Source organism: Xenopus tropicalis, chromosome 5 (assembly GCF_000004195.4).
Source record: "Xenopus tropicalis strain Nigerian chromosome 5, UCB_Xtro_10.0, whole genome shotgun sequence".
Lineage (NCBI taxonomy): Eukaryota > Metazoa > Chordata > Amphibia > Anura > Pipidae > Xenopus > Xenopus tropicalis.
This window is the reverse complement of record NC_030681.2, coordinates 120,012,098-120,588,813: the sequence shown is the minus strand read 5'-3', so window position 1 is coordinate 120,588,813 and position 576,716 is coordinate 120,012,098. Positions and strand designations below refer to the sequence as shown.

At 38.5% G+C, this 576,716-nt stretch overlaps 3 protein-coding genes across 6 annotated transcripts in view; 2 read left to right on the top strand and 1 right to left on the bottom strand.

The window, feature by feature from the left end:
• Positions 1-140,186: 140,186 nt before the first annotated feature.
• dipk2a (divergent protein kinase domain 2A) lies at positions 140,187-162,292 on the bottom strand. Of its 2 annotated transcripts, none has more exons than XM_031901521.1 (3): positions 148,651-149,420; positions 142,554-142,857; positions 140,187-141,198 (listed from the first exon to the last, which is right to left on the bottom strand). In XM_031901521.1, the coding sequence occupies exons 2-3, from the start codon at positions 142,798-142,800 to the stop codon at positions 140,867-140,869; spliced, it is 579 nt and encodes a 192-aa protein (XP_031757381.1). In that variant the 5' UTR covers positions 142,801-142,857; positions 148,651-149,420; the 3' UTR covers positions 140,187-140,866.
• Positions 162,293-230,123: 67,831 nt separating this feature from the next.
• Positions 230,124-520,351, top strand: slc9a9 (solute carrier family 9, subfamily A (NHE9, cation proton antiporter 9), member 9). Of its 3 annotated transcripts, none has more exons than XM_031902407.1 (16): positions 230,124-230,375; positions 243,395-243,597; positions 246,618-246,695; positions 250,893-250,969; positions 284,783-284,898; positions 289,168-289,273; positions 331,033-331,171; positions 332,638-332,743; positions 346,114-346,202; positions 392,998-393,111; positions 395,152-395,263; positions 402,522-402,675; positions 445,396-445,444; positions 466,416-466,495; positions 513,917-514,022; positions 516,776-520,351. In XM_031902407.1, the coding sequence occupies exons 1-16, from the start codon at positions 230,201-230,203 to the stop codon at positions 517,010-517,012; spliced, it is 1,941 nt and encodes a 646-aa protein (XP_031758267.1). In that variant the 5' UTR covers positions 230,124-230,200; the 3' UTR covers positions 517,013-520,351. The 3 variants fall into 3 exon arrangements, with proteins under 3 accessions (XP_031758267.1, XP_031758269.1, XP_031758270.1); XM_031902409.1 differs by lacking the exon at positions 230,124-230,375 and adding an exon at positions 234,448-234,525; XM_031902410.1 differs by lacking the exon at positions 230,124-230,375 and adding an exon at positions 245,420-245,483 and having other exon boundaries at positions 243,516-243,597.
• Positions 520,352-572,288: 51,937 nt separating this feature from the next.
• Positions 572,289-576,716, top strand: part of LOC101732219 (cuticle collagen 40-like) — a 4,688-nt gene continuing 260 nt past the window's right edge. Inside the window, exons 1-2 of the mRNA XM_004914353.4 lie at positions 572,289-573,516; positions 575,985-576,716. The exon at positions 575,985-576,716 is cut by the window's right edge and continues 260 nt beyond it. Coding sequence (XP_004914410.2) covers positions 572,336-573,516; positions 575,985-576,006 — 1,203 coding nt within the window. The 5' untranslated portion in view covers positions 572,289-572,335 and the 3' untranslated portion in view covers positions 576,007-576,716. The remainder of the gene's footprint in view (positions 573,517-575,984) is intronic.

Genomic DNA, 576,716 nt, shown 5'->3' with positions numbered 1-576,716 from the left:
AACGAGTCCAATACCTGTATTGTATATTGAGCCCCAACAATGTTTTAGGTGCAAATACCTACTGACATTTGTAAACATGTTCTACAGTCACAAAAGTAATTCTTTCTGCACTGATGTTTTTGTCTACTACTAAGTACTTACCACATTAAAGCTTTTTAGTGATCTCTTGGCACAGGGATATGCCTGCAATATCTTGTGTATATGTAATGGAAACATGCCATTTACTTATGTTTGAGATTATTTGTAGAAATGGCCGCTCACATACCTTCTGAGGAAGCGTGGCGTACTAAATGAAACGCAAAGAGGATCTCAGAAATGCCAGTATTTTAAAGACTTTTTATTCAATGCTTGTATGAATCTCTGTTTGTGCGTATCCAATTTGGGTTCTATTTATTTCTTATTAAAACATTATTACACTATTTTGGCACACTTTGTTTTCAGTGGGTATCTGAAGGTTATGAGTAGGTGATTCAGCCAGAGTGTGATATTTAGATCACCTTCACCTACATAAGTATGCATGGAAAAGATAATATTGGCACATTTGCAATTTAATTTACCTCACTGAAGGTATTGCACCAGTAGTTTGTTCTCTGCACTTCCCAACAGAATTGTTAACTTTACTTGGAGGATCTGGCAGAGTAGATCAATTTGGGGAGCTGCAATCAAGTTATTACCCCACAATATAGCCCTGAATGAACTTTCCTTTGGTCACTCACTAATATTACAGCCCGAAGAAGGATCTGTGCAGCAAGGTAATTTAGCCTTTTAGTGGTTATGTATTTTTTAAAATATCTTTGCCATTAAGCTTAAGCTACTATAAACTAGTATCAAATTGTTGCACATCTGATTACATTTTGCAGCAAAATTCCCATTTACTCAAATGATAATAGAAGGACAAAAATTGTGTTCCTTGCCTTCCACATCAACTAATCCAATAAAAGCTGTTTCCAGCCCCCCCCTCCCCATCTATCTAAAGAGTTGTTTGTTTGGGTGGCATGTTTTGAAGAAATTGGCAACATGAGAGTCTTTTCTTTTTTTCTTTGAATCTAACAAGGTAGGGTAAGAGCTAATAATGATTTTGACTGCAATAACACCTTTCCATCTGCTCCTGTGGAATTGGTAAAACTTTGGCAAAATTTTGCCATTTTGCAAATTTTTCCCCTCAGGAATCTTTGTTAGTTTTGTTAGTTTGAGGCGATATGACAAAATAATCCCCAACAACCCTTCAGTTGTACTAAGAGAGCCCTGCATGTAGCGCCTGGAAAAGGAGACTGTTCTGTGACCAAAAAACAAGTGAAGCAAAGCAGTAATCTAATGGCCAGACGTACACCTTTTATTGCTAGAGATATATTAGGTAAAGGTCTGTTAAACCCATTAGAGCTCCACATTATTTTCACTGTGTGATGAATATACTCCTGGCTTTTTTAATTACTTCCATTTCAAGTAGCTGACATGGCAGAAAGTTACAATTAAAAGTGAATGGCAAAAAATGTAATCTAGATTTTGTATTTGTGATTCCAATTGACAGTTTGTAAGCAAGAATCTGCTTCTAATGCTTGCAATCAATTTCCATCTATCATGCAATGCACTGCTGGGAGTTTGGTGTGCAATCAGAAGGAACAAAACCAAACTTTGCTTTTTACTGTCACTTTCCCTTAGGGCTCAGTATTGCAGAAAACCTGGTGCAATTAAACAGTAACTTAGTAGCAAAGCAGTTCCAAATAAACAGGGGTTCTTCAGGCTTGAAGTTAAGATCTCTTTATTGACGCCTGCAGCAATCACTAATACTTGTACAAGTAGGTCGCTGCTGAGCAAATACTAGTGAAAGGTGGATCTGCAGGAATGTTTTGGGACATATCTAGTACTAGTTGTTATTGTGTAAGTACCACTGTATTGGCACTGGAAACACAAAGTTCCAACAGTTCTGGCTCGTATATTCATCCACTGTAACATGCAAATTAAATTGCCAGCTCCTACTCTTGGGCCATGATATTGTGCATATTGTGATGCAATGGCACATGTAGCATAATGTGGCACTGTGTGTGGCTTCACACAATGTTGACTCATATTGACTATTTACCTTACATTTGGATTACCCCCATGCCTGCAGCTTGACTGCCCTGATTTCCACCCGCCGTGACCCTTGGCTTGCCCAGTCTTCCTTTATCTACTGAGTTATTCTGAACATAAGATCTACTAACAATACTCCAGCTCTCATTCCTCCCTTCACCAACCACCTCTCTGTCAACCTTGGAGAGTCAACTGTTTAGAGTGCTGTAAAAGTGTCACTCTACAAGTTAGCGGTTCCAAACATTCAGTAAGCATTACACAAACCAACTACAAGCAATTCATCTTTTGAAGAATATAATAATGTAGGGGGGACTCATACATTAACCTTCAAAGTTTATTCTGGTCCAGTAATCTGTAGCAATCAATTATAACAATGATTTAATTATTTTGTTCTATATAGCACCAACATAATATGCACTTTATAATTACAGCCCAAAAAGCCTGCATATTTTACTAGGTATCCTTTGTGTGCAGTTATCTAACAATGCTTGTTTTTATCAGGAAATGAAACATTGAGTTATTTTGATGTATTTAACAATTTATTGAATCCTTGTACTATACAATCAGAAAATACCAAATGTAAAATGCGTTTCTTTTTTCTATGACAAGCCCATGAGATTTATTATAATGCATTCGGCCTAGCTGTCAAACAGAAGCCAATAAAAATGAGTGAAAAGACGATATCTGATTATTCTCCTTCACTGCCTACAGATAATTAAACATTACTGGGTTTTTTTGGTTTTTTTATTTAACCAATTTTGGCATTTTAATTCCATCTGACTTTAAACTGTTAAAAACAGAAAGTCCGTATAACTGAAACACCTTATAATACACAATTTTAGGAGCTGTAATCACTGAATGAAAAAAGCTCTTTGGGAAGCATTACAGTTTTTTTTAAGTCCTTGCTTTATTCCTTAATCCTATCACAGCAGATTCTCTGGGTAATAACCTTCATAACCCACCAATCACTTGTTATTACCAGGCCATTTCTTTTTTTCAATTAGAACACAGGGAAAAAATCCATCTTCAAAAAGCAATAGCCAAGTCATTAGTGAAAATGTGAGAAAACACTGAAAATTTTAAAGGAGAAGCTAACACATATTTTTCATTAAGCCTATCATATTACTGGGTTATTCATTTTATCATGTAGTTAAATTTTGTACAGCCAGATGTGCTATTTTTTGGCTGAGATAGCTACTCCATTCCTTACTTGCATTTACTGCATAGAGCAATATTAAAGGGACAGATTTACAAAATATCAGACTGGGGAATCCAGAATCCCAACAGTTTGATATTCTCTGTATGTTAACACTTTCCTGACATTAGAGATTATTTTCTTGACAGTCAATGGGTGATTTATCAATGTTCAAATCTTTTTGAAATATGGTTCAGAAACGTGATATTTATAAATACAAAAATTTGAGCCATTTTTCAATGACACATTTTCTCGTTTTTTTCAAGTTTGTTAACTTACAAATCGAGGTATTCCAGTTTTTCATATTCAGATTTTTTAATAATTAAGCATTCAAGTTTTTGAAATTGTGAGTTTATTCAAAATAGAAAAACCTCTAAAATTCACAAACTTGAAAACTGATAAATAATCCTATATGTGTCACTTTGAAACCCACACCGATTTGTTAAGAGGTAAAAGTTTTTAAGCATTGCATTAAACGTCCATTAAACCTAATACAATGCAAGTAAATGGAGAGTTACGACCTGTTATCCAGAGTGTTTGCTAACTGGGGTTTTCTGGATTTCCACTAAGGATTCAATATATATTAATTGAGATCAAGAACAGGTATGGGATCCTTTATCCGGAAACCTGTTATCCAGAAAGACCATCTCCCATAGACTCCATTAAAAGCAAATAATTCTAATTTTTAAAAATGATTTCCTTTTTCTCTGTAATAATAAAACAGTACCTTGTACTAAAATATAATTAATCCTCATTGGAGGCAAAACAAGCCTATTGGGTTTATTCAATATTTAAATGATTTTTAGCAGACTTAAGTTATGGAGCTCCAAATTACGGAAAGATCCCTTATCCAGAATACCCCGGGTTCCGAGCATTGTGAATAACAAGTCCCGTACCTGTACCAGATACTGATTTATTATTACAGAGTGGCCAAATACAAATTTTTATTCACCTCTAGCATCTTGATAATGTCTTTCTAAAGAACTTTCAAATATATTCTAATTAATAGTGGTAAGTGAATCTGGTAAATGCATTTATCTGGTAAATGCATTTATCACACAACTTTTTTGTTGGGCATTTTTTTTTGTATGTCGCGACCACAACTTTTTACACCATTCGCCAATGGTGTAATGCAGAAATTCGCTGCAAATTCATGCCTGGTGAAAAAATTTGCTCATTACTTCTACCATATATACTCCAGTATCAGCTGATCCAATCATAAGCCGAGGTACCTAATTTTACCTATGAAAACTGGAAAAACTTATTGACTTGAGCATAAGCCTAGGGTGGGAAATGCAGCAGCTACTGCTAAGTTTCAATAATCAAAATAAATACCAATAAAATTTCATTAATTGAGGCATCAGTGGGGTATATGTTTTTAAATATTTATTTAAAAGAAAAACTCTAAACTAGCTCTGTAAGTGGAGAAGAGGGTCAACAAAAACAATATGGTATCAACAATGATACCTTAAGAGTACTACCCCCTTAGCTTAATCAGCAACCAAGCTAAAACACAAAGGGGCTGATTTACTAATCCACGAATCCAAATCCCGAATGGGAAAAAATCGGATTGGAAACGAACATTTTGCGGGTTATTCGTATTTTTTGCGATTTTTTTCGTCACCGTCGTGACTTTTTCGTAGCCGTTACGACTTGCGTGAATTGTCGTGACTTTTTCATAGCCATTACAAATTTCGTGAATTGTCACGACTTTTTCATAGCCATTACAAATTTCGTGAATTGACGCAACTTTTTCATAGCCATTATGACTTTCGTGAATTGTCGCAACTTTTTCATAGCCATTATGACTTTCGTGAATTGACGCGACTTTTTCATAGCCATTACGACTTTCGCGAAATGTCGCGACTTTTTCGTATTGGGCTCCAAAAATTCTCGACAATTCGCGAAAAAGTCGCAAAATACCGATCATTACAAAAAAAAATGCATTCGGACGCTTTTCGGACATTCGTGTATTAGTAAATGTGCCCCAAAGAGTTAATTTGCACACAAAGGACAGAGGGTGCTAGTCTGGAGGGACCCATGACACCCGACTCGAGTATGAGCCGAGGGTGACTTTTTCAGCACATTTTGGGTGCTGAAAAACTAGGCTTATACTCGAGTATATACAGTAATTAACATTTTTAGTGGTTTTATAAGTCATCTGTAAATGAAACACTATTGAAAGCAGTATCTATCTGCTGTTTATATTCTCATTACTATTGGTTCTGACTCCAGAAGCAACATAGCAACTGATTAAAAGACCTAGAGGAAATTACTTTTGCTTTGCTGTCAAAGGACAGAAAAACAGTTTTTAAAAAAGCTTCTGCTCTCAATTGCAAATAACCTTTAAATCACATGATTTAATTTACCACAATTTACACCCCTAAATGTTGCCTAGACAGATGAGCTGGGGAGAATAAATACTTTAGCAAGACCATTGGGTGTTACCACTATAAAGCATTTATTTTATTTTTTTGTCATTAATCTTATTTTTTTTATTTTGGGTATAGAAGCCAGTAGTAGCACTGGAAAAAGAAAGGGGTTGTAACTGAACAGGAAAAGCAAATGCATCAGACCAAGAATAATTTCAGTTCTATATAGGTTTGTGCAGAGTAAATGTTGACACAATTTGACAGAGAACACAAAGCAAAACAAAAGCTCTGCACAGCATATTGTCATCATGAACATTCAGCTCGGGGAAGTCAATATATTGCAGAGTATTTAAAGAAATAGAAAAATACATGTATTATTTAGGAGAAATAAACTCTAAAAATAAATATGGCTAAAAATGCCATATTTTATATACTGTATTTACTGCACCAGCCTAAAGTTTCAGCATCTCAATAGTAGCAATGATCCAGGACTTCAAACTTGTCACAGGAGCTCCCCCATCTTAGAAAGTGTCAGTGACACTCACACGCTCAGTGGGCTCTGGGCAGCTGTTGAGAAGCTAAGCTTAGGGGTTGTAGCAAATTGTCAAGCAGAAAACAAGGTTTGTCTGTCATATAAGCTGATGCTACAGGACTGATTCTGATGCTAATTGCATCGGTTTCAGAACTGCCATGTAGTAATTATCTGTATTAATTACTAATTATATTGTGACATTTATATTGTGTATAAATACAGTATATTGTGAGTGGGTCCCTAAGCTCAGTAAGTGACAGCAGCACATGCAAAGAATCAGCAGAAAAGAAGATGGGGGGCTACTGGGGCATCTTCATGGGCACAGATCTTCTCTGCTAAAGGGCTGTGGTTGCCTTGGGCTGATACAGAAGCCCCTTTAGTTCATCTTTAAGTCCCATTTAATGAGTTACTGTATGCAGTACCTTTCATATGCACACATTCAGGATGAATATCCATGCAAAATACAAAATATTTTTGTTTAAAACTTACATTTGCAATATGCATTAATTAAAACGTTTCATTAAATAGTTTTTGCATGTAAATGTCGGTAGCACAATATGTCTGTTGGGGGCAGATTTATTATTTGTACTTGGGGTTCAAGGCATATTTTCATTTCAGGAGATTTTAATCTCTTGCATGTGTTCTTGCATCAATTGCTTTTTTTCCACAATTAAGTTTTAAAAAAATAAAAAGTCTGTAAATTAAAAAGAAAACACCGGTGAAAATCAATTGATGCAAGAAAACTTAAGTGAGATTAAGGTCTCTTTTATATTTTCTTAAAAAGCCCTCACCACAGGTATCAATAATAATACATAAATATTATTGAATTATATATTTTCACACTAAATTGTCTTAGGAAACTTCTAGTTTTTGTGTGTGTGGGACTCAAAATATCTGTGCACTAATATGCACCTAAGAGGAAACATTGATTGTGATGGACACTATCTCAAAATGAGAAGTCTAAAGCTAGTGGATTTGCTGCGTAAACGTTAGCAGGTAGGTAATTTCCTTAAAGGAGAAGGAAAGTCATTTTGTTATTTTACTGCCAATAGATTTGCCACATTAGAACAATATATTTATTCTGCAGAAAGCTTTACCATACCTGAGTAAAGAGCCCTAGAAGCTTTCTCTGTTTGTTTAAGATTGCAGCTGCCATTTTAGCTTGGTCTTCATACTGTAGTTGTCTTTGAGTTTTCTGTAGGATTATCTTGGCCATGTAAACTCTTCCAAAGATCTCTGGCATAGGCTGCAAACTGTGATCCCCCAATGAGCATTTTAGTTTAAAGGGAAATGAAAAGCAAAATCACTTGGTGGTGCCAAAATGTTAGGCACCCCCAAGTGACTTTAACCGCTTACCTTGTACCCCGGGCTGGTGCCCCTGTTAGGAGAAAACAGCACCAGCCCGGGGCACCTGGAGCGGATCGCTTCCTTCTTCCGGCTTCCGTTGCTGAAATGCCAGCGGTGGGCGCATGCGCAGTAGAGTGAAAAGCCGACTTTAATGTTTAAGTTCGGCTTTTCACTCTACTGCGCATGCACGGGCAGCGAATCAGGAAGAAGCAAGCGCCGGCAGCTACCCCGGGCTGGTGCTGTTCCCTCCTCACAGGGGCACCAGCCCGGGGTAAAAGGTAGGTGGTCAAAGTCACTTGGGGGTGCCTAACATTTTGGCACCCCCAAGTGACTTTGACTTTCTTTTTCCTTTAAGGCTGGTTTCTTCAATATACAAGTTTATTTTCCCCTTATATTGCTGTATGAGTTTCAGGGTATTATCCCCAAAAGCATATCAATATGCCCAAGGTTTTCAGTAATTCAGGTCATAATATATATATTTAATGTTCTAATGTCCCTTTTATCCCAGATTTCCCAGAGTAAACGACAAACCCTGCCCCTAATATATTAATTATTAATTAAAATACATTAAACAATAATTATATGTATGAATGAAAACATAACAAACAGACAATTTATATTCTAATAAGTTATCTGGCAACAAATCTTATTAAATTGGCATATCACTTATGAAGTGGTGACTTTTGAGTAAACAAGCTTTATAAATATGCTAAACAATCTATATGTACACCAAAGATGCACATGCCCTGGACCCTTTGCCTCGATTTACAATGTTCCACTACTTGTGTGTGCATGGAAGAATGGACTTTAATGTTTAAAATGGTGGCATTTTAATATGGGATTATACAATAAAGCCTACTATTTCATAAACTATATAATAATATGTATTATACGAAGCAGTGTTTTATATACAGTATAAGCTGTGGAGACCAGAAATGTTCCTTATGAAGGGCTAGAACTTATTAAGGATTCTTTGGGTATATTAATAGCATAGTGATAATTAGTGTTAGAATGCATTAAAATCTTCATATTATCATTAAATGATTGTGGCAATGTTGCAAACCTGTTAATGTTTATGATTACTGAATACTCCAGTCTCTATTCCAGGAAACACTTTTCTGACAGACTGAAATTTCTTGCCATGCTATTACATGAAATGCATGTGCTTTTATATTAATACTTGCCCAAAATAAATCCTTTTAGAACAAAATGCCCACTAGCCATTATATACAAAATCACTACATCATAATGTAGAGCTAAGTGGCAAATGACTTGCTCTTTGGAATTCACAATTTAAAACAGAATATAGTTTTCTTTATGCCTTATGGAAATAATGTGAAAAATTCTTAGGTGAAATTGTTTTCTTGGCAAACCTAGAATAATTTTATAGGTTTTTTTTTCTGAAATTATATTCCAAAATGTAATGAAAAAGCATCATTCACATTTGCATTTACATAACCGCAAAACTTTCATGAGAATGATAAAAGAGATCAAACCCAGTATAAACCCAGAATACTGTAACTTGCTTTCTTGAACAAAATTCAGACCTTTCAATTAAAATCTAATATCAAGGGATCTACTAAATAGGTAATTGAAGTGAGCAAATTTGCAAAAGCTAAAATAAAAGTAATAAGTAAAAGACTTGATTCCAAAACATGTAAGGGAATGATAGGGGATATTTATTACAGGTACATCCTACCTGAATATCTCAGTCTTTATTTGATATCTAAAGGATCACAAAAGTGAACAGCCCTTCTCCTGCCTCCATTTTTTGTCCTATGTAAAAATGAAAAGACAATTTACTGTACCATTATATAGAGTAGCTCACAGGCTGTGCACCAATAAATGTAGGTAACCACATGAGATATTGCTACCAAGCAGCTTCACAGATTGCATGTCTCTACTTCCCTCACTTAATAGAACAGGCTACTGCTGTACTCAAATATAGATTGATAAAAAAACAACTTAAATTCACTGTGATTCCATGTTCTATGGCAATAAAGCATTAACACTTCAAAGGAGATGGATACTTTTTTATAGGCACTCTGTGGTGGTATAATATTATGCTTTCTTTCTATTTAAGCTATTTGAGAACCCAGAGAGTTATGACTGCTATGAAAAGTGCCTGTTCAACTGGCCTTGTCCCTAATGACATGTCATGTCCCCTTATTGTTGCTCCTGCTTCACCTTTCCGAGAAACATGATCGAAGCTCTGTAGGAGTTGATAAGAACATTGAGCTTGCCTGTAGTGAAACATTGGCTGTCTACACAGGATAACTTTACAATTAATTCCATTAGTGCAGAAGGGTCTCAGGAACTTCTTGACTGAGCTCTAGTGATGAGTGAAATTTTTTGCCAGGTATAGATTAGCTGCAAAATTCTGCATTTTGCCATTGGCAAATTTTTTCACTGAATTTCCACAAAAATTCACCCAGTAATGAAAAAGTCATTGTTGTGTCAAAAGAGTCAAAGTCACGTCAAAAAAGTTGCAGTCACATAAAAAAATTGTGCAGTACCTGTATTTTTGCCGTTTTCCAAAATTTTTACAGTTTTGCAAGATTTTCACCAAAGCGAAACAGGACAGATTTGCTCAACACTGCTGAACTCCTCCAACTGCAACTTCTAGAGAAGGTATATAAAATACAGCTTGCTGGAATCTGAACACTGTGAGCTCAAAAAGCTGTCAAAGCACACAAAGTTCTCTCAAGGAGCTGGGTTTTTTCCTTTTCGGTCTCCTGAGAATTGATGTGTGATGCACATTGTGGCGCTGATATTCACAAATGGCCCACAAATGGGATGAATGTCTGCATAAGCATTGCCACTGTGCATGGTCATCATGCACAACTATGCTATTGATGGTAATTTTGTCAATATAAATTGGCAATTTGTGAAAGCTGTTTAGTGAATATTTTTTCTGCCACCAAAGTTGTGTTGAAACAAGAACACACAGAGTGGGCACATAAATATTCACAGTTTGTGACTATGCCATATTTATAAAGCTCTTAAGGGCAATTGTAGTGTGAATAAAAAAAATCACAATTATGTGTGCACATTAAATACACCAATGATGTCCAGCTTTATAAATAAAAAACAAGCTGGGGCAAATATGTTCACTGTGCGAGAATAGGTAGATTTCAATAGGTAGATTTTCAATAGGTAGTTTCAGTGAGAAATTTTCTAGTCTAGAAGACCATCAATGTGGGAAAAGGCTAAGCAGGGAATGCATAAACTGCAACACTTAAGCCTACACTTGAACTATGTTTAAGTCTATGTAGGAAAAAGAGATGGAGATTTAATGGTGAGAAATACGGTGTTTCCTCTTGAATCAAATTTAGATTACTAACACTCACATTTAAGGCCCTTAACAATGAAGCTCCTTAATATATATCAGCTCAGATCTCAAAATAACATATTCATGCAACCTACACTCTGCTTCTGAACTTAGTCTCTCTCCTTTCCTCATAACTTTCTCCCATTCCTGACTGCATGACTTCTCTTGGGCTTCTGTCAGTCTCTGGAACTCTCAGCCTCAAGCCATTAGACTCCCCTCCCTTCCAAACTTCCAAGTTCTCCCTAAAGACCCACCTGTTAAAGGAAGAATATTCAATGTATTTTGATGGATCAGAAATTACCAATTGTTTTGATATTCCTTATGTTTCAAATGTACCCACTGTAGGTCTTGTGAGTAGGGTGCTCTGGTACTATTTTTACTCTACCTTTGCTTGTTAAATTACTGTAAGAGCCCTGCTAATTATATATATATATATATATATATATATATATATATATATCTTATCATTTTATTCTACAAACTTGGAGACATCTGAAAGAAGTACAAGGGCTTTTTCTGCTTCTGTTTGTAGGGTGGATTGAAAGTAGAGGCTGATGTTGTGGGTTAGTGGAGCCATTTAGACTGCAAGGAGAGTATGCCTACATTTTTTGTACCTAAAGCCATTTTACCAATAAAGGCATTTTTTCTGAACACTGCTTATATCATTAACAATGAAGTTCTGTTATACTTTGCATTGTCAGAAAGATATGTTGATTAGTCATTTAATTCAGAAACTATAAAAGGCATATTTCACTAAACCCTTAGAAATGTCTATGCTCGGGGTATGATGCAATAATAACTAATATATATTCTATGCAAAATGCATGAATTTTGCTGTAAGTTATATGAACATTCATACTTAAAAGCTGACTTTTTAATAAACTTTAATTAAATGTAGTATATCAAATGACCCTTGTCCTTTTTTTTTTCTAAAAAATCATCTTCTTATGATAGCAATGCACTTATATATTTAATTATTAATGACCTCTGGTTTCCAATATTTTAATGACAGTATGGGTTTGCAGCAAAAGTATTATTTATAACACATTATTTCCATATTACAAATTCTGCTCAAAAATCTGTAAAAAAAATGCTTTTTGTGTGATAACTGTCAAAGAGTTATCACTGGAAAGGGTTAAAAAAGAGTGAAGTTGCACACATAGCAAGAGGCATGATGGGAGGCAGAAGGGCTCGCTACTGGATGAACTTAAGTTCTGGCACACTAAGGGGTTTAGAAATACACACCTTGATAAACCTTACACTTAGGGGCACTTTTATCAAAGGTCAAGGTTGGAAATCCGTGTTCAGTAAGGCAAATGCAAACATATCAGCATTCTCATTTATTAATGATTTTCAAATCTTGGTTGTGATATGCAAAACTATGCAGGATAAAATAATATGAATAAAAAATGTATAATACATAATTTTTGATATGTGATGTGTCCTATACAATGTGATGTGTACCTATACAATAAGTATGAATTACATAGCCCAGCTCTGATGTCCCTCAGACCTGCCTCCTCTTACAAAGCAGATACAAGTTATGCCTACCAGTCAGTCAGGCACAAATCTTTGCATTCCATTCCACAGTCACCAAGATTTCCACCAAACAAGAGTGGACACAAAAGACCAGTGGCAATGTGAAGTCTAATGTGAAGATTAATAGGCCTATAGTTAACCTAAGCTCAATAAACCTCCTGCAGATCATCCAGAAGCCTTTGGCAGAAACTGTTCATTCCACAGTTTTGGATAAAAGTACTCACAGACCTGAGCTTGGAGCACAGAGCCACTACACAATATAAACACAACACTTTCCCTATAGTGTTGGGTCAACTGATTTACTTTGATTTGAAAAAAAATGTAGATTTGCTTTTGCGCTTCAGTAGGAATGCCCATAATACAAATTGATCTAACTCCTCTCTTTCACAAAGCAGCAGTTTGGGTATGCTTCAAGTCCGAGATGCCAGCCATCTTTTTAACAGAGCATTTTGTTACACTGACCATTGATCCTACCTGAAACCCACTGTTCTTGTCACAGGAGTATTTAGGGGTCTTAATGTGGCAACATTGTCAACATGAGAGTTGTTGTGCTCATGTCTAATTTATACTGTAGATGTACTGTGTCTTTAACCGGATGTATCAGCAAAGGGACTGAGACGAGAAAACATTGCAGGACTGAGAAAGCAACTTTGTAATGCTTTGAACATGGGATAGCTGTAGTAATAAAAAAACTTCTCGCCAGCAATTAGACATGGAAAATAGAAGCACAAAGTAGAAACATGAAAAAAGAAATTATGTATGATCATTCTCTTTTAGTTTATAATATATCAGAGTAGTTATTCCAGGTGCCTAGGGAAAACTGCATTTCTATTTTCTATTGACAGAATTACAAGGGGATAGTTTGTCCAATGAAATGCAAAAAAAAATATTAAAGGGTCCAAATGTAAAAAAGCAGAAAAAAAAAATCAGTTTAGAAGATCACAGGGATTAAAAGTGAAAGCGAGGAATCACAGATAGTAAATTATAGATTATATTTATGAGGATATTTTATGAGGTTAGATAGTGTTGGTTTCTGGCGTATATTTTGGAAATTAAAAGGGTTGTTCACCTTTTGAGTTAACTTTTAGTATGATGTAGAGAGCAAAATTCTGAGACAATTTGCAATTGGTCTTTATTTTTTATTATTTGTAGTTTTGTAATCATTTCAATTTTTGTTCAGCAGCTCTCCAGTTTGGCATATCAGCAGCTATCTGGTTGCTAGGGTCCCAATTTTTTGGCTGCCGGGGTCAGTGACCCCCATTTGAAAGCTGGAAACAGTCTGAAGAAGGCGGCCAACAATTCAAAAACTATAAAAATTAAATAATGAAGACCAATTGAAAAGTTGCTTAGAATTGGCCATTCTATAACATACTAAAAGATAACTTAAAGGTGAACCACCCCTTAACCCTTTAAGTGCCAGCCGAATTCGTCATTTCGGTTCCCCCCAGTGCCAGACGTTTTTTAAGCATTTTGTACTCATTCACTTTAACAATGTTTTTTGGTAGAAAAACCTCCATGAAACTAGGGAAATTATATATCGTTTTTTTCGTCACTAATTGGGCTTCGACATACATACCAAATTTTATAACTTTTCTGGAGATATGATGTGTATTTTGGGTGAAATATGTAAAAAAAAAATAAAATTATGAAAAATTTCTGTATATTTTGAGTTTTTTTTCCATAGAAAAGTTAATTTTACACACTTTTTTTTGTTGTTTGTAAAAGCCCTGATACTCCCAAGTCCAACGATACCAAATATGTGGTGGTACCCCACAGTTCCTGTCCAGAAGTAACCCCCAAACTAAAGCAATACTTTGTACAATATCACACCAGAACAAAGCAGAAAAGCGCTTGTAACAGTTAATGCAGCATAACTTATATGTAAATCTAAAATATCCCCTCATGTTTGGTATCTTTAGAAACTACAGACCTTCAGGTTTCTAGGTGCAATGTAGTTTTCACTCAAAAGCCAAATACCTTTTGTCAGTGCATTGTGAAATTTGGAACTTTTTATGACATTTTTTTTTTTTTCTAAAACGTAAACTTGGACGCATGATCAAATGTGGATTTGACAAAAAAAAATCTCATAAAAATTTTCTAACAAAGGCATATTTGAAAGACAAACTTCTCCTGAATAAAATGATGCCCCATATGTATGGGTGCACATAAAGACATGGGCACCAAACACTCCAAAGCAGGGGCAATGCACAAGGGCAATTACAGCTAAAAATGTGGGGGCTGCGCTCTATGTGCACTACCTGCAGTTTTTCAGTGTTAACCCCCCCTAATTGTGAAATAACCCTCACAAACTATATATTTCTGAAAAGTGCACACCTTCAGCTATTCAGAGACACCACTCTCCTCTTTCTACATGGAAAATTGTGGCCGTAGTTCCTTGCAGAAGTCAGCGCTTTGGTCAGAAATCAAGGAAAAAACAGATACAAACCTAGATTTCTCCCCAAAATCTCCATGGCAACTACCAAAAACTTACTAAACATCAATCTGCAAGTTCCCCTGAATAAAACTATACCCCCTATGTATGGGTGCACATAAAGACGTGGCCACCAAATGCCCCAAAACAGGGGCAATGCAAAAGGGCAATTTCAGTTGAAATTTTGGGGGCTGCGCTCTATGTGCACTTCCTGCAGTTTTTCAGTGTTAACCCCCCATACCTGTAAAAAAACCCCCACAAACTATATATTTCTGAAAAGTGCACACCATTAGCTATTCAGAGACGCCACTCTCCTCTTTCTACATGGAAAATTGCGGCCGCAGTCCCTTGCAGAAGTCAGCGCTTTGGTCAGAAATCAAGGAAAAAACAGATACAAACCTAGATTTCTCCCCAAAATCTCTATGGCAACTACCAAAAACTTACTAAACATCAATCTGCAAGTTCCCCTGAATAAAACGATACCCCCTATGTATGGGTGCACATAAAGACGTGGCCACCAAATGCCCCAAAACAGGGGCAATGCAAAAGGGCAATTTCAGTTGAAATTTTGGGGGCTGCGCTCTATGTGCACTTCCTGCAGTTTTTCAGTGTTAACCCCCCATACCTGTAAAAAAACCCCCACAAACTATATATTTCTGAAAAGTGCACACCATTAGCTATTCAGAGACGCCACTCTCCTCTTTCTACATGGAAAATTGCGGCCGCAGTCCCTTGCAGAAGTCAGCGCTTTGGTCAGAAATCAAGGAAAAAACAGATACAAACCTAGATTTCTCCCCAAAATCTCTATGGCAACTACCAAAAACTTACTAAACATCAATTTGCAAGTTCCCCTGAATAAAACGATACCCCATATGTATGGGTGCACATAAAGACGTGGCCACCAAATGCCCCAAAACAGGGGCAATGCAAAAGGGCAATTTCACTGAGCTCTATGTGCACTTCCTGCAGTTTTTCAGTGTTAACCCCCCATACCTGTAAAATAACCCCCACAAACTATATATTTCTGAAAAGTGCACACCATCAGCTATTCAGAGACGCCACTCTCCTCTTTCTACATGGAAAATTGCGGCCGCAGTCCCTTGCAGAAGTCGGTGCTTTGGTCAGAAATCAAGGAAAAAACAGATACAAACCTAGATTTCTCCCCAAAATCTCTATAGCAACTACCAAAAACTTACTAAACATCAATCTGCAAGTTCCCCTGAATAAAACGATACCCCATATGTATGGGTGCACATAAAGACGTGGCCACCAAATGCCCCAAAACAGGGGCAATGCATAATAATGGGGCTGCAATTTATGTGCACATCTCAAAGTTTTTCAGACAAAATTGCCCCTTAACTGTAAAAAAACCCATATAAACTATACATTGATTAAAAATAGACAACTTCAGCTATTTAGAGACACCATTCTTGGTCTGAAAAAAATATAAAGTTAGATTTCTCCCCAAAATCTCAACGGCAACTATCAAAAAACTTGCTCAGTATCAATTAGCAAGTTACCCTGAATAAAATTACACCCCATATGTCTGGTTGCACATAAGTACATGGCCGCCAAACCTGAAAATGCACTCTATGCACCCCTTGCAGTTTTTTACTTTACCCCCCCCCCCCAAATAAACCCCTAAATTGTACTTTACTCACCTATTTCTGTTTTGTGGAGCATCTTTGATTTGAGTTCCATCTTTCCTGTGGTGTTATGATACCAGTTTTTTGCTTCTTCCTACACTACTTTAGAAATGACAAAATCTGCACCACATTTAGAAGGATATTTGCCAAAAAATCCATAGTAATTTGGCCCATAAATGATGCAAATGTCCTTAGAAGTTGCACTAAAGGTTAGGAATTTAGGTGCCAACAATAAAGCTTGGGGCATTAGCATCAGAGATAAAATTATGTGCACCATTACGTGCCGTGCAGCAGTCACCAGTGGCACACCAGTATTACGCAAAGTTTTTATATTTAGAGAGCCACTGCAACTTGTGTAACCTAACCAGAACATACAGTAGATATTCAATTTGTACTACAAGCACAAAAAACCATAATGTATCTGTCATCCTGTGCTCAAGAACCTTTGCAAAAAACTCAAGGCCTACACTTACAGTAGTTAAATGCTGCCCAGAAATGCAAAGTAATATACAAAACTATGCACAGATAACTGCGCTGACAGGCAAGCTTTTGAGGTGCCAGTAAAAGGACTTGTGGCATCAGCTTTAGAGATAAAAACATCTCATTGATTCATCACACACCACAAGTTTTATCATGCGCCCTGTCAGTCACCCAGCACCTCAGTTCGCTATACCAACAGCACAATATAAGTCCTACCCCATAACCAAAGAAACACTGCAACTAGCCTGAATAACCATAGCTCAAACACAAAAATCTGAATGCCCAAGAACAAGTCTAAACAACCACAAGCTACAAGCACACTTTGTTTTTCTGACAACCTGTGCAAAAAACAAAATCACACACCATAAATCCCTACTTTACTAAAAAAAAAACAACACTTTTGCCAATATGACACACCTTACCAAACTTTTCATCACATATATCTATAACCTAGTTATAAGTAAAGTACGGACCTGCCAGAATAGATAAACTCAATAAATAAAAAACAGCGTCACTTTGCCAGCACAGCTAAGTTTGGAGTCCTGAAACCTTGTGCATAAAAACCTAGAACATGCCAAGTTCACTATTCTGATATGCTAAATCCTTATTCCACCAACAAACCCAGAGAACCATAACCTACCTATAAAAACACAAAATTCAAGTCCTCTCATAGTGTACCACAGTATGGTACACTTCAAAACATGGGTGGAAACACAAAGCAGGCTTGCTAGGACACTTGGGACAATAATACCGGACATCTCGCCTAACACCCTTGGAACGGCAAACCTTACATTTTCTCTGGGCATATGTTTTTTTAGGTGTTGGTGGAATTTGTGCTATAAAATGCTTACCCACCATTCGGGCAACATTGTCATTACCTGGCATGTCAGGAACCTCCTCTACATCACCAAACAACAAGGAAGGGAGCAACTGCAGCAAATAATTGTAATAAGACAATCTGGGGCCTGGTACTGCCGCCTTGTAAACGACATAAGAATTATAAAGGGCCATTTGGATCATATAAATTGCTGCTTTTTTGTACCAGGCCCTGGTTTTTCGGGTGGCATTATAATAATGTTGTATTTGGTCGGATTTATCAACACCACCCATATGCTTACTATATTCTTTACTACACAGTGGCTTTGTTTTTGAGGGCCTACCGCCACTTCTGTGTTGGACAATCATGGTCTCATCGTGGATAGTAGTAAGCATAAAAACAACTTTGGTGTCTGAATATTTTATGGCCAAGAGCTCATTGCTTCTTAGAGCATGTACTTCTCCACGCTTCAGTTTCTTATCCAGCAATTCCCTGGGCAGTCCTTTGCGGTTACGGTTGACTGTGCCGCAGGCTGGGGTGTCCAAAGAATTTAGGGCTCTAAATAAAGGGATGCTTGTGTAAAAGTTATCCACGTATAAGTGGTAACCTCGGCCCAGCAGTGGAGTTATGAGCTCCCAAACAATTTTACCACTGGTAGTCAAGTCAGTGGGACAACCGGGGGGGTCCAAATTAGTGTCCTTTCCCTCATACAGCATGAAATAACTAGTGTAGCCCGTGCTGCTTTCACAGAGTTTGTAAAATTTCATCCCATAGCGAGAACGCTTACTTGGGATATATTGGCGAAATTTTAGGCGCCCTTTGAAGAGCAAAAGGGACTCATCAACACAGACATTTTGGGAGGGGGTGTAAACCTCTGCGAAGCGCTGAGACAGGCTATCTATAAGGGGCCTCAATTTATAAAGCCTGTCATAACCGGGCTCATTAGGGGCAACAGCCGTTGTGTTGTCGTTAAAGTGAAGAAACCGCAATAAAATTTGATAACGGTTTCTTGGCATAACGGCTGAAAAAAGAGGGATGGAAAGGACTGTATTGGTATCCCAGTAGGAAGCTAAAGAATTACGTTCTACGAGTCCCATTGCCAATGTAAGAGCCAGGAATCTTTTTATTTCGTTTATATTTGTGGGATACCATGCCTGGGCTCTTGAAAAACCCGGTAAAGGGTTGCTGGCAAGATACTGCTCAGCATACAAATTTGTGTAACGGACCATGTCCTGTAGGATGGCCTCTGTAATATAGAGATTAAAAAAATCTATAATTTCAAAATTAGTGGTGTCCACACTGAGGCCAGGGACTGCAGTGAAAGGGGGAATTTCAGGGACATAATTACAGGGAGGCCCCCACGCAGGCTCTCCAACTGCTGCATCAGTGCTACCCTCACCCTCTTCTACTTCCATGGGTACATCTTGGGCACTACCACCAGCCTCTGCCTCTTCAGCAGTAAGCGTGCCACCACTACTAACCTCTGCGCTAACCGTGTCACTATCGTCTATCTCTGATTCCTCAGTAGAGTGGTCAGATGGAACATACTCAGACCCAGAATCGCTAAATTCTTCTGAGCTGGAGTCCATGCAATACCTAGCAGCTTCCTCGGTGCTGTAAAACCGTTTGGCCATTGTGCCAGAAATATACCGACAACTGCAAATCTAGCAATCAGCAGGCAAAGTGAAAACAAGCAAGCAAAAAAAAAAAAAAAAAAAAAAGCAGCAAGCAAGACAGCACTTGTAATAGGAGAAGCTAGAAAAAAAAAACCTCACTGTAACCTTTTGATAAACTCAAGCCAGCAAGGGATGACCAGGAGTTAACCTTTGGCAATAGAAACTACTAGAACAATCTGAACTTAGCACCTCTGGATCTTTCTAGAACAACTGAAACCAAATGGAATAAAACCACTAAAAGCAATCAAAGAACAATAATTACAATGAAATCGGTGGTCAGAGCCCTGGATCCACCAATGTCACTGCAAAAGCAACCTTTTAGGGGCACTAAATACACAATAAAGAACAATGCAAAGATAAAACACCATAAAATCAGTAAATTCAAATAAAACCACCCAAACCAACAAAAGAACAATAATTGCAATGAAATCGGTGGTCAGAGCCCTGGATCCACCAATGTCACTGCAAAAGCAACCTTTTAGGGGCACTAAATACACAATAAAGAACAATGCAAAGATAAAACACCATAAAATCAGTAAATTCAAATAAAACCACCCAAACCTACAAAAGAACAATAATTGCAATGAAATCAGTGGTCAGAGCCCTGGATCCACCAATGTCACTGCAAAAGCAACCTTTTAGGGGCACTAAATACACAATAAAGAACAATGCAAAGATAAAACACCATAAAATCAGTAAATTCAAATAAAACCACCCAAACCTACAAAAGAACAATAATTGCAATGAAATCGGTGGTCAGAGCCCTGGATCCACCAACGTCACTGCAAAAGCAACCTTTTAGGGGCACTAAATACACAATAAAGAACAATGCAAAGATAAAACACCATAAAATCAGTAAATTCAAATAAAACCACCCAAACCTACAAAAGAACAATAATTGCAATGAAATCGGTGGTCAGAGCCCTGGATCCACCAACGTCACTGCAAAAGCAACCTTTTAGGGGCACTAAATACACAATAAAGAACAATGCAAAGATAAAACACCATAAAATCAGTAAATTCAAATAAAACCACCCAAACCTACAAAAGAACAATAATTGCAATGAAATCGGTGGTCAGAGCCCTGGATCCACCAACGTCACTGCAAAAGCAACCTTTTAGGGGCACTAAATACACAATAAAGAACAATGCAAAGATAAAACACCATAAAATCAGTAAATTCAAATAAAACCACTCAAACCAACAGAAGAACAATTATTGCAATGAAATCAGTGGCCAGAGCCCTGGATCCACCAACGTCACTGCAAATTCAGCACCCAATAGCAATAAAAAAGTTACAGTGCAATAGAATAATTCAAAAACAGAAATCAATTATGAAAATGCCAAAAAAACACTAAAATGCAACCAAATAAATCAGATAATTATAGAGCAAGATCAGAAATAAAGTTTTAGTAAAAAAAAAGACTGCCAAAGAAAGCAAAGAAAGAAAGAAAAGAAAAGAAAGAAAGATTTTTTTTTTTTTTTTTTTCTAAGTGTAAGTGTGTGTGTAAGTGTCTGTGTGTGCTTGGGAAAGTTGTAAATAAGTGTGTATGTGTGTAAAAGTGTAATAATGACAAAGATAGAAGAAGAAATGGAAAAAAAAAAATAAAAAAAATTTTTAGACAGTTGAGATAGAAATAAGCAAAATAAACAGTGGTTAGAGAGTTGTAGTTCAGCTCACACAATGCAGGCAGGCAATCAGGGCGACCAATCCAGCAGGAAGGCAGCAGGAAGGCAGCAGGGGGGCTCCAGCAGTCACATGTGCTCAGCAGGAGTGAAGAGGCGACGCAGGGGCGGCGACATTTAAAGGGACAGCAGTGGACACGTCATCAATGCGTGTCCACTGCTGTCATTGGCTGAGGGACCGGATCGGTGCGGCTGGGCGACCGGATCGGTGAGTATGTGTTCATTCGCTCGTTGCCTAGGGGGTTGTGAAGGCTTTACAAGCGCTGCGCTGCTTTAAAAGCGAGCGCAGCGCTTGTAAAGCCGACAGTGCCATTGGACGTAGATTCTACGTCCCATGGCACTTTGGTCCCTTGGTACCTGGGACGTAGAATCTACGTCCCTTGGCACTTAAAGGGTTAAAGGGGGCCATTTACAAACAGTCAGATTTTTTTGCTCTGAAAGTTGCAGCTAAAAACAGCTAAAAATCCGAATCCGGCAGTTCACCAGCTAAAACCTGCCGAGATCATGTAGAAGTCAAAGGCAGATGTCCCTTTCCTTCCCAGGAGGGTCACTCTTTTACTTCAAAACATTAGAGATTTAGGATTCTTGATGCTGTTTGTTGTGCGATAATTAGAAAAAGTAGAGGTTTTGGTGATACAATTTGAAAAATTCGGACTTTTCTGCGACTTTTGGAATTTTTCAGTTCAGACTTTAAGTACTGCATATACTTGAGTATAAGCCTAGTTTTTCAGCCCCCAAAATGTGCTGAAAAAGTCACCCTTGGCTTATACTCGAGTTGGGTGCCATGGGTCCCTCCAAACTAGCACCCTTTGTCCTTTGTGTGCAAATTAGGCCAACCGCAACCAGACCCTCCAGTGCCCTGGCCCGCTCCCAGTTGCAATACTTATTTCCCCTTACGTGTCCTCCGGGACTGGGTCTGCTGCCAGTTTGCCAATGCGCAATGAGCGTGGGGTAGTATTCATATTATTCTTGTTGACCCTCTTCTCCGCTTACAGAGCTAGTTTACTGTTTTTCTTTTAAATAAATATTTTAAAAACATACCACTGATGCCTCAATTTATGTAATTTACTGGTTTTTATTTTGATTATTGAAACTTAGCAGTAGCTGCTGCATTTCCCACCCTAGGCTTATACTCGAGTCAATAAGTTTTTCCAGTTTTCTTAGGTAAAATTAGGTACCTCGGCTTATATTCGGATCGGCTTCTACTTGATTATATACGGTAAATGTCGACATTCAAGGAAATGAGTTTATTCGAATTGTTAAAAATGAAAAATGTTAGAGTTTTAGTAAATGTGCCCCTAAACCCTGCATTATATGCATCATATTTAAATAGAAATAGAAACAGAAAGTCTAAAAAGTATTAAATGATGTAAGTATAATAAAGTCCCAGAAACATTGCTCAGCATTGGTTCATTGGTAGTTTTATACTGTTATTGAAATCGGATGCAACATAATTCATATTAATTTTTATCGAATTCAGCTGCCTTGACAATTAGGATTTTGATCTACTATTGTTCTCTTCATCCTTCCACTGAGGTGAAAAATACTAAACTCTGCCTTTTCATTCGGACTTTCTTCATGCTTACAGCTAATAGCTTTAGGCTTTGTAATATATCAGATCCTGTCTGATGAATAATTTACCTTATTGATGCCTCTCTTGGCTTGTAGAAAACTTTTTCATTGAAAGACAGTTCCAATTATTCCCGTCCTCAGCAGGCATATTCTCTTTCTCTCCGCGCAGTGCATTAGGATGCTTTGAGAGGCTATGGTAATTCTAAAACGTATCAAGGTGCTAATACTCAGAAGCACCTGTTGTATAAAAACTGTGCCTTGGGAACAAGGCCCCAATCACATGTAATTGCCATCTGCAGAACATATCCGTCTACTTGTTCCCTAAAGAAGAGAAAACACAGACAAAGAGGCTAGTGACCTTGATGTATTGTGTAACCGCGGAAAGTAGGAAAACATATACTTCAGAACTCATCAACTTTATTTTTACTGAATTACTGTTTTTCAAGCTTGTGACTCATGGAATATTTCTACAGTGTGTCAATGTATATTTTAATTACAAGGACTGGCAGACATGTGCAGGTTTTTAAAGGACATGTAAACCCTACTTTTTCCTACCATTTACTGTATATAAGTTGGGCACATCTCCCCCACCCAATCCACACCATTTGTATTGTATATATCCCCTTCACTCGCCAGCACCATCACATTTTCCTAAAACAAATAGCAGCTTTCACCCAGCGCACTGTAAAGTTCATGCAATGAAGAATGCAGGCTTACACAGGCAGAACTGAAAGGAACAGTAACACAAAAAATTAAAGAGCTTTAAAGTAATTTACCCTGCACTGGTAAAACTGGTGTGTTTGCTACAGTAACACTACTATAATTTATATAATAAGCTGCTGTGTAGCCACGGGGGCAGCCATTCAAGCTGGAAAAAAGGAGAAAAGGCACAGGTTACATAGCAGATAAGTTCTGTAGAATACAATACTAACTGCTAAGTGCCTGTGCCTTTTCTCCTTTGAATGGCTGCCTCCATGGCTACATAGCAGCTTATTTATATAAATTATAGTAGACTTTCTGAAGTAAACACACAACTTTTACCAGTGCAGCGCAGCAGCACATTATATTTTAGTTACTTTTATACACTTTCATTTTTTGGTGTTACTGTTCCTTTAATTTGATAAAAGGTCTGGCTTGGATTAAGGACTGTTATGGTTAAACTGAGCTCAGGAGAGGAGGCAGAGTGCACTGCTATTCTCTTTTGTGACACAGTAAGGTACCTATTTATCAAAGTACGATTGGGTACGACTACAAAAAAATTTTATTTTTCTAGAACGTTTAGAACTGTGCGTATTTTCTACGATATTTTCATTAAGTTGCACAACTTTTTTGTACTTTGCACGACAATTTGTGTAACAAAATGGCATTTGTCGCAACAAGTATGAAAGTTTTGGATTCATTCAAGCTTCAGTATCGTGAGTTTCTTTTGGCCTGGTTGGAGCTGCAGAGTGCCATTGAGTCCCTTGGAAAGCTTCCCACATCATGCATTGAAGTGTCAAAGTCAGAAAGGGTTTGGCGCTGTTTACATTTATCGGGATACGAACATTTTGTATCATTTGAATATGAACATTTTGATTGCCATTCACAAAAATTTCAGAACTTTTGGATCGTAAGTATGAAATTTTCGTATTCAAACGAAAAGAATTTTGTGGCATTTGCGATCATCAGAAATGATCATATTTCATGATTCGGATTCGTACATTAGTGAATCAGCCCCTATAGGTACAAGCAATTAAAAGAAATGCCCATGTTCTGCCCATGTCACTCCTAATGTTGCAAGTGCTATCCACTAACCTGTAACAATTTCTGTTGCTCAAGTACCTGTTGCAATATTTTGCAGTGTCCAAAGTTACAACTGTATTCTGTGAACCTGTGGGTGAAAACATTTTGAATTGTGCCACTATTTGCAGTTTACACAAGCTTGTCTAGGTGGCCCTGTCACTGGCATTCCTCTGCTATACACTCCTTTTGGTCAGATTATGACCTTATAACGTCTGTGGAGGCATCTGCTCCAAGGTTTCATAGCTTATTTAGAGGGAAATAAGAAAATGCTGATTCTAATCCCTTGCCTACTGAATGCCCTGGATCTTGCTGACAAACAGTATGCTGTATGGTATGGATCGAAAATGTAAAATCTGCAGCTCTGGTAGTCAAGTCCTTCACAGTTGGTGCCATAGATTTTACAATCAACAGCAGGAAAGTGGTTAAATGAAATATAGAGCCTTTTCAGCAATGCTATTCTGTGAGGAGTTTGTGCAGACAGTTTACTCTCTGTTTTTTTTGTGTCCCATAGCAGTGTAATTTATAAAATTATGAAATATACATGACTTTGTTACATATATATGTTACACAATGTTAAGACAGGTTGGTTCTAAGAACTGAGGAAAATAACACCTACAGAACCGTACAATTATCTCTTAGAAATGACATGAAGCAAATTACCATGTCTGTGTAATGAGAAAAAAATTGATTCTTCTATTTACAGTACACTAATTAATGTGACACTAGTTCTCAGTAGAAGACACAGGGAGTGGGGATTATACTATAGAATCAAAGTTAAGTGTTAATTGCATTTGTAGTGTGTGTATATGCCTTATAGAATCAGAGTAGGGTGGGTGTGGTGTTTGTGTCTGCAATCCGGAATGAAGCACAGAGGCCAGTAGCCATTCTGCACAGGGCAAATAACCCCTATGTCTCATTCTAACTTGTCCATATACATTGCATGAGAATTCATTATTAAAGCTAAATCAAATCTTAGATTGCATTATGCTATATGAATTGGTATAGTTTCATGGTATGTCAAGGAAAGCAATATCAAATCTAAACTGGTTTGTTTTAAACTTAAAAAGCACACATTATATGGATCAAATTAATAACCTACTTGGGGTATTGAATTTTCTGTCACCATGGATCATCTGTAAGGGGACAACAGTGTTCATAGACTCCCAGTCCTGGTTGAAGCCCCACCCCATAAAGGCTTGCCTCTGCCCTACCTCTTAGACCCAGCTATAATGACTATAGCTCTAGGGTCAGCCAAGATACCATTCTTCTATGAACTTTATTTTTATCCACTTATGCTGACTGCAGCCAACCTCAGGGATGACTTTTACCATAAATATGATCTTTATCAAATGCTGAACACATTACTACTACATATTACTACTAATACTACTTTTTTAATTTCTACACAATACTTTTGTATAGTGACCAGGCAATAAAATAGAAGACAGCATTTGGATACATATCAAGTCTGTACAGCTTTTCAAGAGACCAGGTCAATGTTTTTCAGGAAAACAAGCATAGACCTGACTTATACCTGACATATATCTACTTTATCTCTTAAGTATTGATCTCTTTACACCATAACTTTTCATGTTTCCCCCCAGCCGCTATAGACTGTCTAGGGCAGTGCTGTCCAACTGGCGGCCCGCGGGCCGCATGCGGCCCTCGACCCCCCTCTGTGTGGCCCCCCACCTGTCTGGCTGCTTTGATGGCTTAACTTTGTGTTAGGTTTAAATGGTATCAATACTGAGATTAACTGGCCCCCTGCATGGTTATCACCTCAGATTCAGGCTGTAATCCCTCTTTATTGTTTAAAAATGTAATCCCCTGTGTTGTTCACACCTTTTAATCTCTGCATTGTTCACCCCCTGCAGTGTTCACACCTCAGGCTCAGGCTGTAATCACCCCCATTGTTCCCCTGTTCACACCTCAGACATTGTATGTACTGCCTGGACTATGCTGCCTGTGTAGGCAGCATAGGGCAGGCAGAATATGGCACCCATAGGCAGCAGAGGACAGGCAGAATATGGCACACACAGGCAGCATAGGACAGGCAGAGTGCTGCCTGTGTGTGCCATACTCTGCCTGCCCTATGCTGCCTGTGGGAGGTGAACCTGGCAGGGGTTTGTTCTGGGAGTTTGTTAGCAGTTGGAAATAGCCATTAAATGGTCCCTAAGGTGTGTAATTATATGCTGGGGGTTGCTGTGCTATCCACAGGGGAGGAGGAGGCATATGGATTTAAGGGTGTGTCTTAATATGACATAATATAATTCTTTAACATATGAATGATGGTTGATCCCTGCAGCGACCATTGTGATAAAATTGGTGTGGTTTGAAGTGGGTGTGGTTTAAAAATGGGGGAGTGGCCAAAACTGACTTCCATTAGCGGCCCTCCACCATGTATGCGAGAGAAATTCCGGCCCTCGGCACCGCAGAAGTTGGACAGCACTGGTCTAGGGAATTGCAGTACCTGACAGGAAACTAATAGGACCAATCAGTGTTCATATACAAGTTCATCTCAACGGTTTTAAGACAACAGGTTGATCAAATAGCTACCTCTGTAAAAATGTACAATGTCCTTAAGACTTTTCTAGAAATTCCACATTTTTTTGAGAAACTGATGCAAAAATTTGCCACAACAAGGAAGAAAGGAAAAGTTTGCGCATGTCAAAAAAGTGGCACGGTAGCCGCATTTTGCAAAATATTTGATTTTTCAGGACAGATTCACTCATCACTACTAGTGATGAGCGAATCTGTTCCGTTTCGCTTCGCCGAAAAATACGCAAATCTTTCAAAAGATCCGCGAAACGGCAAAAAATTTGCAAAAAGGCGAAAATGTCGTGCGACAAAAAAAATTGTCGCGCACGGCTATTGTTTTGTCGCACGGCTATTGTTTCGTCGCACGCGGCTATTATTTTGTCGCGCGGCTATTGTTTCGTCGCCCGCGGCTATTGTTTCGTCGCCCGCGGCTATTGTTTTGTCACACGGCTATTGTTTCGTCGTACGCGGCTATTGTTTCGCCGCCCGCGACTATTGTTTTGTCGCACGGCTATTGTTTCGTCGCACGCGGCTATTATTTTGTCGCGTGGCTATTGTTTCGTCGCCCGCGGCTATTGTTTTGTCGCACAGCTATTGTTTTGTCGCACACGGCTTTTATTTCGTCGCCCGCGGCTATTATTTCGTCGCCCGTGGCTATTATTTTGTCGCGCGGCTATTATTTTGTCACCCGCAACTATTCTTTTTGGACGTGCGGCGAATTTTTCCGTGGCAAAATTTTTCATCCGTTTCGAGAAACAATCCGCCAATGTCGAAACGCGGAAATTTGCCGCGAATCCATGCCTGGCGAAAATTTTCGCCCATCACTAATCACTACAAGCCAAGGCTTCCAGGCCTGTAATACATTGCTTTCCTTTTCTTGTATAAGTGTTGCCTCCTTGACATTTTCACACCAGCCATAGGCTGTCATCTACTTGTAGCAACCTCTCCTCCTGCTCAAGGCATTGCTCTACCACAGAGGAGAAAAGGAATAATTAATATCATAGCTATTCCATAACATTCCAAAACAAATAATGTGCATTGAAAACAATTCATTTAATTAGCAACACATCAACTTTAATGTATCTATAACATGAGTTATAATTGTTATCATAAATGGTTATGTGCAAAGACATCAGAGCATTCTTGTACTCTAAGCGATATTTTCAACACAGTAACAATTGTATGTTTAAACTGTTGGCCTGTGGATAGACACTTATTTAAACCTTCTTCTTTCTCACATTATAAGGAACATTTAAGTAAAATTGGTCAGATACACATAATATCAAATTGTATGGCCAGCAGGCCAGTCAGGGGGAATTACTTATAAGAGGTCACTCTGTTTCTGGAAGAACATCAGTGCACAGATACAGACAGAATTATAGGGAAAACTATGCAACTTCCCTCACAATTCCCTACACAGTCGCACCTGCAAAATAAATACATTTCAGTTGCATAGAATTTTAAGTGTCGCGGCAATTTAAAATATTCCATTCTGGCAATACAATATCTTGATGAGATCTGTCTGTAAACTTTCCATCCAGTCAAAGAAATTGTAAAGGAAATTCAGTTCCACGGAAGAAATATTTATTTAAGCTGATAGCAAAAAAAGTTGCATACTTATCTCTAGATTGGGAATTTTGCAATTTGAAAGTGTCAAACAGTTGAGGATGAAAATAAAATGTGAGAAAACAGGGAGGAAGTTTGATACCTTTACTTTCAACCTGTGTATGAATGTTTCATGTTTTTGATTGAATTGGCAGCTCTAACGGTATCTCCAGTGTATAACGAGTGTGGGATGTGTGACCCAACACTAAACTTAACCTGAGAGTTTGTACTGTGATTTCTGCGCAATAATGTTAAAAAAAAACTTAGTTCTGATTTTATTAGGCACTAATTACAGTTTAATACAATTATATGTTTCATAGAAATGTTTGCTTATGCCCTGTATGCAATCTCACAATTGTGCTTCAAGTAAAATATAATCTTGTACGTTTCTATGATTAAACATGCAAACACAATACAACACTTCAGAGAATAGTAACTGGAAAAAATGAGTTTGCAAAGAAGCCTTTGTTGCATTCCCAGAATTTATAACACAGGTAATTTACATTTCTTATTATAAAAAACAGAAAAAGTGTTATTTTCAAATGTACCAAGTTCAGCCACAATTCTAAACATGTATTATGTGATTAAAAATGTATATGAAACTATATTCAACCATATTTTTTGCAAAAATATACATTCACTATTTAACAAGCTTTAAACAAAATTTCTGTTATTTTAATTTAACCATATAATGATCACGTTCAGTTGTGAAGGAGGATTGTGTGTATTATACAAAACTTCATAAATACTGTTAAAAATAGAGCAAGAAATAATATGTTTCTCATCAGGCATTACAGTATAACATTGGACTGTACAGACTGTAGTTAGGCACAAACAAGGCCAATCAGTACAGGGCCAAAACAATAAGGTTGTTGGCACACAGGGCATTTTTTTCACCATCCAGCAGAGAAGCAGCCAAAGCAAGGCCAAAAAATTCCTTTTGGCTTTAGTGGAAAACACCTGCACTAGTGAAGTCAATGGGAGACAGTATACAATTCAGGCACTTTGGGAAAAAGTACATTTTCAACAGGCACAATTTAGATGTAGGAGGGTAATGGAAGCCATAAGTGAATCTGCTCTCTCTGCCACACACGATTCACTCCATGTTGACCAGAAATAGGTCTTCAAGGCTTCTAGCTTCCAGTGACAGGTGATGCTATTATGACTACGGTCTAGGGATCAATTTGAGTTGTCAAGGTTATGGTAAGAATTAGGTAGAGAAAAAAGGTAGAATATAAAGTTATGGTTAACAAACAGAAGCAAAAGGGAGGCAAAGGGCAAAGGGCTTAGCATATGAAACAATACCTAAAAAACAAAAACTGTAGTGCCCTGTTAGCCAGTGTCAAAAATAATAAAAAAAACACAAATACAAGAGTATTGTAGAAATGATACCTATATTGGCTAACAATAAAAATACATTCTAAATAAATCACAGTCTGAGCTCGCTAGTGTAGAAGTCTTACCCGTAGTATAAGTGGGTCAGAGTGCCCCAGACCTTCAGCTTAGGGAGCCATAAATCACATGGAGAAATATGAGCAGGCACTCCGTTTCCTGCTTCCTGGTGGGAAATGCAGTGCCTGCTCATATTTCTCCAAATAAAAATGCATTGCAAGCTTTTGGAGCTGTAGGGCCCCTTCTATTTTGCCTGATGAAGGGGCCTTAGAGCTCCGAAAGCTTTGCAATATATTTTTATTGTTAGCCAATATATGTATCACTTCTACAATACTCTTGTATTTGTGTTTTTTTTATTATTTTAAACAATACTTACAAACTTAAAACAACCATAGCTTTCTCTGTGTGGTTTAATCTTTGACTTTTCTTTAATTAAATTAATACTGTTGCTAAAAGTTCACTCTCTCTTTCTCTCAAACACTACTAAAATTAATCCATACCCTTATTCTATCCTCCCTAGACTACTGTTACTTACCAGATTACCTTCAATCTTAAACTCTGCTATTAGAATCATCCTGCTTTCATCTATAAGACAAACAACTCCTCTCATTTTGATGTTAAAAAAAAGTATCACGACAACCATTAATCAAAGATAACTTTATTGCAAAATTTCAGCCATTTATTAATCCCCACTACATATTTTCACATTACCTTCATATGATCTTGTTTGTCTCCACCATCTTTTCAAGCAAAATTTGACTTTTGTCTTCTCACTTGCTGCTCCTTACCGAAATCTAATTCTGGAAGAACAAGCACAGTATCTGATTCAGTCTTGGAAGTTAATGTTCCAATTCCCAAGCTAGTTTGAATGTCAACAAATACAATAAGGTATATTAGGATGGACAACATATAATCCCACTAGCAAATGGGCACAAATTGAATCCCTTTGGATATCCCCAGTGCATCCCAACTCCCTTTTATGGGAAATAAAGGAAAAGGGGCAATCATTGATCTTATCTCCAATGCATTTTACTCTGGCAATTTGGAAACAATGTAAAGCTAAATACCGTCTAGCCAATCCACATTCTAGACTTACACCTCTCTTGGCTAACCCATCTTTCACCCCTGGTATGTCAGAACGATTCAAACAACAATGGGGCACAAAAAGGCTGTTTAGAATACATGACTTTATAAACCCATTCACACATAAACAATGGACATTTGCAGAGATACAAGATAAATTCCATATTCTTCCCACTCGACATTTTGAATTTGCCCAGATCTCTCACTTTATTCAGACAACACTTCCCAAAGACCAGAATCCACCATACACCACACCCTTTGAGAAGCTATGCATAAAAGTGCTCCCCCAAAGAGCACTAATATCTACTTTATATAGCATCCTGAATGCATTACCAGAGGACCCCTTCCCTAAACATTTATATATGCTAAAATAGGAAGAGATCACCTCTACCACCCTTTCAATAGAGGATTGGTGTGAAATATGGGACAATGCCAGAAGAAATGTGACATGCGTTAGACAGAAGGAAAGCATATATAAATCCATGTATTTCTGGTATGATACACCTGTAAAACTCAACCACATGTTCCCAGGTACATCTCCTTTTTGCTGGAGAGGTTGCGGTCAGAAGGGTACTTTACAACATATTTTATGGTCATGGTCTAAAATTGTACCACTGTGGAAAACAATAGAAGAACTACTGTCCTGTATTTTTCTAAGGAAAGTGAACTTAGATATTTACACAACACTAGTAGGTAAACCAATTCCCAGCCTTACCTATGCAGAACAACGACTTACAAATTATATACTAACGGCATCTAGACTAGCCATTACATCACAATGGAAGAACCCAAATCCCCCCAAACTAAACGATGTACTAAGGAAGGTAAAGGATATGAGGGAAATGGAATATATGACCGCCAATGTCAGAGGTACCCAAGAGAACTGGAAGAAGGTATGGTCTAAATGGGATTATTACATAACTAACCCACTCGGAAGGGGAGACACCCGCCCGAGTCAGCAATTCTAAGTAACCTGATTTACAATAGACAATTCTATCTCTCCCCCCCAAAAAGGTATGGGGTCTACATATATAATTTCTTGTTTTGCCTAAGGTATTAAGGTTTATTTGCAACTTCCAAGCTATGTTCTCATACTCTCCCACTATGTTAAACCAAAGATATATACTTAAGCACAGGCTTCACTAGCTAACGTCAACACAATTCCAAATATTAAATATCAACATGACTATAAGCTATTGTTATAAAATGTTTTGCTCCGTGAAATCCGCTACAATAAGCAATTGTTAAATACATGTTAAATATTGCTATTTCTGTATTTCTGTATGCCTGAAATAACCAATTAAAATTTTAAGTTATAAAAAAAAAAACAAATACAATAAGGTCTATGAGGCAGGGACCTCCTTCCTCCCATGTCTCTTAAAACATGTTACTTAATCATCTTTCTGGATATATTTTTTTATTAATTGGACATTTTTCTGGTCACTTAGTTAATTTTAACCTTTAAAAAAGGTTACCTTATGTGACTGACTAATTCTTGCTAAAACAATTAATCTTAAAAGGATCATTAAACTCAGGGCGGCTACAATCTCTATACCTCTGTGCTACAGTTCTATGTATACAAGTAGCCCTATATAAATACAGGTTATACAGTACATAAATGTATACTTAGGGGTCTATTTCCTAAAATTGTAAATTGTTTTTTCTACCATTCAAGAAAATTGTCTTAAAAAACATGAAAACAGTCAAATTTTTCTAACCTGAGTGCTGCTCTCATCAAGGCCCTCTCCTTACTGCCTTTTCTAAGGTAGGTAGTAAAGACAGGGTTGGTTAGCAAATCCTGATGCGCATTCTTCACAGAGCACTGGAATTTTCATCCTAGAATGAACACATAGGGGCAGATTTATTATGAAGTCCAAAAAAAAGAAACAAAATTCGCCCCAGTCTTCACTGTGTAAAAAATGGCATAAAAGCAGCGTAATTTTTTACATGTTTTATCTTCCACAGGAACTTACATAAAATAACGGTGTAAACTCTGACGTTTGGACGGGCGAACTTCTCCATTTATGTTATACAACTTTTACACCATTTTTTTGTCAGACTGCAGTTTACACAGCATAATAAATAGGCCCCTAAGGGTCACGCTCTTGCACCCCTTAGTGCTCTTGCATTTGCGCCCCTTGGGCTTAAGAATGGCCCCTTAAATCTCAAAAACATTTTTTTCTCTGAAATAATTCTTTAGAAGATTGATAAACAGGTCTCCGCCATTACACTAAAATGCGGTTGACATTCTCTCAGTCGTATTGCACTTGAACACTAAGAACTAGTGATGAGCAAATGCATTTGTCGCTCGATTTTTTTGTTGCCCGCGTTTTTTTTTTGTCAGCCACGCCCAATTTGATGAGACCACCCCCTTTTTATGAGTCTGCGCCCTTTTTTACGCGACCGTGTCCCATTTGACAAATGACAAAATTTTTCCACGCCAAATTTTTAGGGATGTTTCACAAAACAATTCGCCAACGGCAAAATGCAGAAATTCACTGCGACTCCATGCCTGGCGAAAACATTTGCTCATCACTACTAAGATCCAGCAGCTTTGTTATTATGTTTGGGTGGGACGGTCACAGCTGTGACCCACATACTGCCTCCTCAATCAACCTCAATATATTGTCACTCAACAAGGAGAACTCCACAAATAGTGAGCTTGAAAGCAGATAGAATGCAAAGCAAGAGCTGTTATGTAGCACAGATCTCTTTTAAAATGCACTTAATCTATAGATATATTTATAACTGTGCTTTTTCTGCCTCCATTTGACTTTTGCGCACTGAATATAAAATGTTCGGCAACACACACAGATTATCTTGGGACAATAAAAGAAAACATGTAGGCTACTTATACTGGTATATTAGAGTCTTAATACTGATTAATGTCTCATTTGCAGACGGCTTCTCTGGTTAGTAATACATTTAGTAGGAATTAAATGAACAATTGGTTCAACATACTGGACATGTGTATTATTCGCCTACTATAGAACCATGTAAAAATAATTATGACAGTGCTTTTGGATATGAATTTCATTCTAGTTTTGTATGCATACCTTTGCCAAACAGCAGGGAGATAGAGATATTGCCAAAGAACCAGATGTTATATTTGGTAAGGGAAATCTTCCAAAGGCTGTTTCCTGTATTCCCAGGAAAGAACATTTTCATGAAACAAGCATATGTGTAACAGAGAGCAAAATCTCTGATCCCAGTGTAATAAATAATCATATATAAAATATATTACATTTCCCGATATCATAAAAAGAAAGTATGACATTTTAAGCATTTTTGATTTATCTAAAAAGAATAATAAATCAAATGGTTTGAAGACCTATATATTTAATTCTAGTGTACCAGACAATTTCTTGCTATAAAAGGAATGTGGTAGCTGAGCAGAAGTGGCGTGTAAAGGATTAATCATTGTCATTTGGCAAAATTAGAAACAGCTTGTCCCGGAAGATAAAATACTGCCAAAAAGGTGTCACTCATTCTATAAACATAAAAGAAAGAGAAGAGAGTTATTTAGTTTGTATAAAAGTCTTTTAGCTGCACAGGAATATTTTTCATTCTTACACAGTATGCGAGTGGGTATATTTGCAGTTATGTAGAATATTTCAAGCAAGAATGAGAAATATTCTTTTGTTGTTAAATAAATGAATGAAAGAAATGATTCCTGTTACATTCAACCATATATTTTATCATGGTTTTATGAATGATGAAAAGAGAAATTTGCAGATTTTAGTGATGAGCGAATCTGTCCCTGAATCTGAAAAATTTGTGAAATGCAAGTCAATAGGCGACAATTTTTTTTATGTGCAATGATTTTTTCTTGCTCGCACAAGTTTTTTTTTCTTACTCCAAAAGCATTAAAGGAAATAGACTTTTTTTCACATCTACGACAAAATTGGCAATTTTTTTGTTGTGGCAAAATATTTGCAGATGCCAAAATGCAGAATTTCGCTGTTAATCCATGCCTGTCAAAAAATCCACTCATTACTAGTAGGTTTGTCTTCATTTCCACATGCAAAGACTCCATAGTAACTACATATATTTAAAGACTTTCTCCGTGTTCTCCATTAAGAATCCGGGAAGCATCATGCAAGGCTAGAAATTCTGATCCGGTAGCTGACCTACCCCACCACACCAACTTAGTAGTCATTTATTCCATAGAGCTAGACTGGGAAAACCCCTTGACCATTTCTTTATGGGACTAACACTTACAATATAAGCAAGCAGATGTTTACAATGGTGTATAAGGAATGCAAAAACATTTTAAAATTAGTGAGAGGGTAATTGCAGGGCTGGTAACAAAATGAAAAAGGAGAAGCTTTTGACTCTGAACATAAAGATAAATGTAGGCATAAGGATAACTGTGGACATAAGTATAGGAATAAATATCATAGTGTAAAAGTGGCTATAAACGGTAAGATTTGGTAGTTTGGCATGGTTGCCAAACAAGCAACTCTTTCCTCCAATATGCCCACCTTGGGCATCATTGGAGATTATGTGGCCCAAGGGCCAAGCAATCAAATTACAATGAGGGGGATACAAAAAGTAGGAGCAAGGATCATATTAATGAGTTAATGCAGTCCTCAATCAAACAGAAAAATCAAAGCTGCCTGATCAACATCTGCCCAATTTTTTGACAGATATCAGTTAGGGAGGCCTGTCGGATCATTGGTCTGAAAGACCCAAATCGGCAACTTAAATCTGCCCATATATGGCCCATAGGTAGGCCCATATATGGGCAGATTTAAGTTGCCCATTTGAGTCTTTCAGACCAATGATCTGTCATTGTATGGGGGCCACATAATCTCCAACCATGCCCAAGGTGGGCATAATGTAGGAAAGAGTTGCTTGTTTGGAAACCTTGCCAAACTACCAAATCTTACCGCCACTTTTACACTATGATATTTATTCCTATACTTATCAAAGTCAAAGTCAAACTACACCTCTTTTTGTTAACTCAGGTTAAATGCCAATGCACAACTGCTATGTGTGTAATACATTTAAGTAGTCTTGCTATTTGTGCTTAATTAATAATAGTCCTAAAAGTAGTATAATTGCAAAGAAAGACTACATTGTAGAATATGAAGTTTATAATACTGTGGTTGATTTTCACCTTCACAGAAATAAGATAAGATTCATGAGGGTGCTATGTACTTATGTTAGCAGAAATGGTTAGATGCTGTTTATATAAGCCTGCCACAAGACTTTACTGTGTTGAAATGTTGCTGTGATTTTGCTTATTTTTGTCCAGAAAGTGAGCTGCCTGCCTAGTTTCTGTCTAACTCTCTCTGTCTAAGTCTCTCAGTATTGCCCAATCAATTACTGCACAGGAAAAATGTTCAAGGAAGACATTTCCAAATTCAAGATGCCAGTAACCCATTCTGTGCTTTATTATCAGTACTTACACACAGAGCTGCTTTTAAAGCCATAATTTTGCCCAGGGGACAGTTATAGGTAATACTAATAAGATGGCTGGGACAACTGTGCTGAGATCTACCGCTTCTTCCACCTTCTCAATATTCCACAATATTTGTCTTCTACTTGATAGAAAAACATCTAATAAATATTCCAAACCATGTTTTTACAGTACTGTTTTACTAAAGGTTTTTAGGTCACTGAAACAATTAACATATTCATTTAAATATAACTGAAATATGTTTATATTTTGGTGGGAGTTGCTAAGACACAGCTTAATACTAACTACAATATTACCAAATGTGATAAACATTAGCAAAAGGACATAGGTTAGAGGGTGAACATTGCAGAGAATGCATGACAAGTGGTCCATGGAAGATCTTTACTCTTATCCTTCTTCTTACAAGCTAACTATTCTTCTTTCCAGTAGAACCATGAGGTAGACCTATTTAAGATAGTAGCTGCTGTATCAAATATTAAAGTACCCAAAGATGCCTTACAAAACAGAGAAAGGGCATTGGATTGAAAGACAAACAAAAACACAAAAGGCAGATGTAGCAAGAATTATTACTATTGTTAATAAATATTTATGCATAATCTAGGCAGAATGCTTAGAACTAAACCTTTTATTTTCATCAATAGAATCTCAGAATTTGACACTGTTTTTATATATTTGAGGCAACTGGATAAGACACAACAAACTTATCTCCCCTCACGCCAATCAAAATAGTAAAGAGAAAAACATAAAAGGCTAGACTGAAAAAATTAATTGCATTCATCCGCTAAAGAGAACTTGTTGTTTGTTAAATAAGAAAGGGCTTTTCTTCGATTCCAATAGAAAAAAATAACTGCTTTTGTTTCCATTTGTTTCTGTTTCAAATACATTTGCTCGCGAGGTGCATCTGGCAGCGTGCGTCAGCCATCTGCAGAAGCAAGGGCCTTGAATTCTTATTACTTTGCTGTAAAAGTAATTTTTCGTTTGAAAACAATTCATACAAGCCTTCCCATTGTTTGGCTTTGGATTTAGTTTTGGCATAACAGTCATAGCAACTCAAACTGAATCCAAATCAATCTATTGTTTTGCCTCTGACATTATTTATAAATGTGTAAAATAACAGTTAAGAATTCCACAAACTGTTTCTAGTATGTCCTTCCTTGGTCCCAGTTTTGACACCTTCCATGTAGGAAATCCAGGATTTGATCAATTGTGGCATGACTTTCAGGGGTCTCTGAATTACCTCCTTTACATCCCCCAGTCTGCTACATATTTATAAAAGAAAATTGTTTCATACATCCAGTGCAGAACTCACAACAACAGTCCATTGAGGTAAAATGCAACATTTTTAGAAATTCATATTTCTCTTCACTTGTACAATGCAAACCTATTATGCAAGGTTTTACAGAGAAAGCTTTTTCATTCACTTCATTCCCTGCTTCAGTAGGGCTTATAGTCTAATCACTCCGCCACAGACACATGGAGATGTAATGGGGTCAGTACTAGCAACTAATTAACTTACCTGTATGTTTTTAGAATGTGGCTAGAAGTCAAGGATGCAGAGAAAATGCATCTTAAAGAAACATCTTAGTTATAACACAGAAAAGATAATGAGAAAATTGCTGGCAGCATCTTCAGAGGCACAAAACATCACTACTAATGGTTTGTGGTTACCTTGGACTAGTAAAGGAGCCCAAAACATAATAGGGGTTATTTATTATGTGCAGGGCAGAGAATACACTGCAAAAATGGGCACAATCCATCATGTTTTTTTGCAGCCTGCACTACACGTAGAAGGATTGCCACAGGCCTCTGCACTCCAATTTAGAATGCAGATTGCCCCCCCTGCCTACATTCAGCAGGACTGTATTTATAAGGGGTAGGGGGAGCCATGTAGGCACCACCCCCTAATGGCCCCTGCCCATGCCCTTAAAGTAGAAGGAAAGGTTAAATCACTGGGGGGACTTACCTGAATCAGCCGGGCTTGGCTTAATGCAGCGAGTGATCCTCTTCCTTCCTTCTTCTTTTGAAGAGATCCCAGGGCCTGCACATATGCAGTGTAGCAAAAAAACGTCATTTTTGTTAAAGTTCAGCTTTTCACTCCACTGTGCATGGCAAAGACTGGAGAAGGAAGAGGATTGTTTTGTTGCATACAGCTGGTGCAGTTTTATCCTAACAGGGGCACCGCCAGGGGCTTCAGGTAAGTGATTACAATCACTGGGGGGGGGGGGGGTGCCTCACATTTTTGCATCCCCCAGTGATTGTAATATTTCTTCTCCTTTAAGTTAGGGTGCGGTAGTGGGCACTGGTTGCATAGGAGTCATGTACTTAACACCTGCCCTATAGCTCAGTGCAGTTCTCTCTGAATGAATACTAAGGGGGGCAATTTTACTGCTTTTGCCTTTTTGCCCTTTGTTTAAAGGAGAAGGAAAGGCAAAGTCACTTGGGGGTGCCAAAATGTTGTTAGGTACCCCCAAGTGACTTTGATCACTTACCTTGTACCCCGGGCTGGTGCCCCTGTACAGAGAGAACAGCACCAGCCCGGGGTACCTGTAGCGCTTCCTCCTTCCTGTCTCGCCGCGCGTGCATGCGCAGTAGAGTGAAAAGCCGAACTTTAACAGAGAAGTCGCCGTTTCACTCTACTGCGCATGCGTTTGTCTGGGACATTTGCCAGCAGCGCGAGTAGGAAGCGCTCGCTACAGGTACCCTGGGCTGGTGCTGTTTTCTCCTAACAAGGGCACCAGCCCGAGGTACAAGGTAAGCGATTTAAGTCACTTGGGGGTGCCTAACATTTTGACACCCCCAAGTGACTTAGACTTTCCTTGTCCTTTAAGTAAATGACCCCTAATCTATAACATTATTTTGCCTACTTTGTTGTTAATATTTACTTCTTTAATTGGTAAACTATTTTGATAGACTGGTAAATTGCTCTGATCATAGTGCTAAAACATATAGAAGAAAAATCTCTAGGGCCATTGCATGGTAAGCTTTGTGCAATTGTGCATTGTAAGATATTAAAATCATTATATTTCAGCTAAAATGCTTTTTGTTCACACACTTGGCACAGAACATCTCTCGTTTACTTGTTCATTCATCCAGCAGCATGCCGCTTTTCAGACACACAATATTTTCTTATTTAACAGACTAAATTTAATTTACGCAAAGCAAAAGCTCTCATCCAAGCACAGTGAATCAAATACAATCATCCACCTATTTTTAATGCTCTTTAACTATGATATTTAAGCAGACAGCCACGAACAAATATAAATTTATGATGGAACTGAATTCTTTATGAGCTGTTGGTGGATGTGACAAAGTGAATAAAAATAGCAATACAGCATTTAACAGACAAAATGAGTGAATGAAATATATAGGTACAGTAAATGTTCCATAGCTATGTAACAATCCAGTGCCTATACATTGTTTTATTGTATTCTTCAATTGGCTGATATTTGAATTTGGTCACACATCCTATTGGAAGCCAGTAGAGATGATAGGGCTGACTCACTAAGGTGCGTTAAAACGAGCGATATTTATAGCATGCATTAAAAATTTTATCGCGTCTAATTTTTCAAGTCTTATTGCACAATTCACTAAAAGGATAGTTACGTTAATTTAGACGCGATGCTGTTTGCGTTATTTAAGTCGCAAAGACTATTTTCATGCGGTATTTGAAGCAACGCGCACTAATTAACACAGCGCGCACAAATTGTCACCGCATGCGAAAAAAATGCACGCCATATTAGCCATACACGCCATTACTTTCGGAAAACTACTTTTATGAAAATGACCATTTCCCTGCAAACTGGCGGCTGCATCACTCTAGGGCCAACACAGACTTGAATAAATCCCACTGCAAAGTCCATGTTGTGTTGCCAAAAGCTCATTAACTGTACTTTTCTATAATTACCACCTGCCCCAAGTAGGTGTTAGTTTTCGCACAGACTAATGCGATATTTAGCGCGTCTAAGTGTTTGTGAATCATGTGTTAGTATTATTTCTGCGTGCTAATTAACGGCAATGCAGTAAAATTAACGCATTCGGTGGCACGCTATTTAACGCACGTGATATGTGACTTAATGCATGCGATAATACTTTAGCGAATCACGCGTTTTTTGGCGCGTCAATTTTAACGCAAAAAAGCATGTGATAAGCGTTATCGCACTTTAGTGAATCAACCCTAATGCCACAGGGTACAGCATTGCTGGGTGTAGTGGACTACTCAGGTTGTACAATAGCAAAGGGGTTTAAAGAGTCATTAAAAGAGACCGAGGTACCAAAAAAATCAACAGTTTGCAGGGATTTCTTAACTTTGTTTGTCCAGAGAAATACAAATAAGTATGGTCCAGAAATAAATCAAGAACTCACCACAGTCCAGAATCATATGGATAGAGAGCAGGCACTTAATATGTAATATAATAATACACTAAATATGGAGAGATTGGATTGCGATGAAATGATGATATTATGCAGTCCCTTGGAGCAGCAAGAAGGCTATGTTGCTCCACTTGGACAGGACTGATCTTTGTTGGCATGTGAGCACACTGAAGCCTCATTTACAAACGCACCCCTTATCTGCATATACCATAGAGCAGTGACATTTAACTTTATCATGCATTAAAAAGATTATTTGACCTAAAAATTATATGATTATATTATATGGCATGATTATATTAAAATAATTATGACTTACAAAACATGTATGAAGCTTTAGAGGGGGTTGAGGGACATGTACTAAAACAAGTGCACTCAAACAAATGATGAAATGGTTATATTCAAGCTCCTTTTGTAAACACAGTACAAATGGTAAAACAGTATCAACACTGAGCTTCTAAAAAATGAATTAAAGGTTTTGTGACGTCCTTCTGTAATAATACAGGATTGGAGCATCCTCTTCTTGAAGACTTCTTGATTTTGTGTTGAACTAGAATGGAAGAAATCAGGTAGAGTATAAGGTTAATAGATTACGTGAAATATCTGGGTCACTTTTAGAAAATCCAGATAAAAGTGCTAAAAAAAACCTGAAAAACTCTTGATTGTTACACTTTGCCAAGGACAGCTCCCATTGATTTCTAAATGATTTTCTAAATTTCTAAACTCGACAGCTTTTAGATGGTGTAGTTATGGGGGGGCGGTTGGTTTCTCTCCTTAATAAATAACACATTTTCATGTAATTAGTACGATCCATCTTATAAGTAAAATCCATTTTTAGCGCTAAATCCGTGATTTGTGAAAATGAAAAAAATATAATACATTAGTATATGGACCCCTAAGTGAAGCAACTATCTATCTCCTTCTGAGTGTCATTTATCTATTGCATAAGCCCCTCTGATTATTTATTCCTTAGTTAATGGAAAATTGGTCATATTTGCTTGGTGTAAGGCTGATGGTATGAAAATTTATATTCACCATATATATATGTACATAATATATATATTCTCAGTGGCTTGGAGAAGAAAGAAAAAGAAGGTCATGCATTTATTGAAACTAAGCAGCGTGGAATATATTTTTGATGTGTTAAAAGCAAAACCACCATTACAGAGTTAAGAAGTTATAAGCATTTTAATGGTTTAGTCAGATGAAACCTTCTTTGTAGTGTAAATGCCTTTGGTTCCCTTGAATAATAAAGCACTGTATATAAAATAAAAATGGAGCCTTTTGGCTTTCCTTTTTTGAAGGAGTCTTAGCACATACATTGTATAACAGTGCCTCTCAGAAACAAAGGGAATATTAGCAATGTAAAGGATTAACCGTTGACATGCCTTTGGATGCAGCCTTCTACTTCTTGTTAAGATGGACTCCAATCCCAGAAGGACTTCAAGGTGTTTCAATATAATGTACTCTTGTTTGCACTTGTAAAATCGCTGCAGAGGCTCTAATATATCTTTTATGTAAACCCCTTTGTAGCTTTGAAAACTGGTACATGGTGTCTTGTAGGAATCTATGGCTCACTTTGCATAGCAGATTACTCATACTAAAAAGACAATAGCACATATTAAGTGGTAAAAAAAATGGGGTCAAATGTCACATCAGTCTGCATATACGAAATGGGAATACTGTTACATTATGAATTCTCAAGAACACTGAACATTTTATATATATATATATATATATATAAAACTATAAAGGCTGAGGCACACACTTCTAGGAGTTACAACCTGGGATGCAAATCAGAAAGATAATATAAATATGTAAAAACATGCTGATGCACACCAGGAAAATTTCATCAAAAAAAGATACCCGTTTTATTTGGATCAACATATATATATATATATATATATATATATATATATATATATATACTGTATATAAGTCAAATTATGTGTGTGCACTTTAAACAGGTGCAATAAGTCAGTCTAGGTTAAAACATGTCCTTGATAAAAGTCCCAGGAGGGACCTAAATGTTGGATTGCACGGTGAATAAAAAGAAGATATTGATGTGATTTGGTGTGTTGGTCCTTTTTATATAAGAAATGGGCCGCTTCACATAGGACTTATAGCAAAATCTTATAGTTTATTAGGTATAAAATGAAGAACTGACGTTTCAGCTACTCCTGCAGCCTTTCTCAAAGTTGCAAATATATATATATATATATATATTCCCACTTCTCCCTTCCCACATTTATGGCAACCAGTGATGAGCGAATCTGTCCCGTTTTGCTTAGCCGAAAAATTAGCTCCAGAAAAAATGCACAAAATGCAACTTTTTTTGATGCGGGCATCTATTTTGATGTGACCGCAACTCTTTTGACTGTGCCCAATTGTGCCCGTTTTGACACGACCGCTACTTTTTTGGACACAGCGAAATTTTGTGCCAGTTCACGGAAACATTTGCCGATGGCGAAAAGTGGAATTTCACTGCAAATCCATGCTTTGCACCAGCTGTGCTGTATATCCAGTCAGTTGAACAATACCGATGTGCCCCAGTTGGTTACATATGATGTGGCTTAATTTACTTTGCATTTGTTTGGTTTGCTTTTTTAGGAAATCTTAAACACTACACAGCAATTATATATTGTAAATTAAATATACAGTAATGCTAAGACATTAAAAAGTGAATAGAGCCATAAGATATTTAAGAAAAAGGATACAAGTAAAAGCATTTCTTGAGCTTCCTTCAACATAAGACAGATCCCTGGTCCCCATTTAAAACATGGTAATTACATCTTCTATACCACTACTTTTCCTTACTTGTCCATTAACAGAAACTGCCTGAGGTGGCAATGCTTAAGGAAAGGAGATTTCTGGGGAATATAGTCTGGCCTGTGTAATAGACTAAAGCTACACAGAAGGTAAGTTTGCTTGATACTTCATGCCTATAATAATTGCTTGGAAATGTACATACTGTATAATTTATTAGTGATTATATGTTTCACATCTGCTTAGAAAATAGTACAGGTTACATTAGCAGGTAGATGCTATATGTATGTGGCATGGGTTGGCAATTATTTAAACATATGATGACTAATGTCTGCAGGGTTATGTGCAAAGGCATGCAGCCCCACAATAGGTACATTACGAAAATATACAGATTAATCTTTGTATACACTCACACACATACAGGTCCTTTTCAAAAAATTAGCATATTGTGATAAAGTTCATTATTTTCTGTAATGTACTGATAAACATTAGACTTTCATATATTTTAGATTCATTACACACAACTGAAGTAGTTCAAGCCTTTTCTTGTTTTAATATTGATGATTGTGGCATACAGCTCATGAAAACCCAAAATTCCTATCTCAAAAAATTAGCATATTTCATCCGCCCAATAAAAAAAAAGTGTTTTTAATACAAAAAAAGTCAACCTTCAAATAATTATGTTCAGTTATGCACTCAATACTTGGTCGGGAATCCTTTTGCAGAAATGACTGCTTCAATGTGGCGTGGCATGGAGGCAATCAGCCTGTGGCACTGCTCAGGTGTTATGGAGGCCCAGGATGCTTCAATAGCGGCCTTAAGCTCATCCAGAGTGTTGGGTCTTGTGTCTCTCAACTTTCTCTTCACAATATCCCACAGATTCTCTATGGGGTTCAGGTCAGGAGAGTTGGCAGGCCAATTGAGCACAGTAATACCATGGTCAGTAAACCATTTACCAGTGGTTTTGGCACTGTGAGCAGGTGCCAGGTCATGCTGAAAAATGAAATCTTCATCTCCATAAAGCTTTTCAGCAGATGGAAGCATGAAGTGCTCCAAAATCTCCTGATAGCTAGCTGCATTGACCCTGCCCTTGATAAAACACAGTGGACCAACACCAGCAGCTGACATGGCACCCCAGACCATCACTGACTGTGGGTACTTAACACTGGACTTCAGGCATTTTGGCATTTCCCTCTCCCCAGTCTTCCTCCAGACTCTGGCACCTTGATTTCCGAATGACATACTTTGGACCACTGAGCAACAGTCCAGTGCTGCTTCTCTGTAGCCCAGGTCAGGCGCTTCTGCCGCTGTTTCTGGTTCAAAAGTGGCTTGACCTGGGGAATGCAGCACCTGTAGCCCATTTCCTGCACACGCCTGTACACGGTGGCTCTGGATGCTTCTACTCCAGACTCAGTCCAATGCTTCCGCAGGTCCCCCAAGGTCAGGAATCGGTCCTTCTCCACAATCTTCCTCAGGGCCCGGTCACCTCTTCTCGTTGTGCAGCATTTTCTGCCACACTTTTTCCTTCCCACTGAGGTGCCTTGATACAGCACTCTGGGAACAGCCTATTTGTTCAGAAATTTCTTTCTGTGTCTTACCCTCTTGCTTGAGGGTGTCAATGATGGCCTTCTGGACAGCAGTCAGGTCGGCAGTCTTACCCATGATTGCGGTTTTGAGTAATGAACCAGGCTGGGAGTTTTTAAAAGCCTCAGGAATCTTTTGCAGGTTTTTAGAGTTAATTTGTTGATTCAGATGATTAGGTTAATAGCTCATTTAGAGAACCTTTTCATGATATGCTAATTTTTTGAGATAGGAATTTTGGGTTTTCATGAGCTGTATGCCACAATCATCAATATTAAAACAAGAAAAGGCTTGAACTACTTCAGTTGTGTGTAATGAATCTAAAATATATGAAAGTCTAATGTTTATCAGTACATTACAGAAAATAATGAACTTTATCACAATATGCTAATTTTTTGAAAAGGACCTGTATATACTGTATATATATATATATATATATATATATATATATATATATATATATATATATATATATATATGCTGATATCTGTACTAAAGTAGCTGTAAATTATAGTATCACAATATCCTTGGATATTATACTTGTCCAAGATTCATCCAAGCCCTTCTTAAAGGCATTAACAGAATATGTCATCACTATTGATGAGCAAACTTTTTTGGCAGGCATGGATTCGCTGCAAAATTCCGCATGTCGCCACTGGCAGTTTTTGTTTTGCAAAACCGGCGCAAAAATTCAGCCTGCAAAAAATTTGGCAAGTGCGGAAAACGTTGCGGTCACGTCAAAAGAGTTGGAGTCACAACAAAAATCTTGTGCGGGAGCCATGTTTTGCAAATTTTTCTGTAGTTTTGCTAATTTTGAGGCAAATCGAAACGGGACAGATTCTCTCATTACTAGCAATCATAGCGTTACCTAGCAGGGCATTCCCCAACCTCACTGCCCTCTCCACGAAAACTACCTATACTTCTTCAAATGAAAATGTATTTCTTTAAATCTGAAGAAGTGGCCTCTGGTTGTTTGATATTTTTAATAGAAGAAAAGATTCCCCCACCTTCTATAATGTCCTCCAATGTCCCCTCTAGCATCTTTTATCCAAAGAAAACAACCCCAGCCTTGACAATTCTTCTATTCCCATGAATTTATTATGGATTCAATAGATAATTGGCAACATACGGTATATGCTGACCTTCTTCTTGGAGAAAAATGGTATGATATATGTTGCCAACACTTTAACACGTATCTATTAATGTTTGATTAAGGGGATTGATCTTGTTTTTTTGCATCAATTGCATTTTTGTCCCCATGCTCTACCTAATCTTGCTTCTACATGCACTGGCAGTAGATACGCGGCACAATATAGAATAAAGAGAAAGCCAGAAATATCTAATCTATGACACCAGCTGTCAAGCCCTCGACAGTTGGTGATGTCAATATTACAATTTAAAGCAACAATTTATATATTTTACATTGGTCAAGTGCTCTACATACCTTATTTTTTGCTGGCTGAGCCATTTGCCTTGTATTTTTAAATATAGGTTTTTTAAGGTTTGTTAACCTCTACCCCCCATTTATATTTCACTATGCTATACATCACTGTCATTTTTAAAAATTGCTTCTCTCTGATTATGTTTTCCACAAATGATGAATCTTGATCTCTCTTTGACAAATCTGTGTAAGCTATATGTACAAAAATAGTTATGGGGCAATTATCTCCAACTGAACCCTAACATTTCTGTATTTACCAATTCAAAAACGAAATCAGAATACCTTTTTCTGAATTGATGTAATTCATACCAGTCAGCTTAGAAAGCCTGCCTATTTTTGTGGTTCAATTGAGAAATACATTGATGCTGTTCAAATTAACTGGAAAAAAAAACTTTCGAAAAATGTTAACATTGCCTTTTATGGGATTTGGCAATCAGTTATTGCTTGGGGAGGGTCTAATATGTTAAATCTCTGAGAGGTTTACACAATATTAAATAGAAATGAATAGAGGCCAGTTGGCTAGAATCATAAATTCCTTACAAAAAAAAAAAGAAAAAAATCCTCCTGGAAGCCTGTAGTTTCAATGTTTCAATGTACCTGCCACTAAATACTTCATGGTGATGTTTAATTAAAAAAAAAACACATTAAAACACATGAAGCAATGATCCTTTTCTAATTCCCAAGCTGACCAGTTTAATACCAAGATCTTTCCCATTACACTCCTCTTGTATATTTACATCAAAAGCCATCCTTTAAATTGTTTCTGCACTTGGGTCCACAGGTACTGAACGAAACATAAATCCACTAAATGCTAATCTTGGATCATCTCAAATGTTATAATTACATTTAAAAGTCACATTAGGGAATCGTGAAACAGCATGAGGCTTTTCACATTTTTGTGGCTATTCTTTGACTAGATGGGGTAGGATAAGTAAAGAACACATTTCAAACTTAATTTATTTTTGGACAATTCCCTGCTGAATACATTTACTACATTTCTCAGTTCATGGCCCACAAATGTTGTGATACAGTGAACCAGATCAGCTATTTGTGATTTTATTGCCTTATGTTGCATGTGTGGAGTCACAAGTAATCATCTAGAATCTTAATGGATTGAAGTGTTTGCTGAAACCAATAATATGGTTGTTAAATGAGCCACCTTGGTGCCTGTGGGTATGAATGTACGAAAGAGAAAGAGAATGGGCCCACACTCCTATTACAATCCTTTGCCGCCTGTGTTGGTATGTGATCCTATCATTTGGGCCACTATAATGCAGCAATGTGGTAAGCCTAATGGATGGATAGGTATTCAACATTTTGAGTCTGGGAATAAACTCAGAAGTATGCTATGTGATTCCTAACTGCTTTATAGCTTGAATTGTTGTTTTGCCTATCCCTTTCAGACCTCATCTACCTACCTTTCATTACTTTTTTTTTGATCCATGTGTGCTCAGTTTAAATCTACAGTCAGAAACTTCTCCATGCTACATATCTTCCATGTCTTCTATGACAGCATTGGCAGTACTTTGAATGTTTGTTTTTATATTAATAAAATATTTAGATATATGTATCCATATTGTATTCCTTTCTGCAACAAATGCAGAACTCAAAAAAAGGGCTCCCAGTGCTTATTTGCCCCCAGTCTACAATTTGGAAAGCCATAGATTTTTAAGACATAAGTATTCAAGTTTGGAATGGTGTGTCTTGTTATTCAGTTATACTAATTTGCTAATCTAGAAATTAATTGGTAAAACTCTTTAGTAAAGAAAGGACAAGTCCTTGTGTGTTCTTGTGTGTAAGTAACTTTGCAGTGGGATGAACTACAAAACAATTGCAGCCAAACAGAGTATTGGAATGTCCTCAATGTAAATGTTAACAGATCCAGCTGCCAGTTCCAATAGGAACAGCATTAATATGACTGAATGTGCCTCTATATAAAGATCTGGGTGGCATAGCTGTATGGGAAAAGCTTCTCTGCCCAGTAAATAATTCAACTTTAACCAATCTTGTGCAATCAAAACAATTAAAAGGTATTTTCTTTAACTATATAATGTTTCATATATCTTACTTATATGGATTGTCTGAGACTGGCTCTGCTATACAGACTGGGAACTAACAGTTTACAGTTGGTATAAGCCCCTTATTTTCATTATAACCAGCTCATGTTTCCATAATTCAGTGTTTCATTTTGGAATAGGGCAAAGGGAATATAATATTCAGGCACATATCCTAAGCAAGGATATAATAATGGCACAGTGGGTAGGCTTGAAAATTACTGGGAGGCCAATGAAATATAAGAATCCCTGTGTTGATCTGAATGATTCACATTCAAGATGGTTCTGTTTGAAATGTCACTAATCATTAGAACCTGCTAAAATGGAAAGTGGTAAGGGGTCTGTTTTCCATAACGCTGCAATTCTCCATCCAGCCAGTTCTTAGCTATTCACAGCAGCTTTTCAATCTCTCCACAAAACTACTACAAACTGAGAATCCCAAAGCCTGCAAAATTGGCTGATGTCTTCTGACAAGTCTAGGCTAGCATGGACAGAATTTAAATTATAACTCTTGTTTTTATTGTAATTTGATAAATCACTAGTCTGAGAAAAACCACAAATCAGCTGCCACTGCTGTTATATTTCAGTTTGCCAGGTTTCAGAGGCCAGAAGGCACATAAAATCCTTCTTTTATTGCAAGAATGCTCACAATACATTTGAAGCAACCTTATTCAAAGTATTCCTGCTATTCTACTGCCATGCAGTTTTAAAGGGACAGTGACATAACAATTTCAATCACTGCATTTATTTTGAATGAGGACTTATACAACTTATTGTGCTTTTGCAATTTTATATATTAGTGTCTTTTCATTTTCATGATATTATGAAAAAAAATATGAATTTAGAGTACTCCCTACTGATCTGTCCAGCCAGCCACCAGAATAAGTTATTTACAGACAGAGGGCATGCCTCTGGATGCTTCTAACCTGGGTTTGATTGTTCATTGTGACAGGAGCAATAAACAAGAAACAACAGCTGACAAAAATCTCTTTTTATGCCCCATCTAGTCTGTGCCCACTCCTTACAAGTGTATCAGTCAACTTCATTCTGTGCCGTTCCAATGGGCTCATCCACTTATCTTACTGTTCCATATCAGCTGCTCCTTACCCAAATCCTTTCACTGGCACCTAATTTCCTCTGAAGTTGACTTCACATTATTAACACTCACACTCAAAGCCTGTAATGTGGAACCCACTCCCTGCATCTAAGCTTAAACTCCTTCATAATATCCATGCTCTGCTTCTAATCTTTCCCTCTCTTCACCTCACATGATTACCATCTACAAGAGCTCTCTTGAGCCTATCGCTGCCATGATCTATGAGGATCTTCCCTTTCGTGTAAGCCTTTAAATGTTCCATAGAGGCCCGCCTGTGTAAAGTAGCATATTCGATTCCTCTTGAATTAGCAGAAGTCAACACACAATAAAGAATCATTAACATTTCTTTTCAACAACCTCCTCCATTAGTTGTTTCTTATCCCTTTATATTGTAAACTGTTGCAGAGTCTTTTAAACCCAGTTTGTTAATTGATTGTAAGACCCCCATTTGGTATATTCATTTGTTTAACTTAATGGTGGCATATAAATAGATACTGTGTGACCAGTTAGTAATCATGAAACGTTTGCTCCCACAAAGGACTCAGAGAAGTCATTACATATTTATTCGGACAAAACCAAGGCAGTCATAACTATTTGCATTCTCTTCCACTTTTTCACTCTTTGGATCATGCACCCAACTGCAAGTGTCACACCAATCAGTATGTTCAGGAATTTTCATTCAAGCTAATATGGGGCTGAATTCAATCATTTTGTTAATCGAACATGGAGCAAAAGATTGTCCCAGTGACAAAATACTCATCTTATGTTGCCCTTAGGACAATAACCCAAGGGGTGCTTTTTTTTGCACACAGGAACCCTAGATTCCCAAAAGCACCCCAAAATACCTTTTCATTACCATGAACAGGAGTTGTAATCACTCAATCGATCGAAATTGCCTAGGAATCCATTTTCTCATTATTATGTGATTGAAATGTTTTATCTGCAGTGATTGTTGTTTTCAGCAATGAAAACGTATTTTCAGCCACTTTGTCACCTGCGGAGAACATCATCAATGTGAGATACTGTTGACTTGTATTTCTGGTAATCTGCTCAGCAGGGTTTTTAAGACAGATATTACCTCTTGGAAGAAAATAGAAGCATAACACTAGCACTATGTTTAAAGTGTTTGCAGAAGTAGACAGCTAAGATATAGGGACAGAGAGTCCAGTTTATTTATTAGATGGATACTTTCCAAACATGATGACTTTTGGAGGAGAACTGAATAATCTTCACTGGATCAACACACCAGAATTCCACAGGATGTCACTTTATAACCTCAGTTTTGACCTGACCAGTACATATGTACTGCCTTTCGCTTAGCTATTGCAACCCATGTGATACAAGCCATCTATTCTCTGTGCTTACCAGATCTGCTTTATTATTATGACACTGGTGTTGTGGAGCATAGAAGGGAATAGGATGATGATTTATGAGAGACAAATAAGGATTGGAGATATCAAAAACTGACACCATCTGACCTTATCAGAGAGATAATTCACATTTCACAGGCTGTGGCAGGCTGGGAGACATTGTTCTCTTTATTCCATATTAACAGCCATTTTTTTCTCCTAGTAGATTAGATGTTACTAATAGAGAAATGCAGGATATTCAAACTGCCACAAAAATATGTGAAGTAACATAGATTGGCAAGTGATAATTTCAGAAGTAAGAAGCAGTATCTGGGTGTATTATTCTCTACAATACTGATGAACATCAAATACTGTCGGAATCCAAGGAATGTATTGTATTTCAAGGTTTAGGCTGCAAGAATTTTCTAGTTGGGTTAACAATATCCTGCTCATCCATTTGCCTTGTCATACAATCAAAGCTCTGCTCCATCATGGTGTTGTACTTTTAGCTGTGAAAATAAGCATACAAAATCCTGACAGACATAAACCTATCCAAATTTTATATAAATTTACTGAGCTTTTTGTTTTCAGCAGTAACCTGCCAAACAAGGGACTTGTTACTGGGTTTAAGACGTCCTATTACAGCAATTTCAAGGCCAAACAGCCTTCATTTCAGCTTACGTTTTGCCTTTCTGCTTACCTTCATGGTTCCTCTGATGATCTCCCCCATTTGATGATCTCACACCTTTTTCCAGATATCAAGTAGGAGCAGATGAAAAGCTGAAAGTTTAGCTGCATTGGGCAATTATATGGAGGGTGTGGTACAGCAGCAACACACATAAATATAAACAAAACAAAAGGTATTCATGTTGGATCTTTAATTTAGAAATAAAATGTATATGTTGCAAGCAACACATACATACAGGAAACTAAAGTATACAGAAGAAACCCACACAACCAGAACATAAAGAATTTATTTACCCCTTGCATTTAGTACACTAATTTAGGGGAACTCAGAGAAATCCAGCACTGCCAGTAGCCACAGCACTAACCAGTCTCCCGCCATATAAACATTTAAGCACATTTATTATGTTTAACATTGCACTTCCAAGTTTTGAACCCTTCCTGGCAGGGCTGGAACAAGGTGTAGGCAAAAGAGGCACGTGCCTAAGGTGGAACTGCGGGAGGGCATTAGGCCTGTACCTCTTCTGTCTGCTTTCCCCTAGTTTAGGGTCCTTGACAATTGTCGGTAGCCATCATTTGACACGTGGGGGTCTTGGAATCTTGTCAGTCACCACCACCCCCCACTCATCACTCTTCCCTCCTATTGCCCCTGCTCGCATTTGTAGCTTGCCTTGGGTGCTGGCAGTAAAATCTTAATGCATATCTGTTACTTGCATACTTCTTTATTTATATATATTCTACACCTACATATGAGCTTATGGATATCACAATGAAAGAAACAGGAGCAGAATTATACAAACTCTTTATAACTCTCTGTACAATCTCTGCCATTTTAGTTAGCACGATTATTCATCTACTTCAGTCTATGTACTTTTCTATATTATTATATTCTTACTAACAATGACTTGTTGACAGCTGTTCCCTACATTGTATATTGTTAAGTAATGACATATTGTATAAGAGCACTGTTTCCCTCCCCCACCCCCTTTTTCCTTTCTGTACCCCTTCCCATAATCGTAAAATCTAAAATAAAGAATTGAAAAAAAAAAAAAGAAACAGGAGCAAGACTACATGAGACTAGGGTCGGACTGGAGGTGCAGGGTCCACCTTGCCACCCCAGGGGCCCCTAAACTCCACAAGGGGCCACCACTGCGGAGTCTATAGGAAGATGGATGATACTACATATATATAATTTTGTCTAAACTAGTTCAATTAAAGGGATTCTGTCATGATTTTTATTTCTACTTTGTAAATTAAACTGTTTACACAGCAAATAATTCACTCAGCTATTTAAAATTTTATTCTTGAACCAACAAATGTATTTTTTTAGTTGGTGTTGGTGTGAAGGAGCCAGTACTACACATTAGAACTGCTTTCAGATAACCTATTGTTTCTCCTACTCTCATGTAACTGGAGGAGTCCCAAGCTGGACTTGGATTTCTTACTATTGAGTGCTATTGTGATACCTACTGGGAGCTGCTATCTTGTTTCCTTCTCATTGTTCTGCTGATCAGCTGCTGGGGGGGGGGGGATAACACTCCAACTTGCAGTGCAAGTACTGTATATCAGAGCAAAGGTCACATATATATATATGGCTAGCCCCTTGTAAAATTTCAAACTAAAATATAAAAAAAAATCTGTTTGCATTTCTGAATAAAGGATACTAACTAATGTGTTTTGAAAAAAGCATGTATTCCTTTAAAGCTTTGTAGTACGGCCCATGCCATGTATGCACCTCCACTGTTTATCCCCAAAAAGCAGAAATGTGATATGAACCTTCTGCTTCTGTTTAATTATTCATTATCTAATGTCTATTTATTTTATTCATTGGTGATATCCATGTTAATATCTGATGACAAAAAGACCTTCAACAAAGTAGAAGGAGACAAAATGTAAAATGGGACACAGAAATCCCAAAGCTGGATGCAGACTGAGGAAAAGGAGTCTGAGAATTATCATTTTAAATGACTCAAAAGTCACCAGGCAATATAGGAGTAAAGTGGAAAAGCAACTCAAACGATAACCTGCAAACAAGAGGAATTAGTAGCAGAAAGAGGTAGGTTATAGTAAAGAATGAGGCATTATGTGGGCAGACTAGATGGACCAACTGCCATCCAATGTTTCTATGTTTCTTTAACCCTTAGGCAAAATACAGATCTAAAGTTTAGCAGAGCGGCAGTTTCAGCAGTGATATGATAAATATGCAGAACAAGAAATGTTACAATGAAAATATTCATTCATACCTGTAATATTAGGCTCAAATCGCTGTAGAATCAAGTGGGTTTAACATTAGAAAAATACAACATTCCAGCTTTGAGCTGCTGAGTGCTTTTGTGAAGTGTCCTTCTAACACCATTAGAGAGAATACAGTGCAGTCGCCTTATTTTAAGGAATGATTTCTTGTCTTGTTTTTCTGATAAATTGCTCCATTCCAGTATCCATGTGAGAATCATATCCTTGACCTGCTCATCTGAACATACAAGGCTTAGGGGCCAGCGTGTTTAGTAGTCTATAGTGATGAGCGAATCTGTTCCGTTTCGCTTCGCCAAAAAATTCGCGAATCTTTGAAAAGATCCGCGAAACGGTGAAAAATTCGCGAAACGGCGAAAATGTCGTGCAACAAAAAAAATTGTCGCCCGCGGCTATTATTTTGTCGCGCGGCTATTGTTTCGTCTCCCGCGGCTATTGTTTTGTTGCCCGGCTATTGTTTCGTCGCGCGGCTCTTGTTTCGTCGCCCGCGGCTATTGTTTCGTCGCCCGCGGCTATTGTTTCGTCGTGCGTGGCTCTTGTTTCGTCGCCCGCGGCTCTTGTTTCGTCGCCCGCGGCTCTTGTTTCGTCGCGCGGCTCTTGTTTCGTCGCCCGCAGCTATTGTTTTGTCGCGCGGCTATTATTTCGCCGCCCGCAGCTATTATTTTGTCGCACGGCTATTGTTTCGTCGCGCGCGGCTATTGTTTTGTCACGCGCGGCTCTTGTTTCGTCGCGCGGCTCTTGTTTCGTCGCCCGCGGCTATTATTTTGTCGAGCGCTATTGTTTCGTCGCCCGCGGCTATTATTTTGTCGCCCGCGACTATTCTTTTTTTACGCCGGCGACAATTTTTGGACGTGCGGCGAATTTTTCCGAGGCAAAATTTTTCATCCGTTTCGCGAAACAATCCGCCAATGGCGAAACGCGGAAATTCGCCGCGAATCCATGCCTGGCGAAACTTTTCGCCCATCACTAGTAGTCTATACTGTCCTTTTTATATTGGAATTGGCTAATTTTATTTGTTATATACTCTTAGCCACATTATTATTAATAATTATTATTATTAAATAATAATTAGAAGAAAATGGTGTGTTTCATTTTTAGGATAATGATTTTTATACTATTTTTGACACAAGGATAAATTAATTAAGGATTTATTTAATTAAAGTCAAGGAAGAATTGGAAAATTCATATAGCAACACTTTATTCTGGTGGCCTGTCATTTGCCCCATCTCCTTAAAGGAACTGGAAAGCTACTGAGGCAGTTAATTGCCAATATATTAGCCACAATAGTGCAAGCCAGAACGCTATATTCTGTAGAACACTCTACCATACAAACAGCCCTAGAAGCTCTCTGTTTGTTTAGCAGCTGCCATTTTAGTTTGTTCTGACATCACTTCCCTGCCTGCACCCTGCTGCCTGGTAGCTCTGGTCTCAGATTACAGCAGGGAAGGAGGAGGGAGAAAGGAGTGGGAGAGGGAGAGAGGAGTAAGCTGTGCAGGCTCAAGCATGTGCTCTGGAGGTTTGAGCCTAAAGAACAAAGTCTAATACAGAGAACCATGTGTACACAACAGAAATCAAAATATTTTGTGTTTCTTTTAACAGTGGACCTAGAGCAGCAATACTGTCAGTGTTGTTACAGTACATTTACTGTACATAGACCATTCTGATAAAGCTAACTTAGTTTTAACCTTCTTTTTCCTTTAAACCAATTTTGAGCATGTTTTGCAAAATTATGTATTTTAATTACCAGAAGACACAAATCCGTTACATTTGCTTCGAAGAGCAGTGCCCCCATGAAGGGCCTTTGTCTACCTCTGCCAATGTTCACCTAAATATGTCAGGTGTAGTAGGCATATTAAGTTCAAAGGGCTGCAATTTTGCTTTGGATCAGTTATGTATAGGAAACTGGCATATTTTTTATAATGAACTATGAACTATATCATGGCTACAAATATAGCAATACGTCATAACAGTATTCCTTCAGCTGTAGCTTCCAGTTGACACTCAATAAAAAATGACAGGAATGTGTGGCAAATGTAGTACAGCAGCTGTCAGAGTTGGCATGACAAGGGGACTCCTCAATTGATCCTTTGCCTTAAGGCACCCCACTGAACCCCCTTGTTACATACCTTAATGAAACACTCTGAGACAGAGGTGGAGAAAATGGCCACAGCATTTATTCACATTTTATCAAATAAATAGGATCTTGCCAGCCTAACCCAAGGCAATATTCTAAAGCCATAATTCCATAAGAGGTCGCTACTATGCTCTGCCGTAGCTCGCTGAAGACTTGAATGAGTATTAGACTACTTCTACCTACAGAGAGGATGGCCCCAAACTCTGCTACCAGCAGGAGCTGCATTACCAACCATGAGAGAAGTTCAGCAGCCCTGCTGCCAGTCCTGGATCTGCAGTGTCTCAATGATAGGAAATCCAAGCAGGCTGTCACCTAGCACAAGCAGAAGTAGTGTCTGTATCTATCAATCCACCATGCTGTCACAGGACAGAACCTTCTTTCTCCCTTTGCTAAAATTACCTGTGCAGTACTCTGGCAAGGTCCTACCACTGCTGTGACAAATAAAACTTAAAATATATTATCATATATCCACTATTTTTATCCAGAGGAAGGCAAAAAACCCAACCTGAAGCTAGTGCCAATTATGCCTCAAGAGGGAAAAAATTCCTTTCTGACCCCTTAGCGATCGGAAACATTCCCTGGATCAAGCTATCGTAGTTAACATGAATTAAATACAATACTTTAAAGTTTATACCGTATAAAGATACAGAATTCAGGAAAACATCCACATTCGTTTATTAATAGATAATATGAAAACAAAAAGAAGAGAAACTCCTGACATTTTGCAGAATATGCAAAAAGGGGGAGGGTGGGTGGGATGTATCTACCTGCTCAGAAGATAAGGAAGTGAGTGCTTCTTTTTCTGACATCACATCCCTCTCTTTCTCCGCCCCCAGGCCAGCTTTCTCCTGCCTTAACACTTTCCTTCTCACCTAATCACAGTTGCACCTGGTTCTGCTGATATTTAAACATAGACCAGTGTAATCTGGCTGCTGGTTATTCAGATCCCTTATCATGCAGCCCCTGCGCTTATAGTTCCAGGGCTTTCCTTTCCCCCTTTTCTAACAGAACTAAGCCCATAGGGTTGCTTAATTCTAAACAAATGGCTAAATGCAAGTATATAATGCCAAATTGCTACAAAATATCAGGCCAATCATCCCACTGCTTCTTACACTTGGAAATAAGTGTTAAATGTGTCATTTTAACTGTCAACGGCTGTTGTGTCTGGCCCAGTGTTAATGCATGTTTGAATATACAATAAAATCCTGCATGCATAATGTCCCTTGGTGCAGATGTTTTGCAAGATAATTATCTCATGGCTGCTGCTCAGTCACAGAACTGTAGGAAACTGTTGGAAAGGTATTTGCCTGGATTAAATCAATGTCACTGGATATCCTGTTGAGAAATTTTCAGTATGGTTTAGTTTCTCCAGATAATATTACTGTTGACATAGGTTTCCTGATTATATCAATATTGCTCAGCAGGCTGGACATAAAATACTGTCATTCCATGGAATATATCAAGCAAGTGTTGTGTTACAGCTCTGGATGTCTGAAGTCTAACACGTCACATTAAATGCTACAGTGCCAGAAATGTTCCCTTTATAGTTGGTTTCCTTTTTAATTAAAACTAACATGCCTATACAATAGTGCCAGCTTTCTAAAAATATATTCCTCTAAAGCAGGTGTACATTTATTTGCATGGCTTATACTATCCCTTTCCTTAAAGCTCAAGTGTATATTATGTTATTGTAACACAATGTAGACTTTTAAATATGCCAGTGTATCATAATAATATATTTGTAGCTTAGTCCTGTTGGTATTTTGGGGAGAATAGGGCATGATTATTCAAAATTTATTCAGAATTTATTAAATTAGAAACCTGTCTTTTTGCACAAAAACTATCTCTGTTAAAATCGTGCCATTGCAAAAAAAAGTTAATTAAAGTGACAGTATAAATGTATGGAAAAATGGAATTTCTGATTTTTTTCATGTATTTTCAAGCGAAAGCATCACAACTGCTGCAAAAGTGAAAGGAAAAAATGTAGCTTTCAGATTCAGAATGATGCACTTCCCATTGACTTTCATGTCTTTTCAACAGGTTTTAGGTGATAAAACTTACATTTATTATTTCTTGCAACTTTTTCACTAAATTGCAGAAAAAATGCAGAAAACAATTGTGATTGCGAGTGTGACTTTGCACAAAATCATGGTCACGTTTGAACATGATTTTTCATTAGGCCAAGGGGCACAGGGCGCATTGTCAGCCTGTGGATATCAGCTGTGTGTACCTGTATTTGGGCGGATTCAATGCTTCTGGGGGCTGGCACAACTAGAAGATTGTTTAAACGTAGGGGCAGACTGTAAATCTATTAATTTACAACTCCACAAAGCACATAGCAAATTGCACTGGTCATTCTGCTTCATCAGGAAAGAAGTTACAGAGATACATAGAGGAAAACCATCTCCTTAACTGTGTATAGGATCCGTTATCCGGAAACCCATTATCCAGAAAGTTCCAAATTACGGAAAGGCCGTCTCTCATAGACTCCATTTTAAACAAATTATTCTAATTTTTAGAAATGATTCCCTTTTTCTCTTTAATTAAAAAACAGTACCTTGTACTTGATCCCAACTAAAATATAATTAATCCTTATTGAATGGAAAACAATCTTATAGTATTTATTTAATGTCTACATTTTTTAGTAAACTTGAAGCATGGAGATCCAAACTATGGAAAGATCCCTTATCTGGAAGCCCCAGGTACAGAGCATTCTGAATAACAGGTCCCATACCTGTACTATTGTACAACTCTTGAATGTCAGTAGTTGGTTCACATTTCTGTGGGTAGGGTACATGCCTTCCCATAGCTTCTATGCAGTTTTATTTTTTTGTATTACTATACTACTATTATTTTTCAAACAAATCTTCTTTTATGGGTCTTATTATTATGATGACTATATGTTTATCCAATTTATGAATAAAAAAAAATTCCATAGTGTTGATATAATCCTATGCTATGGAAACTTTTATTCTTATTACCTATCTGAAGCTTTTACCTTCTATAATTGCATTCCAGGGAGTCTAGTTTGCATTTCCTCACTTCCTCCTGTCCAATTATTGGTATCCCAGGTGTATAAGTGCTTATAATGTTTTGGATTAACAAGAGACTTAACGCCATGCAACTGTAATTAACCCCAAGAGTAATTTTCCAAATTGTACAAAGGCAGCAAAAGAAAAGCTTATTCACTGTCTCAGCCCTTTAGGTCTTATTGTGAAGACAGTTCAGAAGACAGTTTTTTTTTAGATTTTGTGAGACTGAAATTGATTGGTCCAACCTCAAATTGTAATATGTGATTACTTCTCTTGGTTTGTTTTTCTTGCATTTCATTTAAAAATGATCATTCTGAGCAAATAGATAATTTCTTCAAAAACAATTAAATTTACTGAGCTCTACATTTTGCTCAGGTTAAGGAGGCCATACACAGGCCGATTCTAGCTGCCGATATCAGTCCCTTAGACAAATTTGGCAGGTTATCTGCCCGTGTATGGGCATCAACGACTTACCTGCCTGACCAACATCTGGCCTGAAATTGGCCACATCTCATTCGGATCAGGGACCACATTGGCTCCTTGATGTGGTCCACGAAACAGTGGGCGCCTATACCCGACATTCTAATTTGATTGTTTGGCCCCAGGGCAAAACGAGCGAATTAGGCCAATATTGTCCACCCGTAGGCGGGGATATCAGGAGAAGATCTGCTCGCTTGGTGAGTTTGCCCACCTTTAGTTGAGTTTGGTGGAAATTCATTTCAAAAAAAGAGGTCAGAAAACACATAAACAATTTAGAAAAAAAACAACCTATACCCCTATACCAACAGATGAGAATATTGCAATGTACAAAACAGAGATATAAAGGAGGAGGCCTACATGTATTTACAACATTTTTACTTTGAAAAATGTGAAACTAAAATAAAATCAACCCACAAAATAATGTAACAAAACCACAAAAACCTTGATGATCTAAGTAAATGTTCATTCCATTTGGCAAAAATATTGCATTGTCCTCAAAATGGTCTGCAAATACTCATACAAGAAGTTCTACTTATTCAGGAAATCACATATTTTGTTCCTCTACTCTGCCAAAGAAAAGTCATTTCTGCTAACCACAGACAAACCCTAGTGTAAAGTTTGCTTAAAATGTATTTTTATATAATGTAGACAGTGTCATTGTAAGGCAATTTGCAGTTGTAAATTTGTTATAACGTCTTTTTTTTTGTTCATTTGCAGGAATTATTTTTTTTAGTAGAGGACAGGAATAGAACACATAGCAATAAAACTGAAAGTACTGGCACCTTAACCATGCAGTAATGATAGGTGTGCTCATTAAAAAATACCAAACGTTTTATATCTAACAAATTTTTCTATACTAAACAAAATGGCTTAATACTTATGGGCAGATTTATTAACATTCTGATTTTAGTCATTTTAGAGTTTTTTGAAACCGCAAAGTTCCACGAAAACCACAAATTTCCAGTCATTTATTGAGAGATCCAAATTGAAAAAGCACAAACTAATTAAAATGCAGAACAAAAAGGAAAAAAACGATTGACATCTTCATCTTCTTTGATAATTATGACTGTCAGGAAAATTTTAACATCTTGGGAAAAGATAAAGCTGCTGGGAATACTACTGGGTTCCCCAGTCTGACATTTAATGAGTCTGCCCTATGGTCTCACAATAAGTTTGTTATTGAGCTAATAGAGTCACTGACCAGAGAAACCAGATTGCATTTAAAAGAAAAGGTTTTGTCACATAAACATAACAGACATAAAAATATCAAAAAATATAATCAGTATTTATATTTCATATAATAATACATTTATCATGTAGGGTAGTGGCTCTGATGAGGTGCACATCTAAAATCCCGGCAATAAAGCAAGACACAGCCAAAGTATTACTAGGAAACGCAAGCAGTGACTGTGTAAAGTAAGATATTTTTCCACTTCTACACTACTTTACTTTACATTATTTCCTGGTAAGACATACTCAATTCAACTATAAAAGAGAACATTTAGAGAGGGTTGCTGATATATTAGATATCAACACATATCAATTTGTAGAGGATCAGAGAACCCTTTCCCCTTTTTTTCTGTCTGTGATCCATACAGCCTGGTTACAAATTGGAGAGCAATCCGATTGGCTAGGAGCCCAAGTGCACTACTGGGAAAAGAGGAGGACCCAAAGAGAGACAGGCTTTGGAGCCAAAACCACAGTGGGCCAGCAGAGGTTATAAAGGAGCCTCTGTAGCAGCAGTCAGAGTCAAATCCAGGGAAGGAGAGAGCAGCAGAGAGTGAGTGAGTGAGTGAGTGAGTGAGTGTGGAAAGTAAAGGAGCTGCCAGTAACAAGAGAGGTTTAGTGTTCTCAGCTTGGGCCAGCTCTGAGCTCCAGCCCCAGAAAGAGAAATTGTTCTGTGTCCTGTCCAGCTGCTCATGAATGCCTGTTGCCATCCTTGTGTGTTCCCTGTGTGAGGACAGGTGTTAATCGTTAGCTATGTGGGAACAACTGCCTATCCAAAGGAGCAGGCAGCGCTACCTGGGGTACTAAGGCTGATGTCAGACGAGGCGTAGGGCGGATATTTTTGGCAAGCGGAAAAGAGCTTGCTGAAAATTCCGCCCTATGCCTCCTACTTGTGCCTGCACCTGAATGAATATAATACGCTCGGGTGCAGGCACATGTAGCCGAGATACGCATAGAAATGCGTATTTTATGTGTATTTCGGCTACATGTGCCTGCACCCGAGCGTATTCTATTCATTCGGGTGCAGGCACAAGTAGGAGGCGTAGGGCGGAATTTTCGGCAAGCGTTTTTCCGCTTGCCGGAAATATCCCCCCAATGCCTCGTCTGACATCAACCTAAAAGATATATACAAAGGCATGTACGTGCAAATTAACCCTTACCAGTACTTATTACACACCTTCCCAAGTTGCACATTTATGGCTTTGTGTATATTATTAGAACAAATGTTTTAGACTTCTAGGTTCAAGCATCACTGTTGTGGTCCAACCTTTGATTGGGCTCCCATGTTATTTCATAAGTAAACCTATAAACAAACACTGAAAATAATGAAATATGTAAGTGTTTAAATGTGATGCATTACAATGTGCCTGAATATGGAAGGTAAAATTATATTACATTGTTAGTTCTTTTATGTATTTATTTATTGCATCCAGATTCCTTTACCTTTTGAACATAAGGTGATACTTGTTGTTACATTTTTTTTCTTAAACTCTTTCAACCTTCTTCAAAAGATTCTTGCCATAAATAATTCCCCCAGAAAGTGCAATAAAGTTAAGGGAAATTCATTTTCCAGAGTCTGCAGTATGTAGCATTACCCTTGCCTTAGTGTTAGATTCACTCAAAGAATCTCAAATGACTTCCACAAGTAAAATTGTAAAATACCATCAGATCTGGAATAGGTGTTCATTGAGGGCACCCTCTAAATAGGGTCAGCCACACCATGCCCATGGTATACTGATATTGACCCATTTTGTCAAACAGAATGCAAGTTCAGTGCATATTATTCTTATTGGGAAGGCCATCAGTTGCAGCAAACCAATGTGTGCGGCATCAATAATGGTATTAGTGTCTGATCCGCTTCACACAAGCCTGTTACAGCTACAGACAAAAGCCACTAAGGGAACCCAAGAATAAATGGTAGGTTGAGGTTGGCAGAAATCAAAGGATTCCGTTATGTCCATGTGTACAATTCCATGCAATTTATTAGAGCAAATAAAGCAGATGAACTGGCAGGAGCCACAAGTTGTTAATAAGCATTTTTGTTGTTAAGGACCTTTTTGGGATGCAGGTTCCTGTTAATATGTACACAATTGTACTCACAGAATCAATTAAGTGAGAAAAAGGTTTATCATATGACAACTCATGGACGAGAATCAATTTGAGAAGCTATTCAAGTCAACTTGTGTCAAAGTTTATCACATGGCAACTCTACGGAAGTCTACTGAATTTGGAGAAGTTTTTTCTCCTAAAATTGAATCTCATCCAGGAGTTTTCATGTGATGAACCTTTTTCTCACTGAATTGATATAACATTTTCCACTGAATTGAATCTGGCTCTGAGCAACTATTGTTTAGTGTTTGCATGTTAAATTGTAGTTTATCAAGCCCTTAGTATGGAAGTTTAAACGTAAACACAATACATTATTTTCAAATGATAGGACAATATGCTGTTGTTACTGAAAGTCCATTGCTTAACTCTCTAATGAAAGTTGCTTTCCAATTTGAAGCAACTGGAAGATGATTGCACAGCTGAATTCATTTCCACTTTTGCACTAGAATTCACTGCCTGCCTCTCTACTCCAGTGCTGTCTGCAATATTTTAATGTGAGCAAAGCTAAAATATTTGCAGCACTTCCGAAATGAAGGTGAGCACATTGTCTGAGGAGAGGTTATAGCGTAACACAGACATCAGATTTTATACCGGAAACATTTTTCATGATCCTAGAACTGTAAGCCTGGGAATTCATTCTCTGTGATGCTAAAAAGTTGAAATATACAGCCAGCTGCTCCTGTGTTTTTTTGGCAACATCAGCAAATAATGTAGTGCGTGAACTAGGGATCAAGTATGTCCCCTTATCACTCATCATAAAATCTTTCAAAGCTAAAATCAGAAAGGCAATTATGGATTAAAATTAGTTAGCACATAATAATGGGAACACTACAGTCCAGAAATTCGAGAAGGTTTCAGTTGTAGCTAGAAGAACAAAAAGGCTGTTACCCTAGCTGGCATTTGGGCTGACCCAACCCTTTCATGTCTTTAAGCCCCTCCAAAGGGGCCAGTCCATGGTTTAGGAATACAACAGAGAATACATTTTGAGATTTTTGCCAGCCACACTAACCAAAATGCACAATACCAAAAGCCTGTGATCACCCTCAACTGCCCTCTATAAGAATCACCTGAAAGATAAGAATGGTCACACAAACATTTATATAAGGGGGCAGTGAAGAGTGCTCTCGAGCATTTTGGAAACAGCCTCAATGTGGTTTTGCCTCTATTGTCCCATGTCATTTTAAACCCACCTTTGGGGATCCAGACAGCACGTTTTAGAAACACTGCTGAAACCACAAACGTCACCATACAGTATGTCACATCAGTCATATGATATGGTGTAAAATCAGAATCATTCTCCTACTCCTTCTCTCTCTCTCTCTACTCTGACGCCCTAAAATATAAAAGGAAATAAGGAAATTCATGCCATAACCAGAACACCATTTTCTATTTGAAATCCGTCCCATTTGTTATGTGCCAGAGATTTTTTTCACACAGAGGTGAAGCATACATTCCACCCACTGTAACTGCAGAAAATCTTGACATAGAGCAAGAGTATGGGGGTTATTTATCAATATTTGTATTTTTATGGGTTTTTAGGGTTTTTTTGTGTTAAACATTATGAAATAGAAAAATGGTTTACAAAACACAAATATGAATTTTGATAAATATGCCCTAAATCTGATGCCAAATACTTCTATTATGTAAACCAATATTTACTAACAGCTCAATACCATTACCTCCAACATTTCCCTGAAGGCAAACCAATGCATTAATAGTTGGCTCACTTTTATTATCATGAAAATATTATTTTTATTTGTGCTATTTAGTCATTTTCTATTCTTATGTATATATCTTGACAGCAGGGGTTCCAGCCTCTCAGCACCCCCCCCCCCCCCCCCCAATGTGCTAGTTCTGTGTGCAAATGCCATCAACCAAATATAATAGTGTCTGCATTCTGCAGGCATTTGACAACCATTTTCAAAGTCGTTAAGTGATCTTGCTTCTATAGCAGCTGGAAGGAAATCACAGGAAGCTCATCAACTCATTTCCGATTTGTTTTATTCAGATCTTTCTTTTTTCCTTGTTATTATACCAGCTTTCTCTTGATCCTATAATAATAGCTATGATGAGGGCATGTGAACATGTCCAAGAGTTTGTACATACTTTTATTAGTCAAAGTGATTGAACAGAAGAGCATTTGAAGGATATCCTTGGAAAAGTTACAAAAAAACTTAAAGACTAAATTGACATTGAGCTGTCTCACACAAGGAGATGTGGCAGACAGAAACATCATTCAACTTCCCATCTCTACTGATAAGGAATACTATTATTGTGGCATCTATGCACTGTACATTAAATCTATAATTACATTCTTTCAAAAACAGATTTATACCCAAAACCCACTTAAGGTTACCCACATCCAATACTCAATCTTATTTTAAAGGTTAAAACCAGACTTGGGAATATAATACCATATTATTATATAGTGACAAAATGGATGCAGAAAACATTTATTTGTTCTGACAATTAAGGAAATGTAGGACTCTGAAAAGGTTCTTGCGCATTTCTGTACTTGTTTTATTCCAAGTAGCACCGATTTCCTTGCTTTCCTACTCATTCTAAAACATTCATCCCTGCAACATGGGGTATCATATCTTGTTTTGTTCTAGGAGTGCAGTTGCTGATAGGAGATAAATCCATTTAATGAAATTAATGTATTACCAATTGTTTGCCACGTGCGTCAGACTTATTAACAATTTCTCTGAAATCCTTACTACGCTAATGGTGTTTCGTAGGAACTGTCCAGACATTTTACACATATATAGTGGCAAAGTAGACAGGGAGACTCTAAAGGGAAGGTACATATCTCCAAGAATGCTCCATGATACAGATCACAACATGACTTGGCAGTGGGATTTTTTCAAGTATGGGGGACAATTATTAATATAGGAACGCTCCTAGCTTATTTTCTGTGATTCTTTCTACTTTTCGCGACAATTTTGTACAAAATTTTCGTACAAAATTTGTGCGAAAAAAACGTATTGTTGCGCCGAGTACAAAGGGTTCGGATTCATTCAAGCTTCGGTATTGTGACTTTCCTTTGAAATCCAATAGAGAAAGACAAATGCTCATAAGTAAATAATTTAACAAATTCTCACCCGTAGTACAGATGGGCCCAGGTGCTCATGCCCCGGACCTTAAGGGAGCCATCATGGATAAGTCACAAATATTGAGGAAAGGCAGGCACTCCGGTAATAAAGTAAATAAGTAGCAGTCATTCGTTTGAAGAATAAAGTAAAATCACAAAGTGTTTATTATACTAACATATAATACAAATAGCATTACGCGTTTCGTACCCTGCGGTACTTAATCATAGGCTATGATTAAGTACCGCAGGGTACAAAACGCGTAAGGCTATTTGTATTATGTGTTAGTATAATAAACACTTTGTGATTTTACTTTACGGTGCGATTTCAGTGATTTCCCCATGTGCCAGAGCCCTAAGTCTACTACAAAATCATTTAAACATTAAATAAACCCAAGAAGATTGTTTTGCATCCAACAAGGATTAATTATATTTTAGTTGGGACCAAGTACAAGGTACTGTTTTATTATTACAGAGAAAAAGGAAATCATTTTTAAAAATGGGAGTCTATGGAAGATGGGCTTCCCATAATTCCAGAGCTTCCTGGTTTACAGGTTTCCAGATAATTTATATTCCAAAAAAAAAGAAAATCAGATTTTTTTTTAGGAAAACCCAGATATAAAGCATCATCAAGTCAAGTCACCTTATAAAAAGATCACACAAACAATAGTCTTTACTACCAGGGTACAAGGTGCAAAGCACAAAATATGGGTGCAAATTGCTATGTTTGCAACTTGCTTCCCACCCTACAGGCAAGGCCACTCCTGCAATAAAGTCTGCATTTTATTTATTTATTCCTGGGATCTATAGGTGCCTGCTGTTTTGTCCATAGTAAGATGGCACTCCTGCTACAAGGCAAGCTAAATTTATGTAAAAATGTGGATTTCCAAGTATACTATACGTAGCTCTGAATATGGCATTCACCTTTCTAGTGTAGGAAAATTATACAGTGTTTACCATTGTGGAAAAATAGGTTAATTTAGCTCTGCAAAGGAGCACAAATTAGGAGCAAATGATTTCCCACATTTTTGCGGCAATGTGCACTCCCCATAAATTCTAATTAAGTCTACGTCTCCCTTGTTACCTTTGAATATTATTTTGTAATTTAATGTGTTAATATCACTGAAGTTATTTGCTGCGCATTAACCTTATCACTTTGTTTTATGAATGAACAGTCTGGTATAGTTACCCATGCTTAACTATGATTATGGGATCCCTAGTGTGTTTTTAGCTATATGTATCTGCACATTAATATATCTCTGTAAATGATGTACTTTTAATGCAAGAATGTTTATTAAAGCTTTTACATAAGAATATATACAGCTATACATGCATGAGAAAGGCCTGTGTCACACAGTATAAGATGAGCTTTTAAAGGAACAGTTTAGTGTAAAACTGAAACTGGGTAAAATGGATAGACTGCGCAAAATAAAAAATATTTGCAATATAGTTAGTAAAAAATGTAATATATAAAGGCTGGAGTGAGCAGATGTCTAACATAATAGCCAGAACTCTACTTCCTGCTTTCAGCTCTCTAACCTCTTAGTGAGTCAGTGACTTTAGGGGGGGCACATGGGACATAACTGTTCAGTTAGTTTTTGAGCACACAGGGCAGATTCAAAAGTATACTAACTGAACAGTTATGTCCCATATGGCCCCGCCAAGACTGCTAACAGCTTAGAGAACTGTAAAGGAGAAAGTAGTCTTATGGCCATTATGTTAGACATCTGCCCACTCCAGCCTTTATAGATTACACCTTTGGCTAAATAACTATATTGAATTTTTTTTTTTATTTTGCACAGTCTACCCATTTTCATTTTTACACTGAAATGTTCCTTTAAGCATCTTTCCCAATGTTATTATGTTAAGTATACATTTATTAAGTTTATATTGTGTTTTTGAACACAGCAAACTTGGTGCATAGCTACACAGAAAATTGCATCAGGACACACAAATCTTTTAAAGAAAACTGGAAATAAAATCATTGGTTCACTCCAAGCTGCTGACCTGTGACCTGTTTGTTGATAGTTTGCTGGGAGCTGTATTGCAATTGTAACCCTATAAAGGAAAGGGACAATAGCACTGATTTACCTCTTGAATTTTGCTGAATAATATAAACATTCCTCCTTCTGATTTCTATCTGATCGTACCCAGTGGCACGGTTATTCATGCATTATATATATTTGCTTGCTCAGAGTGAGACCTTCACAGATGGTTGTCATTTGATGAAAGAAAATATAAGACTCTTTCCCCACATCACAGCTGTGGCAATGAGTAGATCTATAATATGGGCTTCTCCAAGTGTAACAGACCAAAGCTAATCACATAAATATCCTTTTAGGCCTCTTTGTTTCAACAAATTTGCCACAGTATCTCCCCTGCTTAGAGCACAAAAAGGGGCCTGTGGACTCTAGGGATTCAGTGTGAAACATTCAAGATCTAGAATACTAATTGAGCCTTCCTTAGAGTGGAAGTTGGAGCAAGACCTAAAAATTAACATAGAATGTAAATGTGGTGTAGCAAGAAATAACATTCAATCAAAATTCCCAGAAAGATGTAATTTGTCATATGTTTCTCGCAAATTGAGGACTCCCTTATTGCACTTATCTAGCAGAAAACAGAGTGCCAATCAGGTGTTTACATTAAAAACTCATTCAGTGTGATTTTGTGGTTACTACATTTCCCTACCATGATCACTACTACTTATCGATAATTGTGGGAAAACAGCAGCCTACATAAAATGTATCCCCACAGTGAAAGCCACCAAACTAGTCTATTAACTCTCATCTACGATCAAAAGACTACACAACCCACTATAAAAATATTGAATGTGATCCCAGCTAATGGCATTTGGTCACAGGGGCATTGTGAGCTGTATAGCTCTTTGCTTCTTAATTTCCTGATATAATGGTGGTGCTTCTATTGCCTGGATACCTGTCGGGGTGTCACTGTGATTCAAGAAGTAGGAGAGTGCAGTTACACTGGTTGCAAAATTGCCTTATAGACCTTTTGTTGTTACTGCATTTCCCTACCAGGATCACTACTACACTACTGTCCCGTTTCACTTCGCTGAAGATTTCACATTGGTTGCAAACTTGCCTCGTAGACTTGTATTGTTATTAACGATGAGCGAATCTGTCGTGTTTCACTTTGGTGAATCTTTTCAAAGATTTGCAAAAATGACGAAAAATTCGGGAAAGGCCGAAAATGATGCATGCGTCATTTTTTTTGGCGTACACGAAATCCATGCCTGCCAAAAAAATTTGCTCATCACTAATTGTTATCCAATAGTGCAACAAGGTAAATTCAACATTTTACCTTCAACCTATGGGGTCCATTTACTAAGGTTTTCTGAGAAAAATTCAAATTTTTTCTTATGTTTTGCTTTTTTCGAGATTTATGTATGTGTTTTTGTCAGTGTTTTGCTTTTTTCTAAAACTTTATGCAACTTTTTTAGACTGACAAAAAGTACGCCATGTTTAAGCTTCTGAGTTGAGTCCTAGGGAGGCTTAGAATAGTCAGAGACAGTCTGTCCTTGACACATTTTTCACTTTTTTTCTATTTAACACATTTTCAAGGAGAAGTTGACCCCCCCCATTGTTTCCTATTTCACACATTTTCAAGGGGAAGATAATCCCATCATTGAGAAGTTAATGCCATCATTGTTTTCTATTTCACCCAGTTTCAAGTGAAACTTAAACATATTATTGTTTTCCAAGGATTAGTGCTAATGCCTGCCGGAGCACTTCCTGTTTAGGAAAAAAAAAGAGGTTTCATGAAAATAAACGACCATTTAAATTTCACAAATTTTTTGTAATTTTTAGACAATAAACTCAATACTTTTATTCGATCCTACCAACATTATCGTGACTTTTAATAAATGCAAGAATGTTTTATGTTTTATTCGAAAAAATTTCAAGTCAAGTTTACATGAGTTTCAAGGCCAAAAAAAATCTAGTTTTAGTAAATCTGTCCCTATGTAAAAATAATATTCCAGACCTGAGATATTACTATTGTACTTTGCATGTCTTTACTAAGATATCTTTTGTCACATTCCAGGAAGCTCACCTTATTGACTTGGCATTCCCAAGGGTTCACTAATTTAGATACCAGTCAATTTAAAAATACCAGCAGCTTCAGATCAGAGATGTGACTTTATATGCCCATACTTACATTACAACCACAGGCCTCATGGACATTTGTTTTAACTACATGTAGGATCCAGCCTTGAATATAACAATAATAGTTTAGCTGTCCTTGTCTCAAAGTACATTGTGAGATGCAGTAGATGCAGAAGACTTGAATTTATGTATAATATGCATGAGGCCTTTCTATAGAATAAATGAATATGTTATTTTGAAAAGAATAGTTTAAGGTACATTCACATGGCCAAAAGGGCCAAAACTATAGGCCAATAAATGCTGCTAATTTAGTCCCTGCAGACAAAGTTGGCCTGTCAAAAAAATAGCTGGATAAAAATTGGCCAGGTATCAATCAGACAGGTTTAAAAATCCTGTTGGCTAAAGAGTTTATCAGCAAGTTGAAAAGGCCCTCATGCAATGGGCCTCTGTATGCCCCAAGGTACATTGTTTGTAGTGATGTGCAGCTTGACCGACAACATGCAAGACCCATGGGTTTGCCCTCAAGTCCAGTGGGTTAGGGTTGAAATTTGGGTGATCATTGCGGATTTGGGTTGAGTGAAGGTGAGACTGCTCCCAAAGTTTTCCTGGAATCTAAGGTGTGTGTAGAAGTAGCATACAGAATGAAAAGACATGGGTACGGGGTGGTTCCTACAATGGCAACATTTTGCTGCATTTTTTTTCTGACATGCACATCACTAGTTGTTCAATCCACCTATTGGCCTCAGGCAAACAATCAGATTAGCCCAATTTTGCCCTACACAAGGGCAGCTAAAAAGAAAACAATGGCATTTATTGTAACTGTGCCCATACAATTTGAAAGAGACAGTTTACCCCATTCCCCATTGCAGCACAAAAGAAGGGAATCTTTGTATAAACTGCTTAATTTATCTTCAGTTTGTGCAAACAAGTGCTTTGCAAATTGTAACAAGAAAGCAAGAAAGTTTTTCTGTTTCAATAGACGAATATTCTCAAAGCCAAGTCTTTTCACATTCATGTGTTTTAAATCATCCATTGATAAAAGTCTTTGTAAAAAGACATTATTCAAGAATCAGACACAACACTTATTTTTCATTCTTGAGAGTAATCAAGGAGTCCCCATTAGTCCATACAGGCACACAGGTAAGGCTGAACAATGAAAGGAGACTGATAAGATAGGGAATGGCAGAGATACGGTTGAAAAGGAATTCATTTATTTTTTTCCAGAACAAAAATAAATGAACTGTTGGGATTAAATGTATCAAAGAAATCCAATTACACTTGCACCTTGTTAAAGGATTTGTTTGGTAGTTTGGAGAATAGATTATCTGCAACACTGAAAGACAGTTCATTTTGCTTTTCTTTTTGTAAAATCTATAGGTTTTCTTTTGTTACCTGTTTCTGCTGTAGTTTTTGGAAGGGAACAAAACCCAACTCCCACACATAATCCCTGTTTTAGAGGCATCTTTTTTGCTGAGTAAAAAAAGTATAGATACATCCGCATTGCCATTCTATATGCCACTAAACACTGTAAAAACTCACACATAGCAATTTTATATACAGAATTATGGTATTTGTGTTGTTTGGTGTAAAATTCTAGTGTAAAGAGGTGTTACCTTTAATAAGGTGTTACCTTTAATAAGGCTGTGTAAATAACTTTTTACACCATAATCTTTTAGCTCCCTGAATTTACTACAAATGATTCCTTGAAATGAAACAATAAATTGTTAAATCTGAAAGGCTAAATAAAGTTTTAAAGAGCAGATACCAATTGGTACCATTATACAGATAAGCTGGAACCAGTATCAGTAGACAGCAGAATATACATATGACTTTACAGCAGTTTTAGAGGTTGTTGCATTCTACACTTATATCTAAGAATGGGATGTAAAGAAGAATGTTTGGGGGGTCAAATTATCTATATGGTGGATAAACAGAGGATGACTCCCTCCTTCATGGTACTCCTGGCATTTGGTCTACCAGTTAATTATTATATCACAATTATAGTTTATTGCTTAAATAAAAAGGTTAATTTCCATAAATGTAACTATAGAAATCCTTGGACAAGTGGTCTAAGGACCTTTTAAAAAAATGGTTCCAAAACCCTTCTTTAAGGGTTCTATAACACTTCTTGTGGCACATATTGGCATTTGGCATTGGCATTTACTGCAGGCTGAGAATCGGCTTTCTAAACCTGGAGTTGTCACTTTGTGCAAAGTGGCTACTTTAGACTGATTACTTATTTTTATGTATTTGTTTCCTTGTATACATATAGTAAATTATATACCGCCTGTTGTAAAATATATGGATATTATGCGGAGTTCAATGACAATATAATGGTACAAAGCTTTTATAAAGGTCATGGAACTCTGAGGTAGCTTCTAATATCCTTATATTTCACAACAGGGGGTACATTATTTATCATAATATACAACTTTCAATGAGTCACGTGACAAAAATGACATCACTAAGCACTGATTATAACTGATGACATCACCAAGCACCGTTTATAAGAATATTACATGGCTCTTGTGTTTTATACTGATATATTTTCCATATTTATGATGATAAATATAATGCATACCAGAAGAGGCAAATTAAGGTTTATACTAAATAAACAATAATTCTGTAATAATCCTAAAATATGCAGGCAACAACATTCAGGGTGCATTTTATTGTGTACCCAGTTCATGGCCTCAGTGGCCAACAATATCCTGTATAGGTCTCTATATATAATGGGAGCCAGCTGAGCAATGACAACATAAACAGTCTTCTTGGGTTTAGTGCTAAATACAAAAATGTGATTGGCCAGGTTGGTCATTGGAAAACTACAACCTTTAAAATTATCAATAAAATACAACAGTTTCAACAGCTTCGGTTGTGGTAAATCTGTATTTTAAATGTTAAGCTAATACATTTTTGCTTTTGATTAAACTTGGACCTGCCGGCCATTTTCTCTTTTTTCTCTATGATACAATAATGTGTGACTGGGGATATTTAGGAACATACACCCCCAAAAAAAGTCTTGTGTACAGAAAGAGAACTTGTGGTGAATAGTGCACAAACTTGGAAACAAAATACGTTTTTCAAATTGTAATACATATATAAGACCCATTTTCCAGAGTTACAGTAAGGACTGTCCATCTCCCATTATAATCAAATAATAAAAAAGTATTTCCTTTTTTTCTGTAGTAATAAAACTGTACCTTTTACTTGATCCTAAATAAGATATAATGAATCCTTATTGGAGGCAAAACAATCCTAATGGGTTTATTTAATGTGTTACGGCATGGGTATCCAAATTATGGGAAAAAAACCCTTATCCTGAAAACCCCAGGTCTCAAGCATTCTGGATAACAGGTCCCATTCCTGTACTCTGCACTACAAAGTATTACAAAGAGACAAATCCCCTTTGTTAGGTTGGAATGTAATGAAAGTCGATAACGGTAAAAATGATTGCCTTTCCACAAATTTAATACTGTTTAATAACTGTTTAGCGACCACTTCCAACAGTAGAAAAAAACGTTTCAAATTTTATCATTTGCAGCAATGCACAGTGTACATATCTAATAAAACTTCATAAAGAAAAAGTTGTTATGTTTGCTCCAAAAGATCACGCCACCTTCACGCTTGCCTTAAAAAGTCTGCAATGAAATAACAGTCTAATGAAGAGTATTACATTGCAAAATATGAATTATTATTCTTGTACAATTTATTTTCCATTTATGACTTTTATTACATTCCCGTTTATGTTTTAATAATGAGAGTCTACCACCTTTTTTTTAATACATGAGCTAAAGATACAGCAAAGTAATGTAAAGGAAAATCTACCACAAAAGACCCTTTTACAGGGTGTTGGATATATACACACTTTCCAACCACATGTTTAAAAAACACATATTTTCAGGAGCAGCTTTTTAAAACCTGACTACATCTATGTGTGTGTATGTGTAAGCATTACACAGTAAATCAGTCTGTTCCTCCAACTTGCTTCCAGTTTGGTTTCTATGTTATTATAATGGAGCTGCAAAAAGCACCACTTAAAGAAAAAGCCATAAGGGTTGTTTATAAAGTGATTTTATATACTGACTGATTATTCCCTTCATAAATACTCGTATTCTTGTTCTTACTACTCCCAACTTTTTCTTATGCACTAGCGGAAGCCGCCCTAGTTCATTAATTGCAAGGCGATCACTTAGAGAGGTCCTAGAGCTGAACAGTGACCATTATAATCCAACCACTTAAACAGCACTTATACAGAAGGGAATAAACTTGTTCTACAAAGCCAAAGAACTAGTTAAATAAATATTGTGACTGTACCTTTGAGTTTTCTTTGCTTAATTACAGTCACACCAATGATTAGATGCTTCCGTTCAGGCAAAAAATTAAGTTTTTGTACATTTACCTTTTTACAGTAATTATGGCAAACCTAAATAAACATGAATAAGTAGTAAGTAGAACACATTGTGCAGGGATCATTAGGGCTGGGTGGTGTAAATGAAGACAGCTACAAAGCACAGGTATTCCAACACTGTATAAAGTCCAGTCATTCTCTGCAGGACACACCTCTTTCAGGACTGACATTTCCCTTTAGTGAATACTCCATTGAGCAATAAATGAAAATGAAAACATGCTCAATTATCTCTGCGTGGTCTAAGCATTCAGAACTGAGGAATTTCTGTTGGTCACAGGCTGATTTTGCTGGCATTGTTCTAGCTCGCAGCATGCTGCTTTGTAACTGGTGATTAGCCCACGCACACAAACACGATTATCATATAAACAATAAATACATAGACGAGTACTTCAAAAAGTAAATAATAACGTAAAAAAATTGCCACAGGGCATGGTGGGATTTGAGATTTTCATGATTATCAGTGGATTTAGATGCTGCCGTTGGTATTTTGATCAAGCTGTGTATTGCAATTAAGCAGCTATCCATTTTCCCTTCAGGCAATAACATGAGACACACTTCATTATCAACATGACCCGCATTCAGTTGTGAAACCTTTAGCACAACAAGGCCTCTCTATTTCAGTTACAGAAAAGAGGCTAATGGTATTTAATCAGAGCTTTAACTGTTTTCCCATATAGGTAAAAGCTCAGCATGCTGTGAATTTCCATATAGAGGGGGAATATTGTCACCAAAGCTGACAGCTGAGTGGGCACAAAACGCAAACATTCTTTCAGTGGACATAGATGTTTTATAGCAGCTCGAGCAAAGATAGAATGGAGCACAGGGCTTCATTTCTGTCCAAGAACATGTCATAGAAATCATAAGGACTTAACATTTACATAACCCCCAGTTTGTGAGAAAAGAGGGCTTAAACTGAAACTGCCTAATTTCATTTACTATCATTATGCAGGCAGATGAGCCCCTAATATTATTAACTACCATGGTAATTTACTTGACATGTGATTCTAACTTTACACAGACAGATGAGTTGCAAATTCCCATGGTTATTTCTTTTCAATCTATAGCACACAATACATTTCATTGTAGTTTTAACCAGTTAACGCATGGTAAGAAGTGTAGCTCTCCATTAATGCAAAATAACCATTTAGTAGCTAAATATAGCAGTAGGAAAATGACAAAATAAATGTATGACATGGACAAGATCAGACGCCCTGTCAGCCAGTACTGACAGTCAGAAAGAACCTCCTTTGGCACAAATCAGAGCCTTCAAACATTTCTTATAACCACCGAGCAGTGATTTTTTCTTGCCTAGGAATTGCCCACTTTTCCCTGCAGAATCCTTCTAGTTCAATATTCTAATTTTGTCTTTCATGCAGTGCCTATTTGAGATCCACCCACAGAAATATAACAATATTCAATGTGAAATCAATTCCAAAACATTACTCGTTCATTGCTTGAAGTAGCTTGTTCTCACTTTTGAGGTAAGTTTTGGATAACCGCCATGCTGTTATATCCAACCTCTTTAATTTCTTCACTGCCAGTGGCATTAGCTCCCGGGATTTGTTGAATTCATTCTTTGCACTACCCACATAATACGGCTCATTTACAGACCTAGCTCCAAAACCAGCACAGTTATAATCATAACTGCAATGACTAAAGCCGGTACTGGCTGACAGGATGCCCCATCTTGTGCATGTGTTACATTTATTTTTCTATTTTCTGACTCTGCTAAATCTAGCTACTAATTGGTTATTTTTAGAGATGTTCGCCGGCGAACAAATTCGCGTGAACATCGGGTGTTCGCGAACGCGTATGTTCGCGAACTTTCAGCATATGTTCGCAGTTTGGGTTCGCGCCGCGTTTTCCGCCGCGTTTTTTATCATCGCAAAAGTATTGTACAATACGCCGCACAAGTCACACATGGCGTTTTTCCGCAAATCCCGTTTTCATGGTGTTTAGCGCGACATAGCAAAAAAGCTGCGTATTTTCACTAGAATAGCTTGCGTTTTTTGCGCAACGCTGTGCCAACAAAGTATTTTTCAGAGAAGTTTTTGCCCTTGATCCCCCTCCTGCATGCCACTGTCCAGGTTGTGGCACCCTTTAAACAACTTTAAAATCAGTTTTCTGGCCAGAAATGGCTTTTCTAGGTTTTAAAGTTCGCCTTCCCATTGAAGTCTATGGGGTTCACAAAGTTCGCGAATATTCGCGGGTTTTGGCGTAAGTTCGCGAACTTTTTTTTTTAGGTTCGCTACATCCCTAGTTATTTTGCATTAAAGCAGAGCTAGCACTCACACTTCCTTCTTCTATACTATACTTGATCTGTTGTCTGGTTTGAGGGGCAAAATGCAGCATGCGCAGGAAAATGTTCCAGGGTTAACTTTGTGTGTTGTGCTCCCAACACTATGGAGTCCAAGTGCTTAGTCCTTCCAAGTCCTTAGTCCTTCACTTGTGTAGAGATATAAATAACAGTATATTTTTCTGTATGTTGTCAATGACATTTTTTAACAAACTATAACTAAAGTAGATGATCTGTATTGTAGCCTATCATGAACATCTCAACCTATACCAGTTAGGTTACAATTAGCAATTGAATAATTAGAGAATGGATTACCTATATGTTATGGCTTTAAACATAGGAATCATTTAAAAATTCACCATTCACAATTCATGTCCACTCATTTTGGACTTTGAAACCATGAGATATGTCTACCTCTGTGACAAAATTTTTTGCCTGAAGAATGGAATGTCATTAATAGAGATACTGAATATCTGTTTAAGAGACCCCTAAAAGCATTTGACTACTTGGTAAAGAAGGGCATCAATATGATCTCTATTGGCGCATTGTTCAGACCTGGTAGTTACAAGTGTTTGCCTGATTTGCAGGGGAATGCTATAAGGGACCATGTTCCCCTAACCCACACATGACAAATTTACCATTATTAAATATAGTGTTACATGCATATATGAATTCGTCATCTATTATTTGCAATGCAAAAATGTATGCCACTGTGCCAACAAATTAGCCTTTGCGTGAATTTAATGGACTTTTGCAAATGCAGAAACTGTTTAGCGACCAATTCCAACAGTGGAAGAAAGTTTGCGAATGTTATTGTTTGCGACAGTGCGCAGTGTATGTAATAAAAATTCTTATTGAAAAAGTTACTTTTGTTCCAAAAGATGCCACTTTCAAGCAAAAAGTTTGTAATGTGCAATTAAAATTCACAATGCAATAACAGTCTAATGAACAATATTACACTGCGATTTACACTGTAAATTTGCATTCTTATGCGCGCGCATTTTTTTCCCTTTGCGACTTTTATTACATTCCCTCATATGCTCCTCTATGACAGTGATTGATATCAATAATGAACAATCCCTGTACAGCACAGTGTAAAACATCTTTATGGTAAAAAAAGATAATTATTATAAAAAAAAAGTTCCTGGTACCCAGAATAGCTGCTAGGATGCCATTAAACAGGAACTTTTCTGCTAAGGTTAAATCCACTGGTCCAATGGTGGGAGAAGGTACTATTACATCAACATCCAGAATGCTAGACTATTCCCTAAATAGGCAGACAAAGGAGTACATATGTATGTATGTATGTATAACTTTATTTATAAAGCGCCACAAGGGTACGCAGCGCTGTACAATCTTATAATATACAAAATTACACACAGGGAGGACAAGTGTTATAATAAAAACAATAAATATATATAAATACACAGGGAATAAGTGCCATGTGGTATGAGACACAGTAAAAAGGAGGTCCCTGCCCCGTAGAGCTTACATATTGGGGCAATCTCTACTAGATAAATCAGAAGTACAAAATATTTAAGCTAATTTAAGGTAGGTAAGTATATAATTCTGTTATTCTGTCTTTTTATGCAATTTGAACATGAAAGCAGTTTGATAATGTCAGCAAGTTTGTGTCAAATGCTAGTTTTGTATAAGCACTTGAAGATTGCATTGTTGCTTACATGCTGAAAAGATTAGGTATGAAATATTAGAATGTCACTTGATTTTGTCAAAACAGCTTTGCCTGCAGTTTCTAAGGGTGCTATGAGATTTGTATATAGCAAGTGTCTTTGTTGTGAGAACTCTCATGGCAGGTCTCCTACATGTTATACACATTGCCCATGACATTTGACTTTGACAAGGCGGAAAATATTAGGGGTAAAAAGTTAGTGGTTTGCCAGGTAAGGAAAAATCAAATACTAGGGCTGAAGAAATGAACATGTTTAAAAGAATGTAAAGAGCGAAGCTGGGAGAAAACAGAAAACCCATTATGCTCCATTCTTATGGGATACAACTACAAAAAGCTACAACCAATCAAATTTCTCTCTCTCAGGGGCAGAATTCTGTCTTATGTGGAAATGCCCTAGTAGTTTACTCTTTGTAGTACAGAGCAATGGAATCAAATGTATGCGCCAGTAGTTTGTACATTGCCAAACTGACCTAATAGAGTACAAGAGAATCTCCGGTTACAGCTGAATCTATAAGGCACTTAAATAAGAACGACTCCATTGTGACCAGCTATGTATTTGGACAAAGAGACTCAGTCTTGTAGCCTCATAATGACTAAATACATATACAATCACAAATAAATATTCATTCACTTCTGACTGCAGCCTAGAACTGTATAAGGGTACAGGGGACTACTGTCTGGCACTGCTACCAACAGTTTTACTTTTAGAACCCTGGGCCCAAGGCATAAATCTCTTGAGAAAGAACTGGCCTTGTGTCACAGAATTTAGTTGCCAGATAGAAATGCTCCAGTACAAAAGCGCTTTCCTGTCACTGTGCTTTCAGCAGAACTCACATCAGAAATAAAAATGTCAAGTTTATTAGGGATTTAAATCGTTATGCACTGCATGCCATTATAAATATCTATTTTGCTATTCTGTTCAGATTTCCAAATATCTTTCCTTTCCACATTTTTACTAATATCCCATTTGCTATTATATGAAGTAGATATGCCAGGTGCAGATTAATGGGACATGGTACGCAGATGCTTTTCTATAGAAAGAGTATCCCTTAGCAACCTCCCAGGCGCATGAGGAAATAATCCTGATTTGAATATGATTTGCTCATGAGTAAAGCGCACAAGTGTGTCCTTTGTTATCTCCGACGGACAAGATTCACACCATATCTTTTTTCCTGAGTTTGTAAATGCAAGCGGTGCAGTGTAACAGTAAGCTTACATTATAGAATACATCATTATCCCAGTATTGTAGGATTATGCAGCCCAAGTATATTGGTATATGATAAACACAATAAATCTGCACTGCAGTCTTCCTTGTGTATTTCACATTTAACAATGGAATATAATTGAAATATGGTCATTTTTAAAAACTTTTTTTTTTTTTAAAGAAACTCTTGTTTTAATAAAAAATGCTTTAAAGGTACCTGCGGCAAGGTGGTCAAGGCTAATTCCCTAGACAAAATGGTGTTCACAGTGTACGTGTCAGGGTGCATAATGCAAAAGAAAGCTGTAAACTGCCATTATTTTAGCTTGCCCTACACTAGTCCTTATAGAAGGAGGTATTTGCCCTTGAAAATCGCTACATACCCTACTTGAATTCATGAGGGGAAATCCCTATCCTGTCCCCTAAGTTGCATGTTATACAGATGTGCCAGTTAGGGAGCTCTGGCACGTGCATTACACAGTGGGGCCCTATATTTACCAAAAGCCCTGTGGCAGGCAGTTATTTCAGGGCTTGTTTGCACCTATGTGTAATACACCTTGCACCATACAGTTCATTGATAGCAAGGTACAGGGAACAGGTTGCGTTTACATCCCCAGCCGCAGATGTCCCTTAGCACTAAGCGGTGCAAAATTATTCCCATTAGTGCTGAGTTACAGAGCAATTGCAGCAGAAAACTTAAAAGCAGTCTCTGAATTCAGTGCAAAGTGTAGCACTTACACCGGGGGATTTAATAAATTACCCATGAGGCCTCAACAATCAGAAGCTTCCTGTATAAATTGCCCTCCATCCCTGTGGGTTATTTCTCTCTGTATAAAAATACAGCTTCCATAGTAGTCAGTGCAATGCTTTAGTGTTTTAATGGTTCATAAATATCAAGCAATAACCTTGTCCCAGAATTACTTCATCTCCCATTTACACTTCTATCCCAGTATGTCTTCTCAACTGTTTTTTTTACACCATGTTTTGAGACTGAGTCGAAATGATTTTTATGAGCCCTAAACCATTACAATATTCTTCTTAATATGTCTTCTTCATGCAAAAGCACATGGGTCTGCAATGTCCTCTGAGGAAGAACCACTTTGATTGAAACACATTACCTGCCAACAGCTACCTTCAATTTTGCTATATTGGAAAAGTGCCCTGCAGCACATCATAGCGCAACTTGAGCATCAATCAAAAATGTTGCATTTTACATTCCTGAACTCTACTTATTTATTGCCACAATAATGTACCATAGAAGACAGTCTGCTGAATGAGCTGCTAGTGGGTAATAGTCAAGTGCTTGTAGTTGTTGGCCATGGCAATCAAAACAGTGCATTTGTCTAAGTTATAAAGCTACTGGAGGGAAATCACCAAAATGGTAGTTGGCAGTACAGTATGTGGCTAGTTAAGGCCCTACTGACATCCCCACACCCACAGTGCGATGCTCTGAAAATTTCTAAACTTTTATTTCTTATCGACTATACAGCCAAATGGAACAGCAGAAAGTAAAAAAGGGCATTGTGGCTCAAGTACAGGTTAACACATAAAAGGGTCAAAACTCAAATGCAGCCATGTCAATACAAGTATGAAATAGATGATTAGAAATAGTTGGGGTGGCCCTAAATGAATTGCTCACAAACCCCTACTGACAAACATTGCATAAAGCCTGTTAAATGAAGGTAGAAATAGATTACTGTCCCCAGCCCAAAGCAAGGACAGGTACACTTTAAATGAAGCTCATTATAATTCAACCAATCTATAAACAATCTATACAAACATCCTGATTAATTAAACTTTTCTGAGTTAACTCTATTCAGTGTCATCATTAAGCTCTCAAAATGACCCTCCAATGTCTTTGCAACAAGCACAATTCCTTAATTATTAAAGTTACAACCAAATAAACTTTGACTATTTTTAAAGGAGACATATTAAATGAAAAAACCCTAATTTTGCAGGCAATTATGAATAATATATGGGGCTGGTTTCACATTGGTCTAAAATTGAATACAGTCTGTAAAAATGGCCCCTGTATTAGAGCTCCCTATAGATCCTATCAGTTCTCTGTCTGTGTTTCAAACGAAGGGTGGGCGGTCCCTGCCAGAAGCACAGCAGGAGGGGGATAGCCAATCACAGCCTTGCACTCACAAAAGCAAAGACAGGCTTCAGTTCCCTATCAGGTCAGCCTAGCTGCTGATTGGTTCTTATCCTACAGTGCAGTGTATTGAGAGCCGCCGGCCCCCCTGCACATCCAGAGAATTCAGCCAGCAGGAAGTGGAACAGATGGACGGGGCTAGTGGGGTTTTGGTGGAATTTCTCAATAAATCAGTCTGAAACACAACTTTTTTTTAGCACAATCCTTCTATATTTAGATGAGTATAATTCACTTGTACATTCTTATTTTTTATATGATATGTCTCATTTAAACATTGCCTCACATTTTCTGGATAAACTTTTTTTAGCTGAGCTGAGCACACAGAACTCAGAATGTATCAGCTATCTCTGTAATGGGTGCAAGCAAAGTGGAATGATTTGTAAACTTTCCAGGCATTCATCTTTTCCTCGCTGAACTTGACTGCCCTTCTTTGCATGATCTCATTTTTCCACCCTTTCTATTTTTTTCTTTCTACTGATAAATTAGCAAAAGAACTAGTGTTGCTAATTTGAGACATTTCCTCTCGTATCAGTGAGATATCCCTTTTAGCATGTGCTAACAAATTACTATCATGTTCAATCAATACAGCCATTCATTACATGAGCAGCCTGGTAAGACTTAATTCCACGTAATACTAAAGCAACACTAGTTAAATGTTTTTAATATCTAAATTCCTTTAATCTGTACTATTTTTATCATTTTCTTTATGTTAATTGGGTTAATTCATGCTAATAAAAGAGAAAGAAAAGTATATTCACTGGAAAGGGGGAGGGGCAGGTTGCCAAATGGCAGGCACCCCAGGGATTATAAGTGTTTACCTGAGTTCCTGCTAAAAGCTGCACTGGCTCAGGGTGATACTGTAGCAGCACCACATCACAACCTTCTTCTGCTTCTTGGATCATCACTGCGGCCCTGGGCTGGGTGCACATGTACAGGAAAAGCATTTTGTTTGTTTGGCTTTTCATTCTACAGCAGGAGTGCGCCCAGGTGGGCCATTGAGAGGAGCAGGAAGAAGAGGATGACAGTATGACACTCCTACAGTAATGCCCTGGGCTTGTGCAATTTTCAGTGAACATGAGCATTGGCCTTGGGTCTCAACTAAGTTATTATAATAACGGGGGGTGCACCTCCTAGTGGATATACCTTTCCCTCTCCTTTAAGTATATACACCAAATACTATAACTGCAAACAGAGCAAGCCTAACCAGATCCCGAAAGCAGTATATAAGCAATCAGATACACTCGCTTATTCTTGAAGTGGCAGTTTATGTGACAAACAATATTACCATATTACCAACAAGCAGCTGAATTCACTGTTTTTCTCCTCTCCCTCCAGAAGCTGAGTACAGGAATCCTTCCCAGCCGGTTAGAAAATATCAGCGCTTTCTGCATTCTGAAGGGCAGGGAAGCAGAGCGGGGCTATTTCTCACTGATATTAGCCTCAACAATAAACAAATGCAGAGTACCACTGATCTTTTACTACTCTTGCCAGCCGAGAACAGACTACTGTAGGCAGCTTCAGGGGGGAGAGGAGAAGAACTGTGAATTCAGGTGCACAGAATCTTTTTTTTTTTTTTTTTTTAAATAACAGTACAAAAGTTCTAATTTAAGTAAATTGCAAATATTCTTCTCTTTAGTTTTATGAGCAATACATGCAATATTTTTAGTGGCCTTTACATTTCCTTTAATACCAACAACAGGAACAGAATTGGGTACCTACACAAAACTAGTGCAAACAGAGGTATGTTAACAATTTAGATGGAGGTTACAGACAAGGAATAGAACAAATACAGGACTAAACAGATGTCTTATAGCAATATTCCTAAATGAACATTGCATGGATAGGAATAGACAAAAAAACAAACGTTAGCCAATTTCAATGTAATTAAAAGTAAATGCAGGATAATTGTAGCATTTTTTGTGTACGTTAATCTCTACAGAGGCCTGGACCTGTGTAAGATACTATAATGCTAAAAAAATGTAAATCAGTAAAATAACTCACTGTCCAATAAATTGTTCTAAATCTTCCTGAAAGACTCACATGTCGCCTGTATGTTTGTATACTGTCTTATTTATCAGTAAAATGAAGACTTCTTATACATTATTTGTGGCCAGGGCCTTATGACCACAGATCTTGGTCTGCTTAGTATTGTTGCAAGATTTGTAATAAAGGAAATTGCCATCTTGGATCATAAAAGAACTGATTTTAAGGTAGAAAGGAATATTTACCTGAAAGGGAGAAGCAGCAGGAAAAAAATTACATTGAGCAGACAAGTCCTGAATCTCATAAATATTAAAGTAAAAAAAAAAAGAAGGCGTGCTGAACATGATCAGGGGGACAGAGTTTTGAACATATATAGCAGCAGGGATAAGAAAGAATGGGGTAAATATTATAAAAAGAAATTCAACAGAATTGTATTCAAGCAGCAGGAAAATTGAGAGCTACAGTGGAATAGGACTAAACACTGACATGTAACTCATACCCCCCAACCGTCCCGCTTTCTGTGGGACTGTCCCAGATTTTATAGCACATCCCGCTGTCCCGGATAGTTCAATGAATATCCCACATTTCTGGGACATTCATTGAGCTATCAGGGACAACGGCATACGCTGACTCCCTCTTGTGTGGATCTTTATTCTTCTGCGGCGGCACACGTACGCACGGGGCGCAACCTTATAAAAGGGCCTGTTACCGCCGCAGAAGAAGCAGAGCAGCAGAAGAAGGAGCAGCAGCGTTGTCTTTGGTGGGCCACTGTGTATGGGGACCAATGTGTATAGGGGGCTACTGTCAATGGGGGCAATTGGGGGCTCTGTCTATGGGGGCACTGTGTATGGGGGGTACTGTCTATAGGGGCAATTGGGGGCACTTTCTATGGGTGGTACTTTATATGGGGGCACTGTGTATGGGGGCTACAGTCTGTGGGGCAATTGGGGGCACTATTTATGGGGTCAATTGGGGGCACTTTCTATGGGGGGGTACTGTCTATGGGGGCAATTGGGGGCACTTTCTATGGAGGGTACTGTCTATGGGGGCAGTTTGGGGCACTTTCTATGGCGGCACTGTGGGGGGTACTGTGTATGGGGGAAATTGGGGGTACTGTCTATGGGGGCACTGTGTATGGGCGTACTGTCTATTGGGTCATTGAGGGCACTGTGTATGGGGGTACTGTGTATGGGGGGCAAAACTGGTACATAGTTATAACTCACTTATAACTGACTGCCTTCTCTCTATATTTGTATTTGATATGTAGGAGTTGCTATATTGTTTTCCTTAGGTAGTACAGTATGAGGGTATAGCACATTTTGCGTCTGATCCCACGATTTGAACTATATAAAAGAAGTATTTTTTTTTTAAAAATGGGGTGTGTCCCTCTTTTCATTTTTCAGATGTTGGGAGGTATGGTAACTGCAGACATGTAAAGCCAAGAGACTAAAAGTGGCCATACACAGGCTGGTTGTAGCTGCCGATATCGGCAGGGCCCAGGGCATCTTCACATGAATAGTTATTTATGTTTTATGCTATGACTGTATACATTTTACAGTCAGGCATGGATTTGCAGCGAATTTTCGCATTTTGCCATTGGCAAATTGTTTCGAAAAACGTCTGTGAAATTGGGCGTGGTCGCATTAAAAAAGGGCGCGGTCGCGTCAAAAAAGCGTGGGCGACAAAAAATAGACACGGACGACAAAAAAAATCGCGCGACAAAGGCGTTTTGCAAATTTTTCGTAGTTTCACAAATTTTATGGCGAAGCGAAACGGGACAGATTCGCTCATCAGTATAAGGGAAACTATACCCTGCTCCTTTTAATTAGCCCAGGAATTTTCCCTATTATTCTCTATTAATTTGACTGATGGAAATGGGAAACTGAACATTTTTTCTCTATTTTTTCGAAGTTTCTTCGAGGTATTATTGTCTCTTTTTCAAGCTTTAGGCTAGCAGCACATGGGTAGTTTTAAAGGCTGAGGATCAACAGGGAAACTGTAAGTGCAGCTACTTTCTCTTCATATGAATAGAAGCCTAAAGATACTGTCTGTGCCATAAGCCTTAGGGAAAGGTCAGGCGAAGTGAAAAGCAAATGTGTTCCAGGCCAGCCTCCAAACTACTCCATGTACCCACCTAGGCAGTTGCCATGGCCCTTAGTGCAGGCCCACCAAGGAATGGATCCGCTTCTTTCAGTCTGGCAGAAAAGCGCAGTCTGAGAGAAGTGGCTTCATCTGTCCTTGCCCTTAGACTTACTTAAACATTAATTGTCTCACTGGCTAGCTGGCTAAAAGCTACGTTATCACCTCCAACATTCTTATATTCTATGGGGCTGATTTACTAACCCACGAATCCGACCCGAATTGGAAAAGTTCCGACTTGAAAACGAACATTTTGCGACTTTTTCGTATGTTTTGCGATTTTTTCGGATTCTGTACGAATTTTTCGTTACCAATACGATTTTTGCGTAAAAACGCGAGTTTTTCGTATCCATTATGAAAGTTGCGTAAAAAGTTGCGCATTTTTCGTAGCGTTAAAACTTACGCGAAAAGTTGCGCATTTTTCGCGTAAGTTTTAACGCTACGCTAAATGCGCAACTTTCGTAATGGATAGGAAAACTCGCGTTTTTACGCAAAAATCGTATTGGATCCGAAAAATTCGTAAAGAATCCGAAAAAATCGCAAAACATACGAAAAAATCGCAAAGTACCGATCATTACGAAAAAAACGCAATCGGACTCCATTCGACCCGTTCGTGGGTAAGTAAATCAGCCCCTATATCTATTACAATACGCCAGAAGGGGGCATATCCTAGCTGTCCAAGGAGCATAGTGCAATGTCACTATGGCATTAGCAACCAATCAAGGCCATTCGTCTCACACTCCATGGCGAAGATAACAAGCTCGGATACATAATAACCTGTACAAAGAGACACCATTAATAAATGCCAGCATACGTATTCTTCTGTATAAGGAACATCTCTACAGGAACTCTGTGGGTATCGTAAACCTTTAAATATTTAACTACATCTGTTCTACTGCAGTTTGTTGGTTTTGAGCCAAAAATGAGAAAACCTGAAAAATGAACATCTGGCCATGATGCTTTTATCACATTAATTTTGTTTGCAATATGTCTTGTGTTAAACAAATAAATCATGTAAGCAATAAGCTATAGATGCTACTACTACAGGTATGGGACCCCGTATTCAGAAAGCTCTAAATTACGGGAAGGCCATCTCCCGTAAATTCAATTTTATATAAATAATTCTCATTTTTAAGAATGATTTCCTTTTTCTCTGCAGTAATAAAACCTTGTACTTGATCCCAGCTAGGTATAATGAATCCCAATTGGGTTTATTTAATGTTTAAATGATTTTTAGCAGGATGGTGATACAAATTACAGAAAGAAGAAGAAGACACCTTAGATACCTTATCTGGAAATCCCCAGGTCCCAATCATTCAAGATAATAGTTCCTTTACTTGCATTGTACTGTTATAATAAAGCATAGTCAGCAACAGAAATTAATATGCACACTGATTTTGATTGTTATTGATAAAATTGGTTTCCCACAATACAATTAAAAAACTACGTAAATAATTAAAAGACATAGGGGCTGATTCACTAAAGGTCGTTAACGCTTATCACATAGTTTTTTGCGTTAAAAAGTGTGTGATAATTAAGTTCCATCAAAGTCATTTCGCATGCGTTATCACTCATATCACATGCACAAAAAAAACACATTATTGCAAAGCATTATTTGCATCGCATTGTGGTAATTATTAGAAATAATTCTAATGTTGCATCCTCCAGTTTCATGGAAATGGTAATTTTTAGAACAGTAGTTTTCAGGAAGTAACAGTTACGTGCGTAATATCGTGCGCTAATATCGAGTGCTACAAAATAACGCATAAATATATTGCATGATTTAAAATAGCGCTTGAAAATATGTCATCGCCAGATAAATAACGCCAACAACATTGCTTCTTAATTCAGCCAAGTGTCCTTTTAGTTAACAATCGTTTGCGATCGTTAACTCGCAAAATATAAGAAGTGATAATATTTTTAATGCATGCTATAAATATCACTCATTTTTTCTGACTTTAGTGAATAGTATTCTTACCAGTAGTAAGAATATAGAGTAAGAATATACAATACCATTATCAGTAACAATACAACCCACAAATATATTCAGCAGAAAGAGCTCAATCCATTGTAGATTATTCAGAAAGTTCTGTTTTGTCAGCATCAGTCAAATTCAATCACAATTTATAAAATCCAATCAGTTACAAAACCCAAATGATTAAACAGTGGGCTAAATACTGTTATGAACTGTTAATTGAGAGGCCAATTTACTAATTTTCGAGATCTATAAAAAATAAACACGATCAAGTAAAGAAATGTCACAAAACTCACTCAACTTTTTTTGCTCAATAGTGTTTTTTTTTCCTCAGGGCCTAGCCAATAGAATAAAACTTTTCCATGTTATGAACTGTTGATTGAGAAGCAATTAATGAATTATGTTTGAGGTTTCAGAAAATACTGAGTTTTTCACTGCATTTTTCTGAAATCAAGAAAAAACTACAACTTACTTTTGCATAAATTTAGCCCTTAGGTGTTATTTAAACGAATGATATAATTTACTATATGACGAAAATGATTATCTATTATCATACTTATTATTGAAATCTATTCATTACTAACTTATAGGTTTGATTTTAGAGCTCGGTAGGGAATAGGTTTCCTTCTACACAGTCCACAGGTCCCCACAGGAGAAAGGGAAGCAAGTTTCTGTGGATATCTGTACTATCCTCAATCTGCAAGTCATATGACTATTCTGGGACAGTAAATGTATCAGCTTATTTTGATCTGAAGCATTCATGTCTCAACCAAATTACATTGCATTTCCAACACGCAGGGCATCCATGAGTCTAAGCAATTGCAGGGAAGGTCAATAGTGAGTAAATCTGAGTAAGATATACATGCCATAGAAGGTGGAAAGGGCTCAGATAAAACATGGTCATTTAAACTTTTATAATAGCAACAAAACGCAAAGTCACTGCAGTGGTGGGTCACTGAGCAGCTGGAGCATATACAGTATTTATATATATATATATATATATATATATATATATATATATATATTCATTTTAACAGAGCAAACAGTCATTTAATCTATAGTGGAAATCTTTAGTAATACAGGGCAGGGACTCCTCCACCTCCAGCTGTACTTCTTAGCTGTGTTTAAGTGATTAGAAGTCAGGGGGTCATTATGGAATTTCTGGCAGATGTCTTTCAGGGCCAGGATTAATCTGCCAATAATCCCTTGATTAAAACTTATATGTCACATCAATTCTCAACACAGTCAGGGATGGGTTAATTAAAGGAATCTTTACAGATGTCTGTCATGGGAAGGATTAATCTGCAGAGAATCCCTTAATTAACCTCCCCCCTGTAATTTGACCTCTTAAACACGGTTAAGTGACTCACTGCAGTGCTTTCATCCATTCATTATTAATATTCCATATTTAGTGTAAAAGCCCAAAACAGACATTATATATGAGTGTGTTCATTTCTTAAATCAGGGCAAGCATCTTCAAAAATAATTGTTATTAAGAATTTATGTATGAAATAAACATTTCTTCTTTTCTCTTTAAAATTAAATGAAATTCATAAATATGTCAACATAATAATGAATTGAATTGATTCTGGCTTTGTATTCACATGTATTCAGTCTTGCATCACATTACCCATTCTTACAGTATCTGCCCAAAGATAAAACCAATATGTACTACCAAAAGTTGCTTTGCCTGGTCTACTATCAAAATAAGGCTTTGGCTGGCATTGCATTTCATTTCTGTCATTCCCCTGTTCCTTGATTATTATTCCCATGGTGTTTTAGTACTTCATGCAAACGGGGTCTATAATCATATTGTTATATAGATTTGCCCTTTGACCATAAGGCGTTTTTTTATAGCTGTAAAGCTGCATTGTGATTATTAATATGGCAGAACCTGCAAGAACTATTCAACTCAGGATTTATACCTCAGCAGATGGATGTTACAAGTGTCAGTTTATTCAAAAGTTGTATTTACATTGAAGGAAGAAGAGATGCCCTAATTATTCAAATCAAGATAAAAGAAGTGATGATGAAAACCATAGATGACTTACAGTATCTAGTAGAATTAAGTCTAAAACAACTGGACTTTTTCTGAGTTTTTCTTGAAAACGTTTCACCACTCATCCGAGTGGCTTCTTCAGTTCAAATGACTGGTAGGGAATTCCCCGGTATTTAAACTCTTGATGGTAGTAGAGTCACAGACATCCAATCACAATGGTTCCATTGAACTTGTTCAGTTAGGTGTTAGCTGAAACTGACAGGTGTAAGAAGGTATGATCCAATCACAATGGTACCAAGATTCTCATTGATGAAGGTGTTAATCCTTCAAAGTACATGACTGGAAGTGTGAACTGTTGTGAAACTGCCGGGGTAAGGATGTCAACGCGCCATTGTATGTTGGTGACAAACGGTGTCTCAGGCCCCCTCCTCTGTTCAGGGATGGTTTTTCCAGGTTGGCATAAATGGCCTCTTTCACACCTCTTTCAAACCATCTGTCCTCTCGGTCCAAAATATGCACGTTACTGTCCTCAAAAGAGTGACCTTTTTCTTTGAGGTGTAGATAGACCGCTGAGTCTTGTCCTGAGGAGTTTGCCCGCCTATGTTGGGCCATTCTCTTACAGAGAGGTTGTTTTGTCTCCCCAATGTATAAGTCTGAGCACTCTTCACTACACTGGACAGCATAGACCACATTACTTTTCATGTGCTTGGGTGTTGGGTCTTTCGGGTGCACCAGCTTCTGTCTCAGGGTGTTGCTGGGTTTGAAAAACACAGGAATGCGATGTTTGTTGAAAATTCTCCTAAGTTTTTCTGATGTTCCAGCAACATATGGAATGACTATGTTGTTTCGCCTGCTGTGTTCCTCCCTTCTGTTTGTAGGTCTGGTCTTTCTGTTGGTCTTTGATTTGGTTTTGATGAAGGCCCAGTCTGGGTACCCACAAGTTTTCAGAGCTCCTTTTAGATGTTTATATTCTTTCTCCTTGGCCTCTGCATTGGATGCCACAGTTTCAGCCCGATGATGTAGAGTCCTAATTACACCCAGTTTATGTTCCAAAGGGTGGTGGGAATCAAACAGCAAGTACTGGTCTGTGTGGGTGGGTTTCCTGTATACTTCAATATCCAGGTCCCTCCCCTCTTTGATAACTATAGCACAGTCCAAAAAAGCCAGTTTGCTGTCTTTCACATCTTCCCTTGTGAACGTGATGTTTTTGTCCACCGAGTTTATGTGTTTGGTGAAGGCTGGAACCTCGCGTTCTTTAATTTTGACCCAGGTGTCATCCACATATCTGAACCAATGACTTGGTGTTGTTCCCTTGAAGGTGTCCAGGGCTTTCTTTTCAATGAGAATCTTGGTACCATTGTGATTGGATCATACCTTCTCATTGGATCATACCTTCTTACACCTGTCAGTTTCAGCTAACACCTAACTGAACAAGTTCAATGGAACCATTGTGATTGGATGTCTGTGACTCTACTACCATCAAGAGTTTAAATACCGGGGAATTCCCTACCAGTCATTTGAACTGAAGAAGCCACTCGGATGAGTGGTGAAACGTTTTCAAGAAAAACTCAGAAAAAGTCCAGTTGTTTTAGACTTAATTCTACTAGATACTGTATATCATGACCTGGATGAATGAGAATCTTCATAGACATAGATGACTTAGCAAAAAATTCAAAGTGACAAGATGACACCTACTTAGTGAGCCTGGAGCCGACACATCATTTACGCCAGCTGAAAAATATGAGAAAATGATGACAGTCAGCAGTCATCGGGTTGTTCAATTCTAGCTGTTGCTTGTACAGAAAACAGAGATGTTACTTGCCACCAGTCATTTGTACCATTTATATCTAGATGTTTCTTTCTTTCTGTTATATGCCGGATTCTGCTGTAATTTATTGTTCTTAAGTAAAATGCAGTGGCTTGAAATACCCTGAAATGTATTTAGCATTTTTCAATTATGAGTTAATCAGTTTAGAAATGTAACCCATAATTCTGAAAGGCTTAATTTTCTATCCGACTAATTCAAGCTGTATTTTAATTTTCCTTTACACGTGTGTAACAATTGCAATACAGCAGTAACTGTGAAGCTATCTATATAGCACTCTAGAATACATAGTTAGTCTTGCATACATCTATGGTTTGTAATAAACTAAATGCCCAATTATATGCAGTTTTGCTGTATTTTAAAACATCAATGACCAGCTGACTTTAGACATATGTGACTATTTAAGGTGGGGAGTGGATAGCAAACAACACATTTTTCTGTCTTAGAGCTAGTCTAAAAGGCATGCCCCATATGTAATAAGAGGCATTAGGTTTGCCCAGGAGTAGTAACCCACAGCAACCAATAAGATGTTTGCTTTTAGACAGGTGGCTAGTAAGTAATGCGTGCTGTTTGGTTGCCATGGGTTAATGCTCCTGGCCAAACTTAGGGGCCCATTTACTTACTCACGAACCGGCCGAATGCGTCCGATTGTGTTTTTTTCGTAATGATCGGTATTTGCCGATTTTTCCGGAAAATTATCGTGAGTTTTTCGTTGCCATCCGAATGTTGCGCAAAATCTGGCGATTTTTTCGTAGCGTTAAAACTTGCGCGAAAAGTCGCGCCTTTTTCGTAGCCATTCCGAAAGTTGCGCAAAATGTTGCAATTTTTTCGTAGCGTTCGGATTCATTCAAGCTTCAGTATGGTGACTTTCCTTGGGCCGGGTTGGAGCTGCAGAGTGCCATTGAGCCCTATGGGAGACTTTCCTTGGGCCGGGTTGGAGCTGCAGAGTGCCATTGAGCCCCATGGGAGACTTTCCTTGGGCCGGGTTGGAGCTGCAGAGTGCCATTGAGCCCTATGGGAGACTTTCCTTGGGCCAGGTTGGAGCTGCAGAGTGCCATTGAGCCCTATGGGAGACTTTCCTTGGGCCAGGTTGGAGCTGCAGAGTGCCATTGAGCCCTATGGGAGACTTTCCTTGGGCCAGGTTGGAGCTGCAGAGTGCCATTGAGCCCTATGGGAGGCTTTCCGTGGGCCAGGTTGGAGCTGCAGAGTGCCATTGAGCCCTATGGGAGACTTTCCTTGGGCCAGGTTGGAGCTGCAGAGTGCCATTGAGCCCTATGGGAGACTTTCCTTGGGCCAGGTTGGAGCTGCAGAGTGCCATTGAGCCCTATGGGAGACTTTCCTTGGGCCAGGTTGGAGCTGCAGAGTGCCATTGAGTCCTATGGGATGCTTCCAAAATCATGCTAAGTCTGAGTTTTGCCCGCCGCTTACGAGCGCTCAATACGAAAAAGTCGCGACAAGATACGAGCGAATCGTAATGGCTACGAAAAACTCGCGTTTTTTCGCGAAAATCGTATTGGTAACGAAAAAGTCGCGACAATTTCCGAAAAGTCGTAAAGGCGCCGAAAAAATCGCCAAAAATACGAAAAAGTCGCAAAATGTTCGTTTTCCAATCGGAATTTTTCCAATTCGGATTCGAATTCGTGTCTTAGTAAATCGGCCCCTAAGTGTCTTTTATTATATAGCCACCATGGTATCTTCTATTCAATGAAAGCCCACTAATGTCTCCTTCCCACCCCTTTTTAGGCTTTTGGGAGGGCAGATACATTGGTTGGCCTTGGAGTATTGGGGTAAAACAGTTTTCAATTTCTATACCTTTAAATTTGGTGTTGTAGTATCAAAAAAATGTATCATAGTAACTAATATTAGTCAGCATTGTAAAGCGCTATTACCTTACTTAGCATTATTAGGCTGCAATATCATGTTACCTGTAAACAACCATGTTCATGGTCTAAGAGTGGAAGTTGAAGACCATAGATAAAAGTAAAGTAGGGTAAGAGATATAAGAGAGAGTTTAGCTACTAGGAGTAGGCAGGCACCTAGGGCGCAATCATTGGCGGCACACTTCCTGGGGAATTTTTCTTCTGTTGCTTTTAACCTGTCAATTGGCATTAACTTGACCTTTAATAAAATAATGTTTGGCAAATGTAAAGCTGATGATTGGCTTGTTTTAACTTATCTGGTGACGGATGTGGGTACTATATGCCAAAATACCTTGGCCCAGCTCTGGATCCCTATCCTCCTCACCTCCCCCAACATGCAAACTATTAATGAGAATAATAATGCAACACTGACAGCAATATGTGCTATTTAATGCATATTCAAAGAAACTTAATCTTTGTGATTTTAAAGGAACACACAATCCTTAAATAATGCTGTTGTGAAGCCCAAAATAATTATATATCCTCTATAATATATTTGGTGCTGAAAAGGTTAAAAGCCACACAATATAGTTAGCTTTGGTGATCTGAAACAAAATTGATGAGATATGAATTGTTTTGCGTGTGTCTCTGTTTAGCTGTATTGAAAGTAAAAAAGGAAGAATCGCACCACAAGAACTTTCTAAGTTTAAAACCGGGAGAGATTATCAAACCCCATGCTCCACCCCTTTCCAACATGTTCCTAACTAATGAAAAGAATTATAACACAAATATAGAATATAAAAATATAAAAAAATAAGAAAGTAGCAAATTGTATATTTACTAGCCAGAATATCTCTAGAATGAAAAAATAATGTTTATAACATGGCTGGCTTATAAATGTTTTCTTCCATTGTATAAACACAGTCAGATAACATTACACATTTCTTTACAGATCTGCTATTTCTGTTATTATTAGTAAAGGAAATTGCCAAAAACTAGCCAATATTCAGTATGTGCCTAAACACAGCAAATACAATTATAAAAACAGAAAGACATTATCATTGCTCAGCCTCACCCCTACTGTTCAATTGAGCAGCTGTTAGAAACAACATGATGCCAGCACTTGATCTAAGGTACATTCTTAAGCTGGCCAGCTGCTGGAAGACGCCATTGTTTGCGCACAGGAAAAAAGAGGTAATTTGCCTGTGCTCACAATAAACTTAATATGTTTACTTAATATTATTTTCAAGTTATTTTTAAAAATAGAGCTAGGTCTTTAAAGCTTTACTGTATGACTCACAAAATATGCTTACCTGTTATCTACCATGTATATTGGTGAAAAAGGGTTACCCTATAGGGCAGTGATCCCCAACCAGTGGTTTCGTAAGCAACATGTTGCTCCCCAACCCGTTGGATGTTGTTCCCAGTAGCCTCAAAGCAGGTGCTTATTCTTGAATTTCTGGCTTAGAGGCAAGTGTTGATTGCATAAAACCCAGTGTAAAGTCAAACAGAGCCTTCTAGAGGCTGCCGGTCCACATCAAGGCTACCAAATAGCCAATTATAGGTCTTATTTGCAACCCCAGGAACTTTTGCACATGCTTGTGTTGCTCCTCAACACTTTTTCCATTTAAATGTGGCTCACAAGTACGTTGTATATAAGGCTGTGGATCCCTGTTATAGGGTAATACAGATATGGGATCTTGGGACTGGGGGGGGGAAGGGATTCTGGATAAGGGTTTTGTTGTTTAAGTAATTTGGAGCACTATACCTTAAGTCTATTAAAGGTAAATTTATATTAAACATGAACATAAACCAAATAGGATTGTTTCACTACTACTACACTACTACTACTTGTTTCAACTTACTAACCATCAAGTACAAGGTACTGTTTTATTATTAAAGAGAATAAATAATAATTAATCTGAAATATTTCCTTAAAATAGACTCTATCCATAATTTGGAGCTTTCTGGCTTTGAGGTTTCTAGATAAGAGATCCGATACCTGTACTGGAGACCATAAAGTTATACATGAGCTTACATACTGTTTATTGATTGCTCAACCTTATTTTAATACTACTAGTTATTTCAATAATGAATCACGAGTTTACTTTTTTTTTTAGTCTTTATGAGATATGGGTTGCAGTTTGCACATTTTTCAACGTACAGAATTAAACATTTAGATTATTTTCTATGGTGCCCAGAAATAAGGTTGTTATATGTATAAATGTTGGTATTAATGCAGTCAAGCGTATTAAAATATTTCATTAATAATCCAAAGCTTGTGCAACAAATGCTAAGAAATGTGAATTGCCCTTCTATTCCATTTTTTTATGTAGCTGATGATGCATTTGGATTAAGTACCAGTGTCATAAGACCGTATCTCAACAAAAATCAATGAGAAATGCATTTTTAATTATAGCCTGACTAATTCAAGGCTAATTTTGTATGCTCTTATGGAACATGCTCTAATAAATCCAAGTTATTTCGAGAAGATTTGTACTTTTATCCTGATATAGAAGTTACATGCATAAAATGCTTGCTGTATAATGCCTTTAAGAGGGGCTTGGATGAGTTCTTGAGCAAGCATAGTATCCAAGGCTATTGTGATACTGGTATCTACAGTTAGTATTGATGTTGGTATATATGGTTTATGTATATGAGTGTATAGATAGGTCAGTATAGGTTTGTGTGTGAGTGTATAGATAGGTCAGTATGGGTCTGTATGTGAGTGTATAGATAGGTCAGTATGGGTCTGTATGTGAGTGTATAGATAGGTCAGTGTGGGTCTGTATGTGAGTGTATAGATAGGTCAGTATGGGTCTGTATGTGAGTGTATAGATAGGTCAGTATGGGTCTGTATGTGAGTGTATAGATAGGTCAGTATGGGTCTGTATGTGGGTGGATAGATAGGTCAGTATGGGTCTGTATGTGAGTGTATAGATAGGTCAGTATGGGTCTGTATGTGAGTGTATAGATAGGTCAGTATGGGTCTGTATGTGAGTGGATAGATAGGTCAGTATGGGTCTGTATGTGAGTGGATAGATAGGTCAGTATGGGTCTGTATGTGAGTGTATAGATAGGTCAGTGTGGGTCTGTATGTGAGTGTATAGATAGGTCAGTATGGGTCTGTATGTGAGTGTATAGATAGGTCAGTGTGGGTCTGTATGTGAGTGTATAGATAGGTCAGTGTGGGTCTGTATGTGAGTGTATAGATAGGTCAGTATGGGTCTGTATGTGAGTGTATAGATAGGTCAGTGTGGGTCTGTATGTGAGTGGATAGATAGGTCAGTGTGGGTCTGTATGTGAGTGGATAGATAGGTCAGTATGGGTCTGTATGTGAGTGTATAGATAGGTCAGTGTGGGTCTGTATGTGAGTGGATAGATAGGTCAGTGTGGGTCTGTATGTGAGTGGATAGATAGGTCAGTGTGGGTCTGTATGTGAGTGGATAGATAGGTCAGTATGGGTCTGTATGTGAGTGTATAGATAGGTCAGTATGGGTCTGTATGTGACTGTATAGATAGGTCAGTATAGGTTGTGTGTGTTGGGTTTACTTGGAAGGGTTGCACTTGATGGACTCTGGTCTTTTTTCAACACTATGTAACTATGTAACAGCTCCAACTGACAGCTTTTAGATGGTGTATTTTTACATTTCTGTTTTGTTATGCATAATAAATAGCAAAAAACATGAACTGCGAGAAAAAATACATATGTTAGTAAATGGGCCCCTTAGATCCAAAAGCTTCTGCCTAACAACAGGGAAATAGCACTTGTAGGGCATTAACCCTGTGGGTCCCAGAAAAATGTGCTTTGGATGTGCATTGACAGTATTTGATGCAGGTATGGGACCTGTTATGCAGAATACTTGGGACCTGGGGTTTTCTGGATAAGGGGTCTTTCTGTAATTTGGATCTCCATATATAAAGTCTACTAAAAATCATTTAAACAATAAATAAACCAGTAGGATTGTTTTGCCTCCAATAAAGATTAATTATATCTTATTCCAAGTACAAGGTAGTATGTTAATATTACAGATAAAAAAAAATGTTAATTATTTGATTAAAATGGAGTCTATGGGAGAAGACCTTCCAGTAATTCAGAACTTTCTGTATAAAAGGTTTTCGGATAATAGATCCCATACCTGTATATAGTTTAACACAATACACATTAAATACTCAAGTCATTAATATCCACAGACCATTCACTATATGTGATTATGTACTTCAAATAGTTTATTATTTTACTAAACCCATTTTCTGAAATATATTGTTCTCTCTATTAAGTTTCCTGGTGCTGAATTCTTCCCCAAATATGTTTTGGCTTTTTTTTTAAACATTTCCATTTCCATTTAAAGTAAATATATTGCTTTAACATAATGGCATTCATTTGTCTCAGCTTGTGTGAAACATAATGTGCATAGGTCACAGACTGTCACTTCATTATTAAATCCCTGCCTTAGCCATGCCAACCAAAGTAACTAACATATGTCCCTCCTATGAAGGGTGTTAAGTAGTGTTTTAATGTGATATTTAATTACACTGCCATAGAGTGTCAGTGATAGAAATTACCACTGTAAAATTCGAGACACATGAAATCTTTGCTGGCATCAACCTGAATATATAAAGGATAAGAGATGCTAGATTTAGGGCTGGATTAAAGGGAATATGCCATCTAAAAATGATAAATTATTCTTTAATTCTAATTGCTTTTCCTTCCTACTGATCTGTGTATAATGAGTTCAGTTTTTGTCCCAATTATTTCATTAAAACGTCCACCATCTTCGATAGCTCAGCAGTTGCAGCTACTGAAAACCTAAATGACTGATATTTAGAAGGCACATTATGAAGTGTATGAGGATTTGCTAAATAGCAGGAGGATTCTTTATAAAGATTAAGGCTAATTTTGACCCTATGTGTATTTCTTGCACTATCCCACACTACAAATATTGCTCAGCGCTGTACACAGTGGGCAAACTGAAACAGGAACAATAAAAAAAGATCCTCTAGCAAAGAATACACCAAGTTGCACCTACCAACACCTTGAGAAAGAAATTTATAGACCAGAGAAATGCATGTCAGCATTTTTACGGTTTAGAAGATGGGGGTACATGGTGAATCTGGGGCTCGCCTAACCACTTGGTGGCTGTAGGAGATCTCAGGCACAGCTATTTTGGGCACTTTTGTTCAAAACATAATTTGAAGCATAATTATGTGTGAGTATATCTATTCCAAGCAATTTATCAAATGGTGGGGTGAGTAAGCAAGCATGCTGAGGGACAAATTGGGATATATTATGCCCCACATAACATGTTATCTCTTATAGCACAATTATCTTCTAATATGTTTCACCTGATATACAGTATTTAGCCTCTTGGTATATTTATTTTTAAGCCATTGTTAGTGCTGGTAGTCCTCCTAATGTCCTCCTTTGCCATAAGAGTTTTTTACTTATTTTCTTTACTCATGCCTTTAAGACTGGCTTGGGTGACTTAAAATATACAGTTAGTATATATGCTGGTATATATAGCATATATGTGAGTATATAGGTAGGTCAGTAAATTATATATGTGCACTGGGGTTTGTTCGGAAGGGTTGAACTTGATGGACTTTGGTCTTTCATTTCAACCCAACTTAACTATGTCTTGGAACTGTTTTTCTTATTTTTGTGACAATAAAAATGTTGGGTAATTCAGTTTGTTTCTTTTTAAATTGTTTCGTTTCATTTTACATTTTGGTTACTAATGTTATTCCCAACACCTTTCCCCAATCGTATTTTGCTTATTGTGTAATATTGATGGGCTTTGGGTTTTTCTTTCTTGCATAGCAAGACAATAACTATGTGCATCCAATCAGAAAGCCAAATCAAAGAACAACAAATTAGATATCTTAGTGGCTAAATGGAAGAACTTTAACATATCCTGCCTTCTGTGCTTCAGCTTATTATGCTAAATGTGGGAGCTCAAACAGTGAAGAGGCTTGGAAAAACACAGTGAAAAGCAACTTTATATCAGATGCCACTTTTACCCGAAATAAATGGTTTCAGCACACTAATAGGAATGGAATGAGGCAATACATGCCATTGAAGAAACATACACCTTCTCTGTGCTAAAGGTATCATATGCACATACATCATGGATATGGCTAGAGTGATGGTTCATTGTTGAGCTAAAGTGCCAGAACCTTTGCCCCATTCCCCATCTGAAGTTACCATTATGGTATTATTGCTTGAGGCTCATAGGCATAATAATCAAATATATAACTGGAACATATTCTCCGGAAACAACCATTCCCCTATAATTACCAACATTTCTCAGAATATTCCGTTCGGATTCTGTTACAGTCAATTCTAATCAAATATACACAAAATAATGTATATTAAAATATAGCTGTCAAGTGTTCAAGCTGCTGGAAAGATTGTCATTGTCACTGTTGGCCACTAAAATCCCTAATTAAACCAACTAGACATCTCCACATGCAGAAAGGACATTCACAAAAAAAGTTGGTCTTTCCAAAGTTAATAGCCAAGATTTAAATGGCACATTGATGAATGTACTTTGCAAATATACATACTAGATAAAGTTGACACATCTATCCTGTGCTTTTTATGTCTTGGCACCACCTACATACCTTTGTCACTGGTTCCATTTACAACTCTCTCTATCACTTGTTTTTTCATCTCAAGTAGAAACCTTATATTAGAATTTAAATGCAAAATCTGTTATGTGCAAAAATATCTACCTCTATCTAAATCAGAATATATGACACCATCTGCCTTGTCCTGTGAGAGTTTACTACTCACCTTCTCATGAAAGCTAATTAGATTTGTTTGTCAGGAGTCTATAAAAGAAAACATGTGTAGGCTCTGTTTTGGAGGAGAAGGGTGGCACAGACAGCCATTTGGCTCATTGCTCATTAGCATTTATGTTGCATATAATATACAAATCCTGTACTATTTTATTAGTTCAGTGTCTTAAAAATTACAAATGAAAGCAAAAAAAAAACCAATATTTAACCATTTCATAGTCAGAGATTTATTTTTGTGTTTGGGTATGCTAATAAAGATGTTTTTTACACAGTAACCCTGGGCAACTCTATGGGGGTTATTTTTCAATGTTTGTTTGTTGTGCTAAAACTCATCAATTTGATAAATGGTTAAAAAAATTGAAATTTGCTATATTTATGGAGTGAAAAAATGCAAAAAAAACGGTGGCATCTTACAGCTAGCAAGGTCGTGTAGAAGTCAATGGGAGCTTTCAATTTATTTTGACAATTTGTAGATAGTAAGCTCTTTTGGGCAGGGCTCTCTTTACCTCCTGTATCGGTTACTGATTGCTTTATATGTTACTCTGTATGTCCAATGTATGTAACCGACATATTGTACAGCGCTGCAGAATATGTTTGCGCTTTATAAATAAATGTTAATAATAACAATAACCCATTAAAATGATGAGTAACATACGAATTTGAGGTATTCAACCATTTCAAATGGTTTTATTCAATTGCGTTTATTTTAATCTGATTTTTTAATAGATAAGTTAACCTTAATTTTTTTTAAATTTTGAATTTATTTGAATTACAAGAAAAATACAAAAATTACACAAATACAAATTTTGATAAATAATGCCCTATGTATAATACCACAAAACACATAAAAAGATTTATGCAAGGGTACATTTAATACAACACATGGAACTATAAATCCAGTTCTATATATAATGGTCCCAGAATACATAGATAGTATAAATACAATGTCAGTTTCATGTATAACAACCCCAATAGTTTACACAGCAGGAAAATGAATTACCAGTTCTTTATACATCGCCTCCAGAACACACCATAGGGATTATTTACAATGCAACCCCTGTAATTTCCTGCAGTCAGTTGCACATAAAACCACTTTCATGACAGGTACTTGCGTTAAAATGTGCTCCTTGCACTTCTGTATAGTTGCGCTCTGCCCTACTTATTCAATAGTGTCAATAGGCACAACACACTTCCACCTAAAGAATTGAGTGCAGAAGTCATTGATACACCGAATATCAGAAATTATGCCAGAAGGATATTGATAAATAAAATTGCTAAATAAGCCCAGAAGTGTACACAAAAAGAATTTCTCTTTAAGCACATTGAACCCATGTTCAAAATGTCGCTGAACCACACAGCCAAAGCCTGTCGGTTTACTTGAGCCTAAACAAACGACACATCAGTCCTTCTTTATCTCAAGAAGTGTTTCTGTTACACCACAGGATAAACTACACAGTGAAACCGTTTCACAGTTATATGTGGCAGCTTTAAACAAGTGGGCCGTAAATTGATTCAATGTTGATTGAAAATTCCGAATGCCATTTTCTCAAATAATTTAACTGAAATGGAGAAATAATTTACTTCCCTGCTGTAGGCAAAAAGACTATAGTAGAATCTGAGTCGGCAACGTTAATAACATGTCAAATATCAAGGTCATTGAAAAAGTCTTTCAAAATGACAGTTTTTATGGCTTATCTTAGAGAAAACTGCTAAAATTAATTTGTGGATACAAATACGTGGATATGTATTTTAACCAGTTGTTATCTTGAGTTTCAGTTATAACACAACGGGTGGATAAATAATTAACCGGTGGAAAAATAACTGATAATCTACAGCTCCCCTTAAGCATTAATATATCTGGCAACTACTACAGACTGCACGCCAGCGATGAAGCAATTGCTCATTGTCCCCAGCGGTAGATAAAATCGGAACATTAATGGATTGCACTGCATGATCAGACTAAAACCTGTTGCTTCCTAATGCCTGTGTTTTGTTATGCAGCAGGTATGAAATGTATTTTCTATATAAATTTCTCTCATTACTAGCAATCTCTATTAGGGTCCAGCAGACCATGAAATAGACTTTGCAAGATCAAAAAATGTTCAGTGCTAAAAAGCTTGGAAAACATTATTTGGGGCTATCGAAGAAATGAAGCACTACATCACCATGTGAAGAATACACTCTATAAAGCGTTCCAGTGTTGATCATTGTTCAGCTGGAGCCCTAATTAACTAGACTAAGCTTCACTTTTGTCCACTGCCCTATTACCAGCTTTGTTAGAGAATGTGAGATAACTAAGCCTAAGATTCCGTGTATTTATAAAATTTATACAGGGAGGGGGCATGGCTTGGACGCTGATGTGGGCGGACGTGCAATGAAGATCTCCACTTCCTGAACTAGGACTCAGGCCGGCGACACACCATAACGAGTGCTTTACCCCTGCCAGAAAGGGTGTTTCAGCTTTAAAATGCCATTGAAAGGCATCAAGAAGCATCCTCAGGCAGATCTGATATCGTTCCTGGTTAAAGCAATACACCACCCGGCTAAGACTAGCAACGACACAGATAGGCTAGATACCCACAAATGCACCGCTACGGATAATAGCTTAGAGCCAGATAAAAGTACAACATCCAGCACTTATAACAGTGAGTATCTTAAAATCTTTATTAGACAATCTCAAAAGATTCTTATATTTAGATCTTAAAGAAGCTATACAACTTTTGCGCACAGACGGAGATTTGGAGTTGATATGCTGGAACAAAATGTGGACAATCTGCGAACTTCACAAAACCAATATATGGACTGTTTAGAGTCAGGCAACAAACAATTATTGGGCAGACCTGGAGGAACAGTCATGTCGTAATAACATATGAATTAGAAGTATCACAGAGGTATCCCCTACATTCAAACTTTGCTCAGTACTTTATTATCTCTGGCTCTCTCTTACTTGACAGTAGATAGGATCCAAAGGATTCCCAAACCAAAACACCTGCCACCGGAAGTCCCACAGGACATAATTGCCAGAATTTTATATAACTAAAGAAATGCTACTTCAATCCTTCAGACTGGGCAATCAGGCAATCAGATTCCTGAATGGTATCAGACCCTACACATTTATGCAGATCTCTCAGCATATACTCTGGCCCATAAAAGAGAATTCTCTTCAATCACTGAATTGTTATGAAAGCAATACATCTATAAATGGGGATTCCCAGTTAGGTTAATAATCCTAAGGAATGATTCTAAGTTTTTTCTTTTGTGACTCCTCAATATGCCATGGCTGCTCTAACAGATTAGGGACATTTCCACACCAAAAATACCTGTCTGTTTTTTTGCCCAGAGCCAGTTTAACAAGTTTCAGGATAGGATAATATTTTTGTTTTACTCCCTACACCTTATTGTTTTTCAATTTTACAATTGCGCTCTCCCACTGGCTGTAATGTGCAGCTATGATACGCAGCCTGATTGTTGCTGCCAAAATCACCTTTATAAGCCCTAAGAGCTGTCTTTGGGTTCTCTTTATTGTTGTTGTTCTTTTTAGATTATGCTCTCTTCAGATCCTATCCCCCTTTTTTTTTATTTACAGTGAGTGTGAAACAAAACAGTATAGTGTTATGATTGCTACAGTTGATTATGCAATTGATACTGTTGATTATGCAATTGCATGTAGTTTCATTTATTGTTAAGGGTCTCAATAGCCCTTCTAAATACAGACTAGTATTAAACTGGGCTAAAGATGCAATAATTGATGTCTTCTGTTTGCAGGAAAACCATTTCAAGGCACAATCCCACCCTTCACTACAATCTGTTACATTTACAGAAGTATATTATGCTAATGCTCTGGTAAAAAAAAGACCAGTAAAAAAGTTCCAAAATATATATTTTGCTGAATTTGTATGCACCAAATTCTTAAATAAAACTCTGCCAACTGCCTCTTGACACCATAGATAGACAGAATTTAATAATCATGGGCAAATTTAATATGGCTCCTGACCCATACTTAGACATATTAAAAGGTGTCTCTATGTGCACTGCCACAAATATATCTAAGAGTTTATAGCATATAACTAAGATATATGATTTATATGATGCCTGGAGAGCCTGGCACCCCAGTGAGTGTGATTTTATGTATTTTTCCTCTGCCTATCTCTCCCATTACGGAGTCAATCTTTTGCAAGGTACAATATTGGTGTTGTTTCTTGGTCGGATCCTAATTTTTTGAAACAAGAGATTGATGAGATTAACCTACATAGAGTTGCCTAGGTAGAGTAGAGGGCTAAAACCAGAATGGTTTGGATAAAAACTAATTATAGCAGAGTCCTAACCAACCCTTTTGAAATACCAGGAGAATTTGCTAATTTTTATTCTAAACTATAGAATCTTAACAAAGGTATTAATACTCCTCAACCTACAACTACACCTATAGAATAGTTTCTTTCCATTCTTTCCTTACCCACTTTATCAGAAGGAACTTTTCTAAACCAACCTAATACAAACAATGAAGTTTAAGTGATGACAAAACTTTTGAAACGTAATAAATCACCCAGCCTGGACAGCTATACAAACAATTTTTATAAAGCTTTGGCCCTTATAAGTTTATGACCTTCAGACCCAGCCTCCTCATAGAGATGAAATCTTTCAGGCTGCCATTATAACTATTCCTAAAGCAGTGACCCTAGTTTTGTGGCAAATTAAGGTCCAATTTCTCTTTTAAATACAGACATAAAACTGTATGCAAAGATCGTAGCTATCAGGTTAAATCCTATCCTTAGATCACTAATTTGAAATTATCAAGTTTGGTTTGTTTCCAGACCGTAACAGGCTTAAAAGCTACTACTCATTTGATTGGCAGAAGTCTTCCATAAAGTATCACGGCATTAAATTAAGTATGTCTGTGAAACAGCTGTTCCTTTTCAAATTTCAACATGACAATTTTTTGTTGCATGGCGAATTTTCCCTTTTCGTGAAAAAATCCGTCAGTGCAGAAATCTGCTGCAAATCCATGCCTGGCGAAAAATTTCACCCATCACTTTTACAAAGCATCTCATTTACATTTTCTCCAAAGATTCAATGACAAAGGCAACCAGCCGCAATGGGTTCAGCAAGAATTCGACATTTCCTTTACTGATTTTGGCTCACTTTCTCAATGAATCTGGACCCATCCCAGGATCTGCCCTCCCATGACAAAAATGTTTCCTACTATGATGGCCTCTTTAAAAGTCTGGGGCATATATCAGTTCTCTGATACTACTTAAGTGCAGGATTGCATCCACACAAATATCTATCTTCCTTTTATCAAGTAATACAGAATTTCAACCTTCCATCTTGGACTCAAGCCGGCCTCACAATGTTTGCAGATCTTTTTCAACGTCATTCATTTCAGTCATTTACATTGCTCTGTTTGAAATTCAGTATCCCTAATCCTCTTTATTTCCTACCCATTTGATCTGCTAACTTAAGTTACTCTCAAAGGATAAACAAAGACTATTTAAGTTATTACTTCTACCTTCCAGGATATCTCATTTCTATAAAGTATTGTTGGAGATTAATATACAATGTTCTAACTCTCTAACCAAGTGGGAAGCAGATACAAATTCAGTAACTGACCCTATTGGCTAGAATAACACATACTAATCTGCTCCACCACTAAATTGACACTTTTACTAGAAACCAGCACCAGACTGATGTATAGATGGCACATGGTATGAACAAAACTACATAGGATTTACCCAACTCTGCCTAACAGATGCTGGAAATATTGTGGTCAAACAGGATCTTGTATACATATTTGGTGGGACTGTAAACTACTAGTAGTTTTTTGGCAATTAATCTTTGATATGTTATAAATAATTTTGAATATAACTTTTTCCCTGAGATTGGCTCTCTTAAATCTCGACTTGGATCATATCCATATTGGATGAAAAACAACTTCTCCTGAGTTTAAAGTGTTTCTTAACTTAATAAACAAAACAAACAAAATGGAATATTATCTTGCCAGAAACATTCATCATCATCATCTTCATCATCATCATTTATTACATAAATACTACTCAAAATAAGTACCTTGAAATAGCAGTAGATATTCAGATACTTTATTTTTGTCTAATACTTAACAACTGAAATGTTCAGTGATTCTTACACGATAATATCTTAACATTTATACTTTTAGTTTTGGTTCTTTATCTGATGTATCTAACAAGCTATTGAACTTAACATTTTCTCTTTCCTTTTTCTTTCCTTTTTTTCTCTTTACCTACTACGTACTTTCTTTGTTGCTCTCTTTTATTGGTACTAAAACACTTTATTCTATTTCATTCAAACTCGTTCTAAATTCTATTCATTCAATTCTATTCTTCCTTTCATTTCACACTATTTCTTCATGATTAAAAATATTTTTTTTAAGGTTTCGTACTAATCTGCTTGTAATATCTTTTATGTTTGAAACCTCAAGTTTAATAAAAATGTAAGTGATAAAAAAATATACACTGTCTGTATTAACCTCCTAGGGTATATTTGCATATTTTGCAAATTATTGTGTGAATTGTAACACATCATGGATTTGCCAGAGGTTATTTTTCTACTTTATAAGGGAACAAATGACCCTAATTTAAACCCTGCTGTATTTTACTATTCTGAGATACAGTACTTGTTAAATGTTACTAAGGAAACACCATTATTACCACCTAAAATAAACATTTGCAAATTGGGAACAGAAATGTGTGTTAGCACTGTTTATTAACAATTAAAGACACACAGCCCTCTTTCTTGTAAGCCTTCCTCTTGATGTTCTAGAACAGCATGTTGCTCACCAAGCCCTTGGATCTTACTCCCAGTGGCCTAAAAGAACAGGCTTATTTTTGATTTTCTGGCTTGAATGCAGGTTTTGGTTGTATAAAAACCAAGTGTACTGCCAAACACAACCATATTGGCATCCCCAGGAACTTTGTGCATGATTTTATTGCTCCCCAACTCTTTTTACATTTGACTGTGGCTCAAGGGTCAAAAAGGTTGGGACACTTGTTAAAACTACTCAACAGACAACAGTCACATGACTGATTCACTGGCAAGCACTGTCAGTTTAGATCACTACGAATAGCAAATATAGCAAATAGCAGTAGTGGCACTGACAGAAAACAAATTTGTGCAACTGCATGAAAGGTACTTTCTTTTCCATCAGTCTAAGGTATAGTTATGTATACCATAAACGATTGCATTTTGTTAAGAAAACATTGATAGAGCACAAATTAGATGTTCTTGGCGAAAACAGACACAAAAAACAATGAGCAAAGTTATGTGAGGGTTATGCAAGGGTTAACCTTATGTAGCCTACAGCCCACCTTGAATATAATAGCCAAGAGCTAACATAAAGCAAAAGGCATACGTTGGAGATCGGAGAACCCAGTTTAAGAAGATGAGGTTAGCAGTAAAGATTACTCATTATGTCAGGAACAATGTTGCTTACAGGAAGTATATTCCAATTAAAGTACACACATTTTCAGGAGAATTACATGTATTTGTTTCAAAAGGAAGGAAGAAAACACTGAGTGGCCTTAAATGGCAAGGAAAGCACTCCATTAAAGGAATGTCTCAAATCCCTTGGTGCCAAAAACACAGCAGTAAATTTGAACATTTCTTTTTTGCAATTTGAACAACATGAGTTTTTACCCAAAATGCTAAGGAAACCATCTGGCACAATGACAAAAGAAATGGTGGTAGCATTAGATGAATGATCTAAGCACTGGGAGGCAGAGTTACCAATTTTGTGATTTTTTTTAAAATTCAATTCTGAAAAAAATTGTGAAATTTTCGTTCACTTGTATTTTTTTCTCAATCGTTAGCAAATTTACTAAAATTTACATTAATTGCATTCATTTGTGGGAAAAATTTAAATCACTTTGTTCTATTGAGTTTTACAAACTTACACATTTGACTTGGAAAAAATGGAAAAATTAAATAGCTCGAATGATGAGAAAACACCTCAATGACTTATATAGAAGTTCTCCAGGTGTTAGCTGACCCATTTTTTTATTCTAATATTTTGATAAATCTTTTAAAATCGAGTTCAGAAAATTTGCATTTCAAAAATCTGAGATTCATTTTGTAGTGATTATCACACAAGAAAACACAATCTCAGACTATAATGATCCCAAACTAATATTTTTCAGCAGCATTTAAAGTTTCCACACTTAAAGGAGAAGGAAAGTCATTTTGGCATTTTACTACCAATAGATTTGCCACATTAGTGCCACCTAGAACACTATATTTATTCTGCAGAAAGCAGTACCATACCTGAGATAGCAGCTTTAGAAGCTTTCTCCATTTGCTTAAGATAGCAGCTGCCATTTTGAAGTAGCTTCCTGCTTGCAGCTTTAGCAATTGGTAGCTCAGATCACACATTACTAAGGGAGGGGGGAGGGAGTTCTTAGCATTCTTGAGGGAGGGGGGAGAAGGAGAGGGGTGAGAGGAGAGAACTGTGCAGACTCTGGCCTAGGGAATAAAGGATTTTTCTGAGAGAGGAAGTCTGATACCTAAGTACGTGTATACACAAAAGAAGACAAGAAATCCTGTGTCTCTTTTGATAGAGGACTCAGTGCAGCATTTCTGTGAGTGCTTATGGCTGTATTTACATAGACCTTTCTGAAAAAGTAATTTTAATAATACCAGTGGCCCTTTTACTGCATTTTTTAAAAAAAAAACAAGACACTTTTTTTCTGGCAAAATAAATTGCATGGGGAAAATCTGTTAATGAAGTTATGTTTTTGTTTTTTTAACATTTTTCAGTGTTTTTTCCCAGGCACTAAAAAAAAGTTTTTTTTATCCTGGTGAAACAAAATTTTCGATTCTTGAACATTTTCACAGCAGAAGTGTTCCAGGTAGAAAAGTTCACTCATCCCTATTACCCATCCCTCTTTACTTAGGTACCTTCTTAAAATAGGAGCCAATTTAATTAAGGTTTAAAAAAAATTGAAAAATGTTTTTAAAGTAATTTTTCTCAACATTTCACAAATACTGTAAACTCTCATGTAGGCATTTTACTCCCAGAACTATTTTTACCAAAGCAAACACGATGCCTAGGGAGCTTGTGGCTTTTTCAGTGGAGAGTAATGTTTTTTGGTCTTAAAAAATTACATGCAGCTTTAGGCTGAATGAAACTAAGAATTCCATTTAGACAAATTTTCCTCACTGCCAGATGAGGATAGTTAAACCATTTTTTATCTCTTGCAGCAGATAGTTACGCTTAAGATTTCTCTGCTTCTCTCTCTCCAATGGTTGCCATTTTGTACACTTTGTTTAGGCCTGGTTCAATAAGTATTAAAGTATATTCCTTATAGCTTTAAGACTGTGGGATTCTCTTAGCAGTCATTAGCTTCTTGTTTTAGCTTGTTCAATTTAATGAGAGTATGCAGAGTAAAGTGAGGCACTGAAATGGATGAAATGGAGTAACATTAAGTGAAAAAACATACTATTCTATGAATATGGGGAAATAAAGATAACATCACTAAATATAATGGATCAGAAACCTACAGAAAAAGGTTAAAGAAAAGCCGAATATCACATGTCCTTTCAGTTACCACAAACCTGTTTAAGCAAAGACAAGACATCCCAAGAGTATGTGCTGAAATGGTTATGTTGAAAAGCTAATGTAAAGACACCTCTGTAATTACCCACAATGCTTCTGCTGTGGAAACAAGGTCCTTGAACCAAACAAGAAGATACAAAACACAAAGCATTAAAACCTTTGAGGAAATGTTATTCTTTCATCTAGAAAAAACTTACGAAAACCTTTAAAAGCTACAGTGCTTCTCCCACATCAGGGAATTATCATTACAGTCAAAACAGAACACAAGTAACAAGCTTGATAACCTTTGTCCCTCGTTAATAAGGGTATTGAGGAAACAAAAGTTGGCACATGGGGAAGGATGAAAGGCAATATGATAATATGAATGAACACAGAAGCTATCAATTGTAATACCGGCTACACTGGAGAAGATGAATATATTCTGGATTTTGCAGTCTATAATAACCTATATTGGACTTCAGTTACTGTATGCTACAACAAGACCCATTTACTTATCCCTTCCAAGACTACTTGGCTTAACCAGATAAGGGCAGAAATGTTTCACTTTATGATCACTAAGACTAAGGGGCAAATTTATCAAAACACGAGTTCGAATCCCGAATGGGAAAAATTCGAATTGGAAACAAAAATCTCTGAAGATCTCAAATATCATGAAAATGCTTACGAAAAAATCGTATTAGTCACGATAATATCGTATTGGAGATCTGAAAGTCACAACATTTTTGTACCGAACGATTGTAAACAGCGGCAAAACCGATCTGATTTTTTTGAGCTAAAAATACGAAAAAAGTTGCGCAAGCGTCGAAAAAGTTGCAGAAAATACGATTGGACCAATCGAACGAACGCTCAGAGCGTTCGTGGATAAGTAAATGTGCTCCAAAGAATAACTAAGAATTCATGACAACCAAATGGAACGGATACAATAACAGACCCCCATCTTAGTAAATAGGAATAGACTAAAGCAACTTTCTACAACTTTAGTATAAAACAATTTTTATTATCTGTAACTATAACATTGTTTAGGGATATTATTAACATTATTAACATTTATTTATAAAGTGCCAACATAGTAACATGTCCATCATGTTCAATCATAATGCCTATATACTGTATACCCTGCCTAACTTCTAGTTGATCCAGAGGAAGGCAAAAAACCCCATAAACATATTCTGCAGCGCTGTGCATACTACCCATATGGTGTGTGTTGCCTTCTAAGTAATGTTTAATATGGAGCCTGTGCAATCACTCCATAAATTAGTGTGAAAGTCATCATTTTAATATAATTTTGCCCCCTAACACTTGGCACATTAGATAATCATGACTACTGGAGATTGATTTAGATCAGATTTAAAAGAAAAGATAGAAACTTCTTGACCACCACCAGCCTTTCTTGTTGATCTTTAATTGAATAGTTTGGGTTTGTCATGGACAACTATTTCTTTTACTGACATTAAAGAGCAGCAGAATATGGCATTCTGAATATTTAGGAGTTGTATAATTTATACCAGAGCTAAACCACTAAAGATTAGCTTTTGAAGGTGATTAATGAAAACACAACTATAACAAATTGTTAAATTCAAGCTGTATTGCACAGCACAGAATTAATTTTCTGGTAAATAGGATATATAGTTTTATGACATTAGAAAATGGAATTCATGTTTCTTTAATTACTTGCATTCCAAATCCTTCCAGCAATTATATTGTATATTAATTCTTCTACTATTTTGCATAGGTGGCTTTATTATATCAGTACATTTACAAAAAAAAAGGGCATACTGGAAAATATAAGCAATGCAGAAACTGTTTATCACAGATGTTATGTACTAATAAAATGCCTGATCCTGAAACAGAATATTAAATAAGAGGCCAATGTAAAATTAAAGAGCTCTTAGCTTTGATAGAGGAATTTGGCTTTGAGGCAAAGCAGTAACACATTTTGCAAAGGGAGAATATTTTCACTTCTGGATTTATAAACTGGCAAGTGACCAAATAACTAAATGAAAGAAAGTTTTCCCAGAATAAAATAGTTTGTTTTATTGCAAAATGAAAAATAGTATAAAGAAACTAAGTTAATTCAGAGAAGTGTTCATAGGGGTTTTCCTAGGAAAAAAGAATAAAGGCTCTGAAGTCTAATGCTGGATATTAGCTGCATGTATCAATGAAACTGGGGCAGTGATGAATTCAGAGGAGAGCATGAAAACACTCTCCAAGGTACTTTCAAAGTTTATCCCAAGTAAATCGTAATATACATTAACAGAAATTGTTTGAACTTCAGAGGAGAGTTTATTATGCTGTGATTTTAATCTTCAGTTGGGTCATTCCTAAAACCAAGTTTAAATGATAATACACCAATTAATACACCAAATATGATGTTAAGTATTAAGCAAAGACTCTGGCACAGATTACATATAAAAACTTTAGAAATTAGCAAGAACTGCAAAACTGGCTGCAGAGATCTCAACCAAGTGTTTTGCTTTTCTTTTTGTTTCTAGAATAATTAGAACTGAGGGAAGGTTGCAAAATTAGGCACTGTAGGAATCCATTTCTATCTAGATATTACAATATATTAACAGCTTTGCCTAAGGCTTCCAACATGCGCCAGATTTGTCCACTGTGCAGAATTTGTGAAAAATAGATGTGAAAAAGCAGTGTGTTTTCTTCTCTTTCATAGTGTTTTGGGAGCGCTGCATTTTTTTATGGGGGAAAATAAATAACTTGCCTGAATAAAGAAAATAACACATTTACAAAGCATGTAGGGAAGGTAAAAACAATGCGCTGACACAAATTCTGTGCATTGGACCATGTCTTATCCTTATTTAATCCTCATATTAATTAATGTATAGGAATGTGAATTCAGGTTTTGAAAATGCTTGTTTATGTGACCTGCTAATATCTCTATGCCTACAAAATGACTGACCATTAGAAGTTTGTTCTTAATTAAGTAATATTACTTCATTTAGCTGCGAGGGCTTAAGGCACACAAGAAGCCATCATAAAGAAACTTGAGCTATGCAAGCCTTTTCTAGTTACACTTCATTTTCAGGGTAAGTAGGTGTTTTTTTTTATATATAATAATATTACTGAAATATATTGTGAAGAATTTCAGTTTCTGTCTCATATGTAACAGATGTGCTTGAGACAATAAAAAGAACAGAATTAGAAAATCTAGAAGAGATGGACTCCCTTTTCTTCAACATAATTTGGTTCCAGTAGGCTGTGGTACATCTCTGCCAACCCACAATTTGACAATAAATGGTGTTTAGGAGACAACCAGTCACATTATGTGTTGTCACCAATCAACAGAAGGCAGCTTCTGACTGATTTTGTTCATGTTTGAAGGAATTGTTTGGACTAGTCTTCCAGAAAGTCTAGATCGCCAGACTATCTATTAAAAAGATGTGCAAATTACATCTCAGCTCTACATGTATTGCTCCTCCTATACAGATTTACATGTAGAGTTACGGCACAGCATTTATTAAGTTGTTTTCCCACCTAGGATCCCCAAGAGCTAGTGTTTAGAGAGTGTTTAGAAGAAGTAAACCTTGTTTTTTCAATCTTCAAATTTACTATAAAGTTGAAATCTCCAGCTCCTTTCCTCTTCTTCCTGGTACAGCGTGAAGCCCCGCCCCCTCTTCCTGTTCAGCTCTCTCTGTCTCTCTGACTACAGGGTAGTCGAAGAGGAGAGCCTTCTGTGCATGCCTGACAGACAAGAAGCTTTCTGGGAATTCTAGTGATTTCAACTTATACATCATAAACCAGATCAGACTGAATGCAAGGACCAAGGTATGTTACTCTGGGGGTTGTTTAGAGTAATTTTAAAGATAGAAAAAAGAGATGTACTTCTTCTTTAAGGAGTATAGTAAATCTACTCACCCTCAGTGAAGGAGAAGCTAGTAACCCCTGAGCTATTTTATTGTTTTGCCCCTGCAGTTTAGGAGAATGTCAAACCCTTATTGAGGCCGCAGACTTCAGACTTTCTTCAGACTATAAATGGAATTTACGGTTAAGTTAGTTTAACCAAACAGCTATTTTAGGTAGACAGACACAACAAGAATCAAGGTACTACTTCATTCTTAGTCATGTATACAATTAAAAGAAAAGTTGCTAAATTAATTTAACATCATTAGCTGGTTGACAGAGAAATAATTCACAGGTATCTGGTTGAAAACATTTAGCAAATATTCTGGATAACATTCCACATAAATAAATCAGGGTGCAGATATTGTTTCCCCTCTGTTATCTGCCCTCTATGTATGAGAGACAGAGGAAGATGCTGCCTTGGCCAAAATAGTGTGATGGGGTGAAAGAAACAGGGTAAAATGGGGAATAGGAAAATGGGCAGTGTGGGAAAAGTTGGCTATCCTTTATGTTATTTATTTTGTCTGTAGGCATTAGTAGCCCTTAATAGTCTTCTAATATAAACATATAAACATTTACATTTCTAAACTTTATATGAGTGACCTAATTTTGGAGGATAACTTGTATTCCTATTTTTATATGAAGAATGATAAACCCATACCATGCAATACAAAAATAAACTTAAACAAGTATCAGTTACAAAATGTGGCAAAACTGCATTCCCAAATTTTTCCTAGTCCTTTTCTTTCTATAGCTTGCTATTTGGGCCTTCCTAGTGACCTTGTTTGCCCTGCTAATATTTATCACACTGTTCTGCTTGGGTATATCTTGCTGAATAATACATATGTTGCACAATGAATATTTAGAGCCATTTGTCCTATACATTAGCTACTGCCTTGCAGTATTGGCTCTGCTAGCTCATTATCATACTGCTGTTTATTACAGTTATTAATATTCCAGTGTGAGCATATGGGCTATGGTGTCCTATATTGCGGGTATAACATGAAATTTCTGATTCTTCTCTTCCCAAAGAGGAATTATACACACAATAGATATATACTAGCCTGGTATCAAGGTGCTTATCATTGTCTAAGCCATGATTATCCCCATCCCCACACACACTAACATTGAATCTTAGCAATACTCTTCTGTGTTATCCTGAGAACATTAAAAAAGCATTATGGAAACATATTTCCACTCTATTCAGGACAAGGAGAACTGGTCTGCAAAAAAGCTCTGATAGGTGCAACATATGGGACATTTTGGGAAAGAGGAGAAAAATCTACACAAATCCCTCTCTACTACAATGATTTTTGCTTTTTTCACTAATAAAGAAATGCAATCCATTCCAAATCTGAACCTAGATCTCTGCCATTCTGCTATGTGCTTTCTTTCACTCCTTCACAGTGTTTTGGATTGTAGATCCATATGGATAAATTTGACACATGTATCTAGGATTAGCAGAACAAAGTATCTGAGATAATGCACAAGAAACATATTTTATGGCTGAAGTTCTTACTTATTCCTTATTTCCATAGTATGCAGTAAGCTTATTCTCATGATCAGTGCTATTGGGTTGGAATGACAGGGATCAAGCAGATGGCAGATCTGCTCTGTGGGAAAATGAAGTTAGTTTGGATTGGTTAGTCCTAACCGAAAATAGGAAATTAAACACACTGCCAATACAACTTGGCAATAAAGGCATGCTAGGTGTTTAATGTCAACGGTTTATAGAAGGAAGAAGAAGAAAAAGTCTAACCTGGGGCATTGCGGTCTACACTTTAGGTTGCTGAGTCATTTAGCATATATTGGGCCAATGACCCAGAAGCATGCTTCCTTGATTATTATTTTTATTGCCTAGCGCTTGAAAACAAACTAGTTGCTTTTCTGGATTTATAATTGACTGTTCATTTATGTTGCTGAGAAGCAACCCTGCATTCAAGATACCCCTTGTGAAATAGGCAAGCTGGAACTTTCATAAGAAGGGTAGTTTCAGACAGACTATACATAGATATAAGGCCTGCTCAAAAAGTGTCACTGATGCGAATATAGATGCCCACTTTGTTGTTCTACCCTACTGCTGGTCAGTCTGTGATAGGTTCTCCTATTACTTATCTTGATCCTGTAATTGGCCCTTGCCTATACACTTCCTGCCCTGACCTATTGCTTTAAGTTTGAGCCTTGTTAACTCTTTTTGTGCCTTGCCTTCCTTTTTGCATGCATGTAATTACCTCACCTGCCTTACCTGTTCCAGAACCTTGCCTTGCCTTGCCTGTCCTATTGTTCCATTAATTACCCCTCCCTGTACCAATGCCTACCTTCTTAGTCTCCCTTTACTTAAGTATTCTCGTTTACTAAGCACCTATGCGACTATCTCCTAGTCATCCTAATCCTTGGCCTTCCCTTCAAATCCTTAAAAGGAGCTAGGGGCCCCTGGTCCCCAGACAATACAACCCACCTGTATGTCAACTTACCTTGTAACTATAAATATAAGCTATAAATAGAGTATAGCAACACAGAGGTATGGTGGGTACATTTCAAGATAAATCTGCCTTCTTTAAGGGGAAAGTATTATAAAATGGAAAGCAAATATAATTTTAAATATAGTGTTGGCATTTCTATTCTCACATTTATGTATATAGACTTTCCTTATTTTTTAATTTTGTAGAGAATACAGCAATACAGATGCTGAAATAGATTTGAATGATTCTAGTTCATAAAAGCTTGAGTTCAATTAAAATCTAAGCTGCAGTAAAATGTTCCCTAATATCTTTATTTTATATTAAATGTGTCTGCAATAAAATAAAAGTAAATATGTTTTCAGTGTTCTTGTGGGTATTTTTCCCTTTTTCTTTGCAGAATCGTTGAATGGGTATTTCACCTTTATACTACATTGTAAAAATAAGCTTATTTTCCCCAGAGAATGATAATTGCAATGTTTGTGTTTAATAAATATTTCAGAAGTACAGAGATTATCAGCTAGCAATGTACCTGTATAAGCAGCAATAACTACAGCCCTACCTACTATTCACTCAGCTCTGGCTATCTACACCTCAAATCAGAGACCACCTCACCCCCACTGCTGCTTCTCCCCCCACGTGCACAAACAGGCACACGAATACGCACATATGCGTCATTAAGTGGGGTGCGCAGTGCATAAAACACACATTCACCATGCAGATGGAGGAGCGCCTAGAAATCGGCAGGGGGGGGGGGGTAAGAGATCCCAGACTAGGGGTTGGCAACAAAGGTACCTGCCTAGCGCCCCCTCACTGTTACGTCCTTGGCAGGTGCCTCTTCTGCCTACCCCTAGTTCCGGCCCTGCCTCAAATCATGTTTATTACTGGCATTATAGGCTTCAAGCACTGCTGTGTATCTACCATAATCCATCACTAACATACAATCATGTTAAAAAGCAAGTGTACCTTTGGTTTTTCTTTTTACATGCATGTATGTATATTTTTATTTATAAAGTGCTGTACATTACAGCACTCTTCAGCAGAACAATAGATTTATAAAACAAACAGGAGTGAATAATAAATATTAAGATTCAAAAAGTGGAAGGAGGCCCCTGCCCCTTAGAGCTTACAATCTAACTAATACATGTGGATATATCAGTATTTAATCTTCATCCAAATAGTGTATAAAAATAAAGATGAACAAAAAACAAGAAAAATATTGTGGTATGCCACATCTCTTACCTTGCAAACTTCTGAGCTGGCCCATCCCCACACTATGTATCATATTCTTTTGTTCTTTTAGATCAGTGATCCCCAACCAGTGGTTCGTGAGCAGCACGTTGCTCACCAACCCCTTGGATGTTGCTCCCAGGGGGCTCAAAGCCGGTGTTTATTTTTGAATTCCTGGCTTGGAGGCAAGTTTTGGTTGCATAAAACCCAGTGTAATTGCCAAAGAAAGCCTTCTATAGGCTGCCAGTCCACATAGGGCCTACCAAATAGCCTATTATAGCTCTTATTTGCACCCCCAGAACCTTTTTTCATGCTAGTGTTGCTCTCCAAATCCTTTTCCATTTGAATGTGGCTCACAGGTATAAAAGGTTGGGGATCCCTGTTTTAGATTGTAAGCTTGTTTGGACAGGGCCCCTTTTTACATCTTATTTCAGTTATTGGCTGTTTTGTATGTAAATCTGTGTTCAGTATATATATATACCCATTTATTGTACAGTCCTATGCAATATGTTAGTGCTTTATAAATATGATAGTAATAAAAATAATGACACTGCTTTCTTTCATTATAGATGCTGTTAATGCACTGTATTGGTCAGTCTCTAGACCAGTGATCTGCAACCAGTGGCTCATAAGCAACATGTTGCTCACCACCCCCTTTGATGTTGCTCCCATTGTCCTTAAAGAAGGTGCCATTTTTCCATTTCTGGCTTGGAGGCACAAGTTTGGGAAGCACAAAGACACAGTTTTACTCCAAGCAGAGCCTCCTGCAGGCTAGCAGTCCACATGGGGCTACCAAATAGCCAATCACAGCCCTTTTTTGGCATTCCCAAAGAACATTTTTTATGCTTGTGTGCCTTGGCTCACCAACGCATTTTACATCTGAGTGTGGCTAAAAAAAGTTAGGGATCCCTGATCTACATTCTTCTCAAAAAATCTAATTTTTTAAAAGAGCAGTCTGGGTAGCTCCCCAACAATTCCCCACTATATAATATCATTTATTTTAAAATGTCAATTTAAAGTCAATTATGTATATTTATGATTTTACATAAACTGTATGTGTCCCAAGATGAGATTGACAACTGTTCAAATGAAACTACCTACATTCATATCTGCAATAGGTTATAGTGACCTCTGTGCTCTCTGCATGTCAGGCAATCCATAGGAATCCCAATATTCGGAGGGCACTAGAGTTTTGAAAAAATTTTATGACATTTCAGATGAGCTCTGTGTATCTTTATTAAAGTACAAATTAATAAATCATGAAAAAAATTAAATTTTATAATCACACACTTGTTAAGAGTGAAGACACACTGGGCTACTAGTAGCAGCTACTATTTCATGGATACTAAACTCCAGAAAATACCCTGCCATAGACAGTACTGAGAATTGCCTCTAAAACACACGTCGAGACAATTATCAGTAAATGATCAGAAGTCTGGTTTAGTAGCCACAACAAGTAGCTGCTACTAGTCGCTCCATGTGTCTTCGCCCTGATGCTTTTCTAAAAAAACATGATAAAGAAAACAACAGGGCAGATTTAACAAAGTGTGAAATGAGAGCTCACAGAAAAACTCACTCACTCCCTATTTTTTCCTATGGGGTTTTTAAGAAGTGTATTTTTCAAATGGTCAACTCTAACTTTCACCCATTAATAAATACATTTCTAGAAATCCCACAGGAATAAATAGAGAGTGGGTGAGTTTTTCTGTGATGAGCTCTCATTTCATACTTTGATAAATCTGCCCCATAGTGTTAACCCTTTTGGTCCCCGATCCCTGTCATGTCCTCTCTCAGCACAATGTAATGAAACAATGACAATTTTTATTCCCTTTTAATTCCCTTGATTATATCTCTCAGCAGTAGACTGAATACGTGCTTTATGTTCAGTAAACCTAGTTTTAAGCATGTGTTTGTTTTACCAACATGTATTAAGGAACATTAAAGCATTTAATGGTATAAACACAGGAAGCCATAGTCCATAGTGCCCATGAACACACTGTGCCCACACGGTGTTGCAACATGAACAGCTGTGGCCTTAGCCTTCAGGCACAGTATATTTAGACATTGGGTCCACACATACTAATAAATCATCAAATTAATTACATCTCTTATACAAATGAATGGGAAACTGCTTCCTCTCATTACATGTGGACGTGTCAGTAGATATAATATTCCAATTTCTTCTGAAACTCTTTTGTATCAAATGACAATCAACTGTTTTTGCTTATAAACTAAACCTTTGCATTGATTAATTCATTCTCTTGCCAAAGTGAGTTGCTGTAAATAACATTACATGGCTACCCCAGTAGTAACAATCTCAAGTTCTCATTCTTTTACATGTGTGCATATTTATAATGCCCTCATAAATTGGGAAAATGTTAAATTAACCTTTTAAATGTTCTGTATGTAAACTGTAAAGTCTAAGCAATGTGTTTCAAGCAGTTTATTCACTGGAACAACCTCCTTAACGTCTACTGACCTGCACCTCCACAATTAATATAGTAAAAAGGGATAAAACTCATTTGGCGTTACACTGTGCAGAAAGAGGCACACTATTTGTGACTTCCAGACAATGGGTATAGACCACAGGGATCATTTACATTCGCAAGTGCAGTAAGCAAAGTGCAATTTTTAGTGCAGTTGTCATGGGTTTTTCCACAATGCAGTTCCAGTTTTTTCCCACAGACTTCAATAGAGTTTTCATGTGATAAACAGTAGTTTCTCAAATTGAATCTTGCCATTAGTTTTCAGATGATAAACCTTTTGTCACTAAACTGAATCTGGCCAATACTACCCAATCAGTGTTATGGTTTCAAAATAAAATCAAGCTATTTGGTGAAGAAAGTATATATCACACAGAACTTTGGCATGGAAGGAAGCAAATTGACTAGTAATCTTGCCGATACTGTTCCATACTATAATAATAAATTATATTTTATTGTCTCCTTTCTATATAAATACATTATTTTTACATTCATCTTCTCATATAAAAGAAACTGAAAAACAGAATATTTTTTAATTACCGTATTTTTTGCCGTATAAGACGCACTTTTTCTTCCACAAGACTGGGGGGGAAAAGTTGGCGCGTCTTATACGGCGAACTGTCTCCCTCTCTGTGCCGCGGCTCTCTGCCGCGGCTCTCTGCCGCATCCTCGCTTTTATAAGGTTGCGCCCGTGACATCACACGCACAGGGCGCAAACTTATAAAAGCACAGAAGCTGCTGGGAGCCGCGGCACAGAGAGGAAGACATCACGGAGGCCGGTGGGGGTAGGTTAGGGGGGAAATGGAAGGTGCTTGGGGGCCCAGGGGGAAGCTGAAGAATGCTGGGGGTGCCGTGGGGGAGCTGGAGGATGCTTGGAGGCCCTGGGGGAAGCTGAAGGATACTTGGGGGGGGGGGGGGGGGCCTGGGGGAAGCTGAAGGATACTTGGGGGGGCCCTGGGGGAAGCTGAAGGATACTTGGGGGGGGGGCTGGGGGAAGCTGAAGGATACTTGAAGGGGCCCTGGGGGAAGCTGAAGGATACTTGGGGGGGCCTGGGGGAAGCTGAAGGATACTTGGGGGGGCCTGGGGGAAGCTAAAGGATACTTGGGGGGGCCTGGGGGAAGCTGAAGGATACTTGGGGGGCTGGGGGAAGCTGAAGGATACTTGGGGGGGGCCCTGGGGGAAGCTGAAGGATACTTGGGGGGCCCTGGGGGAAGCTGAAGGATACTTGGGGGGGGCCTGGGGGAAGCTGAAGGATGCTTGGGGGGGCCCTGGGGGAAGCCTCATTATGTGCGAGCCCAGAGACAATTAACTTTATACAGTTGATATAAAATATTTTACTACAGTATTTGGTTCAGAATCTTTTTTTTCTAGATTTTTCTCCTTTAAAATTGGGTGCGTCTTATATTCCGGAGCGTCTTATAGGGCGAAAAATACGGTAATGTTCACAACAAACATATTATTTAGCAGGTGTTAAGTACAGAGGTCCTGTTTGACTGTGAGAGCTGCATGACCTCAACTGGATTCTTACATCTGGTACTGGGTACTAAGTGCATCTCAGTACAGGATTAATAAACAGCCATGCACATGCTCCTTTGAAAAATATAGAGCAGTAGTTCTTACATATAAAAAAATAAAATTTAGAGAAATAAAATCACCATTCATAATTATTAAAAACATTTTCAGAGTGATGCCCTCTCTCAAAACAAAACCATCATCTCAAAGATGCCTTTATCATCTTTAAACCTAATGCCAGTCAAATCTTCCACAAGATATTGGTCTACCTTTTCAGTTTTCCCAACAGATCTACTTTAACACCGTCCCATGTTGCCCAGCCTGCCAAGGTAATCCTGTGCAGATTTTGTTCCAAATTTAGGGAAAATAGGATCTTGTTGAAAAGACAAATCAGATGCTCAAATAGAAGCTCTAGAAAGTGTATGCAGTTTATTAAACCTTTGACAACGCTGCAAAAAAATAATAGATAAATATAAACTTTAAGTTAAAAATCTTGGATAAAACATTTAACAATTGTTTTAAGGAAATTTACCACAATTTGTATATGCATTATGTACCCCAAATAAACATACACTATACTTTTTGATATTCCAGACGATATAAAATATAAATAAGAGTAGAAGACTTGATTCCAGACAGAGACCAATAAATATAAGAAAAAAATACACCAATCACTCAATAACAAAATCTTTTTTAATGGACTATATTGAAAACAGCAATGACTGCTGAATAATAGATGAATGCTAAAAAGAAAAAACTTTTTAAAAAAGTCACAGCGTCTAACTGGAGTGCCGCAAATCGGTGCACAATTAGTAGCAGTAACTCGTACATTAGCCTATGGTGGCTAAATCGAACCTTTAAACAGTGTCTGTTTGGGTATGACTTCTACTGGGTGACAATGCCTGTGAAGATGAGATAAAAATGATATTATAAATATCACTTCCATGTCACTGGTTAAAGAAGGTATGCCTCCTGAAGCTGTCCATTGGTGGAGGGGTGTTTTAAAGTAACTACAGACCACTTTGGCAAGACTGCCAATCGTATTGGTAAAACAGCACCCTTACCTATATTTAAAAATATAATTCAATTTTAAGGTCATACTATATATTTTGTAAGTAGATCATGTTTTATCTGTAATATGTATGATCAGAATAACACCATATTTATTTATGGCTATACATAAGATTAATCTTAACATTTCTTCAACTGGTGGTTTGGAATCCGTGCTCCAACTGATAGAAACCATATTATACCAAAATCCACAGCAGCCTTACCACAAAAAAACAGTAATTAAAAATCTGTGTTAGAATGATACTTCCAAAATAAAATTAGATTCAGGGTCATCAAAACAAAATCACTAAAATAAGAGGTATTTAGTCAGATTATTCACTCATCCCTAATCCTACACTTACTAGCCTTCAGGCTAAGCCCTTTTATCAAAGTCACAAATAAATAAAAACAATGTTTTAAAGATGGGGTACCCAGGAACTAATAAGTAACCACTGCCAAAACCACTGCCAGTAACTGATGTTTTACTTGTTCATTCACATCTCAATGGGCAAACATTTTCGTATAATTTTTAGTGTTTGGTTGTGGCCCTGATGTTTTAGACTGGTATCTAGAAGTGAGCTACAGGTGACAAATCATTTGTTTTTCCAACCATGCACTGCTAAACAGACGTTCAATACCTTTTGCCTTCATAATGCTGAGACATATAGGTGATCAACAATGACAGATATTCTTAATAAGTAACAAGCACTAGAGAGACTTATGACTGAAGAAGCTTTGACTACATCAACCCAATGGTGAAAGGTGTGTAAGGAAGTGTAAGTGAAAGGATAGCTTAAAAGTAAACTAAGAATAAAAACGATCTGTATATTACTTTGGGAATAATTTTCTTATATCCCTGAGGGTAGTTATATGTTCAACCTTTGACCAAAGTCTAGAGGAGTTTCACACCAGCATTGTAAAGCACAATACTGAGAAGTTCAGGAGTATGAAGATGTGGTAAAAAAAAATGCCTGAAACATATAGAAATATATTGCTGTCTCTCAGATCAAAATAAACAAGATCTTCTCACACCTCTATAAATTGGTTTTAAAATCAAATGAACTGAAAAACTGGTTTGATAAAAAGAGGTTAATAAAAATGTACAATAACATAACAGCTGAGCACAAGAGGAATATTTTCAACAGACTGAATCTAGAAATCAAGAAAATGTACTACTTGAATGCAGGTTAGCTATTTATACATTTTGTATTTCCATTAAAAAGAACCCAGAAACAGTGTGATGTGATATCCAATGAATATGCATTGACTCTTGGTTTTAAAGTAGTCCCATTGACTTCATTAAATTAAGGTACATTTGCATATTTTATGCATTTTACCTTTTTAAATATTATTAACACTAAAAAGCATTCAATCAATGGCTTCCATAATTAGCATTTAATGTGCTAATTACTATTTTAATGACTGTGATTCTCATTAAAGGGTATCTTAAGAAAATGGCTTTAGTTTTTTGTTCAAACTGTGATTGTTAAGGAGTGGATAAGCATAAACTGGTACTTATTTGGAATAATCTATTCTACAAAAAGTCATTTTTGTTACCTGTGTCCTAAAACAAAGATTGCAAATGCCCAATATAAATGCAACCTAAAATAAAATCATCTTCTTGAAACAATTTTTACCATGAAAAACTATTAATCCCTATTTAACAAATTTTCTTGACAATCAGGAATATAGGTAAGTTTTTAATGAACTGACACATCTATGAATCCTAATACAAAAACAACATTTACAGAGCTATAAGAAATCAGGCTATAAATCTGAACTCCGTATACAGGTATGGTATCCGTTATCCGAAAATCTGTTACCCAGGAAGTTATGAATTACCGAAAGACCATCTTCCATAGACTCCAATATAAACAAATAATTCTAATTTTTAAAACTGATCGCCTTTTACCTATGCAGTACAATACCTTGTACTTGATCCCAACTAAGATATAATTAATCCTTATTGGAAACAAAACAACCCTGTTGGGTATAATCAATGTTTTCATTAATTTTTAGTAGACTTAAGGTATGAAGATCTAAATTACTGAAAGACATCTTATCTGGAAAACCCCAGGTCACAAGCATTCTGCATAACAGGCCCCATACCTGTATCAAATATTAACAAAGATATGGTAGATCTTTGTAAACAAAGATACAAACTGCTGTAATTAAAGTGCAATTGAACCATACAATACTGCTTATTAGCTATGAACTCCACACAGGAAAGAGAAACTTTTCAGAAGAAGAAATTATGAACATTTTACAAGGTAGTTTAAATTTTTTGTGAATTATCTTAGATGTAGATGGTTTGGTATTCAGAGAATATTTGATCATCATTCTGGTATCCAAGAGAACAACCCATTTTCTTCCCTCTGTAGCAGGGGCACCAATGCTGTATGTGGCTACTTATAGGTTAAAAAAAGTTGCTCTACTAGAAGGAGGGCATAGAATAGATGCTGAAACCAAAAGCCATGTTTTGCCTCACCCCCAAAATTAGCCTAACTACATTGTAACACAGCACACAGTCTTTCTGAAATATAGTTCATTAGATACATCTAGCTTTCTGTATACAGTGCCAAGCTATCATCACCCCTGGAATTCTTCCTGGCTTAATTAATGGGCCTTTGTCTTGAGTCAGTATCTAATTCAGGGTTTCCCAACCGTGGCTGCTTCATTAGCTGATCTCTTTCTCTGTTATAGGCTGTTTTTATTTAGAGTATGTATTGGCATCTAAAGAACACTGTATTATTATTGTCACTCATTCTGACTTTAAGTCAGCAAATAAGCTTACATTTATTTTAGGTGCTGTCATTAGGATATGTAGCTTAGTAACATTCCAAAGTTTACTATAAAGAAGCTAAGAGAAAACACATCTAAAGTGAATGCACTGAAAGTTCTGGGTTGTATGATCAAATAGAAATAAACAAACTGTTTAATAAAAGGATGTAAAAATAAAGGAAGTCTGTCGAAGACAAGAGAATGTTTCAAAGGCCTCTATATGTTTATGAGATTTTTTTTTTAATTAACATAAGGTAAGGTTTTTAGTATTATTTCAGGTGTATGTATGTATGTATGTATGTATATCTTTATTTATAAAGCGCTACTTATGTACGCAGCGCTGTACAGTAGAATACATTAATACAAACAGGGTGTTAATAAGATAAATACAAAGTATAATAATAAATACAGATAAATACAGCAGCAATAAGTTAAGAGTCGAGGACACAAGAGGAAGGAGGTCCCTGCCCCGTAGAGCTTACAATCTATATGGGAGGGTAACTAACAGACACAAATAGGCAAATATAAGTGCTGTAGGTCACAGTGGGTGACACTACAATATAAGTGCCATAAGGTGGTGATAAACCTATATTGTATACAACATAAATAATAGTAATGTTTGAAATCTAACTAATTCATAAAACAGAAGCTTGAGTGAAATGTAACTAACATGTTTTAGAAGTAATTAAACATCACCCCCCAAACAAACCCCTTGAAAATTGGCAAACAACGTTGTCTATGTGGTTTGCTAGAACATAAAGAAAACTACAAAGATTAATGGAACATGACAACAGTTTAATAGTTTCAAATAAATACCTAGTTCCAGGCACTTTAAGAAGAGAAGTGATCCTGCATTACTTAAAACTATGGCTCTGGAACAAATATCTCTACAATGGTTAACCCTTTGGTTTCCGGACATAGACATACCATTTTGCAGCCTAAGGGATGAATATTAGATTAGGTAAAAGTTCATTCTGTTTAATGATTAACAAATCATGTAATCTCAGTAATACTCACCTTTTTGGTAGGATTTCACAAATAGGCCAGTCTGCCCTGCTGTTCATTGGAAAATGCAACTAACTGTGAGGAGCCAAGAGGAGTCACATAGGAGAAACAGGCTTTACAGTAATATCTCAGGGAATCACTGACACAACCTGGAATCAAATCTAGTTCTGGAAAAAGTGCATGGAACACTTCCGGGGAGGGGGGGGGGAGTGACAATTTCCATGATAAACTTTAGCAATTTATATTTTGCTAATAGTGGTTGAAAACAGAAGTCTCTTGACAATCAAGCATACATATGACCATTTACTTTGATGTGCCATCTGGTGATTATGATGGACTTATGGTTTACATTGCTTTTGTGGTGGTCAGACTATTCAATGCATATTTATTCTGAGTTGCTGTTTTGCATGTGATATTATTAATTAGACATAATTGTAGAGTATGTACCTTCACAGTGGCGTAACTATAAGGTGCCACCACCACCCCCTGCAAAAAAATCTTTGGAGGGGCCCAGATACCCAACTTCTGTCACAGGATAATTCTTTTATTTCTTCATCGTATAAAACTGTGTGCTCATGGGAATTTAGCGCATCAATGAATTATTAAGTTATGAAATTTGGACATGTATTACTTTAATGCTATAAGTGCCTGGTGTCAAACTCTATGATGCTGGTATTCAATGACTAGCATGCCAGTACCATAGATTTTACATTTCCCCTTTTCAACAATGTTCCACTTGCAGCATCCAGAGAGGCAAGATTAAGGTCTCTGGCACTTTAAAGGTTTAAGAAATATAGTGAGGGATAAATGAATGATTACATTAACATATTTAAAAGACCACCTTCTTTATACATGTTCTTCTTTTCACCAGCAGTGATTCTATGCTAAAAATGTAAGGTGTTTGTGAAGCTGAAAGATTTGTGCTTTTTTATTTGTTTATTAATATTTTGCCAATTTTATTTTCAGCTAACATCTAGGAAATGACATTCCAATTATTTCAGCATTTGTAGGGGAATTGAATCTGGGTTTGGCAGATGGTTGGCTGCCGCAAAACAAATGTGTTCAGAAGTTCATAGTCACACAAGAAGGGAAGATAGAACTGTATATACCACTAAGTCAGTGCAGAACTGGGCAGATGGCAATTCTAAAGAAACTAATCCTGTGCCAAGGCCAACTCACAGAGCAATCTCTGAGCAGAAAAAGAGGCTGTGAACATGTATCATAACAGCAATGCTAACAAGCATCCTAAGTGCTTTATTTCCTTAGACTGAACCACCCCAAAAGAAATTATGAAGAAGACACAACAAATACAACAACAGATATGTCTGGTGCCAAAGGCTCTTAAATTGCTGTATATGCTAGGGGTTTTTACAGGCAATGCTATGTTCCCAATTACTCACCTTGTTTACACTTGCTCTCATTTTTCACAAGTCGGGCATCCAATAAGAGCTGACTGGGTGGCAAATAATTAAATAAAATGTAGATAAGGTATAGGATCTGGGTACATCAGGCAATAGCACCATTTATATGGCTGTCATTCATGAGAGAGGGCAGAGAAAGACAAATAATTGTTAATGGCGCACAGCATTACATTGTCACAGCAAAGCTGAAGATTTCTGCAGATGAATTATAGTTATTATTACAGTTATATCCAATTTGGCACAGTGCAGTAACCTTTCCACAGAGAACCATAAAGTTCAATCCTGGAGAATGTGTTTTTAATTGCAGATGGATGGGCAGAATTGGCGCTCCATGTGGTTGTGGGCTCCTCAGTTACCCATTTGCTCGAGGGCCTCACACACAAGCATAGGACCAGTCCAGCTGGTTAAAAACTTTGACAAATAAAATATGTGATTGCAGATACAAATCTAAAATAACATAAAGGATTTAATTTATTCCTCCAGTCCTGAGAACAAAATTTTACTTCTTAATGTTCTTTAGAACCTCATTTGACCCAATTATGGCACATTCATTTTTGCAGCCTAAAAATTATTTAACACAAAGGCTGAGTACCATTACTGATGAAAGGCTGGCATAATATATTGCCAGGAGAGCCAATTTGCTACATGATAAACAAACCAATTTCGGTACCATGAACTTTGCAAACTTACTTTGTGCAAAATTTTAAGGGGAACTCCAGCTTACAAATAAAAATTAGTATGAATAAATACAAATATAAAAAATAATTTTTATATGCTGAAATCCAGCAGCAAAACACTTCTTCTCTTTCTGCATCATTTGAAATCATGACAGGTGAGAAGGGACTAAAACACTGAACACTTACAAATTGTTACCAGAATGCATTGCACTGTGATGCTTCTTTTCTTTTTGATATCGCATATTTAGGTAGATTGTAAGTTGTAAGCTGTACGCGGCAAGGACCTCCTTCCTACTGTGTCTCATACCACATGGCACTTATTCCCTGTGCATTTATATATATATATATATATATATATATATTTATTTATATTTATTGTATTTATTTATTATAACACTTGTCCTCCCTGTGTGTAATTTTGTAAGATTGTACAGCGCTGTGTACCCTTGTGGCGTTTTATAAATAAAGTTATACATACATACGTACATACAAACATTGTGGGATTTGGATGATGCAGGCTGAATGTAGGCTGAGGACAGTTGACTACTGTGACAGTCTCAAAGAAGTCAGCCAGATTAGCAGGAGAACAGCGGGCCGGGATTAGGGAACTGTTCCAAACCATATTATTACATTAAAAATCTGAGTTCTCTTTCAAAAGAAACAGGATTTCTTGTCTCTTTTTTTTCCTGTGCCAGAGTCTGTGCAGCTCTCTGCTCTCTCCTGCTCCCTCTTCCCCCTTAGGAATGTGTGATCTGAGCCAATCAGCAGGAAGCTTCCTCACTAACTGCACATGTACACCAGTCTTGGTGCAGGAGTGTGGCATTATGGGAATTTTCTTTATAGAGCTAAGCGGTTTTTTTTTTTCCTATGAGGCTTCTGATCATCTGAACAGGAGAAATATGGGGAGACTTAAGGGCACAATTGAGAGAACTGAAGGTATGCCTGCAGCTTGAGATTAACTCTTTATTAGCCTTTCCTTCTCCTTTAAAGTGAAGCTATTACTTTAGTAACATTTATTAACTCAGGTTAAAAAAACCTCAATCATGTTCAACCTTTTGTATATTTTAGCAACAAATTAAAACAATTAAACATTAAAAAAGTATATACATACATTACAGAACTTTTACTTTCTTCACAAAATTCTATTCCTACTTGAAGATATGGTTGCCTAGCAATTTAACACAGAGGTGTTAGGTCTCAGGGCTGATTCTGACTTTAAAAACAATACAATATCTCAGTTTAGAGGTATGAATATTCTTGGAATTATATATGGAGCCTCACAATCTGGAAAAAAATGTACTGCTGCAAAGAGCTTTCTAATGTCAGTCTGTTACAAAAGGTTTGCTTGCTCAAACAGGTTTTGTTAGTTGTCTTTTAGTACTGTGCCTCTTATCCAAACATTTTTCTTACTGCAAACATACTTGTGCCTTGTGCAAAAAGAATCTCAGTGGCGAGAGCCTCGTTCCTTGGGTAATAGTTAGCAAACTGTGGTGCTTCCCCACTGGTGGGGCTGAAGGTGGCCATACATGTTCAGATATAAGACTTGTTCCTACGAGTTGGATATTGATCGTGATGCAACTAACATTCAGATTGCAAATGTAGGATTAAAGTCCTAAAAATAACAAATCAGAGGATGTTCTGACCATTAATAGTTGGCAGACAACAACTGGATGAAAGTGATGTCCCGGAAACGCATTGTAGGTCCCCCAAGGATTTCACCAGATACACAATACATGCACAGATATTATCGTTATCCAACCAAATATTTCTAACCTGTCCAATCGACTAAACAATCGTTCACCATAGTACGAAAATGATCGGGATGATAATTCATTCAATAATTTCATTTGATATTGTAGTGGCATGGAAGGGCTCAGACTGATGTCCAGTTATGGCAAGAATTGGGGATAATGGCTGATACACCTTTTTAAGCCTACCATAAAGATCAGTTAGTATGAGATTTGTTATGAACATGTTATGCAATCCCACAGGCGATTTACATTCTAGCCAGTGGGGTGGCATTGCGGGGAGATTGGTCTCCCCATGTGTCACCTCAGGGTTCCAATTTGCAAAACTTTATTTATTTAGGCCTTCTTGAAGTTAATTTGATTTACCAACAGTGAAGCATTTGGTTATCTTGCGACTCCCATTACAAAAATCTCTCCCATGTTTTATGTTTAACATGTAGAACCCTATCTGGCTTGCAGAAGTGTATCTACTACTGCCTGAAACCAGCCTGTTAAAAAGCCTCCAGTGCTCAGTATCCAGCCAACCAGTGAGAAGCTAAATTAGTATGATTATCTGGGCTTTTCAGCATTTCAACAATAGAGGGGACCTTGCATATCATGGCAATCTTAGAATTTGCTTTACCTTCTGCTGCTGGATTCATTTGCCACTTGTGTTCAGGCAAAAATTTTGCCTGAAGGAAAGGAATTCTTGGAACAAATAACCAAGATATTGCTTATCTTCGTCTCATCTCATAAATCGACTGACCACCATCTATTTTTAATTTACTGCTTTGCCTAGCAAGTGATTTAAAAATTTGCTCAAGACTTTAAAGACTCATAATGCTCAAATGGTAAAACATTTGATGGCTACAATATTTCAGCAAGATGAGATTCTTGGAAAGCTCAAAACTTCTGGGGGTTGCATCAGCTGAAACTATTTCCCAAAAGATGAAAACGTCCAATCACCAAATGATCTGATTCGAGACACTGTGGTTTTGCTGTAACTAGTTCCTGTTAAACTTCTCCAACTGAAACTTTAAATCATATCTTTTGCAGACACATTCTTACAAGGAAATTGATAATTTACTTTGCCTCGGAATCTGAAAACAAATGACAACTTTCTGCTTATGCAGCAGATGAAACATAATCCATGAGGGCTTTTATTTTGGAAGAAGAGGGAAAAGGAGGACTTAAAATCTGTTTTGAGATAGGACTAAAGAGAATTCTATGAAATATCCCTTTTCTATAAAGGATAGGACTTCATTGTCCAAAATGGGCTTCTCCAATCTGTCTTGAAACTTTACAAGTTTGGCCCTTACCATGTAACCTGATTCAACATGGAAAAACTGAAGTGAAAAGATTTTCTGCATCCCTTGGTTGCAGGTGAAGATTCGTCTTCAAGCTCAAGGGCTTGATTAAAAGTCCAAGAGTTAATCTGGAATCCTCCTCTTCCTGAATTTTGAAAAAGACAAATGGGATTGCTTTCTTCCTTTCCCGCGGAAGAGTCAAGTGTCCCTAGAAAAGAGCGAGATTGCATTGTTCATCTTGGAGCCAAACATCTGAAACCTTTTAACAGAATGCCGCAGAGGTTTTGATTTAAATGAGAATCAGCAGACAATAGACAAAGTCTGTCCACAATCGACATCACCAATTATATTAACAATAACCAAAATGATCCAGTGAATTTGGGAAACTTTTAATTGCAATGACAATTGCCCTTAAGTAAATTATGGGTGGGGTTAAAATAAAAAAAACAAACAATGTGTGGGAAGGAATGCATGCAACATTCATTTAAACTTAAAAGTGGAATAAACATGTTTTTGAAAAATAAACTAAAAGATATGCTAAAAATGTTATCACTAACAAACAAGTATATGCAGTGTTTTAATTGCAATTGACAGATATAAAAAGAAAAGGTTTTGACAGAATCCATTTAGTGTCACTTTAGTAAAAAACTCACATCTGTAGGCATCGGATACTAACAAAAATAAACTGACACGTATATTAAATTATTCTTTATTAATCAATTGCATTAAAAGCTGTAAAAACTGCTTCATTTTATATAAAGGCACAGGAAGACAGTTTTAATGACGTATGAAAATTAAACAGCATTTTGAAGTACAAAAGACAATGCTTGTGCACATACAAACCCTCAGATCGGTCAAAAATATTTCACACAAAATCTTAACATTTATGAGCGACTACAAAAAAATATGAACTGCCTTTAACCTTGTACAATAAACAATATATAACTTGGTGCAAACTCAAGACTTATTGCTTTTCAGATAATCTCCTCTCTCCCAGTTCAAATTGTTCCCAGGATTGGATTTACTTGACTACATTACTGTGCTGGGTATAGACGGAACCAAGCACACAAAATTGTCAGTATCAAATCTGCTTGACTCCTACACCACAGAAGAACAAAAAAATGATCGCTTGTTTGTGGCAATTCAAGACATGCTATGACTTTTGTGAGGTTTTTCATCTGAAGGGGTGAACCCTGCTATGGTACTAAAACTGTAGTATAACAAACTTATCATATTGGGAAAACTTTGGAAGTACTTTACACACACAGTTAAACTTACAAAATAATGGATTAATGTGAACAGCTTTTACTGCATTGTCTTAAAAAATGTGTTCTATTGTCAGGAGACAGGCAAACCAGAGAGCTCTGAAATATAGTAATGTCATTTCAGTGTCCTATTTACAAATTATTCATTTTTGCCTACTTTGTTGTAACAAACAGACATTATCTTGGCTTGGTATCACCTAAACTAGAATTAACATAGGCTAATAGCAAAATCACCCTGCCACGTTGTTTTTTCCTAATGTTTAAGTGCTTTTAGTTTTTTTTTTTTAAGGAATGATGTTCCCGATTACAGAAAAATATTTTGTCAGGAAACACTACTTCTAAATCGTCCATATCTGCACAAGTAGGTCCTGCATCAAGTATTAATATGCACTCACATTCTTCAAAGTAATTCTGAGGCAGTTCCATGTCGTTTTGTAATGCATACTGATTTAACTTTGAAATAATGCACCTACTCCGCATCATCTTCTCTTCAGCCCTAAAACATACCCATGTGCCAGAGATATCAGCTCAGTCTATAATTGGTCTCCATCACAGACCGGCCAAACACAATGGGGCAACTCACTCAAATCACATGTAAACACATCCTGCATCTTGTAGGGGCAGCCAAACTAGTGACCAGCACCCACAAAAAAAAAGCGGACAATGTAGGGAGTGGTGCAGAGAGGTAACCATTTTAAGCATAGGGAGGTATTCTGATTTCAGAATTAAATAAGCAGACATTCACATGATATTCCAAGACATTGGATGCTAATCTAACCTTAAACTTCAATAATGTTTGGTAACGCATAATGGCATAGTTCATTGTGCACAAGAGATTAATTTATCTGTGTATTTGCATTCATTTTTCACAAAGGAGGCAGCTACAGTTGATCTTTAGAGAAAATCATCCATAAACTATGATAAAACAGCTGAAGGTCAATGGCATGTCCTAATTCTTTTATTTTGGTTCTTCCAGCAGCACCACCACCCACTGTGTTCAAGGAGAACTGCATGAAAACCCTAGTACTGACATTTTCAGGTGACAAATGCTGCCACACACTTCCCACAGAACAGCAGATGTGTCCTGACTGGTTTTAAAGTCCAAACACCACCACTTGTGTTAATGCACCACCATGTTCTTAGAACTGCATAGGCAAACATGCTTTAATCACAGCTTAATTTTGTAACTAAAGTAATAAAAGAGCAAAAATCAGATTAGTGACCTTGAAACTTTCAATTCATAGATGATTTACCAGGGTTTCCAATTTATTCCTTAGCTTCCTAGATGGCCAGAATGGGGCACTGCCAAAACAGATTATCTTGTCGGATACACCAGCTATGATTTGATGTGTTTGAAGGGCAATGTGCCCAAACTGTATATAGTAATAGTAATTGTTTAGTCACATCATAATATATGTAGGAAAACTGAAATAGGATGGCTGCGTCTTTAAGGGGAAACACAAAATAAAAGTTTAATAACTCATAATTTTCTAATGTTTTAAATTAACCTTAAATCTTGATGATTAAGTACCTAGCTTATTGGTTTCTGATTTAGTCCAGTTTCTGTGCCAAATAACTGGTGTTGCCTGGGTTGAGGTCAGATATAGGATAGAGTCTTGCGTAAGACAAGGTTTGCAGTAGACTTTTTTTTTATAATCTGTAAATGACCCATTACCTGGGCCAGATTTAGTTCTGTAAAAAAACTTCATTTTATAGTTTATCAAAATTTATGGGATTCAGTTTGAAGAGACAAAAAACTTCATCTTAATTAGTGCCAGTTTTTTCCCCAAAGTCCCCAACAGAGTTTTCTCACTGATTTGCATCTGGCTCTACGGGAAAATTTGGATTGGTATACAAGATAAGCTTTTTTTTTTTTTCATCAAATTTAATCTGGACCATTGACCATTGTCAGTGATAAATCATATAGGGAATAAGACACAACCTGTCCCAAAATATACAGGCATAAGTCACTGAGTGATATGACAAAATAAATGCACAGTTGTTAGTTGCAGTGCAGAAGTAGTGTATGGCACATGAAGATTCAGCTCAGGCTTGGGTGTGGGTCCTACAATGGCAACATTTTGTGGATGTTATCGGGATATTTTCCTGACCAATACATCTCTATTACACAAGTGACAGAACTCTAAGATGATTTCTAAATACACATTTTGAATTAGAGGTACATTATTTCTAATCATACCCACATTAAAGTCAAGAATATTTTACAGGTCATTCCTGGCTCATATATTAAAATTATGTCAGACAATAGTTTTCTGGCTTGCTGTTGGCCATAAAAAAAAAAACAAAAAAACAAAAACCAAAACCTTGTATCATATTTGGCCTTGGGTCTGCAGCCAGAATGTCTATATCAAATCACCTTATATACCCAACATGCTTTATTAGGACATCATACACTTATGTAGCCCTGACTGACTTCTTTAAGCCTGTTCAAAGTAATCTTTACTTTTCAAAGTGACAACTATTCTCTTCATGCTTGGAAATTACCTATTGATAATTATGGCAGTTATTTTGTCATGGGACGGGTACATAACTATTATTTCAATACAGAGGAACACTCCGGGCAACTAAAGATCAATTGGCAATCATGGCTGGGTAAAAATGACAATGTTAAAGCATTTCATATGGGTACTAAGTTCTCCTTACTGCAGCACATGCGCTAATTCTAGTTATCATGCCTGTCACAGTATTTCAGGAAACCTGCCACTATAATAGTGTTTTTTGTTTAAAGCATCTGGTATAGTGACAGCAAAGGTGGAGAGCAAAGAAAAAGTAATGGTAGAATTCAGTACTGGTTACTATATGTAAAGGTCATTCTACCAGAGAGCTTGTCCAATCAGCATGCTATACACACACAGGTAGATGTTCTTTATTTTATTTTAGCGCTAGGCTTACACCCTTAAAAGACACATAAAATTATGTTTGGCTTTTAAGTATTCCACCCCCTTTTTCAACATCAGTTCAATAAAGTGTGCTTGAACTGAACAAAAGGTTTGGCTATAGTTTTAATTAGGAAACATCTATGGTCTTTGTTATTTCTTGGTCTAAACAGAAAAAAAATTTGATTTACACATTCTACTTCCAGATGCCAAAGAGAAAAGTCAAATAAATAAGCAACACTCTAAGAAGCCTCTGTATATATAATATATATATATATATATATATATATATATATATATATATATATATATATATATATATATATATATATATATATATATATATATACACAGTGGTGTGAAAAACTATTTGCCCCCTTCCTGATTTCTTATTCTTTTGCATGTTTGTCACACAAAATGTTTCTGATCATCAAACACATTTAACTATTAGTCAAAGATAACACAAGTAAACACAAAATGCAGTTTTTAAATGAGGGTTTTTATTATTTAGGGAGAAAAAAAATCCAAACCTACATGGCCCTGTGTGAAAAAGTAATTGCCCCCTGAACCTAATAACTGGTTGGGCCACCCTTAGCAGCAATAACTGCAATCAAGCGTTTGCGATAACTTGCAACGAGTCTTTTACAGCGCTCTGGAGGAATTTTGGCCCACTCATCTTTGCAGAATTGTTGTAATTCAGCTTTATTTGAGGGTTTTCTAGCATGAACCGCCTTTTTAAGGTCATGCCACAACATCTCAATAGGATTCAGGTCAGGACTTTGACTAGGCCACTCCAAAGTCTTCATTTTGTTTTTCTTCAGCCATTCAGAGGTGGATTTGCTGGTGTGTTTTGGGTCATTGTCCTGCTGCAGCACCCAAGATCGCTTCAGCTTGAGTTGACGAACAGATGGCCGGACATTCTCCTTCAGGATTTTTTGGTAGACAGTAGAATTCATGGTTCCATCTATCACAGCTAGCCTTCCAGGTCCTGAAGCAGCAAAACAACCCCAGACCATCACACTACCACCACCATATTTTACTGTTGGTATGATGTTCTTTTTCTGAAATGCTGTGTTACTTTTATGCCAGATGTAACGGGACACACACCTTCCAAAAAGTTCAACTTTTGTCTCCTCGGTCCACAAGGTATTTTCCCAAATGTCTTGGCAATCATTGAGATGTTTTTTAGCAAAATTGAGACGAGCCATAATGTTCTTTTTGCTTAAAAGTGGTTTGCGCCTTGGAAATCTGCCATGCAGGCCGTTTTTGCCCAGTCTCTTTCTTATGGTGGAGTCGTGAACACTGACCTTAATTGAGGCAAGTGAGGCCTGCTGTTCTTTAGATGCTGTCCTGGGGTCTTTTGTGGCCTCTCGGATGAGTTGTCTCTGCGCTCTTGGGGTAATTTTGGTCGGCCGGCCACTCCTGGGAAGGTTCACCACTGTTCCATGTTTTTGCCATTTGTGGATAATGGCTCTCACTGTGGTTCGCTGGAGTCCCAAAGCTTTAGAAATGGCTTTATAACCTTTACCAGACTGATAGATCTCAATTAATTTTGTTCTAATTTGTTCCTGAATTTCTTTGGATCTTGGCATGATGTCTAGCTTTTGAGGTGCTTTTGGTCTACTTCTCTGTGTCAGGTAGCTCCTATTTAAGTGATTTCTTAATTGAAACAGGTGTGGCAGTAATCAGGCCTGGGGGTGACTACAGAAATTGAACTCAGGTGTGATAAACCACAGTTAAGGGGGGCAATCACTTTTTCACACAGGGCCATGTAGATTTGGAGTTTTTTTTTCTCCCTTAATAACGTAAACCTTCATTTAAAAACTGCATTTTGTGTTCAATTATGTTATCTTTGACTAATAGTTAACGGTTTTTGATGAGCAGAAACATTTAAGTGTGACAAACATGCAAAAGAATTAGAAATCAGGAAGGGGGCAAATAGTTTTTCACACCACTGTGTGTGTGTATATTATATATATATATATATATATATATATATAAATAGAACATGGGGTTGGTTAGCATGGTTGCCTTGAGAAAGGTCCCGATGGGGACTGAAACGTTGGCTGTTCATGCGTTTTTAATACACAATTGATTGTTTTTGGAATATAACTCGGTGAGATATTATATATATTATATATATATATATATATATATAATATCTCACCGAGTTATATTCCAAAAACAATCAATTGTGTATTAAAAACGCATGAACAGCCAACGTTTCAGTCCCCATCGGGACCTTTCTCAAGGCAACCATGCTAACCAACCCCATGTTCTATTTATATATATATATATATATATATATATATATATAGCGAACCCAGAGTGGCACTCTGTTTATATATATATATGGGAAGCCCTATATCGGCAAAAGCCTTGGATATGGGCTGTCTCGTCAACTGGACAGGATGAAAAATTTATATTGGGTGCCTTTGAAGGGGCCCGAACATTGACAAAACATTAATTCTGTATCCTCAGATAGAGGTTTTTACCTGCATATCTTAAAATTCAGCTCTTAAATTGGTAGAGAAAACAAACAACGGAAAGATCATACCCCAACTGCAGCTGGTTATTATCCTTTTAGATAACAGCAGCTCAATATACAGAGGCCGCTGGTTTTTCTGACCTGAGATCAGGAAGCACAATATGGCTTTAGTTTTATTTTTAAATGTTACCCTAGCAATAACAAAAAACATACATTTTCTAATTAAAACTATAGGTGACACTGTGTTGTCCTATACAAACCAATATTTGAAAGGGGTATATTGTCCCTTTAATTGCATTATTTGTGTTATAGCTTTTATTGAGATGGTTTATTGCCAGGCTTTCTTAACTTACTGCAAGCACATCAACCATTAACAAGAGTGTTGTCTGCAGCCGGAATGAAAAATAGAGGATGCGGAGCTCAAATAGTTAAATATGTAAGCAACTGAAAGAAAAGTAAAAGACTTTGTGACACATAAAACAAACTGAAGTTTAGTTCATTTCGCATAATAGTAACATTTCCCCCTTAAACACAACTCAACCATAAAAATGATCTGCTAAGGTTTTTGAAAGATTTAATTTGGGTTTTATATAATTTTTTTTTTGTTTTCTTTGTGTGTTAATGCTTTACACTCTGGAGTGTAGAGTGCTATTTGCTTGCCTGAGCCAGTCAGATATTTTACATATACTGGCATGGTATCAATTATCCAGAAACACATTATACAAAGTGTTTCAAATTACAGGAAAGCAATATGCTACAGACCTATTTTAACAAAACTTTAAGTCTTACTATTTGATTGATTTGCCTTTTCTCTGTAACAAGACAAAGGTACATAATGTTTAAAAGTGATACAGTTTAGTACTAAATTAACAACTAATACACAAGTGTCACACCCAGAGACTGATACCTTGGGAATGGCTTTCTGAGATCTACAAGCACATTAGGCGGATGACTGCAAGGAAAGGGAATAAAAAACCTGACTTCTGGAGATCCATGAACAGTCAGGTCTGGATTTCTGGGATACTGTAGCATGAAAATACAACTATTTGCAGAAAGCTGCTATCTCCCCCAGGTTGCTGCTTTAGTTACAAATTCAATAATGAAATGTCAAGTTGCTTTAAAGGCTTTGTAGTAGCCTTATAGCATGATGCTCCAAATTATAAAATCCCTCATCAATTACTAGAGGGTGTGTGGCATTTTTTTGTCCATAAAGCACCTTGCCCCATTTATCATGCCTAGTTTATGGAGTGCTGACATTTGGGTGGCATATTGAGTGTCCCCATGCATGCCCCTCATGCCTCCCCTGGTGCAGAAGAGCTGTGTATTTAATATTTATGGAAGTCAGCCATCAGGTAAAGGGCTCCTTGGCACATCCTTGTGCACAATGTACCAGGAAATGAGAATGGGAACAGAGAGCACTGAGTTATGGGTAGCTGTAGGTGCTGTGTGTATGAATTCTAAAAGCTGGTCCCAGTAGAATGCCTACCCCTAATAAAATGATTTTAAGTACTAAACTGCAGGGAAAAAACTTGAAAAAACTTAAAATTCATTAAAGAAATAAAAAATGAAGGGATCTCCGTTTAATCAGTTAACTAATAGAAAACCCAAACAAAGAACAAGAGCATGTGTTACATATAGGTAAATGAGTATAATAAAATATAATTGAAAACAGGGTCAAAGGGTGCATCAGTAAGCATATAATGTGTTTTGTGATTTCAGCAATTTGTGTTTTAAACTGTATTCCTTTTCAACTGTGCTACTATGGTGTTTGAAACAAACAAAACCATTTTGATTTCTAAAACATACGTCAGATGTACCAAAAAGAAGAAGTGAACTTTAATGCATGGTCAACATTATATACAGAGCAAGATCAAAACCCAAAACTGCAGACAAAAATATAGAAAAAATACGGGAACCCTGCCCTTTAAGCAAATATTTACTGTAGACCATTCCAAGAAATCTACTAATTGGAAATAAGATGCAACAAAAATATTTATACCCTCAAGTTTTTCTTTATCGAGAAACAGGGTGTTTAAAGGTACAAATATGAAATGACAAAGAAAGAGCCTTTAAAACAGGCCAGAAGTCTTAACTTGAACTTTCCAAGTAAAGGCATCAGCTTCACAAAAATTGTGATACTAATGTAATGTCAAGTCAATAACGTTTTGACACATGAATAATCAATTAAACTATGAAAGGCTATTATCCCCAGCTACCTGGAGACCCTCATCTGACCCACCTTACAGGTAATCAGTGAGAAAAATCGATAGTAGTTTTAGTGAGTTTAATTAGATAGGTTCACGTACATCATATGAAAGTGACTGCATGGCACACTGGCTTGCCATTAGGCTCACTCCCACAGCATTCACAAAAACATCAAATTTCCTTAACTTCTGTATATACAGCAGTATAATAAAACTGTACGTGCTCCAGCTAATTGAAACCTTTCATTATACGGATAATTAAAAAAAAAACCAAAACTACAGTATAGACTACCTCGCATTATTACTTAATTGTGCAAGGTATTCACGCAGTTCTTTTGCAGATTTAAATCTGCCGTATCTTTTCTTTGGGTTAGCACATTCATCCAGCAAGGCCTCAAGGCGGCCATCTTTGGCGATTTCTGCTGGAGGATCATGAAGTAGTCCTCCGGAGGTGCCACGCCAGGTGGCATGTCTGGAAAGGAGGTTCTGGCAAATAGCATAATAATTATGGTCCACAGTAGCCCGAGAGCAAAGAATCTCTTTTGAAAAAGATAGGCAAGCTTCCTTGTCACAGTCATCAAACTTGCTTTCGTACCACACATCCCAGTTTTCAGGTTTATCTAGGGGGAAAAAAGTCAAAAATTGTTGAAAGTGATAATGTAAACAAAATCAAGCATTGCAGCAGAGCTATATTATGATACTGTATTTTCCCACTTCCATATAAGTGGTTTCTTCTGCCAAGTTAATGTCATAAACCAAATTTTCAAACACAGGGCTGACATTTAAACATAATCTACAAATTCTTGTTAAGCAAGGGGCTCCCCTGTACACCTGCGAGTGTAGCCCGTTGCTTAGCTGAGGAGTCCCCCACCCTCCTATCTTTAACTTTCATGGGTACATTTGGAGTTTAAATATTGGTACTTTCAAATTCAGTTCCATAATTTGAAATTAAAGAAATGTGGCAATCTCCAAAGCCTTATGCTGAACATTTTAAACATTAGAAACCTGCAAAATATTGTATTTATTGTTTGGCCATTCATGTTGGAGACTAGAAGGATTAGGTTTTACAGGACTGTAGCCGTACAGGGTTAGAGATGAGGGTAAACAAACAGGGGTTGGGGTGAGGTTGAGATAAGGTGGCCATGCACCTCCAGATCCGCTCGCTTTGCGATGTCGCCAAGCACGCAGATCTTCTCCCGGTTTCCCCCACCTATGGGTGGGCGATTTCAGGCAAATCCAGGCTAATTCGGTCATTTGGCCGTGGGGCCAAACGATCGAATTAGAACGACAGTTATAGAAGAAGTCGGATCGGGGGGCCGCATCAACGAGCTGATGCAGTCCTCGATCCGACAGAATTTTTTAACCTGCCCGATTGATATCTGGCCGATTTCAGGGACCGATATCGTAAGCTAGAATCGCCCCGTGTATGGCCACCTTCAGTTTGTAATCAATGCTGGGGATTTTGTCTATGTTTTGCTATGGTTAAATGCTGTGCGCTAAGCACCCAGGTTCTAGTCCTATGTATAATCCATAGCTGTAGACTGGTCAGACTGAGCATGGCTTCTGCATTATCATAGTGATTATAAGGTGCAGCCTATGGCTATGAGCCAAGCTGTTATGGACTGTGGCTTACATGAAGAATTTTATATGCTAAACATTGTTTCAGGAAAAGTGGTTAAATAAATAGAATTATAAACTGCAGACACTGCAGGCTTAGAGTCACAGACACCTTAATATAGCACTAGGGCATAAAAGCAGAAATATTAATTCAATCATCATAATATAAATAAAATGAAAGAAGCAGCTTTAGGACATGGTAACTTGTCACGTTTGGATATGACTGGGTGTCATATAAAGCAGTTTTTGACAAATCATTTGCGACAATATGAAGAAATATGCTGATCAAATGTTTAGCTGCCCCACTGCCTCACTCTACACACACCAATATCTTTATAAAAGCAACATTTATACTTACTTTGCTTTATTAGTTTTTTGTCAGCTACTAACACATTCTCAGCATCAACAATGATAACTTTCCCATCCCGCGGTCCAACTGCAAAGTTATCGAAGCTGACATCCAGGAGATAAAGTGCAAAATCAAAGTCATTGTTCGTAAGCTGTTCCGCAATTTCCATTAGCTGCCATGCTAAGTCTACTCGTTTCTCCCATGGAGCATTAAAGTAACTCCAGAGTTCTTCTCCAACATAATTGACAGCCACCATTCTGCCACAGGCTCCAAGGTATTTTGCAAAAGGCCATCCTTCATCAGATGGGAAGCTCTGCAAATAAAAGATTGTAAATAAAGGTGAAATTCAAAGATTCTCCTTTGGCTCCCTTGCCACAAATGATTTTTGGGAAGATTTTAATAAAGTCAGCTGGTTAGTATATTATATGTTTAATCATTAAAAAAAAATTATGTATACCAAAAAATAGAGAGCTCAAAAAAGGGAAACGTTTCAGGAAAATAAGTTTGATAAACATTACTATTTAAGGGGAATATAAATATAAAATACAGATGGTAAAATGCAAGGAAGCAAGTTACCCCAGAATCATTATTCAATGAATGACACATAAATGGGTGACAGTGACAGCAACCAGTGTACAGAAACCAGTTAATCAGAAAGATCAGAAATACAGGAACTCTAAATTTAAAAAAAAAATTGCTCATTTTTGCAGATTTGCTTTTTCTTACTGTAATATGAATTTAAAATGTACCTAATGATAATCAAGCCATGTTTAAAGAAAAATATCAAGGGGAGTATCTTAATATTTAAATGTTTTTCATTTATTGGCCAGATTGTTATTTGGGTTTCACAAGGCAGAAAATTAAACAGTTGAGACGCAAACAGGCTCAAGAAGAAACCAAACCTCTCCGGTCAAGACCAAACTAGTAGCAACACTATTCAGTAAAAATATCAGAGATGCTCACAGGCTTCTCATATAAAAGACTAAATTTACCATACAAGTAACTGAAGGTGCTAGAAAAATTACATTCAGACTCAGGCACAATGCACTGAGATGGCTGCCTACTCACCAATATTACAGCTAAAATAAAATATGTTTGTTGGATGAAGAATAACATTTTAAATAGCAGAGTGAATTGCTATGTAAACAGTGTAATTTAGAAATAAAAAGTACACCATAAAAATCATGACAGTAACCCTTTAAATTAATATTACCTAGGAAGTGTTTTGAATGCAGTTAATCGGGACACAAAAAAAAAAACTCTATTGTCAATTTAGGCAATATACTATGCTATTGTTTTAGATGTGTTTTGCCAAACTGTGATCAGTGATACAAAGTGCCTTCCATATTATTCCTGGCACCTAGTAGATATATAACAAGAGCCAACTAAGAGAAAGAATGATTGACTGTCAGTATATTCATGCTGTATGGCAAAGAAAGGCTTCAACAGTAACAAGAAAATCTGTGATTACTCTTGCTGCTTTGCCTTGCAGCAAGAATACATAACGTTGCAGAGTATCTGGACGACTGCATCCCTGCGGTGTCAGAACTCACCCTGTGTAATAAAAGAAATCTTACTCCAAATACAGAGTCGTTGGAATACACAGTGATGCAGCTGAAGCTGAGAAACCAGTTGCTGTGGTGCAATCCTACATTATAAGCATTATTATTCTCCTGCACATTTTGTAGTTTCCCTAAACCTTGCCAAACACCTGGCTGTCAGACAAGCATCCTGAGAAGTGACATGGGTCTTTGGAATTCAGAACAACACTGAACATAACTTGTCCCCTTCAGCACACTTGCTATATATAAGTTTTGTTGACCCAATTTTCTAGATATGTCTTTGAGCAGCTTTATTTTCTAACCCACTATTGTGCACACAAGGCAATTATTAGTTTTATTCCCTACAGCTTTACAAAGTGTTTCGAGAATCAGCTCCAAGTGTCTGTCCCTCAAGCTTTAACCCATTTGCAAAAGCATGAAATATTCAGTAAATAAAATAGTCTTATGGTAGAAATTAACACTGCAGCCAAACCGAAAAGCCAAGCCAGCAAGAATTATAGGGAAAAACACCCACACATGAAAATAGATAGAAACTTTCTAGTTTCCCTATAAAACTGAAGCTGTTGCTGACTTACACAGTTGCAATATACTGTGCAGCTGTAAGGGGAGGGGCTAGGAGGCCTAGAATAAAACTTAACAGAACAACTACCAAGGTACCTATGAAACTAGAGTATGGACTTGTTGCAAGCAGGCATCTGCTACTATCATTTACCTTTGTTGACCAAATAGTCCTAAATTACAGGCATGACTCTATTCTAAAATACTGTTTAAAAATCCGTATAGCTGCATTCCCCACAATTTGTTTAATAAGTGTTGATTTGTTACATAACACCTATCAAATCAACACCTATCAAATCCATATACCGTAGGGCAGATTAGAAGTAAGGAACATATGTAATATGTATGGTTCCAGCACCATTATAATCTGTAACATAGAAAAGGCTAATGGCACACAACATCTGAAGAGCAAAGGCAGAGTTTATTCCAAACTTCCATAAAGAACATGCAGGACAGAGAAAACCCTGTTCCTACGCCACCACTGTTTTTACATTAGTTTCTTCAAGTGGAACCACTTTAGATAAGTGCTTTATGTATACTTACCCTTTAACTGGGGACATGAACATTTTATGTTAAGGATACAAGTTTAATCATAGATACCTATTTGTTAAGCATCGGAATTTCAAGAGTTTTCATGGTATCAAGCAAAAACAAAAGCCAAAAGTCAGGCGAAAAAAACAAACATTTCCCTTAGCAACACAGCTAAGCACAAGGAAAGCCATCTAGAATCTTCCCATATTTGGAAGCCTTAATAAAAAAAAAAAAGAGAGACAGGGCTCTGTACTGAGGCTCCAGGACAAGCAAGCAGCTAAAATAGTTTAATAATTTATCACAAGGTTAAGAAATCTATAACGGTGTCTCCAAAGTAAATCCTAAAGTCTAAAGCAACTGGTTAGAGGTGCAAGGCTGCACAAAGCAGAATAATTTATATGTTTATTGGCAAAGTTCACTTTAAAGTGCCAAGTCATTTTGATTTTTTTTCCCATGCAATATTTGTACTTTTACTTGAGCTCTGATAAGAATGTAATTCAACAATTTTTAAAGGCCAACTAACGCCAGAAATGGGATGAACTGACATATTACATACAGCATGACACAGTATTAAGCTAGGCAGCACAACAGTGTTAAACCAAGAGAATAAGCATTTTGAGGTAAATCCTCCAAGTATCCATCTATAATTAGCACACAAACATCATCACCATGTTCTGTCAGCAACTGCCAGTGCAAACACGGGGCAGATTTTGACCTGAAAATGAACTGCTGTGTCTTTTGGCCACACCTAGAGGTGGATGCAGCTCCAATCAATACTACAGGTCAGGGGGTAGACGATTGCTGTGTTCTAATGTTTTTTTTTTTCTCAATGCATTTTTTTTACCACATTACGTTGACATTAGTCTAACATTTGCTGGACTGAAATGATTGCAGATGTCTGTGGCTGATTTGAGCAGTGAGTGTGAAAGAGATAAGAGTGAATAACTTAAAATTCTCAAATACATTGAACTATATAAACATAATGATGGCACTATAACGTAACAAAAAATAGGCAGAACATGATTAATATCTGAAAAATTCATGCCATTAAATGGGGATAATTATAAATATATTAGCATTCCACTAAAATCATCTGTATAATGAGCTGCTCTTCATCATAGTCTAAGAGAGGCTTCAGCAGGGGAAATGAGGGGTTTGTTTATACAGTTGACTGCTGTTTGTAATCATAGGGATCAAGAAGTAGATTGGGACTTAAATTTTGTCCTTTTTAGTGTAAGAACAAAACCCATAGATTTATTTTTGTGATTAAAACAACATGCAAATCCAATGTTTCAATCAAGCCCTTTTTCATGTTAAACAAGGAGGTACATCGCTTAAGCTGTTCTACAATGAATTCTTCAAATACATAAATTATAACTAATTAAACCCTCGTTACATCTACTAGAAGAAAACATGTGTGTTCAACATGGGTGCAATGACAAGAGCTTGTGCTGCACATACATTATGCCTATTGTTTAAATTATAAACCATCTGCATTTTTGTTATTTCTTGACCTAAACACAGCAAACCAAGAACCTGACACTTCTCCATGTTTCTAACTTTCTGGTTCATGCAAGGTAGATAACTAGGATACCAGTGCACCATTAAACCTACTGCACAATGGACCCCCACTTATCTGTAAACCAAAAACATCACAAAGAGGTGTAGGTGAGTGACTGTTTATATAAAGCTCATCATTTCTAGTTAAACTAACTCTGCTAATTACAAGGGACTTATTAAAGGAAAAGTAACACTAAAATGTTTTAAGTAAAAAAGCTATTCTACCCTGCACCAATAACTAACTGCCCTATCCTGCAAGCCACTTAATAGAAAATACGTGCTAAAACTTGGCTTCCTGTCAATTAAACTACGGCGATACGGGGAAGGAAGGTGCAGCATCCACTATGCGACGATCAATTGATCGAACCTAGCCTTCTTTCTGTATAGGAAGGAGTCAGGCTAGGCTTGATCAATCGATCGTCGCATAGTGGATGCTGCACCTTCCTTCCCCGTATCACTGTAGTTCAATTGACAGGAAGCCAAGTTTTAGCAGGTATTTTCTATTAAAGCATTTGAAATACTAAGTGGCTTGCAGGATAGGGCAGTTATTGGTGCAGGGTAGAATAGCTTTTTTACTTAAAAAAATTTAGCGTTACATTTCCTTTAAGTGTGAAAGTAGAACAATGCTCCATTAACGAATTAAAATTAGAAAAAAACACAGGATACAGAGTCATAATGCATTTTCAGCATATCATACAATATTTTGTTTGTGTTGTATAATGTAACTTTACTAAACTAAAATAATGTATAAGAAAAAAGTATGGCTTAGCTTCAGAACTTATTCCAGTTTGTGAAATATTTTGGAACCAGATGAAAGGCGCACTGCTGATTAATGTAAATGTTTCAGTTTGACATTTTATGGAGAACTTTTACAGAGACAAGGATTTTCATCACACAGTTGAGTCAATTCACAGGGCTGAGAAATATGCCCCCCTCCCCCCCATATTTTCGGGCTCTTTAGTACCATATAAACTTAAAATGCAGCTTTACACAAACAGCTAGATGCAATGGCAAAAAGTATGGCTTGAAAAGAGCATTGCTATTGGTCACTACTTTGGCTGCCAGTTCTTTTGTAAGCCATCAACTAGAAAATGACTACCAGGGGGTATTCCATTTTCAAAATTCCAAAAGCTTAGAGCAAGAGAGAACACTTTCAAGGTGATTTTACTTGTTATTTGTGCACATTTTTTTTTATTCACATTGCCCCATAAGTCTTTGTCCTGGAAATGCGTTGTGTCATTTGCATTATCTGACTGTTAAAACAATGTAGCAAAAGTAATGTCTATTCCAGCCATAGTTCCTCATCTTTTGCCATTAATAACTTGCTTGTGCTAAGCCTTCTCTATTACTACAGAGTGGGATCTGTAACAATGGTTCCTTTGTTTTATATACTCAGGAAAAGCAACACTTATTACAATATTAATGGGATCTAATGGCACATGTGGCAACTGTGTTGCTGCCAATGTAATTAGAACCTGCTGATGCACCCACAGGTCAGGGGATTATTAGCTCACCTAACAGTGCAACTGAGCCCAAGTAATTGTGAGCACCTTACCTTTCTCCCGCCAAACTGTATAGCATCATAAATGTCTGCAGAACACTGTAACTTACATCTTAATTAAGCCTTAAATTGGCACATTGTATTTTTAGTATCATTCCAAACTATGCATTGAAATAATAACCTTGAACATGTCAAACTAAAAGTAGTGTTGTGGGAGCTACAATAGGAAAAAGCGATAACAAAACTGAATAGAAAAAAGCAGATGAAATTGAAAAGCAAAAATATTTAATCTGGGGGATAAGAGCTGGAAAACTAGAACTATAATGCATCGGAAATATATTCTTTACATTTTCTTTTCTTTTTTTTTTTAAATAATTTAAAGCAAATAACTTACTACTTTCTCCTGCAGTCAGAAGAGTTTCTATGAAAAGGGATACTGATCTCTGTATAAACAAACCCATCCCTTTCCCATGGATCAAAGAAAAGGAATTTATTGTATAGGGGGTTTATCCAATAAGGGTGATCTCCTAGCGTGCTCCAAAGAAACCATGAAGTTCAAAAATAAATTTTGCACATTTTCCTGTTTTGAGCAAGAAACAAAAACAGATATTTGTAATTAAAATAGGGTAAAAGTATAATCATTAAGAAGCCACGTTGACTGAACTGCGCATTGTAAAAGTACACTTTTCATTTAACCATACCTATAACATTGGTGCATTTATTTTGTAACATTGTGACTAATGTACTAGCCAGCTAAAGTTTGACAAAGTTATTTTAGACAGAACTGTGTGGCCAGCAGTCCATGTGTCGCCATGCTGATAATATTTATCAGCTTCAGCCTTTGAAAATATTATTTAATGGAAGCTCTGCTTCTAGCTTTCTTGTTGCTGGATTAGTTGGTTGATGTGCAAGAACAATGAATGTATCCACTGTTATAAGAAAAAAAAAAGCTTATCTGTCATACCTAGAAAAGTTATTGCACTTTAACGGAGAATTATAGTAACTCTTTGGGCAATGACACACGGAGCTCCTTCTAGCCACCTACAAAATGATAATTGTCTCTACGTGTTTTAGCAGAGGCATGGCGATTTGTAGCTGGACAAGTAGTTGGCTACCAGTAGCACCGTGTGTCATAGTCCTCAGGCCAGAGACACATGTGAAGATTACTTCCCCAAGATTAATCTCCTTTAGTGATGGTGACTAATCTCTTAACACTTTCTTCACAGAGGTAATGTAAATCTGGCTTGTGGGCATGCTCAGTTGTTCTAAACTCAGATTACTAAACACGCCCCCCAGTCTAGCACCCAGTGAAGAGATGGCATTGCTGGTTCCCTTAGAAACTCTGCTCTAGCTGTCTGCTTCAATTTTTTTCACCTAACCATCTCTCCTGAGCTCAGCTTTACCATTACAGTGCTCAAACAAAGCAGAACTTTTATCAGAGACAGTTGTGCCTGTGTGAGCCTGTATTCTAGATGATATGTATGCTGAATAAGGGTGTGTGTGTATGCGGTTTGCAGATTTAAATGTTTCTGATTATGTATCAGAGGAAAAATGGCCACTGGGTAAAAGCTGGGTATGCAGTACAAATTATGCCATTTGGGTGGGGGAGACATGCCCAACTGATATACATTGTAGGCAAACGTAGGCTTTACATGCCCTTTAAAGTCAGGTGGCAGAAACAGCTCACATATGGTAAAGATAACCATTTCTATAAAAATGTGACAAATATTTGTTAGCCGATAACACTATTGGATATCTCGGTGCACGCACTGGTGTGGATACATCACAAAAATGCACATGTTCAAGCATTAACCTTTATAATCTCAAAACCTTCCAATGACTCCTGGAAGAATCCCGTACCAGCACTCCAGGAGTTCTTGGATAAACATGATTTTCCTAAACACAAATTTAATCTCTAATCTGCACTTTTACTGATGACACTATTTATACAACTATCACTACAAACAGTCTCCCATGTAGGTATTAAATGGTGTTTAAGGCTTAATGGTTATCAAAATGGAAAAACACTGATTTCTTATTTACTTTATGTTACAGTTTATATTTCTGAGAAAATAAAATGCATTAAACTAGAGCAGGTCCTGTTCTCTTCAACATGCACCTACATCTTTCCTGCTGGCTCTATGCCAACCTCCCAGTGAATAGCTGTTCTCGGCTATCTTATTTTGTACATAGGTACCATGGGTCTTTTTAATAGCGCGTCTTAAATCTTCCAACATTAGATGTGGTTTAATTTGACCTCAAATGACTTTGAATAAAATTTCATTACCTAGTTATTTAGACCTCGTAGAGCAGCAGGAGTTTATTACAAAAGATACATCTCAACCTAATCAGGTTAGAAGAAAAAGTCCTAGGGAAAATTGCAATGCATACTTAGCTTAAATGATCTTACGTTACAATGCTTAACAAGTCAAACTTCAATTTAGTCTCGTGTCAGCAAGATGTACATAATTTATTTGGCCTTAACCAGCCACTGCGTGAGTGTACATTACAAACCACATTTCTAGCGTGAATTTTAACATTATTGCTCCACCAAAATCGGAGTTCTCATTATAAATGCTATAATGACAATGAATAAGATTGGTTAGAATAAAACATGCATTTTTTAAAGGGCTTTCTATGCTTTGGTACAATAAGAAAGTACAGAAAATATGTTTGCAGAAAATGTGTACTATATAACTATTTGTTGTTTCATAGACATGCTTTGATCAGATATTTATTTTATACATAGGCTGATATCCTACACACTTTGCTAAAATATTTCAAAACAGCAATTTTCACAACACATATGGGTTTCTCAAATCAATTCTAAACGTTCAGTACACAAACACATGCACAACTTCCCCTTTAATGTTACCAGTAAACTTAACAGAGTAGCAGCTCAGTCACGCTTTTGAGTCGAAGATCTGACATCAATTTAAGGGAAATGTTGGAATATACTTTCTATACACTAAACCATCTGAAGTGAATTCAATCAACTAGCTCCTTTGGCATGTAATAATGCATGCATTGGGATCTGTTTGTCTAGGCAAGGAAGTACAAACCAGTGTATCTGATCTGTCAATCTGACTCTAGCAGAGATAGAACTGGATTATTTCCGAAACAGTACAGAATTTCTCACTGATTATATTTAAAACATTTTTATGATATAAAATTCATTAAATTGTAATTTTCTTGGTAGTTCTGGCGGCTCTGTGTATTACCAGCAAGCAACTTAGCAAACTCTTAAGGCAATGGCACAAGTAGCAATTTGTTGCCCACAGGAAATTGCTGGTCCCACGGGAGACAAATTAATAAAAAAATACCTTTCTAGTTGGACCCATTAGAGTTGTTAAAAGCACAGTGTTTTACTCTGGGTTATTTGCAAGAAAATGTGAAAAAAAGGAATTACATGCAGAGATTATACTGCATTCAGGTGGCAAGGTATTTTCGGTATATTTGTTGCCTGCGGGTGGCGGAGGATTTCCCATAGATGACAAACTTCATATGCTATTACTCATACAAGATCTCATCAGACATGATCGCAACAAAAAAAGGTTGTCCAGTGATTGTCAAAAGGATAAGCTTCCCATTTTACCCAGCTTATAAGACGACCCCCAACTTTTGCAGTTAAAATATCCTCAATCTCCCCCCCGCAGCGTCCTAAAGCTCGTCCTCCCCAACATCATCCAGCTCTCCCTAGCGTCCTCCCCAACATGCTCGAGCTCCCCCAACATGCTCCCCCACATATTTTAGCTCCTCCCCACATACTTCATCTCCTCCCCACATCCTCCCCCACATACTTCATCTACCCCCAACATCCTCCCCCACATACTTCATCTCCCCCCAACATCCACCCCCACATACTTCATCTCCCCCCAACATCCACCCCCACATACTTCATCTCCCCCCAACATCCACCCCCACATACTTCATCTCCCCCCAACATCCTCCCCCACATACTTCAGCTCCCCCAAGTGTCCTCCACCACCCCTGCTGCGTCCGGCTGTTTCCTCCGGCTTTAAACGTAATGGCTTCATCCACCACGCTTCCCGATCGCCTGCTGCTTCCTCCGGCTGCTTAGGTTGCGCCCCGTTCACGCTGACGTGACGCGTATGCACAGGGCGCAACCAATAAAATTAACCACTGACCCCTTTAAAGCGTTACAGGCTCATTGGCGGTCAGCGGTTAATTTTATTGGTTGCGCCCTGTGCATACGCGTCACGTCAGCGTGCATGGGGTGCAACCTAAGCAGCCGGAGGAAGCAGCAGGCGAGCAGGAGGGGTGGAGGATAAAGCCGTTCCCTTTAAAGCCGGATGAATCAGGCGAGCGGGAGGGGTGGTGGAGGACGCTGGGGGGCCCTGCAAGCAAGTACCCGGCGTATAAGACGACCCCCGACTTTAACCCAGATTTGTCTGGGTTTAAAAGTCGTTTTATATGCCGGAAAATACGGTACTTAGACCAACTTTGCTGTACAAAATTGAAAACAACTTGAAGATAAGCAGAAAGAAGAGGTCATACTCTACAAAAATGAACTTTCGACTACTGCCAGTATGAGCCAACCTGCTCCTTCCAATATTAGCAGTAACAGGCACAGTATCCGCCTGGGTGCAGACCCATGGAGAGAATTTAGGTACAAAAGCTGTTCAAGTGTGGGCATGCAGGCCAATATCATGTCTGTTAGTGCAGATAATTAGTTTAGAAGCATGTAGTTTATATTCAGGCCGAGAAGCAGCCACGTGTGGCAGTAGCCTTAGTGGCAGATACGACTGCTCCCCAACAACTGCATTATAGGGGTACAGATGACCTCCATTATGTCTCTAATATCGTTACATAAAGAGCACAATAGACCACATGCACTGTATAAGAGCTGTAAGAGGTAGTTGGCAGATGTGTAATTAGGTTTCCTCGTATACAAGCATCTTTTATTTATTTTAAGATTAATCCATCTGAAGAAGAGGAAAATATGGTTGTTGGACGCTGACAGATACAGTTCACATTCACTTGGCTGAATAAAGTTGTAGAAAGTATATGAATAGCTAGATGGAGGGAAATATATACACAAAATAGCATGCTTTATACAGCAGTAAATGTAATAGAACGCTTTTTAAAAAAAAGTGGACAAAGTACAACCTTTGGAGAAAAAAGGCAGGGCCTGAAGGATGCACAGTGTAGAGAAAACATTGTGTCAGAAGCAGATGCAAGCCAATAAACCTGCCTGAGCTATACAGCTCTCAAAGCCTCCCTATTCACAGCACAGACACTTCACTTAAATTATTAGGTGTTTGTTCTCAGACATGTTGACAGCTTTCTTCCAGCCTCACACCTCAAATCCCAGCTAAGCAGAAGCCTTCTACGCATTCAATCTTGTTTATAAACTGCTCCCACCAATGGGCTGCATGATAGCAAGAGGTAAAATTTAACATTCTGAGGACTTCCTTGAAGAAATGTATCATGAACAATGTATTCTACATTTAAAACAGTCAAAATTGTTATAAATGTAGTTATAGTTTTAAATGTTATTCAGTTAAATATATTTTACAGTTATAAAAATTAAAGAATATGAATGAATCATATAAAGGAGACAAAGTAAGTCCATACACTCATGGTTCCTTGTTAACTCATTCCATTATCCACTGGTGCAGATCCTCCTGATGCACCTGGCCAGGTGCCTATAACAATGAGCACAAGAAAAATGATTTGCTGGTGTAAAAAGATACCTACAACCTGTTTATTGCGGAGTGCACATACAGGCCAAACGTTTCAAGAGCTTTGTGTCGTCTTCATCAGTGGAAAAAGTACATACAATTCAATAACTATGCCAAACACCCTTACATGCCCCTAAGCACCACCCCTCGCAGGTTGGAGTTATCTTTTTACACCAGCAAATCATTGTGTGCTTTTCCCCTTTTTCTTGTGCTCATTATATAAAGGAGAGACGTACTAGCCCCCAATGAACGCCTACCTAGAAGTTGCCTTAGTCACATCAACATCATTCCATCTCCTACATGCACTAATTAAACCTTCTGACTGCTACCCATCTCCAGGATCGTGCATTGATGCCACAGGTAATTCTGGACATAGAATCTTTGGTGCAGAATGTTCCACTGCTATCTTCCTTCCTGTTCCAATGCATCACCTGTGCTGGGTGTAGACCCAGTACCAAACCTCTTTGGATATTACTGTACAGCATATAAGCCCAGCTTCAGGTGGTGAAGGGGGTATCTGGAGCAGGGTAGATGATGATAGCGGCACACACAGCAAGAAAGGACCCTGGGCTGGCTAGTTTCTTTAAAAAAAAAAAAAAAAGCCGGGTAGGCCCAGGTTAACATAGTAGCAATTATAGTCAATGGGAGGGCATAACAACTTGGCACGAAGGGTAAAGGAACATGGAGCAACACAATCTAAGAAGGTGCAAGGCACAGAGCCACATTTATGTTGTAAAAGACAGCATACATCCACCCTCATTCCCTTAACTCGGGGGACACTTAACCAATTAAGTCCATAAGTGCTATGTGGAAATGCTCTTCTCTCTCTTATCTGTGTCTCACTAGTGTCAGAGCACCAGTAGTTCAAAGACTCTAAACTGTTTGCATGTAAACAACTGGCTAGGAAAACTGCTGGCCACTTAGAACATTGATCCCTTTACAATTCAAGAACTAAAAGATACAGCTGCCAATCATACATCAATAAGATATATAACATGTCTACAAAAATATTATATATATATATATATATATATATATATATATATATATATATATATATATATATATATATATATATATATATATCTTACACTAGCCCACAGAGCGACATTTAAGTTGCAGAACATTCACAGCAGAATACCTGCCTTAGGTAATTTAACAAAATTTTATGGGCAACATTATACACAAACAAAGGTACAGTTATATGACCACCCCAAGCCCACATAATAAAGAGTTGTGAAATTCTTAGGGGTGGCAGTTGTCCTTTTTAAAATTCTTTTAACAAGAGTTGATCATCAATAAAAAAGTCTAGATGCGCTTCACCATATGTTTTGGGACATATGTTTAGAGGTGAAGATCTGTGCCTTCCATATTTTTCTGCTGATTTCAATCTCATTCTCTAGTGCTGTCAGTTACCTAAGGCAGCAGTGATCACACATAGTGGAATGATTACATATGCAGTCATGTTCAAGGGCCAGACAATACTAAAGTTATATCATACAATGAAGTCTAATGAAGCCCTTGAGTAGACTGGGGCCACTAATTGGACAGCCCTGGCCTAAAGTGAGGGGCCAACTAACAAAAAGAACATATACAACATAAAATTTACAGCACAAGACTAATGTATGTACTCAGATGGCAGCATACAAAAAAACACTGCATTCTACATCAGTTAGCAACAACTTTTAGGATAAGCTAGTAACCACTCTAATCAAAACCCACCAGAGCATTATTCAACAGTTTGCTCTTTGGTATTTATGTATTTTAAAGTGAATCTGATACCATTCTGCATCATAGAGCTTGGTTAGATGCTTAAAAGTTACGTTTATTCTCAACTGAGCACAGAAGAATCTAGGAACCACATAGAATACATTGCTCTTTATAAATGTAAGTGTGCCAATGGAAACATAGCTTCCTTTTACTGCAGTGATCCCCAACCAGTGGCTCGTGAGCAACATGTTGCTCTCCAACCCCTTGGATGTTGCTCTCAGTGGCCTTAAAGCAGGTGCTTATTTTAAAATCTTGGCTTGGAGGCAAGTTTTGTTGCCAAACAGAGTCTCCTGTAGGTTGCCATTCCATATAGGGGTTACCAAATAGCCAACTACAGTCATTATTTGGCACCCCAGGAACATGTTTTATGCTTGTGTTGCTCCCCAAGTCTTTTTACATTTGAATGTGGCTCACGGGTAAAAAAGGTTGGGGATCCCTGTTTAACTGTAAGGCAACATTTTGCATTACAGCCAACATAAGATTATAATGTCAGCAGTCACCCCCGAAATCTTGCCATTCACTAACTTAGATACATCTTAGGTAGGGGGAGGCCTACAACTATAGAGTTTGTGAAAGAAGCTCCCAATCTTGCCGCTTAACTTGCATCATCCAGATGTGCAAGTTAGGCAGGGTCAGGAAGAGTAGTGCAAAATGTTGCAGTAAGGAAGGGGCTCGGCTGTGTCTCCTGACACTGCAGCCTACCCCAGGGTGCATGGGCTTTATAATTGAGCACTAAGGGGCACACTAATGCAGCCCAGGCTATTGTAATTGAGCCCTATTAACTACAAAATCAATATTTCTTTTATTTACAACTCCCTAAGCTTCACAAGTTACTTTTAGCTGAAAAATACACATCATAAAGAGTTAACAAAATATGTGCTGTGGATTAACTAAGACAGCTGTACTGTGTATTACAGAAGTTAGCTAGTAAAGCAAAGGCAGGATACTATTCTTTAATTATTCCAGTCTGTCAAATATACAGAGGATAATCTCTTCTTAAAATGGGGAGATCTCAGACAGCAGATGTCAAAGATTTGTACATTAGCCATAAAAGTAGAATCAATCATTTCCTGATGCTGCAGAATTGTCAAGTGCTTGCAATTATAGGCAATAAACTCTGCTAAATTATGTAGATTGGAGATATTCAAAAAGCTTGGTATACAAGACCAATTTATTTAAATCAGGCTTTTTCCCCTGAAAACCTGAAATGAATTGCAACTACCCTAGAGTAGAACAAATATACCAAAACACAACTTTTTTTTATTACAAGAAAAATCAGAGGTGCTGCAAAGCATTGGAAATTACAGATACTGCTATCCAATAAATAAAAAAATAAGTCAAGAGCAAGAGATTGCAGAAATTTTTTTAACTTCTAGTTTCTTATTGGCTGGCTAGAAGATACCAACCATGGGGCTCAAACAGTGGATCAAGGGGGTATCATTTGATGGTTAACATAGGCTGAGGTGTAATTAATTAATAATAGTAATTAATTCAGATTCTCTTTACATGGCAGCTCAGAAACCAGTACAATTAGCATCAGAATTTAATAACCAAGCCTACAGTATCAGCCTCTATGACAGGCCAACCTCATTTTCTGCTTGATGATTTACAAAGACCTATAAAGCTTAGCTTCTCAACAGCTGCCAGAGCACACTGAACATGTGCTGTGTCACCGACGCTTCTAATAAAATCCAAGATGGTAAGCCCTGTTTGAGGGACCTTTGATGTCACACACCTAAGATGATACATTGAGCAGTAGTAGTGAAAGGGTCCTTCCCAAGACACACACACAGTCAGTCACTCTAGGTAGTGTCTATGGAGTAACGCGTGTATTTACCCAAGAAATACACACAAGCCGTATGGCATGATCAGAAAATACATGACATAAGAATGTGGAGGAATAATGAATAGATGTGGTAAAATTCGATGTCAGATAAAAAAAAAAGTGTATAACATCATACACCCGTCAAGCTGATGAGCGAGTCTGTTAGTCGCCAGGGACACTTTGCCTTAGATTTTAATATGAACACTAACAAAGTTTACATTTGAAACATAAGTAGGTGCTAGAAGTGTGACAGACAAATGTTACCAAGACTGGAGGAGATATCCATAGGTTTTCCTGCCTATTCATACATGGGGCATGGTGACCAACCAAAGAAAACAAAAATACATTTTTAGATTATGAAATAATCTGGTGTTGGCCTCTGCATACTTAAAAAAATGATAAATGTGAGAAAACCTTTAGCAAAAAAAACTTGTTGCCAAATCATCACAGCTTTTTTCAGTGTCAACAAGCAGCAGGTTTTACATAGGATACTCACTAGTACTGTTACATAAAGGTGGAAACGTGTTTTTTTTTTTACATGTTTGAATTGAATTGTGAATGTTTTAACAAAACCGAAAGCAACACAGTAACCTTTGCTAAGTGAAATACAGACACTTTTCCCCCCATATCATTCCAGCAGAGAGAAGTAAAATAGAATATGCTACTTGTTAAGTATTTAGATGAATGCTAAACAGCTGGAAAAGAATTTGGCAGCGGCGACAGAAAGCTGCAGTTTACAATCATGCCTTTTATCATGCAATGGATCTTCTGGAAACAAGAGCACCTACTGCTGCGAGTGTGTATGTTCAGGTCTGACTTACATAAGCTACTTTTTACAGTTTAGCAAGTCTCCTACTAGGAGCAAATGTGACAACATGCTATCCTCACAAACAGATCAGCAGACTGCAACCTTTTTAGAATGTATTGAATCTTAGGCACCTGAAATGCACAAGTTTTCATTCAAATTACCTGCAACATAGAAGATACATTTCTAAGAGTTTTGCTTGTAATGATTGTAATAAGCCAGTCCGGGCTTCTGCTAATATTACAATGAACATCTAAACTCGATTCCAGGTACAGCTATTACCCAACTGCCACTTCCTACATTTAAAATAAGTGTTCACAGCACTGACCATATGCATGTATCTTTCCAGGTTAAGATTTGCTGCTTATATGACAAACAGTCTCAGTAAGAGGTTTACAGTCACTAACCACCAATATAAAAAGACTTGCCAACCTTGGAAATCTGGCACGCCTCATTAGTATTTTCCTCTCCATACAGGTTCTGATTTGCCCACATAATGCTTATGGAGACATATTTAAGGTAAAATAGGCTTTCTGAAAAATAAACAATATTACAGGCAAAAATTAAAGTTGTACAGCAAAGAGAAGCTGAAATTGTATTATAGAAAAAAAAATATCGAACAGGATTTCTTATAACTTAGTAACAATCCAAATAACTGGTGACATTGTTACCACTCTGATGACTTTGAAACAATCTAGGTGTTTACACAGGAAGTCAAAACCCCTTTCAGTACAGTATGATCCTTAACATTCAAACAATAGCCTTAGCAGTTGTCATTCCCACAACACAGCTGTATTTGTGAAATAAGTACATAAAAGGGAATAAGCATGACAGCACTTTTTTGGCGAACCAGTGTTGGGGTTTTCTTCATATAAACAATCTATGCCAAAACAGTGAACAATCATATGGCACTTCTTCTAGACAGATCAGTAGGGAAACTTTACACTGCTGGAAGCTAGCAGGGTTTACGGTGTCAGTATTAAATCATTTATTGATTACATGTCAATACACTGTGCTTAACAAATGCTGTAATATATGTGCTTTCAGTCGTTAATGGAGCATTATATTCAGGAGAAACATTGCAGATCTGTGTCAATTACAGATATGTGCCAATTCATTACCAGGTACTTCATTACCAGATACTGACACAAATATGGATATTTATAGACACAAAAGAATTTAACTGCAATAGCAAGTGTGATTGAAAATAAAAATGTTGGACCTGGAAAACCCATTGGTAAGGAGTTTACAGTTTAAGGCTTTCCCTCCAGGTTATGGCTTTGCCAAAACTAAAATGTGTGCAATGTAATTAAATGATCAATCCTCTCAAAAAAACACAAGGGTTTGTAAACTGACTGATGAAGTATAAGATAGCCTAAACACATGTTTATACAAGGATTCACTGCCTCTTAGATCATACAATCTTTATCATGGTTTAAAAATACTTGAACCAATCTGTTAGGTCTGGTAATATAACCTTTCCTCTACAGCAGTGGTTCCCCCATCTGTGAGGTTTGTACCCTGGGGGCTTATGATTAGGGTGACAGCCATTTAGTCTATGGCTGCGCAGCAGAGACTGCAATATTTTCATATATTTGTTCTAAGCTGGGGGGGGGCTCACAAAAGATTTGACCTTCAAGGGGAGATTGACAGGCACTGCTACTGAAATCCATTTATTGTTTTAAATTCTACATTTTTTAAGTTATTGTGATGTCAAAATGCATTATAAGGGTTAAACGTTCCTTATCCAAAAATATCTGTACTTTGACAGTTATCCCTCCTACCCACAATTCCTTGACTCTAAATAATTACTCTGGGCACAGCAATCAAAAGCCATCATGCAACATTCAGACTTCTTCCAATTTACTGTGGGGACAGTTTATGGGTCAAGCTCAGAGTATTTTTAAAAGATTTTGTGTTTTGACATTACCATTGCAGTTAATGAAAATGAATGCTGCAGGCCAATAATGCCTCCTAATAACTCCTATGTGCAAGAGTGTTTAGGATTAAAATGTTGGTGTTAAGTCAGCTTCTAAGTAGTAGCCCACATGTACAGACCATGAGTGAATAAGTGCTCGGGGGCTGAGTGAACACAAAGAGCAAACACTGCACTGACAATGCTGCAGCAGGGAAAGGAGAATACATATCTTAGTGTACGTGGAACATAAACAGAGGCATGTGCAGTGGAAGTTATAACTACAGAACGATCTATCAGATTTTCCTACAAACTCATACACCCCAAGACAAAAATACACAAGATTGTGTGCCAAGGTTCGGGGAAACAAAAGGAGAGAAAAATCACTGTAGCAACATGTAGCCCATAAACGAGAAAATTTAAAATGACCTATGGGAGGGACAAATTGCATTGGTTATACAGTAAAAGTACAAAGGTGGGTAAATTCAATATGACAAACTAAACAGCACTTAAAATGTAAACAAACCATATACTGCGGCCAGGAATTGGAATATTTGCAAGCCCAAAATAACAACAGGATAGATTAGATGCAAATCTGGCCCCCTCCATTGCAGCTTAAAGTTTTGGCTTGATAGTAACTGGAAGACTAGAGGTGTGCCAGTGTACAATAAGGAGGGGGGGTTTACAGGTCGCCCACCAGCTATATCTGATATAAATTCTCAGGGGGAACGCTACATAATACTGGAGGGCCCCTTATCTAGCCATTTATGCTAAATAGAAGTTGGAACCTATGGGAAGTTACATCTCAGCAGCAGGTTGGGCATTACCCTAAGAATTAAAATAGAAAAACAGCATTTGCCAGATTGCCACCAAACGCCATAGGGGGCTACAGCTGCATGGCCACTTTCTCTACCAAACTCCGAGAGAAACCCATATGCAGAACACGTCCACATAGCCAACTCTCAATGGGAGCAGGGAAGTCGTACCTGCTGCAAGTCGCAGTGTGGCTTGACACGGAGGGGAAACTTACTGTAAGCGAATGGAGTGTTTGGGATCATGAGTCCATGTAGAACAGGGGCTGCTGTGTGTTGGGAATGTGGGGCACTAAGCCCCAGGGATGGAGGGACCTACCTGCAGGACCAGCGGCTCCGGGTTGAAGGCCAGGGTGAGGAGCAGCTGCATGCGTTCCGTGTCCTTGAGGTTCCTAAGCAGGAAGCTGCCCGAGTCCTTGGTCTCCGCGTAGCGCCGGACCAGCCTGTCCAGGAGCCGCTGCGAGGGGCAATGCACCAGGTCGGACCAGCCCTCCACTACATCGGGGGTCAGCAGCCGCACGTCCCCATTGAGCCGAGCGAAGTCTGTCTTGTACATGGCCTGGACCAGATCGCAGCGGGGCCGCCCGGTGGCTTTCTTGCAGATGCGCTGGTCCAGCTCGGACAGTTCGTGGTTGGAACCGAGGCGCTTGAGCACCACACGCCGGCTGCCCTCCCGGGGCTCCCCGTACTGAGCGAAGTGGACGTTCTTGACATTAAAGAAGTCCAGCAGCCGCAGCCGCCCCCAGCCTTCGAAGCTCAGCTGCCCGTTCATAAACTTCCGGCACCAACTGGTTCCAAAACACGCCGGGCACTTATTGAGGCTGAGGAAGCGGCGGTCCGTCAGCTCGTTGCGCTGGAAGGAGGAGAGCAGGGAGTGCGTGTTCAGAAGCATCACCACCAGCAGGCTGGCCGCGAACAGCACCTTGGCATAGCGGAACAATCGGCCGAACTTCAGCGAGGCGAGGCGCAGCATGGTCCCACGCTCACTGCGCCCCCGCCCCGGCTGCTCCCCTCAGCCGCCCTGCTCTGGCAGGGGAGCGGCGCTGTGAGAGGCCAGCTCTGGCCCAGTTCGGTAGCGCGGCTGCTGCTCGTTTCCCCCCGATCTGTGCGGCTCTCCACTTCCCCCAGCTCGGCTGGCTCTCAACTTACTGAGAAAGAGGCGGCTCGGAGAGCCTCTGCCAACTGCCTGGGGGAGGGGGGCGTGGCCGAACAATGGTGCTGGGGGCGGGTTGTTATGTCACCTGACGTGAGGAAGGCGGAGGAATGTACAGCTGTACCACGTGATGACGGCCAATGGGGGCGTTTTGATTTTGATTCGCCATTTTTGGACGGGCAGTGGCCTGGGTGTTTATTGGGTTAATGTCAATTTCGTGTCATGAAAACTACACTCGAGTTTAAAATTCTGAACTGTTGACGTTTTTATTAAAGTTAGCGGGAAATGTCTGTGCGCTTAGTGCTGAGTGCAACAGTGCGATTGTTGGGAGGGCGCACGTAGTGCGAGTGGGGGATTGTGCAGCTCTGTGAGCTTGTAGGATGGAATGATATGTGGGGCGCAGACAAGGCGATATACTGCAGCTCTGCCCCTACAGGGGCCCTGGCTTAGTTAGTGCGGGCTGTGGCACAGATACACCTGGGCTCGAACCCTTTCCTGAAAACTAAACCATCCTCCTGCTGGCTAGGAAAATGATGGCAACTGGTTGCCAATTGGTTGGGTGGCGAGCGGGAGCAAGAAAGTTTTGCAGGAATCTATGACCTGGAACAGCGTTTGTTCTAGAGATAAGATTGTTCAGGGTTGGACTGGGGCACTGGGATAAAACCTAGCCCTGGTTGGCCCCACCAGCCCTAAATGTGGAATGGGTCGTGGGGGCTCCTTTGGGGGTGCAGGGGGCCCTGAGGCAGCAGCCCCGGTGGGCCCTGAATACCCCAGTTAGACCCTGACATTGCCACCAAGCAACAGCTAATGGTCTTATAGATGGGCTAAGAACAAAAGAAATATAAGTTGATGAAAAATGAATGTCTACTCAAGACAGACATAACAGATAAGGCTAAAGTCTCTAGAAATAGATAATTATAGCATTTAACTACCCATAGCATAACATTCACTGTAAAATTAATTAAGCAGGTTGAAGGAAGACAAATTTGGTACTTTCAGACTGATGAAAGTACCATCCTTTCTAGTCGTCCTTAGGTTTGGATTGATAATCAAAATGTTACATAGAATTTTTAAGCCAAGAGAGACGAAGAATAATTCACTATGTAATCACAACTACTAGGAATTCTGGAAGAATTGCATGATATAAATTAATGATGGGTGCTGTTAGGCGGCAATCCTATCCCTGGATAGGATGCTGTTTGCAGGTCATAGATTCCTGCAAACATGTCTTTGTTTTACGGAGATAGCTAATACAGGGATCCCCAACCTTTCTTACTCGTGAGCCACAGTCAAATCTAGAAAGACTTGGAAAGCAACACAATTTGCGGCGATTTTTAAAAAACGAGTTCCAGCGACAAGTCGCTTGTCCTCCTAACAACTAGCTACAACTAGAGATTTTGGCAACGGAGCGATTCTATTTCCCACAAATCCAGGTGTCATATTCCCCACCCACAATTACAAATTACATTCGGTGCAATGGGGAAATCACAGTGACTTCCTGCTCAGTGGGTTTTACTTTCGGAAATTCAGATTCGATTCAGAGCAATAAGCGATTTGAAGTTGTACCATCGGTTTAGTTACTGGCAATTTATATTATACCCTATGTAGAGACAAAACGAGCAACTTGTTGCTGGAACTCGCTTTTTAAAAATGGTAGCGACTAAATCTCCCCTTGGGACATTAGCCTAAAGGAGGCTTTATTTGGTAGTAAATCTTGTTTTTATTCAACTTGCCACCAAGTCAGGAATTCAAAAATAACTACGTGGTTTGGGGGCACTTAAGAGCAACATCCAAGGGGTTGGTGAGCAACATGTTGCCCCTGTAGCCACTGGTTGAGGATCACTGAGCTAATGAGAGAGTAGCTCACACCTAGTAGTTGCTTTTATGAATGCCTCTTTATGTCATGGTGTTTAGAAAGGTTCTGGAAGAAAACCATGGTACTGCGGTTATTATAATAGGAAGGTAGAGACATCTTGGAACAGCTTTTGTTGTTGTGGATCCTTCAAAGGAATGTCCCTTGAGTTGGATGGTATCTATATTAAAATGTTATAATGCACAGAAATCAACTAATTATCTTGTGAGATTATCTGGAAATTATTAATAGTTCCACTTAATGAATAAGTTCAGTGTAAATAAAGAGTCCTTTAACTAAACACACCAAGGAATGATCAGTGTATTTTTTATGTCGAATTCAATCACACTGCAGAAATACATTTTTTTTTTACCCTTCCAAGGATAATGTCATACATAACCAAGGGTCAAAAAATGTATACAAGATAGTTCTTCTCCTATAGATGAGAAAGCTATAGCTAGAACGCATGCTCATTTAATGAATAATGAGCTCTAGTCAGGAGAGTTATTAGACTTACCTTTCATAGTAAGGACAACATGAGTTTGGTGTCCCACATTTATCATAACAAGAATGGACTAGCCTCTGCAGAGGAGACACACCTTACAGTTTGTTGTACAAGCAATGTTTTGTAACTTACTGATATAATAAAGCCGTGGCAAAATGATATGTTTGCAAAGAGGAAATGCAAGACTTAAGTAAAATATTAAAGTAGGACCAACTGGAGATATTGGGGCACAATTATAGCCTTAGCTAGAGAAAAGGAAATATAAAAGCTGAAATAACAACCACAATGAATATGTTAATTTCTGTAGAAACTCCTTGGGCCTGAAGGCATTCTGTTCGAGACCATGAAAACATTTATTGCAAGATATACCACATTTTGGAAAGTTAATGGAAATACTATTATGACATCTGTTGCCTTGTCTTGATGTATGGGCACTAGGGCACAAAGGCCTGATTTCTGCCAAGAAATATAATAAAATGTGTTGTACATCCCACGTGATACAATATCCTCAAAACAAATTTGTTAGACTAGGATGGTGTTGGGATGATTATATTTATTTTACCGAAGTTTAAGAAATCCCAAAATAGATGTTTATGGTGGGAGATTACAGGACTGAAGCCCAGAACTGAGCATACTCAAAGTGAGGCCTTACCAGAGACCTATAAAGAGGCAAAATTATGTTTTCATCCCTCAAGTTAATGCCCTTTTTATGCAAGACAGCACTTTATTTGCTTTAGTAGCCATGGAATTACACTGAATGCCTAGAGTTAAACAGCTAGTTATCCACAAAAATCCTAAGATTCTTCTCAGGGATACCCCCAATATGCTACAATTGAGTGTATAACTTGCATTATGTTATTTTTATCAAAGTGAATAACCTTGCACTTTTCCCAATTTCTCAATTTAGTCAAATCGCTCTGTAAAGTAGCAGGGTCCTGCATGGAACTTATAGTTTTGCACAATTTAGTATCATCAGAATAATTAGAAACAGTATTTTCAATGCCGACCTCCAGGTTGTTAATAAACAAGTTAAAAAGCAAAGGGGCAAGGACTGGCCCCTGCGGTACTCCACCATTGAACACTGGTTCAGTTAGAAAATTTACCACCACTCTTTGTAATATAGCCTTAAGCCAGTTCTCTATTCAAGTACAAATATTATGATCCAGGCCAATATTGCTTAACAAGTAACCTTCTGTGCGATACTGTATAAAATGCTTTAGCATTTGGCTATGTAGATCAAATCCACTGCCATCCCAAAGTCTAAGTTCTTGCTCACTTTTTCATAGAAGGCAATTAAATTAGGCAAGATCTATTACACACAAAACCGTGCTGGTACAACCTTATAGTACTGTGACTTTCAATGTATTTAAGTATCTTATCCCTTATTAATGTTTAAAAAGCTTTCCTACCACTGATGACTACCAGGCATATAGTTTTCAGGCTGAGAACGGGGGATCCCTTTTAGAATAGCAACACCACCCTAGGAATTCACAAATCTCTTTCTGTACCATCCCAGACCTCAATAAATCCTAAATAGGTTTGGCTGTCACAGAGCTAAACTTGTTTAATACCCTAGGTTTAATAACTACTGTCCTGGAGCTTTGTTTACCTTTACATGTTCTAGTCTTCATACATAAGTAGATATTGTCTGTTATGGACATTGTCTTTGATGGTCAAACAGCACTGATTCATATGCTCCACCCACACTAGTGGATCTAGTAGAAATGCACACTCACTCTCTCCATTTGATTTGACAACGTCCCACACATATTCATAAGCTGATCAAGTTTTCTGTTACTACAGACCATCTCTATCAGGTTGGGACTACAGAAAAAACAGACTGAAATAAAAATTTATTAGAGATATTCGATATTTTGTTAAAGGAGAAGAAAAGGTATGAGTGAAATTGACTTCAGTAACAGTGCTATAAAACGTTCTGCTCAAACTGCACAGCTGGATTTTCTGCTTTTTAATGAATTGATCCTGTCTCTTAGGGCTCTGGTACACGGGGAGATTAGTCGCCCGCGGCAAAACTCCCTGCTCGCGGGCGACTAATCTCCCCGAGTTGCCTTCCCCCTGCCATCCCACCGGCGAACATGTAAGTCGCCGGCGGGATGGCAGACGCGGCGGCGCGATTTTGCGCAAATCGCCGAAAAAGACTCGCGAGGCTTTTTCGGCGATTTCCCGAAATCGCCCCGCCGCGTCTGCCATCCCGCCGGCGACTTACATGTTCGCCGGTGGGATGGCAGGGGGAAGGCAACTCGGGGAGATTAGTCGCCCGCAAGCAGGGAGTTTTGCCGCGGGCGACTAATCTCCCCGTGTACCAGAGCCCTAAATCCTTCATGCACGGGTGAAACTACCTAAATTACCCCCCCCCCCCCCCCCCCGTGCTAGGCAAAACCAGTGATGTGCAAGACACATGGTATACACATGCTATCCCTGACTAAAAGAACTGTGGAGAATATGACTTTGGATTTGTGTAATTCTTCTTTTAGTGAAGCTAAGCATTATATTTAATATTTGTGGATTTGTAACCATTTCCCACACTTTAGCTGGCATTTTCATTGACCAGTTAAAGCACTGGGGACTGGCAAATGTTAGCCCTCCCCGATAAGCCAATACCTCCCAACATTTGAAAAATAGAAATACGTTTTTTTGACTACGCCACTTATCTTATTAAGTTTGAGAAACTTTGTATATATATTTATAAAGTGCTACTTATTTACGCAGCGCTGTACAGCAGTATCTTTTTTAGCGTTCAGGGCAGAAGATCAAAGGGAAGTGAGGGATTTTTCAGTAAGAAACCGGGACTCCGGGCTGGGCTGTTAAAATCGGGACAGTTGGGAGGTATGGATAAGCCTGTGCTCCTGTCTGTATTCTTCAGTGGGCCAGACATGCGCAGCAGAGTGCAAATGAACTTCTGCCCATGCCAATTGTACATGCAGAGTACAGGGCTGACAGGTGCAAGGGGCCCTCTAATAACAACTCTTCTTAGAGGCACCATTCTGGAGTGCTATTGTTGTGGAAAATATGGTGCTTTGCTTTAGTTTTTTTCTCACTTTAATAAATTAACTCCCAGATGTTAACTACACATTTAAGTAAATTATTTTTAGACAACATGTGGCATGGAACAGATCAAAAAGAAACAAAGAAACATAGAATGTATGGTGCTGCTCCTTGTCTGCCTGCTCTAAAGATTTACGGCTTACAGCATGCAAGCAGTTAAACAGGGCAATTTGCAAACATGGGGACAGCTTAGCATTAACCCTTTAGCAGTCCCTACAATATGGTTTTATTAATGTAACTGTCACTGCTGGGTAAGTAAAATTTCCTGCAAATTTCCATGCATTCAGCACATCTAGGAAAATATATTTATAGCACTGGAACAAGAAGAGTTCTGCCATGTCTGTAGTTTTGTTGCACTGTCAAAAAGGGGGTTAAATCTGAGCAGTGAACAGATGTCTAAGGTAAATCTGCGACAAACGGAATAAGAAATGAAATCAGGTGCCTTGGTTTTCTAATGCCTCCTTGTTTCCTGTGGGAAGGATGTGTCAAACAACTCCTCATCGGTTTTGTCTCTCCAAGTAACAAAAGGAGGAAAAAAAGGGCAGCAGTTCAAACATCTGTTTTAGCAGGACGAACAAACAGTTTATTCTTCCTTGTGCGAGCAAGTATTTTATACAGGAATACATAATAGCATCAATTTAGGGCAAACATAACACAGGCTCATTGTTGCGCGGGTTTAATTTCATTAAGGCTGCTAATAAATCGACAGGGCATTTGTAGCAGCTCCAGTACATCTTTCCTCGTTTCTGAACAACGACGTGTAATTAACAGAGTTGAAGCCAAGAAAGCTTTACGTCTTTTGGCAGTCCAGCTTCGGAGCAGTTTTTTATGCCTTTAAAATATAGCTTATACTGTAGTATACTGGATTTTCTATTTGCCCAAAGGATACATTCATTTATTTAGTGCTATAATAAATCCACGCTAGTCTCTTTTGTTCTCACCGCTTTGCTCTAGTCACAGTCCTTGTTCAACATGACAAGACCCAGAATGGCTGAACAGACACAAAGCAAACATGTGGAAAAGCTTGCCAGTGAGTCTCAGCATGACATGATCGCACAACAAAGAGAGGCACAGCCTGCAGATTACTGATTGGCTGAGAGAGCAGGGGATCCAAGTGGATGAGAGCATGTACACATAGGATTAGCTATTTAGTCATTCTGTGCTGATTCACACATATTTACCAGGATGATACAATGTATATGGCTTCTTGCAACTACATGCAACCTACATGCAACAGCACAAGAGGCATAAAATCTGACCCTACATACTCCACTGTAAACTCTAATGAGATAAAATAAATGGATAGTTCCCTGTTTTTACGGGTGTATGCCCTATAATTAATTTATTTCAACAAAAAACAAGACTTTCTCTTGATGGATAAAAATGCAGCATGCTGTGTTTCCCCTCAAACACAAATCTTTCATATAGGGAACAGATCTGATTTTAATATCAGTTACATCATTATTTGGCACTAGCAACTATATCCGACTTGTAGAATGTGATATGTCGATCTGAGGACATCTGAGAAAGCCTCTCGTGTCATTTTGAAAGGTTTGTCATGGATAAAAGGTCGGATATTAGTATTAGATTAGTATCAGGAATTGTACACCAGCTGCTAATTGTCAATACCTTCTCCCATGTAGATGCCATTGGGGGATTTATGGAGTATCTTTTTAAAGGAGCAGTAACACCTAAAATGTCACATGCATTAGCATTTTAGTGTTCCCTCAGTGCCATTGTGGCATGCAAGGCATGGTCACGTGCCCCTGTGTACATAACTGTTGCTCACCTTTGTGCATCACAATGTTCATGCATGTGCATATATAGATAGGTTAACTTCCATACTGATGCAAGGGAGACACTGAGCCTTTTTTAGTGATTGCTTCTCTGTTTAGTTGCTTCTGGTCCATCCTTGCACCCTGCTCTATGGCATAGTCAGCCTCGGACACTTCAGATGCTCCTCAACCTCACCCTTTGCCCCACCTCACCTCTGGAATTTGAGAATGCAGGGTGGGGTATAGGACAGGCTAACCACCATTTAGACTTTTACTAGCTGTGCGACAGAAATGAAAATAGTTCATTTGAAATGGCACTCTGGTTATTTCTACCCAGTACAGGCAAAATGTTTTAATCTGAACTGTCTCCCATTATATTTGGCTACCTGCTCTGTTACAAGAGACATTGTTTGCATAAAAAAACTGTCACCTGTCACCTAATAGAACTTTAGCTAACGTATATCTATGACTTGGATCAGAAAGCACTATAGAATGATACTGAAGTTATTTTTTAATAAAAATATAATACTTTATTATAATGATTCCGTTATTCTGAAACTGAATCACACTGCCCTGTATGCAGTTAGCCTAAAAAAACTCACCAATAATGCATGATAGAACCACTGCTTTGTATAAGATAGGAAAAAGATGGAACTATTTGATTAAACTTCCCCATGCAGCACAAAAGAATTTTTGAAATGTAAGTAACCACCATGTACGTGCCACCTCATGCCCCAAATGATTCTCCCAACTACTGTTTTAGGCAACTGTATCAGTATATGCTGGGTTGGGTAACTGGCTGCCCCTAGTCCTTGGTGTTTACCATCAAATTTCTCTGAGTGCACAGTTCTTCTAACAGGTGGATATGTGCACACACCGTCCCAAATTTTAAACGTCTTTTCCCTATAAGTTATTTGTCTGTCATAGTCAATGCATTTCTGTAGGGAAGATTCTATTGAGTGGAATAAAAAACTCCCAACTACTTCCTTATAGAGCAAGCACAGCCCCTTTGTAAATACAGAGCACAAAGCAACAGCACATGCCTAAGCCTGAACATTTTATATGCTTCAAACCAATTATCCATTTTTTTCTTTCACATTTGTACAGTGCAATTTATCCTGGAGTCCCATTCAGACCTTACATTGGTTTTAAATTGTTGGATTTATTGACTATAGAAACTTTTATCATTGTAATTTGCCAGCCTCAACTTGTAACTTTAGGAATGTGCCTCCTTAGCCCAAGGGGTAACGTGGCACTGTCTCAGCAATATCACAAGGCACTAATTCATGTAATTGGAAACAAAGCATTATTAAATTTGTTACTATTCTCAGAGCTCATGGTGGTTGAACAAATGGTGCCAAACAGTGTTTTGTTTGCTAAATGGCTATGCAGAAGAGTTGTTTTCCATCAGAGCTGGATGTTATTAGCAGCCTTACAAATCCTTGAAGGTGATGATTGCCTTTTAATATCTTATACAGGGACCTATTCTAACCATCTCTTTAATTGTTATTCATTCATTGTTTGCTTTTTGTGGGTTTTAAATTATAAGCTTTCCTATTCTACACATTTCTAGCCAAAACAAAAAATACCAAACATGAGGGTTCAGTTTTCATTTTATTATGTTTAATGGCTTATCTTCCTATTCTGGATCTCTCAGTTTGGTCTTCTATTCTGACTTCCAAACTGCTACGTGGTTGCGCTAACCATTCTCTAACCATTTTATGAATATGGAACATTATTATGGGTAAAAATAACAAAGACTACGGGTCTAAGTATGTTAAAGGAATACTGTGATGAGAAAACAAGTTTTTTTCAAAACGCCAAAACTCCATAGAATCCTGCTTTGAAATTTGTTTTTTAATTTTAAATTTTGAAATTTCACATGGGGCTAGCCATATTCTTTATTTCCCAGGCTGCCACAGCCTTGTGACTTGTGCTCTGATGAACGTCAGGCACACTTTACTGCTGAGCTGCAAATTGGAGTGATATCACCCACCCCCATCAGCAACCAATCAGCAGAACAATGGGAAGGGAGCAAAATAGCAGCTCCCAGTAGATATCAGAATAGCACTCAATAGTAAGAAATCCAAGTCCGGCTTGGGACTCCTCCAGTTACATGGGAGTAGGAGAAACAATAGGTTATTTTTTTTTCTAATTCAGTGTTTTTAACGCTGAAAAGTTGCAGAAAAAAAAAGTTGCACATTTTTTGAGATTTACTATTTGTAAAATAGCTTAAAGGACTTGTAAAGCCTACATTTGCCTACAATGTATATAATTTTGGCACGTCTCCCCCACCAAAGGGCATCATTTGTACTGAATATATCCCCTCCACTTGCCAGCACCATCACATTTTCCTAAAGCAAATAGCAGCTTTCACCCAGTGGCCATTTTCCCTCTAAAACATAACCAGTTACATTTAAATCTGCAAACAGCATACACACACAGACTCTTATTCAGCATACATTTCTATACCTCCCAACTGTCCCGATTTTCGCGGGACAGTCCCTCTTTTGACAGCTCAACCTGCAGTCCCGGATTCTTACTGAAAAGTTCCTCATTTCCATTTGATCTCCTACACTGAATGCTAAAAAAGATACAAATTTAATTAAAAAGTAGCTTTTGGCAGAGAGCCCAGAAATCTTAACGAGCATCACCTGCACTTAGAAACATTGTTTCTCACATTTAATTAAATAAGTGGGCATTCAGAGAGCCCAGGAAAACTTAACAAGCCACACCTGCACTGAGATACATTTGTAACTAATAAGGCTGATGCCACACGGGCGAATACGCCCCGCTACACTAGATTTACCCTACCTTGTGCCTGCACCCGAATGAATGGAATACGCTCGGGTGCAGGCACATGTAGCTGACATCCGCCAAAAAACACAAGACTTCATATCTTCGGCGGATATCGGCTACATGTGCCTGCACCTGAGCGTATTTCATTCATTCGGGTGCAGGCACTGGTAGGAGCGTATGGCGTTATTTTCGGCAATCGATTTTCGGCTTGCCGAAAAAAAACCGCCATATGCTCTGTGTGGCATCAGCCTAAGCTAAACAGGTCTCTTGGGGGAACTGAGACTTGCAGCTTAAAGTGCAATTTCAGCTTTGTTTAACCAAACTATAATAACACATAAAACAAGACCCCAGAACCCCAAGAAATGTGTTCAAACTTTAAATAACCTGCCAAATGTAGTCAAATGGGAGTGGTATTTAGGGGGTGTGGTCGCAAAAACGGGCGTGGTCAAAAAATCCCTCTTTCCATTTACAAAATGTTGGTAGGTATGCAATTCATCAAGAATACAGGCTCACACAGGCAGAACTGAAGCTGACAGCTAGAGCCGAGTTTCTATGGGAACCATCAATGCCATCTCTTTACTGGCTGCTAGACTGGGGGTGTGTTTAGTAATCTGATCTTAAAACAACTGAGCATGCCGACAAGCCAGAAGTTAAAGCAAAATCCCGAGGGGGGGGCAAGTAGGCTTCAGGAGGAGAACCAAATCTAAGTGATTAAGGAGATGTTGCAGCCTTAAGGTGCCAATACACCTTCAGATCTGCTCGCTTGGCGATGTCGGTGGGGGTATCTCCCGATACCCCCACCTACGGGTGGGCGATATCAGGAGAATCCAGGCTAATCCAGGGCCAAATGATCGAATTATAACGATGGGTATAGGAAAAGTCGGTCCTGGGACCACATCGGCACGTCGATGTGGTCCCCGGACCGAATTGTCCTATACCCATCGATCCGACCCAGATCCAACTAGATTTTTTAACCTGCCCGATCGAGAGCTGGCCGATTTCAGGCCAGATATCGGTCGGGCAGGCCCGTCGGTAGTGCCCATACATGGGCGTTTAGCTGCCAAATCCGTCTAAGGGACCGATATCGGCAGCTAGAATCAGCCCGTGTATGGGGACCTTTACTATTAACCTCTGGACAACCAATGTGGCAGGTATTGAAAGATTTCAAAGAGGCTGTTCACTGATTACATTTTTGTGTGTGGGGTTTACATGTCCTTTAAAATCCAGATCCAACAATAGATAGAGGTATTTGAGTGACAATTCGAAAAATTTGGAGTTTTATGACTTTTGTGCGACTTTTAAGTAAATGTCAGACATTTGTGGAAATTAGTTTATTCAAATTATTAAAAATAAAACAACTAGAACTGTTGGTGTTTTACTAAATGTGCCCCTCAGCGTCAAGGTAATTGGGTAATAGGTGAACACAACGTGGCTATTTCTTAACTTTGTAACTGTGAATATAGATTTTATAAAACGTATATAGTAACTCAGAATTAATTGTACACGGTAAGATGTAAAGTGTAGTGAAGTTCTCTTTCAAGACAGTGGAAAGGCATATTGCCTGCCCATAGAGAACAATGCGCTCTTTATCTACTCTTGAGGGCCATAAAGCGCATCTTCCAGGAACCAGATACGGTATTAAATCACATTTGCCAAGTCATGCAGAAATCATTTGTAATACATCTCATTTTCATTATATTCTGGCACAGTTGTAATCAGTGTTTACGTTAGTTATGGGGAAATCATAAAAAGGTGAATTGCATTTGTTTAAAGCTTGTACTTCATTTATCAAAGTCTGTGAAAATTGTGCTCGATCGCTTTGTAGCTCTGCTGGATTTAATAGTTTTCATGGTGAATTATAGCAACAACAGGCTCACCAAAAGCAGTGGCACCAGGATAATCAGGCAATGGCAGTGTAAAAATATATGCTTATGGGACCTGTTATCCAGAATACTTGGGACCCAGGGTATTCTGGATAAGGAATCTTTCTGTAATTTGGATCTCCATAACTTAAATGTGCTAAAAGGCATTTATATATTGAATAAACCCAATCGGCTTGTTTTGCCTTCAATAAGTATTAATTATATCTTAGTTGGGATCAAATACAAGGTTCTGTTTTATAATTACAGAGAAAAAGGAAATCATTTTTAAAAATTAGAATTAATTGCAGAGATGGAGTCTACTAAGCCATACCAACCATAGCTTACTGGTTAAAGCATTAAATTGTCGGCATATTATTATATACCGGTATATTTATTTTATTTATTAAAACACTTCTCCGCCCTGTGTGTACTTATGTATATTGTAAGATTGTACAGCGCTGCGTATCCTTGTATGCGCTTCATAAATAAAGTTATACATAAATACATACATACATTTGGTAGCCCTTTGTGGTTTGCTAGCCTGCAGGAGGCTTTGCTTGGAGTAAACCTGTGTCTCTGTGCTTCCAAAACAGAAATATAAAAATGGCCTCCTACTTTGAGGCCACTGGGAGCAACATCAAAGGGGGCGGTGAGCAACATGTTGCTAACAAGCCACTGGTTGGGGATCTCTGGTCTAAAGTAAGATTTCTTAGTATAAAATATCAAAAGTCAGATGACCATGGCAGCCAGACAAAGAAACTCAATATAAAAAGGTAAAATAACTCAAAAACAACAAAAAAATGGAAAAATGTCAACTACTGCTAACCTTCTCCATATCTACATCATAGAATGTAGGATCTACATTCATAAATTGCGTGCAAGTTGTGGAAGATGACATCAGAGTGGAGATGGCAGCAGTTCTGGCCAGTAATCTCAGTGATGGCATAATTGTCCAATTTGTCTGGCGTAAGCAAGCTGAGTCCATGGATGCAACCCACTAGGTCCTGGCTGGCAGTATTTCTTTGGTTCCTTTGTTTACATGTTGCATGCAGTTCATCAGAGCAAGCTAAAAGGGTGTTTACCACAAATTGCAAAGAAACAGTTATAGACCCAAGAACCTTTCCGAATAGTGTCAGTGGTGGCAATTTCTTGCAAAAGTACAAGAGCACTAAGGGGAGAAGACAAGAGAACTTCTGCCCAGAAAAATGACTGCACTCTGCATCTTGCTTCAGATAAGAAAATCTGGCATAAGGTGCAGAGCGTCATAGGGTATGTGGTAAGGACAGGGCCCCATAGTGGTCTGAGTCCTCAACTGTTCCCTAACTTGAATGCCTCACGAATTAGAAAGGGGGAGGGGGGACATCTCACTTCATAAGTTCTGTATCATTCCAGGCAGCAGATATCTGCTATCCTATGATAATACTATACAAACATGCTATAATACTCCTACACATAATGCACTGCACTTACTCAATCTCATCTAGATTAGCCCACCACCAATTTGCCTTTGGTTTATGAGGCAGTATAAACTAACACAAGGGAGTCTTGTATCTAACACTTGCCTTAACAAGGTAGTAAGTCAAAGTTCAGTTTGTGTGTAGTGTTTGTTTGTAGAACCACATGGTGACTCTACCTAAGCTGATCAGAAAATCCTGCACTACACTGATGAGCCTCAAAAAAGGCGAAACTGGTCTGTAGTTGGGAATCTGATCAGCTATTATCCTGGCTTCAGCTTCAAACCCAGTGGGTGAGCTGTAGCCTATAGGATAAACCCATGTAAATGGGATTTTGGAATTCATTCCTAGAATTCCTTTTGTTTGTGTAGTGTGGTAAACTGTAACTGCTCCCACATGCCCCCAGCTCCATTGCAGACAGAATCTGGAGCAAATCTATATGAGTCTGGGTACAGTTATGTGGGAAGTTTGGGAAAGAATGTTGCACTGTGGATAAAAAAACAAGGTGACAGACAGCTGTAACAAAATGCAGCACCCTGAAGGTGTCTGTACAATTATAGATTGCTGTTCAGTACCTAGTTATGGAATGGGCAGAGAACTGGACAGGGAATGGTAGCAAAGTCACTACTTTCCCTATCATTATATTATTATATTATTGGGTTGGATAAGGATCTCATAGAGCTGCGTATGAGGTCTGTTGTGGCCATAGTGAAAAATGACTAAATACAAAAAAGAAGCTCAAAAACCACTTGTAAATGAGTAAAAAGGTTTTACATTTATTTCAATCCAATGAAAACAGCAAAGTAACCCCCTACATGAAATAAGGCATTGCATGTAGGGGGTTGCTTTGCTGTTTTTATTGGATTGAAATAAATGTAAAACCTTTTTACTCATTTACAAGTGGTTTTTAAGCTTCTTTTTTTGTATTTAGTAATGTTACCCCCCTTTGGTAACCAGGGGGAGTGTGGCTTTACACCACATTGTATTGTTTGCCCACTTTCATCTTTTTCCAGGCATCTCTGATATTTTTGGATTTATTTAAATTTTTTTGCCAGAGTGAAAAATGACCCTGTATTTGCCAAAACCAGCATCTTGTGTTCCACTACACAACTTAAAGGAAAACTATACTCCCTTAGAATGAATACGTAACCAACAGATAGGTTATGTTATATTTAGTGGCCTATTAAAGAATCTTACAAAACTGGAATACTTCTATGAGTAAATATTGTCCTTTTACATCATTCACCTTCAGCCACCATTTAGTGATGGACTGGGTGCTCCCTCAGAGATCACCTGACAGGAAATAATGCAGCTCTAACTGTAACAGGAAGAAGTGAGGGCAGAGCTTCATCCACAAATTGGCTGATGTGCCCTAACATGTATGTGTGCCTTGGTTTGTTAATGTGTGCTCCGTAAAGCGTATGATCCCAGGGGGTGGCCTTTAGTACTTAAAATGGCAATTTTCTATTTTGCACATACTACTAAAAAGGTATATTTTTATGAAAAAGGTTTATTTAGTTGAAGCAGGGCTTTACAAATGAGCTTGTTCATGCAATATTTTTTTATAGAGACCTACATTGTTTGGGGGTATAGTTTTCCTTTAAGCAAAAAAAACAGCTTCAAGAACAAAATGATAAAATTGAACGCCCATTTCTAAGAGGCAAGGCATTCCTTCTGGCAGCATTCATTGAATTACTTTGAACAAAGACACTTTCAGCCTGCCTTAGAATGTGCACTACTACTTATATTTCCACTTAAAATCTACACTCTGAGAGTAAAGGAAACAATATTCTTCCTTTTCAAAGCAGATGAATGTTCATGTAACCATGATGCTCTCAGCCTAGACTTTTCCTTCCATTCGCCTTGGTTGCCGGGGGCAAGGTGACACAGAATCCCCCTTTTCCTTTCTGCTAATTGATTTACATTGATGTGACAAGTCAACAGGCCGAGGGAAACTGTGACCCGGTTACACTGGTCATATTTGTGCTACTGACTATTAACATTTTTGTATTCACATTTTAGAAATCACAAATTTTGTTGTTCCTCTTAGACAATTTTTAGAGAACATCACATGAGCTCCCATGATCAGAATGGTATGTTGGTAGCTTATAATAAAGCAGGATATGGTTCTAAGGCCATTGCCAGCAGGAGATGGTTCTCTGCACATTGTAACAATCAGACAATAAATAATACACGTCAGTCTATGGTTTTCTAAATAATGTATTCCCAATAATAAACCATAAGCTATAAAATTATCCTAAATTACAGCAGTGAGAATCTGTTGGCAGCAAAGAAAACTCAAACCTTGCACTACTTTTACTGTATTGATTGCAAGGAGAGTTTTTCACTCTGCTTACAGCAACTGCCAACTGTTTCTTATCTGTCTCTAATCAATGTACTGTGTCCATGTCACTTGCCTTTCTCTGTCATCACAATAGAGCTTGTCTCTCAGTTTGTTGCTAAGTATTGCCTGCTTAGCAGGATCCATGGGATGGCACCACATCTTGTCATTGGGTTCCTTATTCTTGTCTGTGGCTCAGTCTGGAGCTGTTCTCCTTCCATTTTGAAGTCATATCAAATGAGTGATGAGCAGGAGACAGCATAAGATACATTATACGTGTTGCTGTCAAGATCTGATTTATACAGTCAAATGCAAAGAATGGGGGGGGGGGGGGTATAGTGGATGGTATAATTTGTCTCACTGCTGCCTGATATATTCAAATGATAAAAAATGGCAGAGCTATGCAGGTGATCTCATTGCAGACAAAGATGATAAAATCTGGAAAAAAAAATCCTTTTGTGACTTATATTTCACGTGCGGCACAGAACATTAGAATTAGAGTTGGATGCACAGATGTACACCAGGGCTGCCATTGCTAAGGAGATAGAATTATAGTTGCCAAATCAATAGCATACATACAAGTTTGCGTGTTCTTAGCAGGTAATTTTGTGATCATACTGAATTGTAGCCATTTTGTCTGGACAGAAAATTCAGCCTGCCACTTCCTCTTATACTAACCTGGAAGTAAAAAGGGCCACATACGCTGAGATTTTTTTAGTCCATTAGCAAAATAAGTAGGTCAGCCACGTTAGACACCCATGTGTGATTACATTGTACACAAGCCTCTACTGCCAGAGAAGTAGGCTCTGTTGTGGCTAAATAAAAGGAATTGTACAGTAGTAATAAATGTTAAGTACATGTCTGGGATCCTTTATCCAGAAACCCATTATCCAGAAAGCTCTGAATTAGTCATCTCCTATAGACTTCATTTTAATCAAATAATTCAAAATTTTAAAAACATATTTTGTTTTTTTCTGTAACTATAAAATAGTATATTGTACTGTACTATTAAGCTAATAGATAAGCTGCATGAATTCACGTTGGAGGCAAAACAAACCTATTGGGTTTGTTGCGGGCATGTTGTAAGTGGAGTGGTGACAGGGGGACCTCCATGCAAAAACACTCAAGCAAACATTGCTGCTCCATGCGCACCAGAGGGGTGAAGGGTTGGATAGGGGTGTTTTGACTGCCATGTTGGACAACAATGATGGTCTAAAACGCCCCATGTGCCAGTGGCCTAATAGTGTAAGCTGTTCTTTTTTTAAGTGACCCTTCAGCATGTAATGCTTAACAATAATTTGTGCTGCTCTATTGATGTCCATCACCTAAACAATAATGGTTCTGTCAACAGGAGAAACAAGAGACAGTTGTTTTATGCAGAGGAATTGTCTCTTGGTCTGAAGTCACCACAATAAGCTATAAAACCACAGCCAGGCCCACTCCTGAATCATAATACTCGTTAGAGCTGTACCTTGATTAAAGCTGATCTCGAAACCTACAATGTGTGGTCTCACTGTGTTGCCGCAGTTTGATGAATTGAAGGCTTCAGGCTAAAAAATCAATTACACAGCGAGCAGCGCCTGTTTCTTCATTATTGCAATTACTGACCCTTTACATACATTCTTGAAGCTTTTCACCACATTCACAAAGTCACAGGGGGACCTTTTCATGGCTGATAACCAGTAACAGCGCTAAGGAGGTTCAGACTGCAAAATGTAGCAATAAACAAACTGCTGCAAGTCGAAGGGAGGGGGGTTTTGTGGCCTCTCTGTGAAGCCATACATGCAATCACTATTTTATTCACAGCTATAAAATGTTAAATATAGAAGATCCTTATCAAATACCATTGTGCTTCTGCCCATGCATGCAGATCAAGCAATATTGTAATACGCTTTAAGCACCTCTGGCAGTTAAAGGACTCGCACAGTAAAATGACTACATAAATATACACTATCAAGTGAACCACAAAAGGGATTTTGGAAAATGGATCTAAACAATTTGCTGCTGTAACGATTCTGGGTATAGTTAGCCATTTTATTTGTTACAGTCATTCAGAAGAATGGCAATACAGCCATATCCTAATCTGAATTTAATGCAATACATTTAATCAGGGCTTCTACTTATAGAGAAACCTTGGAGAGAAATATACTTTAAATAGTATTACTTTTACATTTCCTCCCCAACAAATACAACTGCCATCTCCCTACCTTGTGCCTCCTGGGGCTACCTCTTGCACCCATTTTATTTCCCAACACAGCAGGAGAGAATTACTGAATATTTTAGTCTGCTGGGAATTGCAGCTACATAAACTCAGTGACTGTATTATGCTCCAATGTAGGGCAACCCATCTAGGTCACTTAAGTCATTAAGAGGTCAAAAGTATCAGATAATATTGATATTAGGTGCTATGCACAGGTAATTTCCTGATTTAATTAAAAAAAACTAACATCTTGCCATGTTTAGAGTGATTTGTAAAGAAATGATTTTTTTTCTATTCCCTGCACTGCTGCTTCGGATAATAGGAAGAGTAAGCTCTCCTCCAGCCAAGCTTTCAGTTCCCACCAGTAGTGCAGAGAACAGTAAAGGACAGACAATAAGCTTTCTACTGCAATTTACAAATAACTCTAACATTAATAAAAAGTGATTAAAGTTAAAATTTATGTCTGAATTAAGTTGGATTTTATTATGCAAAATGTTATATTTGGATCTACAAACCATTTAGAATATTAGAAAATGGCTGAGAGGTTTCTTCAACCTGTTATAGTTAAGTGAAGAGGAAGTGGAGTACAGGTTTATTAGTGCCAGCAATTTACAAATAACTATAAAATTAGGAAAGAGTGATTCAAGTTTGAATTTATGTCTGAATTAAGTTGGACTTAATTATGCAAAATGTTATATTTGAATCTACAAATCATTTAGAATATTAGAAAATGGCTAAGAAGTTTCTCCATCCTATTATAGTTAAGTAAAAGTGGAAGGGGAGTGCAGGTTTAGTAGTAAGCAGAAAAAAAAACATCTGGGAAAGATGGTGTCTGAGGCTTTGTTTTTGATGCTTTAAAAGAGAAGGAAAGTCATTTTGGCATTTTACTACCAATAGATTTGCCACATTAGTACCACCTAGAACAAAATATTCATTCTGCAGAAACCATTACCATACCTGAGTAAACAGTTTTAGAAGCTTAAGATAGCAGCTGCCATTTTAAGTAGCTTCCTTCCTGCTCTAGCTGTTATAGCTGTGATCACACATTCCTAAGGGAGGGGGGAGGGAGTTCTTAGCATTCTGGTGACAGGGGAGACAGGAGAGAACTGCACAGACTCTGGCCCCGGAAATTAAGGATGTTTTTGAGAGAGAAAGTCAGACACTGGAACATCATGTTTACAAAAAAAGAGACAAAAAATCCTGTGTTTCTTTTGATAGAGGACTCAGTGCAGCATTACTGTAAGTGCTTATGGCTGTATTTACATAGACCTTTCTGATAATGCTTACTTAAGTTTTACCTTTCCTTGTCCTTTAAGGGTAATGTCCCACGGAGAGATTTAGTTGCCATCAATAGAATTCTGCTACTGCGGGCGAAATACCTCTCCGAAATCCCTTTCTACCGGCAAAAAAAGAAATCGGTGGAAAGGCCTAATCATTGTTTCAGTTTTTCAAAGTCATGCAAAGTTGCCTGCAGGAGGAAATTTGGAAGACTTCAGAACTGAATCGATGCGTAGGCCTTTCCACCAGCAATTCCCTTTGTTACCAGTGGAAAGGCACTTTAGAGAGATTAGTCACCCACGGTAGAAGAGATCTATCGCAGGCAACTAAAGGTGCCCATACACATAAAGATCCGCTCACTTGGCGAGGTCGCCAAGCGAGCGGATCTTCACCCAATATCCCCACCTACGTGTGGGCGATATCGGGGAACATGTAGGCTAATTTGATCGTTTGGCCCGCATCAACGAGCAGATGCGGTCCCCGATCCGACTAAATCTTTTAACCTGCCCAATCGATATCTGCCCAATTTCAGGCCAGATATCGGTCGGGCATGCCCCTCGTTCCTTCCCCTACACGGCCCGATAAGCTGCCGAATAGGTCCAAGGGACCAATATCGGCAGCTACAATCGGCCTGTGTATGGCCACCTTTAATCTCTCCATGGGACAATAGCCGTCAACAATGGTTGTTATACTTTGCTGTTAAAGACCCCCTATGGAGGTCCAAACTTAGGTTAGGGCCCCCTGTAGATCATAACAATGTTACACCCATCATTCCAAGATTATTTAGGAAAGCAAATATGTTTTCACTTCTAATCTCACCCTTATTGACCTTCAAGCTAAGCTTTTAAGTGCTCAAAACCTAAAGGGGGTCAGCCCATAGTTTGGGAAACTGTTTGCACTGTGCATTGACTTACCTTACACAGTGTGCAAAGTGCAATTACAAGCGCAAACCCCATGTTTGTTCTCCACAATGCAGAATTTTTCCCAGAATTCCAGCATCATTGTAGATGCAAATTCTCTTGGCACATTTGTGCTGTATCGTAGTTGTGTCCAATTCACCAAAATGGATGCAACTGAATGTGTGCTTTGCGCAAATCGAGTGCAGTTGCACAGAATATTCTCTAACGTAACATTCTCGAACGTAAATGACACCTACTCTATATATATATATATATATATATATATATATATATATATATATATATATATATATATATATATATGCCTGTATGTAACTTGTTTAGCTACCTAAGAATAGTTTTTGTGATGACATTGTTTATGGAGACAGTCTGGAACTCAGCAGGACAATCAAATTGCAATAATCTTTAGCACTCTGCTTTTCCTTTCTGTGAGTCTGTGTAATCACCACTTCAAGACGAAACTGTTGCCGCTCCTAGACATTTTTTTACATTACATTACAATCATTTGACTTTCAGGTGACTGGCCAGTTCTAGCAGGGCAGAAATTTGACAGACTAAAGCTGGCCATACACGTGGCGATCTCACGATGTTTCGTACGACCGTCGGTCGCACGAAACATCGTCAGATCCGCCACACACCATTCAGGGCTGAATCGGCAGGTAAGGAGGTAGAAACAATAGGATTTCTACCTCCTTCTGCCGATTCAGCTCTGAAGGGAGAATTTTGGTCAGGCGCCTTCTATGGCGCCCGATCAAAATTTTCTAACTTGGCCGATCGGCGAGCCGACCGATTTCAGCAGCTTCCTGCGATATCGGTCGGCTCGCTGACATGCCATACACGCACCGATTATCGTACGAAACGAGGTTTCGTACGATAATATCGGTGCGTGTATGGCCACCTTAACACAATGGAAAGGTGAAATTTTATGTTGGTACTGTGTTGAGTCAATAAGATCTTCAGTATATTCTATTCTACTGCCAATGTTGTTGGAAATTACATTTCTGTGCACTTACAGTAATTAGGCACCTTTGCCAACAATGATTTCGGATTAAATAGCCAATTCCACTAATAAGAATGAAAATGACAACCAAAGCAACCCATGTGCCATAGAATATAAAGAAATCTTAGCATAGCTGCTTAACCAAACTCTACTAAAAAACTGCCAGCATAACCCAACATATTATGAAGGGTTAAAACATTCTGGTTGCTGTAGTCAAGCAACATCAACGTAGGTCAACAAAATCTTTTTTTTTGCTGCTCTCCAGGTTTCATGACCCAATGAATGAAAAAGAATCCTTCTATGAGTACTGCAGCTGTTTAAATAGTGCTTCTTGTCCTTTGTTCCCGCAACTGAAGCCAGAAGCATTAAACACAGTTCATCTAGCACTGAGCACTCACCCACATCATGTGTTTCCTTCTCACGTTTGATTATAGTCTATTATGAAGTCAAATTTGCTCAATATTCTGTGCATACTGGATGAAAGAAAGATGACCTATGCAACACTGTAAACAGGACTCTCAGTGGAGAATATTCTCTCATTAGCCTCTCATTAGGATTCAGCCACCTACTTTACAGAGCTAGGAGGAACAGTGGGACAGTTTTTCAGGTGGTTTTGGTCCAGTTTAAAGGGAACACATCTTCTCAGATCATTGCCCTAGATCAGGGGTCCCCAACCTTACTCATGAGCCACAGTCAAATGTAAAAAGACTTGGAGAGCAACACAAGCAACATGAAAGGGGGCCAAATAAGGGCTAAGATTGGCTATTAGGTAACCTCTATGCACACTATCAGCTTACAGGGGGCTTTATTTGGTAGTAAATCTTGTTTTTATTCAACTTGCCCCCAAGTCAGGAATTCAAAAATAATTACCTGGATTGGGGGCACTGAGAGCAACATCCAAGGGGTTGGTGAGCAACATGTTGCCCCTGAGCCACTGGTTGGGGACCACGGCCCTAGATAAAGTTTGCTTATTTCCTGCCCTTGTTTGTGCTTTATGATGTACAGCAGTGCTGTCCAACTTCTGCGGTGCCGAGGGCCGGAATTTCTCTAGTATACATGGTGGAGGGCCGCTAATGGAAGCCAGTTTTGGCCACTCCCCTTTTTAACCACACCCACTTCAACCCGCACCCATTTTATCACAATGGTGGAAGTGCAGCAAAAACCCAAATGCTTGGTCCTCACTGCAGGGATATCAACAGTTATTCATATATGAAAGAATTATATTATGTCATATTAAGACACACCCTAAAATCCATATGCCTCCTCCTCCCCTGTGGATAGCACAGCAACATAACTACACACCTTAGGCTGTTTCCAACTACTAACAAACTCCCCGAACAAACCCCTGCCAGTTCACTTCTCACGGGCAGCATAGGGCAGGTAGAGTATGGCCACACACAGGCAGCATAGGGCAGGCAGAGTATGGCACACACAGGCAGCACTCTGCCTCCCTTATGCTGCCTATGTGTGCCATACTCTACCTGCCCTATGCTGACTGTGTGTTCCATACCTTCCCTGCCCTATACTGCCTATGTGCCATACTTTGCCTCCCCTATGCTGCCTGTGTGTGCCATACTCTGCCTGCCATATGCTGCCTGTGTGTTCCATACTTTCCCTGCACTATACTGCCTATGTGCCATACTTTGCCTCCCCTATGCTGTCTGTGTGTGCCATATACACAGGTAGCATAGTCCAGGCACTACATACAATGTCTGAGGTGTGAACAGTTGAACAATGTGGGTGATTACAGTTTGAGCCTGAGGTGTGAACACAGCAGGGGGTGAACAATGCAGAAACTAAAAGGTGTGAAAAACACAGGGGATTACATGTTTAAACAATACAGAGGGATTACAGACTGAATCTGAGGTGTGAACCATGCAGAGGGGCAGTTAATCTCAGTACTGATGCCATTTAAAGCTTACACAAAGGTAAGCCATCAAAGCAGCCAGACAGGTGGGGGGCCACACAGAGGGGGGTCCAGTTGGACAGCACTGATGTACAGTATCACATTGAAGTATTTAGTTGGGGACCATGTATCTCAGTGCAAAATCTGTTTCAGGGTGCCTGCTTATCACTCCTAACAACCTATTAATTTTGCACCCTTTACCATCAATGTTCCTCAGAATTTTTAAATGAAATTGAGAATTGGCTCCACTCACATAAGTATACTAATTGTGTCCATTAAGGCTTCTTAGCTGCTTAACTCTGTATTCTACAATTCAAAATATACTTTAGGGGGAATATCCTGTCTGAAATCTGAAATGGCTTTTATCCTAACTGTCAGTCTCTTATATTGACATTCTCTGCAAGAATTTAATGTGTAGAGCCACCCTCTGTAAGGTATGATGCCATCGTAAGCTTTGTCATACTGCCCCTCAGATGGCAATAATTGTTCTGAGAAACATTTGTTTTCTTGTGAAGTTACAGTGAAATCACTACCGTGCCCAGACTGCATTGATTCATACACACAAACTGTATGATGTTATTAAAAGTGCTAAGAACAAGCTCTGCTTTATTAACTTTGTGCAGGATAGGGAGCTTCAAAATCTAATATAGCCAGAATATGTTATATGCTTTATAAGCTTCACTTAAAAAGGGAAAATTAGATCTATGAACATTTTAGTAGCATTATACATTGAAGCTTAAAGGAGAAGGAAAGGCTAATAAAGAGTTAATCTCAAGCTACAGGCATACCTTCAGTTGTCACAATAGTGCCCTTAAGTCTCCCCATATTTCACCTGTTCAGATGATCAGAAGCCATACAGGAAGAAAAAACACTGAGCTGTGTTCCCATAATGCCTCACTCCTGCACAGACATGCAGACCAAGTGAACATGCTCAGTTAGTTAGACTAGACTAGACTGGGCACATTCATGAAAACGTGAGTTCGAATCCCGAATGGGACAAATTCAGATTGGATACGAAAATTTCTGAAGATCGCAAATATCATGAAAATGCCTATGAAAAAAACGTATTAGTCACGATAATATCATATTTGCGATCTGAAAGTCACTAAATATTCATACTTCGTAACGATTGTTAACAGAGGGAAAACCTTTTCGATTTTTTCACGCAAGTGTACGAAAAAGTCGTGCGGGCGTCGAAAAAGTCGTGCAAGATTTGCGAAAATATGCGTTCGTGTCTTAATAAATCTGCCCCTATGAGTCAGCTTCCTGCTGATTGGCTCAGAACCACATTCCTAAGGGGGGGAGTGAGTTCTTAGCATTCTTGAGGGAGGGGGGAGCAGGAGAGAGCAGAAAGCAGAGAACTGTGTGTCTCTGGCACATGAATTACAGACACAAGAAATCTTTTCACAGAGGACTCAGTGCAGCGTTTCTGTGAGTGTTTATGGCTGTATTTACATAGACCTTTCTGATAAAACTTACTGAGTTTTTACCTTTCCTTCTTCTTTAAAGACAAGAATGACTAAGGGTCATAGCTCAAAATCCTTTAGTTCAACCCTGCCATGTATATGCTATGCCCTTTATATTAATGGGTCATTTATCTTAAAATGAACTTTTATAGGCTAGCATAGTCAGTGGTGTCAGTCAGGGACACCCGACAACCAGACTGCAGATCAATCATGAATCAAATAAATCATTTTTATTATCATCATTATATATATTGCACATCTTTCTATTTAAAGCATCTCCTATTTATCTTCCAGTTTGCCATTCAAATACTGCCTGGTTGCTAGGGACCATGGCAAAAAGCGAAAATGCAAATTGTCTTAAAATATCACTGCCTACATCATAGTAAAAGTTAATTTGAAGGTGAACTGCCCATATAAAGCAGTGTAACCTGTAGGTTCCATAATACATTTCATTCTCTCTGTTACTTGAATCACACTCTTATTATTATTACCATTACTGTTATTATCCTTTTATGTGTGTGTCTGCTAATACATTAGTCTGGAGCTTTTCAAACAGTGGAGATGGCACCTGTATAGGCCTAAACACTGAAGAGGAGTTTGATTATCAATTAGACTAGGGAAAGGAAAGGTGAAATTTGTGATGAACACTTTACTATCCTTATTAAAGGAGATGTCAACGATAACTTTAATGTTAGCTCTAATGCCAAGGGCACCTTACCCCCACCTCAAACGCATAACTGTCGCTACCTCAACCTCTTCCTATAGCCTGTACCGCCGCATTCTTTTTTTCGCCATTTCGCCTGTCACCCGGCGGCCATTTTGCCGAGAGCTCGGTATATATTCCAAATGCACATGCGCGCATAGCCCCTCCTGCCTGAATTTTTTTTTAACAAATTTTATTAAAAAACAACAGATCGGTTGCCCTGCAGAACCTGCAGGCTCATTAAAATAGATTGGAAGTGCACATGTGCACCACGCCAGGCAGACAAGGAGATTCTGCAGTGAGAGAAACATCAAGGGATCGCTGCAGCTTCACGGTTTGCTTTTGAGACTCCGGAGTGGCAGGTATTTAAAGAGTGCTGTGAGGCTTTTCACTGCTAAAATTTTTGGTTGGGGGGTTGACATGTCCTTTAATAATGAAACTATAGCCAAATATCTCACATGACAGTGTTTTTATATATTTAACCTTGTTATCAGATGTTGAACCACAAATGGAATATGACTTAGCCCACACAGCTTTAGGGTATCTAACACACCCCTGGATGAAAAGAGAACTTTGAATATACAAGTTTGGTGTTCAAAGCATTTTTTTCCAAATAGTAGGAAAGTTGTTTTGACATTGACAATATCTGGCATATTTTCACATCTCTGCATTGCCAAGTAGTTGAAATTGTTTAACCTCCCTAAAAAACAATTTTGCTATTTGGGGGAAGAATAGCTTTTTCAGTGGTAGGCAAGCAGGGTTTCTTATGCAGAGATGAGACAGGGACATGCAAAATGCACTTTGTCTTTACTGCCATATCAGCAGGGTGCTTTTCTTCACATGATGGCCAATAGTCTCTTGCATTTCTGCCAGGCCACTCATCCTTCTTCCAGATCAGCTTCACTACTGCACTTAACCAAAATGCTGCCTTTCTCTAGGCACAATCAGTGGCCCCTTGGCACTATCTCTTTGTCTCAGGCTCCATGGGCCCCTTGGTTATCTCTCAGGCTTCCTCACAGGCACTGAGAACAGCCAGTGCACCAAGGTATTGGAGCGCACTCCTTCCACCTCTACTGGGTGCTTCACTCTCAGCTGCCACCTTTATATGACAGAGAGGGAATTTGAAACCCTTTCCACTAGGCACCCCTCTGTAGCTTATGTGCACATTAAGTGCACAATTCCCTGTATATTTTTAGGCCAGACAGAGGTGCTTTCCAAACACACTGTCATGCTATTTATAAATCTTTTGTCATGCTGAAAGCTTATTTTAATTATACATGCTGCAAAACAGCAATGCCCATAGCCATAGCTTGTTAAAGGAAGTTTTGTGCAATTACTTTACACCTTTCTGTTTAAATCAGGTAACTTGTTCCAGTGTTTCTCCAGTTTTCTTTCTGTTTATAATTATTATGAACACATATTTATAAAGTGGCAACATATCTGCAGCGCCATACAAAAGATGCACAAATTGCATACAAAAACTGATTGATATAGGGAGGGAAGAGGGCCCTGATCGTTTAGACCTAGCTAGGTATTTAATTGCTTATGTACCAATCATTGCCTGACTTGGAGCAGTTGCTGGGGGAGGGGGGGGGGGTTCAGGCATGAAGGCAATTTTAGGGAAAGTCCATATTCGGTCTCTTAGTGAATCTTTAATGCCCAGCTTTAAAGGGGGTATATAGCATAACTTAAAATCCAACTAATATTGTAGGTATTGATGATTAATATATGATGCTGTTTTGAATATTGGCTAAATAAACTTTAAAAATGACCACTTTATTGGAACTACTCATAAATTCTCTCTGTTCCATATCTGTGTGTGGTGGGGTGCCCTAACGGTCCCAGCCAGGAAAATAATAGGAGGTGGGTAGCCAATCACATTCCTGCATTCACAGAGACAAATATAGGCTGTAATTCCCTACCATGTCTGCTTAACTGTTGATTGGTTGGCACCCGACAGTCCAAAGTCCACTCCTGTGCAGCCTGGAAAACCAGCTTGCAGAAAGTGGAACAGATGGTTGGGTAGTGGGATTCTTGGGAACATTTTCAATAAACTAGTACAGAACAAAATGTTTTTAAGCACATTCCTTTTCCATTTAGAGTAAAATGCAATTTTTTAACATGATATACACCCTTTAAGGCTAACTTTGGTGAGATGTAATTTTTCTGCCCTTGATATTCTTAAAACTATGGTTGAAACAGCAAAGTAGTCATATATATGCAATCTTGCTATGAGCAAGGGGAGCCCTGATCAGATAATGAAGTTGGCAAGCGTCACAATAAATATATTTCTTATATTTTCTTAGTCACATAAAGAATAAGCCTTGATGCCTAAGGGTCCATACTATCCTTTGATCAAGGCCCAGACTGGAAATCTGTAGATTCTGGCAAATGCCAGTGGGCTGCTGTAAGATACCATAGACAGTCACTATTTATTGGGCTGTTTGGCCCTCTGTGTATGGGAAGTGCCAAGGCTTATTTTTAATCTCAGTCCAGACCTGCTTTGATCTTACAAAACGCAACACATTGTAAAATATTGTGTAGATTTCTATCTTCACCCAACTAAAGCTAATCAGTAGTTATCACTAGCTTTTGGACAAAAATAATATATCATGTTGCAAAGATTCGTTATTGCAAGATAACTGCTATCAATCGGGGAGCTGAGAACACTATATTCCAAAGCGTATCAAGCATGAGAACTTTAAACGTAATTTAATACATGCTACACATTTCCCTGCCAATGGGATTAATCTGAAACTATAGCAGCATGATATTCATACTAAATGGCAGGAGAGATACTGCAGGAACCCACCTGCGAAAAGCAGAGGAATCTTGCTAACACGGATTCTGTCACTTCAACCCTCTTGGAAGGGAGGGTTTGCTTGACAAAGAAAGTAATTTCATGCAGCACAACCTTCTCTGACAGAATATTGGTTTAAGGCTCCTTTGCCGTATTATTAATTTCGGGATTCAGAATTTAATCACCTCGTGACAAATCATGAACGCTCACGACTGCTGTAAACAACATATCTCCCATTGACTAGTAAATACAGAACAGACAGATACTGTCTATGTGATAAGGTCACAGCTGTATTTCACAGAAGCTTTTCTAAAATGCAACCTCAACTACCAAAAATATAAAGGAAATATGTAGTGCCCCCCCCCCCCCCAAAAAAAAACCATTTAAAATAACAACCCATCTATACAGGGGGCTCAGCTGATGGGAATGAATACAGAGAAACAAGTTGTTGGAAAAATAACTTAAAACAGGTGTTGCACAGTGGGAGAAATAAAAAAAGTTACAAATCATTAATATTTATTCTAACACAACTTTGTAAAAAAAATGTAGCCAAAGCAAAACCACAAAGTAGCAGCTTGTACAGATTCAAAGATGCAGCATTTACTGCCAAATGGCCAAACATTTCAGCTGTCAGAGGTGTAGCGGCAAATCAGCAGCTTCAGCCTACAGAGTTAGAGATTTAAGAGTTGTATAGAGTTGTAAGATATACAACTCTATACAAAGAGATACTCCTTCAACTACAGTTGGGTGACTATCCTTCAAGTGCTATACAGGTATCTATTATTCAGAAGGCTTGGGACCTGGTGTTTTCTGGATAAGGGATGTTTCCATAATTTGGATCACCATACCTGTAGGGGCTGATTTATCAAAAATCAAGTTGACGTTTTTTTTCTCGATTTGAGAAAAATGTGGAAAAAAACAAAAGACACGAAAAGCCACTCAAGCATTTTTAGAAACCTTGAATAGTCAGGATTTATTAAAATAAAAATATATTATAAAATAGAATGTTCACACAGGGATCCCCAACCAGTGGCTTCAGAGCAACATGTTGCTCAATACCATTTGTTGTTGCTCCCAGTGGCCATAAATCAGGTGTTCATTTTTTAATTTCTGACTTAGAGGTGAGTTTTGGAGGCATAAAGCCAAGTATGGAAGGTATTCAGGTCACATTGGGCCGCCAAATAACCAATCACAGCCTTTATTAGTCACCCCCTAAAAACTTTTTTAATTGTTGTGTTGTTCCCCAACGTTCTATATTTAAATGTTGCTTACAGGTAAAAAAAAAGGTTGGGGTACCCTGCTCTAAAATCTTTATTAATGTATTTCTTTTACCAGTTTATTAAAACATTCGAGTTTTTCAGCCTCAATGAAAGTTAATGTAACAATGTAATTTTCATTAGTGTGCAAGGTTTTTTTCGTGAGAAAACGCTTCCAAGAAAATTCTGTTTCGTTAGCATTTTTTCCGTAGTCGTCAATTTTTAATAAACAAAGCCCAGGTAAAATCATTTAAACATTAAATAAACCCAATAGGATTTGTTTGCCACCAATACGGATGTTTTATTTTTACAGAGAAAAAGGAAATCATTTTTTAAAAATTAGATATATTGCTTAAAATGGACTGTGGGAGATGGCATTCCCATAATTAACAGCTTTCTGGATAAGGGATTATTTCAGTAACCTAGTTACGAGTTACTGGGGAACGGATAAAATGATGGTGTGCAAATAGGGGGATAAGCCAAGAATTTTAAAACAACTGGATGTAACTTTAACATAAATGGCCCCAAGTCTGTTGTCTGAGGACAGTTCTACACTTGTATGAAATACCAGATTCTGCCACTATGTTGTTGCTTATAATTTTGTCCTACAACTGGCAATGATTTAGAGCTTCACAGCAATCAGTTGCAGAGTGGGCTGTGTGACTACAAAATACAGTGAGTCTCGTCTGCCTTACCTTTGCATTGGACTTTTCCTGCTTCCATAGACAGTTGTTGACTAACTAAGCATTCCATCACAATACAAAGAGAAGCCTACAGACTCTCTCCAAAGGTTTTCTTCTTCACTGAGATGTGCCCTTCCAACCTGCATATGTTTCTCATAGAGCAAGGATCTATGAAAATCTGGGTTGGAATCGACTGCCACAGACTTTATCTATGTTACTCCTCCAACTAATTAGGGATATTTATTTATTTTCCCAGTGTGATAAAACATTTGAGATTTTCAGCCTCATTGAAAATGAATGGGACAATGTGAATCTTGCTGGCATGCAACTTGTATTCTCTTAAAACTACCTCTTACAAAGGCTTACCGCAGACTCAAAAAGCACTTTTATAGCAAACTGCTCTATGCTGCCACCAGGTGGTCAGTATCTACTCTATAAATATTTATTCAGGGAGGCTGCGTACAGGGAGGCTGAGTACAGCTGAGACACATGCTTCAAACAAAGTAGGCCTCAGTTTGTTAAACAAAGCTAAAACTGTTGCAAAGTTTCCACTTTTAACACACACACACACATATATATACATATTATACACTATATACATTATATGTTATTTACACAAATTACTGGCCAGTAAAATTTACATTTAAAGATTAACAAGCAAACAAAAATTTTTAAGTTAAATTCAATCCATCACAAAAGCAAAAATGCCAAAACATTTTGGGCTTCATGGGGCTCTTTATCAAGCCTAAAGTGACCCCTCGTATTAGTGTTTAAATCAGGGGTGGGCAAACTTTTTGGCTCACGGGCCACATTTACTCACCCCCGGGCCGGACCGGGCCAGGGCGGGCAGGGCCAAGCCAGCGTTACGGCCCCCTTCGTCTCTTTAATTCCGGCACGCCAATGACACCAAGTCTCGCGTGATGAGACTTGGCGTCGGCGGCGGGCCGGATTAAAAAGGCCAAGGGGCCGGATGTGGCCCGCGGGCCGTAGTTTGCCCACCCCTGGTTTAAATAGTGTTTTAAGGGGAGGAAGGGAAAGGAGAAAGAGGTAGAGGAAAACAAGATGATTAAATGACAGTTCCCAATAATATATTATGATCATCCATTAATTGACCCTAATTTTTTCCAGTGTATAAAACAGGCAATGAGGAGAAAACAAGATGCTCTGCACTAATGCGTAATAAGGATATTGACATTTTGTGCAAAAAATTGCTCTCAAATTTAAAGGACAAGGAAAATCATATTTACTGTAATAGTTCCAATTTGGTAGGTACCAAAAGCACTTGATAACTGTGTTATGAGCTGCTAAACGTTCTGCATCATTGTGTTGGCGTCACAGAGGGAAGGGTCACAGCTAGGTGATAGCACAGCTGAAAACCCGGAGCAAGGGTGCCCAATGGGAGCACTGCTAGGTGTAGCCCTTATGGGATACCTTAAGGAAAATTAACTAGAAGGGATGCACTGATAGCATTGGCTCTAAATGCAATCAGGTCTGGCCAGCCATATGCCTTTATTAGAAGTGTCCCTTATTTTTCAGGTTATTTGGTAAGGCTGTGGCTGCCAATGAGTGAATAATACACTGCAAGGAAACACCACCCCTTAATAAAGTTAATTGAGGCTAACATATTCTCTAGCAATAAGCTTCGAATGGAAAGTGAGAGGGCGGAGGGACATCAAGAGAAGGCTGATTACATAGAGTCCCATGAGACACGACAAATAGGTACTGTTCAAATTAATCACTAGTAATAAATCAGACTTACTCTGATGTTTGTCTAACAAAGACCAGTGCAGAAATAACCAGGTTTCTTGCTGAGGAGCTGAGAAATGTTCCTGTTGCATGTGTGTACTAATTAGAAGATTATTGATATACTGGATGTATTAATTAGTGTTATTTTTTATTTTTAGATTTTTTTTTTTTAAATGGCAACTAAATATTTGTGCAAGAAATAAGAGTAGACCTTATGTTTTATTTGAAGCCCTGTCTATCTATATAAAGGGAATACAGGTATGGGACCCATTATCCAAAATGTCTAACTTTACAAAACAGATATGATTGATGTTTATCTAAATAAAGCTACATGTTGCATTGAGACATATAGCAACCATTCTAGGGGATGTTAATACCATACTTTCATTTAAGGATTGCTCAGTCATAAATGGCAGACAACTAATGTGCTGAATAGATTTCTCACCGTTAAGGGCAGAGACACATGGCGATTAGTTGCTGCAATTTTATGAAAAGTGACAGCGACTATTCGGCATGCCGCAAACGATGCGTGATTAGTTGTGGCCACTCATATATTAATCTATGGCAGTTAAATTACTGCGATTAGTCAACGCTACTAAGTTTTTTTTTCAACTTACTTTTTATTAGTTTTTACAATACATGTAAACCATAATAATTACACAGCTTATTTTATCAATATCTGCAAAGAGAAAAGTAAAACATCGTAACTTAACAAATAGAAATTTCAAACGGTAACTCCCAGACCAAAAACAAAAAAAACCTCAGACACATCACACATAACTATAGAGTGTTCTTCCATATTTTTTGAGCTTCCTGTATGAATCTTCTTTCTGAAATATTTCTTGGAATTGCCATTTCATATTCTATATTACTGCCAGTTTATCTCATCAGTTGGGAAATGTTTGGAACCTCCTGTTCTTTCCAATTTCTAGCAATTAAAAGTCTGGCTACTAAGTTTTTTACAAGTTGTGGTGGCTAATCACCCTGTCTGTCTTCTCCCTAAAAGAGACTGACTGACAAGATTTTGGGTCTGTTTGTATAAAATAAGGCAGGGGTGTCTAGATCTATGAGTCAAGTTCAAAGCAGCACAGAAAGCATCATATAACAATTAATGGATATATATGTACTAGGCTACTCTGGGCTGACTTTAACCTAAATATCCAAGCCCTTTGAAGTAATTATACATGCCAAACAAATTCAGATGGAATGTACATTGCTATGCTTCCCAGTCAGCTTATAAGTAGCTTTTGCACTCTCTTCAAACCCATTTCACTTGATCATGCCTTGTGTTGGTAAGAAGCTTGCCTTTAACGCTCTGCAGGTACAAGGTAGTATTTGCTTTAGTTCATTAACTACTGAGCAGTGTCATCAAATATTTTTTAATGTATAGCTTGTATTATGTTGAATGAATCAGGGTGAAGTGAAGTAACTTTTTATTTTATTTATTTATTTTTAATAACATCATAGGGCTCATTTATATCCGTAAGTGCAGTGGGCAACTTGCATTTGTTCCCACAGTGAGTTGCATGTAAAACCACTCTCATTAAAGTAACTTTTATCAAAATGCGATCCCTGCTCAACTCTATAGTTGCACTCAGCTCTTCTTCATCCTTCTTGCATTCTGTTCCAAATTGTGAGCTGTCAAAAATAAACTCAAAATAAAACAATAAACCTAGAGAACCTTGAGTGTTATTATTACTGAAATGTGTGGCATAACTCAAGAAGAATAGTGATGAGCGGAATTTTTTGGCAGGCATAAATTCACTGAAATTCTGCATTTTACCATTGGTGAATTTTGTTGCGAAACTGCCACAAAAAATTCCTGCAACAAAAAATAGCAGAGTGAGGAAAAAGTCGTAGTCATGTCAAATAAGTCATGGTTGCGTCAAAAAAGGTTGAGTACATAAAAAAAAAGTTGTGTGGTAGCCGCACTTGCACAAATGTTTTGCTGTTTTGTGAATTTTTTGCCAGTTTCACAAATTTTTGGGCTAAACAGGACAATTCACTCATCACTAAACAAGAAAGCTATAACTTCCTAGGTGTAAATTCATAAATCCTTTGATAACCAATGCTTATGGCCAGAGAAGATCATCTCAGACCCTAGGACAGTAGTCAGCATATTGTAATATTTCTTTTCACTTCATTCTTTTTATTTCATTTCCAAAACGTATACACATGTGGGGTGACCCAGTTTGAAACTCATTCATCTATACAGGAAATCATTGAAGCACTGATAGCAATCTCATGAGCTCCCTGGTGAGGAATACAGGCACGATTGCAAGTAAATTGCTCAAGACTTTGCTGTTTCTTTTACGCTATAACCAATGGCTTACCCTATGATACAGTGAATTATTAAAGACCTGATATATAAAGGAAACAAATCCCAATAACTGTCCTACAAGCCTATATAATTCGTTATCTTTAGTGCCACAATCTTGTGTCAAACCAAACATGTACTCCCTCATTCAACTAACCAAATGGGGTTTCATTCATGGAAGCCCATTTATCAATATTTTCATTTTCATGGTTGTAGAGGTTTTTGAAACTATCAAACTTTTTTTTACACAAATGAAAGTGTAAAAAAACCCCGAACACCTCTAAAAGCACAAAGCAAAGAACAATCTTCCAGTTGTAAAATGGACCACTGCCATTGCCATTGACTTCTACATGATGCCTAACAAATTGCGGGGAAAAAATTGTGTTATGTCCAATTAAAAAATTGTATTTTTGGCAATAGTGAAAAAAAATAAACGTTAGTAAATGGCCCCCTTAGTAAGCTTTGAATAATTACCTTAGCAGCCAATCTCCAAACCAGTTCAGGGAACTGAACCATGACAGCTTTAGTCATGGAAAAAGTATTTGATTCAGTGAAATGGTCCCAGCTCTACCAAAGAGAATAGGAAAATAACCTAAACTCTACAGAACTTCACTATCCTATGTAATAATCTTTCATAATTTTTCTAAAAACTAAAATAAAAAAAGAGCTGGACAAAACTTGCCAAGGAAGGAAAGGGCAAACTGACATTGACTGATGCATAGAGCAGTGACACATGCACATTAAATATAGTGCTTTATAGAGTGTTATTTGTATCAAAGATTGCTTAAGGCAAGAATAACACAGGGAACAGGAAAAGCTAACAATGCCAAAATCGGACAAATTAAATATGTGCATAAATTACTCTGTTATTTTAAATTGCTTCTAACAATTTGTGTTTAATGTAAAATATATACAGAGATGTAGGGTGCACATCAACTGAGCAATGTGCAATAGCTGTCAGTAATGACACTGTACCTACACACATCAACTCTACTTGACTTATTGCCTTTTTTTATTGCTGTAAGAACTGGGACTAGTGTTCTGCCAGATTACTTTATTTTTGTATTTCATTTATTTACAAAGATTTTTTCTTAACACATCTAACCCATTAGTAACTAGTGCAACTTTGCTATTCACTGATATTAATGTGATCATTCCTTTATGTTCTTTCATGGTTTTGTGTCGCTGTTTCATATCTGGCCACTATTTCATATTATCGTGGATAATTAAATAGGGACCCAAATGTAATTCTGCACTTGCCCTCTAATTCTGACCCTGATCAGCACCCAAGCACTTCATAACCAAAGCATGCATAGTTATACAGGTATAGGATCTGTTAGGCAGAATATTTGGGAGCTGGTGTTTTCTAAATAAGTTAAAGGGGTGGTTCACCTTTAAGTTAACTTTTACTATGTTATAGAATGGCCACTTTTTCATTATTTATTTGTTATTGTTTTATAATTTGCCTTCTCCAAACTTTTTGAAGTTTTTAAAGGGGGGTCGCTGAAGCCAGCAGCAAAAAACTATTGCTCTGTTATGCTATAGTTTTATTGTTGTTGTTGCTTTTTGTAACTTTCTATTGAGGCCCTCTCCTTCTCTCATCAAGTCTCTCATCCAAACTACTCCCTGGTTGCTAAGGTAACTTGGACCCTATTATCCAAATAGCTGCTGAAACTCCAAACTGAAGAGCTCCTGAACTGAAAATGAAATAAATAAAACAACTACAAATAATAAAAATTAAGACCAATTGCAAATAGTCTCCGGATATCATTCTCTTCATCATACTCAAATTTAACTTAAAGGTGAACAACCCCTTTAACTTTCTGTAGTTTGGATCCACCATACCTTAACCTCACCATACCTTGCCACCAATATGAGTTCATGAGGCTTAGTTAGGATAAGGTACACTATACTGTTTCATTATTACAGAGAAAAAGGAAAACATTTTTAAAGAATTGGAACTATTTTCTTGAAATGGAGTAGTTTGGAGATGGCCCTCCCGTATTTTGGACCTTTCTGGATAATTAGTTTGCAGATAAGGGATCCCACATCTGTATGGTAGTTATTATATTATATATATGCACATTCTTAGCCCATCCTTTGACTGTTAATAAGTACACAGCGAGAGAGCAGCCCTCCAAATCCCTTACTAGTGCCAGTAAGTGAGGCTAACCAGCAGGAATATTCTCCTTGTACCACTTTGACAAAGGTCTCATTTGCCCTGGTTAGTTTATATCACTATGCTAATGAATATCTTTTTGCTTTGTATTAATTAGTTTTTATCTTTCCATCTCAACTTAATTATAAGTAGGAATTTCTTATTGAGATTCCTTGATCTTGCTGTTGGTACTCTGTTCATAAACAAGTAACTGTACTACTGGGAATTAAGCCGGTGCTTTTATGCTGATAAAGCAGATATTTTAACACAAAACACCATTAAATCAAACCAAACATAACATTTTTATCACCAATAAATATACATTATGATGATAGATAATGGACTACGTCATTGCCACTAAATGATCATCTTATTTAGAACAGATTACCTATTATAAGGAAGAGAAGATAGATAAATATTGACCACAGTTAACAAAGGTCAAATTGATGGTTTCCCCACTCCTAATGTAACTGCCCTCTGTGTATTGTAAGCATATGAAAAAGACTAAAGCCTAATTGTCCAAAGCATAGTTAGGTTAGAGACGACATATCATCAGATAAATGCATCCCGGCTACAAAGAATTGCCGAAAGCACATTTTTCTCTTAAATTAAAACTCATACATCTTGCCTTGCTGCCAAAAAGAGCTTACTGCTGCACAGACACAACTATCATTAAGGAAATAATACCTTTCATTTACAAGATGCAGTTTGTTTATGCATGGCTAGACTGTATTTGTATTCATGGTACATGGGCAACCTTACTGCCAATATAAAGGGTCATAGGGATAAGAGTTCTAAAAATGAATTATTTCTGCATGGGCTTCATTCTGCTGTAACACTATAATGGCAAATAGAATACTGTTCAGATTCAGAAATATGGAATTATGGCAAATTACTGAAAGCACCAATTTTCTCAATGGTCTGAACTATTTCATAGCAAAGTGATAGATTATTACATAATTTGTTTCAGGTCTGGATATAATGCATGTTGCCACTTAACAGCAAAATATGTATTTTACATTTTTTTTTAAGAGAAAATCAGCAAAATATATAGATTGTTAGATACAGTTTTAGATCTTAATTTGAGAGTAAGTCCTGATTACTGATGTGGCTGTAACTAGCTTTTTTCCTACAGGTATGGGATCCCTTATCCAGAAAGCCCTGAATTATGGAAAGGCCACTTCCCATAATTTACCCTACCAACCAGGCAGTAATCCTGGGCAGGTTAAGGGCCAAAATCCAAAGAGTGGGGCCCTATTATTGCAGTTATAACTTGCAGTTTGTCATCATCTGAGACAACTTGCAATTGGTCTTCATCTGAGACAACTTGCAATTGGTCATCATCTGAGACAACATGCAGTTTGTCATCATCTGAGACAACTTGCAATTTGTCTTTATCTGAGACAACTTGCAATTGGTCTTTATCTGAGACAACTTGCAATTGGTCTTCATCTGAGACAACTTGCAGTTGGTCATTATTTAAGACAATTTGCAATTGGTATACATCTGAGAAAACTTGCAGTTGGTCGTCATCTGAGACAACGTGCAGTTTGTCGTCATCTGAAACAACCTGCAATTGGCCGTCATCTAAGACAACTTGCAATTGGTATACATCTGAGAAAACTTGCAATTGGTCTTTATCTGAGACAACTTGCAGTTGGTCGTCATCTGAGACAACTTGCAGTTGGTCTTTATCTGGGACAACTTGCAGTTGGTAGTCATCTTAGACAACTTGCAATTGGTATACATCTGAGAAAACTTGCAATTGGTATACATCTGAGACAACGTGCAGTTTGTCGTCATCTGAAACAACTTGCAATTGGTATACAGTACATCTGAGAAAACTTGCAATTGGTCTTCATCTGAGACAATTTGCAGTTGGTCTTTATCTGAGACAACTTGCAATTGGCATACATCTGAGAAAACTTGCAGTTGGTCTTCATCTTAGACAACTTGCAATTGGTCTTCATCTGAGACAACTTGCAATTGGTCTTATAAGCAAATAATTATAATTTTTAAAAAGGATTTCCTTTTTTGCTGTAATTATAAAACACTTGGTACTTGATCCTAACTAAGATATAATTAATACTTATTGGAGCCAAAACAACCCTATTGGGTTTATTCAATATTTGAATGATTTTTTTTTTAGTAAACTTAAGTTATGGAGATCCAAATTACGGAAAGATCCCTTATCCGGAAAACCCCAGGTCCCAAGCATTCTGGATAATATATAAGCATATATAATAGGTAACTGGGCAGCACCCTATATCACTCTTAATTGCCCTGGTGCCTGGTAAAAATAAACTTTATATTGAAAAAATGTCCAGCAACCAAGGGACTTATTAAACAAAAATATTTATAATAAGTAACCATTTGTGTACAACTGACATTTAGGTCCCTATTTGGGACATTTTTCAAGTTATTACGGCAGAAGTACAAACATGATTTAGATTTGGGGTGAAATATGCATTTGCTTTGACTGCTTTCTTCTGCAGGCAGTTTTTATAGACACGGAGGAAAGTGGATCTACTCCACTGTAGCTACATTGATAGGCCCAGTATAAGCCTGTGTGAAACTACATGGAGCAGATATCAGAGTGAAAATGCATGCATTTGCGTTTTTGTGGTGATATGCGCCCCATTTACCTCCACAAAGGGGGCTCACTTTCTATAAAAAGCGCCTGCAGAGGAAAGTGTGCCCTTGCCTTAAAGGAGAACAGTTGTACATTTTTTATGCAGGGTTGATACAATCTAAAGACATGAAACCCTCTGGCGAGAGGAAGTTATTATTTGAAGCCTTGTTATCAATGACTAACAACTAGGCAACTTATAAAGAGACTCAGTGCAGTAACACTCATGGTTTGCTTAGACAATAAAGATATCATCAGCCTCACAACTGATTATGCAGATTGTCAGTAATGATCTCATTATTGCTTAATTAGAAGACATGGTGCATGATGCCTAGCTATAAAGGCACATTTGCATATGTTTTTTTCTCACTGTACCAAGTCCGACTATAGCACTGTTCCTATCTTATGTCAGCTGGATAACCGTATAATAACTGACACAAAACTAAGGATGGCGTTTGTCTGAGGTTGCTAATATCTAAAGCATGATTATAGTTACATTTTGTGGTGGTACAAAAAGGTGCAATGTCGTGGTAGGGAATACAAATTCTGTCTGTGGAGAATAAACATTGTATTTTTGACATATACAGGCACAGATCTGTTATCCTGAAACCTATTATCCAGAGAGTTCCAAATTCAGGGAAGGCCATCTCCTATAGACTCCATTATAAGCAAATCATTGTCATTTTTAAAAATGATTTCCTTTTTCTCCGCAATAATTAAAAGTACTTTGTTTTTGATCCTTCTTAAAGAGCAAGGAAAGGCTAGTGTAGAGCCCCCTTGGCCATAGCAAATCGCCAAATTTATTTTTTAAAATAATGGACACTTTTCCCAAAAATTGGGATTAATTTAGCTGTATTTGCAGCCTCTCACGGCCCGCCATCTTGGATTCCCCCGTTCGGTCAAACAGACACCCTCCCCCACTCGCACCCCCGTAGCGATCAAACAGACCCCCCGCTCGCACCCCCCCTGTGGCGATCAAACAGACCCCCACTCGCACCCCCCCATCAAACAGCACCCCTCTCGCTCCCCGCCGCTTGCCTGTGCTTCAGTTTGTGTCTGCATGTCACATGAGCCAGGGGAGGGTAGGGGGGAGCGTGCCTGCTTGCGAGCACTGCGCATGTGTCCCGGTCCTACAGCCAAGGGAGGAGCGAGGCATTATGGGAATCCTCTGTACACAGCTCAGCGTTTTTTCTTCTGGTTTGGCTTTAGATCTTCTGAACAGGTGAAATATGGGGAGACTTAAGGGCACTATTGAGAGAACTGAAGGTATGCCTGCAGCTTGAGATTAACTCTTTATTAGCCTTTCCTTCTCCTTTAAGATACAATTAATCCTTACTAGAGGCAAAAAATCAGTTTGGGTTTAATTATTGGTTAAATAATTTTTCAGGAGGCTTAGAGAGATCCACATGATAGAAAGACCCCCTATCTGGAAAACCCCAATTCCCAAGCATTCTGGACAACAGTTCTTATACAAAATATATGTTCCTAATTTAAGGCTTGTTATACAGCAATGTCAGTCATTCTCAGAGAACCAACAGCCATCAGGCATGTGTCTGTTATTGCCCAAGAGCTTTGGCTGCACTAAGAAATTAATATCAAGCTTTAAAGGAGTTCCAAAAGAACACCTTTTTGAACATGCAAGGCATGTCATAATTTTGAGGCCTGTAGATCTTAGAAAATACCCTTATGGCTTAGAGACATTTGAAATCAAACTTCACAAAAATTAACAGTTAAAGGAAAACTATATCCCCAAACAATGTAGGTCTCTATAAAAATATATTGCATAAACAAGCTCATATGTAAAATCCTGCTTCATGTAAATAAACCATTTTCATAAAAATATACTTTTTTAGTAGTATGTGCCATTGGGTAATCCTAAATAGAAAATTGCCATTTTAAGAATTAAATCATAGGATTCACAGCGCACACAAACAAGCCAAGCCACACATACATGCTAGGTCCCATCTGCCTTTTGCTTCTACACGTCTTCCTGTTACAGTTAGAGCTGCATTATTTCCTGTCATGTGATCACTGAGGGAGCACACAGCCCATCACTAAATAGTGGATCAAGGAAAAGGATGTAAAAGGGCAGAGTATGGCACACACACAGGCAATACTCTGTCTGCCCTATGCTGTCTGTGTGTGCCATACTCTGCCTGCCCTATGCTGCCTGTGTGTGCCATACTCTGTCTGCCCTATGCTGCCTGTGTGTGCTATACTCTGCCTGCCCTACCCTGCCTGTGTGCGCCATAATCTACCTGCCCTATGCTGCCTGTGTGTCCCATACTCTGCCTGCCCTTAGCTGCCTGTGTGTGCCATACTCTGCTTGCCCTTAGCTGCCTGTGTGTGCCATACTCTGTCTGCCCTTAGCTGCCTGTGTGTGCCATACTCTGCCTGCCCTATGCTGCCTGTGTGTGCCATACTCTGCCTGCCCTATGCTGCCTGTGTGTGCCATACTCTGCCTGCCCTATGCTGCCTGTGTGTGCCATACTCTGCCTGCCCTATGCTGCCTGTGTGCGCCATACTCTGCCTGCCCTATGCTGCCTGTGTGTGCCATACTCTGCCTGCCCTATGCTGCCTGTGTGTGCCATACTCTACCTGCCCTGTGCTGACTGTGTGCCATATTCCTGCCTGCTCTACCCTGCCTATGCGTGCCATACTCTGTCTGCCCTATAATACAGGGGGATTACAGCCTGAATCTGAGGTGTGAGGTGTTTAAAGACCATTTAAAAGACCAGTAGGGATGGAGTTCCTACCCCCATCCCTCGGCATTAAAAATGACTTTCAGCCAAATATTTGTATATACATATACATATAAACCACTTTATAGAGAACAGGTACTAATCCGCCATATTTTTTAAATTTAAAATGCAACCACCTGAAATACCAGTATTCTAAATGCTTTTTCTATTGTAATTTAGTTTATTCTCATTACTTAGGCAATGACCATGTTGCAATGAATGTTGCCATGTTTATAACTTTTTTTTAACGTACCTAAAAATTGCTTCCCACTGACTGTGTGTCTAGTTTGCAGGGTGCAAAGTACAAAAAACATGGAGGTTTGCATCTGTTAGAATATGAAAGTAGACAAGGACAAACGGATAAGCAGAACAGGATTGTGTGTCCTGTTAATCATAGCAAAATCATTATTGTACATATTACATTTAGATTTTAAAAATGTTGAAATAAATGTTTTAATTTGATCTGAGTAGGTAGATACCATTTCACTTTCACAGTGAAAAACCGTTATAATCCAGTGGTTACTGTTTCAATCATCTACTTTATTATCATTTCATTCACCATTAAATTACTTTAATTAAGTGTAACCTTGAATACCTTCTATTGCTAGAAATATGTTGCCAATTCAGAAAAACAGTATATCTTATCAATCTGGCATTAAAAAGTATCGGGTTGAAAGGAGGGATGCACCAAATCCACTATTTTGGAATTCAGCTGAGCCCCGAATCCTTCATGAAAGATTCGGCCGAATACCGAACCAAATCCTATGGAAGTGTTAAAGAGAAGCGTGGGTGAAAAAGTTTAAACTTCTGTGTTTGTGATGATTTTCAGGATTCAGATTTGGCTCCGCCAGGCACATGGATTCGGCTGAATCCAAATTCTGCCAAAAAAGGTCAAATCTTGGCCGAATCCTGGATTTGGGTCTTAATGGAATTTGTCCCTATCTGCACCTCTTCCCCCCAACTTAAAAGAAAAATGTATTGGGTCTTTGGATAATAGATGTTGGCAAATCATTCAGGCTCAGTCTATTCATACCTTTTGTGAAAGGTATGGGCACAGTTGGCCATGCATGAGTAGATCCACTAAACCCCTAGTTGCATAATGCCAATACAACACCTGTATATAGCTTAAAACAGTCCAATCATAATAGAAATAGAGCAATAGAGAGTTTTAATAGAAACATAATACATGGGTAAAACTCCCCAGTGAAACACCCTGTACTGGGCATAAACCAATATGTCCCTGGTGTCCATCAGCCCCATTACAGGGCTTATTCCATTGTAAAACTACCACCTTGTGGTTCATGTTCCAATTGGCACTCCAGCACATACATCATTACTATTCATCAATAAACCAGAGCAAAAAAGGGAAAGTTGCGCTTACCACTAAACTTTAAATCATTGGGCAGGACCACAAAATCCATACAGACAAAGACAAGCGTTTCTCTGTACTAACCCCTTATCAATATTTATATATAGGACATTAAGACATTCATTGCATTAAGCTACAAGGAAATGCCCTTCCCCTTTGAAAAAACAGGGATTGTTTGTCCATACATTGCAATATATTGAAGCTGACAACTATGCCAGTCATCCCCGGTCTGGCCAGTCCTACACTCACTTTCATTACATGCATAAATAATCTCACTAGTATAATGTATATTGCTACCTTCCTGTTGGTTTGGGCTGTAGTTACACTGCTGTGTTTACCTTAAAAAAAAGAAAAAGCTGGGTGTGTTTAAAAAAAAATTAGTTTGGCAATGGATGTGATTGATCAAAAATGCAATGGATTTGCTTATCATATGCTTACAATTATGTGCTGGAGAGCGATCATGAAATGCTTTTCTATATGAAAAAATGATTTGCTGTAGTGGAACTGAATGATGCCAATCCCTGCCCTAAGGCTTTTCATTCCAGTATATAATTTCTTCAGCACTATACAACAAACATATCCACAGCTAATCTCACCCCAAGCAAACGTGTCAGTCTCACCATAATACCTTTCCGACATTTTTTCCCCCATATTTATTTACTTTGGGGGTTTCACAAATATAATTCCTTTCAGCTTTAGTCTTTATGTGAATTTGTTGTGTGCTGCAGTATTGGCTACTATTAACCTTTGCAACATGGGCATGTATTGCATGCCTTTTGCTACTGAATATATTGCCTGAAGGGATTTAATTAAACATGTGCTGTATAGGAAGATATATTAATAGCAGAAAGATGGTGGTTATAGTTCCACTTCACCTTGATTATTGCCATTAATTTTGCAGGTCCAGTTTAAAAAAAAGATATGACTAGCACTAACATGGCATATGGTCTAAATATCAACATGTTCAACTTTATGATTGCTGGGGCTATTTGTAGTTAAAGAATACAATTTATTACGGCCAAAACAAATGTCCTCAATATACATTATTATTAAGAATGTATGACCCTGAGTTATATTTATTACTCTGCCTTCCTTGCTTGAGTAGGCAGCTCACTGCAATTATGTATGAATGCAAGCAAGCTTGCCCAATTATAATTCTGTATCTCAGCTCCAAGCTATCTGGCTATTGCTCAGAGAGCTATTTACACATATATGATATAACTAACAGTCTCAGTGTTATGAGTCAAGCGCAGAGATTTTTGCAGCAATTAAACTGTATTAGGGTTGTGGCACAGACAGCATTTTAATCACTGCTACTTGTGGTAGCAATTAAAATCTGCCGCTCCCTACTCAGAGTTAATATTTACCGTGAAGGGGAGACAAACTCATTTCTGGATGCCTGTATGGTACACTAATATGGATGCAGTCATGTGAGCGTTAACGCCATTCATAAACGGTACTTGTACCCATACTTGCTTCTTGCACATTCAGCTCTGATGAATACTGCCCACACTTGCTCATGGACTCAGCAGTAGCTCGAGGGTGCAATTTCTAACTTGGGTCTGTTGCAACTTTAATGTGAGATACAAAATGGAACATCACTGTCTAGAGGGGGCGGGATGCAATATCAGAAGTCACCTTTCAATAGTCTTGCTAAAATCTATCTCACTATAATGCTACACTTTGCACACACCCTCTCCCCTCTTCTTACAGGCTTCGTCTTGTTTAGTGCGGGTGCCCCTTGTAGTCACAGATCCAAGTTCACCATTCACTATAGCAAGTTTAAAGTTGGTTAAAGCAAATAAAGGTGCCCGTCCAAAGAAAAGTGTAAAGGCAGCTTGGCAGTATTTAATCAAAGGCCACAAGCAAGGCTGTTTGCTTTTACACCTTCCTTTGCAGTGGTGCCTTCATTTGCCTTAACCTTAAAATCTTACCCATCAATCACGTACAAGTGCGCACACACATTTGCATGCATTTTCTATTTAAAGAGGGTAAAACTTATTTTCAAGGTATCATCTGCAAAAGAATATCCACTTATATTCCAAGCATAACTGCCAAACTGAGCTTCTAATGTTGGAGCCCGGTGGTGTTATTATTCATACAGTGGATATCATACAGGTGATTTGTGCAGTGAATAAAACAAAACCAAATTAAAAATGAAATAAGACAAGAACAGAACCTAAGAAGAGCTCCTCTGTTTCTGGTTGCTAAGCATAATTTATGTACTGTGCCAGGGGCCATGTGGGATATCCTGAAGAAAACCCTTTATCAAGTTAACTTTCAACTGAATATATTATAATTATCTTTGACCTACAGACCATACACTGCTCTTTGGTCTTGTAGAGACCTCTCCCATCCATCTTTTCTTGCTTTATACTAAGAGGCAGTGAAGAAAACATTTCTCCTAAATAAATAAGGTTATATATATATATATATATATATATATATAAACAAAAACTTTGTGCTTTTCAGAGCAGTTGTCCCTAGTGTCCTTTCCCCGCTCAATAACCAACAGAGACTGTAATTAAACTTATCAAATACTGGCTCTGTATTGCAGTCCTGGTTCCAATTGTACTCTTTTGAATTAGATATAGGGGTAACAGATAGTGTTTTTTAAATTTACCTCTGTTAACCCTGTTAGTGCAGATTCTTGCCATGCCCCATGTTTCCTGTATGCATGCTGATCACTGACAGCACAAGACAAATTTACTATTGTAAATATATGCAGGTGCCTAATATTCTATAGCAGGGAGCACCATTAAAAATATTAACGCATTATTATTATTAACATTTATTTACAACATATTCCGCAGCGCTGTACAATAAGTGGGTTTCATACATTGGAAATACAGAGTAACATATAAAGCAATCAATAACCGATACAAGAGGTGAAGAGAGCCCTGCCCAAAAGAGCTTACACATGTGGAGGTTTCTGCTTTCAAATGAAAATAACCATAATCATATTATTGAACAGACAATTAACATGTACAGACAATTAACATGTATAGATGGGGAGAAGGGGCAGGGGAACTGAGAAATTCACCTCAGGAGGCAGCACCCCCTAAGTTACAGGGCAAATAGCCACTCCTGGTAACTTTTAAGGGCTCTGGCACACGGGGAGATTAGTCGCCCGCGACAAATCTCCCTTGTCACGGGCGACTAATCTCCCCGAACTACCATCCCACCAGTGAAAATGTAAGTCGCCGGTGGGATGGCCTCGCGAGGCAACTTCGGCGATTTGACGAAATCACCTGCTCAGTGTGTGCCATCCCACCGGCGACTTACATTTTCGCCAGTGGGATGGTAGTTCGGGGAAATTAGTCGCCCGTGACAAGGGAGATTTGTCGCTGGCGACTAATCTCCCCGTGTGCCAGAGACCTAAGAGATTAATTTCCATTTTTTAAATGGAAATTTGGCTCTGCTAGTGTAGAGTGTGCAATTGTGCTCTCTACACTAGCGATGAGGCCCCCCCAAGATCCCCTCTGGCGCTGTAAAGGTAAGCACGAGGGGGGCGGCATTGAAGGAGCTGGGACGTCCAGCCTTCTACCTCCTACCCAGCACAACACATAGTTCAACCAGGATTAATATGTTTACTTTTAAGCAAAAGATAAATGTAGAGTTGTATAGAATGAAGTTTTTCTTATGTGTAGAAACCTATAACAAAGGCTGTTCTAGGGCACATGTTATAGAGACAACTGGCAAGTGATTAATTGTGTTGGGGTTAGTGGACTGGGGCAGGACTTACTCATGTTACTACATAACCCCCCTTTTCCTTCTATAAATAAAGGCATATCAATTTTTGCAATTACTGTGAAAACAGACTTTCTTGTTGATAGTGTGGCTTTAAATACAGCATTAATTAGTATAATGTTCTCTAGCTTTCTCTTGGGTCGAGGTTTATAGAATTCAAAGGGTTTTTTTTTTTCATTAGAACATTTTTAATCAGGTTCTCCATTTTGTGGTATTCATCTGACCTCCTCAGTTATTCTCTCTGGTGTCTTTACTAATTAACAGCTCAGCTGTACATCAAGAAGCCTATTCCAATGGCATTTGGTCTCATTCAGAACAATTATTAAAATTCTGTCTTCTTAAGAGCACTGCTTTTTTTGGCACATTGTTGCAAGTTGCGAGACAGGCCTATCTGCTAGTGACATATTTTTAGAAAATCAGCCAAATGTGTCTTTTTAGAAAATTGGTTCAGAATACAGGATGCCCTCACAGCAATTAATGAATTCCTTTTACAGGCAATATGTGTGACTTTGCATTTAATGCAGTATGACTCCCAGTGCCGCGCTATGGCAAACACTATATGCCATACAGGGAGTATTTTCATGCCTCACTGGAACATTTACCCTGCACTGACTGAAGCAATTGTTAATTGCTGGCACCTCTATGGCACATAAATGCTGTAATTGTATTATATCTGTACATATTATGACATGACATGCCATTTATAAATGTGGATAGAGCTGATTATCTCTTTCACATTAAGATTAACGTATTGTACATCTCCTGTTTCTTCTGTTCCACCAGAACATAAACTGTAGCTTGGCTCTACCTGCTGGTGAAAGAAGATTTAATAAAAGCCACTTTGTTTGCAAATGTGTTTTCAATCATTAACAAAATAAGTTTTTCGTAACCATACATAGTGTGGCTTTAATGTAGGGAGAGCAACCTAGAATCTTCTCAAGTGATCTGATATAAAGCTACAGTACCTCATTATAATGCATAAGCGTACCGGAAGGCAAATTAAACTGACCTCAATCTACCCATGTTTTTCAAGGCAATATCAAAAGATCCCAGTGATCATGTTTGCAAGTCACTGACCCATAAGCTTATGTAGGGGATCAGAGAACTATGTGCCCTGTTTATGTGACATCATTCAGCCTAGCTACAGACTGGGGAGGGACCTGATTGGCTGGATGTCCCAGTGCACTTCTGGGAGGAGGTGTGCTTAAGTTTGGAGCCAAAAATCAAGGGGCGGGCCCACCAGTTGATAAAGGGAGCCCCTGTTGTTTTGCCAGTTGTTGGAAGAGAGATACAGAGTGATCAGCCAGCACCACGTGTTGCGAGTTGAGACTGAAAAGAGAAGAGTCTGCAAGGCTGCCAATGATTATAAAGTCCTCTGTGGAATCTCTGTGTGTGTCCCCTGAGGTATTGCTCATTTGGCTGCTACGTGGGAGCAGCCACCTTTCCATAGGGGAAGGTACTTTGGGGCAGGTAGCGCTACCTGGGGGGACTTAAGAGCTCTTGGGGAAGGGACTGAACTGATTTAAGGGTTGGGGTCTATCCGGATCCAAGTTGGGACTGGGCACCTACAGAGACTGTGCCAGGAGTGGATAGACTGCACAAGTTCCTCAGGGCAGGAAATTCAGTTATCCTTAAAGTTGTTTTACATTCTATTCCAACAGTTATATAAAGTTTGATATTTCTGCAACTGTGTGTGATTATTCCTAGTGGAAATCCCCTTGAGGTGTGCTCCTCAGTGTCCACTAGGTGGAGGCACTGTGCTACAATCCCAGTTCCCAGTATCTTTATAACTCAAAGAGAACGAAAATCTCCTGTATACAGCCCACAAATAAGTGCCAAGAAAGGGTTACAATTACAAGCTTAGTGTTGTGCTCATAATGATCTCCAAAATCTGCAGCAGGCATAAAAATTCCCACAATCTAGCACACACATACATTGACATGAATGGGAAGTAACATGGGTATCCATCCACAGGCAATTAAAAACTGAACATATCCACTTCACATTGAAGATCAAGTGCAAAATGTTTATTTTGATGCATTTGTGTCAGGCACACAGCTCCCTGCTGACTGCAATTATGCTGGAATTATGGGAAACCAATCTGCATTGTAGGTAAAAAAAAAAAGCATGGCTATTGCTTCCAAAATTGCACTTTGCATGCTGCAAACTTTTTATACTTTTCTATGAAAGTACAAAAGTGCTGTCTACAAAGATCTGCAATGTGGTGCTGCTGGGAATGGCAGGTTTTGGTTCAGGTTATAGGGCATTAGTAAGGAGGCTGGTTTGGGTTTCCAGCACTGTTAGTGGCTTTGGAGTCACATGCATATAAATACATAATTAGAAAATTGCATCGCACAAACAAAATACGCAATATACTGGTGATGAAGATGTCTTGTTTTCACAAGAAAACCCCCAAAAATGTAGATTTAGTTATTCATCTATTTTTTTTATTGCAAATCTTACAGGACACACAATATAACAGTTTCTTCTGTGGGCAGTAAAATAATGCTTACAGCAACACTATATCTTTTTGCATTGTCCCTTTGTATTTGTCTAATAGAAATATTTGGAGTGCATAATTATTTTTCTATTTCTTTTGTTTTCATTAGCTTTTGTTAAGGTATCAATAAATACAATTAAGGAAGAAAGAAAGAAGATCAAAACACTGCACCACCCACAGCTGTATTGATTTGTAGACTCGGACCAAGTTAAAACTTGACCTTTAATTAACCATTAAAATAAATAAAAAAACCTAAAAGTAAGGGGTATGGCTCAGTGACACACTAACGTGCCCATAATAGCACTCTGTGCCTGGCTTAAGGAGAGCAAGTGGGGAGAAAGGTATGTGCAGGGTTAACTCCCTCCAAAATCATTCAGGACCACCACGAACCCTTTACCAAACCATACCCTCTTCCCCTCTCCCACACCATCAACACCCACGGCACCTCAACACCTGCCTACCTAGCTAAGTTAAAATAAGTGCCTGATGCACGTTTTGCTTGGCAATCCTGAGCTTTTCAAAGGCATTAAGGTCAGGCGGATCAAGGAAAAAGTTTAATAGGACCGCTTTAAAGTTTAAAAGGACCGCTCTCGTAGTTCGAATGGACCAATCACGCATGCCCCCGGGAAGTGTCATACCCAGTGCCACACCCCTCTCCACTCAGCACGTGTATACTGAGACGTGTTTCCATGGAGACTTTTATCTAAAACAGGTGCTGCCCCCTGGTGTAGTATCCTATAATAACTTAGCAGGACACATCCCATAGAGATCATTAGTCCCTTACCTGTTTTATTTCAATGGCCTATTCCACAAGACAAGTCCTTGCCCCTTCATAGCATTACCATCAGTCCCATTTCAGGGGGACTGACCCCTTTTAATATTACCTGTCCCTGTGGAAAATTGACGTGGCAAGCATCCCTACCTCTCAAAGTGCCATCTCTGCTATTTCAGGACAGGAGAAAAGATGGAGTTATCTTTTGTCACATGACCCCCTTCCCTCCTTCCACATTCCCCAAACTTCCCGTGCCTGCATTCCTGTTGATAAAGGAAGCTCCCTCTCCATTGCACTTTTCTACTTTACATCTGACAGTTAAGCAATCTGTAGAATAAACGCTATCTAACTGCTGGCTCCTTCAGTTTTGAATTTTGGAAATATTGCATGCATTATGGTTTTTTTGTCTGATGATATGTATAAAATTATTTTGGAGCTTTAGAAAAATATATTGAGAATAAAATGTGTGGCTGTGACAGTAAGTGGGTGAACAGAAATAGAGGAGTGGCCAAAAAGTAGCAATAGCCTGTCCTTGGATTTCACTGATACATCTGGTACAGGTAACCTTATTTTGGTGGCAAGGGACACTGCAGAGACATGGTGCCATGGTGTGGCTATGTCATGGTCATGGATGTGTCTTTGTGGCCCATACAAGGCAGAATGACAAATGCAGGTGGCTGGACTTCCCCCTAAGAAGATTGGCTGAAGAAGGATACAGCGCACAAGGCTCACAAACGCTTCTCACCTGTACTATTATCCAATAAAATTCTTCTACAAAGTGCCAAGAAACTCATTCTCTTACAGTTACGCATAAACTTTAGATTTTTTGTAAAAAAAAGTAAAGGTTTAGATGGAAATAAGGATCTTTATAATCATTTATGCACAAAGCAAAGACTTGCATTTGTTAAGGAAGGTTTTGCTGTCACAAACGTCTGCATTCAAAATCCGCAATGTTTTTTCTTCCTGAGAGCAACATGAATATTTCAAATGGGTAAAAAGTTGATGAAAGGACACTTACAGAATTCCCTTCGTTATTAATCTTATCCATGAAGTAGATAAAATACACACAGGCCTCATTGGGAATTGTTATGCATAAACCAGTCCAAAGACAGAGCAAATAAATACAAACTCTGCATTGAGTTGCTAGTCCCTACAGCACTGCAGGGATTAATCATTCTGCAAAACATTGTCAGTGCTCAGATACAAGATCTTCAAGTGCTGATAATGTTATTTTATTCATGCCACTGAAAGAAAAACAGCTTAATGCAAATGAAAGTTTCAGTACAACTGTGTTTGCCTAGTGTCACTGTCTTTCCCTCTGTGACTAATCACTAACTTACATACACCAAATGTGACCAGCAGTCGCTGGTGTTGTGAGGTATATGAGTGCCGAGAGCTGAGACATTCCTTTGGGAGCTTATAGTCGATTCCAAAAGCATGGCATGTCAGTGCTTTGGTAAATACAGACGGCTAAATCTGCCATGTCTGCCTTGGGCCTGTGAAAGAAGGGGATGAACATCAATTAATCAACATGCAGTCTGCCAAAATAAGCCTACTTGGATATCAGCATCTCATGAGTCTCTTTGATGCACCTTCTCTAGACTAATACTGTTTTTTTTTTGCTCTATAGTGCCTGAAAATACACAGAAAGAAACAATTGTTTTGATAAGGTCCATGCCTTTTTTTGCATCAGAAAAAAAGATACTAGATGGTTTGCAGATACTCTTGAACTTCAAGAGGTTCAAGATGAAGCTCCTTCTTGAGAGCTTGGCATTTGGCACACTGCCCCTATATAACCTACAAGGAACTCTGCAAGATACACCTATCTAGCTGTAGGGTGTAGATACTAGATGGTTTGCAGGTATTCATGAACAACAAGAGGTTCAAGGTTCAAGAACCTGCTTCTGGAGAGGAAGGAAGAGAGCATACAAGAAACATTGCAAAAGACCTTTCTCAATGTAGAAGCAAATACAAGATGGTCTGCAGCTACTCTTGAACGACAGCTGAGAAGGTTTAAGATGACGTTCCTTCTGGAGAGGTGAGCATTTTGCACAGTCCTGCCATTTCTGGAACACTAGAGAACCAAAAGTTATAGTGCAATAAGACTCATTAGCAATCCTGCTTTATATTTAATTAAGAAGAAATAATCTTATACTTCACCTGTTATGCATTAAAACTAATACTTGTGTTAATAAGGACAAGGCACAGGTTTCATTGAGGCCAAGCACAATGATTGGTCTACTGCTCAAAATGTAATACTTCACAGAAAGCTGTGAAATTTCATTTTAGGGCTCAATAGGCGATAGAAATTCTTCTTAGTCATATCCCCAGACAGCTCAGAAGGCAAAGGTTTAATACTTCCAGCAGCAGTGTGCATATGTCCTGCTTCCTATGTAGTCAGGAAGGGCGCATGATATTTTCTGCTGACAATGGTTTGTTACACTGAGTTACAAGGCTATAAAGCTCAAGGAAGCCAGAAATTATTTCTCTTATGGAAAATACTATGGTGCCTCTTCTGAAACTAAAGGTTGAAATAACCGACACAGATCTTATTCTGACATTTAGCCTGTATTTCTGCAAGCATGAGAACAGAGTTGAGCAACAAACAATTCCCCTTTCACCATTTTTTAAAATGTTCTCATATTTATGGATATCCAAGGAAATTCTACAGCGTTGTACTGGCCCATATTTCTCAGGATGTATATGACAAAACCACGCTGGGCATACAGCCATTTAGCTGATGTGTAATTATAACTCATTATCTTCAGTCAGGCTATGGGGTTTTGCATTTAAACAGTCCTGCACCATGTGCTGGATCTTTAATGGACTCTTTTTAGCCTTGCAGCTACATTTTAACCTATTGCTAATGAGTCTCTCAGTATACACATTCTGCATGGACTATTAGTACTTTCCTTAGTTGTGTAACACACTGTTATTATTTCTTTGTTCTTTATTACATTTTTTATTTAAGGTTTAATACATTCAAAAGCATATACCCAGAAAAGTAGACAGGGGGCAGGGGATTATGAGATCTGGCACCTGTATTGTTCTATGCTGTGCAGGCTTATTTACATGATAAATGCCCACTTTTATAGAAGCAGAATATACTAGTTAATTCTTTTTCCAGGGCTTAGTAAAAAAAGCATTTGGAATTACAAGTATGGGATCTGTTATCCAGAATGCATTCTGTAATTTGGATGCTTTAAGTGTGCTAAAAATAATTTAAACATTCCCATTGGTCTCTAAGGTAAGACACCCACTTTTATTTGTATAACTGGAGGATTGTAATGTTACCAATCATGAAATATGTCTGCATTGGTTTATTATTTTAGGAGGCATCGGTTAATATTGATTAAGCCTTTTTCTTGTGCAGGACAAATGTTGTCATTCCCAGTCAGTGTGCCCACTGTAGACAGATATGGTACTATGTTCCTGCAAGATTTTATTTGCCAAATTGTAATAGCTGAAGTTGTTGTCAATGATTTTTTCTTCATGGGATATTGTGATTTTTCCATATACAGTTTATTTGTACATTGACCAACTATGAGGCATGTTTAAGTTATAGAAGTGTAGTAGTAACTCTGTATGTAAGAAAGAGCCATACTGAAATGTTTCTTTTGTTTATTTAACCAGCATAGTCTTGCTATTCTAGCCTGCTTTTTTTTTTTATCACGTTCTATAATGTTGGGAAGGTCTGCATCATATTCATAATTGTGGGCAGTATTATAATTTTAATTAAAGCTATTTTTCTGAACCATGTTATAAACCCTGGTTTTACAGAGTCATTAATCTTTATTTATATAGTGCTGGCATATTACATAGTCAAGTCATTGTTACCATCCCCAATGGCGTTCACAATCCAGTTTCCCTATTAGATCCACACACATATACATTAGGGTCCATTTAAACAGAAGCCAATTAACCTACAGTTTTGCCCCTTTATAGGTCCCTGGTAAGGCCTCACCTTGAGTATGCAGTGCAGTTTTGGGCTCCAGTCCTTAAGAAGGATATTAATGGGCTGGAGAAAGTGCAGAGAGACATGCAACTAAACTGGTAAAGGGAATGAAACAAGGTTGGGGTTGTTTTCTCTGGAGAAAGGGTGCTTCAAGGAGACATGATTACTCTTTACATTTATATTAAAGGGCATTAGAGACAGATCTTTTTTTTTAACAGAAAAAAACAATGAATGAAAGGCCACCCCTTTAGACTTGAGGAACAGAACCTTCATTTGAAGCAGCGTAGTTGTTTTTTCACAGTGATGACAGATTCTGTTAATGCCTTTAAAAGGGGCTTGGATGAGTTCTTGAACAAGCATAGTATGCAGGGCTATTGTTATACGATAATCTACAATTTGTATACATATTTGAATACATAGATTATATATAAGCCTGCGTGTGTATATGTGTGCACTGGGGTTCACTTGAAGGGGTTGAACTTGACGGACTTTGTTGTTTTTTTTATAACCCAAATTAAGTATATAACTATGATTATAACATAGGCACTCGAGAGCAACCTGGGTTTTGGTTATTGTACCTGAAATATTATTATATCATTACACGTCTACTAACCAGGGCTTGTTTATTTTAGAATGAGGAATGATTTGCCTAGTTTGCTGGGTGTACAAAGGGTATATATATATACTGTATGCCTTGATATCTAAAGTTTAAAACTATTCTTAGTGTCCCCAGGAAGGTATTGATGAGGCCTTTAAAGTGGACCTGTCACCTTAAGAAATTATTTCAAATTGTTTTCTATTGTGTTTGGCAAGCAAAATAGACTTTACTTACACTATATAAATTATTTTAATCTTATTTTCTTCAGCCTTGGAATTCACAATTGCAGCAAGCAGGCAGGGGCCATTTTGTGGACACTGTTATCAAAGCAGGCACTGCATCCTGCCAAAATCTTGTTTCTGTGCCAGTATGGGTACATAATGCCCATGCCCATGCACTGGCTACGAAATTAGATGGTGAGAAGGGAGGGGGAATGTGAGGAGAGCAGCAACATCTAAAAAGTTCTGAATTGAAAGTGAAAGTAACTGTCTGCCCCACCTCTATGCCTAAGGCATAGAGGCGGGGCAGGCATTATATGATTGACAGCTGGGATTTTAAAATGCTTTTATAATGGGTTTGGATGTGGTAATAAAAAAATTATTTTGGGTTTCATGTTTAATTTGAAAAGGACTTTTATTATACAGCTTTTTATGTCTGGGTGACAGGTCCACTTTAAAGGTCTAGATAAAAACGGAAATTTGTGAATAAACTTTGGGGCTATATAATATAGTTAAACGTCTGGTAAAGCTCTGCCACCTAGGCTGTATCGGGGTGAGAGAGCTTAAAACCATCCCCACAGAATGCTGCTGAACATTGCAACGGTTTGTGTGCATTGTATGCAATAATCTAAGCAGCACATGGTGGCTAGATTTAGTTTCATTAATGGCAGGTTCCATGTTAAAAGCTGTATACACTCATATTGACCCAGGAGAGAGGAGGCATTTCACACTGCTCATCCAAAATGAGCTTGCCCTTACTACAGAAGAAATATGCCCCAGGGAAGAGCCAGCATCTGCTACATATGACTGAAGATTATCTTCTCTACTGCAATTCTGGATCACAGGCCAAGGACCCATGTAGACAACTACGTATCCCTTGCCCTTTACGCTAATTAGACTTTACCCTTTACTTGGCTTTTAGCCTCTTATGTCATCACATCAACACCTTTTAAGATTCTTACTTATGGACTTTCTTCTTACAATGCAAGTATTGCTCTCAGTCTGTGCCCACTGAAAATACTTTCCTAATATTCTGCATGCACGCTAATATTCTGATGCATATGAAAAAATGCATCATATCTGAACTTGTCTGTACACGTGTGGGTACAAAGCAGTTACATTCACCATGGTGTATAAGTACTGTAATAAAGGCATAATTTCAATATGATGTGAGTAGTTACACAAGTATACTATTGAATGGTTTGCCTTTCTATCTGTAGAATGTTCTGTGGAGTATGACGTGACCTCTCAGATGGCCAAGCTGTTGCTTAATAACCTATTGGGAGCTATTTAGCGTTTTCTCATTTTTAGGCCAGCTACATGCTTACTTGAAAGCAATAAAGTCTTTATGTGGTGTTTGAATACAGACCTTCATCTATCTGCTCACTAGGCAAAAAAAGTCTCTTTCCAGGTGAACTTCTATAGAGACAGGTCTAGACTGGGTCTTATGAGGAAGGTTTAATGTGCATATTTCCAACCAGGATTTCCATGGCAACGAAAGTATAACAATCAAAGTGACTGACTTTAGAGCCAAATGAAATCACTATAGAAACAAAGTACACAAAGAAAGCAGAGATTCTCTTGTCTCGGAAACAAAACTACATGAGCAAATAGCACCATAGAAAACCCAGTAGTGTCTACAAGACTACATCTAAAGGCTAATATTGAATGAAAACTGTCCAGCTTAACTCTTTGTTTTCATGGAGGGGTCGGAAATTCACATTGTAGGTGCATTCCGACTGTGAGAGACAGCATTTAAAAAAAAAAAATTCAGGAAATCACATTGTATGATTTTTAAAGAAGTTATTTGTATTGCACTGCTGCACATAAGTATTTGAACACCTGAGAAAATCAGTGTTAATATTTGGTACAGAAGCTTTTTTTTGCAATTACAGAGGTCAAACGTTTCCTGACCAGGTTTGCACACACTGCAACAGGGATTTTGGCCCATTCCTCCACACATATCTCTTCTAGATCTGTCAGGTTTCAGGGCTGTCGCTGAGCAACACGTTTAAGCTCCCTCCAAGGATCCTCTATTGGATTTAGGTCTGGAGACTGGTTAGGCCACTCCCGAACCTTAATATGCCTCTTACGGAGCCACTCCTTGGTTATCCTGGCTGTGTGCTTCGGGTCATTGTCATGTTGGAAGACCTAGCCACGACCCATCTTCCATGCTCTGACTGAGGGAAGGAGGTTGTTGCTCAAAATCTCACAATACATGGCCCCATTCATCCTCTCCTTAATATAGTGCAGTCGTCCTGTCCCCTTCACAGAAAAGCGCCCCCCAAAGCATCATGTTACCACCCCCATGCTTCACAGCAGGGATGGTGTTCTTGGGATGCAACTCATCCTTATTTTTCCTCCAAACACGGCCTCCCATGCCTCCTCTGGATCATCCAGATGGTCATTGGCAAACTTCAGACGGGCCTGGATATGTGATGACTTGAGCAGGGGAACCTTCCGGGCAATGCATGATTTGAAACCATGACGGCGTAGTGTTCTACCGACAATGACCTTTGAAACTGTGGTCCCAGCTCTCTTCATGTCATTGACCAGCTCCTCCCTTGTAGCTCTGGGCTGATTCCTCACCTTTCTTATCATCAGTGATACCCCACAAGGTGAGATCTTGCATGGAGGCCCAGTCCTAGGGAGACTGACAGTCGTCTTTAGCCTCTTCCATTTTCTAACAATTACTCCAACAGTTGATCTATTTTCACCAAGCTGCTTGGGAATTGCCCCGTAGCCCTTTCCAGCCTTGTGGAGGTCTACAATTTTGTCTCTGGTGTCTTTGACAGCTCTTTGGTCTTGCCCATGGTAGTAGTTGGAGTGTGACTGACTGTGGGGTGGACAGGTGTCTTTAAAGAGCTCAGACAGGTGCTACTAATTTAGATTAATGAGTGGAGTAGAGGAGGACTTTTTAAAGGCAGAGTAACAGGTCTTTGAGAGCCAGAATTCTTGCTGATTGCCAGGTGTTCAAATACTTGTGCAGCAGTGCAATACAAATAATGTGCATACAATGTGATTTCCAGAATTTTTTTTTTAAATGCTGTCTCTCACAGTGGTAAAGCACCTACAATGTGAATTTCTGACCCCTCCATGATTTCTAAGTGGGAGAACTTGCAAAATTGCAGGGTGTTCAAATACTTATGTTCCTATATATATATATATATATATATATAGATGCAGACACAGAAAATCAGGCACTCACGTCTCATAAATGGGTCACAGATGGCTGGGTGCAGAATGTCAGAAGCATAGACATTATGAAAAAATATCCCGCACTCACAGGACTTATGAATACGAAAAACTTTTATTGGCAAATGACTAACGTTTCGGCTGACACAGCAGCCTTTCTCAAAGTGAGTGTGCAGTAAACAAATCCCCCAATTAAACCTAATTAGACCAATTAGACCAGTATGACGGGATATTTTTTCATAATATATATATATATAGCAAGACAGTGAGCCGCACACACAGGGACTTAGTTAGAAAGCAAAACATTTATTAATAAAAAAAATCCAACGTTTCGAGCACCAACTGTGCTCTTCCTCAGGGACAAACAATGCATGTACACAGCTTGGTGGTGAAGAAATACAGATATCTCCTTTGTTTTTGCCTGTAGTATACTGCACAACATGCCTAAACACTAATAACACAAATCATTTCACTGTGTTTCTGCTCAGAAATCTCAGCTAGTTAGCAAGTCTAAATGTTTCAGCTTTTAAAGAAGTTTTGAAAAGTTTAAAATTTATCAAGCTATGAATAACTTTTGCTGTTAAAGACTGACCTCTAGTGGCAAGTGGATTTATTGTCAGTGAGCACTATACACTCAATTCAGTAGCTACAAAAAACTAAATATAGAATTATTGTGATATTAGTGATAAATAGGGGCAGGGGGAATTAAGGTCTTCTTTAATAAAGATATTTATTCTAAAAAATGACTATAGATCTTAAGTTTTTGACATGTTACTGGTTGTACAGATGACTTTAATACTGGTAAATGTGGAAATTATGGTTAAAGTTTGTGGTCTTAAGCACTTATCACAGCAGTAAAGTATGTAATGACTAATTAAAGGAACCAGACAGTTGAGAAAAAATATGGACCATTCCCTGTTGTGCTCTTCCTATCTGTATGTACTGGTGTCATAACTTGTGTGCATATCAAAGGAAATATTTCTAGGTGGGTTAGTTTCATGCACTTACATATAGAGTCATTTTTAACAAGGTATTAATCTGATTCTTATCTTATATTAATTGGTACATCAGCATAACATATTCCTAACACCCAGGCAGTAATAAACCCATCACATACAGATCAGGGTGTGTTCTTTATTTGGAGACATTTTATTCCCCATTGTTCTTTTCTCATTGTCCTGTTCTACAGCCCTGCCACCCACCCCAGTGGGTGCCATTATTGCTGGGTTGTTATTATTATAAAGTATTTATAAAGTGCCAACATATTCTGCAGAGCTGCACATCATAATGTTGTGTACATCAAATATATAAATTGCATATAAATAATGACCAATATAGGACGTAAAGGGGCCTTAGAGCTTACAATCTTGCTATACATTTGCCTAGTGTTTGCGTAAAATCTGAGAAGCTGAAAGACAGATACTGTAAAGCAGTGGTTCCCAACCTTTTTTGCACCACGGACCAGTTTCAAGCAAGACAATTTTTCCAAGGACCGGGGATGGGGGGTGTAGCGCAACTAGTGCTAGTTAAATTTAATATTATGCACTTTATTATTAGTATTATTATTACATACAGCTTAATAAAGTACTTTGGTCCTTGTGATCAGTAGAAATCTTCCTGGGCTTCGCATAGCGATTGTCATGGCTGTGTAACACATCAGGGAGTTGGGATCACAGGTAACTGGGACCAGAGGTGGCCAGGTTCAGCACAGCCCAAGGCCCGGCACCGGTCCCCGGATGTCAAATGAGCTTACATGAGAAATGTATAAAGAATATGCTAGTTTGCTCCATATGCACTGTAGTGCCAAACACATTGAGGTTATTTATCATCAATTCACAATGGCACAACCTGTTGTACAGGGACCCTTGGAGGCAGCTAAGGGGACTAACTCTTGTGGGAACTGGTTGGCACCAGTCTTCACAAATGCCATTTTGGGGCCCCAGAACTTTCTTCGGTGGAAACCAACAGGGAACCTGAGTTCTCCAGTGATTAGACCAATTATATGACCACCAGGTAAAAGCTGCTAATTGTTTTAGGAAAACATGACATTGCTGGCAAACAGAGGGGAACTATGCAGTACAAATGCTGCCAGATGTGCACAACTTATATACATTCTAGGAAAATGTAGGGTGGTCACCTACACCACATACCCTTAAAATCATGCTAATTCTTTTTCACCATGGTTTTCTGAGATTATTATATGCAGCTTTAGGGGTCATACTCACAAGTTCCTTTCTGAAATTCTCAGTGGTGCGTTCCTCTGCATTGGGTGCTTACATGAGCTTGTGTCAGTCCCGGCACATACCAACAGGGGCGGGCCAAGCTGATCGGGCACCCTAGGCAACCCGGTCGGCCACTCCCCCCCCCCCGGAAAGGCGCATGCGCACCAAAGCACAAGCGAGGGGGGGCGCGATCCGAATGGTCATTGCCTCCACCGCTAATGACAAGCGGCGGGGGCAATGACAGAGGAAGAGGACTAGGGGTAGGTAGGAGAGGCTCCTGCCTGGCGCCCCCCAATCGTTGCGCCCTAGGCAGCTGCCTCTTCTGTCTACCCCTAGTTCCAGCCCTGCATACCAAAGAATAGAATTTGCTCCTTACTACGCTCCTCTGTGCTGGAACGCAGAGGAAAGCACTGCAGTTAAACAAACAAGGAACCCTCGTGAGTAAAAGCCCTTAAAAATGTCAATTTCCTATTAATTAAACAAATTTTAACCTGTACTGGTTGAAATTATCTTTCATTTCCATGTTTAAACAGCAGAGGGTGCAAAAGGCACCTGTAATTGAAGAACGCAAGCATTCACATACAGACCATGCTAAATAATTCTTATAATGATTAATATGTACAGGTATGGGGCCTATTATCCAGAACATTCAGGACCTGGTGTTTTCCAAATAAGGGATCTTTCCATAATTTCAATCTCCATACCTTAAGTATACTAAAAAGATAATTTAAAGATTAAATAAACCCAATATGATTGTTTTGCCTCCAGTAAGGATAAATTATATCTTAGTTGGGATCAAGTACAAAGTACTGTTTATTATTACAGATAAAAAAAAAGATACATTTTTTTATTTTTTAAATATTTGCTTAAAATGGAGCCTATGAAAATGGAGTCTATGAAAGATGGCATTCCCATAATTCGGAAGGTTTCTGGATAATGCATCCCATCACTGTATAGGGATAACTATATCAAATATGGCTGCAGAATGAGGTAAAAAAACTGCAATTCTTTTCTACACGTTATACTTAGCCTCTCTTGGATTGTGTGTACATTCATTACAATAGCAAGCAGAGTTTATTCTGACCAATGTTTATTGTCAGCTACTCTATATGAAGAATTAAATAAATGCAGGTAATACATGTGCAGGGTGCAGCAGGCAGGACTGAACAATGAAGCCATTACAATTGCTTTATATAGATAATAGCTTATAAGGCTCACTTTACAAATGTATCCACAAGTGTGGTTGCACTGAAATGGACACAAATGTTGGGCACATGGATGCCATTTTTTTAAGGACACCTGTCACCCTGAAATTGATTCCCCCACTGGAGGTGCAGGCCAGTAGAGCTGGCACTCTGGTTGGGTGAAACAATTGTTCCCCTCAACCAGAGTGCATGCCTTGCATTCAACCATGCTTCTTGCACTTACATATACAGGTAAAGGACCTATTATCCAGAATGCTCGGGACCTGGGGTTTTCCGGATAAGGGGTCTTTCTGTAATTCAGATCTTAAGTCTACAAAAAAAATTATTTAAACAGTAATTAAAACCAATACAATTGTTTTTTCTCCAATAAGGATTAATTATATCTTTGTTGGGATCTAGTAGAAGGTTCTGTTTTATTATTACAGAGAAAATGGAAACCATTTTTAAAAATGTGAATTATTTGATTAAAATTGAGTCTATGGGAGATGGCCTTTCCGTAATTCAGAACTTTCTAGATAATGGGTTTCTGGATAAGGGATCTGATACCTGTAGTTGTAATAAGTGTCATTGTTACTCGTCTGCCTCTTCTGAGAAATATTGCCCAAATTTGCCTTTCTTACATTTGTGCCCCCCACACATGCACAGTTACCTTTATTTGCAGCCAAATGGAGTGCAGCAGGGCCCACCAGGTCTTTTCCCAGCGTCCCGCCTGCCCAGTTTGACCCTGATACTAAGCCTGGACTACAGTATATTATTAAATGCCACTGCTATGATAAGATGGAGCTGATTTATTACATAATTATTACATTTAATAAATAATTAGCAATTACATTTGTTGCTTTTGGAAAAGTTGCAGGACATCTATGCATGTTTTGTTGTGTTGATGTCATGTGGCCAATTCTTGTACATTAGACATGAATCAAACCACATGCAACAGGGGTCACACATCTCCTTCCAATCCATTAATTTGGCTTTTGAACTCTGTGTCATATGACCATTCAGTACTGTATTCAATACAACCAGACATCACTAAACAATTCCAGTACATAAGGGAAAAGATCATTTTTTTCTAACAGTTTTGAACCTATTTATGCCGTTAACCAGTACATTGCCAGCTTATGGTGGGGGTGGCTGACAACTACAGAGGAAGCAGACCCTCCAGTTGCAGGGGGCCCAGTAGTGTAGGGGCCCAGCAAGGCTCTAATTATTGAGCAATTTCAATATATCTTGGTTAAACAGTAAACTTATCTGCTGTGTGGCTGCGTAGCAACTAGTTACACCATTGCTGGCTGGGGTTGTTACCTACTGAATTGCTATCTGCCAAAGCTGGATCTGAGGTATCTTTATGACCTGGGAGCTATTAACATGGAGTTTGTATGTTCACCCATTCAGGGATGCAACAATAGATCTGCTGGCTTGCACATGATTTTACAGAGTATAGGAATAGGGTCCTAATGGATTTCTTTTAAATGTGCAAACGATAGTTCTTCCCATGATTTGAAGGAAGGGCAGGTATATATACAGCATTTTGTTGGATATATATATATAAATCAGGTAAAGATCAGCTCACTAAACAAATGGATCTTATCGTGTAGGCTGCCCCCATCCCTGCCTAAATGTTCAAATTTAGTGGTGCGCACAACTTTCCCTTTTTTCACTATAGTTTATACAAGAGCAGTAGCCAGCTCCATGTTGTAGCTCCCACCCTTCCAAGCTACATTTAGGTGGTCCCAGTGGAGCCAATAAAAGGGCAAACATTTGGGGGTTTTAACCTTGAAAGCAAGTAAGTTGCAGGTAAAACTCAGTCCTTTTGCTAAATGTATATTAAAGTACTAAAATTCTCTAGCCCCAGCCCTGTCTATTAATATCACTGACATTAAGTATAAATGTGTATACACTCGCTGGGGGTGGCTATGCAACCTATACCCTGTGTATCTATTTGTTTGTGTGAGGACTGCAGAGACTTATTCCCTCCCTTCCAACCTTCTTCCCCCAATATAAACACATGACACAAGAGAAACACACTGGTACCAATTTTTTGTGGGTGGGGTTCGCCCACAGCTTTATTAAAGAATCCAACATCAGAAATAGTCCTTGCCATGTAAGGACTATTACATAGTCACCCGCCAGGAGGAGTTAATGTATCCCTACATTGAACTCTGACCCCCACCCACCAAGATCCCTAGCGCCCTCTCAATGCCGTCTTGCAAACCGGACAAGAAAATATCGTGACCTATGTCATTAAGGTGTACTACGTCCTGTGTCATGAATCTATATGTCTTACCCTCGAGGAGGTTGTGCCGCTATGCTACCCACCCTTTACTCCTGACAAAACGGGATATCCTCATATTAAGGAGCCTGCGCGCGCGATCGATCACAGCTAGGTTCCTAGCCCCTCTCCAGGCTAGTCTGGGGACAATTTCCAACCATAAAATGATTGGGTTAGTAAACAGTGAGGCGCAGTGTTCTAAATCCGACTTGATTAGTGTTATGAGCTCTGCTACCTTAACCACGCCTAGGTCGTTGCCCCCTGCGTGAATGACCAGTACCAGGGGGCCGTTATACACTCTACTGAAGGCGAACACTTCTGGTAGGACTTGTAGCCACCGCAAACCGCTAATTCCCTTCCAAACCATGTCAACCCCATGTAAACCGAGGTTCCTGGACGAATAGCCGCCGCCTCTCTGCCCGACGGAGTTAGGAGTGCCCAACCAACAGAACTACTGGCGTATTGGAACCTGGAGGGGGAGAGAACTAATTAACTCAGGTTGGGACAGATATATGCAGCAAAACAGTTTGACTTCCACCTTCCCACTGATTTTACTGCTGATTCACTGAGGCCTTGCAAACATGCTTCAGTCGCAGCGCCAATCCTGAAGGAGTGCGTACCGAACTCCTTTTTATTCAAACCCGGGTGCTCCAAGCATCTGTTGAACAGACGGCTAAACTGGTAGCGTGTAAGAGGGGAGCCATCCTCATGGACCAGAAAATTTGAGCCCGCGCTTTGCAGTGCCGCAAAGGTGCCAATGAAGTGTACTGGGCAAGCATGGCCTTGAATAGCGGAGATGGTCACCCAGCATCCCCTCCCCAGCACATCGGTTTTTGACCTGCCTATCGGGAACCTTATGAAATCTTTGCTTATTATCATGTCACCTTGCTTCAAGCCGCCTGGCTTTTTGGTGCTCGGGGGAACGAGCTCGCTAACGCGAAGGGCTCGAAGTAGGCAAGGCTGAACGCTGCCCGGAATAGGGCGGTCTCATAGGGAGACTTGGAAATTACCTGTAATAGGGCTAGCAAACGCTGTAGCAGATGGAAGTCCACCGGCCTGCGCGTGTCTCCCTTCTTCCCTTCTCGCCTCCAGCCCTTGTCTAATTATAAAATGCTTAGTGACATCCTGCCAACCTAAAAGCTTGAAGAAGAAGGCCAGGCCAGTGAGGCGCCTTTGCGCGGAAACGGCTGACCCGCCCCTGGCTCGCAACGCTAGTAGGTATTCAATAGTACTGTCGCATAGCTGGCAATCGTCCTCGCCGTTCCTGCCCTTAGCAAAATGCAGCCACTCGCTCCATGCGTTACCATATGCTTGCCACGTTGCTGGGGTTACAGAGGACCTAACCAGGTTCAGCAGTTGTCCTCCACCAGGCGCCATAGGAATACTGGGCATTCCGCTCCCTCCAGTTCCGCTGTTGGCACCAAGTCTCTGAAGGTCCACCACTGAAAACGAGAGAGGGCGTCAGCAACAGTATTTACACGCCCCGGCACATGCCGGGCTCAAAACCATATATTGAACTCAAGGCAGCGCAGGACTAACTGTCGCAACAGAGCAAGTACTGGCAGCGAAGAGGAAGTTAACCTGTTTATTGCGAATACCACGCTCATATTGTCTGTCCAGAAACAGATCTTTTTACCTGATATTCTATGACCCCAGTTATCGGGGCATTGCTCTGCGCACCAGCTCTTTTTGCAGTTTGTCTTCGGGGAGGCGGAAGACTAGTGCCACCGTGTCGATTTCGATGCCCAGAAAAGATAAAACGGTGGTTGGACCTTCCATTTTTTCCTCTGACAGGGGCACCCCAAATCTTGCTATGAAAAATTGGAATGTGCTCAGTAGCAGTTGGCACACGTTGGTTGTTTGGGGCCTATGAACAGGAAATCATCCAAGTAGTGAATGACAGAGTTATACCCAGTTTTGTGCCTGACTACCCATTCTAAGAACGTGCTAAAGCACTCGAAGTAGCGACATGATATTGAGCAGCCCATGGGAAGGCACATATCGAAATAGAACTGGCCTTCGAACTGGCAACCCAATAGATGATAGCAGTCGCTGTGGATAGGAAGAAGGCGGAAGGCAGACTCGATGTCTGACTTCGCTAGCAGTGCACCCTTCCCTGCCTGCCGCACTAGGGATACCGCCCGATCAAAGGACACGTATGAAACTGCAGCAGCTTCCTTACTGATCTCGTCATTCACCGATTTGCCCTTTGGGTGAGAGAGGTGGTGGATTAGCCGGAATTTTCCCGGCTCCTTTTTTGGAACGACACCCAAAGGAGAAACCCGTAAATTTGGGAAGGGCAGGGATGGGAATGGGCCGGCCATGCGGCCCAGTGCTACCTCGTTTTGCTGCCACTATCTTCCCTATTTTCTGGGACTGATTTCAGATTTTCTGCGAAAGTTGGTTGGGAATTTGGTGTTAAGGGGGTAAAAAAACCATATGTAAACCCGTCCCTAATTAACGCAGCTTCCCCCTTCCTGTGGTACTGGTCTAGCCATGGCGACATCTTTTGGACGTTCACCAGCATCCTCGCTGTGAACACTTGTTGGAGTTTTTGGTGGCACTCTGGTTTTCTTAAAGCATCTTAGGGCCCAATGGGCCCCGCCACAGAAATCACATCCGTGCTTGAATTTGCACGTCCCGAAAAATCTGCAATACCCTTCGTTGAAGAGCCAGCAGACTCCGGGAAATCTTGCTGCCGCTGCGCCTTGGGACCTGGAAGAGGAGGGCGCAGCGGCACTATACTGAAAGGGCGGTTTTGGGGTCATCATGATCCTGAGCCATGCATCGGTGGCTTTCATATCCCACTTCAACTCTGGCTTCAGAGCTATTCTGCGTCTGAATTCCTCGTCATAGCGCCACCATGAGGTACCCCCGTGTGTCCTGTAGGCCCCATAAATAGAATCTAAATAGACGAATAGTTCTGAGCATTTTGAGGGATATTTTTGACCTATGATGCAGGCTAATACGGAAAATGCCTGTAACCAGTTGCCAAAAGTTTTGGCCACCTTTGGCTTTTTGTCATCTGATCTGTCGAATCTCCTTTCCTTGTCCACTGTGGGTTGCTCGGGTGAGACGAGGGACCAGATGTCAACATACTCGTTCCGCCAAATCTTTTCCCTAGTCTCCCCAGGCAGGTGACAGCCTAGGGGGGACACACCACAGAAATATGTATCCTTCAGTGGACAGGGAGAGGAGATATTTGTACTTGACGTGGAAGGGCCTATCCATAATGGCGAGGTGGATCGCATGGAAGCAGCCCTCCAAACGACCGTACTCCTGGTTAGGGTGGTGGCCGGTTGGAGGCTGGCCGACACCCCGCTAACCGTGCCAGTGGAATGGTGGCGTTTGCGTGCCCCAGTATCCTGGGGAGCCCTTGGTGCGGTCGCAACCGCCAGTTGCCGGGGGCGAGTGGAATGTGCCTGTGCCAGGGGTTGGGTGTACGTGACTTGAACGAAAGGCCTTATTAGTACCAGCGGAGGGCTTTATTGTGTGGGGATCATTGGTGGCAGTGGCGGTGTTGCGTTGGGAGGCGGAGGTTGAGTGCTGGGTTGCGCGTGGGGGACTGGGGCTCAGGCGGGAGCGGCGAGCCGGTCGCCTACTAGCGCTGCCTGCCATTTGTCCCACCTGTTCCTGTGGCCCGGTGGAGCCGAGTAGCTGGCGCAGCCAGTCGGCTCCCTCAGCTGCGATCTGGGACCGCACCAGTTGTAGGAGCTCGTCGCTAATGTCAGTGAGAGCAGAGGTTGAAGCAGGGAGATGCCAGAGATGAGATGCCGCTCCGTGCTGCAGAGGAGGTGAGACTGATGTGTGAGCTGGCAGGCAAAGTGGAGGGGGGTGAGCAGTGACTCTTTCTCCCGCCCAGTAGCTGAGCAGTTAACTCCTCGTGTACTGGAGGGAAATAGGCCCTGGCTAGCTCCACAGTCCCTCAGCGCTTTCCTGATGTACTTCGGCTCTGTCTAGGAAATGAGATAAGCTGCTTTGTGGCGTTTGTGTTTACCGACATGTTAGTGCTGTACATACTACCTAGATTATTATAAAACATTATACTTTGTAGATTTTGTTCAGTTCTTTTTGAACCTATGCTGAGTCCAGTTCATCCTATTTAGAGCCATGCAAGCGGGAGACCATTGCCATCACTATCCAGCCTATTATATAGATGCAAAGAACACTTCATAATGTGATGCCCAGGTAACAATCACCTTGGTACCTGCAGCCGAGACTCGGTAGCACCTGGAGTGGAACTTGTAGTTCCCAAGCTGTCACGGCTCCAGTCAGGAAAGTGCATCTGTGGTGCAGAAGGAACTACATCACCCAGCATGCCGTGGGAAAATGGGTCCGTGAAGCAGCTTCCTAATAAGTGAGCTAAGTCTGGCCCCTCCCTGGATGCAGTTATGTGAGAGTTGTGTTCAGCGGTGTCTTTACAGCTTCCTAGGCTCCTTATAACGGAACATGGGGGCTCAGAAAGTCCCGAAAGCCTCCAGGGTGCCTGACTTATTCCAGCATGAGGGGGCGCTGGAGCTGCTTGTCTTCAACTTCTTGCTCATTCTGACTATCATGACTATTTGGCTGTTCAAGAACCGCAGGGTTAGGTTCCTGCACGAAACTGGAGGTGCCATGGTCTATGGTGAGTCTGGGACCCCCCCCCCCCAAAAAAAAACATGAATTTATCAATTTGTTTTATAGAAATATTTTCATTATATTTCACTTTGATCCAGCTGTGCTCTAGATATCTCCAACGAGCAGAGGGGGGTGCTGGGAATTGTAGTCTAAAGAGAGCTTTCAAATGTTGCTGATCTAAACCTATTGTGTCTCTCAGGGAGTGCTGAAGGGTCACTGGTTGCACACCCCACTCTGCGCACTTTAAAGGGGCATGTTCCCCTTTCCATTAAGTTTTAGTGTGTTACAAATCTACCCATTCTCAATAGCTTTTTAGTTGGACCTTATTAGATAAAGTTTAATTTTTGGTTGAGTTACCCTTTTAAAATGTGCAATAGAATATAAAATCACTATTGGGTCATGTGACTGCACACAACTTTGTTCAGTCTGACTTGCTGCAATGTAAATACATCTCTGAAAAGCACACAGGCCATCAGAGGTGCAAATGGAAGATACCGATGATGCCACCAGAACCTGGTCTGGCTTCCATGATGTCACAGATGATGAAGCCAATCTGTTTTTTACAAACAATGAAATCTGCCTTTACCCCCACTCCAATCTGCCAGTCTGAAAGCATGTTGTGTGAATATGCAACCTCTGAGCCCAAAGTTATTCTGCAACTCCTAGTCCATGTAACAAATGCAGGTGCAGCTGGAGGGATGCACGTTAGACATACAAGCTTTACATGTATCTTTTTCTCAATGCTGAAATTGCTGTGCATTATGTCTGAGAATAAGGTGCCTCAGCACAAAGCAGGAGAAGAGGCCATACAGAAGTTGCTGACAGTGTAGCGATCATAGACAGGAAGAGAGAAAACGTGCCTTATCCTGCTTTCCACACTCCTCAAATGCCACACAAACAGAAATGTTTCCTGCAGGGACTGTTACAAACTAAAAAAAAAAGTGCAATGTATGAAATGCATTTTACTTCTGTAATGGAAGTCATCTGCAGATATATAAGTTTATGGGAACACAATATTATGGGCAACAATTAGCCTGCTATGATATACTATATTATACTGTATGCATCTATGGCGAGTTGTTCCTAGAATCTTAGTATATTTTAGCAGCTCATCCTGCTTTCTGAATGTGTCAGAGCACGTGCCCATTCTGCACTATGCTGCTGTATATAGGATACATTTAGGGAGGGATGCAGAACATCATTTGAGCGAAAAGTGGGTTTCCACTTCAGTTTTCAGATTAGTTAAAGGATTAGTTAATAGGGGCACATTCATAAAAGTACGACAGGTCTGATTACTAAAAATTCGTAATTTTTCTACAGTTTCAAACTTTTGCATATTTTTGTTAAGTTGCACGACTTTTTCGTACTCTGTGACAATTTGTGTGACAAAATCGTATTTGTTGCAACGAGTACAAAAGTTTCATTATTCATTCAAGCTTCGGTATTGTGACTTTCCTTGGGCCAGGTTGGAGCTGCAAAGTGCCATTGAGCCCTATGGGAGACTTTCCTTGGGCCAGGTTGGAGCTGCAGAGTGCCATTGAGCCCTATGGGAGACTTTCCTTGGGCCAGGTTGGAGCTGCAGAGTGCCATTGAGCCCTATGGGAGACTTTCCTTGGGCCGGGTTGGAGCTGCAGAGTGCCATTGAGCCCTATGGGAGACTTTCCTTGGGCCGGCTTGGAGCTGCAGAGTGCCATTGAGCCCTATGGGAGACTTTCCTTGGGCCGGGTTGGAGCTGCAGAGTGCCATTGAGCCCTATGGGAGACTTTCCTTGGGCCGGGTTGGAGCTGCAGAGTGCCATTGAGTCCTATGGGAGACTTTCCTTGGGCCAGGTTGGAGCTGCAGAGTGCCATTGAGCTCTATGGGAGACTTTCCTTTGGCCGGGTTGGAGCTGCAGAGTGCCATTGAGCTCTATGGGAGACTTTCCTTGGGCCAGGTTGGAGCTGCAGAGTGCCATTGAGCCCTATGGGAGACTTTCCTTGGGCCGGGTTGGAGCTGCAGAGTGCCATTGAGCCCTATGGGAGACTTTCCTTGGGCCAGGTTGGAGCTGCAGAGTGCCATTGAGCCCTATGGGAGACTTTCCTTGGGCCAGGTTGGAGCTGCAGAGTGCCATTGAGCCCTATGGGAGACTTTCCTTGGGCCGGGTTGGAGCTGCAGAGTGCCATTGAGCCCTATGGGAGACTTTCCTTGGGCCAGGTTGGAGCTGCAGAGTGCCATTGAGCCCTATGGGAGACTTTCCTTGGGCCAGGTTGGAGCTGCAGAGTGCCATTGAGTCCTATGGGAGGCTTCCAAAAAAAATGCATTGAAGGGTCAAAATCAAAGTTTTTTTGGCTATGAAAATTTTGTAACTTTCGAATCGTACCATGATATTTTTGGATTGTAACATTCATAACATTTCCGCAAATCAAAAATTATCGTTAACTATATGAATTTTCGCAAATTGTACTTTCCAACAATGTAAATTCATACATTGATAAATGAGCCCCTAAGTGTTTAAATTTGTTGATTGCCTTCCAGTTCATTTGTTCAGATGTATGGCCGAATGACTTTATTTTTATTTATTTATTCTTGACCTTTTTCCAATATTGAAGTTTAATTTTTCACCCTCTAATGTCTCCTTGGAGCATCTCGGGAAGGGAGGCACATTGAAAAACTGTTTTAATTTGATATATCAGTTGATACATTTCTTATGTTTGGCTCTGCTGAGCATAATCCCTAAATTTCATTAAAAGCAGCTGTTAGAGTTCATACAATAGTTGCTAACATTCCACACATGTTGCAGGGAAATGTATCAACTCATGTATAACATTGTAACGGTTCCAAGGCTGCACCTGGATTACTGAGCCGCAGAAGAGAGGAACCTGCCTTTTTTCAACTAATAAATTAGGGTCTCTGACTCTGGCAGTCACAAACATGCTGTTCAGTGGAGCAACAGTTTTATTGTTGTTACTTTCAATAGCTTATCTTTCCATCCAGGCCTTCTTCTGTTCATCTTCCAGACCCTCATTCAAACCACTGCCATTGCTAGGGTAAATTGGACCTTAGCAACCAGATAGCCACTGAGCAAAAGTAATTGAGAAAAAAATAAAAAAAAATAAAACCAGCTGTAAAATATCTCATATCACTGAATTATACTAAAAGTTAAAGGTGCACTGCCCTTTTAAAGCTAAGACTGATGCCACACGGGCGTATTCTCGGCAAGCCGAAAAACACTTGCCGAGAATATGTCCCGCTACTGTAGATTTACCCTACCTTGTGCCTGCACCCGAATGAATGGAATACGTTGTTTGGCAGATATCGACTACATATGCCTGCACCTGAGCATATTCCATTCACTCGGGTGCCTTAAAGGGGAACTATCATGAATGAACTTGGCTCAGGTCTGACAGGCAGCTTGTGTTCTGAGCAGAGAGGAGCGGTCCAACCATTCTTGACTGACAGCTAATGTTCACCCCACACCTGTCCTTCTTTCCTATCTAAAACCTGAAAAAGGCTTTGAAGAAGGTCTAAAATTTCAACCCAATTTATCCTTACATTTACTGACACTTCACTGTCTTCTCACTCACTAACAAACACCTAGAACTTTATTTGTTAATTATGAGAAAAACATGAAAGAAGCCACATATCACTTGCTGTTTTGAGCAGTAGCAATCAGGTTATTTAGCACAAAGAGCCAGCAGTGTGCAATATACAAGCCAAGTGAGCTGGCAACTAATGTGGGAGTTGTAGTTAAACAATAACGTTAGGGTATCCACTTCCTATGAAACTACCATTTGCATTTTCTATAAATGTTATAGAAACAATACCTTATGCTGCTGTTTGTGCAAGCTAATCAATAACAGAATATATAGCAATTTCTTAAGAATATATGGACTGGCTATAGCAGAGTAAATGCTACAGACTGACCAGATGAGCCTGATTAGACTGGCTATAGCAGAGTAAATGCTACAGACTGACCAGATGAGCCTGATTAGACTGGCTATAGCAGAGTAAATGCTACAGACTGACCAGATGAGCCTGATTAGACTCAGCTGGCCAATTAAGAAGCCTGAAAGCCTGTCTAGTCAGTCTACAGGAGTGCTCTGACTGAGAGACATAGAGAGTTGTCTGTGAATCCAACATACAGGAGTCTATGTGCCTGTACACACGCCTGTGCAGAGGTCTGTAACATTGCTGCAATTGATGCGTCGCTGTCACTTGTATGGAGGAAATGTTTTTTTTTTTTTTATATACACTCTTTTGTTACACCTGGATTTGGCTAGTTAAGTAAGATTTGTGTATGCATGTGTAAATTCCAGGAGGGTGACTGGCAGCCTATCTAAGCCTGTGGGTGAGCAGCACAAAACCCAAATGCAAAAGAGCCTGTTATATGCAGCTTTATCACCATCCTGCCCAGCTCCATTTATTTACTTTCCCTTTGCACATTTTTGCTGTTGAGGGGTGTGGCCTCATGACATGCCAGCAGATCAGCTTTCACTTTGCTCTGTCCCTCACAATCTTATAAAAACATTTTTCATGATTGTTGCCCATTAAAAAAGGTTCATGCTTCTGTTAGGAGCAAAAAATGGGACTTGAAGTGTAGCAAGATGGTGCCCATTAACCCTGCTATGATACTTTTAAGAACCAGGTACAGCAAACAGGTACATTTTGGGGGTCCACAGTAGTGCAATGTGGTAGTGCGAATGGAGGTACCAAGCTATTAAGAAGGGTTTGTTCTGCTTTAAACAGGGGTGCCAAAATTCAGTCCTCATTGTATAGCAGCAGACCAGAGTTTCAGTTTAGCTGATTCTTAACTAAAATGCTCAGATTGCAGTTTGTCAAGTTAATTGTTAATAAAAAATAAATGCAACGCATATAAATTTCCTTTGCTTTGTTATATAATATTTTCTGTGTTTTTACTATTAATGCAGACCATAGCTAACATGCTGCATTGCTAACCAGCACTGAAACTAGTAGTCAAGGGATGAGGCAATATCCAGTTGCTACTCAGAAAAAGTTGTAGAAGAAAGCTTTAATACTTTACATGTATTAGCATGCTGAATTTTGTTTTTATATTGCAATACAATCTGTCTGACAGCACAAAATCTAGTGCAGTCAGCAATAACTTGATTATCGATTGATTTTAGCATTGTGTACACTGACCAATCATCCCTTTAACCAGAAAAAAGACAAACTGCAAGGTTACATTAAGGGATATATGCAATGACCTAATTGATTCCATTTTATTTTATCTGGTTGCACCCACCAGCATGCAGCTTTGCATTTTTGCACAACTGCTTACATTGCATTTTTTTTAATGCAATATTATGCATTTTTATGTATTCAATATGTGTTCATAATGCAATGGAATGCATGTTAAAGTCACAAAACACATTTAGTTGCATTTAAAAATAGGGAAGCACAGAATTCATTATTTGTAGGTTCACTGAACCAGCGCCGGATTTCTAATCCAGGCGCCCCTCATTTGCCCCCCCTCCGCGCGCATGTGCGTACGAACATCCCCTGCCGTCGCAAGGGAGAAGTCCCCATTGCTCCATATGGGAGCAAAATGTCAAAATTTCATTGCGGCGGCGTGCCGCCCCTAAATTTGTGCCGTCCTAGGCCCGGGCCTGTGTGACCTCGCCACAAATTCGGGCCTGCACTGAACCCTGAATCCTTTGTGAAAGATTCAGCCGAATACCAAATCCTCAGTTGCATATGGAAATTTTAGCGAGCATACAAATTTTTTCACTTCCATGTTCATGTAACCAAAGTCATGTGATTTAAAGGATTCTGAATCTATTTGGCCAACCGTTTGGATTCGGCCAAATCCAAATCATTTTGAAAAAGGCAGAATCTTCACCAAATCAAGAACTGAATTCTGGATTTGGTGCATCCCTATTAAAAAAAAAAAAAAACACTTGTAAGTTCAATATGTGCGAACGCTCCGAGCGTATTTTCGCCGATTTTTTCGGGCGTCCGGACGACTTTTTCTCACGCCGCGTGACTTTTTCGTACGCCACACGACTTTTTCGGACGTTTGCACAAAAAAATCGGAAAGGTTTTACCACTGTTTACAATTGTTCGGTACGAAAATTTTGTGACTTTCGGATCGCCAATACAATATTTTCGTGACTAATACGATTTTTTCGTAAGCATTTTCGTGATATTTGCGATCTTCAGAAATTTTCGTTTCCAATCCGATTTTTTCCCATTCGTGATTCGGATTCGTGGATTAGTAAATGTGCCCCTATATGTAGTTAGAAAATTGGAGGAAGGTAAGGCTCAAACTGAATATATAACTTGTTGGTACAGAGCAGTCAACTCATACTGCTGCCATGCTGGGGGAATGTGGGCATGGACCCCGTGATGTAACCTCACATGTGAGCAATGCACAATGACTTCCAACCGACTTAATAAGCGTATATAGCCCAGGAGGTTGGGTGGGAAAATCGGAAAACTACAGAAATTTTCGGGAGGGTTGACCGCTTTGTTTGTAGACTGCAAGGAGGATATTTGGGGCGGCAGGTTCAGGCCTGGACTGACCGTCTGTGTAGATTCTTGCAAATGTCAGAGGGCTTGCTGAAAGATACACTTTTGAAGCATTAACAAACAGACTGAAAAGCAGCAGTGTAAAATAAGTAAAAATGCAAGTAAGCAACTTTCACAAAGGGACTAAAGATGCACACTCTGGGGGAAATTCACATAGCTCTTATTAGGGGAAGCAGGTGTTAAAAGAAAACAGCTAAACTTTGTGGTTAACAGAATTTATATTAATTTTTTTTGTCATTTGCTGTCATAAAGGGCAACTGAGAGCAGAAAATAAGTCACTTTTGATTTCTTCTGTGTTAAGACATAGGGCATTTGTATGAAGAAGTCTATCAATCATTTCAAATATGTTACGGAAAACAAGAGCCAAACCTCCAAATAGGTTTCATTTTTATTGATGCTAATTTTTTCCCATTTAACAGCTGTTATTAGAGTTCTCCCTGTGTGCTTGTGCTGACATGCTACTCCGTGCTTACCAATGTAAGCATATTTATTGCCCCTGTTATGACACAGCTGACAAATTGTCCCACGTGCCATTGTCCTTACTATTATGCAACTTAGATCTATGCAACATGCTACAATTGGCACTGTTGGGCATACATATTAAAAGCTGGAATAGAGCTTGCTGCTTTCTATATTTATAGTTGTATGGGATTTTTACAGCGGTATTTATGTAAGGTTAACTCTTCCTTTCACTTTTAATAAATATGTCCCTAAAAATCCTATACAAGTGAAAATGAACAGAGAGTGGCAGAATTTCACTCTGCGGCAAATTCTAGTTTCACTCTTCAATAAATATGGCCCTTTGTCTAATGTAGACCACTAATGTTACATGATGGCTGACTGACTGTAACGTCACCTTACATGTTGTTCTATGTATAGTAAAGATGTGTGAAAGAATAATATAATGTTGTAATTCCCTTTGTCTTTAACTGAAAATGTATCAGAAATATGTGCAGTGTTTGAATCATTGGTGGCGTATGTACATCTACTGCAAACCACTTCCTATCTTGTTCAGGGTATTACTGACTTAAAACAATACATTGCTGTGCATCTTGGTCTGCTTATTGTGCAACAGTTTCTAGGTCAAACTTCAAAAAATAGTGCTTAGAAGACCAAAGTGCCAGACTTTAAGTAATAATGTAATGATTTCCCATAGTGAAGGCACATAGAGAAATCCTTACATTAGTTAACTAGTAACTAGGAATCTTAGCATAGTGGAAGTTTTATATTCTTGCTAATGTAATATGCAAAAGGTAAAGGGAAACACATATTTTCTTTCCTCTGGTAACCTTGAAATGAGTCCAAAGAGTCTAAGGCTGATGCCACACGTGGCGTAGGGCTGATTTTTTCGGCAAGCGGAAAAACGCTTGCCGAAGATTCAGCCCTACGCCTGCTACTTGTGCCTGCACCCGAATGAATGGGATACACTCGGGTGCAGGCACATGTAGCCGATATACGCACGAAAACGCGTGAGAATGCAAAGTCTCGCGTTTTCTTGCGTATATCGGCTACATGTGCCTGCATCCAAGCGCACCCGAGCGTATCCCATTCATTCGGGTGCAGGCACAAGTAGCAGGCGTAGGGCTGATTTTTCGGCCCTACGCCGCGTGTGGCATCAGCCTAATACCTGCTATACATACATATGGATCAGTGTTTTACAGGTTAAAGCAATACTGTCATGGGAAAACATGTTTTTTTCAAAACGCAACAGTTAATAGAGCTTCTCCAGCAGAATCCTGCTTATATTTAATTTTTAAATTTCACATGGGGCTAGCCATATTCTTAATTTCCCAGGGTGACCTGTGCTCTGATAAACTTCAGTCACTTTACTGCTGAGCTGCAAGTAGGACTGAGTTTTAAATTCCTGTTGTAGATGTTCTGGGAGCAAAGGTGATGAAGTCACAAGGCGTATTTTTTTTTTTAATAAGATACTTAGGGGCACATTTACTAATCCACGAATCCGAATTACGAATGGGAAAAAAATCGTATTGGAAACGAAAATTTCGTAAGATCCCAAATATCACGAAAATGCTTACGAAAAAATCGTATTAGTCACGATAATATCGTATTGGCGATCCGAAAGTCATGATATTTTCATACCGAACAATTGTAAACAGCGGTAAAACCTTTCCGATTTTTTCGTGCAAACGTCCGAAAAAGTCGTGCGCCGTACGAAAAAGTCGTGCGGACGCCCAAAAAAATCGGCGAAAATACACTCGGAGCGTTCGCATGAACGTTCGTGCTTTTGTAAATGTGCCCCTTAGTCTTAGTTATTATGTAATTACTACGTGAGGAAAATGGAAATTGATCATGCTGGACAGTCGGACACATTCACCAAGGGCCACATAAAACAACCAGGAGGGCCGGTTTCATCCTGCGGGCCTTGTGTTTGACATATGTGATATAGAATAATATATGCAGGAATTTGTCCTTCTGGGATCCAGGTAAATCAGTCGTGTTGTCAGATCTCGGCTGCGCCACCTGTTATGCCTGTACTCAGTGGCAGTGCAACTGACTTTATTTACCAAAAAGCAATACAGTAATTGCTGAATAAAAAACAACTGTTAGTATTCTAACTTAGAGTTGGAAATTCCCCACACATAATAAGCAAATAAGAATGGCTTGACATGTCCAGTAATGTGGCAACCGTACAGTCGATAAAGATATAGAGGAATAGTACAGGCAATAAGAAGCCTGTCGCAGCAAGGCTGGTGGGAGCTATAGTGCAAAAGCACTACTTACTGATGTGTCTGAATCTTCCAGTTTTGATACATTAGTTGATACATTTCAGCCTTTTAGTCATGCTCCCAAAGCTTTGCTAAAAGCTGTACAGGCACAAGTGTTAAAATTTTACATTATTTCTGGTATTGGTCAGATGCAACTCATCTGTTGTGTGCTGTTTGAAAACAATATGTCTTCTGTAAGAGAACTGCCCCTTCAAAAAGATGGTACTGCATAATAGTCGGCAGCTGCTGACTTTATTAATGCTGTGACATTTCAGTGCCCAAGCACACCACCTTTAAGAATATATGAGGGAAATGTCTCGGCTTCAATAAAAGCATACATTATTTAGGTGTGTGTGCAGGAGTATCTTCACTAATGTAATGAGTAGGAAAAGAGGCAAGCTTATAATTAACCAAGATGTCCATGATTTGGTTGAACTCGCAGGGTTAAATAGATGAACGGCTCAGGGTCAGGTGACAAGTGTAATTTGAGGTTAAAGCCATTGCTATAAATCACAGTCAACAAAGATATTACAGTGAGGTTACAGTGCATTTGGCAGTAAGCTGCCAAATAGCCATAAAGACAAAATGCCAAATTTCCAGATAAATTGCTCTTTCCTCTCAGGATTTGAAGTATTACTATTAAATTACTAGCGTTTTTGCTTTCTGCCAAACAAGAACAAAACATTCTGGGTTATTTCCGTCGCCCCTTTAGCCTGGCATTTGTATCACAATGCCAGAGCAATGCCTCAGGAAGACTATGCTCCCACCCAGGGCCATCCGTAATCATGAGGCCCCATTCTACTGAGTTAGTAGGACCCTCCCTTCAGGGGTTCCAAATTATTAACCCACTGATCAAGTGGGCCTTCTAAGGGTGAAGACACACGGAGCTACTTATAGCCACTACTTGTCACAGCTTCAGAAACAGACAATGCTGATCATTTACTGATAACTGTCTGTGTTTTACCAGAGGAAATTCTTATTACTGTCTATAGCAGGGTATTTTTTGGTTTTTAGTAGCCGTGACAAGTAGCTGCTACTAAGTAGCTCCATTTGTCTTCACCCCGCCACCAAGTCGAATGGGGCCAGACATTTGAAATTTTAAGGAGGAAATAACTTTTTTTTTATCAAAATATATTATTCTGATTTGTCTTTCACGTGATTATATTCCTTCATACATTGGATTGCCTATGTCTTCTGAGTGTATTGTCTGTTATGTATACTCAAAATAAAAGTTATAACCAATTTGCCTGCATGCTATTATAATGAAATAGGGCAAAGATGGTGGTGATATTTGAATCAAAGTAGTGTAGTAGTAGTAGTAGTAGTGTTCCACTAACAGTAATGAGGTGTGCACTATTTTGGCAATGCAGTACACATCTCTGCCTACCCATTGTGCCCTCATGATGGCAATATATGAGTAAATGTAAATAGGTCAAGGTAAAGAAAACAGAGAAAACTATTACAAATGTTTTTGCACTTATATTTGCCTATTTATTACTTTGTAGACTTATTTTGAATTCACAAACACGCTCGCGTTTTTTCTCTTTTCCCAAGAACACTGTTATTAGTATATTACATTATCTCTTTAGAGCCAATTATAGTGGCCTGGATTCACAACACTGTTGTTAGTGCCATTGTTTGGTTGTGAGTTAAAAACTTGATTCATACAGTTTGATGAAAGTGGTGGTGCTGAATATTTATTATTCTATGGTAACAATGACAATAGAAATACTGTAATTCGTAATGTGTAAGCATATTTACTCACCAGTCCACTGAAACAAGAGCCTTTTGCATCCCAGTTGTTTACAGGTCTCTTTCATGACGCTAGAATATCATTCGGGAATAAATATTTTAGTGATTTTGCAAGGTGTCTGTGTCAGAACTGGGGATTAAATGTCTCAGGCCTGTGAACTCACTGGCTATGAAGAGCCTCTAAGGTTTAAAAATATTATTAGCAAGTACTTATTAAGATTAGATGGCACATTCAGGGGGCATCCTAATTATTTTGCAAAAAGTTTAGAATACTTTGAATTGGCACATTTCCTGGGATTTAAACCACTAAATTTCCCCTTACAGGTGCATGTGTATAGGTTATTACAAAAGTGTTATTACTGGACAGTCATTTCTTGTCCGTCTTTAAGCTCAGAAGCTTTGGTATGTATCTTGAGTATTAAATTGATGGGGCTTTCAGAATGTAAGCATCAGATTGGCACCCTGAAAGGTTTGGAATTAAGCCAACACCCTGTACAAGGGAGCCAAGGGGTAATCTTGAGCTCAGCTAAGTGATTTTGTCAGCAGCATTGCTCATTTCTGCAAATTATCGCTCACGGTGTCATATCTTATTTGTGATTGATTTGAAATGGGACATGGCATGAAGATGAATTGTCCTTGTCCAAATGCCAATTATCAGACAAACAGTGCGGTTATATTCTTCTATGTAGTATTCATGTGGGAAACACTGGTATAGCAAGAGTCGTCAGCTGTCTCCGAAATGGAGTTGCAGCTATAACAATCACAAATGGTTGTAATGATAGGATAGCAGTGAGTAGATCTGTGCGAGACTTATCAGGGAAATTGCAGGAGAAATGGCATTTGGGTGCACACTGGTTGTTCTAGAAAACCAGCAAAATAATGAGGTGAAATCCAAGGCAGGTTTTTTTTTTTTGTTTTTGTTCTTTGAAGGAAGAAATTATATTTGTGGATGTTTTTCCCATACATGAAAGTGAAAGGAGTGTCAGGTTGATTTTTGATAGTTGCCTAAGGTGTAGTGCACAAAGTGCAATTTCAATCCTTATGGATTATCTACCTCTCCCATGCCCTGTTGTGCACTTAAACAGGTATCTTGCTACAAATGAGCAGAAATGCAGAAAACCACTTTTATTAAAGGTTCTTGCATCAAAATGTACTCCTTGCATTTCCATATAGATGTGCTCAGTGCCACTTAGTCATTTCTTCCTCCCATTTAAAATTGAGTGCTGTAGCATCTATTGACATAGTGGAAGCCTGAAGCTACCTCCACCTTTGACTGAGGCAGTGGCTTCAATGTTCTCACAGCGCCCGGTCACTTGCACACTGAACAACAAAAAACGACGCCAGGCACACTTGGAAAATATTTGGCACAACCCTGCCCAATCTGCGAGTGCATATGCAGTTGCTCTCATTTTGGTGAACTGGACGCAATTGTGGAAGGTGCAGCATCAAAAGCATAGCCTCTTTGCTACCACCATGACCCTTGAATTCTGGGGGAAAATGCTGCATTGTTGGGGATAAACATGCCAATAGCACTTGAAATTGCACTTTGCTCACTGCACTTTTGGACGTATTGCGCTCTCTGCACTAATGATGCATAAAGCTATGTGCGGGGGGAGTGAAGAGGGTGGCATAAACTTGGCTGCCTCAGGCAGGCAGGACCCCTGAGGCAACACTGCTTTAGGTCTCAGGCATGAGTAATGGACAAGGCATGGGTATGAACATGCAAGCCATTGGGAAACATTGTTTGGTCTATATCATATCAAGTTATATCATAAAATTCAAGGTGAATGCTCCTTTTAATATCTAATCAAATTTGAGACGTTGGCTGTATGAATCAATGCTGCATTGACAAACACTAAAAAATGTCTTGGTAAAAAATCATTCCATCATTTTTAATGGAAACTTCTTTTTAATGCAAATTTCTTCTTTCTTTTACATTGTGTTCACAGTAGAATATAATTTATATAAAGGAATACAATGGCTTTTTGCATATTAATTGTGTATTTAAATTTTTTTTCAGGTTTAGTAATGGGACTAATAATACGCTATGCAGTAAAATCCTATGATGTGGACAGTGGGTCAGTGTATGGCTGTGATCAGCTGAACAGTAATGCTCCAGTGCTCCTCATTAATGTTACAGATCATGTCTATGCCTATGAGTACAGAGGTGAAGTCAGCAAGAGTAATGTCAACAATCACCAGGGAAATTCTATACTACAAAAGGTGAGGAGTAAAACATATACACAATATACATTTGCTGCCAGTACTATATAGGTCTATGCTGGCATTTGACCAAAATTGTGCTAATAGCTAACTTCTGCTAGCCATACTGTATTATTTTGTCACTTTTTTTTCTTAATTTCTATTAGTGATGAATAAAATGTTTTTTTGCCTGGTTTCAGCTAAAAAAAAACCAAAACACCCATGGAATGCAATGGCTGCAAAAAAAAAAAATAAAGTTGCATGGTAAATAAAAAAAAGTTGCACAGTAGCCATGTACAGTATTAATGCGGCAAACCTAAATGGGACAGATTCCCAACAACAGTAGAAGACAACAACAAAAATGTATTATTCCCTTATTTGTTAGGAGTGTGGCTACCAAAATGGCACCCTCAGGGTTAAAAACCAGTGGCAGCTCCCTAGAATCAATTTCTAAACTAGAGCCTTAACTCTTATGTAAAAGTTTGACTGTGCTGCAACATTAAGGAAAACTGTCATTGCATTACAATGTTTATATGCACTTTGAATTTAATGTCTAGTCCAGTACCCCAGAATGGGATTATGATCTCCTTGCCCTCTCCCGGTGCTTTTGCTGTATTTTTCTTCTGCATGCTGGATTGGCAGTGTTTAAGGTCATAAAAATATAGCACAAGTATAGACAGGACCATGTTGTTGTAATGGTTTAAAATAAGTAATACCAACAAGCTAAAATTAATTTGAAAAAACATTTTTCGAGGTAAATATTAAAATAATGAGGAAAAAAACACACTGCTACATTATTTCCCTTTCAGGCATTAATATGTTTATTTTACAGTTAATATCTGTAATTGCTATTGTGCAGGGATACTGCAGAGATACTTCCGGAGCAAACTGAAACAATAGTAACACTGTTAATCGCTAAGAGCTTTCTTATATTGCTGAGCGATCATTTCCTGTTTATTGAGGGGGTCACAGTGGGTCAGAAAATGGAAACAGTTGTGCTGATGTACTGAAATATATGATATATATATATATTACACTGCCATGTAAGTTTGTTTATTTCTAAATAAATGTTAGAAAAAAAGCCAATGTAAAGCTGACTTGCTTTAATTTTTTCCCCTTTTTTTCTACACCTTGTGGGAAAACTGTAAATGCACCTGTTGCTCTCCTGTTTGAGCATACAGGCCAGTATGAGAGGGCCCATATAAGTAGTGGTTGCCAGCTGACATGTGAATGCTAAATTAATTGATTCCCTAGTACCAAGGCACCTGACGCCTTAGACTCCAGACACAAAGGAAGGGCTCCTTACTAGTGCTTACTGCTTTCCGAAAGCTAGTAGCTTGCAACCAGACCCCTAGCTCTTCCAACAGCTTGCACCTGCACAAGCCTGAAGAAGTAGGGGGTTTAGTTCTCCTTTAAGACTATATGGGCTGTAATGGGATGGAACATCTTTGCAGAAGGGAAACTAAGGCTAATGCCATACTTATGGCAAGCTGAAAAACGCTTGCTGAAAATAGTGCCATACACTCCTATCTGTGCCTGCACCCAAATGAATGGAATACGCTCGGGTGCAGGCACATGTAGCCGATATCCGCCATAAAATGCAAGACTTCATATCTTCGGCGGATATCGGCTACATGTGCCTGCACCCGAGCTATTCCATTTATTTGGGTGTAGGCACAGATAGGAGCGTATGGCGCTATTTTTGGCAAGCGTTTTTCAGCTTGCCATACGCTAAGTATGGCATCAGCCTTACCCATCAAAGCCATTATTGGTCACCTCTAGGAACTTTTGTCATACTTTGTGTTACTCCCCAATTTTTTTTATATTTAAATGTTGCTCACAGATGAAAAAGGTTGATGACACCCTGCCATAACTGCACAAGGCCTGAGTTAGAGGAGACAGAAGAGGTATGTGCCTAGGGTCCTAGCTTCTTCCTATCCGTGTGCCCTAAGCCTACACTTCTTTTGCCTTCCCCTATTTCCAGCCCTGTATTGGTGACTAGACCTGTAGCAAACTTTGCGTTCCCCTCTTGGCTTTTGCAACTATAGGTGGTTGTGGTTTTAATGCTATAAATGCATTTAATTAAGGGGCATGAAAGTGTAACACCATATACACTGGCCATGAGTTTCCGCTTCAACTACAGCTACAACTTGTTTCCATAAGAATACAACTTACTGTGCTGATCTTTGTGTTTTCAGAATTTCGCACAAAAATATTGTCTGACTACTGTAATATGTGCTAAATCCTGTTACTTAATTCCCCTGTCACAGTCCCAAATGATTTGTGCACGTTGGGGCCCTTAACTTATTGGCCAATGACGCTGTTCCTTTAATTTGCTGGTTAGCAGTGTAACTCTGAAACTTAGTGAGGAAACACTTCCAGGGGTGAAGTCACTTGGCAGAGAGTATAATTTAGCCACCGATGGGGTAACTCCTATGGGTTAATAGTACACAGTTCCCCAGTAGTGTGAGGTGTTGCAGGTTACTCACAGTCTGTGCTCCTAAATCACTGTATCACCTTTAGGAGCAGATCCCAGATGGGATGCAGGCAGCTCTGCCCTCCAGCAGCTGTAATCACCTGGGCCTCTCTTACCAACAGCGGCAGCTTCCCCCTGCTCCCTTTCTGGCTGGCACTGATAGCTCTTTTATAGGTGCTAGTCCAGAGCTGGGAGAGCAGGGTCAGCTTCTCCCTGTAGCAGCTTCTCCTGGGTCAGGATCCCTGCAGGTGTCTCTCCCCTCTGGCAGCTCTCCCACTCACTGCAGGTACAGCAGGTAGGCAGCAGTTTCTCCCTGGCACACCCTTCTCTCTCCCATTTTTATAGTCCTGGAGGGTGGTCCTCACAACATTTTGCGCCTTTCCTTATCATTGGTGGATTTAAAGTCCCAGCCAGGTCCTCGGCTCTGAGGCATGCTGGGATATGTAGTCCTGTAAACTGTCTATGCAGCATGTGTTCATGTTTCTCGCTTTAATTAGGGGTGTTACAAGTAAAAAGTTTAATAAAAAAGCTAACAACCTAATACATTGATGTAATTTCTTGTTAGATGACGTTTGACCCAGAAGTTTTCTTCAACGTACTACTACCGCCTATCATTTTCCATGCTGGATACAGCTTGAAGAAGGTAAGCATCTGGCTAGCAAATTCCCATCTCTCCTGTACATATCCACTTACCTATATTATTGTAACACTTGTTTGGCTATGATATGGCAAACCCAGGCTAGTGATATGTATAGAGCATGGGTTACATTCAACCTTAATGCACAGGAGTGGGCCTCCGCTATATGGGAGGTATTGATGGAGCTGAGGGTGTAGTTGAACTACAACTAGGTAGAGCGTGTGTGGTGCAGATGGAATAATGGACGCCAGAAAGGTTCTTGCTCATGAACTATAGTACAATTTATTGGACAAAGGCACAACTTTATAGTGCAGCAGGGTATACTCACAGACACAGCAGTATATGATGTCACAGATAGTACAGCAGATGTGACACTTTAGGCACAGAATAACCCCTTTGGAGATTGCACAGAGGATTAGCTGAATTCAGGAATGGATGCCCTTTATCTGGGATGGATCCCTCCGGCCGACTATTGATCAGGGTGAGAAACTGCCTGAATACTACGTCTTAACCGCGGTCCTGCAGAAATGGCACACCAAGCCTGGGTAGACTAAACCCTTTGTTACAACTCCTGGTCGGGGCTATGACTGCCCTTACTAGATACTCTGACTACTCTCACCTCTCCTAGAGGGTGCTATAATAAAACTGTCTGTGCTGGCTTTACCTCGTTCACGGGGCCCTGTCCCCGACTTATCACTAGGGTAGGTGGTCCCCTAGGGTACAAATGGCTTCTGGGCCTATGTTCTGGTCCAGGCTCAGTTGGGATCTGTCCAGAACACAGCATGCAGCCAAAAGAGGAAGACACTTCCTTGTGCAAGACACTATATAGTCTGCCAAGGGGAGTGGTCAACCTGGCTAAACCTATAGAGGGCAGCCTAATAACAGTAACCTGATATCAGAGGGCTCTGCCCTATAACAATACAGATTAGATAAAGATAAGGGATAACACCATAGGGAGCTTAACCCTATGGGTCCCTACATTATGTATAAATTATTTGGTAACAAAAATAACAAGAACTGCTCTGTGTCAATATGGGGGCCTGTACTGCTGTAAAATTTGTTGGACTGTCTGCTAAATGTGTAGGAATTGTGCAGAACTGGCTGAAGTTTGGGTGGATCAGGGATGGGCCCCCAGGTAGGCATAGGGGGCTGCTGAAGTGGCCACCCACCCAAACCGCACCACAGTACTCCCTTAAAACAGCCATATTTGCCCTACCTGATGGATACTTTATCATGCTTCTCTTGGTAACAATTACAGACACTGAACATACACCTTTACAGCCACACTGGACCTGTTTTCAACTGTGAATGGCAGTCGCTTCCAAGAAATGCCATAGTTTTCTTTTGTTCAAAAAAATGTTTTTTTTTTTTTTTTTCAAATATGTGATATTAGGCTCGGTGTGCGGGTAGTAGAATTATAGTGCAGGGTAATTACTGTTGTGGGTATGTAACCACACTATAAAATGCAAGTCTGAATGAATAAAGGTCAACCAAAGCATGAGCAGTGTATTGCTCTCCTAATGCATGTCCATTGTCTGCAGCCACAGAAAACAATACAAATTTTATTAAGGCTGTTTAAAGTCAGAAGAAAAGTAAAGGTACTTAACTCTCTGTATGGGCAAACGGCTGGATAGTGCTTAAAAAATTTGTTGCTACGCTGGCCATATCCCAAACATAGCCTTCCAGCATTAATAATCCATTTAACCACTTGTTTGCAGAATTAAGATAGAATTAAAGTCGTGCTGAAAAGGAACAATTTAATGCTGGGATGGAAAAATTTGTTTTTGTCCAAAAATTTTTCATTGAATACCCTATAGACTAAAGCTCACCCACTGGGTTTTAAAGCACAACAAAATTGTGCTAATCAAATCCCAGCCACATTCTATTTTGTATAGGAAACGGATTAGCTTAATGATGTTGAAATAAAGTTTTTGCATTAACTTTGCATGAGCATGCAAATCACAGTAAACAATAACTGCAATTTGTGTCAAGATCACAGGCCTGGAATCACTAAAAGACACAATACACTATTTTTTTTTTCTGTGGCTTTGCACAGTTTATGAAAAAACCCCAAAACAAATAATCATAAAACCTGTCAGGATGCCATAGAAGTCAGTGGAAATTGTATTTTCAGCATTGAAGCAAGATAAAACTTATATTCGTGATTCGTGATTTATTAGCTTGCTTGAAAATGAATGAAAAAGTGTGATTTGCAACTTTTTTTTTTTTCACAATCTTGAAAATGTGCCCAAATTTGCAGTACCTGTACAAAAATCACAAATCTTGGTAAACGTTGTGGTTGCATTCTTTTTAATGACATTTTTGGGAACTGTCCCCTTGTGTTTGTCTCCTTAAAGCAGTTATCCCCAACCAGTGGCTCGGGGGCAACATGTTGCTCACCAACCCCTTGGATGTTGCTCTCAGTGCCCCCAAACCAGGGAGTTATTTTTTAATTCCTGACGTGGGGGCAAGTTTTGGTTGAATAAAAACAAAATTCACTACCAAAAAAAATCCTCCTGTAAGCTGATTGTGTGCATAGAGGCTGCCTAATACCTCCATGAACTTTTATGCTGCTTGTGTTGCTCTCCAAGTCTTTTGACTGTGGCCATAAGGAGATTTTAATGAAGGCTAAACCCGAGTCCTTTGTAAATGTACCCTAACATGCCTACAGTAACGTGCTGTACAAGGTTCTAGTAATCAAACATGAGGGAGGCGGATTGTCTTCTGAGGAAAGGGTGCAATGCAGAAGTGAAGATATGCAAGTGTAAGACAAGTAATAATCAAGTGTTGCTGTCTCAAGACTTCAGTCTTCTTTGGCTCCTAGGCTTAGGCTCTACTGCTCTTCCCTGCCCTACCCTGCCCTACTCGTGAGTGTAAGTGCCTGCCCAGTAGGGGGTGGGGCCACACTGATCTAGAATTTCTGTGCTGGGAAACTGAACCAAGAAGTAAAGGCATGGAATGTAATTTAATCGATTCAATGTAGCTGCACTGCTATAGATAGAATTTTTGTTGTATATGGGAGCAAGGATATGCATAGCTGTATGTACCAACTTTGGATTTCTATAAAACCCTTTTAATGGAGAGACAAGTCTGGGGCCAAGACAATACATCTCCTGTGGCTGTAAGAGTTAATTTTGCATGGGCTTATAACTTGAGGGGTTATTGTTTGGACCATAAAAAGTTTTGGAACTGCTGTAAATTAAGCTGTCATGAAGGCTGGAACTGCTGAGAGTTTACAGAAAAAATGACTACTGGGAGCTAAGACTCCTGCCTTAAAGAATAGGAACACTAAAAAGACTTGTGTAAATTAAAGTGAACAAATGTTTATTAAGCTGAAGTTTCAATTTTGCTCAGGGAACTTGTTCATGTAAAAGTTTTTATGGGTATGGTGTGCACCATTGATCCTGCAAAACTACTGGCATATATTTATAAGAAGGCTCTATTGGCTGTACTTTGTATTTCCATGTAGATTACTAAACACCTTCACAAAACTTATTAGGACTCATCTATGTATGGGTCAGGGATAAAAGTGCCAAACATGGGCACAACACCTTGTTTTTGAAGCCTGACCCATGTTTGGCCCCTATACCGTAGATCTTTAAACACCTGCATTTGGGCTGGGCCAGTCCATGGTGGACCTTCCTGTGGTAACCTTCTAGAGTGTGTTTCATTTAATGGTGCAAGCTAGGGAGCACCAGTGAGCACACAACGCAGCAGGACCCTGTACTTCCTGTCTGCCTGTGTCTCTATTGCACTCACAGCACACTGAACTCCACAGGAACAAGTGCTACTCAGATGGGTCCTAAGGGGAAATTGAGCTGCAGGTAAGTGACATAACAGAGTTTGCAAGCTGTTAGCATTTGTTACATTTCTTGATAGCTTTCTTAGCAACAAATGCCTTAATAAGTCTTACTGAGTTAAAGTTATAAAAGGCAACATTTTTAAATTGGCAGCCTAGCTTGCACAGTTTATATGAAGAGGCAATCATCAAATACAAGTGAAAACATTGAATGGAAAGTACGACATTAGTTGTTGTTGTGAAAATGATGCATTAGGTGAAGTGTGCCTCTAACCTGTAGCCCAAATTGTAAATATATGTTAGGGCTGTTAACCCATCATAACAAATGCAAAGTTTTTGCCTTTTGATGGCACATAGGCAGCATTTCAATTCATAGCCTATTTGATTGTTCCTTTCATCCACAGAGGCATTTCTTCAGAAATCTGGGCTCTATCTTGACCTATGCATTTTTAGGAACTGCAATCTCTTGCGTTGTGATTGGGTAAGTAAAACTGACATGAAGTATTGAATATTACACATGTAGTTGTTGTTTTCTGGCACCGATATCTCCATAACCTCTTCCATAGGTTCCATTGTATCTTGATATCGGGTATGGATTGGCCCTGATGGGGCACCGGGAGAGAACCCAGTGGGCCCTGGTCCTGCTGAGCCCCACTGGGGGGGGAGTCCAATTAAGGGAGCTAAGATGTTGGCCACATATTAGTGATGTTATAAGTCACAGGGTTAATGCTGCCGACAATTGGCCTCAGAGGGGCTCCTTCCTTTTGTACTTTTGGGAGTCCATATAGGCAGTGGGTAGAGGCGATAATACAAAGCCGGACTGATGACCTTCTCAAGCTGTTGCAAGCAGTCTATAATATTTTTGTGGCCACTTTTGAGTGGTAGTGTAATGTACCATTGTGACTTGATCACACTGTGTAAGTTTCAGCCAACACCTAACTGAATAAGTTCAAAGGAACCGTTGTGATTAGATGTCTATGACTGTTCTGCCCTCAAAGGTCCAATTGCTTTCGACTTAATTCTGCTAGATATGTTGAACACTAGTTTGATTGGTCCTGTCAAGAGTAGCTTTGCAATGCACCCTTGTGCTAACTTTGTGCCTGGATTCACAGGGGCCACCTGCATCAGTATTTGTGTATGGGTTCTGCCTATATTCACACAATTCTCTGTCAGCAGCAAATTCAGGGGTATGAGTTGTATTGAGGACAAAAGCTTGCTGTTTGTACCTGTTTTTTCACCTTGAACTTGGTGAAAAAACTGCTGCCATGAGGTTGAAAAACTCAGACAACATTGCTCCGCAAGTTACCAGGGGCAGCAAAATCACTCTCCTGGTAACTTAAAGAGATGAAATTCAATATTTCAAATTTGAATTTCAACTCTTCTAAAGGTGGCCATACACAAGCCAATTTTAGCTGCCGATATATTGGTTCTTTAGACCGATTCATCAGCTTATCTGCACCTGTATGGGCACCACCAATGGGCCTCCCCGACAACATCTGGCCTGATTTGGTCCCCGTTCTGACAGCACCTATGTCCACCATATTAATTTGATCATTTGGCTCAATTTTTCTGGATCATCCACCAGATACGGACCCAAGTGGACAGGATAGGCTTGTGGAGAGGGGTTGATAAGCTTCAGGCCAGAAGTCTGTCAGTAGGAAAGGCCTGGTCAGATAAGCAAAGGGACACCGAAGGGAGTCTCGGATTGCTGAGATAAGTGAGGACAGGGATCCCGAGACTGGATATAAGTAAGAAAATCCAGTCTAGCTATTGCTGATAGAAACTGACATCCTCTGGATAATATGGATGTGTGAATGTTGCCTGTGATTGTATGCCTGCTTAGAATGACATGGATGTATGTTTGATTGCTGGTAACACTTGGATGTGTAAATAAAGTTGTCCGTTTCATGTCTACCTGGAAGAGTGTGTGCCTTTCACTTTTCAATCCTAGCTATTCTTGCTTATTCCAGTACAATGGCTTCCACCCCTTTTATAGACAAGAGAATATGCATAATAATGGGCTAGTGGGAAAACCTCCTACTCACATTGCATGAATTACTTCTATGAGGCTTCCTGCAAAGTACTGGATTGTTATTTATTTAAAACAGGCATAGGCATTCATTAAATTAAATGCTTAAAAATTACTTTTTAAAAATGTATTGCACTAGATATTTCAGATAGTTGAGGAGGCCCTGTATGTGCTGTTTAGTTATGCAAATCAGGCCCCATATTTGAAAAGGTTCTGCTGTCCCCCCCCCCAGTACTCTGGGAAGCTTCCTTTGCATGAATGTTTTTCTTGTAACCTAGATTTTGGAGTTGGCAAAATGTTAAATGTCTCTAGTATTGTATCCAGCATGAGAAAGACTGTGGCAGCGAATTCCAAGTATTTTTTGTAACAGTCCCAATCTGTTTTTCATTAGGTTTATTAAAGCAAGCTGCATTATGTCCTCGCTGGTCACATGACTTGATGGATTGTTGGTTAAGTTCAGCAGCGCTGTTTGCAGCTACGTTCCAAATGATGTCATTCCTCGGAATTCCCTGTCTGCTGCTTTAGAGTAGTTATCTCGATAGAGATAAGAAAAGTAATTAGAGTGGGTTGTAAATAGTAAAGGGGTCTGGATTTACTTACTGGAACAGGAAAGGTTAAAAAATATATATATATACAGGATAACATTAACCTGCAACAAAAAGATGATAACAAGTAGAAATCTTAACCCTTTAAGTGCCAAGGGACGTAGATTCTACGTCCCAGGTACCAAGGGACCAAAGTGCCATGGGACGTAGAATCTACGTCCAATGGCACTGTCGGGTTTACAAGCGCTGCGCTCGCTTTTAAAGCAGCGCAGCGCTTGTAAACCCCTCAGATCCCCCTAGGCAACGAGCAAACATAGACATACTCACCGATCCGGGTCCCCGAGCCGCACCGATCGCGTCGCCAGCCAATGACAGCAGTGGACACGCGTTGATGACGTGTCCACTGCTGTCCCTTTAAATAGCGCCGCCTACTGTCGGCTCCCTCACTCCTGCTGCGCACTTCGGACGAGATGGAGCTCCCCTGCTGCCTTCCTGCTGGATTGATCGCCCCTGATCGCCCCTGATCGTCTGCCTGCCTTGGGTAAGCTGAACTACAACTCTCTACCACTGTTTATTTTGCTTATTTCTATCTCAACTGTCTAAAAAATTTTTTTTTTTTTTTTTTTGCATTTTTTCTTCTATCTTTGTCATTATTACACTTTTGTACACATACACACTGATTTACAACTTTCCCAAGCACACACAGACACTTACACACACACTTACACTTACACTTTTTTTTTTTTTTTTTTTTTTTTTTCTTTCTTTCTTTTCTTTTCTTTCTGTCTTTGCTTTCTTTGGCAGTCTTTTTTTTTACTAAAACTTTATTTCTGATCTTGCTCTATAATTATCTGATTTATTTGGTTGCATTTTAGTGTTTTTTTGGCATTTTCATAATTGATTTCTGTTTTTGAATTATTCTATTGCACTGTAACTTTTTGTATTGCTATTGGGTGCTGAATTTGCAGTGACGTTGGTGGATCCAGGGCTCTGACCACCGATTTCATTGCAATTATTGTTCTTCTGTTGGTTTAGGTGGTTTTATTGGATTTTACGGTGTTTTATCTTTGCATTGTTCTTTATTGTGTGTTTAGTGCCCCCAAAAAGGTTGCTTTTGCAGTGACATTGGTGGATCCAGGGCTCTTACCGATTTCATTGCAACTATTGTTCTTTGATTGCTTTTAGTGGTTTTATTCCATTTGATTTCAGTTGTTCTAGAAAGGTCCAGAGGTGCTAAGATTGTTCTGGTAGTTTCTATTGCCAAGGGTTAGGCTGATGCCACACGAGGCGTAGGGCTGATTTTTTCAGCAAGTGGAAAAACGCTTGCCGAAAATTCAGCCCTACGCCTGCTACTTGTTCCTGCACCCGAATGAATGGGATACGCTCGGGTGCAGGCACGTGTAGCCGATATACGCATGAAAACGCGAGACTTTGCATTCTCACGCGTTTTCATGCGTATATCGGCTACATGTGCCTGCACCCGAGCGTATCCCATTCATTCGGGTGCAGGCAAAAAAAAGGGGTGCATAGAGTGCAGCCCCAATATTATGCATTTTCAGGTTTGGCGGCCATGTACTTATGTGCAACCAGACATAGGTATCGTTTTATTCAGGGGAACTTGCAGATTGATGGTTAGTAAGTTTTTGGTAGTTGCCATGGAGATTTTGGGGAGAAATCTAGGTTTTTTATCTGGTTTTTCCTTGATTTCTGACCAAAATCTAGGTTTGTATCTGGTTTTTCCTTGATTTCTGACCAAAGCGCTGACTTCTGCAAGGGACTGCGGCCACAATTTTCCATGTAGAAAGAGAAGAGTGGCGTCTCTGAATAGCTGAAGGTGTGCACTTTTCGTAAATATATAGATTGTGGGGGTTATCTCACAGGTAGGGGGGGTTAACAGTGAAAAACTGCAGGTAGTGCACATAGAGCGCAGCCCCCAAAATTTCAACTGAAATTGCCCTTATGCATTGCCCCTGTTTGGGGGCATTTGGTGGCCACGTCTTTATGTGCACCCATACATATGGGGTATCGTTTTATTCAGGGGAACTTGCAAATTGAGGTTTAGTAAGTTTTTGGTAGTTGCCATGGAGATTTTGGGGAGAAATCTAGGTTTTTTATCTGGTTTTTCCTTGATTTCTGACCAAAATCTAGGTTTGTATCTGGTTTTTCCTTGATTTCTGACCAAAGCGCTGACTTCTGCAAGGGACTACGGCCACAATTTTCCATGTAGAAAGAGAAGAGTGGCGTCTCTGAATAGCTGAAGGTGTGCACTTTTCGTAAATATATAGATTGTGGGGGTTATCTCACAGGTAGGGGGGGTTAACACTGAAAAACTGCAGGTAGTGCACATAGAGCGCAGCCCCCAAAATTTCAACTGAAATTGCCCTTATGCATTGCCCCTGTTTTGGGGCATTTGGTGGCCACGTCTTTATGTGCACCCATACATATGGGGTATCGTTTTATTCAGGGGAACTTGCAGATTGATGGTTAGTAAGTTTTTGGTAGTTGCCATGGAGATTTTGGGGAGAAATCTAGGTTTGTATCTGGTTTTTCCTTGATTTCTGACCAAAGCGCTAACTTCTGCAAGGGACTGCGGCCACAATTTTCCATGTAGAAAGAGGAGAGTGGCGTCTCTGAATAGCTGAAGGTGTGCACTTTTCAGAAATATATAGTTTGCGGGGGTTATTTCACAGGTATGGGGGTGTTTAGACTAAATAACTGCAGATAGAGCACAGCCCCCCCTTATGCATTGCCCCTGTTTGGGGGCATTTGGTGGCCACGTCTTTATGTGCACCCATACATATGGGGTATCGTTTTATTCAGGGGAACTTGCAAATTGAGGTTTAGTAAGTTTTTGGTAGTTGCCATGGAGATTTTGGGGAGAAATCTAGGTTTTTATCTGGTTTTTCCTTGATTTCTGACCAAAATCTAGTGTTGTATCTGGTTTTTCCTTGATTTCTGACCAAAGCGCTGACTTCTGCAAGGGACTGCGGCCACAATTTTCCATGTAGAAAGAGAAGAGTGGTGTCTCTGAATAGCTGAAGGTGTGCACTTTTCGTAAATATATAGATTGTGGGGGTATCTCACAGGTAGGGGGGGTTATCACTGAAAAACTGCAGGTAGTGCACATAGAGCGCAGCCCCCAAAATTTCAACTGAAATTCCCCTTATGCATTGCCCCTGTTTTGGGGCATTTGGTGGCCACGTCTTTATGTGCACCCATACATATGGGGTATCGTTTTATTCAGGGGAACTTGCAGATTGATGGTTAGTAAGTTTTTGGTAGTTGCCATGGAGATTTTGGGGAGAAATCTAGGTTTGTATCTGGTTTTTCCTTGATTTCTGACCAAAGCGCTAACTTCTGCAAGGGACTGCGGCCACAATTTTCCATGTAGAAAGAGGAGAGTGGCGTCTCTGAATAGCTGAAGGTGTGCACTTTTCAGAAATATATAGTTTGCGGGGGTTATTTCACAGGTATGGGGGTGTTTAGACTAAATAACTGCAGATAGAGCACAGCCCCCCCTTATGCATTGCCCCTGTTTGGGGGCATTTGGTGGCCACGTCTTTATGTGCACCCATACATATGGGGTATCGTTTTATTCAGGGGAACTTGCAAATTGAGGTTTAGTAAGTTTTTGGTAGTTGCCATGGAGATTTTGGGGAGAAATCTAGGTTTTTATCTGGTTTTTCCTTGATTTCTGACCAAAATCTAGTGTTGTATCTGGTTTTTCCTTGATTTCTGACCAAAGCGCTGACTTCTGCAAGGGACTGCGGCCACAATTTTCCATGTAGAAAGAGAAGAGTGGTGTCTCTGAATAGCTGAAGGTGTGCACTTTTCGTAAATATATAGATTGTGGGGGTATCTCACAGGTAGGGGGGGTTATCACTGAAAAACTGCAGGTAGTGCACATAGAGCGCAGCCCCCAAAATTTCAACTGAAATTGCCCTTATGCATTGCCCCTGTTTTGGGGCATTTGGTGGCCACGTCTTTATGTGCACCCATACATATGGGGTATCGTTTTATTCAGGGGAACTTGCAGATTGATGGTTAGTAAGTTTTTGGTAGTTGCCATGGAGATTTTGGGGAGAAATCTAGGTTTGTATCTGGTTTTTCCTTGATTTCTGACCAAAGCGCTAACTTCTGCAAGGGACTGCGGCCACAATTTTCCATGTAGAAAGAGGAGAGTGGCGTCTCTGAATAGCTGAAGGTGTGCACTTTTCAGAAATATATAGTTTGCGGGGGTTATTTCACAGGTAGGGGGGGTTAACACTGAAAAACTGCAGGTAGTGCACATAGAGCGCAGCCCCCAAAATTTCAACTGAAATTGCCCTTATGCATTGCCCCTGTTTTGGGGCATTTGGTGGCCACGTCTTTATGTGCACCCATACATATGGGGTATCGTTTTATTCAGGGGAACTTGCAGATTGATGGTTAGTAAGTTTTTGGTAGTTGCCATGGAGATTTTGGGGAGAAATCTAGGTTTGTATCTAGTTTTTCCTTGATTTCTGACCAAAGCGCTGACTTCTGCAAGGGACTGCGGCCACAATTTTCCATGTAGAAAGAGAAGAGTGGTGTCTCTGAATAGCTGAAGGTTTGCACTTTTCGTAAATATATAGATTGTGGGGGTTATCTCACAGGTAGGGGGGGTTAACACTGAAAAACTGCAGGTAGTGCTCATAGAGCGCAGCCCCCAAAATTTCAACTGAAATTGCCCTTATGCATTGCCCCTGTTTTGGGGCATTTGGTGGCCACGTCTTTATGTGCACCCATACATATGGGGTATCGTTTTATTCAGGGGAACTTGCAGATTGATGGTTAGTAAGTTTTTGGTAGTTGCCATGGAGATTTTGGGGAGAAATCTAGGTTTTTTTATCTGGTTTTTCCTTGATTTCTGACCAAAGCGCTGACTTCTGCAAGGGACTGCGGCCACAATTTTCCATGTAGAAAGAGAAGAGTGGTGTCTCTGAATAGCTGAAGGTGTGCACTTTTCAGAAATATATAGTTTGTGGGGGTTATTTCACAGGTAGGGGGGGTTAACACTGAAAAACTGCAGGAAGTGCACATAGAGCGCAGCCCCCACATTTTTAGCTGTAATTGCCCTTGTGCATTGCCCCTGCTTTGGAGTGTTTGGTGCCCATGTCTTTATGTGCACCCATACATATGGGGCATCATTTTATTCAGGAGAAGTTTGTCTTTCAAATATGCCTTTGTTAGAAAATTTTTATGAGATTTTTTTTTGTCAAATCCACATTTGATCATGCGTCCAAGTTTACGTTTTAGAAAAAAAAAAAAAATGTCATAAAAAGTTCCAAATTTCACAATGCACTGACAAAAGGTATTTGGCTTTTGAGTGAAAACTACATTGCACCTAGAAACCTGAAGGTCTGTAGTTTCTAAAGATACCAAACATGAGGGGATATTTTAGATTTACATATAAGTTATGCTGCATTAACTGTTACAAGCGCTTTTCTGCTTTGTTCTGGTGTGATATTGTACTAAGTATTGCCTTAGTTTGGGGGTTACTTCTGGACAGGAACTGTGGGGTACCACCACATATTTGGTATCGTTGGAATTGGGAGTATCAGGGCTTTTACAAACAATAAAAAAAAGTGAGTAAAATTAACTTTTCTATGGAAAAAAACCTCAAAATATACAGAAATTTTTCATAATTTTATTTTTTTTTTACATATTTCACCCAAAATACACATCATATCTCCAGAAAAGTTATAAAATTTGGTATGTATGTCGAAGCCCAATTAGTGACGAAAAAAACGATATATAATTTCCCTAGTTTCGTGGAGGTTTTCCTACCAAAAAACATTGTTAAAGTGAATGAGTACAAAATGCTTAAAAAACGTCTGGCACTGGGGGGAACCGAAATGACGAATTCGGCTGGCACTTAAAGGGTTAAAGGGAATCAAGCTTCAACTTCAAGTCTGTACAATTGCCAGGTTGTGAGGGATCATGGATTTTCCAAGCTAGTCTACATGGGTTTATTTTATTTCCTGTTATTTATATAGCACCAACACATTTCTGCAGTGCTTTACAGGGATTATGCATCATTCACATCAGTCCCTGCCCCAGAGGAGGCATGTCCCTATCACATTCACACGCTATGGTCGTTTAGTTAGACGCCCAATTACCCGCCTGTAAGTTTTAGGAGTGTAAAAAACCAGAAAAAGAAAAAACCAGAGTACCCAGAGAAAACCCACCCAAGCATAGGGAGAAATACTTGCAGGCAGTGTCCTGGCAGGGATTGAGGAATCTCACTACATGCCATAATTGATAGTTAGTTACTTAGCAAATAAGTCCAGCACTACTGTGGCAACAGTACAAGGGCATAGTGCCTTAATAATAAGCCTTAATAAATACCAGTTGTTAGTTCATGCCTTTCTCCTTTCTACCAGTAGAGGGCACTCTAGCTCTATAAATAGTTTTCAAAGAAAAATGGAGAATTGAACTTTGAGTTCTGAAAACATTACAGTAACACTGAGGGGCAGATTAATTATGGATTGTTTGGCTCGTTCATTCTTGTAGGAGCAGTAATAACCAGCAGCTCTGGTTTACTAATTATTTTCTGTGATGCTACTGGCTTGTATAATTATTTTTACAGAATTTTGGCCCCCATCAACTCCCATTTGAATTTGATTATAAATGTAAAGGTAAAGGGCCTATTTATCAACATGTATATTTCTCCATTTTTTACAAAGCTTGATAAATAAGCCCATATTTACATTTTTTAGGTTTACAAACATGCAAATGAAAAATATGTTGTTCAAAGGCAAAATTGCTTGTTCTGTTCCCTGGCATTGTACCAAAGGATACATTTATGCAGTGAATGAGAGATCGGCTAGGTTTATTTTATATATTTAGTTATCAAAAACAAAATCTGCTGCTGAAATAAATAGAATGATGCACTTTCTAATTGTATTTAAATATCCTTATTAAAATTAAATATAAAGATTGGTATTCCATTAGGAGTCTTCTGTGTCTCTTGGAGTTTTATAGTGGATTATTGTGAGTGAAGTTGAAGGGAGTGGAATGCAACTGCATAGAGAAAAGAAGGCACATAATGAAGTAGAATATACAGGAAGTGCGGCTGCTAAACCATTTTCTACCAGCAACATGTGTACCATGAGTGTCCTCAGATGTAGAGCTTGGCTGTAACATGGTCAGCATAGTGTGCTTGTGGCCGTGTGAGAGGAGAAGCCCATCAGGTGATAGTCACACTTTATAGAAACAACCAAGACTTGTATTCAAGCAATGACCCAGGGTCACATGCAGACCACAGGGTGGTTAAATTCCACATTCTAATTGCATTGAATAAACATTTTGGTTTTCCCTTGTTCAAAGGGAGATTACATTAACATTTATTTATAAAGCAACATATTCCTCAGCGCTGTACAATATGTGGGTTACATACATTGGACATACAGAGTAACATATAAAGCAATCAGTAACCGATACAAGAGGTGAAGAGGGCCCTGCCCAAAAGAGCTTACAATCTACAAGGAGAAAGGGTTTAGACCCAAGGTGTGGGAATGGGCATGACCAGAGTTGTGAGAGGTCTTGATGGGCTCTGTATAAACCAACCCCTCCTTTCCCTAATGTGCAGCCTTTTGTTATGTTTAGAGGAGCACCTAATTGTATAGAAGGTGTATGGACTGGTAACTTGCTTTACAACCTTCACTTCCTTGCTAACGGTGTCTTGGCAGAACCAGGAAGTAACAGGGACTTGGAAGTAATTTTCTTGCTTAGTATTTGTGCAAAAGGCTTATCTATATGAAGTTGCAACAGTGGGACACCTGGTGAAAAGGAACTTTTTTGCATCCATACAAGGAAAACTATACCCCCTGAATACAAGGAAAACTATACCCCCAGAATGAATACTTAATATTAACTGTTGGCTATGTTAAGTGACCTTTTCAAGAATCTCACCAAACAGGAACATATATATCAGCAAATAATGCCCTTGATCTACCATTTAGTGATGGGCTGTGTGGTCCCTCAGAGATCACATGACAGGAAATAATGCAGCTCTAACTATAACAGGAAGTAGTGTGGGAGTAAAGGCAGAATTCTGTCCATTCATTGGCTGATGTGCCTTGGCTTGTTTGTGTGCGCTTTGAATCCTATGATCCCCGGAGGTGGCCCTCCTGGCATCAATAGCCAATAGCACATACTATTAAAAAAGTATATTTTTATAAAACTGGTTTATTTAGATGAAGCAGGGCTTTACATATGAGCTTGTTTATGCAATACATTTTTATAGAGACCTACATTGTTTGGAGTATAGTTTTCCTTTAAGTGATAAGTAACCCAGTGCAGTGTGTGACTAATATTTGCTCACACTTTATCGCAACACATTCAGGGACTTGTCACAAGGGAGTGTAATCACTGCTGTGTGGTTTCCATTGTGTTGCCAACTATCCTTGGGAATCTCATTTAAACCTGCTTAAAGCTAAACTGAATGCAGGGATTCATCACTAACAGTCTCGGGTTTCTGTAATGAGTGCCTCCCTTTTATTCTATTCCCTACTGGGAGCTAACGATTGACAGGGTGGATGCTGCCCAGGTCAGAGCATATATTCTTTCCAGGAAAGCATCATAATGGGGAGGGCAAGAGATAGAGAGAACAAATTGGAAGGGTTACTCTGTTCTGTTTGTATTTAACCTACACAAACACTGATTGGCAGCACAAGCTTCTTGCCTATACTGTACTGTTTTCAAAAATGGCCCCTTTTACAAACGTTTGAATTAATTAATTAAGCCCCATTTTAAAAGTGTTACTATAGGTTTTAGTGAAAATCTCTAATTTTCAAAATGCTGTTACTGTAATATATTATACTATGTCAGGTTTTTCTTCTGAACTGTACAATTTGCTCTATTTAGCAATTTTGGCCCATTATGTTGTTACAGTCAGGACTGTACAAATGGGATAGGTATCCCAGCTCAAATCATAGAAACAGGCTCTGCATCTAAATTGGTTTCAATACACTTAAAGGGGTTGTTCACCTTTGTGTTAACTTTTAGTAAGATGTAATTATTTGTGTTTTTTTTAATTACCAGTATCTCACTTTTTGTTCAGCAACTCTCCAGTTTGGAATTTCAGCAGTTATGTTCAAATGACTTTAGCAATCAGGGAGTGGTTTGAATGAGTGACTGGTATATCACTAGGAGAGGATCTCAACAGAAAAAGTAATAAAAAGCAAAACTAGCAATAAAACTAACCTCACAGAGCAATAGTCTTTTGGATGTTGTGGTCAGTGACCCCCATTTGAAAGGTGTAAAGAGTTAGAAGAAGGCAAATAATTGGAAAAACTATACAAAATAAATAATGGAGAGCAGTTGAAAAGTTGCTTTGAATTAGAAATTCTATATTATAGAATGATCTATTCTTAGCAGCTTTTTAATTGGTCTTCATTTTTTCTTTTATAGTTTTTGAATTATTTGCCTTTCTCTTCTGCCTCTTCCCGGCTTTCAAATGGTGCCTTGTAAGATAACCATTTTATTGTTGCTTTTACTTTTTATTTAGGGTCTATGCACAAGAAACCGTTAATCTAGAATGTGGATGGATCACTTAGATCACTGGGTCTTTATGTAATGTGTTTTATCAAGCTAAAATAAAGGGTAATAAGTGCCACTAGTTTCTTCTGGTCAGCTTTATAGATTGTTCTCCACATATAAGGTTTGTAACTAGAACAACACACTAAGCAGCTGCTGGGAGGCCAGACTGGCTCAGTGGGGGCACTGACTGAGATAGGCCCTAACATGATATTGCTGTGGGCTTGCTATCTTATTAGTTACACCACTGGCAGATCTGTATTTCTCTGATTCGAGGCATACCTGTGGGGGAGTTCCTGTACATTGTTGAAATTTCCTCATCGGTATGCCTTTAATGACAAAGGTTGAGCATTCTGAGCAGAAGAATGTCAAAGACACTATTATTTTATGTGTGGACATTGCCTCATAGTAGAACTATTTTTTAAAGGGGAAATAATGTTTAGCTTCCATTTTTTGAAAATTAAAATATGTTCTAAGAAGCACCCTGATATAACTGTGGGATCCTGAGTCAGAACAGCCCCCTGAAACTATACTGTCATCAAATCATTAGCAGTTGGTTAGTATTAAAAACCAGGGAAATTAGAAGACCAACATCTCCAATGATGGAGAATGAAAACTAGGGATAGCCCCTCAAAATTAGGAATAGTTTGGAACTATGGGCTATGTGCAAACCTCAGTGTGTATAAAAGCAGGTCTTAAGTCCCTTTTCATTCTAAATATGGGATAAAAAGATTAATGCACAATAACTTTGTAAAAGCAGGGTTGGACTAGACTAGCGGGACACTGAGAAAAAACCCGATGGGCACTGCTGCCCAGGCCTACTCCCAGCGTATGCTTCCCTGCCTCCTCTCTCCATCACAGCCAGATGTAAGAGGACTGGCGAAAGGTACACAGTGGGGCGTATAGTAGGGATAGTGGATGTCGCAAGGAGGAACCATAGGGATACAGCCCCGGCCTGTAAAAGATACATGGTACTGCAAAACGAATTGTTAGTTCATGAATTGGGGGATGTTTCCTACCCCCTACACAGTTACTTTGCTTTGTACATGAAGTCTCTCATTTAAACCCCCTCCTTCTGGAACACTCTACAGAAATGATCAACTTTATCTGAGCAGTGGGTATGTGTGTGCAGGTCCTTAGTCAGAAGGCAGCAGCACTGATCACTCATGGCAGCTGTGATAAGGAAGGCTAAAAGCCACTAGTAATCTAGTAAATCACTCAAATAAGGATAATCTGTGCTGGAATTTAAATGGCCACCCTGTAAAGTTTGGACTTTGCTTTTAGACTATTAACCAGATTCAGTTCCCACGCTGGCCGGCAGGCTGTGCTAGAGGTTTACTCTTATGAGTCCTTTCACTGTACTCCACTGTGGTTATATATATCGTAATTAAACTTAATTTACTGTAGATTATCTCTTTCTTGACATTTAAGATTGATTTGCTTGTCTTTTGGTCTTCTCTGCCCAATTTTCTTTCATTCCATTGGTGAGATCAAGGCCCTCATTTATTTACCTGTCTAGTTAGCTTTTAGCACCAGGATGAGTTGAGGAGTTTGGGAACATGCAAGCCTACAGGCAACAATGATGCAAAGCGTGTCACCTCTAGGTCATTGATAACATCCATCACTGTTATCTGGCAGACAAAATTTCTTTCCCTGTGTCAGCCTTTTCTGTGAGATGCTGAAGGGCTTCAGATTATTATTCATGGCAGTACACTGTATCTAGGCTTCCTGATAATACGCTTTCCAAGTTTTCTGCCAAACTGGCATCACTGAGCTTGTTAGCTGATGTTGGCTTTCTAGAAGTGACAGGAGTGCCCTTTTTATAGGCTGCCAGTACCAACTGTCCTGTCCTTGAATGTGCTCCTTCAGTGGAGCTTTACCAACTGCAAATAGGGCCCTTTCTCCCCTTGTTTAGGGAAAAACGTAGATTTAAATGCATATAGACTATAGGGGTTTGTATATCCTTTTTTGTTACAGCCATTGTTCTTCAGTTTTGATAGTTATACATTTGTATTATAGTTATACATTTGTACACATTTGTTATTCATTTGTATCTATTGAAAGGTGGATAAGGTGAGTGTGGCTATTTTAGGGCAATGACATACCTGGTAATTTGTCACCTTCATTAAAAATTTGCTGCAGTGGGCAGAATGCCCTTCACTAACATTGTAACTGCCGCAAGTAAACTACATTACTTTCTCTGATTCAGCTTAATTGCAATGGAATGCCTGTCTTGCATTTTCTTCTGATTAAGCCAAAATCACCGCAATTAATGTAATTTACATGTTAGTTAAGGGCAAGGTATTTTTGGGGTGATTTGTCAGGTGACAAGTCTCTTTTATGGAAATTTCCCACTTGTATTGGACAAAAATTAGCATCGGTACCAGCGCCAGATTTCTACTAGGGGGCCCTCTAGCCGCCCACATTCTGCGCCCCCCCCCCCCCTCTACCTCCCGTGCATGCGCCAACATTAAAAGTCCCATACAGAGCAGTGGGGTGTGGTCCCCATTGCTCCGTATGGGAGCAAACTTTAAAAATTTTGCTGCAGCGGGGCGGCGGCATGCTGCCCCTAAGTTTGTGCCTCCCTAGGCCCGGCCCTTTGTGGCCTCGCCACAAATCTGGATCTGAGCAGTACACTACCAGATTTCCAAAGCATACTTTAACCTAGAAAATTATGCCTTTTTGGAAAGAACAGATTCTGGCGAATCCAGAAAACTGTCTGTCTACTCCAAACAACCAAGTTACAATGCTTAAAGTTATCGTTTTTTTTATACAAATTTGTGGCATAATGTAAATGTAATTTTTTAGACTTCTTTTTCTTTTCTTCTCAAAGTGTATTTTTCACTGGTTTCCTTTCATGTTTGAACTGTTTTCATCTATTTTATGTAAGATATAAATGTACTGTACTTGTATACTTGTGAAACTGGATAAAACCCAATAAAACATAACTTACAAAAAAAGATAATTAAAGGAATATTGTCATGTGAAAGAATTTTATAAAGCACCTTTTTCATTTCAGTCATTGTGCACCCCCTATCCAAAAATAGCAATAACATGGTTAGCAGATAATATGTACTTACGGTTACCCCCTTTTTCCTGTCTATAATACCGGCTTTTGCATTGGGGGTGGGTTGTAATGTAATTTGGGGTGAGGCTATGAGATAATGGGCAAGGAAATGTGCAGACTGGGTGGGGAAAAGGTGGAGTTATAGGCAGAGCAGAGAGTGGCCCATGGCTATAAAAGGTGATCGGCAGTGGAGGGGGTCAGGGAAGAGTGGGATTTATAGGGCATTGCAAATTTACCAGTACATTGCCGGTACATTCCCAGTGATAATGGGAATTGCATCATGTATATCTAAATACATTTTCCATGATATTATGTTGCTATGAGGAGGAAGGACATTCCGTGGCCAAAATTTAAGTTATGGATCATTACATAGGTTACAGGACTGCTAAACCTTTAGTCTTTGTATTGGTATTTTTATATACAGGTGCTTAACTACTGAGGAAGCAGAGCTTGCAGTTGCAGGGGGCCCAGGGGTGTAGTAAGGGTCCAGTGAGATCCTAATTAATGAGCAATTTAATCTATTGTTGTAGGAAAAGTCAATTTACTAAAATCTTGGGGCTCTAAATTGAATTTGCTGTGGGGCCAGTAACTTCTACTTACATCACTGTCAACATATAAAATAATTTCTAGCCATATTCTTTTATAAGAATTGCCTTTAAGAAACACTGATGTATAGAACATTATTCTAATTATTTTTTGTCTGTTACTGTTCTTTGTGATCAGCTGGTAAACAAGTATTTGAAGGAATCTTTTACCTGCAGACACAGTTTGTTCTAGGGACAGGATTATTATTTAGCAACATCTGATTGTTCTATGAGGGAAGACAGAGACCCATGTTCAAACTCCGTTCCTCTGACTCTGAAATGGAAGAAAAAAGGGCTCCACAATTTTCCTTTTCTTTATCTGAACAGAGAAAAAAAGTTCCCCCTCATTTTATAGAACACTGGAGAGAGTGTGCCATGCAGTTTTTGTGGATTTTGGCAGGGAATAGAGCAGGCAGTGCCATGAAGTTAGTAGCTGACTGTGAAACTCCTCCATTAAGCGATGAGGTAAGAAATCTGATTTCCACTTTCATCGCTCCCCCTCATGGGCTTCAGTGATGTCACACTTTGCAGAACAGGAGGCAGAAAACAAATAACAAAATAATGTATATTTTTTAAAATATATTTAAAAAAACATAATGAGCCCAGTGTTATTTGCAGTTTGGCATTTCTGTTTATTGTTTTAAGTATATAAGGCAATTTCTATTTTTCAGTTAAAATAAATTGTTTTTCTCTCTCTATGATTGCTGCACATACTGTAGATCAGTGTGATGTCTGGAATAACAAGATATCAGCAGGTTTCTGGCATCCTACCTATACTTGCCATTTTACTGTCACATGCTTGGCTTCATCACATGTAAAGGATTTGTTTAACAAAAACACTCAATATCTGGAGGTAAAGATTAACAAAATGCCTTAATGCTACTGAGGAACAATCTCTGATGTCTATATACATTCTAAATACATAGTTTCAGTTATTTGAAATTTTATTTTAAAGACACTTTGCTGCTAAGCTGTCAATTGGGACATGACAACATACAACCACCCACCATACCCAGGGCTGCCATCAATGGGGTACAAGGCCCATTGGCAGAAATGCTACCAAGAGATGTGAGAGTGAGATTTGCAGTTATAAAATGGAGTGGGGTTTTTGAATAATGGAGAATGGCCATTATGAATCATGGATATAACTGTGTGTTCACTGGGCATTTTTTTTTTTAATATTGGAGCCGCATTCTACTTGTAGATAGGGCCCACTACCCAGGGGGTCCAGATTGCCAGTGGACTAATAAAGGGCCAAACTTGTGGAGGGCCCTGCTATTTTAGTTTATTATTTAAATATATTTAATCTTACAAAAAGCTTTTACTGTTGTTGTACCTCAGGAGAGACAACGGAGACAACTGATGATTTTACAGGTTTTGCTTACAAGACTGATAATTTGTGTTATAGTTCTGAGTTTCAGCTGGAATGTATTTAGTTAACATGGTTATCTGTGTCTCTGATATAGTGGTTGTAGAATGGCTATTGATGCCAGTTATGTAGTTTTACAGAGTGTAGGAAAGACTAGGTGCTGCCCTTTGTGAGCAAATAAAAAAAAGTTGTAGGTTAACTGTTAGCATTCTATATGGTTCTAGAAGGTATTGCACCATTTAACAGAGTTGGCAATATGGGTCATCAGAAAAGTACTGCATGGGTGCAAAAGCCTGGCAGCATAACAAAGTGAAGATCCGGTTCCCTCTTAATATACCCCCCGCTGAAACCTGGTTAAGCTGTTGGATATTCCGTACCTTTTGCATAAATTCTACTGGCTTCCTTCACTGAGGTTTACAGTATGGCATCCATGGATATTAAGTGATACATGTAGCTGGCTAGGAAAAGGATTCATGCATTTTTTGTGGGAAAGTAATAGAATAGAAGAATAAAGGCTAACTTGAGCAACCTTCAAGCAGCAGCAACCAGACTTACTTCAGTGACATAGGCCTAATGGTTATTTTGCATATCTGTTTGCAGCATAATAGAATTTTGCCATTTTTATAATCTATAATAATGTTTACCAGTACTTTGTTTCTACAGTAACTGCTGAAGAGACGTGGGGGTGATTTATTAAAGTTCAATTAGGGGGTCCTGGCATTTTCATGGTTCAGACTAGAGCTAGGGGCCTGCAAGGTACATACTAACATTTATAGAGCAATTTAAAAGCTTTCATTGTTTGGCCTGATGTAACACTAAGGGAAAAATAACTTTAAAATAGCTACAAATTATGTATTTCCGGCACACTTTGACATTCTAATTTACAGTCTTTTTGCATTTCAAGTTGATAGCATTTTTGCTAATTGGTGCTAGTAAATTACACAGACTGCAGCATTACCTGTTTAGGCTGACACAAGCAAAATGGATTCAGTGCTGAAGCTAAAATGACTATGATTAAAAAAGTCTTTTGTCTTTATATTTCACTGTGGGCTTGCTGAGATCAACACTCTTTGTCTTTTAACAATTCCCACAAAAGTTCCATCCTTATTTAAAGTGACATTGCCATCAATTAAAATTAAAGAATATTCTGTCCATTAATACCCTCACTAATCAGAAGAGCATAAAAAGTCATTTGTTACTTTAATTAGAAAATGGTAGCTTAATTAGGGTGAATATTGTAAAAGTAAAATGTAAAAAAATCTTTTAATTATCCCTTGGTCTGTATGATTTTTATAATTAAAGGGGTGGCTCACCTTTAATGTTGAACTTTTTAGTATTTTATAGAAAGGCTCATTCTTAGCAACCTTTTAATTGTTCTTCTCTCTCCAGCTTTCATATGGGGGTCACTGAGCCCAGCAACCAAAAAACCTATTTCTCTGTGCGGCTATAGTTATTTGTTACCCTGTATTTAATTATCTTTCTATTTTCTATAATTCAAAATCATGAGTAATGAAAAACAAAAACCAACTGCGGTTTGTCTCAGAATAGCATTCTCTATACCAGTGATCCCCAACCAGTGGCTCGGGGGCAACATGTTACTCACCAACCCCTTGGATGTTGCTCTCAGTGCCCCCAAACCAGGTAGTTATTTATGAATTCCTGACTTGGGGGCAAGTTTTGGTTGAATAAAACAAGATTTACTACCAAATAAAGCCCCCTGTAAGCTGATAGTGTGCATAGAGGCTGCCTAATAGCCAATCTTAGCCCTTATTTGGCACCTCCATTAACTTCTATGATGCTTGTGTTGCTCTCCAAGTCTTTTTACATTAGACTTTTGCTCACGAGTAATAAAGGTTGGGGATCCCAGCTCTATACCATAGCAAGAGTTAATTTTAAAGATGAACACCTGCTTTAATAATTGTTAGAAGTATAGTTTGTCAGGTTTAGGTAAGCATATCTATTTTGCATTGCAGTTAATGATAATTATCCAAGAAACCTCTGAACATCCCATATAAACTACTTAAATCAAATATTCAACATTTAAAACATATTTTTAATTCTGCTGCTATTGGTTGGATAATAATGTTGAGACCTGACACATTATTAGTGAACTAATTGAATTTGTCTAGGCTTTTATAATGCCTGTGAGTTCAGACTTCTTCTTCTGGAATTCAGATTCCACTTGGGCATATATGGTTCCTGATTAACATGAGGGCTGCTCTAAGTAACCCATATCATATTGCATTTAAAGGCAAAACAATCATGTTGCATGCAGGACACAGGCACAGAGAAATGTAGCTTGTAATATATATATATATATAGTCTCTAAGATTTTATAAAACAGGTTTGGGATCTGTTATCCAGAATGCTCAGGACCTGGGGTCTTCCGGATAAGGGATCTTTCTGTAGTTTGAATCATTTAAACTTTAATATACCCAATCGGATTGTTTTGCATCCAGCAAGGATTATATCTTATCAAGTACAAGGTACTGTTTTATTATAGAGAAAACAGAAATCCTTTCAAAAATTAGAATTATTTATTTAAAATGGAGTCTATGGAAGATGGCCTTCCCATAATTTAGAGCTTTCTGGATAATGGGTTTCTGGATAACAGGTCCTATACCTGTAGCTCTTACATATACTAATCTTGTACTGATTTTATAGTAGTTCTACTAAAACAAATCTAAATGCACACTTTAAACCAAATCTTAATTGATGTGTATATATTTATTTGTCGGACAACTAACGGGGTAGAATAGTCCGAGGCAAATTGCAGGTGCATTAGTCACACACCGACTTGATGTGTCAAGGTTAACAGTCTTAAAAGTCAAGATAACGTATGTCAGACATGTAGAAACGGCATCAGCAAAGAGGAATGGTGGTTGCAAGTCAAAGATCACTGACTGGAATCGACAAACCATAGAATTGAATTAGCACGGCTTTCACACCGTCTCAAGAAAAATTGCTCACAAAGAATTTATGGCAGTGTTGATGTTCAAAAAATGTTTGTATCAGTGGCGAAATACAAAGATAAATTGCTTGGTTTAAAGAACACAAAACCTTGACCCCTGAGAAATTACAACTAAAAAAACATTTGTTCTTAACTTGTTTTCCTATATACAAGCGTCTTTATGTTTGGAAAAAGAAAGCCATAACTTTTGCCAAGTGTTAAAGAAGGGGATCATTTCATAATTAGCTTGGGAGCTATGGCGCAAACACTGTGCCCTCACGGTAAAAATACCGTCTCTGACACCCCCTCATATTCTACATTACTGTCTTTGCTGAATTGAAACTGGAATTGGTCAATATTCAACAGAAAAAAAGTGGTCATTTTCATGCCATTCATTTATAGGCATTGCTGTTAAATCTTCTGAAACATTGGCTGGGATGGAAAGAAAAAAGCGGCTGATCATCTTAAAATTAACTTTTAATATATTCTAGGTAGTGATATTCTGAGATAATTTGCAAATGTTTTAGATTTTTTATTATTTGTGGCTTTTCATTTATTAAGGTTTTTGTTCAGCAGCTCTCCAGTTTGGAATTTAAAATGCATTTATAAATATGTAATCTTTATACATTTGCTCATTTGACTGATCACAAAATCTTCAAGCTAGACACCTAATAAAACATCCCTAATAGTTCATCATGCTTCAGAGTTGGTCTTAGTACATTTAACTAGTTGTACAATAGATACATTAGATATAAAGTTATCACATGCACAATTATACCATTCAAGGTAAAGATTTATTTGCAGTACTTTAGGAGAAATGCAATAATACAACTCACTTCAGCAAAATGCATTTTCCTCCCTAAAGAATATGCCTAAATGGTCTAAAAGTTGAAATTTAGTCGAAAAATCCCCTAGAGATTTCAGATTTTATACAGCAGCCAAATCAAAGAGTGGAAATCTAAGAGCTTTTCAAGGCCTAGATGGGAAAACTAGTGAAAGATCTCCAGACATGAAAAGCTTCCTTGCTTTTTACTTTGCTATTCTGTGGAGCCTCATTAGCAATCACCAAGGGATAGACATTCTGATGAGCATGCTCTAGATAAAATAGATAATGAAGAACTTTATTTCCAATTCTTTACAAAACAGCAATCTCTTTTTCTACATTCTTGGTCCTGGAAGCAATTTAAAGTTTTATCTTTTCCCCGGTATAAGTAAAAATCACTGTGAGGGGAAAAATATCAGGCTTTCAGAGTAAAACAATACAATTTTTGAACTGCAGTAGCTCTGTGACATTATCATGCAACAGCAACATGTGTTCCGTGGAATTTTCTTAATACTTCTGTGAGTTTGTCTCATTTTCGAATATATAAATCTTTGAATATATAATGTTTTTTTTTTTCTTTTAGTACCTCCTGCTGTAATTCTGTCTCTTTTAATATCCTTATACAGTAAGGGTTACATTGTTCCTTATATAAGCATACATGCATGCAGAAGGCATTTAAAAGACTTGTTTTTAATAGAAACCTCCATTTTTCAGAGTTTGCAGAGTGCCAATGTGTATTTTCCTGCTCTTCTCTTTTCCACTTATCATTCTCTTATGTGTGTGAAGTTTTTTTTGTTTACTCTAATCTCTTGGTCTTTTGGTCTCTTTCCACCAATGTCCAGTCAGCTGGGCACTCTAGGCAACCTGGCTGGTCACCTTATCCCCATGCTATTGTGGCCTCATCACATAACTCTTCTGCATACCGCTAAATCTGGCCTTGTTTTCTATTTTTTCAACATATGGTGTATGCCTGTATGTACATTCCAGATTTACATTTACCTGGCTTTTTAAGTGAGCTGTTTGGAGAAACTGGCATAAGGGTGCAGTCACTGTGGAGTTTAATTTTACAGGAATAGAATGGAACTTGATTCTTCTTTTTCGGCTGTGAGAAAATCAGATGGGCTGGCTGGAGTTGACAGCCTGGGAGTCCAGTCTTTGTCTAAGGCCCCCTTTGAAGGTCCAACCTTTGGTAACTGCCCCACTTAACTCATAAATGAATTGGCCACAATAAACCTCTGCTATCCCAGATGACTAATCTCTCTGAAATGCCTTTCCACCAGCAACAAAGTGAATCGCCGGTAGAAAGGCATACGCGTTGATACGCTTTTCTGAAGTTGCGCGCAGTTTCCTTCTGCAGGCAAACAAAGCACTGCGTATGCCTTTCCAGCAGTGAGTTATCAGTATATGATAATGAATACAATAGATTGCCTGACATTTTTTTGAGTTTCTTTAAAGACATTACAAAAAGGGTTCAATTCTTTAAGTTGGGACTGAAAAATGGGTTCCCAATCTTGATCGCATTTAATAATGTTTCCTACAATAGACGTACAACTGGTTCTTGACCAATTTGTCCGATGCAAAGTTGATTGTTCATCTTCATTTGGTTGCCTTAAGAAAAGTATTAGGCAAGTGGCACATGCTGGTTCAAGTGATTGTTTCTTAAATCTATAGTGAGGGATTCCAAGTAGGGTTGCCACCTGGTCGGTATTTGACCCACAAGCTGGTAAATTACCAGCTAGGGCTGGCACCTGTAGTACAAATTTACCGGCAATATACTTGCCAGTTAATTTGTAATGGAATATAAATCCCTCCCTTCCCTGACCATATACATTGCCGATCACCCTTTATAACTGTGTGCCACCCTCTGCTCCAGCTATAACCCCTCCAATTATCTGACCATTTTCCACCCATTACATCATAGTCCTGCCCCAAAATGACGTCACAATCCACCCCAAATCTGAAGGCTGGTATTTTTGACAGAAAAAGGTGGCAACCCTAATTCCAAAGTATTGTGTTGCCTGCTGTGAGCTACAACTGCAAGTTGTACCATATGCCTTTGTGTTAGAATTTAGATCCCTCCTTTCCCTGATTGCACATAGATAAACAGTGCTTTGCCTCACAACTGTAGGTGTTGCATTTGCTTACAAGTCATTATATGCTTTCATGCCTCCTGCTTTTACTTTTTTTTTATTGTAGTACCCACACACTAATCTGTTTCAAGCAGCAGCCATCTAACAGTAGGTGTGTTGTTATGCTTTACAAACTAACAGAATGGAGCATCTTGTGCCTCACACAGTGGAATAATGTGTGGGGGTGGGAAAAGCAGGTTAAATAACCAGAGGAGATTCTCAGATTGCAACCTGGCTTCATTACTGAATTTAACCCACAACACAATAGCACACATTTTAGTTATAGGATTTACAGAGAAAAATATCTTATTATCACTAATTTAATGTAGCTTTTAAGGCGAAAGATGTTTTTATCCTAATGACTGACATCCTCAGCATGGTTTTGAACAAACCATTATATTTTTATAAAAAATAAATGTTAAAGGCAATCTGAATTGCTCTCTTCTCTTGCGATTTACCTTTTGTTTTTTGTGCTTTGCATTTGACTGCTAATACCAGGCGTTTGGCTCAGCGGATCTCATTTTATAGCTGCTGCGCTGCTTGCCATAGGATATAACTGTTATGCAGGTGTTGTATCCCATAGACCCTACTGTACATAGCTATGTCCATTTGTTCTATACATTTTATAGGTGTGCTGAGAGCAGGAGGAGGTCAGCTAAGCTCAGCTTTCTAAGTGCCCCGTAGCAAATATCCAGTCCTGTCAGAAATTTGATATGAGCCTAATGCACTGACTGCTGTGTCTGCTGTCCAGCTCATGTATCATAGAATTATCATCATTGAGTTGAAATGGCTGCTGCATTTAAAAGCTGATTGGCAATTTAAAAAAGTTCCACATCATATAACAGATGTTCAAGCATACCTCCCAACATTTGAAAAGTAGAAGGAGGGACAAGCGCGGCAGATAAAATTTTCAGGCCATGCCCACTTTATGGCCATGCACCAAAAACAGGCCCATTTTACAAAACCACATCTGAAAAGCATAACACACACAAAGTGCACCAGAAGACAGACACAATGGCCCCAATCATTTTATGACACATTGTGGCGGTAAGGATTTCATTAAGCACTGTGGCACCTGTATATCATGACAGACTCAGTGTAGCACAAGCATCCCATGCTACATATCGACCCTCAGCATCTCTAATACCCATTTCTAAACAATTCAAAACTCAAAACAAAAAAATCACCAGAGCTGTATGAAGTCCCATCAGTACAAAGGACTAACAGACATTGGTAGCCAGGGTCCCCTAAAACATTGGTAGCCAGGTGTTACGTTTGGCATTGGTGCCAGGGCAGGGACCCCCTAAAACATTGCTAGCCAGCCCAGGGCCCCCTAAAATATTGCTCGTCCTCCCCCAGTGTCCCCATACTATAGGCTGCTCCCCACTGCAGTATCCTCCAGCTTCCCCCAGTGTCCTCCCCAACATCCTCCAGCTCCCCCCATCATCCTCCCCAACATCCTCCAGCTCCCTCCCAGCATCCTCCAGCTCCCTATTAGCATCCTCCACAACATCCTTTAGCTCCCCATTAGCTTCCTCCAGCTCCCTCCCAGCATCCTCCAGCTCCCCCTTAGCATCCTCCAGCTCCCTCCCAGTGTCCTCCAGGTCCCCCCTAGCATCCTCCCCAGCATCCCCCAGCTCCCCCTTAACTTCCTCTAACTCCCCCCTAGTATCCTCCAGCTCCCCTCAGTGTCCTCCCCAACATCCTTCAGCTTCCCCGCAACGTCCTCCCCAGCGTCCCCCTGCTTCCTGTGGCTCCCCCTGCTCTCCCCACCACCTGCCTGCTGTGTCTGCCTGCTGCCTCCGGCTGCGTCCCCTGGCTCTTCTTCTCCCCAGGACGTCACACTCATGTCTCTCCGGAGCACAGCAGCTTCTGCACCGCATTCATCTAAATGAATGGAACTGAGCGGAAGAATCAGAAGCGGTGCTCCTGAGAGACGTGAGCGTGATGTCATGGGGAGAAGAAGAGCCATAGGAAGCGGGACATTTGAAGAACTTTTCGGGATTGTGGGACAGTTGGGAGGTATGGTTCAAGCTGTGTGTCATATTTGTATAAGTAAAAGCAAGGCACTTAGATCAATAAAACATGTTTTGACCCCCCCCCCGCCACACAAATACACAGAGAGTGGGATTGGGGGAAATTCTGGGCACATCATAAACTGTGCACCGATATTTAAGAAAATATAAAAGGAAGATAAAGCATGTTTAGCCTTACAGTAGCAGAAAGTGCAATGAGCAAGGGATCATAGCAGCAACACGAGATAAATTGAAAAAGAGCAGATGGTACGGAGATGGTCTACAGAGGGACGAGACTCTTCAAGGTCTTGGCTTTGTTATACAGGACACCAGCAGAGGGACAAATTGCAACAAAACTGGGAAGTCAATTATGAGGCCGTGAGATATGGAACATTCTGCCTTTGAAACAGGCTCGCTCAGGGGGAGTAAGTACATGGACTGCCGTGATTCTATGCTGTTCAATTTGAGCAATAACTTTCTAGATGATTAGAAGCTTCCCACAGTTCAGCAGCAAGGAAATATGCATTTCAGGTAGAAAATGGCTACAGAAAACCTGCAAACCATTATATTAACACTTCCAGTGCTGGTTTAAAGTTATACAGAGTTAAAAGACAAGAGGATGGAGGTCCCTGACCCATAGAGCTTACAGTCTAAGTGGGTGGGTAACTTACAGATACTAATAGGAGGATATTTAGTGTTGCAGTGGCAATATAAGTGCCAGTTCAGATGCAATGCAAGTGCTCCAAGAGGTAACCTTTGAGTTTCATTCTGAAGAGACTGAAGGAGACTGGAGGAATTCAGAGGGGGGTTCAACCAAGCAGTTGGTTTTGTGGTACATCATGTATTTATGCAACCAAAACTTCCCACCAAGCCAGGAATTAAAAAATAAACACCTGCTTTGGCGACACTGGGTGCAACATCCAAAGCATTGGTGAGCAATATGTTGCTCACAAGCCACTGGTTGGGGTTCAGTGCTGTACAGGTATTGTTACCTGGAAACCCGTTATCCAGAAAGTTCCGAATTATGGAAAGGCCATCTCTCATAGACTCCATTTTAAGGAAATAATTCACATTTTTAAAATATATTTCTTTTTTCTCCAAACAGTACCTTGGACTTGATCCCAGCTAAGATATAATTAATCCTTATTGGTTTAAATTATATTTTAGCAGATTTAAGTTATGGAGATCCAAATTTGGAAAACCCCAGGTCCCGAGCATTCTGGATAACAGAATCCATCATGAGAATAATAAAGTCTTTGTACAGAGTTGTATAAATGCATCTACCTGTATTAAATAAAGGATAATATTTAAGAAGAAATAAAAACTGATGTGCAAAAATTCCGTGTCCCAATAAGGTCCTAAAACACACCACTGTCACAGGGGCTTCTGCTAGGGTTGCCACCTTTCAAGCTTCTTCTTACTGGCCAGGGCAGGGGGCGGCTCATGTCAGGGGCGATGCAATGATAATGGGATGAGGCATGAAGTTAGTGGGCCGCATTTAAGGGGTATTAGTTTGAGTGGGGCTATAAAGGAAGATAGGATTGGGGGTGGCATATCGGCGGTCGGCCTGAGTTGCTGGACAAGCTACTGGCAGCTACATTGCTAGTTAATTTGTATTGCTGGCCACAGCCCTGGCTGGTATTTTACGGGCTAGGCTGGTGAAATACCAGCCAGGTGGCAACACTTCTGCAAAGTGATTAACTCTTGAGTTGTAGAAACCAGCAGAAAAAGATTTGCACAGGCTGTGTGCTCTGTTCAGATTCAGGTGCAACCTACCAGCCCACAGCCACTGCAGCTAAGAAAATCACAGCCCCTGGTAACTTACAGAGCAGAAAGCATACTTTACATGGAGAACAGGTTTTGCATCAGTGGTATGGCAGCATATTCACATATAATCATGCTTTTGTGCACAGTAAACCTATTATCAGAGATTAGAATCGCTTTACGCTAATTTTTTTTAGTCATTTTATCTTAATTAATACCTCATAAATAAAGTTCTGTAAAGGAAACGAGTGAAATAAAATATTTAATGAGGTTTTGGGAGTTCTTGTGCAGGAAGCGGGCTGTCAGCAATTTAGCTGATTTGTGTTTGCAGAAACCAGGCTGAAGTTAATCAGCGGATTTAGCTCTTCATGAAGAATCCTCCTCTTAAGAATTTAGAGCACAGGAAATGTAGTAGAAGAATCCAATGGAAGGATTATTAGGCTAATACACTCTTGACTTCCTGTGCTGTCCTGAATTTTATATACCCTTGGGCAGCAGCAGCAGAACAGTTACATGAGAAGAGTGGCACAGATTTATTCCTCTTTAAAGGCAGTCAGGCATTGACTTTCCTGCAGATCAGAAAAAGAAGCACTGAGCAAATGTGCAGGTTTCCTCTATTAGTTTGTTTTTGAAATATACCCTTTAGTGAGGGCAGAGGGGAGCGGTCTCCCTGGTCCCCAGCCTCAGACAAGGCTCCAAGGCCAGCTAAAGACTGCAGATTTACCAAAGTAAATGTAAAGAAATGTTCAAATCCTTGTTTTTCAACTATTAAACCACAGTCCCTGACAAGAGCTGAAAATCCTTATTTTATTCCCAAGTGTAGCATTTCTGTATGCAGTATCTCAGAATATATTATTTCAAAACATAACCATTATTGTGACAGATGTTTATCCCTGGAACCCCTGAGGCGCCGGGGTACACCGTGCTGTAAGTGTGAGTCGTTTTTGAAAATAAACTGGTTTTGAGCCTGTGCTTATTCCTTACCATTTGCACAGCCTGCAGTGTTGGTAGCAGCTCATTAGAGGTTTTATTGAATAAAGGTTGGGACAGGGCAATGAAATCAATAAAGAAAATAGGTTTCTAGTTAAAAGGAAAGGTTAACTAAATTATGTTGTGTATATTTAGTAAAAAGGTCTTAGATAAGTGTTTTCTTTTCCATTTTCCTGCAGGGATCTGCTGATAAAAGCTTCTGGGCCCATTTTAATACAGTGCATTTTATACATAAATGGCAGTTTTCCGGAAACAAAGACTTTTATGTAAAAACTGTACAGATTTGGCGCATGGCAACATACAGCCTGTAATTCTGAATGTATTAGTAATTAATTTGTCTTTATTAATCTGTCTAAACTAAACATGATGCTGTCAGATCAGATGATACATTTTCTTCTTCATTTTCTCTTTCCATTACTCTCTTTTCATTGGGATCCTATTAGCTAATCTTATTATCATGTATGTGCATCTCTGTTCTAGTATTGCAACCTCTTCCTTATTGGCCTGTGTCTCACGAACATCCTCTCTTCAATCGATCCAAAGTGCAACTGAAAGACTCACGTAAATTACCAAGCAAACCACCTTTGCAAATCCCTGCACTGGCTGCTATAGCTTCTAATATCAGATTTAAATGAACAGCAACAAAAAAATGAAAATGGCTTAATGTATTTAAAATATAATGCACTATTGCCCTGCACTGGTAAATGTTGTGTGCTTTCTTCAGAAACCCTGCATAGTTTATATAAACAAAGCTGCTGTGTAGCCATGGGGGCAGCCATTCAAGCTGGGAAAAAATGAAAATAGGCACAGGTTGTAACCTTTGCCTTTTCTCCTTTTTTCGATTTGAATAGCTACCCCCATGGCTACACAGCAGCTTTGTTTATATAAACTAAAGTAGGCTTTCTGAAGAAAACACAGCTTTTACCAGTGCAGGGCAATAGTGCATGACGTATTAGTTTTTTTTGTTGTTTGTTCATTTTTTTGGTGTTCCTTTAAACCAGAGATCCCCAACCAGTGGCTCCTGAGCAACATGTTGCTCCCCAACCCCTTTGATGTTGCTCCCAGTGGCCTCAAAGTTGGTGCCCATTTTTGAATTTCTTATTTGGAGGCATGTTTCGGAGGCATAAAGGCCATCTGTACTGCTAAACAGTACCTCTAGTAGTCTGCCAGTCCACATTGGGCTACTAATTGACCAATCTAAGTCCTTATTGGTCACCTACTTGGAAAGATTTTGTGCTTGTGTTGCTCCCCACCCTTTTTTCATTGAAATGTTGCTCACAGGTAAACAAAGGTTGGGGATCCCTGCTTTAAACTAACCCTTAACCTACAAAGTTCCCAATGCCACACTTTACATTGGAAACCTTATCTACAGGTACTCTCGAAATTGACCTTAGTAGCCTCCTCGCATTCCAACATACTGGGCTTCACTAGAGCAGCTCCCTACCTGTGAAACTGATTACCTACAACATCAAACATTCCCCAACTTTAAAGAATATTAAAGTTTCCTTAAAACTCATGTGTTCTGTCAAGTTTAGTAGCCATGACAAGTAGCTGCTACTAAGTAGCTCAGTGTGTGAGCCCAGAGCAATCCCTGGGGAGCAGTAACCCAAAGGCAGGGGTAATCTTTGGGAACAATGCCCATTTCTAAATACTCCTCAGCACCCATTTTGATAATTATTTGGCTGTTTTTAGAATCTTAAATATTCTTCGTGGTATTGTTGGATTAAAGGAGCCTTTGAAATATGTTGGACCTCAAACAAAAGATTTAAACAAAAGTATTAAAAAAAACACTTATATATACATGTACAATTCTAAAGACAATGGGGCTCATTTACCAACACATCGCAGCGCTATAATAGTTGCAGAGGCAAAACTTTTGCCCTGCGCATAAGCATATTTAACAGTATAGCGCAAACACAGTTGTTTAAAATTTTATGAGCTAGTTTTGATGCAAACGGCTGCGCCATACAAACATGCTCATATAATGTCGCAAAACTGCACATATGACGACGCAAAACTTGTCATAACTTGTGTGCATAGATGGCGCAAGCTAATGCTCTAATAAATCCGTGCCAACTACGTACTTCCTAACTTAACAACCTAGTCAGTTGGTGTTTAAATAAAAGAGATATGAAAGACTTCATCACATTAACAAGGGGAATTGCCTTTATAGATAAAAACAAAGTTAAAAAGGGTAAATGTTATTAAAACATTATAAACAAATTAACAATTATATTTTTATAATAATGCTAATTAACATATCATCATTTTGAGAAACATTAACATGGTTTTATTAATGACATACCTAAATTAGTTTATTGTAGCGCAAATCTGCGAATATACTAGCACAAATGGGGAAGAACGCGCAGTCAGAAATACGCCACAAATGAACAGGCATAAAGATTTCAATGCAGCCGTGCCTGCGCAAATCTTCCCATATATACATGCAAATAGCACATATATAGGCGCAAAGGGCGCACTCATGCAAAAAATTGGGCACTTAAAACACGCCCCTAGCCACGCCCCCAAAAAACATGTTGTTGCTTGCGACATTATTGCCCAGTTTTTTTCGACATGTGCATAAAAAAACTGGCGGAAAAATAAATGAACCGACGCAATGTAATGCATATGCAATTGCGTGTGGGCACAAAATGGCGCATAATCATAATTACATCAGTTTGTGTGCTGCTATGCATTGATAAATGAGCCCCAATATCTTTTATTCTCATTTTTAAATCTCATTTTTTGAAGGTTATTCTTTTGGCCAGATAGCGCTCTAGATTTCCCTAAAATAGTTGCAAATCTGGCAAACACCCAGTGAATAGAATAATTAGGTTTACTTGCCTGTCCTCCTGTTAGGGAAAAATTGCCCAGCACCATGGTGCCATCTTACCTTGCTAACTCGCCTTCCCTGTCAATTTTATGCTTCTGTGCATAAGCAAATCATATCTGAGAGAGGGATGACCATAAGCAAGTTAAGATGAAGTTATTTCTAACAGAGAACAAACCTAGTGATTCTGTTTCATTGAGTGGGGGGTATCTAAGAAATTGGCACCCTTTCAGTGAATGGGGCCTGACAACTGCAATTTAAACATTTTCACTTAAATTTTGAATTCAAAATTTGAATCACACGGATTTTCTTACATGAAAATGAAACATTTAAAAGTGTATAATAGTTTTATGGTAGCAGTGACATCTCCAGAACCCCAAACACACTTTTATAGCTGTTTTGGGCGTTTTTTTCATCATCAACTGTGCATAACATCATCTGAAGATTCAGAGAATCTGGAACAATCTCTGTGCGTAAGGGTCAAGGCCGTAAAACCATACTGGATGCCCGTGATCTCCGGGCCCTTAAACGACACTGCACCACAAACAGGAATGCTACTGTAAAGGAAATCACAGAATGGGCTCAGGAATACTTCCAGAAACCATTGTCAGTGAACACAATCCACCGTGCCATCCGCCGTTGCCAGCTGAAACTCTACAGTGCAAAGAAGAAGCCATTTCTAAGCAAGATCCACAAGCTCAGGCGTTTTCACTGGGCCAGGGATCATTTAAAATGGAGTGTGGCAAAATGGAAGATTGTTCTGTGGTCAGAAGAGTCACGATTCGAAGTTCTTTTTGGAAATCTGAGAAGCCATGTCATCTGGACCAAAGAGGACAAGGACAACCCAAGTTGTTATCAACACTCCGTTCAGAAGCCTGCATCTCTGATGGTATGGGGTTGCATGAGTGCGTGTGGCATGGGCAGCTTGCATGTCTGGAAAGGCAGCATCAATGCAGAAAAATATATTCAGGTTCTAGAACAACATATGCTCCCATCCAGACGTCATCTCTTTCAGGGAAGACCCTGCATTTTTCAACAAGATAATGCCAGACCACATTCTGCATCAATCACAACATCATGGCTGCGTAGGAGAAGGATCCGGGTACTGAAATGGCCAGTCTGCAGTCCAGATCTTTCACCTATAGAGAACATTTGGCGCATCATAAAGAGGAAGGTGCGACAAAGAAGGCCCAAGACGATTGAACAGTTAGAGGCCTGTATTAGACAAGAATGGGAGAGCATTCCTATTCCTAAACTTGAGAAACTGGTCTCCTCGGTCCCCAGACGTCTGAGTGTTGTAAGAAGAAGGGGAGATGCCACACAGTGGTGAAAATGGCCTTGTCCCAACTTTTTTGGGATTTGTTGACACCATGAAATTCTGAATCAACATATTTTTCCCTTAAAATGGTACATTTTCTCAGTTTAAACTTTTGTTCCGTGATTTATGTTCTATTCTGAATAAAATATTAGAAGTTGGCACCTCCACATCATTGCATTCAGTTTTTATTCACAATTTGTTTAGTGTCCCATATGTACTATATATATATATATAATTATATATATATATATATATATATATATATAGTACATATGGGACACTAAACAAATTGTGAATAAAAACTGAATGCAATGATGTGGAGGTGCCAACTTCTAATATTTTATTCAGAATAGAACATAAATCACGGAACAAAAGTGTGTGTGTGTGTGTATATATATATATATATATATATATATATATATATATATATATATATGTATTGTATTTTATTTTATTTTTTTTTAACGAGAGATACATGGGTATGCGGAACAACCAAAACACCTAATGAAAAAGGTTCATTTTTCAAAATTATGGAATTATGTGCAAGAACACAAACCTTGCATGAACAAAGCCTGAACTTCAATCAACAGATTAATGTAAAATGGTCTAGGGAAATAGAGTAATCTAATATGCTTTGACTTTTATTTTACTTTTTTTACTGCAGTTGGATGGATTTATGTTTAAAGAAAGCCAAAGGAAACCTTGAATCCACAGAATAGAATATATTATTACGTACTCCTGCAGGACTGAAAGTACTTTATAGCAACCAGAAGAAGCTGGAATATAAAGCCTTCCTACTGTGGGACTGAAAGCTCTTTATAGCACTCAGGGCAGCCATTATTGTGCTAAATATATAAGACACTGGAGAGTCAATGTAAAAATCATTTGTAAATGGGAGAAAATCCATAGATAAAAATTTGCTTTTCACAATGTAATTTTGCTTTATCAGATCATTATTACACTGTGATTTTGTATTGCAATTATTGCATTTTTTAAAGGCGTGGTCATTTTTGCGGCAAAAAGTTGCACAACACTTTCAGGAAGAAGTTTTATTACATACTTTTCTCACTGGCGCAAACAATACATTGAGTTGGAGAGGATGCTTCACACTTTTTTTAAAATAGGTTTGCAAAACCTATTTTAAATTTGCACTAAATTTTAAAAAATTGTTCACATTTTTCATATTTTCCCTTTTAACTTTTTTTTTATTGCATACCCATGTTAGTATGGTTTATCCAGTGTCAAAGGGATGCAAACCAGGGTTGTAAGCTTGCTTTCTACTTTCAAAGTTAGGACACTGAACTTTTAAGTACAGTTTTTTCTAGAAAATATAGATATTGCCACAGACTTGTTGCACATGCATAAGGATGATGTATTTCATACATTCTCCAACAACCAGACCAACACATAAACCTTCATGAGGAGGAATATCTCCTAAATAACCTCTCAAACATAGATTTCTTCCTTCTTCATATACTGTCTAACATCCTGTTGCACCAATAGCAGCCTGTGAAACTGAAGTCTGTCAGGGACTTATCTTAGCTCCTTCTAAAAGGAAAACAAAAAGCTAAGTTGACTCCATTCACCATCCCAAACCACACTAAAAGACACACACCAAACAGCCTTGACCCTCGCTCAATGAGAATTCAAAACCCACATATTAGATATCCTTGAACAATTTCCACCAGATATCTGGTAGGCTTTTTTTGTCTTGTAAATACATGCTCCCAAATGTCCCAGTTGCTGCAGGACACTGGCAAATCATAGACTCCAAGAGTAGCAGGGTATAGGATGTGGGCAGAATGGGCATGGCCTAAAACAGGGGTGGCCAGATTTTTCCGTCGGAGATGTTTCGATGCCTCCTCCTCCCCCACGACGCAGCGTACGTATGAGACGCAGAGTACATAAACATACATGCGGCACTTCCGCATCCCCTGGCTTCGTTGCGGTCAACCAGAAATCCATAGGGGATTGACTGGTGGACTGAGATCAACGTCTTTAAAATGTCCCAGTTGCAATCCTTGTAAATGTATTAGGTTGATTTTAGATACAATATTGGCCAATGTATGGCTAGCTTTGTTATATAACTGCTTCTGCTTCACGTGAGAGTTTTTGTCTCCTCTCTGAATAAATGTAAGCAATACAACTTGCTACAGGTCTCTACAGGTTTACCATTAATTAGCTGATGAAAAGCCTTTGATGTGCTGCTTGCATTTGTTCATGTTTGCTCTCTGTAGAGATTGCCATGCTGACAGTTATTTTATTGCTTAGAAGGCCTGAGCATTGTAAATCCTCTAATAAAATTGTGTTTCTTTGACAGGTTGATAATGTATGGTTTTGTTAAAGCGATGATGCAGCTGGGACAGATACAGAAGGGTGACTTCCACTTCACAGACTGCTTATTTTTCGGTTCTCTGATGTCAGCCACTGATCCAGGTAATTTTTGTTGGTGCAGTATTTTTGTGAATCAATCAATCCCTTGTATATTTATTGTACTAAAAGGTATTCTTTTGTAGATTTATGCAGCATTGCATAACATGAGCACACAGCTTTTTTAAAATCAGAATTTAAATTGGTCATTATATGATTTTACATGTGTTAATGCACCAGCCAAGTGCAATACTGAGTTACTTTTGTAGGAAGTCTTTAATAATAATCATCTCACTGTAGAACATGAATAATAGAGTGCTGATGCTTAAGTACAAAGCACTCTTACATAAAAACCCATGCTGAAATTATCAGTTATTATTTCAAGATAAAAGATACTCCATGTGCTGCTTTTTCTTTGAGCTAAGAGTAGCAATTTCCATTCTTCATTTAGTGATTGGAGATGTATGGTCGATGAATAAACCCCTGCTGCTGATATAAGTGGGAGGGGACCTGTAGGGTGTATTAAGGGCTTTGATTGATTCTGCAAGTAAAAGTGAGCAAAATACCTTGTATAACAGTTCCCTGTGCTATGGCCTGATACTCTGCTTCAAACAGTACATGTTATATCAGTGTTATTATTACACATAACACACTTTGTGTGATTTGAATTTAGAGTTCATTAGTGCCTTATCCAATTTACTAGCTTGCACTCCAATGTTTTCACTCAACTGCGCATTTTGGCACCCCCCAGTGATAACTTTCCTTCCCGTTTAATAAGTGTAATTTCCATACACATACATTTTTTTGAGTTGGGAGGCTAAAGTTACCCATACGTGTTAGTTGTAGTAAACTTTGCACTGGTGTAAAAATGCCCCTATAATTTTCTCCCTTAGCTTATATTTACTTTAATGAGAAACGTGCAGAAGCAGAGCAGACACATTATATGCAGTGTGTGGCAGTGGACACTTGCAGCCCAAGTACTCCCGCCCTACCCCACCCCACATCAATAAAGTAATGTAGTTGGGGCTACAATGCTGTGATTGTGCAGCAGATCAATCAGATTATAATTAAAGTACATTTTTAAAGCTGTGTCATTGCTGTGCTTTAAACATAAGCGCTTCTAGGTCTGTAAACAACACAAATCAATGGGCCACAATCATACATTATAGAGAGACATACAGTATGGAATACCCTACTCACAATCTATTTTGATGCTCCATGCTTTCTGCTTTTCTATTATTTCCCTTCTGTTTTCCACTTTCCCTGTTTTCTTTTTTTTTTCTTTTATCATTTCTGTGCATCTCTTACTTTTCACTCACAAAGATGCAGTCACAAAACATGGGGAACCATGCTACTTAGTTATCAGGGGCCACAGTTATTAGTCCATCAGTCATCTGACCCTCCTGCTGTGGGTGGGGGGGGGGGGGTGGGGGAGTAGGCCCAGCCTAAGTAGAAAAGGGCCCCAGTTAAAACTGATGAAATTTCATTACTGGTTAATCCTGTCCCATTACATCCAAATAATGCTTACAGTCTAGACAAGCCCTACTGTAAAGGCCTTGTCCCCTTTGCAGTCTGCAAATTGGCTCTTGCACCTCTCAGGGCCCCCCCACCTCCTCATTGCTTTTGACTGAACTCCCCCGTGAAAGTCAAGTTTCTGCCTAGGTATCCACATTTTTATTTGATCTCCATACCCGTATCTCCCATTCACTCATACTCTGTTATTCTGTGTCCCTCCCTGATCACAATTACTTCTTCTTCCCTTGAACATTTTGGCTGCCATTTTGTATCTGTTTTCTTTGCTATGTTCCACCACTATTCCCTATAACCTTCTATAATTGGGTGTTTTTTCCTGCAGTAAAAACACTCTGCCTGCAGTCTTTTCAATGCTGCTGGTTTTGCCCATAAAGGAACAGTTCAGTGTGAAAATGAAACTGGACAGACTGCTGCTCCCTCCCTTTCTGATGCGATGTGAGATGTATGTACATACGTACGTGCATGAGAGCGTGGGGGGGTTTGTGGTTGCAAATGTAAGAGAGAGGAAGAACAGGGGTGTGTGACTGGGGTAGCAGCCTGGTGGGCCCCAGACAACCCAGTCTGACCCTGACCCATTGTATTCTATGCAGCTTATTTATTATAAGTAAAAGTGCATCAGCATGGGGGCAGTTATTTAATCTGAATGGGCCAAAAAGGCACAAATACACCAGTGTTACTGGTGCAGGGTAACAGTATTATATTTCAATGAATATAAACCACTTTCAATATTTGCTGTTACTGCTCCTTTAATCAAGAGCATAGTGCAGTGACCTGATAGAACCTTATCCAGCAGGCTTCTAATTGGAGTAAAATTAAAATGTTAATATTTTCAGAAAGAACACTTATAGCTATAAAAAAACTGCATTTTTAGGCATCTCTTTCGATAGCACAGGTGTAACCTGCAGCATTTTCAAGTCTCACTCAACAATTTTTAATAAGTGCTGGAAAAGCAGGGAGATCATTTGTGAAGGTTTTCTCAAGTACAAGATCATTACATTCAATTAACTTGTGCTTCCTTTCCACAGGTACAGTTACTGTGTTAATAACCAGAAGGTCCTTTTTTAAATTGAGGTTATACATTATAATGGCTCTAGTAGAGAGGGGTTTTGTGGTTGGATTAATATAAACAGACGCACTTCCCTGAATAATAACATAAGGAAATGAGAAGGAGATGTATGTGAATTATTATTTTTCTGCTTCAGGTTTAGTCATCCAAAAAGTAGAGCTAGTGTAGAATAAAGTTATTTCAATAAGAACTTCTGTATGTTGGCATTTCACTGGAAATAGCTGAGAGACCTTAAATCTTGATAGGCTTCAGGAAATCTGTTAGGAAAACACTGTCTACTTTCAAAACCCTTATGGTTATTTATGCTTGTCAATATATAAAGCAAATACCCCAGCCGAGTTGGAGGGCATTTTTTTTTTACAGAACAGAATGTTCTTATATGTGTCCATGTAAGTACAATGTAAGTACAATACAATTTCCCTTTCTCCTCGCCTTAAGGCAGTAAGTATAGATCTGTCCACATATATATAATTGTACAAACTGAAGTGGAGCTAAAGTACCAATCTGAAGACCTAGTCCGAACTCACGGACAATACATATAGAAAGAAACAAAAAGGTCCAGACTCATTTAAATGAAAAAAGAAAATAATCTTTACTGCATTGTGCAGAACAATTACATTACTTACAACGTTTCGAGTCTCCTGCCTCTTTATCAAGTAGCAAGATCTTTTGCAAGATTATTTGATGTTTTTTAAGTCCATGTGTGTGCGGCACTCTGTTCTACCTTTACATAAACTTCTGGCCAGCACCTGGGGCAGTTGATTGTGTGTAGGGAGTGCTCCTTTTGTTTCTTTATATATATAAAAAATTATTTCATGACTGGCACACCCTATGTAAAAAATCACAACTTTATTGTGAACACATTGCACAGAAGTAGTCCAACGTTTCGGTCCTCAACAGGTGCTTTATAAGAGGAGGGGATCAGTTACCTGGAAATCGATTATCCAGAAAGCTCTGAATTATATATATACTGTATATATATTTAAGCAAATCATTCCTAATTAAGGAGTTAGGGGGTATATATATATATATATATATATATATATATATATACACCCACAAGTATGGGAAAAACCATCTGAAAACCAGGTATCCAAAAAGCTTTGAATTATAGGAAGACAATCTCCCAGTTTATGGGAGATGGGTTCATTTTAAGCAAATTATAACCTTTTTTCCACTTTGTTTTCTCTGTAACAATAGCAGTAGCTTGTACTTGGTGTTAACTAAGATACATCTATCTATCTATCATCTATCTATCTATCTATCTATCTATCTATCATGTTGCCTATTTTCTAACACCTCTTGCTATTACAGTTAGTATTAATTACAACAATTTCTCTAAGATTACAATGTGGCTCCTTTGTGAGGTCCTTCACCTATGGAGTTTCTGAATGGTGATTTCTAACATCATCAACATTTGTAGATCATGGCAAACAGCACAATCCGTTTGATTCATTAACATTTGCAGCCATTTGTAATGGGAAGAGACACTGTGAATAGCTATGTTTCTAAAGGCTACTAAGCTGTGACAGAGCTTATTGTTGGGTTAAAAACTGCCTCTTACGCTATACCAATTTTATTGGCAGCTTTTTCTCTTTGCTACATGATCTCTTGCATTGATTTTCACATTGTGAAGACCTGCAACAATTGTATAAACTGAAGCATTGGATGTTACAGTGATGTTGACTATAGTGGTTTAAATATAATTACTGTATACTTTTCTTTCTTTGTTCCAGTGACTGTGCTGGCTATTTTTCATGAATTACATGTGGATACCGATCTGTACACCCTGCTGTTTGGAGAAAGTGTCTTAAATGATGCTGTAGCCATTGTCCTCACATAGTAAGTATATTGATGTCAAAAGGTTCCGTAAAAATCAATTTGTGCTCTAGACAAAAGTGTTTTCTTCATTTGTATTTATCTTTTACAATATCTATACCATTATTCTAATGCCCCATGGAATTGCCTTTGTATCTCACCTGACTCCATCCTTTCCACTGTCAACTGCCACTATTCAACTTGGAAATTCAGCTACCTTTCCCTGGAGATATTTTATATGTACACAACCCACCTTACATTCTCTACTTGCTTACAGAATGACATCTCCTAAATGATGTACACAAAAATAAAAACCTCAAGCATTGTAATAAACTTAATCCATGGTCTTCTGTTCCTGTCCCAGTAGAGAGGTACTAACATACAGTAAGTACTGCCACAAACTAATAGACACAATAAATACATGGTTAAAAGTATACTTGCCAAGGCATATTACAAACTAGCAGAATAGCTCTGTTGGTGGAAACACTAGGAGCATATATACAGCCGTTACCTTTCAGTGTGTCAGTGTACATAAGATAAAGAGCTCTGTTGCATCAAGTGTGGCATAGTAGGCAGTAGTTAAGGCATACAACATATAACCTGTCCTTACCTCAAAGGGACCTAGGATCAATCAATCGCATATCTTGTGGTGTGCTCCTACTTTCATCTAACCAGTGAGTCTAAATGCTGGCCACCTCTGCCTAGCTCTCCCCCTTAAGTCCTTATACCACTATATCTTTGTTAATGGCCAGCCAGTGAAACAGATAGAAAACATGCTAGATATCTGACCTTCCTGGGTAAATGTCTTTCTAGGCCTCATTTTCTTCTGTCCTGAAAACTCCCTTTTGGTTTTCCATGTGCTAAAAAAAAATGTACATTTTGACCTTCAAGGCTCAATTTTCTTCCACACCCTGGAAAACATTTACTTTGCCGAGAGAGAGGTTCCCTTTCACGTGTAGCATTCTTTTCACTGTACAGCTCTTTTGTTTTCAGAATGATATTTTTGTTCTTTTTCTTTTTATTGTGGGTCATTATTTAATTTCTGTTACTATCGTGTTGACTTTAACAATAAAACATTTATTTTGAATTCTTCTTTTGAAGTACTATCATTGCTCCTATTTTTTAATATGGACATTTGTTTTGATGGTAGCATCTGGGCAGTATATACATAAAATCTATAAAATATAATCTATATACAATATTTATTTTTAAATAAACAACAAACTGTCAGTTGTAAAGTGTCAATATACTTGTTCTCTTTTAATTCAAGACATTGATGTAAGTCTCTACTTTTGGCCAGGTAGGTGGCACTGCTGCTTTGAAAACAGCCACTTATCCACTTCAATTTCATAAAGAGGATGGTTCATCTAATTTAATTATAAAATATTTTTAAAATGTATTTTTCATAATAGTATGGTTGTGTTAATTATACTGTCACATTATATGCTGAGTTAATGCAGGCTCCAGTTTATGCTAGAGAAATACAGGTATGGGACCCCTTATCTGGAAACCTGTTATCCAGAATGTTCCAAATTACGGAAAAGCCATCTCCTATAGACTCCATTTTAAGGAAATAATTTACATTTTTAAAAAATATTTCCTTTTTCTCTGTAATAATAAAACAGTACCTTGTACTTGATCCCAACTAAGATATAATTAATTCTTATTGGAGGCAAAACAATCCTTTTGTTTTTAATGTTTAAATTATTTTTTAGCAGACTTAAGGTATGGAGATCCAAATTACAGAAAGATCCCTTATCTAGAAAACCCCAGGTCCCGAGCATTCTGGATAATGGGTCCAATACCTGTATCACTGTATTTGCCGCAATTAGAGCTTTGAGACACAAGGATATTTTAGGGCTCTGGCACACAGGGAGATTAGTCGCCCGCGACAAATCTCCCTTGTCACGAGCGACTAATCTCCCAAACTGCCATCCCACCAGCGAAAATGCAAGTCGCCGGTGGGATGGCACCCGCTGTGCCGGCGATTTCAGCAAATTGCCGAAATCGCCTGCACAGCGTGTGCCATCCCACTGGCGATTTACATTTTCGCCAGTGGGATGGCAATCCGGGGAGATTTGTCGCGGGCGCCTAATCTCCCCGTGTGCCAGAGCCCTGTGTTTTTTTCACCAACAGTGATAAGCACTACCCTTGTCTTTTAAACTTGCCCCTACACAAGCCAGCCCTGCTCTAGTAAGCTTCAGAAACATAATTTGGTTTGCACACTAGAAAAGCAATGCTAGAGCAAGGAACTGTTGCATAATAGTCAAGAAGCAGAATACATCATTATGGTAGTCCTAATAATAACTGGTAATGTTGGGTAGAAGAGCTATTAATCTCCCACCTCCCCTTCCTTTTTGGGGTGATGGTGAGGGCACACAATGTGACTTGGTGAGATATGGTTTCATACAGAGGAATATATCTCAAAAACTCTGGCTGACATGTTTAATAATCACCTACAGAAAACTGAATATATATATATTTTTAAAGTGAATGGGGGTTATCTTGAGCATGTTGTACCCTGCCCATGGATGTAAACAATTTTGGGGTGACCAGAGAGTCAAAATTGCCCTGTGTGCCATCACCAAGATTTGGTTCAGATCTGAGTTTGCCCAGTGATAACAAGGGTGGACTGGACAATGGCAGGTCTGTCTTTTGTTGAACAAAAGATTGGTTTGCAAAACAGAATCTAATAGGTTTTAATATTAGGTAATAAGAAACGAGTCTCTTTCCTGAATGCTGAATGGCAGCAGTGTATCTTAGCTAAAAAATTCAAACTTTACCTTTACTATAGCATTTAATCAGACTTTTTTCTCTTTGCGGGTTGTGGAGTTGTTCTCTCAAAGGAAATCATGGAGCAAAAAAAAGGGTATAGCAGTGTTTAGTTTCATGTCATTCTATTAACAATTATTTCTTAAATGAATCATTTTCTATTAAAGGTTAATTTAGGGGCCATTACTGACCTATTATGTTACCATGTGAGTAGTTTCAAAATTCTGTGTGATTTTTTTAACTTAAGTTAATGCTGTTTTTGGTCTAGGGAATAAGTCTTTCCCATATTTCCAATATCAGGTGTTTTTGTGCTGTAAGTAGAACTGATTTACATATATGTCTTTAAATTAGCTGTGTAGAACCTACTTCATGCTTAATAAGTTGATAAACATTGCAAATCTTTGTCCATGAACATATGGCACCTTCTGGTCCTGTACATGCCTACTGATATGCCATAAACTTCTAGGATAGGTTCCATTTTAGAAAAGAGCATGTTTGTGTCATTACATCTGAACCAGTGCATTAGAAGTTTGCTATGCACATGGATATGTGATTAGTAGGGGGGAAGAAGAGGTTTAGTGTAGAAGAAAGGCCGAGTGAATGAATCACAGCCATGGCCCAATACTAAGGGGGAGATTTATTAAGACACAAATGGTCCGAACGTATTTTTGGTGATTTTTTTCGCGCTTGAGCGACTTTTTCGTACGTCGGTACAACTTTTTCGTCCACTTGCACGAAAAATTCGGAAAGGTTCTGCCGCTGTTTACAATCGTTTGGTACGAAAATTTTGTGACTTTCGGATCGCCAATATGATATTATCGTGACTAATACGATTTTTTCATAAGCATTTTGATATTTGCGATCTTCAGAAATTATCGTATCCAATCTGAATTTTTCCCATTCGGGATTCAAACTCGTGTTTTAATGAATCGGCCCCTAAGGGTCATACATGTTGATTTGTTAGGGATGGAAGGGAGCAAGCAAGACAAAATCTGTTCAGAAATTCCACGCTCTGTGGTTTGCTGCTATTGTATCCTCTTCTATAAGATGCAAGTTGATCCAGGAGGGAGGGACATCTGCATCTAATAGAGACATTATTCTTACAAAGTCTTTTTATAAACATCTATTACTATGTATTTATCAGTGCATTTTGAATTTTGTTTTGCTGTGAATGCTAAATAATCTATTCCCATGTGAGATATTTGTCAAATCATGTTTCTTTGTTTCAAAATATTTAGTTCTAGTGTCATACTTTATTTTTAGCAATTGACAATAACATTTATACTTGCCTCCTGCCAAAATACAAAGCCAGATAATACGATTGAGGTGCAATGTGTCCCCAACTGGGTGTTCTCTTCATCTGGGGCAACAAGGGAAATGGTATCAATGATAAGCCCAGCTCATAGTTCTGCATCTGGAATGTTTCTTCTCTGTTCAACAAACCTACACCTGATTTTTTTAATCCCAAGCAAAAGAGAGAGATGCAAAATTAGTCACTTGCATTAGGGAATTTCTCTGCTCTTGCCCCATTGTGCAGTGTATGTAATAAAACTTATTTTTGAAAGATGTGTTGATTTTGCTCCAAAAGATTATGCTACCTTCGCAGCTGCCCTAATAATACACTATGCACAAATAAAATTCACAATGCAAATATTATTCTTATTTTGCAATTTTTTTCCCGGTTATGAATTTTATTACATTTTCCCTTGGTTTTTCTGTTAAATAATGCTGGATTTTAAAACGATACTTACACATTCCTATAATTGGAAGCAATGTGCCAGCATTACTGATAATGGAGTACTGCACCTTTGATTTTGTTCCCCTAAGCCTTCCCCAGCCCACCCAAATTTATTCCATGCAGAAATATTCTGGCTGTATGATGAGAGAGAACCTTCCTGTAGTTACACTGGGTCTGGGTGTGGTAGTCTCTGTGTCGGACTGGGATGCCAAGGGCCACCAGAAAACATTAGACCTTTGGCCCAACGCGTCCTTTCTCTGTTGACTCACTTTCTTTTTTCTTCTTTTTTCAATTTCTTCTGTTTCTTCTAATATAGGATTGAGTAATGGCCATGGTGTAGGCATACAAGGTAAATATTTGGGTGAGCAGGAGGGCCCACTGACAGCTGGGCCCACCAGGAGCTTTCCTGGTATTCTGCTGGGCCAGTCCGGCACTGGTAGTCTTTCCACAGGCTGAAAAACATATGTAAACAGTAGTCCAGTTTAGGGAAGGATTGTGCCGCCACCAGTGCAGCAGGACTTTCAGGGGGCTCTCTCCGTGCTTACTCAACATAACCTGGTCTGAGTGGTGGGGTATTGAGGATGGAAACAATAACACTAGTACAACCATTTCCCCACCACCCATAGACTCACAGTGTAATGCAACCCCCACCTCATCATGTCCCATAGGAGAGTAATGGACTTCAAACCCCAGGATCAATCTGTTTTCCATACTGGTTACTTGCTAGAGAATCTGAGCACCAGAGGGACTTCCAGTCCCAGAATCCATCACTTTACATTGGAACAAGGTGAGGAAGTGGTTGCATTACCCTGGAAACATGTTACGGTGGGGAAATTGTAACATGGTATCATTTTTTTTGTCTGTGTAAAAAAATATACATTATATTTACATATATTTATATTAGGAATTTCAAATTGTGGTTTCTTATATAAACCCATCTTGATCTCATATCAAGGGAGGATCATTTTTCTATGCAAGTGCACATTACCCATTACTTCTTAGTAGTATTAATAATTTTATTGATGGTCATTATAGTTAAATGCTTATTATTATCCTTTAATTATTGATCAATTCATTTTTGTGATGGAAATTCATCTATCCTCTGCAGTACTCCTGACTTCTATAAAGAAGTGATTGTGAATTCTTTGTAGCAGTTGCTGCTTTATTGTAGTGCACAACAACTTTATTTTTATTCTGTGTGCGCAGTTAGCCCATTCTCCTGGACACTGTGTTTGAGTAGGTATAATTTTCTCTGACAATCTGAGAATAATAAATGGTGCAGTTGTTGTTCCACTTTAAATCATTTGTAATCTCAATGTATGGCACTTATTGAATTATTGTAGTTTCAACAGCCGGTCAGTTACTGATATTGTGTAGGAGGGCACAATCTTTCATTTTTCATTAAAAAATATAAACTTCCCTTCAGATATGTCTAAGCACAGGTTGGAGACATGACGCCGATGCAGCTTGGAGATTCACATTTCACTCTTTGCAGTCAGGATATGTTTTAAAAAAAAATCCATGAAAATCCATTTTTGAAAAATAGAAAATCTAACACGGTTACTGGGTAGTAGCTCTGAACAGTGAGTAAAAATAATGACCTTTGAGATCATGAAAACATAAGTAAAAAAAATATATAACAATATAAAAATATAATTTAAACAGAATTATGGGAAGTATAGGTAAGCATATTTCAGATGTTTTCTTCCTAATTTCTAGATAACCAACTCATCTAGAATAATTATTACATCATCTTAAGCACTTTACACGAAGCTTAACAATAATTGATAACAAACAAAAAAAAACTTAAAAAAATAAGGTTTACAGAAAAAAAAATATGGTCGGAGGCCCCTGCTCCCAAGGGCTTACAATCTAAAGTTTGAGAGAAATCAAAAGGTTTGCATTTTGTAAATTATTATCAGTAAGTTTTGCACAAATATTACTTGGTCAGTGCAGATGAGTAACTTAATTCAAAGTGGTGCTTTGTTACTAAAAAGAAGACTACCCAGGAGACAGATCTATTTTGCTCTTACCAAAGATCCTTCCAACCACAAAACAGCAGAAATGGAATACATATTTTATGGTCTGAGTTGGTAGGTGGAACATTGAAGGCTGACACAAAAAAATATATAGCTTGTACAGAGTAATAATGGAAAAAAGGAGGCAAAGAAAGCAGTTTCCAATTAAAATACAGGTACAGAACCAGTTACCCAGGGGCTTTCCGTAATTTGGATTTGCCTGACAAGCCTGATAAATTTGAAAATCAAAAACAAAACCTACTCCATATAAAGTTTATTCCAAAAAGTATTAATTAAATCCTTTAATCAAAATACCTAAAAAAGATTCCTATGATCCTAAATATGTTGTGCACTTATTTTAGAATTAGCTCTGAACATGCTGCAAGAAATGTTACTAACTAGGAGGAAAAGGACGTGTCATATTGCTCCACGTTGAACTAAATTCATCATTAACATCCACTTTAAGATAAATGTGAGAGGTGTTGTGGGTGTGAAATAAAGGGCAGAGTGACGCTTTATCACTTCTAAACATGAAACAAACTGTAATCTACTGTACATCAGTAGTAACTGGATAACTGGTAACCCGCAGCAGTCCCATCAACTACCAACACATTGCAAAAAAACCTTATTAAAGTGAATCAGACATGTTCTTTTCAACATTTGGAATATCTTAGTATTATATAGTGCCATCCATGGATCAGGGACATCATTGTAATGTAAAAGTTTGCTTCAGTCTAGGGATCCACTGCGACTAATGAAAGTTTTAAATTAATTATTGTGACTGCAGTAGATAAGTGAGAATTTTTTAGGGCATCAATCCTATAGGAGGTATGATTCAATGTGCCATGCTGATTCAACATGCAGTAAGGATACAAAGTTGTAAACTGTTGATGATATTCAGTATGAGTATGATGATATTCAGTATGAGCAGACAGCTTTTTTCGAGGTTGTAGGATAAATTAGCTTATGTAATACAACTCTTTGTTTCCACGTAACATAGAGCAGGTAATTGAGATTGATAGGCATTCTACAAGTGGTCATCAATGTAAGGACCCTACACAGCAGTAGGAAGTATGAAAACCATATAAAATGCCTGTTGATGTTTTAGGGCACATGTACGTCTGCAAGTGCAGTGAGCAAAGTGCAATTTTGAGCACCATTGCCTTGTTTTTTTCCCTACAATGCTGCATTTTTTCCCAGAATTCCAAAATCATTGCAGTCACAAAGGGGCATTGCCCTTGATGCAGTGCCTGCTGCAATTGTCAGATGTGCGCAATTACTACAAGCACATTTTGTTGCAAATTGGACACAATTGCACTGAAGTCCATCTGGCATAATTTACATTGTTTGGCGCGCAAGTGACATTGGTGCCTGATTCTTTAGGTGCATTTGTGCTTCCCCTATTTGCACTGGGTGTGAGAGTAACCATAAAGCTTCCACCTGGTCAGGAGGTGGTGGTGGCGGCAGCTCAAGGTTTTCCTGCATCAGTAGGTGCAGCAGCATACGATTTGGAACAGAAGGCAAAAAGGATTGAATGGAGCCGAACACAACTATATGGAGGTACAAGGAGCACATTTTGACGCAAGTACTTTTTAAAGAAAGTGGTTTTATGTGTAACTGACTGTGGGGAAATTGCAGGGACCATAACTGTATCTGTGCACATACTTGGCTGCATTGTAGGACATGGTTTAGCATTTATTATTATTATGCTTTATTATTTTCATCCCACAGGACAAGACCATATTGAAAAATTAAATGGCATTATATGTGTAACCTTAGTTTGCTTAATATGTAAGTTCTTATGGCAAGGGATTAAGTGAATGCTAGACCAATCTCTGTAAAGCGCTTTGCTTTATGGTGCCACTATAAATAAAAATACACTGTCAGACAAATTCCACACCACATGGGATTCTCAAGCTCTTAGGAAAGCAGTGTATGTTCATGAACGATTAACATCATCAGTTTGGGAGCATTTGCATGTCATCTCCTACACTCAGACAAGTTAACACCTGCTAATGAAGATAAATTGGATATTAAAATCGGCAGTGTTACAAGGGCAAACAAGCTGCCGATACCGTCTGGTCAGTTTCAGGGACACATATTCTCCATTTTGACTCCTTATCCTCTGTTCCCTTTACTGGCATCCATCACTTCCAGGGCCATTACTTTACAAGCCCTTCCTGGTGTTTTGTTTTTGTTTTGCAGTATTGTACCTCTTTGTTTTTCCTTTGCAAATTGACATAAACCTTATCTGCAGTTCTGGAGAATACAAATGAGAACCCAGTCAGGAGGATACAAGTTACTGGTCCTCTGCATGTTAAGCATTTGAGAAGCAATTTGAACAGTGGCTTGTATTCCAACACAGAATGACTCATTATTATAATGACAGGGCCTGCTGCATGCGTTCTGCACTGCTCTGTACTTATGGAATCCACATGCCAGAGGTAAGTTCAAGGTCTTTGGAAATCTTTGTGGTTAGTGTCTGGTCAGGACTAGCACATAAACACCCATCATGCGCATGCAACTTTGCCATTGATTTGCAGTGGTTTGCACAAAATTTCTAGGTATTAACTAGGTTTGCAGATATCAGAGGTGCAGTATGTGGGGTGAAAAATAGGTCTGCATGGATTATGAGTAGTAAGTTGTTCAAAGTTTGAAAAAGCCATATATTTTGTGTAATTCACTGTTTAGGCCCAAAATATGCAATAATTATCTTACCATGGTTTAGCAGTGTTATGCACAAAGCATTTATTGGTTACAGACCAACGGTACATCCTCTGATGAAACGCCAAATGGCACAAAACATTGGTATGGTTTTGGTATGGGATGCACTTTTACTTAATTTTGAATGTTTGGTTTTAATTAACTGTTATTTAGTTAATTATGGAATATGATTAGTAAATTATTAAATATTAATATCTTGCTATTTCCTTTGTAAAAAGAATAATGAGCAAAGCTTTTTGTGTCACTTTTTGTATGAATTTGCATTTATACTTGACTAGATCAAAATTAATTGCTGATTGTTTTGCATGGGTCACTGCACTGGGAAAATTTGCCCTGTGTTAGTAAATGACCTACACTGGTTATCTCTGTATAAAAACAGTACAAAATCATAGACATTTATTAGTGTGGTTCTCTGATAGACAGCACATTTTCTGTCTCTTTTAAGTGAATGGCGGCCATGTGCAAAGTGCTGTAGTATATTTCTGTAAAATAAACAGTGAGCTTAGATCTGTTATTCATGATGAACCAGGCAGGTAGATGTGTAACCATAGCAGCAAACCTAACAAATCTGCCTAATGGATATTATATACACATTTGGTCACCCTTTTATATTTCTGAGTTTTTCACTAAAATAGCAAAAACATTCATGTTGTGTGCAAATGATTAGATAGTCCTTTTCACAGCCTTGTAACAGACAATATTTATGGAAGGCTCTCACCTATAGAGAAAGAATGCCATCCTTTTACATTTGCCTGTAGTTTTCTTTTCTGAACTATAGCTTCTACTGATCATTCTTAAAAGACAAGGAAGTACAGAACATCATTGTGTATCATGACAGCCATCCACATACATCTCACAGTAATGACTCTTTGCCAGCCTCCCTGACAAAGGGAGGAATTGCCCCCCCCACTCCCGAAAAGTTGAGCTTGTGTGGTTCAGTGGGGTAAGCTCTCCAGGTATCATTCCTCTATCCTAGCCCTGTTACATACCAACACTCCTCTCTTCCTCATATTATAAAGCCGCTGCTTCCCTTAGGTTCACTTCAAGAATGTTCAGTAAGAAAAGTGACAGCTGTGAGACACAAGACTGCCTAAATAGTTAAACACTCTTCTTAGACTTTGCATTCAATAGATCTGAACACCATTCGGCTTTGATGGAAATTTCTGGACTGTATTGTGCCGTACATTTCTTCCTCTTTCCCCTGTCAAAGAAAAGTAGGCTTTCCATCTTGAAGACTTGTCCAGCATCCCACTAGCATTGTTCAAAACATGAATAAATGTATATCAAGAAGATCTGCAGTTGTGTTGAGGCATAGCTAATTAATATTTCATCTATATATATAATAAGCTTTTAACACAGATTAGCAGTTGATGATTTAGTGTGTTAGTTAGTGTTTGTGACTATGTGACTTGAAAATGTGACACAGCTTCAGGTGAGACCCTAAAAGCCTCAGCCTTTTATATATGATGACTGAACACAACAAAAATAGCGGAGCACCACGGAATAAAAAATATAAAAATCAATCTTTATTGCATCCTCAGTAATAGGCACGAATACATCCCTCAGGACCTACGCTTGACGCGTTTCGTGGCATCTCGCCACTTCCTCAGAAGCAAGTATGTAATCACCTTTGTCAATGCAAAGAAATGTTAGTTACGTTTGAATGGGATATATGTAACTGCCATTTAAAATCACATCAAAGCAATTGTAAAGAGCTTACTGGTTTATCTACAAACAAGGTTTGAAGACAAACAGCCTATAGGGAATTTGAATTTGTAAAGGTTTGATAACTTTGGTATCACCTTTCTAAGTCATTATACGGCTATGTTTTTAATACAGTTGCAGCGTTGGCATCAAAGCCTCCTTACATCTTTAATTTATGCTTGGTGCATTTTCAAACAGCACTGTCCCATATGCCAACTTGCATTAACTCTCACCAGATGGTTCATTTTCTTTACATAGATGTTCCTTCTTATTTAGAGACTGGCGTTTCTCTAGACACAGCTAGTTTCAATAGACATAAAAAGATGCCTGTGATATCTGCATTAAATATGAAAATGAAAGCACTATAACCTAAATATTCTAATGAACCATGAAATAATCATTCCTTTGATGTCAAATATAGAAGAAAGTTTTTGAAAAAAAGAACAGACAGTTCTGATGGGTTTTTTTTTAAAAAAACATGAAAGTATATTAGACTTTCTGACTGATTAACAGTCAGGCGTTTTGGTCAGGTCTCTGTTCCTGGCGTAACTACGTGACACGCTTGATATCACCCCACCTTGTCTTGGTGCCGGATTCCAAATACAAAAACACTGGAAGTTCATTGCACAATTTTGAGTCTTGGTTGTCTAACCAAACAAGCAAATCTTTCCCCTATATGCCTACCTTGATGTGGGCGATATCTGCTGATCCAATTGTTTGGTCCTCTCCCCAATGGGCCAGATATCAGTCTGGTAGACCTGTTGGAAGGCCCAATGCACAGGCAGATAAGCTGCCGATGCTGTCTAAATTGTCCAAATCAGCAGTTTAAATCTGCCCATGTAAAGTGCCCATGCCCACCTTAAGTTTGTAGACAAGTTATATTTACTACAGTTCTTGATTAACTGGTTTCTAGCACCTGACTATCCTGATTGCTGCTTGTCCTGCCTGCATCTGGATCTGATGAAGAATGTGATTTCCTTGCGTACCTTGCTATTGGAATTTGGCCTGGTCCCCACCGCAAATCCTTATAATAATTTGAGGTACAGGTGAAACGCCACCTGGCCCTTACATCCTGATTGTGAATAGAAATAGAAAGCTAAAATAATATTCAAGGTCAGTTAAAGGGGCAGTAAACTTTAAAGGACAAGTAAAGTCATTTTAGCATTATACTGCCAATAGATTCACCACATTAGTGCCACCTAGAACACTATATTTATACTGCAGAAAGGTTTACTATACCTAGAAAAGTAAAGAGCCCTATAAGCTTTTCTCTGTTTGTTTAAGATAGCAGTTGCCATTTTATCATGGTCTTCCTAGCTTTCTTCTGTAGCTCTAGAGGCTGGTAGTCTAAGGGAGAGGGGAGTGAGTTTTATGATTTCTTAAGGGAGGGGGGAGCAGGAGAAGGAAGAGAATTCTGGCCCCTGGAATGATGGATTTTTCTGAGAGAGGAAGTCTGATACCAAAAGAGCATGTTTACAAAAAAGGAGACAAGAAATCTTGTGTTTCTTTTGATAGAGGACTCAGTGCAGCTTTTCTGTGAGTTCTTATGACTGTATTTACATAGATTTTTCTGATAAAGCTTACTTAATTTTTACCTTTCCTTCTCCTTTAACATTATTGTACGCTAACATTATTTTAATGTATCGGCTTACATATAGCAGTTTACTGCTATAAACAAACTCCCTTCTTTCCACAGATGAAGCCTTTCACAGACTTTGTGATAAGGAGCATCTTATTATGAAGAGGCCTTATTAGAAAACTGCTCAGTTGTTTGGATTGTGCGTGTAAGAACCATAAGTAGAATGTGTTTCTACTTTACATATTTCCTAATTAAAACAAAAGGCAAAATATACACAAACCCAATTCATTGAACTAATGTTGAAAAAATGTTATTCTGCCCCATTAGATTTACCAGCCCTAACAATTACAGGATTTTGTGGGTAAATATGTTTGCGAGGATGGCAGTTTATCAAAAAATGACCACATTTGGACATGCACTATGTGATTTCATGATAGTTTTCACCAATTGTATGTGAATTAACTCCAGCATTGTTTCTTTCATCAAAAAAAAATCTGCCATTTCCAGAAATTCCAGCTTTCCAGGACTTTTGCATTCTAACTGCCAGTTCTTAAATATATTCAGAGGAAATTTCCCTTCTGTAGCTCTTCCCAATGGTGTAACCAATCAAGCACTTAACACAGGGAATGGCATTACACTGGAAAATATATGTTTGTTTGCAAACTTTTTAAAAGTCTGGGTTACAGGCCAAATATAAAAGATCTAAGAATTTAAGAATGACACATTGACTTGTTTTTCTTTTGCATTTACAGAGGTTAACTGCCTTGCTTGCTGTTGACTTTAATTAGTCAATTGTAGATGCCTGCACTGCATTCTTAATTTTAGTTTGTGCAAAGGGACATTACACTTGCAAGGGCCATTAATTTGAAAACAAGTTTTTGTCTTTATTTTTAGAAGGGTGGCCAGAGAATGAAAAGCTATTGCTGACAAGCCTTTACCTTGCTTCCCTAAAGGTTTTGCAGATGCTGTCTTGCCTATAGCAACCATTGTTCTTTTCTTCTTCTAAATTCTTTTCATTGGCATTGCAGTGAAATCCAATCAAGTGTGTGATAATAGTCAAGTGCAGTGTTATACATATCCCTCTTTGCTTACAGTTTAGTACATACAGGGGTTCAGCTAGACTGGGAATATTTTTCAGTATTTGTCTTCGAGGTTGGCAACGTGCATTGCTCCAGAGGTCATGGAATGTCAAATTCCCAAAATATCTATTTTTAGTATATGTACAATTTAATTCGGCATACTTATTTAGTATATGTACAATTTAGTATATGTACAATTTAATTCGCCATACTTATCAGTAGAAAAACTGGAATTAAGTTATAACATTTGGTATTCATTACGGCAAAGATGTGATATTGTTAAAAACTATGCTGCAGGCACATATTAAACAACAAACACTATATACAGTATGTAGGTTACAAATGAGACAGTAGAAGGGTTTTGGTGTTTTAATCTTAAATTATGATTAATGGTAAATAAAATAGTAATATTAGAAAATCAAATAATTACCTTAGAGTAGAGGTAGAGATTGTAAATTACTTAAAGTGATTAATAGAAAAATGTCTGCAAATGAGAAATTTAAAGCACAAGAAGAACAAAAAAAAATGTAGTAGTTCTGTAGGGGTTAATGTAAAGTGGTTCAGTAAGGAAATAGCCAGGAACAATTCGGCAACCACACACCTTACATCACTTACAATATGGTGACCAGTATTCCAGTTTATGCCAGACATGTCCGAATGCTGACCCTTATTGCAGGTCATCATTAAATACCTACAAAATATAATCAGGATTAGTTCACATTAGGCTTTATGTATTAATTTGTACAAAATACAGATTTAGTGCAAAAGATAGATGCAGAAAATCTGTGGCGGTTTTTTTTTTTTTTTTTAAATTCACCTGTAAGAGTGCCTGGTGGTCTTGTGGGGCAGCAGCGGGGATGCCGGCAGCCTCCTCGTGGTGCCAGACACATGCGGGAATCTTCCTTTCTTCTTTGACGCGCCAATTATGGAGTGACTTGTGACATCATTTTTGGCACGAATATTTAAATATTTATTCACCCTTGCACAGTGCTTAAATGTCCCCTGTAGGTCTGGGATACACAAATCTTCATTTCTTCTTTGGCGCTCCAATGCACCTTTAAATAATATGCGCTGAAAGACACGGCGTGTGATGTAATTTTTCTGTCTTATTGGTGTTTCCTCCTGTCCTCACATTTGTAACGATTTGGCCCCTTTGCTCGCCCAGAACTCTGTTCCTCTCACATTAAGTCCTGGTGGCAACCGAGTGGCTGAGGGCTCCTCCCAAAGCCAAAGGCGGCTGCTATAGGCAATGATAGAGCTTAGACTGGGAGCTTGGCGTTCGCTCTGGGTTTAGGTTGCCAATCGTGACAGTGTCCTGGTATTTGCACTCACTTTTTAATCAAACACAAATATATGCTTTCTGTTCTCGAGGTGCAAAAATATTCCCTTTAATGTGAATGGCATGCTGGATGGCTTGGCACATGTATGTTTTCCCTTTTGCACACTTCTTGCATGTGATTTACTTGGAGCCTTGTACTGACAGCTTACTGAAATGTGCTGTCCTCTACATCTTGAGGCAGAACGTTGTTATTAAGCAGAACAGGTTCAATTTTGAGCCAACAAACAGAGATTGTAGACTGAAGAGTAGTATTTATTTAGGACTGATGTGGAACAGAAGTGGTAGTTACATAGCCAGAGTGGTGCCAAATTTCAATTTGGTCACTTCCTCAGCATCATGACTCAAGGTGCACTTTGATTCTGGTGTTTAAAGACAACACTCTCCTTAGATCCTTAGATTGGTAGAAGAGTTCTGGGATCAGTAAAGGAATACCCTCCTTGTATTGAGGTGGCGAGGAGAATTGTGCAGTAGAATTGGAAGCCAGGTAAGGCATAGGCAAGAATAACGTTTTGCACTAAAATCGTCTCAGAACTGCACCAGTTAAAATGGCATGCATAACTTGCTTGTGCCTCCTCGCCTTTACTGCTGTGCTGTGTTTTGCTGTTTTATTGTGCCTGCTTTGGTGCTTATGGTGCAAGGAGTAGGATGCTAGTGTGTGCTCATGCAAGGGAGCCCTGTACCCAACATCTGCTTTGACCAAGCTATAACTACAGTGCTTCATATGTATGTAGCACTTACAGGTGCATGCTGCTCAATCACATGCAGTTGAATGGTGTGTGTGTTCATGTCCAGCTTTTGTGCTTCCCCTAGTTTTGTAAGTACGATGTGCACCAAATTTGTGGCAGCTGCAGTTTATTAACTGGCACAAATCTTTGCACCTTTAGTATCTGGTACAAGATTGTGAGACTGATTGAACCCTCATACAGTCAAGAGCAGAGAGAGAATGCACAGGGGTCAACTGGCTGACTGCAAAGGGCATTTACTAGTATGGGAAACTTATAAAAATGCCAGTAAGTACATTAAATCAGTCATGAGAATCGCAGTGTTGTTTTAATGTGTGGCCTCCTGTGCAGTACAAAGAACAGCGGAATACTAGAAAAGTGGCAAAAAGTAGGGGATAACATCTGGTACCAATTTAGTCGCAGGAGTTTTATAGAATTTTATATAAAATCCAGTCCTTAAGTAAACAAAGACAGCAAACTAAATTGTTTTAAACTGACTTTGAAACATGAGCAATATTTTGTATTAAAAAAAGCAGTTGTATATAATGCCCATATGGCTACATTTATTTATAAAAAATGTATATATGTTGATATTGCATTTTAGCAGTGATTGCTGGAAATGAAAAATGGGCAAATGTATCATTTATAAAGATGCTACTTTCTATAGAGTACATGGATGTAAGTAATATTGTAGTTTCTTCTGAATCATTTATTTTAGGCCATGTATGGTAAAGTAATGCTGAATAGGTCTACATTGGCTTTCTGTTGATCTATATTTTATATAAAACGATACAGCAAATACAGTATACTTTAGGCTATTTATTAAGTAGAATATTTGCAGATAGCAAATACAAATAGGCATTCTTCCAAAATATCTATCTGGCTTTAGTCTGTGCCCTCCTAAGGGAGGCAGCTCCACAGTTAGAGAACCACTGTTATGAAGATCAAATCCTGCCAGAACCTTTAAATAAATAAATGTAATTAATTATTATATTGGGACAAACAGAAATGCTAATTAAATTGATACTGATGTGTTCCTATGATATCCCAGATTGACTTAATAGGAATGTTCAGAACTTTTTTCGACCCACACCCTACCCAACCCATGCATAACCAGACCTGGTGAGTCACTTGAATTCTGCACTCTTCTCACACGAGAAGAGAACATGGTTGTAGTTACTTAAAATTAATTCTGGCACATCCCTCTCTGTTATAAGAACATGTTAGTATTCATATCTGGAAAGCTGTTATCGAAAGCTCAGAATTACAGGAAGGCCATCGCCCACAGAATCCATCTTAAGTCAATTTTTTTGTTATACTAAAACATTACAGTGTACTTGAAGGTAACTTGGCTGCATGAATCCATATTGGTGGCAAAACAATTCTATCCCCTTGAAGAGGGGAATTTTTTGGGATAGTACTGAGCAGATACTGGTGGTCCACAGTGTGTGTTGAATTGTTCCCTACCTTCTATAATGATTTATACATGATTTTGTACAAAAGATTTTCCTCTTAAATATAGTACTTTAGGTGCTCCTAATGGACTACAGATTTAATGGTTATGAGTGAAGATGCTATTGTAAGAGATTGACATCTTTATCATACCAAAATATTTTCCTTGCTTTTTTGTCCTTGTAAGATGAAGGGTCAAAGCTGCAAAGGAATGGAAACTTCTCATCTGATCAGCATAACCAGACAGAAATGCTCAGTCTCATGCAGCCCAGTCGTGTAAATGTGATCATAATGATATTAAGCGTCCCTGCTACAAGCGCTTAGATATCATCTGGAGAAATCTCCCTTCTCCCTTTTCCCCTGTCTTTGTTGATCGGCTACGTTTCATGTCTTTATAGACATTGCAGAATAAAATCTCCATAGCAACAACTGCAACCCATTATCAGAAACCTGTGGGAATGTAACTGATATTTGGCAAAGAAAATATCACAGACCAAATAGAATACCACAGAATTCATTAATGTTCCCAGAGCAATGCAGGATTTTGCAAACCAAGAAATAGAGAAAGAAACGAAGGAATATGAACCTTTGTTCACCAGTTGCTGTGAATTTTTTAAATATTCAGAATGTGTAATTGATGGCAACTCTTTACACCTAAAGCTTTACCAGCAATGCAGAGTATTTTCGGGGTGTTAGTGACATTTTTATATTTCCCCTCACCCAACGTATCCCTCTTATTAGACAACCTACTCTGCTGAATCTGTATTATTACCCATTATTCCTGTAAAACCTTCAACTTCTGCCAACTTAAAGAGTAGTTCACCTTAAGATTAACTTTTAGTGCGATCTAAACATCAGTATTCATATGGCAATTTACTGTGATAGAATATATATATTTTTATATTTACAGTGTTTTTGTTCTGCAACTGTTCTTTTTGAAATGTCAATTGCTGTCTGGTTGCTGAACTTAATTACCTGAGCAAACACAGATACAGAAAGAGGCTACCACAAACCAAAGCTAAGCAAAAAAGTAATCCTAAAGAGGATCCCTCATAGGGATGAGCAAAAGTTTCATAAAGAAATTCACAGTTTTGCCAGCCATGAATTTTATTACATTAGAATTTCTCCATACAGGCTGTTGTGAAAAAAACTGACATAATAAATGGGATTCATGAAAGCATTGTTTTTATTTTTCAGTTTAAATATGGGCATGTTTCTAAAAGTTTCAACTCTATTCAATTTAACTATACATACAACAGACCCCATGGTCACTGGGGGCCTGGGCAGCAGGGGGGCCCGGACCGTGGGGTTTGCTGTACTTTAGTCTCCCTTCTCCTACCTGGTCATGGCCAGGAGGGGGGCAGGGGAGGACCGACGACCAAGTTATGCTGCTGTTGACCACTGTTTGTTCTATTAATGGTATAGTTCGACTATGCAATACTGTGTATACAAGTGGTGCTATATAAATAAAAATATACATACATACTAATTTGGACATAAACAAGGGGGTAGGTGACATGCATGAATATTTAGGTGATAAAAAAAACCCTTGTTATATTAAATAGGTCTGTTGCCGTGAGCTGTGAAAATGGTTTTATTTGCTAAAGAAACAAACAAACTTCTTCACATTGTCTGTTTTTTTAATATACAAGGGTGACCATATTAGCAGAAAAAACAAATCATTAAAAGAAATCCTGCCCTCTGGGTGCTATTTTACACATTTAAAGAGTTCCCTTACTGCACTGGGCACCTTGTGTGCCAACACACACTTGGCAGGGGTCACCCATGCATTTACTTCACTTGAAGACCTGCTCAGCCTCAAAGCTTTACCTCTTGGACTTCTAGATGCTGATTCTCTCAGACAGACAAGCATATGTTCTTTCTGTTCCTTTCAGTGGCAGACAGCACCTGTGTCCTGCTCATAGCGACCTTACTCAGTAACTCCGCCCTCCCACAAACCCGACCCACGGATGCCACAGGTTTCACATGACTACTGGCCAGATATCAGTTGAACAGGTTGTCATTTTGCCCTTATGCTGTTTGCTGCCAACTCAGCCTGGACTCCAGGCAGGTTTCCAAATCCCATCAGCCTGTATTGTGCTACTTTGTTGGATGGCACTAAGGGACAAGTTGTTTTTTGTACATATGACATTGGAAGCTTGACGTGCTCATATGATTACCACTACCTAAACCGGGAATCCTATAATTATTATATGTGGACTACGTGATGTTTTGCCATATCATTCCTACCATTTATTGTGTTATAATCTACATGAAACCTGAATTTCTGCAGAAATGTAGAATTACATTTTTTTTTTTGAACTTGCATATGTCTTATTCCTCTTGTAAATATATATGATAGAAATCTTATATTCGAGATAGAACCATCTCCGGCTATGCATTTACATTCAGGTGAAGCAACAATACAATGAGGAAGTGCACGTTTTCTCTTGACAATAGAATTGTTGGCATGGGAACAAAATAATTTGGTGTACCATTTTAAACCGATAAACATTTTTTTTTTCTTTCTTTATTGTTTAGTTGGGCATACATTATAGTTTGACTTTAAAGTTTGTGGGAGATACTTTTAAAAGTTACCTCAATTCATTTTATTAAGAATTCTCCACCTTTCTGGATAGTTTTTGGGACATTTTGCAAAATACAGTTATGGGACCCATTATCCAGAATGTTCAGGACTAGATAAGGGGTGTTTCCATAATTTGGATCTCCATACTTTGTCCACTAAAAAATAATTTAAACATTAATTAAACCCAATAGGATAGTTTTGACTCCAATTAGTCTTATCTTAGTTGGGAACAAGTACAAGGTTCTGTTTTATTATTACAGGACAAAAAGTAATAAAAACAATTTTAATTATTTGATTCAAATGGAGTCTATGGGATATAGCCTTGCAGTAATTCTGAGCTTTTTGGATTATGGGTTTCTGGATAACAGATCCCATACCTGTAGTCATTTTTCTTACTGTTGTTCCCAGTATCTCGCTTTAAGAATTCTTGGTCAGATTTCATAATCATGAACAACTAGATTTCTTTAAAAGAATTCTCACGTTGCTGCATGTGAATACTACTCCCAAGTATAAGTGACAGTTCATTTATATAGTATGCCTGAATTATGATGAGCATAGCTATCTGTGTCCTTTGTTATCCTAAAACACAAAAGCAGTGAAAGTATTCATGAGAAATAGCTTTTTAAAGAAACCTTGGTCTCTTACATTTGGTGGCCTGGGAAGTGGTACCCTATGTTGCATAGTGTACATTCTGTATACCTACAGGACAATGCTGTTAGGGAAGATACTCTATTCTGTATTGATGCCACTGCCTCCGTGATCCACCATGAACAATACATGCTTGCTCTTTTTAACTAAATCTGTTCATATCATATAACTGCTTGTTTTGATCACGTCTTCATGAGCTTAATTCTTCTATATAGTCTGCTGTTTCCAGACTAAAGAAAGGCTAGGGATATATGACCTTTTCTCTCAAAGACAACAATAGACATTTTTCCATGACTATCAAGACAGGTATTATTCTAGGGTCATGTTACACTTATGTCTCAATTTTACTTTTATGAGTTAAAAAGCATACGGAATACACACTATCATGTATCTATTCATGTATAACTCTCTAACCCCACTGATTGTAAAAATGAAAAGGCCAGCAATGTTTTCAATACATTTGTATTTAAATATTTTATACTTTTTTATTGTTTTGCTTGTAAAAACATGGCTACTATAGTAAAATAAAATATTAGATCAGCGTTTCATGATCATATCTAAGACAATTGTGTAGGTATTGGAACTCAGAAGTAACTTTTAAACAGAAGATGAATCATTTCTTGATAATCAAGTATGTTGTGCATTAGCACTTTGCACAAGCAAACAGAAGGAATTCTGGGAATGAATTCCAAACTCTTAAAAAAAATCCCATTTACATGGGTTTATCCTATAGGCTACAGCTCACCCACTGGGTTTAAAGCTAAAGCCAGGACAATAGCTGATCAGATTCCCAACTACAGACCGGTTTCGCCCTTTCTGGGGCTCATCAGTGTAGTGTAGGGTCTGTAGTTGGGAATCTGATCAGCTATTGTCCTGGCTTCAGCTTCAAACCCAGTGGGTGAGCTTTAGCCTATAGTCTCCTCAACCTAATTTATTTGTTTGTAGAATCACATCTCACAAGGAAAATCTTACTTTTAATGTTATTATATACAAAGTAGTGCATAGCTTATTTCTCCATAGTGGGATACACTGGATTCATTAAGCAGTATCGGTGATTAGAGTGCTATGATTTGTGCTATCATTCTGCAGTTATTAGCAAGAGTGTCATGGAGTTACAGTTGTAGGTTGTAATTTAAAAGAAGTCTAATAAATATTCACTATTTGTACAAGTGTAAAAAAGTATTAAACTATGGTCGCTTTAGCATCCCCACTCTTACCTGGAGTAGTAGCTGTGAAGGTATTTCTAAAGGAGAATGCAAGTCAAAATTTAAAAAGCATACTGCCCAATAGTCCTCTTATTGTTTAGTAAAAACGCCACACTTTTGGCTCACCTAATCAAATATTTACTCAGTCACACTTACTTCACATTTTCTTGAACAGGCAGCCATCTCTAAAAAGGTATTCTCCCTTCCTTTCCCTCCTTGCTTCATACTGCACATGTGTTTCATTCCCTCCCCCCCTCCCCTCTGCCAGATCCGCTTCTGATTGGCTGGTGGGCATGTGTAGCTCAGAACAGGAGACAGGATCAAGTTACACACATGCTCAGAGAATAGGAAGGCTGCCGCTGGCACCTACAGGAAGGGGAGAGATATTTCAGTGATGTCACTGTAGTCTTCACACTGCTGTAGGGTGCCAGCACCATATCTCAGAGAAGCAAGCAGGGATCTGGGAATTTAGATATGCAGTAAGTACTTAAAAAGAATGCCTTTAGACTTACTTTTAATTTACATTAACCTTTCATTGTCCTTTAAAGGTCTAGTACAGGTATGAGACCTGTTGTCCAGCATGTATAGGACCTGGGGTTTTCCAGATAAGAGGTCTCTCTGAAAATTAGATCACCATACTTTAGATGGGGCATTTACTAACGTATGATTTTTTTTAATTTCTGCACAAAAATATGATTGTCGCAGGGAAAAAAACACTATTTTTCACTATTTATTATGCAACAAAACTGTAACAAATCCAAAAGAAGAAATACACCATCTAAAAGCTGCCGATCATGAAGAATTTAATGGCAGGTATCCTTTTTACAACTAGAAGATCATTCTTTGCTTTGTGGTTTTAGCATACCTCCCAACTGTCCCGATTTTCGTGGGACCGTCCCGATTATGACAGCTCAGCCCACAGTCCCGGATTCTTTCTGAATAGTCCCTTTCTTTTTGATCTCCTGCACTGAATGCTAAAAAGATACAATGTTTCTCAAACCTAATTAAGAAGTAGCTTTTGAGCCCAGAAAAGTTAACAAGCTACACCTGCACTTAGATACAATTGTCTCTTGGGGGAACTGAGACTTGCAGCTTAAAGGGCAATCTCACCTTTTTTTAGCAAAACTGTAATAACACATAAAACAGGACCCCAAAACCCCCAGAAATGTATTCAAACTTTAAATTACCTGCCAAATTTTGTAAAATGGGAGTGGTATTTTGGGGGTGTAGTTGCAAAAATGGGCGTGGTAAAAAAAATTGTCCCTCTTTGCATTATTCAAATGTCTTTAGAGGTTTTGGGGGTTTTCTGACACTTGCATTTGTGTGACAATACAAAAAAAAATCAAAGCAAAAAAAAGATTTCTTAATGTGAAAAATTGCACATGGATTCTATGTAATGGAGGCTGCTCTTGTATAGTTTATATACCTTAAGTACATAAGGTGTTGTTGTCGGCCAGGTTAAAAGATTTTTATCGAGCACCATTGAAGGCCAAATCTTCGTTTAGGGCTGAATCGGCAGGTGGAGGTAGAATTTCTATTGTTTCTACCTTCATATCTGATGATTCAGCCCTGAACGTCAGTGGAGGGAGTATGGCTACCTTAATAGCTTTATAAAGTACAAAAGAGGTGCATCCTTACCAATATTTAATGGACTTTAGTTGTAACACAGTATTAAAGAAGCCACATACACTTTATGATAGCAAGATTACCCTATTTAGGGGCTGATTCATTAAAGCACAAATTTTCGCTGGTTAAAAGCACAATTGGAAAAAATTCAGAGTAACCACGATAATTTCTGATGTACAAAATGTGCGCAAAAAAAATATTCTTGGTCGTACGAAAATATTGTGGTTGTGATCCGAACGATCGTAAACGGCGCAAAAACCTTTCTGGCTTTGAAACTTCAATGCATGATTTTGGAAGCCTTCCATAGGACTCAGTGGCACTGTACAAATCCAACCTGGCCAAGCGATAGAGATACCAAAGCTTTGAATGAATTCCAAATGGTCGTAGTCTTTGCGAAAAATACAACTTTTTGTGGAAGTTAACGCAAACCACAAAAAAGTTGTGTTATTTTAACGATATTATTGTGGTTATTACGAAAAGTTCTATAAATTAGGAAAAATATGACGTTTTTTCTGAAAAAAATAAATAATTGTGTTTTCATGAATGGGCCCGATATTGTGGCCACTTGATGGTGACACTAAATGGTGTAAGCTGGCCAGTCACACAGAAGGCAACCTTGCCTCCTCCCTGTGAGCGAGCATGCATGGTGACAATGTGTAAGGGTTGGGGGAAGATGACAAAGTGAGGAGTGCCGGTGGGGGAGAGAGCCCAGACTAGGGGTAGGCAAGATAGGTACTGCATCTGGCAGTGTCAAGATCAGATTGAGAGGAAGTTTAGTGTTGATAAGGTTTTCAGCAGTTCTAATCACTCTATGAAGATAATGTTTTTCCTGTTGTGCTTCTTTGGGTATAAATATGGAGGTCACAGTTTAGCATTGGGGATGTCTCCATTATCTTCACTGTGTCTCATTATTCATATGCTGGTTAGCTTTTTTATTTTGTGCGTGTTTTATTGTCATGCAATTTAAAACAAAGCTATCATGCAGTACTTGCTTACAAAAACCCATATTTTCCAGTATTATTTCTTTTCCCCAGCATTTGCCCAAACAGTTGGTGACATAAGTCTTTATCTATAGCTGTCTAGATAGGTATGATCTTATTCTTCCTTACTGAAAAGGTTTCATAGTCTTAGTACTTTGAATGGAAATAAAAGATAAATGCTTATGGCTTTTTGTTGTACAAAGAAATACAGCCAAAACTATGTTCTCCAGATGTTGCCAAAAGACAGGATGATTTTATAGCTAATCCATCTGAGAAACTGGGCACTGCCAACTCATCTGGGATATACAGTTCTACAGTAATGTCAGCCAAACAGGACGCTGTAATCTTCTTCTTGCAAAGGTTGTAGATAATGGTTCCCTTTGTGATGTATGAATGACAGCTTTATACCTTAGCATTAAAGTTACAGGGACAAGGATTAATAGGAAATGAGCTCCTTTATCTATAATCTCACTAACTGTGAAATCTTATTATAGGTTATGGCATGCTATTAATAAGGTTCATGTACGTTAATGCATACACTGCATCTTTGTCCCACAACCCCATTAATATTACTGTGACAACGCTGACAGTCTCTTTACAAGCATTTGTCTGATTTTTTCCTTTTGCAACAAAGTACATAATATTTAGAAAAATCTGTTTTTGAAATGGGGTTCTATTAAAAGTATCTATTGTCATGGCAACCTGTCACTTCCCTCCCAGCTGTTAGTCTCATCTAGACATTTTCATTTGTAGCAAATATTCTTCTTCTTCTATATTTGCTATTCTCTGACCACTGTATGAATGTGATAATAACAGATGATGTGAACACTGATAACTATATTGTAAGTATGTATATATGTTAAGTGTGATATAGTAGCAGTAAGTAGTGTAGTGAAAGCCACCTGCTGCTCACGGCACCAGTATATCCCCAATATTATTGTTGATTTGAAACTAATTTATTAGTGGTTTTACCAAATATTTAATGAATATGTGCTGTGGCTGCGGATCCATGCTATATTTTAGGGCTCTGCTTGGTTGCACGGACTGTATAACTGTATAAACCATAAAAAGGAAGAAACACATGGACTTATTTACACACTAGGATTTGCAGCTAGAGTTGCAACTAGGTTTTAACCCAAAGCAAGGAAACAGTGATTAACTCTGTTTAAAGGGGAACTATCACAAAAAAGAAAATGTAATTTGTTTTATTATACTTATATAGAAAACTCTGGAAGGGACCGCTGTTTGTAACAGCAGGCGATGGAATGCTTGCCCTAGGGGCCTATGGGCATGATTGCTATGGCTAAGTAGCCGACGGATAGTGATGCAGGCTCTTGACGAGCATGGGTCCCCCATGAGGGGTGACTGTTTGTTACCTGGTTTCACTTGCCTATCTGACTCCTAGGGGTTGGGTGGCAGGCAGGCCAGGTAGTCCAGGAAGGTGTGTAGCAGTGGTTTTTGGCAAGCAATCATTGGAAAGTGTTTTTTTCCTTATGTTCCAAGTTGTAAACATTTTTGTTGGTAAGTTAATATATTCATGTTAATGTATCTGTATCTTGATCTGTAATTAAAGCTGTGACCTTCTGTATCCCAAACCTTGATGCCATTATTTGTTTCTTTTTTGTGGGGGGAAGGGGTTTCAAAAGGGGACACAGGCATAGGGTTAAGTGAAGGGGTAGGTTTTGTGGGGTATACCTCCTGCAGGGCTTGACGCTGCCCTTGTCAGAAACTTACTAAATCATAATCAATTAAAATTCCTACCTGTTTCTGAAATAATCAAGTTCTCAATCCCCCCTTCCCGCTCAGGATCTATCTGTTTTCATTCTTCATCTCTCTTCATAAAGGAGTCAGGAGTCTGATACTGAATGACAGATCCTGTATATCTTCTTGGGGGTTCACCTGAAATCCTGGATCTCAACATGCAGGATTTCTGCCAAAGTCAGTTATTCAGTTTTGTGATTTTGTTTGTGCTGGAATGGAATCAGTTATTTGACTTATATATCTGCTAGGAAAAGGAGACCCCTTAAAAGATGAATTGCATCTGTCACTGAAAATCTGACACCCAACTCCTTTGTGAAAAGAGATTGAAGAGACATAGATGCTGAGAGAGGGATAGTGAAGTTTAACTTAATTTCAGAAATAGTACAGAATTTTAGGCATATATAGAAAGTGTTTTATTTCAGTGAGATGACGATTATACAAAATATTTATTTCTGCAATAGTTCTCTTTTAATAATTTAAAATAAAGTTTGATTGTAAAACATCACTGCACAAATATAAATTGGACCATTGTCCCGAAGCAAAAATGTTACCCTTTTTTTTATTTGTGTTTTAATGTGCAGGAAAGCCCCTCGGATGCTCTAACATGACTTCACCAACCTATATCACTCTCCACCTTTAACCCATTCTTTCCAAGTCTAACAAAAGCACTTCATTCACTCAAGTCTCACATTTGCAGTAATAATCCTTATCTTTTAGCATGTGCATGCTTATCAAGTACAGTATTTTGGCATTTTATTTCTGAAACTGAAATAACATTTAACCAAAACTGTCCCTTAAGGAAATTAATTGGTGGAATTGTTTGTTTCTTTGTATGGCATTGAATGGTTAACTGTTCTCTTTATGAACTATTTTGGAGTTATCACTCATCAACATCTGAGATTCTAAAGCAGTAGATGTCAGTACATATTCTCCTACTGACATGAATAATACAATCAGGTTTGATGCATTACAGTCCAAAATGACACTGCCAGCTCAGAAAATCATATTCATTTGAAAGCAGTCAGACCTAAGTATGTTTTCCAGATGGATTTCTTGAATTCCACTGGGTAAGAAAACTTTGTCATTTGCTAGAACGAAGCAAGCAACAATCTATAAAGTTTGAAAGACTTTTAGGCAAATAGAAATTCTTTGGAAGCAGATGTCTTTTATCCTTAATAGTCTGTTTGCAGCTGGGAAATACATTTTCAAAGCTATTTCCATGAAAGCTATTTATTATATATCCATTTAGTTAGAATAAATGTTATTTACTGACATCAATGAAAACACACCACACATAATTATGGCCACTAAAGAATATGTCTCATTTAAAAGTGCTTTTTGTATAGTCCCATGACATGTCTAGAGTGAGATTTTAGTGGCTGGCACCAGTCTTTAAATCTTGTGGCAGATAAAGGATAATTACATGCTGAAAATGCGATGGATTTAAGAGCTAACCATGCCATAAATTAAAATGCTTTGTGTGCGTGCACATAATGTATTACTGTATCATATGTAGGATGATAATTTTTGCATATCTTTGTAACATGTAATTCTTTTCTACCAGACTGGTAAATCCTGTCGTTTGGACACAATCATGGATGAGCTACCACTGCAGTCAAAAGTTAGCTATTTCCATGTTGAACAGGAAGTCCAGTTCCAGACTATTTTGTGGCAGATTCCTAGTGGTATAAACTATTTCCTGCATTCCTAAACAGCAATTTGGCTGCTACTGTGTAGTTTGGTAAAGTAATATAAATACAAATGTATATGATGCATGCCTTAAGGCAAATACAATGAATTCAAGGCTTCAAACCTGAATGTGTAATTTTCCTGTTAATCTCTAGGGAGGCCTGAGAATGTCTGTACAGTGCAGTGTAGGGAGCCAGTCCTCAGAAATTGTATTAATGACCTGGAGAGAGTGCAGAGATGTGCAAATACAGTGGTGTGAAAAACTATTTGCCCCCTTCCTGATTTCTTATTCTTTTGCATGTTTGTCACACAAAATGTTTCTGATCATCAAACACATTTAACTATTAGTCAAAGATAACACAAGTAAACACAAAATGCAGTTTTTAAATGAGGGTTTTTATTATTTAGGGAGAAAAAAAATCCAAACCTACATGGCCCTGTGTGAAAAAGTAATTGCCCCCTGAACCTAATAACTGGTTGGGCCACCCTTAGCAGCAATAACTGCAATCAAGCGTTTGCGATAACTTGCAACGAGTCTTTTACAGCGCTCTGGAGGAATTTTGGCCCACTCATCTTTGCAGAATTGTTGTAATTCAGCTTTATTTGAGGGTTTTCTAGCATGAACCGCCTTTTTAAGGTCATGCCACAACATCTCAATAGGATTCAGGTCAGGACTTTGACTAGGCCACTCCAAAGTCTTCATTTTGTTTTTCTTCAGCCATTCAGAGGTGGATTTGCTGGTGTGTTTTGGGTCATTGTCCTGCTGCAGCACCCAAGATCGCTTCAGCTTGAGTTGACGAACAGATGGCCGGACATTCTCCTTCAGGATTTTTTGGTAGACAGTAGAATTCATGGTTCCATCTATCACAGCAAGCCTTCCAGGTCCTGAAGCAGCAAAACAACCCCAGACCATCACACTACCACCACCATATTTTACTATTGGTATGATGTTCTTTTTCTGAAATGCTGTGTTACTTTTACGCCAGATGTAACGGGACACGCACCTTCCAAAAAGTTCAACTTTTGTCTCGTCGGTCCACAAGGTATTTTCTCAAAAGTCTTGGCAATCATTGAGATGTTTTTTAGCAAAATTGAGACGAGCCTTAATGTTCTTTTTGCTTAAAAGTGGTTTGCGCCTTGGAAATCTGCCATGCAGGCCGTTTTTGCCCAGTCTCTTTCTTATGGTGGAGTCGTGAACACTGACCTTAATTGAGGCAAGTGAGGCCTGCAGTTCTTTAGATGTTGTCCTGGGGTCTTTTGTGGCCCCTCGGATGAGTTGTCTCTACGCTCTTGGGGTAATTTTGGTCGGCCGGCCACTCCTGGGAAGGTTCACCACTGTTCCATGTTTTTGCCATTTGTGGATAATGGCTCTCACTGTGGTTCGCTGGAGTCCCAAAGCTTTAGAAATGGCTTTATAACCTTTACCAGACTGATAGATCTCAATTACTTTTGTTCTCATTTGTTCCTGAATTTCTTTGGATCTTGGCATGATGTCTAGCTTTTGAGGTGCTTTTGGTCTACTTCTCTGTGTCAGGTAGCTCCTATTTAAGTGATTTCTTGATTGAAACAGGTGTGGCAGTAATCAGGCCTGGGGGTGACTACAGAAATTGATATTGAAATTGAAAATTGAAATTGATAAACCACAGTTAAGTTATTTTTTAACAAGGGGGGCAATCACTTTTTCACACAGGGCCATGTAGATTTGGAGTTTTTTTTCTCCCTTAATAACGTAAACCTTCATTTAAAAACTGCATTTTGTGTTCAATTATGTTATCTTTGACTAATAGTTAACGGTTTTTGATGAGCAGAAACATTTAAGTGTGACAAACATGCAAAAGAATAAGAAATCAGGAAGGGGCAAATAGTTTTTCACACCACTGTATATATTCTTTTTCTGCCATTCTCTGATTGTAAATTCTTTTGGGCAGGGCTCTCTTCACGTCTTGTATCGGTTATTGATTGCTTTATATATTACTCTGTATGTCCAATGTATGTAACCCACTTATTGTACAGAGTTGCGGAATATGTTGGCACTTTATAAATAAATGTTAATAATGTTAATAATAATTCTCTCAACATGGGCATTTAAAACACTGTTCTTGCTCAAATTGGGATTCCAAGTAGTATAAGCAGTTTCTCTAACCAAAAACTACAATCTTTATCCAGATGTTACTGTTAATGAGCAGCTTGGTAACATGTAATCAAAATTCATAAGCTTTTAATACAATATATATGGTGTGTATATGTAATATGTTTATAAAATAGTATCCGTGTTTTTGGATAAGCAGTCTATGCTGTAGACACATTAAAAATTCCCAGTCATTTGATTTATTAGTTATTACAATGATTTCTTACATCTGTTGAGGTTTGATAAAAATACTATGATGATTCCATCTTAAATTTCTTTCCAACGGAATCTTAATTCTCACTTAGTTGGTAGTATTGACAGATGGATTTGTGCAAACTTCTAAATGAGAAGGCAAATCAATTTTTAGCATTGTTATTTTGCATTGTGCTAGTATCCAACTATAGTCTATAAAAATCTATATTATCCTTTTATAGTTTAAAATCCCTCTCAGGTGCAGAGAGTTCAACTTGCACAGGCACAAGAGAGCCTTGTTTTATCATAACCGTAACTCTTCTGCTTTCTGCAGTACTTTATTTCCCATTCTACTCACCTACACGTTTAAACTCAGCTAATTCCTTAGGAATTTGCATCTACCATGGACAACCTTTTTTTCCGTAATTTTTTTTTTAATAGAAGAAAAGTCATTGTGCTGATTACTCAATCATAAACATTGTTGCACAATTATCACTATATACCTTTGGCTGTAGATTTATTTAGAAAATTGTACAAACAATCGGGAACAGCACCTCTTGTATTTTCAATTAAAATGCCTTTATTGCAAATTTTAGGGGCAAACAGCAACGTTTCAGGCCATGTGTCAGTTTCTCCATTGGGAGCAAGCAGATTATATATGGAGACATGCACAATGTGCCAGCCCAGAAGCAGAGAAAAGCTATACAAAGAAACTAAAAAACATTCACAAAACAGCTGGTGGGATGCAGATCAAACATATGTTGCCACATGGCTTCTATCATATTCTACAAAGAACTGAGGGGAGATATGTTATTGAGCAAGCAGGGACAGATAAAGAGGTAAAAGAGATGAGGGTTGAAAGTTGCAATAAATTGCAAATAGAAAGATGCCAGAAGTGTAGAAAATCATAGGTGGATAATGAGTAGAAAGTGAGAATATTGTGAGGAAAAACTTTGCCTTAAAGGGATACTGTCATGATTTTTATGGTATACTTTTTATTTCTTAATTACACTGTTTAAATTGCAAATAATTCACTCTGCCATTTAACATTTTATTCTTGAACCAACAAATGTATTTTTTTTTTGTTATACTGGTGTGTAGATAGCTATCTAAGTGCATTGTGCCCAAGTCTGAGCTTTCAGAAGGAGCCAGCGCTACACATTAGAACTGCTTTCAGGTAACCAATTGTTTCTCCTACTCCCATGTAACTGGAGGAGTCCTAAGCCAGACTTGGATTTCTTACTATTGAGTGCTATTCTGATATCTACTGGGAGCTGCTATCTTGCTCCCTTCCCATTGCTCTGCTGATCGGCTGCTGGGAGGGGGGTGATATCACTCCAACTTGCAGCACAGCAGTAAAGTGTGACTGAAGTTTATCAGAGCACATGGCTGTGGTACACTGGTAAATGAAAAATATGTCTATCCCCATGTGAAATGGATTTCAATGCAGAATTCTGCTGGAGAAGCTCTATTAACTGATGGGCTTTGACAAAACCATGTTTTCCCCATAACAGTATTCCTTTAAGGCGTACACTTTAGAGCAAAAGTTCACTCTGTAGCTTCTTTAGTGGTAAAAATGCTGTACAACAGCTTTATCCAGCTTTGTCCATATGTTGCATATGTTATCAGGTAAATCTGCTTGGCCACAGACTGGCTTTGGTTGGTTTGGTGGGGATGGCCTACAGTGTTCATGGCCATAACATTAAATGGCTCTACTAAAGAATGTACTGTGTGTCAGGGTCACATAGGGAATTTAACATTGTATGCTAATGTACATGAAATTCATTTTATGCCACTTCTACATTCCCACCCCATGTTGTCACCTTATCATTCTAGTGTGAGAAATAATTGAATCCCTGTAATTTGCATTGAGGCTTAAAGGACACCTATCACCCTAAAATTGCTTTCCCCACAAGAGGTGCAGGCTAGTACATGGCAACCTGCACCAGGAGCTCCCTCCCAATGTGGGGTTTATTAGCCCACACCTCTGATGGGGGAAGCAATTTTAGGGTGATAGGTGTCCTTTAAAGGAAAGTAACACCAAAAAATGAAAGTGTATAAAAGTAACTAAAATGTAATGTGCTGCTGCCCTGCACTGGTAAAAGTTGTGTGTTTACTTCAGAAAGTCTACTATAATTTATATAAATAAGCTGCTGTGTAGCCATGGGGGCAGCCATTCAAGCTGGAGAAAAGGAGAAAAGGCACAGGCACATAGCAGATAACAGATAAAACACTATTGTATTCTACAGAGCTTATCTGTTATCTGCTATGTAACCTGTGCCTTTTCTCCTTTTTTCCAGCTTGAATGGCTGCCCCCATGGCTACACAGCAGCTTATTATATAAATTATAGTAGTGTTACTGTAGCAAACACACCAGTTTTACCAGTGCAGGGCAACAGTGCATTATATTTTTATTACTTTAAAGCTCTTTCATTTTTTTAGTGTTACTGTTCCTTTAATGTATGAAATTGGATTTAATCCCTTTAACTTGGCTTCTATATATCTACCCCACAAGTAACCAACTTGCTTCTTAGTATTTTGTCTATATATCTATATTCCCTCCCCAAACCGGGCCTACTAATATACTAATATCTACAGTTAGTACTAGTGGTTGTATTTATAGTTTATGTATGTGGGTGTATAGATTGGTAGGTGTGGGTTAGGTGTGCTGGGTTTACTTGGATGTGTTGAACTTGATGGACACTGGTCTTTTTTCAACCCTATGTAACTATAACTATAACTAACTATAACTATTGGGGATGCTCAGTCACTCTAGTGCTAAAACTAAAGTCTCTTATTGAAACATATGACTCTGATATCGACCCACAAGGCACATTATGCCTAGTAGTGTTCCTCCTTGAAACTTGGCAAACTCCCGACAATGATTTTATTTTTTTTTTTGGTCCCACTAGTCAGATAAATGTGTTTTTTTCCTTATTAGAAGTTCAGTCATTTGTTTTGTTTCCCAAATGCTATATTCATTTATTTGCAAATTCATCTGGTAAATTTAAATGGATACTTTTGTTCCTTGGGTTTATTTGATTTCTGTATGAATTTTTATTCTGTGTGTATTTGTGCCCCTAGATTATCTTTCCATAAATTCAGCTTTCAAACTCAGATGTTAAGATAAATGCATTACTTGGGTGCTAATAACACATTCCGCATACAATGTGAAACAAGGAAAATGACTTAGCTGCAAAGTCTGAAATCTTATTTGATTTGTGCATCTAACTCCCAGTGCCAAGAAGCATCTGCTGGTCTGAATGCTTAGTAGCGGAATGTTATATTAAATAGAAACTTGTCTGCATCTTGAGTGTATGAAAGTAATCTAACACAAGATATGTTTAGTAACCACTGATGAAAAGCTAGATATATTGGGTTGGCTTCTGTTTTGTCTTGTCCTTGAATTGTACTTTATGAAACATCTTCCTCATAATGAAGTCTGTATATACTCTTAATTTTAATTTGTCATTTGTGTAAAGTCATTTCTGGGTTTGAATAAAGAATCTGACAACCCTACTTTCTTATGCCTTTTCATATTTAAGAAAAGTAACAATTTGCATATTGAAAAAAAACCTTTCGTTTTCAGTTGGGCAGAGCCTAAAACCCACATAAGATTCCATGGAATAGTAAGGATATGGCTGAATTCCTCAGGATTTGACATTTGGTGCATCATTGCATTTGTCATAACATCATGTTTGGTTATTTACATATAGGTTATAACTATCAGTTCAGCCTTTGCAGTAATATTCTGGGGCACTAGAACATTAATTTGTCTATTCAAGTCCTACACTTAGGGGCCAATGCTCACAAATTGTGCACATTTGCCCCCCAGCTTGTTATCTGCCCACTTAGACTGTAAGCTCCTACTGTCTCATTCCACACAGCACTTAATCTTTGTGTATGATATATTAATTTATTGTATTAGACATGCAACTAAACTGGTAAAAGAGATGGAAGATTAGATTGTCAAGATTGGGGTTGTTTTCTCTGGAAAACAGTTGCTTGTGAAGTGGCATGGTTACTCTGTACTCCAAGTACATTAGAGGGGATTATTGACAGATAGCGGGGGATCATTTTTTTTTATTTTTTCCCAATGGAAACAATCAACACACATGAGACCACCCCTTTAGGTTGGAGGAACGGAACTTTCATTTGAAGCAGTGTAGGTGGTTTTTCACATTGAGAGCAGTGAGGTTGGGGAATGCCCTTCCGAGTGATTTTGTGATGGCAGATTCTGTAAGAGGGGCTTGGATGATTACTTGAACAAGCATGGTATCCAAGGCTATTGTGATACTTAAATCTAAAAATTAGTATAGATATTGCTATATAGTTTATATATGTGATTGTATAGATAAGTCTGTATGTGTGTTCATTTGAAAGGGTTGAACTTGGTCTTAATTCAACCCATCTTAACTATGTAACTATAATACTATCAGGTGCAGTGGAGACATATACTTGACTCTTGGCTTTCACTAGCCTATATGTCTAAATAAAGCACAAGCTAGAGGCCTTCCAGGGGACCACTCACCAGCCTCTCTGAACACTGGCAAAGGCAGGTAGTGCTGTATTTAGAGCAAGGTGCAACCAAAAGCTGCTCCATACAGTGCAACTAGCACATTAAAAGTGTGGAAAATGGTGTTTCATTATTTTGCACATTGCCCTGTATTTGGTAAGTGAGCCCCCGTATCCTGGTACGGTTCCTTGCTTCCTTTGCTTATTATACATCTGAATCCTGTCACCTTCTCTGAATCTGCCTTGACCCTTCAGGACATTTACATGTAATTTTTCTTTCTGCAGTTATGTTTTTCAACTTGTTTACTTGCTATTTAAGCATAATCAACATTTCTTTTTTCTAATAAGTTAGCTGGGATACATTATATTACAAAGTATCTCTGTGTACCTAAGTATATATGTGTTCCTTTAATCCCTAGTTTTGCTTATATTGAGATTTTCGCTTGTTTAAACTGAAAATAGGCTCTGCTATATGCAGACCTTGGCAAATTATTTATTTCTTTAACTTTGTTCTGCAGATAATTGCATATATCTTTGTTACAATTGATTATTCCTGTCTGGAGAAGTACATTGTCTTATTTTTCTTTAAATAAATGCTAAGATCCTCAAGTGCATGTGGCACTTATTGAATATAAATCTCTTTTTTTCTGTAAGAGACAAAACTACCTAGGGGAGAAGCTATTGCAAGTCAAATTCTTCTAGCTGACTTTCTTAAAGAAATAGAATGCAAATTTGATGAATCAGTTATGCTCTGGCAAGGAGCATGGGCAAATGGTCATATACAATTACACTGCCAGTGAATTTTTGAGAACCTAAAAATCAAGAGTTGTCGACCACAACACACATAAAATTGTCAAATTTCGACCATAGGTTGTCCATTGCCCATTACTATGAAAGGTAAGTGGTTATAGTTATGTTTTCCATAACAGCATTTCCCAAAAACATGAGTTTGGCATTGAAAACACATGTGCCATTAGCGTGCAAGTTCTTTTGCAAATTCTCTGTTTTCATTGGTCAATGTTGTATGAAGAACTACCTTTTTAAAGATGCTTATCTTGGTGGCAATTTTCAGTAGCATTTCCTATGATAATCATCTTTAAACTTTGTTAACATCATAATTGCAACCAAATATGTTGTGGTTATTGAGCAGCTTATTGTGGGTGCAGAATTGCTGTACCACAATCCTTGTATCATCCTTTGATCACCTTTTGTTTTTGTGGACTTTCAGATTATAGGGTCACTGTCTAATTTGTCAATTAAAACTATATATAGTAAGCTCTGTAACTGTTTACCTGCTGTCCATTAAGTCAAGAGTAGGTTACTGCAGGGCTGGGCAACCTGTGATGTTGCTGAACTACAAGGTACAAGACCAAGCATTCTGGGTAAGAAAGACATAAGTGTCTTTTGAGGATTTTCATGTCTTTCCTAAGTAAAGCAACGTCAGAACAATTACTATAAAGATTTTTATTCATCCAGGTCATGGTATATCCAGTATAAGTAAATCTAGAGCAACTGGACTTGCTAAGTAATTATTACTCGACACTCTTCCACTAATCTGATCACAATGGTGCATTGTAACTCTTCAGAGAGGTGATAATTAAAACTCAGAGGTTGTACATGCTGTGGTGGATACTTTGATAGGATTACTAAGGTGTCGAGACAGGTGTTACTTGTGAGAGTTGCATGAATGGATGTGTGAAGTGTTCAAAAACCACCAGACAGGTGGAAGAGTTTATATGCCAAGGACTTCCTGTACCAGTTAGTTGTACTGAAAAAGCTAGTAGTAGTGAAACATTTTCAATGATTAATCAGCATGTCCAGTTGCTCTACATTTACTTATACTAGATATAAAGTTTTTCTTTTTTTTTTCTTCCCCCCACCCCCCAACTGTATCATGGTCGGAAGAACTAACCAGCAGGTGTTGCTGCTGTTTCAGTTTTCTTATGCTGTATTAGCAGTATACAAAAATATCCTGAAAATCAGGCAAAAAAGTGTAAATTGCAAAACATAGGGCAATGTGTAGCCCACAGATGTTCACATTTTTGCAAATGAGGTCATTTCTGTTATTTTGTCAGTGCTACACTTCCCAGAAAAAGTGGCAGAAAGTGACGGGTTGAAATTGACCCAATAGGGCAGACAGAATATGGCATAACCTTATCTGGCAGCTCAGTAAGAGAATGGGTTGCACTAAATATACAACATAAAACAGCACATGATTTTACTGAGAATGTGATCAGGACATCACATATTTCAACTGTATCCACCCGTTCTTCTGCCTGTCTTGCTTTACCTAGCTAGGTTATAAACTTTATTCAGGAAGGAAACTCGTTATACTTGTATTGACTGTGCTTCCCTCCTTAGTGCTGTTAATTCACTGATGTTTCAATAACTTTGATTCCAGCTTTGCTCAGCCTTCGAAATGAATATAGTGTGCTACATCCAGATTGTGAGCAAGGCCCTCTAGCAATATGCTCCTTCTTATTTTTTTAATGTCATAACGCTTTGTTCTTGGGATTTCTTTGTGTATAGCACTGCAGAAACATGTAGGCATTTCATAAATAAAAAATAATCAATTTTGAATACATTTTGTCCTGTGGGGCAGACATTCTGAATGAATAAAAATGAATGTGCTTTTCCCTTGTTAAACCAACTTTCATTGGTCAGAGAGATAGGAATACTTCTGAAAAGTTTTAGTGACTTTATCCAGTAACACCAGTAATGTGACGAGCCGCATTGAGGAGAGCACACAGGAAGCACACTCTGCTTTCAGTTTTGCACATTTGTGTTGCTGTATATATTAAGGCATTTTGAATGCTGCTGTTCTGGCATTGGATAAATCCTCTTGTATAACAGTTGTGCAAGAAAAGTGAAACAGCTTGGCACGTAACAAGGGTGATTCTATTTATGAAATGCATGGAATGTTTTGTGTTATTTTTTGTCCAATTGCCTAAGGCTGCACAATAACAAGGTCCTTTATATATTCAGAACAGCAAAAAAGACATACGGAGAATAAATAATGCAAAGCTGTATGTTTTGCTTCATTTTATCCACCTGCAGAAGAGCTTGGAAGTTAACATTTCAATGCGATTTCTAGTAAACAAATGGATGAGACCCACCTGATCCTCACAGATAACATCAATACTGCTTTTTCAAATAGATCCGGTATAGCTGCTTGCCTATGTATCTGAGAAGCTTTTGAGATTATCATTTCACATTTTACCTAAATATAAGGAATGATACAAATTTTATTACAAAAAAAAACAATTCTTTTTGTTGTGGTTAATTTCAAAAAGTTGATCGTGATTGAATGGTTTATAAAGGCAAAAAGCAAATACCTTTTGAAGTCACTGGTTTAAATCAAGGTCATCAATCTTCAGGTTCTCCAGCTGGTCTAGAGTTATTGGTTAGATGCTGATACTGGGATAATGATAATAATATTGGTGTTTGTATGCATAGTTCTCCTCAATAATGTATTTTACCTAAAACATATTTAGCTATACAGCTATTGCCAGCATTACATTTACTGAGGAACATTCCAAAACCCACATCCCATAACAGTACACTACTCTGCCCTAATGTTGTTCACCATGTTGAGGGGATGACATAGCTACTGCTAATCATTTTGAATTCTTATTTTAAATATTTAGAGCATATCTTGTGTGCACAGTACATTCATTTATTTGTACATATGAATGGAATCTGCCATGTCGTTGGTTGTGGGTTTAATTCCTAAGCCAGTTTAGAAGAACATCAGCTACCGTCACATACAAATTGCTTTAGACTTAAGACGGACCATAGCCATGACAAACACTCCATACATTTTCTATGCTTCCAGCGAGCTGTACCTTTTTATATATTTTAAGTTAAAATCCAGAGAAGAGGGAGTTTTTTTTTATTTAAGTTTATATAGAAAATCAAACATTGCTTATTTTTCTTGTCATGCAATTTCTTTTGGTTCACTCTGGGAAACCACACATTGGTCTTAGTAATATTTCACTGTTTGCACTGTTTTATTATTTTTTACAGTCATCTACAGGGTTTCATACAGGAGCCAGAAGTCCAATTGTGATTGACAGGTCTATTATATATTTTGAAGGGGGGCTCCCAGCAAATGCATTAGAGCTCACTCAAATATTCCTGCACAAACAAAATCTACCAAATAACTGACTATGGACAAACTGTGCAATTAGAGAGACAGGATTTGTGATAGTTATACCTTTAAATTATACCTAAATGTTTTTTCAGAGATTGGACAACTTTTTAAAATGCCATTATGACGCTCTACTACAGCCAGTTTTCATACAACTGACTAAATCATGGAAAGCATATTGTGTTTGGTTTTTTTAGATTTAGAAAAACAAACTTGAAAATTGATAAATAAGCCCATTAATGTTGTATTGTAGTCTGAATAAATGTAAATAACATCCTAAATAGTGAGTCCCTTTAGAAGAGTTCCCATATTTATAATCTAAGGGGCACATTTACTAATCCACGAACGTCCGAAAAGCGTCCGAATGCGTTTTTTTCTCAGTGATCGGTATTTTGCGACTTTTTCGAGCGCTCAATATGAAAAAGTCACGACAATATGAAAAAATAGTAATGGCTATGAAAAAGTTGCGACATTTCGCGCAAGTCGTAACGGCTACGAAAAAGTCACAAAATGTTCGTTTTCCAATCTGAATTTTTCCCATTCGGATTCGTGGATTAGTAAATCAGCCCCTAAGTATTTCATTTTCAAACTACAAATGTGTAGTTTAGACTTTATATGGCAAAGAAACACCGAAGACTAAGAAGGCAAAGGTAGGCCTGCTGCTATGAACCCTGCATACTGTACTTAATCAGATTCGATCAGATTTCAGCATGGCATCTACCTAATGGAAAAGAAAAAAATATTTTAAGAACAGAATAATAAAGCTGCTGCACAGATGGTACCTGCCACTGGCTAGACTATCACATTAGCTGAGAGTCTGTGGAAGAATAGAAAACCTACATATTTGGTAGAGTTGCACAGCCCTTAAAGACTACAGGTCTCACGCTGTCAAACTAATTGAATTGAGAGACCAAGTATTCACTGAGCACATGACTGTTACTAGTCTTGGCAAATTTACAAATATAATAGACTTGAAGTAATACAATTAGCATCCTACAAATCCTATTGCACATTGGCTGGTGCTAGCAACAATTACAATTTTAAATGTCCAATAAGTCATTTTAGATATTGCAGTCAACCAATACCATAATCTGTTGACGCACATCAAATACAGAATAGGGGAGGGCAAAATCAACCACTTAATTAATACATTGTTTTGAAAGTTAAACAGCATGGTACAAACAATCCGGAACAGCACCTCTTGTATTTTTAATTAAAATGCCTTTATTGCAGATATTTTAAGGGCATTACAGCAACGTTTTGAGGCCATGTGTGGCCTTTTATCGAGCTTGCTAAAAGGCCACACATGGCCTGAAACTTTGCTGTAATGCCCTAAAAATATTTGCAATAAAGGCATTTTAATTAAAAATACAAGAGGTGCTGTTCCGGATTGTTTGTGCATGTTGTGCTGACTACCTCCAAAATTAAACAGCATGGCATACATGATATTTTTATTTCCCCTCTGGAGGTAGGTCTTTTTTTGGCTACATACTCTTTCTTTTTCAGCTCCTATTCCTTTACTTTTTATCTACACTTGATTTGCCACTTGACTGTAAACTAAAATTATTGAATAATCTGTAATTACTGAAATACTGTGACTTTGATATATCAGTTTACAAGCTAATGGCTCTTTATACAGTGTAAAACTCCGTTTATAGCCTTTGAAAAGACAAATATGCAATTTTGCAAAGCAAATAGAATACTCTCTAAACAACTTCCATTATATTTAGTAAAATGTTCACAAATATGACAGTTGTTCTATAAATGTAATTGCTGTTTGATGTCGTATGCCCTTTGCTATTGCCTGAACTGTTGGTCATGACTGCATGTACAGTTCAAAGTAATTAGCCATTGTAAGCTTCTGTGCCCAACGCTCCTGTTCCCATAAAGTTGCATAATATATGGTTAATAGGATAATAGGAATAAGAAGGAAAATGACTGAAGTGTGGATGGCATTGTAAAGAATTGGTTCTTGGCTAGAGGAGAATAGCAAAGTATAAACAGATATGTCCTTTAATAGTAATTATGTTTGTGATTAATATATATTTGAAAACTTAAAAACTTAAATTTAGGAGGTATAATAAAGTATGAGGACAAAAGCTCAGCACATTTATTCTTTATAAATAAACAAACGCGACAGAATTGCCATGTTGCTTCTTTGAGGCCAGTTTTAACCATGAAATAGTTTCATCTTCTTTGAATACAGAATAGGAAGTGGTTTTTTTGTGTATTCTTTATTTCTAGAACAAATATTTTTAATCATTTTAATTCTAAAGAATAGAAGAAGTATTGAGAAACAACGATCATATGGCACTTAACGTAGGTCAGGGTTACATATGTAAAAATACCAGAGACCACCTGTACTTTTGTTAAATTGAGTTTTGTTAACATGTCCCAAATAAATACTATCCCTTCCATTGCGATTGTCCATTATTACTCGAAAGGCTAATCTGGGATACAGTTTTTCATTCAAAAGGTCATAATATTAAGATTATCTTTTTTTTGCGTTATGAAGTCCTGCCTAAATTTATGGTGGAATTCCGGTATGTCAAAAAGAGAAGGGAAATCAACACTCAAGGGAAATTAGGAGAAATTAGGAAATATAGTTAAAAAAAGAGAAAAGATAACAGGGTAAAGGGTCGCACAGCCGTTCCTGCTTTACTGATCAGGTCTATGTATAAGAGAATCATGAAAACAAACTTAGTAATGTAAACACATGTTTTTAAGAGGTTTATATGGAATGCCTCTGCCAAGGCAAGCTGTCTGACTATCCCTTTATATAAAAATGCTAGCTATAAATATGGTATTTTACCATTCAGGCGTTTTACCATTCAAACTGAAAGGCTGGAAACGAGATATTGAAAGGAATGCATGTGCTGGGTGGTTTTATTAGACAGCATATGCATAGTATATTTTATCTTCAACATCCAGATATATACAGTGAAAAAATTAATTTCAAAGATGCCTACGGACTCAATGCAAGCCTTTTGCTTTCATTTCATGGTGCAGACTTCCTTTTCCCTAAGATGTAGGTTGGCTGCCCGTCGGCTCTAGGTATTTCAGCTGTAATTTCCTGACTCCTCGCTATGACATAAACATTTAAGTCCAATATATTGAATAACGTTGTGTTCACGTTTAATTTTACTCTTTTCCTATTTGTTTCTTTTTCTTTCAGTTCCATATCAATATACAGCCCAAAGGAGAATCCAAATATATTTGATGCAGCTGCTTTTTTTCAATGTGTGGGCAATTTCCTTGGAATCTTTGCAGGCTCTTTTGCAATGGGTTCAGCCTTTGCTGTCGTCACAGCCTTAATATCCTTTTAAAATAGTGTGGTCATGAAGTACCGAAGTTAAAGAAAACAAACATTAAAATGCATCTTTTACATTTGGAGTAGAAACTTCTATTCTTTATTCTATCTATTCACTGTATAATTAAAAGCTATTAGAAACCCCATGCCATTTCCTCTGTAAGCTGCCCTCAGTACATATATTTTGACCTTTGAATATAAGCTAAACCTGGCACTCTCAGCCTTATTTGCTTCTCACTTGTAACACAAAGTCCTTATCGACTTTAAGGGAAACAAAACCACTCCATTTGTTTTTTACTGTTAGCCCCCCATGTGCACTTCCCCACAGCCCCATTAGTCACCTCCACAATTCTTGGAAACCACACTGGCTAAAAGGCAATTATTTCATATACTTGGTGCCTAAGCCCAGAATTGTGCAGTGATATTGGAGTCGGGTACAATAACAATTGAATTTTGGCTGGTATGGTTGATTCAGTTGAGAAGGGGACAAGGGGTTCAGCCCTTTGCTGATGGATGCCAAACAGGAGCATGCAATGAAAAACAACCTGTGGTTCTGGCCCAGTGTTATGTTCCTGTTCAGTAATCACCACTGGAAGTGATGTGACCAAATATAGATGCCACCAACCCTGTAGTTCTAAATCAAGCATTGGGAACAGTTAACCTTTAAGCAGTGGGGTTGATGTGGTTGGGGAGTGGGCACCCCACAGCAATTGTGACTTTCCTTCTCCTTAAAACATTTCTACATTATATTAGGGTTACAGGGTTCTGCAACACTGTACAGTTTGTACATTTTGCATTTTATCAATAGTGCTATCGGAATGCAACAGAATATTTTTGTGCCTTGCCATTCTAGTTTGAAGTATTAATTCAGGATCCATATATAAAGAGAGCAGGGCAGCTTTGCTAGAATTGCGAAAAAGCCTCACAGCATAAGATGCACTTGTTGCAAACTAGCATGCAGTAGATAAGTAACTGGCCACAATCATTCAGCTTGCACATGAACATACTTTTGTAGGCCAAGGAGGGCCTAGGTCTGTGTAACTATATATTGTAAATAGGTGTTTCTTTAGGTTTCAAACAAGCTCTTCTACCTGATTTAACACACCAAGTTTGGGCTTCTTGGCTATATGCAATATGGCTCCTTATGAGCTGTATCTTTATACAGACAGCCAAGCTTATTTTGTATTACAGACATAGGAGCCTTTATGAATGAAAGCATTTGTGAACGCAAATGTGAAGCTAAAACGGCTGATTACATTTAGCTAAATAGTTACATGAGGTTTACCTAAAACTGTATTGTGAAGTACATGTCCCTATTCGGGTTGTCATTAGACACACCATTATCTACAAATTATAAACATCTCTTGTTCTTTCAATTTTCTCTATGTACTGTTCCCTTATGATCTTATTAAAGAAAATAGGCATGGGTGAATTATTTCTCTGCCGTTTTCCTTAATGACCGCCGGTCACTTGACGAAATTTACAAAGCTGTGTGAGTTTCCTATGCTGGAGACTGGGCTGTTTTTCCTCCTCTCGTGGAGTGCTTTCTTATCCGCAGAAGCAGCAGGACTCACAGGTAAGGGTGCAAATTGCACAAAACTCTAAGAGAAACAATTTATTTTCTGTGCTTTGGCTTAATACCTTCCTTTTTGGGAAGAAAGATTGCTGCTCGCTGTAAAATTGACTTATTTCATAAATCTGCCAATCCCCCAAATCCTAGTCATGAATATATCAGGCAATTTCTTTCTGAATACACCACTCAAATTTGTACGAGGAAATACCATTGATGTTTGTGTCCCACAATCTCAGAAACTGGGGCAGGCATTTTCAGCTTGACTGGTATTGACAAGACACAAGATGTAAACTAGGCAATAAATATGTGCTTTATTGCACCGCTAGTGTCCATTACTCCATGCACAGCTCATTTAACTCTTCACAGCACGCAGACTTCTTCACCATAGCTAAGCATTTACTAAATTACCTTTTCTGCATCCAATTCATTTTACAGGGAAATTAACTCCTTAATTTGTAATTTTTTTTTAGTTTTCCAAAATGGAAAAATTTGAAAGCATGCAGGTACAAGTCCAGCAAGTGAGCTTCTATCACTGACAGTATTGACTGCAACTCACAGAAATTGAGATTTATGCCCTATCTTTATAACTGGATGTCAGCCTGCTTAAAATCTACATGGAAAAGTGTATCCATATTTCCAAATATTTGCTTAGATGCCAGTAATATGACTATTTTCATGACTTGCCACAGTTTATGCAGAAGCATATAACAAAAAAGGGAAAACAGGGAAAATTGTGCTCACTACCAAACAATTAGTACCCATTAGGCAGGGGAAGTGACAAAATTCATACAGACAAAAACATAAGATCTCCTGCACTCACCCTTTAGCAATATATCAAGGACATTTTGTGCATTAAGCTACTAAAAATGCTCCCCCCCCATTAAGACAAGGATATTTTGGTCCATTTATTGCGATATGTTCAAGCTGACCAACTATGTCAAAGTTTGCCTTTAATAAGGATTAATTATATTTTAGGAGCAAATACAAGGTACTGTTTTATTATAACAGAGAAAAAGGAAATTATTTTTAAAAATATAAATTGTAAGAATAAAATGGGCTCTATGGCCTTCCCATAATTCGGCGCTTTCTGAATATCGGGTTTCCGGATAAAGTATCCCATACCTTGAAAGCAGTAGCTCCTGGGTTCCTACTACAGCAGTGAACTTGTGCCTTAAGAATCAGGTGCAGATGTTATTTTTATTGGGAACACCGGGAAGTATGACAACAAAGCATAAAAGATGTTCAGCTCAATTAGATCTGTTTAATGCTGAATCTCATGCACAACTGTGCTAGTTTTAATTCATCAACCAAATTGACTTCAGTTGTGCTTATCTGCATTTATGCTGGGATTCTGCCAAAAACTCTGCATTGCACACTGCACTTGTGGTCATAAATGTCCCCTAATATCTTCAATGAAGCCATTCCATTGGCATTGAGGCAGTAGTCTATGTATTTTCTCATTTGGGTGTCTTTAAAGACCACAAGAGCTGACAAGTAGGGCACTACCAGGGAGGGAAGCCATGCCGTTGAACTGTCCATTAATCTTTATTGTTACAAGTGGGGTAAGCCTTGCAGCTCTGACAAGCAGAAATCATGCAGTAGTAGTGTTTAAATAAGAATGCAGTTATCCAGTTTAAGGCAGAACCTCCTATAAATGACAGCTCTGATTACAGATTAAATTTTAATTATGTATGTCAATATTTAAAGGGTCATTTAGGAAATGCATCTTTTAACACCATTATGTTTGAAAACACAGAAAGAGCTTTGGGTAATGGCAATTTGAATTAATGGAAAGCATTTTTAGTGCATAAATCTTAATGGGAGCCATCAGTTTCAGCAACCAATCCATCATTTTTCTCTGAACCTATGCATCGGTTAAACTGCTAAACACAAGCTGTTATTAACCTCAAAGACATAAAATTGTCTTCAGTTTGGTAGTTATATGACAAAAGAGAAAATTACTGATATACTTCATGTCATTAATTACAGTGTGTTTGCTCATAAATCATATCTGTTGACTGTTCACCAGCTAACTGCTCCTGTTAAAATGGATGCTGTTCTTCTCACTAGTAAAATCCAATACGCTGCTTTGTCTATACCATTTAACAGGGTCACAAATACCCTGGCACTGAAATACAGATAAAAATAAACCATACTGTACATGAAATTGGTTTTATAACCGAGCTTCTGAATTTGATGTATTCTAATCAATGTCGCATGTATTTATAATAGTAGAAACCTATTAAAGCTGTTATCCTATAAAGTGACATATTTGGGAAACTCTATCACTTTCCAGGATGTGTCTAGAATGGATACTGGTTTTATATTTCAGCATTCCAGATTTTTCATTACTCCTAGTTTGCTTCTTTTGAATTCAGAAGTTTAGCTTTCTGGCACCTCATTTTTTTCTATCTAGGACCTTTTTCCAGATATGAAAAGTTACATTTTTCAAATCTGGAAAATCCACACATATGTGGATATAGGATGTAATTAATATATGCAGTGTCAAAAATAAATAAAGTAACAATTCTAAGGCAGCCACCAGTTCTCTGTGCCCTATACAGAGAGTGATGTTACACATCAGTAAACAATACATTTATATATATAAAAATTGGCACATCTGTGATCATAACATCAAAGAATCTTACACAGAGAGCTCAATGGTCCAGGTGCAAGTGCCCTAGACAAAGCATTATTTTTATAGAGTATATGGAGTATAAAATATATGTCACCAAGGCATTCCATGAGCATAATCGGGTCCTGGAATTCTGAGGTGACGTATAATATCTTCATAATTTACAACAGGGAGTGCATTTTTTTATTATAATACACATGTTTCAGAAAGTCATGTGACAGAAATAACCTCACTAAGCACATATTGTCTATGAATACTCTCATACATCCAGGTTATGATATACAGTATCTAGTAGAATTAAGTCTAAAACAAGTGAACTTTTCTGGGTACTTTTCTTAAAAATGTTTCATCACTCATCAAAGTGGATTCTTCAGTTCAAAATGCTGGTAGGGAATTCCCCGGCATTTAAACCCTTGAGGGTAGTACAGTCACAGGCATCCAATCACAATGGTTCCATTGAACTTGTTCAGTTAGGTGTTTGGCTGAAACTGACAGGTGTAAGAAGGTATGATACATGGTACCATGATTCTCATTCATTCAGGTGATAATCCTTCAAAGTACATGTCTGGAAGTGTGAACTGTTGTGAAACCTCCAGGGTAAGGATGTCAAAGCAGCATTTTATGTAGGCGTGCTGCCTTGGTGATTTATAATAGCCTTATTTTACAAAAGGTCATACTTACTCACTATATTAATTGCAGTATCCAGCAGCTCATCTCTATGTAATTCTAATTTGGGTGCAAAATCCTTACATTCTATTAGGTTCCAAGCTCTTATATCAAATATCTTAATGCATAAACACATTTCTTAATGAGACATGAATTGGTATGTGTGACCGATTGAAGTATTAGCATGGATGGCTATAGGGTTGATATAATGGCATAAATGTATGCAGATATGTAGCATTGTAACTGTAGATTGCCTCTTGGTTCCCTCTCAACCTTTTAAATTAAGGATTTAATAACTTTGATTATGCCATGTCAGAAACTGAGGAGCAGGGCTATTCTTCTATCAAGGAGGAAGGCCATACCCTTAAGCTACCCATTCCATCTATTTCATTTCCAGTGGAGCAAGCCTATGAGGTCTTTGCCAAGCCAAATTTATGCAGTAATGTTTAAAACTTGTTAAAATAATTGCGTTAAAGGTGGAACTTTTTTATTAATGACAGCTCTGACTGTGGATTAAATTACATTTGTCTGATTATATTTAAATAGTGATTTTAGAAATGCATTTCATAATACCAATATATAAGACAGCATGCATGAGTAGATGTGCAACCAGTGCAAGTACTAGCATGGGTGGGGCATAAATGTACTCCAATTTAAATCACTATAATGTGGATTTCATAGGAATATATAAGAGCCAAAGAGTGCTTTGTCTACATCAGAATCACCGAGTCTGGTTAGTAACAATGTGGGAAGATTGTGGTAGGGGGTGCCTTAATGGCTAAATTAGATTCCTTGTGGCAGCATGGCATTTCACTAGAAATCTTGTCAAAGAAAAAAAAGAATGTTTTATTTTCTTTTGAGAATTAAAAATATTCTCTCAAGTCCTTCCACATTTATTTTATTCTGATTTTTCTTTTTGAAACGGATGTCAGGTCAAAGCAAATCTATTCGTGACATAGCTCTTATTACTCCAAACTTCTGCAAGGTTAATCCTTAGTCAGTAATTATGAACCAAACACAGACTTACTTTGAGGTGCCAGCAAGTAAAATAACGATTGATGGTGAGTTAAGCAGTTGACCTTTCAAATCCTTTTATCGACTTTCTTTAATTTGCTAGAATTGTAGTCATTTAACAATAATCAGTCATGCAGTAGCCTTCATTTGCCAAACTAAAAAGTAATGCTGAATATGGCCATTTCTGTTTCTCCTTTCATTGCATGTGATGCTGTTTAAGGGTTATCCGTATCCTTTTCAGTTTTTGCTATAGATGCACCAAATCTCTAATATTTTTATATTTGGCTGAATAACAGATTTTTTGTCTTAAAATCAATAGGTTGGAGAATATAATTAAAAGATTGCCACACTCACAATTTAAAAGCCATCTTAAATGCTTTAAAACTGTCTCTCCAAGGGTGTCCGCGTCTGTTCCACTGGTTAGGATGTTCCAAGCCGGTGGTTTCGTCTTGCGAAGCCTCTTAGGAAGTTGATTGGCGATCGATTGATTGAGCCTAGCCTGACTTCTGTAAGGAGTCAGGCTAGGCTCGATCAATCGATCGCCGCATAGTTGATGCATCTCCCGATACTTTCCCCAGCATCGCCGTATCGCCTTTGTTCAAATGACAGGACAGGTATTTTCTTCTAAAGCATTCAAAATACCAAATGGTTTTCAGGATAGAGCAATTATTGGGGGAGGGTAGAATAGATTTTTTAGTTAAAAATTTTTAGTTAAAAATTTTTAGTGTTACTTTTCCTTTAAGTCTCCCCATATTTCACCTGTTCAGATGATCAGAAACCAAACAGGGAAAAAAAACGCTGAGCTGGGTAGAGAAGATTCCCATAATGCCTCGTTCCTCCATAGACCCTGGGACCTGAGATCCTTAGCTTGCACATGCGCACACATCAGGAGCGTCAGGTTGCTATGGCGACACAGATCAGGACAGCCGGCAGAGGAGAAGCAAGCAGCGAGGCGGGAGGTGTGGGGAGCCCAATTAAGTGCCTTATCAATACCAGTTGTGATTATTAAATGTTTTCAAAACACTGACTGCACGCAAGTATGCTGTGTTTTATATGATCTGTGTCCAGTGTGACCGTCTGTGCGCCATGCGCCATGTTTGTGATATGCTTTAGGGCTGCCCTCTGGACAAACAGCAAATGTGGTCCCCTCATTAGATAATGGGTCTTGTACCCCTGCCCTAAATATTATAAGCGTTGAGGGGGGGGTGGCAGCTGCGCTTTGGCAGCCGGCATATGCGTACTGGGATACGTGTGGGTGGGGGGGGAGGGGCGGTGTGTTCTAGGCGGCGGCGATGCTTTGTCAGCCTGCAGGGACCCGGCAGGTACTGGTATACATGCGGGGGGGGGGAGGTGGGGTGGCGATGCTTTGTCAGCCTGCAGGGACCCGGCAGGTACTGGTATACATGCGGGGGGGGGGGAGGTGGGGTGGCGATGCTTTGTCAGCCGCAGATGCAGGGACCCCACAGGTACTGGGATAGGTGCAGGGATCAGTGCAGGGATCAGAGGGGGGCGGGGCTTGTGCTTTTCAGACATGCTGGACAAGATGGCGGCACCATTCACTGCAACAAGTATGTAGTTTCTAGCATGTGTATCTCTGTAAATCTTTCATTAGGCAAGCCAGGAATATAGTGTTTTTACACAGCAATAGTAGTACTATTTAATAGTGTGCTTAATAGATTTTGACTTTCCTTGTCCTTTAAGTCTGCTCTTTGAAGAAAAATGGGATTTATTTAAGGTAAGAAAGTTTTTGAAGTCTGTGAGTACCCACTTCTACCATTTAAAGATCAAACACATGAAAAAAGGTGTAGGAGCACTTGTTTTTTCTAGATCCATTGCAACACAAAAAGGTGTGGGAGCACATTTTTTCTTATATCCGTAGCAACACAAAAGGTGGAATATCAAAAGGAAGAAAAAAAAAAATCACAATATGGTGCAGTATTCTTTATAAGGATTGGTATTGTAAGGTATTGTGATTTTTCTTTTCTTCCTGTGCTTTGAGCCCTGGCTTTATATATTAGAACATATTGGATTGGTTACCCACAGCAATCAGATTTTACATTTTTAACATATAGACGACTGATCAAACCTAATTACTGATTACTTGTTATTGGTAACTCAGTTTGTGCATTTTACCATATATGTTAGTAAATAAATCCCTATATTGTCTTCTAAGTCCCCAAAATATTGCAGTTTGAATCATTAATTAGCTCTGTGTTTCTGCTAAATAATTTGATCAGCATTGTTAATATCATAGAGATCCGTAGGAACAAAGACCTTGTCTGAGCATAGGGTTGCTACCTGTCTGGTTTTGACATTTGGAAAACCAGGTAGGAAGGTAACATTGACGCGGCGATCAGGCAATCGATGTGATGTCACGGCCTGCCTCCTCCCCGGCCCATGATGTCATGACCCGCACCCACTGACATCACCCCTGCCCAATTTTCTTAGCCGGCAGAGGTGGAAACCCTATCTAAGAATCACTTAGTGGCAGGGAAGTGAAGCATTTCTTACTGACCACCCAGCAATCCCATTATAATGCAGCTTGTACAAACAGAAAACATCATCTGTTATGATTTATATAGTGCCTTCGCATGTATTCTGTGCTATAGGGCTCTTATACACAGGCACTTTTTTGTGTGTTTAATGCAATGTTTTGAGAAGCGCGTTTGACCTAAACATATGAGCAAATTGTTTGTTATATTCTACCTGGTTGTACAGTATGGGATCCCTTATCCAGAAACCCATTATCCTGAAAGTTCAAAAGTACAGAAAGGCCATCTCCCATAGATTTCATTATAAGCACACAATTCTAATTTTTAAAAATGATTCCCTTTTTCTCTGTAATAATAAAACTTGAGCCCAACTAAGCTATAATTAATCCTTATTGGAGGCAAAACAAGCCTATTGGGTTTATTCAATATTTAAATGATTTTTAGCAGACTTAAGTTATCGACATCCAAATTGCGGAAACATCCCTTATCCAGAAAACCTCAGGTCCCGAGCATTCTGGATAACAGGTCCCATACCTGTACTATCATCCAGGGTTGTGTTTTACTGCATTCCTATCTTTTGATGCAACATGCTGCATTTTCTTGCCCTTCTTGATGCATCTTCAAAAGGCAATATTTCACAGTTTTTTCAAACTTATGGAGATTATACATCATTCACATCAGCTCCTGCCACAGTGGAGGAGCTTACAGTCTATATTCATATTACATTTGTGTACAAAGGTCACCTTAAATCAAGAGCCAGTTAACCTGCCCAAATGTTTTTGATGTGTGAGAGGCAACCATAGAACCCAGCACAGACACAGGGAGAATATAGAACCTCCTTGCAGGTAGTGCCCTGGCTGAGATTGAACTCAGGAGCCCATGCATTCCATCAGAGGATCAACTAACCCAGAAGTGTCATGAACCAGCACTATTTAGTCACATACATTTTTGGCCAAGTGAAACATTACCTGTAGCTATTTGGCCTTTACAACATTTTTCACCTTCTCACTGTCTTTGGTTCCCACCCTCACTGGCACAGACACTTGCCAACATGTTCTATGGTGTAGCAGTATAATCACCTTGAAACTACTCTGAATATTCACTCAGTAAGCTAAAGTATGCATTCACCTCAGCAATCAGAGCAAGACATTTATCTGTCAAAATGTTTCTGATTATACCCTTAATTACCCATGGCATGCAAAATGGATGAGCGCACTGTTGCATGTAGCCAGAAGAACATCTAGCATATAATGTAATCTTTAGATCTGTATGTGCTTAAATCAGCAACTAGGGATGTTCAGTTTTTTTAGTTACAAGATATCCAGCTGCATCCTACTCAGACTGGAGCATCTCGGCTGATGTCATCAGCCTCTCTAATTACCAGGAAGCTCTTGAGAGACATCTAAAACCTACTAAATGAACTTTAATGGCTCAGATGGCCCTCTTCTCTTTGTTAAAAGTCATATTTAAAGGTATCTCATACAATTATCAAGTCTAATAAACCACAACGTTTGCCCAGATGATATGTCAGCTCCCTGCTTGTTTATGTCATAACAACCTCAATTTAACATCTGCTCCTCTAACATCCTAAATTAGTCATTATCATACTGTAAATTGAGCTTTAAGTCTGTGATTTGTTGTATGCCATTAATGCCTACTTATATTTCTTATGTGCATAAAGGGCAGATTACCAGCGCCAATATTTTTCTTGATATTTGAATTATAATTCCAACCTCTTAGCGTTTTATTGATGTAACTGTTAATACATTTTGCATAGCAAAGTTTGATCTAAGCTTGGAATTATGAATTAGAAATCTTTTGTTTGATAAATCACAAGTATTTATTCATACAGCCTAATGTGTTCTGAGTAATTTAGAAAATACTAGAACATTTAGAAACAATTGGTTGTTGTAACTTGCAGTCATTTAAAAAGGATCTGACTTCCATAAAAACTGCTTCTTCCTTATACATAGATGCTGATTTCTTTTAGGGGAAAACATACTTTTTACAGTTAATAGAGCTGCTTCAGCAGAATTCTGCATTGATATCCATTTTTTGCAAACAGATTTTTGTATATTTAATTTTGAAATTTCACATGGGTGTAGCCATATTCTTCATTTCCCAGGGTGCTGAAGCCATGTGACTTGTGCTTTAATAAACTTCAGTCACACTTTACTGCTACGCTGCAACTTGGAGTGATATCACCCTGCCGATCAGCAGAACAATGGGCAGGTAATGAGCAGCTCCCTGACACCTCTCCTAAAGGATTCAGGGGTTCACCTGCCTGAACTGACAGCATGTTATGTTTCAATAGATCTCCGGGAAATTTCTTTGCATTGATGTCAGTGAGAATCAATTTACAATAGGAAGTGGCATGGGGCTTTAGGCATTTCTCTGGCAGCTAAAAAACACTGTGGAAAAACCGTCCTCATACTAAACATACTGTACCAGCCCAGGGGTTTTACAGCCCTACAACAGTAATCATCCAGGTCTTCAATTTGTCCACTCGAGCTTGCCATCTTTTGAATGACACTCAGGAGCCTATTTATTATGCTGTGTAAAATGAAATTCACCAAAAATACTGTGTAAAAAGCTGTGTAAAATAAATGGAGAAGTTTGCCATCTTAGCACCAGATTTGACGCCGTTATTTTATGTAAGTTCTGTTGGAAGAATAAACACAAAATTGACGCTGTTTTTTTGTGCGATGAAGCCTGGCAATGTGTGGCAACTTTTTTCACCATTTTGTGCACAGCATAATAAATCTGCCCCTAAGTGTGCCCTTGGTGGCAAAACATAGAGGTCTTTGTAAAGAAGATGGGAAGCTACAGTGAGTGTCTGTGCATAGTTATGGGCAAAATAATTCGGCAGGCATGGATTCACGGTGAATTTCTGTGTTTCGCCATTGGCAGATTGTATCGTCAAACGGGTGACAAAATTCACCGCACGACAAATAATTGTTGTGCAGCAGCATTTTTTTTTACTGGCAACATTTTCTCCATTTTGTGAATCTTTTAAAAGATTTGCAAAAAAAAAAACTGTGTATCTTCACTTGTAAAGGGTTGTGGTTGCCTTGGGCTGGTACAGAAGCCCAAAACATAATGTATAATCTAGCCTACTTATGTTTTAAGCTTTAGTTCTTCTTTAAGAATTTTCTCTTATCCAGAGTATCATAATAAAAATAGTTGCAGTGTTCAGCTCCTGGCAAATTGACATTCTGCTTATTTAAAAGCATGCATGTTACTGGCTGTTCTTCATTTAGCAATATAAATCCCAGCAGTGTGGTGTATTGTGGTATTTGTTCTTTCAATAGCTATTTCATACTGTTGCTGTGTGTAGGTATTTAATAATGCTTCATTAAATATGGGTTTTAGTTTTAGGACTTTGGCACAGTGGTGCTTTGGCACAGTATAACATACAATGTGTGAAACAAGGCCTTCTTCATACTCGAATGCTATAGGAATTAGCCATTTAATTGCTTTAATTTCATAGCTTTACTTCTGGTTAAGTGATGCAGAATCTAAGCTATTGCAATGAGTTTTTTAAATTATTAAACAATGTTTTCTTTTGGTCTAAAAGGAATATGCAAGATGGGAAGTAAAGATTGTTAGGCCTAGTGCACACTTTCTTTTTCCATATAAATTGGTTAAAGCTGCTTTTTCAGTACAATATAAAATGCAATTGATCACACTTGAAAATAGAAATTGCATCCTTTGACTCTTTTGTTGGAAAAAGATAGGATTTTTACTTTTGCTCTAGCTCCAAAATGCCTGACTGTATAAGTTTGAACGCATGCATTAGGACATTTCAGGGTTAAGAAAGTTAATGTAAAATTATTCATTAAAAAAAATTATAACATAATTATAAAATATAGCTTGTATAAACCTTAATTGTGGTGTGGATAAAAAGTGATACATATGTGCTAGAGCATACCTGGGTGCAGACACATGGAGCAGATTTCAATTTAAAAATGGTATAATCACATATTTTTTGCACCAAATACCGCTCTGTGTGTTAATTAGCGAATAGAATTAGTAATAACCCATGATTCACAAACACATATGAAACATTAAACGCACAAAATATCTCTTTAATCTGTGTGAATATTAACACAAACATTGTGGTTCATGAGCGTTTGGCAACACAACATGGAGTTTGCAGTCGGATTTTTTCAAGTATGTGATCGTCCTAGAGTGATGCATCCTACAGTTTTCAGGGAAATGGTAATTTTCAGAACAGTAGTTTTCAGAAAGTAATGGTTATGTGTGTAATATCATGCGCTAATATCGCACGTGGCGGCAAATAACGCAATAAAATCGCCAGATAAATAACGCAAAGAACATCGCTTTAAGTGCGATAAGAGCGTTAAGTCGCAAAAAATAAGAAGTGATAAAATTTTTAACGCATGCTATAAATAGCACTCGTTTTATTGACCTTTAGTGAATCAGCCCCTATGTGTCTGCACCCAGGCCAAAGCAATGCTAGTTATTGCAGAGGCACACAAGAGCAAGGGGCTATTTTTTAGGCTTGTGCTTATAGGCAGAGAAACCACCCAGTGTGGCACTAGCCTAAGCCTTATGAGCACTTCATGTTTTATAGATTATGGCACAGTTTGGTTGTGGTCCCATAGTGGGCCCTGTGTATGTGTAAATATATGTGAAAACAGAATAACCCATTTATTGGCTCTGTAAGTTGTTCTTTGCCTAATGTAACTCTATTTCTATTATGGGTATTGGACCTGTTATCCAGAATACTCTGGACCTGGGTTTTTTTGGATAATTGTATTTGGATTTCCATCCTTTGTATATTAAAAAAATATTTAAACATGAAATAAGCTCAATAAGATTGATTTGACTCCAGTACAAGGTACTGCTTTATTATTACAGGGAAAAAAGAAATCTGAATTATTATTGTAACACCTTTTTGACCAGTAAAGGGTAAATCCAGGCTAGTATTAAGCAGAACATGTGTTACATGCGATCCCCCTTTCCCAGGATGGGCCTCCGCTAAGTGGGAGATGACCTTTTGGAGATGAGGATGTTGTAGAACTACATCTCCCTGATGCCGTATGGTATAGAGGTAGTAATTAGGACGCCAGAAGGTTCTTTGCTGAATAACTATAGAACATTTATTGTCACAGACGAGGGTGATGCAGGGTTATACTCACAATAGTGAAGATAGATGCTACAACGGTTAGTGGCAGTTGTTATATGCAGAAACAGAGTGACACCACAGTCGAGCAGATATGGAGCAGTAGCAATCCTAAGGATGATCACCCTTTACTGGACCGGATCCCTACAGCCAACGGTGGATCAGGGGTAGATACTGCCTGATACCTATGTCTGAACTGCGGTCCCTACAGAAAGGCAAACAGAGCCTGGGTGTTGCTAAACCCTTAACTTTCTCCTATGGTGGAGCGAATGCTGCTCTTGCTAGATAGCCTTGACTATCTCACACTGTCTAGAGTGTGCTATAACAGGATCTATCCTACCACTTACTTCACCTCATTCACGGGACCCTGTCCCCGACTTTCACTAGAGCACCAAGGGGCTACTCTAGGGCAGATGGCTTTACTGGGGCCAATTCTGATCCCAGGCTCGATGGAGATGTTACCTGAGAGTCAGAAGGCAGCCAAAGAGGAAGCCACCACTCCTTGCTAGACACTTTATCAGTCTGCAAGGGGAGCGGTCATCCTAACTAAACCAATAAGGCACAATGTAGTATGAACTAGATACATGGTGCTTCGCCCAGCAACAGCACTAGGAAATAGGCAGTAGGGATTTAAAGCCATAGGGACTCTAATACCTATGGGTCCCTACATTATTAAAGGAAAATTTAAATTATTTGATAAAAATTTAGTCTATGGGAGATGGCCTTTTGGAGTTTTCTGGATAACTGGTTTACAGATAACAGATCCCATACCTGTATTTGTTCATTTGCTTTTTTTAACAATTTTGTAAAACAATTTGAATTAACATTTTTCAAACTTGCCAAGCCTTCTTCTTTATTTCAGGTATGCTTTATTCTTATCCTCCCTATCTGTAGCCCCTTATATACATGGGAAAACATTGTGGCTTTTAATACATTGCCTCATAATATTACCAGCATGGTTTATAAGGGACAGCAGGAACCAGGATAGCAAGTTTGGCTAAGATATATATTTTAAATGCTTTTCTTATGGGTATGAATTTGCAACAACAGGAGGTTATTTCAGCTGAACTGTGAATTACTGTGAAGGCAGTTCTTTAAAATCCCAGTTGGTTAAATATTTTATCTTCCTTTTTTAAAAAAAAGAAAAAAAAGTTCCATCATTTAAAGAAGTTTTCACTGGCAAACACACAGTTCATAAAACTACTGCACTGAATTTAATGCCTCCTATAATCCTGTGCTTTTTTCTGACTTACAAGTGTAAAACTAACTGGCTGTATTGATTGGATGTCATAGTGAATACATCAGATAAACCTTTCCTTGTGCTCAGAAACTTATAGTTCTCCATTCCTTCTGGGATATATTTCTGGTATATCTTTCCTTTTATATGCTTCTCACATCATAAACCTTCTGTTTGCAGGTATTGTTGCCGTTCTGTTTTGTGGAGTGACTCAAGCCCATTATACATACAACAACCTATCTGATGAATCCAGGTTAAGAACGAAACAAGTAGGTTTTTGGTAACCCCTTCCTCTCTCTCTTGCTGTGCCAGAGGCTGATATGGGTGTGCGATTCATGAGAAGTGTCTATATTTATCTGGATATTGTTTGCATACAGATGTCAAATGAATAGATGAGGTTTGCAGAGACATAATTTAAAGGCTTCCCCCATAAAAACAAAGGAAAAAATTCAGCAGTAAAGAATAAATGCATTGGCATTAGTTGTGGCAATCACTTTGCAGATTAGAGGCATCTGGTTAACACAAACATAAAATGCCCATGGGACATGGATGCCCTGTACTGTATCAGTTGTCATTTGCATACTGTATATACCATATACCAGCTTACTGGGGGGGGGGGGTATATCGTTTAAAACTATATTAATAAATGTAATGTTCAGATCTGTGTACCAAAAAAACATTAAAAAGCCTGTAATGTGAGAATGCAGAGGTGGGCCAGATAGGCGAGCAGCAGCAAACAGTGGGAGTGAGCAGAAGTTGAACTAAGTGACTGGAGGCAGCAGAGTTGGGATGGACATGTGGTAGCAGAGGTACCTAGACAGATGGAAACAGAAGTAAACAGGAGACAGCAAAGGTAGACTGAATATTCAGGAGGCTGCAAAGTAGGTCTAACAGATGAGCAGGGCTTAAAAAGTTGTGGGTTTTTTTTAACACAAATTATGAAAAAAAATATTAAAGCTAGTAAATGCCCACCTAAAATTACTGCAGAAATGGACGAGAACTCCATTAACCCCAGGCATGCAATTAAGATCACTAGTGAAAATAGATTATGAGCACATTAACCTCAGGCATGCCAGTAAGATCACTGCAGAAAATGGATTGAAAGCATTAAAGAACCCACACTTGAACAAGCAGCCTACCATAAAATTAAAGATGGCCATGCAATGCATACACAGTATAATGAATTATATACAAATATTAGTAGTCTGCTACCTAATTCTTGGTATTGCCTAGTTCAACTAGGCGTTTCTATCTACCAGTCTCCTAAGAAAATATTTTATATGTGCAGCCCATTTCTAAAGACAGTTACCTGTAGGCCCTGTGATTAAATTCTTAGAGATTTCTTGCAGCATCTTAGGCTCTTACTGGGGCGGCCTGAACTGAGTCAGTTGGCAGTTGTTTAAAATCTTTTCCACATTCCACTGCACAGTAGAATGATTGATGTCCAATTGTTTGGTGATTTTTTTTAAATCCTTTGCCAGACTCTGACATCTACAACCTTCTTTCCAAAGGACTCAGAACGCTCTTTCAATTTAGGCATGGTGAGACTACACAGTTAAACCACAAGGCATAAACTGATTGTCTGAGGTTTTAATGAGATAGATTCCCCCTTTCCAACTCTGTTTTAACCATTTTTACTTCATCTAGTGCACATGATTCTGATTTTAGTTGGTAATAAGTGTAGGGGTGTATGCATTTTTTACACAAGTTTCACAAAAAAAGGACTACAAAATGTAAATGTTTCATATGTTATATTAGCAGTATGCCAAGAAAGTAAAACATTGTTGTGGGATGTACTTACTTTTTCACATGATTACGTGTATAACAATTACATATATGCATATTGCTAAATTATATTTACAGCAATAGCATACATAGCCATTCCAAGCAGTGTGTCACCTGGTGGGCAACAAAAAGATCAAAATTGCCCCTCAATCATCTGATCAACAATTGACTGGAATTAAGGTGCTTGTGTGTTGCTTGGATACTCGGCAGTCACCTTAATGACTATGTTAGTATTCTGTGCAAAAGGCATTACAGATTATTAGGGCTAGTACCGACTCTGATCCACACTTGACTTGACTTCTCACTCAGTTAAATTCTACTGCAGCTGTATGCTGTATTCAAGTCTAGGAAAATCATTTTTATGTTACCGAGTTATTTACCTTGAGTGTAAATTACTCCAAGCACCATGAACTGGGGTTTAATTTGCTCTCTACCTGACTACTAAATCTAGTTGTAAATGTAATAAACTTGGGTGTCCAGATGGATGTAGTTATAATTTTAATGTTCCCATTCTTTCCTGTTTATACCTCTACAAGTTTATATGCGAAGCAGTTACATTTTCTCCCCGTGCTGTGAGTACCTTAATCTTTACATTAAACCTGATATTTTTTTTTTAAATATTTATATGGTGCTTAAGAGGAATTAAGCTGGAATAAATACTAATCATCAAATTTGTTATTTTTTACACTTGTTAAATGATCTTCAATAAGATAAATGCAATTACAATGAGAGTTTTAAAGTACATATCTTTGCAAAAAAAAAAAAAAAAAAGATCCTACCTAGAATTTGATTATATAGCCTGTTCATAGGGCCTTAGGTAGATGTTATTCTGGCAGGTTTCATATTGATATGCTTGTCAGCCTTTAATTATTCTCTGCCTTGAAAGAGAAAATCAATTTGTTTTCTTTTTTTTAGTTTCTTACAAATAAAAAAATCACATGACTGTGGCAAACTAAAATTCCCCCCAGAGCAACAAGCTAATTCCTTCCATTTCTCTGATACCCCCAGTGTAGGTTATTTGTTTGCATAAGGAAAAAAAACACACAAATAAATCATTTCTAAATACCAAAAACAAACAAATTTATGGCAGCTTTTGAAGCAGATCAACAACATCAACATCTAGGAAGGGAAGTTTGAGAACAAACTTCATGTTGGGTTGAAAACGTGAAATCACTGAATGAAATCTGATATGTTGTTGGCTCTGCCCACTTGGACTACAGTTATGTATGTATATTTTTATTTATAAAGCGCTACTTATGTACGCAGCGCTGTACAGTAGAATACATTAATACAAACAGGGGGTTAATAAGATAATAGATAAATACAAAGTATAGCAATAAATACAAATAAATACAAGATACAGTAACAGTTGCAATAAGTTAAGAGTCAAAGACACAAGAGGATGGAGGTCCCTGCCCCGTAGAGCTTACAATCTATATGCTTACAATCTATATAGTTATATAGTAAAAAAAATAGTGTCTGAATGGCAGCAATTTAAATTTCCCCATTGAAAGTCAATGAGTGACATCTGATTGGCGGTTGGTGACCCCACCCCTTTTTTAACCTGTAACTGCAGTTACCCAGTGACTCTGCAAAGTTTAATGACTCTAGGATTAATAGTTAAAGAACGGCAGCAGTTTAACTTTAAACCAATAAAAGTCAATAGGTAAATTGTGGTTGGTGGGTGTGTTCCTTTTTTTCTAACATTGAGTTAAAATCACCCAGTGACAAACGAAGAATGGCAGCAGTTTAATTTAAATATATGAAGTCTATAGGTGAAATCTGATTGGCTGTTGTTTGCCCTGCCCACTTTACTAAACTTAGAACATAGTCACCCAGTGAGAAACTGTGCAAAGTTTGGGGACCCTGACATTAAACATGTGAGAATGGCAGCAGTTAAAATTTCCCCGCTGAAAACAATTAAGGAAATGTGATTGGATTTTGGTGGCCCCGCCCACTTTTTCTAACCTTGAATACAAAGTCACCCAGTGACTGACTGTGCAAAGTTTGGGAACCCTGGCATCAAACCAATAAAATTCAATAGGTGAAATCTGATTGGATGTTGGTGGCTCTGCCCACTTTTTTACAACTAAAACTGCAGTCCCCTAGTGACCAACTGTGAAAGGTTTGGGGACCCTGGTGTTAATTCTGTGAGAATGGCAGCAGGTTGAATTTCCCCATTAAAAGTCAATGGGTAAAATTTGATTGGCTGTTGGTGGCTCCGCCCACTTTTCCTAACCTTGAACCACAGTTACCTAGTCCCTAACCATGTAAAGTTTGGGGACCCCAGCATTATTACTGTGAGAATGGCAGCAGGTTGGATTTCCGCCAAATCAATAGATAAAATCTGATTGGCTGTTCACAGCTCCGCCCACTTTTGGGCATCAATCATCATATTTTCATTCAGGCTGAGCCCATGACTGTGTGATTCAAGTTTGGGAAGTGCCTCAATGCTGTAAGATTGGCAGCAGTTTAAATCTCCCCATGAAATTTGATTGGCTGTTGTTGGCCCCTCCCACTTTGGGGGTCATCCAACAAATGTCAGTTTTTTATTCAGGGTGACCCATGATTATGTTATTCAAGTTTGGGGGGTGTAGCTTCAAAGCTGTAAGTGCTTAGAAAAGCACAAGCAACCTGCTCCGCTATAGGGCGAAGAAGTGTGGAGAGTTTGGGTGTTGTACCCATAAGACTGTAGGAGGAGTAGCGTTTAGAAAATGGGGGCGCTAAGAATCAGAAGAAGAAAAAGCGGAAGAATTAGCTGAAGTTAAAGAACAGTATGTTTTTCAACCCAACGCAATAAGACAGAAATTTGAAGAGATGTTTTGGTAGTTTACTGTGATTTGGTAGCCTCAACTGAGGCTTGAAGTAAAACTGCGTCTCTATGCTTCCTCCAAGCCAGAAATGTAATGGGCACCTACTTTAAGGCCACTGGGAGCAACATACAAAGGGGTAGTGAGGAGCAAGTTCCTCGCGAGCCACTGGCTGAGGATCACTTCCCTAATAATACATTACTGGTAAAATAACGGTAACACTGTTCAACCTTTAGGTAACCTATATTATCATAATAACACACGATTAGCTGGTACAGAAATGTTTACTTAGGACATGAGAAATAGTAAATTATTCAACTAACTTTGTAATAGATGTTACATTTGTTATTACTTCTCTAAAGAAAAGTCATAATTTACTATTGATCCTTCATATACACCCCAAACTTATAAAAGCCAGCTAGATTAATGCAACTCGGCACTTTTGCTCAGTTAGAAAACTAAACTTTACTTAAATGTAACATTCCTGCCCAGAATAAGCCAAACTACATCTGCAAAATAACATTTGGGGAGTTAATTGTTACCTCCTTCAACCCCTACATAACATTATCATTAGTTTATTTTTTGTCACACAGGCACAACTGGCAGGCTCTGATTTGGAGTTGCTAAACCTGTAGCAGTCAGAGGCATTTAAAACTGAGACATAGTGAGTGTATTTTTTGCTATATTTACTGCATCGCTATCATTTGGCATTTCACTTCACATAATATCATACCACAGGAATATAAAATGACTAATCAAGTAACTCTTATTAAATGTCAGGTTTGTTTTTGTGCAAAGAGCCGTTTTAAAGGGATTTAACCTGTTTGTGTCTGCTTTTCATCTTGAGAATATAGTAATTTCACTAATTATTTCATATTAAATGTTTAGTTAAATTAGGTATTCATTCTGTACACATTACCAAAATACAGGGCTGGAATTGCCATGATGTATACATGCAGGAAAGGCAAATAGCAGCGCAAAGGAGAAGTCATGGGCTCTCCCATAGAGCTCCCGTAACTTGGAGAACCAAACTTTCAACTTGTCTAACATCCAGGCTCTTTATGGTGGTTACACTGGGTGTCTGGGTGGATGGTCTTTTCCAAGCAATATTTTTTTATCTAAAGCAGGGGAATGGTTACAATGTACAGATCTTCTATACTTGTGCTAACCAACATATTAAAGGAGAAGGAAAAAAATCACTGGGCAATGTTAGGCACCCCCTAGTGATTGTAATCACTTACCTTTTACCCCGGGTGGGTGCTCCTGTTAGGAGAAAATGGCACCAACCTGGGGTAGCCTAAAGGTCCATATGACATTTTGTTTATCTATACTGTTATTTACCTAAAATGCCCACACCTGTAGAGAAGCAGGAACCCTTGATCCAGTATATGGCAGAATATGTACACCCAGGTATGGTCAGTTCTTCACCTATCTGAAACGGCACAATAATTGCTAAAAAATTCTATTTTTCTACTGATTCTATGGTTAAAAATCCATAACATTATTTATTGGAAACCACAAGGGCAAAAGTTTCTAATATATTACCAGACAAAGCCAGCAGTAGGGGATACTGGTTTCCTATTGATAAAAACAGACCGTTGTTTTGTGAGCTGCTTCTAGAATGTGTTCAGTTTTGGAATGTGGCTTAATACATTTAGTGAATCCCCTGCCTCTTTCTAACACATATTCTCAACATTCATAAAAGCCATTATAAAACCTTTATCCAAGCAATCTTCTCTGAGAAATAAACATCATGCTGGTTGTTTAGCTCATTGAAATGCTCTTTAACAAAGGTGCAGTAGATCATAACAAGATTTACAAGCAAAAAAACTAGTGTGAGTTGCTGGTCCTGCCAAAGCGCCGTGGCTCATTATTGTGCCTGCTCACAGCAGTGCAGCCTTGGACTGTGAAAGATAAGAAATAATATTATGCCTCAATTAAAAGGAAACACAGAAGCAAGGTCACCTACAGAGCTTGCCTTCTTATCATAATTATATGGAAAAGATGGAAAATGCTGGAAATTCATGAAGATATTTTGTTGTTTTATATCTCGCAACCTTATGAAGAATGACAACAACGTGCGCACAGCCTCATGTATAGTAATAACCGCCTCAAATCTGACTTTCTGATGATATAAAATAAAATACACCTTGATAAATTCACCATTTATTTTACACAGCTTTTTATATCATTTTTTAAATAAATATAGTTTCACACAGCACCTTAAAGCCGACAAACTTTTTTTTTTATTTAAGAAGGCCCACTCGGGTAAAAACACCTCAACTAATGGTCCCCCAAAACCCTACGTGAGTTCTTCACTCACACAGGGTTTTCTTTATGATTACGTGAGCTAGAAGGAGCATATGTTGGTCCAAAACATGTATATATTGTCCAGCATTAATGTTGCCTTCCCAGATGTGTAAGCTACCCATGCCATGTGTACTAATGCACCCCCATACCGACACAGATGCTGGAAGATGTGGCATCCATGATTTCCACAAAGAATTTGGAATTTTGATTTGTCAGACCACAGGACATTTTTCTTTTTCTTCTCATTTCATCTTAAATGAGTTTAGGCCCAGGCAGGGCAGCAGTGTTTCTGGATCATGTTTATATATGGTATTTCTTTGTGCGGTAGAGTTCTAACTTGCATTTGTTGATGCAGCAATGACCCGTGTTTACTGACAGTGGATTTAAGAAGTATTCCTGAGCCTGTGCAGTGATTTCCACTACAGAATTGTTTGTTTCTAATGCAGTGCAATCTAAGGGCCAGAATATCATGGCAATCCAGGCTTCAGCCTTGTCCCTTGTGTACAGAAATTTCTCTGTCATATTCTCTGAATTTTTTAATGATATGTACTGTAGATGGTGAATTCTTTGCAATTTGTTGATGAACAGAATATGGGGAACAGTGATCACAACATGGTCTCCTTTGAGATAATGCTACAGAGACAGCTCTATAAGGGACTTACTAAAACGCTCAATTTTAGACGTGCAGACTTTGCCAGTATAAGGGCATCTCTGCAATGTGTCAACTGGGAATGGCTTTTCATGGGGTTAGAAACAGAAGGAAAATGGAACATCTTTAAAACATTGCTTTGCAGGTATACACAACAGTATATTCCCCTTGTAAGCAAGGAGAGGCATCGCAAAGCAAAACCTTTATGGCTGAATAAAAGAGTTAGGGTCGAGGTTGGTAATAAAAAACGTGCTTTTAAAGCATTCAAGTTAGCTGGGACCGCGGAAACTTTCATCAGGTACAAGGAAGCAAATAAAGCATGCAAAAAAGCTATCAGGCAAGCTAAAATAGAGATGGAAAGGGATATTGCAGCTAGGAGTAAAAAGAATCCAAAATTATTTTTTAATTATGTGAATAGTAAAAAAATGAAGCAAGAAGGGGTGGGAACTTTATTATCACGGGGGGGGTAAGTTGGTTGATGAGAAGGGGGAAAAAGCAGAAATTTTGAACTCTTATTTTTCATCTGTCTATACATCTGAGGAGCCAACTAATGAAGGCTTCCCTTTTAATATACCCAGTGCTAGTAATTTAGCTACTGACGCGTGGGTCACTCAGGAGGAAATTCAAAAGAGACTTGAACATGTAAAGGTAAACAAAGGTCCAGGACCGGATGGGATTCATCCCAGGGTATTAAATGAGCTGAGCGCTGTGATTGCCAAGCCTCTTCACATAATTTTTCAGGATTTGTTGAGGTTTGGCATGGTGCCGAGAGACTGGCGAATTGCTAATGTGGTGCCATTATTTAAAAAGGGATCTCGTTCTCAGCCTGAAAACTATAGGCCTGTTAGTCTGACATCAGTAGTAGGAAAGCTTCTGGAAGGGGTAATAAGGGATAGGATAGTTGAATACATTGCAGTTCACAATACTATTAGTTTGTGCCAGCATGGTTTTATGCGTAACAGATCTTGCCAGACTAATTTAGTTGCCTTTTATGAGGAGGTGAGCAGGAACCTCGATGCTGGAATGGCAGTTGATGTCATCTACTTAGATTTTGCTAAAGCGTTTGATACAGTACCTCACAGAAGGTTAATGATCAAATTGAGGAATATTGGCCTAGAACATAATATTTGTAATTGGATAGAGAACTGGCTGAAGGATAGAGTACAAAGAGTGGTGGTAAATGGAACATTTTCTAATTGGGCCAGTGTGGTTAGTGGAGTACCACAGGGGTCAGTCCTTGGTCCTTTGCTTTTTAACTTGTTTATTAATGACCTGGAGGTGGGCATAGAGAGTACTGTTTCTATTTTTGCTGATGACACTAAATTGTGCAAAACTATAAGTTCCATGCAGGATGCTGCCGCTTTGCAGAGCGATTTGACAAAATTGGAAAACTGGGCAGCAAACTGGAAAATGAGGTTCAATGTTGATAAGTGCAAAGTTATGCACTTTGGTAGAAATAATATAAATGCGCACTATCTACTGAATGGTAGTGTGTTGGGGGTTTCCTTAATGGAGAAGGATCTAGGGGTTTTTGTAGATCACAAGTTGTCTAATTCCAGGCAGTGTCATTCTGTGGCTACTAAAGCAAATAAAGTGCTGTCTTGTATAAAAAAGGGCATTGACTCAAGGGATGAGAACATAATTTTGCCCCTTTATAGGTCCCTGGTAAGGCCTCACCTTGAGTATGCAGTGCAGTTTTGGGCTCCAGTCCTTAAGAAGGATATTAATGAGCTGGAGAGAGTGCAGAGACGTGCAACTAAACTGGTTAAGGGGATGGAAGATTTAAGCTATGAGGTGAGACTGTCAAGGTTGGGGTTGTTTTCTCTGGAAAAGAGGCGCTTGCGAGGGGACATGATTACTCTGTACAAGTACATTAGAGGGGATTATAGGCAGTTGGGGGATGTTCTTTTTTCCCATAAAAACAATCAGCGCACCAGAGGTCACCCCTATAGATTAGAGGAACAGAGCTTCCATTTGAAGCAGCGTAGGGGGTTTTCACGGTGAGGGCAGTGAGGCTGTGGAATGACCTTCCTAGTGATGTGGTAATGGCAGATTCTGTTAATGCCTTTAAGAGGGGCCTGGATGAGTTTTTGGACAAGCAGAATATCCAAGGCTATTGTGATACTAATATCTACAGTTAGTATTACTGGTTGTATATATATAGTTTATGTATGTGAGTGTATAGATTGGTTAGTATAGGTTGTGTGCTGGGTTTACTCGGATGGGTTGAACTTGATGGACAATGGTCTTTTTTCAACCCTTTGTAACTATGTAACTATGTAACTATGTAACAGTATTGTTAAATTGTTGCAATATTTACCCTTGCAATGTTTCACAGTGTGGGGTTCTTCTCTCCATCTTTACTTCTGAGAGACCCCACCTCTGCTTTTTTTAGCGTTACACAACTTTTCTAGTCTTTTGTTGTCCCTGTCCCAACTTTTTTTTAAATCTGCTTCTGGCATCAAATTTAAAATAAGCATACATTTTTCAGAAATTATTTAGAAGATTTGAGACAATATTTTTGCTTTCATCATTTGATATGTTGTCTTGATACTATTTGAAATTAGTGATGAGCAAATTTTTTCGGCAGGCATGCATTCGCAGCGAATTTTGGCATTTTGCCATTGGTGAATTGTTTCGCTAAATGTCAAAAAAGGTGTGCCCGCGTTAAAAGAAAAAGTTGTGAATTACCCACGTTTCACAAACTGTATGCTTTTTGTAGTTTCACGATATTTTCTTGCGAAATGGGACAGATTCATGATTTGACACCTCGGGACAGATCACTATTTGCAATTAAATAACTGCAAATCATCCAATTCTCTTATTATTTTCATTTTACACAGTGGTTCAACTTTTTTGAATTGAAATTTAAATTGTGTTTGTTTAAATGCAATGTTTCAGCCCTATCCAGGGAACTATTATGTCTTGAGAAAAGTCCTCTGGGTAGGACCAAAATGCTAACTTTAAACAACTAAATTTTGTTATTACTATCAGCCCAGAGGACCTTTTGCAATACATAGTGGTCCTCTAGATAGGACCCAAAAGATTTAAAGGAGAAGGAAAGGTAAAAACTAAGTAAGCTTTATCAGAAAGGTCTATGTAAATACAGCCATAAGCACTCACAGAAAAGCTGCACTGAGTCCTCTATCAAAAGAATCTTTTTGTAAACATGTTCTTCGGTATCAGACTTCCTCTCTCAGAAAAATCCTTCATTCCCGGGGCTGGTGTCTGCACAGCTCTCTCCTCTCCCCCTCCCACAAGAATGTATAAGAATTCACTCCCCCTCCCATCAGAATGTGTGATCTGAGCTACCAATGCTAGAGATGCAGCAGGAAGCTACGAAGACCAAGATAAAAGGGCAGCTGCAATCTTAAACAAACAGAGAAAGTTTCTAGGGCTGTTTATTCAGGTATAATGAGGAGAAGAAGGAATCCTTAGTGATTAAGGGATGCTACAGCCTTACTATTAACCTTTGAACAACAGGAGTGGCAGGTATTTAAACATTTCAAAGAGACTGTTCACTGATTACTGATTTGTGGGGGTTTATATGTCCTTTAAAAACTGTAATACGTTAGTAGCTATGTTTGCTCCTTTGTAACTGTGTAGGTTGCTACAATGGGCTTAACTCACTATGTTGCCAAAAGTTTCTGAGATGATAAAACATTATAAAAAATATCACTTATGTTCCTTACTAAGGAAGTAATATTTTAATATATAAGAAGCCTTTTCATGTTTGGATAAACAAGTACAAGCTGTGGATGGTATATTACTTAGCCCACTGTGTCCCATTGCTAATTTCATAATGGGTCTGCATTAATTAAACATGTTTCTATGATGTTTTGAGCTTCCCCTTGTATTCAGAGAGGCTTTTAAAAAAAAAAAAAAACTGAATGGTTGACGTCATTCTCAGTTTATTACGGCTGTGTAATTAACCATCTGCCGAGATCCGCATCTGCCAAAAACACATTTCTCTTAACTACAAACACAGATTAATCTTGACTACAATCAGAGAAAATACATGTTTCTGAACCTTTAATAATTCTAATTCTTGGAAAAGCAGAGACATTCTATTTTGATTTAAATATAAATATATTATATTGTAAGCAGATTTGCTTGTATGAACCATTGCTTTTAATGCTTTTTTTTATAGTCTATTAGGATCTCAGGCAATACTGAATCACATTTGCCAGTATCTTTCTTTGGGGTTTGTTTTTCAAGATTGTTGTGCTATGGTACATAATAAGCTACAACTATATGGTGGGCATGAAAAATACAGGTATGCCCATGCTTTGCATGAGTTGTACAAAGGACATTGTATTGCAGAATAGCACGTCTATTATATGAGCCCATATTACAGACTATATATATACAACACTTTTCTTCTTCTGCATTTTTTACCAAGATAAATTTCCATTTTACTTTTCAATAAATTGTTTAGTTCTCATTGAAACCTACAGTAGAAGTTGTGATAAACAGTGCTTCTGGATTCTAGTCCCCTTTGAGGGATAAAGCATGTAAAACTAATTACATTAGAGGTAAACTAAAATATTGATGCCCTCAAAAAATCCTCTTAATTTGTATTTAATGTAGAGTGTAAGCAGCCCCCAGCCACTTGCATGGCACCCCATATGGAAAACTGGATGTGCACCTTGTATGTTAATGTGTGGGCCAATAACTTGTACTCACAGCTGTCATGTCCAATGGGTGAATATGCTACATGTATGTAGCCAGCTTTAGTTTGCTTCTCTAGGCTTGGGATCATTGGGATGAAAATTAACATTGGGCTACATCTGTGCATACACATTGAACTAAGATGGAAATTATCCTGGTTAGTTCTAAAATGCCAGCGGCTGGGCATATTTCTGAGCTATATCAAGTTAAAAAACAAACTACAAGCTGTTATAATATTTAGAATCTTGATTGCGAGCAATGTAAGATGTTTTGCATTCCTTTCAAATAAATGTAAAAATGCACTGCTGTGCAGCCTGTGTGTGAATGACTTCTGGTAATTTTAAAGTTTAATGGGGTTATATAATAAATGGCACTAAGTTTGCCCAGGAGCAGTGAGTGACCCATAACAACCAATCAGCAGGTAGCGTTTACAAGTCAAGTGTTTAAAAATAAAAAAAAACTTATTGGTTGATATGAGTTATAGCTCCTGGGTAAATAATATTGGTCCTATAAGGAGTTTGTGTGAGCCAAGGTTAGAGAGAATGTTTGGGTAACGTGATAAAAGGTACAAAGTTTGTAAATGGGCAAGTAACCCGTAGCACCCATCAGACGGTAGCTGTTTGCACACACACGCCTGAATGGTGCACACAGCTGGAGGGATCAGCACCCTCCCAAATCCAATGTAGCGACAAAAGCAAGTAGCACTCAGAGCTGCAAACAAGGGAACAAGCCCTTTAAAAATTTATTGCGGAGGTGCAATGCTTCGGGGCAAAATGACCCCTTTATCAAGCATGATAAAGGGGTAATTTTGCCCTGAAATGCTGCACCTCTGCAATAAATTTTTAAAGGGCTTGTTCCCTTGTTTGCAGCTCTGAGTGCTACTTGCTTTTGTTGCTGCTGGGGGTTACTAGACATCGGCAGACTTTGGCCAATATATTACAATAACCTTTACGATTAGAAAAACTGTTGATAAAGGGTAACATTCCTTCAATTTTAGAGAATTATATGTAGCAAAATATAATCTAATATTTCACGAATGCATGATAACTCACTAGCTGGAAATAAAGCAACAGAATCAAAGGCAGCGGAAATGTTTTGGTAGTTTTGAAGACAGCCAAGGGAAGAAGAAAGCATGCAGGCATCTGGTACACATGATATACACAGGCTATAATTTCAGAAGGATAAGGTATGCCTGCTGCGCAGGGTCTGCTGCATATGTATGTCAGGGAATAGCCATAACATAATATAGCACATTAGCAGATATAGACATTCATCAGTCTAGCGTTTTTAGAACTGGCTGTGTACCAATAGCAACTGGGAATGGGATTCTGAAATGAAAACGAGTCATCTGGGATTTTACCAAGGATGCTGCTGTATATTCAGGAAGGCTCGTTGACCAATTTCTGCTTGAGATCACATCTATTCTACTGTTACGGAGCAGAAACCGTATATTCTTTTTTATATGTTGCTTGTGTACGTGTCTTACAGACTATTCACAATACATTAGATTGTAGGGATGGCAGCCTATGGGCCCCTAATTGTCAGTAGGTTTGAATATGTATATGTCAGTCAAGCAAGGGGCTGTAAAACTGGCAGTTATGAAAGATATAGAACTTAAGACAGAGGGCACAATAACACACCTGTGACAGTTTCAGTTCTCTGTATTAATGCTACAGTAAATTAATGATATATCTTCTCAAAATTATTATGTTATAAAATATTTAAAAATGAACCTGTCAAACGTATTCAAAAAATGCAGAATCTACCAATTACGTGCTGTCTTTGTTTTAATTGCACAGATCAACCCCCCCCCCCTTTCCCTTGAGACATTACCCTCACAATCTCATTTTCCTCAATTATAGTGCATTTACTAGAGCAATATCCAAGGTTTCAATGTGGCCGTACTGCATGAGAGCGGTAATTGACATAATTCTGGATTGAGAAGCATAACCAGATGGTGATGGCAGCACGGTAAAATCAACGCATTGCACTAAATCATGAAGCTGGTCAATTACTTAGATAAAAGTCAATGGGAAATTCAACTGAAAACAAACTTTATGGGCAGATTTAGTGTTTTGCAGTGATTCACGTAAATGTTGCTGTTTTTTTTTTTTTTTGGCAACTCTTAGCTGGCAAGATTTTTTGAATCTTTTAAAAAAAATAAAGCAAGTGTTGCTGCAGTATAACTATATTAACATTATTCTGAGTGGGTTGTTGCAACTGTATATAATTTAAAAACAGCTTGCAAGGCCAATGTCTAACCTGAGGAATTAATAGCCACCTATTTAACACATAAAGACAGAGCGAGAACTACTCTTTAGGCACTCTGTTTCCCATAGATTACTTTGCAAAGTTGTGACAAATGAGAAAGAGTAGAAAGTACCTGGGTCCCTAGCATTATGTGTCCCTTGGCACTCATGATTTGCATCCTGAATAAACCCGAGGATAGAGGGTCTCATATACTATGAGAGCTTAGAGTTGCTCTTATTAGTGCTAGGAGTAAAATCAGAGAGCAGAGAGCAAGTTAGAAAGTACATAAAATGAGGGGCCTTAACTGTACTTTGCACTTAATGCTGGATGGGTGGGTAAAAGAGCACACTGTGCATCTTGCCCCCTGTTTGTAAATGAGTCTGAATGTCTCTGCATGCAAGTATACAGTCTTTTAGAGCCATGACTGGTATACAACCCATTGTTTACTCATTCTACCCATTACCAAATAACACGTGTGACATCCCCTTTGGTTATAACATTAAACACTGTATATGAACAACTTACATTGCTTGTTTAACACCATTGCTTAATATAGTAAAACACTGTAACAATTTGTAAGGCCCTCTGCCGTTCTGCCCTTCCAAATGTCAGCAATACTGCTTGCACCTAGCTCAGTGGGTATGCATAGCGTTGTTATAAGAACATCACTGCTCTAAAACAATCCACAAGGGGACCAATCCCCTGGGGAAGTAACTCTCCACATCCAACATTTCCGTGGGGTTTCCACAACAGTGCAGCACTATCCAATACCACACCATGCCTAGAAGACTGGCAAAAGTCCCACCATGCTATTTGCACTTGGACATCTTCAAGTGCACATATGCCCCCACACTTTGTAAGCCAATTCGTTGGCATCCTGTAGTGCTATGTTAAAGGAGAAAGAAAGGTACAATAACGGGGGGGTGGGGGCATGCAACAAGACAATATGCATTCTGAGGGGGACTAACTCATCCCATAATAGGTCACTTTTGCCCATCCAAGAAATCAATACCCCTTGTTCAGAGAAACCCAGTTGGGAGCCATTATTGCAAACCTTTGCCCTTTTTTCAAATATGAGGGGTGGACCAACCAAACTAAACACTGACCACTACCTAGGGAACAAAAACCAATGAATCGCTTCACACAGTAGCCCCACCCCCTTCCTTTTATTCCACCCTGTGTGGTTGGACATATGACCTGAACCGCTGGGATTCCCGCCTCCCTATTCACTTCACCACCACTTTGTCCAGGCCCCAGCATACCGCCTCTGTGGCAGCTCCTATATGGAAGGAGTGACTGCCATTATGCCTGTATGATAAATTCAAGGCCTTTAGGGCTTTTTTAAAAGAATGTGATAAACTGAAATCTGGATAATCAGGACGCATCTGAATTGACTCACCAAAACAAGAACCCCTGACCTGGGCATGTGTCACAGCCCTCCACCCCCACTAAGGTAACCAAGAACCCTGTCCCCTTTTGTCTGCTTTTGATGCCCTGATCCAGATGCGGAGGACCTCATCACACTTAGGCTACCCTAGCCTTATTAAAAATAAGCAGTGATTGAACCTGCATTAGTTTCACTTTATTGGATGTTAGTGCCCACCGTATATCCCTCTGTAAGGTTGTCATTTTTTCAGCTGGCAACCTACACTCCTGTTGAATCGTGTCTATCTCGGTCCCCAAAAATTTTATACAGGTAACAGGGGCCCTCTATTGTATCTGACACTAGGACCATGAAATAGAGCACCCCATGGGTCACCTTCTATCTACATAAGGTGAGCCCCCAAACTGGCAGCCTAGCAAATGTGGAATCGCGTTGATAGGGTAAAAGCCGAACATGACTTCTATGTCTGTCTTGGCCATTGAAGCAACGAGCCCTGCCACGTCAGCAGGCTGATTGCCTTCGCAAAGGAGTTGTATGAAACTCTGGTAAACTCCCTGTTTATATCGTCATTGACAAAACCTCCTTTCGGGTACGATAAATACATATTAATACATAAATATAAATCATATCAACAGTGAAGGATTGAGCCGACATGCGTCACAGGCTGGACATGCTGCCAGTAAGCCCAGGGAATGCTCTGCTGCCCTGAACACGTGCTGCTGCTGCCCTACAAAATGGAAGACTGATTCCTGGCGGTACCTAGCACCTCCTACCCCCCCTTTATGAAACCAGCCTGTGACATTTAACCTAACCAATCCCCCTCTCACGTTGTTGGCCCTCTCATATAGGCCCTCGTACACTGTGCTGGCATCCTGGCCTCACTTTCTTACTGCAATGACTTTAACCTCTTGTCTCAGAATGTGAATGAGACCCTGGCAGGACATGGATTGCAGAAATCTTCATCAAAACCATCAATCAAGCCTTTATCATTTGGTGCATATGCTAATCTATGTAATCAGAACTTCGTTTCCAGTTGTGATTTACATTTAATTCTCTCCTTCCTGGATATGCGGGGAGAGTTGCTTCACAGTGCACATTTCAATGGCTCCCAGATGGCTATGTAATAGTTGTTGTACATTGCCTTGTTTTACATATTTTTGCTGAACTTGTGTTTCAGAAAGTATGAATTATTCATATATTACTTTCCAGCCTTCCCTCTACTAGATGGAGTGAGAACTAAAAACAGATACACTACTTTTTATATGGGCAACTGGATCTTGCAGAAATCCCACTTCTGTCGCCAAACAAGAGAGCATGAAATAGCTTGCATTCTAACAGCAGCTCTGCTAAATGAGAGGAGAGAGACGCATTGCTGCAGGCTGTAGTACATAAAAGTGTGTGCTGTTACATTCATCAAATGGAACGTTTCTTAGTGTGACAGAGCCAGGAGAAGCATTTTATCTTAGCATGCTTTTCTTTTTTTTCCCTTTGATAGTTCCGCTGCATCTTTTCAGTGTTAATAGCATATTTCTTGCACAATGCAGTTCATATTTTAGCTGTACCTGCCATGCATGCATATTCACAGCAAGTTGTTTGTAGTTGTACAAGCAGGATGCTACTTTTATTCTTTTAGGGCAGGGGTCCTCAAACTTTTTAAACAGGGGGCCAGTTCACAGTTCTTCAGACTGTTGGGGGGGCCAGACTATAATTTGAAAAAAAAAAAAGAAATCAATGAATTCCCATGCACACTGCACAGATCTTATTTGTAGTGCAAAAAAACATGAAAGAGCAATACAATATTAATTTGCCAGCAACCCACACGCAAATTTGCAAACAAAAATAAAAATGGCTGTCCTCTGTGGTACACACATCCATCTTTATTTTATTCACTGGAGGCATGGCCTGACTATCACTGTCAGGGGCCCCTAAATACTCAGGGCTAAGCCACAAAAAAAATCTTCGGAAGGGCCCCCACCCAAATAAATACTGCTCTCCTACCTGAGAGCCAGCGGGGAGTGGTAAGTATTGGGGAGGGGGAGCATTGCGATTCAGCAGCAGGCAGGATTTTGATGTGGCTATTTAGGTACCCAGATGCCCTAATCTAAATCCTGACAAGCATTTTAGCTCTTTCTGTTCCTCATGAACTAGACTCTAATTATTAGTTATAGTTCAGGAGGAACAGCCAAAGAAAGAGCTAAAACACTGCAGCACAATATATAATTTGACAGGCTGTACCTGTGTCATTGTTCTGCTCTGCCCCAGCACCTTGCCACATAATGCGGTGAAGTCACCTCGTAATGCGACTGTTGTATTCCAACTCCCAGCACCCACCCTCCTTCCTTTTTACAATCCTCTGTGACACATATACACACACACACATATATATATATATATATATTACACTCACACATGTATATATGTATTAATGCACTCCAGTTGTGGGTGAAGATGGCAAAAATCATATTTTCCTTCAATTTTTTTAAAATCAATAAATCACTACTTAAAGGGCAAATCTGCCATGCTTTTTATCTACACCACTGCAATGATCACCCAAAGTGATCCAGGAAAGAGAATTACAGGGATAAATGCAGTAGTTTTACACATACATCCTTTCCCTGGGATTCTTCAGATGATGAACTGCAGCTCCCAGGTCTCCCCCCATCCCCTCAGAGAGCTGCAGGGTGGGAGCTGCCAGTGAGTGAGGGCAGCAGCAGGATGAGAAAGTGCTCCGTACTCACCCTCCAGAGGTACTTCAGGTACCAGGCGGCCCCTCCCGACCTGCTGCAGCTGGAAAGCCGTTCGCACTTCATGGCAACTTGGGGGCGTTCTGCTCTGCCCCAACGCGTCGACGCATAACGCAGTGACGTCACGGCTTTATTCAGCACTATGTGATGACGTGCTGGGAAACAGGAGAATGATGATGCAGGTACTAGCTAGGGAGGAGGCAGTGGAGGCCGGGTAAATCACTGTGGGGGCCGTAGTTTTAGGGCCCTTCCAATGCAAGAAGATTTTATTCAGTCAATGACTGCCATTGTATAGTCTCATAACTGCTAATGATCCCAAGTTCAAATTGCAAACCTTAAAGGGGATGGAGCTATCTGGAGAATGGGTGGGGTTTTGTGTAAGTCTGGGTGCAAATGGACATTATTATATGTATTAGAGTTTTCTTACATCATTTGACTGCTTACCTAATGTATTCAATAAATCCCTGTATTATAGTCTAGTACCTGTATTTTTATGTAGTTACCTTTCTGCTTGCTTCTTACCTTAGCCCAAGTTCTAATGATGGTTTTCTGACATTTTTTTCTCTTATAAATTTGCATATTGCATGCATCTTTTATTCTTCATAATCAGGATTAATAAAGAAAGTACCTTTTTACATAAATTAAATACAATCCACATGGTATAAGAATGTTGCCATCTGTGAAATCATCTGGTCTATAAAAACATCTGCTTTCTTGTGTTTCAGATCATGTGATTTTGCTGTGAGTTGATCCTTGTCAAATAAAGTTGAACACCCCAGTCATACTTATTATCAGGGGGTAGCTGCAGACTTGCAGGAGTAATAAAATATTAACAGAATGGCAAAGCAAGCAGTGTTTATGTCCTAAACTCTGAGAAAACCACATATGCCCTTGCCAACATCCAGCAAACTATAATTTCTCTAGAGAACTGCTCTATCCAAGTCCCTATGTACTTTCAATCACCCCACTGCTTTCTAATAATTTTTAAGGTCACCTTATTGCTCTCCATATATTACTACATCCCTAAACCTCTCCAGGCATTACCCTAGAGACGGGAGAGAAGCCAGAGATAATTTAATTAGTCTGCTCATCACATTCAATGAACTAGCTGAAAATAGAGCAGTGTCTTTGGGTAACATATTGACATTTAAATGAAAGATCCTCTAAAGTAAAGAAATCTGAATATAGCTAAGAAGTTCAGTAATAAATAAGAATTTAAAAACTATGTTGTCTAATCTTTGCAAATAAGGGCAAAATACTTTTACCAGAATGGTTATAGTTCTTTCTTTCTTTCAATGCAAAGTAACTTCAAGAATGATTTTTACCAAGGCAAAAATAAGCCTGCTTCGCTAGAATCTGATCTCCTTTATGTGCTCGATAACATTTTATTAGACTTTGCAGCTAGTGTCTGCCACAGAGTATTCTTCCTAACCTCACTACATGGTTCTTAAATTATTTAGTGTATCTGATTTTCAGAAGCTGATTCTGTATAGTTTAGAACTGCCTGATGTGTTACTGTGGCCTAGGCACATTGCTTTATATGCTTCTTCAGTCAACATCTTCTGCCATTTCCCTTCTTTGTCTGCCATGCTTGTCAAAGGTAATTATACACAGGATCTTCCTGAGGGTTGGTAAAATCTAAGCTACTATGTATAAGTGTTCAAGCTTTTTGTCTTCTGGGTTGAAATGAATGTTGCCAGTTCTTGAAGCTTAAAATGTTGATGTTGTATTAAAAATAATTATTAACAGCAGTTGTTTACATGAACATAAAATAAGGTTTAATCACAAAGGTGTTTAATATTTTAGGTGAGCAGATGTAACTTATTTAAACAGGTTTATCAACCTTATTACCACTGCAAGTTAAGACTTTACAACTCATCCTTATATCCAATAAAAGTAAATACCTTTCATTTTTCCATACTTGCACAGCTTATATTTTAGGAACATATCAAACAAAATATAGCCCATGATCTGTTATTTGTTGGTCCATCGCCCATCTGTGATTTGATAACTCTGAAAAGTGTATGTATTGATAGTTTCCAATACTCTCGATTTAAACTGGACAGGCCCATGTCATGCAGCCAAAAAGATATGTGGCTTAGTGGAAAGTTGGCATGAATTGTGGATATCACGGTTTTATGAGGTGGGGATAAGATGGTGGAGACACAACATGAATTGCCCTGTCTTTTGATTTTCAGAGACTGGAAGGTATTTTTGCTATAGAGATCACAGGTACTAATAAAAAAAATTGTTATACTCAACAAGCAAATCAAACTTAATGTTGGCACCATGCTTTTTGTGTGCTGATCCCATTCCCTGAAATTCTATAGCAGGATTGGCCTAAAATGTGCACAAACAATATCAAAGAGTGGTGGCTGTGAAAACAAAGTACATCTAGTTTCTAGCTTGTTTAGCCTTGCAACATAAATTTAACTCTGTTCCTGGCTGCCTTGAGTACAAAGATGAAACCTTCCTTTTGTTTATTAGTGTCTACTGCTGATCTAGCTCTGTTATTTGTTGAGGGCTGCATAATTAAGTCTGCCCAGTCTGAATAACCATGCAAGACCTCTTGGTGTACCTATGGCTTGGCTTGTACACATCCCACTTCATAACCAAAAGTTCAGACCCTGTAGATACCAAGACCTACATGGCAGTTTGGCCAACAAAGTCTTCCCTCTCATTTTTCCTGTGCTTGCTCTGGCTTTGTGTAGGTAAATAGGAAGGCATTGATTTATACGTGCTTGTCTCACCTAACAACAGTTTGTGGTTTCAGACATTCTCAGGAAACTCCATACCTAGCATCTGGCATAGTTGTATGAAAGTAGTCGTAGTTATCCACCTTTTGAAGTCACTTATCTAAAATAGAATTAACTACGTTGGTAGGACATGCTTATGTACCTTCTGACTCTGGATTTTCTTCTCTGGATCATTTTCTCTTTTCTACAAGCAGCATTTTACTGTACAATGACTACACAATTATATAATCCTACTGTGCAGTCAGTCAGCTACAGCATTGTTCTATGGATCTGTGCTTGAGGGCAAAGGGGCCCTGTGTAGGTTATTACCATTTCCTCTACTCTAGTGTTCTGTACCCCTTATGATATAACCCCCATATGTAATAAAAGGCACTACGTTTGCCAATGAGCAGTAACCAATAGCAATCAATAGGATGTTGTTAAACAGGTGACCAGTAAATGCTACCAGCTGGTTGGTAGCTATGAGTTACTGCTCCTGAGCAAACTGAGTGCCTTTTATTTGATAACCCCATATATGTGAAAACCACAGGCTATGGACAAGTGGGCGCCCATTTATCCAGCCCTGTCCTAATACGCTTACATTCATTTTGTTCCTTTCTCATTGCCTCTTAGATTTACTGTCTGGCAAATCAATATTGTATTACAAGAAAACAAAAGACTCGTTGAACAACTTCTTAATCAAGAATTTGAGCACCTTTCACCAAGTCCAAATTACTAACAGAGATGAGAATGATCCTTAAGACATCTGTGAACTTGGAATAAAAAACTGATTTTACAAAGTGTCTCTGCGCAGTAAAACTTTAAACTATTCCACAGTGTATCTTGGTAAATTGAAGTTCAATAGACAGCTTGTTCAATACTTTGGAAAAGAATTTATATAGAGAGAATGGCCATATAATAGCTAACCCTTCCTTGAACAGCAATATCTTTTAGTTCAGCCGGATACTGCTGCGTGAGATAAATCTGTAACAGCTTTTCTGTGCTTGGTGATTTGCTTCAGTTACAGTATACATTTCTTATAGTAAAGCTAATAGGAAATGGTGAATTTTGGCAGTTGTTTCTCATAAATTTGGTTGATTTCTCTACATTTTCTGTGTTTTGCTGTTAGGAAAATATTTTTAAACAAAAATAAGGTGTTTGTGTATCTAAATACTGCATGTGCAGCTTCCATAATATGTCAATTCTGCAATAAAAGGAATATGTAAGTTTAGGTATTACCTCTCTGGTAACAAGGAAAAGGCGGTATCCTAGAACACTCTGTGAATATTATTTGCAGTGTATGGAATCTATGCACTTTTCTACCTGAATGTTTATTTTCTTTCTTTAAAGGGAGCTGAAATTGCCATGTGGCATACTACAGGTATGGGATCCATTATCTGGAAACCTATTATTCAGATAGTATGGGAAGGTCATCTCCCATAGACTCTATTTTAATCAAATAATTTGAAGATATAAAACACATTTAAGTCTGCTGCTGAGGTTCCATGTATCAACAGTGAAGCATGCCTTCCTAATCCCTTAACTGCTATCAGAAATGAATCCTATAATTATTTTACGTCTGACTTAATTACTGTATATCAGGTAAGTATCAAATTCAGAGGCAGGCTTCAGCACTTTAGATGTTGTAGAACCTAAATTGCCAGCACAATGCGATCACTCAAGCTCTTCTTGAGTTTTCTTCTCTACTCAGTTTCAAAGACGTTTAATCAGAACTTCACCATTTGAGTGAATAACTTTGCCCTGATTTGTGTTTGTTTGCAAGATTAGTAATGTGCTTCTTTGATCCCACTGTCCAAACTGCATTATGTAGATGGGAAGTTATGTTTTTGGTCCATAAGTTTCTTGGAGGTTAGGGTAGATTCTGTATTCTAACTCAAGGCAATACTATTTTACTCTAACAGCATTTGGTAAACCCCAACTTTCAATAAAAACTATGGATGTTTGTTTGTTTCTCTTATGCATATCTTACAATAGCAGTGTAATAGATTTATTCTAGTAACCTATCACCCATATGCCTTTGTTGGTATACAGTGTATTTATTGGTTCCTGAATATTCAAGCAGCCAAATAATATCTATGCTGAAATAAACCAGATAAAGAATCTTTGTATGCAGCAAATTGTCACATAGATCACGTCCACTGTTCTGTTCTCTCCCGAGTTCTTTAAATTATATTGATGGCCTACAACCCAAACACAATTTTCTTTTTTTTAAATTGGCAATAAATAGCAGATATAAATTGCTTTTGTTTGAACATTTTGTATTTAACCTATAAATACATGTAATATTCTGCACAAAGGAATATTTGTTATTCTGTACCTTCTCCAAAAAGTGAGTAATGGAACCTTAGTGTTTAAGTATTAACTGTGCATGAATTAATATACTGTACCACACCCTTTAAATGAGCCGCTTCTGTGGTTTTACATCACAGACATCTATGGAGTAAAGCAAATGTAAAAAATATACTAGACAGTATCATAAGCCAAGTTATTGGCACTCACATTAAATTCTTATTACCAGTCACATTGGAAAGGGGAGTTCATGTTGCATGCCAAGGCTACAGATAGCATGTTTTTCATGTGGACGGCCTGGAAATGTGCACAGTATCATGTTCCCAGAAAGAACAACTACAGACCTCTCTTTCTTTTCCATGATAACCTCATGCTTTGCTGTAACGCCACTTATTACAAACATAAGCTAATAACTGTAATGAAATATCAGAATCAGATTGAGCTGACTGATGGCCATCTGGAGTGAAAGGCAATATTATTCATTTGAATAGGCTTTTGTACAAAGTACTGAGCATGCTGCAGGTTTTTTGCACTTCAGAGCTTATACACTGCTTTTGTACCCAGTTAATCCCTATGAAATCATATGAAGGGGTGATTGCAGCATTACTGCATACAAAATGACTTTTCTCTTATTAGGCATACCATCTAGTAACAATAAAAAACTTATTCCCTCAGTAAAGTAAGCCACACAAGCCACACATAACAGGAGTCACCATTAATATACCTTGTGACCAAAACGGTCTGGCATGGTATGCATTAGCTCTCCCCACATCATATATGATTTTACTGTTGCATAGTAATATCACCCATATAAATCAAATATCTGAAATCTTCATATGAAGGGTTGAATGAAAATGTATGCTGATCAGTGAAGTGATAGTTAAACAAGGCAGAATACACAGGCAGCATACAGTGACACAAGCTGGCACTGCGCCTACAGTCTGTGCCTGAGGTGTGAACAGGAGAACAATGTGGGTGCTTACAGTCTGATCCTGAAGTGTGAACAATGCAGGAATTAAAAGGTGTGAACAACACAATGGATTACACGTTTAAACAATACAGGGGTTAAAGCCTGAATCTGAGGTGTGAACCATGCAGGGGGTCAGTTAATCTCAGTACTGATACCATTTAAAGCTTACACTAAGGTAAACCATCAAAGCAGCCAGGCAGGTGTAGGGCCACACAGAGGGGAGCGCGGGCCGCCAGTTGGACAGCACTGATTTAGATGAAGCAGGGTTTTACAGATGGGTTTGTTCATGCAATATATTTTTATAGAGACTTTTTAGTTTTCCTTTAAAGTCATTTCATATTATTGAGCTTTGAAACCGGTTTAGTGGATAATTTTCATGTTCTTTATCAATGTTGACAAAAGCAGTGACTTCTAAATAATTCATGTGCATGTATATATTCATTGTATTTAATCATGTAATAGACAGAATATATATTAGGACTTTTTTTAATCCAAGTAGCAAACTCTGAAATAACAAAGTTAAAATATGGCGCTCAAAAATTGCAATGCTTCAACACTCTGATAGGTTCAAGTTTTTCAGCAGAATTACTATTATCAATACCATGTCTTTTGCTTAATTCCCACAATTGTTACCTTCTGATGTCCATACCATGCACCTTAGCTTAAACTTGAGGAAGGATGAACTGCGCTGCAGAATTAAATTATGTGATATAAATATGTGATATAAATATGTGATAATGAGCCAGTTTATGTCACTTCAATGTGAAAATTGTTGTTCCGATAATAGTTTCTGCAATGTATATTATTTTAGGTGTTTAATTTTAATATATATTGTGTTCAAAGCAGTACGTTTTGGTATGTATTATACAGTTAGCAATTACACGACTGGTACTGTTCTATATAATATTGTATTTTTTAAGTATAAACAAAGATAGGATGTAAAAAAGAAAGCAGCTTAAAAGCAGATAAACAATCCTAACCCTGATACATTCAGAACTGTGACTATAAAGTAGACACAAAAGTGGACATTTACGAATGATGAATGGACGCAATGATGATTGTATATTGACATTCATTAAGGTACATGCATCCAAAAAAGCTCCTATACTTCCAAATGGTTGCCAATGTATTCATCCTATGATGACAGGTGCACAACTATGCCTATTTGCGCTAGTGAACTCTGGAGCTACCTCCACCCTGGACCTGGTAGTAGCCACTACAGGTTGTGACAATAGGTGCAGTAGGCACAATTGCAGCAGACCCAACTCAGAACTCAAATGCAATTATGCTGGAATTGTGGGGGGAGGAACAGCATTATAGGTAAAAACACAATAATTTGTGTCTGAAATTGTTCTTTTCAAACTGCACTTTGAAATGAACCCTAAAATACATTTACTGTGAGAACAGTGTCCTTTTATATGAATAGAGAACCATTACTATCCCCTATCCTTTCATATATAAAATAAAATTATGTATAAAATATATCTTAAGTGCTTCAGGATTATAACATGTTCATCACAGGCTCTTGAAACTGATCCTTGGCCTTGTTTCTATAGTAAAACAAAAAAAAGCTGGCGCTGAAGGGCCTTAATCAGTGCCTATGCACTTCTTTTTCCTGATGCTAGGAATGTGTGAAGGGAAGAGCTTTTCTTTAGTGCGTTGTGATGCAACATTGCACTAAGTACATTTTTTCATTATGCAAAACTACTTTTTGTATGAAAAATTTCTTTAAAGGGTTATGTATCCAAGGTCATCATCATGCTTTGTATGTGTTTGGCTTCAGCTTTGTGTCTATTTTTGGATGATGCCTACTGTCATTTTAGCCATGACTCTCTTTGAGTTTCGTGATTTCTCCAGCCCTTGGTTTTGATATTTTTCTTGCATTTCTTTTTTTTTTAGTTATCTTCCTCAGTCTTTACCATTTCTTGAGAATTACAGTTACTGTAAAAGATATCAGTGTAAACATTTGCTTCACCTCCCACATACTCATGTGATTAGGCATGTTCTGTCTTAATCTATGCTGGAGCTTTAAGGGATGAAAGAAAAATCCACCCATAGAGTGGGCCAACATTCTTCTCTGATAGCCTACTTAATCTCTACTGGCATGATAGGCTGATTTTCTAATATCATGTATAATATAATATGGGCTCTAAAAGGTGTCCAGGGAATGTTTTCTTGTGTGTTTTTTGTGTGTCAGCAACAGGGCAGATAATGGTGCAACTTTCATGGTAAACCAACTCGAGAATTTTCAAGTAAGTGGAGTGGTAGATAGGCTTCCAAAGATTTTGATGTGGTGAAAAAAAATTCCTTTCAACTTACATGGCATTCCCATAGGCTTGACTCATGACATATTCAATATAATTGTGTTTGTACTTCTGGGCTCTGGAATTATTAAGGTGAGAAACAGCTGGTAAAGCAAATGCAGGAAAGTTGATAATAGTCGAAAAAATCTCTTAATTCTGCTGCTTAGTAACAATGCAAGTGGTGTTGGAAAAAGACCAGGTAAGTTAAATCTTCCTAGAACAAACTACAAATTGATTTAGAGGAGTGCAAGCAAAACCACAAGTGCCAGTTCATCCTCAAATGAGGAAAAAGCCTTTCCAATAGCAAGACTGAGCCCAAAGTCATTATGGTTGTGGACTAAATGTACACTTTCTTTTTTGGTCAAGGCTGCCATAAGTCTCCACGCTGTAATATGTTTTACCTATTTTTCTTTTAAAATTGTTTAAAGCATTCAGTTCTCTAAACAAGCTTTGCTTACAGTGACTCCTCAGTATATGTACATCTGGGTACATACACACGTTCTTGCTTCATATTTGTATTAGTCTTGCTTGGCTTGAGCATTTGAAAGATGTTGTCAATGACTGTGTATAGAATCACAATGCGACAAAATGGGACAAAAAAAAAAAAACAGGCAAGCAATTTTATTATCCTCAGTCAATGAATAAAAGATGATTGTGAGAAAATAGATCTTAGTATTGGTTGGGTAGATAACATATCAAATGATTTTCAGAAAAGAATTTATGTTTCATATAAATCTATTTCTCACTAAAATATTGAATGGCCATCTGCTTCCTGCCGACTCGCATAATTGCAAAAACATGGATAATTAAGTGTATTGTTCTGTTCTGCTCCCAAGAATGCTGAATTTATCAGTATTGTTTACTCCGGCGCCCTTGAGGAGAACATAACTCATGAGTTACAAAGCTTTTGATGTTCAGTGTAAAGGAAACTAATATTCAATTCACTAAATCCGGCAAATGATGTTCTTGTCTGTTGCTTTATACATTTCCTTGTGGCAGACAGACATTTGGGGACATGTAGCTCAAGATATGAAAGGCAGAAGAGCAAAGTCAAAGTGAAATCCTGATATGAATCTTGGTGCATTTCCACTCAAGCCAGTGACATTAAAGGGAATATTTAAAGAACTTGTACCTTAAAAAGAAGTCACCCTTGATACATGTTATATGAGGCTCTTTATTTAGAGAGACTTCTTGGTGATTTTTTTGCTTCTGTTGCCTAAAATAAGGATACTTGTAAGTTTAGTATATATTGTCATTCTAGGTTATTTTCCTTTTGTCTTTGAGCAATTCATGGGTTAAAAATTGCTTTCTGCCTTGACTGGTCATTAAAGAACAAAATCTCCTTCTGCAAGCGGCAGAGACATATGAAATATAATATTCTAACTTGGCTGTTGTGTCAGCAGCAGGGCAGATAAGGATACATACTAAACAATGCAAAATATCAAGCAATTCTCTCTGGTAATACGAACTCTTTTTTTTGTAGATCTCAAGCTCTCACAATCGTATTCTTTTCTCTTACTTTATGCTTCTGCTGATGGTATTATGCAGAAATATGGATCATTCAACTTTATCAGTAAGCTATTCTACAATAGTTTAACTGATCATTTTTTAAAAGCTAAAGTCACAGTTTCATGGGGGTCTGCGTCCCGCTTCACTTTGTTGTTTACTCTAGCTTTCTAGCATAATAAATAATGCATTTTGTTGCAGTAATATTAGTAGGGATGCACCAAATTCCTGTTTTTTTTTTTATTTTGCTGAATCCCAAAGCCTGGATTCACTGCATCCCTAAATATGAATGCTTTTGCTCCTTTTTTCCCTTGGTGTTGGTTTGGCCTGGCTTGCGTTCAGGAGATTGCAACTTGAGTGTGGAAAGTGCTCCATATTTGGACTTTTGACTGCATGGATTTCAATAAGAAAAGGTTTGAAACAGAGATATTTATATGGACAGTCCCACAGTGGTTAGCATTTCTGCTTTGCAGGTTTTGGGGTCCTGTGTTAGATTTAGGGTTCTATTTAGTATGGAGCTTACATGTTCACCAATAAATACCATACAGGAGACAACTTGGAGGATCACTGAAGCTATAGAGCTGTTTTACTTAAAAATGGCAGTTCACCTTTTATTGTTATAGATGGACCTTTCCTAAGCAACTTTTTCATTTGCCTTCATTATTTATTTTGTATTGATTTATTCCCCAATTATTTGGGTTCTCTATCCTTCAGCTGAAAATGCTTAGAGTTACTGACTTAAGCAACTTGAAAAAAAAACTAAAGTTTTCAATTTTATTGTTGTTGTTTTTTTATTGTTGTTTTATTTGTTTTTTCATTATTTATTTTTGTTTTCAGGCCCTCTCCTTTGTATGTTTAATTTTGTGTTCAAAGTCTCTCTCTGGATGCTAGGATAATTCACCTGTAGTAGCTACCAGTTCAGATTGCAAGCTTGAGAGCTGCAGAGGAAAACTGTTATTAAAAAAAAGCATAAAAAATGAAGACCAGTTGCAAAGTAATTTAGAATTCTGCTGTCTACATCATGCAGAAAGTTGATTTTATTGTGCCCAACACTCATTTGTAGGTAACTGAATGACTCAGAATGAACCATATATACCCTTATTGTTTGACTTGTGGGAATTCTAATTTCTAAAAGTTCCGGAAAGGATATAACCATGCCTGGGGAACAAACATGTCCTTGATCTCCTGTCACTGAAAAGGTTAGAATAAGCACTTTGAGCAGAATCAATAGTAGACAGTACGGAGCAGTCACAATGTTTTAGACTTATATTGCAGTGTATCATTTGCCATCAGTCTTTTTGCATACAAGTTGTATATCGAAACCTTTGCAATGTTGCCTGTATTTTCTCATGTGATAATGTATCAGCAAAACTATCCCATAATTGAAAAGAAGCACTATTTAGTGTATTTTTCTATGGTTAGAGAAGTCTCCTTCCAGTTTATCTGAAATGAATACAGTTGGTTTTAAATAACATGGGTGGGAAAGCTTTAATTCCCAAAAGTGTACATTTGTAAAAGTGCAGCAGAAATAATAAAAAGGAGCTTTTTAGTACCCTTTGTCATCCCAGAGGAGGACTTATCTATCATTCTACCTACAAGCCATTCTATGGAAATAGGACAAAGTTTAGTAAGTATGCTTTAGAGTAAAATCCACCTTTAGAGTGCTACACTCTGTAAAACTTTACATTTATGTTTCAACTCTAAGAGACCTGAAAATGCTGTGATGGTGGTGAAGTGTTTATAGAAATGTTTATAATGTAATTAGAGTGACACATTTCTAGCGCTGACTGAAAACCTGTCACTATCCCTAACAAAGAACCACTTTGCTGTTGGAATAACATTTTCCTCAAACTCAGGCCCAGATTTAATCTACCTGAACTGTGCAGACACACTGGGTATGGGCCAGTGTGTTTCTCTTATAGGCTAAAGTAGTGGTTTCAACTGCCCAACCCTCACCCCCCCCCCCCCGGGTATGCAGTCTCTCAACTGTATCTTCTCCTATTTGACTCTTATCCAACCCATACCGGATTTCTACAAGCTCAGCTTTCTTGGTTCCAGCTTTCAAGCTGTTTCTCAATGGAGAATCAAAAATGTTCTTTGCAATTCTCAGCAGTAGTGATAAGCGAATCTGTCCCATTTTGCTTCGCCATAAAACGCGAAATGGCAAAAAATTTGCAAACCGCATTTGTCACGCAATTTTTTTTGTCTCCCGCGTCTTTTTTGTCGTCCGCGGCAATTTTTTTTTCGCCCTCATCTATTTTTTGTCGCCGTGGCTATTTTTTTACAAAAAAAATTCAGCACAACAAATTTTTCCGTGGCGAATTTTTACGGAAGTTTTGCGAAACAATTCGCCAATGACAAAATGGGGAAATTTGCTGCAAATCCATGTCTGGCAAAAAAATTCGCTCATCACTACTCAGCAGTTGTGGAAGATGTTTTCAGGAGGGGAACTAACAGTACCCACTGTATCTGTTTTACCAAGTGGTAATAAATTAGGTTTCTGACACCTAATTTTAATCCAGTAGATTTTAGTAGGGGGAGTAATATACGGGTTTTGGCAGGATTATATTAGTTTAAACTTTTAAATATGAGGAACAACCTATCCTCCCTTTCCAGTGACCCATAACTTGAATGCACATATATACAATGGTATTTATCTGGTAATTTTTTCATAGTACTTTTTATATTTATTGATGCAATTTATACTTGTCTTAAGGCATATTAGTATTATGGCATTTACTAACAAAAATAAACAATAACATTTACAGGGGTGAACTAAGTGACTTATTGCAAGATCTGCTATATTTATTTCCTATTTTTCTTTGGATATGTTGAAATGTATAACTCCATGTAAGTGACATTCTTTGTGTCCCTCAGTCTCTTACTTCCAGGGGTTCTTAATCTATCTGGCTCCCATGAAATGAGTAAAACCTGCTGAGCAATATAGGATTGTGCCTTTTTATACTCTTCTTAAATGTACTGTAGTTCAGATATGCTACTGAAACATGCCCTTAACGGAAGGTTGGGCTACTTGAACCCCGGTACCTGGATGTTTACCCCCAGCCTGCCAGTATACATGCTTTAATGATTTTCTCATTAAAGAACAGTCCATCACCCAAATATGGTCCAAATGGGCAGTACATTATGACATCTTCATAATCAGGGTAGGCAGCTGTTTAGTTATTGCAGACTAGGCAACATGCAAGGCAACACGTTATGAAGTCATAAGAGGTGGAGCATGTGTTAGGTGTTATAGAGTAATATATGGCTAGAGGATCTATCATGGCATCATTTTTAGGGCTTATATTACTTGTGATTATGTACTGCCTAGCCAGCCATTCCATTACAACATCATGATAGTCATGTATTAGTTTGGGGTAAAATGATATCACAAGTGGTAAATGTTGTAATAGAATATCTGGCTAGACAATGCATTTTGGCATCACATATATTAAAGCATGCATTAGATATTGCAGTTGTAATGGAATACCTGATAGGCAATACATTTTTGAATCATGATAGTCAAAGCTCTATAGTATTGTGCTTGTCGAAGAAGTCATTCAAAGGCATTAAAGTATAAGTAAACATTTTCTTTTAAAATTCCTAATGCCCCTAAACAGCCTCCAAAATGAGATACCTATTTTACTACTTTAAGTCTGATATCCTTTCTAATATAGAAGATGAAACGTTGAGCCTTTCTTTAAATTGAATAGGATACTGGTCAAAGAGTTGCTCACTGCACATGCTTGCAGCTCCATTGGCAATCAGGAGAAGGAAGGCTCACAACTTCATGCTATATCAGGAAGATACTGATTTCCGCTCAAGGTCCCAGCTTCTATCAGATTCAAGTTTGGGAGAGAAGTATGCCATTTTGGGGGCTGTTTAGGGTCTTTTTAGGGATTTTAAACTAAAAGTTTTACTTATTCTTTAATGGAGTTTGCTATCACAACATAACCTAGCATGGCATACCATAGCCTTACTTTCCTCATGATCAAGAACGGTTTGCATTGCTTCAAGTGGAAATTCTCTCCCTCAGATCTAAGGGGTGGCCTTTTCTTCTATTTTTTCTTGTGAGAAAAAGATAACCAATTATTTGTTTATAATGTACTCTAATGTACCTATAAATAGTAATCTTGTCTCCTCACAAGCACCTTTTCTACACAGAAAACAAAACACATTTCCATTTTCTCTTAATAGTTTTAATGTTCCATCATGCAGTTACTCTCTTGCTTATTAATATAAATCATAAGAACTGGGAAATTAAACTACACTCTGTTATCAAGATTAGTCCTTACTGGGGATCTAAAAAGAAGCAAAATTATGTTTTCTGACCTAAAGTCAATTTTCCTTTTTATGTAAGAGATTACTTTGGTCACTTTTTTCGTGTCTGTCTGACATTCTAAAAAAACATTTTTTCTTATTGTCAGAGATCTTGGAAAGTGTTGTTTTTTTTTAAGACACCTTTTGGTTGGCCTCTTACTGGCCAATAATATTGGAGCTAGACCAAGAAAGGGGGGATCTTTGATGCATAAGGAGGGTCTATGACATAAAGTGGGCGGGGATGTGATATTGGCAGCTCAAGTATAGGTAGAATCTGTGAGGAGAGGTATTAGGTGGCATGGAGGGGATGTGGGGAGGTGGAGTGGGGTGGTAGGCTAGGAATTATTAATTTACTGGCAAGTACTGGCTAGGCTGGTGGAATATGCTACTAGTTTCTAACAGGAGGGCAGGTTTTATTTTAATCTTTCTTTTTCTATTTAAAGTGGATCACATGAGGACCTGCACGAAGTGCTACCAGCTGTAACTTTACTTTTCCTGCTGATGTATTTCTATATTTCAGTATAAATCATATTACTTTCTTAAACTATGTTATTACAGCGTAGGCACTAAAAGCCCTGAGAGCTGGCAATTAAGAATAGCGATCTTATTGTTATCTAAAGTGATGCTGAAGTAACAGGTTTTACACTAATAAGCACAGCTTGCCCTAGCCCTGTAACCCATAGCAACCCATTAACACTTAGCTTTTACTGCTGAACTCAAACTTTGAAAGCCAACATCTGATTGTTCATTGTGATTTTAGAGGGTAAAGGAAACTTTGTCTGTGTGTGCATATAGGTTTGTAATTATAAAGCCAATAGCTAGCCCAGTCTATACAGAGTATTAAATATAAAAGAAAATATGCTTGTACATTTCAGCTGCTTCTTTCCGGCATGTAGTAGTCATTTTAGTGAAAGGCAGAGTTGTTCTTACCACTAAACAGTTTCAAACCATGAAAAAAGAATGGTTGTGGACTTATTTACTAAAAGAATCAAATATAAATATAATCCTTATTTTTGTAAGGATTTAGAACATTCATTGCTATTAAGAAATGTCCTTACCCTTTAAACATAACCGGGCTTGTTTGTCCATATATTGCAATATACTTCAAGCTGCCCAACTCTGTCAGACATCCCTGATCTGGCCAGTCCTACACTCGCTTTCATCTGATTTCTGTATACATTTTTCCTGCTTCATGATTTGTAAGGTTTAAACTTGGAAAGCACAGATACATTTTCTTTAATTCTGCAAAACAAAACTGCTGCAGCATTACATTGCTAAAGTGTGTAGATTTTTGTTCCTTTGGTTATTTTCGTTTCCCTGTTGATTTTTATTCCAGAATGCAATCATATGAATACAATTATTTTAATTAGTCCTGCTGTTTAGAAATCAGTCAAGGTCTTTGAATGAACATAGATGTAGATAGATGTAGTGATCACTGCTGCAGATCACTTAGTATTGCAGGCACTCCCTCTTATTCTGTTATCTTTATTAAATCTGAGCAGAAAGCTGACATGAAAGCAGTATATACAGTATTATATTCCAGTTTCTAATTGTGAATTTGGCTCTTGCTGTACCCTACTCGGAGAAAGAAAGATTTGTGTTGTTATTATTCCCTCTTAAGCTGAAAAGCTGGAAGTACCACAGGGAGCAGAGGAAAGTGCTAAATTATCCCGGCTAATAGGCATTTTCCATTTTTACACATTGTAATGAAATAGGATGTGGTTTGGAAAAGAAATAATCATTAAGCTGTCATTGATTTGTTCCTGAATGTCATTTTCACAGCAACAAAAACTGCAAATGACTGCAATATCGCATTTTACCATGAGACGTTTGTAAAAACATTTGTGTTTCTCGTGAATTTCATAAACACGGTGTTCAGTATTGCTGCCTTGCATCACTAGGGTCTTAGGTTCAACTCCAGCTGGGGCGCTGGGTGGAAGGTGTTTGTCTGGGAAGGTTAATTGACTCTTAATAAAAGTCCATAGAATTTTCAGTTCAGTCTTATTTGACTGGTTGCATTTGTTTGTTGTGCTTGCCTGCCATTTTGTTGACCATCACAAGCTAAACATTGTAGCTTAGTGGAGGGGTTTGGTCTACTATGCTACAGGGGCCTGCAGGATAATTCATAATCACAGTTGTAACCAAGCCCTAGAGTAATATTGTAGAGTCTTTTGTTGACCACATTTTAAGATTGCATTTATGTAATGCATATGGATTGTGGGTATTTCATTATAGCTTGTTGTTTACCGAAGCTATTCAGCAGGATTTTAGTTCTTTTCATTCAGTTGAATAATTGGAGCTACTGTGGAGGTACAGCAATCTTCAGATAGTAACGGTCTCTAAGTGCAAATTTGTCCCCCAAAGTTCACTGTATCTCCATGATAACGTCCCTTTTAGGGTCAGTCAAAGACTGTGTAATGAGAACATTTTAATGGAGAATTTTTACACAGTATTTCTGAATGGGTGAAGCCAGGTCTGTGATGTTAACCATTTACAACAAGGCAAAATTGACCGTATATATGAAATTGTCACAGTGACATATTTAAGTGGTTAAGTGCTCCTTTAACATAAAGCTGGGAGGGAAGTAGGAGATGGGGCACATTGAGATTTTTTTTAATGAAAATTTAAATGTAATGTTAAATATTAATTTGTGAACTATGCCAAGAGGCTCAGGTGCACTGCCATAAACTTTTAGCTAGAGGAGCAGATATCACCATTTTTTGAAGAGCAGGCACTGGGTGAGCAAATTTTCAGGCACAATTCTTCATTAAAAAAAGTTTCATCGGAGTAGCATGAACGACCTCTCACACCGCTAGCCAGAAACAGTGGCCTAACTATATATACAGCAGACCCCAAGGTTGCGGGGGGGCCTGGAGTGACCAAGTTACGCCACTGGCCAGAAACATGCACTTTGACATCCTTACCCCAGCAGTTTCACAACAATTCACACTTCCAGTCATGTACAATGAAAGAGTAACACCTAACTCAATGCGAATCTATGAATTTTGAGTCCATCTTCCCTTTTACACAGTGGGCCTCATACACTATTGCAGAGACCGGCATCTACTTCATAAAAACAGCGCTGCCTGCATTTGGCTCCACTATATTCATAATGGTTGCATTTGAGAGGCACATAGGCATGACCCTTCTGCCCCATATACAAATTTTCATGTCATTCACTGAGCAAGGTAGGGAACACTGCCAGGCACATGGCCTGAGGTGCAGAGCTCAGTGATGCCCCTGCTTTTAGAATTTTCCCACTAAATGAAGTGAATAGGGCCATCACAGCAGATGATGGGGTAACCTTGTTTGAGTTCTAAAATAAGATTATGGATTAACACTTAATTGTTACCCTTAAGTTTATGGATAAAGGTTTCTGAACAAAAAGCTTGGTATACAATATATTGAGTGTTGTACATTATATTTATTTAGCATTTTTATGTGAAAATGAAACCTTGCAAGTAAAAGAAAAGCTAAACTTACATAAGGAAAATGGTTACGCTTCCTTTACCTTAATCTGGGTTATTTTATTTATTCTCATTAGAAATGCAATGAACTGAAGTTGCTATAGTTACAGCTGAATTGCCAAATAGCAATTTACTTCATACTGGTAAGAAGAAAAATGCTTAGAAAAAGTTCAGGGCAGTGTTCTGAAATCTGCATTTTAATGCTGTGTGAAAGTAATGTGTGTAATGACATGGGCATTTCACTTTAATACATTTCAGTATGACTCACAAACATTGGAAATGTCTAGGTGCCGCACAGCAGTATGTCAGCTTGTCACCTGACAGCTAAAAAAGAGGATTTTCAGTGAAACTCAGCCCAGGCAGAAATTGGAATGACGTGTTTTGTGCCTACTGCGTTCCAGTCTAAAGTTTCAATTTGTTCCCTTTGTAAAGACTTCTGGTTCCAAACCTTTCTGTGTTTTCTTGGTCATCTAATTTAGAATTAGAGAGAATATTTTCTTAAATGTTCTAATAAAAAAAAAGCTGGTTAGTTTGCTCCCTTGCTTGCCTCCAAATTGCTTCTCTAGGGGGTGCCATCACTCTGTGCCTCAGAAGTACTTCTGCCTCATTTGGACTTTGGCTTCTCCATGAATGTAAAGATGAAAAGAGAGTGGATGTGCTGCATCTCAAGCCCCTTCCCTTACAGTCATGTAGGGATCAACACTGACCTTAAATCCTTAGCTGAAGGAGGCCATTGCTTGGAGCTGTGGTTCAGGAGGAGTCTGTAAGCTGGTCTGATCAATAGACACTGCTGTCATAATCAATAATGTGTTATAATCATGTGCACCATAAAGTACAAAGCATTATCTTGGCTTAAGTAATAATACTGAATACTCTAACACACAAATAAGCCTTGGTGGTCAGATGTGGCTTCTCTTCGAAAGAAAATGCCCTGTAGTTTTGCAGACTTTAGAGCATGGAGGTGCCCCACCCACATAACCTACAGTATCCACAGTGATGCACAAAGGGTTTATTTACAGGAAAATCTAAAACAGTTCCTTCTTAAGTTTTTGCTTGGTTCAGTCACAGAGTGTAAACTGTATAGGCCAGAGACTTCTTACTGTGGATAATACCACATGGCACTGTATATTTATTTCTTATATTTTTCCTACCTATGTGCCAGTATTAAAATGCACAGCTCTGTGTATCCTATTAGCACTAAATACATAAAATAATACATACATACAGCGTGCTGCTAGATTTCCTCATTTTTCATGCTAGATCTATAACAGATGAGGGCTCTCTAGTGTAGCACCAGACATTATTATTATTATTAACATTTATTTATAAAGGGCCAACATATCCCGCAGCGCTGTACAATAAGTGGGTTTCATACATTGGACATACAGAGTAACATATAAAGCAATCAATAACCAATACAAGAAGTGAAGAGAGCCCTGCCCAAAAGAGCTTACAATCTGCAAACATCGCAAACAGGGTGTATTGCCTGCTCACACTGGCTTAAGGAACAGTAAGAGGTATGGGATTTCAATAGGTAAAGAATTAAGCACTCTGTCCTTAAAGAAGATTTTAGGTTAAAAAATATTTTCTGTTTGTCGCATGTAAATTATAGCGGCCATTTGCAATGCACCATGCAATGTGCAAAGTAAAAAAAAAAGCCACGGTCGACGATTGTTTTGCACTTTGCAGACTGGGGTGTGCATTGTATAAGTAGCCACAGTTCTCCATGCTGCTTTTTAGTGCACAGAGAGCAGCACCCCCTGGGCCTTTGCTTGTGCAAACCTGGAAACTGTTTAGCAACCACTTCAGACAATGGAAGAAAGATTTCTAATGTAATAAAATGTCTTAATGAAAGAAGTTACATTACACCACCTTCAAGCACATCTTAAAAGTGCACAATGCGCAATTAAAACTTGCAATGCAGTAACAGTCTGATGAAGAATATTAAATTGTGAACTGAGAATTTTTATTCTTATTTGTGTGCTAGTTTTCCAGTTACCGACTTTTATTACATTCCCCCGTTAGTACTGAGTTTTAGCTTGAGGAATTTGTTACTTAGAATTTGTTCATACCATGATTGATGGAATAAACCAAATAAATTATAAGGAAAGACGCAATTTGCAAGGCTAATTTCCTTTCATTAGCTCTAAACAAACGAAAGTGTTCTGCACTGTGATTCTGCATATACAGTATAAGTTTTGCAAAGCCTTTTCCCTTTCCAGGGCTCTGCTCTGCAGAAATGACAATATTCTTATGTCATGGTCTGATGCATCAATCTTAAGTTAATTTTATTGCTTGCACTAACTTGCCAGATAAATGGCATGAATGGAGTTAGAGTTGTTGCATTTCTCTGTAGTATTGGTTTTTATGGTTATTTTTGTGATGATCATTTTGTGAAATGTTTTATAGTAGCTTTTCATTCCGTGGCTTATTCTACTGTATGTTTACATCTTCCGGTTTTGTGCTAAGGCAAATGGGTTTTTTTTTTCTATTCTAGTAAGTTTTTACATATTAAAATATACACCGTGCATACAACTGTTCAGTTACACACAGGACACAAACTGATGGATTCATGTTGTTTATGAATACTCTATGGTCATAGCTACCAATTCAATGCCACTAATTTCTGCTGCACATTAATAAGAGTTAATCCTTCATCCTTGTGAAACACACCTCATATTTCAGATAAGCTTTATGTGCTTAAACAATCTCCATATTTACCATGGGAGAATGTCAGACTGCTTGTCCCATTGCATTAATATCATAAAATGGAAAGGTTACATGACAAGGCCAACATCAATGTAACATCCTCATTAAGCCCCTTGAAACAACCCTTTTACCCCTAAACCCTTAAAGACCCCCTTCCATGCTAAACATGCTAAGCATAATAAATAAACCTTTCTGGTCATTCATATTTGACACATATTATTTAATTATTTTATGCAAATACCCCATAATATAGTGAAGGCAAAATAAATCGAAATTCTGACACTAGGAGCACCTAATCAGCCACTCACTACATTTTTCCTTTTATGTGACTTGGTTGTTTTTCTTTATGGGCATCCTGGAGACCCATATGGCCCTTTTATAATCTTGACCTCCACAGACTGAAAGTGTCATACCTGTTTAATTACCTGGTCAGATTATGTATGTGCTTTTACTGCCTTTTTAGAAAATTTGTTTTTCTTTTTTATACCTAAAGCCAAAACACAGGCTTTTCCTCGCTACGGGACTTGTTAGTCACTATTAGTAATAGAGGCACGCAATCAAGTCTGTGTATTGAAAACACCAACTGAAATACCATTCAGCTCTTGTCTCTGACCCTGAATACCAGGAGATGTTGGTGCACTGCTCCATGATAATAGGGAGGAATACATTATGCTTTCCTTTCTATTAAGCTCTCTATTCAGTGTTTTGAACAATTACCATTGTACTATTGATATCAACTCTATAGCGATTTTGCTGTGAATATAAGCCATCATGGCCTTTGATATCATGTTGCCTAAATGATTGTTTCAAGGGATGCTATCAGTTTTTAGTTAAGTGCTGTAAGTTATATCCTTCAGTTCTATATCCATACAAAAACCTGTTTTTGTTAGTACAGACCACCTGCTCCAAGGTATTGTTGTTTATCTAGAAGGGACTGGTATAGGAATACTGGGAGGACTGGTTTCACTGTCTGGAGCCATTGCAGCAATGCTATTTTCCAGTGATTTTTAGTAGAGCGTTTTCTCTGTATAATCCAGAATCTGTTTGTATAAATTGGTGTATGGGTTGGACAAAAAAATGTAAATAGATTATTGTAACTCTGAATAGCATGAAGATAAGTCATCAGTGATAAAAAAAAGTAGTAATAAGGTCCTGGGCTGACAGTTACAAAAGATGTTATAAACATGTTTTGTTCCATAAAAGATACATTGCAATGTGGGAGTTTTCTGATTAAAGAGGGCTCCGTTAGATATGGGCCATCTACAGTAACGTTTGTAAGGAATGCACTTCCCTGTGCTTTCGAAATATATCCAAGATGGTTGGGATGGACAAATTCATAGGGGAGGTGGGAGATTGTGTAGAACAGTGATCCCCAACCAGTGGCTTGTGAGCTACATGTTGCTCACCAACCCTTTGGATATTGCTCCCAGTGGATTTAAAGGAGTTGCTTATAGGGATGCACCGAATCCTGGATTCAGTTTGGGATTTGGGCAGAATCCAGGCTTTTTTTGAAGGATTCGGTTTCGGCCGAATCCACGGTCCCGGCCGAACTGAATCCGAATCCTAATGAGCATAAATTAGCATATGCTAATTAGCATTCAGAAAGGGTTAAATGGTTGGATTTTTTTTTAACCCCTTCGGTTATTCGGCAGAATCCGTCAGGGTGGGTTCAGTGCAGAATCCGTCAGAGTGGGTTCAGTGCATCCCTAGTTGCTTATTATTTAATTCTGAGTTTGGTGTCAGGTGTTTTGCCAAACAGAGCCTTCTATAGGCTGCCAGTCAACAAAGGGGCTACCCAAAAGCCAATCACAGCCCTTATTTGGCACCCAAACTTTTTAAATGCTTATGTTGCTCCCCCTTTTTAAATGCTTATGTTGCTCCCCAACTTTTTACCTTTAAATGTTGCTCACGTGTCAAAAAGGTTGGGGATCCCTGCTGTAGAAGAAGATAGATGGACTTATTATCAGGATTGGAGATTCATAGACAGATGTTGAGACAACAGTCTAAATACTAACCACTTTGGGTTGACAGGGACAACTGCTTGGTTAGACTTGAAGGTGAAGGAATTTGCTTACAATAATTCATCAGGAGGAATTGGCTTTGTTTCATTTGGTCTTGTTACACAAGTACAGTAGCTACTCCTTAAGGTATGTTTATTGTGGTACTTTAACACTTATGGTGCATGACCATTCGTAAATATAGATTATAGGATATTGATTTAATGTAAATGGAGAGGCTCCTTCGGAGAAAATGGTTGCTCTACAATAGGGGTTCCCGTTTGGATCTGTCCTTTGTGCTAACTGACAGGGGCTCTTAGCAGTCGTATGCATTGTTGTAATTGTAAATTCTTAATTATATATTGTTATGTTAATGCATTTCTTAATTGCGCTGTAAAATTCTACAGCTGATTTTTGGTTTGTTTTATGATATTTAACAATTCCATGGCCAGTATTATTCCAAATTCTACAGTCTCACATTCTATTTGTTTGTTTATAGAGAGTGAATGTTTGATTAGACCTGGGTGAGGAGTTTGTTATTGTCATTTGCTTTATTTCATTTTGTAAATTGCAAATGTTCCCTTTTTTCCTAGAGACAAAATTGTGTTTGCTGTTTACTTGTTTGATTTTCTAGAACTGATCAAAATAAAATAACTCTGTATTCCCTAAGCAAACAAAGCAATACCTAATTATCGTTAACTGATAGGACAAACAATACATGACTTTGTGCAGTGTTTTTCAGCATCTTTTTTTTTTTAATATTTTTTTAAAAAAAGGAATGCAGTGTATTTAGTAATGAAGGGGTGGCAAGAATAAGTTGGCTATCCTTACAGTAATGAGAGGTTTTGAAGACTGTAATCAAACAGCAGGCATTGTATTGCTGGCAAAACCATCCTATTGGATTTATTTAATGTTTATAATGTTAAATCTGCCAACACATCATCACCCATCAGGGCATTTCACAACCTCACAGTCCTCAACGTGAATAACCACCTACCAGTATAAAGTTCTGTTCACCTTCCTGGGAAAGTTCTGTTCCTCTAGTCTACTCTTTCTGTAGGACCCCCCCTTTAATCCCCCCTAATGTACTAGTAAAGAGTAATCATGTGCCCTCGAAAGGGCCTTTTCTTTAGAGAAAACAACCCCAACTGTGACAGTCTAACCTCATAGTTTAAATCTTCCATCCCCTTTACCAGTTTAGTTGCACGTCTCTGCACTCTCTCCAGCTCATTAATATCCCTCTTAAGGACTGAAGCCCAAAACTGCACCAAAGGGGCAGAATTATGTTTTCATCCCTTGAGTTAATGCCATTAGGAGTTAATTATCTTCTTTGTTTAGCTAAATGACTAACCTTAAGATTGTTATTCCTTAATTTCGTATTTACAAAATATTTATATAAAACTTTACATCCTTTAAGGAGAAGGAAAGGCTAATAAAGAGTTAATCTCAAGCTGCAGGCATACCTTTAGTTCTCTCAATAGTGCCCTTAAGTCTCCCCATATTTCTCCCGTTCACATGATCACAAGCCTCATAGGAAAAAAAAACTGAGCTCTGTAAAGAAAATTCCCATAATGCCTCACTCCTGCACTGAGACCCAGACTCAGATCCACATTCCTAAGGGGGGGGGGTGAGTTCTTAGCATTCTTGAGGGAGGGGGTAGCAGGAGAGAGGAGAGAGCTGCGTGTCTGTGGCACAGGAAAACAAAGACACAACAAATCCTGTTTCTTTTGACGGAAAACTCACTGCAGCATTTCTGTGAGTGCTTATGGCTGTATTTACATAGACCTTTCTGATAAAGCTTACTTAGTTTTTACCTTTCCTTCTCCTTTATATAAATTAAAACTGAAAGTACAGTAGTCTCAATATTACCACTTTCCATGTACAAATATGAGTTTGGAGCTCCCTTTATTTGTATCGCTACAGTTTTAATTTCAGTTCCCTGTTTCTTAAGAGAAATCATATATACAGTACAGTCTGTGTGTCCCAATGTTTGCTTTTAACTGGTTAAATGATCTGATGATGTACCAATTTTCTGTGCAATGCATTCAGTGGTATTTCTTGACAGAATTGACTTTACACTGCACAACAAAAATCATTTTCAGCTTTTTAAACTGAATCTATTATACGCTGATTGTCACATCAACGTTAATATGTAATTACAGTCATTTTAATAAGAAGAAATTGTCAGTTTAGCATCTGTGTATATTTATTGTATGCATGTTTATTACAGTATGGGTGCCTTTGTGACGCCTGGAAGCACCTGAACATTTTTAACAGCTATCTAGGTTCTATGTGATATCTCCAACTCTTACAGATTTGCTTTAGCAGACAAATAGTTTTTAGGGAGAAATACAGTTTTTTTTTTGGGGGGGGGTTAAGCATAGTTCCCCTGCAGAGGACCTCTCCTCCACTTTCCAACCATACCAGCCACACTACTACAGACAGCTCTATTTCCTGCAACTGATCTGAAAAGCAGCCAGGAGGGTTGGTGGCCACCGTGTCTACCCAATGCTGACCAGGGATGTGCAAGAACCCAAGGAGCATGCTTCTGTTTGCTGATCAGTATAAGGAACCCATCCCCAGTTCCAAGGGAGCAAGTCCGCCTTTAGGGTTGTGTGGTTAAGGAGTAAGAAGAGGGCCTCTGCAGGAGCTCTATGATCTATCCCCATTAACTTGTCAGATGCCACCAGATACTTACATCAGACTTTAAATTAGGCTAGTCCACATATACCTTTCATGGAAACACCAATATACAGTGGCTTGCAAAAGTATTCGGCCCGCTTGAACTTTTCCACATTTTGTCACATTACAGCCACAAACATGAATCAATTTTATTGGAATTCCACGTGAAAGACCAATACAAAGTGGTGTACATGTGAGAAGTGGAACGAAAATCATACATGATTCCAAACATTTTTTACAAATAAATAACTGCAAAGTGGGGTGTGCGTAATTATTCAGCCAGTCAATACTTTGTAGAACCACCTTTTGCTGCAATTACAGCTGCCAGTCTTTTAGGGTATGTCCCTACCAGCTTTGCACATCTACAGACTGAAATCCTTGCCCATTCTTCTTTGCAAAACAGATCCAGCTCAGCCAGATTAGATGGACAGCGTTTGTGAACAGCAGTTTTCAGATCTTGCCACAGATTCTCGATTGGATTTAGATCTGGACTTTGACTGGGCCATTCTAACACATGGATATGTTTTGTTTTAAACCATTCCATTGTTGCCCTGGCTTTATGTTTAGGGTCGTTGTCCTGCTGGAAGGTGAACCTCCGCCCCAGTCTCAAGTCTTTTGCAGACTCCAAGAGGTTTTCTTCCAAGATTGCCCTGTATTTGGCTCCATTCATCTTCCCATCAACTCTGAGCAGCTTCCCTGTCCCTGCTGAAGAGAAGCACCCCCAGAGCATGATGCTGCCACCACCATATTTGACAGTGGGGATGGTGTGTTCAGAGTGATGTGCAGTGTTAGTTTTCCGCCACACATAGCGTTTTGCATTTTGGCCAAAAAGTTCCATTTTGGTCTCATCTGACCAGAGCACCTTCTTCCACATGTTTGCTGTGTCCCCCAACTGGCTTGTGGCAAACTGCAAACGGGACTTCTTATGGTTTTCTGTTAACAATGGCTTTTTTCTTGCCACTCTTCCATAAAGGCCAACTTTGTGCAGTGCACGACTAATAGTTGTCCTATGGACAGATTCCCCCACCTGAGCTGTAGATCTCTGCAGCTCCCCCAGAGTCACCATGGGCCTCTTGGCTGCATTTCTGATCAGCGCTCTCCTTGTTCGGCCTGTGAGTTTAGGTGGACGGCCTTGTCTTGGTAGGGTTACAGTTGTGCCATACTCCTTCCATTTCTGAATGATCACTTGAACAGTGCTCCGTGGGATGTTCAAGGCTTTGGAAATCTTTTTGTAGCCTAAGCCTGCTTTAAATTTCTCAATAATTTATCCCTGACCTGTCTGGTGTGTTCTTTGGACTTCATGGTGTTGTTGCTCCCAATATTCTCTTAGACAACCTCTGAGGCCATCACAGAGCAGCTGTATTTGTACTGACATTAGATTACACAAAGGTGCACTCTATTCAGTCATTAGCGTATTGGTCTTTCACGTGGAATTCCAATAAAATTGATTCATGTTTGTGGCTGTAATGTGACAAAATGTGGAAAAGTTCAAGGGGGCCAAATACTTTTGCAAGCCACTGTATAATAAACATACCTAAACATATATATTATATATATATTCACCGAAAGCTAAATAATAATGTGGAAACAAATGTATACACGTTGCGAATATGATATATTCCATTTAAATGTTTATTTAAAAATGGTAGTATTTTAGTAAGCAGTTATATAGACCTGCAATAGTGAAGACACACGGAGCTTCTAGTAGCAGCTACTTTTTCATGGCTACTGAACACCAGAAAATACCCTGCCATAGACAATACTGAGAATTGACTCTCAAACACTTGTAGACAATAATCAGTAAATGATCAGCAGGACAAGTAGCTGCTACTAGTAGCTCCGTGTGTCTTCACCCTAAGAGTCTGCAGGGTGGAAGCATGATATACATTATCAGGTTTGGTTGTATCTCCCATACAGTAACAGAGAGTTTTACAATATCCTGCTGATATTGCAAAATGGATGTACAGAAAACATGGACTAAAGACATATATCGTAGAGGTAATATATGTATATGGTGGTACCAACCTGCCTTGTGTTGCCCACTATGGCCACTGTCTTCTGATAACTAACAGAATACAGCTCAGCCCCCAAAGTTTTATTGCAAATCACTAAATAGATATTTTCAAATTTTCGCTACAGTTTTAATTTCATTTCCTTGTTCCTTAAGAGATATCATATATACAGTGTGTCCCAATGTTTGCTTTTAACTGGTTAAATGATCTGGTGATGTACCAATTTTTCCGTGCAATGCATTCAGTGGTATTTCTTGACAAAATTGACTTTACACTGCACAACAACAATCATTTTCAGCTTTTTAAAATGAATCTATTATACGCTGATTGTCACATCAACGTTTATATGTAATTACAGGCATTTTAATAAGAAGAAATTGTCAGTTTAGCATCTGCGTATATTTATTTTATTCATGTTTATTGCAGTATGGGTGCCTTTGTGATGCCTGGAAGCACCTGAACATTTTAACAGCTATCTAGGTTCTGTGTCATCTCCAACTATTACAGATTTGCTTTAGCAGACAAATTGATTTTAAGGAGAAATACAGTTTTTTGGGTGTTTTTTAAGCATCAGTCCGCTGCAGAGGGCCTCTCCTCTCCCCTTTCCAATCATACCACCCACAAGGTTCAATTTATGCTACAAAGTCGAAAAATTAAATGTATACAGACTTTTTGCACTTTGCCAGAAGCAAGGAAAAGGCAGCAATCCAGGCCTTTTTTCATATGGCTACACATTTATTTTGTTAATGAAGTAACATCCACATCAATCCAAGTTCTGTACTTCATAGGACCTTTTTTTGTCACTTAGACAGAAAAATAAACCTGCAGATGTTGCCAAGTTTATGTTAGTAGAAAATATGTTGCCTCCTGATCTGTTATAGAAAAAACATTGCCCTGTATCCCAAATTGATAGGTATACATTTTATTTGGACTGCTTTCATCCTAAATAGTTTGTATTCAGTTTTATTGTCCAGTAGTAAAAAGCATTGGTACGGGTTTTGAGGTTTTGGGGTATATTTAAAAGCTGTAATCCCAATAACTGTACCCTGCTCCTGGCTGATCTATACCTCACCATAAGGAAATGAGCCATAGCAAATATGGTGGCAATCCTTACAGCAGGCTATGATAGTGTGTCATTACTTTCTGGACCTGTGAAGGGCTATTTGGGCCTCTTTGTACTAGAAATGCCAAAGCCTATTTCGGCTCTAAACCAGATATGTATTAGTCCTTGCTGCCTTATTCATGGAGAGCAGGGTTTATCATCACATTTAGAATACAAAAACATCAATTTTGTCAGTGAATGGTTGGCATTGTTAGGTGACTGGAAATTCAGTGCAAGTCTATGTAATATGCAGTACTTTTTTTTTTATCAAATGTTCACTTGTCTGGTTTTAGAACAAAAATATTTGCCCACAATTTTTTATTTATTTATTCATTTCTTTTTTTGCAGCTTTTTGAATTCATGAATTTTTTGGCTGAAAATTTCATCTTCTGTTATATGGGACTAGCACTATTTACATTCCAGAATCATATGTTCAACGCATTGTTCATCTGCGGAGCACTTGTATCCTTTTGCCAAAACTGTACAGCAAGGAAAGTACTTGCTCATCAACGTATCCCTCACCCACAGGTAACGTGACTGCATTTTTATTTTTGATGTAGTCACCTAGTTTATATATATGCAGTAATACTATATTAGTGTTAAAAGTATTTATTGTTAAAATTCTATAACTTTTAATCAACATTAATTGGAATCAATATACACAGTATTTGCATTCATTTTTATATGACTACACTTGCAAATTAAGATGTTAGTGTTTGGGTTGTCAATAGTGCACTGCAATTGCTGATAAAATGCACCCTCATCCACTATGACTTATGTTGTGTTTAGCCTGTATGCACTTTTTCTGGGAGATTTTGAGATTCTTTTTTATCACCTTAATGTTGTAAGGAACTAAATGCATCCAAAATATATTGGGTATTTTTATATTTAGATGTTTTTGTGGTCCTGTTTATGAAGGCAAATAAAAAGGTCAGTAAAATATGAATACAAATACATGGGTAATATTTGTAACTACAAGGAAAAATCCTGATCAACCGGCATCTATCACCGACATATCCCTTGTCAGAAACTACCTTGTTTAGAACCAGGGATCAAAAATCCAATAATAGGTCAGGGGTGAAAAACTAGGGAGTCAAAACCCAAGGAGACAAGAACAGGTCAGGAACTGACTTAAAGAGATACTGACACCAGAAATGAAACCTTTTTTTACATATGTCATAACATTTTCTTTGCTATTTATAATTTTGCCATAAAAGTATTTGTCTGATGCTTTTACATTACCTATCTGATCTCACATGTTCCTCTATGAGGGAGTTGTACAGCCGCAGGCTGTTAGCATTAGAAGATATAACTGACAGGTTGATAAGGGACAGTGAGATTGGGAAAACAGTCAGGTTTAGGAATTTCAAGTAAAAATTACTTACAAAAGCAGCTCTATCAGTGAAAAATCATCACGTTACCTATAGGTAACTTTTTATGTAGACTCATATTTAAAAAATGTGTTTTTTTCATGTCAGTATCACTTTATGGCTTGGGCAAATCAGAGGGGCTAATGATCTAGCACAGGAAGGCTTAAACAGACCCCAAATTGGGCCTATTTTCTGCAGCTGGGCCAGGGATAGTTACTGCAGAATCCAAAGGAGCAGCCTGATGAATGGACTGTGGGATATGATGTTTCAGAAGCGAGTTCTTACTGTATGTTTCTTGTGCAGCAGTGCGGTTATTGTAACATGATAAAGGTTATTACTAAGATTAATCCCTCAGAAATGTTCCAGTTTTACTCATTAGAATAGTCTGCATGGGGTATTTCCCCTGTTATCTCATAGACGACTTTCATGAGGTTCTTTTTCCTAAGTGTTTGACTGCTATGTCATCATCACTTAAATAGCCAGTGTCTGTGAGGTATTTATTCCTTGATGAATGTCTCTGTTTGGTCTAAAACATATTATTAATAACACAATGTGTATGTTACAATGATCCGGTCCTCTGACACTGTTCCTTTATTCTTTACACTTTGTAGAGTATCTCAGCAGGCACACCGCAATAGAATGACTTTTTCACTTCCATAATAACCATCTTTCGCTTGTACACATTTTCTGTTAATCTTTTCCTCACATTGAAACTGCAAAATGACTTAAACTAGAAGCTCCTTCTTCTTTGCAGTTCCATTCAAACAAAATATGTGTTTCATGGCGTTGTGCTGCATTTATTAGCAATGTTCACAATAGAGCAGTTAGCTGAGAAACACTAGTGACTTGCTGATAACTTACTGATATCTTTGAGAAACTTCAGAATCAGGAATCAGGTTTTGTCATTTTTCTGATTTATGTTACATAATATAACAAACAAGATTTTGATGTTAGGAGAATATTACCATGAGTAACAATAATAATATTTTTACCTCAGTGTCTATACCTCATGTAGCTTTCAGCTTGAATTCACACATATGTAATTTGCAAAGTATCATTATTCATTATTGTTGATTGCTTTATAGAACACAAGTCTTGCAATTAACTAACATCCTTAGCACATGGTGTTCAGATATCAATTTTTGTGGCAAGAGCATGTAATATATATCCTCTTAGTTTTTTCCTGAACTTGGGCAGAAGAAAAGGAATTCCAAGGAATTTTCAACACATGATGATGTTTTCAGGTATGTATAAAACTAATTTACACCAGTTTCTTCAATACTGGATTATCATTTATTCTCTTTTGGTTTAGATTATGTTCATTTGTTGTTCAGTTATGTTCTCTAAACAAGAATATTTTGCACTACCTAAAGTCCAATATACATTAGGGGCAGTATAGTCTAGCTCATGTAGGGGTGAACCTGTAAGTCACATAATAAAGCAGCTCATGACAGAAATTTGAATTTGATGCAAGACATTCTAGAACTTTTTTTAAATACTGCACTTGAGACATAATGGCTGTGACCCAACTGTTAAAAGATTAAGAATTAACTTAATAAATTAAAGGGGACCTGTCACCCTTAGAAATAATTTAAATTTCCTTTCTTTTCTTTTGCGTTTGTTAAGCAAAATTAACTTCAAATACTATATAAATGATATAAATCTTGTTTCCTTCAGTCTTGGGAATATATCACAGCAAGCAGGCAGCTGCCACTTTGTGGCCACTGTTATTAAGGCAAACTTTGTATCACCCCAAAATCTTGTGTATGTGCCAGAATGAGGGACCTGATACCCATACCCATGCACTGGCTACACAATTAGATGGTAAGAAGGTAGGGAGAATGTGAGTGCTGAATGGAAAGTAATTGTCTGCCCCGCCTCTATGTCTAAGGCGGAGCAGGCAGTATACGATTGACAGCTGGGATTTTTAAATGCCTTTATAATGGGTTTGAATGTGCTAATATAAAAATGAATTTTGGTTTCATGTTTAATTTGAAAATAACTTTTATTAAACAGTGTTTCATGTCTGGGTGACAGGTCCTCTTTAACCATTAAAATCTTTGCATTGTCCAGATCAGGTAAGGTTATTCACATTTCAGAGAATGTGCCCAGTGCTGGGATTTGAAGCTTACTGTCACCTGTCACAGTGGTATCTTGAGCAAGCCTGATTCCTTAAGGGGACCACACAAGCTGAGTAAATACTTGGCTTATATTTTGGTTTTATTTGTAGCTAGGTCTCATTAATTTAGCTATTGCATTGTTATAAATGCCAGCACATGTGGCCAAGTGGCCTGATATCACTTGGGTTTTACTAGGTGTTCACGGCTGACAAATGTAATACTCCATGTATAGCAGAATTGGAAAAAGTTTCCTCACAATTTAAACAAAATATATTAAATGTAAAACTAATCCAGATATTGCCCTGTGCTAATTATAAATATCCTGGGGGTTTATGATGACTTATTGCTTCTAGTGCCTTATAGTTAGAAAATGGTGTACTAATATGTACTGTATATATCTGGATAGCTCTCCTCTACTCAGTGTCTCAGCTGTTATAACATAATTGGCGTAACGGTATCCTGCATTAAACAAAGCCATAGAGAGCATTTATGCCTGTCTAAAAGCTGCCAAGGACTTTAAAAGCTTGCTTTTGCTAGCGACTAAGTCTTCACCCCAAGTGGGAATATGGGTCTATAAGAAACTAAAAAGGTCTCTTCTAATCAGATAAAACAGATACTCCATCAGTCCAAGAATATTCTGAATTTTAGCTCTGCAAGAACTCAGAGAGCTTAAACACATGTTAACTTTATGTTTTAGAACAGGGGGCCATAGCTAGAAGCAATGGCAGTTGTATTCAGAACAGAGCAACAATCCTGCTTTGCTTACACTGCAAAATTGCTGTGGCAAGTTTTATTACTTTACTTGCTCAGCTATCCACTTACAAAGCAGCTGCCCATAATTAGTACCTGGGGCGACTGTTTAATATGAACTATATCCTTAACTACTGCCGTTCCCTTGGGAAACTGAACATCTTACCTATTGTCCTTCTAACCTGTTATAATTTGTGCCTTTTAATATATGTATTATTACTAAATTCACCTATTCATTTGCTCATAACAGCATATGGGAATCCAGTGTTAATCAATTATTCCAACTTGAACTGTATAATAACAAATTTTAAAGTGGAATAAAGTGAAACAAATTGTTTCAATTAAAAAGTACATAGCGCTAATATAATATCAGCAGTTACATGCCTTCTTAATTGTAACAATTTGTCTTTTCCTCCCTTTTTAATTTTCTAAATTTCTGCAGCAGTTTCAAAGCAGCTTTTGTTTCAATTTAGTATTGTTAGGATTGTGTCTTGCATCCTGTGAGACATATATCTGTGACTATATAAATTTCTTTGTATGTACATTTTATATTGGTGTACTTATAGAGGCAGCATTAAGGGATAGCAATAGTGCATTAGTGTTGTAAATGGGGTTACTTCAAAGATTAAGTTTTAAAGGAGAAGGGAAGTCATTTTAGCATTATACTGCCAATAGATTCGCCACATTAGTACCACCTAGAATTCTATATTTATTCTGCAGAAAGCATTAATATACTTGAGTAAAGAACCCTAGAATATTTCTGTGTTTGCTTAAGATTGCAGCTGCCATTTGTAGCTTGGTCTTTATAGCTTCCTGTTGCAGTTCTAGCTGTTGATAGCTCAGATTACACATTCCAAAGGGTGGGGGGAGTGAGTTTTATGAATTCTTATGGGAGGGGGGAGAACTGCACAGACTCTGGCCCCTGGAATGGAGGACTTTTCTGAGAGAGGTCAGATACCCTAAGAACATGTTTACACAAAAATAGACAAGAAATCCTGTGTTTCTTTTGATAGAGGACTCAGTGTAGCATTTCTGTGAGTGCTAATGACTGTATTCACATAGACCTTTCTGATAAAGCTTACTTAGTTTTTACCTTTCCACACAGCACACAATATTTTAAATAGCTATTTATACTATATATTACAGTAATATTTGTTATTCTGTTCTCCTTCTTCTTCTTCTTACAAGCCTTTACCTAAATTTCTTAAAGCTAAAAATCTGAAACAGATGATTCATCTGCTAAAACCTGCTGAGATCAAGTAGAAGTCAATAGCAGATGTCAGTTCCCTTCCCTGGAGGATCCTTCTTTTCCTTCTAAACTTTAGAGGTTTGGGATTTTTGTCGCTCGTTTTTTGTGTGACAATTCTAAAAAATTCATACACGTAGTTTCATGACTTTTCTGCGACTTTTTCCTGCGCTGACTTTTTCAGTTCAGACTTGCAATGATTTATCTGTAGATTAAAACAACAATTATGAGATTAAACCACAATAATCCAATGAATGAAATCAATCAAGGTAATGTAAATACTAAAATTTGTACCTTCCCATTTAAAAGAATAGAACACCAAGCTCTGAATAGGAAGCTATTAATAAATAAATAAAAAAATATTAAAATATATTGAGGGAGAAGGAAAGGTAAAAACTAAGTAAGCTTTATCAGAAAGGTCTATGTAAATACAGCCATAAGCACTCACAGAAAAGCTGCTCCTCTCTCAAAAGAAACACAGGATTTCTTGTCTCCTTTTTTGTAAACATGTTCTTATGGTATCTGACTTCCTCTCTCAGAAAGATCCTTCATTCCCGGGGCCAGAGTCTGCGCAGTTCTCTCCCTAGGTGAGAGATAAGTGCCTCTAGGTGGCACTATTATGGCAAATCTATTGGCAGTAAAATGTCAAAATGACTTTTCTTCTCTTTTAAGGATCTTTCATATTTTAATAATAGAATTGCCATCACTTGTCTAACTTAGTCACATCAGCATTTCCTTGGCCCTGTATTTGGGATCATTGCTCTGTTATAATCAAAGAAAAACAGGATATATAAAGGAACTATAAAATATAGTACAAAGATCAATGATTCAAAATACAAGGCCAAGGAAACACCGATGTGACTAAAGAACAAGAATGTCCTGCAACTACCCAGTCAAAGCCAGAGGGTCAAATGATGAATCAATCCAATATCTTCCAGGTGGGCTTATCGGGAAAAAAATCTGTGTATAGGCAGCTTAAAGGTGGCCCATCAAAAAAGTTGTGTGGTACCCGCATTTCGCATATTTTTCGCAGATTCACAATTTTTTTCAGCTTCGCAAATTTTTCGATGAAGCAAAATAGGACAGAGTTGATCATCACTATTTGAAATCCTTACAGCTGGTGTTACTGCAAAAGGTAGCTGTACATAACATTTTTCCCTAACATAAAACAGTGGCACATTAAAAGTAAATTTGGTGTTTCAGTGCTTAGGTATAAAAGTGTAGTACTGAAGACCTAGTTAGGGGTCTAAATACTTTCTGCAAGGCATTGTATTTGATAACTAGCGGCTTTTGTAATACAGCGGTTGTAACTTACAATGCATTTTGTGGGTTGGTAATGTGATAAATGGGGGTTAGATTTGTGATCTTTTGAGTAAGACTACTCGGGAACTGTTGGAATTCCACATAAAAGCGTTTGTGACATGGCAATCATTTGTATATGTGGCTAGTATAACAGCGTTATCAGAAAAGCCATTTTCCACAGATGATTGTACCCATATGGTAGAATGAATGTGTTTCTGAGCTGTGTGATCGGTAATAAAATCCATAGGCTGTTGTCTGCTATTACAGCCATCATTCTTGTTCATATTTAATGTCGCAGAGGCCTCTATTTAAATGCCTTTTTAGAACCTTGCACAAACTGAGCTCATATCTGTTTTTAAAAAGCCCGATTTCATTTGTCTGCATTGCTGTCTGGCAGCTATTTTCAAGGCTTCTAAAAGGTTGAAATTTGTCTTTATCAATGACCTACAGTCATCTGCTATTTTTCTAGCATTTTTCTGTCATCCTTTGCAGCCTGGTCTTGCTCTTGTCCTCCTTTTTTTGCATTTTGTATGTCATATTCACAATCACGCTCCTGGAGACCCCTATTCCCCCCCAAGTAAGTAATGGTATGTGCTACAGAGTGCACAGAGTCATGCACTTTAAACATGACTTTATAATTTCAGAATCAGTTCTGCAGGAGTACGTTTGTATGCCATACAGGTTTATCTCAGAAGCTTTTATATTTTCTCATTTTCTGACAAACCAATATCCTGCTTACAAGGGTCCCTTATACATATATTATAGCCTACTGGAAAAACGTATTTGCAAGGCTTCGGCACCGTAAAAGACAATTTTTGTCAGTATAGAATACTTTACTTATCTGTATGGTTTACAGAATTACTGGAAAAACGTATTTGCAAGGCTTCAGCACCGTAAGAGACAATTTTTGTCAGTATAGAATACTTTACTTATCTGTATGGTTTACAGAATTAAGTTTAAACCAAAACTGATGGCTTCTGTTGAGAAAAACTTTTCAGCATCCTTGTTTGTGCCATTGTCAGTGCACAAGGTTTCAGATACATAGGCAGTCCCCTACATCCCGTTGATCAAATGTTTTGGTTAGCTGTGTGCAATGTAAGCATGTGTTATAATGAGGAATTGGACTAGGAGAAGGCAGAAGAGGCAGGAGCTTTCAGTACACTATTATAGGGATATACCTTTGTAAAAAATGCCTCCTATCCTGGATATAATAATTACAAGAGGAAATCCTCAGTCTATACATTTACATTAAATAAAACTTAATAACAATTCATTTGATTTAAAAATATTTTTTTGGAATCAATAAATGCTGACTGACTACTCAATAAGTAGACACCAGAGATTTAGGAAAAAGGTGAGAAAAAGGAAGTACATAGGGAATGGCAAATGAAGATATGGGGATTAGGTGAGATCAACATAAAAATGAAAAGAGAGGTAAAAAAGAGGTTGGCACATAGGGGGCCAAAGAAAAAAAAAGATATTTGATAATGGATAAAAAGAGGCGAGAACATGTGGAGAGAAGAAGATGACAGACATGTCAAGGATTGTAAATATGAGAGTGGCCAAAGGGTAGAAAATGGGGCAGGAAGGGGGAGAGACTGGTGCATGGGAAAATTGAAAAGAAGACGAGGAAAGAGCACAGGGAGATAGAGAAAGAATGGTACAAAAGTTTTACAAAAGTAAAAGATTTTATGAGATTAGTGTAGAAGCAGAAGAAAGAAAAAAAATGGTAGACAAATAGAAGAAAAAAGGATTTGAAGAAGAAAACATTAGAAGACCAGAGACAGAGGTTTAAAGAGAGGTGGAAAATTAAGCAGAGTTGCTAAGATAGGGAAAGCCTGCCCGGCTATGGCCTGTCTTACCAGCGTGCATACAATTTTCTGATAGGATGGACTTTTGCATGCTTACATATACTGATAGCTTAATAAGATTCAGTTACCTCTTTGCTGTATTTACTTACATGATAACAAAATATAAAATGTCTGGTTTTAGTAAAGATTTCCAAAGAGCTCTGTAAATAGTTTTATTAGTACAAATGCTGAACCACCTTTGGCTCAGTACACAATATATAAGCCTTTCAGATGAAATAATGTTGTGTTATAAAACCATTTTGCATTATACTAATGTTCAGCGGCATTCTCCCTTATGAATTTTTGATACTTTGATTTAAGCCACTTAAAATATTATTACTCAATAAGCCTTGTAAGTCACGGTCTTCTATCTAAATAAAAGAAGAAAGATTTATTTAGAAGAAATAATATAAGGTTATCAAAACTACAAGCCTGTATTACGTGCAGTTATGTGCAGTACCTGGAAAAATGTAACTAGTCAAAAACTTGTGTAATTCTGTATAGTGATTCAGAATCCAGTCACAACTACCAAAATTCAGCTACTTGAGGTTAAACAGCCCCTTTTTCACTATACACAATGTCCATAGATAGTAGATGAGGTTGAAAAAAGACTCATGTTCATCAAGAGGGAAAGATATCTTCTTTGACTCTAAGATAGCAATCAGACCAGTCCCTGAATTAACTTTTTAATATTTATTTTTGTAAATTTTGTATTTTCTCACTTTTTAAAATGGCACCCAACTTTATCTTAAAACTATCTAACGTGTCAGCTGGTACAACACCTTTGCAGCAAAATAACTGAAGGCAGGTAATTACCACTTTGGAATAGATCATTTTAGATTACAAAAGATTGTTTTCACCCCAAGAAACTGTTGTGTTGTGAAACTGTTGTGTTTCTGCTCTATTTCGTTTAGTGAATATGCAAGAAAATAGTTTTTTGAAGATCATTTTTAAAAATTGCAAGTAAATATTATAAAAACTATATAAAAATAGAACATTGAGGTGAACAATAAGGCAGTGGCATTAAGGCATGGCAAAGAGATGAGACAGTTCCCGACCTGACCATTAATGATTGCCATGATATCGCAACTCACATTCAAGTATGAGGACAGTCTATGAATGTAACAATACAAACAGTTTTATGTATTAATGGCTCTTTAGATAAAATGAAAATACAGTGCCTGAATGTCAGATCAGAGGTGACGCTAATATTCATGTACTCTCCTTCCCCAAGGTTTGCGTGGTGCAATAGCCTTTGCCCTGGCTATAAGAGACACAGATTCACAACCAAAACAAATGATGTTTACTACAACACTACTAGTTGTATTTTTCACAGTGTGGATCTTTGGAGGAGGCACAACACCAATGCTGACATGGCTTCAAATCAGGTTAATATCCTTTTTATTTGTATTATGTTAGCTTTGTTTCCTTATCTATCCTAATGTTGGCCAGCCTTAAGAATCAATTGAAAATAAATGTGTCTATATTGTTTGGTAGCCCTGCTAGTTATTCGACACTGTATCAGGGGTGTAACTACTGTGGGCTGGGCCCCCCTGCAAAAAAATCTTCAGAGGGGCCCGGTGCAGAGTAGCAAACCCTACCAGCCCCTGGCCCTCTTCACTCCACCCACACTCTCTCTCGTCCTCCAGCCTCCTCCTGCATAGCTCTCTGCCCTATCTCTCCTATGTAAGAGTGGACAGGGAGCAGGAATTTATATGCAAACCGAGAGAGCGGGTGAAAGGACGGGGGCCCCCCTGTTTCCTGAATCCCCCACAACCTTCTTCCTCAAGTCTATTGCTACACGACTGCAATGTAATAGCATGTATAACCCTTCTAGCCGTCAGAGTCTTGGCCACTACTTTACTAGGAATTTATTCTCCCTCGTATATCTGGTAATACAGAGCTCACTAGTTAGAGTTATCATAACCAATTAATACTAAATCGTAAAACCTAAATAATTGTCTTAAATGGGCAGGTGTAAAAGGCATGAATCTTACAAAATCAAAGGATAGTTTTCCAGTAATTCTTCCTCAAAAAAGTTAGATTCAAATGATAAATAAGCACCTGTGACACTAAAAAGCATTTTTTATTAGGGATTGTATATATTATATATATATTTTATAATATGTTTACAATCTGAGCAAATCTAAAACCCACAAATTGTCACTCCCGAATGACCCAGCACAGGTAACTTTGATTATAAAGCTCCTTAATCCACCTTGGTATATTATTTTGTTAATATTAGGGTACAGTGATAAGATAAACATGTACTGAAATTCATGTAGAAAATTATATATGATTTCATTTTGTCTGCTCTTAGAGTGTTTCTGGGCTGCGTTGAAAACTGACTGTACTATATGTAGTCCATGCTGTCTCCCTAGTGTCCTAGCCCACCTGGGTTGTTATTGGTAGCCAACCTGTGGGTATTATGCATTACAATCAAATAAAATAGATCTGTATAGTATACTTTAGGAAATCCACTGTTCTGTAATCTTTCACATTGCCTTATTTACTTTATTCTACATTCCAGGTAGCTACCTTGGGCCCAGAAATTATAGTTGAGCTGGCCAAGACCACTGGCAGTTAGTTAATTTAATGTAACTAAAGGGGAGGAACACCTAGGAAGAGGCAGGGAAAACAGGGGGACAAACAAAGGGGTTTGGGATGCAGAGATTTTGGAGTGTGAGGAAGGGACAGAGGATGTGCTTGGGGCAGAGGGGTTGGCCAAGGGAGGCAGAGGAGTAAAGAGAGGCAAACTCCTACAGTTATATAACTTTTAAAGTGATTGTAAGCAAACTGATGTGGGAGAATTCATAACAAAAGTTGTAGGGTAAGAGAAACCTGTACAAAATAAATTTAGTAATACAGGAACATTTAAAAATAAAAAATATCTTGTGTGAACAAAATGCATTTAATCCCCCTATGAGGATAAGTACCTTGCTAAACTTTTAACCTTAATTATAATTAAAAATGTGTAGTGTATAGTATAATTTTAACAGAATATATTGTCGACATAAATCATTTTAAGTAAATCAGTCATGGGAAACTGCATATTATTATGTTTAATTAGGAATGGAACGCTTTATACTGGAACATCAGTTTTGCAGTAGCCATACTTTATAATATACTGTATTTTATTTGCAGCAAAGTGATTCCCTTATCTCACTGTTATACACCTTGTGTGACCTTTAGAATTGTACTTTATTACCATGGTATTTATATAGCTTATATGCGGAAGTACAAGACAGAAAAAGAAAAATAGTGTAGCCAGTAACAAACCCTCTACAATGCTGTCTCCATTTCTGGTAGATCAAATACATCTTTCTGAAATGATCTTGCTTAAGCGAAACAAGAGGCAGCAAACTGTAACAAGACAAAGCTTTGAGCAGAAACATTCTGAGCACATTCTTTTGGTTAGGTTATCCCTTTTTCTCCTTCCTCCCTTACATTTAAATGGTTTATCTGTAAACCAAGAATGCCCCTCAGTTAAATAATCATTTGACCTGTGATGTTCATTTTGTTAGTTCACAACCTACAACGCTCTTTAATCCCTGCTTGCTGTAAACTGAAAACAGATTACTGACATCCACTTATGTTTGTGACCTTATTAGACCATGACCAGCCTGGAGGCATTCGCATAGAAAACAAAATTCCAGCTAAACAATATCTCCTGCAGGGTAGCCAACCGGGCAAGAAATTAATTAAAAGACAGCCAATCTGCACTGAAAGTCATAGTGCATTCAATCTTCGTAACAACATTCTGTAACTGCGCTTAGAGGGAATTGATAAAAGTTTTGCTTCAGTGGAAAATGGCATCAGTATTGTAATTCCAATGGGAAAAAGATAGGATGGTGGCTTACTGTGCATTAGTAGATTTACCAGTAATTCACAAGTAATTCAGACTTTTAATACAATGCTGGCACGACATACTGCCTACTGAAACAAGCATATAATGTGTATGTATTATTCACAGTCATATACCATACACAGGTTGATCCTCTTCAGCAGAAAACATGGAAGATTACTCTTAATCCAACTGGTATAATATGCTTCATAGTAATTAAACTATAAAAGGTGTAATCACAAAACTTTGCAAACATGTATTTAAAAAACATGACAGCAGAATTAACTCAACAAAAAATAGATTGAAAAAGGACCGTTATTAAAAACTTGTTGGAAATTAAGTGTTTCAAGTGCTTTTAATTACTGTTTTGTTGAGACTCAAGCTTCCTGTTCTTCTTGTAGTGTTAATAACAACCTACAGTACTCTCAGTTCTGATATCTTTTTTCTCTATACTTGCATTCCTTAATTTTGTCTCTTACCCTGAATAAAAGTTTCATCCCTTTCCCCCTTGCCCTAACCGAGGACAAAAAATATGTAATTCCAAGTCAAAAGAGAGGGTTCATTGTGTGTAGTTCAGCTTGACACCATAATCATACCCATACACAACATTTTAGAGAGGTGTAAATCTCCCAATACCTTCCTCAGGTGTAAATGACCTAACCTTCTGCCTGGATCTTGATTTATGATGATTGCTGTCTGCCCTGACTTTTGACTTTCTCTCTTAATGCTGGCCAGTGTTAAGAAATGATTATTTTTTATGTATTATAAGAGAATATTATGAGGGAAAGTACCTGCAAAAGTTGTAATCTATCTAAAAACAGTATTGAATAAAAAGCTAGTGTGCAAGTAAACGTTTGAAGTTTGCCCTATTGCTGACAATAAATTTGAGTTCTATATAGACTTACAAAAATGTATACATACGTTAACCCTAAAAAGACATAACTTCTTAAAGGATACAGGGGAAGCAATACAAAACAATAAACAAACTGAAAAGACTCCTGCTAAAAGGTTTATAAACACAATAAGACCAAGTTTTCCTTAAAACATCTCAGAGAGAATACATTAGGATGTAACACAAATTAGTACAGGAAGATTTTAACAAGATTAAAGTCGATTCTTAAGCTGGCCATATACGTGGCGATCTGACGATGTTTCGTGCGACCATCGGTCGCACAAAACATCGTCAGATCCGCCACACACAGTCAGGGCTGAAACAGCAGATAAGGAGGTAGAAACAATAGGATTTCTACCTCCTTCTGCCGATTCAGCCCTGACGGCAGATTTTGGTCAGGCGCCTTCTATGGCGCCCGATCAAAATTTTCTAACCTGGCCGATCGGCGAGTCGTCCGATATCACCAGCTTCCTGCGATATCGGTCGACTCGCCGACATGCCATACACGCACCGAATATCGTACGAAACGAGGTTTCGTACGATAGTATCGGTGCGTGTATGGCCAGCTTTAGGAAACAAAAAGATAATTTAAATAAAAAGGAGGGGGTAGCCCAATAAGACCTCATGGAAGATGACACAATCATCATTAAATCAGTCAATAAAGTGGGCAGGATAGTAATACAACAGAGGGAAGATTATACAAAAGAAGCAATGAGACAATTGAAGACACTTCCATTGCTAAACTGGGCTTTAATCCGAATAAAAGATATAGTAAAGAACTCAACTCCTTATTAAAAGATGTCAAAGATAAAAAGACTGGAGTTATTAATTATATAATTAAAAATAATATTTATATTTTAAATATGTATAAAATAATTCTATACTTATATAAAATATCTAAATAATTATAAAAACAATACTTATATACTATATACCACTTAGCAAGTGTCAGATTAATCCTCCAGGTAGACCAATTATATCGGGTATTGAATCAAATAATTTATCTTAGTATCTTATTTACGCGACACTATACACCTCCTTAATAAATTATTTGATGTGAAGTGGGAGGAAGAATTTTTATGGGTTACATGTGATTTATCATCATTATATACAAGTATAACACACTATAAAAAGACAGTAAAAAAGTAAACTGTGATGAAGTTACCCTTCCAGCTAACGTGCAGGGATTTCTAATTAAAAGTATTGGGTACAATTTGTACATCTTAACACTTTTTACTTACAACTCAATGGTACAATGATGGGCAACAGATTTGCTCTTATGCTAATATCTACATGGCATGCTTGTAAGGAGGTGAAATATTATTTTTTATTATTTAGCTTGGTCACTAGGTGGCATCAACCATCAAGGTAGGGGTAAATACCCCTTTAGAATCCTAAATAAGGAGATGCATCTTTGGCCTAATAACATCAACAGGAGAAACCGACAATGTCGAACCAGACCAGGTGGGAAGCTGCCCCTTGCTAGGGTTAGATAGAGAAATGATTATTAGTTCACTCTAGGAGTGAGAGTATCTAGGGTAACCAGCAAGTACAGCCTGTTTCTGAAAGAGGAGACAGAATATGGGGAAGAGCCCCCAGGCACTGGTGTGCCAGTTAAGGAAATGGAGTGTGTAGACAGGTTAGTGAGAACCTAATGAAACTGTAGTGAGACAGCATGAGAAAGCTCATATATTTATCTGGACATGTCTGAGAAAAAGGGGAGAGCTGGACAAGAATAGGAGACCCCCTCAACCGTCAATGACACTCTGCTTTCCATATGACCGGGGTATTAGAAGCTTGTACATGTAGAAAGAGAATGTGGTGTGTGTGTGATGATTCTACACTCACTTCATAAATGATTTGTTATTTATTTTAAAAGGATGTGTGGTACATGTAAAGGATTTAATAGAAGTCATCAATAATAAACTTAAATCTTAATAACTTAAATGTAAAATTCACTGAAGAACATGGGTGCATTTTTTTACGGATTGTGATTACCTCATAATTACCTTAGTTTTCTTTGGCTAAAAGATTATATGAAATATGAAAGCTTGTGCTTTGTCCAGGTCTTTGTCTTTTGATCAATGTAATGCCTCCTCTCCCACCCCTATTGTACTGAAGATATCATTGCCTGTTTGTACTTGCCTTTTTTCAAAATCATTCTAATAGGTTACTCCTTCACCTCCAGCTTGTTGTTCTTAGAAAGTCATAAATTCTGCAACTCTGATTCATCAAAGCACGGAATGGCCTCATTTCTTCTAAGATATCTGACAACCCTGGTGTCAAGAACACCAGTGACCAAGCATTACAGGTTTATTTTGACAGCCTTCCTTACCTCATAATGTTTTTGGACATGCATGGTCTGTACTTTGCAGAGAATGCCCTGCACTAGATAAGACCCTGTAGTTTACATCGATGTACAGCTCCCTGTTATTGACTGAATGGCACGGCAACCATTTCTTACAAACCATTTCCTATTTATCAGAAAAAAACTTCTCCGAATTGTAGTGAATCAAGTTAAATATCTCTTATTTCTATCTGCATAGAGTAATGGTCACACTGAGAAATTAGGGCAGTTTATCAATTGTTTTATCTTCTAAAATCATTACAGTTGGTTTGTGAAATTAATGTCTTATGAGTCAATAGAGAGGCTCTTTCCTAAGGGCCCTGACACACAAGATTAGTTGCCTGTGACAAATCTCTTCTATCGCGGTTGACTAATCTCCTCCAAATGCCATCCCACTGGCAATAATGTAAATCACTGGGGGGAAAACATATGTGCCGCTTCAGGTTTCCAAAATTGGCCAAACTTGACTCATGAGGCCTAAGTGACACATATGTTTTCCCACTGGTGATTTACATTATCACCGGTGGGAAGGTATTTGAAGGTGATTAGTTACCTGTGATAGAGCAGATTTGTTGCAGGTTACTAATCTTATATGGCAGCCTGGTGTTTCTATGGTAGAATCCTTGTTTTATCTTCACAATGGCACTTGAATGTATGTTAAGCTCTAACTCTGTTTCCTGTCAGATAAAGGGCTCAATCCTGATGTAAAGTTGGCCTCTGCTGTCTATAGTAACACCCAGCATACTTGTTAATAGTTAGAATGTGCCCTCAAAAGCACCTCTTTTCCAAACCCAAGTTTGATATTTTTTTTTCCTAGTAACGTAATTTTTCCATTCAATTGTGCCACTTTAGTTGAACGTTTAGTTGAAACGCAATATTTCCAGCTTATTATAGGACAAGGAAAGCCCCATGAATTAAACTTTGCCAAGCAAGGGAGGGCAATGAACCCCCTTGTTAAAGGTTTCATTCCTTTACATACTTTATGTAACAGTTAGGGAGCAATTAACTTCATATAGAAGTCAATGGCAGATGTTCCTTCCCTTCCTTGGAGGATCCTTCTTTTGTTTCGAAACTTAAAGGTTTCAAATTTTTGCCTGTTTTTTTTTTTTGTGTGTGTGTGTGACAATTCAAAAAAGTTGCCGTTTCCAAGCGACACGTTTACAACTTTGCTGCAACTTTTCCTACACATGCTTTTTCATTTAAGATTTTTTAGTAAATGACAGTCGTGAAAACAAGTTTATTACAATTTTAAAATGAGTTTATTTAGTGTATATATAAAACACAGTGGTTGTAAAGTGTTTTTTCTAATAAATTAGGAGAAATGCTTGGCTTTTTTCAAAGTGAGTAATTCTGCTAAATTAGCGAGACACCACTCGCTATAAATTGCTTCTCAGCAAGTGCCCTAACAAGCTACATACTACAGGCGTTCTGGGTTTTTAAGAATGTAAATAAAGTTCGAGTTTTATTCATTTTCTGGCTGACCATGGTGCTTTGCGAGCCGCTTTCTTCAGAGATTTCCGTTATCTAGAAACCCGTTATCCATAAAGGAAATGTAAAGTTAATTTTCCATTTTAATCATATAATACAACATTTTAAAGCATATTTGGTTTATCTCTGTAATAATAAAACAGTACCTTGTTCCTGATCCTAACTTGTACCTGATCCTAAATAAGATATAATTAATTTTTAATAAAGGCAAACCTATCCTACTGAGTTTATTTTATGTTTAATTAATTTTTTAGTAGGCTTAAAATATGAAGATCCAAATAATATAAAGATCCCTTATCTGAAAAACCCTAGGTCCCAAGCACTGGATAATAGGCTCCATACCTGTAGTATGTATGTCATTTCGTAATTAATAATTAAATTCAGAGAGAAACATTTTTTAGGGTTAATGCAGGTTTTACTAAATTACAAAACTACAGACAACTACATTTCAGTTCCTTCCCATATTGAATCTGCATTGCTTTTCAGCTAGAAATTAAATATAACAACGGGAAAAGAAGAAGCAAAGTCTTTTTTAATAAACCCATTTCTGCAGTGAAAGGAGAAATGTCTTTGTCAGTGCCATCTGAATTTAGTCTAGAGCATTATTTATTTATGTTAAAATATCTCCATAATATGGGCTTTTGAATTTTGTCTGCTGTTTAGCTATAAGAACTAAAAGAGAATTTTAGCCTGAATTTATCTTTGCTTATTTTATAGAAGCAGCCCCACTTGAAGGAGAAGGAGAGGTTCAGTCGCTGGGGGGGAGGGGGGGGTGCCAAATTTTAAGCAATTCCCAGTGATTGTAATCACTTACCTGATACCTCGGGCCTGTTAGCAGAAAACTGCACCAGCATGGGGTACCTGCGAGCAATCCTTTTCCTCCCTCCCTTTCTTCAAAATTTGGGGGGGGGTGAAAATGTTGACTTTTATGTTAAAGCTCAGCTCAATGACAGAAGAAGGGTCTCTCTTCCCAAGTACCCCAGGCTGATGCAGGAGCACCAGCCCAGGGTATCAGGTAAGTAATTACAATTACTGGGGTTGCCTAATATTTGGTAACCCCTAGTGATTGAAACTTTCCTTCTCTTTTAAATCTGGGACATGCATGCAGCAGGGCAAAGACTTTTATTGGTTTATTTTTTATGTGGTTTATATGGTAGGGATTTAATATGGCCATATGTATTAAATGTCATACAAAGCACCCTCAAAATACTGCCTGCCTATTATAAAGCTGATAAAAGAGATTTTGTAGTTATTTAAAATATTCTTAAAATATGATGATAAATGTACATTTAAGGGCACATTTATGACTGATCAAGCCTTTGGGTGGAGCAATTATAAAGGAAGCCCCGTTTGAGCTTTAGTTGAGGTTTTTTTCTCTGAGCTGGGTTTTCTTTTTAAATAAAACATTTGGCACCTAAAAGCTGCCAAACTTTTAGTTATTTAATAATATCTGCTCAGGGAAAAAAACTCAAAAACAAGGTATTTTTGACCCTACACCCTGTGCCTTAGCTCACACAGGGCTTCCTTTATTATTTCTCGAACCGAAAGGCTCGAGCAATCCTAAATCTTCAATCTGGTTTAACCTTTTACTGCTGCTAATTGCAGCAGTAAACAGCTTTGTCTTTATAAGCAAAGAAAGTACACCCCTGTTTTGCAGGGCATGCGTAGTGGAAAAAAATGTCTCCATCTGTTTTGTGTTCTCATGTCTCATTTTAGCACTGGAAAGGCTACTTGGTGGACATACAGTATATCTGCTGGCAGGCAAAGCTATGCTAGGCACAACAATAATTTTTAACCTAGTGGAAGTTAATGAAACTTGGGTAAAGAAGGGATACCAGTCAACCCTAAGAAACCATAAATACTGTTCCTCTGGCTATTTAGTGCGTAGGTGCCTGCCTATAAATGATACAGTGGCCTTTACTTCCCCATAATCTGTCATATTTCCTTGGAAATATGTTTGCTAAAGTTTGCTACCCGTAACAACCAATTAGCGATTTCTGGTCAGCTGTAAAAATAACAATTGTTTGGTCACTATGGGTTACTAGATATGGTCACATTTATTGGTATTGTAATCAAATCTTTATAATGAGCCAACATAGTCAGCAGAGCTATACAATAGAAAAAGGTGTAAATATCAAGCCTACAGACTACATACAAATACTGACTGATACAGTTGGTATAGAGGGCCCTGCCCACGAGAGCCTTGCATTGGACAGAATACAGTTCTAGCTCAGTGGGTAAAATCATTTGGCATCACTCATGTTTTTTTGCGAGGTAAGGTTACTGCACTGGGAAATACTAGCCCAATGTTGGTAAATGAACCCTGTACATTTGTATGCCAACACATGGTTGCTCACTTTGCATTGTATTTATTTTATTCAGTACTTTTTAAGACTTTTACTCTGCACAGGGCTTTTAGATTTTACTAAAAATGTAGGGGTGGAATGGCCCCCAGTCAGTTCTGGTATTGAGCAGGGTAGGAATGCTTGGTGAAATGAGGCAGCCCTATAACACACCAGCTACTGCCACAACCGTTCCTTGCAGAAATAACAGGCAGGGTTCAGTTCAGAGGCAGAGCACACAGCTAGACTGGCATAGGTACCATAGCTGGCTTTTTCAAATATATACATTAGGGATTTCTAATAGTGTAATTTAGACTGACCCAGCTCCATCAAAAGACTAATAGTGATAATTAGAGTTTAATGCATTTATAGTGCTTGACTGATTTTTCTCTTTTTGACACTCAAAGCTCTTTAAAGTGCATAATTACTGAATGCTACACTTACTTTAGCTTCCGTGTCTGTTATTTGCTGTGCTTGGAAGCTATTTATTTGCCAGAAAAAAAGAGGGACCTTCTGACTCGCATTCAGTTTGAAAAGCCAGAGTTAGGAAATGTTACAATGGTGCTAATTGTGAAAATGTTATTATCTCTCTGAGAAGCCAGCAAGACAGGGCTTCTAATAATATTTAGGTTGACAGGCAAAGTAATGAAAGCTGGGAACCCATTACTGAAAAATAGGAAAAAAATGTATTAGTATTTTTAAATAAAGAAACACATTTTTGACTTTTATCTTGTATTCGTTTTTTAGCTTAAAGACTTAACTTGAAAATTAATATTTAGTAAAGGTAAGGGATCTGTTATCCATAAACCTGTTATCCAGAAAGCTCTGAATTACAGGAAGGCCATCTCTATAGACTGAATTTTAATCACATAATTCATACCTTTAGATTTCATACCTTTACTTGATCCTAACTGTGATATAAGCAATCCTTATTGGAAGCAAAACAATCCTATTGGGTTTAATTAATGTTTAAATATTTTTTCAGTATACTTAAGGTATGGAGATCCAAATTACGGAAAGATCCAGAAAGCCTGAGGTCCTGAGCATTCTGTATAATAGGTTTCATACCTGTATTATTATCATCCATTCATTTAAGCCACTGTTTGGTTGTTAGGTTAAATTGAACCCCAGATAGTTCCAGAATTCCAAACTAGTGCTGCTGAACAAAGATCTAAATCAGTTAAAAACCACAATCCAAACTGTATCAGAATGTCACTGTCTACGTCCTGTTGTAAGTCAATTCAGTGGTGAACGTACCCTTAATGATTACTCACATTTTTTAACTATAAGGTTTAGGGGTCCCCTTCCCCCACATGCCTATGGACATAAGATATTTTCTGCACACATATTTAACCATATTTTACCCCAGGCCCCCCAAAATGAGCCTCTGAATCTACCTTATCCATGGTTATTTCCCTGCATACTCTTCTTTGCTTATTGGCTTCCAGTTGTAAAATTCTTGTCACAAGCCTAGTTATTTTCAGAAGACTTAATAAATATTATCACTTTCCCAGACAACCCCTCTCAAAATCACCAATAAATAAACAAGAGGACCTGTCAAATTGTATATTTTAACTATGCTTTACTATGCTAGGGGACAGGAGAGTGCAAAATAAGCAAATATATGATTACAGATCATGCCGCATCTCGAGTTTTAGCATGAGGATCACTATCCATAATTATATAGGAAATTATTAAGTACTGGAAGCTAAAACCAACACAATCTAATCCTTCTTTTGACAAGCTGAATTTTAATTGGGTTCCTTTAGTTAATAAGCCAGTCTGCAAATCTACAAGCAAATACATTTGTATAATCTCCAGCAAGACGTTGTGTTTCTCCCAAGCTTCTTTTTGTTTTCTGAGCCTCATTCATTTAGAAATGAATGTTTCTACCCCCGCGGTCATCCTTAATTTGAAACTGATATTGATGCAGACATTTGCATATATTATTACAAAGGGCATATGGTGGTTTATAATATTCGTATTTATGATTTGTATAAATTATGCAGTGATTATTATCAAGTAATGGCTGTTCGTGTCCATAGAATGAATAACAGTAGATGGAAGGAATAAACGAATGGTGTTTTGCAGTAGTTTCAGTACTTCTATATAAAGTTGGGCTTTGCCGGAAACCGTAACATTGGTAGGTGCCAGAGCCGGTTAATGGCATGTTGTTTAGCACACAGTAGAAATGCAGGGGCCTCTGCTTACCAGATCCAGAGTAAATAACTCCCAGCCTTATAGGATATAATAGGGCAGATATGTTGTTTTCAAAGTATAGCTTTGTGATGTCACACATTTGCAATACATGTATGGGACCTGTTATTTGGAAACCCTATATTCAGAAAGTTTTGAATAACAGGAAGGACGTCTCCCATAGACTCCATTTTAATCAAATAATTTTAAATTGTAAAAATGATTTAATTTTTCTCTGTAATATTTAAATAGTACCTTGTACTTGATCCTAAGATATAATGAATCCTTACTGGAGGCAAAACAATGTTACTAAGTTTATTTATGATTTAAATTATTTATTTAGTAGGCTTTAGGTATCCAACTTACAGAAAGCCCCCTTATCCAGAAAATCCCAGGTCTGGTATAGCAGGTCCCCATGCCTGTACCTACCTCACTAAAGAGAAGCCGGGACAGCAATTGCTGACCGAGGGCTGATGACTGGGCAGGACAAAACTTCCAGGCAGGGGTTAATTGCCGGGCTTATTTATGTAGCATTTGGGGTTGGAGCGAGCATCTATTTAAGAGACAGAAAATGGAGTCCCACCTGCCCTCCCATTGGTTTTTGGCCCCTGCCCATGTCATGCAATGTGAACTTCGGTTCATGGAAGGGTTCCTTTGGTTCTGGAATTAAAGCTGGCCATACACGTGGCGATCTCACGATGTTTCGTACGACCGTCGGTCGCACGAAACATCGTCAGATCCGCCACACACCATTCAGGGCTGAATCGGCAGGTAAGGAGGTAGAAACAATAGGATTTCTACCTCCTTCTGCCGATTCAGCTCTGAAGGGAGAATTTTGGTCAGGCGCCTTCTATGGCGCCCGATCAAAATTTTCTAACTTGGCCGATCGGCGAGCCGACCGATTTCAGCAGCTTCCTGCGATATCGGTCGGCTCGCTGACATGCCATACACGCACCGATTATCGTACGAAACGAGGTTTCGTACGATAATATCGGTGCGTGTATGGCCACCTTTAGGCATAATGAGAACTGGCTGAGAATTAAACAGTGTAGGGATGGGGAGGTTCAGAGGCTTCAGAATTAACCAGATAATTTAGCAGGGGCCTATTGATCTATACCTTTTGTTGCAGTTTCACTCCTTTCATGCCAGGGCTGGCACCAGGTTGCTATTTGATGATGTTTATAATTATTGGCATTGCTGAATTTCTGTTTTTTTTTTTTGGTTATAGGTGGTATATAAGCTTATTTTGGATCATATTATTAGTACAGGTATAACATAATATATGTTATCTGAAAACCCATTAGCCAGAATGCTCCAAATTACAGGAAGGCCATCTTCCATAGACTCAATTTTAATCAAACAATTCACACTTTTCAAAATGATTTCCTTTTTCTCTGTAATAAATAAACAGTACCTTGTACTAACTATGATATAATTAATCCTTATTGAAGGCAAAACAATCCTATTGGGTTTCATTAATGTTAAAATGATTTTTTTCAGATATGAAGGTCCAAATTACGCGAGACCCCTTATCTGGAATAACCGGTTCCATACCTGTATAGTGAGAAGAAGCCAAATCTGAGATTTGTGTTTTTAGTGGGGGGCAGGTTTTTGTAGTGAATGCTATCTCTGTGCCAGTTTTGTTCTCTTTCAGTAAATCAGCAGCAATTACTAAAAGATATTTAAGATCTTTTACACAATATAATATGTCATTTGTAATTTCAGCACAGGCCCTGTCAGTGGCTGGGGCCAAGCTGCTCTGTGTACTGCACAGATTTTACCCGCATTTGTAGATGTGTCATTACTTAGTAAGAGGAATAGGGTTTGTTAATTAGATTTCTTTTGGCTCTACACGTGCCTGCTGTATTGTACGTCTCATTAATTTGCAATTGTTTTTCCTGACAAGATTTTTTTTTATTCCACCAGCAGTTCCCTGAAATCCTTAAGCCATTATATAATGAAACCTCTTACTGAAAATCCAATTTACTTAAAACTATTTCTACCTGCACAATTCTCACAACTTGCAGCTCCTTAAAATCTACCCGCAGTTGCTTTTAAAAAAATTACAGGAAATATAGAGAACTGATAGGTAATGGTCTCAGTATTATTGTTTGCTTATTGGAGCTACATTATGGATTTAGTTTTCTTTTCTTTTATGCATAATGTTTCCTGAGTAAGAGAATTGTACATTGATGTTTTCTTCAGAAATTAAACTTTTATACAGCAAAGAATGTGGAACATAAATATACAAATGAATCCGGCTTCCTATGCAGACTAACACACACCAATATCTTCGTTCATGCAGGGAAAATAATCCCTATTTATATAAAGAGTTTATCACGAAATTGAGTCATTACCTAAATCTCACCATAAATGAACTCTTTTACTGCCAGTACAAATGAAGCAACAAATTGGCTATAATTTATGAACATTTTTTGCTCTGTCACGTTAGGTGCTCTTTTAGGGTGACATTTCTCTCACATGACCTTAAGTATAAATAGAAAACATCATAAATATCAATGCAAAGGGTCTTCTGAACAACATATGCATAGTACAGGTGAGGGACTTGTTTTCCACAATGCTCTGGGCCTGGGGTTTCCAAGGGGTCTTTCTGTAATTTGAATCTCCATCCATTGATTCTACAAAAAAATCATGTAAACATTAAATAAACACAATGAGACTGTTTTGCCTCCAGTAAGGATTAATTATATCTTAATTGGGATCAAGTAGAGACTGTTTTATTATTACAGATAAAAAGGAAATCACTATTAAAAATGTGAATTATTTGATTAAAATGGATTTAATGCTTTTTGGATAACAGGTGTGTGAATAAAAGTATGCAGCATATATAGACCCCAACATGATACTAGTGTATACTAATTATTTGGTTAATGCAAAACAAGCACACTCCCTGCATTATGAGTGCCATAAAAGAACAAAACCAGAAAACCATATATTTTTGGAAACTACACATTCTGACTAATTCAGAATGAGTAAATATGGCGTTCTATTCCAAACCACCAAAGTTTCTATGTTTCAGTACTTTGTCTCCCACAGAGTTTTTTCTTACGTGCAAAGAGAAAACATAAATATGAATGCTAGGGACATCAGGGCAGTATGATTTTCAGTATGAACAGGATTACTGAACAGTGTGGCATGTTGATACCTCAAAATGTAAAATCAAAAACAAATTCCGAACAGATATCATTTTTACTGACTGAACTTGTAAAATTCCAGGAAGCAGGCAACACCACATATGTATATGTATGTATGTATGTATAACTTTATTTATACGTGCTACAAGGACACACAGCACTGTACAATCTTACAATATACCCAATTACACACAGGGAGGACAAGTGTTATACAATAAATAAGTATAAATACAAAAATTTGAGTGCCCTGTGGTATGAGACACAGTAGGAAGAAGGCCCCTGCCCATAGAGCTTACAATCTAAGTGGTTGGATGATATACAGGCACAAACTGGATGGCCAAAGTGCACAATATTTGGGCATTGGCCCTTTTACATAGAACTAGACAAAATAATGTTTTTTGTATGCTTCAGTGAGTGTACTCTACACAGGAATTCAGGGAGGTAAAGAGCAGCGAGATAGAAAGGTTTAACATAAAAGAGTCTTAAATGTACAAATGTGAGTATGTATACTTGTTTACATATACAGGTATAGGACCCATTATCCAGAATGTTTGGGACCAAGGGTGTTCCAGATAGATTAAAATACCTTAAGTCTACTAAAAAAATCAATCACATATTAATGAAACCCAATAGGATTGTTTTGCATCCAATAAGGATTAATTATATCTTGGGATCAAGTACAAGGTACTGTTTTATTATTACAGGGAAAAAGGAAATCAATTTTAAAATATAAATTATTTGATTAATATGGAGTCTATGGGAGAAAGGCTTTCTGGATAACAAGTTTCCGGATAACAGATCCCATACCTGTACTAAAAAAGCTGGTTACATTTAGTGATATAAACTGCCCTATTTCAATTTGCCAAAAAATTGGCAAAACTGCAGAAAAATTAACTATAGTTTACTAAAATTTTGCCAAATGCTTTGGAGTCAGTGGCTGTTTTTCTTGTGTCAAATGGTGTTTTTTCCCCAGTGCAAAAAAAGCAGTTTTTTTAGGAGAAAAATTCTAATAAAATTGTTGCTGTTTTTCAAGCATGAAAAAAATGCATTTTTCTGGAAAAAACAAATCCAAATTCACAGCATTTCTTTCCACACACAAAAAAATTTTTTTTTTTCAGTGAAAAAAAGAAACAGTGAAATTCTACAGCATGCAAAACTTTTTGCACTGGCAAAACCACACATTATGCTCATCTCTAGTTTTACATTTAGTATATTGACTGTTCCAATCAGTAACAGCTTTAAAGTAATTTAAAAGGTGATTAAACATCTGCAATTAACAAAAGGAAACAAAGGATTTTGCTTTTAGTATTGTTTATTTTCTCTCTGTCCAATAACATTAATTATTCCTTTCAAGAGTAAATGGCAACAATTTCTTTTTCCTGAAAATGTCAATAATAAGAGTAGTAAACTGAAATGTCAAAAAAATGTCAGGCTAAATATAAGGCTACAATGTTTTTCTTTAATGGCATAGTCTTACTGTACTAGACATTCACATAATAACCGTTTGTATCACGTAGGGACCATGTAGGGAGACAAGTGATTGTAACCTGCCTCCCTCAGTGAATACACAGCTACCACAGTTGCAGTGATGCATATGTCCCTGCAGCCAGTTGTGCATCAAACCCCATTGTGTCAGATAGAGCCTTTTGCACTTCTGTTTAGTTGCGCTTGGCACCAATCAGCCCTTCCCACCTGCGGTTTCAATTGAATGACACAGGCAAACCTTGGAGCTACTGACACCTTCAAACCAGGTGACAGCTCAGTAGTTCTATGGCGGCCTGCACCAGTCACTACAGTACAGAATCTGTGCACACATTACTCATGCTGAATTACACAAAAAACAGCAGCTTTAACAGCATTTTAATGCATTGGGCATCTCCCTGGAGAGCAAAATAATGCTAAAATTTGGGGGGAAAATATTTTGCCTTAAGGGAAAAAACATGGTGATTGCACTCAAATTAACTTTGTTCAATGCACTTGTGGTCTTAAATAGCCCCTAGTATCACCTTAATGCACCCTAGTATCATCTTAATGTACCCTAGTATCATCTTAATGCACCTTGGAATAAAAAAAAAAGCAATTCAGGGTATTTGTGATTGCAGGTTAAACCCTGGGAGTTTGAGCCTTGTTAAGCCGGGTATCTATGGCTATAACAATAACATAGGTACAGAATACATATACATTGCATCAATGTAGTATATAATCAGGTATAGTTTTAACCTGTTTTAATTATTTGATTTATTATATGGCCCTGGGTCACTGGGCAGAAAACTACAACATTCCTGTTATCATAAAGATAATTCATTTTATATTGTATAGGCTAACTAAATCTTAAAATATATTTCTGTAATGTTTGGAGTAAAGATAATAAAATAATATATATTAAAATACCTGAAAATGCTAACATGCTTAAAGAAAAGTTTAATATTAAATCTACATTTTCACTTTACTTGAATATCTGTTTCTGCAAGTGAGTTGTGGCACAATCCATGCTACAGATTACATTTCAAATAACAAAGCTGCTTTCGCTCAGTAGGAAAATCACTCTGCCTTTAAGCTAATCCAGCAGAGAGCAGCTAATAAATAAAGCCGCCTGTAATTATTTGACAATAAAGACCCATAAATATTTATGCTATGTTTTATAGGTATTCCATATTCACCCAGCACAGAATAAGGCTGACACCCTTAAGACAAATACCAATGAATAATCCTTGTGTATTGGGACACTGTGGGAGTTCAAACTATTAAAAGTACTAAAAAGTACAAAGACCTGTTTGCCCAATGTAACTGTTGAAATATGTTTCAACTATGCAGGAATTATAAGTATTGCTTATTTTCTTAAGCTAGTCACCTTTTGTTCATCCATGTTAAGTGAGTATCAACTCTTCCATGACAGTTGCATCTTTAAGGGACCACCAAAAATGAAATTGTTTTATATGCATTTAAATTAAATCTATTTTTACCCTCCAATGGTAATATTGTATTGTATTATATATGGGTTTGCTACAGAACTATAGCTGTAGTTCATATTTAAAATCTGCTGGGTATCCATGGAGATGGCCATTCAATTTGAATAGTGCACAAAGGCACAGGTTGCCACAGCAAATATCAGATACACTGTATAGTATACAGTGGGTTTACTTCTTATGCAGAAAGATAAACAGGGATAAATGGTATTTATGATGCTCTACAGGACTATAAAATGACAACCTCTCATGTAAAATATGGATCTTGTTGATATTGCATATTTTATTTAATTGCATATTTTTACCTTTTGACTTTACTGGTCCTTTACAAATGCTCCATATAGTAACTGACTTCTTAACATTAGTATTCACACTTCTCAGTCATTTCTTTTGCTGTTGTTTACTAAGTACCCTTCTTTTAGAGTCCTGGAGCTGGTTGGATACCTATGGCTACCCCTAAGAAATGTGGTTATTAAATATTTTGTGGCTAGTGACCAGTGCTGCAGGTATGGGACCGGTCATTGGGTCCCAAGATAGACTATTGCACCCTTTCCGTCCCACCTTTTCTCACCCTTGGATAATGGCATTGACGAGGTTATGATTAAATTACTTTCAGTGTATGATTCTGCTGGATTATATATATAAGTGTCTGCAGCACATCTGTGCACAATAAAAAAAATATGTACAAAATCATATATATTCTTATATATACAGGTATAGGGTAAGATATCTCCAAATTACGGGAGAGTCATCTCCCAGCGAGTTCATTTTTTTCAAATAATTACAAATTTTAAAAACTATTTCCATTTTCTCTGTAATAAAACAGTACCTTGTACTTGATCCCAACTAAGATATAATCAACCCTTATTGGAGGAAAGCAATTGTGCTGGGTTTAATTAATGTTTACATTATTTTTTAGTAGGCTTAGGATATAAAGATCCAAATTACAGAAAGTTTTCCAGACTTTATGGATAAGAGGTCCCATATATAATGCATTATAATTATTCCCCCAAAATACTCAGAAATCCTAAAAAGGTGCATCTAAACTTAAAAGTTGTCATGGAAATGCTTAAGATAAATAGGATATGCATGATGGTACCACAGCACCATAATATATCATAATCATTAGAGAAAACTGGGAAAAGACAAGCTTTGTCACAGTATTTACTGTAGAACAGTTAATGATGAAAAGCATCTGCTGATGGTAAGAAGTTATTATTTATATACAGTCATTTAAAGATGGTGTTACTGAGTGAAAAGAGCCGCTTTTTCATCTTTCCTGCTATGAATGAGCTGACACCATTATGTCACAGTTATAAATGGAATATGAACGAGAGATGTCTGAAAGGTGCATTTTTTCTCACAAAGATGTTACTCCTCCTTTCTACTCCCTCCATTTGAGACATTGGAAAGTGTTATAGCAGACCACAGGATAAAAATAAAAATATATGGTTTAGACTTTGTGTGCTTTTAGCCATCCACCCCTACACTGGGAGATTTTTCTTTGACCTTATATTTAAGGATAGGTGCCAGCACTCGGTGTTTATGGCTATGTAATCTTTCTTCTTCATGAGAATGAATTTTCAAAAAAGTGTGCTGACACTTTCAAAAGAATTGTGTGGCTTTGCAGGAGTTTTGGCCTTTAAAGGGCAAGAAAATCCACCTTGCTGAAGAGTTAGGGTTCCTATAATTACCTTCAGGATTGCAGCTCTGCTCACAACAAAAATTGATAAGAACTCCATAGACAGGTGAACAAGAAGACTTCTGTTCTTTTAAACAGGGTGCCATACTCACCAGTAACCCTGTGGGCTAAGACTTTAAGGCATTATATAAAAAGATATATATACAGTATATCTATATATAAGAGATTAATTCCTGTGTCACATATGTAATATAATTTAGAAACAGACCTTTATCCCTTTTTAAAGCCTGGCTAATCTGAATATCTGAACTCCAAACTGAGACACATATACTCACTTCAAAAATAATGTGTTATAATGTTAGAACTGTGCCCTGCTCTCATAAGGACTAGTTTCAATTGATGCGGATGGGGCATGTTTAATAAGGCTGAAGATTTTTTGATGACCGTTCTATGTCACAGTATCTAAAGCCAGAGAAAGAAGAAAGTGAAGAGCAAATGTGTTATTGGGAAACTTAAGTGGTACAAAACATAAATAGGATTGTTTAGAAATGTTTTAATGCAGAAACAATAACATTTAGGTAAGTTGTCCCAGCTGGTGCCCTTTTATGTGTCCAATGTACCAGTTTGGCCTTCACAATACAGAAAGTGAAATCACGATGCTTTAGATTGGTTGGAATATTATGGAACACATGAAGTCTCTGCTTGTAATGTAATTCCTGGCACACTGCCATTAGGTCATTTCCAAAACAAAGTTTATTTAATTCATTTGCTTGGTGCACTGTATTACTTACAGACAGTAAATTACCCACTGGGATCTTAGCGGTCTATTGATATTCTCCATGGTTGTAAGATTAAGGGGCAGACTTAAAAATATCAAACTGGCTACCTAGAGGGACTCCCAGCAATTCAATACTTTTGATTCTGAATGTGAAGGAAAGTTTCCTGACACCCAGTGTATCAAATTGATTCAGTTATCGAAACAGAGGAAGTTTCAATTGAAACTTTTCAATTGAAGATGCTTATCTATTTGTCTTTTACATTTTCATATTCTAAGTTTGTAATATCTGTCCCCCTTGTGTCCTATTAGTTTTATTATGTACTATATCGATTGCTTGGTTTGGGGTATATATTTTGTATTCTAAACTGTGTTTGTCCAGCCCATGATTACGTGCTCAGTGCATGAAACCCGTAAGGCTATGCTATGTCTTTTGTTTGCTTAAAATAAAGTGTGCAGTTTCTTCACTGCGCCTCTCTGTGGGTTCCTGCTTTTCATCCATGGAATGATTCTCCCTCCTTGAGCTGTAGGTCTGGGACATGTGCACCTAGACCCTATGTGGTTACTAGTGAGATGTCTTTATCCTGTGTGGTTGTAAACTAAATACAGGCCCGGATTTGTGGCGAGGCCACAAAGGCCCGGTCCTAGGGCAGCACAAATTTGCCTGCCCAGGCCCGCATGCTGCCCCGCCGCAACAAAATTTTGCTCCCATATGGAGCAATGGGGACCTCTGCCCGCTGCTCCATATTGGAGTGTAAATGGGTGTGTATGTGTGCCAGGGTTGGGGGGGGTTGACGACGAATGGGGGGGCCTCGGGGCGCCTGGGTTAGAAATCCTGCTTAAATAGCCCCCTATTGTGCTATGAATGTGGTGTCAGTTTGTCTAAATTTGTGGAACTGCTTTGAACAGTCAAATACCATTCTTTTCAGTAGGCAGCTTTGGGCATTAACACCAGTCAGTCCAAAGAGATCTCTGTAGTAATAAGTCAAATCAACTGGACTTGCTTCTCAAAGCCAGATGACTAGTGAAACATCTTCAAGAAAAACACAGCAAGTCCAGTTGATTTGATTTATTACTACAGATATACAATGACCTGGATGAATGAGCAAGTCAGGAAGGAGTGCTTTGTGTTTTTTACTTTTTACAGGCCACTAAACATTGTCACCTCTCATGTGAAAATATGATATATATAACAGTGTAGCAAATCATCCCTTACATCACAGATTTCCCCCTATTTATTGAATTTATTCAGAGCTCCCCCTATTTATTCTGTGTTTTTGGGTTTCAATGATATACAGAAATCTCAAGTTACCTTAGCCGATTTCCTTTTCTTTAATGTTTTCTCTTCATGTAGCAAAAGTTCAGAGGGGTTGTTCTTAAACTTTTAAATCATCAGAATAGCATTTATTACCTGGCCTACATCCCAAAAGAAATCAGCTTGGTGTGGCATATGGCACTATATTAGAACCATCTGACACATTTATACAACTGGCAAACTCATCTAAAGGTCTGAATTAGCAAGGGAAATGAATATAAATATAAAGGTGCCTTGGATGTTTGTTTTTTAGCAATGCATAGGACAACTGGAAGTTACATTTTCCATGATTGCACAGTTTCAGGGGATATATTTCCTCTGAGTTGCAGCCCTTGGTGGCGCTGAATAAGTTAAACTGAATGAGAATAGGCCGCACGCGTTCAGATTTTCAAAATCTGGCAAGTGATCAAGATTTGTTTGAACACGGATTTAATCATGACTTTCAAGCGACCTTGGCATGTTTCCGCCTCACATCCACCTTTTCAAATCAGTCTTCCATTAAACACTTGCACATGCTTACAGGCAGTCATGGCCACTCTCCATCTGTCTGGCATACATCATGCCACTTCTTGCACTGGCACAGAGCTTTCTGAGCAGATTGCAAACTGAAATGAGATATAAAAAAAATAAATCAGTAAGGAGCACATTTATTTGAAAAAAGAGGATGGCCAGTCTTTTCAAATACATTTAAGGAGCTGGTGTGCTAAACAAGAAGTTGTTAGATTAGCAGGAATCACCATTTATTTGTTAAATAGGAAAGTAAAATTCAGAAGAAGTTATTGTTGCATATGTTTTGCTAGCTATATACTATTAGCTATATTTATTAGATATTTGAATAAGTCACCTCTGAACGTAAACCTTGCCAACCATAGGAAAATGATGTACAGGGCAGCCAATGTTACTTGTAATGTAATGGGGACATGTCTGCCAGCCTTCCATTCGTTCTTACTGTCTGGTTCCCCACGGATCAAAAGTAGTGATGAGCAAATTTTTTCACCAGGCATGTATTCGCAGCGAATCTCCGCATTTTGCCATTGGAGAATTGTTTTGCAAAACTTCAGCAAAAATTTGCCCATTTGCAGTTGTGACAAAATGGAGCAGCTGTGTCAAAATAGGCATAATGGCATAAAGACGCATGCAACAAAAAAGTTGCGTGACAAATGCATTTTGTGAATTTTACGCCGTTTCAAAAATTTTCCTGGCGTTTCGCGGATTTTTCAGCGAAATGAGACTGATTCACTCATCACTAATCAAAAGCCTTAAAAGGAGAATTCAAGTTTAACTAAAGAAGTAGGGCAGAAATGTTGTACATTATGTTTGGGGTTTCTGTACCAGCCCAAGGCAACCACAGCCCTTTAGCAGGGAAGATCTGTGCCCACAAAGATGCCCCAGTAGCCCCCCATCTTCTGCTGATTCCCTGCACATGCTCTGTGCTGCTGTCACTTACCTGAGCTTAGGGGCCAACTCACAATATACTGTGTATATAGAATAGAAATTTTACAATATAAGGTTGATTAGTAAATAATGCAGATTATTAGTGCATGGCAGCTCTGAAACCAGTGCAATTAGCGCCACAATTTAATAATCAGCCCTGAAGCATCAGGTTATATGACAGGTGAAACTTATTTTTACTTGATAATTTGCATTGACCCCTAAGCTTAGCTTTTCAACAGCTGCCAAGAGCACACTGAGCATGTGCAGTGTCACTGACACTTTCCAAGATGGGGATCTCCTGTGCACAAAAATAAAGACCTGTATTTTTACTACTATAGAGATATTGAAATGTTAGGCTGGTGCAATAAGCTTATTATATAAAATATGGCATTATTAACCATATTCATTTTTATGGTTTAGTTCTCCCTTAAGTATCAGACTGTCGGGATGAAAATATGTCTGTGACTGTAATATTTAAATAAAAAATTGGTATAATATATTATATTGGCACTGAATATTTGTATAAAGGAATATGATATTGTAATGGTAATGGTAATTTAAATGGAATGTTAATTGTGAACGAATATTCAGGTAAATGCAATCGTTACCTAAAAGGAAAGTGCATTTAAACAAATTCTGTATAAATGAAATACTCAGAGAAACAGAATGCAAATGCTGCCACGTTGGGATGCTCAGTCAGCCTGAATGATCAGGTGATGCAGATGTATTATAACACACGATGAGCATGTAAATGTTCAAATAAACTGAATTTTATATGTGAATTAAAATGACATTTGTGCTAAAATGGAATATATGTTTCATGGAAGATTAAATAATACATATTTATGAACCGCCCCCAAAGGCCCTGCAGAAAAACTACAGGTACAAATAAAAATAGCACATTTTTGTAGAAATGCTACATTCTCAGAAGTGCAGAGCGAGTGAACCTCGTATTGGAAATGCTTTCAGGGCACTTTCATTTCCTCATAGTACTGGCTATTTAGAAAAACACAATGTTTACTGAAATAATGTATTCTAATTTGTGCCTGTTTAAGCAAAATGAATATTCACTTAATGCAGAATGTTAATTAAATGGAATATTCAGCTTAAAGCCCTTTGTTACTGCAAAGTTCAGGAAAAAATAATAAATACTAAAACAGAATGTTCAGGTAAACTCAATGTGTGTTGAAGCGCAATTTTCACAAAACATTCTGTTTTATTGGGCATTTTACTCAGCCTGACAATGCTTTTCAGTTAAATACCACTCACCTAAATATTCCATTCTAGAGAATAATTAGCATTTAGATGAATATTCTGCTTCATTAAACATCATAGGGCCATATACTAAGGGGCACATTTACTAACCCACGAACGGGCCGAATGCGTCCGATTGCATTTTTTTCGTAATGATCGGTATTTTGCGATTTTTTCAGAAATTATCGCGACTTTTTCGTTACCAATACGATTTTTGCAAAAAAACGCGAGTTTTTCGTAGCCATTCCGAAAGTTGCGCAAAATCTGGCGCCTTTTTCGTAGGGTTAAAACTTAGAAGGCGCGACGTTTCGTGCAAGTTTTAACGCTACGAAAAAATTGCGACTTTTCGCGCAAGTTTTAACGCTACGAAAAAATCGCCAGATTTTGCGCAACTTTCGGAATGGCTACGAAAAACTCGCGTTTTTTCGCGCAAGTCGTAATGGCTACGAAAAACTCGCGTTTTTTCTCGCAAATCGTATTGGTAACGAAAAAGTCGCGATAATTTCCGAAAAGTCGTAAAGACGCCGATAAAAACGCCAAAAATACGAAAAAGTCGCAAAATGTTCGTTTTCCAATCGGAATTTTTCCAATTCGGATTCGAATTCGTGTCTTAGTAAATCAGCCCCTAAGTGCGGCACAGGGGCTGCCATGTTTTCATATTTTGTATCCTGTCCTTCCTTAATTCCCCCTATGAATACAGCCCTGCTTCCCTCACCAATCCCATGTCATGAGGGAGATAATGATCCGGTCCTTTTTTGAGGGTGGCACATAGGTGTCCATGCGTTTATAGGCCACAACAGAGCCCTGTACTTACCGCACATTCTTGATAGATAATTCGAGATAGATCATTTTTATTACCCAATACCCATCTGGAATGTCCTCCATAGTATATTCTGATGACTTTGTTTTCAGGACATCAGTTTAGCATGTTGCTGAATTAGCAGTTCTGTCAGGTTACTGTAACATTTCACATTAATGCCTCCTGGATAATGCTCATTTTCTACTGCAAGTTGCCAAGTACGTTGAGATGGTCTGTTCTTGCTCTTTTCTTCCATTAAGTCAGTAATATGTGCAAATCTCTCTACCCTCTCTTCTTATGTCGCATTATCTCCTGTACTAACCATTGCTGTAGTGACCCAAATAAAGCACATACTCCATAGCAGATTTCAGGACTGTGTTGCAGACATGTATGCTAGTGTTTTTGGTACTTTTAAATATAAATATAATTATATTGTGTAGTTATACAATCTGTCTGGTGTGAGAAAATTACAAATATATGAATATATTCACAAATCTGACTACCTGCCGAAGCAGACCATGCAGCCAAATAAACCCAACTGACAGCCATATCTTTCTTTAAATCTGTGAGAACTGGAACAATGTGAAAAAGAAAATTGTGAATAGTGAAACACGAAAATGTCAAGTTTCCAAAACAAAACAAGGTTTCCAAACGTATTCAGCAGTTGGTTTATTGGTGTATTTTAGATTAATTTGGGAGTTTTTTTGAAAATGGTGCAAAGGTGCCAATATTTTTGGCTGTATGTAGAAAGTATGGGGTTTGGTCCCAAGTGATATTCATTGATGGATATTGCTCTTCTTTCTTGCTGGGCTTTCTGCAAGGGGTTATTTACAGTTGGCCAAGTTGTTGTGTGAATTGTTGCCATTCACTTAAAGAACATGTAGACCCCCCCCCCAACAAAAAAATTTAATCAGTGAACAGCCTCTTTGAAATATTTAAATACCTGCCATTCTGGGTGTTGAAAGCTTAATAGTGAGGCTGCACCATCCCCTTAATCACTTGGGATTCCTTCTCCTCCCCTAACCCACTCCACCCTCTCCCTTAGGAATTTACTTTGGCTGTTGGTTCCTGAGCATGCTCAGTTTATCTTAACTCAGGTTACTAAACACACCCTCTAGTCTAATCGCCAATGAAAAGATGGCATCACTGGTTTCCATAGAAACTCTGCTCTAGTTAAGCACTCTGCTGGAGAAACATGTTTATGTGTGAGATAAAATGGCTGCCAGGTGAAAGCTGCTATTTGTTTTAAAAAAAATGTGGTGGCTGGAGAATGGAGGGGATATATACAATATGAATGGTGTAGTTTGGGTGAGAGGGAAATCTGCCCAATTTATATACATGATAGGAAAATGTAGGGTTTGCATGTCCTTTAAGGTACTTGCTTCTAAAGCTGCTCCTTGCACTTGATACTGAGGAACTCTGAAGCTACTGTTACTTCAAAGATATGGTAAATTCAGAGTTCCACATTAGCCTGTGTCAATAGTCGTAACACATACACCCAATGATCACACGCAGTCATCATTTTGACATCAAACACTGGAAATAGTGGCATCCTGAATGAAGATGGAATTGTTGGAAAAAAAATAATGCATCACGGGTAAAAACACAAGGCAAATTGTGCCTGACACTGCACTTAACAAACCACACTTGCTGTCGATATAAGTGAAATCATGAGCAAAAACCTACAACACTGATGAACACTGATGAATTCACAACATAATCTGTGGGGCACATTTTTCAAAGTACGAATTTTCGGACATTAAAAAGTACGTTTAGGAAAAATTCGGATTAAATACAAAAATTTCTGATGTGCGTTAATTGCGCGGAAATTTGCATCGTGGTCATACGAAAATATCGTGGTACGGCCCAAAAGTTCCGAAAGTTTCATATCCGAACGATTGTAAACGGAGCAAAAAACTTTCTGACTTCGAACCTTCAGTGCATGATTTTGGAAGCCTCCGATAGGACTCAATGGCACTCTGAATTCCAAAACTTTCGTACTCATTGCGACAAATATGATTTTGTCACACAAATTGTTGCAGAGTACAAAAAAGTTGGGAAAATAAACTAAAATATCGCAGAAAATACACAAAAGCTGTAAACCCAGGGAGTGCCAGCAGGATATCCAATCAGGATCACATCTCCCACTTGTCATTTCTGTCTGTGCCAAACAGATCTCTACTGCCTGGCACAGGCATCGAGGATACAAATAACAGCAATGCTTGTGAGGAGCAGGGATGATCTCCTCTTCTGCACAAACTTTGCCCACAGACATGACAGCCAAGAGAAGGAGATACAATCCAATCATGTCTCCTGCTTCCCCTGCTGTCATTTCTGCCCTCAATGCCTGTGCCAAGCAGTAGAGATCTGCTGCTTGGCGCAAGCTTTGCAGACAAAAATGACAAGCAGCAAACTTAAGTATAAAGCAAATCTGCTGAGATCCGCTCATCCCTAGTTTTAATTTTGCAACTATGCAACACAGCACAGAAATGTATATAGCCCCTTTCTGTAACATTTAAGCACATCCACTTCAGAGTTCTGTGATGCAGCCGCTGGTGACTCCTGATATTCCTGATGTTCTCAAGTGTCATGAAAGTAGGTAAAAACACACACACTCCCTGTACATTCACATAAAAGCACAATTGTTAAAATTCTTCTCCATTTCTCTTGCTGCATGTAACACCAAGAAATTTCATAGAATATTTCTCACTTTTTTGTATTCAGAATTTTAATGGTGAAGCAACTCTAGAAAGGATTTTTTTAACACAGTCTGATGTACCCTTCAGTCTGAATATATCTTGGTATCTTTGAGCTCTCAAATTCATTCTATATGGAAACAGAGAAGATGCAAGATAAATGGATAAATATGTAAAAATCTCAATCTGCAGGATCTGCATGTTTTTTGTATAGACTGAACTACATTTTTATCTCAGGCATTGATAAATTGGCCCCTTAGAGTACACACACCAACAAAATGCTATTTGGTCTGTGAAAAGCAGTTACATTACTAGGGCTGTTGAAGCTGTGCCCTGCTAGCAAGCGTCTTGCTTTTCACAACAATAAGTTTGAAAGCACACTGGCAAAGAGGTCAAATAATAATATATCATTTCAGACAGCAGCAGTCCGCTCTGGGGATTAAGGGGGGGAGGATTTGCGAAAAGATGATGCGTTTTCTGTAAATTCAACATTAACTTTCCCAACAATTCTTTAATTTCTTCCTGTGGGTATGGGAACATAAGCATGTCAGCCAAAAATGTTGCATGTCTGTGACATTGGTTGTCCTCGGTGAACTATCAGATACACAGCACAATTCCTTGGTCTGGAAGATAAACTTAAGTTAAACCCTTTCTGTTGAGAAAGGTTACATTGCTAAAGTCAGCAGGACTGACTATTGGACCTTGAAAAGTGTGAAACACAGGGATTTATCTTTCAGAGGCAGATAGCTTGAAGCTGAAGATATGGCAGTCACAGACATGGATGATAGCGTTCTGCTGATGGAGGTTTTTATTATTTTTTTATTTTTTAAGAAAAATGCAAGTTCTTATTTTATTGCCTATTCCTCACTGTGTGGTTTGAAACAAAAACCGACACAATACAAATGATCTTACATACTTATTTTGTATGCTTTTTTTTTTTTTTGCAGTGAACGGTGGCTAATGCTGGCACCATTATCATTTAAAATAATCTGATTTGAATTGATGAAGCACTGATTGATCTTAAAGGAAAAGTTAATTCTTGATTGTTATGGATATTTATTTAACGAGGACAAAAAAAAAAAAACTCATGTAAAAATGTTTCCATAGCATGTGGTTTGTAGATTGTAAGCTCTTTTGGGCAGGGCTCTCTTCACCTCTTGTATGGGTTATTGGTTGCTTTATATGTTACTCTGTATGTCCAATGTATGTAACCCACTTATTGTACAGCGCTGTGGAATATGTTGGTGCTTTATAAAGAAATGTTATTAATAATAACAATGTGGTACTAAATATCTCAGCAGTGCAGAATACAAAAACCACACACACATTTAAAGTGCGTTACACCATTTATTGTGCCACGCTTTGTCAAGCAGTATTCTGTCCGGATTTAGAGAGAAATCAGGAGCACTTAATGAACTGTGTGAAGGTGAAGCTCTTATAGAATATATTTGACATCTCAAACCAGTCATTATTTTGGATAATCTGAGATCATCAATCCTGAAGGCTCAGACAGTGATAAATACCAGTATTGTTTGATTTGACTGAATTGGCCTATCCAGTCAATCCACCACTGACTGCCAAAAATTTCAGTAGGAATAGCACATTCTACTAAAAAGGTATATTTTTATGAAAATGGTTTATTTACTGTATATGAAGCAGGGTTTTACATATGAGCAGTAGATTTTTATAGAGACCTAAATTGTTTCGGGTATATTTTTCTTTTCAACAAAAAATTGCACCAGATACATGACTAATGCTGCTCACGAGTAGGGCTAACAAAACTGATGGCTGCTTTGCAATGGAACCTATTGAAAGGCCACTCTTTTTTCAAATGTTCTAGACCAGTTTATGTTCAGGATAGATATTTTTAGTTCTAACTAGATGCTGCAGAAGGTTAACATGCAATTCTTAAGTGAATGCCCTGAATTTCTATGCCCACCTCCAAAAAGTGAAGAGAGAGAGCAAGCGAGAGACTTATCAATGTTTCCAGTAGATTTGTAGGTAAATTATAGAATTACCTACTTTGCCTGACACTCTCCATTGTTTCTGTCCTTGATCCCTTCATTACTCTGTCCCTGTGAACCACTGTAGCCTGCGGCAGCAACTTCCCTGGTCACCTAGGGGCTGATTAATTTGTAAGGTCAAGTTTTGCTGATATTCATGTAAATCACAGAAAAGAAATGTGATCTTGATATGTTTCACCTCAGTTTCATCTCAGCAGGTTTTCTGTAATGAGATTTTATAATTTGTTTTGGATTTTGCTTTGATAGTTTGCAACTAAGCTTTCTTCTTGTGGAAGAAAACTGCTGTTGCTAAAATGCCAGGATTTTTGTGAATCCCTACAACTTGTTACCACAAAAATGAATAAATCAACCCATTAGTAGCATACAGTGGCTCATATTGCAAAGAGCTGGATATTTATTGAAGTCAAAGACCTTGTGATGAATTACCATGTACTTGTAAGATTTAGGAAAGTCCCACAACCTAATATGCCAAGCAGCACATCCATCCATATGCGGTCAACTTGCACCAATATCCAGTAGGATCCAGTACCTTCAGTATATGATGCAACCCATATAATTCTGACTGTATTCCTGCTAATAAAGGTATGAATGGTGCAATGGTGTTATTTCTATTAGCTGATTGTCTGCTATTGTCAGCCTTACATACAGGGCCATTTTAATAAATGGGCGAAAGGGGAAATTGTCCAGGAACCACCAGGACTGGGGGTCCATTATCAAACCTTTTAACTGCTATAACTTTTGACTGAAGCATTCCCCAGAAATGGCAGACTCCTCATTTTAATCAGCAGGGTGATCTTAACATGGCTTTTAACTTATAACTATATGTGAATTTTAGGGGGCCCATTAATTAAACCATGATTTTTTTTTTTCCAGAAAAAATTGTATTTTTTTCTAATTTTTAGAACTTTTCGTAATGACCACGATAATATTGTTAAAGTAGTACGCTTTTCCATGGTTTTCATTAACTTCCACGAAAAAAGTCGTATTTTTTGCAAAGACTACAACCATTTCGGATTCATTCAAGCTTCGGTATCATGACTTTCCTTTGGCCAGGTTGGATCTGAGTGCCATTGAGTCCTGTGGGAGACTTCCAAAATCATGCATTGAAGTTTCAAAGCCAGAAAGGTTTTTCGGCCATTTATGATCATTTGGATACGAAGATTTTGTGACTTTTGGATCGCAACCACAATATTTTCATGCAACTGAATTTACTCCGAATTTTTTCTAATCATGCTTTTAATTAGCGAAAATTTGTGGTTTAATGAATGGGCCCCTTAATGTACATTAATATTTTGAAGAGTAGTTTTTTAGTTTAGTTTTATTTTGTTCAGTTAATGTCCATCCCTGCAGAACAAGATTGGTTCAGTCCTTTTGAGAGCAGTGGTCTTGCTTGCTTCTTGCTTTTCTTTGAATCCGATGCTGCAGTATTACTCATGCCTTTATTTTACCCAGATGGCTGATGTTGCTAATGTTGTAATCAGCAAGTGAGTAATTATAGGCTAGCTGAGCATTCTTCACAGAAATATTTATTGGGAGAAGTACTAATTGAAATTAGGATAAACGGAAATGCTAATTAATGAATGAAGTAATATGGGGAAAGCTAATATGTGCTCAGAAATGTTAACATTGTGACAAAATCCAGCCCTGAGGATACAAGACAACAATGATATTTATACAGTCAGAGTAAGATTTTCTCGGTCTTCCTGTAGTAGCCTATAGCATCCACAGAGCACAGTTTAACGATAGCCAGCAATTTCCATTGCAGGTAGTTAAAGGTAAACTATACTCTTTGATTGAAAACTTAGCCAAGAGATACTATATACCCTAATAAGTCACCTATCAAATAATCTTACCAAACCAGCCTATACATATGAGTAAATATTTCCTTTTACACCATGGGCTGTTCTGTGTGCTCACTTACAGATCACGACAGGAAAATCTACAACAGAGGAAGTGTTAGTGTAAAACAATACAACTCTGTTCATTCATTGGCTTATGTAACCTAGCCTGTGTAGATGCTTAGGGGCACATTTACTTACTCACGAACGGGCTGAATGCGTCCGATTGCGTTTTTTTCGTAATGATCGGTATTTGGCGATTTTTCGGAAAATTGACGCAACTTTTTCGTTGCCATTCCGAATGTTGCGCAAAATCTGGCGATTTTTTCGTAGCGTTACTACTTGCGCGAAAAGTCGCGACTTTTTCGTAGCCTTCGCGCCGAGTACGAAAAATTCGGATTCATTCAAGCTTCAGTATGGTGACTTTTCTTGGGCCAGGTTGGAGCTGCAGGGTGCCATTGAGTCCTATGGGAGGCTTCCAAAATCATGTTAAGTCTGAAAGTTTCGCCCGCCGCTTACGAGCGCTCAATACGAAAAAGTCGCGACAAGATACGAGCGCATCGTAATGGCTACGAAAAACTCGCGTTTTTTTGCGCAAATCGTATTGGTAACGAAAAAGTCGCAACAATTTCTGAAAAGTCGTAAAGGCGCCGAAAAAAATCGCAAAAAATACGAAAAAGTCGCAAAATGTTCGTTTTTCAATCGGAATTTTTCCAATTCGGATTCGTGGGTTAGTAAATGTGCCCCCTAGACTTTGTCTAGTACTGCATAAACATTGCTATGGTAGATATCTCCATGATCTCCCTACTATGGATTTTTTCTCATCAGGGCAGGCAGGGGGTCATTTTCTAAGGTGTTTGTAGTTTCACAGCTTTTTTTAATTGCTTTTATATTAACCTGTATTGCTTGTGACCTTTTAGTATTTTTTGTGTATTTTTGTAGTTGTGATAATGTATATAAAATAAGTAGGATATTGTGCATAGATTAGAATGTGCAAGATAATGTTTTATATATATAATTTTGTTTTAATTGGTCTCCAAATAATGGCCCGTGCTCATATATTTATCTTATACATCTAAGTGCTACTTATATACATTTAATAAATATATAAATGGCTTTACACTGAGATGGCACTCCTCGTGTCTTTATATATTATAAAATCCAATTAGTCATTGCTTCTTTAAGTTGAGCCAAATAGATTTGCCCAGGATTCGTGCTTACTGCGCTATCCATTTCATTATAGAGAGCTAAATGAAGAAGTCACCAGGCAGGTTATTGAAATGCCAAGTTTGTAGCTTAACAAATCACTTTACAGAGCCACAAGCTTGCTAATGAGCAATGGCTCGGCTTTTTTATGTGACTCTTCATGGAGAGCCTAAGGAAAAATTGCAAGGTTGTCCCTGCTGGCACTGCATGTGTATTATATCCTACTGTACATCATTATATTTTCTTGGGAGTGAAAATTTAATAGTAACAGATCATTCTTTTATAATCTCACATGCTACTGCACCAGGCAAATTAGTATTTTGCAAGGCTTTTGATCAACGCCTGCTTGTCCTTTCCTGCATACAGTTTTAGCTTTTGTACAGGAGAATTCACCAACAATTAACAGGATTGTTTGCATCTGACACCCATGCCTACAAAAGCAAATCACTTGCCATCTTCAAAGAGTAGTCCTGGCAGAACAGAAAGCAGTTACAGTGAAACTTCAATTTTACATTTCATTCATACTTCATTTTATACTGTATTTTTGTGGTCCCACCAATATATAATGCATAATGCATTTCCCTGATTGTACATTTTCCTGGACTTTCCCCCTTTTTCTAGCCACTATATGTCAACATAAATACTGGGTAGGTTCCCTGCCCCCATACTCGAACCAGAAAGTCCCTCCCTACACAAGCTATAAAACCACTCCTCCAGCAGGGCTGGTACCTTTTGTGGGGCAGTCAGGTTCCCTGACTGTGGGACTGCAGGGCTTTGTGTAAAGGGTTGTTCTACTTACTTGAATGTCTGGATCCTTCTTACAAATTTTTGAAGCACGAGACACTAAGGTAATCTCCCCGAAGGAGGTTAATTGTGCAGCAGGTTCCGACTTTTTCATGATAGAAACTTTGCCCTTCTCATAATGGCTGTTGCTTTGGAATGCCACATTCAAGATTCAAGGCTCCAGCTGCCTATGTAGTGTGCATACATAGCAGTGATTGGTGTTTCCAGAGGTGTGTTTTCCTGCACCCACTTTGCCCTCTTTGCTTATGGTGGAGAAGCATTTGTTCATCTAATTTGCATGTACCTTCCATTTCTTCTTCACTATTGGTGTTTTTTCTCTGTAGGGGCAGAAGCTAGTTTTTGCAATATGGTTGGCATCTTCTCTGCATGCTGTTCTCTTTTTTTCCTGTGTACAGGACGCATGTTAGATCCCTTTTTTTTACACTTTTTGAGTTATTTTATTTCTTCCCCAGAGATGTGGGTTTAGCTAATTTTTATATTAAATGTTTTTATAATTCCTTCCCCCCTATTTTCTGTATCTACAGATTTGTTGGCCTGCATATCTGAAGCAGGGTATTTCTAAGGCTAAAGGTGTCCTTTAAGGATCATTTAGTATACGTTGATAGAGAGAGCATGTCTTTCTTTTCCTTTGGAAATGGAGATGTTTTTTTCCCTAATAACCTGAGTCTAGTAGGACCCTTGAGTAAAGCAGTTAAGTGGTTAAGTTGAGTCTTCTGCGGAGTAAACTCCTAGACTAAAAGTGTTGCCATCTGCTGTCATGTTTCCTGAAGTGGCAGATCTTATCAAGTCCGAGTGGTATAAGGGGTTTCAAAACAGTTTGTTTCCTCTAGGCTTTATTCTTTTCTGAGAGAGGATACAAAATGTTGGGATACCCATCCAGTGGTGAACTCAGTTAATCATCTTGATAAAAAGAAACACAATAGATGATTTCTTGGTCCTTAAGAACCAAGGACTGGGGCTGTCTGTTATCCAGCAGTAACTCTAATATTTCCACAGAAAAAAGAAGAAAAAGTCCTGTCTTTCTTAAGGTTCTAGAACTGGTAGAGGTGCAACAGGTGCATCCAGATCATGCCATAAGGAAGCAGCAAGACCCTTTGCCTGGGCTAATGCCAGCAGTTTCCCAAGGTCAAAGTAAGCCAGACCAGCCCTATAAAAAAAAAAAATCTTCCTGACTATCTTCGAAATGTTGAGGCCAGAGTTTTAAGTTTTTCAGATCAGTGGGAGAAGACACATGGGTAATATCAGTAGTTATTAGATAGAGTTATCTCAAATCAAGGTGTTCTTGTTCAAAGATCTCCAGAAAAAAAGGGAAGCCTTAGAGAAGTATCTGCAGCTGCTGCTGTTCAAGAGAGGACCTCCTTCTCCTGCTGCTGCTTAGGAGAGGACTTCCTTCTCCAGGGCCCCCTAGTTCATCCATATCTGTCTTCTCTTTCATTGGTGGCTTGGAGGCTGAGCAGAAGAGGCTGGAAGACCAAGGCCTTTCCAAAGGAGTAATATCAACCCTGTTGCAGGCCAAGAAGTCTTCTTTCTAACACATAATACAGGGTATGGGAGAGGTTTTTGGTCAGAACCAGTTGGGAGGATCTGTTCCCTCTTTGCCACAAATTTCCTTCAAGAGGGGTTGAACAAGGTTTTACAGTACAGGACACTCAAGGTTCATCTGTCAGCCTTAGCTGCTATGACAGGATTTAGCTGGCAGAAAATCACTAAATGGTGGCTCAAGGAAAAGGATGTAAAAGGGCAATATTTACTGATTTATATATTCCAGTTTGGCGAGATTCTTTAATAGGTCACTTAACATAATATAAACTATCTGTTGGTTAAGTATTCATTCTGGGGGTATAGTTTTCCTTTAAGTTGCAGGCGGATCGAGCTGGTGGGTAGCAGGGACACAAGTAAGGTGGGAACTGTATACGTTGGGCCTCTCTGCAGATTTCTTGGCAGGGGTCCCTAGCATGAGGTAGTTATGCCGCTGATGTCGGCCATCCTTGTAGTTACAACTTGCACATTAGTGTTCATTTATAAAAACTCTGGACAAAAGTTCAAAAGAACAATGAAACATTAAACTTTTTTAGAAAACAAAAGCAAAGTTTTACCTAAGGCTTTTAGACATCTCTGCTTTGCAGCATGAATACTTAGCATGCCATGTTGTTTCAGGTGATCTAATTGGCTAGCACTGACCCATGCCCATTATTCATGCTGTCTGTGGCACTGGACATTTTCTTTAATAGCTTCCTGCCAATAATTGTTTTCTTTATTTTCCAGAAATGAGGCTGCTATCTCTCCTATTTTGGTGTCCTTTGCTTCCTACAATAGAATAGCAGTAGTCATGCTATTCATTCCTCTCCTCACATACTGTATATTGTAACAAGAATCATTAATCTTCAATAATAAATGTAAAAAGTCTGCACACCTTAGCATTATTTTTATGGTGCTAACAAATGTCATGTGTCATTTTTCCTATAAAAACACAGTGTCTGAATATTTTCACATTTAACAGGTTCTGTAAGTCTCCCATAAAAACAAAATATATAATAAACTGAGCTTGTGTTACAAAGCTTTTTTATTTTAAGCAGAGCTGTAGATAAAGCATATTCACTTACTAACCCTACTTTAGCCTACTGGTAAATCTATTCCATTCTACTAATCTAAAGAAGCAGCCTCTGGTGCACTGATCGTTTTTATGGGACTGCACTCTCTCCAGCTCATTAATATCCTTCTTAAGGACTGGAGCCCAAAATTGCACTGCATACTCAAGGTGAGGCCTTACCAGGGACCTATAAAGAGGCACAATTATGTTTCCATCCCTTAAGTCAATGCCCTTTTTTTATACAAGACAGCACTTTATTTGCTTTAGTAGCCACAGAATGACACTGCCTGGAATTAGACAACTTCACAATTTCCCAATTTAGATGATGACATCAACTGCCATTCCAGTGTCAAGGTTCCTGCTCACCTCCTCATAAAAGGCAACTAAAATAGTCTGGCAAGATCTGTTACGTATAAAACCATGCTGGCACAAACTTATAGTATTGTGATTTGCAATGTATTCAAGTACCCTCTTCTTTATTACCCCTTCCACTACTTTCTTCCACTACTTTCCTACTACTGATGTCAGACTAACAGGCCTATAGTTTTCAGGCTGAGAACGGGATCCTTTTTTAAATAACGGCCAGTATCTCGGCACCATGCCAGACCTCAATGAATCCAGAAAAATTAAGTGAAGAGGTTTGGCAATCATAGCACTAAGCTCGCGTTTAGAAGCTTTGATTCAAGATTGGGACTTGAGTCTGATATTAACTTGAGTTGATGAATCCAAACAGCAGAATAGATTGTTGGGCCTTGGACCACAAGTTATTTGTGTTATTTTCAGTCCATTCCACACCCATACAAGGGCTCATCAATGCATAAATCATATAATGGACAAAACCCTGTAGTGCTTTTTAACCTGTTATACAACACAACATGGGTCGAGACTGGAAACATGTTGTGTAACTTTTGAATTGCAGTTTAAAAAGTAGGGTTTTATCCATTATTTGATTTATGCAATAAGATAATGAATGACCATATATTACACGCAGCCCTCAGCAGCTTATGCTTACATTCATGTATAATATTGTTTGTGATGTTTATTAGTAAATATGTTTATGGTTAAAGTTATTACTTTTTGGTAATAAATGAAGCTGGAGTATTAGTTATGTGTGTCGTGTCCTCATCTGCACAAAGCCGAGCTGTGTTTGTAGACAGGAAAAGCACAAGCTGTAGGTATTTTATCTCACATAAAGAAATACAGGCAGAGTGAAATCCACTCATCCACCTCATACCTGTCTAAATAAATAGCTTTTCACATCAAGCACTGGCACCTTCTAAATCAGGAATCAAAGCAACGTGTATTCCTCAGCACTGTCAGTAAGAAACCAACCACAAGCTATTTACACTTAGCCAGGCACACCCAGCAGCCACTTGCCAGCATATTGCAGAGCAGCTAAAGCCTTGCTACATAATAAAATGGATCTTACTGGGACAAGGAGCTTATCTTGAATTCAGTGCGGGGAAATTGATGCTAGAGATTAAAAGCTCTGTATTCATTAAAATTGTTTTTGCGTGCTTTGCTACTTTCCACCTAAAATATGTCTGTCATGCAGTTTTCTGTGCAAGGCCTTAAGCTTATTCTCATAGTTGCTTTATGTATAAGAAAATGCCTCATGGGGTTTATTTCACATCACCACAAGGGACAGCAGTAATAGGAAACACAGAACCGGCTGATTCATCAAAAGCATCTTTGGGAAATGCATTAACATTTCTGCACTGATGGGTTTCCTTTGATTCTATCCGGATGCTAAGATGACATTTAAGAGACCTAGAAAATGACTAAATGATAGCACGTACAATAGATGTGACAAAGAACATATACAAATATAAGATTCTTTTGTCACACAGAAAATACATTAACAACGGATAATGTGAAGACGGCGCTGTATATAAATTATGTCTATGAACATGGCACACAATGCAACGAGAGATTTGCATTTCCTTTCCCCTTTATTTTACACCTTCTATCCCCATCTCCTCAATAGCTTTGGTGGGAGAATGAAATCTGATTGGTTGCCAAATTAAAATGTAACTTTTAATATAAATCTTTAAAAATGTTACAATTCTCAAGTGTTTGATTAAAAAGTCTCTAAGGTTTTAATAAAATCTCAGATTGACATATTACAAAGTAGGGTCCCAGTCACTTTGGTTTAAAGGACAAGGCAAGCCTGATGATGAATTCTGGCCACAAGGGCACATAAAAAGTCAATAGGTTGTTACCAGGGGGCTGCATTATGTAGCTTTTTCTTTTTAGCTGTAAATCAAATAGGTTGCTTTCCGTGACTAAGAGGACACCTCATTCAGCTGTGTCTAGAACTCCTTAATGAAAACTAGTAGCCAATGATGACAATGGTAGATCCAGGATATTGGTAGTAATGTGCTATGTAGATTACAATAGCGGTTAGTATTTGTTAAATAGCAGTTAGCACGGGTGGACTAATGTTTGTTGAAGTAAGGGTCTGGGGATTTTCCTTGTGGTAACAGTAATTAATCACACCTTTTATCTCATAATGAAGGTTAAATGACTCCAGTTGTAATTAATTGTTGGTATGAATAATGAACGAATATCATATAAGTTGGAGAAGGAAATTAAATGAAATTATTGATTAAATCACATGCAGTTTTTGGAATTCCAAAAATCTATCAAAAATCTTCAGTATGTTTCCTTACTTAGCAAACTACTAAACTGTGATGCCATCAAATGTAATTCCTGATCTGAGGATTACAATACTGACTGGCCAGCACATTTTCTAGTCTCCACCAGCCACAATGTAAGATTTTGGACAAACGAGAATACCAACAATTGGCACTAGGATCTCAGACTCGATACCTCAGTCTTCTCCAAAGAGAATAATTGAAAATTATTATTTTTGATTTATTCCAACAAAGATGACTTTAATTTATATTTTTCTTTTCTGCAGATATAGATGATCACATTGCATTCAAATATCAATTCTAACTCAGGAAAGAATTGTATTGGAGTTGGCTGGCCCTTTCTCTAATATTTGCCATTCACAAGTCACTTTTATCCACAGGGGGGACACCTACAGATCACACTTAACAGTATAACTTGGGGTGTGTATTATAAGCTGTGCAAAAAGCACTAAATGGTTCCCTTATTATAGGGTAAATACACCATGACTATCAAATGGATCCGACATCAGGGCAAAAATTATATACTTTACCTTTACTTTAAATTGCCATCTAGGACTTTATGGTCTTAAACGAATACTGTCATTTTTCAAAACACATCAGTTAATAGAGCTTCTCCAGCAGAATCCTGCATTGAAATCTGTTTTTCAAAAAACACAGATTTTGTTATATTTAATTTGGAAATTTCACATGGGGCAAGCCATATGCTTCATTTCTCAGGGTGCCACAGTCATGTGACCTGTGCTCTGATTAACTTCAGTCACACTTTACTGCTGAGCTGCAAGTTGGAGTGATATCCCCCCCCTGCAGCCGATCAGCAGAGCAATGGGAAGGGAGCAAGATAGCAGCTCCCAGTAGGTATCAGAATAGCACTCAATAGTAAGAAATCCAAGTCCGGCTTGGGACTCCTCCAGTTACATGGGAGTAGGAGAAACAATAGGTTACCTGAAAGCAGTTCTAATGTGTAGCGCTGGCTCCTTCTGAAAGCTCAGACTCAGGCGCAATGCACTGAGATGGCGCCTACACACCAATATTACAGCTAAAAAAATACATTTGTTGGTTCAAGTGGTAGAGAATTATTTGCTATGTAAACAGTGCAATTTAGAAATAAAAAGTATACCATAAAAATGATGACAGTATCCTTTTAAAGGAGAATGAAAGTCATTTTGGCATTTTACTACCAATAGATTTCAACATTAGAGCCACCTAGAACACTATATTTATTCAGCAGAAAGCTTTACCATATCTGAGTAAACAACTCTAGAAGCTCCCTCTGTTTGTTTAAGATAGCAGCTGCTATTTTAGTTTAATCTTCCTAGCTTCCTGCTGCAGCTCTAGAGGCTGGTGGCTTAGATCAGGGAGGGAGAGTGAGTTCTTATGAATTCTTATGGGAGAAGGGAGAGAATCAAGCAGACTCATGCCCCAAACTGAAGTATTGGGTGGTGTTCTTTCTTTATCCTAAGATTTTGATAACTGCACTTGGGCAATTGAGCAGCTATGCCAGTAAATCAGTCTCCACAGAAAATACAAAATGTTTTATCTGTCTGTCTGTGACAGTGGTTATGACTGTCCCCTTTAATGTGGAGGACAATTGCTGTTCTACAGTACACAGTTCTGTTTATACACAGCATTGTGCTTCAGCTATGGACATTGCAAAATCAACTTACAAGCATTCTTCCAGGCTTAGAAAGGGCTGATATAATGGATCACTGTTTTTCTGTTTATTTTTAAATACAGATTCCATGTATGCAAGTGTAAAACATCAAGGACAATAATATCTTTAAATGCATAATGTTATTAAAACCTTGCAATACTTTGATACTTTCTAAATATAATGAGTTCAGTATGCATCTCTGCTATTACCGGGTTCCAGTAATGGAGGTGTTTACAGAACAGTTTTATATAAAGCTAATATTTTAACCACGACTGCTGTGTTTGTTCTGCATTAAAGGCTTTTTAGTACTGTAGGTGCTCAATGGCGCCTGTCCTTTTAGCCCATTATATACATTATTTTACCACCCTTACCCCGCCAGCGAAGTACAATAAAATGCTATTGTAATTACAGTTTTTTCATTATTACTGAAATGATAATGTGGGATTGTTCCATGGTCCTGAAGTCTGATTAACAAAAGGGGTTTTCCTCTATTATTTTAGAAAGAAATATTGGGTGGAGAGATACAGTAATAGCCTGAGTTTGTACAAATCAGAGTTGCATTGAATTTCAGGATTTTGGCTGAATCACATTGATTTCTGAGGGATTTGGCCAATCCTGAACCCTTAATATATTGGAATTTACAATATCCAGAATGCTCAGGACCTGGTGTTTTCATAATTAAAATCTTCATACCTTAAATCTACTAAAAAAAATCATTAAAACATTAAATGAACCCAAGAGGGTTGTGTTTGATTCATGCAGCTTAGGATCATGTAAAATGTACAAAGAAAAAAGAAAACATTTAAAAACAATTTGAATTATTTGATTAAAATTGAATCTATGGGAAATGACCCTTCTGTAGGGATGGCAGCATAATGCAAACACAGACACATTAGAAAGAAAATGGATGAAAAGTTGCCATATTTTTGCCATGTATTCACCTCACCTCACAGAAGGTTAATGATCAAATTAAGGAATATTGGCCTAGAACATAATATTTGTAATTGGATAGAGAACTGGCTGAAGGATAGATTACAAAGAGTGGTGGTAAATGGAACATTTTCTAATTGGACCAGTGTGGTTAGTGGAGTACCGCAGGGGTCAGTCCTTGGTCCTTTGCTTTTTAACTTGTTTATTAATGACCTGGAGGTGGGCATAGAGAGTACTGTTTCTATTTTCGCTGATGACACTAAATTGCAGGATGCAGGATGCTGCCGCTTTGCAGAGCGATTTGACAAAATTAGATAACTGGGCAGCAAACTGGAAAATGAGGTTCAATGTTGATAAGTGCAAAGTTATGCACTTTGGTAGAAATAATATAAACGCAAACTATCTACTGAATGGTAGTGTGTTGGGGGTTTCCTTAATGGAGAAGGATCTAGGGGTTTTTGTAGATAACAAGTTGTCTAATTCCAGGCAGTGTCATTCTGTGGCTACTAAAGCAAGTAAAGTGCTGTCTTGTATAAAAAAGAGCATTGACTCAAGGGATGAGAACATAATTTTGCCCCTTTATAGGCCCCTGGTAAGGCCTCACCTTGAGTATGCAGTGCAGTTTTGGGCTCCAGTCCTTAAGAAGGATATTAATGAGCTGGAGAAAGTGCAGAGACGTGCAACTAAACTGGTTAAGGGGATGGAAGATTTAAACTATGAGGTGAGACTGTCAAGGTTGGGGTTGTTTTCTCTGGAAAAGAGGCGCTTGCGAGGGGACATGATTACTCTGTACAAGTACATTAGAGGGGATTATAGGCAGTTGGGGGATGTTCTTTTTTCCCATAAAAACAATCAGCGCACCAGAGGTCACCCCTTTAGATTAGAGGAAAGGAGCTTCCATTTGAAGCAGCGTAGGTGGTTTTTCACGGTGAGGGCAGTGAGGTTGTGGAATGCCCTTCCTAGAGATGTGGTAATGGCAGATTCTGTTAATGCCTTTAAGAGGGGCCTGGATGAGTTCTTGATCAATCAGAATATCCAAGGCTATTGTGATACTAATATCTACAGTTAGTACTAGTGGTTGTATATATAGTGTATGTATGTGAGTGTATAGATTGGTAGGTGTGGGTTAAGTGTGCTGGGTTTACTTGGATGGGTTGAACTTGATGGACACTGGTCTTTTTTCAACCCTATGTAACTATGTAACTATGTAACTATTACATGTTGTATTTAAAACTCCTAAACATGTTTCCTGTCCTTCAACAGGGTAGATGTGGATCCAGATCAAGATTTAAAAGAAAATGCAGCAAATCAGGTATGTCTGGATACAAAATAACATAATGTTGAGGAAAGTATCAATAGGATTTATCATTTCATGATTACAAAATGTTGAATGTTTTTTACAAGTTAGCAGCTAAATCTGAATATTAAAATGTCACATGGTGTTAAATTATTGTAAAGAAGAGTGCTTATATTAGCAAATATGGTCCATCACGCTAACAGTGGCAAAGTAAAGACTGAAATTGCAGTTTCAATTTAGAAATGTGTCAGGCCTGAGTTTTTTTCTCATTAATTGCTGAAGATGAGTGAGCAGCAGTGTGCTGAAAAGCTAATTACATGGAGACCCATTTCCTCTTGTGACCCCCACGGCCCAGCTTCCTATTGTTGTAGATATATTAAATATACATTCATATCAGCAGAACCTTTTCAGCATTGTTTTTAAACACTGGCTGATATGTCAAAGTTTCCTTTAATGAATTCAGTAAGTGCATTGATGTTTTCAAGCTGTTTTTCACAACATTATCCATTGTAGCCTGCACAGTATATAGTACTTAGCATTTTCTTAATATACACAACACTTTGATGTAGTATCTGAAGGCCTCATCTGCATTAGTTATTTAACCATCACTGGTCTGCCTTTAGGCCTCAACTTCTTAGGTTGTCTGAGCTCATTATTTCTTCAGTGCTCAAGAATCATAATGGTTAATTGGTCTGATATTTCTTCTACCCTGAGCTGTTCTGGGTTTTTACTGGGTCTTACCAGTCCTAATCCTGAAATGTGTTTGATGCAAGGTAGATATGGAGGTGTTTTTTATTTGCATTGAGTTTTTGCTCAGGCAGCCCAGTCCTCCTCCTAAAAAAGTGTTGCAGTTGTGCAGAGGAGGTTTACACTGATGACCAACTTACAGGCTACCTTTCCCCCATAATGGATGGGCAGTACACCATCTGTGTGGATAGCCTGGGAAGGTGAACCTCTATTCCCTTGTATTGTGGATAGGTCTTCTCTTGTCATTGTCCTGTAATTTTTCCATACCAGGTCACTTTATGTGGGGTAAAGCCATGAAAAAATGTTTCCCCCTAAACCATACATTTTTGAAAAGTACACATTTGGGCAAATCCAAAATGGGTAACCATGTCTTTCTACTACTGATGCCTATTGTGCATAGAATTACCAAAGTATCTGGAACATGAGGCCAAAATGTACCTGGTGCACAAATATTGCATGGCATATATACTATTAAAAATACACTGCCTGATTTATGTGTGGTAAAAGTGCCAAATAAGTAAGCAGACCCTAGAAAACCTCATACTTTTGGAAAATACACATTCTGTCAAATCCAAAATGGGTAAATATGTCTTTCTACTCCAAACTACAAATCTATGCTAAACATAGCAGTTTTTATAAAATTTCTAAAAATCATCTCAAAACTTATATTTTACCCCATTATATGCCCCACATTTTGTAATGTTGCAGAATAAAACACCAGGGGTCCACTGAACAGTTTGATGCCCAATATGCAGAGTTTTACCAAATTATGTGGCGTATATGTCTTTCTACCGTAAACTTATCAAATTGCAAATCTATGCTAAACGTAGAAGATTTATGAAATTTCTAAAAATCATCTCAAAACGTATATTTTACCCCATTATATGGCTCATATTTCATAATGTACCAGCATAAAACATCCTAAATAACAGTTGCCCAATGATGCCCAATATTCATAGATTTACCAAACTATGTGGCTTGCAGAGGCATGCAAATAACAATATAGCAAAATACCAAATAACAAAATTTTCACGGGGCAAAAACAAGTAAAGAACAATGCAACGCGCAATAAAATCACTAAATTACAATAAAACCAGATCAATGCATTTTTTGTGCCTAGTGTAATCTGCAGTCAGCATTGCAGTTTGAATAGTTTTGCTTGCCAAATAAATCAATCAAGCCTATGCAGAAGTAAAAATGCAATAAAATGCAACAAAAATGTAATCATCAAAATAAGATACAAAAGATATTGCTTAGGGCGGTTAGAGTATATACTACTCGCAATGGCAATAAACCATTTTTTAGGCACTCATGCTGCATTAAAAAAAAATGTGCACTTGGCCAAAATGCATGATGTGTGCTAGTGTGCAAGTGTGTGAGTGCTGTGAAACCCCCGATACACCAAAAATGTGTGTGTGTGTGTGTGCACGTCTAAATGTAAGAGTGAGTTAGTGAGTGTGTAGTGTCATTTACTTGTGCAAACAGGCAGACAGGCTGGAGACACAGGGGACCTCTGCAGTGGGAAGAAGTGCACTATCATGCAAGGGATCCAGTGGGGGCGGTCCTAGGGGTCAGGAAGTACAGACAGCAGCATACTAGTAGTTTACATGTGTCTGCTGCTGCATTTGGACCCTTGGGCGACCCAGAGGTCACTTATTCCCCACTCTGCTCATTACCTATGGGCTGGGGAACAAGCAGGAAATGAAAGAGTGGCTCTAAAAGCTGTTTCTCTGCTCCCCTGGATTTGCCCCAGAACATAGAATCTACATTCTGTGGCACTTAAAGGGTTAATTTGGGCACTGACCTACCAACCAGAAAGCATTTTTAATTTCAGACTGTAAAAAGACAGTATTAAAGGGCAAATATAACCTAAGTTAAGAAAATTAGACAATTGACAACTGCAGATTCAGTCTCAGAATATCAGTTTGTACATCATCATTTTTAAGTAAACATCCTTTAATACACTAGCACTAATCTAAAAAATACATACTTTTACATTTTGCTTGGGGGGCCATTCTTACAAAATATTACTGAATAGGACTGGACAGATATTAAAAAGGCTGGCACAAAGCCTCAACCTTTTTAAAATCTGTCCATTCCTATTCAGTAATACTTTGCGGGAATGGCTCCCCAAGTACAATTAAAGGTGGGTAGTTTTTTCTTTCTTTATTTTTTTAATTCTTACATTGCAGTTACCAATATATTTTAGGATTTTTCTTTCAAATATAAGGAGGTTTTTAATTGGTCTACTGAGTGTCCCCAGGTTACCGAGAATTACATGAGAACTGGTAAAATCCTTTGTTCCCCAATGCCAATGGTTTGTTAGAGAAATGAATCTAAATAGTAAAAAGCACACTATGTTTTTAAGAGTGGTATCCACTGGCACAAAATAAGATACCGAATGATGGGACTAAAGGACTTACAAAACTAGTGCAAAGTTATATAAAAGGGCCTATCTCTGCCATGTGTTACCTGAAATGAAACATTTTCCCCAGAATTCCCAAGTATCTGAGTTCTCTGAACTTGGACCCCATAACAATAAGTCCCAGTAACCTCCCGACATTATTTATTCTCTTGGTAAGTTTTTGTCTTTTCTTATACATGCCAGAGATTTGTAAGGCTCAGCTGAGCAAGATTCTGATGCAGGGCCGCCGCTCCCTATAAGCAGAGTACTCAGTCTGCATAGGGCACCAACTCCCAGGGGGGCACCATCCCAGCTGGTCCAAAAAAAAAAAACTTTTATATATTATAACATACCCCCCAACACTGTCAGCGCATCCCGCTGTCCCGGATAGTTCAATCAATCTATGGGGGCTATTGGGGGCACTTACTATGGGGGCATTGTCTATGGTGGCAATTGGGGGCACTGTGTGTGGGGCCCCTATAGTAGGTGTTTTTTTTTTATTATTTTATTTTTACTTCCGTAATATTTGGGGGAGGGGGCACAAAAGTAAATTTCTGCTTAGGGAACCCATTTGGCCAGCAGCGGCCCTGTCCTGATGGCAGGAAAGAGAAAACACTAGAAATCTTAAAACATTGCAGATAATTTAATTTTCTATTAAATGTATTTTTTCTTTTGCCTATATAGTGTTTTATTAATTAGAAAAAATACTGTTTTTGACTTTGTAAATCATTACCCGTAGCAAAGTGCAGTCAACAACAATTAGTTGCAATAAAAAAAAAAAAGATGAAATATATTAAAGGCTGGATTGTTGCGGTTGTTGAGTGATGCAATCGGTGCATACCCCTACCAATGGCTATCAATTTAAACATTAAGCATTTTATCTTCTAGCAGGGAGAATGAGCAGATAACTAATGAGATGTGAAAAAAACAACATGATTTTAATGCTCTCCCTTTTGTGCAATTCTTTATTTTCCATACACTTTTTCTAGGAAAAAATACGGTCATAATGCCTTCAAATTCAAAATGTGATATACAGGCACTGCTCTTACCTACTATTATTCTTATCTGCCAGTGTTCACTGTAGGTGCCCTCCTGCTGTCAGATGGGTAAATAGACATTTCCTTTCCTTCTTTCTCTGCTTTCCATTTGAATTTAAATTGTAGACCATACAGTTCCCTGAATTCCATTTAGTTGTATGGCTATATTGTGGCAATTACAGGTATGGAATTTATTTTCTGGAAACCTGTTATTTAGAATTTAGTATTAGTTTTACAATCTAAGGCATTCTATTTAAACAAACAATTCTCTTTCTTGACCAATTAACTTCTTTTGTGTTATGATGTCAGTACTAACCCAGGTTTCAGGCATTCACAATAATAGATCCCAAAAGAAATAAAATGATTATTTTTGCATTTTTCACCATTTGAGCAGGTGACTTCCCACCACCACTACATGTGCATCTGCCACCATATTTTATATATATATATATATATATATATATATATAACTACACTCACCAAAAGGATTATTAGGAACACCTGTTCAATTTCTCATTAATGCAATTATCTAATCAACCAATCACATGGCAGTTGCTTCAATGCATTTAGGGGTGTGGTCCTGGTCAAGACAATCTCCTGAACTCCAAACTGAATGACAGAATGAGAAAGAAAGGTGATTTAAGCAATTTTGAGAGTGGCGTGGTTGTTGGTGCCAGACGGGCCGGTCTGAGTATTTCACAATCTGCTAAGTTACTGGGATTTTCACGCACAACCATTTCTAGGGTTTACAAAGAATGGTATGAAAAGGGAAAAACATCCAGTATGCGGCAGTCCTGTGTTGGCGAAAATGCCTTGTTGATGCTAGCGGTCAGAGTAGAATGGGCCGACTGATTCAAGCTGATAGAAGAGCAACTTTGACTGAAATAACCACTCGTTACAACCGAGGTAGCAGCAAAGCATTTGTGAAACCACAACACGCACAGCCTTGAGGCGGATGGGCTACAACAACAGAAGACCCCACCGGGTACCACTCATCTCCACTACAAATAGGAAAAAGAGGCTACAATTTGCATGAGCTCACCAAAATTGGACAGTTTAAGACTGGAAAAATGTTGCCTGGTCTGATGAGTCTCGATTTCTGTTGAGACATTCAAATGGTTGGCGTAAACAGAATGAGAACATGGATCCATCATGCCTTGTTACCACTGTGCAGGCTGGTGGTGGTGGTGTAATGATGTGAGGGATGTTTTCTTGGCACACTTTAGGCCCCTTAGTGCCAATTGGGCATCGTTTAAATGCCACGGCGTACCTGAGCATTGTTTCTGACCATGTCCATCCCTTTATGACCACCATGTACCCATCCTCTGATGGCTACTTCCAGCAGGATAATGCACCATGTCACAAAGCTCGAATCATTTCAAATTGGTTTCTTGAACATAACAATGAGTTCACTGTACTAAAATGGCCCCGACCAGATCACCAGATCTCATCTTTGGGATGTGGTGGAACAGGACCTTGGTGCCCTGGATGTGCATCCCACAAATCTCCATCAACTGCAAGATGCTATCCTATCAATATGGGCCAACATTTCTAAAGAATGCTTTCAGCACCTTGATGGATCAATGCCACGTAGAATTAAGGCAGTTCTGAAGGCGAAAGGGGGTCAAACACCGTATTAGTATGGTGTTCCTAATAATCCTTTTGGTGTGTGTGTATATATATATATATATATATATATATATATAGGGACCCATAGGGTTAAGCTCCCTATGGTGTTATCCCCTATCTTTTCCTTATCTGTGCTGTAATAGGGCAGAGCCCTCTACACTCAGATTTCAGTTATTAGGCTACCCCCTATAGGTTTAGCCCAGGTTGACCACTCCCCTTGTGCAGACTATATAGTGTCTTGCACAAGGAAGTGTCTTCCTCTCTGGCTGCTGTTGTCTCAGGCTTCACGTCATTGAGCCTGGAGGCATAAAGCCCCAGTAAAGAGTAACACCTAATCCTTAAGTCGGGGACAGGGCCCCGTGAATGAGGTAAAGCCAGCACAGTTAGTCTGTTTAATAGCACCCTCTAGGAGTGGTGAGGACAGTCAGATTATCTAGCAAGGGCAGTCAATAGCCCCAACCAGGAGTTGTAAAAAGGGTTTAGTCCACCCCGGCTCTGTAGTCGTTCTTTAGGGACCGGTTTTATTAGACGCCAGGTACCAGTATTAGGAGCTCTCCCCTGGACCACAGTTGGCTGGAACACTCCCTTCTGAAAGGTCTATATCTCAGGTGTCAACTAATCCTCTGTGCATCCTCCAAGTGGGTTATTCTGTGCCTCAGTGTCACCTTTGTATCTTCCACGGTGATCACATGTTCTATACTGCTGTGTCTGTGAGTATAACCCTGCTGCACTATTAAGCTGTGCCTTTGTCCAATAAATTGTACTATAGTTCATGAGCAAGAACCTTTCTGGCGTCCATTATTCTATCTGCACCACACAAGCTCTATATAGTTGTAGTTCAACTACACCCTCAGCTCCATTAATACCTCCCATATAGCGGAGGCCCACTCCTGTGTATTAAGGTCGCATGTAACACATGCTCTAATACCAATCCCTAGCCTGGGTTTTGCCATATCATAGCCAAACAAGTGTTGCATATATATTGTGGGGTTTAGCTGGTAGCGGATGGAAATCTGGGCTTCACAGATGAGACAGGCAACTCTGGTTTGCAACCAAAATGATCAGGCTCCTGCCTGTGCTTTATTTCCCACAGCAAACAATATACCACCATATGGCATTTGGAAGTAAACAGTTCAACAATCCAAGTCTCACCAGAGTGTAGTTTCCACAAAGGGTATAACCAAATTCTCACTGCCAATGCCGGCAGTCCTTTTCTGGAGTCCCAGAATCAGGGGAGCTTGTAGTCAGTCCAGCCTGCCCCTCACATTCTCTCTAAGAAACTCTCCCTGCTGCACCCCCAGGCTCACCTTAAATGCTTCAGGTGTTGCCTAATTGGCTCCAGCATTCTCTGACTTCAGGGCCCTAACCTCTCCTGCCCTAGAGATTTAAAGGAGCCAGTACCTCAGACTGGGTACTATATATCTGCCATCCAACAGACCATTCTCACAGAGACAAACCTTTTTGTCACAATATATATATTGTATATATATATATATATATATACAAGGAAGAGTGGAGCACACCCTATAAAAGTTCAAATGCCCTGGGTGCTGGCTAAAATGAAGCAATATATGAACAGAGAGCCGCACACACAAGGACTTAACGATAAAGTGAAAACATTTTATTCAAAAAAATCCAACGTTTCGAGTACTAACTGTACTCTTCCTCAAATATTATATATATATATAAAGAAACAAAGGACTCAGCACTCACAGGACTTGCAGAGAAAATAAAAAAAAATCTTTAATGTGCAATGTCAATGCACTGGTCACATCTTGGGACCTTTTTCAAGATGCCTCATACATTATATATATATATATAATCACTGAGAAAACAGTGAAGGGTGGAGAGGTACAGGCATGTTGAATGCTGCTGTTTTCCATGCTCCACATGAAATTAGCGTAAATGTTTTCTAGATAGATAGAGCAATGTCAGATGAACACAGTGAGACTGAACAGCAGCTCCTTGGCTTCTTGTGTACTTAGCACAGTAATAGGGATTCTTTGCCAGCTTTGTAATCATAGCCTTGCTACCTTAATTTCCAGTGTTTCAGCACACAAAGGCACAGGGCATTAATAACTCTACTAGCATGTGATTCACTTGACACAAGGCTGTTGCAGTTATTGTGGAAAGCCTGAAATGACCCCCATGATATTGGTAGTTCCAGAGTTTCCTTACACCCCATGCATGCTTGTGACCTATTCATCAGAGGAGACTGGCTGGGTACATGCATTGGTGCTCAGAGCATCAACAAGGATGTGCTAAAAGCGTTTTGGTGCAAGTACTTTCAGTAGAGAAGGTTAATAAAACAAGGCTTTAAAGCTAACCTTTACTGGGTCTTGTAATGAACTTACCATTTAGTAGCATCAGTATCTACAGTATGTATGCATATTATTTATGTGCTCAGGCTGTGCCAAATGTTATTGATGAAGTTCTGTCACTACTGTGCTCACATAGGTTTAAAGTGGACCTGTCACCCAGGCATAAAAAGACGTATAATAAAAGCCCTTTTCAAAATATACATGGAACCCAAACTCAATTTTTAATTAACACATCAGTACCCATTATATAAGCATTTAAAATTCCCAGCTGTCAATCATATATTGCCTGACCCGCCTCTACGCCTTAGGCCTAGGGGTGGGGCAGACAGTTACTTTCGCTTTCAATTCAGAACTTCTTAGATGTTGCTGCTCTCCTCACATACCCCCTCCCTCCTAACCATCTAATTGTGTAACCAGTGCATGGATATGGGCATCAGGTCCCCCCATACTGGCACAGAAACGAGATTTTGGCAGGGTGCAAAGCGTTCCTTAATAACAGTGTCCGCAAAATGGCGCCTGCCGGCTTGCTGCAATTGTGAATTCCAAGGCTGAAGAAAATAAGATTCAAATCATTTCTGTAGTGTAAGTGAAGTTTATTTCACTTGACTAACACAATAGAAAACAATTTGAAATTATTTCTTAGGGTGACAGGTCCCCTTTAATGAATTTTATATCCAGAGGTCAGTGAAGAGATGAAGTTTTCTTTTAAAGATTAGAATGTAATTGACAAATTAACCTAGTTTTTATTTTCATAGAGACAATCTAATTAGGCCAGTGTTACCCTAAAAAACTGACTTGTTAATTGCTCATCAAATTAACAACTGCCTGAGCACATTTGCCCTATATATATATATATATATATGTGTGTGTGTGTGTGTGTGAAGTGAGTTTTTCTTGTAGTTGTGAAGTGAAATGCATTTCATCACAGTAGAATAATAGCAGGACATTTCTACATGTGGAGTTTGGAGTGTGTAGGGGAAGAAAAGAAGGGGAAGAAAAAAAACAGTCAAAGGTTAATTGCAATTTTAGCAAAAATAAAATGCCTGTGAACAAACCTTCACCATACTCCAAAAAGCATTTTATTTCTTTTCAGTTCTCTCTGTTACATCAGTACCCATAGCAACATACTCTTTTTAGAACACCGATGAATAGCTTTTCCTAGAGGGGAGCCCTGACAGTGCCAAGTCTTTGAGACAGTAATGCCAGTTTCCTTGACTTTTTCTTCTCATTCCTTATTTTATCTCTACACAAGCACTCTGAATGGAAGCAACCTGAAGTAGAAAACAATAAGGCATCCCTATATAACTCATTTCAATTGCAAATCATTTTATATTTATCCACTGGAAGCATTCAGCCATCCTTCCCAGAGGTTTAATGCTGAAAACTAATTAGTAACACAAGGAGATAACATTTACCTTTCAATAACCAGACCCAGCTATTAAGCAGTGTAACACCAAGCAATTAGACTTTGTCATTTATTATATGACTGGTGCTCTTGCCGATGCTTCTCCTGTAAATTATATCATATGACTTTGTATTGAAACTTTGTTACCTAAATAAATGTGTTATTTTTATTACAATAAATAACTTTTATGAAGTGTGCCAAAACCAATTTAAAGAAGTCAGTTTGTCAGTAATCTTCTTTTAAGGACAAATCACAATTGGTTTAGTTTATCCTTAAATGTTAAAAAAGGTTCTCATAGTCATTAATATGCAACACAATGTTACCACACACTTCCCACATTGATTGCTGTATCTACAAGTGTTTATAGAACCAGTGAATCAGTCTATATTCCTCCACCCCCGTGCCATTTTAGCCAAATGTTTTTGGGTTATGTGCTGAGAGTAATTCATTTCTCTATGGGAAATTGGCCCAATCCAGTTAGGTTTATAATATTTGGGGAAAGGATTCACAAATAGCAGCTGTTGTGTATTTGACTAACCTTAAAAAGAATGTAGGTGTTGTATACTTCACATTAAACCAAAACTTTCATTCTAACTAAAAGAATATCTAAAATCAAAATGCAAAAATACATTGGACAGCACACACATAATGCTGGCTTCAACAGAAAATTCTACTTTATTAAAGTGTTTTGAGCCACAAGTACAAATTAGTTGCAAAAAGAACAAACATTTTTATTACAAAACTAGATTAAGGCTCCAAGATTCTCCCATGCCCTTAGAGACATGCAATACAGTTTCTTATGTGATAACAATCTGATGACTTATTTGTCCAGCTGTAGCCAAAAGCATCAGCCACAATTTTGTACCAATTATCATCTAATGACCTTAAGGGCCATGGCCCACAGGGAGATTAGTCACCTGCGGTTACATTTCAGCTACCACGGGCAACTAATTTCCCCAATGCCTTCCTACCAACAATACAGTAAATCGGCTGTGGGAAGGCATACACTGCACTTCTTTTTCCCAAAGTCTCCCAAAGTTTCCTTCTGCTGGAGATATAACTGTAATCTCCCCGTGGGCCATGGTCCTGTGGAATGCCTTTTACCATCTTCGGGTTATGATAGCTGTTGGCGTGCAGCTCTAACTGTAACAGGAAATAGTAAAAGACAGAACTTTGTCCATTAATTGGCTGATGTGACCTAACATGTATGTGTGCCCATAGTGTGTTTGTGTGCACTGTGCATTGTATGATCCCAGGGGAGGCCCTTACTACTTAAAAAAGGCAATTTTCTATTTAGAATAACCCAGTGGCACATACTAATAAAAAAGTGTATTTTTATGAAAATGGTTTGTTTGATTAAGTAGGGTTTTACATAATATTTATTTTAATAATAATAATTTAATATATTTTTATAGAGACCCACATTGTGCAGGGGCATAGTTTTGTTTTTTTTTATTTTTATTTTTTAAACATGAGACACATGAATTCTCCTGACATCGTCAAGCAAGTAGGCTGAACTTCCTGAAGAACTCCCCAACTACTTTTTCAAACCCTCCCAGAAATAATAAAGACAACCAGGTTGGGATAAAACAGGCCACAGCTTTATTAACAAATTGCTGTTAAACATTTTACAATCCCACCACCCCTGACAAGCATTCCTCTGCAGCTGACAATTAAGGCTCCCATAGCAAATTCTTTTTTTTTTTATAAAGTGTATTTTTATTAGTTTTCACATTTAAAACATAGGTGCATTGTCTTCAGAAAAAGGAAGCATACAAATACATGTTTTGCAAAATACAGAGTTATGCTTTCTTAAGAAAATATAAACCAGCAATTATCATGTTCTTTTTTGTAAAAAACAGTAACAACAATATGTGGTACAGGATTAAAGATACATTTATTTAAGGTGTCTCATGATATTTCTTTTTTGTTATGATGTAATATATGTTTAGTTCCCCTATTTTATGCTTATTTGAATTAGATTTTAGCTGCAATCATTCCTTTGCTCCGGGCCCCGTGACCCTTTCTTAGATATGACCATGTCCATTTTTACCTTATTATTTCTATCAGTTTTGGCCCTGTATTTCCGCATAGTAAGCCCTCCACATATACCAGTCTTCCTCTATTATCAAAGATCTGCCATGGGATAAGGCTGTTAAGTATTCCATCCTCCTTACCTGTTCAATTTTATTAGCTAGGTCTTGGAGGGAGGGGGGTGAGGAACTTTTCCAGTGGGCAGCTATTAAACATTTAGTGGCTGTGAAAATACAATTTAGTGTTTTCTGTGTTCTTTTTCCTACTCCTTGGACTGGGCAGCCCAACAGGTGGGTCAAGGGGTCATTTGGCAGATCTAGGCATAGTGTTCTTACAATTACTTGGCTTACTGTGGCCCATAGTGGGGCTATTTTTGGGCACGTCCAAAAGATGTGATAAAGCGTTGCAGGTACCGCATCACATCTCCAACAGTTGGGTGTGACATCTGGGAACAGTTTGTGTAGTAAAGCAGGTGTGTGGTACCACCCGAGCAAAATTTTATAAATATTTTCTTTGATGGTGGTACATATGGAGGACTTTGCCGCGTTAGACCAGATACGGTCCCATTGTTCCATAGTAATAGGGGTAGACAGGGCTTTTTCCCATTGCTGCATATATGGGTGAGGTTTTTCCTCTACTGGGTATGAATTAAGTATATTGTATATTTGGGATATATGTCCCTTCCTTTCTCCGACCTTAATACACAATTTTTCCAATATAGTGAGTTCTGGAGCTTTCATTGTAGCACAAAGAGATTTTGTATAATGTCTCAGCTGAAAATACATATACTCTCGAAAGCCTACTAATCCATATTTCTCTTCTAGAACCTGTTTCTCTAGAAACTTCTTTGTCATTGGGTCAAATAGGTGAATAAGTTGGAATGCTATTGTATGTTTCCAAAGCTGGACAAAATGCGTATCTAGGCCCAATGGGAACATCTCATTGTATAAAAATGGGATAAGTGGAGGTGTTCTATTAAAAGAGGTCAGTTTGCTTTTACATTTAGACCATACCTTTACAGTGAATGAAATTGTACGAGGTGCAATTTTGTCCAGTGGTATGGTTTTCTGCGCCCATATCAGTGAGCTTGGGTGTATTGGTGCTAGAGCTAGTTTTTCTATTTCCATCCATTTAGTGTATGCAAATTTTGAGGACCATTGAATTACCTGTCTACTCTGCGTTGCTAAATAATAGTTATAAAAATCCGGTACACCCAATCCTCCTTGTGAGCGTTGTCTTTGTAATACCTGTCTGCGTATCCTTTGCCTCTTTCCTCCCCATATATACCTGTAACATAAATTTTGAAAGCTTTGAAGGGCTGGTCGGGGTATCGCTACTGGCAGAGTTTCAAAATAGTATAATAACCGTGGCAAGATCGTCATTTTAAGTGTGGCCATCTTGCCGAACCATGAAAGATTCATTTTCCCCCATTTATTTATGTCTGTTGTCAGGGATTTCCATAATGGTACATAGTTTATTTTATACAAAATATCATACCTCTGAGTTATATAAACGCCCAGATATTTAAGACAATCTGTTTGCCACCTGTAATTATAATTCAGTTTAAGTAGTTTTAGGGCAGTGGGGGGTAAATTTAGAGGAAGTACTTCAGTCTTATCACTATTGATTTTATAACCTGAGTATAGTCCATACAAGTTCAATTCCTGGTGTAGATTTGGAAGGGATGTGAGAGGGTGTGTCAGTGTAAACAGAACGTCATCTGCGTAAAGGCATATTTTAAAATTTTTATCTCTTAGCTGTACTCCGCGTATGTCAGGGTTATTTCTTATTCTGGCTGCTAGGGGCTCAATGCTCAGCACAAACAATAGGGGCGACAGGGGACAACCCTGCCTTGTACCGTTATTAATAGCAAATTGGCCTGAAGTTAATCCCATGGACTTCACTAGAGCAGTTGGTTGTGCATATAAACCTTGAATGGCTTGAACAATTGGTCCAGTGAAGCCCATTGCCTCTAGGGTAGAGAACATAAAGGTCCAGTTTAGACGATCAAACGCCTTTTCTGCGTCTACGCTTAATATCAGGGCACTTGTAGATTCTTTGTTTATTATATCTATTAAGTCAATGGCCCTTCGGGTATTGTCTCCTGCTTGCCTATATTTCACAAACCCTACCTGATCTTTGTGGATCAGTCTTGGCAGTATATTGTTCAATCTGTTCGCTAGGATTTTAGTAAAAATCTTCAGATCCGAATTTAGCAAGGAGATCGGCCTATAGTTAGCACATTTTGTATGATCTCGTCCCTCTTTTGGTATTACTGTAATATATGATTTTAACGTTTCTCTATGAATTGGGTTGCCTTGTAAATAGCTATTATATAGTTTACACATTCTCGGGGATAGTTGTTTAAAGAAGCTCTTATAATATTTATATGTTAGGCCATCTGGCCCTGGTGCCTTTTTTGGGGGAAGCTCTTTCATAACTTCGCTAAGTTCCTCCTCTGTTATAACTATGTTCAATGAATCTAGTTCTTCTTTTGTAAGGGTGGGGAGGCCACATTGTGTTAGGAAATCTTTGATTGCCTGTTGATGTTTTTCTGGGTTGTTCTTTCTATGCCCCGGTAAGTTATATAAGTTCTCGTAGTAGGTTCTAAAGCATTCTAATATGTTTTCTGGGTTAGCTTCTATTTTATCTTTGTTTTGGATCATTATTGGATTGTTCAGTATTTTGCGTTCCCTAATTTTATTAGCTAACATAGTATGGGCCTTATTTCCAAATTCATAGTACCTCTGTTTGGTCCATTGAATAGATTTCTCTACTTCTTGAATCTGAATATCCTTGATACTATTTCTCAGCTGAGTGATTCTGGCCAATTTCTGAACAGTTGGCTGAGCTGCAAATTGTTGTTCTGATAAAAGTAGAGAGGCTTTAAGAGTTCTTAGTTTGGCCATTCTATTACGTTTTAATCTGCTTGCAAGTGATATTAACTCACCCCTGATAAAGGCTTTATGAGTTTCCCATACTATAGCAAAGTCTTGTACAGATTCTGTGTTTAGTTGGAAGAATTCTTCTAGTTTGTTTACTAATAGTTCCATGTGTTCAGGAACCGATAGTAAGCTCTCATTTAATCTCCACTGACATGTTTTTTTCCTTACCAGGCCTTTTAAAGGAATTTTAACTGTAACAGGAGCATGATCAGACCAAGTTATCTGTTCTATGTTAGCTCTAATGTTAGGGTGACATAATTGGGGGGAAATAAAAATGTAATCTATTCTGCTATGGGTTTTATGGGGGTGGGAGTAAAAAGTGTATTGTTTTTGTGTTGGGTGTTTTATTCTCCAGATATCAAGAAGCGGGATCTTTCGTATGACCTGCCTAAATTTTCTTGAAGACATCTCTGCATCTTTTGGTGGTGGGGTCTCTCTTGTTCTTAAAACATCTCTTAACTGGGAAACAGCTAAATTAAAATCTCCACCTAAAATAATAGGGTTATCTCGGTATTTCTGGAGCTTAGAACTGATTCTGTTTAGAAACTGAGTCTGACCTTGATTAGGGGCATAAACATTTAGTATTGTTATTGGTACACCTTCTAAGACTCCATTCAGTAAAATGTAATGACCATCTCTATCCACTTCTTTATGTTTAAGAGAGAAGTTAGTAGTGTTGCGTATTAAAATTGCAACTCCTGCTTTTTTGCGAGAATTGGAAGAAAAATAGTGTTTTGAATAGGCGTTATGTGTTAGTCTCCAAATTTTGCTTTTTTTATGATGTGTCTCCTGTAGGAGCGCTACATCTGCATTTAATTGTTTTAATTCCTTAAAAACTAACCTTCTTTTCAAAGGGGAGTTTGTCCCCTTAACATTCAGGGTAATAACATTAATCATTAGTCCTGTTATTAATAACTCTCTTAGTGTGTATAAGAAGTGGATAGAGGTTTCCTTTAAGAAGGGGGTTTTGCATCTCAATTACCAAATTTAAGTTTACACTGCGATAATACCACATAATACATGAGGGGTTTATGTTTGACAATACTACCAAAATAATAAAATTAACATATGAAAATATAACATATAAAACCAGAAAAATTAACCATAATATGAAGGAAGCGTGGAAGCATATTATACTCATCTGCCCTTGTATTAGAGTTCTTTTCCAGCTTTTGCCCATAAAGAGGGCTGGAGGCAGGTAAATGCCTATTTGTATCTGTTTCCACTTAGATATTATCCTTCTGAACTTTTAGGAGTAACTCCTGTAGGTCAAAGTCTGACTGAGGAAGTTGTTGTGTTATCCCCAGGTTTAGTTTCGGGGTTTAATTCGGGTTTGGTTGTCATATATGGACAGTTCTGTGTCCTAAAACGTGAAATATTCCTTTCTGAGTCGGTCTTGGCCTAGGGTGGGTAGTTGCTGCGCCCGGTGGCGTCCTGATGTCTTCGAGGATCTCTCTTAGCGGCCGTTGTTGCATCCTTTACTCTGGGTGGACGAGGGTGTTCTATTTCCTCGTTGTCGGGTCTTTTCTTGTGAGTCACTGGAACTTTGTCCCATGTCGGTTGCATTCTAGTAGACCGTATTCGTCCTAGTAGTTGGGATGTATGATCTTTTGAAGGTAGATCCAGTGTTGCTAGGAACTGCTTGGTTTGCGCTGGGTCCTGTAGTATGTACTGTCTGTTGTTCTTAATTACAATTAGTTTAAAGGGGTATCCCCATCTGTAGGGGATGCCATTATCCCGCAGCTGTTGTGTAAGTGGTTTTAAGGCTCTCCGTTTTGCCAGAGTGATAGCTGATATATCATTAAATATTTGGAGTGTGGCTCCTTGGTGCTCGATGGATTGACAGTTCCTGGTTGCTTCTATAATTTTTTCTTTGCTTTCATAGTAATGTAGGCAGGTAATAACATCCTTTGGTAGTTTAGCATCTGGTGGCCTCGCTCCTAGGGCTCTATGAGCTCTGTCCATACGCCATACTTCTGGGGGTTGATCTGGAACCAGCATGGTGAAAAGGTTTAGTAGGTGGTTTTTGAGTTCAGTTTGCTTAATACCTTCAGGTATTCCTCTGATACGCAGATTGCATCTACGGTTTCTGTTTTCCAAGTCCTCGCATAGCAACTTAAGCTGGCCGTGTTCTGACTGTAATGTATTATGTTCATCTACCAAAGTATTATAGTTGGCAATCAGGTCGTCTAGGGTATTTTCCACTTTGTCCGTTCTCTCTCCCAGTTCTGTAATATCGGTTCTTATTGCGGAGAGTACTTGGGCCACCGTGGCCGTTATAGTAGCAGTGAGAGAGTCCTTTAAGGTAGCTAGGTGCTGTAGTAAAATTTCCTCCGTTACTGGAGTCGCTTCAGCTGACGATTGAAATGTCGCTTGCGTTATTAGGGGCTGAGGGCTTGGGCTACGCGAGCCTGACATTGCCGATGCCACGGGGGATGAAGGTGCGGACAAGCGCGTACCTCTTTCTTCCCGATCGCCGCCATCTTGGGCTGCTTGCGTCGAGGTCGGTCCGGGATATTTGCTGAGGTATGGGGACATCGTACCCGTGGTGTCTTTAAGTTTTTTTTCCCCCATTATGTTCCACCACCGTTATCTATTTGTCCGGTGCTGTTAGATAGTGCTAGGAAGCTCAGATACCGGCTTTTACCCAGGCCGTGAGACGGAGCTCAGTTAGGTTGCGTCTAGCTCATTCCAGACCGCGCATGCGCCCCCCCCCATAGCAAATTCTAATGCCCCTCACCTGTAAACTTACCACAAAACGAGGGCAGGAGGGTGGGATGTTGCTTATCCTCTGCTCCACCGGAAAAGGTAGAAACTTCCTCTCCTGCATTGCCTATACCTCATTGTCCCCTCCTTCTGCCTCTTAACCTCCTATTCCTGCTGCCTTACTATTAACCATTTGCTGCCCCTTTTCTATCTCCTACACTTGCCGATTCTTCTTTACAGTATCAAGGCCCTTCCTTTTTAGTAAGTCTGAGCCCCGATCCACTGCCATGCTCCATTGCTATAGGCTACCGATACACACTCAACAATAGGTTTTCTTATCCAAATCTACAGAAAGAGAAGTTTATTTTTTCTGATAATGCATGTGCTTTATAAACAAAGAACATGGGAGATAATGTATTTAGTTGCTTTGTTATATATTTTCAGAGCTCTTTTAACTCAGCCTATAGAAAACTGCCAAGACTCTTTCGTTTGTTAAAATCTCTAACAGAGGTAATTGTAAGCCACTGACAGAATACAGGAATTCAATAGTCAGTTTGGTTACACTATTTAGATAAAGTCATACAAAAGGAGCTATGATAATTGTAGGCTTGAGATTTCAGACCTGCCGTTTTATGGTATTTTATAAAGAAATTGTTATTTCTAGTGTATTTGCAATTGGCCTTAACTAAATGGGAAGTAATTACCATACTCGTATGGCACACTTTCTGTGGTGAATAATCATGCCAGAAGAGTCATTTTATTGTTTTAATGTACCCATGTACCAGTTGCTTGATACTTACAAAAACATTTCTCCGATGTTAACTCAAAGGAAGGAAAATAACATCATAATCTGAAACTGTACTGTGAAACTTATTTCCAGAAAGCAGGGACCAATTTATTAAGTATCATTTAAGCATTTAGTTCATCATTGTTAATGCACTGGAATGGTCCAAATCATTTTCACACGCCATTAGCATCAGGGTGTAAAGGTGGCCATACATGTGAAGATCTACTCATTTGCAATTCACTCACCAGGAGCTTTTATTGGTCCTTTTATGGCCACCTTAAAAATGTGATTGGGTGATAGTGCTCAGTGCTGTTAAGCATTCAGGGCAAGGTGATAACTTTAGCTCCAGTGGCAGTGCACTGCATGTAACCAGGGTCATCAAAGAGCCACCCCTAATAGCTTTAAGTGTCCAAATTCTGGAAATTCTTACAGGGGTGAGGTGGGGCTGTAAGAGTGGAAAAAAAATTCACATGGGGGTTGAGTGGGAGTGGCATAAGAAAGGTTTTCTCATAGGTATTTGGTTTAGTTTGGCCCTGCCGATGTCTTTTAATTTGAGGAAAGGGAATAAAACACTGTTGGTGGAAGGTGTTTCCCTATGGAGTCCAATTTATATGATACTGAAGTTACGTTCTTCTTCCTGGAACAGTCCACTAACACACCTCTTTATAAGGGCACAAGTTCTTGTATTCCAAGGCAACCAAAAGCCCTTACAGCCTCACAGAGAAGTACGTTTTGCCACAACATGGCTTTGTCTGTATAAATACTGTAATGTCACTCTTTCTATAGGTTGCTTTATTGTTCTGCTGAAAACTGCAGTAAAACCCTGTCTGCTATTATTAATTACCTCTAAAAATCTCCTGCTTCACACTAATGTGGTGTGACCCACGACAACAGTAAGTTAGTCCAATCACATGTGCAATGTTACCCCATTCCTGGCAAGATCAGGTACAAAATGTAATTACAGCAATATTCACCACTGTATTTCAATGCCTTTACAAGAAAAGAAAAGTGGCCAACTAGAATTGCTATCGAGTAAGCTGTGCTAATTGTTATTTAGCGGTCAACAATTTAAGCATACATTTTAAGATTTGTTCTTTAATCTGGAGAATGACAGAATTACCCATTATTTCACTGCTCTTATCACCCAACACATACAGGGCACCGTGTTACAAACTTCACATGCCTTACAACATGCCTATTACATATTTCTAGTAGTATTCCACAGAAAAATGAGATCATATTCCTGGGATTTCTCTTTTGGCCACACCCTGATGTACCCAATCATGCCCTATTATGCCCCAAATCCCACACATTTTTGCACAACCCCTTTATACACTACTACCCAGGACTGTCATTTCAGCAGCAGTTTTGGAAATGCTGCAGCTCTGCTCTCTGGCTCTAGCAATGCCTATGTGGTAGTTTTTTACATCAGGCAAAAAGGTATGCTTCTTTTGTTGGCACACTTTCTCTTTTCTTTACCCTGCAACCATTTAGGCCCCGGCATACTGTAGTGCTGTGACACAGAGTTTCCTTTATCTCCCGAGCTTTCATTTTTTGACTCTTATTATAGACAGTGATTGGAGAAGAGAGGTACAGTTGTGCTTGTAAATACTACAGTACCATCTACTGGTACTGGTACTACTACAGTACCATCTTTTTTTGGTTGCACCAAGATAGAAAAGTTATGCACCTGTCCTCCACCAAAAGCTCAAGACAGAATCAGTATGGTAGTTAGAGATGTTTTATTTCAGAAGTATGGCAGGTATCATGAAGAAAGGATTTGTGAAATGTCCTCACCTATCAGTAATGGAGTTATTGTCAATATGGGTAAAGCTTAACTTTTATTATAAATATTACAACAAAACCGGCCATTAAAGAGATCAATACAATGCGCTTGGAGGGTTTGATGTGTATCAGTGGGGATGTTTGGCATTTAGCTGGGTCAGCAAACTTATGATAAACAGTATGCATGGTATGGATTTTTTATAAATGTAGTATCTCCACAGCTACCTTAAAAAGCACATTGTTTAACTATTACAGCTCTGGTCTCTGAATTGGAAGAGACCAATATAGACTGACCAATGTTCAAATAATTTGTCCCATAAGTAGTAACATGCCTCCCCCCATTAAATTCTAACCTACCCCACACCACCAGGTTCCATTTCCTTTTCCCATTTTGAGCAAAATTAAAAATTAAAAAGTAACCAATGCATGTTTTGTTCTGTGTAATAGCACAGCGTGCTTTATTGATTGGTGGCACAGCGTGTGTTGTTGTTAACTGGAAGTACCAGCGATCTTTTTTTTGTTGAGAATGATTAATGCACTCTAAAACATTAGAACTTCTCACACAACACTTTAGTGTTCCAGCTAATGATTTTTCACTTACCTTGATCGATAGTGCATAATCAACACTAATAACATCTATGCACACCATGAAAAGTCACAGCTACAACATAGCTTGATTCCGACAGCCATACCAAGACTCATGTTGCCATTTTTATATGTTAAGTCACAAGGGATTTATATGTGATTCAAGTGTACATGGGAAAGAATGTTTTTATTTAAACCCCAATGATATATTATGAAAGCCACATGTAGGGGTTCAGTCATTAAACTTTTTGATTGAAATTGTTGGACACTAAACAAAGATATTGCTGAGGCCTTAAAGGACAAGTAGTCGATATATTAGGCACCATTCAGTGAATTTATTCACCTAGTTTTTTCTCCTCTGTGTAGGAAAAATTGCACCGGATCGGAAAAAATAGTGCAGCTCCACTCAAACATCTTTCTAACCTTTCCCTGACTTAATGATTTAATTCTTTTTTGTCTTCTTTAAGACAAAGCGCCATCTGTATACAGGGATTTCTTATTATTTTTTCTTCTATATAAAACCTTTACATTGGTTATGTTTTCTTTTTCAAATGTAATTACTAGCTAAAGAGTTAAATGTCTGGTTTTGTTTTTACTCTAGAGGACAGAAAATCAGAATGGAAGCTCAACCAAGGCAGAAAGTGCTTGGCTCTTCAGGATATGGTATGGCTTTGATCACAAGTATCCTTTCTGTAATTATACACATGCCAATATCTTATCTGCCAATATATATTTATTGATTACTTATTTAAATTACATATGAATGCAAGGATAATAGGACATGTGATTGTTTTCTTCTCCTACAAATTCATTTTTATTCTTCAGCAACAGCAACAAAAAGGTTCCTGTAGTTTCTATGTTACCGATAACCCTGATAGGAATAAATCCACCCCTCCCCCTTTACCTTCAAACCAAGCTGGAAACTGATTTGGAGTAATTTTAAGTTCTTCTAGGTCATTTTGAATTTATAAAAAGGTTTTGGTTAACCTTGACATCCAGTCTGCTATTGTTTGCAATTGCATATTTCTTTTCTTTGTAAGATTTACTTATTTTAGTTTGGAGTCACATTATACAGGAGTTGTACAAAGCAATTAACAGGTGATAGATGGTTTCCAGGGCTGAGCAGAAATAGCTGAAATTCCAGCAAGTAACTTTCCCATAAACTCCTCTAAAAATGTATGTATGTATGTATGTATATCTTTATTTATAAAGCGCTACTTATGTATGCAGCGCTGTACAGTAGATCTGTTTCCAGGAGAAAGGAGAAATAAGTCTCATTTTGGTGGTGATTTTGGTATTTATGGCTTCAGTGTGGCTACCTCAATTGAAAATAGGTCTGTAAAACTGTTCTGCAGTAATAAAAAATATGGGAAATATGGAAAATCCTTTTCAAAAGAGATACTTAGGGGGAAATGTAATAAAAGTCGGTAACTGAAATATTATTCGCAATGCGATAATGTATGCCTCTGTACGAACAAATTTGCCTTTGCATTACTTTTATATGGGCTTTGCAAACACAGAAACTGTTTAGCAACTACTTCCAATAGTGGAAGAAAGTTTGCAAATGGTATTGTTTGCGACAGTGTGCAGTGTATGTAATAATGAAAAAGTTATGCTTGCTCCAAAAGATTACGCCACCTTCAAGTATGCCTTAAAAGTTTGCAATGTGCAATAAAAATTTGCAATGCAATAAACAATTGTGAAATGCTAACTTTTATTCTTATTTGTGTGCATTATTTTTCCTTTTATTACATTCACCTATAAGAGGTTGCAGATTATGCATGTTTATAGTCCTTTAGGGCTTATTTATGATTGCTAGGCACGTGTAAATGGAAACAGAATTGCACCTATAAAAATTGGACATTTAGCCTGACCCCCACTCTTAGTTACTGAGAACATTTCCCCCTTCACTGACACCTATTTACTCTCTAAATTCCCAAGCCTGGATATAAAGGGTTAGTTTGAAGGAGTTCCTGATCCTTTCCATATAGCCTAGGGTTGTGATAATAAGCCTTCTTGGGAAAGGGATCAAACTCTGCACCACCCATACAGTGAGCTTTGGACTATGGTCCACATTAGCATTCATATGTGTAGGTCCAGCATTTGCAATAGGGAAGCATATGGTAAAAAAAAAACCTGATTTTTCTCTTTTTTTTTTTTTTTAGTTTTGGACCATTAAGTTCCTTTATAAAAGTAACTTTTTTTAGCCAAACTTCACAAAGCATCCTGGCACTTAATACCTCTTTCATATAGTATTTCTATTCAACATGGCCTTGCCAAGCTACTTGATCTCATTAACTGGTTGAATCAGATGTGGGTCAGCACATTTGCCTTGAGTCACATTGCTGTTAAAGTTAATTTGCTTATTAGCATTTATGGCTGCAGCTTCTGCTGTATTGGATTCATAATTATAAAAATAATGCAAAAGTCAATAGAAACCTTTGGTGAAGTTGTTTAACAATAACCAGCTAGACATCATCTGGAGATTAGCTTTAGAAGTATTTAAAGTGATACGGACACATAATCTGAATGTACATTAAAAGTTCCCTATAGGCCATGTTGATCATTTTTTGCTGATAGGGCTACTTTTGTAAGTTACTGCTACTTGAAGACTGTTTTTCTAACCTGACTGTCCCTTCTCTACCTGTCAGATCAACTAGCAATTATAGACTACTGCAGCACAAATATGGCAGCCCCCTTGTAGAGGAACAAGGGGGTTCAGATAGGTAATGCAAGAGAAGTGGGCAAATACTTTTAAAACAAAACTATAAAGCACATGCAAAGACAGTGTTATGATACATAAAGTATACAATTTTTAATTTCTGGTGTCAGTATCTCTTTAAGATGACTGTCTAACTGTGCACTGTTAGTCTGTTTCAGTAGGTACAAGTGTAGGCAGTGTATATTAGAAGACTAAATGCATTCTGATCTGTTTTCCCATTCTGTGAGAATGACACAACACATGTATATTAGTCTGCATCTGTGAGTGGTTTGTGCTAAACCGAGGTGACAGACAGTGATGTTTTCCTCAGACGGCTCTAAGTGACACATTTTGCATCGTGAGTCACCATTTCTTATTATAACCTGGGTACGAAAAAATAGCTACTTCCGCGACACTCTCTAAGTGTGTCACCACTTGTTTTCTGATAATCATCTTATTACAGGAAAAACCAAGCCAGCCACCTACATACCTTCCATTTCCCATCACTTCCCATCTCTCCCATGGAGCCCACCCTCCTCCCTCCCTGTATTCTGTTCTTCCACATCACTGCCTTGACAAGTTCAGACTCTGACACACAAATCCATGGCTGTCACATTTCGGTGGCTAGCTTATTCATTGCTCAGGGACTCACGGGTTACCTTTTCTTAACCCCACACAACAGTGCTTTATATATTCTAAAGAAATGTGTTTTTACAGCCTCCTGTGATTGTTAGACCTGTTCATAACTTCTCAGTATTGAAAATAAACAGCAGCTCTTCTTACTGAGAAGGCACATAGAAATCAAACATTATTCTTTAGATTAAATGGAATATTTTGCACTGTATAGTCTGAGATTCAATGTCCATTATAGATGTTTGTGCTTTGCAAGCTTTAAAGATTGGAGTTGAGCCAACAACTCGCGGCAAGTAAGGTTACTGAGGAAAGTACTACCATGTGTTTTGGACTAAAGGGGCCATTATACCTTTATTTTTAATCTCTGTAACTGTCAATGAAAACATTGTGTGGTTGATTCAACCCAGTTTAGCAACCCCTGTAGCCCTCCTAATGCATTATAATACCACAACAAGTAAAAAGGCCAGCCACAAAGGTCTGCAAATGGAATTCTCCATGCCAGGGCCAACTCTGTGGGGTCTTCTTCTGTAACCTTTAAGAAGACCGAGAGCCTGAAATTATTTAAGACTTGTATCTCACACTGTAAGCATACGTTTTATTAGCTGCACTCATATCCTCGCTTATATGTAATAAAAAATCAGATGACCAGTAAATACTACTTGCAAATTGATTAATGTACATCAGAGGTTACTGGGGGTGTCAAATAAGCACTGTGATTGGCTATTTGGTAGCCTCTGTGTGGACTGGTAGCCTACAGGAGGCTCTGTTTGTCACTACATTTGGTTTTTATGCAACCAAAACCTGCCTCATAAGCACCAGCTTTGAGGCCACTGGGAGCAACATCCAAGAGGCTTGTGAGCAGCATGTTGCCCCTGAGCCACTGGTTGGGGATCACTGCTGTAGGTGATTAGAATGGCAGCAAACTTTACACCTGTAGCCAGCTCAATATTTTAGTACCAATTTTTTTGTCTGGTACTAAGGATGAATGAAGAAAAGAAACAGTGAACAGATTCAACAGCTTGTTGTAATTTAAATAATTGTCTAAAACAATTCAGATATTGTTTTACAATTCACAATCGCAGCAACTTTACCATGCACAATAGCTTCCTACAGAAGTGTGTGTTCTCCTGAATATATACCAAAGTCACTGATCTTGATCATAAGGGAAGCATTACTGGTACTGTCTTAGTATAAACACTGCTAATTCCTTTCGGTTTGTTGGTATTGATATTATCTCAACCAGTGGATCCTGACTCAGCAGTGCCCAGTTTGTTTTCCTTAGCCAAGTTTAGACACCCTTCATCATTCAGATTGGTCTCCCCTCGTGCCTCAGGTATCAAACTTGGATGTGATTAAGCCAGCACGCGGGCAATCATGCATGTAAACATGTGACTATGTGCTTTGCCACAAAGTTTGCTTCTAAGTTTATCAGACTTGGACTGAAGTTGTAGGGAACATAGCCTTGCTTTACCATACTAATACTGTATAGAGAACTTAGTATTAAGTAGTTTAGTATAGAGAATTTAGTATTAAATAGTCTAGTATAGAAATAAAGAAAAACATGATACCAATATGATGCTCATGTCTATGGGATCACACCCAGGCTGCATGTAAATACTGGAGGGTTCAGTTCAAGTGGAAGGGGAGGCTGATATTGGCAGAAGAAAATGTTTAGAAAAGGGGTAGGAGAGTGGCAAGAAAAAGGGAATAGATTATAATAAAGCCTGTCGTTTGGACCAGTTATGGTTAGTTTTTATTTATATTTTTCAGAGGATTTTTGTGGTAGTAAGATTAAAATATTTAATTATAGCAAAAGCCAGCACAGGAAGTGATATGCTCCTTGAGTAATATAGTATTTGTTTATTTTTAAGGTAATCTAATAATGTCTTATCCAAAATGAGAATTCTTTTCCACTCACAGTGGATGTTAAGGAATTATATCCTTCAGTGATTTGTGTTTGCTGCCCTTTGTCAGTACAGATGAGTTCCTTGTAAAATGGAAACTGCTCTTCCTTACCTTCAGCCTCACTTACTGCCATTCTATGTGCACTGGAATGTGTCATTATGCTTTGTCCACATACGTAGCGTAATGCTCACTATGTAAATTCTAGGTACTGACCCATCTGTTTGATGCTGTTCTGCAATATATCAGTGGTTTCTTTTGGAAAACATGTCACATAAATCCAGAGAGAACAGGTGTAACAAGCAAGCTGCGGTTTACTGTAAACGTCAGCAGATACATAGGAAATCATTTTTATTACAGTATCCCAAATTACAAGCTAAGCAGGTAGGAGTGAGATGCTCTGTTTGCCACAGGCAACAAATAGATGAATTTCTGTTTTGATTGCCACAGCCAGGAGCTAGCCTATTTATTGTTCATATTGCCAGAGGCAGGAGCTATATCCCAGTTATTGTTCAGATTGCCACATCCAGGAGCTAGCCCAGTTATTGTTCAGATTGCCACATCCAGGAGCTAGCCCAGTTATTGTTCAGATTGCCACATCCAGGAGCTAGCTCAGTTATTGTTCAGATTGCCACATCCAGGAGCTAGCTCAGTTATTGTTCAGATTGCCACATCCAGGAGCTAGCCCAGTTATTGTTCAGATTGGCACAGCCAGGAGCTAGCCTATTTATTGTTCATATTGCCAGAGGCAGGAGTTATATCCCAGTTATTGTTCAGATTGCCACATCCAGGAGCTAGCCCAGTTATTGTTCAGATTGCCACATCCAGGAGCTAGCCCAGTTATTGTTCAGATTGCCACATCCAGGAGCTAGCCCAGTTATTGTTCAGATTGCCACATTCAGGAGCTAGCGCAGTTATTGTTCAGATTGCCACATCCAGGAGCTAGCCCAGTTATTGTTCAGATTGCCACATCCAGGAGCTAGCCCAGTTATTGTTCAGATTGCCACATCCAGGAGCTAGCCCAGTTATTGTTCAGATTGCCACAGCCAGGAGCTAGCCCAGTTATTGTTCAGATTTGCCAACTGTCATTAGTAAGTCTGGACAGTTCCAATTCATGGCTATGAAAAGTGGTCAGTGTTTAGAGCAGACCTTGACAATGGCTATGAAAGCAAGTGTATGGAGTGGACTAGTAACAAGAGGACCAAAATGTCCTAATTTCCAACTGGGAACTTTGGGAGATATATATTGTGTAGAATTTTATGCGTAAGCAATTCATTATTCATAAAGCGCCAACATGTAACTAAAGTAAAATATGTTATAATTTAGTCCCTGCACACAATAGAGTCTATTTTTATCAGATGCCAGGAAGGAATGTGGGAGGAAACCCATTGAGGCATAGGGAGAACATTTGTAAACCATCTGTTTATAATTATTTTTTTCAGTTCCTTTCCTTGCATTTCAGTGCTTAGGTCAGTGGGTGGGTGGAACTAGTACAATATTATTCAACTCACAGTGCTATAACTTAGGCCAAAGCCTGTTCCCTTTGCTGGACTAAAACTTCTGTTCTACTGTTCATCCAACAATCCCTGTAATGGCACATTCCTGTGCGACACCAAACAACTATTATATGTTTCCTCATTGTGTTTTTTTGTGCTTGGCATTTTGATAAACAAACACTTTGTAACTCCCCAGTAATGGAAACTTCCTAGGCATAAAGTTTTGCACTGATTTGAAAAAGAAAGCCTCTTTACTGGATGTCAGTGTTCCTGAGGCAATAATGTCAGTATCTGTCTCTCACCTCAGAATATTAATCTTTTTTTTTACAAGAGCATCATTACTCCCTTCTTGATGAATTCTCTTGGAAGTTTATAGCTATCAGCAATTCAAAGTACCACGACCTCAGATATTTCAATTACAGATGCTAAGCTCAGGCTGGCAAAAATTATACTTAGCTTTGCCTGTAACAGAACTGAGCTAACAGATGATTCTTTCTTCATATCCCTTAAACTTGCTTAACCTGAAATAAATGCCGCATCAGTCAGCGCAACAAAATGACTTATTAGCCACCAACACATGTTTTATTGCACAACACCAATGGGTTCTGATCACTTCAGTTTAGAACATTTATGCATATAATCATGGTAGCCCTGAGAGTTTAAAATCAATCCTACCAGTACCAGAGCAAACTTACACAAGCGGCTTGTACCCAGCAGGTCATTTCAGGGCTATTTAATTACTCTCAGAATTGAGTTTCAGGTCATTGACAGCCTATTTATTAATTAAAGTAAAACGTTTATCCCATGTTGAAGTTAGAGGGTAATGTGTTCTCAGGAAATGATTTGTATGTGATTTGTAATGGTTGATCTAGAACCTACAAATAAACTATTTCTAGTCAATAAATGTCCTATTTTATAGGAAAGAGTTTATTCTATAGTGCTTTAGGGAGCCATATATGGCATTTGACTCCTGTTTATCATCCTTTGTAAGAACTAAACCCATTGTATTAAATACAGCTTTTGTTTTCTGCCATATACACCTGTGCCTTTTTGCCTTTTTTCAGCTTTGGGGCAAGGGCACATAGGATGGATTGTCAGCTTGCGGATAAGTGTCGACAATCCGCCACTATGTTAAAAAAAGTCTTCCTGCATTGAATCCACCTGGGTGCAGGCACATGTAGCCAATATCCGCCAGCAAACGCCAAGTCTTGTGTTAGTTGGCAGATATCAACTGTGTGTACCTGCCCCCGGGTGGATTCAGTGTTTCTGGGTGCAGGCACAGCTAGAAGTATCTGTATTGCAGGCTGACAATCCCCCCTTGTGCCCTGGCCCTTGATGGCTGCCCCTGTGGTTACATAGCTGATTATTTCTATAAACTAGTAATGTTTTTGAAGCAAACCCAGTGCAGGCCAATGTATTATAAATGTATATAAATGCACATAAAACACATTCATTTGTTGGTGTTACTAGTTACAAATACCCCCTTGTTTAGGTTGAATTAAATGAATACGGCTTGTGCTTTAAATACAATTGCCCATTGTTTTAATCAGGAAACATCTTTTTTTGTTGTTGCTATTTAGCTAAAAAGGGAAAACAGGGCAACTGAAGCTACTCTGTGTTTGGTCCTTGAAAGGTAAATAATTACCTTCCTGGTGCACAAATAATCAGGAGTCCATTATGTACTGTTATTATTTGTGGGAATCTAATTATCTACCATAAAAGCACCAAATATGTAGTCACTTCAGTTTATCGGAAGAAATGACACAAAACAGATTTTTCATGATTAAAACAATAGGCAAAAAGAATGTTCAGCAGAAACCCTAATCTAGAACTGAAGTTGACCAAACTGCCATCTTCTGGATTAAATGGGCAAACAAGACTGCCCAGTAGGACTGCCTGATAAATCGTGTGCCATTTATAGTGGCATTTTCTGTTTCCAGAACTCCATAGAAGATATGAATCCTAAATATATTAGTTCTAGACACTTTCAAGTGAACTTCTTGGGACAGCTAAATGTTATCACTTCACTACACAGTGCTATTTTAAGGTGACTACTTGACAGTATAGACTAAGGGGTATATTTATCATGCTGTGTAAAAAGTGGAGTGAAGCATTACCAGTGATGTTGCCCAGGGCAACCAATCAGCAATTAGATTTCAACAGTTAGGAAACCAAAGCAAAGCATCTGATTGGCTGCTATGAGCAACATCACCGGTAATGTTTTATTCCACTTTTTACACAGCATGATAAATATTCCCCTTAGGTGTTTTATAGACTGAGCCGGAATAGTGGAAACAAAATGACATCATGGGGGTCTGACAATGAATTTTTTAAGTTTTCATTTCTTTCAGCTACGTTCTTTACCTAACATAGAAACAATTTCACTTGAAGCTTGTTTGGTCTTGTCCGTCTGATATTACTAGAGATCTGCCACTCACAAGATAGGATGTATTTCTTTTAAGTCTGTAATAGATGGCCTCTTCTAGGTTCTCACAGTGTTACCGGCTTACACGCTAGATGAAAGGTTTACATCGATGGCAGTGGTATCTTCTAGCCTAATAGACACTTCTGTCACAGTACAGTACACAACATGGTTTTATCTGGCTTGTTTCTGTCATTCCTTGTAGGTCATATTTCCTAATCACCCTTTAACTTTGTGAAGTAGCTTTATCCACTCTCCAAATAGAAAATACTTTCCTTAAATACCTGTCAAGGAAATTAGCCCAGTTTAAGATTGATTTGTTACAGAGTGTACGGTAAAGCTTTTTTTAAGATCAGACTACATAAGAATAGTTCTTAATATACAGACATATGTGGTAAATTGCACCAGTGCAGTTAGTCCTACCAACCAATTAGATCTTTGCTTTCATTTTATAACTTGCAGTTGATTGTTCAAAACTAATTGCTTCTTGGTTACTCCTGGCAACTGCACTCATACAATTTAGCACCTATGTTTGTAAATTAGCCTTTTAACCTTTTTCTTCACCCTACCTTCCTTAGAATTAATATTCTGTTTGATTAGGAGTATTGAAGCTACTGTTTTCTGAGATGGAATCATTGTAGTACTGTGCATTATATCTATATGCTTGCGAATATCTGTTCTGTAATGATTGGGAAGGGGGGCAAGAAATAATTCTGTTATAATGTATCACTATACAATAGTCAAAGCCCCTGTGTATGAATTTTGAGTGATACATTTTAAATATATGAGTAGTATGCATGTAAGGGCCTATATCACTAATGCCCTTCAACCTTAGATTAATTATAAGTATGGGGGAATTGATTAGAGAAATTCCAATCTCTGAGACATGGCAACCCATATAATTCATGGCAAAGGTACTAGGTACCTGGCCAATAACAACATTTTGGCACCCCCAAGTGACTTAGCCTTTCCTTCTCCTTTAATAGGAAAAACATGAAGGAAGGCTTATATTTTTATCCAGCAAAGGTGGGAACCCTACCTATGCTACCTTCTTGTACAAGTGCAATTATCCATGTTTTACCCACAATGTTAAAATATGTGCCCCTATATCAGGATACTGGTGTCTGCTGCCAAACAACAAAAGAGCAGAGATTTGTCCCAGTCCCAGTTCTGTGCATTTCCAACATGTGCTTGCTAAATAGAGGACCAGGATTTCTCCCAGTATCCTGATGGGCTGGCCCGACCCTATATATAGGTTTCTTTTTGTATGCAGCTTATGGGCCCATGGAATCATTTGTACTGGGCACAAGCTGTGGAACTGGCACACTGTTGTTCGGCAAAGTAATAGAACTGATATACAGTATGCCCCATAGAATTATAGCAATATACAATTGCCCTGAAACTTGGGTGCCAAACAGACTAAGGGCTATAGATAGCTTTAGTAGGAAATATGAATTCCCCCATTGTAAGGCCTACGGGCTCTTGTATCCTCATGCTATGTTTACCTGTGGTGTAACTGTTGTTTACATTATTTGGGGGTTTAAGAGTTTAAAGAACTAACTTGTAAAAAAAGATACATAATGCACAGTTGCACCATTAATCACCTCTTTTCAGAATGGCATTTCCTGACTTTGATGCATATCATTTTCACTATGAGGCCCATTCATTAAAGTACGATGGGCACGATTACAAAAAATTTGTATTTTTTCTAAACTTTAGAACTGTTTGTACTGTTAACGATAATATAATTTCGTGATACGTTCATTGTTCCACGAAAAAGTTGAACTTTTGTACTTTGGGCAATGATAACGAAAGTTTCGGAATTCATTGGTATCGTGACTATCTTTTGGCCAGGTTGGAGCTGCAGAGTGCCATTGAGCCCTATGGGAGACTTTCCTTGGGCCAGGTTGGAGCTGCAGAGTGCCATTGAGCCCTATGGGAGACTTTCCTTGGGCCAGGTTGGAGCTGCAGAGTGCCATTGAGCCCTATGGGAGACTTTCCTTGGGCCAGGTTGGAGCTGCAGAGTGCCATTGAGCCCTATGGGAGACTTTCCTTGGGCCAGGTTGGAGCTGCAGAGTGCCATTGAGCCCTATGGGAGACTTTCCTTGGGCCAGGTTGGAGCTGCAGAGTGCCATTGAGCCCTATGGGAGACTTTCCTTGGGCCAGGTTGGAGCTGCAGAGTGCCATTGAGCCCTATGGGAGACTTTCCTTGGGCCAGGTTGGAGCTGCAGAGTGCCATTGAGCCCTATGGGAGACTTTCCTTGGGCCAGGTTGGAGCTGCAGAGTGCCATTGAGCCCTATGGGAGACTTTCCTTGGGCCAGGTTGGAGCTGCAGAGTGCCATTGAGCCCTATGGGAGACTTTCCTTGGGCCGGGTTGGTGCTGCAGAGTGCCATTGAGCCCTATGGGAGACTTTCCTTGGGCCAGGTTGGAGCTGCAGAGTGCCATTGAGCCCTATGGGAGACTTTCCTTGGGCCGGGTTGGTGCTGCAGAGTGCCATTGAGCCCTATGGGAGACTTTCCTTGGGCCAGGTTGGAGCTGCAGAGTGCCATTGAGCCCTATGGGAGACTTTCCTTGGGCCAGGTTGGAGCTGCAGAGTGCCATTGAGCCCTATGGGAGACTTTCCTTGGGCCAGGTTGGAGCTGCAGAGTGCCATTGAGTCCTATGGGAGGCTTCCAAAATCATGCACTGAAGTTTCAAAGTCAGAAAGGTTTTCGCACCATTTACAGTCGTTCCAATACAAAAATTTCATAACTTTTGGATCGCAACCACAATATTTTTGTTTGACCACAACATTAATTTTTGCTCAATTTACGCACATCAGAAATTATTGAGGTTGCTCCAAATTTTTGCCAATCGTACTTTTAACAATCCCAAATTCATGCTTTGATAAATCTGCCCCTAAATCTTCAAACAGGGAAATTATATTACACACATTTATGTAGTGGAAAATGTTTCATACTTTACTGACAAAACCTTAATGTTGGATTTATAAAGGAATACTCTCATAAAACTATTTTTTCAAAACAATTCAGTTAACAAAGCTTTGAAATCTGTTTTTTAAAAGCACAAACAATACTTTTCGCGCACACGTCATATTAGCCATACACAACATTACGTTAGTAAAACTACTTTTTTTTAAAATGACCATTTCCCTGCAAACTGGAGGCTGCATCACTCTAGGGCAACACAGACTTGAATAAATAACACTGCAAAGTCCATATTGTGTTGCCAAAAGCTCCTGAACTGTACTTTTCTATAATTACCACCTGCCCCAAGTAGGTGTTAATTTTCGCACAGACTAATGCGATATTTAGCACGTCTATGTGTTTGTGAATCATGTGTTAGTATTATTTCTGCGCTAATTAACGCAATGCGGTAAAAATAATGCATTCGGTTGCGCGCTAATTAACGCACGCGATATACGACTCATGCGATAATACTTTTTTAACGCAAAAAAGCATGCGATAACGCTTATCGCACTTTAGTGAATCAACCCTTATGTGAGATGGCCTTACCATCATTTTGATCTTTCTCCATAACTGGCTTCCTAATAAGAAATTCCATCACTGCTGAGCATTTCTCAACTGTAGCCATGATCTGTAGGCCACTTAGCGGCACCTAACTGCTTGAAATACCAAAGCCACACAGTACTTCGAAGGGGTTATCCATGAATTTGCCAATAGGTAATCTCATTCCACATGCAAGATAATCAGATAAAGAGGATAGTATAAGGTTACTGAGGCATGAAATTAGTGCTGGTTGCCTGAAAATACTTTACAGCGCCCAAGAGAATTTTGTGCAGAGCAGTGGTACATGAATTTAATCATGCATGCCTGTGGTTCTGCTCAGGTAAAAATATTTTGTTTGCTTTCCTGGCTCATGTAGTTTTTTTTTTTTCTCCTGATTCTATGTTTTTTTCCCCCAAAAGTTAAAGAACATGTTTTCAAGTGCTTTAATGATTCAGGTTCTGTACAGTTTCTCTTGTACGATGCACTCTATTCAATAGCTTTCCCAGCATGGTTCAGCTTCAGGAAGGAACTGACATCTGAAGACTCACTTACAATGTGGAAAAAGGCAAAAAAAAGAAAAGTATCTTTTCCATAACCAAACTCTGCTGTATGTTTTGGAGACATCAGCACTAACTATGACTTACATTGCTGGTGCTGCTGGTATGTTGTATAAGTGAAAGTTTTTGTATGCAAAGGACAATTATATGGGCTGCTTGTCCAACCCCTGAGAAAATATATGCTGTTTATATTTAATGTTTATTAGAAATTAGGGAAATTATTATTTTTTTCTTTATGAATCTTCTGTAGACACAGAAGAGTAGGACACGGTCTAATTATGACATTAGCCAAATTGTTTACAAACACACAAAATAGGGATTGATCAATGTACAATTCCAGACCCCAATTTTTTTTAGAATTTGTTCTTTTTTTCAGTATTTTTATGAAAGCTAACCTCATATGGTGGTCCTTAATACTTCCACTAGGACCACCAGCAGTTTCACAGTCTGTATCCCCTGTTGTTACACTCCCACTCTGCAGAGTCAGAAGAGGGTCAACAAAAACAATATGAGTACTACCCCATGCTCATTGCACATTGGGAAACTGGCAGCAGACCCGGTCCCGGAGGAGATGTAAGGGGAAATAAGTATTGCTAGTGGGAGCCTAGGCCAGGGCACTGGAGGGTCTGGTTGCAGGTGGCCTAATTTGCACACAAAGGAGAGTGGGTGCTAGTCTAAAGGGACCCATGGAACCCGACTCGAGTATAAGCCGAGGGTGACTTTTTCAGCACATTTTGGGTGCTGAAAAACTAGGCTTATACTCGAGTATATACAGTAAGTCATCTTTCTTGGTAGCACAAAATAATATTTCTGATGGACCTGTGGCTTGCAGTTAGCACTAGAGGTACAAATAGGATTGGTAAATTAGGTGTAATGGTAATGTATATTGAAAGCTTGTGCCAGTGGATTTGGCTAGACATGCAGGCCTGTGTAATGTCCATGTTGCTGCATTGTATGTTCTGCTGTGACAAATAGGAAAGAGCTAAAAGACAGACTAGCCTTTGAGGTTTTATGACTTCCTATTGGTGTAAAAAGTCAGCCTATGTATCAATAAGGCACTCATTGACTGTTTTTTAAAAGGTCAGGAACACTGCCCTCCTGTTAGGTGTAGTTATCTCTTTACTTTGGGGCTTGTCTCAATATTTGTGTACAAACATGTTACAGGACTTTTGAATAGTATAGCTTTTTGGCCATATCTTAGACCTTCTTCAGTTGTGATCCTTACTAGAAGATACATTTTGTATAATATGGGCTGTATGAACAGTGGCGTGTTTAAGAATACAGAATGGATGTGGGATATGGACACTAAATGAACTACGCGGTATGCATTAGTTTGGGATGGGAAGGAAAAAGATAGAGACATTATGGGAGAATCTGGACTGAATTGACCTGGATACAGGCTGGCTGTGCCCAGCTTAATTGAAGAGTAGTGATGAGCAAATCTGTACCGTTTTACTTTGGCGAAATGGTGGAAAAGTCACAAAACGGCGAAAATGTTGCGCGTCAAAAAAATTGTTGACGTGGGCTAAAATTTTTTGAGATGCAGCAGATTTTTCCGTGGCAAATTTTCCAGCAGCAAATTTTGCTTTGCTTTGCCTTGAGGTTTGGTCCTATCACAATGTAGAGGATTCTTTATTGCCTTCTGCCTCGGTTGCACATGTTCATAACTGCCCAGACCCAACTGACCCAGCCTGTTGGTGAATGGAACATTCCGTTCCAACTATATACATATAAGTTGTTTCTGAGTTTATCTATAGAAATCAGTGTACTTAAATGGACAAAAAAACAGTAATAGCTTTTTAATCAAACATTAGTTACAGCATGGGAGGCTTGTCTTTTCTTAACATTTATATAATAGGGAGTACAGGTATGGGATCCATTATCCAGAAACCTTGAACTTGAACCTAGAAACTACAGGGAAGACCCTCTCCCATAGAATCCATTTTAATCAAGTAATACTTTTTTTTAAATTTCCTCTTTCTCTGTAGTAATAAAACAATAATTTGCACTTGATCCCAGCTAAGATATAATTAATCTTTATGAGGATTAAATGATTTCTTAAAGGGACAGTCATGATTTTTATGGGGTACTTTTTATTACTAAATTATACTGTTTCCATAGCAAATATTTTACTATACCATTTAAAGTTTTATTCTTGAACCAACAAATGTATTTTTTTTTAGTTGTAATATTGGTGTGTAGGCAGCCATCTCAGTGCATTGTGCCTGAGTCTGAGCTTTCAGAAGGAGCCAGCGCTACACATTAGAACTGCTTTCAGGTAACCTATTGTTTCTCCTACTCCCATGTAACTGGAGGAGTCCCAAGCCGGACTTGGATTTCTTACTATTGAGTGCTATTCTGATACCTACTGGGAGCTGCTATCTTGCTCCCTTCCCATTGTTCTGCTGATCGTCTTCAGGGGGGGGGGTGATATCACTCCAACCTGCAGCTCAAGTAAAGTAAAGTATGACTGAAGTTTATCAGAGCACAAGTCACATGGCTGTGGCACCCTGGGAAATTAGGAATATGGCTAGCCCCATGTGAAAGCTCAAAATTATATATAAAAAAATATCTGTGCTTATGAAAAACAGATTTCAGTGCTTCTCTTCTCTGTTGGAGAAGCTCTATTATCTTACGCATTTTTAAAAAACATGTTTTCCCATGACAGTATTCTTTAAGGCAGTGATCCCCAACCAGTGGCTCGGGGGCAACATGTTGCTCACCAACCCATTGGATGTTGCCCCAATGCCCCCAAACCAGGTAGTTATTTTTGAATTCCTGACTTGGTTGAATTAAAAACAAGATTTACTACCAAATAAAGCCCCCTGTAAGCTGATAGTGTGCAAAGAGGCTTTAAATAATAGTCTTTATTTGGCTCCTCCATGAACTTTTATGATGCTACTGTTGCTCTCCAAGTCTTTTTACATTTGACTGTGGCTCATGAGTAAGAAAGGTTGGGGATCCCTACTTTAAGGGATGGAGACATATCCAAATTACTGAAAGACCCCAGTTCCCAAGCATTCTGGATAACAGCTCCCTTGCCGTACCTGTAAAATAAATCCTTATAAATGTTGCTTATTAATGTCATCAACTGATGCTTAGTGATATCACATCCCACATGACTAATTGTGTGTGATATAAATGCAAAAAAATAAAAGGATCTAGAATGAACATTTATTTAATAGAATTACCAAGCGTTGGCTTCCCTGAGCCAGGACATTGCTTAGCAGAAAGCCAAGCTGACAGGTCTTAAAGCTTTTTTTTCCTCTCTGCATCCGTAATTTCATAAAGTGACAAGGGCTGTGAGAGGTAACTGCATATCTGTCTGCATCAGTATGACATTTCACACTGCTGTCCTCTAAAATGGAAAATGTAACAAGACATGCCGTGTCAGAACATAACAGGTCAAACAAGACATTATTAACAGAGGCACTTCTGTCGGAAGTTCTAAATGCTGCATAATTCGCCGGGCCCACAAAGGCATTCCTCCAGGTAAAAATGCAGTGCTGTTCCAGGGAGAGACAAAGTGTAAAGTCTGTTTATTTAAGGACAATATGCCATAGAATTCAATTCCAGGGCATTCCTATGAGACACTGCATTATGACAAGGTGTTTATGAGTTCCTGGTTCCCGGCACTCTCTAGGGCTTCAGGAAAGCAACAAATACTTTGTGGCAGCAACAATACAATGGATATTCATTAGATGGATACGTTGTGCTGGTACCTTTGGGTACCTGTGCACAGCTCTTTTAATTTTATATGCATTTGTAGTACTGCATGTAATTAGCAGAATAGTATCCCCAGTAGCTCACTGCCTATCAGCAGGAAAGGACTACAGACTTGGGAGGGGGAAAAATCTTGGAGAATATGTAGTGCTGCAAGCATCATGAGAAGTTTGTCATTTTTCAATTAAAATATATATATGTATATTCTTTTTTATCATTTAATTTTATAGTGCCAGTTAAACAGCGCTTTATTAATTAATTATAAACAGGGGTTGTACAATCATTCAACAATGAAAATATAAAATGAGATCAGAGTGCCCTGCTCAAAAGAGCTTCCAATATAAAGTACCAATTGATTCACTTGATATTACTGTTTCGTAGGGACTATAAGAAAGGAAGAAACTTGCATTTCCCTGTGGGGATCGGCTCTGGTGCAATAAAATGTCCATCCATTTTGCTAGGTCACTTAGCTGGACTGGCCAGTTGTCTACCCTGTCTCATTATGGATGTTATACCTTTTAGTGTGATGTTAGAATGTTGTTTTGCTCAGGCACCAGTGTCTGTAACATTCCTTACTCAGTCTCATGGTGCTACTTGCTGTGCCAAATTTTGATGTATCGTGACAGAAAATGGTAGAACTGAGCATTAAATAGAGAATGAAGTAACATCCTGGTACATTCAGGGATTCTAATCTAATCCATCCAAAATTTATATATATATATATATATATATAAAAGAGCAATGTAGGCCAGCACTCACGGGTCTTTTCTGGAATCACACATCAGTAGAAATAAAATTTAAGCAAAAAAGAATCTTTGTGACTACATGGTTTTTTATGTATATATATTACTTTTGCCACTTTAGCTAGCTCTGATACTGTCTCTGTGTTAGGCTGTGGGAGCCAATGGCAAATGGATATACATGGCACAGAGAGTAAAGTCACCCTTAGGTCCTATGAAAAGTTGAGAAGGGAGTTGCTGGCAAACCATAAAAATACATTTACAGTATTGTGAAAATGTTTGTCACACTCACTGGCCTTTCTGGGGAAAACAAAACATCAGTATTCCAGGCTTGTGGGAAAATGCTAGTTATGGCTACATATACTGTACATAATACAACATTAGCCTCTTGCAATGTGGAAAAAAAGCCCCTCAAAAAATCTCATGAGTTTTACTTCTGTGAGATTATATTTTTTCCTATAGCGCTTCTTGTACAGGTTTGGGATCTGTTATCTGGAAACCGGTTATCCAGAAAGCTCAGAATTAAGGATTCAATTGATTTCCTTTTTCTCTGTTATAATAAAACACCTTGATTTGATCCCGAGCATTCCGGATAACAGGTCCTGTACCTGTATATGCAGAGAATTTTTGAGGTTCTCAAAAAACTCCATCCCCTGTGCAACCTTCCCTGTATTTCCAGACTGTGACTCTGACATTGGCTGTCCATAGTGCAGTTGGTCTCTGCTATTTGCAGTGGGGATAAAATATACCGCACTTCATTTTAAAAAAGAATGAAACAGTATTTGCATAAATGACTTATTTTCCTTTTCCAAACAATTATTCTTTCTGGTTGGTCTAATCTTCTTCAAACATTTTATCAAAATCAGGAAATGAGAAGTGTGTGATGTATGTGGGTTGAACCCCTTTGGGAGCAGGCTTGGAGAATTCACTGGCTTATCTGCAGCCCAAGTGAGATCTCTAAATGCGTTAATAATAGAGATATTAGTACAAAGCAACAATAAAGACTAGCACCAATATGCAGCATTATGTTTAATTAATGTATGCCCAGCTAAGCAACATCAGCAATTATTTTCCCATCACCGACACTACCTAGTGATAAGTCTTAGTTATTATTTGCTGCAGGGATTTCTTAAATAGATCATGTCATAATGCAGGAGTCTCAAAATTTCTTCAGTGATTCTGGCACATAAATCTCCTTGGAGAGAAGGTAATAAAGGCACAAATGATAATGTGCTCTAAATTGCACGGATACACAGAATGTGCTCTTTATATCACAACAAACAGCCAACAGGGACCTTGGTTTTTAACACTGAAAAGACTTTCGCTTATGGGATTTTATCGATTTCATTAGGAATGCTAGCAGTTACAGGACTACATCTAGGGAGTTTAGGGTATTGTAGTTCAGTTACAGCACTAAAGGTTTTCTGTCCTTGGTATTATTCTAAATCAAGGCACTTTTTAAAGGGTTTGGAATTACTCAAATTCAGACTCTTTATCTTTTGAGTCTTTATAGCTCTGAACATGACAAGCGTTTATTTAAAGAATAGGAATGTGCAAATTTTTTGCAACTGGTACTGATTTGTGGTAAAAAAAAAATTCCACAAATCAGTGCTAGAATTTCGCCATGTTTTTTATTTCACCTCAAAAAAAACACAAGAAGAAACATCCATTGACTTCAGTGCACATGGTGTGAGAAAAAAAACCCACATTGACTTCAAAGCTATTGGGGTAAAACAAAATCCCATTGGCTCCAGTGCATTTGGCATGAGAAAAACACCCAGTGCCACTGGCGAAACCTTGGGCCAGTTTCCCTCCCCATTACAGATGATGCAAGTATGCTTTTTTTTCTTAAATCTGAACCTGCAAATTAGGGTTCCAATTTAATTTGATATTCAGCTAAATCTTTTGTGGAGAATTCGATGTTTGGCTGAATCCAAAATAGCCAGATTGCTATATTATAATACACTCTAGGGGCCCCCCTGAATTACATTATAAAGAATACATTATTGAACTATATAAGGAGCCCTGGCTTATGGCCTTGCACACTTAAATTATATTGGAATGCTGTTGTGACTTCAAGCATTTTAATATAGACTATTTCCCTAAATGTTGTATTAGTAGAGGTATTCAGCACTTTAAAAGTGGCAGTTCATCATTGTACACAATAAAACAATTTTAAAAACGTACACATCATTTGAAGGTGATTAGTCTGTGACACAGGCACTGCCAGCGAATACATGCTCTCCTGTGTAAATGTTGCTGTTCTGGTAATAAATCTGTGGCACTATGAAATCAGCACTGAGGATGCTAAACATTTATTCTGTGGCTATCACTCACAATATGAGTTCTGTAACCGTCCCACTTATCAGCACTGGCTGTTGTTAGAAATGTGGTACTTAAAGAGAATGCTTGCAAGGCTTTATAAATACCCTTTTTCTTTAAGCAGGTACACTTATACAAAATGCATTATGTAGAACAGGGGATAGATAATGTATTCATTTTACTTACTGTGCACTTTTCTCTTGCTATTCCTGCAATACTAGCCACTGCTGAGTTTGGGAAATATTCAATAGATTGCGCTTCTTCCACTTGAGCAAGGATAATAGAAATACCATCATCTGAGAGTGTATTGTAGGTTTTATTCTGTTCCCAATAACTAATTCACTCTGCGCTCATGCATAGCAAGGTTCTCTTCTGTAAGCATTAATGTCACCTTCCAAAATGGTGGAGGTCACATTACGAAGCCCATACTAGGCCTAAATCCAGTGCAAGTAATGGACTATGCGGAACAGCAATACACATAGGGACCTATTTATTATGCTGTGTAAAACGAATTTCGCCAGAAAAACTGTGGCAAATACCGTGGCAAACAAATGGCGAATCTTACTATCCAAACGCCAGATTTTACTCTGTTATTTTACGTAAGTTCTGGTGGAAAAAAAAAATGTGTAAAAAAATGTTGTTTTATATGCAGCCTTGCGATGTGTGGCAACTTTTGTCACCATTTTTTAAACAGCATAAAGAAATAGGCCCCTTTGTATTTTCTAGATCCCAACCAGAATTTTACATGTTGCCTTCCAAAATTGGACTTTGAGTTTTCTTGAAAATGTCTCCCCACTCATCCGAGCGGCTGAGTGATAGGGAATTTCTTGGCATTTAACCCCTTAAGGGCAGTACAGACACATACATTGAAAGATTAACACCTGCCTCAATGAGAATCATGGTACCATTATGACTTGATCATACTTTAACACACCTGTGAGTTTCAGCCAACACCTAACTGAGTAAGTTTAATGGAACCATTGTGATTGGTTGTCTGTGACTGTACTACCCTCAAGGGTTTAAATGCCGGGGAATTCCCTATCACACAGTAGAACTGAAGAAGACCCTTGGATAAGTTGTGAAATGTTTTCAAGAGTCCAGTTTCTACTAGATACTGCATATCAAGACCTCAATGAATGTATGTATATTTTTATTTATATTTGTGGTTTGTCTTACTGTACATTAAAACACAGCAATAGAAAAGACAGGAATGAATACAATAATAAAATGTAAATAAATACAAATACTTTTGCACTTAATAAAGTATTAAGAGACCATAGGAAGGAGGTCCCTGTCCCATAGAGCTTATAATCTAAACTAAGGCAAAAGAAGACATTAATATTGGTTGTCACTTAAAAGGGACAGAGATTCTAAAATAAAGGCACGTTGTATTATCTACAACAGATGGGGCTCGGGTTATTTCAATAGAATTTCTCAGACTGATCCTACAGCCCAAATGCACCACTCGTAAATAAATTAGGCTTCCAGAGAAAGATAGGGAAGATCTCATTTTATAGTTTGATATATCTTGCACTCCAGCTGTAAATCACCTAGCAGCCAATGTATTGTATTTGTGTTATATATATATATATATTGCACATTAGATATTTTTGGAACATGGAGAACAGCTGTTGTTCTTCTACAACCTGCACTGGCCATAATGCTATAGATTGGAAGCAATAGATTACCAGTTGAATGGAATGGGTAATAAACATGGTTCCACCAAACCCAGTAACTTGTGGAAATATACAGTAAGCTGGCCATACAGAGGCAGGTAAAAGCTGCCAATTCATCCCATCTAGCTTATTAGCTTGTGTATGGGGCTTTTAGATTGGCCCGTTCCACTGATACCTGGCTAAAACCTGGCCAGGCAATGACCACCTGGGTGGCCAAATGAGTAAATCTCACAATGCTTGACAAGCTTTAATCTTATATGTTGTCAGATTGTCAAGTACAAAAGTGATTCTAAATGCACTACACCAGTAAAAAGGAATAATTTGTGGCAGTGGATTATATGGTTGGTGTAAATTGTGTCCCTGTTACTAGCTGAAATGGTATCCTCATCAGAGGAATCAAACTAGTGCCTTTCTCATTCCCTGGAAGTAACTTAACCAGTAGCAGTCATTACTACTTTCATTTAAATAAAAGGAATCTTGCTATATTTTAGATTTCAGGAATGCTCTGTGTGTATTTTATTGCATATTTCACACTAGAAAAATTAAAACAAGTTCTTGCACAACCTGTGTTGGCTAAAAAGCTGGGCATTGGCAGCAATAAATTACAAATTGAATGGATAATTAATGGACTAGCCGCACAGGAGAGGTGACTAAGCCTAAAACAGCAATAGGATTTCAAAGATTGATACTGATTACATCCCCAATACAGAGCAATGCAGTATAATGCCAATAAATTCATTATAGAAAGTCAATGCCTGCAAGCCAGGAAATGTCCGTGAGTTATTTTTCTAAAATGCATTTTGAACTGAAAAGTGTTGTGTTGCAGTTTAATCCCTTCTACAGTTCAGCCTGTATGACTGAATGTTTATTCATTAAGGCATTTATTTAAAATTCAGGAAGCTTTAGAATGACAAATATAAATGCTATCGAATATAAATGACTTGGGTGTTAAACAGAACCTGTAAATTTTACATGCGAGCAGTGCTGTGTGATGGCGTTTGTTCGTTCAGAAACTGCTGAAGCAAAAATTAGATTATATGCTGCTAAATTCTATATAAACAGACATAGTTTAAGCAAGAAATTATTCTGTGTGCACTTTCTGATTATAATTTGTGTTTCATTTATAAGAAAAAAAAATAGTAATTAAGCTAAAATACATACATCATTCCTATGGTAGTTGTAGATTATCTAGATCAGGGCTGCCCATCTGGTGGCTCTTTAGACCAGATATAGCTTCTTAAGTGGTTGTTTACAGTCCTCAGCATGACCAGACTTTGTTGTAGGATTGGATATCAATTCTAATTAACTTGGGGGTGTTTTGGACTACCAACTAACTATATGGGAAAATTAAAACCCTATTGATCTAGAAGATCTGGTAAATGGTTTCCAAGTTCTAGCACTGATACAGACAACCCAGAATAAAGGTAGTTTAAAAAAGATAAACGGTTATTCCATAAAAAACAAGTATATTTTAGTTAAATAGCAATGCCATGCAAGTGAAAAAAGGTTCTGTTTACCTCATATTGATTAACAGAATAATCAATTAACAGAATAATAGATAACCAGAAAAATGGCAATAAAGTCAACAATGTGACTCCATAAATGTTCCCTCAAGAAGATCTATAGACCAGCATGTGGATGCTTGGGTACATATGTTCTACTGATTCCTTTTATCAGTATATCTGGAGCTCATTGGTCAAACTGTAAAACACAGGGTACACCTTTCATCCCACTTACATAGTTTAAGTAAGCTTTATCAGAACATGTAAGTCGCCGGCGGGATGGCAGACGCGGCGGCGCGATTTTGCGCAAATCGCCGAAAAAGACTCGCGAGTCTTTTTCGGCGATTCCCTGAAATTGCCCCGCCGCGTCTGCCATCCCGCCGGCGACTTACATGTTAGCCGGTGGGATGGCAGGGGTAGGCAACTCGGGGAGATTAGTCGCCCGCGAACAGGGAGTTTTATCGCGGGCGACTAATCTCCCCCGTGTGCCAGAGCCCTAAGAAGAGATGTGTTAACATAATGATGTCTTATCTGCTTTGGCTCTATCATGTATTTAAAAAAGTTGTTATTTCCCCAAAGGACAAACAACAATATGTGTCCTTCCTACACTTGGATATTAATCTTCCATGATTATTAATAAATTAAACTAATTCTTTTATGGACAAAAACTTCCACTAATAAGATACCATCATGTTTTAAATGCACTAAATTGCCAGAGGTTAATATAAATGATTACCACGAGATTATTGCTTTTCACAGGAAGATACAAAGAGGTCGTTAGCAACCTTTTAAAAAAAAACATTTAGAATGTTTTAATTAACTCCTGCTTACTGTGTATATTAATTACAGTTACTTTTCTCTACCTTGATCCCTAGACTGAACCTCCTTTGTTTGTGATTGAAGAATTTCAGTTTAAACAGACAAATCCATTAAAAGTCTATTAAACCTGCCTGAATAAAAGCAATGCTGCATTCTCTGCAGATGTAATTCAGTAAATTAAGCCCTCAAACCACAGGCTTAAATTCTCTGTTAACGTGTGTTCTTTTAAAGCCTCCTTGTAATGCATTGCACAGCATTGAATAACTCTTCTTTCCTCGCAGAAAGGGTTTTTTTCTTGTAGCTGAAAGTTTCAAATCGGCAAATCCCCAGGTGTACATTTCAGAGGAGATTTTCATTTTTACAGAGAGAGCACAACCTGCAGTTGGTGATATTGATCTGCTGTCTTCACTTGCTAGCTCCCGATAAGTCAACATTTGTATTGATAGCCTTCTAATTAAGCGCTACGATCTCAGGAATTCCAGCAGTGATCCTCGAGGATTTGCTATCTTTCACTATAGATTTGCCATAAAAGTATATCCACTTTACAAGATCTTAACCGAAAAGTCCACCAAACAGTGAACAATGAAAGGGTTATAAATCTATAGCATTATGAGTATACAAGATGTAAATGTCTGCTTCTGACAAAGCCCAAATTAAATTTAGCAGGGTGTTCTCTTAGAGAGTAATCATCTGGCAGCAATACTGGATAGCTTGCAAAGTGTAGCATAATCATAAATAGAATCTTAAAATGGACGTTACGCAGTTAATGTAATAAAGTACAAAAAGATTGTACCTTTTAGTCACTCTCTGTGCTATAAATACCCCAGTTGAGCTTGCTTTATAAGAATATGTGTCATAGCCACTAAAGGAGACACCAGAACTCACAAACAGTAGATCAGTAAATGCTATCTGCTCAATGGTGTTCTAAGTTACTAGACCTGGTACAGTGTGTCATTTCTTTTCATTGCTGTAAATTTAAAGAAGGAAAGTCTCATCAACACATGACATTAGCATGTACCTTCTCCTGGTGTCAACTCACCTTTCAGCCCTTTCTTCATTACCTAAAGTTTCTCCTGCTATTATTTCTTAATCTATCTTTTAAGAACCATCAGCCCCATCTGCACTGTGCCAAAACCTTGGTTATATTTGCATTACCAAGGTTTTAATAACAGGCAAAGGGCCAGATTCAAGTCAGTAAGAAAAAGTCTCATGCTTTATCACGTGAAAACAAATGGACAAGATTCCGTTTTTCCTATAGGCTTTAATAGAGTTTCACATGATAAACAGTGAGAAGTTTTTCTGAATTGCATCTTGAATTGAATCTCATCCATGGGTTTTCACGTGATAAAGCTTTTCCTCACTAAATTAAATCTGGTGTGATAAATTAACAGCAGATAAGGTATTTACCTCCTTCCTGATCTCCCAATTTATGCACGTTTGTCTCACTAAAGCTGGCCATACATGCACCAAAACAAGGTTTTGTGCAATATTACGATATTCTGTGTTTGTATCGTTGAAATGACCGATATTGCAAAAGCTTTGGATATTGGACGTCTCGTCGTTCGGGCGGGACAAAATATTTTGGGGAAAGTTTGATAGGGGTAGGATCCCTATTGTTTCTACCTCCATATTTGGTGATTCAGCCCTGAACATTAGTGGAGAGTGGGAACGACCAATGGTCGCAGGAAGGATGGTAATTGTAAGGGTTAAATTAAAGCGTGGCCTAAACATTGTCAACTGTGATGTGAAGGACTGATATTAAGAGTCCTTCCTTCTCTACTTCTTACTCCTTGCTTCCCATTCCCCCACGTGAGCCATGTGTCATTCTGTCCTGCACTCTCAGTCCACCATTCACTCCTTTTCCAGAGCTCCATTTTCTGCTCTTTTCCAATATGCCATTCTCAGTTTTCAGTCCAGATATATCATTCTGTATTCCATCCCTACTCTCCGAATATGCAATTCTTTCCTGCTCTCCTATTCTGCAGTTCTATCCTCAATTTTTACATGTTCCATTCTCTTAAGCTATTTTTTTCCTCCCTTGCCCCTCTCACCATGTTTGATTCACATTCCTTTCCTCCCTCTCCTTATGTGCCATATTTTCTTTCCATCTCCCATCTTCCTGTTGCCCACAATGTGGCCTACTTTGCATTTCATTTGATTACAACTGTGTCCTATTTGTACTTGGACAAGTGAGTGGTGTATAATTGTTGTTGCAAACTTTTTATTACTAGAATTGCTTATTAAAAACAACCACATCTGTAAACATCTAAAAGAATGCTGACAGGAAGAGGAAGATCTTTTCTATTTTTACAGTAGTTTTCCCTTTGAATTTGGTTTTATCTGCTCTTGAGTGTTAAGACATATATACCATGCCTGTGGGCATACTGTACCATTACATGTTTAACTTGCACTGTGACCAACTGGAACTGCAGCAAGAACAGTTCTAATGTAATATTGATCACTAAGAGCCCTCTTAAAATAAATAGTAATTAACAGATTTTAACATGTATAACAGTTTGGTCACTATGCACATAAGACAAAGAATTGGCCCAACCACCAGTCTGTGGGAAATCTATAAGCGATAACAGTGGAGCCAGCCAGTGAAATGGTACCTTTTTCCTCGATGCAATGTTCCTCCATTTTTTGAATCATAAAACACACTAAAATGGGTCAAAAAAGCAGTTTTATCAGCCTCTCCTCACTCATGTTAATGAGCTATGGGAAAGTGCATTTGATTAGCATAATAATATAAGGCAAAAAAAGAAATGTAACAAAGAGAGATGAAGTGCTGAGAAAGAATGTGCCAACTTGCTCTTTAGCGGATTGTAAGTGTATGTATTCTAGGCTCCAAAAGTCTGACTTCACTACCAAAAACGGTATATTTCATCATTAGTGATGAATGAAATTTATTGTCAGGCATGGATTCACAGCAAATTTCCGCGTTTTGACATTAGCATATTGCTTTGTGAAAAAATTAGTGCCCAACAATTTTTGTTGACACGTGTTATTTTATGCGTTTCACAAATCTTTCAGCAAAAAGGGACAGATTTGCTCATCGTTATTCATCATTTTTACAACATTTTTACAGTCTTTGTTAAATTATATTTTAAAAGATTTAAAAATACAAAACAGTAAAGGTTTGTATTTATTATACTCTGTCCCAATAAATAGCTTGCACAAAAAAAATATTTAGGGCTCTGGCACACGGGGGAGATTAGTCGCCCGCGATTAACTCCCTGTTTGCGGGCGACTAATCTCCCCGAGTTGGCTACCCCTGCCATCCCACCGGCGAACATGTAAGTCGCCGGCGGGATGGCAGACGCGGCGGCGCGATTTCGCGCAAATCGCCGAAAAAGACTCGCGAGTCTTTTTCGGCGATTCCCTGAAATTGCCCCGCCGCGTCTGCCATCCCGCCGGCGACTTACATGTTCGCCGGTGGGATGGCAGGGGTAGGCAACTCGGGGAGATTAGTCGCCCGCGAACAGGGAGTTTTATCGCGGGCGACTAATCTCCCCCGTGTGCCAGAGCCCTTAGAGAAATACACACTGTAGGCACTTGTAAATAATGGTACATTGACTTCTATAAACAATAACTCCAGATCCTAATTACATTATGCAGTGGGGGGCAGAAGTAGTGGCACCCAGAATATATTAAATACAGGTAGAAGCAGTGGGAACTTTAGGCTGATGCCACACGTGGCGTTTTTCCGCTGCGTTTTTTCTAATTCTCTCGGCGGCTGAAAAACGCCCGATATCATCATCCATAAAATTAGCTTGAAAAGACTTTGAAGCAAACCACACAATGCGGAAATACACTAGAAAACGCCTTAGCATGGATTTGTCAAGCGTAGGCCGAAATACGCCAGTATTTGCAAAGCAAGCTACTCCTATGTATACGCAAAGGCAGCTGCTAGACCTAGCGGACATACGCAGCGTTTTTTGCTATTTTGCACTATTAGCACCATGGAAACGGAATTTGCTTAAGTCACCAGTACTAGGCTGAAAAACACCATAGTCAGGGGCTGTGGGGCTTGTGCGGCGTTTTTAGGCCAAGAAAAAACGCAGTGGAAAAAACGCCACGTGTGGCATCAGCCTTAGCCCCAAACACACTTTTTTTTCATCCCACCAAAGTCTTTTGGGTCATTTTTCTTTTCAGAAATATCTACAGTCTTTACACCAGTGGGTACTGAATGTTAGGCTTTATCCTAGGTCTAAATTCCATTAAGCTTATGAGCATTTGTACAGTACCTTCAAGGGTAAATAATGACCTCTTCCTTTTTTATTACAAAAGTGCTTAGATTACCCCATTAATATTTTTATAAAATAAATTCATGTGTTTATGATTCAGTGATTTACTTACAGAACGACAGACTTAACATTTTACAACTTTTTATGATTTTCTTCTGTGCCGCATTCGCTTTTTTCACCATTAACCAGAAGTGGTGTTTGACAGGATTTGCTCGGGTCTGACAGACATTTATAAATACAGCTGTAGATTTTGCTGTAAGTACAAGCCTCGAGCAAAAGAAATCAATATGTAAGCTGACTACCGATGAGGTGTCGCTTAAGATATTATAAAACTCCTGGATGAAATTGAAAATTAATTCACCTTATTGATTTTGCTCTCCCAGGAGGATTTGGGAAAAGCAACTACTCTGAGCCTTGCGTTATAAAAGTGTTGAATATTTTTGTATCCATGATTATATGTTTCATTATATTTTCTATGTACTGCAACCACTTGGCTGAGATTGCTGTAGGTAATGTTTATATCACTGAATCTAGGTTTAAGGTTGTTGTTTTGTTTTTTTTTAATTTTTAAAAAGGAAAACATTTTTTCAGGGATGTAGAGGGTGCAACATTTCATACTTACTGACATCCAGATGGAAGCGTTCAATGAAAAGCAATTAGGGAGCATAAGGGAATATTGTCTTCATTAATATAGAAATGATCTATTGAAAATATATAGCAATAGAATTATACTGCACAGAACAAACAGTGTCACAGAAGATTAGGGATCAGAAAGACCAAACAGGCACTCAACTTTCCCTTTAGCAAATCCAACAGTGGATATTGTATATTTCAGATCACAAACTGTCTGCCACAATCAGGAATTGGCAACTTCTAGGGGCACGTTTATCAAAGTACGATTGGGTCCGAATGGGAAAAATTTGTATTTTTTCTAATTTATAGATGCGTATTTTCCACAATATTTTCATTAATGTCCGCAACTTTTTTGTGCTTTGCGTCAATTTGTGCGACAAAATTGTATTTGTCACAGCGAATACAAAAGTTTCGGATTCATTCAAGCTTCAGTATCGTAACTTTCTTTTGGCCAGGTTTGAGCTGCAGAGTGCGGTCCGAAAATTGAGTAACTTTCGGATCGTACCACAATATTTTCGTACGACCACAATACGAATTTTGCGCAATTAACGCACATCAGAAATATCGATATTAATACAAATTTTTGCCAATCGTACTTAAATACATCCAAAATTCGGACTTTGATAAATGTGCCCCTTAGTCTTGCCTTAGGTATAGAGGCGGGGCAGACTACTACTTTCACATTCCATTCAGCACTCGCTTTCCCTCACCCTCCTCACCACCTACTTGTGTAGCCAGCGCATGGGCATCCTGTCCCCCATTTTGGCACATAAACAAGATTTTGGGGTGATACAAAAGACCTGTGTCCATAAAATGGTGCCTGCCTGATTGCTGTGATTGTGTAATTCCAAGACTGAGTAAACAAGATTTAGATAATTTATATAGTGTAAAGTAAAATAAAGTTTATTTTGCTTGACAATCACAATAAAAAAGAATTTGGAATTATTTCTCAGGGTGACAGGTCCCCTTTAATATGATATAAACATCTGTTGGTTAAATATTCATTCATTTCTTTTAATGTGGTATGTGGCTAAAATATTCCTTATGAATCTAGGAATTAACTTCATAATCCTTTGATGTCAGTCATTTCTTTTACATTTCTATATATGGAATCCATTCTAGTACTTCTTTTGTGCCATTACAGAAAAAAATAGAATTGTCAAAAATACAGTCAGTAAAGGACAAAGTCAAGCATAGACTACAAGACAATGTGCCGCCAACATCTGAGGCTCTGTAGCCAAGGCTACATATTAGATGTATTGCTATAGAGAAAGGGTAGCCTCAGTTTGCTTCCTTCATTCCAAGAAGATATTCAGTTCTCCTAATTTACAGTATGTGTTCATGATGTTCATGGCAATAAGGCCCCAAACCCTGAGATCAAAAGTTGTGATCAAGTCCATATATATGATAAGATGTATTCCTATAGAGAGATGAATAGCTTCCCTTTGCTCCCTCCATTCCAAGAACAGGTTAAATTCTCCATATTTACAGTATGTGACTATGATGTCATTGTATGTTAGAGACAGCTCAGAAGAGAAAGTGACCCATTCATAGCCTTGTCATTCTGCCTTGGGCAGGGGCGTTTATGCTCACTACAAAAAGTCTTTCAGCAACAATTAGCCAGTATATATGACAGCTTCTTTCCATTACTAATTTACTCTCAAAGTGAGAATGACACAAAATGTGTGGCATGTTGGGAACATTGATATAGCAATATAGCATAACTAGGTGCTGGATATACATTCACAGTGTTTAAATCAGCATTAAGTTGATATTTGTCATATGCCTACATGAAATAGGTGTACACATTGACCTTCAATTAATCGTTTTATTGTTTAATCACACAATGCCCTTTAATTGCCCTATTGTTTAATCACACAATGCCCTGTAATTAATTGTCCTATTGTTTAATTAAATATACAAGTTTATACAGGCCAAATACAATTCCTAATTTGCCTAAGTTTATACAGCTCTAAAAGGGTAGGATGAATTCTGCAGTACTATAGGCAGTCCGCCTTAAGCAGCCCCAACCCTTCAATTGAAACTTACTACAATGATTTGTATTTTAAGTTTTCCCGGATATCTCATATAGGCTATATGTTCCCTAATTATGCTTCTTTTCTGTCCTGGAAACCCAGACCTTAGCCGGAGGCCTAATATAGCAGTGTATTCTAAAAACCACATATAGACAATGAGGGTGACTTTATTAAATATTTTGGTTTTGGGGGGGAACAGTTCATGGCTCATTGAAAGGAAACTAATGAATAAATAATTATAAAGGTATAGGGCCTGTTATCCAGAATGCTCAGGACCTGGGGTTTTCCGGATAAGGGGTCTTTACTTAATTTGGATATCCATAATCTGCTAAAAATCCTTTAAATATTGAATAAAGCCAATAGGGTTGTTTTGCCTCCAATAAGGATTAATTATATCTTAGTTGGGATCAAGTACAAGGTACCGTTTTATTATTACAGAGAAAAAGGAAATTAGTTTTTTATTTGCTTATAATGGAGTCTATGGGAGATAGCCTTTCTGTAATTTGGAACTTTCTGGATAAAGGGTTTCCGGATAAGGGATCCCATACCTGTACTATCCATTAACAGAACAGTAAATAGAAAGTAAAGTCTTAACAGATAGAGGAACATTTATGGATGTTTGAAAGTACATTTTTATGATACTTGATTCCAAAAAACGTGACTGCATTTTCAATGTTTCTGTCGATTGGCAGCAAAAGAACAACCTGATCACATGAAGTGGTGGAAACAAACTCAGCGGCAATGAAAATCACATTGTTTTATTAATTATTATAAATGTAACTGTTTAGAAAATAAAGTAGCATGAATATTGGAAAAGATTTATTTTAAATGCATACGCAAGAATTTCTTTTACTCAAATCTTAAACATTGGATTTTGAAAAACTTTCATTCACATCTTAAAAATGTTAAATCACTTTAATTTTCATAAAATTGTTGAAACAAATGTGATTTCATGTTTTGCCGCTTAATGTTTTTCTTGTATCCTATTTGACCTCCTAATATCCAGTGTATCATGAATGATTTACATTTCACATGAAGGAAAAGTTCAAAGTATCCACAAAGAAGCGACTGCGCAATACGATTCAGACTTGGTTGTTTTATATATTCCTCGGCTTTGGGAACATCTTTAGTTGTGTAAATTCATTTAAAAAAAAAAAATATTGCTTGGCCTTAACCTTATGGCAGTATTTCATGTTGTACGGGGCTAATAATGACTTTATTTCCAGCTGTTGCTCCCCAGCTCTAATCTCTACAGACAGAACATTTGAGATGTTTATTCGAGCTGATTAAAAATACATCTAAGCATAAAATACTTATGAATACTCATGGATGCGTTAGTAATCTTGCATTATATGGGCTTCACTTTTTTTTCTTACAGTATGAGGTAATATTCACAAGAAAAGAGAATTTTGATAAATAACCCAATACATTTTTTTTTATAATGGTGTGAATATTCTGATTTGATACACAATAAGGATCTAGAAACATAGTGCTGTATATAAAAATGTATAGCATCAAAGTGACATGTTAAGGTAGATGGGATTGAAAACAGCAAAATCCTTCAAATGAAAATTTTACATAGGCCCTATAGATCCAGAGGAATAAAAAAAATAATTATAATGAGGCCTTCAACCTACAAACAGGGCAAATGGATTTTTTTTGGATCAGCATCACTTATTTGGGGTTTTCCAAACATCATAGAGATTATTGAGTACAATTAGCTGCATTTCAAATGCTTGTTACAACTACATTTATTCCAGCTGCATGCAGCCTTAAACATCTTTAGAGAGAATAAGTCATGCAGATTTTCATTAAAATCAATGACAGAAGGCATAGGCGGAGGGTGAATTTTTTGTTTAGGGAGGCTAAAGATGGGCCATACATAGACTGACCTAAAGCTAATGTGAGACTTCCAGGGATACTGTGCAAAAGTGTGGGTGGGAGTGCTTTTTTCACCCTAAATGCTTAGGATGTAAAGGTATTATATATACATGCACTTCTGTGAGGGGTTCTCCATCCATTTGTGTTCAGTTAACTTAAATGTGTTTTAGTTAGTTTTATAGCGAGGAAGGCAGTGGGTACTGACATCCAAGGCACATTATATACAGTAAGATGCAGACTATATTTACAAAACCAACACATTATATACAGTGAGAAGCAGTGGGTACTGATGCAGATATTCAGGCCCATGCACTATAACACTGGCACTGATACACAACATTGGCTCCACTGTAACTAACTAGTAATGAACAAACCAATGACAAATGTAAGAAAAATAGTGCAAACAACAATAAAAAATATATACAGTAAAAGCACAATGAGCTTTTTCAAGGGGAAAGAACAAGGTTGATAGGGATATAATAGATGTTAGTTGACATCTGATTGGAGAAGCCACAAGAAGAATGATCCAGTCAGAGCACAGCTGATTACAACAGAACCGGAGCTTGCAAGAAGATGCAAGAATGCAAGAAGATTTCTCTAATGTAAAGGTTTCAGAGCAGTGCAGAAGCAGAGTGATTTTTTTTAAGGTGCCAAGCAGGCTTAACATCCCCTAACCTTATTGAAAATCTACCTATGACAGAAGGCATGGCCAGGCTTAGATATTTATTCATTGGCTGAAAGACACCAGCAGAGAAAGTGGAAAAACACCAGAAGAGAAAACTATGCTATGAACATTAAAGCTGGCCATATACTAGAAGACCAGGGCCTGATTTGGCCACCCATGCACTGGGCCAAATTGGATCACTTGGCCTACAGACCCATTTGATGAGGACCACATCAATGTGCTGATGCCCTCCTTAGCAGAATCTAAAATCAAACCTGCTGATCAGGCCAGGACTGGCAGTCTGTGGATTCTGGCAAATGCCAGAGGGGTTGCTGTAAGATGCCATAGACAGTCACTATTAAGTGGGCTGATGGGGGGCAGTTTGGGACTTATTGTACTTGAAATGCCAGGGCCAATTTTGAATCCTAGTCTGGACCTGTTACCCTGTTGCCCATTTTCAGCCAGCTATGGATCGGACAGGCTTGTCTTTAGGCCCCCTATACTAGCCAACTTGGTCTGAAAGGACCAAGTTGGCAGCATTTATTGGCTCACGTATTCCCACATTTATGCCAATGCTACACAGGTCTGATTTTTTGGCCAGTGGAAGAATGCAGGTGGAGAAGCAGCCCTTACGCTGGCACGCGCTTCCTACTTTGCCTGCACTTTGACAGATATCAGCTCTGAAATGCAAACTCTTAAATTTCTTTGCTGATACTCACCGTGGGTTGCACCCGGCTGACACAGTGGTTCCAGGTGCAGGCAAGGTGGGAGGCTAATGGCAGTGAACTTTCAGCTGAAACACAATAAGGGCACCAGTGATTCTTGAATGCAAACACAAACATATTCATTTAGGAGTATGAAATAAACAGATATGCAGGTTTTACACATATCACAGGTGTCAGGCATAGACTTACGGATACTCTTTATACACAATATTCAGCTCTGCAGGGTCAATCAAGGCACAATCGAGCTTTTGGAATTCTTCCTCCAAGTGGAACCCCAGTAAATTCTCTCTAGTGAGTCTGTATACTTGGTCCCACTTGGCAGTGCACACGGGATCTTAATACCACTAACGTTCCTTGTTGGAGCTGAAGGTAGCTCACTAGCTTGCCCTGTCTATCACACCTAGTGCGACCTATTAATGAGTATAGCTTTACACTAATTAGGCCCCTATTTGACCTAGGTTCCACTGTTCCAACCTGCCTGCCAGGGAAAAGAGGCAACCATTTTACCAGTCCCCTACACAATGAAGAATAACTGAAATAACATATTGTACGGCTGTTGAACATAGGGTCCTGGGATGGACATGGCCCTCTAGAAGAATTTTATAGTTCCTAGGGAGCTCTACCTAGCTCTTCATGTGATAGCAGTCTTTTATTTAATTTACCCATTTTCTGATTTAATTTACATGATTACTAAGTATGCCTCAGTAGGCTCAGACAAAAAGAAAATGTATAGCTTTTTAAATTGGCTACAAATTCAGCATTTCAACAGGATATATAAGAATGAAAAATAGTTTTTACGTTATTGCCTATAAACTACTAATATTGCGTATACAGCTGCAGGGTTACATTGCTTTATGAATGACAGTATAGCAAATGTTACGGCAACCTGCAGCTCTCTAAACGGGACACATATTACATACAGTACAGTACAGTGCAACAATGCCAGAAGATATACTGACACTTTTTAAATTGGGTTTTGCTGATATAAGTCCCCGAAATGTCTTCATGGTGTCTCTCTGTGAATTTGTTATTTCTCTAACCAACCATGATGCCTATTAATTTAAAACTCCCCTGGAAAAATTCATTCTGCTCTTAATTTATAGCGGAAGGGAAAGGGAAGTATAAAATAGATCTTAAAATTGGATTGAAATGAAAACGTTCCTCTTCACAGAATTGAAATCCATAATGTAATAAAAGTGGACAGACTAATGCAAAATACAGTATTGATTAAAAGGGAAAAGGAGGAACTATTTGTTCGGCGACCACTTCTCTTCAACTATTATCCGCACATATTCAATTAAAACAATAAATAAGCTCTGCCACCATTCACTTGAATGACAACCAGGTTGAAGCAGTTTGCGTAAATGAACAATAACATTTCAGACAGAGATGAGTTGTGTCTCAACTAAAGTAATTAGAAGAGATGCTCCTGCCAAGTGTTTAGAGCTTCTGGAAAGTTTGTGCCTATTAAACTTGGCTGAGTTAATGACTGGAATATACTAATGGAGAAATATTGTCTGTGGCAGATGCGCAATTCTCATCCCCACCCTTTTCCTGCTTTACACATCACCTTGTGCCACTCTACTGTATAATATTCCATTTGTTTCTCAGATACGGCCTCAGACTTGGCATCATAGTCCCCACTGACTCTTCATGATTTCACCAGACAGGCATGGTTTCACAGCGAATTTCCACATTTCGCCACGGTGAAACTTCCATGAAAACTCATTGTAGAAATATTTTTTTTGTTGCGTGTCAAATTGGGCACCGCTGCGGAAAAAAAGCGCAGACAACAAAAAAAAGATGCGACAAATGCATTTCGCTAATTTTTTTGCCGTTTTGCGAATTTTATGGCAATAAAAATTCACACTATTTGTGATGTGCGGGTCTGCCTGAAACCCGAGGGACAGCCACACAAGATTTGTGGATCGCAGGCAGGTTTGGGCCGCGCTTTTCCCACCACCCTCTCTGGCCGTGTAATTATTATACCCCTCTTCTCTATAAAGCCTACATCTAAATACCTTAATAAAACATACTCAGAACTGTTTAAAGGCTGACAGGTGCACCAAATATAAAAGTCTGCCTGGCATCCTTTCCAGGTGTGCTGCCCCTATTGACACAGGGTGCTGAGGGAACCCTGGAGCTCCTGGTCAGGTGGTGGCAGTAGCTTCAGGGTTCCCCTGTAACGGATGCAGGGCCTGATTTGGAATGGAAGGCAGGAAGGACTGGCGCCAAGCACAACTATACTGTGGAAAGTGGAAAGAGTGCATTTTAATGCATGTGCCTTTAATAAAAGTGGTTTAATGCACAACTTACTGCAGGCAAAAGTGCAATTTGCCCACTGCCCTTGTGGACTTAAATGAGCCCTGTAGCTTCATCAGTTTTCAATATTTGTTTTTTTCAAGATAATTCATTGTGGAATTAAAAAGAAAAATTTAAAGCCTCTTAGCCTTCCCTAAAAGTTGTTGATTGATGGAAACAGTAAAATCATCCACACACAAACACAAAAGTGGTCATTTACCATTGCAAGTGCAGTTGTGGGCCTTTAAATTTGCCCCATTCATTACAGTAGGTACTTGAGTTAACATGTGCTCCTTGCACTTCAGTATAGCTACGTTCCTCCTGTCTCATGTTCTGAATCCAGCACTGCTGTGCCTATTACCATAGGGATCCCTGGAACTACTGCAACCCCCTGCCCAGGCAGTAGCTCCACGGTTCCTACAGTCATTAACAAAAAAAAAACACTAAATTTTATTCCAAAAGCAACCAAATTGCTCAACCATATTACTGTGTGTATAAATGTCTGCTGAGCTGTTACAGCCTTGTATAACTATTCTGGAATCTCTTCATTCCTAATGTATGTAATGATGATGTTATTATGGCTGGCACATGTTGAGCTTTACATATTTGGAGTCAGTATCCTCAAGTTTAGAGAGCTATACAATATTTTAAATATTTAAACATTTTCTAAATAGCTGAAATATCATTTTCATGTCCAGGGAAACCTAATTGGCCAGTGTTCTACTGTAAAAGTACAACCAGATGTGACTTGGCTGTAACGTAAACAGAAACCTAGCATGGTCATACACTATTTTATATTATTTCCAGACGTACATGTGTTTATTTTGTGATCATATACCCATCAAAGCACTCTGAAGTCTATCGAAGAAAGGATATCAGATGTAGGAGGAGCCAGTGAAGGATATAGTAAGGATGCATGCAGGGTAAAAGAAGGACATATTTTCAGTAAAGCATTAGACTGCTTTAAAGGAGTGAAAAATAGAGTTCTGTTATTTATTTTTTAAAGGATCTGGAAATAGTTTAACTTTCCCTCCCACACAGCAGGAGTAGGTTTGTTCTGTATATTATACAATACGCAGAAATAGGAAAAGATTCTGTACTGACAACACTACACACTTTCCAAAAAAAAGTGTAACTGTATTAAAATACATTAGCTCCACTGTGGAAATACTTATCTTAAATCACACTGCGGTCTGTCCTGCACCCTCTGAACAGGTGGGCGACTAGAGTTGGCTTCTGAGACTCCATCACTAAAAAACTCTTTTTCACTGTTGCTGCATCTTATCCCCTAGAAAACACCAACCTTCCCCAGAACTTTAGGTCTACAAGAACTACCATTCCTCCACTTCCATCAATACCAGGGAACCCCAACTCTGACTCCAAGTTGCACATATAAGGATAAGCCTTTTTCTTGGAAAGAATATTTATAAATTGCTAGGTTTATATGAGGACTCTTGCCACCATATGTAACAAAAGGCACTAAGTTTGCCCACCCAGGTGCAGTAATCCACACCAGCCAAAAAGATATTTGCTTTTATACAGATGACCAAAAACATGCTGCCTACTGATTGGCTGCTAGGGGTTTGACCAAAGCTGGACAGACAAATAGGGTAAAGTAATAAAAGCTGTTACAGGAAAAATATTCACAATACAAAAAGTACAAATGTTCCTTTACGCAAATTTAATGTAGTTTTTACAAACCCATAAACTGTTTTGTGACCACTGCTGCCAGCGGAAGAAAGATTCAATAAACTTAAAAAGTGTAACCACCACAGTAATCACACAAGTCCAATAAATAAGTCCAATAAATGCTACAAGGAAATTGAAACAATCTGACTGCATTGTGTTAATGGGTTGTAACAAAAATGTTGCTTATTAAATTCAGATTAATCAGAAATATACAATACAAATCTAGCATGAAAGGACATGAATGATTCTTCTCTGTTTGCTTGAAAACAGTTCCAAATGTATGTGATGACATAGGGTGGATTAATATCACACCTATGTAATGTTCTTGCCTCAGTAGGATATTCATTTGTATTGGATAAACAATTCTGTTTTTGGCCATGAAAGCACAAGTAAAGGCCATATATATAGTAATAAAAACAGAGTCCATCTGTGTTTGGATGCCTTGTTTATAGCGCAGCAAATGCCAGACGTACAGAAGAGTTTTGTTTACAGCTACATAAACTAAATCTCTGTGTTATAAATGTTATACATGCATATAATATGTGTGTGTGTATGTATAGCCCCAAAGAGAGCCTCAGTTGTACTGGCACAAAAACTTAATTATACTTTAATGGGGGACATATTGGGGGGCCCAGGTGGGTATGGGGAATGAGCTTTATTGCAATCAGTAACCCATTAGTCTCTGCACAAATAAATTTGGGGCCCTTACATGTTTAATAAACATTACTATTTGGGTCAGCGGGCTTTGCCCCCATACAGTGTGACTCGGTATGCCTCAGACAGCACCAGTATATACTGTATACAGCGTATAGTTTTTTCTTTCAGTTTCAGAGTAGTAGTGTGTGGACTTAAATTGCATATTGAAGAGATTGCATATAGTCATTTTCTATTGGGGTTGGCCTGTATTTTACCTGCCTGACCAGTAAAAATGATACCTCATGCCATGTTATTAATAGCAAAGGCTGGTATTTTTTCTTGGGAAAGGTACCTTTGTGTCACATTTGTAGGAATAGGGAAACGATCTGCTCCCTCTGGAACCACAGGATCTAATATTAAGAGCACATAAGGGTTATTGACTAATGTAGCTGCAAGTGCTGCCATGCTAATACAGACAAGATTACAGTTGCATATGCCATTCAATAAAAGCTACTGGCATCCAAACATGCTCCTTGCACCTCTGTAGCGTTGCTGTTGGTGCCACTGCAGCCATCCTGCCTCTTCTGCTGAATTTTGCACAAGTGCGCCTATTGATATTGCGTCAACCCTGTTGCAACCGCCACCCTAGAGAAACTGCAACTCCCTGTGTGGTAGGAATTATCCTGCAATACACTGTTAAAATCCATGGTGATCTCCATCTGCACTTTGTACACCGCACTCCATTTATAATTCAAAGTGCATCCCATCAACTTTTTTTTTTTTTTTAAAAAGTACTTAAAAAAAAAAACCTGGGTCTTTAAGAAATCTCTCTCTCTGTATCTCTCTGTCTTCCCTGCTGCTGCTATTGCTGCTATTATCACACAGCATGGTGAAATTTGCACCAATTAAGTGCTGATCACCAGGGCCAGAAGAGACACCTGCCTAGGGCGGAACAGTGAGGGGGTGCTAGGCAGGTACCTCTTTTGCCATCGCTTAGTCGGGGGTTTTCTCTTACCCCTGTCACTGATTTCCTGCCAGTCCCCCCCTCCACTTTGTCCCTGCACATTTGTATGTGGCTTGGCCCAACTCTGCTGACCGCAAAGCCTAGCCGCTGTGTTTACAGACAACAACTTTTCAACGCATAGTTAATGTTTTGGCAAAAAATGTAGCATTTTCTAAACATTACTACATAAAACACATACAGATGTATCTGTTGTCTTAGAAGCACTTCAGCAGGGACATTCATTGAAAACTGGCAGCAGCTATAGATAGGACACACCTGAAAATGAAAACAGCACATAAAACAAATAATGCTGGTTATTGATATGGATGACTGCATGTGTACCTGAAGCTTAACAGCCTCAGAAACAGATTGTGAGCACAGTACGTAGGACAGTGCTGTCCGACTTATTACCTGTAATGGGCAGATTATTTCTAATACAGCATGAAAATGATTGTCATACAGTGAAGTCAAGGGAGCCTTTGAGCAGTCTGAGGGCCTTAATCATTTGAAGGGCCACATCTGGCTTTGGGCCTCTAGTTGGGCAGCTCTGGGCTAGGATAAGAAACAAATGGCCAGTGGTACTAATGGTTGAGGTGCCACGTGTATATTGCTGATTTGGCACATTGTTCCTACAAACTGTCACATTTTTTGATGGCCATATGTACGTATTAATAGTTAGTACTTTATAATTGGGTTTAGACAAGTGCTAAAGGCCTACAACCTATCTCCGATTCCAACATTCAGTATCTCTTTCATCAACATGTCATTTTCTTACAGTTAAGGCTGTTTGCATTATGCCTTCATGCAACCCTAATCAGGCATTCTTGCAGTGTAATTTAGCAAGGTCATTTATTAGGATATTAGTTATTCTAAAATGACAGACCTGCTAGCTTTGCAGTATGGAAGTTGTCCATTAATTATATTTTATCTCCTGATTAGGCTCTGAAATTAACTTTTCAAATATTAACACAACTAAGATTAAATTTACCAAGGAACCAGACATTACTTTCGCTATACACAGCCACTGCATTGTATCATTTATGAGTCTGATAAGGCTCTGACATTAATTGCCTTGAGTTATTGTATGCCCCTGGGACAAGCACATTCTTTTTTTTATTATCTCAGGAAGGCTTCAACAAACTACAAAAGAATGTACTGAATATAGTGTTATTCCATATCTCCAAAATAAATCCTTATGGCTAGTAAATTACTTCTGGAATTGCCAGTTCTACCATTCTCCATGCAGTGGGGTCAGTACATGTTCTACCATAAGATTTACAGACTCTCCATAGTTACCCCTCTTAAAAAAACAAGCAGTTCCTACTTACTAATCATTTGAATTTTTTCTACCAATTTTTTTATTCATTCAGCAAGTTGATCATAGAGGGATTTCCTGAAACCCGTGTTATAGGTTAGAGTTCTCAAAGAACTTTAAAATAACAAAAAAAAAGAAATTGATAAATATGCCAGTTCAGAAAAGAACATTTTCTTGGCACTCAGGAAAGTCAAACTGTTGGGAATCTTTTATGATTTCCCAGTTAATATTTTAATAAATATGCTTCTTCGTTTTATTACTGAATTTAAGCTCTCCTTACCTGTAGGAAGGACTCCCTGCCCCAATGGAGAGGCCCCTCCCTATAAAGCACACGTCAGCCACACGGTATCCGTGAAATACCAAGCAATAAATAAAACCAAATCTGCTTACACATGAATTTTATTATCCACAAGAAAGAAAAGGGAGGGAATAACTATGCTGCCTTTGGGACTGAGGGAAAGGAATTTTCAGTAAGTAGAAATTCAGTCCCTCACGCCCCTCATGTCCCTACAGGCACAAGAAGCAGTATATAGCAGCTGAACTAATTACAGCTCTTCCAAATGCCACTTCCCCAGGCACATCGATATTCAACCTGTAATGTCTTGCAAAAGTCTTGACTACAAAAAGGTTCTGCATATCTGGTTAGGCCCGGATTAGTGGCCAGGCCCCAAAGGCCTGAGCCTAGGGCGGCATAAATTATGGGCCGCAGGTAAAATTCATCCTTGCAGCTCCCATATGGAACACTGGGGATGCAGAAAATTCCAGCACATCCCGTCCCCAGTGCTCCATATGTGAGCTACAAGGATGTGCATGCGTGCAATCCCAATGGGGGAGGGGTGGAGAATGGGGGTGGCCTCTGGGCACCCGTAAAAGAAATCTGGTGCTGTATCTAGTCCCAGAGTAATAGCTGCTCTCTCTGCCCATGAGGCTGACATTGCTGTTATCAAGTGAGCCCTTAATTCTTTCGGAACCACCTTACCCGCCTTCTGGTAGGCCAGAGAAGTAGTCTGCTTGTTCCAGCTACCAATGGTGCTCAGTACCTCCTCATGAGGATGAATCTGAAAATACGTCCCCTTACATAAGACTGGAGTTCTCCCACTCGTCTTGCCAAGCAAATGGCCAAGAAAAATGCTGTTCAATTGTTAAATGAAACAAAAGAATCCTCACTCAAGGGCTCAAATGGGGGCTTTTATAAAGCTTTCAATACAATGTTGAGATCCCAGAGAGGAATACACTTGAAAGTCTCAAATTGTAGACTGCTTTCAAAAATCTTTTGATTAGAGAATGCCCTGCCAAAGACTTCCCCCTATAAGCTCCTAATGCCACCACCTAAACCTCAAGCCAAATTTTTAATTAAATCCTGTCTAAAGGAAGTCTAACATGAGAAGCCAGCATTGGGGAAAAAGCTCTATCCCCGCACCAGGAACTGAATATGTTCCAAATTCTTTGGTAAATAAAATGATCTCTGTAAAAGAGAATCGATTACCTTAGGAGAAATACCTCGCTGAATCAATATACTGTAGGTCTTTCAGTTTTTAAGCCATTAGTTTTAAGGCATTGGGATTCTGGTGTAACACTGGCCCTTGGAACAAAAGATCCGTTCTCTTTGGTAGAGGCCAGGGTGGACAGGTTGACATCTGTACAAGATCTTTGTACCAGGCCCTCCTTGGCCAAGCTGGGGCAATTAAAATGACTGTTGTCTGATCTTTTTGATAACTCTCGCTATTATTGACAAAGGAGTTAAAATGTATGCCAGACTGAAACTCCACGGCTGGACCAGAGCGTCCACAGCAACTTCCCATTGATCTGATTTGAGAAAAACTTTGGTACCCTTTTGTTTTGGCTTGTGGCCATTAATATGTCCCAAAATGCACAGATCTAAAGGAAAGGTGTCTGCCATTATGTTATTATTAAATAAATTTGTAATAAGTGCTTTGCCTTCTTTTTTTTTTTTTTGAAGCACAGTGCCTTTTACACAACCTATTCGGGATGGGCAGATACTCTGGCAAGTGGGTTTTTTGTCTAGATTATTTGTGCACAACTATTAATAGTAATGAATATTTGCAGTAAGCCCATACTGAGTACACAGCTTGGCATTTTGTGGCTTTGAGCCTTAGCAATATAAACATTAGTAATAGTCTAAGCAAAGCCTGTGGCAGATGTTTCCATTGGGCTTTGCAGAGACCATTTCCAGACTTGTCATTAGAAAAATTGTTTCCTTGGAAAACATTCTCAGATTTCTTTTAAGAAATATGGCTTATGGCTGTTTCTGTGAGGCAGTTCTTATATTTTGCTAAAAAAAAGTTTCAGCTGTAAAACATTGCTGTAATGTTGTTCATTTTTTGTGCAAATGTTCAAGTCCCTCCTCCAAGATGCAGTGAATTTCCTTGTCAACTTTTCTGGTGGATTTCTGTATTTTGTCCGTTATGGCACTTTAGTGTTCATGTAAATACAGGTGAGAAAATGCCCATTTGCTTTATTTTCTCACAACTGCACTGTAGCAACAATTTTGACACAAACAAGGCACCTTATTAAGAATGTTATTTCAATTTTATGGAATTTTCCAGTTATTTTTCTGCTTGCCTTTTGAATTGACCCTAAAAGTATCACTTGCTCGACTGAGACAGATTCTAGTGATGTTTCTGCATTATAGCCTTTATTTACTTGTATCTCCCATGGATACGTTTAATTCAAATTCGAGAGCGTTTCAGTATAATTATATCAGACATGTGAGCATTGTATTGTGAGGTGACATGTGTGTAACTACAAAATTATATCCATTCATGTAAAATAACTTCCACGTTCAGTCAGTGACCCGCCACTATTTAAAGGAATGCTTTTTGCAGACAAAAACGTTACAACCCATTGGCCTTTTTTAGCTTATTCGAGTGAAAATACATTTTTTTCTCTGCCTATCTTCCTTTCTAATGCAACCCATGAATGTACACTGAGCATTGTAACTCTCCTCTTCCCCGTAATAACTGCAAAACAATTTATTCTCCGATCTGGTCTACTGAACAAACCTAAATCACTGGGTTTAGTGTGAAATTGAAGAAAGCTCCGCAGAAAGAAACTAAAATGTCAACTCCCTGTTAGTTCTTTAGTAAACGAATGCAGGATAGGTGATGTAGCCGCAGCAGAGGGTGGGATTCTGGCCATTTTCCTACAGCAGGATACTTGGATGTATGTATGTATGTGTATGTCTGTATGTATGCAAGTATGAATGTATGTATGTATGTATGTACGTAAGTATGTAAGAATGTATGTAAGTATAAAATCCAAATCTTTCTCTGCTGGCTCCAATGCAGTCATTTTATAAAAAAAAAAAAATATATAAAACCTACAATCCCCATCTGTTAATATTACCCTAACTTTTCTCTTGTCTCCTTAATAGATTATATTAGGCTTTAGAAATAAAATGATTAAGTGCCACCTCAACTGTTAAGTGCTTAATATATTTATGGGCTCTAGAAAGTAAATAAGCAGAGTCTATTCCCAATTATAAGATTTATACATAGAGATTTGCATACAAATCACTATGAATAGTAAAACACAGTTGGTCGAGTTGCTTGGTTTAGACTTAGCATCCCCAAAACATCCCAGCACAGCAATATATCTAACAGGATGGCAGGTTTCACAGCTGACATCTTGACAGTTTTTATACCGGAAGAAATTGCTAAATGCACAAAAGATATTTCCTATGGGGTTTTCATTGCGAGCATAAAAATCCTACCGCTCCAAGAAGCTGTTTTATTGTCAGATTCTGTATTTAAAATATCCAAAAAGAATGCACCTTTTTTTATTGAGGTTTGAGATATGCACATTTGCACTGGATGTTTAATTAAATTTATACATCTTGTTACATTGGGGCCTCATATTTTTTCAGCTTGGAAAGCCGCTGAGTTGAGTTATAGGATTTTTATGGCCCGGAAAGCAATGTTGCATTTTGGTATAGAGATAAAAACTACAATAATAGGAAGGGCTTAAATGTTTTGTGTTGTTTCATATTTGGCATTTGTAGAATTCAAACTTATGAAAACAAAAACCTTTTACGAGTGTTGTTTTATACTTATAGCAGAGTCGATTTTAGTTTCAGTATGTTTGAACAGATTGTTTTCTAAACAAACTTAAAGGAGAAGGAAAGGTAAAAACTAAGTAAGCTTTATCAGAAAGGTCTATGTAAATACAGCCATAAGCACTCACAGAAACGCTGCACTGAGTTCTCTATCAAAAGAAACACAGGATTTCTTGCCTCTTTTTTTGTAAACATGATGTTCTAGTGTCTAACTCTTGCCTCTCTCAGAAACTGCCTTAATTCCTGGGGCCAGAGTCTGCGGAGTTCCCTCCTCTCTCCCCCTCTCCCCTCTCCTGCTCCCCCTCCCACCAGAATGATAAGATCTCCCTCCCCCCTCCCTTAGGAATGTGTGATCTCAGCAATAACGGCTAGAGTGCAGGCAGGAAAGCAGTAAAATGCCAAAATGACTTTCCTTCTCCTTTAATGCAATGGCTGTATAAAAAATAGAAAGATTACAGTAACATAACTGGAGCATATATTTAACAAGAACAACAGATCACATGTTTTATGATGCCAGGTAAGTCTAGGGGTCAAAAAGGAAAGCTTTTGGATAGGTTTTCTCATGTTGCTTTTGGCTATCTAGCCCCTATGTTCAAAATTATCCTTTCAGTTTTACTGGAATCATATTTATATTCAGCCTTCTATTAATAGCATCTACTGATCTCTCTCTTTATTATTTTCTGCTCTCCAACTATTATTCTATATGTCTTCTCCCTTAACCCTCTAAACGTTTGACACAACAAGAATTCTCTTTACCTAGAAGACTTTCTTCACACTATCTTCTGTTGAGTTTATCATCAGCCTATTTAATTTAATCTTCCCTAGAAACAGATCTGCACTGAGACCCACTTAGGTAAAATGCCACTTTTTGCAACCTCCTTGCCCATTTTGCAGCCATAACACAGTAGTTTACTAGCCAAGGCTGAACATGAACATAGCAATTATTTAAGTTCAGCAGATCCAGAGGAAGGTTTGCGCCATGGCACTGGAGTAAGGGAGCACATTTTCCCTGAATACTTGGACTGATCCCTGGAACCAATAACTTTGGATGTTTTCAGCATTTAACTATATTTTAATTTTATTAACTCTCTTCTAAATAGACAATTCCTTTCATCACTTCTCTTGGGAAATCTCTGTACAGGCCATGGTGGTTTTACTGCACATAAGTCTTATTTCACCAGATATTTTCATCAGGGTTGCTGCCATGAAGCTGCTCCTAGTAAATTATAGAGATGACAAAATTCAGATTTTTAAAATTGGAATTTCACCTCTACTAATGCAGAGAACGCTATTGTGCTCTAGCAATGTGGCCCCCCTGGCCCCTTTTTGACACGGGAAAGCTAAGTGCGAGGGGGGTGGGTGCATCAACTTGGCCACCGCAGGCAGCTAGGACCCCTGAGGAGGCTCTGATTTTCATACACATTATATCTATCATATCTTTTCTATAATAAATAGCCTTCATAAAGCCATCCCTCCCCTTAGTATAAACCTACTTGCTATTCTCTTAACTTTGTGTTTTTGTACACTGGTGCCCAGGATTAAACCTCATCGTCATAATGAAAGTAAGCAAGAAATCCGGCTCATTCCAGTATTAAGGTAATTGAACTGGTCAGCTATGATAAGTGTTTTCCATGCTGTGTGGTAACATGGCAGTATTGAATTTAACTGGATTTGGCAGGAATGAGTATTATAATGTTTTAAGAGTTTTGATGTAGAATGATATTGATGATAAACTGGATCTAGCTTTCTATCTATTTAGGGCAGGCTAAGTTCATGCATAGCCTAAGGGTTCATTTAAGATTTTACAAAGAATACATTGGCCCAATGATCAACAAGGTCTGACATCTAGCTTTGATTTTGATTACATTTCACATGCTTTTAATTATCTGTCGGTCCTGCTAAGCGCTGGATAATATTTCCATGGTTTTAATCAGCATGTTTAAACAAATGTGCTTAACCACATTCTTTGGGATAGATTTGCCTGTCCAACTGCAGCTGATCCTGGGGGACATTTTTAAATGTTCATCAGTTGTGAATAGAATTTTCTATGGAAATGTAACAGTCAGTTTTGATTTTTCAGTAATATAAAGATGGTTTTTGACAATAAACACAGGAGGGGTTAATGAAGGGAGGATTAGGCATTAATATAAAAGGTAGTGGAGTTGTGAGGAAAGGAACCAAAACCAGGAACTAGACTGAAGGGAAACCAAGGTCACGGTAAATAAATCTGCGATCATTGAAGAAGAATTTAAGGAAGCATTATTGCATAGGGAGAGAATAAACAACAATAATATAGATGTATGAGGGTGGGAACGAGGTGCAGGGACAAGGAGTAGGTATTGGAAGGCTAAATATCTCCTCTGCTTTGCAATAAACAGTGATTTGTATTAATGTATGTGTATATACAGTATACTGTGCCTATATTGTTCTATCTCATGTTACCACCAGATTTGCAGAAGCAGCTATTAAGCTTCATATACAAAGGCCCCCAGACAGAAGTGTAATAGCAATAAAGGACACAACTGTATGCCCCTATGTGCCCCTATGTGCTCATGCAGCACGCACTTCTGGCTCCGCTCTACAACTCGTATGTGGCATAAGGTGCAGCATCAGCAGGTATAGGGCATCCTCGTCATTACTGCCTGCCTTACTGCAGCCTGTGTCCATCAATTTCCCCTAACTTACTCTTCTGAATGGCCTACATACCTCCCCCACCCACCTTACCAAAATGTGAAATATTAAATATCAAATCTATTAGCATCTGTGCTGCATTGTAAGTCCTACAAGAGTTATATTGCTGAACAAAAAAAAAGTCTATATGTGAAATGTTCTGTTCTGTTCTGAGTCTAATGTGTTTTCTACCACCATTTTCTAACCTTAACTAGTTAAACAGATACCTAAAACCAATTCTGACGCACACTGGACCTCCTCTTACAAGCACATTACCAGAATGGTGCAGTCCTATCGCTCGGCTACTTACTAGTCCCAAAGCTTATGGGGTAAGTGTCTGTGTATAAATATCAAAGGGAATAAACAATGATTCAAACCTTACAATGACAGCATAATATCTTACATTGATGGGTTTATTATGGGATAACTTTAATATCCTACAACATCTTTAATATGAACGATGGCTTTATCACCTATGATTCCTGCATGACTGATGGAGACACAGAACATGTCCATTTGGCACAAAATGATACAACTCTACTGATGCATGGGAATAACTTAGAATCAGCCTTAGCTTAGGTTTATCTGAAAATATGTGGCCAGTTTATTCATGATCATTTTAAATATGCCGGTAAAAGGGGTAAATGAGTTGCATTGTCTGTGTAGTAAAATTAATCTTAGGGTAATGGCAAACAGGGCACTTTTTCCACCACTGACGCCACCTCCCATTCACTTAAATGGAAAAAGTATGGCAGCACTGTGATTTTTAGCTTGATAAATGCTCTAGTCAGTATTCAGGTAAATGGGAGATGGCAGGGGCCATTTCTCTACTGACATTAAAAGATAGAGAAGGTGCTTAAACTCTTTAAGATTTCTCTGCCCTTAGTAAATTATACAGACATATTCATATTCTCCTGCATTTAGAAACCTGTGATTGTATGAAAGGATATTGTTATGTTGCATGTAGTTCAATATCTCATGTGATGTATGAATAATTTTCAGTTCTTGAAGAGCAAAAAATTAAAGTAATTCATTTATGTTAATTGAAAACTGGTAATTCCTATGCAGTGCAAAGGCTCAATTTGAAGAGGTCAATATTTTTAGTAGTGTGTTTGCAGATATCTTTTACTAGTCTCCATCCAATCTGTTGTTTGCAAATGAACTTTAGATAACACCATAAATATCCATAACAAGAGTCTGAAAGCCCTACAGGCCTTTAGGGAAAGGCACACAACTGTGATCCTCAGGCTCACCCCAAGCCAACTTCATTCTTAGAAAGTGGCCTACTTTTGACCATGACTTTACAGATAAATCTAGATGACAATAACAATGGAAACCTTTGTCTGAAGCCACAAGGTCCTTTTGGTTTCACTTGTATGAATGAGTTACAAAAAATGCAACATCTTCTCCTCTCAAGCAAAGGTAAGTCCATTGTCAAGTGAGTGAACATGCTATCAATGGCCAAATACACCCGTTTTGCTTTCCATACCTTCGTCTCCTTTGATGAAACATTTCCTCAATACTATGCTTTTTTAAAATTAGTCTTAAACATAGGTTAATGTTACCAAGAGTATTCCATGTCCATGTTTACTCTGGCTTGACAAATATACAATGGCTCACTCCCATCACTGATTTATGCATGGGCCTGATGCAATAATAACTCTACAGTATAATATATACCATTTGCACTATTAGTTATTCAGCGCCCTTTGGGCCAAAAAGCTTTGGTTTCTTAAAACGTGGAAAAAGACAAAATGAGCTGTAAAGGATAACGGTTACTTGTGTCTCGACTAAACAAATGTGTTTTGCTTTTCTGCCAGATTCACCAAGTCAATCAGAGAAGCCGATTATATTTCTGCTTGAAAGTGGTTTCCTCTAGATTTCTAATCAAGGAATAACTAAATAAATGATTAGGCTGTAACTGTAGATGGTGTGCCTGAGAACTACCTTAACTTAAGATTTATTAGCTTTAAACATTGTTTTTTTCTGGAGCTGGAGGCTTTCATTTGTACTGCTAAAGTGTTTAATACTTTTACATTAAGCTGAAAGGCATTCTAACTTCAGTTTTATTTCCTTAATTGTGCATATATTAGGCATAATGTTGCTTTATGTTCTTTCTCTACAAGCTACAGTATGGGAAAATGGGAGGGGGCTCATTCTTTGCCTTGACCATTTTTTTGCCATTTCCAGTTCTGGCAATGACCTTAATAACATCAGAGCAATGGCCACTGTCCTACCAGAGCCACTCTGCTGTTCCAGTAATGTATTGCTTGAAATTGGAAAGACACAAAGAGAATTATGGAATAATAATCAGAATATAAAAGCCAGGTCAAAAAGACCTTTATAGAAGTCAAGAAAGACCATACATTTATTATCTATACTCCAAAAGAGCACAGAAAAATAGGAATAATGTCACTGAATGTCAATTATTGCTTCATTAAGGATCAATTTGCGTTCCCCAGATTGGGTGAAGAAAATCAGTTTATTTGAAACTCTGCCAATTTTCTTAAGTTATAGCTCTCATATTTCAAAGGCAAAAGCCAGGGTGACCTGCCTGTGTCTGTGCTGTTATAGATACAGGCTTGGAGGTATTTTCAGATTCATTTCTGTTACAAGGTATTCTGATTTTAAAAATGTTCTTGCCAAAAATTGGAACTGCCATTATTTACTAAATATTTTTTTTTTTTTCAGCATTTTTAGATGTTTGGTTCTTCGCAGAACCATAGGATACCAAGACATATAAGTTCTGTAGGGAAAGCAAAATCACATCAAACATATATGTCATTATGTAATCATCTATAAGCAAATACAAAGAAAAACATTTTGGGATGACACTGATTAAACCGTGTATAATACTTATAAAACTGATTTCTCTTCCAAATTTAAACAAAATGGTAAGCGGTACACTAATGTATTGAATGTAAAGCAAAAATGTCTCTTTCTAGCCCCCAAAAAAACTTTTCCCTCATATCAAATATTATTGGCCCTATCATTATTTTTATAGTAGAAATGTGTGTCTACCATGTAACCACAGTAGTCTGTGTCAATTGTTTATCAAGCAAATGTCTTTCTGTGCAAGCAGGAAAAGCTAAAAGATGATGACATGGACTGCATAGTAAGCCATGATGAATTGACCACCAACTACGAGGAACCCGTGTCAACAGCAAGCCAGCCGAGAGAAATGAGAGTCCCAATACAGAGAGAGGGCAGAGAGAATGTGTATGAAGGTGACCTTGGACTGGGAAGTTATGACTTCAGCCTTGATAATACATCACATATCTCACCATTAGGCTCTGATGACAGAACTGCACATGTGTAACTGACTTGCATTTTTAGGAGCCAACAGTTTTCTTATGAAAGGTGCATTTACTGTTGGATTAGATATTTTTTACACCTGCATTATTAAGGGAAACTAGGTAAGTTATACCTAGTGCAAAATATGACCAAATTTATTCTTTCAAAAAGTGACACGATATTAATTTTGTAATCAATGATATATAGCTATGACCGATCTTTGTTCTTTCGCCCTGTGCTTGTTGGATATTATTATGTGGATGTTAAACTACACAGAGCTGACACCTTGGCAAAATACCCTAAAGCCATGTCAGGCTCTTCCCCTCACTTTGAGCTGCCAGCTGAGTTGACAGCAGGTTCTAATTGCTCCCTGCAGCCAGAAGCAGGAGTTTATAAACAATGATCTCTACTCAGCTGAATGGAAAATGACATTCCCCATTAAAAACATATATAAATATCTGTGGTGTTAGCACCCCGGGGAAAATAAAGTGTCACAAGTTAACAGGTGTTACCAAAACACTTCATACCTGTAAAATACCAACAGAAGGTTTCCATTGCCGTTATACAAAGAAGAATTAATCTATAGTAATAAGTCAAATTAACTGGCATTCTTAATTTAGAATGACATGTACAAAGATCTTTCTGGAGTTAAATGCCCTGGAATCTTGCTCCATTCAGCATAATCTGATGCCTCATGGAGGAAACATCGTCAAGGGAAAAAAGAATACAGCAAGTCCAACTGATATGACTTATTGCTATAGATATACCATGACCTGGATGAATGAGAACCTTCATAGACAAAGAAGAAGGCATTTTCAGCCATAATTTGGTTCTGCAGAGCAGACCTCATACATACTCCCTAGACTGTGCTAATAACTGCCAGTATACAGATTGGGAAAATATATAAAAAGCAATTTGAAACTCAGGTAAAACAGAGGTAATTATTTTGTAGGTTCCTTTGTCTGGATATATAGGTTAATGCTGGATGCATTAGTTGCCACAAAGTAGTTTAATTGTGATTTCTTTCAGGTAGACAGTGATCCTGTTAATGGGGTTGGATCCCTAGCACTTTACTGAGCACCCAGCAGTTAACTAACATATAATAAATAAATGTAGCTGTGTTGTGTGAGTGTCCTGTCCTCCAGTAATGCTTATTCACATAGTCAATGCATAAGCAAAACCGTTACACGTGGGGGCAGGTTTATAGAAGGCTTAGACGCTGAAAAGTAACCTTCTAAGATAGTCGATAAAAAAGATGTTGGTTTGGGGGGTAAAATACTCTTTAATAAACATGTTCCTTGTACCCCTCAATCAAAATTTCCCTGCCTACGTACATCACTTAGGGAGACATTTACACCTTAGCAATTTATTAAGCTATATATCAAGAACATCAGCAATATTTTCCTTGGCAAAGTATAATATATTAAAATATTTCTGTTCCCTTGTTTTTGGTTGGTGTCACACCAGGGGACTTTACCCTCCATCATTAGCTCAACTACTGTCTTGCTGGCTTCATATTCACTGGAGGGCAGCATTGCTGTAGGTTGGGTAGGCAATCCCCTGCACTTTCCCTTATCATTCATTTTGATTGGTTCCTGCCTCTTTAGGCAAGTACCTTTTAGTCTATTGTGACCAAGTGGTGTAAATCACATTGTCCCCAAGTCATATTTTATGGCCAGAATCATTAGCCATGCTGGTATAGTGAGATTATCAAGGACATAACTAAGTAAACATTTTCTTATGTGGCCTTGTTCCTCTATTTGTTTACGTAAGAAAAAAAGTTTTTAGTTTTAGCAAATATTTATTTATTGTCCCAAAAGCTGGTTCTGAACAAGATTTTTTCCTAAGTGGCCACTGCAATGGATACTGTCCCATATTCTTCTGTTGTGTATCCCTTATATACATCTGCTAACACTTCATAATGCCCACACAGCACATTATTGGGTGGCCTCGGACTGAAAACTGCTGCTCCAAAAAAAATGAATTTATTGTTGCTCTTTAGGAGCATTTCTGTAATGGGGAAAGAAAGGTCTAAATAATAGGCTAGTCAGTTCTACTATAGTTATACCAATTGCACTTTGCTTTAACCTGGAAAATGCTTTCTGCATTTTGATATTAAGATCTATTTTTTTTTACTCAATATTAGTTCAATGAATTGTGACCTTCAGGGAAAACCCATTCCATCCAGTTAATGATTTGGACAATAACTTTTTAAAGTTAATGTATAAGTTGAAGATGAGTTTTGAAGAAGCTTGAACTGAAATCTTAATTCCAAAACCAGCTCACTGTCAGTGGAACATAAAGTAAAAAAAAAAACTATTCCTTCAATATAAAAAACATTAAAACGGTCACGGTTTTCAGTATACAGATGCAGGTTATCATCAAAGCACAATAAATGCCTTGGGTCGTGTTTGTTTTGATGTTTGATACAGAAGATTTGTTAGCTAATTATTTGGAGAGAAAACAGAGCTAAACTGATGGTATTATGAAATAACAAAGGTAATGAAAAAAGCAGTATGGCAACTCCCAGCAACTCCCAGATCCTGGTTCTACAATGATCCCAAAAGGACTCTTCCAAATTTAGAACAAAGCAATCCTGCACAACATGCTTCATTTTGGGTAAGGATGTATGACATTATGGAAGGCATTGCTCAGTTATGTGTTTCCTATGTATCACAGGTCCCTGGCATAGGGCTGGGGTATGTGTCTTTATATCATTTTTTTTTTAAAAATCTACCTTGCATAATGTTATACCTCCATATATAATTAAAGGCATTACGTTTGTCCAGGTGCAGTAACCCATAGCAACCAATGAGATGTTTGCTTTAAAACAGGTGACCAGTACAGTCTATGTGCTTATTGGTTGCTATAAGTTACTGCTCCTGGGCAAACTTACTGCTTCTTATTACATAACCTTCATAACGAGTGAAGAATAATCCACCTTACTTGCAGTAAATGCTGCTGCTAAATTTAGGATATATATTTAGGTATCTAATAGAGACTGATGACTGATCACTTGCCCGCAGCTGATGGGTCCCACTAACAGCATCACTGAATTCCACATTCCACAGAATCCCATAGTATTAAGTGTCCCAGTAAAATGTTTGCTAAATTACAGATTAGTAAATTAAATAATAACATTTGCATTGCAACCCATTTCAGAAGGCAATGATGTAACTACAAGCAAACTAATATTTTTTTAATGATAGGTTGCCCCTTACTTATCAAAAATATCTTGTTGCAGAGGAAAAGCTGTCCTGACACAGAAGCTGCCTGTTTACATTGCGGATTTAACAAAGTGTGAAATTAGAAAAATGAACCCACTCTCTATTTATTATTGAATGAAAGAAAGTGGCTGAATGTTTTTGTGGTGAGCTCTAAACATAGGCGAACAGTGACTTTTTTGTTTGGGGAGGCTAAAGATGGGCCATACATAGACTGACCTAAAGCTAATGTGAGACTTAGTAGATTCGCTGCTGGTGTAAAAATGAACCTCCCAACTACCTTTTGCCGTTCCCACTGACTTCCAGGGTTACTGTGCAAAAGTGTAAGTGGGGGTGCTTTTTGTACCCTAAAATGCTTAGGATGTGAGGGGTTCTCCATCCATTTGTGTTTGGGATCAGTTAAAAATTCAGCTTAAATTTAGTTAGTTTTATAGCGAGGAAGGCAGTGGGTACTGACATCCCTGGCACATTATATACAATGAGAAGCAGTGGGTACTGATGCAGATATTCAGGCCCTCGCACTATAACACTGGCACTGATACACAACATTGGTTTGTTTCCCAGCTATGCAGTCTCATGAGGGCTTCACTGTAACTAACTAGAAATGAACAAACCAATGACAAATGTAAGAAAAAAAAAAGAGTGCAAAAAACAACAACAATAAAAATATATAAAAGCACAATGAGCTTTTTTAGGGGGAAAGAGTTTATTTAGGACTGGAGCAAGGGTGATAGGGATATTATATAGATGATATAGGATAGTACCTGTGGGAGTGGGAGGATGATACAGTATAGTACCTGTGGGAGTGGGAGGATGATACAGGATAGTACCTGTGGGAGGATGATACAGTATAGTGCCTGTGGGAGTGGAAGGATGATACACGATAGTACCTGTGGGAGTGGGAGGATACAGGATAGTACCTGTGGGAGTGGAAGGATGATACACGATAGTACCTGTGGGAGTGGGAGGATGATACAGGATAGTACCTGTGGGAGTGGGAGGATGATACAGGATAGTACCTGTGGGAGTGGGATGATACAGTATAGTACCTGTGGGAGTGGGAGGATGATACAGGATAGTACCTGTGGGAGTGGGAGGATGATACAGGATAGTACCTGTGGGAGTGGGAGGATGATACAGGATAGTACCTGTGGGAGTGGGATGATGATGATACAGGATAGTACCTGTGGGAGTGGGAGGATACAGTATAGTACCTGTGGGAGGATGATACAGGATAGTACCTGTGGGAGGATGATACAGGATAGTACCTGTGGGAGGATGATACAGGATAGTACCTGTGGGAGGATGATACAGGATAGTACCTGTGGGATGATACAGGATAGTACCTGTGGGAGTGGGATGATACAGTATAGTACCTGTGGGAGTGGGAGGATGATACAGGATAGTACCTGTGGGAGTGGGAGGAGGATACAGTATAGTACCTGTGGGAGTGGGATGAAATCTGCAGCAAAAGTTCAGAGTTGGTGAGGTTCTTAGATAAAGTTACAGCCTATCGGTTTTCATTTCTGCAGTGCATCCAGTTTGTAACATCTTCACAGCCCTGCCTACACCTGTGTCTTTATTGGCTTATTTTACTGTCTGTCAAGAGAGCTGTGCTATGATTAGAAAAGCCACAAGAAGAAAGATCCAATCAGAGCACAGCTGATTACAACAGAACTGGAGCTTGCAAGAAGACTTCTTAATTGTTAAACGGAGCAGGTTTGGCCCTAGCCTTATTGAAAATCCAATTATGTCTTTAAATCTCACATTTTGATTAAAAAAAAAATGCCTCAATGTCTCATTTTTTCGCCATTTTGCAGCATAATAGTAATTTATCACAATTTTATATATAAATATAATTATATTTTTAGGGGAAAAGAATACAAATTTTTTTAATCTGCCTCTCAGAGGCCCATATAATAATATTCAGATTTTTGTGCTTTTAGAGTTTTTTGAAACCACAACTAAACTCATTTCCATAAATTCATTAAAAGTTTTTATATTGTGGCACACAAATCAGAAATCCTCTATAAAACCACGAAGCAAAGAGAGATCCTCCAGCTGTAAAAGGAACATCTGCCTCAACAGGTTTTGGTGTATTTTTGCTTTCGGATTTGTTGTGGTTTTGTTGCATAAAAAAAAATGTGAAAAAAACTTTTCTGCAACAAAATTGTATTTTGCAGCCAAACGACATGAATCGTAGAAAACAAACTGAGTGTTAGTAACTGCCCCCCTAGTGTTACAATACAAGTAAATACCATACTAGAGACTGGCAGCAGTCGGAATAACTGGAATCGAGGAGATAAACTGAACTGGAATCACAAGATTTCTTTAATCCCTGTATCAGACACAGACGGTATCACACAATATCAGGTAGGCGGAGACACAATCCAGCCGCCAGTAATATCACCAGCACAACTCCATCTCTTCTTCCTCTACAGACTGACAGAGGCCTGGGATCTGCTATCCAGAAACACAATAGCCTAGAAGCTATTAAATACACCGACACCATTTACCATAACACCATACTTATAGTTCATGTTTGGCTCAATTCCAGAATAAAACCAGGTAAATGGCAAAACAAATGAATTTCAATAATAAATGAATGGTGTTTAATTCAGGTGTTCCAGGTGTCTCTGTGTTGGTTCCTGATGGTCCCAAAGAGCAAGGCATGGTGTTATCTATGCAATATTCAGTGAAACAGTACGATTGTTATTCTGTGTTACGCAGACAAATAATACTGTGAAGAGACCCGGTGTATATTGTTTTATTCTGTTTTCTTATATGAGAAGTTTTAAATGAATTTGGAAAAATGTCGGATTTTATAAATGTATATCTTTAAATAAATGAAATATTTTTATGTACCCATGTAAAAAGTCAATATGGAGAGTGTTTGTTTTATTATTTCTCCAGGTACTTCGATGCCTTGACAGAAATAGATGAAATTTATTGCTTATTAACTCTGTGTTAGTAAATCTCGGGTGTTTATATCTAGTAACAAATAAATTAGGTTGAGGAGACTGCCTCATACAGACAAAAGCAAACAAAAGGAATTCTGGGAATGAATTCCAAACTCTTAAAGAAATCCCATTTACATGGGTTTATCCTATAGGCTACAGCTCAGGGTGATTCTTCAGGTACTTGGTATTGACATTTACTTGAAACCTCAATGTAGTGTGAAATAGAGAGAGCAGTCCCATGGGACAAGTGCAGGGTTTAGCAGGGGGTATTGGGGGAATGCAAATGTACTTATCTGCAGTTACAGGGGGCGATGCATCAGTCAAACTGGTACCTGAGAAACAGGGTTACATGGGCATAAACGGCACGGAACTGTCAATATAAAGAAACTGTACCCTATAGAAACATGTTGTGCTGAATTGGATAATAACATATAATGATCCAAGACAAATTGCATGGTGTGCCATAATCATAATAAAATGAGCTTAAATCCTAAATTAAATATTAGATAAATGAACCTACATGGTTCGTATGCATGATGGCATATGCGGCGCCGCGATTTCCCAAAATCTCGTAAGTTTCCTCTCAAGGCAACTTCAGCGATTTAGTGAAATCGCGTCGCCGCATATGCCATCCCACCAGCGATTTACATTCAAGCCGGTGGGACGGCATATCAGGGAGATTAGTCGTCTGCAACAAGGGGGAATTGTGGGGGCGACTAATCTCCACGTCTACCACGGCCCTAAGAGTTGACGCATAACAGCAGGTGATAAACGTATGGGCTCATATAGCAGCTGGTGTTATGTGCAGTAACTCAATGCCACAGACCAATTGGTCAGATATCCGTATAATTGTAGCACAGATACAGTTAGGTTTATTGCGCTGGCACGTCTGGATCACTTGGTCATATTCTGCTTTACATCATTTGCTCCTCATTATTGGTTTGGGGACTTAATCTGACCTCATGGTGCCAGCATTACTTTTTCATGTGGAAATGAACATTTCAGGTTTTTATGTTCTTATTAAAGACTAAAAAAATAAAACTAGAAAATAGAAATGCCTTGTAAGCCTTTCCATGTGCCACAGACGCACGTCCGACAGCTCTGAATCATTTCCATGACACGTAGTTCCTAGGGTTCCACTGACCTTGGCAGGGCGAATTAGGCTTTTTAAGCAATAGATGAAAGAAATCTTTGGACAAATGTGGCTGCTGTACATCTAGGTTTTCTACACAGTCACATAAAAGTAGCATGTTCAGTGTGATAGGGACATTAGATTGTAAGCTCCACTGAGACAGGAGCTGAGAGCAATATTACTCTCTCTCTTTATCAGCTATATATAAATAATAATAATCAATACAAAAAAAAGCCAGTGCAGTTTTAAGGCCATGGTGGGCCCTGGACAAATATCCAACTGGTGGTTCCCAGTATCCTGCTGCTCACATTGCCACAAAAGCTTTTAAACCACACCCACTACTGGCCCCACCCCTAAATACCACACCCATTTTACCAAAACATTACACAGACATGCCAGTATAATTACTACAGAAAATAGAGAAAGACATCATTAACACCATATTTGCCAATGTAATCCCTAAGTAAAGTGGATAATGGGCTTATTAACCCTAAACATGCCAGTATAATTTCTAAAAAAAATTGAAAAAAAAATGAATAATCAGCATATTAAACCCAGTTAAGCCTGTATAATCACTGTGGAAATGTCCAATAAGCACTCCATCAATCCCAGACATGCCAGTATGATCACTAATAAATGTCCAATAATATTTCTATCAACTTCACACATGCCAGTAGGTCCAGTGAAAATTGGCCTATAAGCATGCTATTAACTTACATTCCAGTGAGATTGCTGGAAAATGGCCAACTAAGCATGCCAGTAAGATTAAAGAAAAATGGCCAATGAGCACTCCATTTAGTCCAGACATGCCAGTAAGATCAGTGGATAGATTGAAAGCATTACCTACACTTGCACAAGCAGAATACAAGTAGTGAAGTTTTCTTTTGTCCTTGTGCACTCACACACTGCTTGCCATGCCCTCTGCCTACCTCCCTGCCTGCCTGGCTAGCTTAAAGGAACAGTTCAGTGTAAAAATGAAACTGGGTAAAATAGATATACTGCGCAAAATAAAAAATACTTCTAATATAGTTAATTAGGCAAAAACGTAATCTATGAAGGCTGGAGTGGGCAGATGTCTAACCTTATAGCCAGAACACTACTTCCTGCTTTCAGCTTTTGTTTTGCGCAGTCTATCGATTTTACTTAGTTTTCCACTGAACTGTTCCTTTATATGGCTGACAAAAAATCAAAGATTTTCTCTGAATGGAAGAGGCAGTGGAGAGAGGGGTGACATTGGCACAGTGGGCCCCCTAAATTGCCCATTTAGTAAAGCCGGCCTGCATGCTGGGAAAGTGAGCTGAAAAAAAGGGGATGAGAAGGGTTTGTATATAATTCCCAGGGATCTCACTAGTACACTTAAGTTAGTGTGACTGGCTTTGTGCAGTGTCAGTGTGGACCCAATGATCACCGGTGACGGAGCAACATGACAGGTGCTGATCTATATATATACACTGCAGCTGGCAATTTATTTAGACTCTTGATCTACACAATATATTCACAGGCAATATCTTTATTATGATGGGTATCGTAACGTGTCATTTTCATACATGAGACATAAAAATTCAATATATGCTATAAAATTGTTGAGTTATATCTTGCAATGACTGCAGTGAGAGATATGGGAAAATACCATGTGTATAATTTATATGAGCTGACAGGATCTACATCTGACTTGCATTATCTCCTGAAGCTGAGTCCATGTGGCAGATGTGAAAACTATGGCAGGACAGCCAGTGTTTATCTGTCGTAACCTTGCCCCTAGATTAGAGAAGCCACGGTACCTAAATAGGACAGAGATGTATCTGCCAATTACTGGAATGCTGGACGTGTCCTGATTGATCAAGGTAACCATACTGTCCTGTGTAGTAAGTGAATTCTTGGATTAGATGGAATCCTTATGTTTGCACTGGATAGAAAATGGCGAACACCGCCCCTGCCACATGCCATTCACTTCCATGGCACCCTATGGTCCCTGCAGAAAGGGCGCACTTTGGTGGGAAACTGCACACCTGAGCAAGAAAATGGCCCATCTGACATTTGGGTTCTGATTTGGTTCAACTCAACACTTAGGGCAGCTTTTATTCAATGTGTTTAATAATATTCACTGAAGAAGATGAATTCCCTGTACATCTGCCCTTTTACAGATTTCTTCTCAATGCACATTTGTTTTTTAATATGATATAAAATTACATCAATAAAGCAAACCCACTAGCAGATCTGTGCTTGCAAGTTCTATGGAGCAAATGACATTTATAAATGAGGTTCTTTTTCCCATTAAGCAAACTAAAAACCATGCCCATATTTCTGAATTACAAAAGATAGGAGTATGGGATAAAATTGTCCGTTATCTGCGAGGAACTCAGGCACACAGACTTCTGACCACTGGAAGGATCAATAATTTCCTTGCAATAATCACAAAATGAATAGAAATGTACTTGAATGCTTTTCGGAATATCGCTAAATGAGTGTTCTAGTGCTTTCAAAGAGCACTTCCATTCTGCCATTTAGATGTGAATTGATTTATCTTTAACTTTTCAGCCACCTTTTCATAGTAATGAAGTGATTGGATGTTCCTAATCCCTCCCTTGGAATTATGTGTAGCCACTGTATTATACTTCCCACAGTTCAGAGATAAAGCTGAAATAATTCAGGGGGAACATTGATTCATTAAACTCTGTATTACTAAGCTGCATTTCATGTGAAACTATCATTTAACTATTCCAGAGCTGGGGAAATGCCATATCGATTAATAGGGTTGTTCACCTTTGAGTTAACTTTTAGTATGATGTAAAGAGTCATATTCTCAGCCAATTTGCAATTCATCTTCTTTTATTATCATTTGTGTTTTTCTTTTTAATTATTTTACTTTTCGTTCAGCAACTGTCCAAGTTTGGAATTTTAGCCATTACCTGGTTGCTAACGTCTAAAATACCTTGGAAATTAGGGGCTTGCTAAGGTAGAGTTGCAGTGAGAGACTGGGATATAAATAGGAGAGGGTCTAAATAGAAAGATAAGTAATAAAAAGTAACAATAACAATAAAACTGTAGCCTCACAGAGCAATAGTTTTTTGGCTGCCGGGGTCAGTGACCCCCATTTGAAAGCTGGAAATAGTCTGCGGCCAATAATTCAAAAGCTATAAAAAATAATGAAGACCAATTGAAAAGTTACTTAGAACTGGCCATTCTACAAAATACTGAAAGTTAATTTAAAGGTAAACCACTCCTTTAAGAAATAATAACTAATATTTAATCATTTTAATTTAGTCTCATAGCATTGAAGATTGACAGCAACCCCATAGAGCAGAAGCAGGCAAACACATTCTGTCCAATTGGCGCTTTATACTTTCATGTATTGAGTTTAGTTTGATATTTTAAAATCTGCATCTAAATGTTAGTTGCCTGAGTGTAACCGTTGCCAATCAGCAACATTATTGTTATTTGTACAGTTATGAGTAACTAGAACAACAACTGGGAAAGTGCATTGTCAGCTGGAATTATACTGGTGCTTTGTATTTCCTGTATGATCCAATCCTTCACCCTTAGCTGCTGCCCCGGGGCAATCTGATTTGCTTCTCAAAGTCATACACATACACACATATTTACACACATACATACATACACACACACACACACACACACACACAGGCCTCTTTGTTTTTGGAGTGGGAATGGACAGAATGGAACTTGGCACCATTACAAACACAAGTGACAAGACATAGGTGGCACATGGAAATGCCAGGCAAGCCCGTAGCTTGTGTACCAGGTGACTCTGACTGTCAGCTCTCTGCTTCACACAGAATTCTGAATCCATGACAAGGCACATAGCACAGGTTGCACTGAGCCTTTGTACATAGCCCTTGATTAATTAGCCCAAAAATGAATTGCTATATACTGACCATCTTGGCCAAAACAAGCAATAATGACAGGTACTATGCCCAAAATGGTGTATTGTCTGGGCCTTTAGTGTGAGAGGGCACATGTACCCCAGACTGATACCAATGCTCTTTGCAAAAACTGCCAATTTCTTTACCTTGAAAAAAATTGCATCTTACAGAGCCTTCCAAATGTCATAGAATTCCATAGCAATTTTAGAAATTAGCTTAAAAATAGCCTTTCCGGCCTTGAGTGTTATCTAGCGCAGCACCTACAGTACATGCATTCTAAAATATCATTGCATTCAAGCAGAAAATGACACTAGACATTGCCCTTAGGTGCTTGAATCCTGGCTCTCTCAGTGTGCGGGACTGGTGGCTAAGTGCCATTGCACTGTAGGAACAAGGCTGCCTGGAAATGGTAAAAGCTATACTCCTTTCCCATGCCCCAGCTATTAAACCCAAGCAAGTGACAGAGCTGACACATTATATAAGAACTGTATAATTATTATTTATATTTTATTTACTCAAGTTCAGATCTCTCATATATTTTATTTATATATATATATATATATATATATATATATATATATTATATATAATGTGTGTGTGTAGATGTGCCCAACTAGGCAATATTAAGTACAGTAACATGTTTCCTGCTATCCACTGCATTTATAGTTAGAACCCCCTTGTCACCTGCAGGCCTTTTAGTACCCAGTTAATAAATATTTGAAACTCCCCTTTATATACACGAACACTGGTATTCCACCTCTAGCTTCCAGCTGAATAGTTTTCTATTTATGACAATAAAAGGCTCAGGGGACAACACTGTCTGCTGGCGAATCCCTGTTGTAAAACACAGAGTTTTCAGTCGCTTGATAAAGAAAACATTTTGGAACTCGCTTGATTTAAGGCAATGTAGAACATATCAATAAACGTGTAATGGATTTGTTTTCCTAGAGCGTGAAAAGTCGTTTTTAAGAGGCCCTGTATGATTGCACATCCAGTTCTGCAGGAGAGAAATGAAGGGCGCTCTTCTTACAAAAGGTCTGTACAAAAGGTCACTTCATATTAAAGAGAACGCGGTTGCACTAACAGAAAAAGGGAAGAGTAATGAAGGCTCAGTGGTTATTTGGAGATCACCACTTAGAGAGGCTGCTATGGCAGATACTTTATGTGACTTCCAGAGAGAAATGTGTGCATTATACTGGTGTAGGGATTAGAAAATGTAATGCCGTTGGGAGAATGTGAATTATGTTTTGAAATAATAATTTAGGAAATAAATATCTGAGATACTGTATCACGGAGTTCATAGATTGAATCCCATGTTTATAGGTATCAGACTTGTACGTGTCTATTACTGGTCTCTCTAATTTGCAGAGATACAGAACATTGTATAAAGCTAGATTATTTTCTCACCTTTTAGAAGTTTATGAGTAACCCTTTCGGCTATTAACCAATAGCAACCAATCTTTAAGTAATAGTTATTGGTCAACTGCTGGGATGCAAACATCTGATTGGTTGCTATGCATTACTAGACCTGTGCCAAACTTGGCTCCTTCCATTATCTTACCTTGTATGCAGTGGTGTAACTAGCTATCAGCAGCCTGGTAAAGTTATTACCCCTGGAGCCTTCCTCCTACCTTTACCCACACTGTCCAATCCATCATGGGCAGAAAAGGGACAGTGCAATAATGTAACATCTAGCGGAGCCTGGATATAAACATATATATATATATTTTTTTTTTTTTTTATGTAGGGAGCTCTCAATATTCAAGTTGTTGGTACAAAAAATGCCAGTGCTAATTTGCAAGGACTTCAGTGCTTTGCGTATGCACTTTTATAAATGAACAATGAATGATGTTACACTTTCTATAAAAGCCTTTATTATACACTGCTAATTTCATAGCAATACGTCTGCACCCATACATATAAGCCTTGGAAAAATAAATTGTAAGGGCACAAATTATTTGTGAATTGTCTGAATTTTGGAAAAAAAACAAAAACAAAGCTTTTTTTAACATTTTGTTCTATATGAGCCTTTATTTCAGCAGAATTAACCTCTGACTCCAAAGGTTTAACTGCACATACAGTACATGCAAAAAGGTGCAATGCAGCCGTTTCCAAATCTGTAAGCAATTCTGCCAATTAAAAGACATTTTTATGGAATCACTAAGCAGCAAGATACAAAAAGATGGAGTAATATGTAAGATTGTGAGCTGTTTCCTCTTGTATTGTGTATTGGTTGTTTTTCATATGTATTATAAACCTGTATATTTATCGTATATACCCATTCATATACCCAAAAAGCTCAGAATTATGGGATGGCCATCTCCCTTAGAATCAATTTTCTGCAAATAATTAAATTTTTTTTTTTTAATGATTTTTTTTTTCCCTCTGTAATACAGATGGGGGATCCGTTATCCATTATCCCAATAATTCAGATTAAAAAGTGATTTTAGAATTAGCTAAATGAAGAGATAATTAATCCTTATTGGGTTAATTTAATGTTTAAATGGCTTTTCTTTCTAAATATATGTTAATAATAATGATAATAAAATGAAAGAGTAGGTTTGTTAAATTATTAACAGTAGAGTTAAACCCGTTTACAAGCTAAATTTCCATGTGTGTTCCATTGGCTGCACCCCTGAATCAATACAAACCAACCCAGCAATAAAAATCTTCTAACTGTACAAAAAAGAACTAATTTACAAAATAAGACCGCAATTGCTAATATGGACACAAAACTGGTCACGTTTTGACACTATCGATAAATGTACATCTGCAAATGGTGATGGTCAATGTCTTGTTCTAAAGACGTCTGCAGAAGTGCAAAATACTGAGCCCCGGAAGGCACCACGCACCCCTGCAACGAAAGGTCCCCATACACGGTAAGATCCGCTCGCTTGGCAAGATCTCCAAGCGAGCGGATCTTCCCCCGATATCCCCACCTACGGGTGGGCGATATCGGGGAGCTTGAAGTTAAAAAAAAGGCGGCAATGGGGCAGTCGGTTCGGGGATCGCATTAACAAGCCGATGCGGCCCCCGATCCGACTGAATCTTTTAACCTGGCCGATCGATATCTGGCCAATTTCAGGCCAGATATTGGTCGGCCAGCCCGCTCGTTTCTGCCCCTACACGGGCAGATAAGCTGCTGAGTCGGTCCAAGGGGCCTCAACTCCAGCCCCGAGCTGCCAGCAATCCCATGGTTCCTGCAGCGGGTTGCATCTATACAACCAAGTGACCATTAGCAACCAATTCACAAAGGGTCACTGCTGGGTGAAAATAGTGCCGTTTGTACAGAAATCCAACGAAAAGGCATTTATTACAACTTGCACTTGTTTCTACCAAGTAGACTGTAATTTGTATCCATATTGGAACATGAATTATGGAGAACTATCAATGCATCGTGGGCACAAGTAAATAACTCTAAAACCCGTCATAGAACTAAGAACTGTACTACAAATTTTCAAAGTAAGATTTCTTTTTTTTTTTTTTTTTTTTTAATTTTATTGAAGTTTTGCAATAAACATGTAGGATGAATAATGACGAATTATTTAAATATAGGTTGTACAACAATAGTCACATTCGACAGTTTGTCCTTCAAAAATATAAGAAATGAAGAAAATAGAATGCTTACAGAGAAACAAAATAAGTCATTTAAATAGAGAAAAACAAAACAAAAACAAATTAACTAACTTTGCCCAGTGGATAAACTATAAAAAGAAAAGGAAAGGAAAGTTTCCTAGAGAGCAAAATCAAGGCTAATTTTGCTTATATGTTCGTGAATTATTGAAATAAATCTATATATGCAGCATTTTATAAATCTGATCCTTATTACTTATATCTACAGCATTAAAGAAAAATGACCATGTATTTTTAAAAGGAATCCTGGATTTAGGTTCACTTGTTTTTGCTTTGATGGCCCCTTGCCAGCTAAGCTAATTAAGAAATAATTTCTGTTATAGGAGGGGTTTCCTCTTTTAACCAATAATAAAATAATGCTTTTTAGAGGCAGCCATAAACAAAAATAATCATTTATCAATATTTTGTGCTAAGGTAAAATGCCTGATAACACCTCCTCTTTTTTAATGTTTAATAGAGCGAAACTAGGAAAGTAAGATTTCTAGTTTTGGCCACTAATGTTTGTATCACAAATTAGTGTACTCTTTGTTTCAATATATCAACAACTGTCTGTACTGTATTGCTCTGCTGCATCTGACTAACACTCTCACTTGCTGACTGCCATTTAATATATACAAATTATTAGTAATTTAACCATAGATAATGAGAGACTCAGATGAACAGAAAAAACAGGATTTTCGGTCACTTCTGCGGCTTCCATGGGGGAATTTTGATAAGGGAAGGGCTAGAGAATTACTGAAACTAGGAGCAAGCCCACGTGGCACAGCCAGGAGATAACTGCAGTGTATCTAAGGCTGACGAACTTCATAGCAGTGAACTGGTTGGGTTTTTTTTGGTTTCCTGTTATCCAGTCTTATTGACAGAATCTGGATTTCATCATGGTAGTCTGCCTGGATCTGCAGCCAGTTCACTTTGGGACATAGGAAATGTAATATAAGGCAGTCAAGAGCCAGCATCTCCTAAAAAGTTGCAGGAAATATGGTTCATTACTTGGGTCCTTCAATAAATCCTAGTTAAACCAGAGCTGCAGGTCTAACACACCTTCCTCTCTATGGATCTCTCTCCTTCTCTGAAGAATTCCACTACACCCAACTCGGCTTCCAGCAGAATAAATAACCCATCATGCAAAGCTCTTGGACTTCTAATTGGTAGAGTGAGGGGCACCCTTCACATATTATGTCACGCCACCTTACCATGTACAGTATGTGCCTGGTGCCTTGTTGGATAGAGTGAATTGATGATGGTAACCCTTACCCGTCAGTGCAGGGCTCATTACTGTAATTAGTAGTAGTTTTAATGCATTTTCCAGTCCATGTACACTGCTTAATTCAAAACTTTATAAAGGGGCTACTGCGTAATGACCAACATGTATGATGGAAATACATTAATCCAGAATTTCTTTTTTTAATCTTTATTTTCAAAGAACATGTAGTTTCAATAACTCATCACTTCTAATGATTGTTCTGGGGTTCAAAAATCTCCCACAAATAAGCACAATTTTCATAAATTATAGTAAATTCATCACTTTGTCTTATTCTCTAAAGACTAACCCTCAAAAGCTGAAAGCAAATTATAAATCAAATAATATATCAAAATATTACTCAAAATCTATCCAGAAGCCAAAGTGTACAAAAAATCAATATAAACGATAAAATTCGTACCAAATTAAACAATAAGGTCCGGGTGTGGACACCCCGAACCTAGCACAAATATTTAGAGCCAAAGCTCGTGAAGTCCAATGGTAATCAGTTCCACTCACCCAGGTCCCGAGGTGGTCCGGGTGCTCAGGGCCCCGAACCCGTAGCCAAGGTAGTGATTCCAAAGTTCAAACGAAAGAAGCTCCAAGCACACCGGATTAAAAAGGGTAAAACTTCATCTTTATTAGTCCATTAGGATACAGGTACCTAACGCGTTTCGTGCGCGTGCGCACTTAGTCATAGGCATACCCGTATGTCAAAACAAAAGGTTTAAATAGTTTATATCACCTGATAATGATTAACGAATCAACCCACCCCAAAACGTAAAAATTAAACAACAATGATCCCAATGAAACCAAAGTAAAGAAAACAATCACATAATGAATACAATAATTCGTGAAAATGTTAGCTAAATCATGCATGTACATAATGATATATAAAGTCAATTCAATCATTAGTAAAAAGCATAAGTGTATATAAATGTTTTCAAAACAACAAAATGATTTTTAATGGCATGATATGAAAAGGCAAGAATTTTTAACAAAATTAATAAGAGGACAAATGAATTGTAAAGGAGCTGACATATGTGAATATAAAAATTGTTTTAAATTACCTAAAATTGTTTTTTATCGCAACCACCATGTATGTCATCTAAGGGTGTGACCACCAATCGTAGCATAATATATATTAACCCTCAATTCACCGTTATATCCAAAAGGAAAATATCCAATCGCCACAATATAGTATAGGGTCCAAATGTTACGACATATGACTAAATAATAAAGTCATTGCCCCACTAAAAACTAACCATTATATGTTGGATAGCTATCAAAATAAATATCAAATAAATCCATAAGAAAGCATGTTTGTCACAATTCCATCATACAAATTATAACTCAAAATCCCCATAATTCACAGTCAATGTCGCAAAACCAGATGACGTAAATCAATACTCGCTATTCCCTATTGAGCAAGGATCAAAGTTTGCCATCAAATAGTGTGATTTATGGCTGATAATTTCAAGATTACCCGCCTATTGTTAATAATTTTGGCCTTCACTTAAATGCGAGGATATTACTAGTCCAGCGCCACCGTGTCAAGTGTGAAAAATCACCCCAAAAGTCTTAAAAGGCAGTACATAGCATAACTATACAATGTTAAATCATAAATGCTTTACGTATAGCAACTCACATCAAATATAGAGTTGAGGCCATTCGGACACCGTGTACCAAGGGTAAAAATCCACTTGACCTCAGAGCGCAATAAACGCGCATATAAATCACCACGTCTCTTATCAGAAACAATCCTATCAATACCTTGTATCTGTAAACACGATACATCCGAGTTGTTACAATGAATAAAATGTCTAGCTAGGGGACTATTACTGTCAGTGGCAACTATGTTCCGAATGTGTTCGCGCATCCTATTTTTGAGGGGGCGTGTCGTGCAGCCAACATATTGAATGCTACATTTAGAACAGGTCAGCAAGTAAATAACATTCTTAGTATTACAATTGATATAAAAATCTATATTATATGACCTGCCAGTTGCAGTGCTGGAAAAGCGAGTAGATTGTTTAATATGGGTGCAAGTCACGCACCTCCTAGCGCCACAGCGATACGTACCCTTGGTGGTTAGCCACGTAGGTTTTTTGGGAGGCTGTGATCTCCACAAAGTCGGAGATAAAAAGTTACCCAGAGTAGGAGCCCTACGTGCTACCACCTTGTAGCCATCCTGTAAAATGGTGGCTAAATCAGAATCATTATAAAGAACTGGAACGAGTTCATTCACAATTTGCCTAATTTTGTAAAACTGATTACTGTAGGCCGTAACAAAGGTAGGTAACCCTCCAGGCGCATTAGTACTACTGGAATTCCTATGTGTAGATAATAGAGTAGACCTATCTGTGTGTAAGGCTTTTTCAAAGGCCCGAGAGAGAGATTTCAAACGATAGCCCCGATCCAAAAATCGATCTCGTAAGGAAAGGGACTGTTCAATAAATGCACTATCTGTGCTACAATTCTTGCGCAGGCGAAAAAATTGTCCCAGAGGAATACCTCTGAACATATGGCCTGGATGGCAAGAGTCTGCTCGCAATAAAGAGTTCCCCGCACATGCTTTCCTGAAGGTAGTGGTTACTATAGAGGAGCCCTTAGCAACAAGCCGTAAATCGAGAAACGATATATCTGTTTTATTAAATTCACAAGTAAATTTCAAATTGAAGTCGTTAATGTTAAGATCTTCAACAAACCTTAAAAAATCCAACTCTGACCCCTGCCAAATGAACAAGAGGTCATCAACATAGCGCTTGTAAAAAACAATGTTGTGCAAGTGAATGGAAGTGCCGCCATAGATGTGAGACTCCTCCCACCAACCCATATAAAGGTTGGCGTAAATTCTCTAAAGACTATCCTCATTTACTACAATCTAATCTTCGTCTGTATGTGGCAGAGATGTACTTAAAATCCCTGTGGCCCATGATATCAGCTACAGGTACAGACTTTGGACTTAAGTAGAGAGATTACTTGCCATTGCCTTGGGTGATGGGAAAAAGCTCAGAAGTAAAAGTATTTTTAGATTTTAGATTCTAGATTTTAGATTTCTAGATTCTAGATTTCATCTGTTTTTAACATTGAAACTAATATTTATATTTAGTTACAGGTATGAAAGCTCATAGGTCACCTCTACTTGACACACAAATCCATAGGAAAAAAAAAATCATTTCTATTGCTTTTTACTTTTAAACAGAATTCATTTCGGTAGGGTATTTCTTTTCATGGTATTTATGTGAAAAGGTAAAGAGAGAGAAAATATAAAAAAAGAAGTCACTGTTAAAGGGCAAGGAATGGGCACTAAACATTCTAGGGTGCATTTACTTTCCTACACGCATGCCATAGCAACACAAGCAGCCTTATGAGGAATATTATCATTTAAATTCATAATGCACCAAAGTATATTACAATCATTTATAACACAGGACCGATAAAAATATACAAAACTCATAGCTTGGTTATTAATGTGAAAAACATGAAAGATATATTTTTACTTTGTGTGGCTGCAAGACCCAATGTTACAGTGAAGTTTCCGGGGCAGGGGGAGGGGTCATTTTAGAACAGATGCAAAAGATCACATGGCAGCCATCTTGGAAATGAAGATGAAAGGAACATGGTGGCAGGGAGCAGTTCTAAGGCAGAATACTCTGCTGGAAGGGACAATGTAAAGAAACCATTCTGTTGCTGAAATAATATAGGGGTACATTTCTTCTACTGAATCGCTAACATATAAGGAAGGGCAAGAAAGGGATTCCTTGTCCTTTATGAAACATAACTAATCAAGGTAGTTTTTGGTTAAATATATAACTCAGTGAATATATTTAATAAAGACTTTGTATGTTTGCCAAGTGTGTGTATGTCTTTTTTTGTGGAAACCAATTGGAGTTGCCATTTCAAAATCTAAATCAAAAGAAACCTCCTTAGTGTTTGTGTTATGGTTGGGATTTGTTGTTGAGTTTGGCTATTAATATTTTGCAAGCTTTTAATAAATGAAACTCACTATGTCCTGGGATTTTTTAGATAAATTAGGATATATATTTAGTATCATGGCTTCTGGCTCTTCCCTGCTCTTTGTACAGAAAAATGTGCCGTCTGGCAGAGCAACGTCCTATGGTGCATGGGGTCAGCGGGACCCATTAAGGAGGAAATCTTCAACTTCCAGTATGTGATCCACTGTCTCTGCTAAATATTGTCTGTCTGTCTGTCTTACAGTTATTTGTACTGATGGAACAGATGGACACAATGGTGTATCCGGCTCATCACAATACACAAGGATGGTAATAACTGAGTGTAGTTGAATTCTCTTATGTATAAAGAAGTTCCAGGCTGTGTTTTTTTGCATTTGTACCTTAGTGACTAAATGCAATTAAATGTACAGCAATGCGTGTACATAACCCATAGGGCCCTGTGTGTATTGGTCCTGCTTATCTCAGGCAGCACAGAGTTATTTCAGGTTGCATTACTACGTTTTCTTCAAAAAACCTTGGTCCCCCACCCACAACAATCTGACTGAACACATTTTGGCATTTATAGGATACAGTCAAATGTAACAAATGCTGAGCTTCAATTTGCCGGCCATTTACCTCAAAACCACAGCCTGCCCATCTGAACAATGAGCCATTCTATAGTATCCAAAAACTACTTAGCAGTTTATTAAATAACACATACACCTAGAAGATTTTAAGGGTGAAGAGCTTGGTTATACAGACCATTAGCCTGCCATTCTGATTGCATTGCCAGGCCATGCTGGACTCAAGCCTTTCTAACCAATAACATGCCATTCCCTAGTACTGGAGAACCACTCAGCATTCCATTACTTTGCAATGCAGAGTGTTAAAAAGAAGATTCTATTTGTATTTAAATATATATTTTCAGTATATATAAACATTTATTGTATAGCACTGAAATATGTTGAAGGTTTTTAAATATTTGACAATAATAATATAAGTAGCTCGGCTAGTAATGCATATAAATTGGAAGCAAAAGAACTAAAATACACACATACAGAAAGCGGCCCATGTTACAATTAATGCTTAATAAATAGAAAATAACAAAATACAGAAAATGGCTACCCAATCAGTGTATATATATAATATACACATTACCCCAGCACTCCATTATAAAGCTTCAAGAGAAAATTAAAAACCAATTTTGCACACACTGAAGGAAAAATGTCTGCATTTTAGTAAAAAGAGACACGTTTAGTTACACGGTTTGTACAAAGTATGCATAAGCTGACGCGCCCCGTCAAGGCAGTGTCCTTGCGTCAGTCCTAACCTAGCGAAAAAAGAGAATATATTTTCTTTGGGGGGAGAAAGACCATACCTGCTTTTCTCTTTATATGGCATGACCTATTCCAAAGAAACCATTCAGTGATTAAGCGAATAAATACCTTCTTAGCTGCAAGGCTATCCTTAAAGGGGCGGGGTTGGGAGAGAAAGTATTCAATTAGGGAAAAGTCACTTCCCCATACCATACAAATATATACAAAAATACAGCTCTATCCCATGAATTCCTTGATGGGGCGTGTCAGCTTATGCATACTTTGTACAAACCGTGTAACTAAACGTGTCTCTTTTTACTAAAATGCAGACATTTTTCCTTCAGTGTGTGCAAAATTGGTTTTTAATTTTCTCTTGAAGCTTTATAATGAAGTGCTGGGGTAATGTGTATAGTATATAATACAAGCCACTCACCTACGTGCACCCAATTAGTTTTGATTGATTCATGGGATAGAGCTGTATTTTTGTATATATTTATTTATATATATACTGTATAATTATATTCAGAAAAGCGATCCGCACTCACGATTACTGTAGAATAGTGCCTGGGTGCCGCTTGGGAAATATCCAATATACTTAACTGCTAATGAGCGCACTCCAGGGTCTTTAGCTTAAAAAATTCGATATTATTTCAAAGTTGCCATCATATCACATATATATATATATACTGTATATATATATATATATTATATATAGTAGACATCAAGGTAAGAACACCAACATGCCAACAAACATAATCCACAAACTGCTCATTTCTTTGTAATGTAGAACTGCATGTTACTAAGGGGGCCAGTTCAGATTCCCCCCACCCCCCCCAATTCCAATTTTTTAACGCTAAAAGTTGCTGAAAAAAGTTTCGACATTTTTTAGATTTACTATGCAACAAAACTGCAACAATTCTTAATCTAAAAATAGTCCATCTAAAACTTGTCGAGATCATGTCAACGGCAGATGTCCCTTCCCTGGGAGATTTTTCTTTGCTTTAAATCTTTAGAGGTTTTTGGATTTTGGATTCTGTGCAACATAGAGAGAGATTTCAAGACCCAAGAATTGGTTTCACAGGCCTAGTCCTCCCCGACTTTTACGCGAGAGAGAAAAAGAAAGAATGAAAGAGAGAGAGAGATTGCACAGACTACTACAGATTTTGAAAGGTACAAGACCGTGCATTTGCATAGACACTATTGTACTTATGGATTTTACTTAGCCTCAGGGTGCTCCCATAGCCCCCTTTTTGGGTATTTTGGTACCTGGCCAAACCTTCTTGTGTTTGTAGCACCCCCCACACTAATGCCTTTAAAAATAGGTGCTGGTCTGGGCAATCTCTCTCTTAAAAGCCACAAGTGGGGGAGGATTAGGCCTGTGAAATGTTTTGGTCTTGCCAGTCTCTCTGTGAGACCACTCCCTTGAACAGGTCAGGAGACATCTACCCAAGAAATGCCAATATGCAGGGTGGTACCAGCCTAGGAAATATGACTGGAGGTAAATAGGACCATCATACAGGGTTTATCTTGAGGAGGTATGTTGGTTTGTCAATTTTATGATTGAATTTGTAACTAAAACTCTGTATTTTTCAAAATATACACACTTGTACAGATATTAAATAACTACTGAAACCGGATTAGGGAATGCGCATTGATCAATCTCCTCTCGTTTGTTTGTATCATCATCATCATCATTTATTTATATTGCGCCAACAAATTACCCAGGGCTTCACAATACATTTAAACAAACAGGGATCTTAAAAGGTTTAACAAACAGGGGTATACAGAGTAACAATAGGGTCAGAGGGCCCAGCTCGCAAGAGCTTACAATATACAGGGGTTAGGGATTGAAACAAAAGGAATGTGGATACTGATCTATGATACATATATACATGTCTGATCAGTGTAGATACATTGCATATGCTTCCCTAAACAGATGGGTCTTTAGGGAGCATTTCAAGCTTTGAAAGGAAGGGAAGAGTCTGATGCGCCGAGCGTTCTGGGAGAAGCGAGGGAGAAATCTTACAGTCGGGAATAAGATGTGTTTGTATCTAATTGACCAGTTCAATTGCACTTCCATTGTACTTATGTAAATATGGGGTGGCATAGGTGTCTATTTACAAAATGAAAGCAAAGGAATTTGTAAATATAGATTTGTGTATAGAAATATAATGCTTGCTTGGAATTATGCAGAAACAAATGAAGTGAATATTATATGTGAATGAATAGAAAGCATTTAACTGGCCCATTATTTGCCCGTATTATTTTGTACTCTCTCTATTAAGGGTAGGTGTTTCATGCTAATCGCTTTCTTCTCACACCAATACAAACTGGAAATATTGGAGCTATATATACACATATATGTTATGGCAGTGCTAATTTTTTTTTTTTTAACTATTTATTTAATTATCATTTCATTTAAATGAAGCCCAGACACATGCCAGCTATATACCCACAGATGTTAATTTGCATTTCAGGTTGGTTTTTTGCCCACTTACACCCTCTAACATGTTATGCTGAGATCTTCTCTGGGGAAAGAAAGTGCAGAATATCCATTAATATCTCAATATCTCACCTCGTTAAAAATCTTCTGCAAAACTGTAGTTGCAAAAGCTGCAAATGAGAGCGCAGTTTCTATATCTTGGGAGATTGTGGAATAATTCAGTTGGATAAGGTACTGCCGTCTGTTCCTATCACAATACACTTTTCCTGGAATCCTATACTAATTGCAGGCTGTTGTAAATGGATTGCTTTCAAATAATAGACTTTAACAGTTTATCGAGCAGGGCCCAATCTTGTAATCTAATAAACATATAAAGCAATAACGTTACAATGAAGAGGAAACCGACACTGTAAATGAATAGTATGTCTCGGGGCTTGATTTCATTCTGATTACAACTTCGGAAAGCCGACTCCAAACAAAGGACAAGGCACCCAGCATTGTGATGTGACCAGCTAAATCCCTCTGTTAATAGGAGCACTCTTACTTTTGTGCCAATACCACACACAGCTACTGATTAAATCCATATACATTATTGGGAAAAATCACTTTTTCCCAAAAAGTATTAGGAATGTATAAAAAGTATACAAATAAATGTTATGCAGCTTTAGGCCTATTGTATGTGCATAGGGCGATGATCCATAAGCAGTTACTACTTACCACTGTAATAGATAGTATCCTGTTATCAGCAATATAACTCATCATCATCATCAAGGGAGAAACTTGGGAAACCCAACATAAGGCTCTCAGTTCTATCCCATATTTAAGAAGAACTATCTTGGTTCACCCTTATGTCAACCGGGGTTTGTAAATTCTAGATTGGTATTCAGTGTCCCTGCATGTCTAATAGAAATAGAAGAAACGGGCCGGGAAACTATAGTCTGGATTCTAACTGATCTTATCCACCAACTCCAATGAATTAATAAGTATGGGAGGTTATTATGAGGAGAAATACAGAGGCTGTAAATTGGTTTAATTGTTGGGCTCCGTGACTGCTTACACTTTAATTTCTCCCTGATAGAGAGAAGACTCTAGCGTCACAGAGCAGGCCATCAACATTGCCACCCCACCTCCTGAATCCCCCTGTAGCAGATACACAGTGCAGCTCACAGGGACACTTCTGCACCCTGAGGTGCCATATTAACAGCCAGTGTCGGATTGGCCCACCAGGATACCAGGAAAACTCCCGGTGGGCCCAGGTGTCAGTGGGCCCTCTTGCTTCTAACTATTTGCTGGAGTTGGACTGGTCCATTGAGATACCAGGAAAACTCCCGGTGGCCTGCTTCATGGTCATTCCCTATTGCTGTATAAGAACAAAGAGGAACAAAGAGACTAGGACAATAAAGAGATTAAATGAGCAAAGGAGGAATAATAGTTTAGGGAGTGGGCCCATGGCTCAAGGTTTTCTGGTGGGCCCTGGGCATCTCAGTCCAACACTGTTAACAGCATGGCCTGTTTCATTGTGCAGCACAATGGCAACTTCTTCATCACTGGTCCCTTAAAGGTGGCTGCACTTCTATGCATTCCCTGCACACATGATGTCAATAAGGAAAGTAACAGTGCAATGCATTGTGGGTTATGTAGTTCCTATATGCTGTCTGTGAGCTGTGTAACAGCTGTTACAATAAGTATATAAATGTTTATGATTTCCAATGATGTGGAAAGAGACGATCTGTTTTGCATCTGTATTTCAGCATATAAAAATGTTATTAATTCATACTTTTTGAAGGAACAGATTGTAGTGATAGGTATATTAGGGGTTTCTGTGTGTGGGGCTGTTTCACAAATTTTAGTTTGGAAGCTGGATTTCCCCTTTAACTTGGTTCTGCAATAGGATTTGATAATATAGTGTGTTCTTCTCTACGGAAAAATAAAAGGCAAATGATTTCTCAAAAGAAGATATATAAAAATAAACATATGCTACCTTCAGCTCACCTTCCTTTGGTTCTTATGCTTCCATGTTTCTGAGCCCAAGTTCCACACAAAAGGACCAATGACTGTCACCAAAAAGGAGGGGAACATAAATGAACTCCAAACAATGCTGACAATTTGCAAGGAAGAGATTGTAAGAGGTTGCCATTTACCAAACCATTGTTAGACTATTAATTTTATTTGATAGAGATTGCTCTGCAGCCATAATCCGCCGCTTGCATTTAGAATAGTTCGAGACGTGTTCCCCGTCTCCATGGAATCATTATCAGAGTATTGAGATACCAGTGCACTTGCCTTTCTCTCCTGTCAATAAATTCAAAGAACTCATCAAGGTAAATCTTTTTTCTTTTCCCCACAGCCTGAGATAACAATTGCCAAAGCCAGCTCTAAGCTGCACAAAGAATGACTCTAACGTCGTCGCTGGAATTCACACTAAGAATATAGTTAATGTGGCACAGCTCTCTTTTGGAAAAATGCACTAATGTTTATGAACAATAACCACCGCAATTCATACTGTTTTTTTATGGTTTTCAAGGTATTACCTTTCCATCTAGTTTGTTGGATACATATGGAAAAAGAAACGCATTTGGGGCAGTTTATAATTTGTGTTAGACATTATTCTTGTGTATGGAAGAATAGGGTTCTCTTACTATAAAGTAAAACATGCAGAACACCCACAATGCATTTTCTTTACTATCACTTCAGTATAATTAAACAAATTTGGTAGGTGCAATGGTTTGTGTCCTGAACAGAGTGCATTTGGGCTCAAGTTTTTCTCCCACTGGGGCTGGAGAATGTCAGGGATGACCACTAATTTGTTGGAAAATCCCCTGATTTTGTGACCAGATTGATGTGGTGCCTTTCAGGTAATGGAACAGCAGGGCCCAGATATGAGACTTTGGGAAACACATTGAGAAGAACAGATCAGGTAAAGTATAAGGCAGATTAAGACAGGGCTGAGTGGGCAAAGTACATGTACAGGACATAGATTGGGACAAGCAAAGCTTTGTAGAGACAGAACCTGACAGGCAGGAGTAAAGCTGAGTTATGAACAGACAGATGCTTGTCTAGACAGTCAAGAAAAGTCAGAAATAGGTGGAGGTCAGAAACATACAGATGATCAGGATCAGGGTACATATGAAGTTTAGCTCAGGATTATCAGGTCATGGTAAAGGCTAGGGTCACAAATCTCAAGCCCAGAAAAAAAGAAAATGTTTCAAGGTTTCTATGCCCTAAGGTACCACCCACATTCAAATCCCACAGACACTCAGTAGGAGTCATCTTGGTAGAACAATGGTAGACACTTTTGTAAAGATTTTAGTTTCTGAAATTATTTTTCAAGTGTACATGATGGATTTCATGAGTGATGTCACTGTAACTATGTGAAAAGCTAATTCTGGTATCAGACTAAGATGTGCGTACCCTAAAGCAGGGGTCCCCAACGTTAAAAATGAGCGTGCCACACACACAGAGACACAATGGAACTCGACATACACACAAAGGCGAAATGAACACGACGCGCACATAAACACATGAGGACCGCGTCTGAAATTCGCGCTGCGCACCCACCCTCCCCCGGTCCGTGGAAACATTTTACACATAGCAACCAGTCCTTGGTACAAATAAGGTTGGGGACCCCTGCCCTAAAGGAGCAGTGTCCCCCATCTATCAACACCTGCCAATAAGCCTCCAGTAGAAGGAAATAGGCCCTGGGATTTCCGATGGTTTATGGCCTTACTGTGTATGCCAGCGGGAGGAGACTACAACTAGAAATGGCAGCATTACAGCTATGACTGCAGTAACATCAACTTGTTGTTCAACAGTTGTTGCTTTTCCATTGTAGTCTTTTATAACATGAAGGTGCAACTTACTGAGTTATGCAGTTAAACAAGCAAGAGCTAACTGGCTCCTCTATATACAATAACACAACTTACTGAGTCACGCAGTGCAACAGACGCATGTCAGCTATCAATGTTGAATGATATTTACTAGGTAGCAGACTTATTCTAGTGATGCAATGGCAGCAGCCAGGTGAAAACTGGAAATGCACGTTTTTCTCTATGGGAGAAATGTATTTTGTTTTACCAGGTATGAAATAGTGAACTTACTTTCAGGCCATTTCCTGGTGGAAGTAGACAGTAGCAATTGAATTCACCCCCACGCTAGCCATACACCCATGTGTATAACCAGTCATCCCTTCAGTTTTTGTACCCTTGAACCATTTGCTGAAGAGAGAAATTTCTACTTTCTATTTTCTGAAAAATCAGAAAATAAAGTGACATTTTTTTCCAAGAAGTGATGCTCTCTTAGTCAAGAGCAACATTCATTGCTGCCTTGGGGCCTAACAAACAGATGATATCATGGAAGTATAATATAAGAATGCAAACACAATTATTTTCATACCACTCAATCAAATATCAAATCTAAATGCCTTAATATAGTAACAGGAAATTGTTCAGAAATTCAGAAGAAAAAAGTCCCTGACATTCAGAAAAGGAAGGGATGAAAATGTCAAGAGTTCAATAGAAAAGTAGCAATAGTCTCTAATGGGAAACTGACTCCTTAACTATCTGATGGTAACTGTTTATCTCTACTCCCCTTGCTAATGATCACTGTACTTAGGGAACTAACTCCTTTTTTCTAGTTCTAGCATGAGCTTTGTACACAATGATACTGCGTATTATAGAAAATGCTTCCTTTTCCCCTTCTTTCCGTTGAGATTTTTCCACTACTTATTCCATTAAATCTAATGAATATTATTAACCGGTTCAATAAAAACTGAAGTGGGAAAACAATCAAAGTTACTGATGCAAACAAAATACACAATTACTAATGACAAATTGCGCAGAGCCAAAATTGCATTAGATAAATAATATCTTAGACGGCTCCATTAGAAATCATTCATATTCCTTGGAAATAATTCTATTTCTTTAACACGCTAAAAGAACATGCTTTTTTTTTTTTTTTTTACCATTGCCATATGTAAATACTTCATTCCTACATATAAACACTCAGCCTGCCATCTGGGTTTTTAGCTAGAGAAGTCAAGGAAAGAGGAAATCCACATAATCAGAAACATTGCCTCTCAGTGCGGCAACATCCAAGCTAAACACCATTTATTGGTTTTGGTACAAACTGATTAACAAGATACAGTATATGAACTAACCTAAACTGGCTATTTGGAGCAGGGGTTTTTGAGATGACAAAAAAGGTATAAGTATTAGCATTAGAAAAGTATTAGCATTAGAAAAGTATTAGTATTAGAAAAGTATTAGTATTACTTCGACAACTTGGAAAACCAAAGCGGCACATATGCAGTTCCACTGCCGATTCACATTCTTGCTGGTGGGAAGATATTTTGGGGAGATTAGTCGGCCACACACAGCGCCGGATTTCAAATCCTGACGCCCCGAGTCCGCCCCCCCATTAGCGACCCCCCCCACGTGCGCGCATGCGTGGACAATAATTTACCCTCCCTCCCCCCCGTGCCACGCAGCCTCGTGCTTTTAAACTCTCATACGGAGCAGTGGCAAGAAGTCCCAATTGCCCCGTATGGGAGCAAGATGTTAAACTTTCGTTGCGGCGGGGCGGCATGCCGCCCCTAAATCTGTGCGCCCTAGGCCCAGGCCTTTGTGGCCTCACCACAAATCCGGGACTGCCCACACCAATAAAGATTTATCGTGGACCACTAATCTCCCCATTTGCTAGTGTCCTAAAACATTAGTCAGATAACTAAAATACAAATATATTTTTCTGCAGTGAGTAGGTCAGATGATGTTTTTTAATTATCTTTGTGTTTATACTGCTATTCCTGGAAAATTTGAAATATCTGTACCTAGGATAAATTATAATCTGCAATCCAACCCCCAACCCCTGGCATAAATGAGCTCCTAAGTAAAGTAAACCTTGTGGTTACTGGATGTGGCTCTCATGCAAGCATAATGAAGGTGTTACAGTAGAATGTTTCTCATCTGACAAAGTAATGGAGAGGATACAATCGACTATTGGGTCTTCATTGTAAAAGTTCATGAGAATGTAATATATTGGACATATATAGGACAATAAATCTATTTATCTGGCACCTATCATCAAAGTTAGGCAGCTAAGTTGGTGAAGCTAAATTGGGCACAGTAATTCAGAAATGGCTGCTTTTTATGGTACTCTTTGTATTTATGTTAAATAAAAACGATTTCCCCACCCTAGGTGCATGATAATAGAACCTATATTCCAGCTGGGGGAAAAACATAGGGGTTTTTCTTGTTTTTTTTTTTTTTAAGAAACTGCCCCCAGTGTGTGCTAACTTCTACTGGCGTGCATAATGAGAGAGTTTCCTAAATTGCGCATTATGCGCATGACGTAGAAGTGGTGGACGCAGCTCTTAATCTTTTTTCACTGGTACGGCACATAATGAGAAAGCTGAGGCACTCACTTATGCACATGCAGAGAGATTTGACAAAATTGGGAATCTGGGCAGCAAACTGGAAAATGAGGTTCAATGTCGACAATTGCAAAGTTATGCACTTTGATAAAAATAATATAAATGTAAGTTATATACTAAATGGTAGTGTTTTGGGGGGGGGTCCTTAACTGAGAAGGATCTGGGGTTTTTGTAGACAACAAGATTCTAATTCTAATTCCAGGCAGTTTCATTCTGTGGCTACTAAAGCAAATAACGTGCTGCCTTGTATAAAAAGGGCATTGACTCATGAAAACATAATTTTGCCCCTTTATAGGTCCCTGGTAAGGCCTCACCTTGAGTATGCAGTGCAGTTTTGAGCTCCAGTCCTTAAGAAGGATATTAATGAGCTGGAGAGAGTGCAGAGACGTGCAACTAAACTGGTAAAGGGGATGGAAGATTTAAGCTATGAGGTTAGACTGTCGAGGTTGAGGTTGTTTTCTCTGGAAAAGAGGCGCTTGCGAGGGGACATGATTACTCTGTACAAGTACATTAGAGGGGATTATAGGCAGTTGGGGGATGTTCTTTTTTCCCATAAAAACAATCAACGCACCAGAGGCCCCCCCTTTAGATTAGAGGAAAGGAGCTTCCATTTGAAGCAGCGTAGGGGGTTTTTCACGGTGAGGGCAGTGAGGTTGGGGAATGCCCTTCCTAGTGATGTGGTAATGGCAGATTCTGTTAATGCCTTTAAAGAGGGGCCTGGATGAGTTCTTGAACAAGCATAGTGTCCAAGGCTATTGTGATACTAATATCTAGAGTTAGTATTGATATTGGTATATATGGTTTGTGTATGTGAGTGTATAGATGTGCACTAGGGTTTGCTTGGAGGGGTTGACCTTAATGGACTTTAGTATTAACTTCACTATGTAACGTGTGCCCCAACATGGTTGGCTTAGCACTTGCTCTATTATGCTGCACCTCCAGTGTGGGGGAAATGTTGATGATAGGAGTCCTTTAACATTAATACAAAGAAAAATGCCATAAAAAGCAACAAAAATTATAAATAAATTATTTAATCAACATAAACCAAACAGAAATGAAAAAGCCACTTAAAACCATCACATTTTTCATGCCAAAATGAATCCAATCACTACGTGAAAGCTTTCAGCAGCCGCCTCATTCTGTCATCATCATTATCAAAGGCTCAGAAATTTAGTGGCCCATATTTTCTCACATTGTGCTGTGCAAACAGAGGTTTATAGAAGTACTGTTTAGCATAGGAAAAAGAAATGAGGCAAAAAGGCATTTGGGCCCACAAGGTATATAAAACATTTTGATGCCTGGGCCGAATAGGGAATATGTGAATTTCGGCAGAAAAAAAAGATCTTGTGAGCATGAAGCCGACACCTGATTTGGTGAATATGAATTTATATCACATAGAAATCATCAGGCTTTATATTACCCATATGGATAGAAAGGAAACAGTAATCCCAGCTAAAACTGATAACATATAAACTGCCACCATTTGTAAACTATTCCATAACAGACCATATCAGCAAAAAGGAGTTAGCAAGATCTCCAACTTGACAGTTCAATTAAAATAAAAAGTATACATTTATTAAGTATAATATGTACATAAATATCCCAACACATTTCATGCTACATGGGTTTAATTATGACCTATGACTAAGTGCCACATAGCACAAAACACTTTTTACTCAAATCAAAAATCAACAAAAAAAAAGGTCACACCAGTATTTACCCTCATTGATGTTGGGTAACATTAGCCAGGAGACAAGTCATAAGTCGCTACATAAATTCTTCAACTTCCTCTGTTAAATACCAATGTATTTTCCACGTTGATTGAAAGAACACAACATACAAGGCATTTCATCACTGCCAAAGCTCAGCAATTTTGAAGCCAAAGAACTACTGGCTAGTAAACACACGCACTACCCTATTGGCCATCCAAGCCTGTCACTGCTAACATGAATGAGGATACTGTTCAAGTCTGGGACTAAAGCAATAACTAAGCCTTTGCATTGTGGCTTTTTATTTAATTTATTAAAGAAACTACAAACATTCCTTAAACCTAAAGTTTAAATAAAAGAAAAAATGAAAACAATGAGGTTACAATTGCTCAGGTGGACACTAGTCAAACAACTACGCACTGGGATTTATTGTTACAGCAGAGAAGAACTTTATCATAACTATTATCTTTGAAGTAGGAAATTGTAACATACTGTATTTTTTTCATTACAATTTAAATTTATTAGGAGTCAGTACATTTTTGCCGACTCCAACCTTAACTCCAGGTACCCAAAATTGCTTCCGAATTGACTCCAGGACTCCGACTCCACTGCTCTGGAGACAAGGGACATCTTATTTTGCTACCACTGGCAGATTTCCTCGAATATCTTTACAGGTCACTTGAAGATATAATGACTGATTTACAATGAGAGGACAAGGGCATCAAAAAAGCAAAGAAAATCCAAGGCAGCCTAGTCTAGAGCACCAGGCAATGTTCTAGCACACAAGCTGCAAAAAGCCTTGACACATCCTTGTAAAAACATGGCATCCATCAGACAAATATAACTTTAGTTTGCCTGCATGGCCCTGCAACGCATACACACACCAAATAACTGTTTGTTATTTATACCACTTTAGCAGAGGGTCAGGGGCACAGTTTAAGAATAACCAGTTTCCACCCACACAAATAAAGAAGGCATGCTGCCCACAGTGAGTTTGGACCCCTTGTGAGCCAAACTGTCGGAATTCTGAATATGAAAATCATTTGTAACATTTTTCCCATGACCCATACTGACCGCACAGACAATGATTATTCCCGACATACACACATTTCATAGTATAACCACCCAAGCATAATTATGATCCTCTCCCAGCTGCTTATAACCCAGAAAGATTTCAGCTAAATTTGTTTCTCCTTCTCCAGTTGCTGCTTAACATGCTACACATGGGATTATTTGCTGCCATAATGGAAACAGCCGGCCAGTGTTACTCCTCCTGAGATCGTCTGCCAAGTGATTAAATGTGAACTCTCTGAGTTTAAGGTCAACTAAAAAGGAAAAAAAAAGCAGCAGCAGTAGAGATCAAACTCATCTGATTTCTTGTTTCGCTCATTCATTAAAGTACCAATATAGTTAAAAACTGGTGTGTTTTCTTAAATACTCTACTACAGTAGTATAAGGGCTCTGGTACACGGGGAGATTAGTCGCCCGCGGCAAAACTCCCTGCTCGCGGGCGACTAATCTCCCCGAGTTGCCTTCCCCCTGCCATCACACCGGCGAACATGTAAGTCGCCGGCGGGATGGCAGACGTGGCAGGGCGATTTCGGGAAATCGCCGAAAAAGCCTCGCGAGTCAGGGAGATTAGTCGCCCGCGAGCAGGGAGTTTTGCCGCGGGCGACTAATCTCCCCATGTACCAGAGCCCTAAATAGGCTGCTGTGTAGCCATGGGGGCAGACATTCAGGCACAGGATACATAATAGATAACAGATAAGCTGTGTAGAATCCCATTGTACTGTATACAATAGAACTTATCTGTTATCTGCTATGTAACCTGTGCCTTTTCTCCTATTTCAGCTTGAATGGCTGCCCCCATGGCTACACAGCAGCTTATTTATATAAACTATAGTAGCCTTTCTGTAACAAACACACTAGTTGTACCAGTGCAGGGTAACAGTATATTATATTTAATACTCAATTAACACTCATTTTTTAGATACTGTTCCTTGGATAGATTGTTTTACAAGACAAATCAAATTTTTGCATGGAATAGCAAATTTTGAAAGATTTCTCTGCTTTTTATGGGGGGGAATTTGAGTTTTTATTCTGTATGTATTTTTGTATTTTTAAGTTATTTAGAAAGCTATTTTATGGTCAGCAAAGTATAATTTCAATATATTCGAATCAGACCTAGTGGCACCCTGTTGAAGCACTTCCATTTCTAGAGCTGGACAAGCCTTTAGGGAGATGAAGTTGCCAAGAGAGTGACGGCTAGTGAATTCAAATAGTTAAACAGCATTGCATGCTCCACAGAGCAAGAAGTACTCCATTCAGGGTGATTTATGCAACAAAAACCTAAAGCACTTCTAGCTGTTAGAGCCATAATCTGCTATAAAGCATGGCAGAGAATGAGCTACAATCAGATGTGAGGATTTAGAGCTGCAGGAGGTGAAGCTGAGGTGACTGGATAACTTCAGACCATAAAAAGACAATTGCTGCAGGCTACGTAGGCAAAAATCCTTTGCTCTGTATGCAAGCCAGCTGTATAGAGAAGCCCAATGTAATGGTAATTATATGGGGTTCTACATCTGAAAATGTATATTTGCTCATAAACATTCTGGTTACTGCATGACTGTAGCGTCAAATATCCATATGAACTGGGCATGGCTCCTTGCTTAGTCACTGGTCTCAATTTTATTCAGCAACATAACAGCATATGGATATACATGCCCAATCATAGAGGTTTGTCTACTATAGTTTGCACTCAGAGAATGGTCAATTAAATTAACAGATGGCATATACCCATTATAAACCCAAATTGGAGGCTAAAGTGCCTCCACTATCCTCCAGTTTTCCGACTGTGGAAACATGGGCGTCCGCAGAAAATTTTCCAAGGGGGGGCAAGTAAGCTAGCATCATCCTGCAACAGATAAATATATATATTTTTTTTTTTTTTTTGCAGGATGATACTAGGGGAGGCTAAATATGGCCCATACACAGACTGACCTATAGCTAATGTGACACTTAGTGGATTCACTGCTGACGTAAAAAGTTAACCTCCCAACTACCTCTTGCCGTTCCCACTGACTCCCAGGGATACTGTACAATAGTGTGGGTGGGGGTGCTTTTTTTTTTACCCTAAAATGTTTAGTATTAGTAGTAAAAGTATTCATACGCGCACTTCTGTTAGGGGATCTGCAAACATTTGTGTTTGGGATCAGTTAGCTTAAAGGGGTAGTTCGCATTCGAATTCACTTTTATTTTTAATGGTTTTTCAGTTATTTAGCTTTTTGTTCAGCAGCTCTCCATTTGGTATTTCAGCAGCTATCTGGTTGCTAGGGTCTTATTTACCCTAGCAACCAGGTAGTGATTTAACTCTTTTACTGCCAAGCACGTATGGCATACGTGCTGGCAGTAAAAGGGCTTAAACGCCAACGACGTGTCTCATACGTCGTTGGCGTTTAAGCGCTGCCCTCTGCAGCGGCGGCATGTGCCGCCGCTGCAGAGGGCTTCTAGCAATGACAGCCCCCCTGGGCAATGTGCCAGGGGGGCTGTCATCAGGGTCCTGCGAGCCGATCGCTCGCAGGACCCTCCAGGAAGCAGCAGATGCGATCGCATCGCATCTGCTGCTTCCTGCTTCCTCCCTCTCCCCCAGCGCCGGCCCAAATGAGGAAGGAGGCGATCGGTCTTCAGGAACAGGTAAGGACTTTTTTTTTTATTGCATTTACACACTTTTACACACTTATACACACATTTACATACATTTATACACACTTACATACATTTACACACACTTACAGCACACATTTTAGCATTTTTTTATTTTTTTTTTTTTAATTTTTCACACTTTTATACACTTATTTACACTCATATACACACTTACACACTATCACACAACTTTTACACATGTACACACATGTATACACAAACACTTTGGTTTTTTTTTGTTTTGCTTTTTTTTTTTTTTTTTTTTCATTTTACCACTTTGTTTTTATTTTCTTTTACCTAAAAACTGTTTATTTTGACAGCGTGACTATTGGATCAGATATTCTGGCCACTAATTACACTGTCATGTAACTTATTTTGTTGTTTCACTGATTTGCACAATTTTTGTGGTTTTATCACATTTTATCCCTATATAAGTGTTCCTGATCTGTTTTTAGCGTAGCTTTGCCAGGTGTAACTTTGGTGTACAAAAATAACTTTACCTATTTTGAATTCATCAGAATGTGTACTTTCCAAAAATATATGGTTTTCTGGGGGTCACTGTATAGTTAGGGGGGGGTTACTGCACATAATACACTGACAGGGGGCTCTGTGTGCAAAAGCTGAGCTGGCAGGCGAGAAATCCTTATGCGCTATTTTCATTTTGGGTTCAGTACATACCGCAGACTTTGGTATATCTATGCATATTGGGCATCAATCTGTTCAGTAGGCCTCTGGTGTTCCTATTTGGGGTGACTTGCCTTTGTACGCAAGAAATTGTGTGAGATAAATGCGGCAAATTGCAACATTTTTAGGCGATTTTCTGAAATCTCATAAAAACCGATAACTTTAGGAAAGCTTTGCGGCTTGGTACTTTGGTGTAGAAAGGACTCTTTACCCTTGTTGGATTTGTCAGAATGTGTACTTTCCAAAAATATATGGTTTTGTGGGGGTCTCTGTATAGTTAGGGGAAGTTTTGGCACATAATACACTGACAGGGGGCTCTGTGTGCAAAAGCTGAGCTGGCAGGCAAGAAATCCTTATGCGCTATTTTCATTTAGGGTTCAGTACATACTGCAGACTTTGGTATATCTATGCATATTGGGCATCAAACTGTTCAGTAGGCCTCTGGTGTTCCTATTTGGGGTGACTTGCCTTTGTGCACAAGAAATTGTGTGAGATAAATGCGACAAATTGCAACATTTTTAGGCAATTTTCTGAAATGTCATAAAAACCAATAACTTTAGGAAAGCTCTGCAGATTGGTACTTTGGTGTAGAAAGGACTCTTTACCCTTGTTGGATTTGTCAGAATGTGTACTTTCCAAAAATATATGGTTTTGTGGGGGATCTGTATAGTTAGGGGAAGTTTTGGCACATAATACACTGACAGGGGGCTCTGTGTGCAAAAGCTGAGCTGGCAGGCAAGAAATCCTTATGCGCTATTTTCATTTAGGGTTCAGTACATACCGCAGACTTTGGTATATCTATGCATATTGGGCATCAAACTGTTCAGTAGGCCTCTGGTGTTCCTATTTGGGGTGACTTGCCTTTGTACGCAAGAAATTGTGTGAGATAAATGCGGCAAATTGCAACATTTTTAGGCGATTTTCTGAAATGTCATAAAAACCGATAACTTTAGGAAAGCTTTGCGGCTTGGTACTTTGGTGTAGAAAGGACTCTTTACCTTTGTTGGATTTGTCAGAATGTGTACTTTCCAAAAATATATGGTTTTGTGGGGGTCTCTGTATAGTTAGGGGAAGTTTTGGCACATAATACACTGACAGGGGGCTCTGTGTGCAAAAGCTGAGCTGGCAGGCGAGAAATCCTTATGCGCTATTTTCATTTAGGGTTCAGTACATACTGCAGACTTTGGTATATCTATGCATATTGGGCATCAAACTGTTCAGTAGGCCTCTGGTGTTCCTATTTGGGGTGACTTGCCTTTGTACGCAAGAAATTGTGTGAGATAAATGCGACAAATTGCAACATTTTTAGGCGATTTTCTGAAATGTCATAAAAACCAATAACTTTAGGAAAGCTCTGCAGATTGGTACTTTGGTGTAGAAAGGACTCTTTACCCTTGTTGGATTTGTCAGAATGTGTACTTTCCAAAAATATATGGTTTTGTGGGGGATCTGTATAGTTAGGGGAAGTTTTGGCACATAATACACTGACAGGGGGCTCTGTGTGCAAAAGCTGAGCTGGCAGGCGAGAAATCCTTATGCGCTATTTTCATTTAGGGTTCAGTACATACCGCAGACTTTGGTATATCTATGCATATTGGGCATCAAACTGTTCAGTAAGCCTCTGGTGTTCCTATTTGGGGTGACTTGCCTTTGTACGCAAGAAATTGTGTGAGATAAATGCGACAAATTGCAACATTTTTAGGCGATTTTCTGAAATGTCATAAAAACCAATAACTTTAGGAAAGCTCTGCAGATTGGTACTTTGTAGCAATAAGAAATATTTACCCATTATAGATTCGGGGGGATGTGTATTTTCCAAAAATATATGGCTTTCTGGGGTGAATGTACTTTTTTTGTAGCATTATCCCACATAAAGGATGTAAATGTGTTGATTTTGCAGGAGCTGAAATGATAGATCATATGGGGGTATGTTCCCATTGGGGCCCCTACATGCCACATACTTAGGTAAACCTATACATATTGGGCATCAAACTGTTCAGTGGACCCCTGGCGTTCAAATTTAGGGTGTTTTATCTTGGTACCTAACACTATGTGGGAGATAAGATGCTGCAAAGTGGAAGCTTTGAGGGGATTTTTGGAAATGTCATCAAAATTGCTAACTTTAGAAAAGCTGTGCGGCTTGGTACTTTGGAGTAGAAAGACATGGGTACCCATTTTAGATTCGGGGGAATGTGTACTTTCCAAAAATATATGACTTTCTGGGGTGAGCGTACTTTTTTGTAGCTTTATCCCACATATAATGATGTAAATGTGTTGATTTTGCATGAGCTGAAATGACAGAAATGACAGTATATATGGGGGTATGTTCACATTGGGGCCCCTACATGCCACATACTTAGGTAAACCTATACATATTGGGCATCAAACTGTTCAGTGGACCCCTGGCGTTCAAATTCAGGGTGTTTTATCTTGGTACCTAATGCTATGTGGGAGATAAGATGCTTCAAAATGGAAGCTTTGAGGGGATTTTTGGAAATGTCATCAAAATTGCTAACTTTAGAAAAGCTGTGCGGCTTGGTACTTTGGAGTAGAAAGACATGGGTACCCATTTTAGATTCGGGGGAATGTGTACTTTCCAAAAATATATGGCTTTCTGGGGTGAGCGTACTTTTTTGTAGCTTTATCTCACATATAATGATGTAAATGTGTTGATTTTGCAGGAGCTGAAATGACAGAAATGACAGTATATATGGGGGTATGTTCACATTCGGGCCCCTACATGCCACATACTTGGGTAAACCTATACATATTGGGCATTAAACTGTTCAGTGGACCCCTGGTGTTCAAATTCAGGGTGTTTTATCTTGGTACCTAATGCTATGTGGGAGATAAGATGCTGCAAAGTGGAAGCTTTGAGGGGATTTTTGGAAATGTCATCAAAATTGCTAACTTTAGAAAAGCTGTGCGGCTTGGTACTTTGGAGTAGAAAGACATGGGTACCCATTTTAGATTCGGGGGAATGTGTACTTTCCAAAAATATATGACTTTCTGGGGTGAGCATACTTTTTTGTAGCTTTATCCCACATATAATGATGTAAATGTGTTGATTTTGCAGGAGCTGAAATGACAGAAATGACAGTATATATGGGGGTATGTTCACATTGGGGCCCCTACATGCCACATACTTAGGTAAACCTATACATATTGGGCATCAAACTGTTCAGTGGACCCCTGGCGTTCAAATTCAGGGTGTTTTATCTTGGTACCTAATGCTATGTGGGAGATAAGATGCTTCAAAATGGAAGCTTTGAGGGGATTTTTGGAAATGTCATCAAAATTGCTAACTTTAGAAAAGCTGTGCGGCTTGGTACTTTGGAGTAGAAAGACATGGGTACCCATTTTAGATTCGGGGGAATGTGTACTTTCCAAAAATATATGGCTTTCTGGGGTGAGCGTACTTTTTTGTAGCTTTATCTCACATATAATGATGTAAATGTGTTGATTTTGCAGGAGCTGAAATGACAGAAATGACAGTATATATGGGGGTATGTTCACATTCGGGCCCCTACATGCCACATACTTGGGTAAACCTATACATATTGGGCATCAAACTGTTCAGTGGACCCCTGGTGTTCAAATTCAGGGTGTTTTATCTTGGTACCTAATGCTATGTGGGAGATAAAATGCTTCAAAGTGGAAGCTTTGAGGGGATTTTTGGAAATGTCATCAAAATTGCTAACTTTAGAAAAGCTGTGCGGCTTGGTACTTTGGAGTAGAAAGACATGGGTACCCATTTTAGATTCGGGGGAATGTGTACTTTCCAAAAATATATGACTTTCTGGGGTGAGCGTACTTTTTTGTAGCTTTATCCCACATATAATAATGTAAATGTGTTGATTTTGCAGGAGCTGAAATGACAGAAATGACAGTTCATATGGGGGTATGTTCACATTGGGGCCCCTACATGCCACATACTTAGGTAAACCTATACATATTGGGCATCAAACTGTTCAGTGGACCCCTGGCGTTCAAATTCAGGGTGTTTTATCTTGGTACCTAATGCTATGTGGGAGATAAGATGCTTCAAAGTGGAAGCTTTGAGGGGATTTTTGGAAATGTCATCAAAATTGCTAACTTTAGAAAAGCTGTGCGGCTTGGTACTTTGGAGTAGAAAGACATAGGTACCCATTTTAGATTCGGGGGAATGTGTACTTTCCAAAAATATATGACTTTCTGGGGTGAGCATACTTTTTACTAGCTTTATCCCACATATAATGATGTAAATGTGTTGATTTTGCAGAAGCTGAAATGACAGAAATGACAGTATATATGGGGGTATGTTCACATTCGGGCCCCTACATGCCACATACTTGGGTAAACCTATACATATTGGGCATCAAACTGTTCAGTGGACCCCTGGTGTTCAAATTCAGGGTGTTTTATCTTGGTACCTAATGCTATGTGGGAGATAAGATGCTTCAAATTGGAAGCTTTGAGGGGATTTTTGGAAAAGTCATCAAAATTGCTAACTTTAGAAAAGCTGTGCGGCTTGGTACTTTGGAGTAGAAAGACATGGGTACCCATTTTAGATTCGGGGGAATGTGTACTTTCCAAAAATATATGACTTTCTGGGGTGAGCGTACTTTTTTGTAGCTTTATCCCACATATAATAATGTAAATGTGTTGATTTTGCAGGAGCTGAAATGACAGAAATGACAGTTCATATGGGGGTATGTTCACATTGGGGCCCCTACATGCCACATACTTAGGTAAACCTATACATATTGGGCATCAAACTGTTCAGTGGACCCCTGGCGTTCAAATTCAGGGTGTTTTATCTTGGTACCTAATGCTATGTGGGAGATAAGATGCTTCAAAGTGGAAGCTTTGAGGGGATTTTTGGAAATGTCATCAAAATTGCTAACTTTAGAAAAGCTGTGCGGCTTGGTACTTTGGAGTAGAAAGACATGGGTACCCATTTTAGATTCGGGGGAATGTGTACTTTCCAAAAATATATGACTTTCTGGGGTGAGCGTACTTTTTACTAGCTTCATCCCACATATAATGATGTAAATGTGTTGATTTTGCAGAAGCTGAAATGACAGAAATGACAGTTCATATGGGGTATGTTCACATTGGGGCCCCTACATGCCACATACTTAGGTAAACCTATACATATTGGGCATCAAACTGTTCAGTGGACCCCAGGCATTCATATTTAGGGTGTTTTATTTGGTTACTTTATGACCTGTAGGAGATAAGATACTATAGACTAGAAGCTTTGAAGCGATTTTTAAAAAAAATCACAAATTTTGATAAAAACCAATAACTTTAGGAAAGCATTGCGACTTGATAGTTTGGAGTAGACAGACAGTTGTGCCTATTCTGTATTCCCCAGAATCTGTTCTTTCCAAAAATGTACAATTTTCTGGGATAAACCTTCTGTTAGTGGAATTTTGGCCTTGAAATCCAAAGTATGCAGTTTTTTTGGAGCAGTGCTTTGGGAATTTGGTAGTGTACTGCTGGGAGTTTTTGACCTATACAAGTGAGAAATCTCCATAAAACTATATATATTTGGTATTGGCACGTTCAGGAGACATGGGACTTTCCAAATCAGTTGTATATTCGTGCATAAAATAATTTTTGTTTCTAGTATGTGTGATTATATTATGGAAAATTTGATTTTTTTTGCATTTTTAGACATTTAGAAGCCTATATCTTGTTACAGAATTGGAATTACACAAAAATTCTACCATATTTTGAAAGCTTAGGTTGTTCTGAAAAAAACGATATATTGTTTTCCTTGGTAAACTAAAAGTCCCCCCGAGGAAAGGCCCCTAAAGTGAAACAGTGCAAAATGTTCAAAAACTGTCTGGCAATACAAGTTCCGCTTTGACCAAAATGGCTGGCAGTAAAAGGGTTAAACAAGAGATGGGAATATGAATAGTTAAGGGGCCTACTTGGAAAAATAAGTAATACAAAATTATAATAATAATAAAATTGTAGCCTCGCAGAGCAATATTTTTTGGCCCCCATTTGAAATCTGTATAGAGGCAGAAGAGAAAGGCAAATTATTCAAAAAAATTAATTAGGAAGACCAATTGCAAAGTTGCTAGGAATAGGCCATTTTATAACATACTAAAGGTTAACTTAAAAGTGAACCACCCCTTTAGATGTGTTTATGTTAGTTTTATAGCAAGAAAGGCAGTGGGTACTGACTCCCCATTATATACAGTGAGACACAGTCCGTAGTTACAAAACCAGCACATTATATGCCATGAGAAGCAGTGGGTACTGATGGCAGATATTCAGGCCCTGGCACTATAACACTGGCACTGATACACAACATTGGCCCCACTGTAACTTACTATAAATGAACAAAACAATGACAAAAAAAAAAAAAAAATAGTAAGTGCAAAAAACAACAACACATATATAAACACACAATGAGCTTTTTCAGAGGGAAAGAGTTAACTTACCCTCCATGTGTTAGGGTAGGGGATAGATTATAAATTAAACAATTTAATGTCAGCTAGTGATTCTTTAGAACTGTATAGTACCTGTGTATAGTACCTGTGGGATGAAAACTGCAGCAAAAGTTGAGAGTTGGTTCTCAGGTAAAGTTACAGCTGCAGATTCATCTTTTCAGTCTTTATTTCTGTTTCCAGTTTGCAAAATCTCCCGATCCCTGTGTGCATCTGTGCTCTGATTGGTCAATTTTACTGTCTGTCAAGGAAGCTGTGCTCTGATTGGTGAATCCACAAGAAGAAAGATCCAATCGGAGCACAGCAAAAACGGGCTTGAGGGGAAAGTGCAGAAACAGAGTAAGGTTTTTGTTTTTTTTGCTACTTTTCCAGGGGGGGGCAAGTGACCCCTCTTGCCCCCTTCTGTGGACGCCCATGTGTGGAAAGGTGCACCATGGATATTTCTATACTAGATGTAGATGGCAAATAAAATAATGTTCCCCCTATTGTAAATAATAAGGTTATTATAAGTCACAGAGGGATTCCATGGCTATACAAAGGCAACACCCATACGAGTTATGGGACTCGAAGGTGACTTCTAATATCCTCATAGTTCACAACTGGTAGTAGAATTTTTTAATACAGGTATAGGATCCATCATCCAGAAAGTTCCGAATTATGGAAAGACCATCTTCCCAAGACTCCATTATTAGCAAATAATTCTGATTTTTAAAAATGATTTATTTTTCTTTGTAATAATAAAACAGTACATTATACTAAACCCAACTAAGATATAATGAATCCTTATTGGAGGCAAAACAATCCTATTCTATTTTGGACTTAAGGTATGGAGATCCAAATTACAAAAGATCACATATCAGGAAACCCCAGAACCCCAGCATGTTCCATGCCTGTACAGGTATAGGACTGGTTACCTGGAAACCCATTATCCAGAAAGCTACAAATAACGGGAAGACCATCTCCCACAGACCCCATTTTAAGCAAACAAGTCTTATTTTTAAAAGTGATTTCCTCTTTCTTTGTAAAAATAAAACAGTACCTTGTACTTGACCCAAACTAAGCTGCACGAATCCATTTTGTCCACAAAATACTGTAATTCTATTGGGTTTATTTAATGTTTAAGTAAATTTTAGCAGACGTAAGGTGTAGAGATTCAAGGACCCCTTACCCAGACAACCCCAGGTAGGACCCCACAGGCCAGGGTGGGTTTCATGCCAGAGTTATTCAAGGACATTTTGGAGTACTTGAGTTCATTCCTACAAATCTTTAGCCGCAAATAAAAGGTACTGCCATCAAAAGCAACGGTTTAAGTTTTTTACTGCCCAAAGGTAATTGCAATAAAATATTATCATGCACTGGATATAAGTGGAGGAAATGAAAGATGCAGTTGTGTTTACATGATATAACAAATGTCAGTTTGGGAAAGAGGCAAATGTTTCCTTTTTATACCCTACCATCTGCCGCAGACAAGACAGGTTCAATATGCTCTCTACTACACAATATCTCATAGCAGGGAATTGCTTACAAGTATCATTTCAAATAGTCAAAATATTAACATAGGTATAGAATTTAAATATTTTTCTGCCATTACCCAGTTGGCATTAAAGGAAATGTGAACCCTCAGAATAAATGAATGGAAAATTGTTCAGAGCACTCTTCTGAGCATTTTGAAAAAGTACATTATTTTTTCCCCACGTTTTAACATATTAGCAACATTTTTCACTGCCAATATAATTACAATAAAACAACATTGCCACCTGCTTGTCAGTTCTCCCGACCATGCTACAGTCAGGAGAGAAGTTCAGAATAACAGGGAGGTCTTCTGATGTTGCTCTTCCTTGGAAGAACCATAGGGGAGTCATCAGATGGTTTTCTGGTTCTTCCTAAACAGAGCAAGAAAGGAGCTTCTTCTGGAATTTTCTCCTGACAGTAGTAGGATTGGGAGAGCTGACCAGCAGGTAGTGCTGCTACAATTTCATTATATTGGCAGTGTAAAATTTGCGAATATATTGAAATGTAGAAAAAAATAAGTGATTGAAAAAGTGCTCAAAAGAGCATGCTGAACAATTTTACATTTTACATTTTACAATTATTATTGGTTTTCCCTGGCAACCTGATTTAAAAAAGACTGCAGATAGATCGGGGTGAGAGGAGGGGACAAGGAATGCTCCTGGATAGACAGGGTCAAAATAAGACACCTTAGCTGACAGAGGGGTAGTTCTAAAAGAGAAAAATGCATCTCATGGACCATCAATTGGTCCATGGGGGGGGAGGGTGCAGCGGGAAATTCTGTGGTAGACAGGATAGATGAGGTAGTGGGCATAGTAAGGAAAATTGGGGGAGGAGACTTGCTTCGGGATACTGATAATGGCAGGGAGGCCCATAAGTTGTTTACACGTCATTCTCACGCCGGAACCAGTATTAAATGTATGTTTACCAATGCAAGGAGTCTGACTGGTAAAATGGGAGAGCTGGAGGTACTGGCGTTGGAGCGGAAATATGATGTGATTGGTGTTGCTGAAACTTGGTTGAATGAGTCTCATGACTGGGCTGTTAATATTGGGGGGTATACATTGTTTCGGAGGGACAGGGGCAATAGGAAAGGAGGAGGAGTGTGTCTGTTCATTAAGCACGACTTAAAAGCAAATATTAAGGAGGAAGTGATGGGGGTAACAGAGGGAGCTGAATCCTTATGGGTTGAGCTTCTCACAGATAGTAAAGAATCTACCAAGCTAATTGTAGGGGTATGCTATAGACCCCCTAATGTAAGCGAAGAGGAGGAGGCCCAGCTCCTGTTGCAAATAGAAAAGGCTGCTAGTTTGGGGCAAGTGATAATAATGGGGGATTTTAATTACCCTGATATTGACTGGGGCAATAGTACTGCCAGGACAGTAAATGGGAACAAGTTTATAAACTTGCTGCACGACAACTTTATGTCACAGGTTGTTGAGGAGCCAACCAGGAACAATGCTATACTAGATCTAGTGATCTCTAATGACCCAGAACGTATAGCAAATGTGCAAGTGGTTGAACCCCTGGGCAATAGTGACCATAATGTTATTTCATTTGATGTTTGGTGCAGGAAACAAATTTACACGGGGGCAACAAAGACACTGAATTTTAGGAAGGCAAATTTTAGCTCCTTAAGGGCAGCGCTTCAGGGCATAGATTGGGGCATTATGTTTTCTGATAAAAATACAGAGCAGAAATGGTTGTCATTTAAAATGATATTAAATCATTACTGTTCTCAATTCATTCCATTAATAAGAAAAAGTAGAAGTGTTAAGAATCACCCTATGTGGCTTAACTCTGAGGTAAAGAAGTTAATAGGGAAAAAAAGGAAAGCTTTTAAGAAATATAAGTCAGAGGGGACAGTAGCTGCGTTTAATGAATATAAACACTATAACAAGTGTTGTAAAACAGCAATCCGGAAGGCAAAGATAGAAAATGAGGAGCGCATCGCGGCCGAGGCCAAGACTAACCCCAAAAAGTTTTTTAAGTATATTAATAGTAAAAAGATGCAGGTTGAGGGTGTGGCCCCATTGAGTTATAATAACAATATGGTTACAGCGGATACAGAAAAGGCAGATGTGCTTAACCAGTTCTTTTCTTCTGTGTATACAGTAGAGGAGCCAGTGGGCCAAGTCTCACCCAATAGCTTCACTGTTGCCTCAGCTCCAACTACACAGTGGTTGGCACAGGATATGGTGCTTAAAGGGTTACACACGATAAATGTAAACAAGGCACCTGGGCCAGATGGAATACACCCTCGGGTACTGAGAGAGCTAGGGGCAGAATTGCAGTGGCCCTTGTTTCTGATATTCTCAGACTCTCTTTCATCAGGTATGGTACCTAGTGATTGGAAGAAGGCGAATGTCACTCCCATATTTAAAAAGGGAATAAGATCTCAGCCTGGCAATTATAGGCCTGTAAGTTTGACATCCGTGGTGGGCAAGTTATTTGAAGGCTTGTTAAGGGATCACATTCAAAATTATGTAGTGGAGAATGGCATTATGAGCAGTAATCAGCATGGCTTTATGAAGGACAGGTCATGTCAGACCAATTTAATTGCTTTTTATGATGAGGTAAGTAAGAAGCTGGACAGTGGGGATGCAGTAGATATAATCTATTTGGATTTTGCCAAAGCATTTGATACCGTTCCCCACAAACGACTGCTTTCTAAGCTAAGGTCTATTGGTCTTAGTGAAGTCGTTTGCACATGGATAGAAAACTGGCTACAGGATCGGGTACAGAGGGTGGTTGTTAATGGCACATTCTCTACTTGGAGTAAGGTTCTCAGTGGGGTCCCTCAGGGTTCTGTACTGGGTCCACTTTTGTTTAATTTGTTCATAAATGACTTAGGGGAGGGTATTATGAGTAATGTATCAGTGTTTGCAGATGACACAAAACTCTGCAGACCAGTCAATTCTATCCAGGATGTGACATCCCTGCAGCAGGATCTTGACCAACTGGCAATCTGGGCAGCTAAGTGGCAGATGAGATTTAATGTGGATAAATGTAAGGTCATGCACCTGGGATGTAAAAATATGCAAGCCCCGTATAACCTTAATGGGACTGCACTAGGCAAATCCATAATGGAGAAGGATCTTGGAGTCCTTGTAGATAATAAACTTGGCTGTAGCAAGCAATGCCAGGCAGCAGCTGCAAGGGCAAACAAGGTTCTGAGCTGTATTAAAAGGGGTATAGATTCACGGGAGGAGGGGGTTATTCTTCCCCTTTACAGAGCACTGGTAAGGCCCCATCTAGAATATGCTGTTCAGTTTTGGTCTCCAGTGCTCAAACGGGACATTATTGAGCTAGAGAGGGTCCAGAGAAGGGCAACTAAGCTGGTAAAGGGTATGGAAAGTCTCGGTTATGAAGAAAGACTGGCCAAGTTGGGTCTGTTTACACTGGAGAAGAGGCGCTTAAGAGGTGACATGATAACTATGTATAAATATATAAGGGGATCATATAATAACCTCTCTAATGTTTTATTTACCAGTAGGTCCTTCCAACGGACACGAGGGCACCCACTCCGTTTAGAAGAAGGGAGGTTCCATTTAAATATTCGGAAAGGATTTTTTACAGTGAGAGCTGTGAAGTTGTGGAATTCCCTCCCCGAATCAGTCGTACTGGCTGATACATTATATAGCTTTAAGAAGGGGCTGGATGGATTCTTAGCAAGTGAGGGAATACACGGTTATGGGAGATAGCTCTTAGTACAAGTTGATACAGGGACTGGTCCGATTGCCATCTTGGAGTCAGGAAGGAATTTTTTCCCCTCTGAGGCAAATTAGAGAGGCTTCAGATGGGGTTTTTTGCCTTCCTCTGGATCAACTTGTAGTTAGGCAGGTTAGGTATAGGCATTATGGTTGAACTTGATGGACGTATGTCTTTTTTCAACCCAACTTACTATGTTACTATGTTACTATGTTACTATGTAATTAATTTATTGTAGCTTCTAAAATAGAGAGAGAGAAAGAGAGGGACAGTCCAAGAGAATTGTTGAGCTCAAGCACAAGGTGATGCCTGGTGAGAGAAGCCATCCTATTCCCTGCCAAGCCGCTTGTAAATTTGGTACGCACCTTCTCTGTCCAGAACCAGTGTAGGCCTGTGCTGGGAAGAGTCATCATGGTCACACCATGCATTGAACCAGAACAGACTTTATCCTACTCACTCACAATACCTATTTGGTGTACAATCACCAATGGGGCTCTACTCCAAAATCTGACTCCTCATGGGACCCAAGCTTTGCTTAATAACTAACCTGTCTAGCTAGTTTCACCTTCTACTCCTTTTTCTACCCTAGCAGGGTTTGGATGACCACTTGGCTTAACTCAGTGGCATCTGGCCACCTGCTGATCTTATCAGGCTGAAAGAGAAAGTGCCCAGCTAATGCACTGCCCTATACAGGCTCTTAGATAGACTTAGCAATGGTCAGCCAGCAGGTTGTGCCAACTTTTTTTCTAAAACCAATTCTTTATTTTACCCCTTTACATGCTAGATGTCCAGGAGATGACTGGTGCCAGGAGCCGCCTGTGAATTGCAGTGTGACTGCCCCTGTGAGCACCTTGTTGAGTGAAGCATTAAAGTGGGGCTATTGTCAAAGGTACAATTGTGTGGCCTCTGTGCAGGAACAGGTCTTGTTCATGTTTTCTCCAAAGGACATGTACTTGGGGGAAGGTAGCACTTCCTCAGGTAAAATGCTAGGGACTTGCATGGAAATGTGCATTTTTTAACCCTATCCAAAGTGAATTGTGGGACTGATATTTCCAAGGACTGTTCTAGTTAGACAGTCAGTGAGTATTTCTGCTAGAGAATCCCCACGTGTCTGCATTGCAGGAGTGTTGCATTGTTTTAGATGCGTAATGCATATATTTTTTTTTATTATAAAGTTATTACTGTTGCACACTGCTGTATCACAAAAGCTGCAAGACAGCGGCTCTTCTTTCTGCGGCGCCTGAGGAGGTTCGGCATGGACTCCAGAAACTCACAAACTTCTATCGATGCACCATTGAGAGTATTCTGTCCGGCTGTATCACCACCTGGTATGGCAGCTGTAATGCTTTGGAGCGCAAAGCTCTGCAGAGGGTGGTGAGATCAGCACAGCGCATCCCCAGGACTGAACTGCCGGCCATGCAGGACCTGTACAGACAGCACTGTAGGTGGAAGATGCAGCGGATCCTCTCTGACCCCGGCCACCCCAGCCACAGACTTTTCATGCTCCTACCATCAGGCAGGCGGTACAGGAGCATCCAGACCCGCACCAGCAGATACAGAGACAGTTTCTACCCACAAGCTTCTGAACTGCTGACATTCTGCCTAACACACACTCCCCATAACTACTGGATTCTTCGCAGTGTCACTTTGAGCAATGCCAGTTTAAATCCTTTAATCCTTACTGCACAATCTCAAATACTTCATTGCATTTTTTATTGTAAATACTTGTACCTTTATTGCACACTTTTATTATATTTAATATTTGTATTTTTTTTTGTCTATGTAAAGTTGGGGGGAACACAGGCGAAAAGAATTTCATTATGGTAATGATGGTTCATTGTTATTTGTATATGACAATAAAACTTGAAACTTAAAACTTGAAACTGTAAAAGCATACTTTCCCAGTCTCTTTCAAATATCCATAGAGAGTTCCTTGGTTGTCAGATTGCCACAAAGTAGAAGCACTAGGTACAAGGGGTGTGATATGGGATTGTGACTGATAAATATGGCAACGCACAATTATTAGGTGTGTGAACTGAGGTGCATCTGTCTGGGCCCTGGCTCTGCACCTCAGGCCTTAGGTCATTGCGGCCTGCATCCACCTCTGCTCCCTAACTTGTGCTATATACCATGCGAGCTAGGAGCCTTGAGGGGTGATGTCTACATACCGGCCACAGGGCTGTTTTGAAGACCAGTTTTACTGTAGTTTTAAAAAGCATTCAAATATTAAATTAAGTAAGAGTTTATCTGTTCGAAAGTGTCATAAATCAGTATAACCTGTGGCTACAGAAATGCAAGTTTCCCTGCATTCTATGTAAATTATAAATTAATAAAAATGTAATCACCACTGAATACTTATCTTACAATGTGCATCTTTAGCAAAGGACAGAACATATATAAAACATTTCCAATAATTTGTGAATAAATCTGTAGGGACATTCAACATAAAAAATTCTGTTAAAGAAGTCTGGGATGTATACACTCAGGGCCGGAATTAAACTTTTTGCTTCACCAGGCTTCTACTACTCGCACCTCCCCGCTACTAACACCCGTCCCCCCAACCCCACTCAGCCACCCGCTGGTCCCTTCTGGCCCTGGTAGGAGAGGTACGCTATAAATAAATGGACTATGGATTTTGGTATATCTATTTGTGCATGGCTTTTAGATATCCTGGGTCTCATTTCCTAACAGCAATGAAGGTACAAGATGCAAATATCTGTGAAATGTGTCATTTTTACTTGTGGTTCAGTTCATTTCTCCTGAAATTATAGAGTCAAGGCATTTGGCACAAAATTGTGTACTAGACCTTAGCACAACCGTGCAGATAAATAAGGTGTCCTACATACTGCTTACAATTGTCTTCAGCAATACGCTAATCACAAGTGAAGCAGTCTATATTTACAAGACACCAACTCTTGCATATTCCTTGGCCAGTACTTACAGGCAGCTGCAGAACACAGGCTGAGTATCTGAACAATTTAAGCAAGACATGTATATTGCCTGCAGCCAATCCGGCATGCTGACATCCAATACAGAAAAATTCCCAGACTTAGCTTGCAGTACAAACCAGATACATACACAGCACCACAATAATGAGCAGGTACTTCTGAATCCGCTGACTATAATCAAAATATAATTTGGCTAATTTAACATTACAGTAATTTTAGGCAGACTACAGAGCCATAATTTGAACCAGACCACAGACTACTAATGATAGACTGTATTGCTGTCTTAATTTAAACCTGCTGAATGTGCAATTATTTTAAATACTATAATACTTTTAAAATCTAAAGGGAGATTCCAATACTGATCATAGAGAAAGGAAATTATGTAATATTGGTGGCAACAAAATGAACTGGTGTCAGGCTTTTATTAAAGGGCATACATGTTATCCAGTGGAGTTGGGCTAGAGCTTTATAACTCATGTAGCAACATGCTATGCACGTAGTGTAACATTCATACCTCTGACCTGAGCAAAACACTTAATAATCATCATAATTAGTATAAAACAGATAAGGTGGCAAAAAAGGCACGCAGAGTGCAAGTCTAAGGGACAGAAATTGATGCCCATAGATACTGGTGGCACTTCCGCATGACTAGGGGGCTTTCATGAAAATCCACTGTGCCGGACCCTGCAGCCCAATATCAGGCGAACTTCATTAGTGTCCTATTTCACAGTGGAAATGTTGAAACAAATATACCTGTGGGGCTGCAGAAATTTCAGCGTGGCTTTTTACAATATGTTTTCGGTTATGTGTCCCTAGGCAGATGTTAACATGTATGGTGTATATCATGTCAGCATCAAATTCTATTTCCATAAATCACAACCTTATCATGTACATTTCTATTAACTGTTCTTGAGCCATGTACATATTGCCTTCATATCCTTCAATTTAAAAAAAAAAAATTATATATATATATATATTTCCATGTGTGCCTTCTGTGCCTTGTAATAATTTATATGAAAGAGAGAAAAATGCCTGTAATTGGCAGGCTCGGATTTTATTATTTAGCAGAAAAGCCTGCAACTGTCCCAGAGCAATCATATTTATGAGTAATTTAAACTACAGCATGCCCTGAGTTACAATAAATGTGATCACATCCTATGGAAAATTCAACCATTTAATGGTGACTTTTAAGGGAGAAGGCACATGGAATTCTTAGCAGGCAACTGCCTTACTGGATTTATTGCAAGGAAAAAGGAAGGGTGACGACTCCTACATTGTAAGCTTGGTCCTATGACAAAAACATATAATGATACCAACACACACCCAGATAGGCACCCATCCTGGATCCAGTTTGTGCTAAGAATTTATTATACTCTTCCCTTATATATTTATACAAAGTTCTCACGCCCCCCTTCTCCTGTGTCATGGAACAATCTCAACTTGGCCAGTCTGTCTTTATAATGAATACTTTCCATAGCCTTTATCAGCTTTTTTGCCATTCTTTGGATTCTCTCTATATAATGACCCCTTGAGCACTGGAGACTAAAACTGTTCAGCATATTCTAGATAAGGCACTACCAGTGCTCTGTAAAAGGGAAACATTGTCCCCTCCTCCCATAAATTCATAACAAAATAATCTTGAAATATTCTCATACCATTGTCCCTATCAGGTCTGTGTGCTATAAGCCAGAGGTGCCAAAACTTTTATACCCATGAGCCACATTTAAATGGAAAAAGCTATGAGGAGCAACACAAGTGTGAAGACAGTTCCTAGGGGTGTCAAGTAAGAGCTATGATTGGCTTTTTTATAGTCCCTATGTGGACTGACAGCCCACTAAAGGTTTTGTTCGGCACTGCCCAAGGATTTTATGCAATCAAAACTTTCATCCCAGCCAGAAATAAAAATAAGCACCTGTTTGGAGGCCATTGGGAGCAACATCCAAGGGGTTGGTGAGCAACACGTTGATCACGAGCCATTGGTTAGGGATAATTGATTAATTAAGCCATCCCATAGTAGCAGGAAGAATCCCTGCAGAAGTCATTGTGGGCCTCTACAATGCAGCAGTGTTTTTTCTCCTTAGCCCTGCACTGCTCTGATCATTCTGATTTTACTGTGGGCCCAGTGGACCTTATGGCCCCTAATTTTCCCAGTAAGTGAGCCGCTCATCCAATACTGCCACTGTTCACAATAAACAGTTAAGGTCAACCCTCTGCCTACTGACTTTGCCTGCAACTGATTTGAGCCTCTTTATTTGCTTTTTATGAGGATAGTGACCGAGACAAAAATTCACAGAACCCTTCAAGTTCCAAGTCTACTTATTAATGGAGAAAAGAGGTTTTCTTGCAAGGTTTTGGACTTGTTCCCACAGAACTAAGCAATGCCATCTATAAGTATTTTTGTAGGACATTATTTAAAATCAATGATTCTGTCCTTTCACTGTGACTCTGCAGAGTCATCATGGTCAAAATTCTCCCTCATTTCCCCCATTGTACATATTGTTCCTATTACTGTGTATCACTCACTGTGTGGAATAAACCAGCAGAGTGCAATCTGTTATCCACAAAATACAATCAATTATCCTTATAATCCCCAACATTTTCTTATAACAGAACAAAACAAGGGTTGGGATGAATGATTTTCATGAAGGCTTTCTGCCCTCCTATAGCAATACATAATGCAAATGTTATGCCTACCAATATGTGGGCGCAGGCTGGTGTGTAACTGAAAATAACTTTTTATGGTTCTTTTGCCAGTTAAAGCCTTTTTTTAATGAACAGTTTGGGCCCAGAGGCTGCTAAATTGCATTAGTTTTATTTTATTTCAAAAGAAAGGCTCCACAGGCAAAGACAACATTTATTTTGACAATGATCTGAGGATAGCAGCAATTGATATCTCTTCAATGCGGAACAGAAACCTGAATAAACTGCTGAGGAGAAATACTGACAATGCTGAGCTACTTTTGAAGCAGAGGCATTCTCGATATTTAAATCCCGCATTCTCACAGTGCCTAGCTTGAATCCTAATAGGCTCCTGCATTGATATTGCTAGCTAATATTTAATATTTAACTAGTTCTTGCAGTGCAGGTTCTCCTAGTGTTCTATTGTTTATGCCGTGCCGTCAATGACATTTCCATACCCGCTGCTAGCTACTTGTTCCATTCATTCGTATCAGCAGGCTGCGTGTCAATGTCATGACACAATGTATAGTGTGCTATTAAAAAAACACTTTGCAGGCACTGATATATCTATATACTGTATGTATGGCTGAAGTAAGGGTAAATATGAGAGATATAAAACAATAAAACCACAGGCTTTCAGACTGATATGGTTTCTGATTTCATTAACATGCGGTACTGGCGTAATCTAAAGTCTACGCAGGACACGCCGGTCCATATTTTGACTACCATGGAATAATAAGTACGTCTCCACCTGATGATATTTTACAGTGGCAACCATGTTGTTGGGATGAAAGGTCCATCTACCTGATGCAACTGCAGTCTTCATCAGTGATGTCTATGCATTTGTTTGAAATGTGGAGGAGACAAGTAATTCAGAATGAGATGACTACAAGCACCAATCTAGGCCACAGGCCATCATGAAAAATCAACTGCATCACCACCAAATGCACATACACAGGCATAGTGACGTGCCCTGAGGGATAATGGAAGTTCTGGAGGTGGAGAGTCTTCCCTGACTCACCCAAGCTTATAAAAAATGTGCATTCAGCCTGTCCTTTGTTTTTTTTGGTAGTTGTCATTACAGTAACAGGTTTGGGGTACAGTCAAGTGATCCCAGTGGAGCCAATAAAAAGGAAACCATTTGGGGGTTTTAACCTTGAAAGAAAGTAATTTGCAGGTAAAACTCAGTCCTTACATAAAATGTATAATGAAGCCGTAGAATTCTTAATGAATCAGATAAAAGTGAGTGTAGGACTGGCCAGACCGGGGATGACTGACATAGTTGGCCAGCTTCAATACATTGCTATATATGGACAAACAATCCCTGTTTTGTTTCAACGGGAGGGAATTTTAGTATCTTCAACGCTAAAATGTAAATGTTCTAAATATACTGACATTAGGGAATGTAATATATGTCGCTAATAGAAAAGATGGTTGCAATGGTACAAAATTTTATCTTTGCAACAAATTTTGCATTTGCACAACAAAAAAATACCATTTGTGAACCCTTTGCATGTCTTGTTAGCCCTGGAGCAGCAGAGTCGGAGGAGGGGCTGCATGACCCAGCCCAGCATCACGAGTGGGGGATAGAGCAGTTTAATAGAAAAGGGGGAGAGAAAGAAGGCGGGGTGGAGAAGGGTATATAGGAGTGCAGAGAGGGCTGGCTATCCACCATTTTGTGGAAGAAGCAGCAGAGGAAAGGTCGGAGAAGAAGCCAGCAGCGTGAGAGCCAGCAGCCCGACAAGATGTCTGCCAGCATTGAAGAGATGCTAGCCCGCATCAGGGCAGAAGCTGAGAAGAGGGGAGACGAGTGGCTTCGCCAGCTTCTACCCAGCCAGCAGGACCAACCCCCCACAACACCTACCAGGAGGTCCCGAAGATCCCGGCCGCCCAGCAGGCTCAGCCCATCGCCACCAACGCGCAGGAGGAGGCCCGCATCCCCGAGCCCGCAGCCACCCACCAGCGGGAGCCCGGGACTGCAGAGAGCCACCAGACGCAGCAGGATCCCAGCCGGAACCCCCCCTTCGGGCCGCCAGGAGCCAGCCACCCCCACAGGCGGAGCACGGAGCGGAGGATCCAGCGCCCGCCGCAGAAGCAGAGGACCCGGCGCGGCCGGCGAGGACCACGTGGAGGAGGCATCCGAGGCAGAGGCAGGCGCCCCAGGGAGGACCAGCACCCCAGGAACGTCCAGGCGGCTCCGCGGTCAGGCAAGTACTGGGCCGGGTGGGAGCCAGGAGGGCAGAAGCGCTACACGCGCCGGGCAGGGAGACGCGCCTGGGCCTCGGGAGGGGGGAGGGGCCAGAAGGCGGGGCCAGGAAACGCGCATGGCGGGCGCGCCGATGCAGGGGGGGGCCCCGGCAGTCAGCTTTACCCCAGAGAGGGTTGGGGGCACAGCGACAGCCCAGACAGCGTGGGGCACTGCTCCACAGGCGGCAGGCACAACAGAGGGCGGGCTAGGAGCGGGCGGGCCCGCGACAGGGGGGGCCTGGGCCTACAGCCACGACCCAGACACAAGGGGGGGAACAACAGCGGCCCAGGCTGCATGGGGCAGGCCTGGGGCAGACACAGCAGCAAACAGCTGGGGAGCGGGTGGGCCGGCCGGCGCCACCCAGGGGGGCCCAACACCAGCGGGTTTGCCCGGATGCGGGCCTCCTAACCCATCACGGCCAGCAGGAGTGGGCCTGGGGCAAGCAACAGGGGACATGATGGAGGGCACGCGGGCAGTACCCTGTAATGCCGCGGCGGGGTGGGAGGGAACAACGGCTGCACCCACCGTGGCGGCCCAGGGCATGCCCCCCCCCGCTTTGTATTCCGCAGGTGTACAGGTCAGAGAGCGGAGGAGCAGCCACAGCACAGCATCCGCGGGGGACATCACAGGAAACCACAGGCCGGGACAGCACGATCTCCAGCCACAACGACAGCGCAGGTATGCAAGGTATTACACAGGGGCCGGACCACCAACCGGCCAACAACACACCAACAGCAGCCACGGGGGACAGACAAACAGGGGGACAACCAATGGCGGAGTTCATGGAAAGCTTGCGCAAACTCATAGGGCAATGGGATGGGAAGTCCCAAATGCCAGGGGGGGCCCCTAGCGCAACAGCAGCAACCCCCACAGTGGGCACGAGCACACAAGGACTAGCGGGGGCAGTAGGGGGAGAAGGAAGCGGACAAAAGCGGGCAGATAAACCAGTGCCAATCTCCGATTCAGCCAAGGGGCATGCCTACATATGCTTCGAGGGCCCCCTGGGGTCACACCTTAAGCCAGAGGTGAGGGAAAAAATATGGAAACGCGAATATGTAGACATCTTCACCTTGCTCCCCTTAGAGAGATTCAACATAGACAAATACGAGAAGGGTAAGGAACACAGGAAAGAGGAGGATGAGGACAGGCGCCGCTTTAGGCTTATACCCAGGACATTTGGGAACTGGCTGCAAGCGTTCGCCATCCTGGCAAGCGTAGTGGGAGAAAAGCACCCCGAACACTGTTCGGCGCTTTTCTGCTATTTAGATGGCATCTGGGAAGCACACAGGGTATACGGGGGCATAGCATGGCTCCGGTACGACGAACAATTTCGTCAGCGGATGGCAGTGAGGCAGGACGTGTGCTGGGACCACCGGGACATCGGCCTCTGGATGAGGCTGATGAATAACAAGGGCTATCAAGGGTACGGCGGCCCAGGGGCAGTCGGCCAACAGCCCTTTCCAGGCAGCTCCAGCGGGCAAGCTTCCAGCCCAGCTGGAGCACACAAAAAAGGCGTTTGCTGGCTATACAATGATAGCCACTGCAAATGGGGGCTGTCCTGCCGCTTCAAACATGAATGCTCGGTATGCGCAGGAGCACACCCACTCAGTAGATGCTTCAAAAAAGGCAAGGGAGCAGCAGGAAAAGCCAGGGACGGTTTTGGCAAAGGGCCTGACTCCAGTCAAACTAGAGGCGATGCGTCCATGGCTAAATGAGTACCCAGCCAGGGACAAGGCTGAGCTCCTAATAAAGGGTTTTCAGGAGGGGTTTAGGATTCCGGGGAAGGAGGGGACAGGTGGGCTTCATCAAAAAAATTTGAGGTCGGCCAACGAAAAACCAGGGTTAGTATTGGAAAAACTTCAGAAGGAGGTGAGCTTGGGGCGCATGGCGGGGCCCTTTAAGGACCCCCCCTCGGCCTAGTGCCAAAAAAGGAAGCCGGAAAATTCCGGCTAATACACCACTTATCCCACCCCAAAGGCAGCTCAGTTAATGACGAAATCGATAAGGAATTGGTACGGGTCTGTTACACCTCATTTGACGAGGCGGTACACCTAGTGGGCAAAGCGGGACAGGGGGCCTTGATGGCAAAGGCCGACATAGAGTCGGCCTTTCGGCTACTGCCGGTACACCCAGAATCACTACACCTGCTGGGCTGCCACTTCAAAGGGCACTATTACGTAGACAGGAGCCTGCCCATGGGCTGTTCCATATCCTGTGCCTATTTCGAGGCCTTCAGCACCTTTCTGGAGTGGGTGGTACATAAAAAGGCAGGAGTCACTTCAGTCATCCATTACTTGGATGACTTTCTATGCGTGGGCCCACAGCACTCTAATTTGTGTGCAGTCCTACTTGAGACGCTACACCAGGTTACGGAACAATTCGGGGTACCACTGGCACGGGAAAAGACAGAGGGCCCCACCACTTGCCTCAAATTTCTCGGCATTGAAATAGACACAAGCCGGCAGGAGTGCCGGCTCCCAATGGACAAAGTAGTAAAATTGAAGGAGGAAATAGAGTATGCACGGCAAGCGAAAAAGGTGACCCTAAAACAGCTGCAGTCCCTACTGGGCAAGCTCAATTTCGCATGCCGCATCATCCCAATGGGGAGGGTGTTTGCCAGGAGCCTAGCCCTGGCCACAGCGGGGGTCAGGCAACCACATCATTTCATTAGGCTCAACCAGGGGCACAAATCTGACTTAACGGTCTGGAGCAATTTCCTCCAGGACTTTAACGGGAGAGTATATTGGTTGGAGAACACGGTAGAGAATGCGGAGATTAGTTTATTCACGGACGCAGCGGGGTCAACAGGCTTTGGGGCATTCTTTGCCGGCAAATGGTGCGCGGCCAAATGGCCACAGGAATGGGCCGAGGGTAGGCTAACAAAAAACCTAGCCTTCCTGGAACTATTCCCAATAGTAGTAGCGGTGGAACTCTGGGGGCAGGCATTGTCTAATAAATCAGTTCTGTTTAGGTCAGATAACATGGCAGCAGTACTGGCGGTCAACAATCTGACCTCCTCCTCACGCCCGGTGCTATCACTCTTACGGCACCTGGTATTGCGCTGCCTACAAATGAACATCAAGTTTAGGGCGAAACATATTCCTGGTGAAATTAATGAGATTGCCGATGCCTTATCTCGATTTCAGTGGGACAGATTCCGATCTCTAGCGCCAGAAGCGGAACAGGAGGGAGAGCGATGCCCAGACATCGTTTGGAGAGTGGTATCTCAGGTATGATAGAATGGGTCAGGAGGTCAGTAGCACCGACCACCTGGAGCTCCTACAACAGAATATGGAAGGAATGGTTCCAACTAGAACAGGAAATGGGATCAGAGACTGAGTTAGATCGACTTGGGCTCCTGGCTTGGCAGCTGTCCAAGGATTTCAGCGACAATGTATCAGCCAGCGCAGTCGAAAAAAAATTGGCAGCCCTAGCATTTTTATTCAAACTCCGGGGCTGGGCGGATCTCACCAAGGAGTTTGCGATCAAACAGGCAGTAAAAGGCTTCAAAAAGGGGAGGAGGCCCATAGACCACAGGCGGCCGATTACTTTCAATATCTTGGGGGGCCTATTCAATCAACTGGGGGAGTTGGCTAACTCGCCCTTTGAACTGGTATTGTTTAGACTGGCATTCTCATGGGCCTTCTTTGGCGCATTTCGAATATCAGAGCTGGTAAGTCACAACAAAGCGGGGGGCGGGGGGATTTTGAGGCAGGACGTCAGCAGGTTAGATGGGAGCGTGGCCATTATGCTTAGAGACTCCAAGACAGACAAAAAAGGGACGGGATTCAGGGTAGAGCTATTTGGGATCGAAGGACATCATACCTGCCCAGTCAGATGCTTTGACAATTACGTTAGGGTCAGGCCTGACCACCAGG

What these genes read in the sequence shown, in the direction of transcription:
- dipk2a (XM_031901521.1), bottom strand. Translation starts at nt 142,800, where the DNA reads ATGGTGGCTGTCAATTATGTTGGAGAAGAACTCTGGAGTTACTTTAAT. An exon ending in CAAAAAACTAATAAAGCAAA is followed by an intron (nt 141,199 to 142,553) that starts GTAAGTATAAAT and finishes TTTTCCCCCTAG; the next exon opens with ATAAACCTGAAAACTGGGAT.
- slc9a9 (XM_031902407.1), top strand. Translation starts at nt 230,201, where the DNA reads ATGGGGGCTCAGAAAGTCCCGAAAGCCTCCAGGGTGCCTGACTTATTC. An exon ending in GATGTCAGCCACTGATCCAG is followed by an intron (nt 284,899 to 289,167) that starts GTAATTTTTGTT and finishes TCTTTGTTCCAG; the next exon opens with TGACTGTGCTGGCTATTTTT. An exon ending in TGTTCATCTGCGGAGCACTT is followed by an intron (nt 393,112 to 395,151) that starts GTATCCTTTTGC and finishes CATGGTGTTCAG; the next exon opens with ATATCAATTTTTGTGGCAAG.